This window comes from Heterodontus francisci, chromosome 11, assembly GCF_036365525.1.
Source record: "Heterodontus francisci isolate sHetFra1 chromosome 11, sHetFra1.hap1, whole genome shotgun sequence".
NCBI classification, from domain to species: Eukaryota; Metazoa; Chordata; class Chondrichthyes; order Heterodontiformes; family Heterodontidae; genus Heterodontus; species Heterodontus francisci.
Window position 1 is genome coordinate 10,777,409 of NC_090381.1, and position 516,984 is coordinate 11,294,392.

General features: G+C 45.1%; 1 protein-coding gene across 1 annotated transcript; it reads left to right on the forward strand.

Moving 5' to 3' along the window:
- The first annotated feature begins 56,396 nt into the window (after positions 1-56,396).
- ryk (receptor like tyrosine kinase) lies at positions 56,397-486,022 on the forward strand. Its single transcript, XM_068042876.1, has 15 exons — positions 56,397-56,662; positions 185,132-185,253; positions 205,411-205,510; positions 234,927-235,061; positions 250,564-250,632; positions 256,762-256,906; positions 257,148-257,248; positions 280,775-280,855; positions 303,833-303,958; positions 306,246-306,332; positions 355,619-355,688; positions 386,817-386,949; positions 436,183-436,292; positions 485,656-485,815; positions 485,921-486,022. The coding sequence occupies exons 1-15, from the start codon at positions 56,512-56,514 to the stop codon at positions 486,020-486,022; spliced, it is 1,692 nt and encodes a 563-aa protein (XP_067898977.1). The 5' UTR covers positions 56,397-56,511.
- Positions 486,023-516,984: the final 30,962 nt, after the last annotated feature.

Here is a 516,984-nt window from a genome sequence, read left to right on the forward strand (position 1 = left end):
TATTAATATTTTCAGACTGGAATATGCCACAGCTATTGACACTGTCAGACTGGACAACCCACAGATATTAACAATGTCAGAGTGGAAAACCGACATAAAGTAACATTGTCAGACTGGACAACCCACAGATATTAACAATGTCAGAGTGGAAAAACCGACATAAAGTAACATTGTCAGACTGGACAACCCACAGATATTAACAATGCCGGACTGGACAACCCACAGATATAACATTGTCAGAGTGGAAAACCGACATAAAGTAACAGTGTCAGACTGGACAACCCACAGATATTCATATATAATAAAAGCAAAATACTGCGGATGCTGGAAATCTGAAACAAAAACAAGAAATGCTGGAATCACTCAGCAGGTCTGGCAGCATCTGTGGAAAGAGAAGCAGAGTTAACGTTTCGGGTCAGTGACCCTTCTTCGGAACTCCTTTTAATGCGTCGGATGAGACGTAAGATGAGATGAAACTGCGGAGTAGAACAGCTTTGAGATCAGGTGAGACGGTGCTGCTGGAGAGAGAGGTCCAGTGTGTGCATGTGGCAGCGCATCGCACTGAGTGTGGATCTCAGGATGCGGCTGAGAGTAGCAGTCCGAGGAACGTTGTATTTCTCGGCGATACCTGTGATCCTGGGTGGTTTCAAAGCATGATGGGTGAAACTGCAGTTGGAATCCATGTGGAATAAGTTGGAGCCGGAGACAGTCACTGAGGAAGGAGATGTGGCTGTGAAAAGGAGTTTTGGTAGATACTTTATCAAACACCAGGAGGGAAATAGAAAGCAATGAAGGTGAACAAGGTAAAAGAGACAAACGAAAATCCCGTTGGAGAGAAGAGCAGAACTTCTTCAAGGTAGGCATTCCTGGAAGAGAAGTGGCAGTGAATTAAACACTAAAATAAAAGCAAAATACTGCGGTTGCTGGAAATCTGAAACAAAAACAAGAAATGCTGGAATCACTCAGCAGGTCTGGCAGCATCTGTGGAAAGAGAAGCAGAGTTAACGTTTCGGGTCAGTGACCCTTCTTCGGAACCACTGCCAGAGTGGACAACCCACAGATATTAACATTGTCAGACTGGACAACCCACAGATATTAACATTGTTAGACTGGACAACTCACAGATATTAACATTGTCAGACTGGACAACATGAAGATATTAAAAGTGTCAGACTGGACAACCCACAGATATTAACTGTGTCAGAGTGCAAAACCCACAGATATTAACATTGTCAGAGTAGACAACACTAAGATATTAGAAGTGTCAGACTGGACAGCCCACAGATATTAACATTCTCAGAGTGGAAAACCCATATTTCGTAACAGTGTCAGACTGGACAACCCACAGATATTAACTGTGTCAGAGTGCAAAACCCACAGATATTAACATTGTCAGAGTAGACAACACTAAGATATTAGAAGTGTCAGGCTGGACAACACACAGATATTAACATTGTCAGACTGGAATACCCGGAGATATTGACATTGTCAGAATGGAAAACCCACAGATATTAACATTGTCAGACTGGACAACCCACAGATATTAACACTGTCAGTCTGGACAACCCACAGATATTAACACTGTCAGACTGGACAACCCACAGATATTAACACTGTCAGTCTGGACAACCCACAGATATTAACACTGTCAGACTGGACAACCCACAGATATTAACATTGTCAGACTGGACAACCCACAGATATTAACATTGTCAGATTGGACAACCCACAGATATTAACACTGTCAGTCTGGACAACCCACAGATATTAACACTGTCAGACTGGACAACCCACAGATATTAACACTGTCAGTCTGGACAACCCACAGATATTAACACTGTCAGACTGGACAACCCACAGATATTAACACTGTCAGAGTGGACAACACTAAGATATTAGAAGTGTCAGTCTGGACAACCCACAGATATTAACATTGTCAGACTGGACAACCCACAGATATTAACACTGTCAGAGTGGACAACACTAAGATATTAGAAGTGTCAGACTGGACAACCCACAGATATTAACATTGTCAGACTGGACAACCCACAGATATTAACACTGTCAGAGTGGACAACACTAAGATATTAGAAGTGTCAGACTGGACAACCCACAGATATTAACATTGTCAGACTGGACAACCCACAGATATTAACACTGTCAGACTGGACAACCCACAGATATTAACATTGTCAGACTGGACAACCCACAGATATTAACACTGTCAGTCTGGACAACCCACAGATATTAACACTGTCAGACTGGACAACCCACAGATATTAACACTGTCAGTCTGGACAACCCACAGATATTAACACTGTCAGACTGGACAACCCACAGATATTAACACTGTCAGAGTGGACAACACTAAGATATTAGAAGTGTCAGACTGGACAACCCACAGATATTAACATTGTCAGACTGTGCAACCCACAGATATTAATATTGTCACACTGGACAACCCACAGATATTGACATTTTGAGGCTGGAAAACCCATATGTATTAAGATTATCAGGGTGGACAACACACAGTTATTAACACTGTCAGTCTGGACAACCCACAGATATTAACATTGTCAGAGTAGACAACACTTAATCAATCCCTTGGTCCTCCTTTGCTGAATTCTAAACTGCTCCCAATCCTCAGGTCTGTTGTTTTTTCTGGCGAATTTATATGCCTCTTCCTCGGATCTAATGCTATCTCTAATTTCCCTTGTAAGCCATGCTTTGGCTACCTTTCCCGTTTTAATTTTGCGCCAGACAGGAATAAACAATTGTTGCAGTGTATCCATGCGCTCTTTAAATATTTGCAATTGCCTATCCACCATTATCCCTTTAAGTAACGCTTCCAAATCCATCATGGCCAACTCTCGCCTCAGACCTTCGTAGTTTCCTTTACGAAGATTCAGGACCCTAGTCTCAGAATCAATTACGTCACATTCCATCTTAATGAAGAATTCTATCATATTTTGGTCACTCATCCCCAAGGGGTCTCATACAACTAGATTGTCAATTATTCCTCTTTCATTACACAATACCCAGTCAAGGATGGCCTGTTCTCTAATTGGTTCCTCAACGTATTGGTCCAGAAAACCATCCTGTATACTCTCCAAGAATTCCTCCTCTATGGTATTGTGACTAATTTGATTTGCCTAATCTATATGCAGATTAAAGTCACCCATAATTACAGATGTTCCTTTATCGCATGCATTGTGGGCGGCACAGTGGCGCAGTGGTTCGCATTGCAGCCTCACAGCTCCAGGGACCCGGGTTCGATTCCGGGTACTGCCTGTGTGGAGTTTGCAAGTTCTCCCTGTATCTGCGTGGGTTTTCTCCGGGTGCTCCGGTTTCCTCCCACAAGCCAAAAGACTTGCAGGTTGATAGGTAAATTGGCCATTATAAATTGTCACTAGTATAGGTGGGTGGTAGGGGAATATAGGGACAGGTGGGGATGTTTGGTAGGAATATGGGATTAGTGCAGGATTAGTATAAATGGGTGGTTGATGTTCGGCACAGACTCGGTGGGCCGAAGGGCCTGTTTCAGTGCTGTATCTCTAATCTAATCTAAATCTAATCATCTCTAATTTCCTGTTTAATGCTATTCCCAACATCACCACTACAGTTTGGGGGTCTATATACAACCCCCACTAACGTTTTTTGCCCCTTAGTATTTCTCAGCTCCACCCATACAGATTCCACATCGTCAGAGCTAATATCTTTCCTCACCATTGTGTTAATTTCCTCTTTAACCAGAAATACAACTCCACCGCCTTTTGCTTTTTGTCTGTCCTTCCAAAATACTGAATATCCCTGGATGTTCATTTCCCATCCCTGGTCACCCTGCAGCCATGTCTCCGTAATCCCGACTATATCATACCCGTTTACATCTATTTACGCGATTAATTCATCCACTTTATGGTGAATGCTCCGCTGGTTAAGGCACAAAGCCTTAAAGCTTGTCTTTTTAACATTATTTGTCCCCTTCCCACTATTTTTCACTGTCATGATTCAAAAATGAGTAACCATCACTTGGACAAAGTACGTGACTTCATGCATTCAGGAGCCAGCTGGGCAAGTTAGATTATGACATAATGCAAAACATTCAATGGCAACAGAATGGGAATTCTACCAAAGTCAGGATAGCAGGAACATGTCACAATCTAGATGTATGACTGCACTAAATGGTGATTTGGAGGGGGTGGGGGTGCACACAAAAAGCAAGGGGGCAGGAAAAGGGAACCCATTTCTTTTACTCTGACTGCATAATACAGAATTGTCAATCTGAGGTACACAATTCAAAACCTTGATATTGAAGGGCAAGCAATTTTCCATTGAAGAGTTTTGGATTTTTTACTGCTGATAAAATTCTTTTTTCAAAACCCTCAGATCTATAGAGATAAGGAGGTGGAAGTCCTGCCCAAGACCAATTAAGGGCAGGGGAGCGAAAAATCCCAGTCTGGATCCCCAGGCAGGCTCGCCACCGACTTTTCGACTGATGGACGGGGCCTTCCGCCCAAATGGAAAATTCCGGCCATAGAATGGCACATTATAGGATGAGACGATTTAGCTGACTATCCTCATGTCCAGCTCTTTGAAACTGCTATCCAATTAGCCTCACTCTTTCCCACACCTCTACAATGTTTTCCTTTTCAACTTTTGATCCAATTCCCTTTTGAGCATTACTATTGGTTCAGCTTCCACCACCCCTTCAGGCAGTGCATTGGAGATCAATAGTTCGTTGCTTAAAAGAAAAATTCTTATCGCCTGTGGTTCTTTTGCCAATTATCTTAAATCTAACAATCATAAGTTTGGTAAACTCTTCTTCCTTGAATACAGTTCACTCCTCTAATACCTGAACACGTCAACTGAATGTTATCAGCTCAGCAGTGGTGAAAATTCCCGTGTGCCCTGACTGAGTTCTGAACAGTGACCCCAATTAACCATTTGGGAAGCACACAAACTGACAAATAATTCTCCCAACATCCAGAGCACAGAAAGGTAAAGAAGTAAAGGAATGGAAAATGTGAAAGAGAAACCAAAGTCTTATCACTGATGGTGTTTACATTGTATTTGAACTCATGTTGTTGGAGAATTGTTTGTCACATCTTGCATCTTTCAGTCAGAAGCAGACTTTATTTACCCAAGATCTGGTCAACAGATTTCCCATTAAAGCTTCCTTCTTTTTGTTCAATTTAAGAACTTGGATCATCATTAAGCCCATTTTAAAGCCCTCTTTTCTTGAAAATAACCTTCCCCCTCAGACATTTACACATCTATAGTACAATTTGTTGCAGGTAGCTCCAACCTACACATATAGCCCCACAGTGAAAGCCTCCGTCACTGTGTTAAACTTTAACACAGGTGCCTGATCATCATTCACTGTGCATTTCAAACTTTGTACAATTTACACTCAACATTGCGTTGGCCTGGGAACAAGATCAGTTCGATATTTTGTGAAAAATTAAGCAAAAACATTGCTACATGTTTGTGGATTTGTGCTCTGAGGTTATGCTTTATTCTGCTATACCCTAAACCACTAGATGGAGTGCTTCACCATGCTGGGTAGCCTCCTTTATTGTGGGGGGGGGGTGGGGGTGGGGAGGTGTCAGGGGGTGGGATGCTGGGGATGGAATTAAGGGGGCTGGCAATTACTGGCCTTGCTGTAAAGGTACAACCTACTTGTTTGTCACAGCAAGATGAGTCATAGAACCATGCAGAACCCAAATCATTCAATTCATGAGGCTGCAGGAAGGTTGTGCAACAGAAAATACTTCCTACAGGAAATGAAGGAGGAAACGATGGGTCCAAAACAGTCACAAATTTTTCTTCTTTAAGAAGTAACTTACACAAATGCTTCAGAGTATAAAAGAAAGCCACAGACGATGAGATTTTAACATTTTTCCACATTGAACACTAGAATACTTGTGTATTGCATGTGAATTCTGGTAAAAGCGTCAATAGATGCAAAGGCCAACGGTAGTGAGCACAATCTTCTGTTAGGCTTCAAATCATTTCTGTCCAACTGAGTCTACAGCCAGGAGTGTAACAATGTTTGTTCCAAGGTAACAGAAAGGAAAGGACTGCACGTTATTTCACTAAAGGGCATTGAAAGAAGTAGAGGTTGGATGGTATTGTACCGGTAGAGCTTCCAGCAGTAAAGCATTGCCCTTCTTATGGAGAACTGGGAGGGAGACCCAGCCCATGACCAGTGAACTTTGATACTTCCAGTCTTCAGTGATTCATATCCAGAGTGGGAGCTTCATGAAATAAAAATAACCTGGCTGAAGAATCCTGTCATTGCCATTAAACAAAGATGTCACTTATTTACTCTCATCTGTCCAGCAACAGATCCACTACATTGCCTGTATGTTCTGTATGTTGACAGAAATATGCCTATGTAATTTAAATCATTGTCTCCAAATTTTCTACGAGTTTTTCCAAGGTCCCAGCCTTAATTGCCTGGATTTTACATGTTTCAAACTGTCTGCTGGTGTGACCTGGAGGTATTTGGTCTCCTTCCACCTACAAAGTAATTTTAAAAAATCAATGCAATGCAGCAAATGATACAGCAACAACAACTTGCATTTCTATAGCATCTCTTACATAGTAAAAACATTTCAATGTGCTTCACAGGAGTGTAAACAGGCAAATATTGACAACAAGCCACATGACGAGATAGTGGGACACATCACCAAAAGCTTGGTCAAAAAGATAGATTTTGAGGAGTGTCTTACAGGAGGAGAGGCGGAAAGGCGGAGAGGTTTTGGGAGGGAATTCCAGGGCTTCGGGACTAGGCAGCTGAAGGCATAGATGCAAACAATGAACATCAGGGATGCACAAGAGGCCAGAACTGGAGGAGCACCACATATCTGTGGGTTTCAGAGCTGGAGGAGGATACTGAGATAGGAATGCAATCCATCAGAATAGGATCCTTCCAGTCTTATTAGGAAGTCATTGGTCATTTCATGTATTAGTGAAATGATCTCCTTTAACAGTTAAAGCCAAAACATTGCAGAAACATGACTGGTTTATGGATTTCTTGTGTTCTTGTGATTGCATTTCTTTGGTGCACTAACTCCTCGAGGTTAACACCCAGTAACTGTCAACATTATCCTTTTAAAAGTAAAAAACAACAGCTCCCTCTTGACTCAGAACAAGAATATCCCAGGCTCAATGCCGTTCAGTTGGAGCAGTAATAGCAGTATTACAATTAACTTCAGGAGTGGGGGAGGGGGACAAAGAGCAGCTCGGGCTCCTAATGATTGCAATACAGCAATTCTCTCTGAAAAGTATACATTTTCATAAGACAAGTCCAGGTGGACCTGCTGCAGTGCCCCTGCACTCCCACCTGGTTGAATAGCCTGCCAATTCCCTATTCAGGCTGACATCTGGATGTGGTACCAGTGGGTACTTGACCTGTGGTACATCCAGGAAGGCAGAATTTAATTTCAATATTAAACTGTACATTGAATTCCAATCATCCTCAGAACTCTACTATTTTCCTTGATTTATTTTTCATTGAACAGTGATTTCAATTGAACCGGTCTGCAGGGGGGGTTACTGCAGGTGATAATGTGGAAAGGGAATGATCATTGGAGTCAGCCAGCCATTAACCTGGGATGTTTCGACTTTTCATGTTAGTTCAACTCTCACAGTAATGCCCACCGATTCCTCTGGCTTGCTCTGCAATGTCAGTAATCGACAGAAAGACAGAAAATTCAAAATTTGTGATTTACTTCAAATCCATCCTCACTCTTTTGTGTTTCCTTCAACAAAAAGGAAGAACTGGTGCTGAAAGCTCTATGCAGTTTACTAAATCAGATATTATTGTGTTATGTGCATTGCAGTGTTGCTCACCATCTGCAAATTCAAAAAAACCAGCTTTAGCCAAATCACATGCATAATTCAAGAGCAGTTCAGGTTAGCTTAAACATTGTAATTAAGAATGTTTCAGTCAAGATTCAATTTGTTGCAGCAGAAAGTCCTGCATTTTAGACAATTGTAATTTTCTCATAGTGCTTTTGGGATAACCATATGCAAGTGGTGCTAGTATGAAATGGGACTGTGTATATTCGTGTAACCATGTCATTATTTGTATATTTTCATATACTCAATTTGAAAGAAAGGAATTATAGTTTCATACGAGAATTTGTTGCCTTGTACCAGTTGGTGGGCAGAGTTAAATGTTATATTTTGTATATAAAAGGGGAAAACTCAAGGTAAAAGCTTGAGCATTCAAAGTTATGCATCCTCTGAATGCAAGAAACAGCAGCTGTAGTTATATATACCCCCTTTGACGATGTTTGACAATCTGCAACATGTTCTTGACAAGAAAAAAAAACTTTGAGCAAAAAAATAAAATGATTCAAGCACTGCTTTTAAAAGTGACTGCTTTTATCTGCACTACTGAAGGATACTACCATCAACAAGATGCATTTTCATCTTACTGGGTGTTTAATATATAATGTGAATAATTTTAAAGTCTGTCACCAAATTTAACTAAAGCTCTGGTTGGAAAGAAAGAGCAAAGTGTTTCCACAATTTGGTCTATTGAACAGAATAACTCTAGGTTAATATACAAATTTTGTGGTTCTTGCAATTGTTGATCTCTAAATACCATTGATGAACTTTTTTTTAAGCTTTGATAATTTCCCTCACCAATTTGCCCAATCATTGCCTAAAATGTGAATACCAATAGGAACAATGAATTATACATTGACATTTGTCAGCTCATCTAAATTTCTGACAGTTCCATTTTGAAAGTGGGCGGCGCAGTGGTTAGCACCGCAGCCTCACAGCTCCAGCAACCCGGGTTCGATTCTGGGTGGAGTTTGCGGGTTCTCCCTGTGTCTGCGTGGGTTTTCTCCGGGTGCTCCGGTTTCCTCCCACAAGCCGGGACACTTGCAGGTTGGTGGGTGGATTGGCCATTGTGGATTGCCCCTGGTGTAGGTGGTTGGTGGGGAGGTGTGGGGACGGGTGGGGATGTGGTGGGAATGTGGGGTTAGTGTCGGATTAGTATAAATGGGTGGTTGATGGTTGGCGCAGACTCGGTGGGCCGAGGGGCCTGTTTCAGTGCTGTATCTCTAAACTAAACCTCTTCCTTCAGTCAATAAACGCTTTAATTCACCTGATTAACCATTAATCACCTGCCAATCATCATTGTACATATTTCTTCCTGTACTCCCGAGTAAACAGTCTTGTATTTCATAGTGGACTTGCAATCAGCCTGTTTCTGTTTAAACTATTTCATCACACAGACTCATCTGAAATGCAGCATCATACAATTTTTCTTCCAGTGAACCACTGAGCTCCCAGCTGTTATTTATTCCACAGCACATGAATGTCAAGTTTGAACTGTCCTATCCCACCCTCCTTTACCAAAATGTAAATTCCCAGTGCCTTTGCAATTCTAGTGGCAATGGCCTTCACAGACAATTTTTCCTCTATTTTTCCTCTGCACAGTGGCACAGTGGTTAGCACCGCAGCCTCACAGCTCCAGCGACCCGGGTTCAATTCTGGGTCCTGCCTGTGTGGAGTTTGCAAGTTCTCCCTGTGTCTGTGTGGGTTTCCTCCAGGTGCTCCGGTTTCCTCCCACAGCCAAAAACTTGCAGGTTGATAGGTTAATTGGCCATGATAAATTGCCCCTAGTATAGGTAGGTGGTAGGGAAATATAGGGACAGGTGGGGATGTGGTAGGAATATGGGATTGGTGTAGGATTAGTATGGGTGGGTGGTTGATGGTCGGCGCAGACTCGGTGGGCCGAAGGGCCTGTTTCAGTGCTGTATCTCTAAACTAAACTAAACATGTTTGTGTAACTGGGTGCATGGCTAAAATTATATGCATTTTGTGTAAGAACAGTCTATGGAATTGGGTCCGTCCCCACAACATGAACTTGTCTATTCTCGCCACAGGCCTGTTGTGTGTGTTACTGGTAATTTCTGTTTCCTGAACTTTTCCACAGTCCACTTTGTCCAGAACCCTCCAGGCAGAATACACAGAGGGCAATATCATCTTAAAGACAACACATAGGATTTTTATCATCACTGGACTTTCAGAAAATGACAGTAGCTTCAGTTCTTCAGTAATCCCAATAAAATTTGAATAAAACTTTAAGAGCAACTTTTTCTTATTCAACTGAGTGCACAGAGATCAGGTCTGTTGTTGAACAAATCCAGAAGAGTAGTAAGTACTAATTATAAAGCAAAAAAAAAGTAGTAGCAATTAGATGAACATAAAAGTACAAATTTGAATCTTGAGAGTGTTTTTGGACATACTGCAACATTGTCAAATCAGAATCCTAAGTAAATAAATATTCAGTATGAAATTCTTTATCTGCCCACACACCAGTTTACAATTTCTGCTTCAATCCAGTCACGAGAGGCCAGCAAGATCTTTGGAAAGAAACTCAGTAACTCAGTCCAGCAGGTTACCACAGTGAGGCATTGTGGAATCAAGTGCAGAGAGTTCAGTCCTGCTGCCCCAGGCCATAGCACGCAACTGGAAGCTAGTCAGTCATGTCTGAACTCTCCACTACATTATCATTGAACTCACATTTCCCAACAATATTGTTTTTAGAAAATCTAATTACTCTTGAAAGCAAGCAAGTTTGGCTGGAAGCAAAGTTGAATTGTAAAACATTTGCTGAACTGACAGAAAATAAAAGAGGGACAGAAAGAGAAAACAAATCACTGTTTTTACTCCACAGTCAGGTCTCCTCCAAATGCTGGCTGTGAGATTGTTCAGCTTGGTCCTAAAGAGAATGATATTGTAGAGTGTGCAGAGGGATCAGGGACTGAACACATCAAAGAACATCAGATTCACAGAGCTCAAATGGCAGCATGCATTCCCATATTAAATTCTGTCTCCTTCATGCCAACAAGTATTCAGCTGAAAAATAAATTGTCTTTGGGCATCTGGCTTCAACTTTGATATAACGCAGAAACCTCTGAATTTTGCTGACTGGTTCTCAACTCTGTCAGAACCTTTAATGGCCTATAACACAGGCAGGGTGAGGGACATCTCTAACCGGCTTGAAAGGATATTGGAGAGGGAGGGGGAGGATCCAGTTGTTGTGGTCTACACTGGGACAAACAACATAGGCAAGACTAGGTAAGAGGACCTGTTTGGGGATTATCAGGAACTAGGAACAAAATTAAGTAACAGGTCCTCAAGGGTTATAATCTCTAGATTATTACCCGAACCACGTGCAAATTGGCATAGGGATAAGAAAGTTAGGGAAGTAAATACGTGACTAAAGGGGTGGTGTGGGAAAGAGGGGGTCCATTTCATGGGGCACTGGCATCAGTATTGGGACAGGAGGGAACTGTACCGTTGGGACGGGCTCCACCTGAACTGATCTGGGACCAGTGTCCTAGTGGAAATGATAAATAGGGTGGTCACAAGGAGTTTAAACTTGTAAATGGGGGGGGGGGAGGGGGGTGAGGGGGAGGCCTCAGGGGAAGTCAATACAGTTTCAAAAACAAGTAACAGGACAGAGAATGAAGAAACTGTCACGAAGCCTACTTCAGAAACTGCAGGTAATGGCAAAACTGCAAGAAGTATACTGGTTAAACCAGAAGAGAGGAATAATAAACAGGTGAATAAAGCATCAGTGCTGAGGGGCAGGTTAGGGGGTATAGCCCAAATAAGAGTTCTATATACAAATGCACGGAGTGTAAGGAATAAACTAGATGAGCTGCAGGCGCAAATTCAAATGGAAGATTATGATGTGGTGGCCATTGCTGAGACGTGGCTGCAGGATGGTCGGGACTGGGAACTAAATATACCTGGTTATAAAGTTTACAGGAGGGACAGGGAAAATGGCAGAGGGGGTGGAGTAGCCTTACTGATTAGAAATAATATCACCTCATTGGTGACGGAGGATATAATGAGGGGAAAGCATCCAGTGGAGACCTTATGGGTGGAATTGAGGAACAGAAAATGATCTAAAACTGTAATAGATGTTGTGTGTAGACCCCCTGGAAGCAGTTCTGAGGTATTAGATTGTATAAATGCACAAATTAGGCAAGTGTGTAACAAAGGCAGAGTAGTATTAATGGGGGATTTTAACTTACACATAGATTGGGAGAGGCAGACTAGCACCTGTCAGAAAGGTAGTGAATTTCTGGAATGTGTCCAGGATAGTTTCCTACAGCAATATGTCCTAGATGTAACAAGGGGACAGGCAATATTAGATTTAGTTATGAGTAATGAGCCAAATTTAATTAGTAGTCTAACTGTGCGTGAACATTTATCAAATAGTGATCACAACATGATCGAATTCACGGTAGCGTTTGAAAGTGAAAAGCACGAATCAGTTACTAGAATTTTAGACTTTGGTAAGACTGACTTTACCAGGATGAGACAGAGACTGTCCATGGTAAACTGGGTAGATCTGTTAATGGGTCAAACAACTGAAGAACAGTGGAGAAAATTTAAAGAAACATTTAACGAATTACAGAGCGAGTATATACCCGAGAGGAAAAAGCTCCACTTCACAGAAAAAAACAGCCATGGACAACTAAAGAGATTAGGGATAACATAAAACAAAAAGAAAGGGCTTACAAAAATGCACAACGCAGCACAGATCCGGCCGAATGGGATCAATACAAAGACCAGCAAAGGGTCACAAAGCAGCTTATAAGAGCTACTAAAAGAGATTATGAAAGGAAACTTGCGAGGGACATCAAAATCAATAAGAAGAAATTTTATAGTTACATAAAGGGAAAGCAGGTGGTCAAGAGCAATGTAGGCCTACTAAAAGCTGAAACTGGAGATATTGTCATTAATAATGGGGAAATGGCAGATATGTTGAACAATTACTTTGCCTCAGTATTTACAGTTGAAAAGCAGGATAACTTGCCGGAAGTCCCGAAAAAATTAATAGGCGATAGGGGACAGGGGCTTAATACAATTAACGTAAGTAAAACATCAAGTAACAAGGAAATTAATGGAAATAAAGAGTGAGAAATCCCCAGGACCTGACGGTTTCCGTCCGAGGGTGTTAAAGGAAGTAGGGGAGCACATTGTAGATGCCCTAACTATAGTCTTTCAGAGTTCCCTAGATTCAGGAGTGTTCCTCTGGATTGGAAAGTTGCACGTGTCACTCCACTTTTTAAGAAGGGTGAAAGAGGGAACCAAGGAAATTACAAAGAACAAAGAACAGTACAGCACAGGAACAGTCCATTCGGCCCTCCAAGCCTGCGCCGATCTTGATGCCTGTCTAAACTAAAACCTGCTGCACTTCCGGGGCCCATGTCCCTCTATTCCCTTCCTATTCACGTATTTGTCAAGATGCCTCTTAAACGTCTCTATGGCACCTGCTTCCACCACCACCCCCTGCAGCAAGTTCCAGGTACTCACCACCCTCTGTGTAAAGAACTTGCCTCGCACATCCCCTCTAAACTTTGCCCTTCGCACCTTAAACCTATGTCCCCTAGTAACTGACTCTTCCACCCTGGGAAAAAGCTTCTGACTATCCACTCTGTCCATGCCACTCATAACTTTGTAAACCTCTATCATGTCGCCCCTCCACCTCCATCATTCCAGTGAAAACAATCCGAGTTTTTCCAACCTCTCCTCATAGCTAATGCCCTCCAGACCAGGCAACATCCTGGTAAACCTCCTCTGTACCCTCTCCAAAGCCTCCACATCCTTCTGGTAGTGCGGCGACCAGAATTGCACGCAATATTCCAAGTGTAGCCTAATTAAAGTTCTGTACAGCTGCAGCATGATTTTTATGCCTATTTTTATACTCTATGCCCCGACCGATGAAGGCAAGCATGCCGTATGCCTTCTTGACTACCTTATCCACCTGCGTTGCCACTTTCAGTGATCTGTGGACCTGTACACAGCTCAGCTCCCTGCTCAGGATCTGCTCAGTTCCCAGTGGAGGAAAATGGGCCAATCGCTAAGACTCTACATTAATCGGCTGGACCCGCAGGACGGCAAGGAAGCGGCTTTCTTCGACAAACAGCGGAATGTGAGCCAGGATCCCGACACTGGCCGGAGCGCCCTAAACCTCTGGATGGCGACCATGAGCGCAGCGTCAGCCTGAAGGATGCCGACATTGAGTAGGCCGTCCTCGCACCAACACCCCCTCCCCCCCACACCCCCTTCCCCCCTGCAGCCCCTTCCCCACACCCCTTCCCCACTCGCACCCCCTGCCCCCCCACCCCCTCCCCCCTTCTCTCTCTCTCCAAGAAATCGCACAGTTTCCTTGTTAGGGCCCCTGCTCAGGGATAGGAACTGACAAACCCCACTGCCTTGTGGGCATCTCGGGAAAGACCAAGGCTAAGGGAGTAAACCCTAACAGAAAATTCGGAGTGGAACCCCGAAGGTGGTCATGTGTCACCTTTGGCATGTTTCTGGCAGTTCCTGCAGCCATACCGGTGCCAAACGTCGTGCTCTGCACTCCTTTGGACCCCACCAGGAAGGCCGAGAGGGGGGTTTTGATGATTGGGCAACTCTCAACCTCCATACATTCGCCCAGGCATGCACCATGGAGAGGTCACTCCATAGTCGCCTCACAGTGACCAAAACAACACGGAAGGCAGCAGTTACGGGTTATAAGTCCAGCTCAATTGGCACAGATATTGGGCGCCACGGGTTGCCTTTGTTGGTGGGAGAGGTCTTCGCATCTCACTAGACAGCTACTGCCCGCCTCAAACCGGGCAGCCCCCGGTCAATAAGGTTCTGTCCTGCCACAGTCCACCTGCTTCAATGGGTGCTCGGAGCTCAGGGTCATTGCCTGACAAGTGGACTGTAACACCGCACCAAACAGCACGACAAAAAACGGAAAGAAGGTACCAGCGCTTCGCTTTGCAAGCTGGAACGTCAGAACTATGTGTCCTGGCCTATCGGAAGATCTTACACAAATTGATGACTCTCGGCAGACCGCCATCATTAACAACGAGCTCAGTAGACTCAATGTGGACATTGCAGCACTTCAGGAGGCACGCCTCCCTGCGAGCGGATCTCTAAGAGCGCAAGACTACACCTTCTACTGGCAGGGTAGGGATCCTGAAGAACCAAGACAGCATGGAGTGGACTTCGCCATCAGAAACTCCTTGCTTAGCATGACAGAGCCACCCTCAAATGGCTCGGAACGCATACTGCCCATCCGACTGCTCACCGCTTCTGGTCCCGTACACCGACTCAGCATCTATGCTCTAACACTCTGCTCCCCACATGAAGCTAAAGACCAGTTCTACGAGGATTTCCATAATAGTAGCATCCCCAACACCGAACGCCTGTTCCTGCTGGGGTACTTTAATGACATGGTTGGGTTCGACCATGACTCATGGCCCTCCTGCCTTGGGCGCTATGGCATTGGAAGGATGAATGAGAACGGGCAGAGACTGCTTGAGTTGTGTACCTATCATAACCTCTGCATCACCAACTCGTTCTTTCACACTAAACCCTGTCACCAGGTTTCATGGAGACACCCAAGATCACGTCGTTGGCATCAGCTGGACCTCATCGTCACAAGGCGAGCCTCCTATAACAGTGTTCAAATCACACGCAGCTTCCACAGTGCAGACTATGACACCGACCACTCCCTGGTGTGCAGCAACGTTTGACCGAAACCAAAGAAGATGCATCACTCCAAGCAGAAGGGCCGTCCGCGCATCAACGTTAACAGAATTTCTTATCCACAGCTCACCGAGTCATAGAGTCGTACAGCATAGAAACAGGCTCTTCAGCCCACTGCGTCCATGCCGACCATGATGCCTATCTACACTAATCCCACCTGCCTGCATTAATTCCATATCCCTCTATGCCTTGCTCATTCAGGTTCCTGTCCAGATGCTTCTTAAATGTCGCTACTGTTCCTGCCTCCACCACCTCCTCAGGCAGCTCATTCCAGATACCCACTATTCTTTGTGTGAAATATTTACCCCTTTGATCCCCTTTAAACCTCCTCCCTCTCACCTCAAATCAATGCCCTCTAGTTTTAGTCACCCCTACCATGGGAAACAGACTCTGGCTATCTACCCTATCTATGCCTCTCATAATTTTATATACCTCTATCATGTCCCCTCGCAGCCTCCTTCGCTCCAGGGAAAACAGACCCGGCCTGTCAGGGGCACAGATAGACGCTTCTGTGGACGTGAAAAAGACTCCAGGATGGTATGTTGCCTCCCTGGTGCCAGGGTTAAGGATGTCTCTAAACGGACAGGGGGCATTCTGAAGGGGGAGGGTGAACAGCCAGACGTTGTGGTACAGATCGGTACCAATGACATAGGCTGGAAGAGTGACGAGGTCCTGCAGGGGGAGTTTAGGGAGTTAGGTAGAAAGTTAAAAGTTAGGACCTCTAGGGTTGTAATCTCTGGATTACTCCCTGTGCCACGTGCCAGTGAGGCTAGAAATAGGAAGATAGTGCAGCTAAACACGTGGCTGAACAGCTCGTGTAGAAGGGAGGGTTTCAGATATCTGGACCATTGGGATCTCTTCAGGGACAGATGGGACCTGTACAAGAAGGACGGGTTGCATCTAAACTGGAGGGGCACAAATATCCTGGCTGCAAGGTTTGCGAGCGTCACTCTGGAGGGTTTAAACTAGTGTGGCGGGGGGTGGGAACCAGAGCAGTAGGACAGAAAGTGAAATAAATGAGGGGGAACTAGTAAATAAGGCCAGTAAGACTAAGAGGAAGAGCAGGCAGGGAGATGTTGTGGAGCACAGTGGGTCTGAAGTGCATTTGTTTCAATGCAAGAAGTATAACAGGTAAGGCAGATGAACTTAGAGTTTGGATTAGTACTTGGAACTATGATGTTGTTGCTATTACAGAGACTTGGTTGAGGGAAGGACAGGATTGGCAGCAAAATGTTCCGGGATTTAGAAGCTTCAGGCGGGATAGAGGGGGATGTAAAAAGGGGTGGGGGAGGTGCATTACTGGTTAAGGAGAATATCACAGCTGTACTGCGGGAGGACACCTCGGAGGGGGTCATGCAGCGAGGCAATATGGGTGGAGCTCAGGAATAGGAAGGGTGCAGTCACGATGTTGGGGGTTTACTACAGGCCTCCCAACAGCCAGCGGGAGATAGAGGAGCAGATATGTAGACAGATTTTGGAAAGATGTAAAGGTAACAGGGTTGTGGTGGTGGGTGATTTTAACTTCCCCTATATTGACTGGGACTCACTTAGTGCTAGGGGCTTGGATGGGCAGAATTTGTGAGGAACATCCAGGAGGGCTTCTTGAAACAGTATGTAGATAGTCCAACTAGGGATGGGGCCATTCTGGACCTGGTATTGGGGAATGAGCCCGGCCAGGTGGTCGAAGTTTCAGTGGGGGAGCATTTCGGGAGCAGTGACCATAATTCCATAAGATTTAAGGTACTTGTGGATAAGGATAAGAGTAGTCCTTGGGTGAAAGTGCCAAATTGGGGGAAGGCTAATTCTAACAATATTAGGCAGGAACTGAAGAATTTAGATTGGGGGCGGCTGTTTGAGGGTAAATCAACATCTGACATGTGGGAGTCTTTCAAACGTCAGCTGATTAGAATCCAGGACCAGCATGTTCCTGTGAGGAAGAAAGACAAGTTTGGCAAGTTTCATGAAGCTTGGATAACGCAGGATATTGTGAGCCTATTCAAAAAGAAAAAGGAAGCATTTGTAAGTGCTGGAAAGCTAGGAACAGATGAACCACCTGAGGAATATAAAGACAGTAGGAAGGAACTTAAGCAAGGAATTAGGAGGGCTAAAAGGGGTCATGAAAAGTCATTGGCAAATAGGAATAAGGAAAATCCCAAGGCTTTTTATACGTATATAAAGAGCAAGAGGGTAACCAGGGAAAGGGTTGGCCCACTCAGGGACAGAGATGGGAATCTATGTGTGGAGCCAGAGGAAATGGGCGAGGTGCTAAATGAGTACTTTGCATCAGTATTCACCAAAGAGAAGGACTTGGTGGATGATGAGCCTAGGGAAGGGAGTGTAGATAGTCTCAGTCATCTCACTATCAAAAAGGAGGAGGTGTTGGGTGTCTTGCAAAGCATTAAGGGTCCCCGGAAGTGCAGAAGGTTTTAGTTTAGGCAGACATCAAGATCGGCGCAGGCTTGGAGGGACGAATGGCCTGTTCCTGTGCTGTACTGTTCTTTGTCTTGAGGTAGAGTGTGGAATAATTGCTTTTATTGTTGCGTTCCCTCTCATGAGGTCAGTAGCATTAATGCCAACAAGGCTAAAATAGTGGATCATGAAAATGCATCAGGGTACTCTACTCACAAAGTGAATGACAGAATTTCCAAAGGCATTAAAGTTTTACAGCTGATTAAACGAGACTTGTTTTTGCAGTATTTATGATCTCTACAATCTCCAGAGGATCAAAATGTGGTTTCAGACTCATGTGCTGTCATTCTCTGGTAACTGTGCTGGAATATTGGTTAAACAAGGCGGCACTTGAGACTGATACTCAACAAAATGAAAAATTCTATCTATTGTGATTGTTTGTCAACATGTGTGTGATTTGAGATAACTACTCTCCCTTTTTCCATTCCACATTTCTTGAAATGCTCAACAGTTGCTGAAAAGTTACTCGAGTGTTTTGGGGGTAAATTAAGATGTCTAACATCTTGGCACAGACAAATGCAATAACATTAGTTGTAACTCGAGGTGACCGGCAATGGGCAATAAATGTGGCATTGCCAGCATTGCCCACATCCCAAGAACAAATCTTTAAAAATAGGGATTGATTTGTAGAAATTGTCAGTGGTTTGGGAGGGTGGGGGTCGTGATTTCCGGGGACATTCGGTGATATTTGTAAACTGGATGATATTGGCTCATAAATATGAGCAAACTGCTTAACATATGCAGTAGAGTATAATAAAATGAAGAACATTCCTTTCAGGAACTATGATGGAAGATGCCTAAATACTTCATGTATTACGCAGTGCAAGGTTACTCAATGTTTGTTTAAGACTGGGTCTCCCAGTGCAGCAGACTCTCACGTGCTGAAGGAGTGACTGTGCTTTCATTGCACCAGGTGGCGCCAGCACTTCATTGGGATGAATGAATTGTATGCAATCTGCCATATATAAACACTGAATGACAGGTTATTGGGCTTCATTAATTGAAAGGAGAGAAGATTGTTCAACATAAAGTACACTAAAGTAAGTGCACAGCATAAAACGGGCAAGGGGGGAAAGCACCAACCTGAAGATGCGGATTCACATTATCACAGTAATTGCACAGCATGAAGAATCTAGCTGTTGAGTCAGTGGTAGATGAATCACTTATCTGGATAGTTGCAAATGTCCTGCTCCTGCAGTCTTCTACTCAGGAAGTCTGTTGCCTGTAGTTATTGCCTACCCACTCAAAATCGTACACTGTTGTTGCCTTTCAGTCAGATTCCCCTCCTGGAGTCCCTGTCAAACAGGAACATACGAACATATGAACCAGGACCAGTAGGCCATTCAGGCCCCTTGAGCCTGATCACCATTTGATAAGATCATGGCTGATCTGATTGTGGTCTCAATTCCAATTTCCTGTCTGCCTCCCATTATGTTTGACTCCCTTGTCTATCAAAAATCAATCTAACTCAGCCTTGAATAAATTCAATGACCCAGCCTACTGCTTTCTGAGGATGCAAATTCCACAGGCTAACGATCTACTGAGAGAAGATTTCTCTTCATCTCTGTCTTAAATAGGAGACCCCTTATTTTTAAACTGTGTCCCCTAGTTCTAGTCTTGCCCATAAGTGGAAGCATTCTCTCAGCATCCGCCCTGTCAAGTCCCCTCAGGATCTTATATGTTTCAGTAAGATCACCTGCCATTGTTCTAAATTCAGATTTGTACAGGCCCAACATGTTGAACCGTTCCTCATAAGATAACCCCTTCATCCCAGGAATCAGTCAAGTGAAACTTCTCGAACTGTTTCTCATGCAATTTCATCCTTTCTTAAGTAAGGAGACCATAACTGTACACAGTACTCTTGATGTGGTCTCACTAAGGCCCTGTACAGCTGTAGAAAAACTTCCTTACTTTTATATTCTATTCCCCTTGTAATAAATGACAACATTCCATTTGCCTTCCTGATCACTTGCTGTACCTGCATACTAACTTTTCCTGATTCAAGTGTACCAGGACACCCAGGTCCCTCTGTACCACTGAGTTCTGCAATCTCTCTCCATTTAAATAATACTCTGCTTTTCTATTCTTCCTGTTAAAGTGGACAAGTTCACATTTTCCCACATTATACTCCTCTGCCAAATTTTTGCCCACTCACTAAACCTCTCTATATGTCTTTGTTGGCTCTTTGGGGGAATTTTATGCTACTCCCACTGTGGGTTTAGAGGTGGGGAGAGCATAACATTGGGTGAGATGGTGAGGATCCCCTTCCGCCATCCCACCTCTGCAAAAATCCAGTCCGGGACGGGAAGGCCTGTGAACAGCCTTCCCGCCTCACTCCCACTTGAGGCCCTTAACTGGGTAATTAACCCCTAATTAAGGGCCTCTTCTCGTCGCAGCCTCAATTACCCATGCAGCAGCGGCCCTGTCGCCGCATGGGAAGCACGGCACAAAAAACCATGCAGGCTGCTTCCTGGCTGCGGGCTGGTGTGGAGATCCCTCATTCAAAAGCACTTAACACTGCCGAGGATCACCACCACCCCCCCCCCGCCCCCCGCTCTTGCTGCCGACCCGGCATCAGTTTCCCTCAAAGTCGAGACCCCTGCTGCCACCTTAAACCTCCACCCTCTATGTCCTCTTTACAACTTACTTTTCCTACCTATCTTTGTGTTACCTGAAAATTTAGCTACCATATAAGTGGTCCCTTCATCCAAGTCATTGATGTAGATTGTAAATAATTGAGGCCCCAGAACTGATTCCGATGATAGTCCACTAGTCACATGCTGCCAACCTGAAAATGACCCATTTATTCCTACTCTCGTTTACCTGTTAGTTAACCAATCCTCTATCCATGCTAATATGTTACCCCATACACCATGAACTCTTATTTTGTGTAGTAACCTTTGATGTGGCACCTTATTGAATGCCCTTTAGAAAACCAAGTGCACCACATCCCCTTTATCCTTGTTGCTTATTACTTCCATAGCTACATTGATGCCTATTCTTTTCACAACAATCGGACACTAATCACTTGCCACTTTTCAGGCAGGAGTTGGTGAGTAGGATCATTTAAAGTTTTATTTCTCCAAGTCGCATTGATACTGTTGATTTCAATCCCCATTGGTTTAAAGTTTCTTTTCGTTCGTGCTCTCAGGAGGGCATAGAAGATCCCCTAGCAGTATTTGATGGAAGAGCGGGGGAGCTTCTTGTGTCCTGAACAAGATTTATCCCTCAACTTACACCTTAGAAATCAGATGAACTGGCAATTATTTCGTTGTTCTTAGTGGAACCTTGCTGGGTATAAATTGATTGCTGCATTTTGTAACATTTAATGACGTTACTTCAAAAAGTACTTGATTGGTTGAAAAGTGCTTTGGGACATCCTGAGGTGAAAAATGTTGGAGTGTTTCCATCCAAGCCTCCATCTCAGGAGGGTTATCCAGTGAGCTACAGAAACTTGCAATTATCCAGCACTTTTTAATGTAGAGAAACACCCCAAGATGCTTGAGAGGTGTAAGGGAGGGTGAGGAAAAGGAGATATACAGACTACAAAGGCCCTGCATTTGCTGAGTTACCCACTGTCTACTGAACTAGCAATATAAGTCCGAGAATTGGTTTCACCATCTCTGGGATATGGAGAGGAAAGTGGGCCAGGAAACCTACTCATGTTGCAGCCCAGCTGGGCATTCTGGTTGATACTGAAAACTGGTTCCTGTGGAACTGTATTGCACTAAAGAAAGGAAAAGCAATGTTTCTAATATATTAATAAAAGCAAAATACTGCGGATGCTGGAAATCTGAAATAAAAACAAGAAATTTTGGAAATACTCAGCAGGTCTGGCAGCATCTGTGGAGAGAGAAGCAGAGTTAATGTTTCAGATCAGTGACCCTTCTTCAGAACTTAGTTATTTCTAGTTTGTCATGCAGACCCCGACCTGCCAAGAATGATGCATATTAATTTTGTCATATGAAGACTGATTTTAAACTGTTGCTGGAGTGAAAAAAGGACTTGTTAAAAAAAATCGCCAGACACTTGGCTGGAAAAACATTTGCACACTAACAGACAGTGCTTGGAGAGACAAAGGACTATTCCCTGGTCCACTTAACCCAAAATGGGCTGTGATCACAAGACATTGAAGGTGAGGACACTCATGTTCCAAGATAACTGCTAAGATGGCAGAATCCAAAGAACAAAGAACAGTACAGCACAGGAACAGGCCATTCGGCCCTCCAAGCCTGCGCCGATCTTGATGCCTGCCTAAACTAACACCATCTGCACTTCCGGGGCCCATATCCCTCTATTCCCTTCCTATTCATGTGTTTGTCAAGATGTCTCTTAAACGTCGCTATCGTATCTGCTTCCACCACCACCCCTGGCAGCAAGTTCCAGTCACTCACCACCCTCTGTGTAAAGAACTTGCCTCGCACATCCCCTCTAAACTTTGCCCCTCTCACCTTAAACCTATGTCCCCTAGTAACTGACTCTTCCACCCTGGGAAAAAGCTTCTGACTATCCACTCTGTCCATGCCGCTCATAACTTTGTAAACCTCTATCATGTCGCCCCTCCACCTCCGTCGTTCCAGTGAAAACAATCCGAGTTTTTCCAACCTCTCCTAATAGCTAATGCCCTCCACACCAGGCAGCATCCTGGTAAACCTCCTCTGTACCCTCTCCAAAGCCTCCACGTCCTTCTGGTAGTGTGGCGACCAGAATTGCACGCAATATTCAAAGTGTGGCCTAACTAAGGTTCTGTACAGCTGCAACATGACTTGCCAATTTTTATACTCTATGCCCCGACCGATGAAGGCAAGCATGCCGTATGCCTTCTTGACTACCTTATCCACCTGCGTTGCCACTTTCAGTGACCTGTGGACCTGTACGCCCAGATCTCTCTGCCTGTCAATACTGCTAAGGGTTCTGCCATTTACTGTATACTTCCCACCTGCATTAGACCTTCCAAAATGCATTACCTTACATTTGTCTGGATTAAACTCCATCTGCCATTTCTCCGCCCAAGTCTCCAACTGATCTATATCCTGCTGTATCCTCTGACAATCCTCATCATTATCCACAACTCCACCAACCTTTGTGTCGTCCGCAAACTTACTAATCAGACCAGCTACATTTTCCTCCAAATCATTTATATATACTACAAACAGCAAAGGTCCCAGCACTGATCCCTGCGGAACACCACTAGTCACATCCCTCCATTCAGAAAAGCACCCTTCCACTGATACCCTCTGTCTTCTATGACCGAGACAGTTCTGTATCCATCTTGTCAGCTCACCTCTGATCCCGTGTGACTTCACCTTTTGTACCAGTCTGCCATGCGGGACCTTGTCAAAGGCTTTACTAAAGTCCATATAGATAACATCCACTGCCCTTCCTTCATCAATCATCTTCGTCACTTCCTCAAAAAGGAGAAGCGCTGCATCACACACCATGGGAGGAATAGCAGCTGAATTGTTGCGCTAATTTACTGTGCTGCTTAGCTTTGGAATATGTAACAGGATTGTTGAAACTTCTGATCAGAGTACTTCAACATCATGAAGAGGAAGACATGAAAGTAATTACCTTGGAAACATAAAATGGTAACAGTTGATGATGCTTCTCTTTGTGTTCCATTTAAGCCGTGGCTCTGAGGGAGCCAGTACCAAAACTCCATGTGACTACTAGCATTCCTTGTCACTTATTATGTTGGCCTCAGTGTAGCACTTTGTCTGAAAAGTATTGCATTGTCCTCTCTGCTGACCAATAAACTGAAATTAGATTGATATTCCACAAGTTTATTTTTCATTCCTGAGCTTCAATAAAAATTCTTTGTGATCCCATGGGATCCTTAGTTAAGTCTGAGTTTCAATTTTTAATTGATTCCTACTGTTCTAACATCAATTAAGCTTAAATAAAAACAGAAAATGCTGGAAATGCTCAGCACATCTGGCAGCATCTGTGGAGACAGAAGCAGAGTTAGCGTTTCAGGTCTGTGATGTTTCAGTTATGATAAAAGGAGAGCTTTTTGAGTCAGCACGTAGAGAGTGCTACAAGAGAAGAGGCGGTACTGGACTTAATCCAAGGGAATGAAGCCGAACATGTGATAGAAGTGTCAGTGGGGGAGCATTTCGGGGAAAGTGACCATAACTCTGTAAGATTTAAGGTAGTTATGGAAAAGGACAAAGATGGACAGGAAATAAAAGTATTGAATTGGGGGAAGGCAGATTTCAATATGATAAAACAGGGTCTGGCCAAAGTGGACTGGGAGCAGCTACTTGGAGGAAAGTCTACATCAGACCAGTGGGAATCATTTAGAAAGGAAATAGTGAGGGTTCAGGTCCAACATGTTCCTGTAAAGGTGAAGAATAGGACCAACAAGTCCAGGGAATCCTGGATGTCAAGGGATATAGAGGATTGGATAAGGATAAAAAAGAAGGCTTATGGCAGACTCAGAGTACTGAAAACAGCGGAGGCACTAGAGGAGTATACAAAGTGTAGGGGGGGGACGAGGTACTTAAAAAAGTAATTCGGAGAGGGAAGAGGGGGAATGAAAAAACACCGGCGGACAAGATAAAGGAAAATCCCAAGGCGTTTTATAAGTATATTACAGGCAAGTGGATACCAGGGAAAGAGTGGGGCCCATTAGGAACCAAAGTAGCAATTTGTGTGTGGAGCCAGAGGACATAGGCGAGGTTTCAAATGATTACGTTTCATCTGTGTTCACTATGGAGAAGGACAATGTAGGTGTAGAGATCAGGGAGGGGGATTGTTATTATACTTGAGCAAATTAGCATTGAAAAAGAGGAAATATTAGCTGTTTTAGCTGGCTTAAAAGTGAGATGTATCCCAGGCTGTTATGTGAAGCAAGGGAGGAGATAGCAGCGGCTCTGACACAAATTTTCAAATCCTCTCTGGCCACAGGAGAACCCTTAGGAGTATTGACAGGCAGAGAGATCTGGGCGTACAGGTCCACAGGTCACTGAAAGTGGCAACGCAGGTGGATAAGGTGGTCAAGAAGGCATATGGCATGCTTGCCTTCATCGGTCGGGGCATAGAGTATAATAATTGGCAAGACATGCTGCAGCTGTACAGAAGTTTAGTTAGGCCACACTTAGAATATTACGCGCAATTCTGGTCGCCACACTACCAGAAGGACGTGGAGGCTTTGGAGAGGGTACAGAAGAGGTTTACCAGGATGTTGCCTGGTCTGGAGGGCATTAGCTATGAGGAGAGGTTGGATAAACTCGGATTGTTTTCACTGGAACGATGGAGGTGGAGGGGTGACATGATAAAGGTTTACAAAATTATGAGCGGCATGGACAGAGTGGATAGTCAGAAGCTTTTTCCCAGGGTGGAAGAGGCAGTTACTAGGGGACATAGGTTTAAGGTGAGAGGGGCAAAGTTTAGAGGGGATGTGCAAGGCAAGTTTTTTACACAGAGGGTGGTGAGTGCCTGGAACTTGCTGCCAGGGGAGGTGGTGGAAGCCGATACGATAGCGACGTTTAAGAGACATCTTGACAAATACGTGAATAGGAAGGGAATAGAGGGATATGGGCCCCAGAAGTGTATTGGTAGGAGTGACCACTGCACAGTCCTTATGGAGACGAATTCCTGCCTTCACATTGAGGATACCCTTCATCGTGTTGTGTGGCACTACCACCATGCTAAATGGGATAGATTTTGAACAGATCTAGCAATGCAAAACTAGGCATCCATGAGGTGCTGTGTGCCATCAGCAGCAGCAGAATTGTACTCAACCACTATCTGTAACCTCATGGCCCGGCATATCCCTCATTCTACCATTACCATCAGGCCAGGAGACCAACCCTGGTTCATGAAGAGTGCAGGAGGGCATGCCAGGAGCAGCACAAGGCAAACCTCAAAATGAGGTGTCAACCTGGTGAAGCTGCAACCCAGGACTATCTGCGTGCCAAACTGCGTAAGCAGCATGCGATAGACAGAGCCAAGCGATTCCATAACCAATGATCAGATCTAAGCTCTGCAGTCCAGCCACATCCAGCCGTGAATGGTGGTGGACAATTAAACAACTAACTGGAGGAGGTGGCTCCACAAATATCCCCATCCTCAATGATGGGGGAGCCCAACACATCAGTGCGAAAGATAAGGCTGAAGCATTTGCAACAATCTTCAGCCAGAAGTGCTGAGTTGATGATCCATCTCAGCCTCCTCCTGAAGTCCCCAGCATCACAGATGCCAGACTTCAGCCAATTCGATTCACTCCACGTGATTTCAAGAAAGGCACTGGATACTGTAAAAGCGATGGGCCCTGACAATATTCCAGCAATAGTACTAAAGACCTGTGCTCCAGAACTTGCCATGCCCCTAGCCAAGCTGTTCCAGTACAGCTACAACACTGGCATCTAATCAGCAATGTGGAAAATTATACAGGTATGTCCTGTACACAAAAAGCAGGACAAGTCCAACCAATTACTGCCCCATCAACCAACTCTCAATCATCAGTAAACAGTGCCATCAAGTGACACTTGCTTCGCAATAACCTGCTTAGTGACACTCAGTTTGGGTTCTGCCATGGCCACTCAGCTCCTGACCTCATTACAGTCTTGGTTCAAACATGGACAAAAGAGCTGAACTCAAGAGGTGAGGTGAGAGTGACTGCCCTTGACATCAAGGCAGCATTTGACTGAGTATGGCATCAAGGAGCCCTAGCAAAGCTGGAATCAATGGGAATCAGGGGAAAACTCTCCGCTGGTTAAAGTCATACCTCGCACAAAGGAAGATGGTTGTGGTTGTTGGAGGTCAATCATCTGAGCTCCAGGACATCACTGCAGGAGTTCCTCAGGGTAGTGTCCTTGGCCCAATCATCTTCAGCTGCTTCATCAATGTCGAGCTTCTTCAGTTTTGTTGGAGCTGCACCCATCCAGGCAAGTGGGGAGCCTTCCATCACACTCCTGACTTGTGCCGTGTAGATGGTGGACAGGCTTTGGTGAGTCAGGAGGTGAGTTACTCGCTGCAGGATTCCTAGCCTCTGACCTGCTCTTGTAGCCATGGTATTTATATGGTTACTCCAGTTCAATTTCTGGTCAATCATAAGGTCAGAAGTGGGGATGTTCGCTGATGATTGCACAATGTTCAGCACCATTCGTGACTCCTCAGATACTAAAGCAGTCTGTGTAGAAATGCAGCAAGACCTGGACAATATCCAGGCTTGGGCTGATAAGTGGCAAGTAACATTGGCGCCACACAAGTGCCACACAATGACTATCTCCAACAAGAGAGAATCTAACTATCTCCCCTCGACATTCAATGGCATTACCATCTCTGAATCCCCACTATCAACATCCTAGGGGCTACCATTGACCAGGAATTGAACTGGAGTAGCCATATAAATACCATGGCTACAAGAGCAGGTCAGAGCTAGGAAACCTGCGGCGAGGAACTCCCCAAAGCCTGTCCACCATCTACAAGGCACAAGTCAGGAGTGTGATAGAAGACTCTCCATTGCCTGGATGGGTGCAGCTCCAACAACACTCAAGATGCTCGACACCGTCCAGGACAAAGCAGCCCCCTTGATTGGCACCCCATCCACAAACATTCACTCCCTCCACCACCGACACACAGTGGCAGCAGTGTGTACCATCTACAAGATGCACTGCAGCAAAGCACCAAGGCTCCTTAGACAACACCTTCCAAACCCGCAACCTCTACCAACTAGAAGGACAAGGGAAGCAAATACATGGGAACACCACCACCTGCAAGTTCCCCTCCAAGTCACACACCATCCTGACTTGGAACTATATCGACGTTCCTTCACTGTCGCTGGGTCAGAATCCTGGAACTCCCTTCCTAACAGCACTGTGGGTATACCTACCCCAAATGGACTGCAGCAGTTCAAGAAGGCAGCTCACCACCACCTTCTCAAAGGCAATTAGGGATGGGCAATAAATGGTGGCCTGGACAGTGACACCCACATCCCATGGATGAATTAAAAAAATGAATAAAAAGCTTCCTCCATCGTGTTGTGTGGCACGACCACTGTGCTAAATGGGATAGATTCAGAACAGAACTAGCAGCCCAAAACTGGGTATCCATGGGACGCAGTCGGCCATCATCAGCAGCAGAATTGTATTCAGCCACAATCTGTAGCCTCGCAGCCCGGCATAGCCCTCACTCTCCATTACCAGGGATTCAATGATCAGTGCAGGAGGGCCAGGAACAGCACCATGCATACCTATACATGAGGTGCCAACCTGGTGAAACAACAACGCATGCAAACAGCAGAAGCAGCATAATATAGACAGAACAAAGCAATCCCACAACCATCGGATCAGATCAAAGCTCTGCAATCCTGCACATCCAGTCGTGATATCAATAAACGGCTGAAGGCACTGGATGCAGCCAAGGCTATGTGCTGACAATGTTCCGGCTGTAGTACTGAAACCTTGTGCTCCAGAAATAACTGTGCTGCGAGACAATTTGTTCCAATACATCTATAACACTGGCATCTACCTGACAATGTGGAATATTGTCCAGGTATGTCCTGTCCACAAAAAAACAAAACAAATCCAACCCGGCCAATTACCGCCCATCAGTCTACTCTCAATCCTGAGCAAACAGATGGAAGGTGTCATTGACAGTGCTATTAAGCAATAACCTGTTCACTGGCGCTCAGTTTGAGTTCTGCCAGGGCCACTCAGCTCCTGATCTCATTACAGGCTTGGTCTAAATATGGACAAAAGAGCTAAGCTCAAGAGGTGAAGTGAGAGTGACTACCTTTGATATCAAGGCAGTATTTGACTGAATGTGGCATCAAGGAGCCTTAGTAAAATAAAAGTCAGTCATTTATAGCATAGATGGAAGCCATTTGGCCCATCAAGTTCATGTTGGCTCTCCAAGGAGCAATCCAGTCATTCCCACTCCCCTGCTTGATTGCCGTAACCCGGCAAGTTTATTTCCCTCAAGTGCCCATCCTATTTCCTTTTGAAAACAATGACTGTCTCCTTTTCCACCACCCTCGTGGGCAGTGAGTTCCAGATCATTACCACTCACTGCCTAAAAAGTTCTTCCCCATATTCCCCCTGCATCAATTAGCCAAAACCTTCAATCTGTGTCCCCTAGTCCTTGTACCATCAGTTAATGGGAATAGTTTTAACATCCAACTTATCTAAGCCTCTCATAATCTTGTATATCTCTAACAAATCTTCCCTCAATCTCCTTTGCTCCTGGGAGAACAACCCCAGCTTTTCCAACTGAAGCTTGGAGCTAAAATCCCCCAAACCTGGAACCATTCTGGTAAATCTTCTCTGCACCCTCTCAAGCACCCTCACATCCTTCCGAAAGTGTGGTGACCACAACTGGACACAATACTCCAGTTGGGGCCGAACCAGAGCTTTATAAAGGTTCAGCATAATTTTCCTTCTTTTCTACTCAATACCTCTATTTATGAAGCCTAAGATCCCATATGCTTTACTGACCACTCTCTCAATATGTCCTGCCACCTTCAAAGATCTATACACATGCAACCCAGTTCCCTGTTCCTGCACACTCTTTAGAACTGTGCCATTAAGTCTAGATTGCCTCACCATATCCCTTCTGTCAAAATGCACACTTGTCAATATTAAATTTCATCTGCTGCTTCTCTGCCCATGCTACTAACCTATCTATGTCCTGTTGCAGACGTTTCATATCATCCTCACTGTTTGCCACTCCTCTAAATTTGGTATCATCGGCAAATGATGAAATTCTACTGTGTATTCCAAGTCATGTATGCATAGCAAAAATAGAGTGATTCTAGAACTCTCCGCTGGTTGAAGTTATACCTAGCACAAAGGAAGATGCTTGTGGTTGTTGGAGGTCAATCATCTCAGCCCCAGGTCATTACTGAAGGAGTTCCTCAGGGTGGTGTCCTAGGCCCAACCATCTTCATATGCTTCATCAATGACCTTTCCTCCATTATAAAGTCAGAAGTGGGGATGTTCGCTGATGATTGCACAATGTTCAGAACCATTGGAGACTCCTCAGATACTGAAGCAGTCCGTGCCCACATGCAACATTCAGGCTTGGACTGATAAGTGGCAAATAACATTCGTGCCACACAGGTGTCAGGCAATGACCATCTCCAACAAGAGAGAATCTAACCATCTCTGCATGATGTTCAATGGCATTACCATCACTAAATCCCCTACCATCACCATAAGAACATAAGAAATAGGAGCAGAAATAGGCCATTCGGCCCGTCGGGCCTGCTCTGCCATTCAAACAGATCACACAGATCATCCACCTCTAAGCCATTTTTCCCCACTGTTCCCATATCCCATGACATCATTAGTATCCAGATATCTATCGATTTCTGTCTTGAACATGCTCAGTGATTGAACTTCCAGAGTCCTCTGGTGCAGAGAATTCCAAAGATTCACCACCCTCTGAGTAAAGAAATTCCTCCTCATCTCAGTCACTGGGACCAGTGACCATAACTCTATTAGCTTCAAGATAGTTATGGAAAAGGATAGGACTGCTCCTCAGGTTGAAGTCCTAAATTGGGGGAAGGCTAATTTCGATGGCATCAGACAGGAACTCTCAAAAGTTGAATGGAAGAGGCTGTTTACAGGTAAAGGGGTGTGTGACAAGTGGGAGGCTTTTAAAAGTGAGATAGGAAGAGTTCAGGGCCGGCATGTTCCTGTTAGATTGAAGGGTAAGGCTGGAAAGTTTAGGGAACCTTGGTTGACGAGGGATATTGAGACTCTGGTGTGAGAACAGAATTTTCGAGAACAAAATAATATGGGGACATTTAAGATGAAATAATTAATCAATCATGCATTACTAACAAACTAACCTCGGAGCTGCACAGACAGCTTATCAGTAGAAATAGACTAACAAGCTAAAAATTAACAGGACAGCTGCAGCCTGCCGAAGAGTAGCCTATTGTACAACAATCAGCCCAACGTTCCAACGAGATAGGTAATAAGAAACTGCTTGAGGAGAGGGTGACAAGGCAGTACCCCAATCAGACCCTGACACCAAGAAACGGCAAAGTTTGTAAACCAATTGGGAACATAAAGGGGGTGTCACTGATGTGTATGAAGAACTATAAGAAAAGGCTTGTTTTCCCTGCTCAGGCAGGAGAGGGCAGGAGAGAGAAGGAGAGGAGAGAAGAGCCCAGGTGTTGTTGTAGTTTGCTTTGCTGATGATGTAACCAAGAAGTACTGCAATAAAGTTTCTTAAAGCTACAGTCGGACTTCGTCTCTCTTTGTGTAACTAATGGGATCCAACAACTTGGCGTAGTCGGCAGGATCGCTGGAGGATTAAGACCAAAGCCACAGACATCGGACCTATATCTGCGCCCCCAGAGGTAAGGACTCCTCTTTATGTTAAAAGTCCTTGGTCGTTGTCTAAATTTCGGTTCCCTGCCACACGATCCCGAACTTGGCGGTATTTGACGGAAATACCCTTTCTTGTGCGGCTCGAGACCCCCTTTCTAGACATCTAACTTGGCGGTATTTGATGAAATACCTATTTGGCGAAAAGCTCGAGACCTACTTCCCTACCTGAATGGATAAGATGACAGACAAAGGCAACCGACAGTTACCAACTACCGTCAAAGGTGGGCGGGCCCCACCTGACGTTCCCCAAGATGAAATACTTCGGCAGTTGAAAGAATTTGTAGAGCAACAGTTTAATCTGGGTAAAACATACACCGAAACTGGGCAAAAATATGGCACTTCCACGGGACAGTGGTCCCTGGAAGATATAAAGAGAGTCTGGGGAAAAACAACCCGTTTAAAGGATAAAGAACGGACCCAATGGTCCCTAGCTGTAATGGGCCAGATTCGGCAGTGCAATGAGATTATGCGACAAGCCCAATGTGATCGCGACCTAACAAATGCAAAGGATCAACTGAAGGCGGTCTGCGAACAACTGGAAATTGAAAAACTTAAATTGGAACAGTTAGAAATTGAAAAACAATCTGAAAAGGAAAGGCTACAGATTGAAATTAAAGAGCTTAAAAAACAACTACAAGACCAGCAGACAACCCAACCGAAGGAACTGGAACAGCTCTGCGAACCCCGCCGACCACCTCCAACTAACTTGTATCCGAGTGTGAAGGCGTTACAATCGGAACAACGGAAGATGCAACTGCGTGAAGCAGGTCTAGCCGAGTCTTCCAGCGAAGAAAGTGACAATGATGATGGGTTACTGTTTCCGCGACTAGCTCCCCTTAAACAGAAACGCGTTACGGTCAAGACGGAAAAGAAGACTGAACGGTAGCGAGGTCACCAAGGCCGAGCACAACACGTACTGGACACACGTCCCGGCTTCCCCTGAGAAAATCGACAAGTGGTCCACGAGATTGTCCTACCCGAAGAAAGGGGATCTAAAAACGTGGGAGCAACTGGAACGATTGAAGGGAACTTACGATCTCCACCCATGGGACGGGGTACAGATTCTGATCGTAATGGTGCCCGGGCGAGTGAGCCGAAAGCTAAGGAGAGAGGTCCAAATTGCTTTGAGTGCAGATGGACAGCTACTTGATGCCGGATGGACTGCGATTAACAAGTGGTTGCGAGAGTTTTGTCCTGTAAAAACGGACTGGGGCAAAGTCGCAGCCTGTCAGCAGAAGAACTCCGAGGACGTGCGGGAGTACGAAGAGAGGTTTCGGTCCACCTGGGTGGAATACTCAGGGATAGTAGACCCTACTCCAGAGGATCTGGACGACACCAGTTTTGGACCCTTAAAATCCGCTTTTGTTGATGGACTAAAGCCAGAACTGTCTAAAATACTGAAGGCCACTCTAACGGAGTGGGACGCAGTAAGAGTAAAATACTCAGAGTTAATTGACAGATGCGCTCAGCTGGACAGGGATATAGGAGTCAAGCTTCGAGCCGTGCAGACGGATCCAGTACCGAAAGAGCCTGACAAAGAGCAAGTTACGCAACTCGGCCCCTGTTACTACTGCGGGAAGGAAGGCCATTGGGCTAAGGCGTGTAGAGCGAGAGGACGAGGCAGAAGATGCCAAGGACGCAACCCGGCACCCAAACCAGCTCCCTTCACTGATGTCAATGACCTCTTTGAGAAGTTCAAACGGTTGACGCCCCAGCAACAGAAGGAGATGTCCTCCTAACTCGATGCGACAAAAAACTAGAGGAGCCCTCCCTCGCCCTTTCGGCGCCTCTCCTAGCGCCAGTAGAAAATAGAAAAGATGGATTGTATGTAACTGCGAGGGTGGGCGATCAAGACATTGACTTCTTACTGGATACCGGAGCCGAATTAAAGTGTCTACCTCAAAAATACGGAAACTCCCAACCGATGGATGGTAAGACTAAAAGCGCTTACGCAGCTGGGGACAATGGGTTGGTAATTAAGAGGACCCAGCCCGTACGCATCGGTCTTGGTCCGCACGAATTGATAACACCGGTCTGGGTAGGTCCGGTGGACCAAGCACTTCTCGGTATGGACGTTCTCACTCAGCTGAACTCCTTGTTGCATTTCGAAGGCGGCCAGGTAACTTGGTCTATCAGAAGTTTGAAGAAAGAGCAGCTGAGGGAGCACCCAATATGGGCCCAGGATAAGGACAATTGTAGGCTAATTCAGATGGAACCGGCAACGTTTACGGGATCTGTTCCGCCCTGTACTAAGCAATACCCCATCAGTCAAATAAAAGCAAAATACTGCGGATGCTGGAAATCTGAAATAAAAACAAGAAATGCTGGAACCACTCAGCAGGTCTGGCAGCATCTGTGAAAAGAGAAGCAGAGTTAACGTTTTGGGTCAGTGACCCTTCTTCGGAACTGACAAATATTAAAAATGTCACAGGTTATAAGTTGCGGATAATAATGAGGATTGTCAGAGGATACAGCAGGATATAGATCGGTTGGAGACTTGGGCGGAGAAATGGCAGATGGAGTTTAATCCGGACAAATCTAAGGTAATGCATTTTGGAAGGTCTAATGCAGGTGGGAGGTATACAGTAAATGGCAGAACCCTTAGGAGTATTGACAGGCAGAGAGATCTGGGCGTACAGGCCCACTGGTCACTGAAAGTGGCAACGCAGGTGGATAAGGTAGTCAAGAAGACATATGGCATGCTTGCTTTCATCGGTCGGGGCATAGAGTATAAAAATTGGCAAGTCATGTTGCAGCTGTACAGAACTTTAGTTAGGCCACACTTAGAATATTGCGTGCAATTCTGGTTGCCACACTACCAGAAGGACGTGGAAGCTTTGGAGAGGGTACAGAGGAGGTTTACCAGGATGTTGCCTGGTCTGGAGGGCATTAGCTATGAGGAGAGGTTGGATAAACTCGGATTGTTTTCACTGGAACGACAGAGGTGGAGGGGCGACATGATAGAGGTTTACAAAGTTATGAGCGGCATGGACAGAGTGGATAGTCAGAAGCTTTTTCCCAGGGTGGAAGAGGCAGTTACTAGGGGACATAGGTTAAAGGTGCGAGGGGCAAAGTTTAGAGGGGATGTGCGAGGCAAGTTTTTTACACAGAGGGTGGTGAGTGCCTGGAACTTGCTGCCAGGGGAGGTGGTGGAAGCAGGTACGATAGCGACGTTTAAGAGACATCTTGACAAATACATGAATAGGAAGGGAATAGAGGGATATGGGCCCCGGAAGTGCAGAAGGTGTTAGTTTAGACAGGCATCAAGATCGGCGCAGGCTTGGAGGGCTGAATGGCCTGTTCCTGTGCTGTACTGTTCTTTGTTCTTTCTTCTCGGAGCTGCACAGAAGCTTATCAGAAATGACTTTATAGCTTCACGGCTGCACAGGCAGCTTATCAGTCGAAATAGACTAACAAGCTGAAAACTAACAGGACAGCTGCAGCCTGCCGAAGAGTAGCCTATTGTACAACAATCATCCCAACGTTCCAACGAGATAGGGGAATAAGAAACTGCTTGAGGAGAGGGTGACAAGGCAGTGCCCCAATCAGGCTCTGACACCAAGAAACGGCAAACTTTGTAAACCATTTGGGAACATAAAGGGGGTGTCACTGATGTGTATGAAGAACTATAAGAAAAGGCTTGTTTTCCCTGCTCAGGCAGGAGAGGGCAGGAGAGAGAAGGAGAGGAGAGAAAAGCCCAGGTGTTGTTGTAGTTTGCTTTGCTGATGATGTAACCAAGAAGTACTGCAATAAAGTTTCTTAAAGCTACAGTCGGACTTCGTCTCTCTTTGTGTAACTAATGGGATCCAACACTGGTCAGGACAAAGAAGGAGGCATATGTCAGGTATCGGCAGCCGGGATCAAGCAAGCCCCTCGAGGAGTGTAGGGCATGCAGGAGTACACTTAAGAAGGAAATTAGGAGGATGAAAAGGGGCCATGAGATTTCCCTGGCAGATAAGATAAAGGAGAATCCTAAAATATTCTATAAGTATATTAACAGTAAAATGGTAGCTAGGGAGAGAGTAGGTCCTCTTAAGGATCAATGTGGTAATCTATGCGTGGAGCCACGGGAAATGGGCGAGGTCTTAAATGAATATTTCTCTTCTGTATTTACCGTGGAGAAGGTCATGGAAGCTAGTGTGTTCAAGGGAGGGTACAGCGATATCCTGGAGCATATCAACATTACAAAGGAGGAGGTGTTGGAGGTTTTGAAGCACATTAAGGTGGATAAATCCCCAGGGCCTGACGAGATGCATCCTAGGATGCCAAGGGAAGCAAGGGAGGAGATTGCTGGGGCCCTGGCAGAGATTTTTGCATCATCGTTAGCCACGGGTGAGGTACCAGAAGCCTGGAGGATAGCTAATGTTGTGCCTTCATTTAAGAAGGGCAGCAGGGATAAGCCAGGGAACTACAGTACAGAATAGGTGTTAACGGACTGAATATTGAACAGCAGCAAGTGCGAACATGAAAAAAAACAGTGGGGAAGCAAACCGAACAAACTAAGATGAAATGAAATAAATGCAACAGGATATAAAGAAAGTGGGCAAGGGAGTGGCAAATGGAATTTAACGCAGACAAGTGTGAAGTGATGAATTTTGGGAAGTTAAATAGGATGTTTAACAGTAAAAAGGATTATTACTTGAATGGTAAAAAGTTGCAGCATGCTGCTATGCAGAGGGACCTGGGTGTCCTTGTGCATGAATCGCAGAAGGCTGGTCTGCAGGTACAGCAAGTAATTAGGAAGGCAAATGGAATTTTGTCCTTCATTGCTAAAGGGATTGAGTTTAAAAGCAGAGAGGTTATGTTGCAGCTGTATAAGGTACTGGTGAGGCCGCACCTGGAGTACTGTGTGCAGTTTTGGTTTCCTTACTTGAGAAAGGATATACTGGCACTGGAAAGGGTGCAGAGGAGGTTCACTAGGTTGATTCCGGAGTTGAGGGGGTTGGTTTATGAGGAGAGACTGAGTAGATTGGGATTATATTCATTGGAATTCAGAAGAATGAGGGGGGATCTTATAGAAACATATAAAATTATGAAGGGAATAGATAAGATACAAGTAGAGAGGATGTTTCCACTGGCAGGTGAAGCTAGGACAAGAGGGCATAGCCTCAAGATTAGAGGGAGTAGATTTAGGACTGAATTGAGCAGGAACTTCTTCACCCAGAGGGTTGTTAATCTATGGAATTCCTTGCCCAGTGAAGTAGTTGTCGCTACTTCAGTAAACGTTTTTAAAGCTAAGGTAGATATCTTTTCGAACAATAAAGGAACTAAGGGATACGGTGAGAGTGCGGGTAAGTGGATCTGAGTCCACGAAAAGATCAGCCATGATCTTATTGAATGTCGGAGCAGGCTCGAGGGGCCGGACGGCCTGCACCTGCTCCTAGTTCTTCTTATGTTAAACCAGTGCAGGACATATACAGTGAATAGCAGGGCCCTGGGGAGTGTTGTTGAGCAGAGAGACCTTGGGGAGCAAGTACATAGTTCCCTGAAAGTGGCAACACAGGTAGACAGGGTGGTGAAGAAGGCGTATGGCATGCTTGCCTTCATCAGCCAAGGCATTGAGTACAAGAGTTGGGACGTCATGTTACAGTTGTACATAACGTTGGTTAGGCCGCATTTGGAGTACTGTGTGCAGTTCTGGTCGCCGCACTACAGGAAAGATGTGATTAAGCTAAGAGGGTGCAGAAAAGATTCACAAGGATGTTGCCTGGTTTGGAGGGCTTGAGTTATAAAGAGAGATTGGATAGGCTGGGTCTGTTTTCCCTGGAACGAAGGAGGCTAAGAGGGGACATGATAGAGGGAGATAAAATTATGAGAGGCATAGATAGGGTAGATAGCCAGAGTCTGTTTCCCTTGGTAGGGGTGACTAAAACTAGAGGGCATAGATTTAAGGTGAGAGGTTTAAAGGGGATCAAACGGGTAAATTTTTCACACAAAGAATAGTGGGTATCTGGAATGAGCTGTCAGAGGAGGTGGTGGAGGCAGGAACAGTAGCGCCATTTAAGAGGCATCTGGACAGGTCCTTGAATGAGCAAGGCATAGAGGGATATGGAATTAATGCAGGCAGGTGGGATTAGTGTAGATAGGCATTATGATCGGCATGGACGCAGTGGGCCGAAGGGCCTGTTTCTATGCTGTACGACTCTATGACTCTAAATGGCCTACCCCTTATTCTGAGATTGTGTCCCCTGATTCTACACTCACTAACCAGAGGAAACATCCTATTCACATCCATCCTGTCATTCTCTGTAGGAATTTTGTAAGTTTCAATGAGATCACCTTTCATTCTTCAAAACGCGAGAGAATACAGGCCCAGTTTCTGCAATCTCTCCTCATCAGACAATCCTGCCATCGCAGGGATTAGTCTGGTGAACCTCCGTTGCACTCCCTCAATGGCAAGTACATCCTTCCTTAGATAAGGAGCCCAAAACTGCGGTCTCACCAAGGCTCTATACAATTGCAGCAACACATCTTTACTCCTGGACTCAAATCCCCTCGCAATGAAAGCCAACATACCCTTTGCCTTTCCAATTGCTTGCTGCACCTGCATACTAGTTTTTAATGACTCATGAACAAGGACACCCAGGTCCCCTTGGACAGCAACACTTTCCAAACTCTCACCATTTAAGAAATACCCTGTCTTTTTGTTTTGTCTAACAAAGTGGATAATTTCACATTTATTTATATTCCATTTGCCATGTTCTTGCCCGTTCACTGTCCAAATCCGCTTGAAGCCTCCTTGCATCCTCCTCACAACTTACATTTCTACATAGTTTTGTGGCATCAACAGATTTGGAAATATTACATTTGGTCCCCACATCATTTATATAGATTGTGAACAGCTGTGGCTCAAGCACTGATCCTTGCGATACCTCACTAGTCACAGCCAGCCAACTTGAGAGTGACCCATTTATTCCTACTTTCTGCTTTCTACCTGTTAGCTAATTCTCAACCCATTGCAGTATATCACCCTAACCCCATGTGCTCTAATTTTGTTCACTAATCTCCTGTGTGGGATCTTATCAAAAGCTTTCTGAAAATCCAATTACACCACATCCACTTGTTCTTCTTTATCTATGCTACAAGTAATATCCTCAGAAATCTCCAACAGTTCTGTCAAACATGATTTCCCTTTCAAAAATCCATGTTGACTCTGCCCAATCATATCATTATTTTCCAAATGTCCAGTTATCACATCCTTTATAATCGATTCTAACATTTTCCCTATTACTGATGTCAAACTAACAGGTCTGTAGTTCTCCGTTTTCTCTCTCACTCCCTTCTTAAATAGTGGGATTACATTTGCTACTTTCCAATCGGCCAGAACCCTTTCAGAACCTATAGAATTTTGAAAGATAATCACCAATGCATCCACTATCTCTGTAGCCACCTCCTTCAATACTCTGGGATGGAGCTCATCTCATCCAGGGGATTTATCAACTTTCAATCCAATTAATTTTTCAAGTACTACCTCTGTATAGCTGCTAATTTCTTTCAGTTTCTCTGTTTTACCAGTCCCTTGGTTCGCTAGTATTTCTGGGGGATTCTAGGTACCTTCCTCCGTGAAGACAGACACAAAGAAATTGTTTCGTCTCTCTGCCATTTCCCCATTCTCCACCACAAATTATCCTCTTTCTACCTGTAATCGACCCACAATTGTCCTTGCTAATCTTTTCATTTTCACATACCTAAAGAAGTTTTTACTGTCCGCCTTTATGTTTCTCCCTAGCTTGCATTCACATTCTCTTTTCCCTTTTTCAGTTTCGTGGTCCTCCATTTGTGGATTCTAAATTGCTTCCAATCCTCAGGCTTCCTACTTTTTCTGGCAACCTTTCAGCCACTTCCTTTGATCTAATGCAATCTTAACTTCTTTTGTTAACCAGCAACCATCAAACTGAGACTTAACTGGACCAGCCATATAATTGCCGTGGCTACAATAGCAGGTCAGAGGCTGGGAATTCTGCAGCGTGTAACTCACTTCCTGACTCCCTAAAACCTGTTCACCATCTACAAGGCACAGGTCAGGAGTGTGATGGAATACTCTTCACTTGCCTGGATGAGTGCAGCTCCAACCACATAAGAAGCTCAACACCATCCAAGACAAAGCAGCCCACTTGACTGCAACTCCATCAACCACCAGCACACAGTGGCAGCAGTGTGTACCATCTGCAAGATGCACTGCAGCAACTCATCAAGCCTCCTTCGACAGCACCTTCCAAACCCATGAACTCTTTCACCTAGAAGGACAAGGGCAGCAGACACATGGGAACACCTCCAACTGCAAGTTCTCCTCCAAGCCACACACCATCCTGATTTGAAGCTCTATCACATTTCCTTCACTGTTGCTGGGTCAAAATCCTGGAACTCCCTTCCTAACATCACCATGGTTCAAGAAGGCAGCTCACCATCACCTTCTCAAGGGCAATTAGAGATGGGCAACAAGCGCTGGCCTTTCCAACAATGCTTACATCCCATGAAAGAATGAAAAATTCTTGGGGATATCGGCTGAGTTTACTCTCTCTCTCCTCATAAATGAATCCCCTCATCCTCGTAATCAGCCTAGTGAACCTTAGCTGCAATCCCTCCATACTAAGTGTATCCTTCCTTTAGGTAAAATGATCAAAACTATGAACAGTACTCTAGGTGTGGCCTCCGTAAGACCCTATATACATTTATCGTAAGATTTCTTCACTCTTTTACAAAGGAATTTATATATATTATTTGCTTTCTGTACCTACATGTTAACTTGCTGATTTGTGAATACGAACACCCAGGTTCCTCTGAATACCAACATTTTCCTTCCACAATGCAAAACCTTTACTTTTGCCAATAACTCCTTGTATAGAAACTGATCAAATGCCTTCTAGAAGCCCATAAAGATAGCATCCATAAACACTTCCTTATTTACATCATTAGTGATTACCTCAAAAAATTCAACTCGATCAGTCAGACATGACCTATCCTTCACAAATGCATGCTGACTCTCTGATCAGTTCACACTTGCCCAAATCCACGGTCACTCTGTTTCTGATGATACTGGCAGGGAAGCTACTGGAATCAACTTTCAACTGACAGGTTTGTAATTTCCTGGTTTCTCCCTGCCTCTTTAAACAATAAATAATGGAATGACATTTCCTATTACACAATCCAACCATACAATTCCAGAATCTAGAGAACTTTGGAAATTATATTCAACATGCCTGCAATTTCCTCACTTATTTCTTTTAATTACCTGGAATGGAAACTATCAGGTCCTGGAGATTTGTCTAACTGAAGTTCTATTATTTTCTCTATTATCATTTTACTACTTGTATTAAATCCAGTAAGTTCCTCCCCTGAATTTATTTTTTAGCTTTCCCAGTATTTCTGAAATTTTAATCATCTACTATGCAAACTGATAAAGCACTCCATTAACAGGTCTGCAGTTTCCTCATAACTCCATTTTACTCTCACCTTCATCTGTCTTTAATCGGCCCACATTCTCTCCTCACCATACTCACTCTCAGTATATTTATAAAACTTTGAGTGTTCGCTTTGCCAGCTGTTGCAAGTTTTTTGTTTCACATTCCTTTTTCCACAGCTTGAAAGAAAGCACTTGCAGGTTTCAGAACCTCAGCATGTCACTCGTCACCTGTGGAGTTCAGCTCTTTCGTCCGTGTTTGAACCAGGCTGCAATGAGGTCAGGAGCTGAGTGTCCTGGTGGAACCCAAACTGAGCATCACTGAGCAGGTTATTGCCAAGCAAATGCCGCATGATAGCACTGTTGATGACACCTTCCATCACTTTTTCTGATGATTGAGAGGAGACTGATGGGGCGGTAATTGGCCGGGTTGGACTTGTCCTGTTTTTTGTGTTGGCACGGACTTGTATCTTTTTTCTCCTCGGATTAAAACAGTGTGTGCCTTTAAGACTCTGTTAAAAACAGTACACCTTTAAGTGAGAGAAAGTTCTGGAATTTCTAAGGCATGTGCCAGCAGCTGCACTTGTTACCCTAGGTGACAGCAGGGGAAAGAGGTCAAATGTTTCCATTTGACTGTGTAAAAATGGCAAAAAAAACAGTCTGAATGAGTTAGTTTTTGAGAGACTCTCCAATGAGGTGTGCTACTGAAGAGAAGAAAGCTGTCTACTTTCTCTCAGGAAAAATTCGACAGGGAGCTATGGGCAGAGTTAATTGCCTAAAGAAGAAAAGCCTCCTTTTTTTCAAGAAACTGTTTGTATTGCTGAAGGAACTGTTGATGCCTACTGCAGCCAAAGAATTGAATGCCTATTAAGAATCGACTACTGCATCAAATCCCCGTGAAGACTTTGAGTGGTCTTTGACTATTTCCACATTAGAATACCTCATCCATCGGGCACACAACCCAAAAAGACTTACTTATTTAATTATTCTTAAGAATCAGTTAATTTTTAAAAAACACAACTTTTAAAACCAGTTAAATACTGTTATTTCTTAGTGTATGTGTGTGAATGGGGGAATTTGATTAAAATCAGAAGTTATAAGCTCTTTAGACATAGGTTTATCTTAATAGTGTTTAAGATTTAGTCTTTAATAAAGAGTTAATTTGTTGTCTAAAGATACCTGGTTTGGTTTGTTTTATTCCGGGGGTTACTAGAGTGTTTTGTTTGATTTGACCAGGAAACTGCAAATGAGACTAAGTCAGCAATGTAAGCAGGGCTGGTCAGGCTTTAAATATGGTGCCAGCACCTGCTCCGGAGTCAGCTGATGCCATATTTGGCACCTCGAATGCCACCCCCATCACTTAATTGGCTGACCATCATGCCTCCATTTTGAAAAGTGACCACCCGTCCCGCGATTGCAGTGGGCCAGCCGCACGTGACTAGTGGGGACGGCTCACACTTCCGGGTCTGCTGTTGGGACCCATGATGGGCTCGTTAAATTCAACCTGTCTTCTGGTTCATCACGTTCACCAGTATCACCATCTTTCTTCTCTACCACCTGTGCTACACCTACTGGCTGACTATTCACACTGCCATAATACGTCTTCAGCAAATTCACATGACACACCCTTTGACTCTTTCAGCTGTCTGGGGTACTAACTACATAGTTCATGTCACTGAGTTTCCTTTTAACATAGGTAGGTTCACTAAACTTAGCTTTCAATGGTTCCCCAGGCAAAAGCAGCAAAACTAGCACCTCATCCCCAAGTTGAAAACGACATGCTATGCTTTTCTATCTGCCTATGCTTTCATAACCCACTGAGAAGCCTTGAGATGTTCTCTGGCCACTGCACAAGCATTTGAGAGCCTTTCTCGGAGCTTTGACACATAATCCAGCATGGTAGTTTTTTCCTCCTGTGCAAAAAATCTCTCCTGAATGAGTTTAAGGGGCCCCTAACCCCATAAACATAGATCAATTTGCAGGGACTGAAATGAATCGACACATTTGGCAGATCCCTGGTTGCGAATAACAAAAATGATATCCCTTTATCCCAATCCTGGAGATACTCAAAACAATAAGACCTAATCATCATCTTTAGGGTTTGCTGTAACCCTCTAAAGCACCTTGGGACTGTGAGTGATAAACAGATGATTTGAACTGCTTCATTCCTAAATTACACATGACCTCCTGAAATATTCAGGCATGAAATTTGACTCCTGGTTAGACAGAATTTCTTTTGGAAACCCATACCTAGTGAAAAACTGGGCCAACTTCTCAATGACAACTTTTTCTGTGATCTTCTTCAATGATGCTGCCTCTGGAAATCGAGTGGACAAATCCATGATGATGAGGAGATACCCATGACCCGAATTAGTCTTAGGCAGGGGTCCAACGCAATCCACAAGAGCCCTGCTGAATGATTTATTGAATGAAGGTAGTGGTATTAATGGGGCTGGTTTAATCAAAGGCTGTGGCTTCCCAACTATCTGACATGTGTAACATGACTTCCAGAAGTCAATGACATCTTTATGCAGCTTCAGCTGGTAAAAATTCATCATTACCCTAGTTTGAGTCTTCAAATAACCAAATGACCTGCAACTGGAATATCATGGGCAATTCTCAAAATTTCACTCCTGTAGCAAGGACGGACAACAATATGATGGACGACAGTCCAATCCTCATTAGCGGTCTCTGGGGAGCTCTCCATTTCCTCATTAAAATGTTATTCTTAACATAATATCACGCAGGCACCTTCCCAGCTTGTGCCTCAGAACATGCCACCTGAAACAAGCTCCTCAATTCAGGGTCTGCCTGTTGTGCTTCAACCAAGGAAGATGTGTGAAACATTTCTCCATTGTTAGCTTTGGAGCCTTTAACACCAACATCTCCATCCAAATCCGACAGAAAGGTTTCAGCCAACCAAATATCTGAATACGACAGGCCTCCCAACAGCCAGCGGGAGGTAGAGGAGCAGATATGTAGACAGATTTTGGAAAGATGTAAAGGTAACAGGGTTGTGGTGGTGGGTGATTTTAACTTCCCCTATATTGACTGGGACTCGCTTAGTGCTAGGGGCTTGGATGGGGTAGAATTTGTAAGGAGCATCCAGGAGGGATTCTTGAAACAATATATAAATAGTCCAACTATCTGGGTGGCGCAGTGGCTAGCACCACAGCCTCACAGCTCCAGGGACCCGGGTTCAATTCTGGGTACTGCGGAGTTTGCAAGTTCTCCCTGTGACCGCGTGGGTTTTCGCCGGGTGCTCCAGTTTCCTCCCACCGCCAAAGACTTGCAGGTGATAAGTAAATTGGCCATTGTAAATTACCCCTAGCGTAGGTAGGTGGTAGGGAATATGGGATTACTGTAGGGTTAGTATAAATGGGTGGTTCTTGGTCAGCACAGACTCGGTGGGCCGAAGGGCCTGTTTCAGTGCTGTATCTGTAAATAAATAAAAATAAATAAACTGGGGAAGGGGCCGTACTGGACCTGGTATTGGGGAATGAGCCCAGCCAGGTGGTCGAAGTTTCAGTAGGGGAGCATTTCGGGAGCAGTGACCATAATTCCATAAGTTTTAAGGTACTTGTGGATAAGGATAAGAGTAGTCCTCGGGTGAAGGTACTAAATTGGGGGAAGGCTAATTCTAACAATATTAGGCAGGAACTGAAGAATTTAGATTGGGGGCGGCTGTTTGAGGGTAAATCAACATCTGACATGTGGGAGTCTTTCAAACGTCAGTTGATTAGAATCCAGGACTGGCATGTTCCTGTGAGGAAAAAGGATAAGTTTGGCAAATTTCGGGAACCTTGGATAACGAGGGATATTGTGAGCCTAGTTAAAAAGAAAAAGGAAACATGCGTAAGGGCTAGAAGGCTGGGAACAGACGAAGCCCTTGAGGAATATAAAGAAAGTAGGAAGGAACTTAAGCAAGGAGTCAGGAGGGCTAAAAGGGGTTATGAAAAGTCATTGGCAAACAGGATTAAAGAGAATCCCAAGGCTTTTTATATGAATATAAAGAGCAAGAGGGTAGCCAGGGAAAGGGTTACGATAGCGAGGTTTAAGAGGCATCTTGACAAATACATGAATAGGATGGGAATAGAGGGATATGGACCCTGGAAGTGCAGAAAGTTTTAGTTTAAACAGGCATCATGATCGGTGCAGGCTTGGAGGGCCGAATGGCCTGTTCCTGTGCTGTACTGTTCTTTGTAGCCCTCCACTACAACTAAATCCATCTCATCTTGATTAACACAATGAGCCTGGAACCTACTCACAACACAATCTGGGAATATTCCAGGAAACTCTTCCAGCAAAATCTCAGTTTAAGCAGCCTCAGCTGCTTCTCTGAAGCTTATCCCCAGCCAAGTCATTTCCTAAAAAAAAATCCACCCTTCAATGGGCAAACTGGGAACGACACCGACTGTGACAGGACCAGTGACTAAGTCACATTACAATTCAACCCGATAGAAGGGAACGGGTAAATAATTTCCATCAATACCCTGAATTAGCACCTTTGCATTCAGCGAATTACCAAGGGAAATTTATGTCACTTGCCAACATCAGGGACTGTGCTGCCCCTGTATCTCTAAGGATAACAATTGGCTTGCCTGCCTTAAGGAAATACTTAAGGAAGTGGCCCTAGAAATAGTGGATGTATTGGTGGTCATCTTCCAAGGTTCTATAGACTCTGGAACAGTTCCTACAGATTGGAGGGTAGCTAATGTAACCCCACTATTTAAAAGGGAGGTAGAGAGAAAACATGGAATTATAGACCAGTCAGCCTGACGTCGGTAGTGGGGAAAATGCGATAGTCCAACATCAAAGATTTCAGAGCAGAGCACTTGGAGAACAGTGGTAGAATCGGACAAAATCTGCACGGATTTACGAAAGGGAAATTATGCTTGACAAATCTACTAGAATTCTTCGAGGATGTAACTAGTAGAATTGATGAGGGGGAGCCAATGGATGTGGTTTATTTGGACTTTCAGAAGGCTTTCGACAAAGTCCCACATAAGAGATTGGTGTGTAAAATTCAAGTGCATGGGATTGGGGATAGTATATTGCGATGGATAGAAAATTGGTAGGCAGACAAGAAACAAAGAGTAGGGATAAATGGGTCTTTTTCCGAATGGCAGGCAGTGACTAGTGGGGTACTGCAGGGATTGGTTCTAGGACCCCAGCTATTCACAATATATATTCATGATTTAGATAAGCGAACTAAATGTAATATCTCCACATTTGCAGATGACACAAAATTGGGTGGGAGGGTGAGTTGTGAGGAGGATGCAGAGAGGCTTCAGGGTGATTTGGACAAGTTGAGTGAGTGGGCAGATGCATGGCAGATATAGTATAATGTGGATAAATGTGAGGTTATCCACTTTGGTAGCAAAAACATGACGGGGGATTATTATCTGAACGGCTATAAACTGAAAGGGGGGAATATGCAGCGAGATCTGGGTGTTCTCGTATACCAGTCGCTGAAGGTAAGCATGCAGGTGCAACAGGCGGTAAAAAAGGCAAATGGTATGTTGGCCTTCGTAGTGAGAGGATTCGAGTACAGGAACAGGGATGTCTTGCTGCAATTCTACAGGGCCTTGGTGAGGCCACATCTGGAATACTGTGTGCAGTTTTGGTCTCCTTATCTGAGGAAGGATGTTCTTGCTATAGAGGGAGTGCAGCGAAGGTTTACTAGACTGTTCCTGGGATGGCGGGACTGACATATGAGGAGAGATTGAGTCGGTTAGGATTATATGACTGGAGTTCAGAAGAGTGAGGGGGGATCTCATAGAAACCTATAAAATTCTAACAGGACTTGACAGGGTAGATGCAAGAAGGATGTTCCCGATGGTGGGGGAGTCCCGAACCAGGGGTCATAGTCTAAGGATACGGGGTAAACCATTCAGGACTGAGATGAGGAGAAATCTCATCACCCAGAGAGTGGTGAGCCTGTGGAATTCACTACCACAGAAAGCAGTTGAGGCCAAAACATTGTACGTTTTCAAAAAGGAGTGAGATATAGCTCTTGGGTTTAAAGGGATCAAAGGATATGGGGGGAAAGCGGGAACAGGTTACTGAGTTGGATGATCAGCCATGATCGTAATGAATGGTGGAGCAGGCCCGAAGGGCCGAATGGCCTACTCCTGCTCCTATTTTCTATGTTTCTATATGTTTCTATGTTTCTTATCAGTTCCCTTTCAACACAATCACCACAGTTAAGATCTCTTGACAGCAGTTCACGTTTCTACAACTTTCTCAGTTCAAAAACAATGGTGTTTTTCTCCAGAGCCTTCTGAGTTCTCCTTTCACGACAGGCTTGCCAGTATGGATCCAATACTATCTTTTATCCCAGCCCTTTAGTGACCACCCTGTGCCCGGTATAGATGGGTCTGGTTAACCAGTTACTCTTAGTAACAGCAATAGCCCCTGGATCTAGCCTTTACTTCCCCAACCTGCCTGCAATGCACTCTCTCGTCATCTGAGCTCCAGTAGCTTCCTCTCTCCTATCAGACTCCACCCAGCTTCTTTTCTCCCTAGCAACCAAAGGTTCATTTTGGGCTGCTAGCACAGTCTGTTCTGAAAAATAAATAAAAATTACAAACTAAGGTTCAGACCACCTGCCAGAACATTCGGCAAGTCATCTGTTCAGACAGCAGCTCGCAAATATTCCTCATGGGTCCCGCAAACCACAGATTCCATCACAAAGGCTTGAGCACAAAAATCGAGGCTGACCCTGCAGTGCAGTATTGAGGGAGTACTGCACTGTTGGAGGTGCGTTCTTTCGGATGAGACATTAAACTGAGGCCCTATCTGCCTGTTTGGGTCGACATAAAAGATCCAAAGGCACTATTTTGAAGAAGAGTGGAGGGGTTATCCCTCATGAGCTGGCCAATATATATATCCCTCAAGCCACATTATAAAAAAAGATTACCTGTCATTATCACAATGCACTTTGTGGGAGCTTGCTGTGCACAAATTAGTTGCAGCATTTCCTGCATTACAACAGTGACAGCACTTCAAAAGTACTTCATTGGCTGTAAAGCACTTAGAAATATCTGGTGGTTGTGAAAAACTCGATACAAATGTAAGTCTTTTTAAAAATTTATTTACGTAGCTGATTCTGGGTGTTAGAATTACATGTAGACAACTTAACCATCGCCAAAACTCCTTCATCTAACCGAGTTCTTTTCACTGACAATCCCGTATTTCAAAATTTCCCTGAAATTCACGAGATAGCGAATTGAGTAAACCCCAATCCATCATGTCTCTGCAGTGAGGCCATTTCGGGGAGCCTATTTCAACACATTTTAAGAGCTGAGTAAAGCTCCCTCTTTCGAGGGCTCTCTTTCTCCTCCACTGTCCAGAGGGAGAGAGAATAATATAGAGACAAGGAGAGAAGAGAGAAGGAGGGACAGCAATAGAGAAAGAGCACCCAGGAGAAAAATAGAGAGACTGGGATGGAGTCTGACAGTTGTGACTAGGTGGGCAGCAATCTTGTGTCTGAGTCAGATGATTGTGAGTTCTGACACCGACTCCTGAAACTTGAACACAAAACCAAGGCTGACACTCCATTGTTAATATGGAAGGAGTGTTGCACTGTTGGAGGTGCGGTCTTTTGGATGAGATGCAAACGGAGGCCAGTGTCCAGGCAAATATTTATCCCTCAACCAAAATCTGTAGTAATGAGTGAGGTGTGTCCTAGCCTCTGTGTAACTGCAATCGTGAGTGGGTGTGTCCGGGGATATGTGTAACTGTAGTCGTGAGTGAGATGAGTCCGGGGCTCTGTGTAACTGTAGTAGTGAGTATGATGTATCTGTGGCTCTGTGGAACTGCAGTAGTGAGTGAGGTGTGTCCAGGGCTCTGTGTAACTGTAGTAGTGAGTGAGGAGTGTCCAAGACTCCATGTAACTGTAGTAGTGAGTGAGGTGTGTCCAGGGCTCCGTGTAACTGTAGTAGTGAGTGAGGAGTGTCCAAGACTCCGTGTAACTGTAGTAGTGAGTGAGGAGTGTCCAAGACTCCGTGTAACTGTAGTAGTGAGTGAGGTGTGTCCAGGGCTCTGTGTAACAGCAGTCATGAGTGAGGTGTGTCCAGGGCTCCGTGTAACTGTAGTAGTGAGTGAGGTGTGGCTGGGGCAATCGGTACCTGTAGTAGTGAGTGAGGTGTGTCCAGGGCTCCGTGTAACTGTAGTAGTGAGTGAGGTGTGTCTGGGGCTCTGTGTAACTGCAGTAGTGAGTGAGGAGTGTCCAAGACTCCGTGTAACTGTAGTAGTGAGTGAGGTGTGTCCAGGGCTCTGTGTAACAGCAGTCACGAGTGAGGTGTGTCCAGGGCTCCGTGTAACTGTAGTAGTGAGTGAGGTGTGGCTGGGGCAATCGGTACCTGTAGTAGTGAGTGAGGTGTGTCCGGGGCTCTGTGTAACTGTCGTAGTGAAGGAGGTCTGTCTGGGGCTCTGTGTAACTGTAGAAGTGAGTGAGATGTGTCTGGGGCTCTGTGTAACTGTAATAGTGAGTGAGGAGTATCCGGGGCTCTGTGTAACTGTAGTAGTGAGGTGTTTCCGGAGCTCTGTGTAACTGTAGTAGTGAGTGAGGTGTGTCCAGGGCTCCGTGTAACTGTAGAAGTGAGTGAGATGTGTCTGGGGCTCTGTGTAACTGTAATAGTGAGTGAGGAGTATCCGGGGCTCTGTGTAACTGTAGTAGTGAGGTGTTTCCGGAGCTCTGTGTAACTGTAGTAGTGAGTGAGGGGTGTCCGGTGCTCTGTGTGACTGTAGTAGTGAGGTGTGCCCGGGGCTCTGTGTAACTGTAGTAGTGAGTGAGTTGTGTCCGGGGCTCCGTATAACTGTAGTAGTGAGTGATGTGTGTCTGGGGCACTGTGTAACTGTAGTAGTGAGCGAGGAGTATCCGGGGCTCTGTGTAACTGTAGTGGTGAGGTGTGTCTGGGGCTCTGTGTAACTGTAATGGTGAGTGAGGGGTATCCAGGGCTCTGTGTAACTGTAGTGGTGAGTGAGGGGTATCCGGGGCTCTGTGTCACAGTGGTAGTGAGTGGGTCTGTCTGGGGCTCTGTGTAACTGTAGGAGTGAGTGGGTGTGTCTGGGGCTCTGTGTCACTGTAGTGGTGAGTGAGGGGTATCCGGGGCTCTGTGTCACAGTGGTAGTGAGTGGGTCTGTCTGGGGCTCTGTGTAACTGTAGTAGTGAGTGGGTGTGTCTGGGGCTCTGTGTCACTGTAGTAATGTGTGTGCCTGGGGTTATATGTAACTGTAGTAGTGATTGGGTGTGTCTGGGATTATACGTAACTGTAGTAGTGATTGGGTGTGTTTGGGGTTGTGTGTCACAGTAGTAGTGAGTGGGTCTGTCTGGGGCTCTGTGTAACTGTAGTAGTGAGTGGGTCTGTCTGGGGCTCTGTGTAACTGTAGTAGTGAGTGGGTGTGTCTGGGACTCTGTGTAACTGTAGTCGTGTGTGTGTGTCTGGGGTTAGATGTAACTGTAGTAGAGATTGAGTGTGTCTGGGGTTCTGTGTCACAGTAGTAGTGAGTGGGTCTGTCTGGGGCTCTGTGTAACTGTAGTTTCAGCTCGATGCTGTTCCTCGAGCTTGCTTTGATGTTCACTGGAATACAGCAGGACAGATATGTGGGCATGAGAGTAGCGGGGCGTTGTTGAAATGGCAAGCAACTGGAAGCTTGGTTCATGCTTTCTCCTTATCTTAGGAATGACGTTGTCATGAAGAGCCACACCTGCCAAGAATGGGGCATATTCATTTCATCATATGACCACTAATTTTTAAACTGTTGCTGGTGTGAAGTAATGACTTGTTTTACAAGAGAGCACCAGAAACTTGGCTGGAAGAATATTTGCATGCTCAGAGACAGTGCTTGGAGAGACAAAGATCTACTCCCTGGTCCAAACAACTCAAATGGATTTTGATCACCAGACTTTGAAGGTATAAGGAAGCTCGCATTCCAGGGTCTGCTGAAATGATAGACTCCACAAATGCAGAAGTGGTTAAAACAGCTGGTCATATGACTAACCGGCTGGTCCAGGCATTTTGAATTAGACACAGGATAGTTTGAATACAGATGGCAGTTTGCAACTGAACTGGCAGAAGATAGTCTCTCTCCTGGCTGGTTCTCGCTTTCTCACAGGCCTCCAGACCCACTGAAGACACGTAAACCTCAAAAGAGAAAAGACTCCTACATCGAAACAAGTTGAAGCGTGCACAGGGCCCCAATGAACAGCAAGAATTATCGGCAAACAGAGACTCCACATTGAACTTAAAGGACCTTGATAACTACCAGAAATTGCCTCAAACTTTTCCCCTTTATTCCTTCTACTTTTTCTGTTTCTGTCTGTGTGTGTGTTTATTGCGTATGCATGCTAGCGTGGTCGTGTCGTGTATTCGTAGTCGTTAACCGAATTAGAGTTTAAGATTAATAAACTTCCACCTTTCTTGCTTCAATCTAAGAAAATCTGTCTGAATTGATTTCTTTGCCTTGCAATTGGAGCAGTGAACAAGGATTCACTGAGGGGGAGCTAAAAATACAGTGTTTTTGAAAAATTAAACCCTGTTACGGTTAAAGCAGGCAAAGGCTGAGAGGGAACCCCTAGACCCCTATCTCGCCTGGTCAAAATAATATACTTGCCATAGAGGCAGTGCAACGAATGTTCACCAGACTGATTCCTGGGATGGCGGAATTGTCCTGTGAAGAGATATTGAGGAGACTGGGCCTATATTCTCTAGAGTTTAGAAAAATGAGAGGTGATCTCATTGAGGCATACAAAATTCTTAAAGGGCTTGACAGGATCGATGCAGGAAAAATGTTTCCCTGTGGGGGAGGGCCTAGAACCAGGGCCACAGTGTCAGAATAGGAGGTAGACCATTTGGGACTGAGATGAGGAGGAATTTCTTCACTCAGTGGTGATGAATCTTTGGAATTTTTTTTATTCTTTCATGGGATGTGGGCATCGTTGGCCAGGCCAGCATTTATTGCCCATCCCTAATTGCCCTTGAGAAGATGGTGGTGAGCTGTCTTCTTGAATTGCTGCAGTCCATGTAGTGTAGGTACACCCACAGTGCTGTTAGGAAGGGAGTTCCAGGATTTTGATCCAGTGACAGTAAGGAATTGTGAAATCGTTGCAAGTCAGGATGGTGTGTGGTTTGGAGGGTAACTTGCAGGTGGTGGTGTTCCCATGCATCTGCTGCCCTTGTCCTGTTAGATGGTAGAGGTCGCAGGTTTGTAAGATGTTGTCGGAGGAGCCTTGGTGAGTTGCTGCAGTGCATCTTGTAGATGGTACACACTGCTGCCACTGTGCGTCGGTGGTGAAGGGAGTGAATGTTTGTGGATGGGGACCAATCAAGCGGGCAGCTTTGTCCTGGATGGTGTCGAGCTTCTTGAGTGTTGCTGAAGCTGCACCCAGGCAAGTGGAGAGTATTCCATCACACTCCTGACTTGTGCCTTGTAGATGGTGGACAGGCTTTGGGGAGTCAGGAGGTGAGTTACTCGCTGCAGAATTCCCAGCCTCTGACCTGCTCTTGTAGCCACAGTACTTATATAGTTGGTCCAGTTCAGTTTCTGGACAATGGTGACACCCATGATGTTGATAGTGAGGGATTCAGTGATCGTAATGCCACTGAACATCAAGGGGAGATGGTTAGATTCTCTCTTGTTGGAGATGGTCATTGCCTGGCACTTGTGTGGCACAAATGGTACTTGTGACTTATCAACCCAAGCCTGGATGTTCTCCAGGTCTTGCTGTATCTGGACACAGGCTGCTTCAGTATCTGAGGAGTTGCGAATGGTACTGAACATTATGCGTCATCAGCGAACATCCCACTTCTGACCTTCTGATGGAGGGAATGTCATTGATGAAGCAGCTGAAGATGGTTGGGCCAAGGATACTACCCCGAGAAACTCCTGCAGTGATATCCTGGGATTGAGATGATTAATCTCCAACAACAACAACTATCTTCCTTTGCGCTAGGTATGACTCCAGCCAGCGGAGAGTTTTCTCCCTGATTCCCATTGACTCCAGTTTTGCTCGGGCTCCTTGATGCCATACTCAGTCAAATGCTGCTTGATGTCAAGGGCAGTCACTCTCACCTCACCTCTTGTGTTTAGCTCTTTTGTCCATGTTTGGCCCAAGGCTGTAATGAGGTCAGGAGCTGGCAGAACCCAAACTGAGCGTCAGTGAGCAGGTTATTGTAAGTGCCGCTTGATAGCACTGTCGACGACCCCTTCCATCACTTTGCTGATGATATGGAGTAGACTGATGGGGCAGTAATTGGCTGGATTGGATTTGTCCTGCATTTTGTGTACAGGACATAGCTGGGCAATTTTCCACATTGTTGGGTCGATGCCGCTGTTGTCGCTGTACTGGGACAGCTTGGCTAGGGGCGCGGCTAGTTCTGGAACACAAGTCTTCAGTACTACTACCGGAATATTGTAAGGGCCCATGCCTTCAGTTGTTTCTTGATATCAAGCGGAGTGAATCGAATTGGCTGAAGACTGGCATCTATGATGCTGGGAACCTCAGGAGCAACCCAAGATGGATCATCCACTCGGCATTTCTAGCTGAAGGTGGTTGCAAATATTTCAGCCTTGTCTTTTGCACTGATGTGCTGGGCTCCCCCATCATTGAGGATGGGAATATTTGTGTAGAGTTCTCCTCCTGTTAGTTGTTTAATTGCCTACCACTATTCGTGACTGGATGTAGCAGGACTACAGAATTTAGATCTGATCTGTTGGCTGTGTTCTGTCTATCACATGCTGCTTCCATTGTTTGGCATGCGTGTTCGAAAGAGAACAGAGGAGGCTCAGGGGTGACTTAATTGAGGTGCACAAAATTATGAGGGCCGAGATAGAGCAGACAGGAAGGACCTCTGATTCCCCTAGCAGAGAGATCAATTACCGGGCGACACAGAAGAATTAGAGGAGACATGAGGAGAAACCTTTTCACCCAGAGGGTAGTCAGTGTCTGGAATTCACTGCCCGGATCGGTGGCGGAGGCAGAAACCATCAACTCATTTAAAATGTACCTGGACCTGCACCTGAAGTGCTGCAATCTGCAAGGCTACAGACCAGATGCTGGAAGGTGGGATTAAGTTAGGCAGCTAGATTTTTCAGCCGGCGCAGACATGATGGGCTGAATGGCCTCTTTCTGTGCAGTAACTTTTCTATGGTTCTACGGTTCCTATGGTACTCGTTTAGTACTTCGGCCATGCCTGCTGCACCCACTAATAGATCAACATTTTGGTCCTAATCGTCCTCACTGCTCTTCCAACAATCCTGTTCCTGCTTATATGCCTACAAAACACCTTTGGATTCCCTTTTGTTAGGCCCCAATCTGTTCTTGTGCTGTCTTTTTGTCCCTTCTTCACTTCCTCATTGTACTTTCTATATTTACCCTGACTCCCACTTGCATTATCAAGCTGATATCTGTCATACACACTCTTTTTCTGCTTCATCCTACTCTCTAACTCTTTCATTAACCAGGGAGCTCTGGATTTGGTTGCCCTACCTTTCCCCCTTGTAGGAATGTACCTAGACTGTTCCTGAACCATCTCTCCTTTCAAGGCAGCCCATTGCTCTACCACATTTCTGCCTGGCAGTCTTTAGCCTTGGTATTATTCCAATGCACTCCATCCAAGGCCAACACATCCTTCCTGAGGTGAGGTGCTCAGAACTGAATCCAGTACTCCACATGGGGTCTAACCAGAGCTATATAGAATTGCTAGTTTGGTTGGTTGCTGCAGCCACTTTGTGGTTTTGCAGCTTTTTTCCCCCTTCTCAACTCACACATTTGCAGAGAAAACAAAAAAAACTGCAAGACCTCAAATTATATGCCTTTTCCTGATAAAATCACAAGGAGACAAAAGGTTGCTCCAGTGTCATCAAACAATAAACCTAACAAAAGAGTTCCCTTTCAAAGGGCCACAACTAATAGAAAACTGAAATAAAAAGTAGGAAAGTTATAAAAAAAACTTACATCCAGTGTCCATAATGTTCTCCAGCCCCTACAGTGGCCACTGGTTGCAGAATGCCTCAATGTACTTGTGGACTCTGTGTGCTCCTTTTCCAGGGCCATCTGGGTGCAGACATAGTAACAGAGGAAATAGGAGCAGGAAAGGCTATTCAGGCCCATGAGCCTGCTCTACCATTCAACTAGACCATGAGTGATCTTCAACCTCAATGACATTTTCCCACACTATCCTCATATCACTTAATATGCTGAAGAGAGGCAGGTCGCCAGAGCAACCACCTCTATGGGCTGTGTCCATCCTGGACCTTTGGATGGGCACCTTGGCCGGGTCTAGAATCAGTCCATGAGGAGATCCTCCGTAAACATCAGGAATGTGGGATTAAAGCAGAGCCTGATGCTTGAGGAGCAGTCCCTCCAAATGATGAAACAGGAGCTGCAATCTTTCACACTTGGTGAAAGACGGACTCAACCAGGCTGTAGAAGTTACAGCTGGCCTGGAAGTTTGTGAAATGACTTAAACACCTGTTTGCAACACCTCAGATCCCCAATAGTGCAGGGGTGGACTCCCGTGTGGAAGGTGTCCTCTGCAGAACCCGAGCTCCTCTTCACCATACGGTGAGATGATGGGCCAAGGTGAGTCTGGATGGAAAATGACAGTGAAGAAGCGGGCAGTATCTAGAAAACAGCTTTGTGTGGTGTGGAATGGATTGTAGGTATTTCCAAGTGACCGCTAATGTTGTGATGTGGAAATTCCTGCAGTGGGATCCGGGGCCTCGTGCTAGAGAGAAATTCTTTCAGTCGATTGTGGGTAAGCTGAGATGGGATCAGTCCTGAGGCTCCTTTATACATCTGGTGTAATTAGAGCTGAGTGTGATTTGTTAGCACCTGAGTGGATTTGGTCATAGGCAGTGACAGGACATCCTGTGACCCTACAGGCAGACAGCAACTCCCTCTGAGTTCTGATGAAGGGTCACTGACCTGCTGAGTATTTCCAACAATTTTTGTTTTTATTCCCTCCCCCATCCCTCTCCTCCCCCCTCCTTCACCCCCCCCTCGCCCCCTCTCCTCCCCTCCCTCCTCCCCATCCTTCCCTTTCCTCCCCTCCCTCCTCTCACCCCACTTCCCTTCCTTCCCCCTCCTCCCCCCCTCTTCCCTTCCTTCCCCCTCCTCCCTCCTCCTACCCTCCCTTCCCCCTCACCTCCTTCCCTCCCTCTACCCTCCTCCTTCCCTTTCCTACCCCCTCCCCCCCCACTCCCTCACCACCCCCCGCTCCCTCACACCACCCCCCCGCTCCCCCATCCCTCCCCCCCGCCGCCACCCCATCCTCCCCGCCACCCCGTCCCCGCCACCCCATCCCCTCATCCACCCCTCTCCCTCTCCCACCCCCACCCCTCTCCCTCTCCCACCCCCACCCCTCTCCCACCCCCACCCCTCTCCCTCCCCTCTCCCTCCCCTCTCCCTCCCCTCTCCCTCCCCTCTCCCTCTCCCACCCCGCTCCCTCATCTCCCCGCCCCGCACCCTCATCTCCCCGCCCCGCACCCTCATCTCCCCGCCACCCCTCTCCCTCTCCCTCATCCCCCGCTCCCCGGTGGGTGTCTGCGCATGCGCGCTGCCCGGACCCCGCTGTCGGGAGTGGGGAGGGAGAGCGCATGCGCGCTGAATGCCGGCCGCCATGAGCGAACGGAGAAGCGGTTGGAGTTTGCTCGCCGCGGGTTAGAGCCTGAAACAGGCACTCCCGCCGGGTAATGGCGGGCCCCGCTAGTGGACGGGGGGTCGCGCTGCTCATCTGGCGGGCCCTTGTGCTGGTGTGGAGTTGCTGTTCCGGCGGTGGTATGTGTCGGGCCAGTTCCGGGGTCAACGTCTACCTGAGCGTGGAGGAGACGCGGCGGCAGATCGGTGAGTACCGGGGGCGGGGGACCGGGAGGATCAGGCAGCGACTACTCAACACGGGGAAGAAATGGGTGCTGCTTCCCGGCCGGAGTGTTTAATACCCCGAGTTAGATTCCTCACCCAACCCGAGGCCGCGGAGCCCGGATAAAGTAGGCGGTGTATCAGGGAGAGGCCTGGGATCAGTCCGGGCCACTAGGATGGTACCATGTTCCAGCTCAATATGGCTGCAGTGATTATGCAGAGGGAGGCAGGGGGCAGGGAGAGGGTGAAACCTGAACAGCTACTTTCCTTACACAAAGGGCTAGTTTCTGTATATATACAGACTATCTCGCACAGCTGCACTTCAACAAAGATAACTTGCCACACCAACTTTACAATGTATCCAGCAACTTACCATTTGGATCTAAGTTACTTGGATGAAACTAAATGATTTACACCTTACGGTGCATCATAGTTTACACACGTAGGTTATTGCTTAAATGCTCTGCATCTATGTGGAAAATTTAAGTGAAACGTAATTTGTATAACACTAAAAAACACTGTCTTAGAAAAGCATCAGTGCCAACAGAATTTATAAAAATACCCTTAGGTAAATACAATCAGGTCCCTCAGTCTAGTGATGCAGGTCATACTCACAAATTGGTTGGTCAGTGTTTAGCAAAAAGGATGTGTATGGCCGAACATTTGGATAACCTTACTCTGAGGTAATGGAATGCTGTCAAATTTTTCCAATCATAACTCAATTTTGTGTGGTGAACAGTGGGATAAAATTCCATGGTATGAAGCTGGGAAATTAATATACCTAATAAAGCATATTCTACAGGCTGCCTAATACTGGAATGGAAGTGCAGGAAGAAATTTATAAGCAAAGCTATGAAATGGGTAGAAGACATAGAACTACCTCCAAATAAACTGACACAAAATGTACTGAAAAGGGAATGGAGCTCCCACAGTGTGTATCGGACTCCTTTTTTACGCAGTATGTATGAGGCTCAATGAGGGAGGATTCACTGCTAGATCGAATAATGGGAATGAACTAGAACAGATAAGAGAAGTGAGCATCGAGGACAATTAGGTTGTAACGATCGCAACATAAAGCTTAGGATAATAGATTAAAAGAAAGCTAATTTTGAGGTGATGAGGCTGGAACTACGGAAGATAAACTGGAAAAAGAATTGACAGAGAACTACAGTGAGTATTAAAAAGGTGATCAGTAGAAATATATTCTGCTAAAAATAAACTAACCGGTAATGAAAGATCCTCAGTGAATAAAGTGACGTGTAAAATTGAACCAAATAAAAAGGCATAATCTAAATCTGTAAACAAGAAAGTCGAGGACGACAAAAGGGAATAAAAAGAGCTTAGGATAGAAGTCTGTAAATAAGGAGGCAAAAAAACCTACAAAATCAAATTACCAAAGAATATGAAAAGAAATGGTAAAGTATTCTACAGACAAAATAAATAATAGGATAATTGGGATAGGGAAAGGTCCAAAAGGTCGGGGCGGCATAGTGGCGCAGTGGTTAGCTTCGCAGCCTCACAGCTCCAGGGACCCGGGTTCAATTCTGGGTACTGCCTGTGCGGAGTTTGCCAGTTCTCCCTGTGACTGCGTGGGTTTCCGCCAGGTGCTCCGGTTTCCTCCCACAGCCAAAGACTTGCAGGTTGATAGGTAAATTGGCCATTATAAATTGCCCTTAGTGTAGGTAGGTGGTCGGGGAATATAGGGACAGGTGGGGATGTGGTAGGAATATGGGATTAGTGTAGGATCAGTATAAATGGTTGGTTGATGGTCGGCACAGACTCGGTGGGACGAAGGGCCTGTTTCAGTGCTGTATCTCTAAATAAAAATAAAATAAATGCCCAAGATAAAGACAGCAAGATGGGAAAAACATTAAATCATTACTTTGTCTCTGTTCTCCCATCTGGGGAGACCAATAGGATCTCCAATGCGATAAGAAGAAATCAGACATCAAAACATTTAAGATAGAAAGTGGGGAGATAATTGATAAACTAGTCAGAGAGAGCATAAAACCCATGGTTCAGATGGATTGCATCTTCAAATACTAAAAGAAGCTATAGACCAGTTAATTTAATGTCAGCGATAGGAAAGATAATACAATCTTTACTTAAAGGTGTCAGTAAAATATCTAGATACCGAAAATAATGAATGAAGAGTGTTGGTTGGCATCCTTCCATCTATGCAAGATGATGGATACCCAGCAATCAATCCATTTAGGTGGGGTGTCTTCTCTTGGTGCACCTTTGCTGATAGCTGTCCTTGTGGCAGGTTCTGCCACAAGTGCCATACGCGAAGCTGCGAGTTGTTTTTGACATTGGCTCCTGTTGCCAAGCTGCTGCAGCAACTGGTTATTGTGGTAGTGCACACCAGTCCACAGGATGTGTCGCCATTTCCCTCTTTTGCCAACTTGTGACTCCCAGGTGTGATGGGTGACATTTAGGGCCTTCATTGTCATGCTTGCAAGCATCCTTGAATCAGAGCTTTGGGTGCCCCACTGGTCATCTAACCTCGGCTACCTCACCATACAGAAGGTCCGTGGGTATGCGACTGTACTCTGTCCTGTGGACATGTCCGATCCACCGAAGCCATCTTTGATTAGTGACAACCCTTGGGAGCTCTGCCTTTGATAACACTTCCATAGTTGTAATTTTGTCTTGCCAGGATATACCCATAACACACCACAGACAGCAGAGATGGAAATTATTGAGCACCTTTTTCTGGTAGCTGAAAGTTGCCCATATTTCACTGTCGTAGAGCAAGGTGCTGAGAACACAGGCCTGATGAACTATCAGCTTGCTCCCGAGGGTCAGCTTGGTGTTATGCTCAAGTTGGCCAAAGGTGGTAGCTGCTTTCCCTATGCGTGTATCGAGAATCAAGAGACGGATTGTCTGTCACCGTGAGCCCGAGGTAGCAGAATTTACTAATCACTTCCACTGGGGTGTTATTTAGTGTGATCGGTACTGAGATGCAACACCTTGTCCCATGACCATGGTTTTCTTGATGTTTATAGTCAAGGGGAACAAGTTACAGGGTGAGAGAACCAGTCTGAGTCTTTGTAGCTGAGTTTCCGTGTGAGTGACTAGTGCAGCATCATCAGCGTAGAGGAGTTCTCTGAGCAGGACATGATGTGTTTTTGTCTTCACTTTCAGCCTTGATAGATTGTAGAGCTTGCCTAGTGTGCAAGTAGACTCCTTCCATATCTGCAGGGAAGGCAAAGGTCAGGAGCAGGGAGAAGATGATGCCAAACAGAGTGGGGGCTAGGACACAACCCTGTTTCACTCCATTTTGCATGCCAAAAATAATAGAGTGGGCAGCATGGATTTCAAAAGAGGACATCATACTTGACCAACTATATTGAATTCATTGAAGAAGTACAGAAAGGAAAGAAAGACTTGCATTTATACAGAGCCTTTCATGATCTCGAGACGTCCTGGGATGGTTTACAGCCAATGAGGTACTTTTGGAGTGTAGTCATTATTGTAATATGGGAGGTGTGGCAGCCAGCTTGCACACAGCAAGATCCCACAAACAGCAATGTGATGATTAGGTAATCAGTTTTTATCAGTCATTGCAGCACAGAAGGAGGCCATTTGGCCATTGAGTCCATGCTGGCTCTCCAGTCAGTCCCACTCTTCCTCTCTACCCCTGTAGCCCTGTAAGTTTATTTCCATCAGTGTCCATCCAATTTCCTTTTGAAATCATTGATTATCTACGAGGGTGGTGAAAGCAGAGATATCCAGTTCCAGGTCATTACCACTTGCTGCACGAAAAAGTTCTTTCTCACATTCCCCCCTGCATCTGTTGCCCAAAACCTTAAATCTGTGTCCCCTACTCCTTGTACCATCAGCTAACGGGAACTGCTTTTCTTTGTCTATCTTATCTAAATCTCACATAATCTTGTACACCGCAATCAGATCTCCCTTTTTTATCCAAGCTAACACTGATCCTCCTGTTCCATGAGCCTCAATTTTGTTAAATCAGCCTTTTATATGGTACTGTCAGATACTTTCCTAAAATTTATGTAGACAACATCCACTGCATTCCCTTCATCAATGTTTTCTTTCTTCATCAAAAAATGCAATTAAATTCTTCAAACACGATCTGCCTTCTGCAAATCTGAGCTGGCTCGCCCTAATTTACTCAAACTTCTCCCAAATTCCTGTTAATTTATTTTCCTGATTATTGTTTCTAAAAATGTCCCCCCCATTGATGTTAAACTGACCGGCCTGTCGTCACTAGGAATGTCCTTACACCCTTTCTTGAATATGGGTGTCACATTTGCCACTTTCCAATCCTCTGGCACCACCTCTGTATCTGGGGAAGATTATGGCAAGCCCTTCCGCTACTCCATTCCCACTTGCTTTCGCAACTCAGGATGCAGGCCATTTGGACCAGGCCACTTTTCCACTCTAAGCCTTGCCAACCTTTCCAGTACACCCTGCCTATCAATTTTCACCCCATCCATTACTTCTACCATCTTTACTTCTACCAATATTTTTGTTAGCTTCCTCTTCAGACTGATACAAAGTACTCATGGAGTATTCTAGCCTTGCCCTGTGCTTCCCTTAAGTATATATCATCTTCTTTATACCTAATAGGTCCTGCCCTGCTACTTACTACTTGCTTACTATTTACATGCCAGTAGAAGATTTTTGGGTTCCCTTTTATGTTAACTGTCATTCTATTCTCATTCTTACTTTGTTAGTCTTATTTTCATCGTCGCTTACCCCTTCAACTTATTGTATTTGACCCGTTTCTCACTTGAAGAATTTACCTGATGTGAATTTTTTTGATTGATCATAATCTCTATCTCCCTTGTCATTCAAGAATCTCTGGCTTTGGTTCCCTTACCTTTCACCCTCGTTGGAATGTACCCAGCCTGTCCCTGAGACATCTCCTCCTTTAATGATAATCTAGTCCGTTACAGTTTTTCCTGTCAAACTTTGGTTCTATTTTCCCCTGGCTGAATCCTCTCATCCCATTGAAGTTAGCCCTCTTCAGGAGTTCTACGTCAGATTGTTCCTTGCTCTTCTCCATTACTAATCTAAACCTCACTCGTCACCTAAATGTTCTCCCATAGCCACTTGGTCCACTTGATCCATTTCATTGCCCAGCACAAGATCCAACAATGCCTTCTTCCAAGTTGGACCGAGGACAAGGGAGTTCTCCTGAACACATTTCAGAAATTCCTCCCCCTCTCCCTTTACTCTAACATTATCCCAATCAACGTTTGTGATGTTGATTGAGGGATAAATATTGGCCAGGATACTGTTGGTAACTTCCCAGATTCTCTATGAAATAGTGCCACACAATCTTTTTACATCCACCTATGAAGGCAAACAGGACCTCAGTTTAAAATCATTTGCAAGGAAGCACCTTGTCTGTACTGCAGTGGATTGCCAGCCTATATTTTAATGCTTAAGTCTTGGGAGTGGAAGTTGAACCCATAGCCTTCTGACTCAGAGGCAAGAGTACTGCAGCCTGAGCCACAGTTGAATGTAAGTAACAGAACAGATACGGGTAATGTAATATACTTCTACTCTAGTAGTCTTATGACAAAAGTCAGAACACGTGGGGACGCTAGCATAGTGGTAATGTTACTGGACTAGTAACCCAGAGGCCAGGACGAATGCTTCGTTAACAGGAGTTCAAGTCCCACCACGCCAGCTGTGGTAATTTAAAATCAATCAATTAATAAATCCGGACTAAAATGCTAGCCTCATTAATAATCATGAAACTACTGGATTGTTATAAAAACCCATCTGGTTCACTCATATTTCTGCCATCCTTATCTGTTCTGGCCGACATGTGATTCCACGGAGGGGGCAGAGACAAAATCAAGGTGAAATGGCAGAAAGCCAAATTTTATTTCGACAAAACTGCCAAACCATTGCCAGAATTGAGCATTGGAGGGCCAGTCAGGGTACAAACCTTCAATGCACTCAACAAGAGTCAACCCAAGTGGCAACTTGGGACCTGCACAGAGCAGTTGTCGCCTCGATCAGATGCGGTGGCAGTGAAGGACCAGAGATACCGTCACAACTGCAGGCACACACGCACAACTGGAGAAGCTGTTCCTTCACGGCAGGCGGAGAATCAGGAAGATAAGACGTCACCAACTGCACAGACCACAGAACAACCATCAGCCCCATAGGTCCACAGCACCCCAACAACGGAAATGGAACAACCACAGTTATCATGGCAACCAGTGACAAGGGAATGCCACTCGCCAGAGAAGGAAAATCAACCAGATGAGCAATAAACGACAACGTGCACCATTAAGAGACCAGCACGATTTAATGACTGTGTGCAACACGTGCAAAGACTGACAAGAATGACAAACTACTAATGCATGAGAACAGTTGTGTGCATAGAGGGTAACTTGGGAACCTCACAGTGTCCATGATAATACATCCAATTTGTTTTGTATGAAAAGGGGGATGTTTGGTACAGCATTGCATTTCTATCCCAATGTGCCTCCTGGCTTGCTGTTGTCATGTGACTTCTACCATGTGGCACTCTGGGGGAAGCCATTACAGGCAGTTTTATTAAAGATAAGAGTCCACTCCAGACTGGTGTCCTGTGAGCTTGTAACATTTCCAGTTGTTATGCTGTCTATGGTCCATGTTTAAAATTATGAATAGGATGTGCCTGTATTGGGCATGACAGGATATTAGCAGTAGCCGTAATCTTTTACTTCAACCTGTCAAACCTTTCATTTATGTATGCATATATACTTTAAATGTTCCAAAGAAAAGGCCTGTTATAAATACACACAATGTAAAATCAGTAGCTTCCTGACGACCATTTAGCTTTAAGCCACATAGAGGTCAGGTGGGGAGGCGGTGGTGTAGTGGTAACATTGCTGGACTAGTAATCCAGACCCCAGGCTAATGCTCTGGGGGCATGGGTTCAAATCCCACCATGGCAGATGGTGAAATTTGAATTCAGTTAATAAACCTGGAATCAAAAGCTAGTCTAATGGACCATGAAACCATTGTCGATTGTTGTAAAAACCCATCTGGTTCATTAATGTCCTTTAGGGAAAGAAATTTGCTGCCCTCAGCTGGTGACTACACATGTGACATCAGACCCACAGCAATGTGGTTGTCTCTTAAATGCCCTCTGAAATGGCCTAGCAAGCTACTTAGTTCAAGGGTAATTAGGAATGGGCAGTAAATGCTGGCCTAGTCAGTGACGCCCACATCCAACAAATGAATAATTTAAAAAAAAAAAGACCAGTTGATCCCATGTTGAATTCTTGGTCTTTGCTGAGATATCTGACCTCAGCAGGGCAATAGGTAAGCAGTAATAGTAGATCTCAGTGCTTCTAGGCTAGGGATGAATAGAAGGAGCCATGCTCCTTATTGCTGCGCAGTGACCCTGCTAGGAATTGCAACTAATTGGACGTGAGATAGGAACAGAGTATGATGCTGCCAGTAGCTGAATAGCACGCTTACTCTCACTGCCTTGGCTCATAGTGCCGTAGCATGGTACAGAACAGAAGGAGGTCATTTCTAGTAAAATTCCTTTACAGCCTCTTGAAGGGCTTGACATCCTTCCTGAAGTGTCGTGCAAAGAATTAACCTGCACCTAAAGTGCTGTAACCTGCAAGGCTACGGACCAGGTGCTGGAAGGTGGCATCAGATTGGGCAGCTAGTTTTTTTCAGCTGGTGCAGACATGATGGACTGAATGGCCTCCTCCTGTGCCATAACTTTTCTATGGTTCTAAGCACAATATTCCAGCTGAGGCCTAACCAATGCTTTATAAAGGTTTAACATAACTTGCTGGCTTTTGTACGATAGTCCTCGTTAAGAAAGCTTTTTTCACAGCCTTCTCAACTTATCCTGCCGCCTTCGTAGATTTGCGTTCATACTCTCTGAGGTTTCTTATTCTGCACCCCTTTTCAAATTGTATCATTTATTTTACATTGCCTCTCCTCAGTGTATTTAAAAAAAATTAAGAATATTTAGGTGTGCATGTGTTCTGGGAGAGTAAAAAAAGTAAGATCTGTATATTAAAGCAAAATACTGCAGATGCTGGAAATCTGAAACAAAAGCAAAAGTGTTAGAAAAACTCAGCGGGTCTGGCAGCATCTGTGGAGAGAGAAGCCAAGTTAAGGTTTCAGGCTGTGACCTTTCATCAGAACTCACAGACCTGAAATGTTAACTTTGCTTCTCTCTCCACCGATGCTGCCAGACCTGCTGAGCTTATGCAGCACTTTGTTTTTCTTTAAGATCTGTATATGTTCTTCTGAGTTCTTTTCCTAACCTGCTGTGAGTGCATGTTGAAGAATACTTGGAGAATATCAAGTGCTTTCCTTTCTATGTCTATCACACACTCTTGTATTTGCAGTTTCGTTCTTGAGAGGCCTATTTGTAGGTTTGTTCTGATGCACAAATTAAGAACAAAGAACAGTACAGCACAGCAACAGGCCATTCGGCCCTCCAAGCCTGCGCCGATCTTGATGCCTGTCTAAACTAAAACCTTCTGCACTTCCGGGGACCGTATCCCTCTATTCCCATCCTATTCATGTTTTGTCAAGATGCCTCCTAAACGTCACTATCGTACCTGCTTCCACCACCTTCCCCGGGAGCAAGCTCCAGGCACTCACCACCCTCTGTGTAAAGAACTTGCCACGCACATCCCCTCTAAACTTTGCCCCTCTCACCTTAAACCTATGTGCCCTAGTAACTGACTCTTCCACCCTGGGAAAAAGCTTCTGACTATCCACTCTGTCCATGCCGCTCATAACTTTGTAAACCTCTATCATTTCGCCCCTCCATATCCGTCGTTCCAGTGAAAACAATCCGAGTTTATCCAACCTCTCCTCATAGCTAATTCCCTCCAGACCAGGCAACATCCTGTAAACCTCTTCCGTACCCTCTCCTAAGCCTCCACGTCCTTCTGGTAGTGTGGCGACCAGAATTGCACGTAATATTCTAAGTGTGGCCTAACTAAAGTCATGCTGCAGCATGACTTGCCAATTTTTATCCTCTGTGCCCCGACCGATGAAGGCAAGCATGCCATATGTGTTCTTGACTACCTTATCCACCTGCGTTGCCACTTTCAGTGACCTGTGGACCTGTACGGCCAGATCTCTCTGCCTGTCAGTACTCCTAAGGGTTCTGCCATGTACTGTATACTTCCCACCTGCTTTAGACCTTCCGTAATGCATTACCTCAGATTTGTCTGGATTAAACTCCATCTGCCATTTCTCCACCCAAGTCTCCAACCGATCTATATCCTGCTGTATCCTCTGACAATCCTCATCACTATCCGCAACTCCACCAACCTTTGTGTCGTCCTCAAACTTACTAATCAGACCAGCTACATTTTCCTCCAAATCATTTATATATACTACAAACAGCAAAGGTCCCAGCACTGATCCCTGCGGAACACCACTAGTCACATCCCTCCATTCAGAAAAGCACCCTTCCACTGCTACCCTCTGTCTTCTATGACCGAGCCAGTTCTGTATCCATCTTGCCAGCTCACCTCTGATCCCGTGTGACTTCACCTTTTGTACCAGTCTGCCATGCGGGACCTTGTCAAAGGCTTTACTAAAGTCCATATAGACACCATCCACCGCCCTTCCTTCATCAATCATCTTCGTCACTTCCTCAAAAAACTCAATCAAATTAGTGAGACACGACCTTCCCTTCACAAAACCATGCTGCCTCTCGCTAATAAGTTAGTTTGTTTCCAAATGGGAGTAAATCCTGTCCTGAAGAATCCTCTCTAATAATTTCCCTACCACTGACGTAAGGCTCACCGGCCTATAATTTCCTGAATTATCCTTGCTACTCTTCTTAAACAAAGGAACAACATTGACTATTCTCCAGTCCTCTGGGACCTCACCTGTAGCCAATGAGGATACAAAGATTTCAGCCAAATAGTTATGTTTGTGAGGACTTATTGGTGTCATCTGTTCGCATTCTATCTGCAGTGAGAAAAACTTCATCAATTTTTTTCCTAATTTTTTTTTTGCATATCCTCTGCTCCTCTTCCCTATAGCATAATTGCGACTGGACCTTACCCAGGGTTAATGAATTGCACATGATGAATTGCAAATATCTTTGATATTGCAACATTTTAACTGAGATAAGCCAAGCCGTGGAGAGTAATTATTTTTTAAATCAAGTGGGACTTCAATTTTAATATGTGGCATACAATATTAATATGATTTGTGGTCGTGATAGTATGCATGAGGAAGAGATAGTACAAAGTCCTTAGCTATATAATAGGTAGTAGATCTTAGGAAATATGAGCAGGAACAGGCCAGTTTGCCCATCGAATCCACCATTCAAACAGATCATCTACCTCTACGCCTTTTTCCCCCACTTTCCCTATATCCCTTGATGTCATTAGTATCCAGAAATTTGTCCATTTCTGTCTTGAACACACTCAATGATCAAGCTTCCACAGCCCTCTGGGGTAGAGAATTGCCAAGATTCACCACCCTCTGAGGAAAGAAATTCCTCCTCCTCTCAGTCTTAAATGGCCTGCACCTTATTCTGAGGCTGTGTACCCTGGTTCTAGACTCACCAGCCAGAGGAAACATCCTATCCACATCTACACTATCATGTCCTGTAAGAATTTTGAAAGTTTCAACTCCAGAAACTCTCGAGAATACAGGCCCAGTTTCTGCAATCTCTCCTCATAAGACAATCCTGCCATCGCAGGGATTAGTCTGGTGAACCGCCGTTGCACTCCCTCAATGGCAAGTATATCCTTCCTTAGATAAGGAGACCAAAACTGCACACAATGACCTATGGCTGTTCACCTTCCCACAGAAGAATGTCCTGAAGCTGCTGTGTGACATCCTTGACCCTGGTACCAGGGAGGCAACATACCATCCTGGAGTAATGTCTGCGGCCGCAGACATACCTGTCTGTTTCTCTAATTAACGAATCTCGATCTTTGTTTTCATAGAGGCATTAAGGCACAGAAAGAGGCCATTTGGCTCATCAAGTCCATGCTGACACTGTAGAGCAGTCCAGTTAATCCCATTGCCCCGCTCTATCCTCATTGCCCTGCAAGTTTATTTGTCTGAAGTGCCCATCCAATTTCCATTTGAAATCATCCATCATCTCTGCTGCTTATTCAGTTGCAGTATATGAATCAGAAGATGCTTTCATGTGTACCAAATGAACAGATGTAACTTTGTGCCTGGATTCTCTTGTCATTTTGCTCCCCATTCTTTGAAGGCTTTGACTGTGTTGGGACCTGTTTCACAACTGTTTGTTGCCCTCTGCTGTCTTGCACAAGTGGGCATTATTCATCTGAGAGACCTAGCAGTGACATTTGAGGGGAGTGAATGTAAATTTCTCCCTCCGTCTTTTCCCTGCGCGCCCCCCCTCCCCCATCTCCGTTTCTCCCTCGCTCCCTGCTCCATGTTCCCTTCTGCGCTCAGCAGTCATTCCCGCAACCGGATACTTAACTTTCCTGTTTTAATTTGGGGTGAGTGGAGGTGGGAACCTGCCCACTGTGCAGGATACAGGACATTTACTGAATCGCGCAAAAGCAGCAGGGGTGGCCGATCTCAGGGCAGCTGTGCCACATGCCACCAGTCAATGCCAACCCCGCCTGGTAGCCACTGTCAGTCACAGAGTGTGACCAATCACAGAGAGGAGTTCCTCACCCCTCAAGCAGGTCCCACTTAACCCCTCCGCCTGATGTATGCAGAGTGCCAGTCAGAGCCGAGCCAGGGGCTGATTGGCGGGCCGAATTCTGGCGTGCGGGCCATATGTTGGCAACCCTGATCTGATTCCATCAATTTATCCTTTCTTTGTCATCTTTTTATCTAGCTTCCCCTTAACTGCATCGATGCTATTCACCTCGACTACTCCTTGTGGAAATGAGTTCCACATTGTACATGGAATAAACTTGGAATGTGCAGTACAGAAACAGCCATCCAGTTCATGCTGCTGTTTATGCTCCACTCAAGCCTCCTCTTATCCTTCCTCATCTGACGATCAGCATAACCCTCTAGTCCCTCCTCCCTCAATGCTTATCTAGCTTCTCCTTAAATGCACCTGTATTATTCGCCTAAATTATTTTCTGTGGTAGCAAATTCCACATTCTCAGCACTATCTGAGTAAAGAGGTGCCTTCTAAATTATCTATTTCATTTCTTGGTGACTATCTTATATTGATAGCCTCTAGTTTTACTCTTCCCAGAAGTGGAAGCACTCTCTGTCTACTTATCAAAACCTTTCATAATTTTAAAGACACTTCTACTTTCAAGGGAAAGTAGACCCAGCCTGCTCATGTTAACCTCTCAGTTCTGATATTATCTTTGTAAATCATGTTTGCATCTGTTCTAGTGCCTCTCTCTCCCTTCAATAATATGGTGACCAGAACTGCACACCGTTACTCCAAATGTGATCTCACCATGATTTGATACAGGTTTAGCATAACTTCTCTATTTTCAATTCTATCCCTCTGGAAATAAACCCTCGTGTTTTGTTTGATTTCATTATGGCCTTATTGACCTGTGTCGCAACTGTTAGTGATTTGTGAATTTGTACTCCCAGAACCCTTTACTGCTGTACCCCATTTAAATTCTTATGTTCAAAGTTGTAAGTGTCCTTTTTTTCTATTACCCAAATGTAGCTAACTATTCTGGGTCAAGAAATTTCTCTAGAATTCCTTATTGAATTTATTAGTGGATACCTTATATGGTAGCAAGTTCCACATTCTCAACGTTTCTGGGTGAAGAAGCTTTTTCTGGATTCCCTTTGTAATTTCTTGGTGACGGTCTTATATTTATGGCCCCTAGTTCTGGTCTAGTCCACAAGTGGAAACAACATCTCTATGCCTGCCCTATCAAATCCTTTCATAATCCCTCGATTTTAAGAGCCCCAGCCTGTTCTATGTTTCTTGACGGGTATAACCTCTAAGTTCTGGTATCATTCTAGTAAGTCAGTTTAGCTCTGATCCTTGTGGAAAACTATGTCCCACATTTTGCCAGTCTGAGTAACGACTTTTAACTCCCTACTCGTTATCTGTTTTGTAGCCAGTTTGTTTTCCACTCTGCTACTTGTCCTTAGTCATGAGTCTACTGTGTAGTATCTTATTGAAAGCTTTTTGGGATTCCAAATGTATTGCGTCTACTGCATTGCCTTTACTCTTTTACATCTTCAAAGAATTCAACAACATTTAGCCCGTATAAAATTTTGGGGTTTTGTGATTTTGTTCTTAAACGTTGACTTGTCTGTGTATCTGTCAGTAACTTAATATGCTTGCATTTTAATTAGAATGTTTACATTTTCCAACTCAACAAAAACAAGTGATAATTAGAGACTTTATTGTCAAAATGTAAATTTTTTTTGAAAATGAGCTTAAATTAAGGTGAGGAAAGAATCTCTCTTGCTCTGTTTCCCTCCCTCTTCTCCTCTAACCACTCAACGTAAGTTAACTTGAATAACGCTATTGCAGCTTTTCTTCTAATAATTTTGAAAAGAACCAAACAGATCTTGTTAGGTAGGTTTCTGTCATTTAACTAACTACATGCTATTGATGCATCCTGGTAAATTGTGCACATAGTTTTTGTCCAAAATGTTATTTGGACCATTTGAAACTTCTTATTGGAAAAACAAGTGTGTGAATCTATTTCAAAAGCATTTGGAGTAATTTGGTTCATCAGCAAAATATGACTGAAATGTGTAGAAAGGATATTTCCATTACAAACACAATGTAAAAAGTGTTTGGACAAGAAGTGTTCAACATGAAGATTTTAACTATGTAGACTTTTGTATTGTTACTTGTTTTTATTGTCGCATTACTGGTTGTAGAACCTGGTGTGCACATTGGCAGCCTTGTTTACTTACATATCGGTAATTTCAAATGTAATTTTTTGGCTGTGATGTGCTTTGTGATGTCCCGAGGACATGAAAGTCACTATCAAAATGCAAGTTCATTTGATAAATTTGCTTCATTTTTAAAACATAGAAATACTATAAATTTGTGGTATAGAAGGAGGCCATTCGGCATTGTGTCTATGCTGACCAAAAGAGTTATCCAGCCTAACCCCACTTTACAGCTCCTGCTCCATAGCCCTGTAGGTTATAGCACTTACAAGTGCATATCCAAGTTTAAAAAAAAATGTTATGAGGGTTTCTGACTCTACCATCCTTGCAGGTAGTGAGATCCAGACCCTTGCCACCTTCTGGGTGAAAACACTTCTCCTGAACTCCCCTCTAATCCTTCCATCAATTACTTTAAATATGTGCCCCACTGGTTATGTACCTCTCTGCTAGGGGAAATAGATCCTTCAGATCTATTTTATCTAAACCACTTATAATTTCTAGACCTCAACTAAATCTCCCCTCAGCCTCTTCTATTCAAACTCATAAGGTCTGCTCTGATCTATTGGTTACTGAGGTCTTGTGATACATCTAATGGTCATATAGCAATTCCAGCAACTTAATAATTAACAGACCAGGGTTTTTTGTTTGCTATGCCAGATACATTATTGAATATTTACTTAGTAATTTTGATTTAGAGATACAGCACTGAAACAAGCCCTTCGGCCCACCGAGTCTGTGCCGACCATTAATCACCCATTTATTCTAATCCTACACTAATCCCATATTCCTACCAGATCCTCACCTGTCCCTACATTCCCCTACCACCTACCTATACTAGGGGCAATTTATAATGGCCAATTTACCTATCAACCTGCAAGTCTTTTGGCTGTGGGAGGAAACCGGAGCACCCGGAGGAAACCCATGCAGACATAGGGAGAACTTGCAAACTCCACACAGGCAGTACCCAGAATTGAACCCGGGTCGCTGGAGCTGTGAGGCTGCGGTGCTAACCACTGCGCCACTGTGCCGCCCTACATAGTAAGAATAGTGAAGACACTGTAGAAAGTTGAGACTTGCCTATCAAAGATGTAAGACTGAAAAAAATCTAGTGTAAAAAAGGGTAGAAATGCCTGGCTGTGTTTTAAAAAAGGTAAGATTAGCTACAGTTAAATAACTTCAGTCGAGGCCGAATGTGCACATAATTGTTAGGTTCAAGTCCAAAAATATTCCAAACATTCCCACATTATTACTTGTAGAAGTGTAGTTTGACTTGCTCAAACACTGTAGCCCAAGTTGCATAACATTGAACATATTCTCCTATTCACTGTTAGCAATGGCATAGGAGATCCCTACATTCAAACTCTGTTTGCGTTCACTCTCTGTACATGTCACTCTTACTACAGTTGCTTTTTCCTATTGAGCTTAATTCTACCACACCTGTGTCTTGCCTCAACTATACCTTTCATACTTCCCCTTTTGAGTTGTGTTATTCCTATCTCCAAAGCATGTGATGATGATCCCCTGCTGTTGGAATGCTAGGTGTCTCTCGGCTCCTTTTATAACACAAGGCCCTGCCATCGCCTGGAGTCCCCACTAGACTTGACTTTTGGTCTTAAAAATATGATGGGAGTTTGTCACTCAGTTAAGAGTTAAAAATTAACTGCAGATGTAAATGAGGCTACGAATGTGAACACAATCAAGAAATTTGACCTGAAATACCATGAACATTCCCACAATAGTGTATAACAAAACACAATTTAACTAATTCAATGGCCTGATGTATCTTACCTTACATAAGATAAAACAATAAAATAAAAGCAAAATACTGCGGATGCTGGAAATCTGAAACAAAAACAAGAAATGCTGGAATCACTCAGCAGGTCTGGCAGCATCTGTGGAAAGAGAAGCAGAGTTAAGATAAAACAACATGCTTTCCAACTAACTGAATAATGTTAATATCTAGAATATAAAAATGTGGGTAAAGTCAGGTACATCCCATAACACTTCATTGGAACAATCTTTGAATTATTTTGTGCTTCTCTTGAGCATAAGCAAATTTATTTTAATCTAGGAAAAATATATGACCCATCTTTATTCTACTATGTCTGGCTCACAAGATTGACTCTCATCCCTGACACCCATATTCTCGAGAGCAGGAACAGCTCCAAACTAGGTATCAATGTAGGAAAGTTTACATTTTTAAAATAATGATTCTTACATTCAAGAAAATTGACACTTTTCTACTTCCGTGTATCCCTTAAAGCAGCAGCAACTTCAATTATAAAGCACCCTTATCTGAAAGACATCCAATAGAACATCATTGACATGAGGAAAAATAGTAAAAATAAATCTTTCAAATGCTGTGTTTCAGCTTCCTCTCTCCAAGGTCAACCTCTCTCTGCTAATTATTAATTGACCTGACAATCAAACAAATTGTGGGTTCACTGGAACCTGACTTGTATGTTAATGCACCATTCATTTCAAAAAATGCAGAGCAATTACACCACCTTGCTTTAAAGGAATGCCTGTATTTTATAAGCTAGCATTCAATGCAATTTCTGATTTACTGTGGGTAATGCCGTGGGAGATACACCAGTATAATATAAAAATGCTCTATCAATTGTGCACTTCCATTATACTTACTGGATTGCACCTCAGCTGTATATTTGCTTGGTGGCAAATGTGTTGCAGTTAAATGGCTGATATGCAAATTTGTTTAAATTTAATCCTAATTCTTTCTAGCATGTGTGAATTTACAGACTGATTCTTATATTAGGAATGAATGGTTTAGATGGGTGCTCAGTAACTCCCTGTAGGTTCTCTACAAGTATAAGAAAATTTCTGACTGGTGGAATCCACTTGTGCATTTGAGGAGAGGTAGAAATTGGGCAGGAGTTCAGATCCAGGAACTGCCCCTATAGGAATTGAACACAAAAATTGGCTGACTGTTCAGTACTAAGATAATGCTGCAATGTTAGAGGTGCTATATTTTATATGAAATGTTAAACCAAGGCCCTATAAGACCTCGTGGGTGGATGTTAAATATTCCATGTTCCTATTTGAAGAAAAACCATTGTTTTCTTGAGGTCTTGGCCAATATTTATACCCCAACAACATCACTAAATTAAACAGATCATTCAAGATGGAGGACAGCAAGGATTTGGGAGGGAATTTCAGAGCATGGTATTTGGGTGACTGAAAGTGTTGTGCCTAATTTAACTTGGGATGGGAAGTTTGACCCCTTTTCCAATTATGTCAAACTCCCAGGCACCAGACACAGGAATCCAAAAATATGACAAGGAGAAGTTTAGTACAACAGTTTTATTTAGACACCAAATAAGTACAAGTCTCACTTCTGGTACAAGATACTACCTGTCAACGCAGAGGTGATCAGTGTCTCGTCACGGTCGATCACTGAGCCTCCAGACTCGGTGCTGCCATCGAGAGTTGGTCTTAGGTTCCCGCCAAGGATATATTCAAGCGTTAACCCTTATATATTCTTTAAAGCTCATCGCTCAACCCATAACTCACATGATCGTGTCTTGCATGGTCTTTAAGATAAAGCTCCAAACATTAGTTCATCTTTGATTAGCAAGCGGTAGTGGTTTAGCTGCCTAAGCAAATGTCCAGACTTGTTTGCGACACCCATTGTTGTTCCCCTTAATCTGCTCCCCTTTATCTGCACCGTTCAACAGTCATTTATTTGTTTCCCTTTGTCTGCACTGTTCAACAGTCATGTACCCTTAACCACAAGTTTTGACATGTCTGTGAGCTTACTTCAGCAAGTTCTGCACCTATCTTAGCTGCTTTAGAGCATGCTGGGTATAGAACAATACTTGACCAATTTTTCAAGGCCTACAAAAGCATGGCCGCCGATGGCAATTGTCAAGTGCCTCTTGTCAGAGGGAGCGGAAAATTCATTTTGCACCAAAGATCGGTTGCTATCTGGGTCTCCATCTCCTTAATGTCATTGAACTGTATCTGTCTGCATTTCCTTGATGCTGAATTACAAAAAATACAAAATGCTGGATAATGCACAAAATGACAAAAATCAAAATTGTCCGAAGATATAACTTTTATGTGAAAAGAGTTCATGATCTCACCTCCCTACAGAAACTTCTGAATTCATCACTACAATAATTTCACTTCCTCTTTGCCACATTGTAACTGATATTATATTGGTTATAGCTGCAACTGAAGTTGTGACTAGATATTTTCCACATCCCATTGTAACTACTGTTCTTATCATATTTGAGGCTATCAGGGTTCAGTTTTGACAAAGACTAAATAATCTTCAGAAAGTGATCTGAAATAAGAATTACAAACTGAAATGGAATGTGAATTAATTTTAAAATAATTCTTTTGAGTTCAAGTAGTGACCTTGGTTTACAGACCTTTATTCAGTGCTGTTTTTCAATTTTACATTATTTTTGTCAGCATTTGGTTGAAGTCATTTGTCAGATTTTCTGAGTTTTTAGGTGGGTATGTGTATCAAAGTTAGTTTGAGATATTGGTGAAAGAGTTTCTTCTGTCATGGTGCCAGAGCTGTATGTCTGATAATACCACAATTCAATTTTCAACATTGAGATTTTGCAACCATAGTATTTCTATACAAGGTCTGCGATTCACAATACAAATGATATTCATATAGTTCAAACATTTATATGTAGATAATCGCATCATGAGCAATAAATTGAACTGAGATTTTTTAAATTAAATGTCAACATTTTATGTAAATATCATCACCAAACTAAAAGCAATCATCAGCTTCAACATCCGAGTGTTCTCATTTCAGCTTTTTGTACTGATGTCTTGGTGCAAATTGCCTTGAGAGGTTAATGAGCACAACACTTATGACCATGTGGTGTGATGTGGGTGGTTTCCACTGTTCAACTCCCCACCTGACCTTTGGAAGTGGATTTGTATTAGAGCTTAGCCCTTTTGGTGTTTTATTTTTCAAATAAATACACAGCTATAGGTTTTCTTGTAGGGTTTAAAATCAAAGCCAATTATTTATTGGTTAATACACCTTATCCTGAAATTGTTGTAATTGCATCCACTCAATGTATTAGATCACGCACACATGCAAAAGACACAGAGAAGGGAAAAAGGAAGGTGGCTTTTAGTGGGGGAAAGGTGACAGTTAACCTGTTGAAATCTCTTGGAAATAAGTTCTAGATGGATGCAAGCCTGAGATGATTGTAGATTTCTCTCTTGATTGAAGGTTCTGTTGACGATGGTGGGTTACTTCTAGCTCTCACTGCTGTACAATGTAGATGTTGGATTTTTCAGCAGGCACATGCTTCCTGGCTTGGCTGGAACTCAAGCTGTTAGATATTTCTTCTCTCCTGGGTGAGTCTGTCTGTCTGTCTGTCTCTCTGCCTTTTTTTTTAAAGGTGTTGTTTCTCGCCTCCTGTTGGATGATGCTCTGGTTTCTACCCCATGGTGATCGCACAATGAATCAGGATGTGGCTACTTCACATCTTGTTTGTTTCAGAAGAAGACATGCAATTCTGGAATGTTTTAGGATAGGTGTAGGATGAGTTCCGTTGACACCTCTTAGCTTTGAAGATTTGTCCTTTGTCTTTGTCAGACAGTTTGAATACACAAAAGGCCAATCTCTGTCTTTCTGGCCTGTTTGGACCATTATTCACTTTTTAAAATGAAGGTTTTTAAAGACAAAGTCCGATTTTCATAACACTTCAGAGTTAGTTTGTGATTGCTAAACCATTGCACTTCTGGTATGTGTGAAAACACCAATGAGGAATTCAATGCATCACTGAAGCTCAGCAGATTAATGGTATAAATTCTCACTAATTCATTTGTCTTACACTGTCATCACTAGCACCTCATTGTCATCAGATGTACTGTTTGAATAATAAAACAAATGAGAATAATATGCACATGAATCAGAACTTTTTAAAGTAGCCCTCGTAGGTAGAACCAGTTCTGCTTAGAGAATTTGAGGAGTTAGGGTCCAAACTAAAACGCAGAACGTCAAAGATAATCTCCAGATTGTTACCAGAGCCACGCGCAAATTGGCACAGGGTCAAGCAGATTGGAGAACTAAATGCATGGCTCAGACTGGTGTGGGAAGAAGGATTTTTGATTCTTAGGGCACTGGCATCAGTCCTCAGGGAAGAAGCAGCTCTTCCGTTGGGATGGGCTTCACTTGAACCGGGCTGGAGCCAGTGTCCTGGCCAATCGCATAACTGGGACAGTGGACAGGGCTTTAAACTAATGGCGGGCGGGGGGGGTAGGTGGCGCAGGGTTGGGGAAAAGGAAATTTAGAAATCCAGAGAGGTCAGGGCATCAGAGCAGGACAGTGACGTTGTTCGAACATAGAACATCGAACAGTACAGCACAGAACAGGCCCTTCGGCCCACAATGTTGTGCCGAACCTTTAACCTGCTCTAAGATCAAACTACCTACCTACCTACCCTTCATTCTACTATCATCCATGTACCTATCCAAGAGTCGTTTAAATGTCCCTAATGTATCTGCTTCTACCACCGCCCGGCAGCGAATTCCACGCACCCACCACTCTCCCAACAGAATGGGACAAGAAGGGACAGAGAGCTTAACAAAAATTGTACATAGACAAATAAGGTAATTGCAGGGAATAAAGGTAAAAAAAAAAATTGAAGTTCTGAATGCACAAAGCATCTGTAATAAGATAGATAAACCAGTGGCACGAATAGAGGTACATTATCTAGTTCTAATTGCCATTATCGAAACCTGGTTACAAGGACATCAAGGTTGGGAAATAAATATGCCAGGGTACACAATATTTCGGACAGACAGACAATGGCAAAGTAGGAGGGGTAGCCTTGATAGTAAAGGATGGCATAAGGACATTGATAAGAAGGGATCTGGTCTCAGAAGATCATGAAGTAGAATCAGTTTGGGTGGAAATCAGGAATAGCAGGAGTCAGAAAACACTGGTGGGAGTAGTTTACAGGCCCCCTAACAGTACTTATATTATTGGACAGAACATTAAACGGAAAATTATTGGAGCATGTGAAAAAGGTAATGTATTAACTGTAGAGGACTTTAATCTGCATATAGACTGGGACAGTCAAATTGGAAACAGTGGTCTAGAAAATGAATTTGTACAATGCTTTTGTGACAGTTTCTTGGAGCAATACATTGTAGAAACGACTAGGGATAAAGCTATCTTAGATCTCATTGTGTAATCAAGCAGGGTTAATAAGCAATGTCTTAGTAAAAGATTCACTGGGAAATAGTGATTGAATTTCATGTGAAGTTTGAAAGTGACCCATTTAAATCACAATTAAGAATCTTAAACTTAAAGCCAGTTATGAAGGTATGAGAGGAGAACTGGCTAAGGTTAATTGGGTAAATAGACTGAAAGGTATGGCGGTAAATGAACTGTGGGATATATTTAAAGAAACAATTCAAAAGGTTCAACAAAAGTACATTCTGTTCAAAAACAAAAACTCGTCCAGGAAGACCCATCCGTGGCTCACTCAGGAAGTTAAGGAGAGTATTAGACTAAAAGAAGAGGCTTACAATGTTGCAAAAAATAATAGCAAGTCTTTGAGGATTGAGAGTGTTTTAGAAACCAGCAAAGGGCCACCAAAAAGTTGATAAAAATGGAAAAAATAGGATGAGAGTAAACTCTCCAGCAATATAAAAACAGATTGTAAGAGTGTTTATAAGTACATAAAAAGGAAGAGAGTAGCTAAAGTAGACATTGGTCCCTTAGAGGCAGAGATAGGAGAAATTCATAGTAGAAGACACAAGTTCCATACCAGAATTAGGCAGTAACCTAGGGGCTAAAAAGAGTGAGGAAATTAAGGATATTGATATTATTTGAGAAAAAGTATTGAAGTTGAGGGACTAAAATCTGACAAGTCCCCGGGACCAGATGGCCTACATCCTAGGGTTCTAAAAGAGATAGCTGCAGAGATATTGGATGCACTGATTATGATTTTCCAGAATTCCTTAGATTCAGGAATGGTCCCGTCAGATTGTAAGTTGGCAAATGTTACGCCGCTTTTCAAGAAAGGAGGTAGAGAGAAAACAGGGAACTACAGGCCAGTTAGCCTAACATCAGTCGTAAGGAAGATGCTGGAAACTATTATTAAAGAAGTCTCAACATTGCACTTGGAAAAGCAGAGTATGATTAGAACAAGTCGTCATGGTTTTACGACGGGGAGATTCTGTTTGACAAATTTATTAGTTTCTTGAGGATGTAACGAGTAAGGTAGATAAAGGGGAACCGTAGATGTAGTATACCTGGATTTTCAAAAGGCATTTGATAAGGTGCCACATAAATGATTAATAGGCAAGATAAGGGCTCATGGTTATTAGCGTAGATAGAGGATTAGTTCAAAGACAGGAAGCAGAGAGTAAACATGAATAGGGCATTTTCAAGTTGGCAGGCAGTGAATAGTGGGGTGCCGCAAACTAGATCATGGCTAAACAGACCCAGACCCGACGACGTGTCGGGTTCGGTTTGGGTCGGTTCGCACTTCTGGGTCTGGCATTTGGGCTCGGGTCGGGCCGGGTCAGACAGCTCTGAGTGGCTCCAATTTAATGTACCTATTGGACTTGAGAGGTGGTTTAGTTAGTTTTGTAAGCTTTTGCAGATAAGCAACAAAGTGAAAAACGGAAGGTAGGTTAACTGATGGCCGGGTCGGGCGCAGGAAGAAATGAAAGGACTCTGGCCTGGTCGGGCTCGGGTTGGATGTGGTTCTGTTGGGCTCAGGTCAGGTTTTGTTTGCAGATCCGAGCCTGCCTTTACCGCGAGGATCTGGGGCCTCAGCTATTTACACTCTATATTAGTGACCTGGATGAAGAGACAGAGAGTAATGTATCTAAGTTTGATGATATAAAGCTCGGTGGAAAGATAAGCTGCGGAGAAGATGTAGAAAGGCTGCAAAGAGATATAGACAGGTTAAGTGAGTGGGCATCAAGAAGGCAAATGGAGTATAATGTAGGGAAATGTGAAGTTGTTTGCTTTGGTCGTAAAAATAGAAAAGCAGAATATTTTTTAAAAGGTGTGAAACTGGTAAGTGTTGATGTTCAGAGAGACTTGAGGGTACTCGTACAAGGAACACACACGGTTAACATGCAGGTGCAGGAGGCTATTAGGAAGGCACAAGGCATGTTGGCCTTTATTGCAAGAGGATGGGAGTACAGGAATAAGTCTTACCAAAATTTTACAGGGCTTTGGTGAGAGCGCACCTGGAATACTGTGTGCAGTTTTGGTCTCCACATTTAAGAAAGGATATGCTTGCAATGGAGTGCAGCGAAGATTCACTAAATTGGTCCCTAGGATGAGAGGCTGAGTAAATTGGGCCTATATTCTCTGGAGTTTAGAAGAATGAGAGGCGATCTAATTGAGACACGCAAGATTCTGTAAGGGCTTGATAGGGTAGAAGCTGAGAGATTGTTCCCACTGGTCAGGGAATCTAGAACACGGGGACACAGTCTCAGAGTAAGGGGTTAATCATTCAGGACTGAGATGAGAAGAAATTACTTCACTCAAAGGGTTGTGAATCTTTGGAATTCTCTACCCCAGATATGGGGATCCGGTAAGAAAGTAGATTTGAAGCCCAAGATCAGCCATGATTGTATTGAACAAAGAACAAAGAGCAGTACAGCACAGGAACAGGCCATTCGGCCCTCCAAGCCTGCGCTGATCTTGATGCCTGCCTAAACTAACACCTTCTGCACTTCCGGGGCCCATATCCCTCTATTCCCTTCCTATTCATATATTTGTCAAAAGATGTCTCTTAAACGTCGCTATCGTATCTGCTTCCACCACCTCCCCTGGCAACAAGTTCCAGGCACTCACCACCCTCTGTGTAAAATAACTTGCCTCGCACATCCCTTCTAAACTTTGCCCCTCACACCTTAAACCTATGTCCCCTAGTAACTGACTCTTCCACCCTGGGAAAAAGCTTCTGACTATCCACTCTGTCCATGCCGCTCATAACTTTGTAAACTTCTATCATGTCGCCCCTCCACCTCCGTCGTTCCAGTGAAAACAATCCGAGTTTTTCCAACCTCTCCTCATAGCTAATGCCCTCCAGACCAGGCAACATCCTGGTAAACCTCCTCTGTACCCTCTCCAAAGCCTCCACGTCCTTCTGGTAGTGTGGCGACCAGTATTGCACGCAATATTCAAAGTGTGGCCTAACTAAGGTTCTGTACAGCTGCCACATGACTTGCCAATTTTTATGCTCTTATGCCCCGACCGATGAAGGCAAGCATGCCGTATGCCTTCTTGACTACCTTATCCACCTGCGTTGCCACATTCAGTGACCTGTGGACCTGTATGCCCAGATCTCTCTGCCTGTCATACTCCTCAGGGTTCTGCCATTTACTGTATACCTCCCACCTGCATTAGACCTTCCAAAATGCATTACCTCAGATTTGTCTGGATTAAACTCCATCTGCCATTTCTCCGCCCAAGTCTCCAACCGATCTATATCCTGTTGTATCCTCTGACAATCCTCATCATTATCCGCAGCTCGACCAACCTTTGTGTCGTCTGCAAACTTACTAATCAGTCCAGCTACATTTTCCTCCAAATCATTTATATATACTACAAACAGCAAAGGTCCCAGCACTGATCCCTGCGGAACACCACTAGTCACATCCCTCCATTCAGAAAAACACTGCTACCCTCTGTCTTCTATGACCGAGCCAGTTCTGTATCCATCTTGCCAGCTCACCTCTGATCACCTTTTGTACCAGTCTGCCATGCGGGACCTTGTCAAAGGCTTTACTAAAGTCCATTTGGATAACATTCATTGCCCTTCCTTCATCAATCATATACAGGGCCTTGGTGAGACCACATCTGGAGTATTGTGTGCAGTTTTGGTCTCCTTATCTGAGGAAGAATGGCGGGGCAGGCTCGATGGTCTACTTCTCCTAGTTCTTGTCTCCTCGTGTCCTCGTCACTTCGTGGAGATTGCCTTTAACATAGGGGTGTCCAATTTGTGTATCTTACTGTGTCATGTTAGTGTATACCATGGAGCCTTGGGTTGGGCTACATTAAAAATTTAAATCCATACTTCCATTCATTTGAATGTCATTTAAGCTACAGATACTTAGCATCCTGATTCAAGATTTATCCACCCATGAGCAAAGTGCTAAGAGCAATTTCCAAACTCCCAGGCCCATAAAATTCAAATAAAACAAACAAGCTCAATAAATTTAGGGCACACTGTGGCGCACTGGTTAGCGCCGCAGCCTCACAGCTCCAGCTGATGTAGTATAACATGCATAAATGTTAGGTTATCCATTTTGGTTGTTAAAACAGAAAGGCAGATTATTATCTGAGTGGTGATAGATTGGGAAAGAGGGAGGTGCAATGAGACCTGGGTGTCCTTGTAAACCAGTCGCTGAAAGCAAGCATTCAGGGAAAGCAGCAAGCAGTTAGGAAGGCAAGTGGTATGTTGGCCTTCATTGCAAGAGGATTTGAGTACAGGAGCAAGGATGTCTTACTGCAGTTATACAGGGCCTTGGTGAGGAAGAATGTTCTTGCCATGGAGGGAGTGCAAAGAAGATTTGCTAGGCCGATTCTTGGGATGGCAGGATTGACGTATGCGGAGAGATTGGGTCGACTGGCCTATATTCAATAGAGTTTCGAAGAATGAGGGGGGATCTCATAGAAAACTATAAAATTCTAACAGGACTAGACAGGCTAGATGCAGGGAGGATGTTTTTGATGGCTGGGGAGTCCAGAACCAGGGGTCAAAGTCTCATGATACGGGGTATGCCATTTAGAACCGAGATGAGAAATTTCTTCACTCAGAGGGTGGTGAACCTGTGGAATTCTCTACCACAGAAGGCAGTTGAGGTCAAATCATTAAATATATTGAAGAAGGAGCCACATATATTTCTTAATGCCAAAGGGATCAAGGGATCCTGAATTAGTGATCAGCCGTGATCTTTTTTGAATGGTGGAGCAGGCCTGAAGAGCTGAATGGCCTACTCCTGCTCCTATTTTCTATGTTTCTATGTTGCCAAAAAAAAATCAAATTTGTAATTTTTGAATCCATGTTGGATGCTCCTCTCTATGTATTGCATCTCTAATGATTCCCTCAAGCATCTTTCCTATTCCTGAGGTCAAACAAATGGGCATACCCATTGTTTGATTTTTATTAGTTAGCCGTACCCAATTTACTTAGAATCATAGAATGGTTACAGCACAGAGGGAAGCCCGTCGTGACTGTGTCAGCTTTCTGCAAGAGCAACTCCCCTAGTTCCACTTTTCTGCTTTGTCCCCAAAGCCCTGCAAATTTTTCTGTTCAGATAGTTAGCCAATTCTCTTTTGAATGCCTTGATTGAATATGCCTTCACAATGTTCAGACTGTGCATTCCAGATACTAACCACTCGCTGCGTAAAAAAAAAGTTTTTCCTCATGTCGTCGTTGCTTCTTTTGCCAATCACCTTCAATCAGTGATGTGCACTCTCCAGCAAGTCACTGAATCGCAGAAATTGCAGAAAGAGCAGAAAGCATAGCTGAGTTTGATCTGAAAACATTTACTTTGCAGGCTTTAAAATGCTAAAAAAAACTCGATAATTACAAACCCAGTTTCCAGTGGATGAATAATGGTTGCTGTTTCATTGCTTCAAACGTGCAGGCAGTTTATTAACCGCTCCAGATGCAAGTCGCTACTTCTTAAAAAAGATTATCTGCAGCTGTAATTTTTCATAATTTTATTGTGATTCTACATATATTTTTAAAGTTATTCTGTATCCCTTTGGCATGCCAAACTTTTTATAGTGTATAGGAGTTCAGCTCATAAATAGTACAGTTTTTGGAAAAGTATTATACAGCCAAATATTTGATTCGTTTCAGATATGGGGCAAAGTGCAAACTGTCCCCTAGTGGTGACTGATGAAAGTTTAACTGACTCTGGAGATTGTGGGAAGAACAGTCATACTTTAAAAAAAATGCGTGGCCATATAGAATGACATTGTTTTGCAGTCTCTTTTAAACTCAAAGCAATGAAATTTAATTTTTGCAAATAATTTTACGAAGAGCTTGCATTTATATAGCACTTGTGGCCTAGAGGATAATGTCTGAGCATTTTACAGAAAGATGGACATGGAGTTATGGAGAAAAAGGCAGTGAGACAAAGCAGAAATAAGAGAAGCAGATGCACAAAGTGGGAAGTTCCCGAAAAAGGTGAAAGGAGGAGAATAGGCAAGTGCAAATTAACAAGTGCAAAAGCCACCGATACAGCCACATATAGCCAGCGAAGGCGCATTATGGGGCGATCTCAGCTTGGGATGGGATGTTACAATTCCTGTTGATTGTTAGAAGCGGACATTGGGCCCATCAAAGCTGCCTGCCAACTCTGTGTAAGGAAAGCAAAAGAAGTTTGTTTTTGAAGAGTAACTGTATGAATGAAACCTGTGTTTCAGTGTGTTTATACAGCATTGCTTCCCACCATGTTAGATGATGGCACAGGTTCTCCCTGGCATAGCAAGGTCCTACATACTTCATGCTAATATGTGCACAATGTGAGCTAGCCATATTTAGGTTACAGTTTTGACATCATAGCACCTGCCCATTTGTAAAGATACATGAAAATAACCCAATGCCTCTTCTGAAAATAGTCTGAAAGATTGTCTATCCTCTGAACTACTTCTCTGAAAGATTGACTAGCAAGTACTATTTTCTAAAACTACTCCATTGTATCTTTTATTGTTTTTATTAAAATTGCTGTTAAGTTCCTTGGGACGTTTTATCCTGTTAAATGTGCTTTTTCATATAAACGTAAGTAGTTTTGTCAGTCATAGATAAGGCATTCACTGTTCACTTTCTTCTATTGCTGTCCACCCAAATTCTCCTTCCTCTTCTCTGCTTCTGTGTCTGTCCCAGGGAAAACAAACACTCTTGCAATCCACTGCACTTTAAAATGTTGGCTGCGATATTTCTGCAGCTCCTGATCTCAACCGCACCCTCATTTCCACCTTCAATGCCCTAGTCCCCTTAAAGGCATCATTTGTACTCGGGCTGTTCCCCTGGTAAGGCCCGCATCTCCACTTCCTGAAAAACTCCAAGGATACAGATATGGCTAACAACCTGGTTTAGGCTAAAAGCAAAATACTGCGGATGCTGGAAATCTGAAACAAAAACAAAAAATGCTGGATTCACTCAGCAGGTCTGGCAGCATCTGTGGAAAGAGAAGCAGAGTTAACGTTTCGGGTCAGTGACCCTTCTTCGGAACTGACAAATATTAGAAAAGTCACAGATTATAAACAAGTGAGGTGGGGGTTGGGCAAGAGATAACAAAGGAGAAGGTGCAGATTGGACCAGGCCACATAGCTGACCAAAAGGTCACGGAGCAAAGGCAAACAATATGTTAATGGTGTGTTGAAAGACAAAGCATTAGTACAGATTAGGTGTGAATATACTGAATATTGAACATCAGCAAGTGCAAACCTGAAGAAAAACAACCTGAAAAAAACAGTGGGTAAGCAAACTGAACAAACTAAGATGAAATGAAATAAATGCAAAAAAAGATTGTAAAAAATGTAAAAAGGAATGCAAAAAAAAAGGAAGAAAAAATAACTAAAAATGAAAGTAAAGTGGGGGGCTGTCATGCTCTGAAATTATTGAACTCAATGTTCAGTCCGGCAGGCTGTAGTGTGCCTAATCGGTAGATGAGATGCTGTTCCTCGAGCTTGCGTTGATGTTCACTGGAACAGTGCTCTTCTGCGCTTTGTCCCTCTCTGCTGAACAACAGTGCCAGCCATGGTGCCACTGCTCTGGCTGCTGCTGTTGTTTTCGCCTGTTAGGCCATCCCCCCCAACAGTATCCAAAACGGTATACTTATTAGAGAGGGTGAGAGCCACAAGGGATTCCTGCACTTACTCCCTGCCCCTTCTAGCAGTCACCCATCTATCTGCCTGCACCTTGGGTGTAACCACATCTCTAAAACTCCTGTCTATGACACTTTCTGCCACCTGCATGCTCCTAAGTGCATCCAGTTGCTGCTCCAACCGATCCATGCGGTCTGTGAGGAGCTGCAACTGGGTACACTTCCTGCAGATGTAGTCGTCCGGAACGCTGGAAGTGTCATGGACTTCCCACATCTCACAGGTGAAGCACTTTACCCATAAGCTCTGGCATTCCCTCATTAAACCTCTCCATCCCTCTCTTTCCTCTTTTAAGATGCTTAAACCTACCTCTTTGACCTATCTCCTTATGACTCGGTGTCAAATTATGTTTGATAAAGCTCTTGTGAAATACCTTGGGATAGTTTACATTAAAGGTGCTGCATATATAGTCTATAGTATAGTTTAATTTTTATCTTTAATTTTAATCGTTTAATTTTGTGATCATTATTCAGTTAATTCACCTGGCTTTGTCTGACACTCAATGCGATGTCCAGGTTCCCTTTTCCCACTGATAGTGTGAGTGTCTCCTCTGACCTGCAGAGACTCACCTGTTCAGCTCCAGGTCCTTCCAGCCTCCAGCTTCTATTGTAATTGTTTACTGATCTTCTACCACCCAATCACGCTATTTTTCCTCCTCACCAAGTTGTGACCTTTGCACCAGAGCTGCCAGCTCTCCTGGCACTCTGTTTCCATGGCAGAGGACAAAGCCGTGGATAATTTTAGTGGTTACCAAAAAAATCTAATAAATCGGGAAAAATGCATTTTGATACAGTGTGTTAAACTTGTTCAATATAGTTTGGATTTTTTTATTTCCTTTTTATTGTGGCATTGAACAAAGCAGTGAGTTTTATTGCATGTCTTGCCTCTTTTTTTCCCTTTCTCCTTTGCTGAGAAGATTACTTCATTTTGGTGTACAGTTCATAGGTATTGTCAGCCATGTGATAGCATGTGTTTCTTGCACTTAACAACATTGGAGTAGCCCTTTCAAACTGTTCTACGATTCAGTGAGATCATGGCTGATTGGTACCTTAACTCCATCTACCTGAATTGGCTCCGTATTAGTTAGATCTTTGCTAGACAAGGGAATAAACTATCTCAGATTATAAATTATTAATTGAGCCAGCATCGTCGTCTTTTTATGGGAGAGTGTTCCATACTTCTGACAACCTTTGAAGAAGTGTTTCCTTCTCTCCGGCATAGCGTAGCTCTGATTTTAAGGTTATGTCCCCTTGTCCGAGACTCTCCCATCAGTGGAGTTCCACCCTGTCAATTCCTTTTCAAAATCCTAAAAACCTTATTCAATTTACCCCTTAACACATAGCTAACTGGGGCTAATGAGGTGCATCAAATAATCTAATTTCCTCTGAATACGTGCACGGGCATGAATTTTAACATATCTGTGTTGCCCTGGTGTTGAACGGTACTTCAATTTGAGGAGAAACCAGAATTCCCAGTGTGTGACATGACTGCACACATTAAATTTGTTTGCCAATGCATGCCTGCATGCCAAAAATGTTGAACTTGTGTCAGCAAGTGAATGTAGGTTAGTTTTTGTGCACATCAGAATGGTACTGGATAGGGTATCAGATCTGGCTGTTAAATTGAAAATGCAGCAATGCTACTCCATCACTGCACACCACCACTTAACACAGTATGGTGGATGGAAGAAAACATAGTATCTCTGTTGGCTGGACTCCATAGTTTCTGTAAGGTCAGATGGCTCACAGCAAGGTGTTAATTAATTAATTTATTTCGAGATACAGCACTGAAACGGGCCCTTCGGCCCACCGAGTCTTTGCCGACATTAGTATAATGTCGTTTATACTAATCCGACATTAATCCCATATTCCCTACCACATCCCCTCAGTTCCCCTACCTACACTAGGGGCAATTTACAATGGCCAATTTACCTATCAACCTGCAAGTCTTTGGCTGTGGGAGGAAACCGGAGCACTCAGCGGAAACCCACGTGGTCACGGAGAACTCGCAAACTCCGCACAGGCAGTGCCCACCAAGAACTACAGCAAACTCGAATAACAGTAACAAGAGATTGTCTCGTAGGGAATATGGGATTAATGAAGGATTAGTATAAATGGGTGGTTGATGGTCAGCACAGACTTGGTGGGCCGAAGGACCTGTTTCAGTGCTGTATCTCTCTATGACTCAATCGAACCCAGGTCACTGGAGCTGTGAGGCTGCGGTGCTAACCACTGCACCACTGTGCTGCCCATGTATGTAGTTATAATATAATGTATGTAGTTGATGCTCGAGGCTAATAATTTGCACTTCCATTAATGCTGTTTTAAGTCCTTTATAGTGTTGGGTGTTGGAATTGCTCCAAATTAGCTCCGTGGTGCAACCCCATAGCAATTAAATTGTCATATTCAAAACAGCCAAGGAATAGAAAAAAATGAAGGTGGTTCTCCAGATGAGCATTTTTTTTTAAATGCATATATTTATACTGTATATATTCGATCAGATGCTGAAGGTGACAACTGTGATTTCTGGCGTGTTTGTCCATAGATCTCTGAAGGCAGAAGGGCAGGTTAATAGGGTGGTGAAAAAGGCATATGGGACACTTGCCTTTATCAATCGAGGCATAGATTACAAAAGCAGGGAGGTCATGTTGGAGTTGTACAGAACTTTGGTAAGGCCACAGCTGGAGTACTGTGTGCAATTCTGGTCGCCACATTATAGGAAAATGTGATTGCACTGGAGGGGGTGCAGAGGAGATTCACCAGTATGGTGCCTGGGATGGAACATTTAAGCTATGAAGAGAGGTTGGATAGGCTTGGGTTGTTTTTGCTGGAGCAGAGAAGACTGAGGGGTGACCTGATCGAGGTGTACAAGATTATGAGGGGCATGGACAGGGTGGATGGGGAGCAGCTGTTCCCCTTAGTTTAATAAAAGCAAAATACTGCGGATGCTGGAAATCTGAAATAAAAACAAGAAATGCTGGAACCACTCAGCAGGTCTGGCAGCATCTGTGGAAAGAGAAGCAGAGTTAACGTTTCGGGTCAGTGACCCTTCTTCGGAACCCTTCATTAGTTTAAGGGTCAGTTACGAGGGGACACAAGTTTAACATGAGAGGCAGGAGGTTTAAGGGGGATTTGAGGAAGAACTTATTTACCCAGAGGGTGGTGACGGTCCGGAATGCACTGCCTGGGAGGGTGGCAGAGGCGGGTTGCCTGACATCCTTTAAAAAGTACCTGAATGAGCACTTGGCACATCATAACATTCAAGGCTATGGGCCAAGTGCTGGCAAATGGGATTAGGTAGACAGGTCAGGTGTCTTTAATGCATCGGTGCAGACACGATGGGCCGAAGAGTTTCTTCTGCACTATTCTTCTGTGCTTCTAATCTGAATGGATCTCGCTGAGAGAATTCCTGAGGCCAAGAAAAGTGAAGATGCAAAACCTGAATCAGTAATTAATGCAGGCTTACAAAGGGAGGAATGGGTCATTTCTCAGAGTAACTTGGTAACATAGTATTCAGTGCATGATCAGTGACTAGGTAATCATATCTGGCTTAGCATGCGAATGAAAAGAGTGTTTACCTCATTCTTTCTGTGCTGATTGAACCGGTTTTCGACAGCATCTGAACTTTTGTCTTGTCTGTATAAAACCTGAAATGCTGCAGTGTCTCGGAGGTGAGGTAATAAAGACAAATAGAACTTCTCTCAAGAATCGCATTTTTCTTTAAAAAAAACACTGTAGAAAGAAGGTATAAAGAACTTGTTTTGCAGTGAAAATCTTTCCCCTTGCACCAAAATTTGGATTTTATTTTCTGATCTGGAAGTTGAACTCCACAGTAGCTTAAACACAGGAGGAACTGTAGATTCATCATTGTTTGTACTAATTTATTACTACCTCAGTGCTCCTCTATCACTGTTCATAAAACCTAAATGGTATTGGCCTTTTTATTTTAAAAGCTTTATTTACCTACATTCACACTTTCAAAGAATTATGTAATTGAAATACACATCTTTCTGCTCCACACCCTTCAGCCATTTTCCCATGAGCGTATATTTTTAGTTTTTTATTTTCAAAATGCATGACATTCCTAGAAACTACAGGCCAGTCAGTTTAATATCAGTGGTGGGTATGGTTTTGGAAGCAATATTCAGGGAAATAATTAACAGGCACTTGGAGAGATTTGAGTTAATTAAGAAGAACCAGCACAGATTTGTAAAAGTTAGAAAGACACAGGTTAATCAAGGATAGTCAGCATGGATTTGTTAAGGGAAGATCTTGTTTGACCAACTTGATGGAAGTTTTTTAAAGAAATAACAGGGAAGATAGATGAGGGTAGTGCAGTTGATGTGGTCTACGTGGATCTTAGCAGGGCTTTTAACAAAGTCCCACATAGCAGACTGGTTTAAAAAAAATTGCTTTACTGGTTAAGGAGAATATCACAGCTGTACTGCGGGAGGAGACCTCAGAGGGATCGTGCAGCGAGGCAATATGGGTGAAGCTCAGGAATAGGAAGGGTGCAGTCACGATGTTGGGGGTTTACTACAGGCCTCCCAACAGCCAGTGGGAGGTAGAGGAGCAGATATGTAGACAGATTTTGGAAAGATGTAAAGGTAACAGGGTTGTAGTGGTGGGTGATTTTAACTTCCCCTATATTGACTGGGACTCACTTAGTGCTAGGGGCTTGGAAGGGGCAGAATTTGTGAGGAGCATCCAGGAGGGCTTCTTGATACAGTATTTAGATAGTCCAACTAGGGGTGGGGCCATTCTGGACCTGGGAATGAGCCCGGCCAGGTGGTCGAAGTTTCAGTGGGGGAGCATTTCGGGAGCAGTGACCATAATTCCATAAGTTTTAAGGTACTTGTGGATAAGGATAAGAGTAGTCCTCGGGTGAAGGTGCTAAATTGGGGGAAGGCTAATGATAACAATATTAGGCAGGAACTGAAGAATTTAGATTGGGGGCGGCTGTTTGAGGGTAAATCAACATCTGACATGTGGGTGTCTTTCAAACATCAGTTGTTTAGAATCCAGGACCAGCATGTTCCTGTGAGGAAGAAAGACAAGTTTGGCAAGTTTCGGGAAGCTTGGATAACGAGGGATATTGTGAGCCTAGTCAAAAAGAAAAAAGAAGCATTTGTAAGGGCTGGAAGGCTGGGAACAGACGAAGCACTTGAGGAATATAAAGACAGTAGGAAGGAACTTAAGCAAGGAGTCGGGAGGGCTAAAAGGGGTCATGAAAAGTCATTGGTAAACGGGATTAAGGAAAATCCCAAGGCTTTTTATACGTATATAAAGAGCAAGAGGGGAACCAGGGAAAAGGTTGGCCCACTCAAGGACAGAGATGGGGATCTATGTGTGGAGCCAGAGGAAATGGGCAAGGTGCTAAATGAGTACTTTGCATCAGTATTCACCAAGGAAAAGGACTTGGTGGATGATGAGCCTAGGAAAGGGAGTGCAGATAGTCTCAGTCATCTCATTATCAAAAAGGAGGAGGTGTTGGGTGTCTTGCAAAGCATTAAGGTAGGTAAGTCCCCAGGGCCTGATGCGATCTACCCTAGAATACTGAGGGAGGCAAGGGAGGAAATTGCTGGGGCCTTGACAGAAATCTTTGCATCCTCATTGGCTACAGGTGAGGTCCCAGAGGACTGGAGAATAGCCAATGTTGTTCCTTTGTTTAAGAAGGGTGGCAAGAATAATCCAGGAAATTATAGGCCGGTGAGCCTTACGTCAGTGGTAGGGAAACTATTAGGATTATTCGGAACAGGATTTACTCCCATTTGGAAACAAACGAAATTAGCGAGAGACAGCATGGTTTTGTGAAGAGGAGGTTGTGTCTTACTAATTTGATTGAGTTTTTTGAGGAAGGGACGAAGATGATTGATGAAGGAAGGGCAGTGGATGTTATCTATATGGACTTCAGTAAAGCCTTTGACAAGGTCCCGCATGGCAGACTGGTACAAAAGGTGAAGTCACATGGGATCAGATGTGAGCTGGCAAGATGGATATGGAACTGGCTCGGTCATAGAAGACAGAGGGGATCAGTGGATGGGTGTTTTTCTGAATGGAGGGATTAGATTAGATTAGAGATACAGCACTGAAACAGGCCCTTCGGCCCACCGGGTCTGTGCTGAACATCAACCACCCATTTATACTAATCCTACACTAATCCCATATTCCTACCAAACATCCCCACCTGTCCCTATATTTCCCTACCACCTACCTATACTACTGACAGTTTATAATGGCCAATTTACCTATCAACCTGTAGGTCTTTTGGCTTGTGGGAGGAAACCGGAGCACCCGGAGAAAACCCACGCAGACACAGGGAGAACTTGCAAACTCCACACAGGCAGTACCCGGAATCGAACCCGGGTCGCTGGAGCTGTGAGGCTGCAGTGCTAACCACTGCGCCACTGTGCCGATGTGACTAGTGGTGTTCCGCAGGGATCAGTGTTGGAACCTTTGCTGTTTGTAGTATATATAAATGATTTGGAGGAAAATGTAGCTGGTCTGATTAGTAAGTTTGCGGATGACACAAAGGTTGGTGGAGTTGCGGATAGTGTTGAGGATTGTCAGAGTTCTTTTGGGCCTCCTTATCTCGAGAGACAATGGATACGCGCCTGGGGGTGGTCAGTGGTTTGTGAAGCAGCGCCTGGAGTGGCTATAAAGGCCAATTCTGGAGTGACAGGCTCTTCCACAGGTGCTGCAGAGAAATTTGTTTGTCGTGGCTGTTGCACAGTTGGCTCTCCCCTTGCACCTCTGTCTTTTTTCCTGCCAACTACTAAGTCTCTTCGACTCGCCCACAATTTAGCCCTGTCTTTATGGCTGCCCGCCAGCTCTGGCGAATGCTGGCAACTGACTCCCACGACTTGTGATCAATGTCACACGATTTCATGTCGCGTTTGCAGACGTCTTTATAGCGGAGACATGGACGGCCGGTGGGTCTGATACCAGTGGCGAGCTCGCTGTACAATGTGTCTTTGGGGATCCTGCCATCTTCCATGCGGCTCACATGGCCAAGCCATCTCAAGCGCCGCTGACTCAGTAGTGTGTATAAGCTGGGGGTGTTGGCCGCTTCAAGGACTTGTATACAGCAGAATATAGAGCGGTTGGAGACTTGGGCGGAGAAATGGCAGATGGAGTTTAATCCGGACAAATGTGAGGTAATGCATTTTGGCAGGTCTAATGCAGGTGGGAGGTATACAGTAAATGGCAGAACCCTTAGGAGTATTGACAGGCAGAGAGATCTGGGCGTACAGGTCCACAGGTCACTGAAAGTGGCAACGCAGGTGGATAAGGTAGTCAAGAAGGCATACGGCATGCTTGCCTTCATCGGTCGGGGCGTAGAGTATAAAAATTGGCAAGTAATGTTGCAGCTGTACAGAATATTAGTATCCTCACTTAGAATATTGCGTGCAATTCTGGTCCCCACACTATCAGAAGAACGTGGAGGCTTTGGAGAGGGTACAGAGGAGGTTTACCAGGATGTTGCCTGGTCTGGAGGGCATTAGCTATGAGGAGAGGTTGGAAAAACTCGGATTGTTTTCACTGGAAATACGGAGGTGGAGGGGCGACATGATAGAGGTTTACAAAGTTATGAGCGGCATGGACAGAGTGGATAGTCAGAAGCTTTTTCCCAGGGTGGAAGAGTCAGTTACTAGGGGACATAGGTTTAAGGTGCGAGGGGCAAAGTTTGGAGGGGATGTGTGAGGCAGGTTTTTTACACAGAGGGTGGTGAGTGCCTGGAACTTGCTGCCAGGGGAGGTGGTGGAAGCAGGTGCGATAGCGACGTTTAAGAGACATCTTTTGCCAAATATATGAATAGGAAGGGAATAGAGGGATATGGGCCCCGGAAGTGCAGAAGGTGTTAGTTTAGGCAGGCATCAAGATCGGCGCAGGCTTGGAGGGCCGAATGGCCTTTTCCTTTGCTGTATTGCTCTTTGTTCTTTGTTCTTTTGTTCACCCAGAGGGTGGTGATGATCTGGAACTCACTACCTGAAAGGGTAGGTGAGGCAGAGACCCTCAACTCATTCAAAAGGAGTCTGGATATGCACCTCAAGTGCTGTAATCGACAGGGCTAGTGACCAAATGCTGGAAGGTGGGATTAGAATAGGTGGATCGTTTTTTGGCTGGCACAGACACGATGGGCCAAGTGGCCTCTTTCTGTGCTTTAAACTTTCACTGATTCTTTAGTGTTCGACTAATCAAATTGAATTTTTTTTTTGATGAACTAACAGGAAAGGTTGCTGTGGGGAATGTGGTGGACGTCATCTACATGGCTTTTAAGAAAGAATTTGACAAAGTACCTGCATAAATGGCTGGTTAACAAAATTGAGGTTCATTGAATAGGAGGGTAAGTGTGAGCCTGGATTAAAAAACAGGCTTAAGGACAGAAAACAGTGAGTTGTGATAAATGGTTTTTTTTCAGCCTGGAGGATGGTACATAGTGAGGTTCTCCAGGGATCAGTGGTAAGACTACTGCTTTTTTGGATGTATAAAAATGACTTGGATATTGGAATAAAGTAAAATTTCAAAATTTGCTGAAGGTATCAAACTTGGGAGATGTAGCAAGCAGTGAGGATGGTACCATTGGACTGCAACAGGACATAGATAGGCTAGCAAAATGGACAGGCAGGTGGTAGATGGAATTTAATACAGAGCAGTATGAGGTGATGCATTTTGAAAGAAGAGATTGGGAGAGACAATATAGACTTAATAGTACAGTTCTAAAGTGTGTGCAGGGACCTGAGGGTCCATGCACGTAGATGTTTGAAGGTGGCGGGACATATTTATTTTTTTATTTTTATTTAGAGATACAGCACTGAAACAGGCCCTTCGGCCCACCGAGTCTGTGCCGACCATCAACCTCCCATTTATACTAATCCTACACTAATCCAATATTCCTACCACATCCCCACCTGTCCCGAAATTCCCCTACCACCTACCTATACTAGGGGCAATTTATAATGGCCAATTTACCTATCAACCTGCAAGTCTTTTGGTGTTGGGAGGAAACCGGAGTACCCGGCGAAAACTCATGCAGACACAGGGAGAACTTGCAAACTCCACACAGGCAGTACCCTGAATTGAACCCGGGTCACTGGAGCTGTGAGGCTGCCGTGCTAACCACTGCGCCACTGTGGAAGAGTAATTATTAAAGTGTATGGGATCTTGGGCTTCATGAACAGAGGCATTGAGTACAAAAGCAGGGAAGTTGTGCTGAACCTTGAAAGCACCTTTTAAGACACAACTAGAGTATTGTGTCCAGTTCTGGTCACCACACTTCAGAAAGGATGTGAGGGTTCTTGAGAGGGTGCAGAGGAGATTTACCAGAATGGTTCCAGGGATGAGGGATTTTAACTACAAGTTTAGGTTAGAGAAGCTGTGGGTTGTTCTTAGAGCAAAGGAGATTGCGGGAAGATCTGATAGAGACGTACAAAATTATGACAGGTTTAGATATGGTAGGCAAAGAAAAGCTGTTCCCAGTATGTCCTGCTGTTCCCATTATCCGATGGTACAAGGACCAGGGGGACACAGATTTGATGTTTTGGGTAAGAGATACAGGGAGAATGTGAGGAAGGACTTTTTTATGCAGAGTGGTAATGACTTGGAACTCACTGCCAATGAGGGTGGTGGAAGCTGAGATGATCAATGATTTCAAGAGGAAATTGGATGGGCACTTAAGGGAAATAAACTTGCAGGACTTTGGAGGTAAAACAGGAGAATGGGAATGACTAGATTGCTCTACAGAGAGTCAGCAGGGACTAGATGGGCCAAATGGCCACCTCCTGTGCAGTTATGACTCTATGACCTCATACTAGACATCAAATTGAATCTGCTACCTTTTTCCACTTGAAATCTTTTATAGTTTTTCCCATTCTTTGCCAAACCCTCTACTGTTGTCATCAGCAAATCTTGATATTGTGGTCCCTGCACGCAACTCCAAATCACCTATGAATACAGAGAACAAAAACTGATCTCACACGAATTCCTGAGGTATGACACTTCAATTCCTTTTCCAATCTGAGCAATATCCATTAACCCTAACTGCTCGCTTGCTGTCTGCCCAACAAACTTTGTATCTATTCTACTCCATTCCTCTTATGTAATTGATCTGATTTTTTTTTTAACCAGCCTGTTGTGAGGCTTCTTATAGAAACATAGAAAATAGGATCATGAGTCGGCCCTTCGAGCCTGCTCCGCCATTCATTATGATAATGGCTGATCATCCAAATCAGTAACCTGTTCCTGCTTTCCCCCATATCCTTTGATCCCTTTCGTCTCAAGAGCTATATCTAACTCCTTCTTGAAAACATACAATGTTTTGGCCTCAACTGCTTTCTGTGGTAGCGAATTCCACAGGTTCGCCACTCTTTGGGTGAAGAAATTTCTCCTCATCTCAGTCCTGAATGGTTTACCCCGTATCCTTGGACTATGACCCCTGGTTCTGGACTCCCCCACCATCGGGACCATCCTTCCTGCATCTACCCTGTCAAATCCTGTTAGAATTTTATAGGTTTCTATGAGATCCCCCCTCACTCTTCTGAACTCCAGCGAATATAATCCTAACTGACTCAATCTCTCCTCATACGTCAGTCCCGCCATCCCAGGAATCAGTCTGGTAAACCTTAGCTGCACTGCCTCTATAGCAAGAACGTCCTTCCTCAGATAAGGAGACCAAAACTGCGCACAATATTCCAGGTGTGGCCTCATCAAGGCCCTGTATAATTGCAGCAAGACATCCCTCCTGCTGTACTCGAATCCTCTCGCTATGAAGGCCAACATACCATTTGCTTTTTTTACCGCCTGTTGCACCTGCATGCTTACCTTCAGCGACTGGTGTACGAAAACACCCAGGTCTCGTTGCATATTCCCCTCTCTCAGTTTATAGCCGTTCAGATAATCTACCTTTCTGTTTTTGCTACCAAAGTGGATAACCTCGCATTTATCCATATTCATCTGCCATGCATTTGCCCACTCACTCAACTTGTCCAAATCACCCTGAAGCGTCTCTGCATCCTCCTCACAACTCACCCTCCCACCCAATTTTGTGTCATCTGCAAATTTGGAGATATTACTTTTAGTTCCCTCATCTAAATCATTAATAGATATTGTGAATAGCTGGGGTCCGAGCACCGAACCCTGCGGTACCCCACTAGTCACTGCCTGCCATTAGAAAAAAGACCCGTTTATTCCTACTCTTTGTTTCCTGTCTGCCAACCAATTTTCTATCCATCACAATGCACTACCCCAATCCCATGCGCTTTACTTTTACAAGCCAATCTCATGTGGGATTTTGTCAAAAGTCTTCTGAAAGTCCAAATAAACCACATCCACTGGCTGTCCCTCATCAACTCTACTAGTTACATCCTCGAAGAATTCTAGTAGCATGATTTTGTCAAGCATGATTTCCCTTTCGTAAATCCATTGATTCTACCATTGTTGTCCAAGTGCTCTGCTATAAAATCTTTGATAATGGACTCTAGAATTTTCCCCACTACTGATGTCAGGCTGACTGGTCTATAATCCCCTGTTTTCTCTCTACCTCCCTTTTTAAATAAGTGGGGTTACATTTGCTACCCTCCAATTTGTAGGAACTGTTCCAGAGTCTGTAGAATCTTCGAAGATGACCACCAATGTATCCACTATTTCTAGGGCCACTTCCTTAAGTACTCTGGGATGTAGATTATCAGGCCCTGGAGATTTATTGGCCTTCAATCCCATCAATTTCCCCAACACCATTTCTCTACTAATACTGATTTCCTTCAGTTCCTCCCTCTCACTAAACCCTGTGTTCCCCAACATTTCTGGTATGATATTTGTGTCCTCCTTTGTGAAGACAGAACCAAAGTATGCATTTAGTTGGTCAGCCATTTCTTTGTTCCCCATAATAAATTCCCCTGTTTCTGACTGTAAGGGACCTACATTTGTCTTCACCAATCTTTTTTTCTTCACATACCTATAGAAACTTTTACAGTCAGTTTTTATGTTCCCCGCAAGCTTACTCTCGTATTTTCCCCTTAATCAATCCCTTGGTCCTCCTTTGCTGAATTCTAAACTGTTCCTAATCCTCAGGTCTATTGTTTTTTTTCTGGCAAATTTATATGCCTCTTCCTTGGATCTAATGCTATCTCTAATTTCCCTTGTAAGCCATGGTTTGGCTACCTTTCCCGTTTTACTTTTGCGCTAGACAGGAATAAACAACTGTTGCAGTTCATCTATGTGCTCTTTGAATGTTTGCCATTGCCTATCCACCGTCATCCCTTTAAGTAACATTTCCCAGTCCGTCATAGCCAACTCGCACCTCATACCTTTGTAGTTTCCTTTACTAAGATTCAGGACCCTAGTCTCAGAATCAACTATGTCACTCTTCATCTTGATGAAGAATTCTATCATATTATGTTCGCTGATCCCCAAGGGGTCTCGCACAACTAGATTGTCAATTATTTCCCTCTCATTGCACAATACCCAGTCTAGGATAGCCTGTTCTCTAGTTGGTTCCTCAACGTATTGGTCCAGAAAACCATCCCATGTTCATTCCATGAATTCCTCTTCTACGGTATTGTGACTAATTTGATTTGCCCAATGTACATGCAGACTAAAGTCACCCATAATTATAGATGTTCCTTTATCGCATGCGTCTCTAATTTCCTGTTTAATGCTATTGCCAACATCACCACTACAGTTTGGGGGTCTATATACAACCCCCACTAACTTTTTATGCCCCTTTAGTGTTTCTCAGCTCTATCCATACAGATTCCACATTGTCAGAGCTAATATCCTTCCTCACTGTTGTGCTGAGTTGTTGAGTGCCTTCTGAAAAACCATGTACACAACTTGTTTTTAACAAATGTGTGTTGGCTGTCTTTGATTAACCAATACAGTTCAGCTTTGAAACCATGCTGCCCCCAGAACCCAAAGACTTTGTTTTTCAGGAACCTGCTCGGCAGGCCGAAGGTCATCAGAGACCTGTTATCACTCAATCTTGTGTGTCTGTACGCCATTTGCCCTCTCGAAGAAGTTGGACATGGACGGCTCGGGGGGTGTCATAACAATTTAGCATGGGGAGACGAGGGTTAGTGGTAATGTCACTGAGCTAGTAATCTAGCAGCAAAATGATAATGCCCGGGGGTTTTGTGGGGGGTGGCGGATGGTGGAATTTAAATTCAATTAAATAATAAATTCAATTAAGTATTGCTGAAAATAGAGACATTTTGTCGAAGCTTTTCATCTTGCACTCATCAGGATAAGTCGCAAGAATACCAATGTAAGGGAAACAACAGATCTATATGAGAAGAGAGTGTTTATTGAGTAGCAAGTGGACTCTGATTGGTAGAGACGTTGCCATGGGGAATGCACCAGTTTATGGTGGCTGACAGTTAATTGCCAAGCTTTGTATGAAATTTAAACCAGGCAGCTTGACTCTGGTGAAAGCATTGCCCTGAGCAATGAACCAGCGAATGGCTATCACTTATTTTGTTTGGCTGCAACAGGCACAATGTATGTCCATTTTCTTTCTGTTTGCAAAGAACAAGGCTCTGTATTAATATATGTTGCTTCCAGTACGCACAAATGCGCCACACTGCAAGCCCAACTGACAATCTTAATTGGTTGTTAGCGTAATTCTTAGCACACTGAGGATTATTTAGTAAGTATTGTACAATTGCGGAATCACAGATAATGTTGGACACTGTATTTTGAGTTTTGCAAGCATGGGTTGGTTGGGTAAGGCCTGTACCTTGCCTGTTGCGAACAGCGGAAGGTTTGATAGGATCCGCCAGTCTTTGGGACAGACGGCGTTGCTGGTGACATCCACTTCCCATGAAAGAATAAAAAAAATTCCAATGCTACTTTGATCTTGAATATGTCCACAAATGACAATCGGCAGACTACTCTGTAATTACTGGTTCATCCTTCCCTTTTTCTTGATGGAAATATTATATTTGCTGCTTTCTGGTCCATGGTGCCCTATTCCAGAAAGCCATTTGATGAAGGATAGCACTGAAGCCAATCTTTCAGTCTGACATATATTTATAGAGTGAAACATTACAAGCATACACCTCCTAACTCAACCACAGCACAACTTCAGTGAAATGCTAGAATCTGTTCTAAACGAGGTGATAAATGGATACTTGGATAATAATCTGATTGGGCATAGTCAACATGGATTTATGAATGGGAAATCATGTTTGACGAACCTGTTGGAGTTTTTTGAGGATGTTACCAACAGAATTGATAAAGGTGAGTCGGTGGACGTAGTATACTTGGATTTTCAGAAGGCTTTTGATGAAGTACCCCACAGGAGGTTGGTAAAGAAAATTAACGCACATGGGGTAGGAGGTAATATACTGGCATGGATTAAGGATTGGTTAACAGGCAGAAAGCAGAGAGTGGGAATAAACGAGTCATTCTCGCATTGGCAGGCTGTGACTACTGGCGTACTGCTTGGGCCCCACCTGTTCACAATATGTATCAATGATTTGGATGTGGGGACCAAATGTAATATTTCCAAATTCATGGATGCCACAAAACTTGGTGGGAATGTAGGTTGTGAGGAGGATGCAAAGTGGCTTCAAGGGGATTTGGACAGACTTAGTGAGTGGGCATGAACATAGCAGATGGAACATCATGTGGAAAAATATGAGGTTATCCACTTTGGTAGGAGGAATAGATGTGCAGAGTATTTCTGAAATGGTAAGATATTAGAAAGTGGAGATGGACAAAGGTACCTGGGTGTCCTTGTCAACAAGTCATTGAAAGCCAGCATGCAGGTGCAGCAAGCAATTAAGAAGGCTAATGGTATAGAACATAGAACATTGCAGCGCAGTCCAGGCCCTTCGGCCCTCGATGTTGCGCCGACCTGTGAAACCATCTGACCTAAACTATTCCATTTTCATCCATATGTCTATCCAATGACCACTTAAATGCCCTTAAAGTTGGCGAGTCTACTACTGTTGCAGGCAGGGCGTTCCACGCCCCTACTACTCTCTGAGTAAAGAAACTACCTCTGACATCTGTCCTATATCTATCACCCCTCAACTTAAAGCTATGTCCCCTCGTGTTTGCGATCACCATCCGAGGAAAAAGACTCTCACTATCCACCCTATCTAACCCTCTGATTATCTTATATGTCTCTATTAAGTCACCTCTCCTCCTTCTCTCTAACGAAAACAACCTCAAGTCCCTCAGCCTTTCCTCGTAAGACCTTCCCACCATACCAGGCAACATCCTAATAAATCTCCTCTGCACCCTTTCCAAAGCTTCCACATCCTTCCTATAATGCAGTGACCAGAACTGCATGCAGTACCTACCCTACTGCACGACCTACCCTTCACAAAACCGTGCTGACTATCGCTAATGAACTTATTCTTTTCAAGATGATTATAAATCCTATTTCTTATAACCTTTTCCAACATTTTACCCACAACCGAAGTAAGGCTCACAGGTCTATAATTACCAGGGCTGTCTCTACTCCCCTTCTTGAACAAGGGGACAACATTTGCTATCCTCTAGTCTTCCGGCACTATTCCTCTCGACAATGACGACATACAGATCAAGGACAAAGGCTCTGCAATCTCCTCCCTGGCTTCCCAGAGAATCCTAGGATAAATCCCATCTGGCCCAGGGGACTTATCTATTTTCACACTTTCCAAAATTGCTAACACCTCCTCCTTGTGAACCTCAATCCCATCTAGCCTAGTAGTCTGTATCTCAGTATTCTCCTCGACAACATTTTCTTTCTCTACTGTAAATACTGGCGAAAAATATTCATTTAACGCTTCCCCTATCTCCTCTGATTCCACACACAACTTCCCACTACTATCCTTGATTGGCCCTAATCTAACTCTAGTCATTCTTTTATTCCTGATATACCTATAGAAAGCCTTAGGGTTTTCCTTGATCCTATCCGCCAATGACTTTTCATGTCCTCTCCTTGCTCTTCTGAGCTTTCCCTTTGGATCCTTCCTGGCTAGCTTGTAACTCTCAAGCGCCCTAACTGAGCCTTCACGTCTCATCCTAACATAAGCCTCCTTCTTCCTCTTGACAAGCGCTTCAACTTCTTTAGTAAACCACGGCTCCCTCGCTCGACAACTTCCTCCCTGCCTGACAGGTACATACTTATCAAGGACACGCAGTAGCTGCTCCTTGAATAAGCTCCTCATTTCGATTGTGCCCATCCCCTGCATTTCCTTCCCCATCCTACGCATCCTAAATCTTGCCTAATCGCATCATAATTTCCTATCCCCCAGCTATAATTCTTGCCCTGCGGTATATACCTGTCCCTGCCCATCGCTAAGGTAAACCTAATCGAATTGTGATCACTATCACCAAAGTGCTCACCTACATCTAAATCTAACACCTGGCCGGGTTCATTACCCAGTACCAAATCCAATGTGGCATCGCCCCTGGTTGGCCTGTCTACATACTGTGTCAGAAAACCCTCCTGCACACACTGGACAAAAACTGACCCATCTAAAGTACTCGAACTATAGTATTTCCAGTCAATATTTGGAAAGTTAAAGTCCCCCATAACAACTACCCTATTACTCTCGCTCCTGTCGAGAATCATCTTCGCTATCCTTTCCTCTACTTCTCTGGAACTATTCGGAGGTCTATAGAAAACTCCCAACAGGGTGACCTCTCCTCTCCTGTTTCTAACCTCGGCCCATACTACCTCAGTAGACGAGTCCTCAAACGTCCTTTCTGCCGCTGTAATACTCTCCTTGATTAACAATGCCACAGCCCCCCCCTCTTTTACCATCTTCTCTGTTCTTACTGAAACATCTAAATCCCGGAACCTGCAACATCCATTCCTGTCCCTGCTCTACCCATGTCTCCGAAATGGCCACAACATCGAGATCCCAGGTACCAACCCATGCTGCAAGCTCACCCACCTTATTCCGGATGCTCCTGGCGTTGAAGTAGACACACTTTAAACCAAGTTCTTGCTTGCCAGTGCCCTCTTGCGTCCTTGTAACCTTATCCCTGACCTCACTACTCTCAACATCCTGTACACTGGAACTACAATTTAGGTTCCCATCCCCCTGCTGAATTAGTTTAAATCCCCCCGAAGAGCACTAGCAAATCTCCCCCCCAGGATATTGGTACCCCTCTGGTTCAGGTGAAGACCATCCTGTTTGTCGAGGTCCCACCTACCCCAGAAAGAGCCCCAATTATCCAGGAAACCAAAACCCTCCCTCCTACACCATCCCTGCAGCCATGTATGTTAGCCTTTATCGTAAGTGGATTTGAGTACAGGAGTAGTGAAGTTTAGTTTAGTTTAGAGATACAGCACTGAAACAGGTCCTTCGGCCCACCGAGTCTGTGCCGACCATCAACCACCCATTTATACTAATCCTACACTAATCCCATATTCCTACCACATCCCCACCTTCCCTATATTTCCCTACCACCTACCTATACTAGGGGCAATTTATAATGGCCAATTTACCTACCAACCAGCAAGTCTTTTGGCTTGTGGGAGGAAACCAGAGCACCCGGAGAAAACCCACAACACGGGGAGAACTTGCAAACTCCACACAGGAAGTACCCTGAATTGAACCCGGGTCGCTGGAGCTGTGAGGCTGCGGTGCTAACCACTGTGCCGCCCTGTGAAGTCTTGCTTTAATTGGATAGAACCTTGGTTAGACCACACCTGGAGTACTGTGTGCAATTTTGGTCCCCTTACCTTATGAAGGATATTATTGCCATAGAGAGAGTGCAATGAAGGTTCACCAGACTTGTTCCCGGGTTGGCAGAGCGGGACTGTCCTGTGAAGAGAGATTGGGGAAACTGGGCCTGTATTCTCTAGAGTTTGAAAGAAAGAGAGGTGATCTCATTGAAACCTACAAAATGCTTAAGGGGATAGACAGGGTAGATGCAGCTAAGATGTTTGCTCTGTTTGGGGAGTCTCGAACCAGAGGGCACAATTTCAAAATAAGGGGGAAGCCACTTAGGACAGAAATGAGGAGAAATTTCTTTTCTCAGAGGTTTGTGAATCTTTGGAATTTTCTACCCCCAGAGGGCTGTGGAAGCTCAGTCATCGTTTAAAGTAGAGATTGACAGATTTCTAAATACAAATGACATTGGGGGATACGGGGATAATGTGGGAAAAAAGCATTGAAATGGAAGATCAGCCGTGATCATATTGAATGGTGGGGCAGGCTCGGTGGACTGAATGGCCTACTCCTGCTCCTATGTTCCTATATTTGCTCAAGAGAAACCCCAGTTCGTGCCCTTCACCTGCATATAACTAAACACAATTGCTATACAATTAACACTTGGCACAATTTAAAAGTTGAAGGAGGATTGTAAAATTGTGGTTACCGTCTCTGCTACTTCCTCACTGACCACCTTCAACAGCTTATGCCATCAGGACTTGCGCAACTTGATTCTGCTAATTATTTCAGCACCAAATATTTTTTTCTAATCATTGCTAACAATTGATCCTTTTAATTTGAAGTTGGTTCTTGTGCACAAAAACACAAATTATACAGTTTAAGTAAAATATATATTTTTTTGTGCTTGCAAAATATCAACTTGTTTGATTTAAAGAAGACAGTATTTTAAGTTTTGATTTGGTTACATTGGAGAATTTGCTGTGCTGTTTGAAGTTGTGGTTCCTGAAGGAAAACCTCAAAGCCTGAAGACATTAACTGAAGCTTTGGAAAGTCAAAAGGATCAGGGTTTTGTCTTTTGAAAAGCTATTTTGTAAATGTACCTTTATTGCGCCATCATAAATCCAGAGAAAGCCGTTGATGGGTTGGGTTCACTCTGAAAGCGGTTAAATTGCAATCCTGATTCCATTTGATCTTTTGATTAGAGACTCAGGTTGGCACACACATTGAAGTTGTAGGAAATATATTTATAAAATACTTCTAGAAACATGCTGGCTACAGATGTTGGACTACAGTATCTATTAACTTATGTAAATGTGGGTGATGGCATGAAAACATCATCGATTGTAGGGATAAGAGCAAGCTGATTTAATAGTATTCGGCATTCAAGCAATAGAAGGACAGGTGCCTGAGGTTTTAAGAGGAAAAAAACATTGGAATTTCAGTCATAGAATCATAGAAAGTTTCAGGCACAGAAAGAGGCCACTTGGCCCTTCGTGTCTGTGCTGGCTGAAAAAGGATCCACCTATTCTAATCCCCCCTTCCAGCATTTGGTCTGTAGCCCTGCACCTTACGGCACTTGAAGTGCATATCCAGATTCCTTTTGAATGGGTTGAGGGTCTCTGCCTCAACTACTCTTTCAGGCAGTGAGTTCCAGACCATCATCACCCTCTGCGTGAAGACGATTTTCCTCATCTCCCTTCTAATTTTTCTACCAATCACTTTAAATCTCTGCCCCCTCGTCACTGACCTCTCTGCTAAGGTGACTAGACCCTGCACCTCCACTCTATCCACGCCCCTCAGAATTTTGTACATTTCAATCAGAGCTCCCCTCGGCCTTCTCTGTTCCAAGGAGAACAACCCCAGCCTATCCAATCTTTCCTCACAGCTGCATTTTTCCAGTCCTGGCAACATCCTTGTAAATCTCGACTGTACCCTCCAAGTGCAATTACATCCTTTCTGGGATGAGGTGACCAGAACTGCGCACAGTACACAAGTTGCGGCCTAACCAATGAGTTATATAGTTCCAGCATAACCTCCCTGCTCTTGTATTCTGTACCTCAGCTAATAAAGGAAAGGATTCCATATGCCTTCTTAACCACCTTATCGACCTGCCCTGCTACCTTCAGGGATCTGTGGACATTCGCTCCAAGGTCCCTTACTTCCTCTACACTTCTCAGTATTTTTCCATTAATCGTGTATTCCTTTGCCTTGTTTGACCTCCCCAAATGCATCACCTCATACTTCTCTGAGTTGAATTCCATTTGCTACTTTTCTGCCCATCTGACCAGACCATCAATATCTTCGTGCAGCCTACAGCTATCCTCCTCGCTATCTACCACACGGCCAGTGTTTGTGCCGTCCGCAAACTTCTTGATCATGCCCCTACATTTACGTCCAAATTGTTAATATACACCACAAAAAGCAGGCTACCCAGTTCTGAGCCCTACGTAACGCGACTGGAAACAGCCCTCCAGTCACTAAAACAGCCGTCAACAATTACCCTTTGTTTCTTGCCACTGAACCAATTTTGTATCCATCTTGTTGCATTTCCTTGGATCCTATGGGATTTTATTTTTTTTAACTGTCTACCATGTGGGACCTTGTTAAAAGCCTTGTTATAATCCATGTACTACCCTCATCTATCTTCCTTGTTACTACTTCAAAAAAATTGATCAAGTTGGTCAAACAAGATCTTCCCTTAACAAATCCATGCTGACTATCCTTATTAACCTGTGCCTTTCTAAGTGACAGTTTATCCTGTCTCTGAGTAGATTCCAATAATTTGCCCACTACTGAGGTTAGACTGACTGGCCTGTAATTATTTGGTCTATCCTTCGCTCCCTTTTAAACAGAGGCACAATGTTAGCAGTTCTCCAATCCTCCGGCGCAACACCTGTATCCAGTGAGGACTGAAAAATGATGGTCAGACCCTTTGCTATTTCCTCTCTTGCTTCTTTTAATACATTTCATCGGGCCCTGGTGATTTATCAACTTTCAAGGATGCAATACATGAATAAATCCTCTCATGTTTATCACATCCAATACTTCATAGTCTTCCTCCTTAACTAGAATATCTGCATCGTCCCTCTCTTTTGTGAAGACAGACACAAAATTGTCATTAAAAAAAAACTATACCAATATCTTCCGCTCCAACACACAAGCTACCTTTTTGGTCTTTTATGGGCCCTATTCTCTCCTTAGTTATCCTCTTACTTTTAATATATTGATAAAACATCTTTGGGTTCACCTTGATTTTGCTTGCCAATATTTTTTCATGCCCTCTCTTTGCTTTCCTAATTTACTTGTTGATTTCACCCCTCCACTTTCTCTTCTCTCGGCTTTCTGTAGTATTGAGTTCTTGGTGTTGGATATAAGCTTTCCTTTTCTTACCCTGGAGGCTGCTTGACATCCATGGGGCTCGAGATTTGGCCGCCTCACTCTTTTTGGGAACATGTTTACCCTGAACCCCTTGAATCTTCCCTTTGAAAGCCTCACACTGTTCTGACACTGATTTACCTTCAAGTAGCTGTTTTCAGTCCACTTTCGTGAAATCACTCCTCAGTTTAATAAAATTGGCCTTGCCCCAATTGAGAACTCTAGACCTGTTCTATCTCTGTTCTTTTCCATAATCATGTTAAAACTGACTGAATTATGATCACTACCACCAAAATGCTCTCCCACTGCCACTCCTTCCACCTGCCCATCTTCATTTCCTAAAATTAAGTCTAAAACTACACCCTCTCTTTTTGGACTTGCTACATACTGGGCAAAAAAGGAAATGAGGGTTAAAATTCTCCTGAATGTTCTCCTGAATGCACATCAAGAATTCTGCTCCCTCAATTCCTTTCACACTAAAACTCTCCCAGTTAATATTGGGGTAATTAAAATCCCCTACTATTACTGCCCTATTGTTCTTGCACTTCTCAGAGATTTGCTCTTCTATCTCCCTCTGACTGTTCGGGGGTCTATAGTACGCTCCCAGCATTGTGATTGCCCCTTTTTTATTCCTTAGCTCAATCCATATAGCCTCATTTGATGAACCTTCCAACATATCATCCCTCCTCACAGCTGTAATAGTTTCCTTGACCAAAATTCCCACCTCCTCCTTATTCCCCTCCCTATCTGGAATCCCTGTACCCAGGAACGTTGAGCTGCCATTTCTGTCCCTCCTGAAGCCATGTTTCTGCAATAGCTATGATGTCATACTGCCACATGTCTGTCTGTGCCCTCAGCTCATCTTTATTTTCATATACTCCATTGCATTGAAATAGATGCACTTGAGCACTGCCAAACATTTTTGTATTTTCTAATCCTCATTTCCTCTGTCTTCCAGACTCATCCATTAATTTTCCGCCTTCCATCTTAATTTCTCATTTTGTCCCCATCTCCCTGCCAAACTAGTTTAAACCCTCCCCAACAGCACTAGCAAAACGCCCCGCAAGGAACTCAGTCCCGGCTCTGTTCAGGTGCAACCCGTCCGGCCTGTGCAGGTCCCATCTCTCCCAGAGCCGGTCGCAATGTCCCAGGAATCTGAAGCCCTCTCTCTTGCATCATCTTTCCAGCCACGCATTCATCTATCTTAACCTACTATTCCTATACTCACTTGCACGTGACACTGGGAGTAATCCAAAGATTACTACCTTTGAGGTTCTGCTTGCTAATTTCTTTCCTAGCTCCCTCAATTCTGACTTCAAGACCACATCCCTCTTTCTACCTTTGTCGTTGATTCTCATGTGGACCACGACTGCTGGCTGTCCACTTTCTGCCTTCAGGATGCTCTGCAGCCGCTCAGTGATATCCTTGACCCTGGCACCAGGGAGGCAACACACCATCGTGGATTCACGTCTGCGGCCACAGAAACGCCTGTTTGTTCCCCTGACTATTGAATCACCTATCCCTGTGGCTCTTCCAGTCTTCCCTGTACTCCACTGTGCAGCTGAGCCACCTGTGCTGTCATGGACCTGGCTCTGGCAGCATGTTAAGCATCACTTTCCTCAGTATTCAGAACTGAATACCTGTTGGAGAGTAAGATACAGTCAGGGGTCTCCTGCATTAACTGTCTGATTCTTTTTGATTGCCTGGTCACCCATTCCCTCTCTTCCTGCCTGCTCTTCAGTTATGGGGTGACCACATCTATAAACATGCTATCCACGTAACTCTCATCCTCATGAATGCACTGCAGTGTCGCCAGCTGCTGCTCCAGTTCCGAAACCCGGAGCTCAAGCTGCTTCAATTGACGACCCTTCCTGCACAAATGGTTCTCCAGGATACGGGAAGCATCCTGGAGCTCCAATATAGTACAGGAGGTGTACTGTCGAGGTTGAAGCAACCCTGCCATTTCTTTATTTATTGGCTGACCCTTTGCTACTGCTAAAAAAAAACTTAGAAATACTACAACAGCTTAGAATTATTAATAAAACCTTATGAATATTGATAAATCCTACTAAAAATCAATACAGTTCACTAGTTAAAATAAACCTTACTCAAAAAAAAAACAGCTGCTCACTTGTTCCTTGTAAGTAATAATAAATACACACACACCCTAACAGTAGTGTCATGAACCAGCTATTCCTTTACAGCAGTTACCAACCAATCACCTTTCAGCTTTCCTGTGATGACTGTTCACTTTTTTTTTCCAAGTACCTGGCCTCCTCTCTGCTCCTCTCCCAGAAGGTAAGTACTCCAGGCCGCAATCCTCGGGCTATATTTATCTGCTCCCCGCTCTGTTTTCTCCCCGCAAGTCCACTCCTCTCCCGGCAGGGAAGAAGCTAGAAATTCAGTTTTCTCATGCTGTGAAAATGTATATGCATTGTCAGTGTGTGCATGTTATTATTGATAACCAATAGATTAGAATTGCTGTTCAGTTATACATTTGGGGATGTGAGTTGATGAAATCAAATGGCAGGTTAACATCACACCACAACAGTTATGTGGCCATTAGAATGACACTGTTGTATCACTTGACGTTCTGGCACATGACATCAAAAATACTGGGGCTATTAAATTTCTGATTCAGTTGCATTAGAGGACAAACAAAGGCCACCAGCACTTTTATCCACGCATTGCTGAGGAACAACAGAATGAACTGAATGCAATATCAGTTCAGAATAAAACGCTGGAATATTTTTTCAGGATTAGAGTCATCGAGTCGTACAGCATAGAAACAGGCCCTTCGGCCCACCGTGTCCATGCCGACCATAATGCCTATCTATACTAATCCCACCTGCCTGCATTAATTCCATATCCCTCTATGCCTTGCTCATTCAAGTACCTGTCCAGATGCCTCTTAAATGTCGCTACTGTTCCTGCCTCCGCCACCTCCTCAGGCAGCTCATTACAGGTACCCACTATTTTTTGTGTGAAAAATTTACCCCTTTGATCCCCTTTAAACCTCCTCCCTCTCACCTTAAATCTATGCCCTCTAGTTTTAGTCACCCCTACCATGGGAAACAGACCCTGGCTATCTACCTTATCTATGCCTCTCATAATTTTATATACCTCTATCATGTCCCCTCTCAGCCTCCTTCGCTCCAGGGAAAACAGACCGAGTCTATCCAATCTCTCTTTATAACTCAAGCCCTCCAAACTAGGCAACATCCTTGTGAATCTTTTCTGCACCCTCTCTAGCTTAATCACATCTTTCCTGTAGTGCGACGACCAGCACTGCACACAGTACTCCAAATGCGGCCTAACCAACATTATGTACAACTGTAACATGACGTCCCAACTCTTGTACTCAATGCCTCGGCCGATGAAGGCAAGCATGCCATACGCCTCCTTCACCACCCTGTCTACCTGTGTTGCCACTTTCAGGGAACTATGTACTTGCACCCCAAGGTATGTCTGCTCAACAACACTCCCCAGGGCCCTGCCGTTCACTGTATATGTCCTGCCCTGGTTTAACTTCCCAAAATGCATCACTTCACATTTGTCTGCGTGAAATTCCATTTGCCACTCCCTTGCCCACTTTCCCAGTTGATCTATATCCTGTTGTAACCTTAGACAACCTTCTTCACTGTCCACTATGCCACCAGTTTTGGTGTCATCTGCAAACTTACTATTCATGCCCCTTGCATTCACATCCAAGTCATTAATATATATGACAAACAACAGAGGGCCCAGCAACGATCCCTGCAGCACACCACTGGTCACCGGCCTTCAATCTGAAAAACATCCCTCCACTACCACCCTCTGCCTCCTTTCACCAAGCCAATTTTGTGTCTAATTTTCTAGCTCACCCTGGATCCCATGTGTTCGAACCTTCTGGACCAGCTTACCGTGCGGGACCTTGTCAAAGGCCTTGCTAAAGTCCATGTAGACAACGTCCATCGCCCTGCCCTCGTCAATCCTCTTGGTCACCTCCTCAAAAAAAAGCAATCAAATTCGTGAGACATGATTTCTCACGCACAAAGCCATGCTGACTATCCCTAATCAGACCTTGCCTTTCCAGATGCCTATAAATCCTGTCGCTCAGAATCCCTTCCAATAACTTTCCCACCACTGATGTAAGGCTCACCTGCCTGTAGTTCCCTTTCTTATCCCTGCTGCCCTTCTTAAATAAAGGCACGACATTAGCTATCCTCCAATCTTCCAGTACCTCACCCGTGGCTAACGATGATACAAAAATCTCTGCCAAAGCCCCAACAATCTCCTCCCTTGCTTCCCATAGCATCCTAGGATACACCTGGTCAGGCCCTGGGGATTTATCCACCTTAATGCGCTTCAAAACATCCAACCCCTCCTCCTTTGTAATGTTGATATGCTCCAGGATATTGGTGTTCCCTCCCTTGAACTCACGAGCTTCCATGACCTGCTCCACGGTAAGTAAGGACGAGAAATATTCATTTAAGACCTCGCCCATTTCCCGTGGCTCCACACATGATGTTGTACTACGTTCCCTTACTAGGTTTTTCATTCAAGCTTTTCAGCTCTGTATTGGAGTGCAGTATTGTCTCATCCTAAAATAATGGGTGAATGGACAGAGAGAGAGAGAGAGGGCGAGGGTGATGGCCAGAGAGGGCGAAGGGGGTTGGAGAGAGAGAGGGGGGAAGGGGTCGGAGGGAGAGAGGTGGGGGAAGGGGTCGGAGGGAGAGAGGTGGGGGAAGGGGTCGGAGGGAGAGAGGTGGAGGAAGGGGTCGGAGGGAGAGAGGTGGGGGAAGGGGTCGGAGGGAGAGAGGTGGGAGAAGGAGTCGGAGGGAGAGAGGTGGGGGAAGGGGTCGGAGGGAGAGAGGTGGGGGAAGGGGTCGGAGGGAGAGAGGTGGGGGAAGGGGTCGGAGGGAGAGAGGTGGGGGAAGGGGTCGGAGGGAGAGAGGTGGGGGAAGGGGTCGGAGGGAGAGAGGTGGGGGAAGGGGTCGGAGGGAGAGAGGTGGGGGGCGGAAGGGGTCGGAGGGAGGGAGGGGGGCGGAAGGGGTCGGAGGGAGGGAGGGGGGCGAAAGGGGTCGGAGGGAGGGAGGGGGGGCGGAAGGGGTCGGAGGGAGGGAGGGGGGGGCGGAAGGGGTCGGAGGGAGGGAGGGGGCGGAAGGGGTCGGAGGGAGGGAGGGGGGGCGGAAGGTGTCGGAGGGAGGGAGGGGGCGGAAGGGGTCGGAGGGAGGGAGGGGGGCGGAAGGTGTCGGAGGGAGGGAAGGGGTCGGAGGGAGGGAGGGGGCGGAAGGGGTCGGAGGGAGGGAGGGGGCGGAAGGGGTCGGAGGGAGGGAAGGGGGCGGAAGGGGTCGGAGGGAGGGAAGGGGGCGGAAGGGGTCAGAGGGAGGGTGGGGGGCGGAAGGGGTCGGAGGGAGAGGAAGGGGGAAGGGGTCGGAGGGAGAGGGGGGGAAGGGGTCGGAGGGAGAGGGGGGGAAGGGGTCGGAGGGAGGGAGGGGGGGAGGGAAGGGGTCGGAGGGAGGGAGGGGGGGAGGGAAGGGGTCGGAGGGAGGGAGGGGGGGAGGGAAGGGGTCGGAGGGAGGGAGGGGGGAGAAGGGGTCGGAGGGAGGGAGGGGGTGGGGAAGGGGTCGGAGGGAGGGAGGGGGTGGGGAAGGGGTCGGAGGGAGGGAGGGGTGGGGAAGGGGTCGGAGGGAGGGAGGGGTGGGGAAGGGGTCGGCGGGAGGGAGGGGTGGGAGGGAGGGGGGGAAAGCGGTGGGAGGGTGGTACAGGGGAGGGAGGGGGGGAAAGGGTGGGAGGGATGGAGGAGAGAGGGGGCAAGGGGTGGGAGGCAGGAGAGGGGGGGCTGGAAGGGGTTGGAGGGAGTGAGGGGGTTGGAAGGAGGGAGGGGGTGGGAGAGAGATTGGGTGGGAGGGATAGAGGGAGTGGGAGGGATAGAGGGAGTGGGAGGGATAGAGGGAGTGGGAGGGATAGAGGGATGGAGAGGGTGGGGGCGGGGGTTGGTGAGGGTGGGGGAGGGGGTAGGAGAGGGTGGGGGAGGGTGGACTGGAGGACAGGAGAGAGAGAGGGGCGGAGAAGTGCTGAAGAAGGGGGGTCAGGAGAGAGGGGGGGTCAGGAGAGGGTGGTTGGGCAGGGAGGAGAGGGGGACCGGGCTGCAGGGGGAGGGGGGGGGGCTGGTGGGTGCGGCGGCTGGAGAGAGAGGGGGCAGAGGACGGAAGAGAGGGGGAGCAGGGGTGCTGGAGAGAGGGAGGGCGAGAGAGCGGGGGCGGGAGAGAGGGAGGGTGAGACAGAGGGGGTGGGGGGCCTGGAGAGAGAGGGAGGGCGAGAGAGATTTAGATTAGATTAGAGATACAGCACTGAAACAGGCCCTTCGGCCCACCGAGTCTGTGCTGAACATCAACCACCTATTTATACTAATCCTACACTAATCCCATATTCCTACCAAACATCCCCACCTGTCCCTATATTTCCCTACCACCTACCTATACTAGTGACAATTTATAATGGCCAATTTACCTATCAACCTGCAAGTCTCTTGGCTTGTGGGAGGAAACCGGAGCACCCGGAGAAAACCCACGCAGACACAGGGAGAACTTGCAAACTCCACACAGGCAGTACCCGAATCGAACCCGGGTCCCTGGAGCTGTGAGGCTGCGGTGCTAACCACTGCGCCACTGTGCCGCCCTAGATGGGGCGGGGGGCCTGGAGAGAGAGGGAGGGCGAGAGAGAGGGGCGGGGGAAGGAGGGAGAGGGTGCGGAGGGCTGGAGAGAGGGAGGGCGAGACGGAGGGGGTGGTAGGGGGGCAGGAGAGAGAATAGGGCGAGAGGGTGGGGGTGGGGGGCAGGGAGATGCGAAGGAGGAGAGGGGAGGGGAATGGGCAGGGGGATGCGAGGGGAGGAGGGAGGGGTGGGGCAGAGGGGGGCAGAGAAATGGGGAGGGGCTGACAGTGTCTTGATGGGAGCGGTCAGTGTTTGGGTATGCTAATCCTCTTTCCTGCTCACAGCAGGGTTGAATAAGAGTGCGGACTGGGTCAATACTCTCTGGAATTTAGACGAGTGGATGGTGATTGCATTGAAACCTCCAAGATTCTGAGCAGGGTTGACAGAGAGATTGTTTCCCTGGCTGGGGAATCTGGATCACCGGGCACAGTTGCAGGATAAGGGGTCGATCATTTAGGGTTGAGATGAGAAATTTCTTCTCTCAGGATTGTGAGCCTTTGGAATCCTCGACCCCAGAGGGTTGTGGACGCTCCATCGTTGAGTATATTCAAGACCGAGATAGTCTGATGTTTGGTCTCGGGGACTCAAGGGAAATGTGGAGCAGGCAGAGGATCAGCCATGATATTGAATGGTGGAGCCAGCTCGAGGGGCCTTATGGTCTACTCCTGCTCCTACATTTTACATTAAGTTTTTTTTTCCCCAAAAGTATACTTTATTCATAACAATTTGTAAAAAATACATTTGCAAAACCATTCAAAACTGTTCAAATTTTTTTGTAAGTAACAATAGTGATCAGATGCCTTCTATATGCAACATTGAGTTGCCTCAACTCTTGCCATTCCATTTTATACACTATGTACATTTGCAAAAACATTTTGGTGCCTACAGCCCGAGGGTTTTACACTGGTTCCAGGCCCTCAGTTCACTATGGCGGGAGGGCCTTACACAGTGGCCTTTCCCCACTGAGCCTTTGCGGCGGCTGCCCCAGCTTTAGTGCGTCCCTCAGCACGTAGTCCTGGACCTTGGAATATGCCAGTCTGCAACACTCGGTTTGTTTGCTGCATCGAACTTTTTGTTGAGTCCATCGGCAAAGATGCGGGCTTTAGTGGGGTGACAATCTCATGCAGCAGAGGTGCACAGGTGAAAACCTCCACATACGTGGACGATGTCGCCATCTTCTCGGATCCGCTGTCCGTTCGCAGGCTGATGAGCATCTGCAACCAGTTCGAACTGGCCTCGGGAGCCAGAGTAAATCGTGGCAAGAATGAGGCCATGATCTTTGGGAACTAGGTCGCCCGATCCTTTGTCCCTTCGCCGTCAGGTCAGACTACCTGAAGGTTCTGGGGATATTGTTCGGAGGGGCCGGGACGTGCGCCAAAAACTGGAAGGAGCGTGTCGCCAGAAACGTCTTTTTTATTCATTCATGGGACGTGGGCGTCACTGTCCAGGCCAGCGTTTATTGCCCATCCCTAATTGCCCTTGAGAAGGTGGTGGTGAGCTGCCTTCTTGAACCGCTGCAGTCCATGTGGGGTAGGTACACCCACAGTGCTGTTAGGAAGGGAGTTCCAGGATTTTGACCCAGCAACAGTGAAGGAACGGCGATATAGTTCCAAGTCAGGATGGTGTGTGACTTGGAGGGGAACTTGCAGGTGGTGGTGTTCCCATGTATTTGCTGCCCTTGTCCTTCGACTTGGAAGGTGCTGTCTAAGGAGCCTTGGTGCATTGCTGCAGTGCATCTTGTAGATGGTACACACTGCTGCCACTGTGGTGGTGGAGGGAATGAATGTTTGTAGATGGGGTGCCAATCAAGTGGGCTGCTTTGTCCTGGTTGGTGTCGAGCTTCTTGAGTGTTGTTGGAGCCGCACCCATCTAGGAGAGTATTCCATCACATTCCTGACTTGTGCCTTGTAGATGGTGGACAGGCTTTGGGGAGTCAGGAGGTGAGTTACTCGCCTCAGGATTCCTAGCCTCTGACCTGCTCTTGTAGCCAGGATATTTATATGGCTACTCCAGTTCAGTTTCTGGTCAATGGTAGCCCCGAGGATGTTGATAGTGTAAATCTGAGTTCTTTTTGCCTTCAGTCTGGTTCAGTAAATATACCGAGTCGGATGTGTAGGTAAAATCAATTACTTTATTTGCGCATTTAGCCGGCTGACTTACTCTAATGCAACGACACTGACTCCAGCCAGAGTCTGTCTGGTCCACTAGAGTAAGTGAAGTTTTTTGATACAGGTACTACTGTTTATACATTAAGATTCATGCTACACCCCCTTGTTTAACCAATCAAGGCGATACAATTCGACTTCACCCACGTGGTGACGTGCAGTACATCTGTTACTGAGGTTACAATACACTCCATTCTCAATACATTCTTGTTACTAATAAAATATTGTTTTGTACCAGCAAGATAAAACAAAGCGGATAAGCAAGCTAATTAACAAGAGCATAGGAATCATCAATAATCATTCTGGTCTCACTCCCTACATGGATCATGAGTCTGTCTCTACCTTGTGACAAGTAATTGCGGCGCATCCTGCTATCTCTATTAGGTGTACATTCCTGAGTGTTTCGTGCAGTCTGCAGCTACAGGTAGTGGCAGCTCACGAAGATAAGAGGGTCCTAGCACTCCTCATCACTCACACAGGGATGGACATCATTTGATTCACAGGAGTCCATTTGTTCCAAACCACAGGGAGTCACACAATCAGGCCATAAAGAACAGATGTCCTTGCAATTACCAGTGTCGGCTAGTCTTTACAGTCTCACACGCTCTGCCTTTACTTTTAACTATCTCATTGTGGTTTCTGCCACTTAAGATCAAAGCTCAGCAAAGCTGCTATTCCTAACTTGGCTATATTTCCCATTAAGCATAGTGCCATGCCTTTCTGCTCACTTCCACAATAGTGGGGATTCAACGATGGTAATGCCGTTGAATGTCAAGGGGAGATGGTTAGATTCTCTCTTGTTGGAGATGGTCATTGTCTGGTACTTGTGTGGTGCAGATGTTACTTGCCACTTATCAGCCCAAGCCTGGATATTGTCCAGGTCTTGCTGCATTTCTACACGGACTGCTTCAGTATCTGAGGGGTCACGAATGGTGCTGAATATTGTGCAATTATCAGCGAACATCCCCACTTCTGACCTTATGATTGAAGGAAGGTCATTGATGAAGCAGCTGAAGATGTTTGGGCCTAGGACACTACCCTGAGGAACTCCTGCAGTGATGTCCTGGAGCTCAGATGATTGACCTCCAACAACCACAACCATCTTCCTTTACGCTAGGTATGACTCCAGCCAGCGGAGGGTTTTTCCCCTGATTCCCATTGACCTCAGTTTTGCTAGGGCTCCTTGATGCCATACTCGGTCAAATGCTGCCTTGATGTCAAGGGCAGTCACTCTCACCTCACCTCTTGAGTTCAGCTCTTTTGTCCATGTTTGAACCAAGGCTGTAATGAGGTCAGGAGCTGAGCGTCACAGGTTATTGCTAAGCAAGTGCCGCTTGATGGCACTGTTGATGACACCTTCCATCACTTTACTGATGATTGAGAGTAGACTGATGGGGCGGTAATTGGCCGGGTTGGACTTGTCCTGCTTTTTGTGTACAGGACATACCTGGGCAATTTTCCACATTGTAGGGTAGATGCCAGTGTTATAATTGTACTGGAACAGTTTGGCTAGGGGCACGGCAAGCTCTGGAGCACAGGTCGTCAGTACAATTGCTGGAATATTGTCAGGGCTCATAGCTTTTGCAGTATCCAGTGCCTTCAGTCGTTTCTTGATATCACGCGGAGTGAATCGAATTGGCTGAAGTCTGGCATCTGTGATGCTGGGAACTTCAGGAGGAGGCCGAGATGGATCATCAGCTTGGCACTTCTGGCTGAAGATTGTTGCAAATGCTTCAGCACGTGGACACGTGGGAGCAGTGTTCTCCATTGTGGGTAAGAACCTGGTCATCAGGTGCGAGGCGCTCATGTTATTACTGTACATAGTGCAGGTCTGGCCCATACCCACCCTGTGCCGTGGCAGCCACCCGAGCCATCTTCCGCTTTATCTGGAGGTTGTAAATGGACCGTGTCTGCAGGCACACGATATTCAAACCTCTGGATAAAGGGGAAAAAAACACACCCAATGTCACCCTCATCCTGATGGCCACTTTTGTGTGCAGCTGCATCAAGCTGTGCTTAGAATCCCAGAAAGGAAACAAGAAGTCTCACTACGTGCTGAGGTTCTATCTGTCCCTGACGTTGCGAAGGTTGGGTCTAGCTACATTGCCGTGGAACGCTTCATCCAGTTGGACCATGCCGTACCACCTATCCTTCATGGAAAAGTTTCTGCAGAAGAACACCTTTGACCATCAGGCAGTGGTCTGCGTGGAATGTCCTCAAGGTCCTGTGGGAATAGGAGATGGTGGATCCTGTTGGATGGTTCCCCAAGCAGACTGTCAGTCATATGGCTGGTGGTGAGAAAGGCCCTCCCCATCACATCATTCCCACTTGTCCGGAGTCTCTCCGCCTCCACACGCTGCCCTCGAGGTGGCTGTGGTGGGGAAGAGACCGTCGTCCACCTCTTTCTGGCATGTGCCTTTGCAAATCAGGTGTGGAAAGAGATGCAGTGGTTTTTGTTGAGGTTCATCCCAAGCAGAGTAACACAGGACTCTGCTTTACCGGCTATTTCCAGGGACGTACACCGAGAGAAACATCTGCTGCTGGAAGACTATCTCCCTGGTGGAAGGCACTCTTTGGTTTGTCCAAAACTTGCTAGTCTGCCAGTGCAAAGAGCAGTTCTTAAGTTAATGTGTCGATTGCCACCTCTGTGCATTGGAAGTCTTACTTTGTGTGAGAATGAGAACCTTGCCTTAAGTACACAGTCTGAATCATTTCGTGCTAGAGGGGAAATAGGGCCAGTTGACTCTGGTAGAAACAGGCAGGAAATTACATGGCTAGAGAAGGAAAGAGGGGTTTATATAGCAAAAACAGGGAGCTAACTGGAAGGGTTGGCAAAGAGCCTGCTGGGCTGGAGCAGTACCTTTTAGATTTCGGGTGGTCGGTTGGATGTTGGAGAGTTATTATTGGGATAACGTTTGGTTGGATAGTTTAAAAATTATCCGAAAGAAATGCACCACCAATTTTGTGCTTTGAATATTTAGATTTCCCCTTCACATTTTCCTTGAATAGAAGTGAATGAATGATGGGTATATCTATCATTTACGTTTCAAAGCCTATGTAAATACTTGTTTCTGCACGTCAGGGTTGTTGTTGAGTCGTCAGCTTCTTGATGTATGTCTCGCGTTGCTCTGGATTTGTTACTTGTGAGTTTATTCAAATATGAAAAGTTAAATGTAAAACTAGTGTCGGGTGGTTGGGAATTGCTTTTATTGCGCAACAATAAAAAAATCAAATTATGCATTGATGGTTGATTAAAAGGAAAAGTAGCTGATTTTAACAATTTTAATGCATTTTGGTGCTGGTCTGGGCCATCTGGACATGATTCACATTAAATAGTGAATTGCATAATGGAATACTCCTCACTGCTCGAAGCTCGTGACATCCAGGACAAAGCATTCTACTTGATTGATTGTCATCCTATCCACCACCTTAAGCATTCACTTTCTTTGCCACTGATGCACTGGAACAATTTACGAAGTCTTCTTCAACACCAGCTTGCAATTCAGTGACCTCTGTTCCCTAGAAGGGCAAGGGTAGCAGGTACATGGGTACACCACCACCTGCAAGTTTCCCTCCAAGCCGCACACCATCCTGACGTGGAACTATATCGCCGTTTCTTCACTTTGTTGGGTCAAAATCCTGGAAGTCCCTACCTAACAGAGCTGTGGGAATACCTTTACCACACTGACTGCAGCAATTGACAAAGGCAGCTCACCACTATCTTTTTACAGGCAATAAATACTGGCTGTCCCAAATGGCAATCGTATCCCATGAATGAATTTAAAAAAAACTGAGCCAATTGGACATGAGCGATAATAGATTTGATTAATTCCAAATTTTCAGGCTTAAACCTTAAAGCACACGAGATTGATTATTTGAAGTTTATTTTATAACTTGACTGGATCAGGCATAATCATGAGTAATAAAATTTTGAATACAGTATGTCAGTTGCGCTGTCAGGTAAAAAATGCAATGAGGCCCAAAACAAGTGTCAATCCTCATGGCATAGTTCGGTTGTAGTCGGATTAGTATTTGGAATGGGCATGCACAAAGTCACTGGTTAGCAATCAGCAATGAACTCTGGCTGTAGTCTCTTTTTATTGTATCATTATTGTAGGAGGAACAAAACATTTTCAAAGAGTATGGGAATGTAAGAGATGGTGTGCAATCTGCTCTCTGGCATCGGTCCTTAGCATGGTCAACTCAACATTAACAAACTGCTGAGGAATTGGGGTAAATATGAAACTGTACATGGAGTATTCCTGAGTTAACTAAGTCCACTGGAAGTGAGTAATTGTCCAGCATTTTATATTTAAGAATGGCAATGCATTTGAATTCACCCACTTTTTGTAACAAGTAATTTGATGTCTTTGACTCGTGTGTGAGCTTGAGAAGGCCAGGTTAGGCTTCCATTGTTTTGTTATTATGTAATGAAAGGGAAATGTTTAAAATGTGATTTATCTTAAAGCAAGGTAGTTTTAATTTGTATGTAGTATGTTTCTTAAATTTCTTTTAACTAGACCCGGGAGTAACTCTGAGAGTGGAATTCAAGACCACAGCTTCTTTTATGCTAGTGTTAATGGAACTTTTTTTTATTAAGATATATAAAATATAAGCTTCACACAGCTTCAGTAGGCCTAGTCTTAGCTATTGAACATTATTGACCTGAGCCACTGATAAATTGTGTCTGTGTTTTTGTTACAGGATGCATAAAATTGTGCTGGAAATACTTAGCAGGGTCATGCAACATCCGTGGGCAAACAGAGTTAATGTTTCACGTCAATAACCTTTCATCAGTTGAGTTCTGACAAGAAGTCATTGATCTGAAATATTAACTCTATTCCTGTCTCCACATATGCTGCCTGACATGCTGAGTATTGCCAGCATTTTTTGTTTTTATTTCAGATTTCCAACATCCTGGGTATTTTGCTTCTGCATTTAAAAAGAAAATGCTGCCTATGGATATCATTGGTTGTCACCTTTTTTTATTCCTTCATGGGATGTGGGTGTCGCTGGCTAGGCCAGCATTTGTTGCCCATCCTAATTGCCCTTGAGAATGTTGTGGTGAGTTGCCTTCTTGAACCGCTGCAGTCCTAGTGGTGTAGGTACACCCACAGTGCTGTTAGGAAGGGAGTTCCAGGATTTTGACCCAGTGACAGTGAAGGAACGGCAGTATATTTCCAAGTCAGCATGATGTGCAACTTGGAGGGGAACTTGAAGGTGGTGGTGTTCCCATGCATCTGTAGCCCATGTTCTTTTCGAAAGAAGAGGTCATGGATTTGGAAGGTGCTGTTGAAGAAACGTGGCATTTACTCTTGCTTGAGGCTGCTGGTACTCCAGGAGTTGGAATGTTACCTCGAGCAAGAATTCCTGATCGACAGTTGTGAAAGTGCAAATACTAGAGTTTGATCCCCAGATCAGTAGCAGCATCCAGGTAGGTGCTCAGAGTGAATGGTGCCTCAGTATCAGGGAGAATGAGGAGGAGTGCTAGTGTGAAAGGGGGAGTGGTGAGGAAAGGAAGAGTGACAATGAACTGGGAAAGGAGGAATAGGTGTGGTGGTTAAAACAATTTGACAGTCAATAGTATTTCAAAATAATTTATCAGAAATGAATCCACAATAGCCTGCAATCTTTCAGCAATTAGTAAGTGAAAATACTATCCCAGGACCTTCCACAGTTTTCAGGTAGCCCGGATCAGCTGTAGCCGTGCCTGGTCAGTCTGAAAATGTTTACAACATCAGTTTCACCATAATCTGGTATAAATGGTAGTGATCAGTCTGATTTCCTTGACTCTGTGTTTCCAATCTGGAATTAATTAGAAAGCTTTCTTTGGCAACCAGAGGCAAGGGAATTTCACATCAGATCCACTTTTCTTTTTCGTTTGATATGCAGCCTAGTTTGACTTTATGCACCAAGGAATGCTGCGCACTTCTATACAGGCTGATGTTGCAAAGATTTTGGGTCAGCATTATTTCCCTGATTAACTGTTCTGTAAACTATTTGTGTTTTGCCAAACACCCTAAATGAACTATTTTTCTTTTTGTCTCCAAGACGTGAACTGTAATTTGTCCTTGTCCAATGTCGCCTCTTTCTCAGCAGGGTTTATTCCATAACATTGAGGAGCGGGGCTGCTTTCATCTTCCCTTCCCAACTGAAGGCATTGTAGTGCCCAGTTAAAGGATCACCTATCTCAGCATAGAATGGGGATAGACACTGGAACCATGCTGTAAATTGGACAGGGTGCTTTATATTAGTGTAATCCGAACACGAGTTATGAGTGTGCCTTGAATTGTAGGAACATCTTTGCTGAATTGCTGTAAACAAGCTTGTATTTTCACTATTTCAGTGGTTTCTAGAAATGTGCACGCTTCTACTAATTTTCTTTTCTTCCTGAAACTATTGAGCCCTTATAGTGTCAGTCATTTACGGCACAGAAGGAGATCATTCGGCTCATAGCTTCCATGCCGACTGTCCATGGAGCTATGCAGTCAGTCCTAATATCCTGCTCAATCCCCTTTGCCTCGCAAGTCTATTTCATTCAAGTGACCGTCCAGTTTCCTTTTGAAGTCATTGATTATCTCTGCTTCCAGGTCATTATCACCCGCTGTGTAAAAAAAAAAAGTTATTTCTCATCTTCCTCCTGCATCTCTTGCCCAAAACTTTCAATCTGTGTCCCCGAGTCCTTGTACCAATTGTTAATGGGAACAGTTTTTCCTTGTCTAACTTATCTAAGCCTGTTGTAATCTTGTACATTGTTCTTGCTTGAGTTGGAGCCACATTGGTAGGGTAGCTAGAGAGAAAGTACTTCCGCTTGTTGGGGAGTCTAGGACTGGGGGACACGACCTAAAAATTAGTGCCAGGCCTTTCAGGAATGAGGTTTTATTTTATTTAGAGATACAGCACTGAAACAGGTCCTTCATCCCACCGAGTCTGTGCCGACCAATTTGTACGAACCCTACAGTAATCCCATATTCCCTACCACCTACCTACACTAGGGGCAATTTACAATTGCCAATTTACCTATCACCTGCAAGTCTTTGGCGGTGGGAGGAAACCGGAGCACCCGGCGAAAACCCGCGCAGTCACAGGGAGAACTTGTAAACGTGTCTATGCTCTCCTATAATACCTTCAACAACCTGGTGTATGTATAATACTGGCAATGTAAGTATTACAATCAGTTATTATACAAAGCAATATTTTAAGTAGGGCGGGGCAAGTTGTGGCTGCAGAGTTGCATAAAAGAGTGAGTAAAATATGGAGAACCATAAGTGGTGGCATGTCATTTACTCCATATTTGTCTCTCTTTTGCACCATGCAAGGATCCTGTTGTTGTAGATGTATTGTCATAATGCTGCAAAACTCCAGGAAAATTTGAACCTCTGCTCTTCATATCAGAAATTCTGTTCAAAAAAAGTCATTGGTTAATATTAGAATTGTCAAGTTGAGTCTCATATAATTGATGATTAACTCATGACTTAATGCAAATACGTGATGGATGAATTACTGGCTATTTCACCAAAAGGGGAGGCGGTGGCGTAGTGGTATTGTCGCTGGACTCGAGACCCAGGGTATTGCACTGGGGACATGGGACACAGCAGAAGGTGGAATTTGAATTCAATGAATAAAAAATCTGGAATTAAAAAGCTAGTCTAATGATGGCCATGAAACCATTGTCGATTGTTGTAAAAACCCATCTGGTTCACTAATGTCCTTTAGGGAAGGAAATCTGCTGTCCTTACCTGGTCTGACCTGCATGTGACTCCAGACCCACAGCAATGTGGTTGACTTTTGCATGCCCTCTGAAATGGCCTAGCAAGCCACTCAGTTGTATCTAATTGCTCCGAAGTCAATAAAAAGGAATGAAACCGGACGGACCACCCGGCATCGACCTAGGCACCGGAAATGACAACGGCAAACCCAGCCCTGTTGACCTTGCAAAGTCCTCCTTACTAACATCTGGGGGCTTGTGCCAAAGTTGGGAGAGCTGTCCCACAAACTAGTCAAGCAACAGCCTGACATATTCATACTCACGGAATCATACCTTACAGACAATGGCCCAGACACTGTCATCACTATCTCTGTTCCACCGGCAGGACAGACCCAGCAGAGGTGGCATACAGTAGGGAGGGGGTTGCCTCAACATCGACTCCGGACCCCATGAAGTCTCATGGCATCAGGTCAAACATGGGCAAGGAAACCTCCTGCTGATTACCACCTACCGCCCTCTCACAGCTGATAAGTCAGTACTCCTCCATGTTCAACACCACTTGGAGGAAGCACTGAGGGTGGCAAGGGCGCAGAGTGTACTCTGGGTGGGGGACTTCAATGTCCATCACCAAGAGTGGCTCGGATTCTGAAGGACATAGCTGCTAGACTGGGTATGCGGCAGGTGGTGAGGGAACCAACAAGAGGGAAAAATATACTTGACCTCGTCCTCTCCAATCTGCCTGCCGCAGATGCATCTGTCCAGGACAGTATTGGTGGGAGTAAAGAACGCACAGTCCTTGTGGAGACCAAATCCCGCCTTCACATTGAGGATACCCTCCATCGTATTGTGTGGCACTATCACTGTGCCAAATGGGATAGATTTCGAACAGATCTGGCAATGCAAAACTAGGCATCCATGAGGCGCTGTAGGAAATCAGCAGCAGCAGAATTTTACTGAACCACTATCTGTAACCTCATGGCTTGGCATATCCCCCACTCTACCATTACCATCAAGCCAGAAGCCCAACCCTGGTTCAATGAAGAGTGCAGGAGGGCATGCCAGGCGCAGCACTAGGCATACCTTAAAATAAGGTGTCAACCTGTTGAAGCTACAACAGAGGACTACTTGCGTGCCAAACTGCGTAAGCAGCATCCAATAGACAGAACCAAGCGATGCCATAACCAACGGATCAAATCTAAGTTCTGCAGCCCTGCCACATTGAGCCGTGAATGGTGGTGGACAATTAAACAACTAACTGGAGGAGGTGGCACAAATATTCCCATCCTCAATGATGAGGGAGCCCACCACATCAGTGTAAAAGATAAGGCAGAAGCATTTGCAACAATCTTCAGCCAGAAGTGCCGAGTTGATGATCCATCTCAGCCTCCTCTTGAAGTCCCTAGCATCACAGATGCCAAACTTCAGCCAATTCGATTCACCCCGCGTGATATCAAGAAACGACTGATGGCACTGGATACTGCAAAGGCTCTGGGCCCTGACAATATTCTGGCAATAGTACTGAAGACCTGTGCTGCAGAACTTGCTGCGCCCCTATCCAAGCTGTTCCAGTACAGCTACAACACTGGCATCTAACCGGCAATGTGGGAAATTGACCAGATATGTCCTGTACATAAAAAGCAAGACAAATCTAACCCGGCCAATTACCGCCCCATCAGCCTACTCTCAATCATCAGTAAAGTGATGGAAGGTGTCATCAACAGTGCCATCAAGCAACACTTGCTTAACAATAACCTGCTCAGTGGTGCTCAGTTTGGGTTCTGCCAGGGCCACTCAGCTCCTGACCTCCTCATAGCCTTGGTTCAAACATGGACAAAAGAGCTGAACTCAAGAGGTGAGGTGAGAGTGACTGCCCTTGACATCAAGTCAGCATTTGACAAAGTATGGCATTAAGGAGCCCTAGCAAAACTGGAGTCAATGGGAATTGGGGGAAAACTCTCCACTGGTTAGAGTCATACCTTACACAAAGGAAGATGGTTGTGGTTGTTGGAGGTCAATCATCTGAGTTCCAGGACATCACTGCAGGAGTTCCTCAGGGTAGTGTCCTAGGCCCAACCATCTTCAGCTGCTTCCTTTAGTCATAAGTTCAAAAGTGGGGATGTTCGCTGATGATTGCACAATGTTCAGCACCATTCGCGACCCCTCAGATAATGAAGCAGTCCATGTAGAAATGCAACAAGACCTGGACAATATCCAGGCTTGGGCTGATAAGTAACATTCGTGCCACACAAGTGCGAGGCAATGACTATCTCCGACAAGAGAGAATCTAACCATCGCCCCTTGACATTCAATGGCATTGCCATCGCTGAATCCCCCACAAACAACATCCTAGGGGTTACCATTGACCAGAAACTGAACTGGTGTAGCCATATAAATACCATGGCTACAAGAGCAGGTCAGATGCTGGGAATCCTGAAGTGAGTAACTCATCTCCTGACTCCCCAAAGCTTGTCCACCATCTACAAGGCACAAGTCAGGAGTGTGATGGAATAATCTCCACTTGCCTGGATGGGTGCAGCTCCAACAAGACTCAAGCTCGACACCACCCAGGACAAAGCAGCCTGCTTGATTGCCACCCCCATCCTCAAACATTCACTCCCTCCACCACTGACGCACAGTGGCAGCAGTGTGTACGATCTACAAGATGCACTGCAGCAACGCACCAAGGCTTCTTATACAGCACCTTCCAAACCCGCGACCTTTACCAACTAGAAGGACAAGGGCAGCAAATACATGGGAACACCACCACCTGCAAGTTCCCTCCAAGTCTCACAGCATCCTGCCTTGGAACTATATCACCGTTCCTTCACTGGGTCAAAATCTTGGTACTCCCTAACAGCACTGTGGGTATACCTACCCCACACGGACTCCAGCAGTTCAAGAAGGCAGCTCACCACCACCTTCTCAAGGGCAATTAGGGATAGGCAATAGATGCTGGCCTAGCCAGTGATGCCCACATCCCATGAATGAATATAAAGAAATTATCAGGTAATTTGGTGTGTGACCACGAACATGGCTGCCACAATTTTGTAAGTGACCTGTTATGGATTGTTATTTAGAATGTATGTATGCTGCTTTTCCAATTGAAAAGGCATTTAATTTCTTTAATGTATTGATATGTATAATGCATCCTTTAATTTTCTTAAGTTTTATGATATAATTGGAGTATAGCTGACTTCAAAATTGCTGAAGTTAAGGCCACGTGGTGTGATGTGGGTGATTCCCACTGTTCAACTACTCACCTGACAGCAGCAAGTGTCTTTTGTTATTAAGGTTTAACTCCTTGCTGTGTTGCGGCCGACCGCTCCTATCAAAGCCCTCAATCAAAATATACGATTCTGATTGTGGTGGGACCAACGCACTGTTAATTCAATCCCGTCGTTCCACGGATCAGCTAACATATCGTTTAAAAACTTTCCAAGTTAAAGAAAGACCTACAAAATTGTACCATCTATTAACCCCCGAGTGAGGCGAACCAAACCAGGTGACTTTAAATCAACAAATTAACTCTTTAATTAAAAGATCTAAATTCTTAAACACTATGAAGATATAAACAACATTTAAAATAGAAAAGAAAATAGAGTCCTTGCAAATTTACAGTCCGAGGTTGCTTGAAGTCCTCACAGTCATCCGATGCGGGAGAAAAGATTCTTCCACAGTCCGTAGTCTAACTTTAGTAGGTGATGCTTCCTCCTTCGGCGATGAATTTCTACAATTAACAACTTGCAAACACTTCCGATAAAATCAATCTGACTTTAGAGTTTCTGAGGGATAAAAGATTGTCACAGTCTAACTTCCCTTTCTTCAATTTAAATTACCAGATGGCTTGATGTTTTAGAATTTTGAGAAATAATAATTAAACAGACCAAAATTCTCTTCCTTCATTTTAATTGGTAGAGAACTCTTTTCCAGGTGTGCTCATCACAGCTGTGTCCTGTGTCTTCTGTCTGTTCAAACTGTCTCACTAAAAGCTAGTTTAAACTGAATTGAAACAAATGTATTGCATCAGGCTCACTCCGAGTGGCTGTTTCCATGCTATCGAGAATGAACCCTTTGAATCGCAGTCTCCAAATGGCTGTTTCTAAGGCAACGAAAATGCACCTTTTTATAACTCCTGAGATTTGCCGGCTCTTAAAGCAATACTGATCCTTTGCAAGCCTTAAAGGCAAACTGCATATTCCGAAAAAGAACTACAGGACCATGACAGCTGTTTTATTTTTCAAATAAACAGACAGTGACAGGTTTTGCTGTAGGTTTATAAAAGCAGAAACTCAATTGTTTGTTGATCAATATACCTTATCCGGAAAATATTGCAACCGCATCCACTCACGCATTTGCGCTCTCTCTTACTTTCCCTCACTCCCTCACACACACACACAAAAGAGGCACATAGAGAGGGTAAAAAAGGAAGTGATTGTTTAGTGAGGGTCGGGGGAGGTCATGATAAGCCTGTTGAATTCTCTTGGAATTGGTTCTCAATGGGTGCAGGCCTGAGATGATTGTAGATTTCTCTCTTTATCTAAAGTTCAGTTCAAGACAGTGGATCACTTCCAATTCACTGCTGTATAATGTAGATGTCGGATTCTACACCAGGGCACGTGCCTTCTGACTTGCTGGACAAAAGCAAACAGCTGGATGTTGCTTCTCTCTCTTTTTAGCTTGTTCTCTTTCGGCTGTTTTTTCAAGCAAAGCTGTATTACTACTTAGCTCCTGGTAGGAGACGTTCTGATCTCTTACCTATGGTGATTGCACAATGGCCCAGAACGTGGCGACTTCACACCTTGTTTGTTTCAGAAGGACGCATTCAATTCTGGAATGTTGTTGAATGGGATGCATGTTGACACCTCTTAACTTTGAAGATTTGTCCTTTGTCTTCGTCAGACAATGTGAATGCACAAAGACAGTCCCTTTTCTTCGGTGGCCATTTCGAACCATTGTTCACTTTTTAAAACAAAGGTTCATTTTTTTCAAAGATGAAGTCAGTTTTTATAACTCTTTGAAGTTTAGTCCATGATTGTTGTATCATCACACTTCTGATGTGCGTGACATTGAGCTTCTCATTTTTTGCTAGTGCACAAAATGCCCTTCTATAGAGTACAGTAATGTATTTGAATATAGACCTGTGTATTTTTAATTTATGGTGATTTCCAGATTTGTCACTAAGCTTTATAAATAGAGCCTTTGTGTATAAAAGCAGGGAGGTTATGCTAAACCATTATAAAGCTCTGGATATTCCCCAACTAGAGTACTGCGTCCAGTTCTGGTCACCACACTTCAGGAAGGATGTGATGGCCCTTGAGAGGGTGCAGAGGAGATTTACCAGAATAGTCCCAGGATGGAAGATTTTCGTTACAAGGTTAGGTTGGAAAAGCTGGGTCTGTTCTCCTTGGACCAAAGGAGATTGAGGGGTGATTTAATAGAATTGTACAAGATTATGACAGGCTTAGACAAGTTAGACAAGGAAAAACTGTTCCCATTAGCAAATGATACAAGGACTAGCGGACACAGGTTGAAAGATTTGGGCAAGAGATGCAGGGGAATCTGAGGAAGCACTTTTTTACATTTTAGTGACCTGGAAGTTGCTGCCCACAAGGGTGGTGGAAACGAAGACGATGAGTGACTGCAGGAGGAAGTTTGATAGCCACCTGAGAGAAATAGACTTTCAGGACCAAGGGGATCAAGCTGGGGAGTGGAACTGATTGCATAGCTCCATGGAGAGCCAGCATGCACTCAATGGGCCGAATGGCGGCCTCCTGTGTCGTAAATGATTGTGACTCTAAGCGTTGTTGTCATGACTGCATTTCCCTTCTAATTTTAGTTGGAAGTTCAAAGTGACGTGAATGAATCTTGGCAAATTGCTACATATGTTTGAAGATTCACAGATACAGTTTTGTTCTGCCAATTAAATGGTGTGAATTCTTAAGCTCCATGCCTAAATAATTGCATATTCATAGTTTGTAGCACTTGTCCATTGGCATATAAAGCACTGTAAATATGCAATCTCAAATTAAAGCATTTAAAAACCTGTTGTTCAGCTTGTGGTCAGGTAATATGCCCATATTTAAGTTTATTCTGTGAACTATGGTATTAAGCCTTTGAAGAGTCACTGACTGACTGTCTAGCCTTACATAGGGGGGAGGGTTGTTCTAAAGGCTAACAGCCTGAGACTGGTACCTGAGCATCTTCCTTGATATCTATGAAACCGTCTGTAGCAGAAAACTTTTTGTAACAATGGTGAGCTTTGCTTAATTGCGAGAGGTGTCGCAGTCTTTTGACCAACTGTGAAAGATACCTTTTGATATTTATTTCTCTTGCACACATCCTTTGATTCCCCGTACACCCAGCATAAGCCCCTTGAGTAGATCTGTGTGGTCAGACACTTAAATAAATGAGGTCAGGATGGAAATACTCAAGATCTGATTTAATGTGTGCTCGCTCACAGATGTTACAATAGTTATTGACATTTTTGAGGCAGATTTAAAATATTGGCAACTCGAGCATTATTTTACAGTAATCTAGAAAAATCTGCTTTGTTTGCTCATATTTTCCTCCAGTTTTAATTAATAAACCTCATCTATTGTCAACCAGAGCAATCAGTGTATCATTTCTGGTGGGTAATGAAATCAGAGGGGATGTAGCCAGGGTAAAATGGAACCAAAGACTGAGAGGAAAGGCAATGACAACAATGGGTGACCATTAAAGGAGAAGATTTTTCCGTATAGGCTAGGTACATTCCAGCAAGAGGGAAAAGTTAGGGAACTCAAGCCAGGGCTGCTTGGATGATGAGGAAGGTAAAGAATATGATGAAACAAAAAAAGGAGGGTGTATGATGCATGTCAGGTGAATTCTTCAAGCAAGAACCAGCCATATACAATAAATTGAGAGAGGAACTGAAAAAGATTAGACTGGCAAAGAGAGAATATAAGAATAGAATGGCATTTAACAAAAAGGAACTCAAAAAATCTCTTCTCCTGGCATGTAAATAGTAAGCAGGTAAGTGCAAGGTTGGGTGGGGCCTATTAGGGACAAAGAGGGTGGTATATACTTAGAAGCACAGAATAAGCCTAAAATACTTAATCTGCACTTTGTATCAGTGTTTACTGAAAAATATCAGTAGAAGTGGAGATGGTATAGTAATGGATGGGGTGAAAATTGATCAGGATGCACTGGAATGGCTGGCGATGCTTTGAGTGGATAGATCACCTGGTCCAGATGGCTCACATCCCAGATTGCTGAGGGAGGTTGGGGTGGAGATAGCAGAAGGGCTTCCGATCTTCCCTTGATACAGGCTGGCTGCCAGAGGATTAGAAAGTGGCAAATGTGGCACCCTTAGTCAGAAAGGGTGTAAGGACGTTCCTAGTAACTACAGTCTAACATTGATGGTGGGTAAGATTTTAGAAACAATAATTGGAAAAAAATCAGGCACTTGGAGAGGTTCGAGTTAATTAAGGAAAGCCAGCACGCATTTGTTAAAGGCTGATCATGCTTACTAATCTAATTACATTTTTTGATGAATGAACAGGGAAGGTTGATGAGGGGAATGCAGTGGATGTTGGCTATATGAATTTTTAAAAAAACATTGACAGAGGCCCAGACTATGCCCTGGGGACATGGGTTCAAATCCCACCATGGCTGTGGATGGAATTTAAATTCAATTCATTTTAATTAATAAAAACTTGGCTGCCCAAGCATCAGTGATGGTGCCATGAAACTATAATCGATTGTCAAAAAACCCATCTGGTTCACTAATGTCCTTCAGGGAAGGAAATCTGTCCTTACCTGGTTTGACCTACATGTGACTCCAGACCCACAGCAATGTAGTTAACTCTTAACTGCCCTCTGAAATGGCCTAGCAAGCCACTCAGTTGTCCAGGGCAATAAATGCTGGCCTTACCAGTGATGACTGCATCCCATGAAAAGAATTAAAAAAAACTAACAGGACCACTGCTTTTATGATGTACATAAATGATTGGATATTGAAATACAGAGTAAAATTTAAACATTTGCTGATGATACCAAACTTGGAGGAGTAGCAAACAGTGAAGATGATGTCAATCAACTGCAACAGGACATAGATAGGCTAGCAGAATGGTAGCCATTCTGTGGCACATAGAATTTAATAGAAAAGTGTGAGATGATGCATTTTGGCAGTAGGGATTGGGAGAGGCAATATAGACTTAATGGCACAGTTCTTATGTGTCTGCAGGGACAGAGGAACCTGGGGGGTGCATGTGCATAGATCTTTGAAGGTGGCAGGACATGTTGAGGAAGCAGTTAGCAAAGCATATCTTGGGCTTCATAGATAGAGGTATTCAGTACAAAAGCAGGGAAGTTATGCTAAATCTTTATAAAGCCCTGGTTATGTCACAACTGAAGTATTGCATCCAGTTCTGAGGAAGGATGTGAGGGTCCAGAGGAGGTTTACAAGAATGGTTCCAGAGATTAGGGATTTTAGTTACAAGGTTAGGTTAGAGAAGCTTATAGCAAAGAAGATTGTGGGGAGGTTTGACTGGATTGCTCTACAGACAGCCAGCACAGACCTGATAGGCCGAATGAGTTCTTTCTGTGCTGTTAAGACTCTTTGACACTTATCTGTTCTGATGATGTAACCTTCCATATCAGTGCTTCTGATATGTCTTCCTTTTTTGATGTATATAATTTGATTGGATATTGGAATAAAGAGTAAAGTTTCAACATTTGCTGATGATACCAAACAGCAAGGATAATGCTAATTGACTCTAGCAGGACATAGACTAGCAGAATGGACAGATAAATGCCTGATGGAATTTCATAGAGATGTGTGAGATGATGCATTTTGGCAGAAGGGACCACGAGCGTTAGTATAGACTTAATGGCACATTAAGTGTGTGCAGGGCCAGAGGGACCTGGGGGGTTCATGTGCGTAGATCTTTGAAGGTGTCAGGACATCTTGAGAGAGTAGTTAGAAAAGCATATGGCATCTTGGGCTTCATAAATAGAGGTATTGAGTACCTAAGCAGGGAAGCTGTGTTGAACATTTATAAAGTTTCTGTTAGGTCACAACTAGAGTATTGTGTCCATTTCTGGTCACCACACTTCAGAAAGGATGTGAGGGCCCTTGATAGGGTGCAGAGGAGATTTACCAGAAAGGTTCCAGAGATGAGGGATTTTAGCTACAGGGCTAGGTTGGAGCGAAGGAGATTGAGGAGAGGTTTGATAGAGGTGTCGAAGATTCGGTTTAGATAAGGTAGACAAGGGAAAACTGTTCCCATTAGCTGCTGATACAAGGATAGTGGACACAGATTTAAGATTTTGGATAAGATATATAGGGGGACTTATGAGGAAAAACTTTTCTCTCTCTTTTTCTCTTTCTCTCTTTTTCTCTCTCTCTTTTTCTCTCTTTCTTTCTCTCTTTCTCTCTTCTCTTTCTCTCTTTCTCTCTTTCTCTCTTTCTCTCTTTCTCTCTTTCTCTCTCTTTCTCTCTCTTTCTCTCTTTCTCTCTTTCTCTCTTTCTCTCTTTCTCTCTTTCTCTCTTTCTCTCTTTCTCTCTTTTTCTCTTTCTCTCTTTTTCTCTTTCTCTCTTTTTCTCTTTCTCTCTTTTTCTCTTTCTCTCTTTTTCTCTTTCTCTCTTTTTCTCTTTCTCTCTTTTTCTCTTTCTCTCTTTCTCTCTTTTTCTCTTTCGCTTTCTCTCTCCCCCCCCCCCCCCCCCCCCCCTCCTCTGGGCTCTTTATGCTTCACTCTGCTCCTGTTGTTTCCTGCTGTTGGTGAACGCTCACATGCGCTCTCTATCTCTCTCTCTATCTCTCTCTCCCTCTCCTGGGTTCTTTATTCCACACTCTGCTCATGCTGTTTCTCGCTCTGGGTGTTGGAAGAATCAAGTCTGGAGGTAACAGAAGGCATGAATGAGGGTTTCGGCAGCAGATGAGCTGAGACAGGGCCAAGTTGGGAGGGGGCAATAGGCAGTAAAGGCCTGCTCAGGTCGGCAAACAGAACATGACTCGAACCTGACCGAACCACAGCGGACCCAAGCCCCATCCGGCCCGATTCCCCTCAGATTTTGCTCGACTCCAACTCCGACCTGACTCGACCATCCCTTTAGTTATCGTCCTGACACTGAACCTGCAGGAAGCTGCAGTGCATGCATGATGATGTCATAGTGACATCACTGGCTCACTGCGCAGACTCAGTTTCGTCCTGGAGTTTGAGCTCAGGTAAGTTTTTTCATTTCAGTACTTGCCAGCAGAGCACTTACCGTGTGAGTCCGGCCCGGCCTGAACCAACCTAACACGACCCGAGCCCGGAAGAGGGACCTGACCCGAACCCAGCACATGTCTGGGTTGGGTAGCAGGCCTTTAATAGGCAGTCTTAGTGATGGCACGAGTATGAGGTCGGAAGCCCATCTCGGAGTTAAATGTGACACCAAGATTGCAAACAGACTGGCTTAATCTCAGAATGTTGCCAGGGACCGCATGAAGTTGGTAGCTAGAGAATGGAATTTGAAGAGGAGACCGAAGACAATGGCTTCAGTCTTCCCAATGTTTAGTTGGAGGAAATTTCTGCTTATCCAGTACTGGATGTTTGATAAGCAGTCTGATAATTTAGTAAAAGTAGAGGAGTCGAGAGAGGTGGTGGTGGGGTAGAGCTGTCAGCTTACGTGCAAAAACTAACGCTGTGCTTTCAGTTGATGTGGCCAAGGGGTAGCATGTAGATGAGAAGTAGGAGGGGGCCAAGGATTGATTACCATGGCAGTTCGGTCAGGGAAGTTGTGGCCACATGAGGCTTTGGGTAAGGGACAAGATGTCGCCGATATTTAGCCAAAGCTAGGATATCAGTCTAATCCACAATAAAGGTGTGAATAGCAACTCACTTGATTGTGAGTTAGTGGGTATCCTGGAGGGAAATGTGGAGAAGGCTGGTGATTGTTCTGGTGGTAGAGTACAGGGAATTGGTGCGCAGAATGCATGACGAGAAAGGAGGTTGTTGGGTGTAGCTCTTGAAGGGGTTGGGTGGAAAGGTTAGTGAGTGTGAAGGGTTGGAGTTGCTGCTGTTAAAGGAGGCAGTGATTGGTCATATGTCAAGTCCAATCGAAGAATGTTGAGAGGGTCATGGATTGCAGCTGGGTAGCTGCCGGCTTGTGTGGGGGATGGGAGAGGGAAATTCAAGGTTGAGGTGGTTGCAACAAAGAAGCAATGCTGAGGTAAAATAAATAGTAAAATACTTCAAGGAGAGATAAATAGCACAGTCAGGTGAGGAGGAGATTGGGGCTTGAGAAAGGCTGATGAGGAAGCAAGACATAATAGGCTTTGGCAGCCAATATGCATGCGGATGGGTGCAGGGGGGATTTTGGGTTACACATTGGGTCAAACTTACTGCGATCATAAACTGAGGGCAGGAGGGAGACTGCATGAAATGGGGCACATTTATGTCTGAGGGTTTGGAGGCTGTGGTGGAATAAAGACATTTTGTAAGACTGGGTTTCTTAGTTGTACAAGGTGGAATTTGGTTTACTGATTGATTTCAGGAGTTGATGGGAGTGGATAGGGGTGCCAGTGTTGGCAAGGTCTTCCAAGGTATAACGGCACGATGTGGGGGTAAATCGCAAGATTTATGGTTTGGTTCTGGGTACTGTCTGTGCCAAGTTTGCAAGTTCTCCCTGTGTCCGTGTGGTTTTCTGCCGGGTGCTCCGGTTTCTTCCCACAGCCAAAGACTTGCAGGTTGATAGGTAAATTGCCCATTGTAAATTGCCCCTAGTGCAGGTAGGTGGTGGGGATGTGATAGGGAATAGGACTGGCGGGCAGTCATAAAGGTGGGGCTAAAGTGTGGCGAGTCGAAGAGACTGAGCAGTTGGCAGGAAAAAAGACAAAAGCGCAAGGGGAGAGCCAACTGTGTAACAGCCCCGACAAACAAATTTTTCTGCAGCACCTGTGGAAGAGCCTGTCGCTCTAGAATTGGCCTTTATAGCCACTCCAGGCGCTGCTCCACACACCACTGACCACCTCCAGGCGCTTACCCATTGTCTCTCGAGATAAGGAGGCCAAAGAGAAGCTCCGGTTTCCTCCCACAGCCAAAGACTTGCAGGTTGATAGGTAAATTGGCCATTGTAAATTGCCCCTAGTGTAGGTAGGTGGTGGGGATGTGATAGGGAATATGGGATTAATGTAGGATTAGTATAAAATGTTGTCACTGAGACTGCCCTCAATGCAGCTCAGTCTCTGCCAGTCATGGATGAGCTGGACAAACAGCCAACAAAATCGGAACTCAGTGATGCCATTGATTCTCTAGCCAGTGGAAAAGCCCCTGGGAAGGACGGCATTACCCCTGAAATCATCAAGAGTGCCAAGCCTGCTATACTTTCAGCACTGTACGAACTGCTTTGCCTGTGCTGAGATGAGGGAGCAGTACCACAGGACATGCGCAATGCCAATATCATCACCCTCTATAAGAACAAGGGTGACCGCGGTGACTGCAACAACTACCGTGGAATCTCCCTGCTCAGCATAGTGGAGAAAGTCTTTGCTCGAGTCGCTTTAAACAGGCTCCAGAAGCTGGCTGAGCGTGTCTACCCTGAGGCACAGTGTGGCTTTCGGGCAGAGAGATCCACCATTGACATGCTGTTCTCCCTTGGACAGCTACAGGAGAAATGCCATGAACAACGGATGCCCCTCTACGTTGCTTTCATTGATCTCACCAAAGCCTTCGACCTTGTCAGCAGACGCCCACCAAAACTACTAAGTATCCTCACCTCATTCCATGACAATATGAAAGGCACAATTCAGCATAGCGGCGCCTCATCAGACCCCTTTCCTATCCTGAGTGGCGTGAAACAGGACTGTGTTCTCGCACCTGCACTGTTTGGGATCTTCTTCTCTCTGCTGTTCTCTCATGTGTTCAAGTCTTCAGAAGAAGGAATTTTCCTCCACACAAGATCAGATGGCAGGTTGTTCAACCTTGCCCGTCTAAGAGCGAAGACCAAAGTATGGACAGTCCTCATCAGGGAACTCCTCTTTGCTGATGATGCTGCTTTAATGTCCCACACAGAAGAGTGTCTGCAGAGACTCATCGACAGGATTGCGGCTGCCTGCACCGAATTTGGCCTAACCATCAGCCTCAAGAAAACGAACATCATGGGACAGGACATCACAAATGCTCCATCCGTCAATATCGGCGACCACACTCTGGAAGTAGTTCAAGAGTTCACCTACTTAGGCTCAACTATCACCAGTAACCTGTCTCTCGATGCAGAATTAAACAAGCGCATGGGAAAGGCTTCCTCTGCTATGTCCAGACTGGCCAAGAGAGTGTGAGAAAATGGCGCACTGACCCAGAACACAAAAGTCCGCATGTATCAAGCCTGTGTCCTCAGTACCTTGCTCTACGGCAGCGAGGCCTGGACAGCGTACGTCAGCCAAGAGCGACGTCTCAATTCATTCCATCTTTGCTGCCTCCGGAGAATCCTTGGCATCAGGTGGCAGGACCGTATCTCCAACACTGAAGTCCTCGAGGCGGCCAACATCCCCAGCATTTACACCCTACTAAGCCAGCGGCGCCTGAGATGGCTTGGCCATGTGAGCCGCATGGAAGATGGCAGGATCCCCAAGGACACATTGTACAGCGAGCTCGTCACTGGTATCAGACCCACCGGCCGTCCTTGTCTCCGCTTTAAAGACGTCTGCAAACGTGACATGAAGTCCTGTGACATTGATCGCAAGTCGTGGGAGTCAGTCACCAGCGATCGCCAGAGCTGGCGGTCAGCCATAAAGGCAGGGCTAAATTGTGGCGAGTCGAAGAGACTTAGCAGTTGGCAGGAAAAAAAGACAGAAGCGCAAGGAGACAGCCAACTGCATAACAGCACCGACAACCAATTTTATCTGCAGCACCTGTGGAAGAGTCGGTCACTCTAGAATTGGCCTTTATAGCCACTCCAGGCGCTGTTTCACAAACCACTGACCACCTCCAGGCGCTTACCCACTGTCTTTCGAGACAAGGAGGCCAAAGAAGAAGTATAAATGGGTGGTTGTTGGTCGACACAGACTGGGTGGGCCGAAGGGCCTGTTTCAGTGCTGTATCTCTAAAATAAAAAAAATAAAAATGTTATCTGCAGCCCCCTGCTTCTCACTTCACCACCCATCACTACCTACTTAATGGGAAAGAAAAAGATGATCAAGGAGCATTATGAAATAAACAGAAAAGAACCAAACAGAGCAAAGATTAGAAGAAACCCAGTAAGATGGCAACATGGACACAGCAGTCAGTTAGGAGAAAAAACATATCCTTTGATTTAACATGCAATGCCATGAACGATCCTCTAGGCTATAAAGATCAATGTAGGTACAAATTTAAATGCATTCTTAACTTGCCTTATTGATTTAATTGAGAGCTTCCAGTACCGCCCATATCTCTCTGTGATCTTTTGATTAATTTCTTTTTCAGATTAGGCTGCAGTTGGTGCCTTTGTTTTCTTTCTTGGCCAACATTAACACAGTTAAGGAAACAAACTGAAACTATAAGCAAGGCAGCTTGGTTTTGGAAGTTTTTTTGTTTTGCCAAATCATAGACATATGAATGAAGGTATTGTGGATGGGAGTTTAATGTTTTTTTTCCCTTGGTGCTGAGGTTGACAGCATTCGTTCTTCTCTTGAAACATTCAGTACTATCCTTGTCCTGGCTTTCAGAGAAGTGAATGTTAAGCTCCATTTGTAGTATGGGATTTCTTCCATTGGTTATGCATGACGATGACCAATGAGATTGCATGAATTGGTAACAAAAGTGATGCTTCAAAGGATTGTTTTTCACATGCATCTTGCTTGAGACATGATACTGTAATTAGAGTTCAGCATTATAATTTGCTGCCACTGTTAACTTGGAACTACCCTATGATATTGAGAGATAAAGGAAGAGTACATTTTTATAGCACCCTACACAACATCTGGATGTCCCATTTGAACCTGTGACTTTCTAACTCAGAGATTTGAGTGCTACTACTAATTTTAGCTACTTGGTAGCTCTATGCACTGGGAGGTGCCAAAAATGCTCATACATATCTTTTCAGCACTCGATAATAGATGTTATTGATCGAGCCCCTGGAGTGTCAGAGAGATGCAACCCTCCAGATTAGTGAGATATGTTACAGCGAGGAGATTCTATATCAGAATGTTGTCTTAATGTTTTTAATTGACTATTTTTATTTGTTGATGGGATATGGGTGTCTCTGGAAATGTCAGCATTATTGCCATCTCTCATTACCTTTGAGAAGGTGATGATTAGCCCTATCCCTGAACCATTGCAATTCACACTTTGTAGGTATTCCGGCTGTTAAATCGGGAGTTACAGGATCTTGGCCCAGTGATGAAGGAACGGCGATATATTTCCAAGTGAGAATGGTGTGTGGTTTGGAGGGGAACTTGCAGGTGGTGGTGTTCCCAAGCATCTTCTGCTGTTGTCGTCCCAGATGGTAGAGGTCACAGGTTTGGAAGGTGTTGTCGAAGGAGCCTTGGCGAATTGCTGCAGTGCATCTTGTAGATCGTACACACTGCTGCCACTGTGCGGCAGTGGTGGAGGGAATGAATGTTGAAGGTGGTGGATGGGGGTGCCAATCAAGCAGGCTGCTTAGACCTGGATGGTGTTCAGCTTCTTGTGTTGTTGAAGCTGTCCTCATCCAGGCAAGTGGAGAGTATTCCATCACACTCCTGACTTGTGCCTTGTAGATGGTGGACAGACTTTGTGGAGTTAGATGAGTTACTTGCCGCAGAATTCACAGCCTCTGACCTGCTCTTGTAGCCACAGTATTTATGTGGTGTCCAGTTAAGTTAGTAATGACCCTCAGGATGATGATGGAGGGGGATGTGATCATGGTAATGCTGGTAAGTGTCAAGGAGAGCTGGTTACAATCTCTCATATATGAGATGGTCATTACCTGGCACTTGTGTGGCACGAATGTTACTTGCCACTTATCAGCCCAAGCCTGGATGTTGTCCAGGTCTTGCTGCATCTGGACACAGGCTGTTTCAGTATCTGAGGAGTTGCAAATGGTGCTGAACATTGTGCAGTCATCAGCGAACATTCCTACCTCTGCCCTTATGATGGAGGGATGGTAATTGATGAAGCAACTGAAGATGGTTGGGCCTAGGATACTCCCCTGAGGAACTTCTGCAGCAGTGTCCTGGACGTAGATGATTGGCCTCCAACAACCACAACCATTTTTCTTTGTGCTAGGTATGACTCCAACCAGTGGAGAGTATTAGCTGATTCCCAGAAGCTTGAATTTTACTCAGGCTCTTTGATGACACACTTAGCCAAGTGCTGCCTTGGTGTAAAGGGCAATCACTTCTCACCTCTAGCATTTAGTTCTTTTGTCCATGTTTTGACTGAGGCTGTAATGAGGTCTGAAGCTGAGCGGTCCTGTTGGAACCCAAACTGAGCATCAGTGAGCAGGTTGTTGGTGTGTAAATGCTGCTTGATGGCACTTGTCGACAATCCCTTCCATCACTTTATTGATCATTGAGAGTAGAATGATGGGCTGATTAGATTTGTCCTGCTTTTTATGGACTGGACATATATGGACAGTTTTCCACTTAGTTGGGTAGATGTCAGTGTTGTAGCTGTACTATAACAACTTTGATGTAACAGCTATGAAATGTGATTAGATCTCCTAGCTCTGGAGTAAACTTGAAGCACATTCTCTTTATTTTGGAAACTCTTGTTTTTGAACTAGCAGTTTCATCTGTCACAAAAGAACATGAGAAAATTTCAATGTTGGACTTGGTAGACTAGAACAGTGTTGAGGAAGCAGACATAGTGGAGCACACAACCGAACTGATGATTGAAATGTGACCTGTTCAAATCTCTATAGATCACAACCTGGGAGCTGCAGCCCCACTTATGGAAGCAATGGAAAGCAATTACACAGGGCTAAATGGAGCTGTTTCCTGGTTCTGTATAATATTCAGAACCAGAAACTTTGAAATTATTGTTCTTGGCTTCCTGAACAGACAAAGGAAGAATTATGTGAGTTGATACGACACAGATGTACAATTTTATTTGAGGGAAGGTCCAGTTTGGTTGCAGACTTTATCTGACAAGCAATTGCAAACAACTGCTGTACAATTTATAAGAAAAATGTGACTTTGTCCCCAGATATGATGTTAAAGGAGAATATATATTCATCAATTATTATCCATCATACAGTTATATTAAAAACCTACACATTTATCAGCGATTCTCAGTTGCCTTGTCATGCTTTAGAAATGTTGATCAGAAACAGCTAGAGGTATGCTTTTTATGTTGAATGGGAAATATTCAAGATGTCACTGAAGCTGAATTTCATGATCACATAGAATCACAGCATCATTACAGTGCAGGAAGAGGCCATTTGGCCCATCATGTCCACACTGGCTCTCCGAAAGAGCAGTTCCCTCAGTTCCATTTCCCTGCCTTCTCCCCATAACCCTGTACAATCTTCCTTTTCTCAGAACTGTCTAATTCCCTTTGAATGCTTCAATTGAACCTGCTTCCACTACGTTCTCAGGCAGAGCATTCCAGACCTTAACCACTCGCTGCATGAAAAAGTTTTTCCTCATGTCACTTTTGCTTCTCTTACCAAATAGTTTAAATCTGTGCCCTCTCATTCTTGATCCTTTCACGAGTGGGAACAGTTTCTCTCTATCTACTCTGTCCAGACCCCTCATGATTCTGAAAACCTCCATCTAATCACTTCTCAGCCTTCTCTTCTCCAAGGAAAACAGTCCTAACTTCTCCAATCTATCTTCATAACTGAAATTCCTCATCCCTGGAACCATTCTCGTGAATCTTTTCTGTACTCTCGCCAATGCCCTCACGTCTTTCTTAAAGTGCGGCACCCAGAATTGGACGCAGTGCTCCAGCTGAGGCCGAACTAGTGTCTTGTACAAGTTCAACATAGCTTCCTTGTTCTTGCACTCTATGCCACTATTAATAAAGCCCAGGAAACTGTATGCTTTATTAACCGCTTTCTCAGCCTGTCCTGCCATCTTCAATGACTTATGCACATATACACCTTATTAGAAATTAGAACTGTGTCATGCTCCTCTTGCTCAATGTGGGAGCTCAGGGACACGGCTGATGTCCCTGACTCCTTCACGTGCAGGAAGTGTGTCCAACTGCAGCTCTTGTTAGACCGCATGACGGCTCTCGAGCTGCAGATGGACTCACTTTGGAGCATGCGCGATGCTGAGGAGGTCGTGGATAGCACGTTTAGTGAATTGGTCACACCGAAGATTAGGATTGCTGAGGGAGAAAGGGTGACCAAAAGGCAGAGAAAGAGCAGGAAGGCAGCGCAGGAGTCCCCTGCGGTCATCTCCCTCCAAAATAAGTATACTGTTTTGGATACTGTTGAGGGAGATGGCTCACCAGGGGAAGGCAGCAGTAGCCAGGTTCCTGGCACCGTGGCTGGCTCTTCTGTTCAGAAGGGCGGGAAAAAGAGTGGAAGGGCTGTAGTCGTAGGGGATTCGATTGTAAGGGGAGTAGATAGGCGGTTCTGTGGTTGAAAACGAGGCTTCCGAATGGTATGTTGCCTCCCAGGTGCACGGGTCAGGGATGTCTCAGATCGGCTGCAGAACATTCTAAAGGGGGAGGGTGAACAGCCAGTTGTCGTTGTGCACATAGGCACCAATGATATAGGTAAAAAACGGGATGAGGTCCTACAAGCAGAGTTTAGGGAATTAGGAGCCAAGTTAAAAAGTAGGACCTCAGAGGTAGTAATCTCAGGATTGCTACCAGTGCCACGTGATAGTCAGAGTAAAAATGAAAGAAGAGTCAGGATGAATGCGTGGCTTGAGAGATGGTGCAGGAAGGAGGGGTTCAGATTTTTGGGACATTGGGACCGGTTCTGGGGGAGGTGGGACTATTACAAATTGGACGGTCTACACCTGGGCCGGACTGGAACCAATGTCCTTGGGGGTGCTTTTGCTAACGCTGTTGGGGAGGGTTTAAAGTAATGTGGCAGGGGGATGGGAACCAATTGAGGAGGTCAGTTGACATTAAGGAGGTAGTAACAAAAGCCTGTAAGGAACTAGATAATGAAATCAGTGTGATTAAGGGGAAGAGCAGGCAGGGAGCAGATGATGAATGTAAAGGGACTGGTGGTCTGAGGTGCATTTGTTTTAATGCAAGAAGTGTAGTAGGTAAGGCAGATGAACTTGGGGCTTGGATTAGTACCTGGGAGTATGATGTTATTGCTATTACTGAGACTTGGTTGAGGGAAGGGCATGATTGGCAACTAAATATCCCAGGATATCGATGCTTCAGGCGGGATAGAGAGGGAGGTAAAAGGGGTGGAGGAGTTGCATTACTGGTCAAAGAGGATATCACAGCTGTGCTGAAGGAGGGCACTATGGAGGACTCGAGCAGTGAGGCAATATGGACAGAACTCAGAAATAGGAAGGGTGCGGTAACAATGTTGGGGCTGTACTACAGGCCTCCCAACAGCGAGCATGAGATAGAGGTACAAATATGTAAACAGATTATGGAAAGATGTAGGAGCAACAGGGTGGTGGTGAAAGGAGATTTTAATTTTCACAACATTGACTGGGATTCACTTAGTGTTAGAGGTCTAGATGGAGCAGAATTTGTAAGGAGCATCCAGGAGGGTTTTCTAGAGCAGTATGTAAATAGTCCAACTCGGGAAGGGGCCATACTGGACCTGGTGTTGGGGAATGTGCCCGGCCAGGTGTTTGAAGTTTCAGTAGGGGACTACTTTGGGAATAGTGATCACAATTCCGTAAGCTTTAAAATACTCATGGACAAAGACGAGAGTGGTCCTAAAGGAAGAGTGCTAAATTGGGGGAAGGCCAACTAAACCAAAATTCGGCAGGAGCTGGGGAATGTAGATTGGGAGCAGCTGTTTGAAGGTAAATCCACATGTGATATGTGGGAGGCTTTTAAAGAGAGGTTGATTAGCGTGCAGTAGAGACATGTTCCTGTGAAAATGAGGGATAGAAATGGCAAGATTAGGGAACCATGGCTGACAGGTGAAATTGTGAGATGAGCTCAGAGGAAAAAGGAAGCATACATAAGGTCTAGGCGGCTGATGAAAGACGAAGCTTTGAAAGAATATCGGGAATGTAGGACCAATCTGAAACGAGGAATTAAGAGGGCTAAAAGGGGTCATGAAATATCTTTAGCAAACAGGGTTAAGGAAAATCCCAAAGCCTTTTATTCATATATAAGGAGAAAGAGGGTAACTAGAGAAAGGATTGGCCCACTAAAGGACAAAGGAGGAATGTTATGCTTGGAGTCAGAGAAAATGGGTGAGATTCTAAACGAGTACTTTGCATCGGTATTCACCGAGGAGAGGGACATGACGGATGTTGAGGTTAGGAACAGATGTTTGATTACTCTAGGTCAAGTCGGCATAAGGAGGGAGGAAGTGTTGGGTATTCTAAAGGGCATTAAGGTGGACAAGTCCCCAGGTCCGGATGGGATCTATCCCAGGTTACTGAGGGAAGCGAGAGAGGAAATAGCTGGGGCCTTAACAGATATCTTTGCAGCATCCTTAAACACGGGTGAGGTCCCGGAGGACTGGAGAATTGCTAATGTTGTCCCCTTGTTTAAGAAGGGTAGCAGGGATAATCCAGGTAATTATAGACCGGTGAGCCTGACATCAGTGGTAGGGAAGTTGCTGGAGAAGATATTGAGGGATAGGATCTATTCCCATTTGGAAGAAAATGGGCTTATCAGTGATAGGCAACATGGTTTTGTGCAGGGAAGGTCATGTCTTACCAACTTAATAGAATTCTTTGAGGAAGTGACAAAGTTGATTGATGAGGGAAGGGCTGTCGATGTCGTATACATGGACTTCAGTAAGGCGTTTGATAAGGTTCCCCATGGCAGGCTGATGGAGAAAGTGAAGGCGCATGGGGTCCAAGGTGTACTAGCTAGATGGATAAAGAACTGGCTGGGCAACAGGAGACAGAGAGTCGCAGTAGAAGGGAGTTTCTCAAAATGGAGACGTGTGACCAGTGGTGTTCCACAGGGATCCGTGCTGGAACCACTGTTGTTTGTGATATACATTAATGATTTGGAGGAAAGTATAGGTGGACTGATTAGCAAGTTTGCAGACGACACTAAGATTGGTGGAGTAGCAGATAGTGAAGGGGACTGTCAGAGAATACAGCAGAATATAGATAGACTGGAGAGTTGGGCAGAGAAATGGCAGGTGGAGTTCAATCAGGGAAAATGCGAGGTGATGCATTTTGGAAGATCCAATTCAAGAGTGAACGATGCAGTAAATGGAAAAGTCCTAGGGAAAATTGATGTACAGAGAGATTTGGGTGTTCAGGTCCACTGTTCCCTGAAGGTGGCAATGCAGGTCAATAGAGTGGTCAAGAAGGCATACGGCATGCTTTCCTTCATCGGACGGGGTATTGAGTACAAGAGTTGGCAGGTCATGTTACAGTTGTATAGGACTTTGGTTCGGCCACATTTGGAATACTGCGTGCAGTTCTGGTCGCCACATTACCAAAAGGTTGTGGATGCTTTGGAGAGGGTGCAGAGGAGGTTCACCAGGATGTTGCCTGGTATGGAGGGCGCCAGCTATGAAGAGAGGTTGAGTAGATTAGGATTATTTTTATTAGAAAGACGGAGGTTGAGGGGGGACCTGATTGAGGTGTACAAAATCATGAGAGGTGTAGACAGGGTGGATAGCAAGAGGCTTTTTCCCAGAGTGGGGGATTCAATTACGAGAGGACACGAGTTCAAAGTGAAAGGGGAAAAGTTTAGGGGGGATATGCGTGGAAAATTCTTTACGCAGAGAGTGGTGGGTGCCTGGAACGCGTTGCCAGCGGAGGTGGTAGATGCGGGCACGATGGCGTCTTTTAAGATGTATCGAGACAGATACATGAATGGGCAGTAAGAAAAGAGATACAGACCCTTAGAAAATAGGCGACATGTTTAGATAGAGGATCTGGATCGGCGCAGGCTTGGAGGGCCGAAGGGCCTGTTCCTGTGCTGTAATTTTCTTTGTTCTTTGTTCAGAACATTAGAATTAGAAATTAGATTAGAAATTAGAACATTGCAGTGCAGCACAGGCCCTTCGGCCCTCGATGTTGCGCCGACCTGTGAAACCATCTGACCTACACTATTCCATTTTCATCCATATGTCTATCCAATGACCACTGAAATGCCCTTAAAGTTGGCGAGTCTACTACTGTTGCAGGCAGGGCGTTCCACGCCCCTACTACTCTGAGTAAAGAAACTACCTCTAACATCTGTCCTATATCTATCACCCCTCAACTCAAAGCTATGTCCCCTCGTGTTTGCCATCACCATCCGAGGAAAAAGACTCTCACTATCCACCCTATCTAACCCTCTGATTATCTTGTATGTCTCTATTAAGTCACCTCTCCTCCTCCTCCTCTCCAACGAAAACAACCTCAAGTCCCTCAGCCTTTCCTCGTAAGACCTTCCCTCCATACCAGGCAACATCCTAGTAAATCTCCTCTGCACCCTTTCCAAAGCTTCCACATCCTTCCTATAATGCGGTGACCAGAACTGCACGCAATACTCCAGGTGCGGTCTCACCAGAGTTTTGTGCAGCTGCAGCATGACCTCGTGGCTCCGAAACTCGATCCCCCTACTAATAAAAGCTAACACACCATATGCCTTCTTAACAGCCCTATTAACCTGGGTAGCAACTTTCAGGGATTTATGTACCTGGACACCAAGATCTCTCTGTTCATCTACACTACCAAGAATCTTCCCATTAGCCCAGTCCTCTGCATTCCTGTTACTCCTTCCAAAGTGAATCACCTCACACTTTTCTGCATTAAAGTTCATTTGCCATCTCTCAGCCCAGCTCTGCAGCCTATCTCTGTCCCTCTGTACCCTACAACATCCTTCGGCACTATCCACAACTCCACCGACCTTAGTGTCATCCGCAAATTTACTAACCCACCCTTCTACACCTTCTTCCAGGTCATTTATAAAAATGACAAACAGCAGTGGCCCCAAAACAGATCCTTGCGGTACACCACTAGTAACTAAACTCCAGGATGAACATTTGCCATCAACCACCACCCTCTGTCTTCTTTCAGCTAGCCAATTTCTGATCCAAAGCTCTAAATCACCTTCAACCCCATACTTGCGTATTTTCTGCAATAGCCTACCGTGGGGAACCTTATCAAACGGCTTACTGAAATCCATGTACACCACATCCACTGCTTTACCCTCATCCACCTGTTTGGTCACCTTCTCGAAAAACCCAATAAGGTTTGTGAGGCACGACCTACCCTTCACAAAACCGTGCTGACTATCGCTAATGAACTTATTCTTTTCAAGATGATTATAAATCCTGTCTCTTATAACCTTTTCCAACATTTTACCCACAACTGAAGTAAGGCTCACAGGTCTATAATTACCAGGGCTGTCTCTACTCCCATTCTTGAACAAGGGGACAACATTTGCTATCCTCCAGTCTTCCGTCACTATTCCTGTCGACAATGACGACATAAAGATCAAGGACAAAGGCTCTGCAATCTCCTCCTTAGCTTCCCAGAGAATCCTAGGATAAATCCCATCTGGCCCAGGGGACTTATCTATTTTCACACTTTCCAAAATTACTAACACCTCCTCCTTGTGAACCTCAATCCCATCTAGCCTAGTAGTCTGAATCTCAGTATTCTCCTCGACAACATTTTCTTTCTCTACTGTAAATACTGACGAAAAATATTCATTTAACGCTTACCCTATCTCCTCTGATTCCGCACACAACTTCCCACTACTATCCTTGATTGGCCCTAATATAATTTTATTCCTGATATACCTATCGAAAGCCTTAGGGTTTTCCCTGATCCTATCCGCCAATGACTTCTCGTGTCCTCTCCTTGCTCTTCTTAGCTCTCCCTTTAGATCCTTCCTGGCTAGCTTGTAACTCTCAAGTGCCCTAACTGAGCCTTCACGTCTCATCCCAACATAAGCCGCCTTCTTCCTCTTGACAAGCGCTTTAACTTCTTTAGTAAACCACGGCTCCCTCGCTCGACAACTTCCTCCCTGCCTCACAGGTACATACTTAGCAAGGACACGCAGTAGCTGCTCCTTGAATAAGCTCCACATTTCGATTGTTCCCATCCCCTGCAGTTTCCTTCCCCATCCTACGCATCCTAAATCTTGCCTAATCGCATCATAATTTCCTTTCCCCCAGCTATAATTCTTGCCCTGCGATATATACCTGTCCCTGCCCATCGCTAAGGTAAACCTAACCGAATTGTGATCACTATCACCAAAGTGCTCACCTACATCTAAATCTAACACCTGGCCGGGTTCATTACCCAGTACCAAATCCAATGTGGCATCGCCCCTGGTTGGCCTGTCTACATACTGTGTCAGAAAACCCTCCTGCACACACTGGACAAAAACTGACCCATCTAAAGTACTCGAACTATAGTATTTCCAGTCAATATTTGGAAAGTTAAAGTCCCCCATAACAACAACCCTGTTACACTCGCTCCTGTCGAGAATCATCTTTGCTATCCTTTCCTCTACATCTCTGGAACTATTCGGAGGTCTATAGAAGACTCCCAACAGGGTGACCTCTCCTCTCCTGTTTCTAACCTCGGCCCATACTACCTCAGTAGACGAGTCCTCAAACGTCCTTTCTGTCGCTGTAATACTCTCCTTGATTAACGATGTCACACCCCCCCCTCTTTTACCATCCTCTCTGTTCTTACTGAAACATCTAAATCCCAGAACCTGCAACATCCATTCCTGCCCCTGCTCTACCCATGTCTCCGAAATGGCCACTACATCGAGATCCCATGTACCAACCCATGCTGCAAGCTCACCCACCTTATTCCGGATCCTCCTGGCGTTGAAGGAGACACACTTTAAACCAAGTTCTTGCTTGCCAGTGCCCTCTTGCGTCCTTGTAACCTTATCCCTGACCTCACTACTCTCAACATCCTGTACACTGGCACTACATTTTAGGTTCCCATCCCCCTGCTGAATTAGTTTAAACCCCCCCTCCCCCGAAGAGCACTGGAAAATCTCCCCCCCAGGATATTGGTACCCTTCTGGTTCAGGTGAAGACCATCCTGTTTGTAGAGGTCCCACCTACCCCAGAAAGAGCCCCAATTATCCAGGAAACCAAAACCCTCCCTCCTGCACCATCCCTGCAGCCACGTGTTCAACTCCTCTCTCTCCCTATTCCTTGCTTCGCTATCACGTGGCACGGGCAACAACCCAGAGATAACAACTCTGTTTGTTCTCGCTCTAAGCTTCCGCCCTAGCTCCCTGAATTTCTGTCTTAAATCCCCATCTCTCTTCCTACCTATGTCTTTGGTGCCTATGTGGACCACGACTTGGGGCTGCTCCCCCTCAAGGATCCCAAAAATACGGTCAGAGACATCACGAACCCTGGCACCTGGGAGGCAACACACCAACCGTGAGTCTCTCTCGTTCCCACAGAACCTCCTATCTGTTCCCCTAACTATGGAGTCCCCAATGACTAATGCTCTGCTCCTCTTCCCCCTTTCCTTCTGAGCAACAGGGACAGACTCTGTGCCAGATACCTGTACCCCATTGCTTACCCCTGGTAAGTCGTCCCCCGCAACAGTATCCAAAACGGTATACCTGTTGTTGAGGGAAACGGCCACAGGGGATCCCTGCACTGCCTGCTGGTTCCCTCTCCTTCCCCTGACGGTAACCCATCTACCTACTTCTTTTACCTGAGGTGTGACTACCTCCTCATAACTCCTCTCAATAACCCCCTCCGCCTCCCGAATGATCCGAAGTTCATCCAGCTCCAGTTCCCTAACGCGGTTCTCGAGGAGCTGGAGTTGGGTGCTCTTCCCGCAGATGCAGTCAGCAGGGACACTCTTGGCGACCCTTACCTCCCACATTCTGCAGGAGGAACATACAACTGCCTTAACCTCCATTCCCACTATTCTAAATTCCCAACAAAGCTACTGAAAAACCAAAAAAAAAAGTCAAAACTTGTTAGGTTAGCAATCCAATGGACAGAACTTTTTAAATAAAAAGCTTACCTTATCAACACAACAGAGTCCTTTTTGTTTTTGGTTAGAGGAGGAGTGTGGGTGGGAGACACTACATGTGTAGTGTCTCGAGTACAGCCACCACCCAAATATATAGTTTTTACTTACCCAGCAGTCCCCTGGTCCTCCGAAAACAAAAGGGAATTAACTTTTAACTTACACTGAAATTGACTTCCCAGCTGCAAGTTCGCTCCCGCACCTCCGCTACTGTCAAAGCTGCTGCCACCAAAACTAAAAAGACACCTAGGTTCCTTCTGCTCCTGCACCCACTTTAGGGACAGAATGATGCACAAAATGTCTACCTCTAAGTTGCAGTTCTGAACCAACAACTGAGACAAGAGAAATTTTACCAAAACGTGAGGTGACAACTTTGAAGTAGAGGTCCTGATTGACTTGTGCAAGCCTTTCTTTGTGGGAATAATAAACACTGAAGCACTGTTCACTTCAATTATTCCATTTTTTTTCAAAAGGTGAAGTCACATGGGATCAGAGGTGATCTGGCAAGATGGATACAGAACTGGCTCAGTCATAGAAGACAGAGGGTAGCAGTGGAATGGTGATTTTCTGAATGGAGGGATGTGACGAGTGGTGTTCCGCAGGGATCAGTGCTGGGACCTTTGCTCTTTGCAGTATATATAAATGATTTGGAGGAAAATGTAGCTGGTCTGATTAGTAAGTTTGCGGACTACACAAAGGTTGGTGGAGTTGCGGATAGTGTTGAGGATTGTCAGAGGATACAGCAGGATATAGATCAGTTGGAGACTTGGGCAGAGAAATGGCAGATGGAGTTTAATCCAGACAAATGTGAGGTAATGCATTTTGGAAGGTCTAATGCAGGTGGGAAGTATACAGTAAATGGCAGAACCCTTAGGAGTATTGACAGGTAGAGAGATCTGGGCGTACAGGTCCACAGGTCACTGAAAGTGGCAACGCAGGTGGATAAGGTAGTCAAGAAGGCATACGGCATGCTTGCCTTCATCGGTCGGGGCATAGAGTATAAAAATTGGCAAGTCATGCTGCAGCTGTATAGAACTTTAGTTAGGCCACACTTAGAATATTGCGTGTAATTCTGGTCGCCACACTCCCAGAAGGATGTGAAGGCTTTGGAGGGAGTACAGAGGAGGTTTACCAGGATGTTGCCTGGTCTGGAGGGAATTCGCTATGAGGAGAGGTTGGATAAACTCGGATTGTTTTCACTGGAACGACGGAGGTGGAGGGGCGACATGATAGAGGTTTACAAAATTATGAGCGACATGGACAGAGTGGATAGTCACAAGCTTTTCCCAGGGTGGAAGAGTCAGTCAATAGGGGACCTAGGTTTAAGGTGAGAGGGGCAAAGTTTAGAGGGGATGTGCGAGGCAAATTCTTTCCACAGAGGGTGGTGAATGCCTGGAACTTGCTGCCAGGGGAGGTGGTGGAAGCAGGTACAATAGCGACGTTTAAGAGGCATCTTAACAAATACATGATTAGGATGGGAATAGAGGGATACGGTCACCGGAAGTGCAGAAAGTTTTAATTTAGGCAGGCATCAAGATCGGCGCAGGCTTGGAGGGCCGAATGGCCTGTTCCTGTGCTGTCCTCTTCTTTGTTCTTGTTCTTTTGTACGAAAGTTATTTTGTTAGATGTGCAGGTGGATTGTATATTGTCAGTTCTGCTTTAGGCACTGTGCGGAAATCCTGAAATTCGGATTGATCAATTTAACACTTAAAAGATTTCTGATGTCTTTAGCACGCATGCTTTTAGCATAAAGTTTGTGTCTGACTGTTCTAGCAAAAGGATATTTATTAGATGAACCTTTTGCCGCTCAAAGCTTCAAACATTTGAGTAATGGGTTTGAATGTGTATTATACTACTATGATCCCCGAGGAGATCACAAACCAAAAGAATCTCATCCAACTGACCCCAATTTAGAAAAAAAACAAGCTAACAAGATTTCATGTTTATAAATTTTACTTTAACACTCAAACCAAAACCATAGACAATGCCTGATGTTTAAAGCCTTTCAGAAAGGGATGAAGATATTTTGTTAAAGGAGATGTTAATGTCGCTGAAACTTTAACTTCCTGCCCAAATACTGCTGGGAAATTTTTCAACTCATCGTCTTTAAAGTCCATGGCTCTTTTATGCTGTGGTGAGGTTTAAGGTGAGCAGACGCTACTGACTACTCCTTGTGACCCTGTCAGTGTATTAAGGGTCAAGTTGAGAATAAAAGAGGTCGAGAATAAGATGACCGAAGTTGGTTCCTTTATCTGCCATTTCAGTAACTTGTAGGTTTGGATTATCTTGGTGTCCAGGTGGTTGGGAAGAACGGCGGCTGAAGCCGGGGATATTCCTCACTGGGTGGAAATGCTTCTCTCTGCCCATCTCCTCTGACATCAGGACTTACTGCAGGATTCTGTGCAGAGACTCCGTGTTTCTGATGCTGGCCAAATTTGCAAGTTCATTGGGCATGTTATGTCCTACGTGAAAGTCTAGATCTGTCATTGGACTTGGAGACTTTGTATTTGACCTTCAAAATTATTGTATTAATTTGATTGGGGCGGCGCAGTGGTTAGCACCGCAGCCTCACAGCTCCAGCGACCTGGGTTCAATTCTGGGTACTGCCTGTGCGGAGTTTGCAAGTTCTCCCTGTGACTACGTGGGTTTTCGCCGGGTAATCCGGTTTCCTCCCACAGCCGAAGACTTGCAGGTTGATAGGTAAATTGGTCATTATAAGTTGCCCCTAGTATAGGTAGGGGAATTGAGGGAAGGTGGGGATGTGGTAGGAATATGGGATTAATGTAGTATTAGTATAAATGGGAGGCTGATGGTCGGCACAGACTCGGTGGGCCGTAGGGTCTGTTTCAGTGCTGTATCTCTAAATAAATAAATAAAATAAATAATAAAATGCTAGAAAAACTCAGGACAGGCAATATCTGTGGAGAGAGAAACAGAGAGTTGACGTTCTAGCATAATATATCATCAGAACCTGAAGAACTCACGACCCTTCCACTGCCTCTGATTTGCCATGTGGCTTGTCTGACATCCAGTATTGCAGGGGTTGTCAACATGTTGATCATGAGCTACTGGTAGCTCCCTGTTGGTTTATGAGTAGCTCACATTAAGCCAACAATTTGTGATGGTAAAAGCAGAATAAAAAAAATCACTTTTTTTGACGCTGAAATTGGTGCCTTTTTTGAATTCAAACATTCTTCCAGGTTAACAATTTAAGCCAATGATTTTCTCTAGTTGCTTCGAGGCTCTGCGATTGGTTAATGAGAAGACCGTGACCAGTCAGAGGTTGGCTTGGATTAGAGTGGGCTCAAACTGCAATCATTCCCGGTCCCTGAATAACTGTGCTGAAACTGATCAGTTTCACAAATCCTGTTAGTTTCAGTGCAGGAACATGTCTCGGTGGAAATAACATCATAAATCATTGTATTTGACCAATAAATTATAACAAATCAATAGGCAGATGTGAAGGTGTGATGTTACTTTTCACTATTAGGAGCGAATTCACCGTTTAGGTAAATCAGCAACTTTATAACATCGTCTGCATGTTTGAAAAGGAAAGGATGAAAACTCCCCATAACCCTGGTGCAGTGGAAAGGTGAAATTCGGAGATTGGAATATTACGAGAGCGCAATGTAAATCATTTACTAATATTTCCGGCATAAAACGCACCCCAGATCCCGTTCACAGATCACCTCTGTCCTTATGAGGCTGTGGGTGGCTCTGAAAAGAGTCTTTGTTTTGGTCTTTGGAGAAATGAACGCCGCATCCACAGGGAGAGCGGAAACTACATGGTTGCGTCTTGTGCTTGTCCTGCTCAGTGCCGCATTCTCTAGGAAAACCACAAAGTTCCTCCCAGGCAGTGAAACTCATCTTTTGAGGATCTTCATAACAGATTGAAACAGAAAACACAAAGACAGTGCAAAAGTTCCAGAGAGTTATTTAGCATTAAAACCAATAAATAAATCAATTCTATGGAGAGATGTTTCAATAGTTCAGAGCCGACATTAAGTTAGAAACTAGAAATGAGAGTACAGAACACAAACAGGGAAGTTAGTGTGGAAATGTTATAAATCTCACTGATTTTAGACCTTAGCTAGAGCGTTGTGTCTAACTCTCAGCTCCACACTTTAGCAGGGATGTCAAAGCCTTGGAAATGGTGCAGAGATTTACTAGAATGCTACCAGGATGCAGGAATTCAGTTAATGTGGAAAGAATAGGGGTCTGGGGTCTGTGAAACTGGGATCGTTCTTCTCAGAGCAGAGATGTTAATGAGACAGTTAATAGTTGTGTTCAACTTTGTGAAAGATTTTTATAGAGTAAGTAAAGAGAAACTGTTTCCAGTGGCAGTAGGGTCTGAGAACATTGCATTGATAAAAGGATGAGCGGGGGAAATGCGACATTTTTAATGCAATGAGTTATGGTCAGAAATGCACTGCTTGAAGCATGCAGTGTCAAGTATCATATTGAAATAAAGTTAGGATCAGTTTTCCTTCATATTAAATGTATTATATTGTAATTATAATAGTTACAAATTTAGTTTGCATTTGTCTATCCATATTTTTTCAGTATATGTTGTGGGTTATGATATTTTTGATTTATCAGAAGTAGCTCCCACTGAAGAAAAGACCCCTGCTGTATTGGATGAGTAAAAATTTCCTCTAATTAAATATTGGGAAGACGGCACCCATTGTCTTTAGTCCCAGCCACAAATTCTGTTGCCAAGCTGCTGATGCCATCCCTCTCTGCCCAAAAATGTGGCAAATGGATTCCGGATAGGCAAGTGTGAGGTCATCCACTTTGGACCTAAAAAGGAGAGTACTTTCTAAATGGTGAAAAACTAGAAACCGTGGAGGACCAAAGAAACTTGGGGTCCAGGCACATAGATCATTAAAATGTCATGGACAGGGACAGGAAATAATTTAAAAGGTTAATGGGATGCTGGCCTTGACATCAAAGTCCTGCTTCTGCTATACAAAGCCCTGGCTACACCACACCGCAGCACAGAGTGTAGCGTAGATTTACCAGAATGGTACCTTGACTCCAAGGGTTAAATTACGACGAGCGATTACACAAACTGGGGTTTTATTCCTTGGAACTTGGAAGGTTAAAGGGTGATTTGATCGAAGTTTTCAAGATATTAAGAAAAACTGATTGAGTAACTAGGACAAAACAATTTCCACTGACTAGGTGACGTAGCCGAAGAATTCGAGCCAGGCCTTTTAGGAATGAATTTAGGAAGCACCTCTACATGCAAAGAGTGGATGAAATTTGGAACCCTCTTCCACAAATGGCAGTTGAGACTGTGTCAATTGTTAATTTTAAATCTGAGATTGATAAGGTTTTTGTTAACCAAAGGTATCAAGGGATATGGGACAAAGGCGGGCATACAAAGTTAGGTCAAAGATCAACCATTGAATGACAGAACACAGCATGAGGGGTTAAATGGCCTCATTCTGTTCCTATGTGCCTCTATGATCACTTCAGTCTGAACTAGACTGCTTGCAAACTTGGTGTCTGACCTGTTGTGCCTGAGCTGAGTTGCTGACCACGTATCCTCTCCATCACCAAGACTACCTACTTCTACCTATAATAATGTCCATCCACATCCCTGCATCAGCTCACCTGCTGCTCATACCCTCATCCATGCATTTGTTTCCTCCAGACTCGACTACCTCAGTACTCCCCTGGCGGGCCTCCCATGTCGCACCCTTCATAACTTGAGCTCATCAAGCCTGCTGCCTGGATCCTTACTCGCATCAAGTACCGTTCACTCATCTCCCCAGTTCTTGGTGGCCTTGATTGGCTCCCAGTCTGGCAGTGCCTCAATTTTAAAATTCTTATCCCTGTGTTGAAATCCTTGGCCTCAGCATTCCTATCTCTGTGACCTTCTTCAACCTTACAAGCCTCCGAAATTTCTGCGTTCCACCAATTTTGGTCTCTTGTGCGTCCCTGATTTTAATCGCTCTATCATTGATGGGCATATCTTCTGTTGCCTAGGCCCTGGGCTCTGGAAGTTCTTCCATAAACCTCTCTACCCTCCTTAAAACCTACTTCTTGGCCAAAGCTTTTGGTTGCCTATCCTAATGTCGTCTTTGACAGCGTGTTAATTTTGTCATTCCATTTCTGTGAAGTACATTGCGATGTTCTGCATGAATGAAAGTTGTTGTTGATTCTTGGGAGAGTTATTTTCTGTTGGCTCCTGTATCTATGTTTTCGGAGTGTTTGGAGGTCAGGTCTATAATACCCTCTAAATCCTGAATTAATTCTTGGAGATAAATTGTAATTTATGGTTGGATGTTGGGAAAGCAAACTAGTTAAATTTTAAGAGTTCTCTGAAAGTGTTAAATATCTGAGTTTAGGTCAAGAGTGCTATAGGCTAATAAATTTACACTTGTAAACTTTATTCAATCATTGATTAAAAGAAAACAGATTTTGTGGATTAGCTTTGAAATATTAAAATGTAATAAGAATTGGCTGTACTTTTCTGCTGGGGTGTTGATTTGCGCCATTGGTCTGTTTTTAAAGTTACTATTCTTGAACCTTTGTGTTGTCTTCTGAAAGAGGTTTCTAGATTAGCCTGAGCATGCTCTGTTGTGAATTGCAGCAAAAAATTACATTTTTGGAAAATCTTCTTAAGAGTTCAGTACTGCTATATAGCACTGAGCCAGCACTTTTCAAAGAAATTGCTTTGCCTCACTTTGCAGCATCATTTGTGCTGAAGTCAGAATTAGAGACTGTAGGGATTGCATTGGACCACATTGTGCTATTTCTTAGGTGCTATGCAGCTACATAAGGTTTGGAAATTCAGGTCCAAGATGCACACGCAAGGTTTTTGTAGGGAAGTGCACAGGATGGCATCTTGGCAAAGGGGTTTGCGTGTACGTGCCTGGCAACATGTTGAGCAGTGAGATGATAACGCAAATCTCTGTGCAATTTTGATTTGATGCAAAAGCTGCCATTTTTGAACTTAACACTCCAGCCAATGCCCTGTCTTATCTTCGCACAGCTGAATATGTGTTAAATGAAACCAAGGACCCGCAAGCCCACCAGCACCTATTGCACCATCTAGTAGTGGTAGGCAAAAGAAAAGCTTTGTAGTTCCCCAAGAGTATTGTTTTTTGAGAGAATGATATGTTATGAAGTTTTCTTTATCAATCATGTAAAATTTAATATTTTGCACTAGTTTCCTGTGTTGACCATTCTTGGCTTTCAGTCACTTGGTGATGAATATGAAGACATGAATTGATGTGGAACAATTGGTAACAGGACTGCTTTATGTACATAGGGATGGGGAGGAATTGGGAATGTAATTGTTAATTTGTCCATTGAGGGCGACTAACTGAACCTTTTGAGTTATTATGGCATCCTAAACAGCAATGCGAGTGGTTGGACAAGCGTTGAGTGCCCCATCTTCATTTTCCTCCTCTTCTCCATTAGAATCATCATCATCAGATGAGTGATGAGCAGCTTGTTCCTCCTCCACTTCCCATCCTTGCTGTAGTGTTATGTTGTGCAGAGCTCAAACCATCACGATTATGCTAGAGACCCTCACTGGCAAGTACTGAAGGGCACTTCCAGATTTTGCACCTGAAGACCATTCTGAGTGTAACGATGACTTGCTTGATGATGCATCTGGTTATCAATTGGCTGTGGTTGTTGCACTTTTGGAGTTTATTTGTGGGGCTCCTCAGATGTGTCGTCAGCCAGGTTTGAAGGAGCGATCCTTGTTGCCGTTAAGGTTACTGAAGGTGTGAACAGGCCGGAGGTGTAGGGATGCAGTATGTCATTTAACCCTCTTGCACCATTCAGTGAGATCTGTGACCTAATTCCATATACCCACCTTTGCCCATACTCTATGTACCTGGACCCCCAAGCTGGAGTACTGGATGCAGTTCTGGTCACCACACTATAGGAAAGAAATGATTGCACCAGTGAGGGTACATAGGTGATTCATGAGGATGTTGCCTGAACTGAAGAATTTTAGTTATGAGGAAAGATTGGATAGGCTAGAGTTGTTTTCTTTGGAACAGAGGAGGCTGAAGGAAGATCTAATTGAAGTGCGTTAAATTAAGAAGGGTCTAAATATAGTGGATAGAAACATAGAAAAAATAGGAGCAGAAATAGGCCATTCGGCCCTTCGAGCCTGCACTGCCATTCAATACGATCAAGACTGATCATCCAAATTCAGTACCCTGTTCCTACTTTCTCCCCATATCCCTTTAGCCCTAAGAAATATATCTAATGATTTGACCTCAGCTGCTTTCTGTGGTAGAGAATTCCATAAGTTCACCACTCTCTGGGTGAAGAAATCCCTCCTCATCTCAGTCCTAAATGGCTTACCCCTTATCCTTAGACTGTGACCCCTGGTCCTGGACTCCCCCGCCATCGGGAACATCCTTCCTGCATCTAGTCTGTCCAGTCCTGTTAGAATTTTGTAGGTTTCTATGAGGTCCCCCCTCATTCTGCTAAACTCTAGCGAATAGAAGCCTAATTGACCCAATCTCTGTCCATACGTCAGTCCTGCTATCCTAGGAATCAGTCTGGTCAACCTTCACTGCACTCCCTCCATAGCAAAAACATGCTCCCTCAGATAAGGAGACTAAAACTGCACACAATACTCCGGATGTGGTCTCACCAAGGCTTTGTATAATTGCAGCAAGTCATCCTTGCTTCTGTACTCGAATCCTCTCGCAATGAAGGCCAACATACTATTTGCCGCCTTAATTGCCTGCTGCCCCTGCATGCTTACTTTCAGCGACTGGTGCACAAGGACACCCAGGTCTCGCAGCACCTTCCCCTTTCCCAATCTATTGCTGTTCAGATAATCTGCCTTTCTGTCTTTGTCACTAAAGTGGATAACCTCACATTTATCCACATTACACTGCATCTGCAATGTATTTGCTCACTCAATCACACTCCCACTCTCAGGAGGTATGATCAGTAAGTTCGCAGATGACACAAAAATTGGTGGTGGTGTTAATAGGGAGAAGGAAATCCTTAGATTACAGGACGATATAGATGGGCTGGTAAGATGGGCGGAGCAGTGGCAAATGGAATTTAATCCTGAGAAGTGTGAGGTGATGCATTTTGGGAGGACTAACAAGGCAAGGGAATATACAATGGATGGTCGGACCCTAGAAAGTACAGAGGGTCAGAGGGACCTTGGTGTACTTGTCCATAGATCACTGAAGGCAGCAGCACAGGTCGATAAGTTGGTTAGGAAGGCATATGGGATACTTGCCTTTATTAGCCGAGGCACAGAATATAAGAGCAGGGAGGTTATGATGGAGCTGTATAAAACGCTAGTTAGGCCACAGCTGGAGTACTGTGTACAGTTCTGGTCACCACACTCTAGGAAGGATGTGATTGCAGTGTCGAGGGTGCAGAACAGATTCACTAGGATGTTGCCTGGGGTGGAGCATTTCAGCTATGAAGAAAGACTGGAAAGTCTAGGGTTTTCCTTAGAGCAGAGAATGTTGAGGGGTTTTGGTCTCCTTATCTGAGGAAGGATGATGTTCCCATAGAGGGAGTGCAGCGAAGGTTTACCAGACTGATTCCTGGGATGGCGGGACTGATGTATGAGGAGAGATTGAGTCGGTAAGGATTATATTCGCTGGAGTTCAGAAGAGTGAGGGGGGAGTCTCATAGAAGCCTATAAAATTCTAACAGGACTTGACAGGGTAGATGCAGGGAGAATGTTCCCGATGCTGGGGGAGTCCAGAACCAGAGGTCGTAGTTTAAGGATACGGGGTAAACCTTTCAGGGCTGAGATGAGAAATTTCTTCACCCAGAGAGTGGTGAGCCTGTGGAATTCGCTACCACAAAAAGCAGTTGAGGCCAAAACATTGTATGTTTTCAAGAAGGAGTTAGATATAGCTGTTGGGTCTAAAGGGATCAAAGGGTATGGGGAGAAAGCGGGAACAGGTTACTGAGTTGGATGATCAGCCATTATCATAATGAATGGCGGAGCAGGCTCGAAGGGCTAAATGGCCTACTCATGCACCTATTTTCCATGTTTCTATGACATGATTGAGGTGTACAAGATTATGAGGGACATTGATAGGTTAGATAGGAAAAAACTTTTTCCCTTAGTGGAGGGGTCAAGAACCAGGGGGCATAGATTTAGGGTAAGGTGTAGGAGGTTCAGAGGGGATTTGAGGAAAAATGTTTTCACCCAGCGGATGGTTGGAATCTGGAACGCACTGCCTGAAGAGGTGATGGAGGCAGGAACCCTCACAACATTTAAATATTTAGATGATCACTTGAAACGCCATGGATTACAAGGCTATGGGCCAAGTGCAGGAATATGGGATTAGAATAGTTGGGTGCTTGATGGTCAGCACAGACGCGATGGGCCAAAGGGCCTGTTTCTGTGCTCTATGACTCTATCACTCACTCAACCTGTCCAAATCACACTGGAGCTTCTCCGCATCCTCCTCACAGCTCACACTCTTTCCCCCCCCCCCCCCCCCCCGTGCAGAGCTGGCATGAACTCGATGGGCTGAATGGCCTCCTTCTGTGCCATAAATAAATGATTGACTCTCTTGCTGTCTAAATTAGCCAAACTAGTTGAGTGCATCAAAATAGTGCAAGCACACGAATGAACACTGCTGGCTCAGTGTCGATCTCCAGGCCCGCGGCCCGCGGTAAGCAAATGTCCTGAATTACAGAAAGGAGGCAAACAACAGTGTAAGCAATGAGAGACACGTGGAGATAAGTTTTGTATCATTTCAACAGTTATATTGGTGTCATTCGCCAGGAATCTGTAAAAATGAGGGCAAAAACAATCCAAGAGATCTGCCGAACAAAACAACTGCACAAAAATGTTTTGTAATTTGAGACTAATCATTTCTGAATTGTGAACCATTTCAGCCTTCATCCCCGAGTGAACAACAACAAAGCAACATTTCCTTGCGATGAGAAACACTGATGATTTGAATTATTACAGCATACTTAACAGGAGAATTGAAGACAGAACAGGTCCCAGCAGGAATTAAATGCAGAGTAATTTAAACCTGTAATTACCCTGGCAATATTATGGGCCAAAATAGGATGATCTGAGAACTATGGACAGTTTTGGCAGAGGAGATTGAGACCCAACAACACTTGATGTAATGTAATAATGGATGGGGAAGCTCGTTGTGTGCCCAATTCATTCAAATTGGCACTATTTGATCTTAGTGTGAAAATAAATGTCATACCAGAGGTAAAACCTTATATCTTTATCTGAGGCTGCTTTTCCTGAACTCCATATAAGCCTTGTCGCATACTGTGGCAGGAATTTTAACAAACCCCCTCCGTCACCACGACTGGCAGGAAAGGGTTGGAGATTAAATGGGCAAAAATCTGAAGTCTGAACTGAATCCACCGCAAACACACTTACTTCCCATGTCACCACAGTGGGTTTGGGTGCATGCAAATAATCACCGCTGGAGAAACCGGTAAATGATTATATTTAAATTTAGGGTGCTTTAACATGATTTTTGCTGTGATTTGAACTTAATGCCCCCTGCACAAGTTTCCCGGGAAGCATTGAAATGAAAGCAAGATTAAGTGGCACTACATAAGATTAGTTTATGGTCAGGAGTCCTGAGATCAGTAAAGACTCCCTCAGAAATTACTTGATGAGCTTACTTGTGTTGAGACTTATTTGTATAGTTGGAGGTGTCTACATACTAAACATCGGGATGGGTGGAATCATGAGTGCTTTAGAACGGGTCTCGGACAAGAAAGACGATCAGTAGCAACAAAGGCATGCTGTGGAGGGAGCTGCAGGGAAGCAGCGGCAGCGTTGAGTTTGCAGGAGGTACTAGCAGGATGTACAAACAGAGGCTCAGCTTCCTTGGCCTTCTAGAAGGCCAAGGAAACTGAGCCTCTGTTTGTACATCCTAGGCGACCTGCTGCTCATACATTACCAGTGGCTGTGAAAGTTACCACCACTCAATTTATTTGCCTCTGGTTCCTTCCAGGGTACTAACAGACATAGAGAGTGTCCCACTTGGGTGTGATTGCAAGTGAGGCAGGTAGGGGGATCCTGAGTTCAGGAGTGGAGGAGCCTCAGCCTTTGACCTTATCCAACAGGTACGAGATACTTGCTCCCTGTGTGGATGAGGAAAAGGGCTGCGGGGAGGATGAGCCAACTGACCATGGCACCATGGTGCATGGTGCAAGAGGGGGGAGCAAAAAGACAAGTGGTAGTTATAGGGGATTCTATAATTAGGGGGATAGATAGTATCCTTTGTAAGCCGGATCGGGAGTCCCGCATGGTGTGTTGCCTGCCCGGTGCCAGGGTGCAGGACATCTCTGACCGGCTTGAAAGGATATTGGAGCGGGAGGGGGAGGATCCAGTTGTTGTGGTCCACGTTGGGACTAACAACATAGGCAAAGCTAGGATGGAGGACCTGTTTGGGGATTATAAAGCAGTAGGAACGAAATTAAGGAACAGGTCCTCGAGGGTCATAATCTCCAGATTACTGCCCGCGCCATGTGCAAATTGGCTTAAGGATAAGAATATTAGGGAAGTAAACATGTGGCTAAGGGAGTGGTGTGGGAAAGAGGGGTTCCATTTCATGGGGCATTGGCATCAGTTTTGGAACCGGGGGGATCTGTACCGATGGGACGGTCTTCACCTAAACCGATCTGGAACCAGTGTTCTAGCGAAACGGATAAATAGGGTGGTCTCTGGGACTTTAAAGTAGTGACTCGGGGGGAAGGGAAAGGGAAAACGACAGGGAGTATGATGGTAAATAAAAAGGTAAGCAGCAGGTTAACGTGTGCAGGAGGGTTTAAGTTCAAGGCAGACTATGAAAGAAGCAGAAAGGAAGGATAACTCAGGAGTTATTATTAGAGATGTTGGAAATCATGAGGTTAAGAAAGCTAGCATAAAGGCACTTTACCTGAATGCTCGTAGCATTCGTAACAAGATTGATGAGTTAACGGCACAAATCATCGCGAATAAATATGATTTGGTAGCCATTACGGAGACATGGTTACAGGTTGGTCACGACTGGGTGTTAAATATCCAGGGGTACCAGACTATTCGGAAGGACAAACAGGAAGGTAAGGGAGGTGGTGTAGCTCGGATATTCAAGGACGACATCAGGGCGGTGCTGAGAGATGATGTAGGTTCTATGGAGAATGAGGTTGAATCCATTTGGGTGGAAATTAGAACCTCTTAAGAAGAAAAAGTCATTGATAGGCGTAGTCTATAGGCCACCAAATAATATCACATTGGGGCGGGCAATAAACAAAGAAATAACTAATGCCTGTAAAAATGGTACGGCAATTATCATGGGGGATTTTAATCTACATGTAGATTGGTCGAACCAGCTCAGTCAGGGTAGCCTTGAGGAGGAGCTCGTTGATTGTATCCGTGATAGTTTTCTTGAACAGTATGTAATGGAACCGACGAGGGAGCAAGCTATCCTAGATCTAGTCCTGTATAATGAGACAGGAATAATTAATGACCTCATAGTTAGGGATCCTCTTGGAAGGAGCGATCACAGTATGGTTGAATTTAGAATACAGATGGAGAGTGTGAAGATAAAATCCAATACCAGGGTCCTGCGCTTGAACAAGGGGGACTACAATAGAATGAGGGAGGACTTGGCTAAAGTAGACTGGAAACAAAGATTTTATGGTGGGACAGTTGACGAGCAGTGGAGGACTTTCAAAGCAATTTTTCAAAGTGCTCAGCAAAAGTATATTCCAGTGAAAAGGAAGAACTGGAAGTAAAGGGGTAATCTGCCATGGGTGTCTAAGGAAATAAGGGACGCTATCAAACTGAAAGCGAAGGCATACAAAGTGGCCAAAAACAGCATGAAACTAGAAGATTGGGAAAACTTTAAAGGTCAACAGAAAGCCACAAAAAGAGCTATAAAGAAAAGTAAGATAGAACATGAGAAAAAACTAGCACAGAATATAAAGACAGATAGCAAAAGTTTCTATAAATATATAAAACGAAAAAGAGTGGCGAAAGTAAACGTTGGTCCTTTAGAGGATGAGAAGGGGGATTTAGTTATGGGATGTGATGAAATGGCCGAGGCATTGAACAGGTATTTTGTATCGGTCTTCACAGTGGAGGACATTAATAACATGCCAGTAATTGACAGAGACGAACGTAGGTGAGGACCTGGAAACAATCATTATTACGGAAGAGGTAGTGTTGGGCAAGCTAATGGAGCTAAGGATTGATAAGTCTCCTGGCCCTGATGGAATGCATCCCAGGGTACTAAAAGAGATGGCGGGAGAAATAGCAGGTGTACTGGCGGTAATTTTCCAAAATTCACTGGACTCTGGGGTAGTCCCAGCTGATTGGAAAACAGCAGATGTGACACCACTGTTTAAAAAGGGAGGTAGACGAAAGATGGGGAATTATAGACCGGTTAGCTTAACCTCTGTAGTGGGGAAGATGCTTGAGTCTATTATCAAGGAAGAAATAGCAGGGCATCTCGATAGAAATTGTCTCGTTGGGCAGACGCAGCATGGGTTCATGAAGGGCAGGTCATGCTTGACAAATCTTTTGGAATTCTATGATGACATTATGAGCAAGGTGGACAATGGGGACCCAGTGGATGTGGTGTACCTAGATTTCCAAAAGGCCTTCGACAAGGTGCCACACAAGAGGCTGCTGCATAAGATTAAAAAAAAAGAACAAAAAAAATTACAGCACAGGAACAGGCCCTTCGGCCCTCCAAGCCTACGCCGATCCAGATCCTCTATCTAAACCTGTCGCCTATTTTCTAAGGGTCTGTATCTCTTTACTTCCTGCCCATTCATGTATCTGTCTAGATACATCTTAAAAGACGCTATCGTGCCCGCGTCTACCACCTCCGCTGGCAACGCGTTCCAGGCACCCACCACCCTCTGCGTAAAGAACTTTCCACGCATATCCCCCCTCATTCTTCTGAATTCCAATGAATGTAATCCCAATCTACTCAGTCTCCATAAGGATGCATGGCATTAGGGGTAAAGTATTAGCATGGATAGAGGATTGGTTGACTAACAGGAAGCAGAGAGTGGGGATAAATGAGTGCTATTCTGGTTGGCAATCAGTCACTAGTGGTGTGCCTCAGGGATCGGTGTTGGGACTGCAATTATTTACAATTTATATAGCTGATTTGGAGTTGGGGACCACGTGTAGGGTGTCAAAGTTTGCAGATGACACTAAGATGAGTGGCAGAGCAAAGTGTGCAGATGACTGTGAAACTTTGCAGAGGAACATAGATACATTGAGTGAGTGGACAAAGGTCTGGCAGGTGGAATACAATGTTAATAAATGTGAAGTCATTCATTTCGGTAGGAGTAACAGTAAAAAGGATTATTACTTGAATGGTAAAAAGTTGCAGCATGCTGCTATGCAGAGGGACCTGGGTGTCCTTGTGCATGAATCGCAGAAGGTTGGTCTGCAGGTACAGCAAGTAATTGGGAAGGCAAATGGAATTTTGTCCTTCATTGCTAAAGCGATTGCGTTTAAAAGCAGAGAGGTTATGTTGCAGCTGTATAAGGTACTGGTGAGGCTGCACCTGGAGTACTGTGTGCAGTTTTGGTCTCCTTACTTGAGGAAGGATGTACTGGCACTGGAGAGGGTGCAGAGGAGGTTCACTAGGTTGATTCCGGAGTTGAGGGGGTTGGCTTATGAGGAGAGACTGAGTAGATTGGGATTATATTCATTGGAATTCAGAAGAATGAGGGGGGATCTTATAGAAACATATAAAATTATGAAGGGAATAGATAAGATACAAGTAGAGAGGATGTTTCCACTGGCAGGTGAAGCTAGGACAAGAGGGCATAGCCTCAAGATTAGAGGGAGCAGATTTAGGACTGAATTAAGAAGGAACTTCTTCACCCAGAGGGTTGTTAATCTATGGAATTCCTTGCCCAGTGAAGTAGCTGACACTTCTTCAGTAAACATTTTTAAAGCTAAGGTAGATATCTTTTTGAACAATAAAGGAATTATGGGATACGGTGAGAGCGCGGGTAAGTGGATCTGAGTCCACGAAAAGATCAGCCATGATCTTATTGAATGGCGGAGCTGGCTCGACGGGCCGGATGGCCGACTCCTGCTCCTAGTTCTTATGATCACTTAAATGCACAGGCGTTAAGATAGATAGGAGTTACATAAACTTCCCCCATGACAACAATAGCAGAATGAGAGGACACTCAGATTCATGTCTAGGCTGGATTCCCATTCCCAGTGCAATTGGAGCATCTCCAGCACAACCACAGTACTCATCAGCTGCAAGGGATTTCATTCCAGCAATGGCATGCAAGTACTACAAAAGATTCATGCAGGTGCGTACCAGATTCCCTGACAGCTGGCATAATAATACATAAAAATGTGACAGACTTGTTAAAGCTGTTAGTGGGTAAAACGATAGATGATCAGTGGGAGCTGTTCAAAAGAGACTATAACGTGATACAGAAACAGTTCATACCCTGAAAGGGGCTCTACTTCCCAAAAAAACAGCTGTGGACGACTAATGAGCAAGAGACAACATAAAACAAAGAAAAAGCATACCAAAATGCATAAAATAACAGATTTCCGAGTAAATGGGTGGCAAAGCAACTAGTAAGAGCTACAAAAAGGGAGTATGAAAAGAAACTCACAAGGGACATCAAAATCAACACAAAAAAGAATTAAAGTTATATTAAAGAGGGAGGTCAGGAGCAATGTGGGATCCTTGAAAACTGCTAATGGCGATATTATCAATGCTTGTAAGGAAACGGCAGACACACTGAAGAATTACTTTACGTCACTATTTACAGTACAGGAAGAAGTCAGCATACTAGAAATCTCAACAAAACGAATACTGAATCAGGGACAGGGACTCACCACAATTAATATAAGCAAAATAACAGCAATTAAGTAGATAATGGCACTAAAGAGTGACAAATCCCCAGGATCAGATTGATTCCATCCAAGGGTTTTAAAGGAAGTAGGTGAGAATTTGGTGGACAAATTATTAGAATCAATTTTGAAAGACAGGATAAACTGTCACATAGGCACAGATTAATCAGGGATAGTCAGCATGGATTTGTTAAGGGAAGGTCGTGCCTTAGTAACTTGATTGAATTTTTTTGAGGAAGTAACAAAGAGGATTGATGAGGGTAGTGCAGTGGATGTGGTCTACATGGATTTTAGTAAAGCATTTGACAAGGTCCTGCATGGCAGACTGGTCAGAAAAGTAAAAACCCATGGGATACAGGGGAATGTGGCAAGTTGGATCCAAAATTGGTTTAGTGACAGGAAACAAAGGGTATTAGTCGATGCAAAAACAAGAAATGCTGGAATCACTCAGCAGGTCTGGCAGCATCTGTGGAAAGAGAAGCAGAGTTAACATTTCGGGTCAGTGACCCTTCTTCGGAACTCATTAGTATTAGTCGATGGATGTTTTTGCAATTGGAAAGTGGTTTCCAGCGGCGTTCGACAGGGCTCAGTGTTGGATCCCATGCTGTTTGTGGTATATATTAATGATTTGGACTTAAAGTTGGGAGGCATGATTGGGAACTTTCCTGATGACACAAAAATTAGCTGTGTAGTGGATAGTGAAGACGGTATCTCTAGACTCCAGAATGATATCAATGGTTGAGTGGGCGGAAAAGTGGCAAATGGAATTCAATCCAGAGAAGTGTGAGGAGGGGAGGGCAAACAAAGGAAGGGAGTACACAGTAAACGGGAGGATATTGAGATGGGTATAGGAAGTGAGAGACCTTGGAATGCATGTCCAGAGGTCCTTGAAGGTGGCAGGACAGGTAGATAGAGTGATGAAGAAGGCATATGGAATGCTTTCCTTTATTGGCTGAGGTATAGAATAGAAAAGCAGGGATGTAATGCTGGAACTATATAAAACGCTGGTTAGGCCACAGCTGGAGCATTGCGTACAGTTCTGGTCATCGCATTACGAGAAGGACATAATTGCTCTGGACAGAGTACAGAGGAGATTTACAAGAATGCTGCCAGGGCTTGAAAGTTGCAGCTTTGAGGAAAGATTGGATAGGCTAGAGTTGTTTTCCTTAGAACAGAGAAGGCTGAGGGGTGACTTATTTGAGGTGTACAAAATTATGAGGGGCCTAGATAGAGTAGACAGAAATGACCTGTTTCCTCTAGCAGAGAGGACAAATACCAGGGGGTACAAATTTAAGGTGTTTGGTAGAAGGATTAGAGGGGACATGAGGAAAAGCTTTTCACCCAGAGAATGGTGGGTGTCTGGAATTCGCTGTCCGGATCAGTGGTGGAGGCAGAAACCCTCAACTCCTTTAAAAGGTACCTGCACCTAAAGGGCAGTAATCTGCAAAGGCTACGGACCAGGTGCCTGAAGGTGGGATTTGAATGGACGGCTAGTTTGTTCAGCTGGCGCAGGCACAACGGACTGAATGGCCCAGGATGGGGGGATTCAGCAATTGAATTGCTATTGACTGTCATGGGGAAATGGTTAGGTTCTCTCTTGTTTGAGATAGTCATTGCCTGGCGCTTGTGTGGCGCGAATGTTGCTTGCCACTTACCAGCCCATGCCTGGATATTGTTCAGGTTGTGCTGTATTTCTACATGGACTGCTTCAGTATCTGAGGAGTCGCGAATGGTGCTGAACATTGTGCAATCATCAGCGAACATCCCCACTTCTGACCTTATCATTGAAAGACGCTTATTGACGCAGATGATCGGGCCTAGGACACTATCCTGCAGTGATGTCCTGGAGCTGAGATGATTGACCTACAACAATCACAACCATCTTTCTTTGCGCTAGGTATGATTCCAACCAGCCGAGAGTTTTCACCCGATTCCCATTGACTCCGCTTTTGCTAGGGCTCCTTGATGCCATACTCGGTCAAATGCTGCCTTGATGTCAAAGGCAGTGACTCTCACCTCACCTCTTGAGTTCAGCTCCTTTGTCCATGTTTGAACCAAGGCTGCAATGAGGTCAGGAGCTGGTTGTCCTGGCAGAACCCAAACTGAGCGTCACTGAGCAGGTTATTGCTAAGCAAGTGCCCCTTGATGGCACTGTCGACGACACCTTCCATCATTTGACAGATGATCGAGGGTAAACTGATGGGGCGGTAATTGGTGGATTGGATTTGTCCTGCTTTTTGAGCATAGGACATACCTGGGCAATTTTCCACTTTGCTGAGTAGATGCCAGTGTTGTAGCTGTACTGGAACAGCTTGGCTAGGGGCGTGGCATGTTCTGGAGCACAGGTCTTCAGTACTACGGCCGGAATATTGTCAGGGCTCATAGCTTTTGCAGTATCCAGTGCCTTCAGTTGTTAATATCATGCGGAGTGAGTCGGATTGGCTGCAGACTGGCATCTGTGATGCTAGGGACTTCTGGAGGAGGCTGAGGCTAGCGACACGCACATCCCATGAACAAATAAAAGAAAAAGCTGTGGCCTAACTAGAGCTTTATTAATGTTCTGCATAACGTCCTGCTTTGGTACTTATACCTGTACTTGTGAAGCCCAAGATCCCATATGCTTTGCAAACTACTCTCAATATGGCCTGCCACTTTCAAATATCTGTGCACATGAACCCCCAGGAGTGTTCCTTAGACTGTGCCACTTAGACTATATTGCATCTCCCTATCCCTTTTGCTAAAAAGCTTCACCTCACACTTCTCTGTATGAAATTCCATCTGCCCTTTGCCCATTTTGCTAGCCTATCTATGCTCTGTTGCAGTTGATTGGTATCATGCCCACTGTTTGCCACACCTCCAGGTTTGGTATCATTGGCAAATTTGGAAATTTTATTCTGTATTCTAATATCTAAATCATTTATATACTTAAATAAAAGTGGTCTGAGCACTGACTCCTGGGGAACTCAACTGTCTACCATCCTCCAGTCTGATAAGCTTACTTTTATCTCTTAAGCCAATTTCTTTTTTATCCAAGCTAACACTGATCCTCCTCTTCCACGAGCCTCAATTTTGTTTACTGTCTTTTATGTGGTACTTTGTGAAATCTATATAGACAACACCACTGCATTCCCTTCATCAACCTTCTCTGTTAGTTGATCAGAAATTCAGTTAGATTAGTGAAGCACAATCTGTCTTTGACAAATCTATGCTGGTTCTCCTTAAATAACTGAAACCTCTCCAAGTCCCTGTTGATTTTTTTCCCCCTGATTATTGTTTCTAAAACTTTACCCGCCGCTGATAATTAACTGGCCTGTAGTTGCTTGGAATGTCCTTACAAAAAATAGCTTTATTAATTTATCTTGACACCTTAAAAGATTTGTTGGCATAATACCCCAGGTCTGTCCGTTCCTGCATCCCTTTAAAATTGTACCAAAATGCAATACTTCACATAGATAGTCATCGTCATAGGAAGATACAGCACTGAAACGGGCCCTTCAGCCCACCAGGTCTGTGCCGACCATCAACCACCCATTTATACTAATCCTACATTAATCCCATATTCCCGACCACATCCCCTCCAACATGAATCCCATATTCCCTACCGACACTAGGGGCAATTTTACAAGAGCCAATTTACTTATCAACCTGCAAGTCTTCACTCTGCATTAAATTTCATCTACCATGCACCTGCCCCTTTCACCCATCTGTGTTCTCTTGAGAGGTCTGCTATTATCCTTCATACTGTTGACTCCAATTCCAAGTTTTGTGCCATCTGCAAACTTATAGTAATTGTATGTTCCTGTGAGGAAGAAAGACAAGTTTGGCAAGTTTCGGGAAGCTTGGATAACACGGGATATTGTGAGCCTAGTCAAAAAGAAAAAGGAAGCATTTGTAAGGGCTGGAAAGCTAGGAACAGATGAAGCACTTGAGGAATATAAAGACAGTAGGAAGGAACTTAAGCAAGGAGTCGGGAGGGCTAAAAGGGGTCATGAAAAGTCATTGGCAAACAGGATTAAGGAAAATCCCAAGGCTTTTTAGACATATACAAAGAGCAAGAGAGTAACCAGGGAAAGGGTTGGCCCACTCAAGGACAGAGATGGGAATCTATGTGTGGAGCCAGAGGAAATGGGTGATGTGCTAAATGAGTACTTTGCATCAGTATTCACCAAAGAGAAGGACTTGGTGGATGATGAGCCGAAGGAAGGGAGTGCAGATAGTCTCAGTCATCTCTATCAAAAAGGAGGAGGTGTTGGGTGTCTTGCAAAGCATTAAGGTAGATAAGTCCCCAGGGCCTGATGGGATCTACCCTAGAATACTGAGGGAGGCTAGGGAAGAAATTGCTGGGGCCTTGACAGAAATCTTTGCATCCTCATTGGCTACAGGTGAGGTCCCAGAGGACTGGAGACAGCCAATGTTGTTCCTTTGTTTAAGAAGGGTAGCAAGGATAATCCAGGAAATTATAGGCCGGTGAGCCTTACGTCAGTGGTAGGGAAACTATTAGAGAGGATTATTCGTGACAGGATTTACTCCCATTTGGAAACAAACAAACTTATTAGCGAGAGGCAGCATGGTTTTGTGAAGGGGAGGTCGTGTCTTACTAATTTGATTGAGTTTTTTGAGGAAGTGACGAAGATGATTGATGAAGGAAGGGCAGTGGATGTTATCTATATGGACTTCAGTAAAGCCTTTGACAAGGTCCCTCATGGCAGACTGGTACAAAAGGTGAAGTCACATGGGATCAGAGGTGAGCTGGCAAGATGGATACGGAACTGGCTCGGTCATAGAAGACAGAGGGTATCAGTGGATGGGTGTTTTTCTGAATGGAGGGATGTGACTAGTGGTGTTCCGCAGGGATCAGTGCTGGGACCTTTGCTGTTTGTAGTTTATATAAATGATTTGGAGGAAAATGTAGCTGGTCTGATTAGAAAGTTTGCGGATGACACAAAGGTTGGTGGAGTTGCGGATAATGATGAGGATTGTCAGAGGATACAGCAGGATATAGATCAGTTGGAGACTTGGGCGGAGTAATGGCAGATAGAGTTTAATCCGGACAAATGTGAGGTAATGCATTTTGGAAGGTCTAATGCAGGTGGGAGGTATACAGTAAATGGCAGAACCCTTAGGAGTATTGACAGGCAGAGAGATCTGGGCGTACAGGTCCAAGGTCACTGAAAGTGGCAACGCAGGTGGATAAGGTAGTCAAGAAGGCATACGGCATGCTTGCCTTCATCGGTCGGGGCATAGAGTATAAAAATTGGCAAGTCATGTTGCAGCTGTACAGAACGTTAGTTCGGCCACACTTAGAATATTGCGTGCAATTCTGGTCGCCACACTACCAGAACGACGAGGAGGCTTTGGAGAGGGTACAGAGGAGGTTTACCAGGATGTTGCCTGGTCTGGAGGGCATTAGCTATGAGGAGAGGTTGGAAAAACTCGGATTGTTTTCACTGGAACGACGGAGGTGGAGGGGCGACATGATAGAGGTTTACAAAGTTATGAGCGGCATGGACAGAGTGGATAGTCAGAAGCTTTTTCCCAGGGTGGAAGAGTCAGTTACTAGGGGACCTAGGTTTAAGGTGCGAGGGGCAAAGTTTAGAGGGGATGTGTGAGGCAAATTTTTTACACAGAGGGTGGTGAGTGCCTGGAACTTGCTGCCAGGGGAGGTGGTGGAAGCAGATACGATAGCGACGTTTAAGAGACATCTTTTGCCAAATATATGAATAGGAAGGGAATAGAGGGATATGGGCCCGGAAGTGCAGAAGGTGTTAGTTTAGGCAGGCATCAAGATCGGCGCAGGCTTGGAGGGCCGAATGGCCTTTTCCTGTGCTGTACTGCTCTTTGTTCTTTGTATCCCCTGTATCCAAGTCCAGGACATTGATGTATATCAAAAAAGAGAAGTGAACAAAGAACAGTACAGCACAGGAGCAGGCCATTCGGCCCCCCAAGCCTGCGCCGATCTTGATGCCTGCCTGAACTAACACCTTCTGCACTTCCGGGGCCCATATCCCTCTATTCCCTCTCTATTTTTTTTAAGAGATACAGCACCGAAACAGGCCCTTTGGCCCACCGAGTCTGTGTCCACCATCAATCACCCATTTATACTAATCTTACACTAATTCCATATTCCTATCACATCCCCACCTGTCCCTATATTTCCCTACCACCTACCTATACTAGGGGCAATTTATAATGGCCAATTTACCTATCAAGCTGCAAGTCTTTGGCATGTGGGAGGAAACCGGAGCACCCGGCGGAAACCCACGCAGACACAGGGAGAACTTGCAAACTCCACACAGGCAGTACCAGAATTGAACCCGGGTCGCTGGAGCTGTGAGGCTGCAGTGCTAACCATTGCGCCACCCCTATTCATATATTTGTCAAGATGTCTCTTAAACGTCGCTATCGTATCTGCTTCCACCACTTCCCCCGGCAGCAAGTTCCAGGCACTCACCACCCTCTGTGTAAAAAAACTTGCCTCGCACATCCCCTCTAAACTTTGCCCCTCGCACCGTAAACCTATGTCCCCTAGTAATTGACTCTTCCACAATGGGAAAAAGCTTCTGACTATCCACTCTGTCCATGCCGCTCATAACTTTGTAAACCTTTGTGGTCCTAATAGTGACCCCTTGGGGATACTATTGTATACTTTCTGTACAGTCTGAGTAACAACTGTACATAATTATTATTGACTTTTTGTCTCCTAGGCAATTTTGTATCAGTGCCTCTTTATTCCGATGGGCTTGAATTTTGCGAACAAGTCGTTGATGTGGCGCTTTATCAGATGCCTTTTAAATGTCCATATACACAAGGTCAACTGCACTACCTGCATCAAAGAACTGAATTGCGTTCCTCAGCCGCAATTTGCAGTAAACGAATATGTGTTGGCTGTCATCTATTAACCTATATTATTCCAAGTGAAAACTAATTTTGTGTCTCATAGTTTCCTCACGACTGATATTAGACTGACTGGTCTGTAGTTACTGGGTTTAACCCTTTTTTTTGAACAGGGGTGTAACATTCACCATTGTCCAGTTTTCTAACAACACTGCCAGATGAGCACGTGTAGATTATTCAGCCTTTTGCGTTATTCAGTTAGAACACGCCTGATCTGTTACTTTAACTGCTTTGATACACTATGATTCCATATCCTTCAATACCTTTACCAAACTTATCTCACCGTTGAAATTTTCCATTAAACTAGCATCAGCAGTCCAGAGTTCCACTACCCTGATATTTACAGTTCTCCTATGCATATCCAAGGCGGGCGGGCATGTTGTGCTCAGAGCCTCCACTATTTTCACTCTTCAGCAATCTAGGATACATCTTATCCAGACCAGGTGAATTCGTTGTGAGCTGCCAACCTTTCAAGATCACAAGAAATAGGAGCAGGAGTAGACTATATGGCCCATTGAGCTTGCTCCGCCATTCAGTATGATCATGGCTGATCTTGGGATTCGGCTCCACTTTCCCGCCCCCTTGCCATATCCTTTGATTCCCTGAGAGACCAAAAATCTGTCTACCCCAAACTTAAATGTATTCAACGATGGAGCATCTACCCCTCTGAGGTAGAGAATTCCAAAGATTCACAACCATTTGAGTGAAATAATTTTTCCTCAAATGGGTCCAAAATGATTGGCCCCTTATCCTGAGACTGTGCCTCCGTGTTTTAGATTCTCCAACCAGCAGAAACATCTCTGTGTCTACCCTGTTGAGCCCCTTTGGAATCTTGTATGTTTCAATGAGATCGCCTCTCATTCTTCTAAACTCCAATTTACTCAACCTCTCATCATAGAACAGCCCCCTCATCCCAGGGACCAATTCAGCTAACTCCTCTTCATCTACTTTTATCCTATCCAATTTCTCTGCCCCCTCTTCCTTTACTTTGATATTGGCAGCATTCTCCTTTGTGAAGACACGTGCAAAGTACTCATTCAGTACATCAGCCATGTGTCTTCTGTCTCCACCAGACGATTTTCATTTATTGTTAACAATCGGCCTCACCATTCCTTTGACTATCTCTTTATATTTTATAAAAGGCTTAAGTGTTTCCTTTTATGTCACCTGCTAATCTTTTCTAATACACTCTTTGCTGCTGTAATTTTCTTCTTCAGTTTTCCTCTGGAATTTAAACGCTACTTGATGCTCTAATGGCATTGTTTGTGCTGAAGTCAGAATTAGAGACTGTAGGGATTGCATTGGACCACATTGTGCCATTTTCTTAGGTGCTACGCAGCTACATAAGGTTCGAAAATTCAGGTCCAAGCTGCACACGCAGGGAAGTGCACAGGATAGCAACTTGGCAAAGGAGTTCGTGCACACGCGCCTAACAACCACCGAAAACATGTTGAGCAGTGAGATGATAACACAAATCTCTGTGCAACTCTGATTTGACACAAAAGCCGCCGTTTTTGAACTTTACACTCCAGCAATGCCCTGTCTTAACTTTGCACAGCTGAATATGCGTTAAATGAAACCAAGGACCCGCAGGCCCACCAACACCTATTGCACCATATAGTAGTGGTAGGCAAAGGAAAAGCTTTGTAGTTCTCCAAGAGTATTGTTTTTTGAGAGGATGATATGTTATGAAGTTTTCTTTATCAATCATGTAAAATGTAACATTTTGCACTAGTTTCCTATGTTGCCCATTCTTGGCTTCTGGTCCAGTAACACCTCAGTTTTAAAACTTGCATGTTTGCGTTAAAATTTCTCCATGGCCTCACCCCGCTCTATCTTTATAACCTCTTGCAGCCAAATTCTGCATGCTGATGGTATACTGTTTTCTACAAGCTGCATTGTTTTGTTGCATCACACAAAGCGGGCAAGGGTTCTGTGCCATTATATTCCGAAAGCCATTGCAGTTGAAAGGAAGCATCCGACACTGCACTGTTGGAAAATGAGCATGCAAAAGACCAAGCTACAATTTAATCTCTTTTTAAGAAGTTGACAGCTCAGAAAATTGTCAGTTGGTTACAATGGAACTTGCAGATGCTGTTACAAGCGCCAGTGTACCATTGAAAAAAACTTGATCGTCCAAAGCTGCCACTATTCATTCAACATAATGTGCAAAATGGTGGTTGCTTGCCAAGTGCAAATAAAGTCCGAGAGGACTACCTATGGAAGATTTTTGCTACACGTTGCGAGGAGATGAACTCTGTGGAATGCCAAATCCCCCACCTTGCAAGGCTGGCATGGCGCTGTCTGACAATTCCACCAAACTCTGTGGATGCAGGGAGAGCTGTGTTCACAGTATAGACAGGGAATGAAGAAAGAAACAGTGGCAGGTTGTTCCATGCTCCCATTCAACCACTGACTTCAGCGAGTAAAGAATGTGACCTGTTTATAGTCAGCTTTTTACAATAGTTTTGAGTATACAATAAATGCCATTTGAAACCAGAAACCTCCTTTGTTGTTGTTTTGTTTTAAATAGATCATATTCATAGTTTGTTGCGAAGCCGTGAAATCTATGATTTAGGTATGTGAAATTGAGAAATTCCCAAATCTTAAAATGCCGTCACCATGAAATTTGTAATATTTGACCGTGAATTTGGTAGGGCCCTACTCACTACAGTCTGACCCCCTCATTGATATAAATTGTAAGTAGCTGAGGAAAGGAAAAATTCCCAACTGGGAAAGAACTGATTTCAGTGATTTAAGAGGGACTTGGTGTAGGTAGACTGGAAAAGGCAGATTTAAAACAGAGATGAGGAGAAATTACTTCCCTCAAAGGGTCGTGAATCTGTGGAATTCACTACCCCAGAGTGCGGTGGATGCTGGGACATTGAGTAAATTTAAGGAGGAGATAGACAGATTTTTAATTAGTAAAGGGTTATGGAGAATGGGCAGGAAAGTGGAGTTGAGGCCGAGATGAGATCAGCCATGATCGTATTGAATGGCGGAGTAGGCTCGAGGGGCTGAATTGCCTACTCCTGCTCCTAGTTCTTATGCTCTTAAAAGTTCGTGTACGCACTCAACATATTCCTTTAAAGGGAAAAGGTTGAGCATCCAAAGCTAATGTACTCTGGATGACAAAATAAATGTTAAAATAAAACATTAAAAGGAGGTATATGCTAAATGTCAATAGTAAGATTCAGTTAATAACCAAGAAGAATATGGAAAGTACAGGAGGGAATTGAAAAAGTTCAAATGGGAGGCAAAGAGAGGTTACACAAAATATTAGCAGGCAACATTAAATTGAACTCTTAAAACATTTTATAAACGTAAGTTGTAAGCGGTTTGCTAGGGAAAAGGTTAAGCCTATTAAGGACCAAAGGGAAATCTTGTAGAGACAGAGGAGATGGCTAAATCATAAAAGAGTACTTTGCATCAGTCTTCACAAAGAAAGCAGATGTTGTAAAGATTACACTGAAAGAGAGGGAAGTTAAAGGCAGGATATTGTCACGCTCACGCAAGGAGCAATTATGAACAATAAAAATGAACTGAGGATTTGAACTCCAAAATGGACACTTTTTCTGCAAGACAAAATGGAGTAAGAGGTCAGGTGACCTCCTGTACTGTGAATACACGTGGTAACTGCTGGAACTCTGAACCACACATCATGTCTGGTCAAGTGTTGAAGAAAGCAATAATAGCCCATTCAGTGTTAACGGCTACCATTTTCAAGCTGTTGGACTACCCATGACTTTGCAGACAGAGTCTCCTGATTCAAACTCAGGATAATAGGTGTGAAAAAGCAACACTATATCAAGATAGCATAGAGGTGAGTAGCAACATCCAAATTCATTGTCTAACAATGGTCACACCGTCAAACCATTTATGAAAACACAATGAGACAGAAACCAAGACTCTGATGAAGTTTTAATCAGACACATCGTTGAGTCAGAAAGCCAGGAGGCTGAGAGAGGTCTATTACTGTAAAGCAGAAAATCCTGCCCGAATACCATTTTAAAACTACCTTGAGGCAGAGACTTTGGCAACTGAGAGATTGTAACAGGACTTTTCGCCATTGGACTGTCACTGAGATTTAACCAAAGACGTCTGCAGCAAAGCATTTGTCCGCCTGAAACTTTCTAAGTTTGACTTCAGTGAACTAGGAAAAGAAAAGCCAGGCCTGTGCCATTTAAATTTTCCTCCTGGGGAAACAAACAAGGTTTCGCAACTAACTCTTTTTAAAACCATCAGACCTAAATGCATGCTATCTTTTAATCTCTATCTTTTCTTGTGTGTGTCCATGTTTGAGTGGGTGAAGTTGTAAATTTTTGGATTTTGGTTAATAAACACAAGTTTTCTCGTAGGTTTAAAGAAAGATCAGTCATTTGTCTGTTTATTGACCATTAAAATGCTCAAAGGCTAAACACGATTCAAATCAAAACACTGTGTGGTCAGTTGAGAGGTGAATAAACACCTCTATCATTTCTCACCTGTCCAAACTATAGTAATCGATTGCATTTATTGTATATGCAAAAATTATTGTAAAAAGCTGACTATAAACAGGTCACATTCTTTATTCACTGAAGGCAGTGGTTGAATGTGAACATGGAGCAACCTGCCACTGTCTCTCTCTTCATTCCCTGTCTGCTCTGTGAACATCTGTCAGCGCTTAGACACAGCTCTCGCCGCGTCCATAGAGTTTGTCAGAATTGGCAGGCGGTGCCGTGCTAGCCTTGCATGGTGGGAGATTCTGCATTCCACAGAGTTCCAAAACTGCAGCACAGGCAAAGTACAATCTGATTCTTCTGCAATGCTTTTATGAGCAGGAATCTCCAGCCTATAGTTCTTGGCAAAGCCAGGAATCACATCAACCAAGTTTAAATCCACCGTGACCAGGTGCATTTGTGCAGGGTCAAAGATACACACAGCTTTTAGGAATGTCGCAGAAGGTTGTTGAAACCTCTGAGCCGCTTTTTCTTCACAGCTTGACTCTTTCCCCAAAGCAGTAATATTGTTTGAATTTTTTTGCCATGTAATAAAATACCTGTTGAGCACAGGCATTTAATTCACTGTCATCAGAGTATTGTTCATTCAACTGTGCTTCAGCCCAGAAGAGTGCATCCATTATTTTATTGTACGCTTTGTGGATTGTGACGTGTTGAGATTCAAACCAAGTGATTGAATCCATCAGTTGTGTAGCGTGCTTGACAACCTGTTCATTAAGCTGAACATGATTTAAAAGGGTTATAATGTCTGTTAAACCCTGTGTTTTCTATGTCAGTGTGAGCTGTTCTGAGACGAAGTATGAGCAGTATTTTAGGTGAGCGGCATGATACTGTATTGCCTGAAACCAAGAATTTCAACGTGTAACTACTGGCTTTCGAGGAAGGGCGGCAATGTTTCATTCCCCAATTTCAGCCTTTCAGCCGCATTTGCAATGTGTTGCCAGTATTGAAGCTCGTGGCTAGGACAATGTTTGAAGATCTTTTTAATGTAGCCTACCAGTTTACCAAACTCGCTTTTCCACAGCTCACTGACGAGACACATGTGCATAACATGTAATATGGACAGCATTAGGCATTGCACATTGGAGCACAAATTTGAAAGATTTTGTCATGTAAGCTGTATTGTCAGTAATAAAAGGAAACACTTTGCATTTTACACTATTTTAAAATGATTTTTATTATCGTTTGGGAAACTGTGGTGTAACTAACAGCTTTTAAGTGGACGCAGTCTGCGAGCACTGTTAGCTTTCCTGACTCTACATCTTCGGACTTACCAAACGTAAAATCAAACATACGTGCAGCACATAGTTGTCTTGCTCATCGGTGGGTGCATCACAAATAATTGCAAAAGACTCATGTATTAATCTAAGACTTCATCACCTCACAATGTGTAGTAGAAACCTTTGGTAGGTAGTCCTGTTGTAGTTTATTTGCACTTGGCAAGCAACCACCATTTTGCATATTGCGTTGAATGAATACCTGCAGCTTTGGGTGATCAAGTTTTTCTCATGGTGTGTTGGTGCTTGCAAGTTCCATTGTAACCAGCTGATGATTTTTTGAGTTCTCTGTCAACTTCCTAAAAAGAGATGAAATCGCTCCTTGTTTTCTTGCCTGTTCGTTTTCCAGCATTGTGGTATCAGTTGCTCCCTACCTGCTGTGGTGGCTTTCGGACTCTAAGTGGCGCTGAACCCTCGCCTGCCATGTGTGATCCAACAAAACATTGCAGTTTGTACAAAACAGTATTCCACCACCGTCATGCAGAATTCTTTCACTCGATGTGCTGCAGTAATGGTTGTGGCCATTTTTGATTTGCTCAATCTGGCATTCTCACTAGTCTGCAATACTTGAGACTGCTTCTCTCAAAACTACACCAAAAGCTTCGTCTACCAATCAGCGAGATGAACCTTATGTCAATTACTAAAATGCACGATGTTTGTAACATACCCAGCAATCAGCGAGGTGAGCCTTGTGTCAATGAATGAAATGTGTGAAGTTTGCAAAATGGCCAATTTCACAGACGACCTGAGATTTCAGTGTCTGTGACATTTTTTACAGCCATGAATTTGGGAGGATCCTATTCATTGAATACAGTTGGAGTGCCAAAGGACTGGAGGGTCACCACTGTTCATGAAAAGAGAGGAATAAAAATGGAAGCAACCAGCCAGTCAAATTAACATTGGTAGTGCATACATTATTGGAAATCCATTATCAGGAACAAAAAAATAAACTTTTGTTTGGAAAGGCATGGGTTAATGTAGGAGAGGCACTATGGATTTGTCGTTGAAAAGATGAATGCGTGGCTGGAGGGAGGGCTTTCGATTCCTGGGACACTGAGACCGGTTCTATGGCAGATGGGGCCTGTACAGCATGGATGGGTTGCACCTGAACAAAGCTGGGACCAATGTCTTTGCGAGGCGATTTGCTAGTTCTACTGGGGCGAGCTTAAACTGACTTGGCAAGGGTGTGGGAACCAGGAAGTAAAATCAGAGAGGAATACCAAGGTGCACAGAGAATTGGGAGAGACAGATAGCACTAGAGTAGGAAATAGTAAGACATTAGGTGGGGCCAGCCTTAGAAGGAATCTAATAAATTTGGTTTAATGTGCACGTATATGAAAGAGCGGAGTGTGGTAACTAAGGTAGCTGAGCTTCAGGTGGAGATAGCCAAATGGAAATATGATCTTTTGGTAATCATGGATACCTGGCTCAAAAAAAGGACAGGACTGGGAACTAAATATTACTGAATACAAGGTGTCCAGGCAAGATAGGCAAGCAAAGAAAGTAGGAGGGGTAGCTGTATTGAATATGGGAAACATTACAGCGCTGGAGAGAGAGGATGTCCGAGAGTGGTCAAAGACAGAATCTGTTTGATTAGAGCTTAGAAACAATACAAATAACCTTGCATTGCTCGGTGTAGTCTATAGGCCACCAACTAGTGGAAAGGATATAGAGCAACAAATTTGCAAGGAAATTACAGAGAGGTGCAAGAATTATGGAGTAGATATAATGGGGGACTTTAATTATCCTAATATAGACTGGGATAGTAATGTGTAAAGAGCAGAGAGGGGCAAGAGTTTCTAGAGTGTGTTCAGGAGAATTTTCTACATCGGTATGTTTCCAGTCTAACGAGTAAGAAGGCATTGTTGAATCTGGTTTTGGGGAAAGAGGTAGTCAAGTGAATCAAGTGTCAGTAGGGGAACATTTAGGGGGCATAGCCCTCTATAAGGTTTAGGTTAGCTATGGGAGAGTACAATAATCACTCCATAGTGAAGATAATTAACTGGGGGAGGGCCAACTTCAATGGAGTGAGAACAGATCTGGCCCAAGTTAATTGAAATCAAAGCTTGACTGGCAAAACTGTAACTGAACAATAGGTTTCCTGTAAAGAGGAGATAGTTTGTGCACAGTCAAGGTACATTTCCGCAATGGGGAAAGGTAGGGCAAACAGATCCAGAGCTCCCTGGATGATGAAAGAGATAGAGTAAGATGAAGCAGTTTTGACAGGTGTCAGGCGGAGAATACAATTGAGAACCAGGCTGAATTTAGAAGATTCAGAGGTTTGGTGACATAAATAGTAAAAAGGTGGTAAAAGGAGAAATGGGGTCGATTAGGGACCAATAAAGGGATTTATGCATGGAGGCAGAGTGCATGGTTGAGGTCATAACTTTGTATCTGTCTTTCTGAAGGAAGAAGATGCTGCCCAAGTCATAGTGAAAGAGGACATAGTTGGGATAATGAATGGGCTAAAAATTGATGAGGAGGAGGTATGTACCTAAAGTTGATAAGTCACCAGGACCAAATGAGATACATCTGAGGATGCTGAGGGAAGTAAGGGTAGAAATCGTGGAGGTAATGGCCATAATCTTCAAATCGTTAGATACAGGGGTAGTGACGGGACTGGAGAATTGTAAATGTAAATGTTAAACCTTTGTTCAAAAAGGATGTAAGGACAAGCCCAGCAACTGCAGGCCAATCAGTTTAACCTTGGTGGTGGGAAAGCTTTTAGAAGTGATAATTTGTGACAAAATTAATGGTCACATGGACAAATGTGTATTAATTAAGGAAAGTCAGCCCAGATTTAAGGGCAAATTGTTTAACTAACTTGAGTTTTGTGAGGAGGTTGATGAAGGTAACGTGGTTGATATGGTGTACATAGACTTTCAAAAGAACATGATTCGGTAAAGTGCCACATAACAGGCTTGTCAGCAAAGCTGGAGCCCATGGAATAAAAGGGACAGTGGCAGCATGCATGCAAAATTGGCTGACAGGAAACAGAGTCGTTGTGAATGGTTGTTTATCGCACTGGAGAAGATATTTAGGGGTGTTTGCCACGGGTCAGTGTGAGGACCACTGATTTTCTTGATATATATTAATGACCTAGATTTGGGTGTGCAGGGGGTGATTTCAAAATTTGCAGATGACGCCAAACCTGAAAGTATTATGAACTGTGAGGAGCATAGTGATAAAGTTCAAGAGGACATTGACAGGCTGATGGAATGGGCAGACATGTGGCAGATGAAATTTAATGCAGAAAAGTGTGAAGTCATTCATTTTGATGAGAAGAACGAGGGGAGGCAATATCAATTAAATGATACAATTCTAAAGGGGGTGCAGGAGCAGAGGGGTATATGTGCACAAATCATTGAAGGTTGCAGGGCAGGTTGAGAGAGCAGTTAATAAAGCATTAAAAGGGATCCTAGGCTTTACAAATACATGGAGTACAAGAACAAGGAAGTTATGATAAACCTGTATAAAACACTGGTTTGGCCTCAACTGGAGTACTGTGTCCAGTTCTGAGCGCCACACTTTTGGACGAATGTTAAGGCATGAGAGAGTGCAGAAAAGATTCACGAGAACAGTTCCAGGGGTGAGGAACTTAAGTTATGTGGATGGGTTGGAGAAGTTGGGTCTGTTCTCCTTAGATAAGAGGAGATTTGATGGAGGTGTTCAAAATCAAGAGGGGTCTGGACAAAGTAGATGGGGAGAAACTGCGGTCATTGGCAGAAGGATCCAGAATCAGAGAACATTGATTTAAGGTGTTTGGCAAAAGAAGCAATGGTGACATGAGGAAAAACATTTTTACACAGCAAGTGGTTAGGATCTGCAATGCATGGCCTGAGTGTGTTGTGGAGGGAGAGCTAATCGAGGCCTTCAAAAGAGAACTGGCTAATTATCAAGAAAGCAAATGCACATGCGATACAGGGTAACTTGATAAGGTGGATTCAAAATTGGCTTAGCTGTAGGAGACAGAGAGTGATGACTGGAAGCCAGTGTCCAGTGGCGTACCACAGGGATCTGTGCTGGGTCCCCTATTGTTTGTCATTTATATAAACAAGATAGATGACTATGTGGGGGTAGGATCAGTAAGTTCGCGGATGACACAAAGATTGGCCGAGTGGTTAACAGTGAGATTGAGTGTCTTGGGTTACAGGAAGATATAGACGGGATGGTCAAATGGGCAGAAAAGTGGCAGATGGAATTTAGCCCTGAAAAGTGTGAGGTGATACACTTTGGAAGGAGTAATGTGACACGGAAGTATTCAATGAATGACCTGACACTGGGACGTTCCAAGGAACAAAGGGAACTTGGCGTGTTTGTCCATAGATCTCTGAAGGCAGAAGGGCAGGTTAATAGGGTGGTGAAAAAGGCATATGGGACACTTGCCTTTATCAATCGAGGCATAGATTACAAAAGCAGGGAGGTCATGTTGGAGTTGTATAGAACTTTGGTAAGGCCACAGCTGGAGTACTGTGTGCAATTCTGGTCGCCACATTATAGGAAGGATGTGATTGCACTGGAGGGGGTGCAGAGGAGATTCACCAGGATGTTGCCTGGGATGGAACATTTAAGCTATGAAGAGAGGTTGGATAGACTTGGGTGTTTTTGCTGGAGCAGAGAAGACTGAGGGGTGACCTGATCGAGGTGTACAAGATTATGAGGGGCATGGACAGGGTGGATAGGGAGCAGCTGTTCCCCTTAGTTGAAGGATCAGTTACGAGGGGACACAAGTTGAAGGTGAGGGGCAGGAGGTTTAAGGGGGATTTGAGGAAGAACGTTTTTACCCAGAGGGTGGTGACGGTCTGGAATGCCCTGCCTGGGAGGGTGGTAGAGGCGGGTTGCCTCACATCCTTTAAAAAGTACCTGGATGAGCACTTGGCACATCACAACATTCAAGGCTATGGGCCAAGTGCTGGCAAATGGGATTAGGTAGACTGGTCAGGTGTTTTAATGCATCGGTGCAGACTCGATGGGCCGAAGGACCTCTTCTGCACTGTATTATTCTGTGATTCTGAACAGAAAAATTTTGCAGGGCTATCGGGAAAAAGCAGAAGAGTGGAACTAGGGGAGTTGCTCTTGCAGAAAGCTGAGACAGACACAACGGGCCAAATGGCCTCCTGTGCTGTAACCATTTTATTATTCTATGAAATTCTGTCTGAGCAACTTAATGAAATTCTTTGAGCTAATGGAGAAGGTTGATCAAGGTAGTGGAGTAGATGTGTATATGGGCTTTTAGAAGACAATCAACAAAGTGCCACACAGGAAGCTTATTAAGAAAATGAAAGCCCATGGAATTCAGGGAAAAGTGGCAGTATTGATATAACATTGGCTCAGTGACAGGAAGGAAAGGGTGGTGGTGGATGGATGTTTTTCAGATCGGGAGCTGTTTTGCAGTGGTATTCCCCAAAGATCAGTTTTGGGTCCATTACTCTTTGCAATTTTTATAAATGAGACTCTGGTTTAGGGAGCAGTGTAATAATGCTTGCAGATTGTATGAAACTTGACAAAGTAGTATATAGTGATCAAGAAGTTATAGGTTTCAGGATGAAATGGACAGATGGTGAAGTGGGTGGAAGCAGGGCATATAGAGTTCAGTGCAGAGAAGCGTGAACTGATGCACTTTGATGGACTTGGATGGAAAGACAGTGCACTATAAATGGCATGATTTTGAGAAGTGTAGATGGGCAAAGAGCCCTTGGTAGCCAGATACATAAAAGGTAGCAGGGTAAGTCAATAAGGTGGTTAAAAATGCGTATAGGTTACTTAGGTTTATGAATGGAATATAACAGCAAAGAGATAATGCTAGAATTTTATAAATCACTGGTTAGCCTTCGTGCTGATGGCTGTTGTCAGGTATCGTAGCAGGCCGAGGCTACTAGCACTGGGTTACTTACACAATCCACAGACTGTATTTCTGACATTAACCATGGCATGTAACGGTTAAATCAAGTCCACATGAACGTACCTACAATCCTGGTATCTGTGTAATTCTTCTTAGTGGGATGTTATGTGGGTACAGAAGAGGTTTACCAGGATGCTGCCTGGTCTGGAGGGTATTAGCTATGAGGAGAGGTTGGATAAACTCGGATTGTTTTCACTGGAACGACGGAGGTGGAGGGGCCACATGATAGAGGTTTACAAAGTTATGAGTGGCATGGACAGAGTGGATAGTCAGAAGCTTTTTCCACGGATGGAAGAGTCAGTTACTAGGGTACGTAGGTTTAAGGTGCGAGGGACAAAGTTTAGAGGGGACGTGCGAGGTAAGTTCTTTACACAGAGGGTGGTGAGTGCCTGGAACTTGCTGCCGGGGTAGGTGGTGGAAGCAGGTACGATAGCGACGTTTAAGAGGCATCTTGACAAATACATGAATAGGAAGGGAATAGAGGGATACGGTCCCCGGAAGTGCAGAAGGTTTTAGTTTAGACAGGCATCAAGATCGGCGCAGGCTTGGAGGGCCGAATGGCCTGTTCCTGTGCTGTACTGTTCTTTGTTCTTTGTTATTTTTTTGCAAGGTGATAGAAGATAAAGTGCAATAGTCACTTCTGTATCGTGACATTTGCAGTTTGTTCTGGTATGTTTTGTTACATGTAAGCTGTTGATGTTTGTGACTGAGAGATTTTAAAAATAGTTGATAATTTGGACACCATGCACATGGATTTATTTTTTCTCTCAACAGGTCTTGATGCTGAGTTATATTATGTGCGGAATGATGTTGTCAGTCACTATGCGCTCACTTTTGAATTACTTGTACCGGGTGAGACCAACAGCCTTCACTTCACTTGGCATGCTAAATCCAAGGTAAGTTTGAAAGTTAGTTCAGGACAAATTCCAATGGGAATGAATTACTACACGGAATGACAGGAAGCAAATTTCTGTTCATATTCATCACATCAATTCAGAACAGTACATTTTACGGCGCCTGTCACAGGCTTCCCCACTTGGAGAAGAGGAAAATTAGTGAAGGCCATGCTTCTGCATCCCTAACTAATTGCTGGGCTGTATTTCTTCATGAAGAAATATCACATGTAAGACTATCTCTGATCACTCCCTTGTATTGCTATCCACCGACATCCACTTCCTCCTCCCAGCCATACCTGCTTCTGTATTTGTCCGCATAAAAATCTCTCTCCCAATCCACTGATATTTGCACTTTTGCAATCCCAACTGTCTATCTTTTGACCCTCCATTCACCATGACATTTCTGCAGCTACCGTTATGCTTATTGTCACCCTCACCTCTATCTTTGATGCATTAGTCCCCATTAAAACCATGAATTTCTCTCTCACCCTGGAAATTCCCTCTGGTAGGCCCTCATCTCCGCTCCCTCAGGGATACAAACTTGAATATATATGGCAGACAACAGGTTGAGCCATCGCCCCCAGATCGGGCTGGACCTCATAAAGCACTGTCAAGCTCTGCTGTCCTCTCCTGGAATGCAAAGATATAACCCTCCTTTTCTCTGCGACAGGCCATCTTCTTAAACCCTTCTCAGGAGAGAGAGAGAGAGGGGGAGGGGGGATGGGAGAGAGAGAGAGAGGGCGGGCGGAAGAGGGGGGGGAATGGGAGAGAGGGGGGGGGATGGGAGAGCGGGGTGACGGGAGAGAGAGGGGGATGGGGGATGGGAGAGAGAGAGAGGTGGATGGGGGAGGAGAGGGAGGGGGATGGGAGGGGGAGGGGAGGTAGGGGGAGGGGGATGGGAGGGAGGGGGAGGGGGATGGGAGAGAGGGGGAGGGGGATGGGAGAGAGGGGGAGGGGGATGGGAGAGAGGGGGAGGGGGATGGGAGAGAGGGGGAGGGGGATGGGGGGGAGGGGGATGGGAGGGAGGGGGAGGGGAGAGAGGGGGAGGGGGATGGGAGGGAGGGGGGAGGGGGAGGGGAGAGAGGGGGAGGGGGAGGGGAGAGAGGAGAGAGGGGGGAGGGGGAGGGGGGAGAGAGAGAGAGGGGGGGGAAACGGGAGAGAGAGGGGGGGGAAACGGGAGAGAGAGGGGGGGGGAACGGGAGAGAGAGGGGGGGGGAACGGGAGAGAGAGGGGGGGGAACGGGAGAGAGAGGGGGGGGGGGGAACGGGAGAGAGAGAGAGGGGGGGGGAACGGGAGAGAGAGAGAGGGGGGGGGAACGGGAGAGAGAGAGAGGGGGGAGGGGGAGGGGGGAGAGAGAGAGAGGGGGGGGAAACGGGAGAGAGAGGGGGGGAACGGGAGAGAGAGGGGGGGGGAACGGGAGAGAGAGGGGGGGGAACGGGAGAGAGAGGGGGGGGGGGGAACGGGAGAGAGAGAGAGGGGGGGGGAACGGGAGAGAGAGAGAGGGGGGGGGAACGGGAGAGAGAGAGAGGGGGGGGGGAACGGGAGAGAGAGAGGGGGGGGGGAACGGGAGAGAGAGAGGGGGGGGGGAACGGGAGAGAGAGAGGGGGGGGGGAACGGGAGAGAGAGAGGGGGGGGGGAACGGGAGAGAGAGAGGGGGGGGGGAACGGGAGAGAGAGAGGGGGGGGGGAACGGGAGAGAGAGAGGGGGGGGGGGAACGGGAGAGAGAGAGGGGGGGGGGAACGGGAGAGAGAGAGGGGGGGGGGAACGGGAGAGAGAGAGGGGGGGGGGAACGGGAGAGAGAGAGGGGGGGGGGAACGGGAGAGAGAGAGGGGGGGGGAACGGGAGAGAGAGAGGGGGGGGAACGGGAGAGAGGGGGGGGGGAACGGGAGAGAGAGAGGGGGGGGAAACGGGAGAGAGAGAGGGGGGGGAAACGGGAGAGAGAGAGGGGGGGGAAACGGGAGAGAGAGAGGGGGGGGAAACGGGAGAGAGAGAGGGGGGGGAAACGGGAGAGAGAGAGGGGGGGGAACGGGAGAGAGAGAGGGGGGGGAACGGGAGAGAGAGAGGGGGGGGAAACGGGAGAGAGAGGGGGGGGGGAAACGGGAGAGAGAGGGGGGGGGGAAACGGGAGAGAGAGGGGGGGGGAAACGGGAGAGAGGGGGGGGAAACGGGAGAGAGGGGGGGGAAACGGGAGAGGGGGGGGGAAACGGGAGAGGGGGGGGGAACGGGAGAGAGAGGGGGTTGGGGAGGGGGGAAGGGAGAGAGAGAGGGGGTTGGGGAGGGGCGATGGGGGACGGGAGAGAGAGAGAGGGAGGGGGGACTGGAGGGGGGGGGGGCGGGGACGGGAGACAGGAAAGAGAGGGGGGGACGGGAGAGAGAGAGGGGGAGGGGGACAGGTGAGAGAGAGAGAGGGGAAGGGTGGGAGGGGACGGGAGAGAGTGGGGGAGGGGGACGGGAGAGAGAGAGAGGGGGAGGGGGACGGGAGAGAGAGAGAGGGGGAGGGGGACGGGAGAGAGAGAGAGGGGGAGGGGGACGGGAGAGAGAGAGAGGGGGGAGGGGGACGGGAGAGAGAGAGAGGGGGGAGGGGGACGGGAGAGAGAGAGAGGGGGGACGGGGACGGGAGAGAGAGAGAGGGGGGACGGGGACGGGAGAGAGAGGGGGGAGGGGGACGGGAGAGAGAGAGGGGGGAGGGGGAACGGGAGAGAGAGAGGGGGAGGGGGACGGGAGAGAGAGAGGGGGAGGGGGACGGGAGAGAGAGAGGGGGAGGGGGACGGGAGAGAGAGAGGGGGAGGGGGACGGGAGAGAGAGAGGGGGAGGGGGACGGGAGAGAGAGAGGGGGAGGGGGACGGGAGAGAGAGAGGGGGAGGGGGACGGGAGAGAGAGAGGGGGAGGGGGACGGGAGAGAGAGAGGGGGAGGGGGACGGGAGAGAGGGGGAGGGGGACGGGAGAGAGGGGGAGGGGGACGGGAGAGAGGGGGAGGGGGACGGGAGAGAGGGGGAGGGGGACGGGAGAGAGGGGGAGGGGGACGGGAGAGAGGGGGAGGGGGACGGGAGAGAGGGGGAGGGGGACGGGAGAGAGGGGGAGGGGGACGGGAGAGAGGGGGAGGGGGACGGGAGAGAGGGGGAGGGGGACGGGGGAGAGAGGGGGAGGGGGACGGGGGAGAGAGGGGGAGGGGGACGGGGGAGAGGGGGAGAGGGGGACGGGAGAGGGGGAGAGGGGGACGGGAGAGGGGGAGAGGGGGACGGGAGAGGGGGAGAGGGGGGAGGGGGACGGGAGAGGGGGGAGGGGGACGGGAGAGGGGGGAGGGGGACGGGAGAGGGGGGAGGGGGACGGGAGAGAGAGAGAGGGGGAGGGGGACGGGAGAGAGAGAGAGGGGGAGGGGGACGGGAGAGAGGGGGAGGGGGACGGGAGAGAGGGGGAGGGGGACGGGGGGGAGGGGGAGGGGGACGGGGGGGAGGGGGACGGGAGAGAGGGAGAGGGGGACGGGGGAGAGGGGGGAGGGGGACGGGAGAGAGGGAGAGGGGGAGGGGGACGGGAGAGAGAGAGAGGGGGTAGGGGGACGGGAGAGAGAGAGAGGGGGTAGGGGGACGGGAGAGAGAGAGAGGGGGAGGGGGACGGGAGAGAGAGAGAGAGAGGGGGAGGGGGACGGGAGAGAGGGGGAGGGGGACGGGGGAGAAGGGGGAGGGGGACGGGGGAGAAGGGGGAGGGGGACGGGGGAGAGGGGGGAGGGGGACGGGAGAGAGGGAGAGGGGGGAGGGGGACGGGAGAGAGAGAGAGAGAGGGGGGAGGGGGACGGGAGAGAGAGAGAGGGGGGAGGGGGACGGGAGAGAGAGAGAGGGGGGAGGGGGACGGGAGAGAGAGAGGGGGGGAGGGGGACGGGAGAGAGAGAGAGGGGGGAGGGGGACGGGAGAGAGAGAGAGGGGGGAGGGGGACGGGAGAGAGAGAGAGGGGGGAGGGGGACGGGAGAGAGAGAGAGGGGGGAGGGGGACGGGAAAGAGAGAGGGGGGAGGGGGACGGGAGAGAGAGGGGGGAGGGGGACGGGAGAGAGAGAGGGAGGGGGACGGGAGAGAGAGAGGGAGGGGGACGGGAGAGAGAGAGGGAGGGGGACGGGAGAGAGGGGGAGGGGGACGGGAGAGAGGGGGAGGGGGACGGGAGAGAGGGGGAGGGGGACGGGAGAGAGGGGGGAGGGGGAGGGGGACGGGAGAGAGAGAGAGGGGGGGAGGGGGACGGGAGAGAGAGAGAGAGGGGGGAGGGGGAAGGAAAGAGAGAGAGATGGGGGAAGGAAAGAGAGAGAGATGGGGGAAGGAAAGAGAGAGAGATGGGGGAAGGAAAGAGAGAGAGAGATGGGGGAAGGAAAGAGAGAGAGAGATGGGGGAAGGAAAGAGAGAGAGAGATGGGGGAAGGAAAGAGAGAGAGAGATGGGGGAAGGAAAGAGAGAGAGAGATGGGGGAACGACAGAGAGAGAGAGGGGGGAACGACAGAGAGAGAGAGGGGGGAACGACAGAGAGAGAGAGGGGGGAACGACAGAGAGAGAGAGGGGGGAACGACAGAGAGAGAGATGGGGGGAACGACAGAGAGAGAGAGGGGGAGGGGGACGGGAGAGAGAGAGAGGGGGGAGGGGGACGGGAGAGAGAGAGAGGGGGAGGGGGACGGGAGAGAGAGAGTGGGGGAGGGGGACGGGAGAGAGAGAGTGGGGGAGGGGGACGGGAGAGAGAGAGAGGGGGAGGGGGACGGGAGAGAGAGAGAGGGGGAGGGGGACGGGAGAGAGAGAGAGGGGGGAGGGGGACGGGAGAGAGAGAGAGGGGGGAGGGGGACGGGAGAGAGAGGGGGGAGGGGGACGGGAGAGAGAGAGGGGGGAGGGGGAACGGGAGAGAGAGAGGGGGAGGGGAACGGGAGAGAGAGAGGGGGAGGGGAACGGGAGAGAGAGAGGGGGAGGGGGACGGGAGAGAGGGGGAGGGGGACGGGAGAGAGGGGGAGGGGGACGGGAGAGAGGGGGAGGGGGACGGGAGAGAGGGGGAGGGGGACGGGAGAGAGGGGGAGGGGGACGGGAGAGAGGGGGAGGGGGACGGGAGAGAGGGGGAGGGGGACGGGAGAGAGGGGGAGGGGGACGGGGGAGAGAGGGGGAGGGGGACGGGGGAGAGGGGGAGAGGGGGGAGGGGGACGGGAGAGGGGGGAGGGGGACGGGAGAGGGGGGAGCGGGACGGGAGAGAGAGAGAGGGGGGAGGGGGACGGGAGAGAGGGGGGAGGGGGACGGGAGAGAGGGGGAGGGGGACGGGAGAGAGGGGGAGGGGGACGGGAGAGAGGGGGAGGGGAACGGGAGAGAGGGGGAGGGGGACGGGAGAGAGGGGGAGGGGGACGGGAGAGAGGGGGAGGGGGACGGGAGGGAGGGGGAGGGGGGCGGGAGAGAGGGGGAGGGGGACGGAGGGGGAGGGGGACGGGGGAGAGAGGGGGAGGGGGACGGGGGAGGGGGACGGGAGAGGGGGGAGGGGGACGGGAGAGGGGGGAGGGGGACGTGAGAGAGAGAGAGGGGGGAGGGGGACGGGAGAGAGAGAGAGGGGGGAGGGGGACGGGAGAGAGGGGGAGGGGGACGGGAGAGAGGGGGAGGGGGACGGGAGAGAGGGGGAGGGGGACGGGAGAGAGGGGGACGGGAGAGAGGGAGAGGGGGGAGGGGGACGGGAGAGGGGGGAGGGGGACGGGAGAGAGAGAGAGGGGGAGGGGGACGGGAGAGAGGGGGAGGGGGACGGGAGAGAGGGGGAGGGGGACGGGAGAGAGGGGGAGGGGGACGGGAGAGAGGGGGAGGGGGACGGGAGAGAGGGGGAGGGGGACGGGGGAGAGAGGGGGAGGGGGACGGGGGAGAGAGGGGGAGGGGGACGGGGGAGAGAGGGGGAGGGGGACGGGGAGAGAGGGGGAGGGGGACGGGGGAGAGGGGGGGAGGGGGACGGGGGAGAGGGGGGGAGGGGGACGGGGGAGAGGGGGAGAGGGGGGAGGGGGACGGGAGAGGGGGGAGGGGGACGGGAGAGGGGGGAGGGGGACGTGAGAGAGAGAGAGGGGGGGAGGGGGACGGGGGGGAGGGGGACGGGGGGGAGGGGGACGGGAGAGAGGGGGAGGGGGACGGGAGAGAGGGGGAGGGGGACGGGAGAGAGGGGGAGGGGGACGGGGGAGAGGGGGGAGGGGGACGGGAGAGAGGGAGAGGGGGGAGGGGGACGGGAGAGAGGGAGAGGGGGGAGGGGGACGGGAGAGAGGGGGGAGGGGGACGGGAGAGAGGGAGAGGGGGGAGGGGGACGGGAGAGAGGGAGAGGGGGGAGGGGGACGGGAGAGAGGGGGGAGGGGGACGGGAGAGAGGGAGAGGGGGGAGGGGGACGGGAGAGAGGGAGAGGGGGGAGGGGGACGGGAGAGAGGGGGGAGGGGGACGGGAGAGAGGGAGAGGGGGGAGGGGGACGGGAGAGAGGGAGAGGGGGGAGGGGGACGGGAGAGGGGGGAGGGGGACGGGAGAGAGAGAGAGGGGGACGGGAGAGAGAGAGAGGGGGTAGGGGGACGGGAGAGAGAGAGAGGGGGAGGGGGACGGGAGAGAGGGGGAGGGGGACGGGAGAGAGGGGGAGGGGGACGGGAGAGAGGGGGAGGGGGACGGGAGAGAGGGGGAGGGGGACGGGAGAGAGGGGGAGGGGGACGGGGGACGGGAGAGAGAGGAGGGGGAGGGGGAACGGGAGAGAGAGGAGGGGGAGGGGGAACGGGAGAGAGAGAGGGGGAGGGGGGACGGGAGAGAGAGAGGGGGGAGGGGGGACGGGAGAGAGAGGGGGGGAGGGGGGACGGGAGAGAGAGAGGGGGGGAGGGGGAACGGGAGAGAGAGAGGGGGGGAGGGGGAACGGGGGAGAGAGAGGGGGGGAGGGGGAACGGGGGAGAGAGAGGGGGGGAGGGGGAACGGGGGAGAGAGAGGGGGGGAGGGGGAACGGGAGAGAGAGAGGGGGGGAGGGGGAACGGGAGAGAGAGAGGGGGGGAGGGGGAACGGGAGAGAGAGAGGGGGGGAGGGGGAACGGGAGAGAGAGAGGGGGGGAGGGGGAACGGGAGAGAGAGAGGGGGGGAGGGGGAACGGGAGAGAGAGAGGGGGGGAGGGGGAACGGGAGAGAGAGAGGGGGGGAGGGGGAACGGGAGAGAGAGAGGGGGGGAGGGGGAACGGGAGAGAGAGAGGGGGGAGGGGGAACGGGAGAGAGAGAGGGGGGAGGGGGACGGGTGAGAGAGAGAGAGGGGGAGGGGGAACGGGAGAGAGAGAGAGGGGGGGAGGGGGAACGGGAGAGAGAGAGAGGGGGAGGGGGACCGGGAGGGGGGGGCGAGGTAGAGGGGACGGGAGGGAGGGGGGGGCGAGGTAGAGGGGGGGGGGATGGGAGAGATGGGGGGGACGGGAGAGAGAGAGAGGGGGGGGACGGCGGAGTGAGGAGGGGGGGGGACGGGGGAGTGAGAGAGGAGGGGGGAACGGGGGAGTGAGAGAGGGGGCGGGGACGGAGAGATGGAGAGGGGGGTAAAGGGAGAGAGAGAGAGTGGGGACGGGAGAGAGAGAGGGGTGGGGGGACGGAGAGAGAGAGGGGGAGGTGGGGAAACGGGAGAGAGAGAGAGGGGGAGGGGTGACAGGAGAGAGAGGGAGGGTGGACAGGAGAGAGAGGGAGGGTGGACAGGAGAGAGAGAGGAGGAGGGTTGACGGCGAGGTGGAGGTGGGGCAACGGGTGAGAGAGAGAGAGGGGGGTGACGGGAGAGGTGGACGGGAGAGGGGACGGGACTGGGAGAGGGAGGGTGGGGGGGGGTTGCTGGGCGAGAGAGGGCTGGTGCAGGGTGAGGTTTGGCAGACCGAGTGAGAGAAGGGGCTGCAGAGCATGGTTTGGGGACAGTACGAGAGGGAGGAAGTAGTTCAGACACTTGATAGGCTTAAAATTGATGAAGAGATTCCCTGTGTTTAAACTAGTTAAGTCACCAGGACCCGGTGAGGTGCATCCAAGGACGTGAGAAGTGAGAGGGGAATTTGCGGAGCAACTGGCCATAATTTTCCGATCTTCCGTAGACTAGGGTGGTGCCAGATAACCGGAGAATTGCAAATGTAACACCCTTGTTCAAAAAAGGGTGTAAAGATAAGCCAAGCAACTGCAGACTTGTCAGTTTAACCTTGGTGGTGGGGAAGTTTCTGGAAATGATAACTTGGGACAAAATTAAGTCACTTGGACAAATCCAGTTTGATTAAAGAAAGCCAGCACATATTTGTTAAGGGAAAATCATGTTTAACTGACTTGCTTGAGTTTTTTTATGAAGTAACGGGGAGGGTCGATGGTAATGCTGTTGATGTGGTGCGCATGAACTTTCAAAAGGCATTTGATGAAGTGCCACATAACAGGCTTGTCAGCCAAGTTAGAGCCCAGGGAATAAAAGGGATAGTCGCAACATGGCTGAGTGACAGGAAACAATAGTGGACAATGGCTGTTTTTTGGACTGGAGGAAGGTTGATAGTGGAGTTCCCAAGGGTCAGCGTTAGGACCAGTGCTCTTCATGATATCTATGTTAATGACCTAAACCTTGGCGTACAGGGTACAATTTCAAAATTTGCGGACAATACAAAACGTAGAAGTATTGCGAGCTGTGAGGAGGACAGTGATAAAGTTCAACTGGACATAAACAGGCTGCTGCAATGGCTGGACAAGTGGCAGATGAAATTTAATGCAGACAGGTGATTCATTTTGGTCGAAAGAATGTGGAGAGACAATATAGAATAAAGGGCACAATTCTAAAGGGGGTGCAGGCTCAGAGGGACTTGGGTGTATCTGAGCATAAATCATTGAAGGTGGCAGGACAAGTTGAGAGTGTGGTTAATAAAGCATACAGCATCCTAGGCTTTATCAATAGGTATATAGAATACAAAAGCAAGGAAGTTATGTTCAACTTGTATAAAACTGGTTTGGCCTCAGCTGGAAGATTGTGTCCAGCTCTGGACAGCACACATTAGGAAGGATGTGAAGGTGTTAGAGGGTGCAGAAAAGATTCATGAGAATGGTTCCAGGGACTAGGAACTTCAGTTACGTAAATAGATTGGAGATGTGAAGGCTGTTCTCCTTGGAGAAGAGAAGGTTGAGAGGAGATTTGATAGAGGTATTCAAAATCATGAAGGGTTTATAGAGTCATAGAGTTGTACAGCATAGAAACAGGCCCTTCGGCCCACTGCCGACCATAATGCCTATCTATTCTAATCCCACCTGCCTGCATTAATTCCATATCCCTCTCTGCCTTGTTCATTCAAGTACCTGTCCAGATGCCTCTTAAATGTTGCCACTGTTCCTGCCTCCACCGCCTCCTCTGGAAGCTCATTCCAGATACCCACTATTCTTTGTGTGAAAAATTTGCTCCTTTGATCCCCTTTAAACCTCCTCCCTCTCACCTTAAATCTATGCCCTCTAGTTTTAGTCATCCCTACCATGGCAAACAGAATCTGACTAACTACCCTATCCATGCCCCTCAAAATTTTATTTCCCTCTATCATGTCCCCTCTCAGCCTCCTTTGCTCCAGGGAAAACAGACCCAGCCTATCCAATCTCTCTTTATAACTCAAGCCCTCCAAACCAGGCAACATCCTTGTGAATCTTTTCTGCACCCTCTCTAGCTTAATCACATCTTTCCTTTACTGCGGCAACCAGAACTGCACACACTACTCCAAATGCGGCCTAACCAACGTTGTGTACAACTGTAACATGACGTCCCAACTCTGTACTCAGTGCCTCAGCCGATGAAGGCAAGCATGCCATACGCCTTCTTCACCACCCTGTCTCCCTGTGTTGCCACTTTCAGGGAACTATGTACTTGCATCCCAAGGTCTCTCTGCTCAAGAACACTCCCCAGGGCCCTGCCATTCACTGTATATGTCCTGCCCTGGTTTAACTTCCCAAAATGCATCACTTCGCACTTGTCTGCGTGAAATTCCATTTGCCAATCCCTTGCCCACTTTCATTGTTGATCTATATCCTGTTGTAACCTTAGATAACCTTCTTCACTGTCCACTATACCACCAATTTTGGTGTCATCTGCAAACTTACTAATCATGCCCCCTACATTCACATCCAAGTCATTAATATATATGACAAAGAATAGACAGAATTGATAGAATAGACAGGGCAAAGCTGTTTCCATTGGTGGAAGAATACATATGAACATAGCAATTAGGAACAGGAGTGGGCCATTAGTCCCTCGAGCCTGCTCCCTCATTTGACAAGATCATGGCTGATCTGATTGTGGTCTGAACTCTACTTTCCTGTCTACCCTCTATACCCTTTGACTCGCTTGTCAATCAAGAATCTATCTAACTCCGCCTTAAAAATATTCAATGACCCTGCCTTCACTGCTCTCTGAGGAAGAGAATTCCACAGCCGAATGACCCTCTGAGAGAAAAAAAATTCCCCTCATCTCCGTCTTAAATGAGAGACCCCTTATTTTTAAACTGTGTCCCGTGGTTCTAGTTTCTCTCATAAGGGGAAACATCCTCTCAGCAATCACCCTGTCAGGTCCCCTCACAATCTTATATGTTTCAATAAGATCACCTCTCATTCTTCTAAACTCCAATGAATACAGGCCCAGCCTTTCTAACTTTTCCCCATAAGATAACCCCTTCATCCTTGGAATCGGTCGAGTGAACCTTCTCTGAACTGCTTTCAATGCAATTATATCCTTTCTTAAGCAAGGAGACCAAAGCAGTACTAAGGTGTGGTCTCACCAACTCCCTGTACAACTGTAGCAAAACTTCCTTACTTTTTTATTCCGTTCCCCTTGCAATAAATGATAACATTCCATTTACCTTCCTAATTACTTGCTGTACCTGCTTACTAACCTTTTGTGAATCATGTACCAGGACACCCAGATCTCTCTCGCTCGCAGAGTTCTGCAATCTCTCTCCATTTAAATATACTGTTTTTCTATTCTTCCTGCCAAAGTGGACAAGTTCGCATTTTCCCACATATGCTTCATCTGCTGATTTTTTTGCCAACTCACTTAACCTATCTGTATCCCTTTGCAGACTCCTTATGTCCTCCTCAGTGCTTACTCTCCTATCTATCTTTGTGTCGTCAACAAATTTAGCAACCATACATTCTGTTCCTTGATCCAAGTCATTTATATAGATTGTAAACAGTTGAGGGCCCCAGTACGATACCTATGGTACTCCACTAGTTCCAGCTTGTCAGCCTGAAAATGACACATTTATCCCTATTCTCTGCTCCCTATTAGTGTGGATAGAGGATTGGTTCGCTAATATGTTGCTCCCAACACCGTGGGCTCTTATTTTGTGTAGTAACCTTTGATTTGGCACCTTACCGCATGTCTTTTGGAAATCCAAGTACACCACATCTACAGGTTCCCCTTTATCCACGTTGCTTGTTACTTTCTCAAAGAACTCTAATAAATTAGTCAAACATGATTTCCTTCTCACTAAACCAGAGGATGCAGATTTAAGGTAATTGGCAAAAGAAGCAAGGGGGGACATGAGGAAAAACCTTTTCATGCAGTGAGTGGCTAGGATTTGGAATGCACTGCTTGAGAGTGTGGTGAAAGCGGGTTCAATCGAAGCATTCAAGAGGGAATTGGATCGTTATCTGAAAGGGAAGAATGTGCACGTCTGCAGGGAGAAGGTGGGGAGTGGCACTAGGTGAATTGCTCCTTCAGAGAGCCAGCCCAGACACGATGGGCCAAATGGCCGCCTCCTGTGCTGTAACCATTCTATGATTCTGTTCTATGATAGAGGAGCTTGTTTTTAAACAGGATTGTACAGAATCTACTTGTCAAATAGTTTTGACATGTCCAAACAGAATGTCCATTTAAGGTTCGGGTTACCAGTATGAAATTTCCTAGGCAACCTAAACCTGATGGTGCAACTATGCTAATGGTACCAGTGGGCTACTAAAGCTGTGGTTCTCTAAGTATGGGTGGTCCACGAGGATCCTCCAGGTGGTCTGCGGGCTGGTCCAAAATGCAAGTCACTGCTGAGAAAGACGAGAACCCTCAGCTCAGCCACTCGCATGATGCCACACAACCAGATTGATTCTCATGAACGTGGCACAAGATGACCTAAGCATGAGCAATAACAGTGTAGTTTTATAAGCTAGATTTATGTCATTGATGATTTTCTTTGATTAATATAAATGCAAGATAAATATTCATTTCTCAGAAGATTATTGTGATGATTTTGTAACACATATTAAAATGTTTCAAATAAACATGTTCTCCTGTAGTATTAATGTTTTTAATGAGATCATAATAGGAGCAGGAGTAGGCTAGTCGGTCCCTCGAGCCTGCTCTGCCGTTCAGTAAGATCATGGCGTTAACTCCACTTTCCAGCCTGCCCCCATAACCCTTCACTCCCTTGTAGATCAAAAATTCCTCTAGCTCAACCTTGAATATATTCAATGACCCAGTCTCTGCTACTCTCTGAGGTAGAAAATTCCAAAGGTTAACACCCCTCAGAGAAGAAATTCCTCCTCATCTCCATCTTAAATGAAAGACCCCATTATTCTGAAACTCTGCCCCCAGTTCTAAATTCCCTCATGAGGGGAAACATCCTCTCAGCATCGACCCTGTCAAGCCCACTCAGAATCCTATGTTTCAATAAGATCACCTCTCATTCTTCTAAATTTAAGTGTGAATAGGCCCAACCTTTTCTCATAAGGCAATCCCTTGATCCCAGGAATCAGCCTGGTGATCCTTCTCTGAACTGCCTCCGATGCAAGTATATCCCTCCTTAAATAAGAGACCAAGACTGTACACAGTACTCTAGGTACAGTCTCACAACACCCTGTACAGTTGTAGCAAGACTTACCTACTTTTATACTCCATCCCCCTGTCAATAAACATTCTATTTGCCTTCCTAATTGCTTGCTGTACCTGTATGCTAACTTTTTGTGACTCATGTACAAGGACACCCACATCCCTCTGTACCGCAGCATTCTATAATGACTCTATATTTGAATAATATTTTATTTTTCTATTCTTGCTGCCAAAGTGGATAACCTCTCATTTTCCCACATTATACTTCATCTGCTGATTTTTTTTGCCGACTCACTTAGATTAGATTAGAGATACAGCACTGAAACAGGCCCTTCGGCCCACCAAGTCTGTGCCGAACATCAACCACCCATTTATACTAATCCTACACTAATCCCATATTCCTACCAAACATCCCCACCTGTCCCTATATTTCCCTACCACCTACCTATACTAGTGACAATTTATAATGGCCAATTTACCTATCAACCTGCAAGTCTTTTGGCTTGTGGGAGGAAACCGGAGCACCCGGAGAAAACCCACGCAGACACAGGGAGAACTTGCAAACTCCACACAGGCAGTACCCGGAATTGCCACTGTGCCGCCCTATCCTATCTATATCCCTTTGCAGACTCTGTATCCTCCTCACAACTTGCTTTCCCACCTATCCATCGTTAGCAAATTTGGGTACACTGCTCTCTGTTTCTTCATCCAAGTCATTAATATCAATTGTGAATATTTGAGGCCCCAGCACTGATCCCTGTGGCGCCCCATTAGTTACAGTTTGCCAACTTAAAAATGACCCATTTATCCTGACTGTTTCCTGTTACTTAGTCAATCCTCCATCCATGCTAATATATTGCCCCAAGCACCTTGAGCTCTTAACTTGTGCTGTAACCTTTTATGTGGCACCTTATTGAATGCCTTTTGGAAATCCAATCTACAGTGGAATTCTCAAAGAACTCTAATAAATTTGGCAAACGCAATTTCCCTTTCTTAAAAATATGTTGACTCTTTGATTGTATTATGCTTTTCTAAATGACCTGCTCCAACTTTCTTAATAGTAGATTCCAGCATTTTCCCAATGACAGACGCTAGGCTAACTAGCTTTTGGTTTCCTGCTTTCTGTTTCCTGCCTTTATGAATAGTTTTCCTATCTGTGGGGACCTTTCCATAATCTAGGGGATTTTGGAAGATTACAAGCAATGCATCCACTCTCTCTGCAGCCAATCCTTTTATGACCCTAGAATGCAGGCCATCAGGTCCAAGGGACAGGTCAGCCTTTAGACCCATTAGTCTTCTTGGTACTTTTTCTCTTAAGTTCCTCCGTCCCTTTTGCCCCTCTGATTTTTTACTATTATTGGGATGTTTTTAGTGTCTTATATCATGTTCAAAGTCTCTGCACTTTCCTGTTTCCCGTTATTAATTCCTCAGTCTCATCTACTAAGGGACCAACTTTAGCTACTCGCTTCCTTTTTATGTACTTGTAGAAACTCTTACTGTCTGTTTTTATATAACCTTTTTTCCCAGTCTACCTTAGCGACTCTGTCTTCATACCTTTGTATCTGACATTTTTGTAAGTTTAAGACACTATTTCAGACCTAAGTTTCTTACCTTCAAACTGAATGTGTAATTCAATCATGTTATAATCACTCTTCCTTGACTGTGAAATCATTAATTCTTCCTGTCTCATTTCACATTACCCAGTCTAAAATAGTCTTTTTCCCTGGTTGTTTCCACAATATTTTGCTCCAAGAAACTGTTCGGAATATTCTTTATAAACTTGTCCTCAAGGCTACCTTTGCCAATTTGATTTGTCTAATCTATAATCTTTCGATTATAATCACCCACAATCATTGCTGTACCTTTCTTATAGCCCCCATTATTTCTTGATTTATCTTCTGTCCTATAGTGTGGCTACTGTTCGGGGCCCCATAATTGCTCCCACCAGTGACTTCTTTCCCTTGCTATTTCTTCTCTCGATCCAAACTGATTCTATATCTTGATCTAATTATCATTACCCCTTGCTACCCTGCACTTTTGCCTTGCCCTTTCTCTTAAACTTTCTAAACCTCCCCCCACAATTTAGTTTAAAGCCCTCTCGACAGCCTTAGTTATTCGAGTTACCAGGAACTAGTTCCAGCACAGTTCAAGTCCCAACGGTACAGCTCTCTCTTTCCCCAGAACAATTGAAATGCTTTTTTCCGACACCAATCTTTGAGTCACGCATTCAACTCTCTCTATTTACCCGATGCCAATTTGCTTGTGACTCAGGTAGTAATCTGAACAAAGAACAGCACAGGAACAGGCCATTCGGCCCACCAAGCCTGTGCCGATCTTGATGCCTGCCTAAACTAAAACCTTCTGCACTTCCGGGCACCGTATCCCTCTATTCCCATCCTATTCATGTATTTGTCAAGATGCCTCTTAAACGTCATTATCGTACCTGCTTCCACCATCTCCCCCGGCAGCAAGTTCCAGGCACTCACCACCCTCTGTGTAAAGAACTTGCCTCGCACATCCCCTCTAAACTTTGCCCCTCTCACCTTAAACCTAGGTCCCCTAGTAACTGACTCTTCCACCCTTGGAAAAAGCTTCTGACTATCCACTCTGTCCATGACGCTCATAACTTTGTAAACCTCTATCATGTCACCCCTCCACCTCCGTCGTTCCAGTGAAAACAATCCGAGTTTATTCAACCTCTCCTCATAGCTAATGCCCTCCAGACCAGGCAACATCCTGGTAAACCTCTTCTGTACCCTCTCCAAAGCCTCCACGTCCTTCTGGTAAGATTATTACTTCGGTGGTTCTGCTTTTTAACTTAGCCCCTAGCTGGTCATACTTTCTCAGCAGAACCTTTCTCTTAGTCCGATCTAAGTTGTCGATACCCACGTGAACCACGATAACTGGATCCTTCCCCTCCAAATCCCAAGTTCCTCTCCAGCCCTTAGGAGATGTCCTTAACCCTGGCACAGGGGAGGCAACACAGCCTTTGGGACTCATGCTGTCAGCTGCAGAGAACAGTATCTATCCCTTAACTATACTGTCTCCTACTACTACATTACTTTTTACTCCTCCCCCTGCACCACAGTCATTTTGCTCATCCTCCCTGCAATCCCTGCTCTTGTCCATATAGGCTGCAACAGCATCGAACCTGTTAGACAATTGCAAGGGCTAAGGCTTCTCCAATACTATCCTTTGGATCCCCATACCTGCCTCACTCATAGTCACACCCTCCTGTCCCTAACCACAAACTAAATCTGAATAGATTCAACAGTGATGGAGTAACTGAAAAATGGAATAGAGTTTTTACAGAAAGCTTTAGGAAGGATGTCAGGGTCCTTGAGAGGGTGCAGAGGAGATCAACCAGAAAGGTTCATTTTAGCTTCAAGGTTAACATAAGAACTGGGAACAGAAGTAGACCATACGGTCCATCGAGCCTGGTCTGCCATTCGGTATGACCTTTGGCTTCAAGTCCTGTCTGCTCCCCATCTCCCATGATACCCTGAGAGACCAAATATCTGCCTATCTCAGCCTCAAATATATTCAATGGTGAAGCATTCACAACCCTCTCGGTTGGCGAATTATAAAGATTCACAATCCTTTTAATGAAGAAATCTTTCCTCATCTCCGTCCCAAATGATCTGCCCCTTATCCTGCGGCTGTGTCCACATGTTCCAGATTCCACAGCCAGGAGAAACAGCCCCTCAGTGTCTACCCTGTCAAGCCCCCTAAGAATCTTTTATGTTTCAATTAGATCACCTCTCATTCTTCTAAACGCCATAAGAGAATAGGCCCAGTTTACTCAGTGTCTCAGCATAGGACAACTCAGGGACCAATTTAGTGAACCTTTGCTGTATCACCTTCAATGTAAGTATATTCTTTCTCAGATAGGGAGACCAAATCTGTGCACAGAATCGTTACAGTGCAGAAGGAGGCCATTTGGCATATCGTGTCCGCACTGGCTCTCTGAAAGAGCAATTCCCTCAGTCGTTGCCATCTCCCCATAACCCTGCACATTCTTCCTTTTCATGTAACTGTCTAGTTCCCTTTTGAATGCTTCAATTGAACCTGCCTCCACCACACTCTCAGGCAGAGCATTCCAGACCTTAACCACTCGCTACGTGAAAAAGTTTTTCCTCATGTCACTTCTGCTTCCCTTACTAAATACTTTAAATCTGTGCCCTCTCGTTCTCGATCCTTTTACGAGTGGGAACAGTTTTTCTCTTATCTACTCTGTCCAGATCCCTCATGATTCTGAATACCTCTATTCAAATCATCTCTCCGCCTTCTCTAAGGAAAACAGTCCTAGCTTCTCCAATCTATCTTCATAACTGAAATTCCTCATCCCTGGAATCTTTTCTGTACTCTCTCCAATGCCCTCACATCTTTCCTCAAGTGTGGCAGCCAGAACTGGGCGCAGTACTCCAGCTGAGGCTGAGCTAGTGTCTTATACAAGTTCAACATAACTTCCTTGCTCACTAGGTGAATTGCTCCTTCAGAGAGCCGGCACGGACACAATGGGCCAAATGGCCTCCTTCTGTGCTGTAACCATTCTAAGATTCTTGTACTCTATGCCCCTATTAATAAAGCCCAGTACTCCAGGTTTTGTCTTAATGAAACCCTGTAGAATTGTAACAAGACCTCTTTATTCCTGCACTCCAGTCCCTTTGCAATGAAGGCCAACATGCTATTTGCCTTCCTAATTACTTGCTGTACCTGCGTGCTAACTTTCTATATTCCTCGTACAAGTACACCCAAGTCTCTCTGAACATCAACATTTATAAGTTTCACATCTTTTAAAAAATATTCTGCTTTTCTATTCTTAATACCAAAGTGAATAGCCTCACACTTCCATACATTTTACTGCATTTGCCACCTTGTTGCCCATCTTACTTAACCTGTTATCTCTTTGCAGCCTCTTTGTGTCCTCCTTACAGCTTGCATTCCCACCTAACTTTGTATCGTCAGCAAACTTAGATACATTAATTTGTCTGTTCCTCAAAGTCATAAATATAGATTGTAAATAGCTGAGGCCCCAACACCGATCCTTGCAGCACTCCACTAGTTAAAGCCCAGTAACTTGAAAAACACCTCGCTTAGCCCTACTCTTTGCTTTTTGTTCGACAATCCTCTATCCATGCTAATATATTAGCCCCAACTCCATAAGCCCTTATCTTGCAAATTAACCTTTTGTGTGGCACCACATCGAATGTCTTTTGGAAATCCAAATCCACTCCATGTACTGGTTCCCATTTATCTACTAGTTACATCCTCAACAAACTCTAATAAATTTGTCAAACATAATTTCCCTTTCGTAAAATGATTTTTACTTTGTCTGATCATCCTATGATTTTCTAAGTGCATTGTTAAGACTTCCTTAATAATAGATTCCAACACTTTCCCGATGAATGATGCCAGGCTAAATGGCCTCTAGTTCCCTTTTCTCTCTCCTTCCTTTCTTCAATCGTGGTGTTACAATTGCTAACAGTGGGGAGGCGATGGCGTATTGGTCACTGGACTAGTAACCCAGAGACCCAGGTATTGCTCTGGGGACATGGGTTCGAATCCCACCACAGCAGAAGGTGGAATTTAAATTCAATTAATAAATCTGGAATTTAAAGCGAGTCTATTGATGGCCATGAAACCATTGTCGATTGTTGTAAAAATCCATCTGGTTCACTAATGTCCTTTGGGGAAGGAAATCTGCTGTCTTTACCTGGTCTGGCCTATATGTGACTCCAGATCCACAGCAATGTGGTTGACTCTTACATGCCCTCGAAATGGCCTAGCAAGCCACTCAGTTCAAGGGCAATTAGGGATGGGCAATAAATGCTGGCCTGGCCTGTGACGCCCACATCCCATGAAAAAATTAAAAAAAAAACTTCCAATCCATTCGGGCTGTTGTAGAATCTAGTGAATTTTGGAAATTCATAACCAGTGCATCCACTGTCTCTGCAGCTATTTCTTTTAGATCCCTAGGATGTAGGCCATTGGATCCTGGGGATTTGTCGGAGTTTAGTCCCTTAAGTTTCTTCCATACGTTTCCCTGATATCAGTTACCTTAATTTTGTCACTCTTATTAGCCCCTCGGTTACCCTCTATTTCTGGTATGTAACTTGTGTTTTTTACTGTGAAGACAGACACAAAATATTTGTTCAATGTCTCTGCCATTTCCTCTTTTCCGTGATAATTTCTCCTGTCTCTGCCTCTAAAGGGGCTGACATTTACTTTAGCTACTCTCTTCCTTTTTGTGTACTTGTAAAAAGCTCTTACAATCTGTTTTTGTATTCCTGGCTTAATCTACACTCATTTCCCTTTTTAATTAACTTCGTGGTAGTCCTTTGCTGGTTTCTAAAATCCTCCCAATCCTCATGCTATACTATTATTATACTACAGAATACTATTATTCTTTGCAACATTGTAAGCCTCTTTAAATCTAATACTATCCTTAACTTCCTTGTTAAGTCAGAGATGCATCTTTCTCGGTGAGTTTTTTCAAATAGAATTTACTTTTGTTGAACATTTTGAATTGTTTCTTTAAATGTTTTCCCACGACCTTACCTTTTAGTCTGAGGGTGCTGACAGCGGAGACGATGAATAATTTCAAAAGGAAATTGGATGGACACACGAGGGAAATAAACTTACAGGGCTATGGAAATGGAGTGGTGGAATGGGACTGACTGAATTGCTGTATAGAGAGCCAGCATGGACACGATGGGCCAAATGGCGCGACTACCCTGACTCTGACAGGGTGGAAGGAAGCATAATTATAGTAGTGGGAGTCAGCAGGCTTATAGTAGCTCGGAGCTGATACTATATTCTTCGAGTGATGCAACAGGGAATTTAGGTCACTGACCTGAAACATTAACTGCTTCTCTCCACAGATGCTGCCAGACCTGCTCAGTATTTCCAGCATTTTCGTTTTTATTTCAGATTTCCAGCATCTGCAGTATTTTGCTTTTATTATAGATAGAGAGAAACTGTTCCCACTCATGAAAGGATCAAGAATGAGAGGGCGCAGATTTAAACAATTTGGTAAGAGAAGCAAAAGTGACATGAAAAAAATTTTCATGCAGTGAGTGGTTAAGGTCTGGAACGCCTGCCTGAGGGTGTGGTGGAGGCAGGTTCAATTAAAGCATTCAAAAGGGAATTAGACAGTTATATGAAAAGGAAGAATATGCAGGGTTATGGGGAGAAAGCAAGGGATTGGAACTGAGGGAATTGCTCTTTCGCTGAGTCAGTGTGGACACGATGGGCCAAATGGCCTCCTTCTGAACTGTAACAATTCTGTGATTCTCTGATTATTCACCTATTTACATCACTAAAAACAATCAGCAAAATAATATTTTTTCATGACTTCTTCTGTTTAACATTTCCATGACAGGTTGAATATACGTTGGGCTTTCAGGTGGACAACCCAGCAGCCATGGACATGCCTCAAGCTAATATCTCTGTACGAGGGGAGGTTCCACGAACAGTATCAGGTGAGAAAGGATAAGAATCAACAATTGACAGATGTTGATCCTTTTGAAGGAGCAGGTAATATCCTGGATTTTCTGATGTAACTGTTTAGACCAAGTGGCAGATTTTTTAAAAAGTTCATGTAGGATTGTGCTGTTTATGCCCAGTATTTCTAGGTTAGCTCACTTGCATAACCTCCTCTGCAGATTAGAATTGGAAGCAGAAAATGGTGTTTAAGTAACTTTAAAGGGAGGGGAAAAAAAATAAAGTGGAGAGTAAGAGGACAAATATGTTAGATGCCTTCGAAAGGCTGAGAAGGATTCCAAACACACCTGTCAACGCGAGCATAAAACAACGGATTGTCATACAAATTTGGTTCGCTAAAGTTCTTCAGGGAAGGAAATCTGTCATCCTTATCCGGTCTGGTCTACATGTGACTCCAGACCCACTGCAATATGGTTGACTCTTAACTACCCTTGGAAATGGCATGGCAAGCCATTCAGTTATATCAAAAAACAATGAAAAGGTCAAATAGGAATAAAACTGGATAGATCACCTGGCCTCAACTTAGGCACCAAGTACAACAAAGGCGCACCCTATCCAGTCAACCTTGCAGGATACTCCTCATTAACATCTGTGCCAAAATTAGGAGAGCTGTCCCACAGACAAGTCAAGCATTCGCTTGACATAGTCATACTCACAATCATACCTATCAGCCAATGTTCTAGACTGCTCCGTCATCATCCCCGAGTATGTCCTGACCCACCAACAGGACAGACTCACCAGAGGTGGCGGCACAGTGGTATACAGTTGAGAAGGAGTGGCTGTGGGAATCCTCAACATTGACTCCGGACCCCATGATATCTGATGGCTTTAGGTCAAACACGAGCGAGGAAACTCCTGTTGGTTACAATAATAAAAACAGAAAGTGCTTGAAATACTCAGCAGGTCTGGCAGTATGTGTGGAGAAGGAAACAGTTCATGTTCAAGTCAGTGGCCTTTCATCAGAACTGGACAATTGGTAATATCACGCGTCGCTACCCCAACCTCAACTCATCTCCTGCTGAAACCCTCATTCACACTTTATTATCTCTAGACTTGGTTATTCTAACACGCTAATGGCTGGCCTTCCACTGGTTTCCCTTCGGAAACCTGAGGTCATCCAAAATTCTGCTGCCTATGTCCTAAATGCTGGCCGCTTGAGCATTCCTGATTTTAATTGCTCTACCCTTGGCAGCGTGCATTCAGCTACTCTTGTAGCTGCACTGGAACAGCTTGGCTAGAGGCACACTAGTTCTGGAGCACAAGTCTTCAACATTGCAGCTGAGATGTGCTGGGGCACCTGGCCTCTATCGTGTACAACACACACAGTCATTTCTTGATATCATGTGAAGTGAAGGGAATTGGCTGAAGACTGGACTAGATGATCTATCTCTGACTCCTCCTGAAGTCTCCACCATCACAGATCAAGTCCAGAGATAACAAAGTGTGAATGAGGGTATCAGTTGACATGAGTTGAGGTCGGGGTAGCAACAGGTGATATTCCCAATTGTCCAGTTCTGGTCACTACACTTTAGCAAGGATGCAAAGGAGATATATCAGAATGGTTCCAGGGATGAAGGATTTTAGTTACAAGGTTAGATTGTAGAAGCTGGGATTATTCTCCTTGGAGCAAAGGAGATTGTGGGGAGATTTGATAGAGGTGTACAAGATTATGACGAGGTTAGATAAATTAGACCAGGGTTGTCCAACATGTTGCCCGTGGGCCAGGATCCGGCCCACAGATGTAATTCAGAAATGAGAAATTTCCCATTGTTGTCGTCTTTTCGACTGGCTTTTAAAAAAAATCGCATTATCAGTTTTACACCTGACACATCCCTCATGAGAGCATGAACAGCGGTTTCCCAACTTCGGACAGATTCGAGGTTTTCTGGCGGGGTCTGACTTTTTTTAAAAGGCTGCTGGAAAACCCCAAATCTGTCCAGAAACCACTCTCATGCAGCACCTCTCAGCTGTGAAACTGACTTTTTCTTTTCTTTTTCAAAAGACTGACCACAAGGCTGCTGTGTTGAGTGACCCACTTCCTGCAACTGTAAGAAGGAGGGAGAGAGAGACTGAGAGAGAAGGAAAATGATAGAGAGGGGGAACTGATGGAGTGAAAGAGGGGGAGACAGAGAGAAAGGGGGTGGCCACAGAAAGGGGGGAACACAGGGTGACAGAGAGAGGAGGGCGAGAGAGTGACCAAGATCACTCCTGACAAACGGACATCTATCCAGAATACTCCGCATCGCGACAAGAAGTGCGTGGGCAGACATTGACGACTTGTGCAAGCAAAAATTGCCAGGTTTATCACTAAATCAGTGTTCAACATAGTGTTGAGAAAGTAAGTCAATAAATTAATCTTCTCATTTAAAACGTCTTCACAAAAATGCACATTTGTTGTTTTGATAGTAAGATAAATTTCTAATGCCTTTATCATTCGGAAATTGTCCCACCAGCCCCCTATATAAGACATAAATTGTAATATGCCCTCCCCCCCCCGCCCCCTCCAATGCGAAAACCCTGAAGTAGACAAAGAAAAGTTGTTCCAGTAAGCTGATGGTACAAGGACCAGGGGACACAAATTTAAGGACCTTTTTCCACAGCGAGTGGTAATGACCGAGAACTTGCTATCTACGAGGGTGCTGGAAGCAGAGATGATGAATGATTTCAAAGGAAATTTGATGGGTACTTCAGTGCAAGGAGTACAGCAAATATAGCAGATGAGCAGAGGGCACAGATAGACACATGGCAGTATGATGATATAGCTATTACAGAAACATGGCTTAAGGAGGGATTGGCATGGCAGCTCAACGTTCCTGTTGACAGGGTTTTCAGACGTGATAGGGAGAGGTATAAGAAATTTTGGTCAAGGAAACTATTCAAGCTGTGAGGAGGGATGATATTTTGGACGGCTCATCAAATGAGGCCATATGGATTGAGCTAAGGAACAAAAAAGGGGCAATCACACTTTTGGGATTGTACTACAGACCCCCAAACAGTCAGAGGGAGATAGAAGAGCAGATATGTAGGCAAATCTCTGACAGGTGTAAGAACAATAGGGCATATTAACTGGGATAGTTTTAGTGTGAAAGGAATTGAGGGAGCAGAATTCTTGAGCTGCATTCAGAAGAACTTTTTTGCCCAGTATGTAGCAAGTCCAACAAGAGAGGGTGCAGTTTTAGACTTAGTTTTAGGAAATGAAGATGGGCAAGTGGAAGGAGTGGCAGTGGGAGAGCATTTTGGTGGTAGTGATCGTAATTCAGTCAGTTTTAACATAATTATGGAAAAGGACAAGGATAGAACAGGAGTTACAGTTCTCAATTGGGGCAGGGCCAATTTTACTAAGCTGAGAAGTGAGTTAGCGAAAGTGGACTGGACACAGGTACTTAAAGGTAAATCAGTGTCAGAGCAGTGGGAAGCATTCAAAGGGGAGATGCAAGGGGTTCAGGGTAAACATGTTCCCACAAAGAAAAGGGGTGGGAGGGCCAAATCTAGAGCCCCATGGATGTTGAGCCTATAGGGGTAAGATAAGGCAGAAAAGGAAAGCTTACATCTGACACCGAGAACTCAATACTACAGAAAGCTGAGAGGAATATAGAAAGTGGAGGGGTGAAATCAAAAATGAAATTACGAAAGCAAAGAGAGGGTATGAAAGAATATTGGCCAGCAAAATCAAGGTGAACCCAATGATGTTTTATCAATACATTGAGTAAGAGGCTAACTAAGGAGAGAGTAGGGCCCATAAAAGACTGAAATAGTAGCATATGTGTAGGGTCGGTAGATATTGGTCTTGTTCTGAATGAATACTTTGTGTCTGTCTTCACAAAAGAGGGGGACGATGCAGATATTGTAGTTAAGGAAGAGGGGCGTGAAGTATTAGATGTGATAAAAATCGTCAGAGAGGAAGTATTAATGCGATTGGCATCCTTGAAAGTTGATAAATCACCAAGGCCGGATGAAATGTACCCCAGGCTGTTAAAAGAAGCAAAAAGGAAATAGTGGAAAGTCTGACCATCATTTTCCAGTCCTCACTGATACAGCTGTGGTGCCGGAGGATTGGAGGACTGCTAACATTGTACCTCTGTTTAACAAGGGAGTGAGGGATAGACTGCATAATTACAGGCCAGTCAGTCAGCCAAGAGAGTGTGGGAAAATGGCGCACTGACACGGAACACAAAAGTCCGAGTGTATCAAGCCTGTGTCCTCAGTACCTTGCTCTATGGCAGCGAGGCCTGGACAACGTATGTCAGCCAAGAGCGACGTCTCAATTCATTCCATCTTCGCTGCCTTTGGAGAATACTTGGCATCAGGTGGCAGGACCGTATCTCCAACACAGAAGTCCTCGAGGCGGCCAACATCCCCAGCTTATACACACTACTGAGCCAGCGGCGCTTGAGATGGCTTGGCCATGTGAGCCGCATGATCCCCAAAGACACATTGTACAGCGAGCTCGCCACTGGTATCAGACCCATCGGCCACTGTCTCCGCTTTAAAGACGTCTGCAAACGTGACATGAAATCCTGTGACATTGATCACAAGTCGTGGGAGTCAGTTGCCAGCGTTCGCCAGAGCTAGCGGACAGCCATAAAGGCGGGGCTAAAGTGTGGTGAGTCGAAGAGACTTAGCAGTTGGCAGGAAAAAAGACAAAAGCGCAAGGGGAGAGCCAACTGTGTAACAGCCCTGACAATCAAATTTTTCTGCAGCACCTGTGGAAGAGCCTGTCGCTCTAGAATTGGCCTTTATAGCCACTCCAGGCGCTGCTCCACACACCACTGACCACCTCCAGGCGCTTACCCATTGTCTCTCGAGATAAGGAGGCCAAAGAGAAGTCTAACCTCAGTAGTGGGCAAATTATTGGAATCAATTCTGGAAGGCAGGATAAACTGTCACTTACGAAGGCACAGATTAATCAAGAATAGTCAGCATGGATTTGTTAAGGGAAGATCTTGTCTCACCAACTTGATGGAATTTTTTGAAGAAGTAACAAGGAAGATAGATGAGAGTAGTGCAGTTGATGTGGTCGACCTGGATTTTTAGCAAGGCTTTTGACATGGCATACTGGTTTAAAAACAAAATCCCATGGGATCCAGGGAAATGCAGCAAGGTGGATAAAAAATTATTCCTGTGGCAGGAAACAAAGGGTAATTGTTGACAGTGTTTTTGCAACTGGAGGGCTGTTTCCAGTGGTCTGCAGGGCTCAGTACTGGGTCCCCTGCTTTTTGTGGTATATATTAACGATTTGGACGTAAATGTGGGGGCATGATCAAGAAGTTTGCAGATGACACAAAGACTGGCCATATGGTACATAGCGAGGATGATAGCTGTAGGCTGAAGGAAGATATTGATGGTCTGGTCAGATGGGCAAATGGAATTCAACCCAGAGAAGTGTGAGGTGATGTATTTGAGGAGGTCAGACAAGGAAAAGGAATACACGATTAATGGGAAAATACTGAGAAGTGTGGAGGAAGTGATGGACCGTGGAGTGAACGTCCACAGATCCCTGAAGGTAGCAGGACAGATCGAGAAGGTGGTTCAGAAGGCATATGGAATCCTTTCCTTTATTAGCTGAGGTATAGAATACAAGAGCAGGGAGGATATGCTGGAACTGTATAACTCATTGGTTCGGCTACAACTTGAGTACTGTGTGCAGTTCTGGTCAACTCATCACAGAAAGGATGTAATTTCACTGGAAAGGGTACAGAGGAGATTTACAAGGATGTTGCCAGGACTGGAAAAATGCAGCTATGAGGAAAGATTGGATAGGCTGGGCTTGTTCTCCTTGGAACAGGGAAGACTGAGGGGAGATCTGATTGAATTATACAAAATTTTGAGGGGCGTGGATAGAGTGGAGGTGAATGGCCTACTGACCTTAGCAGAGAGGTCAGTGACGAGGGGGCAGAGATTTAAAATCATTGGTAGAAAAATTAGAGGGGCAATAAGGAAAAACATTTTCACACAAAGGGCGGCGGGTGTCTGGAACCCACTGCCTGAAAGGGTAGTTGAGGCAGAAACCCTTAACTCATTCAAAAGGAATCTTGATATGCACCTCAAGTACCGTAATCTGCAGGGCGATGGACCAAATGCTGGAAGGTGGGATTAGAAAGTGTGGATCGTTTTTCGGCCGGCACAGACACGATGGGCCAAGTGGCCTCTTTCTGTGCCGTAAACTTTCTATGATTGACGACAACAAACTTGCAGGGCTGCGGGGATGGAGTAGGGGAATAGGACTGAGTGGATTGCTCGACAAAGTCGGCATGGTTCGATGGGCCGAATGGCAGCCTCCGGTGCCGTAATGATTAGGACAATCTTTTGTTCCCATGTCTTACTAGCTGCTTCTTTGGCTTTAGCATCCACTTTTTTGATTCCACCTCTGTGAAGCGCTTTGGAACATCAACAAGCAGTGTGTGTTTGTGGCTATGTGGAAGTTGCAGGGATGTGTGGGAATTTCATTATGCAAAATGTGAAAAAGAGCAAAAGAAAAATGTCAGTAGGTGGTCTTAGTGATGGCACAAATATGTGTATAAATATGACACCAAGTTTGCAAACAAACTGCTTCAGCCTCAGACGGAGAGGGATGGAGTCAGTGGCTATGGAGTGGAGTTTCTGGCAGGGACTGAAGACCTTTGGTCTTCCCAATATTTAACTGGAGGAAATTTCTGCTCATCCTCCACTTGATCCACTTGCAGGAGTTCCTCAGGGTAGTACCAAGGCCTATCCGTCTTCAGCTGCTTCATTAATAACCTTCCCTCCTTCATAAGGTCAGAAGTGGGGATGTTCGCTGATGATGCTGTGTTCAGTACCATTCACAACTCCTTGTAGCAGTCCCTACCTGCGTTCAGCAAGACCTGGACAACAGTCAAGCTGGACTGTTGAAAGGAAAATGAAATCTGTGCCACAGCAGTGGCAGGCAATGACCCTCTCCAACAAGACAGAGTCCAACCACTTCCCCTTACCATTCAATGGCATGACCATTACCCCACCATCAACACCCTAAGGGGGTCACCATTGGCCAGAAACCTTAATGGATCTGCTACAAAAATACTGTGGCGATAACAGCAGACCAGAGATTGGGGATTCTTTGACATGTGACTCACCTCCTAATTCCCCGAAGTCTTTGCACCACCTACAAAGCATAACTCAGGAGTGTGATGGAATATTCTCTACTTGTCTGGATGAGTGCCACTCCAAAAACACTCAAGAAGCTTGACACCATTGAGGGCATAGTTTCCACTTGTTCACCACCCCGTCAACCACGTTAAAGAATTCCCTCCCTGTTTCTATGCTGTACGACTCGATGACTAAGTGTATTAAGAGTAAAAGGGTAGCTAGGGCGAGAGTAGGTCCTCTTAAGGATCAGTGTGGCATTCTATGTGTGGAGCCACGGGAAATGGGCGAGGTCTTAAATGAATATTTCTCATCCGTATTTTCCGTGGAGAAGGAAGCTAGTGAGTTCAAGGGAGGGAACAGCGATATCCTGGAGCATATCAACATTCCAAAGGAGGAGGTGTTGGAGGTTTTGAAGCACATTAAGGTGGATAAATCCCCAGGGCCTGACGAGATGTATCCTAGGATGCCAAGGGAAGCAAGGGAGGAGATTGCTGGGGCCCTGGCAGAGATCTTTGTATCATCGTTCGCCACAGGTGAGGTACCGGAAAACTGAAGGATAGCTAATGTTGTGCCTTTATTTAAGAAGGGCAGCAGGGATAAGCAAGGGAACTACAGGTCGGTGAGCCTTAGATCAGTGGTGGGAAAGTTATTGGAAGGGATTCTGAGAGACAGGATTTATATGCATCTGGAAAGGTAAGGTCTGATTAGGGATAGTCAGCATGGCTTTGTGCGTGGGAAATCATGTCTCACGAATTTAACTGAGTTTTTTGAGGAGGTGTCCAAGAGGATTGATGAGGGCAAGGGCGATGAACGTTGTCTACGTGGACTTTAGCAAGGCCTTTGACAAAGTCCCACATGGTATGCTGGTCCAGAACACATGGGGTCCAGGGTGAGCTAGCAAATTGGATACAAAATTGGCTTGGTGATAGGAGGCAGAGGGTGGTAGTGGAGGGTTGTTTTTCAGATTGGAGGCCGGTGACCAGTGGTGTGCCGTAGGGATCGGTGCTGGGCCCTCTGTTGTTTGTCATATATATTAATGACTTGGATGTGAATGTAGGGGGCATGATTAATAAGTTTGCAGATGACACCAAAATTCAATGAATGGCCTGACACTGGGAAGTTCCGAGGAACAAAGGGACCTTGGCGTGTTTGTCCATAGATCTCTGAAGGCAGAAGGGCAGGTTAATAGGGTGGTGAAAAAGGCATATGGGACACTTGCCTTTATCAGTCGAGGCATAGATTACAAAAGCAGGGAGGTCATGTTGGAGTTGTACAGAACTTTGGTAAGGCCACAGCTGGAGTACTGTGTGCAATTCTGGTCGCCACATTATAGGAAGGATGTGATTGCATTGGAGGGGGTGCAGAGGCGATTCACCAGGATGTTGCCTGGGATGAAACATTTAAGCTATGAAGAGAGGTTGGATAGGCTTGGGTTGTTTTCACTGGAGCAGAGAAGACTGAGGGGTGACCTGATCGAGGTGTACAAGATTATGTGTGACATGGACAGGGTGGATAGGGAGCAGCTGTTCCCCTTAGTTTGAAGGATTAGTTACGAGGGGTCACAAGTTTAAGGTGAGGGGCAGGAGGTTTAAGGGGGACTTGAGGAAGAACTTTTTTACCCAGAGGGTGGTGACGGTCTGGAATCCCCTGCCTGTGGTAGTTGCAGTTTGCCTCACATCCTTTAAAAAGTACCTGGATGAGCACTTGGCACGTCATAACATTCAAGGATATGGGCCAAGTGCTGGCAAATGGGATTAGGTAGACAGGTCAGGTGTTTTAACGCATCGGTGCAGACTCGATGGGCTGAAGGGCCTCTTCCGCACCGTAGTATTCTGTGATTCTGGTGGTATAGTGGACAGTGAAGAAGGTTGCCTAAGGTTACAACAGGATATAGATCAACTGGGAAAGTGGGCAAGGGATTGGCAAATGGAATTTAACGCAGACAAGTGTGAAGTGATGCATTTTGGGAAGTTAAACCAGGACAGGACATATACAGTGAATGGCAGGGCCCTGGGGAGTGTTGTTGAACAGAGAGACCTTGGGGTGCAAGTACATAGTTCCCTGAAAGTGGCAACACAGGTAGACAGGGTGGTGAAGAAGGTGTATGGCATGCTTGCCTTCATTGGCCGAGGCATTGAGTACAAGAGTTGGGACGTCAAGTTACAGTTGTATATAACGTTGGCTAGGCTGCATTTGGAGTACTGTGTGCAGTTCTGCTCGCCGCACTACAGGAAAGATGTGATTAAGCTAGAGAGGATGCAGAAAAGATTCACAAGGATGTTGCCTGGTTTGGAGGGCTTGAGTTATAAAGAGAGATTGGATAGGCTGGGTCTGTTTTCCCTGGAGCGAAGGAGGCTGAGACGGGACATGATAGAGGTATATAAAATTATGAGAGGCATAGATAGAGTAGATAGCCAGAGTCTGTTTGCCATGGTAGGGATGGCTCAAACTAGAGGGCTTAGATTTAAGGTGAGAGGGAGGAGGTTTAAAGGGGATCCAGGGAGAAGACTCTGAGGGCGGAGTTCCAGACCAGGAAGTATAAAAAACTTACCTCGGGGATTCGCGGCCTTCATCCAGGGAGAAGACTCAGAGGGCGGTGTTCCAGACCTGTAAGTAGAAAATTTACCTTGGGGATTTGCGGCCTTCATCCAGGCAGAAGACTCGGAGGGCGGAGTTCCAGACCTGTAAGTATAAAAAACTTACCTCGGGGATTCGCGGCCTTCATCCAGGGAGAAGACTCGGAGGGCGGAGTTCCAGACCTGTAAGTATAAAAAACTTACCTCGGGGATTCGCGGCCTTCATCCAGGGAGAAGACTCGGAGGGCGGTGTTCCAGACCTGTAAGTATAAAAAACTTACCTCGGGGATTCGCGGCCTTCATCCAGGGAGAAGACTCGGAGGGCGGAGTTCCAGACCTGTAAGTATAAAAAACTTACCTCGGGGATTCGCGGCCTTCATCCAGGGAGAAGACTCGGAGGGCGGTGTTCCAGACCTGTAAGTAGAAAACTTACCTCGGGGATTCGCGGCCTTCATCCAGGGAGAAGACTCGGAGGGCGGAGTTCCAGACCTGTAAGTTTAAAAAAAACCTACCACCGGTAAAAAAAAAAGCTGAAGAATAAAGCTAAAAAAAATGAAAGTGACGTCACAGGAAAGATGTGACCTGATTGGCTGGGAGGGAATTTGTACTGAATTTGAAAATAAAACAGAATCACAGAATAATACAGTGCAGAAGAGGCCCTTCGGCCCATCGAGTCTGCACCGATGAATTAAAACACTTGACCAGTCTACCTAATCCCATTTGCCAGCATTGATAAACATTGATAAAAATTGATTAAAACCCTAATTAACTAACTAATAAGTAGAGTAACTAAACCAGAGGGAGGAGATTACTGCATTTAGTTAGCATTTAATATTTATAGTAGAAATCTAGCACTAGGGACTATATAGTTAATTGTAACATAATTTAGTAAGGATTTAATAAGTATTTTAAATTAATTTATTAATTAGTGCGAGAAATGACAGTTAGAGGGGCGAAGTGCTTCACCTGTGAGATGTGGGAAGTCTGTGACGCTTCCAGCGTTCCGGACGACTACATCTGCAGGAAGTGTACCCAGTTGCAGCTCCTCACAGACCGTATGGATCGGTTGCAGCAGCAACTGGATGCACTTAAGAGCATGCAGGTGGCGGAAAGCATCATAGACAGGAGTTTTAGAGACGTGGTTACACCCAAGGTGCAGGCAGATAGATGGGTGACCGCTAGAAGGGGCAGGCAGTCAGTCAGTGCAGGAATCCCCTGTGGCTGTCCCCCTCTCTAACAAGTATACTGTTTTGGATACTGTTGGGGGGGATGGCCTATTAGGGGGAAACAACAGCAGCAGCCAGAGCAGTGGCACCACGGCTGGCACTTTTGTTCAGCAGAGAGGGACAAAGTGCAGAAGAGCAATAGTTATAGGGGACTCTATAGTCAGGGGCACAGATAGGCGCTTCTGTGGATGTGAAGGAGACTCCAGGATGGTATGTTGCCTCCCTGGTGCCAGGGTCAAGGATGTCTCTGAACGGACAGGGGGCATTCTGAAGGGGGAGGGTGAACAGCCAGAGGTTGTGGTACACATTGGTACAAACGACATAGGCAGGAAGAGTGATGAGGTCCTGCAGGGGGAGTTTAGGGAGTTAGGTCGAAAGTTAAAAGACAGGACCTCGAGGGTTGTAATCTCTGGATTACTCCCTGTGCCACGTGCCAGTGAGGCTAGAAATAGGAAGATAGTGCAGCTAAACACGTGGCTGAACAGCTGGTGTAGGAGGGAGGATTTCAGATATCTGGATCATTGGGATCTCTTCAGGGACAGGTGGGACCTGCACAAGAAGGACGGGTTGCATCTAAACTGGAAGGGCACTAATATCCTGGCTGCAAGGTTTGCTAGAGTCACTCGGGAGGGTTTAAACTAGTGTGGCAGGGGGGTGGGAACCAGAGCAGTCGGACAGCAGGTGAAATAAATGAGGGGGAACGAGTAAATAAGGCCAGTAAGACTAAGAGGAAGAGCAGGCAGGGAGATGTTGCTGAGCACAGCGGGACTGGTGGTCTGAAGTGCATTTGTTTCAATGCGAGAAGTATAACAGGTAAGGCAGATGAACTTAGAGCTTGGATTAGTACTTGGAACTATGATGTTGCTATTACAGAGACTTGGTTGAGGGAAGGACAGGGATTTAGAAGCTTCAGGCGGGATAAAGGGGGATGTAAAAGGGGTGGGGGAGTTGCATTACTGGTTAAGGAGAATATCACAGCTGTACTGCGAGAGGACACCTCGGAGGGGTCATGCAGCGAGGCAATATGGGTGGAGCTCAGGAATAGGAAGGGTGCAGTCACGATGTTGAGGGTTTACTACAGGCCTCCCAACAGCCAGCGGGAGGTAGAGGAGCAGATTTGTAGACAGATTTTGGAAAGATGTAAAGTTAACAGGGTTGTAGTGGTGGGTGATTTTAACTTCTCCTATATTGACTGGGACTCACTTAGTGCTTGGGGCTTGGATGGGGCAGAATTTGTAAGGAGCATCCAGGAGGGCTTCTTGAAACAATATGTAGATAGTTCAACTAGGGATGGGGCCGTACTGGACCTGGTATTGGGGAATGAGCCCAGCTAGGTGGGCAAAGTTTCAGTAGGGGAGCATTTCGGGAACAGTGACCATAATTCCGTAAATTTTAAGGTACTTGTGGATAAGGATAAGAGTAGTCCTCGGCTGAAGGTGCTAAATTGGGGGTAGGCTAATTATAACAATATTAGGCAGGAACTGAAGAATTTAGATTGGGGGCGGCTGTTTGAGGGTAAATCAACATCTGACATGTGGGAGTCTTTCAAACGTCAGTTGATTAGTATCCAGGACCGGCATGTTCCTGTGAGGAAGAAGGATAAGTTTGGCAAGTTTTGGGAACCTTGGATAACGCCGGCTATTGTGAGCCTTGTCAAAAAGAAAAAGGAAGCATTCGTAAGGGCTCGAAGGCTGGGAACAGACGAAGCCCTTGAGGAATATTAGGACAGTTGGAAGGAACTTCAGCAAGGAGTCAGGAGGGCTAAAAGAGGTCATGAAAAGTAATTGGCAAACAGAATTAAGGAAAATCCCAAGGCTTTTTATACATATATAAAGAGCAAGAGGGTAACCAGGGAAAGGGTTGGCCCACTCAAGGACAGAGGAGGGAATCTATGTGTGGAGCCAGAGGAAATGGACGAGGTACTAAATGAGTACTTTGCATCAGTATTCACCAAAGGGAAGGACTTGGTGGATGATGAGTCTAGGAAAGGGAGTGTAGATAGTCTGGGTCATGTCGTTATCAAAAAGGAGGAGGTGTTGGGCGTCTTGCAAAGCATTAAGGTAGATATGTCCCCAGGGCCTGAAGGGATCTACCCCAGAATATTAAGGGATGCAAGGGAAGAAATTGCTGGGGCCTTGGCAGTAATCTTTGTATCCTCATTGGCTACAGGTGAGGTCCCAGAGGACTGGAGATCAGTCAATGTTGTTCCTTTGTTTAAGAAGGGTAGCAAGGATAATCCAGGAAATTATAGGCCGGTGAGCCTTACGTCAGTGGTAGGGAAATTATTAGAGAGGATTCTTCGGGACAGGATTTACTCCCATTTGGAAACAAACGAACTGATTAGCAAGAGGCAGCATGGTTTTGTGAAGAGGAGGTCGTGTCTCACTAACCCGATTGAGTTTTTTGAGGAAGTGACGAAGATTATTGATGAAGGAAGGGCAGTGGGTGTTGTCTATATGAACTTCAGTAAAGCCTTTGACAAGGCCCCTCATGACAGACTGGTACAAAAGATGAAGTCACACGGGGTCAGAGGTGAGCTGGCAAGATGGATACAGAACTGGCTCGGTCATAGAAGACAGAGGGTAGCATTGGAAGGGTGCTTTTCTGAATGGAGGGCTCTGACTAGTGGTGTTCCGCAGGGATCAAGTGCTGGGACCTTTGCTGTTTGTAGTATATATAAATGATTTGGAGGAAAATGTAGCTGGTCTGATTTGTAAGTTTGCGGATGACACAAAGGTTGGTGGAGTCGTAGTGATGAGGATTTTCAGAGGATACAGCGGGATATTGGAGACTTGGGCGGAGAAATGGCAGATGGAGTTTAATCCGGACAAATGTGAGGGAATGCATTTTGGAAGATCTAATGCAGGTGGGAAGTGTACAGTAAATGGCAGAACCCTTAGGAGTATTGACAGGCAGAGAGATCTGGGCGTACAAGTCCACAGGTCTCTGAAAGTGGCAACGCAGGATGGATAAGTTAGTCAAGAAGGCATACGGCTTGCTTGCCTTCATCAGTCGGGGCATAGAGTATAAAAATTGGCAAGTCATGCTGCAGCTGTACAGAACTTTAGTTAGGCCACACTTAGAATATTGCGTGCAATTCTGGACGCCACACTACCAGAAGGACGTGGAGGCTTTGGAGAGAGTGCAGAAGAGGTTTACCAGGATGTTGCCTGGTCTGGAGGGCATTAGCTATAAGGAGAGGTTGGATAAACTCGGATTGTTTTCACTGGAACGACGGAGGTGGAGGGGCGACATGATAGAGGTTTACAAAGTTATGAGCGGCATGGACAGAATGGATAGTCAGAAGCTTTTTCCCGGGTGGAAGAGTCAGTTACTAGGGGACATAGGTTTAAGGTGCGAGCGGCAATGTTTAGAGGGGATGTGCAAGGCAAGTTCTTTACACAGAGGGTGCTGAGTGCCTGGAACCTGCTGCCGGGGGAGGTGGTGGAAGCAGGTACGATATCAACGTTTAAGAGGCATCTTGACAAATACATGAATAGGATGGGAATAGAGGGATACGGTCCCCGGACGTGCTTTAGTTTAGGCAGGCATCAAGATCGGCGCAGGGTTGGTAGGCTGAATGGCCTGTTCCTGTGCTGTACTGTTCTTTGTTCTTGGGATCAAAGGGGTAAATTTTTCACACAAAAAATAGTGGGTATCTGGAATGAGCTGCCTGAGGAGGTGGTGGAGGCAGCAACAGTCGCGACATTTAAGAGGCATCTGGACAGGTACTTGAATGAGCAAGGCAAAGAGGGATGTGGAATTGATGCAGGCTGGTGGGATTAGTATAGATAGTTATTATGGCTGGCATGGACGCAGTGGGCCGAAGGGCCTGTTTCTCTGCTGTATGAGTCTATGACTCGATGACTGTAAATCCAATCCAGCCAATTACCATCCCATCAGTCTACTCTCAATCATCAGCAAAGTGATGGAAGGTGGTGTTGTTAATGCTGTCAAGCTGCACTTACTCACCAATAACCTGTTCACCGATGCTCAGTTCAGGTTCTGACACGACCGCTGGACTCCAGAACTCATTACAGCCTTGGCCGAAACATGGACAAAAGAGCTGAATTCTATAAATGAAATGAGAATGACTGCCATTGACATCAAGGCACCACTTGATAGAGTGTGACTTCAAGGGGCCCTAGTAGAATTGAATTCAGTGGGAATCGATTGTGTGTGGGGTGGGGAGGGGTGGGCGAGCTCTCTATTAGTTGAGTCAGTCATAACCTAGCGCAAAGATTGTTGGAGGCCAATCATCTCAGCCGCAGAACATCATTGAAGAACTGTGTCAGGGCAGCATTCTCGGCCCAACTATGTTCGCAGCTTCATCAATGAATTTCCGCATGGAGTAAGAAGCACATGGAAATTTCACATGGGTACCAACAACATAGATAGGACTAGGAAAGAGTTTCTCCACGGGGAGTATGAGCAGCTAGGGCTAAATTAAAAAGCAGAACTTCAAAGGTAATAAACTTCAGATAACTACCTGAGCCACGAGCAAATTAGAACATAGAACAGTACAGCACAGTACAGGCCCTTCGGCCCACAATTTGATGACCCTTTAACCTACCCTAAGATCAAACTACCTACATACCCTTCTTTCTACTATCATCCATGTCCCTATCCAAGAGTCGCTTAAATGTCCCTAATGTATCTGCTTCTACTACCACCGCTGGCAGTGCATTCCACGCACCCACCACTCTCTGTGTAAATAACCTACCTCTGACATCTCCCCTAAATCTTCCTCCAATCACCTTAAAATTATTCCCCCTGCTGAAAGCCCTTTCCGCCCTTGGAAAAAGTCTCTGGCTATCCACTCTATCTATGCCTCTCATCATCTTGTACACCTCTATCAAGTCACCTCTCATCCTTCTTCGCTCCAATGAGAAAAGCCCTAGCTCCCTCAACCTTTCTTCATAAGACATGCCCTCCAGTCCAGGCAGCATCCTGGTAAATCTCCTCTGCACCCCCTCTAAAGCTTCCACATCCTTCCTATAATGAGGCGACCAGAACTGAACGCAATATTCCAAGTGTGGTCTAACCAGCGCTTTATAGAGCTGCAGCATAACCTCGCGGCTCTTAAACACAATTAGCAGAGGGTAAATAAGATTAGAGGGTTAAATCTGTGGCTCAAAGATAGGTGTGGGCGAAATGGGTTTTAATTCATGGGGCACTGGCATGCGGGGAAAGTGGGAGTGAATTCTTTAAGTGGAAACTGGTATTCAGTTCTGAGCACCGATGGGAGAGAGGGTTCCTCTGGAGTGTGTAGCGAGAGTCATGACCAGAGCACCATGGGTGGCTCAGCTGTGCCGAGTAGGGAGGAGAAAAGACGAGAGCAATAGTGGTAGTGGTTTCTATAGTTGAGGGAACAGATAGGCATCTCTGTTGTTGCAGGCGTGATTTCAGGTTGGTATGTTGCCTTCCTGGTGCCAGGGTCATGGATATCACCGAGCAGCTACAGGGTATTCTGGAGGGCGAAGATGTGCAGCCAGAGGTCGTCGTCCACACTGGTACCAACAATATAGAAAGAAACTTGGCTTTAAGAGGGGCAAGAATGGCAGCTCAACATCCCTGGATATAGAGTTTTCAGGCGGAATAGGGGAGGATAAAAAAAGAGGGGGGATGTAGCGCACGCCCTCCCTCGCGCGCCGCGCTCCCTCCCTCGCGCCCGCGCCCTCCCTCGCGCCCGCGCCCTCTCTCGCGCCCGCGCCCTCCCTCGCGCCCGCGCCCTCCCTCGCGCCCGCGCCCTCCCTCGCGCCCGCGCCCTCCCTCGCGCCCGCGCTCCCTCCCTCGTGCGCCGCGCTCCCTCCCTCGTGCGCCGCGCTCCCTCCGTCGTGCGCCGCGCTCCCTCCCTCGTGCGCCGCGCTCCCTCCCTCGTGCGCCCCGCTCCCTCCCTCGTGCGCCCCGCTCCCTCCCTCGTGCGCCCCGCTCCCTCCCTCGTGCGCCCCGCTCCCTCCCTCCCTCCCTCTCCCCTCTCCCCCTCCCCGCGCCCTCTCGGGCTCTCTCTCTCTCGCTTTGTCGCGCGCATGCGTGCTCGTTGTCGTTTTTATGGCCAAGCTGTTACCCCTCACTTCCTGTTAGGGGATGCCCTGGTTTCCTCCCCATGGTGATCGCATGCTGGCCTAGGACGTGGCTACTTCACATCTCCTTTGTTTCACAAGAAGACTTTCAATTCTGCAATGTTTTAGGATTGATGTAGGATGGATTCAATTGACACCTCTTAGCTTTGAAAATTTGTCCTTTGTCAGCCAGTTTGAGTGCACAAAAGGTCAATTCCTTTTTTTCTTCGGTGGCTGTTTTGGACCATTATTCACTTTTAAATTAACGGTTCATTTTTAAAGATGAAGTTAATTTTTCATAACTCTTCAGAGTTAGTCCATGAAAGTGTATCACACTTCCCGTATGTGTGACAATGTGATAATTTAAAGAGAGAGGGAAAGGTGAGTGTTCAAGGTAGCAATAAGGGAATTGATAATCAGAGTATGGCAGGAAGGTACACAGTGTACACACCTAAGACTGTGTCAGCAGATAAGGCTGGAGATTGTGAAAATAATAAAAAGAGGGAATTAAAGGCGCTCTGTCTGAATGTATACAGCACTCGTAACAAGGTAGATGAATTGACAGCACAAATAGAAGTGGACAGATGTGATCTAATTGCCATTACAGAGATGTGGCTGCAGGGTGGCCAAGGCTGTGAACTGAATGTTCAAGGGTATTCAACATTTAGGAAGGATAAACAAAAAGGAAAAGGCGGTGGGGTAGTGCTGTTAATAAAGGCTGAAGTCAGTAAATTAGTGAGAGAGGATCTTGAATTTAAGAATCAAGATGTAGAATCAGTTTGGGTAGAGCTAAGAAACAGCAAGGAGCAGCAAACATTGGTAGAAGTTGTTTATAGGTCACTAAACAGTAGTGGTAATGTAGGGCACAATATAAATCAGGAAATTAGAGGTGCATGTAACAAGGGTCATACAGTAATCATGGGGGACATCAGTTTACATTTAGACTGGGTAAACTTAATTAGCGCTAATGCTGTGGAGGACCAATTCCTGGAATGCATATAGGATGGTTTTCTAGAACAGTATGTTGAGGAACCGACTAGAGAACAGGTTATTTTAGATCTGGTATTGTGCAATGAGAAAGGGCTAATTAATAATCTTGTTGTAAAGGAGCCTCCAAGGAAGAGTGACCATAATATGGTCTTACTTTAGATTTGAAAGTGATGTAGTTCAATCAGAAACTAGGGTCTTGAATCTAAACAGAGGAAACTGCGAAGGTATGAAGGGCAAATTGGCTGTGGTAGATGGGGAAATGACATTAAAAGGTTTGACAATGGACAGGTAATGGCACACAAAACCAGCAGGAAACGTGATCCAACCATGGCTAACGAGAAGTTAAAGATTGTATTAGATCAAGGGAAGAGGCTTATAAAGTTGCCAAAAAAGTAGTAAGCCTGAGGATTGGGAGCATTTTAGAATTCAGAAATGGAGGACCAAGGAACTGATGAAGAGAAAGTAGAATATGAAAGCAAACTAATGAGAAACATAAAAACGGATTGCAAAAGCTTCTATATGTATGCAAAAAGGAAAACATCAGCAAAGACAAATGTGGGCCCATTACAGGCAGAGACAAGGGAATTATAATTATTATTATTTGCTATCCCTCGCAGCGGAGGTGATTGTCTTCCGTGAGTCTGGAGATGGTTGTTGAGGCTGATTCAGGATCTCCAGACTTTATTGCACAGAGGGCATTTGTTGTCATGTGGGGTGTCTGGACGTGTATTATTAGCTCGGGTCATGGCTTCTTCTTTCCGCTGCTCTAACTTTTTTCTTCATTTTGTCATCGTTGTGTCTCAAAATGCTGGGATCCTTCCCACAGATTGTGCTTCCTTCTGCTTTGGTCCAGGGCGATGGTCTCCCAGGAGTTGATGCCAGTGTTGCGTTTCTTCTTGTTGGCTTTCAGCACGTCCTTGAAGTGCCTCTTCTGTTCTCCTCTGGTGCATCTGCCCTGACTGAGCTGGGAGAAGACGACCTGCTTTGGGAGTCTTGTATCTGACATAAAACTAAATGAGCAACCCAGCAAAGCTGATGGCAGATAATTGTAGCCTCAATGTTTGTGGTGCCTGCTTTGTGAGAGGACACTGGTGTTGGTGTGCCTGGCCTCTCACTTGATATGTAGGATCTTCCGCAGGCAGCATTGATGAAATGACTCCAGTGCTTTGCGGTGTCTCCTATACGTTGTCCATGTTTCAGCCCTTTAGTACAAGGTAGGGATCACGACCGTGTGGTAGACCATGAGCTTGATTCAGTTTTGATGTCACGATCTTCAAACACTCGCTTCCTCAGGTGGCCAAAGGCTGCACCAGCAGATTTCAGGCAATGCTGGTTTTCTTCGTCAGTGTCAGCCTTCTGTGAAAGATAACTTCTAAGATACTGGAAGTGTTCCACATTTTCCTAATCATTGGGGCTGGGGCGTGTGTATTTGGAGCTTGCTGATGGAGGACTTTGGTCTTCTGAATCTTGAATGAAAGTCCCATCTTCTTATATGTCTCAGTAAATAAATTGATGATTCTCTGAAGATCTGTTTCCAACACAGCACTTACTGCAGCGTCATCAGCATATTGGAGCTCAAAGACTGAAGTCGGGGTTATTTTAGTTTTTTATTGGCGTCCCCTGAGATTAAATAGTTTACCATCCATTCGATAACTAAGCTGCACTCCAGCAGGGAGCTTGTCTGCTAGGGAGATCAGAAAAAGAGTTGTGGCATTGACACAACCTTGTTTAACTCCTGTCTTAACCTCAAAAGGGTCTATAATGGATCTGTTGCTAAGTATTACCGCTTGCATATCATCATGAAGCAGGCGAAGGATGGTGACGAATTTTAGATGACATCCCTATTTCAACAGAATCTTCCAGAGTGTCTCACAATTTAGAGAGTCGAAGGCCTTTATCAAGTCAAAAACTGCTATGTAGAGAGGTTGATGTTGTTCGTGACATTTTCCTTGTAGTTGACGAGCTGTGAAAATCATGTCAGCAGTGCCTGTTGATGGTCTAAACCCACCTTGAGATTTGGGAGTAGCTCTTCAAGTGCAATGAGTCATTTCAGAGGGGTTCTTGTAATGATCTTCCCTGCAATGGAGAGCAGGGAGATGCCTCTGTAATTTCCACAGTTGGATTTGTCCTCTTCCTTGAAGATTGTCACAATCATAGTATCCTTGAGATCATTCGGGATATCCTCTTAATGATAAGGTGGGTGAGCTTGCAGCATGGGTTGGTACCTGGGATCTCGATGTAGTGGCCATTTCAGAGACATGGGTAGAGCAGGGGCAGGAATGGATGTTGCAGGTTCCAGGATTTAGATGTTTCAGTAAGAACAGAGAAGATGGTAAAAGAGGGGGGGGTGTGGCATTGTTAATCAAGGAGAGTATTACAGCGACAGAAAGGACGTTTGAGGACTCGTCTACTGAGGTAGTATGGGCCGAGGTTAGAAACAGGAGAGGTGAGGTCACCCTGTTGGGAGTCTTTTATGGACCTCCAAATAGTTCCAGAGATGTAGAGGAAAGGATAGCGAAGATGATTCTCGACAGGGGCGAGAGTAACAGGGTAGTTGTTATGGGGGACTTTAACTTTCCAAATATCGACTGGAAATACTATAGTTCGAGTACTTTACATGGGTCTGTTTTTGTCCAGTGTGTGCAGGAGGGATTTCTGACACAGTATGTAGACAGGCCAACCAGGGGCGATGCCACATTGGATTTGGTACTGGGTAATGAACCCGGCCAGGTGTTAGATTTAGATGTAGGTGAGCACTTTGGTGATAGTGATCACAATTCGGTTAGGTTTACCTTAGCGATGGGCAGGGACAGGTATATACCGCAGGGCAAAAATTATAGCTGGGGGAAAGGAAATTATGTTGCGATTAGGCAAGATTTAGGATGCGTAGGATGGGGAAGGAAACTGCAGGGGATGGAAACAATCGAAATGTGGAGCTTATTCAAGGAGCAGCTACTGCGTGTCCTTGATAAGTATGTACCTGTGAGGCAGGGAGGAAGTTGTCGAGCGAGGGAGCCGTGGTTTACTAAAGAAGTTGAAGCGCTTGTCAAGAGGAAGAAGAAGGCTTATGTTAGGATGAGACGTGAAGGCTCAGTTAGGGCGCTTGAGAGTTACAAGCTAGCCAGGAAGGATCTAAAGGGAGAGCTAAGAAGAGCAAGGAGAGGACACGAGAAGTCATTGGCGGATAGGATCAGGGAAAACCCGAAGGCTTTCTATAGGTATATCAGGAATAAAAGAATGACCAGAGTTAGATTAGGGCCAATCAAGGATAGTAGTGGGAAGTTGTGTGTGGAATCAGAGGAGATAGGGGAAGTGTTAAATGAATATTTTGAGTCAGTATTTACAGTAGAGAAAGAAAATGTTGTCGAGGAGAATACTGAGATTCAGGCTACTAGGCTAGATGGGATTGAGGTTCACAAGGAGGAGGTGTTATCAATTTTGGAAAGTGTGAAAATAGATAAGTCCCCTGGGCCAGATGGGATTTATCCTAGGATTCTCTGGGAAGCTAAAGGAGGAGATTGCAGAGCCTTTGTCCTTGATCTTTATGTCGTCATTGTTGACAGGAATAGTGCCGGAAGACTGGAGGATAGCAAATGTTGTCCCCTTGTTCAAGAAGGGGAGTAGAGACAGCCCTGGTAATTATAGACCTGTGAGCCTTACTTCGGTTGTGGGTAAAATGTTGGAAAAGGTTATAAGAGACAGGATTTATAATCATCTTGAAAAGAATAAGTTCATTAGTGATAGTCAGCACGGTTTTGTGAAGGGTAGGTCGTGCCTCACAAACCTTTGAGTTTTTTGACAAGGTGACCAAACAGGTGGATGAGGGTAAAGCAGTGGATGTGGTGTATATGGATTTCAGTAAGGCGTTTGATAAGGCTCCCCATGGTAGGCTATTGCAGAAAATACGCAAGTATGGGGTTGAAGGTGATTTAGAGCTTTGGATCAGAAATTGGCTAGCTGAAAGAAGACAGAGGGTGGTGGTTGATGGCAAATGTTCATCCTGGAGTTTAGTTACTAGTGGTGTACCGCAAGGATCTGTTTTGGGGCCACTGCTGTTTGTCATTTTTATAAATGACCTGGAAGAGGGTGTAGAAGGGTGGGTTAGTAAATTTGCGGATGACACTAAGGTCGATGGAGTTGTGGATAGTACCGAAGGATGTTGTAGGGTACAGAGGGACATAGATAGGCTGCAGAGCTGGGCTGAGAGATGGCAAATGGAGTTTAATGCGGAAGAGTGTGAGGTGATTCACTTTGGAAGGAGTAACAGGAATGCAGAGTACTGGGCTACTGGGAAGATTCTTGGTAGTGTAGATGAACAGAGAGATCTTGGTGTCCAGGTGCATAAATCCCTGAAGGTTGCTACCCAGGTTAATAGGGCTGTTAAGAAGGCATATGGTGTGTTAGCTTTTATTAGTAGGGGGATCGCGTTTCGGAGCCATGAGGTCATGCTGCAGCTGTACAAAACTCTGGTGAGACCGCACCTGGAGTATTGCGTGCAGTTCTGGTCACCGCATTATAGGAAGGATGTGGAAGCTATGGAAAGGGTGCAGAGGAGATTTACTAGGATGTTGCCTAGTATGGAGGGAAGGTCTTACGAGGAAAGGCTCTGAGGGACTTGTGGTTATTTTCATTGGAGAGAAGGAGGAGGAGAGGTGACTTAATAGAGACATATAAGATAATCAGAGGGTTAGATAGGGTGGATAGTGAGAGTCTTTTTCCTCGGATGGTGATGGCAAACACGAGGGGACATAGCTTCAAGTTGAGGGGTGATAGATATAGGACAGATGTCAGAGGTAGTTTCTTTACTCAGAGAGTAGTAAGGGCGTGGAACGCCCTGCCTGCAACAGTAGTAGACTCGCCAACTTTAAGGGCATTTAAGTGGTCATTGGATAGACATATGGATGAAAATGGAATAGTGTCGGTCAGATGGTTTCACAGGTCGGCGCAACATCGAGGGCCGAAGGGCCTGTACTGCGCTGTAATGTTCTAATGATGCAGTCCGTGGCCATATGCAGCAAGACCTGGACAGCATTCAGTCTTAGGCTGATAAGAATGTACCATTCGTGCCAGACAAGTGCCAGGCAATGACTGTCTCCAACAAGAGAGAATCCAACCATCTTGACATTCAAAGACCAAAGAAGAACAAAGAACAGTACAGCACTGGAACCGATCTTGATGCCTGTCTAAACTAAAACCTTCTGCACTTCCAGGGTCCGTATCCCTCTTTTCCCATCCTATTCATGTATTTGTCAAGATGCCTCTTAAACGTCGCTATCGTACCTGCTTCCACCACCTCCCCCGGCAGCAAGTTCCAGGTATTCACCACCCTCTGTGTAAAAAAACTTGCCTCGCACATCCCCTCTAAACTTTAAAATAAAAGCAAAATACTGCGGATGCTGGAAATCTGAAATAAAAACAAGAAATGCTGGAACCACTCAGCAGGTATGGCAGCATCTGTGGAAAGAGAAGCAAAGTTAACGTTTCGGGTCAGTGACCCTTCTCGCACCTTAAACCTGTGTCCCCCAGTAACTGACGCTTCCAACTGGGAAATAGCTTCTGACTATCCACTCTGTCCATGCCACTCATAACTTTGTAAACTTCTATCATGTCGCCCCTCCACCTCTGTTGATCCAGTGAAAACAATCCGGGTTCATCCAACCTCTCCTCATAGCTAATGCCCTCCAGACCAGGCAACATCCTGGTAAACCTCTTCTGTACCCTCTCCAGAGCTTCCACATCCTTCTGGTAGTGTGGCGTCCAGAATTGTACGCAATATTCCAAGTGTGGCCTAACTAAGGTTCTGTACAGCTGCAGCATGACTTGCCAATTTTTATACTCTATGCCCCGACTGATGAAGGTAAGCATGCCGTATGCTTTCTTGACTACCTTATCCACCTGCATTGCCACTTTCAGTGACCTGTGTACGCCCAGATCTCTCTGCCTGTCAATGCTCCCAAGGATTCTGCCATTTACTGTAGACTTCCCACCTGTATTAGACCTTCCAAAATGCATTACCTCAATTTGTCCGGATTAAACTCCACCTGCCATTTCTCTGCCCAAGTCACCAACCGATCTTAACCCTGCTATCCCCTCTGACAATCCTTGTCACTATCCGCAACTCCACTAACCTCTGTGTCGTCCGCAAACTTACAAATCAGACCAGCTACATTTTCCTCCAAATCATTTATATATACTACAAACAGCAAAAGTCCCAGCACTGATCCCTGCGGAACACCACTAGTCACATCCCTCCATTCAGAAAAGCACCCTTCCACTGCTACCCTCTGTCTTCTGTGACAGAGCCAGTTCTGTATCCATCTTGCCAGCTCTCCTCTGATCCTGTGTGACTTCATCTTTTGTACCAGTCTGCCATGAGGGACCTTGTCAAAGACTTTACTGAAGTCCATGTAGACAACATTCACTGCCCTTCCTTCATCAATCATCTTCGTCACTTCCTCAAATAACTCGATCAAGTTCGTGAGAAACGTCCTCCCCTTCACAAAACCATGCTGCCTCTCGCTACTGCCTGTGTGGAGTTTGCAAGTTCTCCCTGTGTCTGCGTGGGTTTTCTCCGGGTGCTCTGGTTTCCTCCCACAAGCCAAAAGACTTCTTGGTTGATAGGTAAATTGGCCATTATAAATTATCACTAGTATAGGTAGGTGGTAGGGAAATATAGGGACAGGTGGGAATGTTTGGTAGGAATATGGGATTAGTGTAGGATTAGTATAAATGGGTGGTTGATGGTCGGCACAGACTCGGTGGGCCGAAGGGCCTGTTTCAGTGCTGTATCTCTAATCTAATCTAATCTGATAAGTCCATTTGTTTCCAAATGGAAGTAAATCCTGTCCCGAAGAATCCTCTCCAATAATTTCCCTACTCTTCAACAGCATTATCATAGCTGAATTCCACACCATCAACATCCTGGGAATTGCCATTGACCAGAAACGTTACTGGACAAGGCAGATAAATACTGTATCTACAAGTGCAGGATAGAGGCTGGGAATTCTGTCGCGAGCATTTCACCTCCTGACTCCTCAAAGCCTGTTCACCATCTTCAAGGCACTATTTTGGGGTGTGATGGAATATTTTCCATTTGCCTGGCTGAATTTAGCTCCAACTACAGTCTGGAAGCTCAACACCAGCCAAGACAAAGCAGTCTGTTTGATTGGTACCTCTTCCACCACCTTCAACATTTACTCCCTTCACCACTGGGGCACAGTGACAACTGCAGCAACTCACCAAGGCTTCTTTGTCAGCACCTGCCAAACCTGTGACCTCTACAACCTAGAAGCACAAGGACAGCGGTCGCATGGGAACACCATCACCTGCAAGTTCCACTCAAAGTCACACACCATCCTTACTTGGAACTCTTTCACCATTTTTTCATTCTTTCTGGGTCAAAATCCTGTGGCTGTATCTGCACCATGTGGACTGCAGTGATTCAAGGGCTATAAGAGATGGGAAATAAATGCTGGCTTTGCCAGCGATGCCCGCATCTCAAGAATGAATAAAAGAAAGTGCTTTGGCAAAGGTTGAAACGATATGAAGTGATGGACAGAAATGAAAAGAAAGGCTGCGTTTGCTGACAACACAACCACAAGGTGGCGCTGTAGTGGCACATGCGCAAATGCAGCCTGTGCCACTAAAACGTCTGTCTCTGATGTCAGGCAATTGCCAGGATTAAAGATGGCGCTGCTCAAATAATCACACGATGGCAACCTAAACACATGGCAGCACACAATGGCAGGAGGGGAGTGAGTGAACGGGGAGGGGAGGGAGCAGGGAGGGGGGTGAGCGGGCGGGCGGAGGTCGGGAGCAGGCGGCGGTGGGAAGGAGGAGAACGTACCTGCCACCATCAAGGTCTTTGGCCGCTCTCTGTCCGCTCCCTGCTCCCTTTGCCCACGTTACACGATGACGTCATCTACACATGTGCCAACCAGTCCTGGCAATGCGGAATGCAGCGCATGCGCAGAGGGTAGGGAACCAGTTTGCGCTTGTGCGCATATTGGTGCAGTCGGATGATGTCAGCTGCCGGCTGCGTTGCCAATAATCACTTTGGAAAAGAAAAGAGCTGGGGGTGCAGGCAAATTACCGAGCTGCTGCAACATCAGATTTCTGGTTTGGTGTTGCAACAGTTGTTGCAGAGTAGGTGACCTGTGTCACTCTACTCACTCGTCCCTTTAAGTTGGCATTGGAGCATGCTTGCAAGAAGGTGCAATCAAATTGTATGTCATAACTGAGGTTACTGTTCTGCATATGACAACTCTTTCTCATGGTAGTTACAGGTGCCCTGGCCGCAGATGGCACAGCTCTGGATCTGGCTTTCTGTTCTGCATCCTGAAAAAATCCCAATGTTCATTGTCAAGTAGGTTTAATAATGCCCATAAGTAAGCTTGGTGGCATCTTGGGAGGTATGGTCAGTCAGGTTATGCTACTTATTGTTCACCCTGGCATATATTTCAAGCCGTGGTATTGAAGGACTGCTATCATGTGAATAGGTGCTTCACCATTAGTCAGTCATTCACGCATGTTGGTGATACCTTTGGGTCTGCGGTCCAAACTTTCTTTGGAAAAAAGGGGTTTTCTGAAGCACCAAAGAAAGGTTTGGGCAACCTTGTCTGTAAATGCAGCCATGTGTCCTGATAAGTGAGCACAGACCACTCAGGTAGCCTGGGCTGCCTAGTGTCTCTCTCCAGGTCCTCTCCTCTTCTGCATAATGTGTCAGTTCAAGGATTTTCTGTTTATGACAGTAATGATGTTGAGGTAAAAAGAAAAGCAGTTGGAAGAAAGGCTCATGAGAACCAATGAGCAACAGCAGAAAAATGACTGGGATTGCAGACCATGGACAGATTTGAAAAATAAGTTTAAAAGCAGATCATTGTCAATGCAGGTCAGCATATACACAGGTGGTGGGTGAGTCGGACTTGGTGTGAGTTAGAATATGGGGCAGCAGAGTTTTGGATGAGCTCAATTTACAGAGAGTAGAAGATGGAAGATCAACCAGGAGGGCATTGTAATTGTCAGGTCCGGAGCCAACAAAGGCATGGAAGGGGGTTTCAGCAGCAGAAGAGCTGAGGCAGGAGTAAGGTACAGAGGTGATCTTGGTGGAGAGTATATATGATCAGAAGCTAAGCTCGGGATCAAGTAGAATGCCGAGGTTGTGAACAGTCTGTTTCAAATTCAGGCAGTGAGCATGGAGGGTGAAAGTCGGTGGTTAGAGAACAGAGTTTACAGTGGGACGGAAGACAATAGCTTTGGTCTTACAAATATTTAATTGGAGGAGCACAGTTCTGTCGAACCACAGTTTCTCCTTGCACAATGGTTCTAGTGTTAGGACTTCCACTTTCTTGAATTGCAGCACCTCTATCATAGTGGTACAAATCACAAGCTTACCCACCCCAGTTCTGCTCAGTCTCAGGACTGTCCAACTACTGAAGCCTATTTTTCTGCTCAGTGCAGTTAAATTCCAAGCCTGTACCCAGGACCTCTGTATTCCAGATACTAACTCCAACTGGTACATCTCACACTTCGAAATGGAAAAGGATTAAAAGAAAAACTAAACATATAGACAAATGCATATGTAAAAAATATGAGACCATTTCTTCAGAATCAAAAATTTGACCTGTTAAAAGTCTTGATCATTGAAGAGGGAAGTCTGTGCCCTGGTATCTTTTGCTTGCATCCTTGTATGAGGACTACGTGCTGATATTTGTCCATTTTTCACAATATTAGGTGAAGTAAGCATGCAGTGTAATAGTAAGCTACAGGCTAATGAGGAATATTCATACTGTTCTGATGAAAGGTCATTGACCTGAAACGTTAAGTCTGTTTCTCTCTCCACAGATGCTGCCAGCCCAGCTGAGTATTTCCAGCATTTTCTGTCTTTAGCTTCCAACTTGTAGTTTTGCAGCAAATGTTGAATCTTGAGCGGCATGCTGACCCATATACTCAGTTATTCATTCCACGCTCCGCTACCCAGGTGTCACTTCCCTTCATAGTGCTTTGTGCAAGAATAAGGAAGTTGTGTAGCTAAATATGTAATAAAAAAGCCAATGTGATATTTTCTCAACTAAATTCAAATATGGACTTATGTTTTGTTATTTTTTCTATTCTTTTACTCCTGAATTTTCAGCTGAGGTAACTTAGATCACTGTCCGAGGCAACTCCTATCAGCTTGTGCCTTTGAGATTGTCTTCACTAGCTTTGCTATTTATGACGTGTAAGCCTGTCGGTGACATGCTGGGACAAAAAATAGAAAACCCTGGGCTGTTGATTAATTTTAAGCTACTGGAATTATTTTCTTGCCTCAGTAAGATTTATCTCCAATCCTTGTTAAGCAATTGTGAATCTAAATGCTAGCCTCTACCTCAATAAATAACATTTTGCATACAGCTCTTCTCGTCTCCTTAGGAGCAGTGGGAGCTATGTAATAAATGTTAACCTGTCTTTCAATGAAGATGCTAGTTAGCTTGTTTCCAGGACATTTCACTTCACTTTATAGATTTTATCTGCTACCAAAGTCCATTATAAATTCATAACTGGCAGCTGTCATATTTATAACTGAACTAATAAAGTTTGTATTGTTACATCCAGGTGAGAAAGAGGTCTAGGGTTCCGTTTCAGCCTTCACCTGGTCTGACTGGAACAGGGTTTAAATTTTAAATATACTGTGTTTTTAGCTCCCCCTTGGTGAATCCTTGTTCACTGCTTTCCAATTGTAAGGCAAAGAAAGCAGCACGAACAGGCTTTCTTAGGTTTAAAGAAGAAAAGTTGAAATTTATTCAGCTTAAACTCGAATTTGGTTAATGCATACACGATACACACATGCAAATAGAGACAGAAAAGAGCAGAAGACAAATAAAGTGGAAAAGTTTGAGGCGATATCTGGAGTATTTGTTACGGTTCTTCGAGCTCATTGTAGGGTCCTTGATTGTAGGTAGATCTTGCTTTTCGTTGGGACCCAGTATTATTATTAAACTTTGTTCGCTGTAGGATACTTTTCTCTCTTGAGGTTCTTGTGGATTCAGAGGCTTGTGAGAAAGAGATGGGAGCAGAAAGACAGACAGGAGGTCTTCTTCAGTCCAGGAGCGTTCTGCTTTCTGCAGGCTCTCAGTTCAAACTGTACAATTCAGAAATAAAAAAACCCAGACTGCCAAGCAGGTTAGTCATGTGACTAACTGGTTTGACCACATCTGTTTGTGGATTGTATTGGAGCAGGGGATAGCTCCTTTGTTCGAAGCACTGTCTGTTCATGTGCAAAAATGTCTTTCCAGCCAGGGGCCTGGCAACCCTTTGTCACAGGCCTTCTCCTCTTCCCAGCAACAATTTGAAATTTAATATCCATGTGGCAAAATGAATGTGCCTCATTCTTGGCAGGTGGGGGTCTGCCAAACAGGCTTTTCACAATAAGCTTAACAAGTTTTTTTTCTTTTACAGTATTTAGAGTAGACCTCTTATGCACAGGAAAACTTGATTCAGAGGTGACCATGGAAGTGCAGCTTAACGTGACCATTAACTCTTCAAAGAACATCACAGTCCTGAATTTCAAAAGGAGGAAAATGTGCTTCAAAAGTAAGGAGTGCTACATGCAAGTGTTTTTTGATGTTTTTATTCCCAATTCAGAGCAATGAGATGGTATAATCTAGTATGGTGAAGCTAAACATTTTTCATATTGGTTTCATTTTGACACTGAAGCAAGGTGAACCTAGCCTAATTTATGGAGAATCTGATGTTTTTTTGTCTAGATTTGTCACTAAATTTCCTTTTATCATAGTTTCCCTTGCTGGTTTCCAATTCCATGTCCTTGAATGACCTCCAGTCCTTTGCCAAATTGTTATTGAGTCATAGAATCGTATAGCATAGAAACAGGCCCTTCGGCCCACTGCGTCCATGCCGACCATAATGCCTATGTATACTAATCCCACCTGCCTGCATTAATTCCATATACCTCTATGCCTTGCTCATTCAAGTACCTGTCCAGATGCCTCTTAAATGTCGCTACTGTTCCTGCCTCCACCACCCCCTCAGGCAGCTTATTCCAGATACCCACTATTCTTTGTGTGAAAGATTTACCTCTTTGATCCCCTTTAAACCTCCTCCCTCTCACCTTAAATCTATGCCCTCTAGTTTTAGTCACCCCTACCATGGGAAACAGACCCTGGCTATCTACCCTATCTATGCCTCTCATAATTTTATATACCTCTATCATGTCCCCTCTCAGCCTCCTTCGCTCCAGGGAAAACAGACCCAGCCTATCCAATCTCTCTTTATAACTCCAGCCCTCCAAACCAGGCAACATCCAGGTGAATCTTTTCTGCACCCTCTCGAGCTTAATCACATCTTTCCTATAGTGTGGCGACCAGCACTGCACACAGTACTCCAAATGCGGCCTAACCAACATTATGTACAATTGTAACATGACGTCCCAACTCTTGTACTCAATGCCTCGGCTGATGAAAGCAAGCATGTCATATGCCTTCTTCACCACCCTGTCTATCTGTGTTGCCACTTTCAGGGAACTATGTACTTGCACCCCAAGGTGCCTCTGCTCAACAACACTCCCCAGGGCCCTGCCATTCACTGTATATGTCCTGCCCTGGATTAACTTCCCAAAATGCATCACTTTGCACTTGTCTGCGTTAAATTCCATTTGCCAATCCCTTGCCCACTTTCCCAGTTGATCTATATCCTGTTGTAACCTTAGACAACCTTCTTCACTGTCCACTATACCACCAATTTTGGTGTCATCTGCAAACTTACTAATCATGCCCCCTACATTCACATCCAAGTCATTAATGTATATGACAAACAACAGAGGGCCCAGTAACGATCCCTGCGGCACACCACTGGTCACTGGGCTCCAATCTGAAAAACAACCCTCCACTACCACCCTCTGCCTCCTATCACCAAGCCAATTTTGTATCCAATTAGCTAGCTCGCCTTGTATTCCAGGTGTCTGAACTTTCTGGACCAGCCTACCATGCGGGACCTTGTCAAAGGCCTTGCTAAAGTCCATGTAGACAACGTTCATCGCCCTGCCCTCGTCAGTCCTCTTGGTCACCTCCTCAAACAGCTCAATCAAATTCGTGAGACATGATTTCCCACGTACAAAGCCATGCGGACTATCCCTAATCAGACCTTGCCTTTCTAGACGCATGTAAATCCTGTCTCTCAGAATCCCTTCCAATAACTTTCCCACCATTGATGTTAGGCTCACCGGCCTGTAGTTCCCTTGCTTATCCCTGCTGCCCTTCTTAAATAAAGGCACAACATTAGCTATCCTCCAGTCTTCCGGGACATCACCCGTGGCTAACAATGATACAAAAATCTCTGCCAGGGCCCCAACAATCTCCTCCCTTGCTTCCCTTAGCATCCTAGGATACGCCTGGTCAGGCCCTGGGGATTTATCCACCTTAATGCGCTTCAAAACCTCCAACACCACCTCCTTTGTAACGTTGATATGCTCCAGGATATCTGTGTTCCCTCCCTTGAACTCACTAGCTTCCATGACCACCTCCACGGTAAATACAGACGAGAAGTATTCATTTAAGACCTCGCCCATTTCCCATGGCTCCATACATAGATTACCACACTGATCCTTAAGGGGACCTACTCTCTCCCTAGCTATCCTTCTACTCTTAATATACTTATAGAATCTTTTAGGATTCTCCTTTGTCTTATCTGCCAGGGAAATCTCAACACCCCTTTTCGCCCTCCTAATTTCCTTCTTTAGTGTACACCTACATCCCCCATACTCCTCGAGGGACTCGCTTGATCCCAGCTGCCTATACCTGACATATGCCTGCTTCTTTGTCCTGACCAGACCCACAATATCCCTCATCAACCAAGGTTCCCTAAACTTGCCAGCCTTGCCCTTCCATCTAACAGGAACATGTCAGCCCTGAACTCTTCCTATCTCACTTTTAAAAGCCTCCCACTTGCCAGACGTCTCTTTACCTGTAAACAGCCTCTCCCATTCAACTTTTGAGAGTTCCTGTCTGATGCCATCGAAATTAGCCTTCCTCCAATTTAGGACTTCAACCTGAGGACCAGGCCTATCCTTTTCCATAACTATCTTGAAGCTAATAGAGTTATGGTCACTGGTCCCAAAGTTCTCCCCCACTGACACATCAACCACCTGCCCATCCTCATTTCCTAAGAGGAGGTCGAGTGTAGCCCCTTCTCTAGTAGGGCCATCCACATACTGCTTGAAAAAACTATCCTGGACACACTTAACAAATTCTTCCCCATCTGATCCCTTAGCACTAAGGCAGTCCCAGTCAATATTAGGGAAATTAAAATCACCTACTATTACGACCCTATAATTCCTACACCTATCTGTGATTTCCCTACATATATGCTCCTCCAATTCCTTCTGGCTATTGGGGGGCGTGATGCTTTATGTAATGCTGGTATTTGATCACGGGGTCTTCATATCAGAGTTCGACCTTGCCCTTAATGCTGCAATATGTAAATGATTTCAGTAAAGCTGCTTGATAACTTTAAGGTACCTTGGCTGGTTTTCTCTAACCCAGACCAATTGTCGCTGCTCTACTTAAACATATTATCCTTAATCACTCATTAAGAAAATAGTGATGCTTCTCAGACTCTACAACTGGGATTATTTTCCTTAGAACCGAGTGATGGTTGAGTGTCGATTTCATAGAGGTATTCAGAATCATGAATGGTTTTGGTCGAGTAAATAAGCAGAAACTGTTTCCAATGGCAAAAGGGTCAAAAACTAGTGGATGCTGCATTAAGGCATTTGGCAAAAGAATCAGAGGCAACAAGAGGAAAATATTATGCAGTGAGCTGTTATGATCTGAATGCACTGCCTGAAAGGGTGGTACAAGCAGATTCAGTAGTAACTTCAAAGAGAATTGGTTAAATACTTGAAAGGGAAAATTTTGCTGGCTCTGGGGAAAGAGCGAAAGAGTGGGACTGTTTGGATTGCCCTTTTGAAGAGCTGACTTAGGCACGTTGGGTTGACCACCTCCTTCTTTGCTCTATTATTCTATGATTCTATGCCTTGTTGCTTGTCTGCATATTTTGGAGTCTGTATATTATTTCTGCAGTATATACAACTTATACAATGCAGCCATGCTTTAATGCTGTTTTGGAATTCATTTTTCCTTTCCCACCATTAAACGTATGGGAGTGATAGAAGCTGTGTGAAATTTAGTCAAATGGTGCAATTTATGATGAGAAAAATTAATCCAATGAAAACAATGATGTCACTGTGCAGAGACCATAAATAGTCATTTGGTAGTACAGAACTTGAGAATTGCTGAAAATAGAGAAATGTTGTTGAAACTTTTTGCCTTACACTCATCAGGACAATTCACAAGAATACTAATGTAAGGGAAAAGGACAACTTTTTACTCTATGAGAAGAGAGTGCTGATTGGTAGAGGCGTTGCTATGGTGAATGTACCAGTTTATGGTGACTTGACAGTTAACTGCCAAGCTTTGTTTGAAACTTAAACCAGGCAGCTTTACTCTGGTCAAGGCATTACCCTGAGGAATGAACCAGCAAATGTCTGTCACTTATTTTGTTTAGCTGAAACACGTGAAATGTGTGTACACGTTCTTTCTGTCTGCAAAGAGGGCCCTGTGTAATGAATTACAGTACACACACATGCGCCACTCTGCGAGCCCTACTGACAATCTTAAATTAGTTGTCAGTGTAATTCTTATCACACTGAGGATTATTTAGCAAATGTTGTCCAATCGCAGAATCACACCTATTGTTGGACACTGTGTTTTGTGTTATGCAAACACGGGCTGGTTGGGTACGGCCTGGACCTTGCCTGTTGCGAACAGCGGAAGGAACAAGTTTGATACAATCTGCCAGCCTGTGGGACGTATGGCCTTCTCTTCTTGGCATTTCTTTGTGGACGATGATTTTGGGAAGGTTGTAGTCATCGGTTGCAGGCCTGCTGGTGGCTAGTCAGGCCTATCCATGATGGGCAGATTCTCCCACAGCAGGTACAAGTGAAGGTGTAGTTGCTGCTGGGGGCAGTTGGATTTATCCTTCTCCTCCTTTCCTCTTTCAAGCTGGTTCTATGCTCAGTTTCAAAGGTGTCTGTAGTCCTCCTGATGTAGGATCTCCAGGCATCACGATTTATGGCCTGCGCTTCCCACTGATGATGGTCATTGTGGCACACAGAGAGGGACTTCTTCGGGGCGTCCTTGAACCGTTTGCATGGGGCCCCTCTGTTCCTTTTATCCGTGGTCAGCTCTCCATGCAACATGATCTTGGGCAGGCGACTGTTGTCCATCCAGGCAACATCACCCGCCCAACACAGTTGGCTTTGCAGGAGGGTGTCCTCGATGCTGGTGATGTTGGCTGTTTCTAGGACTTCAGGCTTGCGATACGGTCCTGCCAGCGGATCTTGAGGATGCTATGGAGGCAGCGCTGATGGAAGCACTCTAGAAGGCGTACTTGATGGCGGTTTAGGACCCATGACTCAGTGCCATCGAGAAGGATGTTGAGGACTATGGCTTTGTACACTTTGAGTTTGGTCTGTGCTCTGAGGCTGTGGTTGTTCCACACACGTTTGTAGAATCTGCTGAATGTACTCTTTGCTTTTAGAGTCATAGAGGTATACAGCACAGAAACAGGCCCTTCGGCCCATCGTGTCTGTGCCGGCCATCAAGCACCTAACTATTCTAATCCCATTTTCCAGCACTTGGCCCGTAGCCTTGTATGCTATGGTGTTTCAAGTGCTCATCTAAATACTTCTTAAATGTCGTGAGGGTTCCTGCCTCTACCACCTCTTCAGGCAGTGAGTTCCAGATTCCAACCACCCTCTGGGTGAAAATTGTTTTCCTCAAATCCCCTCTAAACTTCCTGAACCTCATCTTAAATCTATGCCCCCTGGTTATTGACCCTTCCACGAAGGGAAAACGTTTCTTCCTATCTAAGCTATCAATGCCCGTCATAATTTTGTATACCTCAATCATATCTCTCCTCAGCCTTCTGTAAGGAAAACAACCCTAGCCTTTTCAGTTTCTTTTCATAGCTGAAATTCTCCAGCCCAGGCAACATCCTGGTGAATCCCCTCTGCACCCTCTCCAGTGCAATCACATCCTTCCTATAGTGTGGTGACCAGAACTGTACACCAGCTGTGGCCTAATTAGCATTTTATACAGCTCCATCAAAACCTCCCTGCTCTTGTATTCTGTGCCTTGGCTAATAAAGGCAAGTATGCCGTATGCTTTCCGAACCACCTTATCTACCTGTGCTGCTGCCTTCAGTGATCTATGGACAAGTACACCAAGGTCCCTCTGACCCTCTGTACTTCCTCGGGTCCTACCATCCATTGTATATTCCCTTGCCTTGTTAGTCCTCCCAAAATGCATCACTTCACACTTCTCAGGATTAAATTCCATTTGCCACTGCTGTGCCCATCTTACCAGCCCATCTATATCATCCTGTAATCTGAGGCTTTCCTCGTGACTAATTATGACGCCACCAATTTTCATGTCATCTGCAAACTTACTGATCATACCTCCTATATTCACGTCTAAATCATTAATGTATGCTACAAACAGCAAGGATCCCAGCACCGAACCCTGCAGTACACCATTGGTCACAGGCTTCCACTTGCAATAACAACCCTCGACCATCACCCTGTTCCCTGCCACTAAGCCATTTTGGATCCAAATTGCCAAATTGTTTTGGATTCCATGGGCTCTTACCTTCTTAACCAATCTCCCATGCGGGACCTTATCAAAAGCCTTACTGAAGTCCATATAGACGACATCAACTGCTTTACCCTTATCTACACATTTCATCACCGCCTCAAAAAATTCAATCAAGTTCGACACGATCTTCCCCTAACAAAGCTATGCTGACTATCCCTGATTAATCCCTGTCTCTCCAAGTGGAAATTAATCCTGTCCCTCAGAATTTTTTCCAATAGTTTCCCAACCACTGATGTTAGACTCACCGGCCTGTAATTACATGATTTATCCCTGTTACCCTTATTAAATAATGGTACCACATTCGCTGTCCTCCAATCCTCTGGTACTTCTCCTGTGGCCAGGGAGGATTTGAAAATTTGTGACAGAGCCCCTGCTATCTCCTCCCTTGCCTCACATAACAGCCTGGAATGCATCTCATCTGGGCCTGGGGATTTATCCACTTTTAAGCCTGCTAAAACCACCAATACTTCCTCCCTTTCAATGCTGATATGTTCAAGTATATCACAATCCCCCTCCCTGGATTCAGGGAGAAGACTCGGAGGGCAGAGTTCTGGGCCGGTAAGTATAAAAAACTTACCTCTGGTTAAAAAAAAACGGAAAAAAAACCTGAAAAAGTGATGTCACAGGAAAGCTGTGACCTGATTGGTTGGTAGGGATTTTGTACTGAATTTGAAAATAAAACTTTGATAAAAATTGATTAAAACCCGAATTAGCTAATTAATTCATAAGTAGAGTAACTAAATCAGAGGGAGGAGATTACTGTATTTAGTTAGCATTTAATATTTATGGTAGAAATCAAGCACTCGGGACTATATAGTTAATTGTAACATAATTTAGGAAGGATTTAATAAGTATTTATTTTAAATTAATTTATTAATTAGTGCTAGAAATGACAGTTAGAGAGGTGAAGTGCTTCACCTGTGAGATGTGGGAAGTCTGTGACGCTTCCAGCGTTCCGGACGACTACATCTGCAGGAAGTGTACCCAGTTGCAGCTCCTCACAGACCGCATGGATCGGTTGCAGCAGCAACTGGGTGCACTTAAGAGCATGCAGATGGCAGAAAGCGTCATAGACAGGAGTTTTAGAAAAGTGGTTATACCCAAGGTGCAGGCAGATAGATGGGCGACTGCGAGAAGGAGCAGTCAGTCAGTGCAGGAATCCCCTGTGGCTGTCCCCCTCTCTAACAAGTATACTGTTTTGGATACTGTTGGGGGGGATGGCCGATCAGGGGAAAACAGCAGCAGCAGCAGCCAGAGCAATGGCACCACGGCTGGCACTGTTGTTCAGCAGGGAGGGACAAAGCGCAGAAGAGCAATAGTTATAGAGGACTCGATAGTCAGGGGGGCAGATAGGCGCTTCTGTGGACGTGAAAGAGACTCCAGGATGGTATGTTGCCTCCTTGGTGCCAGGGTCAAGAATGTCTCTGAGTGGACGGGGGACATTTTGAAGGGGGAGGATGAACAGCCAGAGGTTGTGGTACACATCGGTACCAACGAGATAGGCAGGAAGAGTGACAAGGTCCTACAGGGGGAGATTAGGGAGTGAGGTCGAAAGTTAAAAGACAGGGCCTCTAGGGTTGTAATCTCTGGATTACTCCCTGTGCCATGTGCCAGTGAGGCTAGAAATAGGAAGATAGTGCAGCTAAACACGTGGCTGAATAGCTGGTGTAGAAGGGAGGGTTTCAGATATCTGGACCATTGGGATCTCTTCAGGGAGAGGAAGGACGGGTTGCATCTAAACTGGAGGGGCACTAATATCCTGGCTGCGAGCTTTGCTAGCATCACTCGGGAGGGTTTAAACTAGTGTGGCAGAGGGGTGGGAACCAGAGCAGTCGGACAGCAGGTGAAATAAATGAGGAGGACAAAGTAAATAAGGCCAGTAAGAGGAAGAGCAGGCAGGGAGATGTTGCTGAGCGCAGCGGGACTGGTGGTCTGAAGTACATTTGTTTCAATGCGAGAAGAATAACAGGTAAGGCAGATGAACTTAGAGCTTGGATTAGTACTTGGAACTATGATGTTGCTATTACAGAGACTTGGTTGAGGGAAGGACAGGATTGGCAGCTAAATGTTCCGAGATTTAGAAGCTTCAGGTGGTATAGAGGGGGATGTAAAAGGGGTTGGGGAGTTGCATTACTGGTTAAGGAGAATATCCGGATGGGATCTATCCCAGGTTACTGAGGGAAGCGAGAGAGGAAATAGCTGGGGCCTTAACAGATATCTTTGCAGCATCCTTAAACACGGGTGAGGTCCCGGAGGACTGGAGAATTGCTAATATTGTCCCCTTGTTTAAGAAGGGTAGCAGGGATAATCCAGGTAATTATAGACCGGTGAGCCTGACGTCAGTGGTAGGGAAGTTGCTGGAGAAGATACTGAGGGATAGGATCTATTCCCATTTGGAAGAAAATGGGCTTATCAGTGATAGGCAACATGGTTTTGTGCAGGGAAGGTCATGTCTTACCAACTTAATAGAATTCTTTGAGGAAGTGACAAAGTTGATTGATGAGGGAAGGGCTGTCGATGTCATATACATGGACTTCAGTAAGGCGCTTGATAAGGTTCCCCATGGCAGGCTGATGGAGAAAATGAAGGCGCATGGGGTCCAAGGTGTACTAGCTAGATGGATAAAGAACTGGCTGGGCAACAGGAGACAGAGAGTAGCAGTAGAGGGGAGTTTCTCAAAATGGAGACGGGTGACCAGTGGTGTTCCACAGGGATCCGTGCTGGGACCACTGTTGTTTGTGATATACATTAATGATTTGGAGGAAAGTATAGGTGGACTGATTAGCAAGTTTGCAGACGACACTAAGATTGGTGGAGTAGCAGATAGTGAAGGGGACTGTCAGAGAATACAGCAGAATATAGATAGACTGGAGAGTTGGGCAGAGAAATGGCAGATGTTGCCTGGTATGGAGGGCGCTAGCTATGACGAGAGGTTGAGTAGATTAGGATTATTTTCAATAGAAAGACGGAGGTTGAGGGGGGACCTGATTGAGGTGTACAAAATCATGAGAGGTATAGACAGGGTGGATAGCAAGAGGCTTTTTCCCAGAGTGGGGGATTCAATTACTAGAGGACACGAGTTCAAAGTGAAAGGGGAAAAGTTTAGGGGGGATATGCGTGGAAAGTTCTTTACGCAGAGGGTGGTGGGTGCCTGGAACGCGTTGCCAGCGGAGGTGGTAGATGCGGGCACGATGGCGTCTTTTAAGATGTATCTAGACAGATACATGAATGGGCAGGAAGAAAAGAGATGCAAACCCTTAGAAAATAGGCGACATGTTCAGATAGAGGATCTGGATCGGCGCAGGCTTGGAGTGCCGAAGGGCCTGTTCCTGTGCTGCAATTTTCTTTGTTCTTTGTATCACAGTTGCACTGCGGGAGGACACCTCGGAGGGATCATGCAGTGAGGCAATATGGGTGGAGCTCAGGAATAGGAAGGGTGCAGTCACGATGTTGGGGGTTTACTACAGGCCTCCCAACAGCCAGCGGGAGGTAGAGGAGCAGATATGTAGACAGATTTTGGAAAGATGTAAACGTAACAGGGTTGTAGTGGTGGGTGATTTTAACTTCTCCTATATTGACTGGGACTCACTTAGTGCTAGGGGCTTGGATGGGGCAGAATTTGTAAGGAGCATCCAGGAGGGCTTCTTGAAACAGTATGTAGATAGTCCAACTAGGGATGGGGCCATTCTGGACCTGGTATTGGGGAATGAGCCCGGCCAGGTGGTCGAAGTTTCAGTGGGGGAGCAGTGACCATAATTCCATAAGTTTTAAGGTACTTGTGGATAAGGATAAGAGTAGTCCTCGGGTGAAGGTGCTAAATTGGGGGAAGGCGAATTCTAACAATATTAGGCAGGAACTGAAGAATTTAGATTGGGGGTAGATGTTTGAGGGTAAATCAACATCTGACATGTGGGAGTCTTTCAAACGTCAGCTGATTAGAATCCAGGACCAGCATGTTCCTGTGAGGAAGAAGGATAAGTTTGGCAAGTTTGGGAATCTTGGATAACGCGGGATATTGTGAGCCTAGTCAAAAAGAAAAAGGAAGCATTCTTAAGGGCTGGAAGGCTAGGAACAGACGAAGACCTTGAGGAATATAAAGACAGTTGGAAGGAACTTAAGCAAGGAGTCAGGAGGGCTAAAAGGGGTCATGAAAAGTCATTGGCAAACATGATTAAGGAAAATCCCAAGGCTTTTTATACATATATAAAGAGCAAGAGGGTAACCAGGGAAAGGGTTGGCCCACTCAAGGACAGAGGAGGGAATCTATGTGTGGAGCCAGAGGAAATGGGCGAGGTACTAAATGAGTACTTTGCATCAGTCTTTACCAAAGAGAAGGACTTGGTGGATGATGAGCCTAGGGAAGGGAGTGTAGATAGTCTGGGTCATGTCGTTATCAAAAAGGAGGAGGTGTTGGGCGTCTTGCAAAGCATTAAGGTAGATAAGTCCCCAGGGCCTGATGGGATCTACCCCAGAATACTGAGGGAGGCAAGGGAAGAAATTGCTGGGGCCTTGACAGAAATCTTTGTATCCTCATTGGCTACAGGTGAAGTCCCAGAGGACTGGAGAATAGCCAATGTTGTTCCTTTGTTTAAGAAGGGTAGCAAGGATAATCCAGGAAATTATAGGCCGGTGAGCCTTACGTCAGTGGCAGGGAAATTATTCGAGAGGATTCTTCGGGACAGGATTTACTCCCATTTGGAAACAAACGAACTTATTAGGTCGTGTCTCACGAATTTGATTGAGTTTTTTGAGGAAGTGACGAAGATGATTGATGAAGGAAGGACAGTGGATGTTGTCTATATGGACTTCAGTAAAGCCTTTGACAGGGTCCCTCATGGCAGACTGGTACAAAAGGTGAAGTCACATGGGATCAGAGGTGAGCTGACAAAATGGATACAGAACTGGCTCAGTCATAGAAGACAGAGGGTAGCAGTGGCAGGGTGCTTTTCTGAATGGAGGGCTGTGACTATGAGTGTGTTCCTCAGGGATCAGTGCTGGGACCTTTGCTGTTTGTAGTATATATAAATGATTTGGAGGAAAATGTAGCTGGTCTGATTAGTAAGTTTGCGGACGACACAAAGGTTGGTGGAGTTGCGGATAGTGATGAGGATTGTAAGAGGATACAACAGGATATAGATCGGTTGGAGACTTGGGCGGAGAAATGGCAGATGGAGTTTAATCCAGACAAATGTGAAGTAATGCATTTTGGAAGATCTAATACAGGTGGTAAGTATACAGTAAATGGCAGAACCCTTAGGAGTATTGACAAGCAGAGAGATCTGGGCGTACAGGTCCACAGATCACTGAAAGTGGCAACGCAGGTGAATAAGGTAGTCAAGAAGGCATATGGCATGCTTCCCTTCATCGGTCAGGGCATAGAGTATAAAAATTGGCAAGTCATGCTGCAGCTGTACAGAACTTTAAGTATGCCACACTTAGAATATTGCGTGCAATTCTGGTCGCCACACTACCAGAAGGACATGCAGGCTTTGGAGAGGGTTCTTGTTCTTTGGCCTCCTTGTCTCAAGAGACGATGGGTAAGCGCCTGGAGGTGGTCAGTGGTTTGTGCAGCAGCGCCTGGAGTGTCTATAAAGGCCAATTCTAAAGTGACAGACTCTTCCACAGGTGCTGCGGATAAAATTGGTTGTCGGGGCTGTTTCACAGTTGGTTCTCTCCTTGCGCTTCTGTCTTTTTTCCTGCCAACTGCTAAGTCTCATCGACTCTTTAGCCCTGCCTTTATGGCTGTCCGCCAGCTCTGGTGATCGCTGGTGACTGACTCCCACGACTTGTGATCAATGTCACAGGACTTCATGTCGCGTTTGCAGACGTCTTTGAACTGGAGCCATGGACGGCCGGTGGGTCTGGTACCAGTGACGAGTTTGCAGTACAATGTGTCCTTGGGGATCCTGCCATCTTCCATGCGGCTCACATGGCCAAGCCATCTCAGGCGCCGCTGGTTTACTAGTGTGTATATGCTGGGGATGTTGGCCGCCTCGAGGACTTTTGTGTTGGAGATACGGTCCTGCCACCTGATGCCAAGGATTCTCCGGAGGCAGCGAAGATGAGAGGAATTGTGACGTCGCTCTTGGCTGACGTACATTGTCCAGGCCTCGCTGCCGTAGAGCAAGGTACTGCGGACACAGGCTTTTTACACTTGGACTTTTGTGTTCTTTGCCAGTGTGCAATTTCCCACATTCTCTTGGCCAGCCTGGACATAGCAGAGGAAGCCTTTCCCAAGCGCTTGTTTAATTCTGCGTCGAGAGACAGGTTACTGGTGATAGTTGAGCCTAGGTAGGTAAACTCTTGAATCACTTCGAGAGTGTGGTCGCCGATATTGATAGATGGGGCATTTCTGACGTCCTGTCCCATGCTGTTCGTTTTCTTGAGGCTGATAGTTAGGCCAAATTCATTGCAGGCAGCCACAAACCTGTTGATGAGTCTCTGCAGACACTCTTCAGTGTGAGATGTTAATGCAGCATCGTCAGCAAAGAGGAGTTCTCTGATGAGGACTTTCCGTACTTTGGTCTTCGCTCTTAGACGGGCAAGGTTGAACAACCTGCCACCTGATCTTGTGTGGAGGAAAATTCCTTCTTCTGAGGACTTAAATGCATGTGAGAGCAGCAGGGAGAAGAAGATCCCAAACAGTGTAGGAGCGAGGACACAGCCCTGTTTCACGCCGCTCAGGATTGGAAAGCGGTCTGATGAGGTGACGCTAGGCTGAATTGTGCCTTTCATATTGTCATGGAATGAGGTGATGATACTTAGTAGCTTTGGTGGGCATCCAATCTTTTCTGGTAGTCTGAAGCGAGCACTTCTGCTGACGAGGTCAAAGGCTTTGGTGAGATCAATGGAAGCAACATAGAGGGGCATCTGTTTTTCACGGCATTTCTCCTGTCGCTGGCGAAGAGAGAACAGCATGTCAATGGTGGATCTCTCTGCTCGAAAGCCGCACTGTGGCTCAGGATAGACCCGCTCAGCCAGCTTCTGGAGCCTGTTTAAAGCGACACGATTGAAGACTTTCCCCACTATGCTGAGCAGGGAGATTCCATGGTAGTTATTGCAGTCACCGCGGTCACCCTTGTTCTTAGAGAGGGTGATGATATTGGCATTGCGCATGTCCTGTGGTACTGCTCCCTCATCCCAGCACAGGCAAAGCAGTTCGTGCAGAGCTGAAAGTGTAGCAGGCTTGGCACTCTTGATGATTTCAGGGGTAATGCTGTCCTTCCCAGGGGCTTTTCCGCTGGCTAGAGAATCAGTGACATCACTGAGTTCCGATTTTGTTGGCTGTACGTCCAGCTTATCCATGACTGGTAGATGCTGGGCTGCATTGAGGGCTGTCTCAGTGACAACATTTTCCCTGGAGTACAATTCCAGGTAGTTTTCCACCCAGCGATCCATTTGCTTGCGTTGGTCAGTGATTGTGTCCCCTGATTTAGATTTGAGGGACGCAATCTTCTTGACGGTTGGCCCAAAAGCTCTCTTAATGCCATCATACATCCCTCTGATATTTCCTGTGTCAGAGGCCAGCTGAATATGACTGCATAGGTGTTGCCAGTAGTTATTTGCGCAGCGCCTGGCTGTTCTTTGTGCAGCGCTTCTGGCTGCTTTAAGTGCTACGGATGTTAACTCGCTGGGGGCTTTCTTCTAGTTCAGCAGTGCAATGCGCTTAGCGGCTATGACAGGTTCCAGCTCTTCAATGTGAGATTGAAACCAGTCTGCATTCCGCTTCACACAATTTGCATAGGTGGTCATTGCTGAGTCATAGATGCCCATTGCTGAGTCACAGATGGCGTCTCTAATGTGGGCCCACTTGGTCTCTGCATCCCCTGTGAGAGTGTTTTGGAGGGCTTTTTCAAATGAATTTAGAAACTTGCGTGACAGCTGTGGATGAGAGATTCTGCTAGTGTTGATGTGCGGGCGGCCCTTCTGCTTGGAGTGATGCAGCTTCTTTGTTTTGAGGCTAACCTTGCTGCACACCAGGGAGTGGTCGGTGTTGCAGTCCGCACTGTGGAAGCTGCGTGTGATTTGAACATTGTTTAAAAAGGCTCGCCTTGTGACGATGAGGTCCAGCTGGTGCCAACGACGTGATCTTGGGTGCCTCCAAGAAACCTGGTGACAGGGTTTAGTGTGAAAGAATGAGTTGGTGATGCAGAGGTTATGATAGGTACACAACTCAAGCAGTCTCTGTCCATTCTCATTCATCCTTCCAATGCCATAGCGCCTAAGGCAGGAGGGCCATGAGTCATCGTCGGTCCCAACCCTGGCATTAAAGTTCCCCAGCAGGAATAGGTGTTCGGTGTTGGGGATGCTACGAATGATATTATGGAGTTCCTCATAGAACTGGTCTATAGCTTCAGGTGGGGAGCAGAGTGTTGGAGCATAGATGTTGAGTAGGTGTACTGGACCAGAGGTGGTGAGCAGTCGGATGGACAGTATGCGTTCCGAGCCATTTGAGAGAGGCTCTATCATGCTGAGCAAGGAGCTTCTGATGGCGAAGCCCACTCCATGCTGTCTTGGTTCTTCAGGATCCCTACCCTGCCAGAAGAAGGTGTAGTTTTGCTCTGTTAGAGATTCGCTCGCAGGGAGGCGTTTCTCCTGAAGTGCTGCAATGTCTACATCGAGTCTGCTGAGCTCGTTGTTAATGATGGCGGTCTTCCGAGAATCGTTTATTTGTGTAAGGTCTTCCGAAAGGCCAGGACACATAGTTCTGATGTTCCAGCTTGCAAAACGAAGGGCTGGTATCTTCTTTCCTTTTTTCGTGCTGCTATCCAACCGATCTATATCCTGCTGTATCCTCTGATAATCCTCATCACTATCCGCAACTCCACCAACCTTTGTGTCGTCTGCAAGCTTACTAATCAGACCAGCTACATTTTCCTCCAAATCATTTATATATAATACAAGCAGCAAAGGTCCCAGCACTGATTCCTGCGGAACATCACTAGTTACAGCCCTCCATTCCACTGCTACCCTCTGTCTTTTATGACTGTCTTCTATGATTAGGTTGAAATTGTGTTAGTAAAACACCAGCACAGACATGGATGGGCTGAATGGCTGTTAAAGTTCTGTTGTTTTACCTTCTCACTTTTCTTTTCAAAAGCATTGTTTCCAAATTGGAGAAGAAGTTTATTTCCAGATGGGATTTGATTAAGTGTGGTATTTCAGCAGTGAGCATTTCAACCAGTTCAGTAACTTTAATAGCACATTTACTTGGACGCTTTTTGTATGGCAGGACAGCTGCAAATTGCAAGCAACAAAATATTCTGTGTCTCTCACTCTGGAGGTAAGATAGAGGCATATTAACATAAATAACTGCTCATATTTTAAAAAGTCAAAAATTACAGGTTTTGTTTGAATCTCTCTAGAACCTGAACGGGAAGATAAATCTCCCATTTACCCAGGCAAAAACAGCAGCAAAGATGGAAGAACTGCATGTAAGTAATGACTTCAGGAACTTCTAGAAAATATTAGGATAAAAACAGACAAATATACAGTTTCCTGCAATTCAAATAAATTGGAAATTACAAATTTTCGTCAGATATTCTACCCATTGTGCAAACCTGTTAAATGCTATTTGAAGGAAATGCTTAATGTTTATTTCAGAGGAATAGTCCTGCTGTAAATGTATTTTATTCTATGGACAAAATTGCTCTAGTTAACGAAAAATAGTCTGAACATTGAATGAATTATAAACATTGCAAGCTACATTAATTACTTAAATTAGTGTCCTATGGAGGGTTTGCCATCTCATTCGCAGTCAAAATCATTTTTTAGAAGGTTTGTTATTTTTTGGCAAATTACATCCATGTTTGAACGCAAAACAGAAATTCAGTTGCTATTTAGGTTGCATATATTTAATCTATACTATCTCATCAGTAGACTTAAAAGCAAAATGGAAAGGAACAGCTTCCAAATTAAAAGACTTTTGTTATCTACTGTATTGTAAGCTTATTTTAAGTTCTAATGCGACCACTGCTATTTTACTCTGGTGAAGGCATGTTTTGAAGGACTCCCTCCTTAAATGATGCACAGACTTTACCACCTTTCCAACTGAAGGCATTTTTAAAAACAGGCAGAGTTTAGGGAGCTGGAAATTGAAAAGCAGGACCTCAAAGGTAGTAATTTCTGGATTACTCCCAGATTACAGGCGAGTGCTGGGGGCCACAGCTGTTCACAATCTATATAAATGAATTGGATGTGGGGACCAAATGTAATCTTTCCACATGTGCTGATGACAAAACTAGGCGGGAATGTAAGTTGTAAAGAGGATGCAAGGAGGCTTCAAGGGGATTTGGACAGGCTAAGTGAATGGGAAAGAACATGGCAGATGGAATATAATGTGAATAAGTGAAGTTATCTACTTTGGTAGAAAAAACAGGAAGGCAGAGTATTTGTTAAATGGTGAGAAGTTGGGAAATGCTAGTGTCCAAAGGGATTTGGGTGTTCTTGTTCATGAGTGACTCAAAGCTAACATGCAGGTGCAGCAAGCAATGAGGAAGGCAAATGATATGTTGGCCTTCATTGCAAGGAGATATGAGTCCAGGAGTAAAGATGTCTTGCTGCAGTTGTCTAGAGCCTTGGTGAGACTGCACCTGGAGTATTGTGTACAGCTTTGGTCTCCTTATCTAAGGAAGGATATCCTTGCCATAGAGGGAGTGGAACGGACGGTCACTAGACTAATCTGTGGGATGGCGGAATTGTCTTATGAGGAGAGATTACAGAAAATGGGCCTGTATTCTCTAGCGTTTTGAAGAATGAGAGGTGATTTCATTGAAACTTACAAAATTCTTACAGGGTGTGACAGGGTGGATGTGAATAGGATGTTTCCTTTGGCTGGTGAGTCTAGAACCAGAGTAAGGGGTAGACCATTTCTTTAAGTCCAAATGCTGGACCCACAAGAGAGACCCGACCCGAACCTGATGCACGTTGTCGGGTCTGGTCGGGTAGCCACGTTTTATTACAAACAAGCACCTCCAAACCCAGCTACCCCAGTTTCAGTCTATTCCTACATATAGGAACGCTATTGAATTCCTAGCTCATGCCCACTGCTTGAAAACAATTATTACTCCACAATTGACAACGTCTCCTCTGATTCTTCTACCAATTACCTTAAATCTACCCTCTGGTTATTGAGCCATGGGAAAAAGTTTTTCTCTATTCTATTTAAACCCTTTATGATTTTAAACACCTCTATCAAATCTCCTCTAGTCCATATAACTGTAGTCCCTCATTTCTGTAGCTATTCTAGTAAATCTCTTCTGTACCCTATCCAAAGCCTTCATGCTGTACCTAAGGCGCAGAATTGGGCACAGTATTGCAGCTGGGGCTGAAATAGTGTTTTATATTAGTTTTACCATGACTTCCTGGCTTTTGTAATCTGTTCAAGTTCCCACATACATTCTTACCTGCTTTGTTATCCTGTCCTGCCACTTTTAACGATTTGTTGTATTAAATATTGCTTGCAATTCTGGTCGCCACATTACCAGAAGGACATGGAGGCTTTAGAGAGGGTACAGAAGAGGTTTACCAGGATGTTGCCTGGTCTGGAGGGCATTAGCTATGAGGAGAGGTTGGATAAACTTGGATTGTTTTCACTGGAACGACGGAGGTGGAGGGGCGACATGATAGAAGTTTACAAAGTTATGAGCGGCATGGACAGAGTGGATAGTCAGAAGCTTTTTCCCAGGGTGGAAGAGTCAGTTACTAGGGAACATGGGTTTAAGGTGCGAGGGGCAAAGTTTAGAGGGGATGTGCGAGGCAAGTTCTTTACACAGAGGGTGGTGAGTGCCTGGAACTTGTTGCCGGGGGAGGTGGTGGAAGCAGGTATGATAGTGACGTTTAAGAGGCATCTTGACAAATACATGAATAGGATGGGAAATAGAGGGATACGGTCCCCGGAAGTGCAGAAGGTTTTAGTTTAGGCAGGCATCAAGATCGGCGCAGGCTTGGAGGGCCGAATGGCCTGTTCCTGTGCTGTACTGTTCTTTTTTGTGCGCAAATGCCCCAGGTGTCTCTTCGGTATCCCCTTTAAAATTGTCCCATTTAGCTTGTATTGTTATTCCTTATTCTTTCTACAAGAACAACTTGCATTTATATAGCACCTTTAATGTAATAAAATGTCACAAGGTGCTTCAATGGAGCATTGTGGAACAAAATTTGACACACAGCCCCAAAAGGAGATATTTGTCCAGATGACCAAACACTTGGTCAAGGTGGAAGGTTTTAAGGAATGACTTTCAGAAGGAAAGCGAGTAGGAGAGATAAAGGGAGGGAATTTCAGAGCTCATGGTCTATGCAGCTGAAGGCATGACCGCCAATGTACAGGATAGGTACGTTCTAACAAGGAAAGGTAGGTGAACTAAAGCCAAGGCTGCTTAGATGACAGAGGAGATAGAGAATATGATGATGCTGGTCAGATGGTCTCAATTGCTGTCGCAAAAAAGTTCATGAGCTCATTGTGCTTATTATTGGAAGTGAAGGTGGAGAAGGCAGTGGAAGGTAGTTTCAGAAGACAGTTAGTGGATGGTTGTGGTTGCTCCATCAGTGAGTGTGTTTAAGGCTGATGGGGACAGGTTTTTGATGTTATAGAGAATCAAGGGAAAAGGTGAGCAGGCGGGAAAGTGGGGTTAAGGCAGAAGATCAGTCATGATGCATTGAACTTCCATACGAATGTACGAATTAGGAGCAGGAGTAGGCCACTCAACCCCTCGAGCCTGCTCCGCCATTCACTAAGTTCATGGCTGAACTGATTACTCCACATGTCCACCTACCCCTGATAACCTTCCTCCCCCTTGCTGATCAAGAATCTGTCTACCTCTGTCTTAAAAAGTATTCAAAGACTCTGCTTCCACTGCCCTTTGAGGAAGAGAATTCCAAAGACTCACGACCCTCTTGGAGAAAAAACTTCTCCTCATCTCTGTCTTAAATGGGCGACCCCTTATTTTTACAGTGACCCCTAGTTCGAGATTCTCCCACAAGGGCAAACATCCTTTCCACATCCACCCTGTCAAGACCCCTCAGGATCTTATCTGTTTCAATTAAGTTGCCTCTTACTCTTCTAAATTCCAGTGGATACAAGCCTGGCCTGTCCAATCTTTCCGAGTAAGATAGCTGACCAATTCCAGCTATTAGTCTAATAAACCTTCTCTGTACTGCCTCCAACGCATTTACATCCTTCCTTAAAGACCAGTACTGTACACAATACTCTAGATGTCGTCTCACCAATGCCCTGTATAGCTGAAGCATAACCTCCCTACTTTTGTATTCAATTCCCCTCGCGATAAACGATAACATTCTATTAGCTTTCCTAATTACATGCTGTACCTGCATGCTAACCTTTTGCGATTTATGCACTAGGACACTCAGATCCCTCTGCATCTCAGAGCTCTGCAATCTCTCACCATTTAGATAATATGCTTCATTTTTATTCTTCCGGCCAAAGTGGATAATTTCCCACTTTCCCACATTATACTCCATTTGCCAGGTCTTTGCCCACTCACTTCACCTATCTATATCCCTTTGTAGCCTCCTCATGTCCTCTTTGCAAGTTACTTTCCTACCTATCTTTGTGTCATCAGCAAATTTAGCAACCATACCTTTGGTCCCTTCATCTAAGTCATTTATATAAATTGTAAAAAGTTGAGGCCCCAGCACAGATCCCTGCGGCACACCACTCATTACATCTTGCCAACCAGAAAATGACCCATTTATGCCTACTCTCTGTTTCCTGTTAGCTAACCAATCTTTTATCCATGCCAATATGTTACCCCCTACACCATGAGCTTTTATTTTCTGCAATAACCTGTGATGTGGCACCTTATCAAATGCCTTCTGGAAATCTAAGTACAGTACATCCACTGGTTCCCCTTTATCCACAGCACACACTGCTAGATCGAATAATGGGAAATGAACTAGAACAGATAAGAGAAGTCAACATCGAGGACAATTAGGTAGTAACGATCGCAACATAAAGCTTAGGATAATAGATTAAAAGAAAGCTAATTTTGAGGTGATGAGGCTGGAACTACGGAAGATAAACTGGAAAAAGAATTGACAGAGAACTACAGTGAGTATTAAAAAGGTGATCAGTAGAGTTCTGGAGAAATATATTCTGCTAAAAATAAACTAATCGGTCATGAAAGATCCTCAATGAATAAAGTGACGTGTAAAATTTAACCAAATAAAAAGGCATAATCTAAATCTAAACAAGAAAGGCGAGGACGACAAAAGGGAATAAAAAGAGCTTAGGATAGAAGTCTGTAAATAATTAAGAAGGCAAAAAAAACTACAAAATCAAATTACCAAAGAATTTGAAAAGAAATGGTAAAGTATTTAGTTTAGTTTAGTTTAGAGATACAGCACTGAAACAGGCCCTTCCGCCCACCGAGTCTGTGCCGACCATCAACCACCTATTTATACTAATCCTACACTAATCCCATATTCCTACCACATCCCCACCTGTCCCTATATTTCCCTACCACGTACCTATACTAGGGACAATTGCTAATGGCCAATTTACCTATCAACCTGCAAGCCTTTGGCATGTGGGAGGAAACTGGAGCACCCGGAGGAAACCCACGAAAACACAGGGAGAACTTGCAAACTCCACACAGGCAGTACCCAGAATTGAACCCGGATCACTGGAGCTGTGAGGCTGCGGTGCTAACCACTGCGCCACTGTGCCGCCCTATTCTACAGACAAAATAAATAATAGGATAATTGGGATAGGAAAAGGTCCAATGTGATAGGAATATAGGATTAGTGTAGGATTAGTATAAATGGGTGGTTGATGGTCGGCACAGACTCGGTGGGCCGAAGGGCCTGTTTCAGTGCTGTATCTCTAAATAAAAATAAAATAAATGCCCAAGATAAAGACAGCAAGATGGGAAAAACATTAAATCATTACATGTAACTCCCTCAAAGAACTCCAATTAATCGGTTAAAAATGATTTCCCTTTCACAAAACCATGTTGACGCTGCCTCATTACCTTGATTTTTTTCTAAGTGTCCTGCTATAACATCTTTAATAATAGCTTCTAACATTTTCCCTAAGACAGATGTTAAGCTAACTGGCCTGTAGTTTCCATCTTTCTGTCTCCCTCCCTTTTTAAATCAAGGAGTTACATTCGCTGGTGGAGCAGGCTTGAGGGACCGTATTGTCTACTCCTGCTCCTATTTCTTATGTTCTTATGCCTTTAATAAATGCAGTGTATACATTTGAACCCATAGTACAAGTCCTTATGAATCACTATTTGTCACTTCCTTCCAATTCAAGTATGTACCCACTATCCCTATACCACATAACCAAGATACCATATATCACAAGGTCAATAGTTGGCTATGATTCCATGATTTTTAATTTTGACCAACCTTATCGAATGCCTTCTGGAAGTCCATATATGCTACAATATTTCCATGTTTACCACTTCAGTTATTTCCTTAAAAAATAAATCAACTGGGTTTGTTAGACCAGTCCTACCATTACAAATGCATGTTTGTGTTCTGTTGATATAAATGGCAGCAGACGGTTTTAATTTCCATCTGTGTGCTCGGTTTCCTCACAGTTGATGCTGTACACACAGCACCCACTACCTCCACCCGTGTGTTCTACATCAGCGTTGGAGTTTGCTGTGCCGTCATATTCTTGGTGGCAATAATACTGGCTGTTCTGCACCTGCACAGCATGAAAAGAGTGGAACTTGATGATAGGTGAGTGTTTTCAGTTTCTGTGCCATTATGGCTTACATATGCTTCTAATATTTGTTTGGAAGTGATGAATTGTTCTTCCTAAAACCCATTTTTGTAAGAGGGAAGGTTAGTGGATTTATTTGAACAAATCACTTGATTATCATTTGACATTTTAATCTTACCCATTCAAGATATGAATGAGTTAATAATTGCAAGTGACAATAAAATATGTACTGAGTTGCTTATGTCTTTGTTTTGTCAGTATGAGCGAGAGTGGAAGCTCTCAGGGCCTGTCACAACCCTCCACACAGACCACACAGTATTTGAGAGCGGACACACCCAACAATGCAACGTCTGTCACTAGTAAGACTTTCTTTATTTGGATAACTAGAGACTGTATTCATCATTTCCTTTATAATTGTGGGCCAGGCTGATTGTACAGGGTTAAATATCAATCCTGTTTTGAAGTAAAAGCTTGTTACTGTGTGTTTCTATGAATAAAACAAACACATGCTCTTTGATGTAGTTATATAGTACAAGGTAAACCTTCCCTAAGCAAGCTTGACCTGGATTACCCGGGTGTTATGCTCTGCTTTTCCATCTCTGATCTTGACTGTATTGCATAATTTTGCTGATTTGCCTGTTCAAGCTGAGAGCAAAATTTGAAGTCTTTTTTACTGCTCGTTTCAAAGTAGTCAGACTATCCTTCAATATTTTTTGGAAGTATAATTCTTCCTGGTTAGCGATTTAATGTTCTGTAAATGTTTAGCTTTTGAAATGAAAAGAAAATGTTGTCTCTGGGTAAGGCTGAGTGTTGGTGCTAAAGTCTGCCAGCAAGCTTTATTAAAGTAATAAAAACAAGAAATGCTGGAAACACTTAGGTCTGGCAGCATCTGTGGAGAGAGAAGCTGAGTTAACGTTTCAGGTCAGTGACCCTTTCTCAGAACATTATTAAAGTACTGTACACAGTCAGGGAAATCAAGTTAGGTTGCATATCAATAATATGCAGCTGCAGTCTGCTTAGCCTGCTCACATTCAAGATGATGGCCTGTCCCTGATTATATCTCATAGTTGCCTACAAAATTATTAAATTATTACTGATTCTGAATTATTATAAATTAACAAAAAGAAGCTGCAAAACATTGTTAAACTGCTTTCCTCTTCATCTATTATAAATTGGAAAAAGTTCAGCTGAGGTGGTTCCCTGAGACCAGGAGCCAGTGGTAGCTCCCTCGGCCAGCAGTATGAAACTGGTGTCCTGTGCCACACAGTGAAGAGATGTAGGCCTTGATTTTATCCCATGCACCCCTCCCCCCACCTGCACCCGCACCCTCTGACAGTTAAAACGTCAGAATCACGCAACCCCACACTAACCTAGCGCATTAAATGGGAGGATGAATTTTCCACTGACTCATCGACATAGTTAAACTGGAGTATTTGATACAGTTAGTGTTCTGAATTAACTGCCGCTTGATTGGGGTGGTTAAAAATAAGCTTTGGTACTTGCAAGTTTTTCCTCATTCATTGTGGGCTACAGTTTAGTAATAGTACTTGGTACGAAAGTGTGATTTGAAGACTGTTGTTGAGAGAGTAGTTCATGATGGGTGATGCAATAGCTGCTTTCAGCTGGACCGAGAAAGAAGACGACAATAAAGATCAACAGCAACCAAGGACATGCTGCAGGTGGCCAGCAGAGAAGAAAGCAATAGATGGTGTGAGTTCGCAGGAGGCCCTACCCTCTTGTAAGAGGGTCTACAGACAGAGGCTCAACTTCCTTGATTTCTCAGAGGAGCAGTTCTTCCAAGGCTGAAATTGTCATGTCAGGTCGTGCGAGACATCTTGGAGGAAGACCCGAGGAATGTAAAAACTGGATTAGGCCATTTAGTTTCTTGAGCTTGTCCTGCCATTCAGTGAGATCATGGTTGATCTGTGACCTAACTTCATATACCAACCGTTGCCCTATATTTCCCCTTTCATACCTTTGGCTTTCAAAAATCTATCAATCTCAATTTTCAAATTAAAAATTGATCTAGAATCAATTTCAGAAGAGAGTTTCAAACCTGTATCGCCCTTTATGTGAAGGCCTGTGCCCTTTTGGACCTGCTGCCATGCCATGCCAGTGGCTGTGAAAGTCACCTCACCTCTGCCCTCAATTTCTTTGCCTCTGATTTCTTCCAGGTTGAAACAGAAGACATAGCAAGGGTGTTCCAGTCACAAATGCATCAGACAGGTAACTGATGGATTATTTGGCAGGACAAGGAGATATGTAAACTTCCCCTGGGATGACAGCAGGCAGAATAAGAAAACACTGGGAGTTGCATCTCTGGCTGGTTTCCCTCAGGGGATGGGTGCCATTGACTGCACACACATGGCATCCCCTCACTGTTACATTTCAGATAGCCGAGTGGTGAAGGATAGAACGAGAGCCTAGTCTTTACACACTTGTAGGTTTTTATTTACAGAGAGATACATTACAAACACGTATTTCCAAACCCAACCAATGTAATTTCAGTCTGTCAGTCTGTTACTATATTTATAGGAGCGCACATGAATCTCCAGTTAATGCCCACCACCTAAATACAATTAAACATCCAATTAATATACAGTGTGCACTTAGCAGCCAAGAGCATTTGTAAACTGCATGAAATTTCATTCCATTGATGTGCAGCTCATGTGCAACTGCAAAGAAATTTTATGCAGGTATGCATGTGAACTGCCATGATGATTTCACACTACAGCAGTCCAACATCCCCAACATGTTTTGACCTGGAATGAAGCTGAAGGATGGCTACTTGGGGACAAAGGATATTCCATTCAAATCTGGCTGATTACACCTTTGAGTAACCATATCAACTAACCAACAATAGGAGAGCTACAACTCCAGCCATATGACAATGAGTTATGTCATCGAGCAAGTCACTTGTTTATTGAAGATGTGCTTCAGGCGCCTGACAGGTCTGGGAGTGCCCTTCAGCGTTAACCAGCAAGAGCTGCGATGATAATCATGGTGTTCTGTATATTGCAAAACCTAACACAGCTATGAGGACTGGAGGTTCAGGAGGGAAATGGTGCTTAGGACTCCTTAGGTGAGGAGGAAAATGGGCATCCAGCATGAGGCCAGTGGATTATATTGCTGGTCAAGATGCCAGGAATGTCCTGATAGTTCAAAGGTTCCACTGTGTCAGTAACATTCCTCCTTACACAAGCAATCCTGTAACCATTCATCCACTAGTCCCACAATCACCAATTGGTGACTGTCAATATTAACTCTGGGCGGCGCAGTGGTTAGCACCGCAGCCTCACAGCTCCAGCGACCCGGGTTCGGTTCTGGGTACTGCCTGTGCGGAGTTTTCAAGTTCTCCCTGTGACCGCGTGGGTTTCCGCCGGGTGCTCCGGTTTCCTCCTACAGCCCAAGACTTGCAGGTTGATAGATAAATTGGCCATTATAAATTGCCCCGAGTGTAGGTTGGTGGTAGGAGAATTGAGGGAAGGTAGGGAATATGGGATTAATGTAAGATTAGTATAAATGGGTGCTTGATGATCGGCGCAGACTCGGTGGGCCGAAGGGCCTGTTTCAGTGCTGTATCTCTGTATGACTCTATGGACAGACTAGATGGAGGGAAGATGTTCCCGATGGGGCAGTCCAGGACTAGGGGCCACAATCTAAGGCTAAGGGGTAAGCCATTTAGGACTGAGATCAGGAGGGATTTCTTCACCCAGAGAATGATGAACCTGTGGAATTCTCTACCACAGAAAGCAGTTGAGGCCAAATGATTAAATATGTTCCAGAAAGAGTTCGATATAGTTCTTGGGGCTAATGGAATCAAGGTATACGGGGAGAAAGCGAGAACAGGGTACCGAGTTTGGATGATCAGCCATGATCACATTGAATGGCGGTGCAGGCTGGAAGGGCCGAATGGCCTTCTGCTCTTATTTTCTATGTTTCTGTGAAAAATTTATCTTACTGTTAATCAAAACAACAACAAATGTGCATTTTTGTGAATAAGCTTTAAATGAGAAGACTAATTTGTTGATTTAATTTCTCGTCATTACTTTGGACACAGATTTAGTGAGATACCTGGCATTTTGCTTGTGTAAGTAGTCAGTGTCTGCCCGTACACTTGTAGCGATGCGGAGTATTCCTAATAGATGTCCATGTGTCGGGAGTGATCTTAATCACTCATTCCCTCCTCTCTTTCTCTCTCTCACACTCTGTCCCTCCTCTCGCTCTCTGTCCCCTCTTTCCTCTCTGTCACGTCCCCCCTGGCCCCCTCTCTGACAGTTGCAGAGAGTAGGAACGCTCAGCAGAGCAGCTTTGTGGTTGATCAGTTTTTTAAAAATCGGGATGCCAGTTTCACAGCTGACAGGTGCTGGAAGCAGGAAAAGCAGTTTCCGAATTACAGACAGCTTCGGGGTTTTCCAGCAGGCTTTTTAAAGAAAAACGTCGGAACCTGCCGGAAAACCCCTAAGCTGTCTGAAGTTCGGAAGCCGCTCTTCCCGCTCCCAGCACCTGTCAGCTGTGAAACTGAAATAGCTTTTTTAAAAAAAGGTGGTCTGGAAGAAGAAGCCAATGGGAAATTTTTCAACTCTGAAATTACCAGTTATGGACCTCAATTTATTTTTACCATGGAAGCTGCTGTTCGTGTACGAACACGTTGCCTACCCCTGGCGAGGATGAAGAACGGCCGGGTACAGTTTATATCCACGGGCTGGATGGAAATCTTTGGTGGGTCGGATTCTGGCCTGCGGGCCGTATGTTGGGCAACCCTGGTTTAAAGCATTAGAATGAAAATCTCAAAGTCACACTCCTGCTCACTGATTCTGCCACCTCCACCCAGGCTTCCTTCATGGTGGAAGTAGTTTTTTTCTTCCTGTTGCTCGGAAAGAGACCTCCCTCCTAGCCTTGCTCCACCCAGCAGAACATCTAGTGAAGTGCCTATGAATCTGGGGGGAGTCTCCACCTACCTTGCAGCCACATAGCGCCACTTGTACAAATTAAAAAACCTCCAAACCTCTTCCTTTGTTTCAGTGCTATACAAAGTCTTTGAAGAGTTGCTGGAAAGTCACATCATGCCAGGGCAGCTCATGCCCACTCACACCGTGGAACCACAAAATCAAGAATTGGTTATGACAATGTGAGTTGGTGGCTAAAATCGGCCATGCTTGCCCATCCCACCATGTTGCAAGTTGCCACGCTCGAGTGCCCTCCCCTCCACCCTACTCCTCTCAATGTTCCTTCCCGTGTCCAGGTTATTTTCAGAGCCGTGGTTTCACAAGTGTAGTCAATGATATGGTGAGTTCCCGACTTTCAGCGTTGGGTGGGGGTGGATGGGTTAACACTGTGTGGGATTGTGGCCCTTCTCAGGAAGGGCGAGACAATCGGCGACAGACTTGTGCAGTCGAACTGGTTTTAAAGTGGAACTGCTGGGAAGCTGTGAGCAAATTGCATGCCCATTCATTTGGTGAGAAATGATGAATGGCACAGAGGTCCTGGAGAAAGGGCAAGTAAAGTTTCTTGGATTGAGACAATTTACAAATGAGGTGTAAAGTATGGGATATCAATTGGTGTATGCACAATAAGAGAAGATGCTGGCAACCTTCTAGTACGTAGTTACACAGAAATTTGCAGCACTGAAACAGGTCACTCGACTCAAGCTATGCTGCACATGAGTCTTCTGCCACTCTATTTACTTCACCTCACTCATCAGCAGATCCTTCTGTTCCCCTCTCCGTCATGTACTGAGCTAGCTTCCCCTTGAATGCATCTATGTATTTGCGCACTGACACGGAACACAAAAGTCCGAGTGTATCAAGCCTGTGTCCTCAGTACCTTGCTCTATGGCAGCGAGGCCTGGACAACGTATGTCAGCCAAGAGTGACATCTCAATTCATTCCATCTTGGCTGCCTTCGGGGAATACTTGGCATCAGGTGGCAGGACTATATCTCCAACACAGAAGTCCTCGAGGTGGCCAACATCCCCAGCTTATACACACTACTGAGTCAGCGGCGCTTGAGATGGCTTGGCCATGTGAGCCGCATAGAAGATGGCAGGATCCCCAAGGACACATTGTACAGCGAGCTCGCCACTGGTATCAGACCCACCGGCCGTCCATGGCTCCGCTTTAAAGACGTCTGCAAACGCGACATGAAGTCCTGTGACACTGATCACAAGTCGTGGGAGTCAGTTGCCAGCATTCGCCAGAGCTGACGGGCAGCCATAAAGGCGGGGCTAAAGTGTGGCGAGTCGAAGAGACTTAGCAGTTGGCAGGAAAAAAGACAAAAGCGAAAGGGGAGAGCCAACTGTGTAACAGCCCCGACAAACACATTTCTCTGCAGCACCTGTGGAAGAGCCTGTCACTCTAGAATTGGCCTTTATAGCCACTCCAGGCGCTGCTCCACACACCACTGACCACCTCCAGGCGCTTACCCATTGTCTCTCGAGATAAGGAGGCCAAAGAAGAAATTTGCCGTAACTATTCCTTGTGATAGTGAGTTCCAAATTCTCACCATTCTGAGTGAAGAAGTTTCTCTTGAATTCCTCATGTGTTCTGTGACCTGTTATGTGTTTTTAGCAATTTCTGTGTTGCTTTAAACTTCATTTTTATTTTTTGGATGGTTGCTTGTGAATCTAAACACTCATCAGCTTTGAAAATATTATGTTCCAAATGTCACTAGACCGTTGAGGAAAATCTACTGACAATTATGTTTTGTTGTTTACTAGTGTGTGAGTATTGTTTTCAGGGCTGACCTTGTCAGTTTGGCTTCTCACAACACTAACATTCCAAATAGAAACAGATAACAAAGTACAAAAAATATGCTGTATTTTTTAATTTGGGAAGTGGAGGAATTATGGGCACATCAGATATAAAGATCTTGCTCTTCTTAGAAAAACAAGTATATTCACCTATGAAAGTGTTTTTTAAAAATTATCACTGAGTCTAAAAGGGCATCCAGTACAAAATGTTTGCATGGCCAGTATTTAATGGCAGATGGTAATAGGAAACATTACTGATTGTTGAACATTTTCTCAGTTGATCGCACATTTATAAGCCTCTGCTGCCTTGTTAAACTCTGTTTTGGTGCCGCATGCTAGTCAAATATAAACATGCTTGAATATAACACAAGTGCAAAGTGAGAACTCAACTTTTCAATCCACTGAAACAAGTTCTTTCACAGAGCAATAGTCTTGTCTGTTGTGGATATTTGAATACCTATTTCATCACCTTGGGGATTCTTTGGGAAGATGCTATGACCTCATTGAGACCGTTAGTGTGAAAAATATGAGATATGAATCCCCAGACCAGTTTAAAGAATTACATGACAAGATTTCACATTTTAAGACGTTTGTTATTTCACGTGCATCAGAGTGATGATACACCATTCACGGAGTAACTCTGAAGAGTTATGAGAAAACAGACTTTGTCTTTAAAAAAAAGTGAACAATGGCCCAAAATGGCCACCGAAGAAAAGGGGGTTAACCTTGTGTATATTCAAACTGTCTGACAAAGGACAAATCTTCAAAGCCAAAAGGTGTTAATGAAACCCATCCTACATCTATCCTAATAACATTCCAGAATTGAGTGTCATCTTCTAAAACAAAGGAGGTGTGAAGTAGCCACATCCTGAGCTATTATGCGATCACCATAGGGAAGAACCCAGGATGTCTCCGAACAGGAGCTAAGAAGTGACAGTTTTACCTTTAAAAAAAGATAGAGAGAGAGAGAGAGAGACAGACTGACCCAGAATGTGAAGCTACTTGTAACAGCTGGCATTCCAGCAAGCCAGGAAGCGCATTTTCTGCTGAAAAAATCCAACGTCTACATTATACAGCAGAGAGCTGGAAGTAACCCACCCTCTTCAATAGAACCTTCAATTGAGAGAGAAATCTACAATCATCTCAGACCTGTAACCCTCTATAACGTGAGTCTCGAGAATTCAACAGGTTTATCATAACCCTTCTCCTTCCGCTAAAAACCACCGACCTCTTTCACTTCTCTATTTCTTGTGTCTGTGCTTGAGAGAATGTGGTTGTGGCAATTTAAGGATATCGTATTGATCAATAAACAATTGACTTTCTGCTTTTTACAACCAACAAGAATACCTTTCGCAGTCTGTTTATTTGAAAAATAAAACACCAAGGGAATAAATTCTAAATACAAATACACTTGCTGCGGTCAGATGGGGAGTTGAAGAGTGGGAACCACCCACGTCACACTATGTGGCCGTAACAATTATAACAAACTAAACTAAAAGAAATTCCGTTAACTATATAGGACTTTGTAAGTAGCTGATACCCCAAATTACAAAGAAAGGTATTTTCTTTACTTAATAAAACGCTTGCAATCCTCACACCACATTTATACGTTACACAGTCCTCTTTGTGAAATCTTTGTGGTTAAAAGTCCCAAACTCCCCTCATTTGCAGTGGGTTGGATCTGCCTTAACTTTTCAAAACCCAGTGTCCTCTTTGCTCACTTCTCCGAGCACTTTTGACCTGGACGTCTGTGAATAAGGCAATTCCTGGTGATTCTGCTGGTCGTCGTCTTCTCCGCAAGCTTAAACATTCAAAACAAGTTCAAGTTTTTGCAGCCTTTTCCTGTCTTAGGCTTCTGAGAGCAGCTGTCTCTCTCCGTGTCTCTCTCCCCCCCTCTCTCTCTCTCTCTCTCTCCCTCCCTCTCTCTCCCTCTCTCTCCCTCTCCCTCCCTCTCTCTCTCTCTCTTTCTCGGCTGCAACCATTGGTTGTCCTCCTTAGAGCCTGCTCTCAGGCTGCAGGCGCTGGGTTCCCTTCTTACCTCCTGCCTTGAGGCCGCAACCACTGGTTTCCTCTCTTATGGCCTGTCTGCCTTCAGAAAATCTGTTAAAATTTATCTGGACTCAGAAGGCAATAGCTTATTGTCCTGTTCCAATATGCAAAGTCCAGAAGTTTTTTATTTGTTCATGGGATGTGTGTGTTGTTGACAAGGCCAACATTTATTGCCCAGTTCCTAATTGCCCTTAAGGTGGTGGTGTGTCTGGTTTCACAGAGCCACTTGGGCCTTCCGTTGTTCCCAGGTGTTAACAGCTGCCTGGTCTGGGAGGGAGAAACCCATTGTTCTTCAGATGTTACCCTGGAAGTCTCTTTTTTTGTCAAATAAAATCTTTGATCTGTCTTGTTTTTTAGCAGAGTTTCTTTTTCTTTTGGGCCTCCTTATCTCGAGAGACAATGGATACGCGCCTGGAGGTGGTCAGTGGTTTGTGAAGCAGCACCTGGAGTGGCTATAAAGGCCAATTCTGGAGTGACAGGCTCTTCCACAGGTGCTGCAGAGAAATTTGTTTGTCGGGGCTGTTGCACAGTTGGCTCTCCCCTTGCGCCTCTGTCTTTTTTCCTGCCAACTACTACGTCTCTTCGACTCGCCACACTTTAGCCCCGCCTTTATGGCTGCCCGCCAGCTCTGGCGAACGCTGGCAACTGACTCCCACGACTTGTGATCAGTGTCACAGGACTTCATGTCGCGTTTGCAGACGTCTTTAAAGCGGAGACATGGACGGCCGTTGGGTCTGATACCAGTGGCGAGCTCGCTGTACAAAGTGTCTTTGGGGATCCTGCCATCTTCCATGCGGCTCACATGGCCAAGCCATCTCAAGCGCCGCTGACTCAGTAGTGTGTATAAGCTGGGGGTGTTGGCCGCTTCAAGGACTTCTGTGTTGGAGATATAGTCCTGCCACCTGATGCCAAGTATTCTCCGAAGGCAGCGAAGATGGAATGAATTGAGACGTCGCTCTTGGCTGGCATACGTTGTCCAGGCCTCGCTGCCATAGAGCAAGGTACTGAGGACACAGGCCTGATACACTCGGACTTTTGTGTTCCGTGTCAGTGCGCCATTTTCCCACACTCTCTTGGCCAGTCTGGACATAGCAGTGGAAGCCTTACCCATGCGCTTGTTGATTTCTGCATCTAGGGACAGGTTACTGGTGATAGTTGAGCCTAGGTAGGTGAACTCTTGAACCACTTCCAGAGCGTGGTCGCCAATATTGATGGATGGAGCATTTCTGACGTCCTGCCCCATGATGTTCGTTTTCTTGAGGCTGATGGTTAGGCCAAATTCATTGCAGGCAGCCGCAAACCTGTCGATGAGACTCTGCAGGCACTCTTCAGTGTGAGATGTTAAAGCAGCATCGTCAGCAAAGAGGAGTTCCCTGATGAGGACTTTCCGTACTTTGCAGAGTGGATGTGAGGTTACCTGACCTTTGGGACTCCATCTTAAACTTTTAAAAGTCACAATTGTTAAACCGCAATTATGTTAGAAAGTCCAGCATTCAAAACAAAGAATTTTCCATGACCCATGTACAGAGTAAATTAGTATTTACCTATGCTTAAATCTCTTTTCATCACCCCTGATATGTCTTTCTAGTATTTGATTAGTACTTATTTGCCAGATTTTGGAATATGAAAGTGTGAACCTTGATACCACATATTCATGAATGCAGGGATTTTCATTACTCCTGCAGAAATGTAGATGCATAGTCAAGACAGAGGAAGATTAGCGAGTGCCAATTTAATTTGTTCCTCGTGAAATCAAACAGCCAAGCGCACTGGACACAGCAAAGGCTATGGGTCCCTACAACATTCCAGCTGTTGTGCTTGAAGACTTGTGCTTCAGAACTAGCTGCGCCTCTAGCCAAGCTGTTCCAGTACAGCTGCAACACTGGTATCTACGCAGCAAAGTGGAAAATTGCCCAGGTATGTCTTATTCACAAAACGCAGGAAAAATACAATCTGGCAGTTACCACCTCATAAGTCTGCTGTCAATCAGCAGCAAGATAGAAGGTGTCTTTGTCAGTGCTATCAAGCAGCACATACTTAGCAATAACCTACTCATCATTGCTCAGTTTGGGTTCCACCAGGGCCACCTAGATCCAGGCCTATTTACAGCTTGACTTCAAACATGGACAAAAGAGCTGAATTCCATTGGTGAGATGAAAGTGACTGCCTTTGACATCAAGGCAGCATTTGACTGGGAGTATGGAACCAAGGAGTCCTAGTAAAACTGAAGTCATTGGGTTTTGGGGGAAAAGTCTACACTAGCTGGAGTCATGCCTAGCACAAAGGAAGATAGTTGTAGTTTTTGGAGGCCAAGCATCTTCCAGAACAATGCTGCAGATGTTCCTCGGCAGGATCCTAGGACAAACCTCTTCAGGTGCTTCATCAGTGACCTTCCCTCAGTTATAAGGCTATTTGATAGCATTCAGCTCCATTTGCAATCTTTCAGGTAACGAAGCAGCCTATGCCCGTATGCAACAAGACTTGGCAATATTCAGGCTTGGGTTGATGTGTGGCAATACCATTGCTGAATCACCCGCCATCAACATCCCAGAGTCAACATTGGCCAGAAACTTAGCTGGACCAGCCATATCAATACAGTAGCTGAAGAGCATGTCAGAGGTTGGGTCTTCTGCAGCGACTGACTCATCTCCTGATTCCCAAAACTTCTCTACCACCTACAAGGCACAAGTCAGGAGTATGGTGGAATGCTCTCCACTTGCCCAGTTGAGTGCAGCAGCAACATTCAAAAAGCTTAGCACCATCCAGGGTAAAGTAATCCAGTTGATCGGCATCCCACCCACTAACTTAAATATTCATTGGAGTATAAGAACAAGGAAATCTTGCTTCAGTTGTACTGGGTTTAAGGAAGGATATACTTGTACCACCACCACCTTCTCGAGGGCAATTAGAAATGGGCAATAAATACTGACCTTGCTAGCGATGCTCGTGTCTAGGATGAATAAATAGAAAAAAATACACACGGTGGGGCGTGGGTCAGAAAAACTACATTGCAACGAGGAGATGGTGGAGGTGATGGGAAAAGGGATGAAGGTCAGAGGCAAGTTTCCTTTACAGAGAGAGGTCTTTTCCGGGTCTTTCACTTTGATCTCTAGGCAGATCGGAAACTGAATTTCAAAATACCTGCTATTTGTCCAACTTGCTGTTTTTTTAAAAAGGGCCCAAAAAAAAATAAAGCTTCCTGAGCCGATCGCACGGCCAGATACAGTGTCTCCCCTGTCAGTCAAAGTATTGCTCTGAGGAGGTCAAAAACCCCTGGCTGGCTTCCTTGAAACTGCTTGCTTTTCCTTTTCTTGTATACAAAGGCAACATCCAAATATTTTAGCTATTTGCAGGTGTCCATATCCAGTGAAAATTATTTTTTCCGTTTTTTTAAAAAACACAGAATTCTAAGATTTTAGTGCGACAATAAAACCTCTTGTAACAAGTGTATATTATTTGCTAAATCAAAAGTACAAAGTGTTTGCTCTAGGGCTTCCCCATCTTTCACCTCCGATGCACAACCAAAGACTTTGAGCCTTTCCTTTTTCAATTTGTATTGTAATTCATGTTTTTGCATTTTCTTTTTGTAACTTCTCCCTTTCTCTTTCAAATTCAAGTTTTTTTTTTATTTGTAGAGTCATAGAGTTATTTACGGCACAGAAGGAGGTCAGTTGCCCCGTTGAATCCATGCCGGCTCTCCACGGAGCTGTGTTGTCAGTTCTACTCCCCGGCTCGTCCCTGTTGCCATGCAAGTCTATTTCTCTCAGGTGCCCATCCAACTTCCTCTTCAAGTCATTGATTGTTTCCGCTTCCACACCCTTGTGGGCAACGAGTTTCAGGTCATTACACCCACTGTGTAAAAAGTGCTTCCTCATATTCCCCCTACATTTTTTGCCAAAATCTTGAAATCTGTGTCCCCTAGTCCTGGTACCATGTATTAATGGGGGCAGTGTTTCCTTGTCTAACTTATCTAAGCCTGTCATAAACCTGTACACCTCTATTAAATCTCCCCTCAATCTCCTATGTTCTAAGGAAACAAACCCAGCTTTTCCAACCTAAACTTGTAACTAAAATCCCTCATTCCTGGAACCATTCTGGTAAATCTCTGCTGCCCCTTCTCAAGGACCCTCACATCCTTCCTGAAATGTGGTGGCCAGAACTGGACGCGATACTCCAATTGGGGCCTAACCAGAGCTTTATAAAGGTTCAACATGACTTCCCTGCTTTTGTACTTAATGTTTCTATTTATGAAGCCCAGGATCCCATCTGCTTTACTAACCACACTCTCAATATGTCCTGCCACGTTCAAAGATCGATGCACATGCACTCCCAGGCCCCTCAGTTTTTCTGATTTTCAAATTTCATCATTTCTATTTTGAGTTGAACATGGCTCGATCTACTTGACAACTAACAGAAATGTCCTTTCCTTTCTCAAGCTTTAATTGAATAGCCAATTCTTGGATGATCTCGGCTTCCTTAGTTCCTAAGCTTACTTTGACACCCACATGCTCTGCTACAACAGTCAAATCAACTTTAGTAAACTGGTCCATAGCACTGAGAGACAAATCCTCTCTTTGCAAAGGCCTGAGCATCAAGGGTACTTGTGTTGATTTCCCACTGAAGACAGCAAGAGTAAATGTGAAATCCTGTTTGTTTATATTCTGGAAATTTTCATTGAGCAATCCTTGATGATCCCCCAATTTTGTTACAATTCCCATAGTGTTACGACCAGGTGAGAAAGAGGTCTATGGTTCCCCCTCAGCCTGGTCTTACTGTAACAGGGTTTAATTTTAAATGCACTGAGTTTTTAGCTTCCCCTTGGTGAATCCTTTTTCACCAGTTCTAATTATAAGGCAAAGAAACCAGCACAAACAGGTTTTCTTAGGTTTAAAGAAGAAAGGTTGAAATTTTATTAAACTTAAACTCTAATTCGGTTAACGCCTACAGATAAACGCGCGCCCACGTTAGCATGCATACGCGATACACACATGCAGATAGATCCAGAAAAGAGCAGAAGAAAAATAAAGTGGAAAAGTTTGAGGCAATCGCTTAAGAGGGTTTTTGTTACGGTTCTTCAAGCTCACTGTAGAGTCCTTGATTGTAGGTAGATCTTGCTTTTCGTTGTGGCCCAGTATTCTGCTTAAACCTTGTTCACTGTAGGATACTTTTCTCTCTTGGGGTTCATGTGTATTCAGCGGATTTGGAGTTCTGTGAGATAGAGATGGAAGCAGACAGGAGAGGCTGTGGCAAGCCAGCCAGGAGAGGTCTTTTCAGTCCAGGAGCAAACAGACACACTCAGTTCAAACTATTTGTACGATTCAGAAAAACCCAGGTTGCAAGGCAGGTTAGTCATGTGACTAGCTGATCTGACCACGTCTGTTTATGGATTCTCTGGTCTTACCCGACCCTGGAATGTCTCTTCTTACACACAATACCTACTGCTCAAAGTCCATTGTGGGTTAAATTGGAGCTGGAAATAGCCCCTTTGTCCTTCCAAGCACTGGCCATTGGTACGCAAAAAAAAATGTTTTTCCAGCCAAGGGCCTGGTGATTTTTTAACAAGTCCTTTCTTCACTTCAACAGTTTTCAAATCAATGCTCAAAATTAATATGTCTGATTCTTGGCAGGTGGGGGATCTAGCATGACAATGAAATGAGACTTCTTAGGGTCCAGAGTCAATATGGAGAACTCCCCGGGCAACTGCCTCCCGACTGTATACCACTGTGCCGCCACCACTGGTGGGTCTGTCCTGCTGGTGGGACAGGACATAACCAGGGATGGTGATGAAGGAGTCTGAGACATTGGCTGTAAGGCATGATTCAGGTTGTTGCTTGACTAATCTTTGGGACAGCCATCCCAATTTTGGCTCAAGACCCCAGATGTAAGTAAGGAGGTCTTTGTAGGGTTGACTGGGCAGGGTATGCCTTTGTCGTTTCTGGTGTCCAGGTTGATGCCGGGTGGTCTATCCATTTTTTAAAATTCTTGTTCAAATTTTCTGTGATGGTTTAGTACAACTGAGTGGCTTGCTAGGCCATTTCAGTGGGCTGTTGGACTGGAGTCACATACAGGCCAGACCAGGTAAGGAGGCAGATTTCCTTTCCGGAACATGATGGGTTTTTCATGACAATCCAGTAGTTTCACGGCCACTATTACTGAGACTAGCTTTTAATTGCATATTTATTAATTAATTGCATTTAAATTCATGCACGCCAAACAGCAGAAGCAGATGGACAGATCAATGCAATCCCACAACCAATGGATCAGATCTGAGTTTTACAGTCCTGCCACATCCAGTCCTGAATAGTGGTGGACAAAAACAACGAAAATGAGGAGGAGCCTGCACAAATATCCCCATCCTTAATGATGGAGGAGACAAGCACATCAGTGCAACAGACAAGGCTGAAGCATTTGCAACAATCTTCAGCCAGAAGTGCCGAGTTGATGATCCATCTCTGCCTCCTTTGAAGTCCCCAGCATCACAGATGCCAGTCTTCGGACAATTCGATTCACTCCACGTTATATCAAGAAATGGCTGAAGGTACTGGATACTAAAGGCATGCTCGGGTATAAAATTGAAAGCCGGGCCCGACCCAACCACATCCAACCCAAACCCGCCCCGGGCCCGAGTCCTTTAATTTTTTTTCTCACCCGACCCGACTATCGTAATAAAGTTAATGATCTCAAACAGGTTATTTTGTTTTACCTTGTCCAAATATGATCCTGTTCATCCATTCCAGCAGAAGGCTATTCCTGCAGATGGAGTTGTGGGGAATCTGAGCCTGATCCCGTCACCAGGAACCAGTGCCCTGCAGCCCCCCCACCCCTCCCCCAACCCCAATTTTCTCACATGAGCACTTCGTGGCTGAGTTCATTGGATAGTGATCAGGGGTACAAACCTAATGATTTCTTTACCCCCTCCCTTTTTTAGTCAACACAGTTTTCGGAGGGTTGTGGGGCTGTAGAGATTTGGAGTGGGGGGGTATGTGGGTTGTGCAAGGCTATGAAGATTTGAACATGATCAACACAGAGGCCAATGATCTTTTTACTGCTATTCCTAAGCTCAGTGAATTCATTACAGAGAGATGGGATTGGACGCTAAATTTCAGTGAAAGGAAAGATTGATTGATTGGAAAATTGGCAGATCAGATCGCAGGCTTTCCCGGTGCTGTTTCATTGTTAATGTACAGTACTGCAGATTCCCGGTGTTTCGTCTACAGTACTGAAGATCTGCAATACTGTTTGATTGAAAACTTCTGGTTGATCAGTATACACATAATGGCCAGCACCTCGAATAGCCTACAAAGCAAAAAACACACAGATATGTTAATGTTGACAAAGTATGTTGAACAATTTCTAGCATTGACATTTAATATAATTTTACATAAAGGTTAGTATCACTTTAAAAAAAATCTATTCTTACCCTAGATTATTTGATGTCATGGGTGAATCTCAACCCTCCATAGCTTTCAGAGTGTCCATCTACCTCTGAGATCTTTGTAAGTTTTTGTAGCACTGCCAGATAAACAATCAGCAAGCCCTGCTTGTTAATTGTTAAAAGATTCCAACTCTAGGAGTCGAACTAAGTTTTTGTAGCTAACTTTCAAATACACAGTGTTTCTCTTTTCTGTCAGAAATATCAGCCTGTCTCTTCTGAGACTTTCAAACAACGCCTTGACTCCCTCATGATTTTTAAGCAGTCTTCTCATGTGATTATCCATTTTCTGTCTACAAAGAAAGACTCGCTCTTCTCTAGCACCTTTTACAACCTCAGGTCTTTGTGAATTGTAGTCACTATTGTAAATTAGGAAACACAGCAGCCATTGCCCACAGCAAGCTCCCAGAAACAGCACTGCGATAATAACCAGATAAAACAGAAACAAATCGCATCAAACCGTACATTAAAAAGAAAACAAATAGCCTACTCCAACGAAGCACTCAATAGGCAGTTAGGTGAACATTTGATTTAGTAGTCTCAGTTACAGACATAGCCAAAAAAAGAAAAGAACAAAAGGTCTTATAAATTGTCATGTAAAAAAAAGAATAGAGTCAACAGTGGAAGGCTTAAGGGTAGTCCTCCGCTGGTCGATTGTCCTTCCAGCTATGCTGAAGTTTCTCTCACGGCTGCTAATGTTTGCTGAAATGCAAAGTATACTTCTAGCCAGCCTGGCCAATTTAGGGTATGCAACACTGTGTTCCTTCCACCAGCCCAACAGATCACGCTCATTTGCCATCGCCAACACAGCAGGCCTCTGTGCTGTGCACTGCTGCACTTCATCATTTGTGTCCACTTCTTCATGAACATTCTCCCATTCAGCAAATCCGGTCAGTGCTTTTTTGGCAGCTGGAGGTTCATTGTCAACCACTTCCGTTTCCTTCACAGGGTCTTCTGTTTTCAAGTTATTGATGCATCTGCACACTTCAAAACAAACTTCTTCCCTATCATAGCTAGACAACATTCACAGCTGATCACATTTAGGCCAGAGAAATGTTGCTGTCTTGTGCACATCATTTACCTCAATGTTGTTGAGAAGCCACTCTCTATGCTGTTGCCTGACAACTGCTTGCATTGCAGTATCTGAAGAAAGTGGCATACAGAGTCGTTTAAGTTTCTCAAACTACAGAATTACCAGGTTCAATGTAGGATACTGGTCTCCCTCGAGTTCCCTCTGAGCTTCAGAAAATCAACCAAAAACTGCAAGTCATTGGGAGCGATGTTTTCCAGCCTGCAGCTCATGATAAATATCCTGAATTGAATTCAGTGTCAGTTACACAGTACTGTACCTCGTTTCTCCCATTGGATTTAAAGTTTTAGACAACTGTACAGCAAGACCAGACTGTGTAACGTATGTGACCAAGGCTTTGGCATGATGTACAGATGCTACAACATCAGGAGCTTCGGAAGCAATTCCTTTGGATGAAGTGAATGTTGAAGGACCAGAACTTTAGTTAGGCCACACTTGGAATATTGTGTGCAATTCTTGTCGCCACACTACCAGAAGGACGTGGAGGCTTTGGAGAGGGTACAGAAGAGGTTTACCAGGATGTTGCTATGAGGAGAGGTTGGATAAACTTGGATTGTTTTCACTGGAACGACAGAGGTGGAGGGGCGACATGATAGAGGTTTACAAAGTTATGAGTGGCATGGACAGAGTGGATAGTCAGAAGCTTTTTCCCAGGGTGGAAGAGTCAGTTACTGGGGGACATAGGTTTCAGGCGTGAGGGGCAAAGTTTAGAGGGGATGTGTGAGGCAAGTTCTTTACACAGAGGGTGGTGAGTTCCTGGAACTTGCTGCCAGGGGAGGTGGTGGAAGCAGGTACGATAGCGACGTTTAAGAGGCATCTTGACAAATACATGAATAGGATGGGAATAGAGGGATACGGACCCCGGAAGTGCAGAAGATTTTCGTTTAGACAGGCATCAAGATCGGCGCAGGCTTGGAGGGCCGAATGGCCTGTTCCTGTGCTGTACTGTTCTTTGCTCACCGTGTTATATACGTGGTCCTGACAATCCGGACATCGATATGGTCTAAGAGCAAGCACTATGTTAGCACCTTGATCTGTCACCCAGACTAATTTATTTAAATTTTATGGGTCAAATCCAAAAGTATTCACTAGCAGCTTTAAAATCTCACGCCTGATGTTTTCAGCAAATTTGGCATCCTCCAGTGGAAGCATAGCTGTTGTTAAAACTTGAGTATTAAGTTTAAAATCTACTGTGATCTAATGACAAGTTATCGACATATAATGGATTTTACGGTAGTTGTCCGTCAACATGTCAGTTGTCATTCCCACGTTCACATCCTTCAGTATGTCAGTAATCTGAGAAATTCGTGGTTTTCTTTTTTCTTCGGCCACATCATGATACCTTCTTGAAACTGTACTAGGATTTGCTAACGCACCTGATGCTGATACTCAACTGTAAGTAGCACCCACGTTGATAAGCTCTTATCATAGAGTCAGACAGCACAGAAACAGGCCCTTCGGCCCATCGTGTCCGTGCCAGCCATCCATCAAGCAGCTATCTATTGTAATCCCATTTTCCAGCACTTGGCCCATAGCCTTGTATGCTAAACCATTTCAGGTGCTCATCTAAATACTTTGTAAATTTTGTGATGGGTCCTGCCTCTACCACCCGTTCAGGGAGTGTATTCCACATTCCAACCACCCTCTGGTTGAAACAATTTTTCCTCAGATCCCCTCTAAACCTCCTGCCTCTTACTTTAAATCTATGCCCCGGTTATTGACCCCTCCGCTAAGGGAAAATGTTTTGCCCTATCTACCCTATCTATGCCCCTCATAATTTTGTGCCAGCTCAACAAACCCTTCAGAGACGGTTTGGAAAGGTCGAATATCCTTGCAACAGAGACTCATGCATTTGTCTGTAATTTCTGATTTCCTGTGAGCGGGTACATTTTTTTCGCTCGTCTGTACAAACAAAGTTATGTACAACTGACTTGGCCCTGCTGCAGGTCAAGTTTAGTTTAGTTTAGAGATACAGCACTGAAACAGGCCCTTCGGCCCACCGAGTCTGTGCCGACCATCAACCACGCATTTATACTAATCCTACACTAATTCCATATTCCTACCATATCCCCACCTGTCCCTATATTTCCCTACCACCTACCTATACTAGGGGCAATTTGTAATGGTCAATTTACCTATCAACCTGCAAGTCTTTGGCATGTGGGAGGAAACCGGAGCACCCGGAGGAAACGCACACAGACACAGGGAGAACTTGCAAACTCCACATAGGCAGTACCCAGAATTGAACCCGGGTCGCTGGAGCTGTGAGGCTGCGGTGCTAACCACTGCGCCACTGTGACACCCTTTTTCAGTGTCCCGCTGCAAAGATGAATTTCCCGTCTTTTTGCTGTCATATTGTACAAATCCGCTTGAACTTTTACTGTTGCGGAAAACAACAGCATTGAAATGTTTCCAAACGAAAGATTTACCTTTTCCACTGCTAAACATTCTCCAGTAGACAGCATTTGTTTTACATCCATAGTGTAGTGTAGAATCACCTTTGGATGCATGGAAGCGACAGCATGAGAGCGATGACGTCATAGAGACGCTCACTGCAGCGTGCGGAGTCTGCACTGCACGTTTCCCGCCTTAACCTTACTGTTGAATTGAAGATTACTTCCTGGAGGCAGCACTGTCCACCTCGACCCAACCTGAGTCCGAATGCTGGACTCGGAAGAGAGACCCGACCTGACCCGAACCCGACACATGTTGTTGGGTGTAGTCGGGTTCGGGTCGGGTAGCCAGGCTTTCTGGGATACTGCAAAGGCTACGGGCCCTGACAACATTCCGGCAATGGTACTGAAGACCTGTGCCCCAGAATTAGTTGCCCCCTAGCCAAGCTATTCCAGTACAGCTATAACACTGCCATCTACTCTACAATGTGGAAAATTGCCCAGGTATGTCCTGTCCATAAAAAGGACAAATAGAGCCCAGCCAATTACCAGCCCATCAGTTTATTCTCGATCATCAGCAAAGTGATGGACGGTGTCGTCGATAGTGCTATCAACCAGCACTTACTCAGCAATAATCTGCTCAGTAATGCTCAGTTCCAGGGCCACTGGGCTCCAGATCTCATTACCCTTGGTCCAAACAAGGACAAAAGAGCGGAATTCTCGAGCTGAGGTGAGATGAGAGTGACTGCCCTTGACATCAAGGCAGCATTTGACCGAGTGTGGCATCAAGAAGCCTGAGCAAAGTTGAAGTCAGTGGGAATCAGAGGGAAAACTCTCCACTGGTTGGAGTCATACCTAGTACAAAGGAAGATGGTTGTGGTTGTTGGAAGCAAGACATCTCAGCCCCAGGACATAGCTGCAGGAGTTCCTCAGGGTAGTGTTCTATGTCCAACAATCTTCAGCTACTTCATCAATGACCTTTCCTCCATGTTAATGTCAGAAGTGGGGATGTTTGCTGATTTCACTATGTTCATTACCATTCGCAACAGCTCAGATACTGAAGCAGTCTGTGTTCAGACGCACCAAGACCTGGAAAACATCAAGGCTTGAGCTGATAAGTGGTAAATTAGATTAACACCACAAAAGTGCCAGGCAATGACCATCTCAAACAAGAGAGATACCAACCATCTACCCATGACATTCAATGGCATTATCATCGCTAAATCCCCCACAATCAATCCTGTGGGTTACCACTGACCAGAAACTTAACTGCACCAGCCATATAAATACTTTGGCTGCCAGAGCAGGTCAGAGGCTGGGAATTCTGTGGCGAGTAACTCCTCATCTGATTCTGTGAACCCTGTCCACCATCTACAAGCATAAGTCAGGAGTGTGATGGAATACTCTCATGATAAGTGCAGCCTCAACAACACTCGAGAAGCTCTACACCATCCAGGATAAAGCAGCCCACTTGATCAGCACCCCATCCACCACCTTCAACATTCACTCCCTCCAGCACTGGCATACAGTGTGTACCATCGACAAGATGCACTGCAACAACCCACCAAGCTTCCTTCAACAACACCTTCCAAACCTGTGACCTTTACAACCTGGAAGGTTGGAAGCAGACGCATTGGAATACCACCACCTGCAAGTTCCCCTCCAATCCACACACTATCCTGACTTGGATCCACATCGCTGTTCCTTCACTGTCACTGGATCAAAAACCTGGAATTCCCTTCCGAACAGCACTGTGGGTGTACCAGATGGACAGCAGCGGTTCAAGAAGGTGGCTCACCACCACCACCACCTCAAGGACGTTAGAGATGGGCAACTGTTATGATCCCCGTGGAGATCTCCAACAAACCAAAAGAATCAAATCCCTTGACTGACCTCAATTCAGGAATCAAAAACCAAACCATGATTTCATTTTTATAAATTTTACTTTAACGCTCCAACCAAAACCAATCTAAAATATGAACTGATTGTTAAATCACAATGGATGTATGTACATCTTAAAGGTTCCATGTTAACTATCGGATGCTACAAGGATGTATCTCGTAAGTCCTTTGCCAGTCCTATCGGCAGGTTGATGCTGAACCGTCACAAAGTCCTTGAGGTGTTTGAACTTTTCAAGTAGATCTCCAGATTCCCCTTTCCCAAGGTGCAAATGCTGGTTTTCATTCGATGGCAGTTTCTCTACAATCCGAGCCCTACCGATATTATCTCCACCGCCGCAGGGGCGGCACAGTGGCGCAGTGGTTAGCACCGCAGCTTCACAGCTCCAGGGACCCGGGTTCAGTTCTGGGTACTGCCTGTGCGGAGTTTGCAAGTTCTCCCTGTGACCGCGTGGGTTTCCGCTGGGTGCTCCGGTTTCCTCCCACTGCCAAAGACTTGCAGGTTGATAGGTAAATTGGCCATTATAAATTGCCCCTAGTGTAGGTAGGTGGTAGGAGAATGGTGGGGATGTGGTAGGGAATATGGGATTAATGTAGGATTAGTATAAATGGGTGGTGGTTGGTCGGCACAGACTCGGTGGGTCGAAGGGCCTGTTTCAGTGCTGTATCTCTAAATAAATAAATAAATAAAACTGCACACCCTTCTGGAACTTCCATAGTTTTGCTCATAACAGTCCTGGTGGTGCAGCTTCACTGGTCCCACCTCACTTAACACTTTAAGGCACAGAAATAATGGTAGCAACTTGTATTTTCCAAGGATCAACTCCCAGCAAACAGGTTCAGTTCAGCAGTCTGGGAAACGTTTTAAAACAACACCCAGCTTTGCAGCTTTTTGCCGTCTGTTAAACAGCCACTCTCCAAAGTCGTCTTCTGAAACTGAAACCTAAACTCCAATCGCATGCTTCTGGTAAAGAAAACTACTTGTTTGTTTAGCTTATTCTGTCCTCTTAGAACATTAAGGCCTTTTAGATTCAGTTTCAAATCAGGGTTTGTCTCAAAAAAAACTCTTGGAATGCAAAGTTAAAGCACACAACAATCAGTTGCACAGAATGGAGTCTGTGCAGGAGGACTCCATTGCAGTAACAAATGCTGGCCTTGTAAAAATAAAAAAAGGTGGTTCCATTGTGGTGTAGCACATTATTTTGATACAACTTTTTAGGTCGTTTCTGAGTCAACCATGTTGGTGTGGGACTGTAGTCACATATAGGCCAGCATGGGTATGGCCTGTAGGTTTCCTACTCTAAAGAACATTAGTGTTGAACCAGTTCGACTTTTAAACGTATGTTGAATTCTCATAGTGTATAGCTTGATCTAATGATTACTTGAAACCCATTGCAAGATACTTGTAAAAGGGCAGGGTTTACTTGCCAATAACCATATATCAGTGGTTGTCTGCACTGGTTTTCAAAGCTGGACATATTGAATGTTTTGAAAAAAATATTTTTCAGTATAATTCTTACCTTGGAAGCTTTTAGTTAAGTACATTAGTTCATTTCCTGTGGCATTGCAAGATCAAGTGTAATCTCCAGGTGAAGAGGGTCTGGATAATTGGACCAGGGCTATAATAAGACAGTTCAATGGAGTACAAGCTGAGGAATGATAGTGCTACAATGGGGGAATGGTGAAATTATAGCTTCACAAGTTTACATAGTTTTGATTTTAGATGTGAATATACTAGAATTTATTTAATAGAGAAGGAAACACAAGTAACAAAAATGTGACAGCTGAAGGTAAGGTTTCTTCAGTTACTATATGCAGACATACAGTTTTTCATAAATATTACATATGCACTTCATGGAGAAAACTTAGTATAATCAGTGTGAATCTGAATGCTGCTTATCTGCATCACCTAGTATGTTCCATGTCTAATTTTATCTATACTAAGTGAATTTCCATGCAGTATTAATATTGTCTAATATATTAATTCCCTAAAATTGTTATTCAAATTATTCATTTAGCAAACTATTTAAACAGAAACCCATTTGTACATAATTTTCAACTCTGATTTTGTAGATCAAGGTAAAACCATTCTGCCCTTCCTCTTTGAGCTTTGCCCAGGAAAGTTCCTTTGCATTGCTTTCTGTATATGAAATAGTGATCCCCAAAACAGCTGACAATATTTTTTATTGTATTAACTTTGTGAGTTGAATAAATGCACTATGTTAAAATGGGTAAATAAATATGGCTGTAACACAACTTCCTGTCCTCACAGGAAGTGATCTGAAAGAACTTCCTGGGTGCAACCCTGAAGAAGAAAGGCAAAATAGTGTCACCCAAGCTTCCAAAAAGTCAGGTGAGCTTCGTGGAATTGCTGACACCAGCAACTTTTCTTAGGAAGGTCTATAAAACAACAAAATAAAATGCAAAATGTGAATTCACTCATGTACATGGAAAATGGATATGAACATTGGTTTTAGGCTTATTAGCTTACAAAAGTAAATGTGCAGCAAATATTAGAAGTTTATATAAATTATTTACAGACCAATTTCTAACAAGTAGTTTATAAACAGCCATGAAAGAAATCATTTCTGCATGAGAAGTCTGTCTTACCAGAATGCATTTGCTGGTTTGTTGGACTGTTAGATTCCCAGTGTCATGGTCTCACATGGAATTAGATAGACTATATGGCACAGACCATTTGGCCCACCAGTCCATGCTGCTGTTTATATTCCATTCGAGCTACCTCCTGTCCTTCCTCAAATAACTCTTATCAGCATAACCTTTTATTCCATCCTTTATGTGCTTACCTCGTTTCCGCTTAAATACATCTATACTATTTGCCTCAACTAGTCGCTTGGTTCTATCTTTAACTATCTAATTGTGGCAGGAGAGTCACCTGCAGTGGCTTCTCATACCATTCCTGCGTATTTACCTCTGGTTTGCCCCCAAGGATCTATCCTTGGCCACCTCCTGTTTCTCATTTACATGCTCCCCCTCGGTGACATCGTCTGAAACCGCAATGCCAGTTTCCACATGTCTGCTGCTGATACCCAGCATAGCTCACCACCAAAAAAAAAAAATCCCATGGGATCTAGGGAAATGTAGCATGGTGGATACAAAATTGGCTCAGTGGCAGGAAACAAAGGGTAATTGTTAACGGGTGTTTTAGCGACTGGAGGGCTGTTTCCAGTGGCATTCCGCAGGGCTCGGTACGGGGTCCCCTGCTTTTACTGGTGCATATTAACAATTTGGACGTAAATGTAGGGGGCATAATCAAGAAGTTTGCAGACGACACAAACATTGGCTGTGTGGTAGATAGCGAGGAGGATAGCTGTAGACTGCAGGCTGATGGTCTGGCCAGATGAGGCAGAAAAGTGGCAAATGGAATTCAACTTGGAGAAGTGTGAGGTGATGCATTTGGGGAGGTCAAACAAGGCAAAGGAATACACGATTAATGGGAAAATACTGAGAAGTGTAGAGAAAGTGATGGACCTTGAATGTCCACAGATCCCTGAAGGTAGCAGGACAGGTCGAGAAGGTGGTTAAGAAGGCATATGGAATGCTTTCTTTTATTAGCTGGGATATAGAATATAAGAGCAGGGAGGTTATGCTGGAACTGTATAACCCATTGGTTAGGCCACAACTTGAGTACTGTGTGCAGTTCCGGCCACCTCATCACAGAAAGGATGTAATTGCACTAGAGAGGGTACAGAGGAGATTTACAAGGATGTTGTCGGGACTGGAAAAATGCAGCTATGAGGAAAGATTGGATAGGCTGGGGTTGTTCTCCTTGGAACAGGGAAGACTGAGGGGAGATCTGATTGAAATGTACAAAATTTTGAGGGGTGTGGATAGAGTGGAGGTGAAGGGCCTATTTACCTTAGCAGAGAGGTCAGTGACTAGAGGGCATAGATTTAAAGTGATTGGTAGAAAGATTAGAGGGGAGATAGGAAAAACCTTTTCACCCAGAGGGTGGTGGGGTTCTGGAACCCACTGCCTGAAAGGGTAGTTGAGGCAGAAACCCTAAACTTGTTCAAAAGGAGTCTTGATGTACACCCCAAGTTCCGTAATCTGCAGGGCTACGGACCAAATGCTGGAAGGTGGGATTAGAATGGGTGGATCGTTTTTCAGCTGGCACAGACACGATGGGCCAAGTGGCCTCTTTCTGTGCCGTAAACTTTCTATGATTCTACTCCTCTCGACCCCTCTGCTAACTCTAAATTGTTTGCTTATCTGACATCCAGTACTGGATAAGCAGAAATGATCTCCAATAAAATGTTGGGAAGACTGAAGCCATTGTCTTCAGTCCCTAGCCATGGATCCCATCCCTCTTCCTGGCAACTGTCCGAGGCTGAACCAAACTGTTCACAACCTTGGTGTCATATTTGACCCCGAGATGAGCTACTGACCACATCACTAAGACTGCCTATTTCAACCTCTGTAACATCGCCTGACTCTGCCACTGCTTCAGCTCATCTGCTGGAACCCTCATCCATGCCTTTGTTGCCTTTGGGCTTGATTATTCCCAATGTGCTCCTGGCCATCCTCCCACATTCAATCCTCTGTAACCTTGAGGTCATCCAACACTCTGCTGCCCGTGTCCTTATACCAAATGCCATTACCTCTTTACTTGCTGACCTACACTGGCTCCCAGTTATCTGCGCTCCTCTAATTCTGGCCTCTTGAGTATCTCCAATTTTAATCGCTCCACCATTGTTGGTCATGCCTTCAGCTGTCTAGGCCCTAAGCTCTGGAATTTTCTCCCTTAAATTGTCAGCCTCGCTGTCCCATTTTTCTCCTTTTAAGACACTTCTTAAAACCTACCTCTCTGACCAAGCTTTTGGTCATCTGACCTAATACCTCCTTATGTGGCTCGGTATCATACTTTGATTTATAATGCCCCTGTGAAGCACGTTGAGACTTTATTATGTTAAAGGTGCTATATAAATATAAATTGGTGTGATCGTAAGTACCTTCCACATTCTCACCGCTCTCTGGGGACAGAAATGTCTTTTGAATTCCCTATTTGATTTCTTTGTGACTATCATATATGGATGGCCACTAAAATAAAAGCAAAATACTGTGGATGCTGGAAATCTGAAATAAAAACAGAATGCTGGAAATACTCAGCAGGTCTGGCAGCATCTGTGGAGAGAGAAGCAGACATTTTATCAGAACTGGCAAAGGTTAGAAATGTAATAGGTTTTAAGCAAGTGAAGTGGGGGTGTGGGGTGGGGGAAGGGAACAAAAGCGAATATGTGTGATAGGAGAGTGGGCAGGAGAGATTAACTGACAAGGAGTTCATGGGGCAAAGGTAAAGAGAGTGTGCTAATGGTGTGGAGAAAGACTAAGCATTAGTGCAGAGAGAGTGTAAATGATAGAATAATGAACAGCCCTAGACAAAAGCACAAACATGAAAAACCCAGTTTAAGGCAGGCACATGGTAAAAAAAAATATAAAACAGAATAATAATTTAAAAAATGGGCCAGTCATGCTTTGAAATTATTGTACTTGATGTTCAGTCCGGAAGGCTGTGGAGTACTTAATAGAAAAATGAGGTGCTGTTCATTGAGGTTATGTTGATGTTCACTGGAACACTGCAGCAGGCCGAGGGCAGAAATGTGGGCGCGGGAACAGGGTGGTGAATTGAAATGGCAAGCGACCGGAAACCCAGGGTCATGATTGCAGACTGAGTGGAGGTATTCCGCAAAGTGATCACCCAATCTGTGTTTAGTCTGCCCAATGTAGAGATGATAGCATTGTAAGCAGTGAATACATTATACTAAATTGCAAGAAGTATAAGTAAATCGCTGCTTCACCTGAAAGGAGTTTTGGGACCTTGGATCATGAGGAGAGAGGAGGTAAAAGGGCAGGTATTGCACCACCTGCAATTGCATAGGAAGGGGGCGAGATGTCGAGGGTAATGGAGGAGTGGACCAGGGTGTCACGTAAGGAACGATCCCTTCGGAATGCTGATGGGGAGGGGAGGGGAAGATGCGTTAGGTGACATCACGCTGGAGGTGGCGGAAATGGCAGAGGATGATCCTTTGGATGTGTGGGGTAGAAAGTGAGGACGAGGTAACCCTGCTGCTGTTCTAAGAGGGAGGGGATTGGGTGAGGGCAGAAGTGCGGGAAATGGGTCGGACACGGTTGAGGGCCCTGTCAACCACAGTGGGGAGAATCCTCAGTTGAGGAAAAAGGAAGACATATCAGAAGCTCTGTTGTGGAAGGTAGCATCATCAGAACAGATGTGTCAGAGATGGAGAAACTGGAATGGAGTCCTTACAGAAGGCAGGATGTGAGGAAGTGTATTTGAAGTAGCTGTGGGAGTTGGTAAGTTTATAATGAATATTAGTGGACAGTCTATCCCCAGAGATGGGAAACAAAGAAGTCGAGGAAAGGAAGGGAAATGTCAGAGATGGGCTATGTAAAGGTGAGAGAAGGGTGGAAATTGGAAGCAGAGTTGATCAGGTTTTCCAGTTTGGGGCGAGAGCAGAGAACAGCACCAATACAGTCATCAGTATACCAGAAAAAGAGTTGGGGGACGGGGCCTGAGTAGGACTGGAGCAGGGAATGTCTGACATACCCCACAAAAAGACGGGCATAACTAGGATCCATGCGAATACCCATAGCAACACCTTTTATTTGAAGGAAGTGAGTGGAGCTGAAGGAGAAGTTGTTCAATGTGAGAACAAATTCAGCCAGGCGGAGGAGGGTGGGGTGGATGGGGACTGGTTGGGCCTCTGTTCAAGGAAGAAGTGGAGAGCCCTCAGACTGTTCTGTTGAGGGTGAAGAGAGATTGGGCGTCCATAGTGAAGAGGAGGCAGTTAGGGCCAGGAAACTGGAAATTGTCAAAAAGACATAGGGAGTCAGAAAAGTCACAGATGTAGGTGGGAAGAAACTGCACCAGGGGAGAAAAGATAGAGTCAAGATAGGAAGAAATAAGTTCAGTTTTGTTTTTATCATTTTGTTTACCATGTGCCTGCCTTGAACTTGGTATTTCATGTTTGTGCTTTTGGACAGAGCTATTCATTATTCCTTCATTAACACCCTCTCTGCACTAATGCTTTGTCTTTATTCACACCATTAACACACTCTCTTTGTCTTTGCCCCATGACTTCCTTGTCAGTTAATCTCTCCTGTCCTCTGTCCTATCACACACCTTCCCTTTTGTTCTCTTTTTTTCCCCCCAACCCCTGCTTCACTTGCTTAAAACCTGTAACATTTCTAACCTTAGCCAGTTCTGATCAAAGGTCACTGACCTGAAACGTTAACTTTGCTACTGTCTCCACAGATGCTGCTGAGCATTTCCAGCACTTTGCATTTATTTATATGGACGGGCTCTAGTTTTGCTCTTCTGCACAAGTGGAAACATTTCTGTCTACTCTAGCAAAACCTTTCATAATTTTAAAGGCCTGTATTAGGTCTCAGCCTTCTCTTTTCAAAAGGAAAAATGTCTTGGCCTGTTCATTCATTCCTAATAGGTATAAACCTCGCAGTTCTGATATCCTTGTAAATTTCTTTTGCACACTGCACTGCCTCTGTATGCTTCTTATAATCTGGCGACCAGAACTGCACACAGTATTGTCCGCAGTGCTGCCCAGTGTGTTCTATCCAAGGTTTGATACAAGTTTAGCATGACTTATTTTCCAAGAAATATGTGATCACCTTAATTTTTTAACCAAAATGTAATAGCTCACACTTGCCCATGTTGAAATGAATTTGCCAATTAAATGCCCATTCTGAAAGTTTAATAATGTCTTATTGTAATTTTTTACAATCCTCCTTCAGTGTTGATTATCCCTTCCAATTTTGTGTCATGTGCACATTTAAAACCTTTGTTTAACACTGATGTGTAAATTGTTAATATAAATTAGTTACAACAGGGGTTCCAATACTGATCCTTGTGGGCCTTCACTTCCTGCCTTCTGCTACTCTGAATAGCTACCCTTTATCCGAACTGTCTGCTTGCTGTCTTTCAGCCAGCTGGCTATCTATTCTGCCACTGACTCCGCATGCTCTGTCTCTAGTCAGCGGCCTATTATGTGGTACCTTTTGTCTTTTGGAAGTCCAGATAGTTCACATCTACTACAATACCTTCTGTTACCTCTTCAAAGAATTCAATGAGGTGGTCAAGCAAGATTTTCCCTTCAGAAATCCAAGCTGACTATTCAGCATATTTTGGTTTCTAGATGTTTTTCTATTTTGCCCTTTAGTAAAGATTACACTATTTTTCCTACTACCATATTGCAACATTTTTTATTGGTCAAGGTTTAGCAAATTAATGTTGATTTCAACACTTGAAATTATGATTCATGTACATTGACCATGAATTTATTTACAATGCAAATTTTTGTTTTCTTCTCTTCCCTTTCCCTTCACTGTATGCTATATACTAAACAAAGCTCCTTAGCTGAAACCATGTAGCATGTGCAAAAGTAGCCCAGAGTCAGTTTTGGACTCCCCAAGTTTATTTTCTGACTTCCTGATGCTCACTGGAGGCTTGTGAATGCAAACCCTCCTTCTCAGCTCCATGGCATAGTATATTGCTGTTACGATATGCAACTGCTGCAATAGTGAAGTAAATTGGTCAATTAGCAAGGCTGAATTTTGGGCTTTAGAACCAGAAAATAATAGGCATAATTCATTTCATAGTCTAACAAAAATGCAACAATTCTACTGTGATTTACAGAAGTTAGTCTAAACTGGGACAGTGAAACCAGACTGTAACAACATGATTTAGTTGATTTCTTGGAATCAATTTTTCATGAATATAACTATCTTAAATTTTATTTTTAATGTACGCTTGATTTGACCCCTTAACTGGAAAATAATTGCAATGGTGGTTTTGAGAAAGAGCTACACTGCAGTGCAACAGTTTATATTCTGTGTTCCACATTGTTACGACTGCTTCAGACAAAGCCCCCAACCAAAATATATGATTCTGATTGCAGTGGGAGCAACGCACTGTCAATTCAGTCCCGTTGCTCCACAGGTCGCATCCTATTTCTTTAAGCTTTGCAAATCAAAGAAAGCAGCAGCCGAATTGAAACAATCTAGTAATCCCCTGAATGAGGCAAACCAAACCAGGTATCTTTAGATATCAGCAAATTAACTATTTATTAAAAAAACTAAAATCTTAAAACTACTAAGGTCCTTATAGCTTCTTATTTACAAATCGAACTCCCGCATTCACTACATATACTCAAACTAACAATAGTTTGGTTTTTTAATTAGCTGCCCGAAAAATAAAAAAAACAGTCTTTGCAGATTACGCTTCCTGACGAATGGTCTTCTAATGCAACACAGTCAAAGTTCACTTTTTTATTTATTTCTTTAAGAAATTAATTTGCTTCGAAGCTTTTTAGAATTTTGAGAGAGAAACTACACAGGGTTTAAATCGTCTTAGAGAGCTCTCCTTCCTTCACGTGCTTGAACAGTCTGTCAACTGAACAAACCCATTTTTTGCCAGCCAGTTTCAAAGTCAAAACAGATACATTGAAGCTTTGTTCTCTCTCTCTGTATGGTTGTTGCCTGGTAACCAGAATGCACTTTGGCTCATTGACTCCAGAGCTTGCTGCCTTGGAGAAGTACTGATCTTTTGTCTTAATGTACAGTCTTAATGGCGCACTGCAATATTTCCCGAGGAGAGGAAAAAAAAGGACCGTGACAACATTCAGTTCAACTTAAACTAGTGCATTTTCGGTCGTTCATTCAGAGAGACTTGGATTCCATAAGCCTGAGGATTGGGAGGATTTAGAATTCAGCAATGGATGATGAAGAAATTTTTAGAGAGAAAATGGAATATGGAAGTTAACTAGCAAGAGACATATAAACAGATTGTAAAAATTTCTATAGGTGTGTAAATTGGAAGAGATTAGCAAAAGTAAATGTGAGTCCCTTGCAGGCAGAAAGAAGAAATTATAAGAGGGAATAAGGAAAGGGCAGAGGTATTGAGCAAATATTTTCTATCTGTCTTCACAGTGGAAGACAAAAATAATCCAGAAATAGTGGGAAACCAAGGGTCTAGTGGAAATGAGGAATTAAGGGATATTATTGGTAAAGAAATAGTACTGGAGAAATTAATGGACTTTACTCAATTCCCTGGACCTGATGGCCTGCATCCTAGAATTTTAAAAGAGGTAACTATGGAGATAATGAATGCATTAGTTTGGATCTTTGTGAATTTCCTAGATTCGAGAATGGTCCCCATGGTCTGGGAGGTCACAAATGCAATTCCACTAATCAAGAAAACAGGGAACTGTAGGCCAATTAACTTGACATCAATAGTAGGGAAAATGCTAGAGTCTGTTATTAGGGTCGTGGTAACAGGACAGTTAGAGAATCATAATATGCCTGGGCAGAGTTAACACGGATTTATGAAAGGGAAATTTTGTTTGACAAATTTGTTAATTTTCTGAGGTTGTAACTAGGCAAGATGGATAAGGAGGACCCAGTGACTGTAGTGTATTTGGTTTTTCCAAAGGCATTTAATAAAGTGCCACACAAGAAGTTATTTTAGAAAATTAGGATGGATGGAATTTGAGATAATAGCATGGATTGATGATTGGTTAATGGACAGAAAACAGTTGGAACAAACAGACCATTTTCGTGTTGGCAAGCTGTAACTAGCAAGGATCAGTGCTTGGATCTCAGCTATTTCCAATCTATATTAGTGACTTAGATGAAGGACCGAGTGTAATATATCTGGGTTTCCTGATGATACAAAGCTGGGTAGGAAAGTAAGTTGTGAGGAGAAGGCAAAGAGGTTGCAAAAAGATATACACAGGTTGTGTGAGTAGGGAAGAGCATGGCAGTTGGAATGTAATGTGGGGAAGTTATCCACTTTGGAAGGAAAATAGAAAAACAGAATATTTTTTTAAATGGTGCGAGACCATGTTGATATTCAGAGGGACATGAATCACAGAAAGTTAACATGCAGGTACAGCAAGCAAATAGGAAGGCAAATGGTATGTTTGCTTTTATTACAAAGGGATTGGAGTGTAAGAGTAAAGAAGCCTTACTACAATTGTGCAGGGTATTATTCAGGCTACACCTGGACTGCTGTGTACAGTTCTAGTCTCCTTAACTGAGGAAGGACATACTTTCCCTAGAAGGAGTACTACAAAGGTCCACTAGAATGATGCCTGAACTGAGGGGATTGCCCTATGAGGAGAGATTGAGTAGACTGGGACTATATTCCCTGGAATGTAGAAGAATGAGAGGTGATCTCATTGAAACATAAAATTCTTAAGGAGCGTTACAAGGTAGATGCTGGGAGAATGTTTCCCCTGGCTGGAGAGTCTAGAACTAGGGAGAGCACAGTCTCAGAATAAGGAGTTGACCACTTAGGACTGAGGTGAGGAGAAATTTCTTCATTCAGAGGGTTGTGGATCTTAGGAATTCTCTACTGCAGAGAGCTGTGGATGCTCAGTCACTGAGTATATTGAAGACAGGATTGATAGATTTTTGGATACTAAGGGAATTAAAGGATATGTGGATAGTGCACGAAGGTGGAATTGAGATGCAAGATCAGCCTGATCGTATTAATGGAGCAGGCGTGGAGGGTTAAATGGCCTACTCCTGCCATTTCTTATGTTCTTAAATACCCCACTTAATATTGCAAGACATTTATTCTTCTGAATGTCTCCCATCCAGTAGGCTTAAAATCAGGATTGCATAGGCAACAGTGGCTTCTGATATGAGAACAGAAAGTGCTGGAAATATTCAGGTCTGGTAACATCTGTGTAAAGAGGAACAGAGTTAACGTTTCAGTTCTGTAACCCTTCATTGGAACTGGCAAAAGTTAGAAATGTAACAGTTTTTGAGCAAGTGAAAGGAGAGAAGGGGGGAAAAGAACACGAAGGAAGGTTTGTGATAGGATGGAGGGGGAGAGATTAAATGACAGAGAATCCATGAAACAGAATACAAATGGAGTGCTAAATAGTTGTAGTGAAAGACAAAGCATGAGTCCAGAGAGTGTGCTAATGGCAGAATAATGAACAGCTCTGTCTGAAAGTGTCAAGAAAACCCTATATGCCAAATGAGAAATATTAATTAATCGGTTGGAAAGTTACATTAGACTTTTAATGGAGAAAATCGTACAGTTAACTTTAAAAAAAATAAACTGACAGCCCAGATGGCCACTGCAATTTGCATCTGAAGCACTTTTGTACATTCTAAGGCCCCAACTGGAGCCATAAGTCTAACAAAAAGCCCAGCCAGAACAATGCTTTGGCTAACTGAGTAGATTATACAGATCACCCTGGTTAGCGGGACATTCAAAGCCATCATGTGGCATTCATAAGTGGAGACGTCCCTTCAGGAGATAAATACTGACAATAACGCCTGAGCGTGGTTTTGGGTTTTAGACTTTGGATTTCATTAAAAACAAAGGGGATTGAGAGAACCATGTGACCATCTGCCCATCTCTGAAAAAACTGGGAGTTTTGTTACGCACACTGAAGACGAGCAGTAACTGAGTGTGCAGCAGCAGAGAAGGCTGTGTACCTCCCTTTCTTTCTCCCCCTCTCTCCAGAAAACATTAAGTTTGAAACCTGTCTGCGACTGTGGACCCTCCAAACTTACAGGCTGCTACAGCCAGAGACCAGGGGGAGAGAACCACCTGCCAGTCTGCCTTCAAGAAAACCCTGAACAAAGCGGATCAACCACAAAGTGCACTTTGACCAACCAAGGACTTCAAGAGTACAGCTCCAGCCGGATAACCTCCGAATCATCCAATATTTAACTTTTATTTATTCTGGACTTGAAGCCAACCAAAAAAAACTACTTTCCACTTTGTTATCTATTTGTGTGTGTGTGTGTGATATCACAGGAATGTGTGCGTGAATGTGTAGCATATTTTTAAAATTTGTTTTAGATTGGGTTTAGCTTGTCCCGCATAATAAACTTACCTCTTTCTTCTGTAAACTCAGGAAAACCTGTCCGATTTGGTTCTTTCACCATCACAGTAAAGGTAAAAGGTAAAACACTCAGAGGTGGTAAGCACAACCACTCCTTTTTTTAAAAAGAAGGAATAAACCCTGTTGCGGTCAAATAAGAGGAAGGGCAAGAGGGGCGACTGTGACCCCTCCTCGCTTCGCCGTAACAGAAATTTGGGGGCTATAGTCCGGGATCGTAACCCAGCGACCAACGAGAAATAAGAACTGGGAAACCAAATTGATCCCTACCAAAATTTAAAAAAAACTTCAATACAGGTTTTCTTGTAATTTTTGCTGCGAGAGTACTAACATGTCCACATTCGAGGCCAATACCTTCCTCAACCAGAGCGAAGTAACTTGGGGAAGGTTAATTTCCCTATCTATTGAAGAAGAATGTAGCTGGGCAGTTAAGATTACTCTGCATTCGAAAGCTAGGAAATCTGAAATCCTAAGACTTGTGGCCAACCTTTTTTCATTTGAACCTGAAGATTCAGGAACAGATAATCACACCATTACTTTTACTGTGATGGTGAAAGAACCAAATGGACAGATTTTCTTGAGACAGGTTTTCTTGAGTTTGCAGGGTTAGAGTCAGAAAGAGAGAGGGTAATGTTAGCAAAAATATAATTGGAACAGAAAGGATTTGAATTCCAGAGAGAGAAAGAGCAGAGAGAATGTCAAATAAGGGAAAAATAGAGCTTCCCAGAAGGAGGAGGAGGAAAGAGAGTTAAGGCGGCTAGAGCTAACTAGGGGACAACCCAATACCCCCAGTGAAAGCACGGCTAGCGAGGTAGCTACCCCTAGCTCAGGGCCATGTGCTGAGCTCTTAAAGTTCTCCCAGTTGATTCCAAAGTTCAATGAGGGGATGTGGCAGCATTGTTTGTCACTTTTGAAAAACCTGCAAGACAGCTGAAATGGCTGGCCGAGAGCTGGACGCTGTTGTTACAAAGCAAGCGAACAGGATAAGCCTATCAGGTTTATTCACTGTTGCTAGTTGAATGTTCATCAGATTATGAGATGACTAAAAATGCTATCCTGGGGGCATATGAGCTTGTATCAGAAGCGTACCGCCAGAATTCTGAACCCTCCGGAAACAGCCTGATCAATCTTTCCACGGGTTTGAAAGAGTTAAGCAGCTTGCTTTTGACCAGTGGATAAGGGCACTTAATGCACAACCCACATATGAAAACCTCAGAGAGGTGATCCTTCTCAAGGAATTTACAAACTCACTTCCCCATTCTATTAAAGCCTGCGTAGAGGAACAAAAGGTTCAAAGAGTCAGGCAAGCTGTGATACTGGCTGATGAATTTACCCTTGTACACAAGTCCTTACCCCAAGGGAAACCCTTCTCTTGTCACCACCACAAACCCGAACAGGATAAAAGGTGGGAGGCTGACAGAAACCCAAACAGCCCTGGGTATGAACGTGACCTTAGAGCTGACTGCTGGAAATTATGGGGAAAGCCTGTAGGATTAATTGGGCCAACAGACCAGTGCGGGAGAAGGGGCCCTGATGGAAAGCACAGCAGTGCAGGCTGTGGCTTTAACTGTGGCAGTAAGACCCAATAAACCTACCGCTGAAGCTTACCAGGATTTTGTTTCCAAGGAAAAATTACCCCATGCCCCTCAAGTGAGGCAAGCAAGCCCATACTCGGAAACAGCAGCCCCCAATCCCTTCTGTTGGGAAAAGGCATGAACTTTCCCCCAGAGAGTGCAGTGAATGCTAGGGTATTAGTGAATGGTATCGAAGGGTGGTGTATGCCCATGCCTTTATATGGGGTGCAGCTGGAGTGTGAGTTTCAGGATCGGCAACCATAGGGATTGTCCCTAGTTTGCCTGTGGACGGGGTCGACCTGCTCCTGGGTAATGATCTAGCGGGGGCGAAGGCAGTAGCTTCCCCAGTGGTTTTAGAGACACAGAAAGTGGTCAGGGCGACAGAACAGTTGCAGGAAAAAGGTCTGTTTAGTTTAGTTTAGAGATGCAGCACTGAAACAGGCCCTTCGGCCCACCAAGTCTGTGCCGACCATCAACCACCCATTTATGCTAATCCGACACTAACTCCATATCCCTACTACATCCCCACCTGTCCCTATATTTCCCTACCACCTACCTATACTAGGGGCAATTGCTAATGGCCAATTTACCTATCAACCTGCAAGTCTTTGGCATATGGGAGGAAACCCACGCAGACACAGGGAGAACTTGCAAACTCCACACAGGCAGGACCCAGAATTGAACCCAGTTCGCTGGAGCTGTGAGGCTGCAGTGCTAACCACTGCGCCACTGTGCCGTCCTGGCATTTTCCCTGATTGTGTGATGACCTGGTCCATGGCCAAACAAGCTCCATCAGAGGGGGCTGAACTGGCACTGCAGACAGATGACCCTACTGTCTGGTCAAAGAGTCATAGAGTCGTACAGCATAGAAACAGGCTTTTTGGCCCACAGCATCCATGCCGACCATAATGCCTATTTATACTAATCCCAACTGCCTGCATTAATTCCATATCCCTCTATGCCTTGCTCATTCCTCTTAAGATGCCTCCAGATGCCTCTTAAATGTCGCTATTGTTCCTGCCTCCACCACCTCCTCAGGCAGCTCATTCCAGATACCCACTATTCTTTGTGTGAAAAATTTACCCCTTTGATCCCCTTTAAACCTCCTCCCTCTCACCTTAAATCTATGCCCTCTAGTTTTAGTCATCCCTACCATGGGAAACAGACTCTGGCTATCTACCCTATCTATGCCTCTCATAATTTTATATACCTCTATCATGTTCCCTCTCAGCCTCCTTCGCTCCAGGGTAAACAGACCCAGACTATCCAATCTCTCTTTATAACTCAATCCCTCCAAATCAGGCAACATCCTTGTGAATCTTTTCTGCACCCTCTCTAGCTTAATCAAATCTTTCCTGTAGTGCGGTGATCAGAGCTGCACACAGTACTCCAAATGCGGCCTAACCAACGTTATGTACAACTGTAACATGATGTCCCAACTCTTGTACTCAGTGCCTCGGCCGATGAAGGCAAGCATGCCATATGCCTTCTTCACCACCCTGTCTACCTGTGTTGCCACTTTCAGGGAGCTGTGTACTTGCACGCCAAGGTCTCTCTGCTCAAGAACACTCCCCAGGGCCCTGCCATTCATTGTATATGTCCTGCCCTGGTTTAACTTCCCAAAATGCATCACTTCACTTGTCTGCATTAAATTCCATTTGCCAATCCCTTGCCCACTTTCCCAGTTGATCTATATCCTGTTGTAACCTTAGACAACCTTCACTGTCCACTATACCACCAATTTTGGTGTCATCTGCAAACTTAGTAATCATGCCCTTTACATTCACATCCAAGTCATTAATATATATGAAAAACAACAGAGGGCCCAGCACTGATCCCTGCGGCACACCACTGGTCACTGTCCTCCAATCTGAAAAACAACTCTCCACTACCACCCTCTGCCTCCTATCACCAAGCCAATTTTGTATCCAATTTGCTAGCTCACCCTGGATCCCATGTGTTCGAACCTTCTGGACCAGCCTACCATGCGAGACCTTGTCAAAGGCCTTGCCAAAGTCCATGTAGACAACGTCCATCGCCCTGCCCTCGTCAATCCTCTTGGTCACCTTCTCGAAAAACTCAGTGAAATTCGTGAGACATGATTTCCCACGTACAAAGCCATGCTGACTATCCCTAATCAGACCATGCCTTTCTAGATGCATGTAAATCCTGTCGCTCAGAATCCATTCCAATAACTTTCCCACCACTGATGTAAGGCTCACCGGCCTGCAGTTCCTTGGCTTATCCCTGCTGCCCTTCTTAAATAAAGGCCCAACATTAGCTATCCTCCAATATAAAAGCAAAATACTGCGGATGCTGCAGTTCCGAAGAAGGGTCACTGACCCGAAACGTTAACTCTGCTTCTCTTTCGAGTTCCGAAGAAGGGTCACTGACCCGAAACGTTAACTCTGCTTCTCTTTCCACAGATGCTGCCAGACCTGCTGAGTGATTCCAGCATTTCTTGTTTTTGTTAGCTATCCTCCAGTCTTCCGGTACCTCACCCGTGGCTAACGATGATACAAAAATCTCTGCCAGGGCCCCAGCAATCTCCTCCCTTGCTTCCCATAGCATCCTAGGATACACCAGTTCAGGCCCTGGGGATTTATCCACCTTAATGCGCTTCAAAACCTCCAACACCTCCTTTGTAATGTTGATATGCTCCAGGATATCACTGTTCCCTCCCTGAACTCACTAGCTTCCATGACCTTCTCCACGGTAAATACAGACGAGACATATTCATTTAAAACCTCGCCCATTTCCCGTGGCTCCACACACAGATTGCCAAACTGATCCTTAAGGGGACCTACTCTCTCCCTAGCTACCCTTTTACTTGTAGAATCTTTTAGGATTCTCCTTTATCTTATCTGCCAGGAAAATCTCTTGGCCCCATTTCGCCCTCCTAATTTCCTCAAGTGTAGGCCTACGTCCCCTATGCTCCTCGAGGGACTCGCTCGATCCCAGCCGCCTATACCTGACATATGCCTCCTTCTTTGTCCTGACCAGACCCTCAATATCCCTCGTAAACCAAGGTTCCCTAAACTTGCCAGCCTTGCCCTTCCATCTAACAGGAACATGCTGGCCCTGAACTCTTCCTATCTCACTTTTAAAAGCCTCCCACTTCCCAGATGTCCCTTTACCTGTAAACAGCCTCTCCCATTCAACTTTTGAGAGTTCCTGTCTGATGCCATTGAAATTTGCCTTCCCCCAATTTAGGACTTCAACTTGAGGACCAGTTCTATCCTTTTCCATAACTATCTTGAAGCTAATAGAGTTATGGTCACTGGTCCCAAAGTTCTCCCCCACTGACACATCAACCACCTGCCCATCCTCATTTCCTAAGAGGAGGTCGAGTGTAGCCCCTTCTCTAGTAGGGCCATCCACATACTGCTTGAAAAAACTATCCTGGATACACTTAACAAATTCTTCCCCATCTGATCCCTTAGCACTAAGGCAGTCCCAGTCAATATTAAGGAAGTTAAAATCACCTACTATTTCAACCCTATAATCCCTACACCTATCTGTGATGTCCCTACATATATGCTCCTCCACTTCCCTCTGACTATTGGGGGGAATATAGTATAATCCCATCAAAGTGATCACCCCTTTCTTATTTCTAAGTTCTACCCATATGGCCTCGCTGGACATTCCCCCCGGAATATCTTCTCGAAGTACTGCCGTGATGTCCTCCCTAATGAATAGTGCAACTCCCCCTCCTCTCTTACTTCTTCCTCTGTCATGCCTGATGGATCGGTACCCCGGAACATTCAGCTGCCAGTCCTGCCCATCCCTCAAACACGTTTCCATAATAGCTATAATATCACAATCCCAAGTACCAATCCATGCTCTGAGTCATCTGCCTTACCTGTAAGGCTTCTTGCATTAAAGTAAATGCAGTTTAGCCTACCAGACCTTCCACGCTCCCTGTCCTGCCCCTGTATGGCCTGCCTACTGGACTTGCTTGCTTTAACCTCCACAGTTGCCTCAACTATCTGATCGGAGCGTCTACTACTTTGGCTCCCACCCCGCTGCAAGACTAGTTTAAACCCTCTTGAGTAGTACTAGCAAACCTTCCCAGAAGGATATTGGTCCCCCTCCAGATTAGATGCAACCTGTCCTTCTTGTACAGGTCACCTCTGCACCAGAAGAGATCCCAATGATCCAAGTAGCTGAAGCCCTCCTGGTGTTCTCCCCACAGGTCCGCTCCACTCCCGGAACCTGAAATCTTTTTTGGGAAGTTCGAGGACCCAAAGGATGGGTTGAACAGAACTTTGCTTGAGGCTCAGCAAGCCGACCCAGCATTAAAAAAGTTAGCACAGACTGTCCAAACTGAAACTGAAGCAGAGAGAGTCCCTGAGTGCTACTATTTGACGAAGGGGGTGCTGATGAGGAAGTGAAACCCTCCTCACAGACCTGCAGACGAAGAGTGGACAATGGTTCAGCCGATAGTGGTGCAGCTGAGGTGCCGTAAGGAAATACTGAGAATGGCCCATGAACTTCCAATGGCTGGAGATGTCGGTGTAGGGAAAACTCAAGCCTGCAGAAGACAGCATTTTGACTGGCCAAAATTCCACAAAGATGTGGTGGAGTTCTGTGCCAGATTGTGGAAAAGCCCCAACTTGCAATAAAACCTGCAGCCCTAATTCCCATACCAGCTTTTGGAAAACCCTTCAGAGTGCTACTGGATTGTGTGAGACCCCTGTCGAAAACAAAAGGAGACAGACAAGCCCAGGTCTGTCAGACAGTTAGGGAGGAAGGGGACGAAAAGGACAGTGAAGACAGTTTAGAGAAGGGCCAGGCCAATCCCCAACTCGAGCGCCCTACTAGCTGGTTAGCCAATCCTGAAATGTTGGGAAAATTTGACCCCCACTCTCCTACGTAAATGCAGGCCAAAGAGGAACTCTACCAACGCTTCTGACAGCACTTACAGAAACCTGCAGGGACAAGGAAAATTCCCAAAAAGGCAAACCAACAGTGAGGGTGATGCCTCACCTAGTTGAATTGTCACAGAGAGTGCAGTGAAAGCTGGACAGACACCTGCGGGCAGCAATGTCTCAGAGGAAATGGGATAGATTAGCAAAGAGAGCATCCCCACAGTAAAGGGAAAAGGAAAAGAACAGTGCCTTAAAGTAAACAGCACTTGTGTCACTAACTAAACTAAAAGTGAGGTCTGTATGGATCTATTCACAGAAGAACCCAATGATCAGGTCCCAAACCCAACCTAATCTAATCCAACAATTTCAATTCAGAATTCATCAAGAACATGGTCCCTGAGGAAATCTCAAGACACCTTACAGGGGCTAAAAACCAATTTATTTACCCACTGCCACTGTCAGAAGAAAAAGTATCAAGGTGCTGGAGCCTGAATGATTAAAGCCACAGGATGCAAAAACCGCAGTTAAGGGGTTAAAGCTTGTACATGTAGGAGAACTTGCCTTAAACAATGATGGAAATTTGCAGACCCCATGCTCCACCAGCAACCAGATGTTTATTGAGGGCACATCCCAGGGTATTACAAATTGATCCTAAAGAAACTTTAACTCCATTTGACAACACGTGACCATCCCAGTCAAAAATTATTAAATCAGCATAGCTATCGCAGACAAAGCCAGCTGCAGCCAATCTAAGCTTAGTAAGTGAATTTGAGGAGTGAGTGGTAAGAATGAATGTTTTTTTTTCTTTTCCACAACTAATGAAATTCCGTGTGGTACGGAGGTGTCAAGAAAACCCTATGTGTCAAATGAATATTAATTCATTGGTTAGAAACTTACATTAGACTTTTAATGGAGCAAATCGTACAGTCCAACTCTCCTACAGGCAGCCAAGATGGCCAGTGCAATTTGCATCTGAAACATTCCAAGGCCCCAACCGGAGCCAGACGTCGAACAAGAAGCCCAGCCAGAACAGTGCTTTGGCTAACTGGGTAGATTATCCAGATCACCCTCGTTAGCGGGATATTCAAAGCAATCACGAGGCATTCATAAGTGGGGACATCCCTCCAGGGGATAAATGCTGACAATAACGCCTTAGAGTGGTTTTGGGTTTTAGATTTTGGACCTCATTAAAAACAAAGGGAATTGAGAGAACCATGTTCTGTGTCTGCCATGTCTGCCCATCTCTGAAAAAACTGGGAGTTTTGTTATACACACAGAAGACGAGCAGTAACTGAGTGTGCAGCAACAGAAAAGGCTGTGTACCTCCCTTTCTTTTTCCCTCTCTCCAGAAAACATCAAGTTTGAAACCTGTCTGCGACTGTGGACCCTCCAAACCTACAGACTGCTACAGCCAGAGAACATAGGGAGGGAGCCACCTGCCAGCCTGCCTTCAAGAAAACCCTGAACAAAGCGGACCAGCTGCAAAGTGCACTTTGGCCAACCAAGGACTTCGAGAGTACAACTCCAGCCGGACAACCCCTAAATCATCCAACCTCAGCTGTGTATTTAACTTTTATTTATTCTGGACATTAATCCAACCAAAAACCTACTTTCCACTTTGTAATCTAGTTGTGTGTGTGATCCTCATATGAACGTGTGCGTGAATGTGTAGCATTTTAAAAATTATTTTATATAGGGTTTAGCTTGTTGAGCATAATAAACTTACCTCTTTCTTGTGTAAACGCAAGAAAACCTGTCCTATTGTTTCTTTCAAGATCACAGTAAAGGTGAAAGGTAAAACACTCACAGAGGTGGTAAGCACAACCGTTTTGTTTTTTAAAAAGAATAAACCTTGTTGCGGTCAAATAAGAGGAAGGGCAAGAGAGGCGACTGTGACCCCTCCTCACTTGGCCGTAGCACAAAGCAAAATATGAAAAACGAGTTTAAGACTGGCACATGGTTTAAAAAATAAATAAAGATTAAAAATGAATGAGGCTCATGATCTGAAATCATTGAACTCAATATTGAGTCCAGCAAGCTGTAGAGTGCCTAATCGGAAAATGAGGTGCTGTTCCTTGAGCTTGCGTTGTGCTTCAGTGAAACAGGAGGCTGAGGACAGAAATGTGGACATGAGAGCAGGGTGGTGAATTGAAATGGTAATAAGCTGTAAGTTCACGGGAATGCTAGCGGACCGAGCGGTGGTGTTCCGCAAAGCGGTCAACTGATCTGCGTTTGTCTCCGCAATGTAGAGAAACCACATTGTGAGCAGCGAATACTGTATACTAAATTGTGCCCTGGTCCTGGAGTTTTTTTTTTCTCTAGGAATATGCAGTGTACCTTTAAGGCTTGCAAAGGATCAGTACTGCTTTCAGAACCAGCAGGCCTCTGGAGTTAGACAAAATGCATTTTCGGTTGCCGTTGGATACAACCATTTGGAGACTGCGATTCAAAGGGTGCATTCTCGTTACCATAGATGCAGCCACTTGGAGTGAGCATCAAGCGATATATTTGTTTCAATTCAGTTTTAAACTGGCTTTTTAGTTGAAGACAGTTTGTTCTAACAGAGAACACAGACCGAGAGCTGTGGGGTTAGCACCTGAAAAAAGAGTTCTCAGCCATTTAAACTGAAGGAAAAGAATTTTAGTCTGTTTAATTATTATCTCAAAATTCTTTAAAACAAAATCAAGCCAAAATGGAGGTCTGATAATTTGAACTAAAGGAAGAGAAATTAGACTGTGACCATCTTTGATCCCTCAAAAACTCTAAAGTCAGATTGATTCTATTGAAAGTGTCATCAAGTTAATTGTTGAAATCCATCGCTGAAGAAGGAAAGCATCACTTACTGCTGGAGTTAGACTATGGACTGTTCTACTGTGGAAGAACCTTTTTTCCCCATCGGACAGCTGTGAGGACTTCAAGCAGCATTGGACTGTAAATTTGCAAGGACTCTTAATTTTTTCTATTTTAAATGTTTGTATCTTCATAGTGTTTAAAAATTTAGTTTTTCTGATTAAACAGTTAATTTGTTGATTTAAAGGCACCTGGTTTGGTTAGCCTCATTCGAGGGTTAATAGATGATACAATTTGGCTGCGTCCTTCTTTAATTTGGAAAGTTTAAAATGATAGGTGATCTGTGGAGGGACGGGATTGAATTATCAGTGCGTTTCTCCCACCACAATCAGCATGGTATATTTTGATTGGGGGCTTTGACCGGAATGGTCGGTCGTAACAATTGAAAGAAGTACAAGTAAATTGCTGCTTCACCTGGAAGGAGTGTTTGGGGCCTTGGATGGTGAAGAGAGAGAAGGTCAAAGGGCAGGTATTACACCACGCTGGAGCTGGCGGAAATGACGGAGGATTATCCTTTGAATGTGGAGATTGGTGGGGTGGAAAGTGAGGACAAGGGGAACCCTGTTTCGGTGTGGGAGGGACGGGAAAGGATGAGGTCACAATTGTGGAAAATGGGTTGCACATCCAGCGTGATGCCACCACCAAACACATCTTCCCCTCCCCTCCCCTGTCAGCATTCCGAAGGGACCGTTGCCTCAGCGACACCCTGGTCCACTTCTCCATTAACCCCGATGCTTCGTCCCCTTCCAAGACACCTTCCCATGGAATCACAGGAGGTGTAATACCTGCCCTTTCACCTCCTCTCTCCTCACTATCCAAGGCCCCAAACACTCCTTTCAGGTGAAGCAGCGATTTACTTGTACTTCTTTCAATGTAGTATATTATATTCGCTGCTCACAATGCGGTCTCCTCTACATTGGGGAGACCAAACGCAGGTTAGGTGACTGCTTTGTGGAACCCCTCTGGTCGGTACGCAAGCATGATCCCAAGCTTCCGGTTGCTTACAATTTCAATTTACCACCCTGCTCTCATGCCTACATTTCTGTCCTCGGACTGCTGCAGTGTTCCAGTGAACATCAAGGCAACCTCAAGGAACAGCACCTCATCTTCCGATTCGGCACGCTACGGCCTTCTGGACTCAGCATTGAGTTCAATAGTTTCAGACCATTATTTTTTATTTATTTATTTATTTTTTTGGATTATTTATTTTAACCATGTGCTAGTTGTAAACTTGTTTTTCATGTTTTTGCTTTTGCAAAGAACTGTTCATTATTCTGCCATTAGCACTCTCTCTGGACTGCTGCTTTGTCTTTCACTATAAACACTTAGCACCTCATTTGCATTCTGTTCCATGACATCTGTCATTTAATCTCCCCCCCCCCCCCCCCCCCACCCCCTGTCCTGTCGACTGCCCCCCTCCCCCTTCCACTTGCTCAAAGACTGTTACATTTCTGACTTTTGTCAGTTCTGATGAAGGGTTACAGACCTGAAATGTTAACTGTTTCTCTCTGCACAACTGCTGCCAGACCTGCTGAGTATTACCAGCACTTTTTGTTCTCATTTCAGAGTTCCAGCATCCGCAGTATTTTGGTCTTATTTTAGTGGCTTCTGATACTTTGCTGCAGTAAATCTCGGCGTGACTGCCATTGAGCTAAATGACAGTGAAGGCCATCAGAGACTGATCTGATCCCTCTTCCCTCTCTAACACTTACTATAATTAGATTTGTTTATCTGTCCATGCCATATTCACAGCCAAACATCAATCAGGAACAAGATACTTCGCTATTTTTCTAGTCTTTTTTAATCTAGTTGCAATATTTTATTTGCTGGTAAAGGAAGACTATTGGTTGGAGTACAGGTATTTACACCACAGTGTTACATGATTCTAGAAAGCTCATGCCGCGCTGACTAAAACCAGCTTGACACAGCCAAACCATTGATTGGACTTTCTGGTCTATAAGGCTGAATGCCACATTGTACTGCGTTTTGCCAGTGAGCAGTTGGTGCTGGTGGTGAAGGAGGAGGGGTGTGGGTGCGGGAAGAACAGGTTTGTGTTGCAAGACCAATTGGTATTGCAATCCTGAGATTGTTGTTCTGACTGATTTGAACTGCAGAGTTAATGACAGTGCTAACTGATAAAGAGGCTGATCTGCCTTAGCTGGAATGATTTTATTGCAATAAATGAGCAATATTTCATGATAAGGAGGCCACCTCATTTGGTTATGAGAGTGAAATTCGATACTGGAATTTTCCTACTTTTATTTATTTTATTTATTTATAAATACTTATAAAGAAATGTACACTCTTGGTGTATCTCATGCATTTATAAATCCAAAATTGGATCTGCTTTCAATGCATTCATGTTCAGATCTAGTGTAATGCACTGTTGCCATCTGTAATAATAAAATCGAGATATAAGGCCAGAGGGCAATCACTGACTTTAGCTTTAGCATTTTCATTGAGAATGGAGGCATGAGTTACTAATATCCTATAAATCTTCATTTCCAGTATTTCTGCCATTCCCTTGCTTCTCCCCCTCAGGGTAATTAAGAAATGCACTTGAACGTAGGCCTGTCCCAATATATACAGGAGTACTCGCTAAAAACAATACAAATGGAGCAGCACCTTATGTGCCCTCTGATTACTGGAAATCGGATTATAAAGTGTTGAGTTTGACGTGTAACAAAAAATGGTCACTTTTATCACTTTGAATTTTTTTAAAATTTAAATGTTATTGATGTTTTCTTTAATTCATATGCTTTAAATGGTTTTTAATCTGTTAATTTTTCATTTGAAAATGGACAGACTTACCTACTTCCACAATTAACTGAATGCTAATAATTTTGAATCTTCTGTATATTGTTGGCTACCACTATTATCCTGAAAATGGGAATTATACCCTACTTTTCTGTCAAGCTCCTGTTTTTTTTGCATGTTCCTGCTTTCCTCCTACCTATTTACCTGTTGCCCTCTCTTTTCTTCATCTATCTCTGTTGCTATAACTTCTCATTTCATTAATGCTACAGTTAAACATCCTTATGGAATTTGAATGCATCTACCATGTAAGTTAATGTAGGATATTGGTAATATGCTTTATGTTTTGTTTTCTCTGCAGGTTACCCAATACTGCGGATAGAAAAGAATGACCTCAAAAGTGTTACACTGGCAGAGGCAAAGGCCAGAGTGAAGGACATCGCAATCTTCAGAGAGAGGGTCACTCTCAAAGATGTTCTTCAGGAAGGTAATGAACTCGGGTTCATTTGTAGTTTGCAGCAAAAACTCCTTCCCCCACCCTTCTCAGTCTTGGCATGTTATGTACCTCTTCCATCCCAGAGGACTGGGTCTTTTCGTAACTGGGCTGTTTTCCTACATGGTGTGTACAGAAACTATAACTGCGTGAATTCCTCAGACTGTCGACATGGAGACTCTCAAGCGTGGTCACAAATTTCCATAAGGCTAGACAAATAGCTAGGCAAACAAAAAGCAACAGATGCTTTATTTTATGTATATAAGGTTGGTGCTTAATTGATTAACGAGCCATAAATGTCAGATGTAAATATCCAGGGCTACTGTTCTTTCATTCTATGCAGAGCAAGTGAAAAAAAATCAAGCAGTGAATCTACAGCAATTGTTTCATTGTGCCCATTCTTGACAATTAATAATATTGTTGATGTATCAGGTAGCTGCCAATAGATGGCAGAGTAGAGGAACAGATAATGGCTTGGTCGAGTCTACAGTTCGGGAAAACAAAGAAATCTATTTTTTACATTATTATAAAGGTTAGTTTGGCACACACAAGTTGTGGTTCTCATGTCATACCTGTTTTGATGCAAAACAACATTTAACCTCCAGCTTGAAACTGACAATCACATGCCAAACAATTCCTCTTTACTAAATAGTTAGACTTTGTGGTCTTAAAGGGGTTGTGCCTCCGCCTTGGCAGAATCATATATTGTGCATCAGCTGATATTACATCTGTACTAAACCCTATGTTAACCTAATTAATGATCTGCTTCATGGGACATCTGTTGTTATAAATTCAAACTGCAAAGGATGAAGTTAACCATAAAGTGAAGAAAATCATTTTAGTTTTGAAATGCTTGAAATTAGAGCTATTGAACATCCAATTATGCTTCACTTTGGTCTTGGAACCTAAGACGATACAAAAATCCTTAAACAAATTGAAGGTGGCAAAGTGGCCTTCAGGTTTCTATATGCAGTGATACATTCTTCCTTCGAAGTATCTCTTTCAGCATTTTTACCCCTTTTCTCGAAGCATTGACCTTTGCTGGGGTATTCCACATGTGTCTCTGCTACGTCACCTAAGTGACCATTCTGCACAGTCCTTGGGAATGTGGGCAGTTCACCTGTGGGAGTGCAGCTCAGCTGAGTTTGATCTTCCCTCATCTGACACCCACATTTACAGCTAGGATCGTTGGATAATAATCAAGCCACCAATACTGACTCGTTTTCCATCCTTAACCTAGGAGTATTGAGGTAAATTGTAGTGTCCAACTGTCACCCTAGCTGCATTCAACCAGCTCAGCAGAGATTGAAAATTAAAATGTCACAAGGTGCTTCAATGGAGCATTATGGAACAAAATTTGACACATAGCCCCGAAAGGAGACGACCAAACACTTGGTCAAAGTGGAAGGTTTTAAGGAATGACTTTAAGAAGGAAAGCGAGTAGGAGAGATAAAGGGAGGGAATTTCAGAGCGCTTGGTCTATGCAGCTGAAGGCATGACCGACAATGTACAGGATAGGTACATTCTAACAAGGAAAGACAGGTGAACTAAAGTCAAGGCTCCTTAGATGACAGAGGAGATAGAGAATATGATACTGTTGGTCAGATGGTCTCGATCATTGTAGCAAAAAGTCCATGAGCTCATTGTGCTTATTATTGGAAGTGAAGGTGGAGAAGGCAGTGGAGGGTAGTTTCAGAAGACAGTTAGTGGATGGTTGTGGATGCTCCATCAACGAATGTATTTTATGCTGATGGAGACAGATTTTTGATGTTTTAGAGAATCAATGGATATGGTGAGCAGGCGGAAAAGTGGGGTTAAGGCAGAAGATCAGTCATGATGCATTGAACTTCCATACGAATGTACGAATTAGGAGCAGGAGTAGGCCACTCAACCCCTCGAGCCTGCTCCGCCATTCACTAAGTTCATGGCTACAGTCACCATGATCACAGCGTGCAGAATACAGAACCTTTGTGTAGTGTTGTAACAAACCAAGTTTGCTTGTGATGCAGCACAGGGTTAAATATACACGAGCAGAAAATCAAAATATCTACACCAATTTGACTGATTTAAGTGACTAAATGTGACTTAACTGAAAGTGAAATGTCTTACAGTGCATTTTAACATGAGATTATTGCAGTCTCAAATGATATCATGGTTACAGGTGCCAAAAGACAAATTCTGTAAAACAGTATTTTGCACCAATTTAGAAAGTTAAAACTGAAGGTAGGACTAACTATTTCTTTGGTAAGTAAGTGTTTTTCGTAATTTTTTTTCGTTTCAGGTACTTTTGGTCGTATCTTTCATGGGGTTTTAGTTGATGAAAAAGACCCAAGTAAAGAGAAATATGTTTTCGTTAAAACAGTAAAAGGTAAGCTGATCACACAGAATTACATGGGCAGTATAACAAAGAAACAGGCCAGTTGGCCCAATCTTACCTGAAGGGTATAATCTCACAGTTCTAGTATTGTCCTTGTAAAATCTTTTTTGCACCCTCTCCAGTGCTTCTGTATCCTCCTTACAATATGACAACCAAAACAATACATTGTGTGGTCTATGCACATAAAGTATAACTTCTCTGTTTTTCAATTCTATTCCTCTAGGAATTAATCCCAGTGCTTTGCTTGCTTTTTTATGGTCATATTATCCTGCATGACTACTTCAGTGATTTTATGTATATTTTTTTTTAGAGATACAGCACTGAAACAGGCCCTTCGGCCCACCGAGTCTGTGCCGACCATCAACCACCCACTTATACTAATCCTACCCTAATTCCATATTCCTACCACATCCCCACCTGTTCCTATATTTCCCTACCACTTACCTATACTAGGGGCAATTTATAATGGCCAATTAACCTATCACCCTGCAAGTCTTTGGCATGTGGGAGGAAACCGGAGCACCCGGAGGAAACGCACGCAGACACAGGGAGAACTTGCAAACTCCACACAGGCAGTACCCAGATTTGAACCCGGGTCGCTGGAGCTGTGAGGCTGCGGTGCTAACCACTACGCCACTGTGACCCCCTCCAGATGTGCCTCCAGATCCCATTGTGCTGGTTTAGACACTTTATTTCCAAACAATATGTGGCCTCCTTATTCTTCTTAGCAAAATGTTCCACCACATACTTACCTATATTGAAAATAATTGATCAATTACATGTTCATTCTGCAAGTTTATTAGTGCCTTCTTATATTTTGTCATTTTATTTCTCAGTATTAACTATACCCCCAATTTGGTGTCATCTCTAAATTTTGAAATTATACTTAAATAAAAATAAAAACAAGGAATGCTGGAAATACTCCGCAGGTCTGGCAGCATCTGTGGAGAGAGAAGCAGAGTTAACATTTCAGGTCAGTGACCTTTCATCAAATGCTGCCAGACCTGCTGAGTATTTCCAGCATTTCTTGTTTATATTTCAGATTTCCAGCATCTGCAGTATTTTGCTTTTATTTATTTGAAATTATACATACGATTCCCAAATCCAAATTGTTTGTGTAAATGATACAGTGGCCGCAACACTGATTCTTTTGGAATGCCACTTTCCACCAGCTAGTCTGAATAACTCCCTTTAACCCCTACTCTCTGTCTTCTATTATGTAGTCAGCCTGCTATCCGTTCTGTTTGTGTCTCCTGACTTCATGAGTTGAGGAGTAGTACTTTATCAAAGACCTTCTACTACTTTACTCTAATCTACTTCCTGTTACTTCTTCAAATAATTCAATAAGGTTGGTCAAGCTCAACCTTCCGTTTTGGAATCTGTGCTGAATACTTATTATATTTTCAGTTTACATGTTTGTCCACTAAAGCTTTGAGTAAAGATTACATTATCGTTTTTACCACCAATGTTAAGCTAACTTCTATAGTTGCCCGAACTTGTTCAAACACTGTTTTTGAATTTAGGAATCACAATATCTGATCACCAGTTCTCTGGCACTATTCCATCCCTTCCCTAACTTTTAGTATGTGTGGTTGCAGTCCATTGGGGCCAAGGATTTTGTCCTTTCTAAGTTTGATTAGTTTATCAAAGAGCAACATCAAGCCCTGCTGTCATTTGCCAAAACTGTTCACTATTCCAGGATCATCTTGGGATAAGATAATCCTTGGTTTATTTTCTCTACTGCAAACCATTGTCTTAAACCCCTCTCTCCTGTTTCCTCCATCTTCACCTCCAACAAGTACAAGGAGCTCATGGACTTATAGATTCATACAGCTGGATTTTACCAACCCCTCCCGGTGGCAGGGGGTGTTGGGGGAGCGGAAAATTCCTCCCGGAGAGGGCCGCCATGCACCCCGATGCCAGGAGGGCCCAGCCCGATATTACCGGCAGTGGCGAGGCCTCGTGCCGACTATCCCACCACTGGGCAACAGAACCCCAATTTGAATATTTAAATAAATGAAAATGCTACAATTAAGCTCACATTGCTGGATGCTGTCCTGCTACGATCCTCGGCCCAGCGGCCAGCATGCCAGCGCCTTCTGATCCCTATCCGGGAAACAAGGCGCAAAACTGGTGGGGACGGGGGAAGGTAAGTTTATCTCTGAGGGAGGGGGAGAACGGGGTCAAATTAACGTCGTGGGTGTGGGAGATGGTGGGAAGGGTTGTAGTATGAACGTTTGTGCAGTTTGGTTGTGGGAGGGGGAGGTCAGATTGTAAAGGTAAGTGTTTTGGGTGGGGGAAGGGCACATTAATTTGTTATTGAGTGGGGTAGGAGAGGGCCAAAAGAGATGTCTTCATTTACTTTAATTCAATTTGCCTTTAAATATTTAAATTAGCCGGTAGGGCTGACAGCCCTTTAAAAATGGCGTCAGTGCCTGCGCACACGCAGCTGATATTGAGAGAAGCAGAGTTAACGTTTCAGGTCAGTGACTCTTCATCAGTTCTGACCGCATATCTCAATCTTAGTGCCAAAGAAATCATTGGCTGAACATGCAAAGACTAGGGCACACAGATTTCAAGTTTTGGGCAAGAAATGCAGGGGGGATGTGAGGAAGAAATTTTTTATGCAGTGACTGATAATGACCTGGAAAACATTACCGATGAGGGTGGTAGAAGTGGAGACGATCAATGATTTCAAAAGAAAATTAGTTGGCCATTTGAGGAAAGAAATTTTAAGGACTACATGAATCAAGCAGGGGAGTGGAACTGACTGGATTGCTCTAAAGACATCTATCATGGACTCGATGGGCCGAATAGCCGCGTTCCGACCACATATCTGCTCCATCAATAATACTGCCTATTTCCACGTGCGTAATATTGCCTGACTCCGCCCCTGTCTCAGCTCATCTGCTGTTGAAACCCTCATCTGTGCTTTTGTTACTGCCAGACTTGATTGTTCCAATGCATCTCTGTCTGACTCTGAATAGCAGAGGGTCTGACCATCATTTTCCAGTCCTCATTGGATACAGGTATCTTCTTCTTTGGCCTCCTTTTCTCGAGAGACAATGGGTAAGCGCCTGGAGGTGGTCAGTGGTTTGTGGAGCAGCGCCTGGAGTGGCTATAAAGGCCAATATTAGAGTGGCAGACACTTCCACAGGTGCTGCAGAAGAAATTGTTTGTCGGGGCAAGTTTCGGGAAGCTTGGATAACGCACGATATTGTGAGCCTAGTCAAAAAGAAAAAGGAAGCATTTGCAAGGGCTGGAAGGCTAGGAATAGACAAAGCACTTGAGGAATATAAAGACAGTAGGAAGGAACTGAAGCAAGGAGTTAGGAGGGCTAAAAGGGGTCATGAAAAGTCATTGGCAAACAGGATTAAGGAAAATCCCAAGGCTTTTTAAACGTATATAAAGAGCAAGAGGGTAACCAGGGAAAGGGTTGGTCCACTCAAGGACAGAGATGGGAATCTATGTGTGGAGCCAGAGGAGATGGGCGAGGTGCTAAATGAGTACTTTGCATCAGTATTCACCAAAGAGAAGGACTTGGTGGATGATGTGCCGAGGGAAGGGAGTGCAGATAGTCTCAGTCATCTCATTATAAAAAAGGAGGAGGTGTTGGGTGTCTTGCAAAGCATTAAGGTAGATAAGTCCCCAGGGCCTGATGGGATCTACCCTAGAATACTGAGGGGGGCAAGGGAAGAAATTGCTGGGGCCTTGACAGAAATCTTTGCATCCTCATTGGCTACAGGTGAGGTCCCAGAGGACTGGAGAATGGCCAATGTTGTTCCTTTGTTTAAGAAGGGTGGTAAGGATAATCCAGAAAATTATAGGCCGGTGAGCCTTACGTCAGTGGTAGGGAAACTATTAGAGAGGATTATTCGGAACAGGATTTACTCCCATTTGGAAACAAATGAACCTATTAGCGAGAGACAGCATGGTTTTGTGAAGGGGAGGTCGTGTCTTACTAATTTGATTGAGTTTTTTGAGGAAGTGACGAAGATGATTGAAGAAGGAAGGGCAGTGGATGTTATCTATATGAACTTTAGTATAGCCTTTGACAAGGTCCCTCATGGCAGACTGGTACAAAAGGTGAAGTCACATGGGATCAGAGGTGAGCTGGCAAGATGGATACAGAACTGGCTCGGTCATAGAAGACAGAGGGTAGCATTGGGTGGGTGTTTTTCTGAATAGAGGGATGTGACTAGTGGTGTTCGCAGGGATCAGTGCTGGGACCTTTGCTGTTTGTAGTACATATCAATGATTTGGAGGAAAATGTAGCTGGTCTGATTAGTAAGTTTGCGGACGACACAGAGGTTGGTGGAGTTGCGGATAATGATGAGGATTGTCAGAGGATATAGATCGATTGGAGACTTGGGCGGAGAAATGGCAGATGGAGTTTAATCCGGAAAAATGTGAGGTAATGCATTTTGGAAGGTCCAATGCAGGTGGGAAGTATACAGTAAATGGCAGAACCTTTATGAGTATTGACAGGCAGAAAGATCTGGGCGTACAGGTCCACAGGTCACAGAAAGTGGCAACGCAGGTGGATAAGGTAGTCAAGAAGGCATATGGCATGCTTGCCTTCATTGGTCGGGGCATAGAGTATAAAAATTGGCAAGGCATGTTGCAGCTGCACAGAACCTTAGTTAGGCCACACTTAGAATATTGCGTGCAATTCTGGTCGCCACACTACCAGAAGGACGTGGAGGCTTTGGAGAGGGTACAGAGGAGGTTTACCAGGATGTTGCCTGGTCTGGAGGGCATTAGCTATGAGGAGAGGTTGGAAAAACTTGGATTGTTTTCACTGGAACGACGGAGCTGGAAGGGCGACATGATAGAGATTTACAAAGTTATGAGCGGCATGGACAGAGTGGATAGTCAGAAGCTTTTTCCCATTGTGGAAGAGTCAGTTACTAGGGGACATAGGTTTAAGGTGCGAGGGGCAAAGTTTAGAGGGGATGTGCGAGGCAAGTTTTTTACACAGAGGGTGGTGAGTGCCTGGAACTTGCTGCCAGGGGAGGTGGTGGAAGCAGATACGATAGCGACGTTTAAGACACATCTTGACAAATATATGACTAGGAAGGGAATAGAGGGATATGGGCCCCAGAAGTGCAGAAGGTGTTAGCTTAGGCAGGCATCAAGATCGGTGCAGGCTTGTGGGGCCGAATGGCCTGTTCCTGTGCTGTACTGTTCTTTGTCCTTTGGGGCTGTTACACAGTTGGCTCTCCCCTTGCGCTTCTGTCTTTTTTCTTGCCAACTGCTAAGTCTCTTCGACTCGCCACACTTTAGCCCCGCCTTTATGGCTTCCTGCCAGCTCTGGCGGACGCTGGCAACTGACTCCCACGACTTGTGATCAATGTCATAGGACTTCATGTCTCGTTTTCAGACGTCTTTAAAGCGGAGACATGGACGGCCGGTGGGTCTGATATCAGTGACGAGCTCGCTGTACAATGTGTCTTTGGGGATCCTGCCATTTTCCATGCGGCTCACATGGCTAAGCCATCTCAAGGGCTGCTGACTCAGTAGTGTGTATAAGCTGGGGATATTGGCCGTCTCAAGGACTTCTGTGTTGGAGATGCGGTCCTGCCACCTGATGCCAAGTATTCTCCGGAGGCAGCGAAGATGGAATGAATTGAGACGTCGCTCTTGGCTGACATACGTTGTCCAGGCCTCGCTGCCATAGTGCAAGGTATTGAGGACACAGGCTTGATACACTCGGACTTTTGTGTTCTGTGTCAGTGCGCCATTTTCCCACACTCTCTTGGCCAGTCTGGACATAGCAATGGAAGCCTTTCACATGCGCTTGTTGATTTCTGCATCTAGAGACAGGTTACTGGTGATAGTTGAGCCGAGGTAGGTGAACTGTTGAACCACTTCCAGAGCGTGGTTGCCGATATTGACGGATGGAGCATTTGTGACGTCCTGTCCCATGATGTTCGTTTTCTTGAGGCTGATGGTTAGGCCAAATTCGTTGTAGGCAGCCGCAAACCTGTCGATGAGACTCTGCAGACACTCTTCAGTGTGAGATGTTAAAGCAGCATCGTCAGCAAAGAGGAGTTCCCTGATGAGGACTTTCCGTACTTTGGACTTCGCTCTTAGACGGGCAAGGTTGAACAACCTGCCCCCTGATCTTGCGTGGAGGAAAATTCCTTCTTCAGAGGACTTGAACGCACACCATACAGGTATGGTGCCGGAGGATTGGAGAACTGCTAACGTTGTACCTTTGTTTAAAAAGAATGTGAAGGATAGACTGGATAATTACACACCAGTCAGTCTAACCTCAGTAGTGGGCAAATTATTGGAATCTATTCTGAGAGACAAGATAAACTGTCACTTAGAAAGGCATAGGTTAATCAAGGAGAGTCAGCATGGATATGTTAAGTGAAGATCTTGTTTGATCACCTTGATCGAATTTTTTGAAGAAGTAACAAGGAAGATAAATGAGGATAGTGCAGTTGATGTGGTCGACATGAACTTCGGCAAGGCTTTTAACAAGGTCCCAAATGGCAGACTGGTTAACAAAATAAAATGCCATGGGATCCAGGGAATTGCACAAAATTGGCTCAGTGGCAGGAAACAAAGGGTAATTGTTAACGGGTGTTTCAGCGACTGGAGGGCTGTTTCTGGTGGCCTTCTGCAGGGCTTGGTACTGGGTCCCCTGCTTTTTGTGGTATATGTTAACGATTTGGACATAAATGTAGGGGGCATGATCAGGAAATTTGCAGACGACACCAAGATTAGTCCTGTGGTAGATAACAAGGAGGATAGCTGTAGACTGCAGGCAGATATTGATGGTCTGGTCAGATGGACAGAAAAGTGGCAAATGGAATTCAACTTGGAGGAGTGTGAGGTGATGCATTTGGGGAGATCAAACATGGCAAAGGAATACGCGATTAATGGGAAAATACTGAGACGTGTAGAGCAAGTGAGGGACCTTGGATTGAATGTCCACAGATCCCTGAGGTTAGCAGGACAGGCCGATAAGGTGGTTAAGAAGGCATATGGAATCCTTTCCTTTATTAGCCAAGGTATAGAATATAAGAGCAAGGAGGTTATGCTGGAACTGTATCACTCATTGGTTAGGCCACAACTTGAGTACTGTGTGCAGTTCTGGTCACCTCATTACAGAAAGGATGCAATTGCATGAGGGAGGGTACAGAGGAGATTTACGAGGATGTTGCCAGGACTGGAAAAATGCAGCTATGAGGAAAGATTGGATAGGCTGGGGTTATTCTCCTTGGAACAGAGAAGGCTGAGGGGAGATCTGATTGAAATGTACAAAATTTTGAAGGACCTGGATAGAGTGGAGGTGAAGGGTTTATTCACCTTAGCAGAGAGGTCAGTGACGAGGGGCCAAAGATTTAAAGTGATTGGTAGAAAAATTAGAGGGGAGGTGAGGAAAAACCTTTTCACCCAGAGGGTGATGGGGATCTGGAACCCACTGCCTGAAAGGGTAGTTGAGGTAGAAACCCACAACTCATTCAGAAGGAGTCTGGATATGCACCTCAAGTGCCGTAATCTGCAGGGCTATGGACCAAATGCTGGAAGGTGGGATTAGAATAGGTGGATCGTTTTTCGGCCGGCACAAACACGATGGGCTAAATGGCACCTTTCTGTGCCTTTAACTTTCTATGATTCTATTCCACCCTTCGTAAACTGGAGTTCATTTAAAACTCTGCTTCCCGTATCCTAACTCATACCAAGTCCCGTTCACCCATTACCCCTGTGCTCACCAAGCTACATTGACTCCCAGTTAAATAACGTCTTGTTATTTAAAATTCCCATCCTTTATTTTCAAATCCCTTTATGATCTCACGCTTTCCTATCTCTGTAATTTCCTCCAGCCCCACAACTCTCCGAGGTGTCTGTGCTCCTCTAATTCTGGCCTCTTGCACATCCCTGATTTTAATCACTCCACCCTTGGTGGCCGCGCCTTCAGCTGCCTCAGCCCTAAGTTCGGACACTCCCTCCCTAAAGCTCTCAGTGCCTCCACCACTCCTTTCCTCTTTTACGATGCACCTTAAGATCTACCTGTGACCAAGCTTTTGGCCATCTGCCCTAATATCTCCTTCTGTGGTTCAGTGGTAAATTTTGAGCTCTAACACTCCTGTGAAGTGCCTGGGGCATTTTATTATGTTAAAGGTGCTATATAAATAGAAGTTGTTGTTGATGCCATAAAACTGTTCCTGTACCTCTTTTTTGAAAAAAAAAAGTGCATTCAGAAGTTAAGAACTCTATTTTTTGTTTAAATTCTACTTTTATTCAACACTGATAGCTCACACATATGTTGTACTACACTGTTGTAAAATATGGGTTTGTTCTTTCACTTTCCCATTTGACTGGTTCTCATTCTCAGTTTTGGCAGTGATCATTCTTGTACCTTTTCTTGGACAGGAATGGAGCAGCATGTTGAAATCTTGGGGCAAAAACCCCTGCCATCTTCTCAACCTAATATAGTAAAGGACTGATGGGCAGTGAAACACAAAATGGTTTTAACTAGTTGGCAATCTCTCAGAATGTCCGTAGCTGGTTTATAGGCCATCTGTTCTAATCAGCTTTTCATACCACCAACAGCTGCAAAAAACGTGACAGGTTATTTGCTTAATGTCTTAATTTGAAAATTGCCCCTGGAATGAAAAGACAATGGGCAAAGGAAATATAATGTCATTTTGTTCAAGAAGATAATGTAAGAAAAGTAAGGAAATCAGTATTTTTAATATTCAGAGTTTTAGTCCTTTAATTTCTTACAAATTTCAGGTCTGCAGTACATATTGTCCTGCGTTCAATGTCTCCAGTATCTCTTGTAAGCTGGTCCCATGCCCATTATATTTACTGATGAATATCTAGTGATGTGATAAATTGACTGGGGTTGGATGGGTATGGCATAAAAGTGAAATTGCTTGTTATGTGAATCGTATATCTAATTTTGTCTGTGTGGTTCTGTTCTCCAAACCTCCAAAAGGTCTAGTTAGCCCAGTTAGATGAGGACAAATACAAATCTGCTCGCTGCCTTGTTTTACAAACAATAAATGAAAAATCAGCAAATGATTTGCAGAAATGACATTTAAAAATGTTCCTCATAACCTATAAAGTAACAAAAATCTTATTGAGCTAAATATAAAATTTCTGACCAGAAATTCCTCTGAACTTTACATTAAGGAGGACACTGGTATTGCCAGACCATGTTTTCCTTTATAGAAAATAGAAACTGCTGGAAACTCTCAGCAGATCCAGCAGCATCTGTGAAGAGAGAAACAGAGTAAATGTTTCAGGTTGGTGACCCTTTGTCAGAAGTAAGAGTGCTTTGAAATGTAACAGTTTTTAAGCTATGCAAGGAAAGGGGGCAGGGGAAAGGAAAGAACCAAAGGGGAAGGCCTGTGACAGGGTGGAAGGCAGGAGAAATTAAATAGAGTCATAGAGTTATACAGCACAGAAACGCGCCCTTCGGCCCATCGTGTCCGTGCTGGCCATCAAGCACCTATCTATTCTAATCCCATTTTCCAGCACTTGGCCTGTAGCCTTGTATGCTATGATATTTCAAGTGCTCATCCAAATACTTATTAAATGTTGTGAGGGTTCCTGCCTCTACCACCCCTTCAGGCAGTGTGTTCCAGAATCCAACCACCCTCTGGGTGAAAAAGTTTTTCCTCAAATCCCCTCTAAACCTCCTGCCCCTTATCTTAAATCTATGCCCCCTGATTATTGACACCTCCGCTAAGGGAAAAAGTTTCTTCCTATCTACCCTATCTATGCCCCTCATAGTTTTGTATACCTCAGTCAGGTCCCCCTCAACCTTCTCTGCTCTAAGGAAAACAACCCTGGCCTATCCAGTCTCTCTTCATAGCTGAAATTCTCCAGCCCAGGGCAACATCCTGGTGAATCTCCTCTGCACCCTCATAGAGTCATAGAGAGATACAGCACTGAAACAGGCCCTTCGGCCCACCGAGTCTGTGCCGACCAACAAGCACCCATCTATACTAATCCTACGTTAATCCCATATTCCCTATCACATCTCCACCATTCTCCTACCACCTACCTACACTAGAGTCAATTTACAAGGGCCAATTTACCAATCAACCTGCAAATCTTTGGCTGTGGGAGGAAACCGGTGGAAACGCACGCAGTCACAGGGAGAACTTGCAAACTCCGCACAGGCAGTAGCCAGAACCGAACCTGGGTCGCTGTGAGGCTGCAGTGCTAACCACTGCGCCACTGTGCCGCCCTCTCCAGTGCAATCACATCCTTCCTATAGTGTGGCGACCAGATGTGTACACAGTGCTCCAGCTGTGGCCAAACTAGCGTTTTATATAGCTCCATCATAACCTCCCTGCTCTTATATTCTATGCCTCGGCTAATAAAGGCAAGTATCCTGTATGCTAACCACCTTATCTACCTGTGCTGCTGCCTTCAGTGCTCTGTGGACAAGTACACCAAGGTCGCTCTGACCCTCCGTACTTCCTGGGGTCCTACCATCCATTGTGTATTTACTTGCCTTGTTAGCCCTCCCAAAATGCATCACCTCACACTTCTCAGGATTAAATTCTCTTTGTCACTGCTCTGCCCATCTTACCAGCCCATCTATAATCGTCCTGTAATCTAAGGCTTTCCTCCTCACTATGTACGACACCACCAATTTTCGTGTTATCTGCAAACTTACTGATCATACTTCCTATATTCACGTCTAAATCATTAATGTACACTACAAACAGCAAGGGTTCCAGCACCGATCCCTGTGGTACACCACTGGTCACAAGCTTCCAATCGCAAAAACAACCTTCGACCATCACCCTTTGCCTCCTGCCACTAGGCCAATTTTGGATCGATTTTGCCAAATTTCCCTGGATCCTATGGGCTCTTACGTTATCCAATCTCCCATGCAGGACCTTCTTAAAAGCCTTACTGACGTCCATGTAGACTACAGCTAGTCACCTTCTCGAAAAATTCAATCAAGTTTGTTAGACATAATTTCCCCCTGACAAAGCCATGCTGACTATTCTTGATTAATCCCTGCCTCTCCAAGTGGAGATTAATCCTGTCCCTCAGAATTTTTTCCAATAGTTTCCCTATCACTGATGTTAGACTCACTGGCCTGTAATTACCTGGTTTATCCCTGCTACCCTTCTTGAATAAAGGTTCACCACATTCGCTGTCCTCCAGTCCTCGGGTACCTCTCCTGTGGCCAGAGAGGATTTAAAAATTTGTGTCAGAGCCCATGCTATCTCCTCCCTTGCCTCACATAACAGCCTGGGATACATCTCATCTGGGCTTGGGGATATATGGACATTTAAGCCCACTAAAACGGCTAATACCTCCTCCCTTTCAATGCTAATTTGTTCGAGTATATCACTAACCCTCTCCCTGATCTCTACACCTACATCGTTCTTCTTCATAGTGAACACCGTTGAAAAGTAATCATTTGAAACCTTACATATGTCCTCCAGCTCCACACACAGATTGACACTTTGGTCCCTAATGGGCCCTACTCTTTCCCTGGTTATCCTCTTGCCCTTAATATACTTATAAAACGCCTTGGGATTTTCCTTTATCTTGCCTGCCAGTTTTTTTCATGTCCCCTCGTCGCTCTCCTAATTACTTTTTTAAGTACCCCCCCTACACTTCCTATATTCCTCTATTGCCTTCGTTGTTTTCAGTGCTCTGAATCTGCCATAAGCCTCCTTTTTCTTCCTGATCCAATCCTCTATATCCCTTGACATCCAGGGTTCCCTGCACTTGTTGGACCTACCCTTCAACTTTATGGGAACATGATGGCCCTGAACTCTCACTATTTCCTTTTTGAATGACTCCCACTGGTCTGATGTAGACTTGCTTACAAGTAGTTGCCCCCAGTCCACTTTGGCCAGATCCTGTTTTGTCATAGTGAAATTGGCCTTCCCCCAATTCAGCACCTTTATTTCTGGTCCATCTTTGTCCTATTCCATAACTACCTTAAATCTTAGAGTTATGGTCACTATCCCCGAAATTCTCCCCCACTGACACTTCTATCACTTGTCCGGCCTCATTCCTTAGGATTAGGTCCAGTACTGCCCCTTCTCTTGTAGGAATATCTACTTGCTGGCTCAAGAAGCTCTCCTGTATGCACTTTAAGAATTCCGCCCCCTTTAAGCCTTTTGCACTAAGGAAGAGAGTAGCTAAAGTAAACATTGGTCCCTTGGAAGCAGAGAGATGAGAAATTATCATGGGGAATTGAGGAAATCGCAGAGGCATTGAACAAATATTTATGTCCATCTTCATGGGAAAAGGCGTAAGTTTCATACCAGAAATAGACGGTAACCTAGGGACTAAAAAGAGTGAGGAAATTAAGGAAATTCGTATCAGCAGAGAAAAAAATATTGGAGAAACTTAAGGGACTAAAATCTGACAAATCCCTGGGACCTGAGAGGTTGAGATTCAATGGGATCAAGTTTCCAATTTTATGTCTAAAACTTTTCAGGAAGTTATGGGTAATTTGGGTATAACAGTTAAATGCTTCAGCATACTGCCAACAGACACAAGGGACTTTAGAAAGGCACCATCAGACCCTCAAAACAATGATCAGGTAATGTGGTTATGATTTTCCCCATGATTGGGATAAAGGACTAGAATTTATTTTGTTTACCGCTCGGGATTCACCTAATGAGTCTACCGGTTTTAGTCCTTCTGAATTAGTTTATGGACATGAGGTAAGAGGTCCTCTAAAGCTAATTAAAGAAAGGTTTTTAGAACAAAGAGACGAATCCTCTGCTTTAGATTATGTATCCATGTTCTGGGAGTGGCTCACGAGAGCCTGCAAAGTGGCTCAGGAACACCTTAAAGCTTCCCAAACAACCATGAAGAAATGGGCAGACAAGCATGCTAAGACCTGAACATTTCAATCAGGGGATAAGGTGTTAATATTACTGGTTTTACAGGGAAGACCACAAAGCATGGTTCAGTGGTCCATATAAAGTGGTCAAGAGAATTGATGAAGAAAATTATTTGATTGACACCCCAGATCGCAGGAAAAAGGATTGGCTGTGTCATATCAATATGTTGAAACAATATCATCGCTGGGAGGAGGATAAGCAAGCACAGGTAGTAGGGACAGTGACAGATGAAAGGAATAGTGAGGATGAGGCAGAAGGAGGCCTAGACAATTCTCAAATTGAACTTCCTACTATCTGATTAGCACGGAATTGTTAGGGAGATTGAACACTATGCTTTCAATAATGAGAAGACCTAACAAGGCTACTCTCAGCATTTGAAGGAGTCTATAGGGATAAACTAGGATGTGCAACCTTAGCCACACATGACATGGATGTAGGGGAATTCTTTCCTGTAAAACAGCAAACTTATTGCTTAAGTCCAGAGAAACAGGCCCAGGTAAAAGCAGAAATGCAATACATGTTTGAAAACCACCTAATTGAACCCAGTCAGAGCAGCTGGATTTCCCCAGTGGTGTTTGTGCCTAATGGTTCCAACTAGATTCTGCATAGTGGACAGAAAGGTCATTGCAGTAACAAAGACAGACTCCTACCCATATCCTTGCTTGGAAGACTGCATTGACAGAGTGGGCAGTCCCACATTTCTTATGAAAATAGATTTGTTAAAGGGATACTGGCAGATTCCTGTAACATCCCGAGCTAAAGAAATAATGGCCTTTGTCATACCAGGTGGTCTTTTCCAATGGGGCGGCACAGTGGCGCAGTGGTTAGCACCGCAGCCTCACAGCTCCAGGGACCCGGGTTCGATTCTGGGTACTGCCTGTGCGGAGTTTGCAAGTTCTCCCTGTGTCTGCGTGGGTTTTCTTGGGTGCTTCGGTTTCCTCCCACATCCAAAAGACTCGCAGGTGATAGGTAAATTGGCCGTTGTAAATTGCCCCTAGTATAGGTAGATGATAGGGAATATGGGATTACTGTAGGGTTAGGATAAATGGGTGGTTGTTGGTCGGCACAGACTCGGTGGGCCGAAGGGCCTGTTTCAGTGCTGTATCTCTAAATAAATAATGCTGAGTGATGCCATTCAAACTAAAAAAATGCCCCAGCAATTTTCCAGAGACTAATGAACCAAATGGTAACCAGTGTTCCTAACTGTGTGGTTTACCTTGATGATGTGCTAGTATGCAGTGATACTTGGAATGACCACTTGAAACAACTGGAAGCTGTTTAGAAAATTACAATCAGCTGATTTAGTGATGAACCTTGCCAAAAGTGAATTTGAAAAGCGAGGGTAACCTACCTCAGGCATATAGGAGGGAAAGGACAAATGTTGCCAAGAACAGCAAAAGTACAAGCATTGGTGGAGTTCTCTGCTCCGAAGATTAAGTGAGAAATTGAGGTTTTTGGGGATGTGTGGTTTCTATCACAAGTTTGTACCAAATTTTAGTACTGTAGCTGCTCCACTGACAGATTTACTACAAAAAAGAAAACCAGGTAGTGTGGCCAAGCATCTTTTGAGAGGCTGAAAGCCATTTTGATCAATGAACCAGTGTTGGCTGCTCCCAAATTTCACTAAGCCCTTCAAGGTAGCCATTGATGCCAGTGACCTGGGGTTGGTGCTGTCCTGTTACATGACAATGAATAGAAAGGCCAGTAGGATACTTTTCAAAAAGCTAAATTGACAACAAAAAAGATATTCAACAGTGGGAAAAGAAACCCTAGGCTTATTACTAGCTCTTAAGCATTTTGAGGTCTGTGTCCACCACGACTACAGAAAGACACTGGTATATACTGATCATCATCCCCTAGCCTTTCTGGAAATATTCAAAAATCAGAATGCCAGACTATTTCTCTGGAGTTTACTATTGCAACCTTATCACTTAAAGATTATTCACTTTGCGGGAAAAATATACCGTAACTGCTGACGCTTGTCTAGGATATAACTTTGCTTTGAGTTATCTGAGTGCAAAGATGGTACAACGCAGAACTGTATTAGCTACAGGTAAAGAGTGAATGAGTGTGTAAATATGTTTTAATATTTTTCCATTTTTTTCCACACTGTGTAATGAAACACGTTTAAAAATGGCATTTCTTTCCTCCAAGGTGGAAGTGTTAAGAGTGCTTCCATTTTCTTCTGTTAAATTTTAGAGGATGTGTGTTTTAAAACTGAAAAGGTGTCGATGAATGTTTTTGCTTCAAAAAAGGATTACTGAGAAGTTGTTTGAAAACAACAGTTACTGCAAGTCACCTGACTTCACATAACTCCCCAGTAGGGGCTTTTTGACCTCTGAGAGAAGTGACCGGTGAAGATGTATAGGAGTCAGGAGGTTTGACTCTTGAGATATTGTTTTGGATTTGTTTTGGGCAGGCAGTTGGGGTATGGACAGTGTTTTGAAGAGGAGTTAAAAAATCAACCTACCAAGGACAAAACCCCAACTCAGCCTTTCCCATCTCTTTGAGAAGTCTGCCAGTTTATCCATCTCTTTGAGAAGCTCTTAGAGGCAAGTGTAAGATCTGGAGAAATTGATGTTGCATTCCTCCATGAAAGGCCTGCTTGAAACCCCTGTTGCCGCATTTTTCCTGAGATGCTGGAAAAACCTGTCGGATAAATCCTTGATGCCGCCTGAATGATTTGCTCCAGAAAAGGAGCCCAGTGACCTGTCACCGTATACCTGGATGCCAGACAAATAAAAAGGACATCTGACATCTCTCCATATCTTTTCGTTTTTTCTTCAAGAATTAATAAGTATTTGGCCAAAGTATTTTTTTTTTCTGTTTTTCTTTGTAACAGAGCTCTAAATAGAAAACCTCTTTATTTTTCGGTTAACCACTGTGTGTGTGTGTGGAGGGGGCGTTGGTGGTGGTAAGGTAAAAAGAGACTTCCATAATTCAAGCTGTGGGTTAATGCTTTGCTTTGCTACTGGTTAAGTCTTGTTTGATAATAAACTGAAAAGTTTGTTTTATTAAAGAAACCTGGTTGGTGTATTTTATTCTGGGCGGCACAGTGGCGCAGTGGTTAGTACCACAGCCTCACAGCTCCAGGGACCCGGGTTCAATTCTGGATACTGCCTGTGCGGAGTTTGCAAGTTCTCCCTGTGACTGCGTGGGTTTTCGCCGCGTGCTTCGGTTTCCTCCCACATCCAAAGACTTGCAGGTGATAGGTAAATTGGCCATTGTAAATTGCCCCTAGTGTAGGTAGGTGGTAGGGAATATGGGATTACTGTAGGGTTAGTATAAATGGGTGGTTCATTGGGCCGAAGGGCCTGTTTCAGTGCTGTATCTCTAAATAGATAAAAAATAAAATAAATAAAAAATTAGTGTATATTATTGACTGTATCTGTAATGGGATAAATCTTTAAATATATGTTGTGACCTGTGGAGAAGTGGAACTAGAAAATACAGTGCACTCCTCCTGGCTCAGTCGTAACATTATTAAGGAAGTTTTAACAATGCACTTAGAAAAGCATAGTATGATTATAACAAGTCAACATAGTTTTACTAAAAGGGAAATTCTGTTTCACAAGTTTATTAGACTTTTTTGAGGATGCAACTAGTAAGAGTAGATAAAGGGGAGCCGGTCGATGCAGTATACCTGTACTTCCAAAAGGCATTTGATCAGGTGCCACACAAAAGATAATAGGCAAGATAAGGGCTCATGGATTTGGGGATAATATATTAGCATTAGATAGAGGATTGGTTCATGGACAGGAAGCAAGGAGTGCACATAAACAGGGCATTTTCAAGTTGGCAGGCAGTGGATAATGGAGTGCCGCGAGGATCAGTGCTGGGGCTTCAGCTATTTATAATTTATATCAGTGACTTAGATGAAGGGACAGAGTGTAATGCACCTATGTTTGCTGATGATACAAAGCTAGGTGAAAAGGTAAGCTGAGAGGAGGACAGAGAAAGGCTGCAAAGAGATATAGACAGGTTAAGTGAGTGGGCATCAAGATGGCAGGTGGAGTATAATGTGGAGAAGTGTGAAGTTATTCACTTTGGTCATAAGAATAAAAAGCAGAATATTTTTTATATGGTGTGAAACGTGTAAGTGATGATGCTCAGAGGGACTTGGGTGTGCTTGTACAAGGAACGCAGAAAATTAGTATGCAGGTACAGCAAGCAATTAGGAAGTCAAATGGCATGTTGGCCTTTATTTCAAGGGAATTGGAGTACAGGAATAAAGAAGTCTTGCTACAATTGTACAGAGTTTTGGTGAGACCACATCTGGAATACAGTGTGCAGTTTTGGTCTCCACACTTAAGAAAGGATGTACTGGCATTGGAGGTGTTATAGCGAAGATTGACTAAATTAGTCCCTGGGATGAGGGGGTTGTCCTATGATGAGAGGCTGAGTAAACTGGGCCTATGTTCTTGAGTTTAGAAGAATGAGGGACGATCTCATTTAAACATATGAGGTTCTGAAGGGGCTGGATCGGGTAGACGCTGAGAGATTGTTTCCGCTGGTTGGGGAATCTAAATCACGGGGGCATCGTGTCTGGATAAGACACCAATCATTTAGGACTGAGATGAGGAAAAATTACTTCACTCGAAGGGTTGGAGCACTAGAGTAGGTAATAGTAAGTTATTAGGTGGTATTAGGTAATAGGTAATAGTAAGGTATTAGGTGGAGAAAGTAATAAGGTCTAAATCAGGGTTAATGTGCATGTATGTGAAAGCATGGAGTGTTACTAATAAGATTGGTGAGTTACAGGCACAGATTGACATGTGGGAATATGATGTTGTGGCTATAACAGAGACCTGGCCTAAAGAAGAGCAGGACTGGGTGTTAAATATTCCTGGATACAAGGTGTTCAAGAAAGATTGGAAAGGGAATAAATGGGGAGGGATGGCGGTACTGATTAAGGAGAGCATTGCAGTGCTGAAGAAAAAGGATGTCCCAGAGGGATTGCGGACGGAATCAATTTGGCTAGGGAACAAAAAAGGTGCAGTTACACTGCTCAGTGTTGTCTACAGGCCACCAGCTAGTGGGAAGAATGTAGAACAACAAATTTGCAAGGATATTACAGGGAAGTGCAACAATTATAGGGTAGTTATAAATGGGGACTTTAATGATCCAAACATAGGCTGGGATAGTAGTAATGTAAAGGGCAGTGAAGGGCAAAAGTTTCTAGAGTGTGTTCAGGAAAATTTTCTACAGTATGTTTCTAGTCCAGTGAGAATGGAGGCACTGCTGCGAATGAGGTGGACCAAGTGGATCGCGTGTTAGGAGAACATTTAGGGGACAATGATCATTGTATCAAAAGGTTTAGTTTGACGATGGAAAAGGACAAAGAACGATCCAAAGTATGATTAATTAACTGGGGGAAGGCCAACTTCAATGGGATAAGAACAGATCTGGGATGAGTAAATAAATTGGAGTCCAAGGTTGGCAGGAAAAATGGTACCTGATCATGGGCTACCTTCAAAGAAGAGATAGTTTGTGCGCAGTCAAGGTATGTTCCTTTTGAAGGGGAAAGGTGGGGTAAACAAATCCAGAGCTCTCTGGATGACAAAAGAGATAGAAATTAAGAAAAAGTGCTCTTATAACAGATGCCAGATAGAAAATACTCTTGAGAACCAGGCTGAATATAGAAGGTTCAGAGGGGAAGTGAAAAAGCAAATAAGAGAAGCAAAGAAAGCGCATGAAAAGAGGCTGGCAGTCAGCATAAAAGGAAATCCCAAAGTTTTCTACAGACATATAAACAGTAAAAGAATGGTAAAAGAAGTGGGGCAGGAGCTGGGGAATGTAGATTGGGAGCAGCTGTTTGAAGGTAAATCCACATTTGATATGTGGGAGGCTTTTAAAGAGAGGTTGATTAGCGTGCAGGAGAGACATGTTCCTGTGAAAATGAGGGGTAGAAATGGCAAGATTAGGGAACCATGGATGACAGGTGAAATTGTGAGACTAGCTAAGAGGACAAAGGAAGCATACATAAGGTCCAGGCGGCTGAAGAAAGACAAAGCTTTGAAAGAATATAGGGATTGTAGGTGCAATCTGAAACGAGGATTTAAGAGGGCTAAAAGGGGTCATGAAATATCTTTAGCAAACAGGGTTAAGGAAAATCCCAAAGCCTTTTATTCATATATAAGCAGCAAGAGGGTAACTGGAGAAAGGATTGGCCCACTCAAGGACAAAGGAGGAAAGTTATGCGTGGAGTCAGAGAAAATGGGTGAGATTCTAAATGAGTACTTTGCATCGGTATTCACCGAGGAGAGGGACATGACGGATGTTGAGGTTAGGGACAGATGTTTGATTACTCTAGGTCAAGTCGGCATAAGGAGGGAGGAAGTGTTGGGTATTCTAAAAGGCAATAAGGTGGACAAGTCCCCAGGTCCGGATGGGATCTATCCAAGGTTACTGTGGGAAGCGAGAGAGGAAATAGTTGGGGCCTGAACAGATATCTTTGCAACTTCCTTAAACACGGGTGAGGTCCCGGAGGACTGGAGAATTGCTAATGTTGTCCCCTTGTTTAAGAAGGGTAGCAGGGATAATCCAGGTAATTATAGACCGGTGAGCCTGACGTCAGTGGTAGGGAAGCTTCTGGAGAAGATACTGAGGGATAGGATCTATTCCCATCTGGAAGAAAATGGGCTTATCAGTGATAGGCAACATGGTTTTGTGCAGGGAAGGTCATGTCTTACCAACTTAATAGAATTCTTTGAGGAAGTGACAAAGTTGGTTGATGAGGGAAGGGCTGTAGATGTCGTATACATGGACTTCAGTAAGGCGTTTGATAAGGTTCCCCATGGCAGGCTGATGGAGAAAGTGAAGGCGCATGGGGTCCAAGGTGTACTAGCTAGATGGATAAAGAACTGGCTGGGCAACAGGAGACAGAGAATAGCAGTGGAAGGGAGTTTCTCAAAATGGAGACGTGTGACCAGTGGTGTTCCACAGGGATCCGTGCTGGGACCACTGTTGTTTGTGATGTACATAAATGATTTGGAGGAAAGTATAGGTGGACTGATTAGCAAGTTTGCAGACGACACTAAGATTGGTGGAGTAGCAGATAGTGAAGGGGACTGCCAGAGAATACAGCAGAATATAGATAGATTGGAGAGTTGGGCAGAGAAATGGCAGATGGAGTTCAATCCGGGCAAATGCGAGGTGATGCATTTTGGAAGATCCAATTTAAGAGTGAACTATACAATAAATGGAAAAGTCCTGGGGAAAATTGATGTACAGAGAGATTTGGGTGTTCAGGTCCATTGTTCCCTGAAGGTGGCAACGCAGGTCAATAGAGTGGTCAAGAATGCATACGGCATGCTTTCCTTCATTGGACGGGGTATTGAGTACAAGAGTTGGCAGGTCATGTTACAGTTGTATAAGACTTTGGTTCGGCCACATTTGGAATACTGCGTGCAGTTCTGGTCGCCACATTACCAAAAGGATGTAGATGCTTTGGAGAGGGTGCAGAGGAGGTTCACCAGGATGTTGCCTGGTATGGAGGGCGCTAGCTATGAAGAGAGGTTGAGTAGATTAGGATTATTTTCATTAGAAAGACGGAGGTTGAGGGGGGACCTGATTGAGGTGTACAAAATCATGAGAGGTATAGACAGGGTGGATAGCAAGAGGCTTTTTCCCAGAGTGGGGGATTCAATTACTAGGGGTCACGAGTTCAAAGTGAAAGGGGAAAAGTTTAGGGGGGATATGCGTGGAAAGTTCTTAACGCAGAGGGTGGTGGGTGCCTGGAACGCGTTGCCAGCGGAGGTGGTAGACGCGGGCACGATAGCCTCTTTTAAGATGTATCTAGACAGACACATGAATGGGCAGGAAGCAAAGAGATGCAGACCCTTAGAAAATAGGCGACAGGTTTAGATAGAGGATCTAGATCGGCGCAGGCTTGGAGGGCCGAAGGGCCTGTTCCTGTGCTGTAATTTTCTTTGTTCTTTGAAAGGGGAGGCAATTCAGACCCTAGAAGGGTTTAAAATTGAGAAGGAGGAGGTATTGGATAGGCTGTTCGTACTTCAAATGAATAAGGCATCAGGTCTGGATGAGATGCATCCAAGGATACTGAGGGATGAGAGAGTGGAATTGCGGAGGCACGGGCCATAATATTTTAGACTTCCTTGGACTCGGGGATGGTGCCAGAGGACTGGAGAATTGCAAATGTTACATCGTTGTTGAAAAAAGCAAGTAAAGCGGTGGTTAGCACTGCAGCCTCACAGCTCCAGGGACCCGGGTTCGATTCTGGGTACTGCCTGTGCGGAGTTTGCAAGTTCTCCCTGTGTCTGCGTGGGTTTCCTCCGGGTGCTCCGGTTTCCTCCCACATGCCAAAGACTTGCAGGTTGGTAGGTTAATTGGCCATTATAAATTGCCCCTAGTACAGGTAGGTGGTAGGGAAATATATAGGGACCGGTGGGGATGTTATTGGAATATGGGATTCGTGTAGGATTAGTATAAATGGGTGGTTGATGGTCGGCACAGACTCGGTGGGCCGAAGGGCCTGTTTCAGTGCTGTATCTCGAAACGAAACTAAAGATAAGTACAGCAACTATAGGCCAGTTAGTTTAACTTCGGTGATGGGGAAAATTCTAGAAACAATAATTTGGGACAAAATTAATAGTCGCATTGGAGAAATGTGGGTTAATTCAAGAAAGCCAGCATGGATTTCTTAAAGGAAAATAATGTTTGATGAACTTGCAGGAGCTTTTTGAAGAGAAAACAGAGGGTTGATGAGGGCAGTGCAGTTGATGAAGTATCCATGGACTTCCAAAAGGTGTTTGATACTGTGTCGCACAACAGACATACGAGCAAAGTTAGAACGCATGGAATAAACGGGACTGTAGTTACATGGATACAGAATTGGCTAGTGACAGGAAACAGAATGGTGGTTAATGGATGTTTTTGGGCTAGAGGTAGGTTAGTAGTGGAGTTCGCAGGGGTCAGTGTTGGAACCCTTGCTTTTCCTAATTTATATTAATGACCAGGGTGCGCAATTTCAAAGTTTGCAGATAATATGAAACTTGGAAGCATTGTGAACTGTGAAGAGGATAGTGTAGAACTTCAAAAGGACACAGACAAGTTGGTGGAATGGGCAGACAGGTGGCAAATGAAGTTCAATGTAGAGAAATGTGAAGTGATATGTTTTGGTCGGAAGAACATGGAGAGACAATATAAAATAAAGGGTACAATTCTTCACTGAGTGCAGGGGCAGAGAGACCTGGGTGTATATGTGCATAAGTCATTGAAGGTAGCAGGACAGGTTGAAAGAGCAGTTAATAAAGTATCCTGGGCTTTATGAATAGGGGCATAGCGTACAAGTGCAAGGAGGTTATGTTGAACCTGTAGAAGACACTAGTTCGGTCTCGGCTGCAGTATTGTGTATAGTTCTGGGCGCCGCACTTTAGGAAGGGTGTGAAGGCATTAGAGAGGGTGCAGAAAAGATTCATGAGTATGATTCCATTGACGAGGAACTTCTGTTATGAAAACCGATTGGAGAAGTTGGGACTGTTTTCCTTGGAGAAGAGAAGGCTTTGAGGAGGTTTGATGGAAGTATTTAAAATCATGAGCAATCTGGTCAGAGTAGATAGAAACAGTTCCCGCTTGTGAAAGAGGGCACAGATTTTAAAGTAATTGGTAAAAGAAGCAAAAACGACATGAGGGAAAAGCTTCTTCATGCACCATTTGGTTCAGGTCTGGAATGCTCTGCCTGAGGATGTGGTGGAGGCAGGTTCAATTGAAGCATTCAAAAAGGAATTAGACAGTAAGATAAAAAGGAAGAGTGTGCAGAGTTATGGAGAGTAGGCGGAGGAGTGGCACTAGGTGAAATGCTCATTAGGAGAGCCAGTGGAGGCACGATGGACTGAATGGCCTCCTCCTGTGCTGTAACAATTCTGTGATTCAGAGGATTGTGGTTCTCCTTCGTTGAATGGATTTAAGGCTGGAATAGACAGATTTTTGGTCTTTCAGGGCATCAAGGGCTTTGGGGAGCAGGTGGGAAAGTGGAATTGCAGCCTCAGCTCAGCCGTGATCGTATTTAATGGCAGAGCAGACTTGATGGGCCATAAAGTCTACTGCTCCTATTTCTCACATTATTGTGTTCTTGTATATGGTATCTTGTGCATAGAGAAATGAAAGTGACTAGCAGTGCAGTTAGTAGAATATGATTTGAAGATAAATTCACTGAGCTTGATCACTTGTGTGAGGTAAACTTCTTCCTGCACTGCATTCAGGTCCTTGGACCTGGACTGCTGGCATTGACAATGACAGCTACCATTGCCTTTTTGAGGACGTCTCCTCCTGTCCATCTTCTGCATTGAGACCTCCATGGTTGTATTGGAGAACCTTGGAGCACACACTCTGGCTTGTTGTGTCATTGCACTTTTGTTTCCACTCAGAGACTCTTCAGTAACCAGTTCAAGCACCTGCTGCAGCCAAACTGCATCTCACTTTTGAGGTGCAGGCTGGTTTTAACTAATGCAGTCTAGCATTCAGTGATGCTAGCCTCACATGAACCTGGTCACCCTGCTCAGGTGTGCAGCCAGTGAGCAGTGCGTTTAGGGCTGGGCTGTACGAGACTGTGATTTAAATTAGGCAAGCGCGAAGTTTGTGTGCTGCCTTTATCACTACAAACAGGCATGAGTTAATTGTGCATCATAGTCCATGTGTCTGTTTTCAGTCTAATCTAGTTTTCCCCTGGCAAATCTTAACTACCCATAAATATTAATAAAACAAAATGGAGCTAGTCAATTTGCTCAAGACACATATTGAAAAGCCAATCTTCCATTTTCTTCAAGAACAGAACTTCTTGTAACTTGTATTAAGTTTTATTTCTGCTCTCACAAAATTAATAAACATATATGATTTAGATAAAAGTTTCTAACATAAGCAATACTAATTTTAAATTAATATGGCTAAGCTCATTCCCAAATATGGCTGCTAGATAAAACTGTTCTGGCAGTTCTCAAGATGCAGTTGGAACATCTGCAGAATTTCCCAGCATCGCCATATATTACTTGACATGCACCACATTTATATTGTAACATGCAATGAGTTTCTTTTTCCAGATCACTTCAATATAAACTAGAGAATTAATTTTAATGTTTCTTCTCAGGGTAGAGCAATTAAGTAATTACATCAACTGCTGCTTAACTTCAGAGATGAGGCTAGTTGACAGACATGTAATTAAAGTACCTGCTTTATTTAATTTTCAAAAATAGTTATCTACAGAAAATGTATTGAGCTTCTCAGTGCAAAATTTTTTATTGTGATTAGGCTGTCATGATATTGTGGTTTGATTTCCCAAATGATTTGAAAACCAACTGGAGGGTGTAACGGATTAGATTTTTCCTTTTGTTGCCTGAGCTCTATTTCTTGTAATTGTTTTCCTTAACAATAAGCCAGCAGTCTGAAAGGAGTCTGGCTACCAGTGTAACTTGGAATGTTATTACTCAAGTGTAGGGTCATTAAGTACAACTTGTGAAGTATGCACACCGCTGTGTCAAGATGGTTCTTGAGATCTTTGGCGGGCAAAGTAATACTCTATTCCATTTACTAGCTGGGGGCATAGCTCAGGTGAGCCTGTCAAAAGGTATTCTTGGGTTGATGACTGAACTTGATGGGTGAAACCCTCTCAATTCACTGAGGGGCGAGGTGTGTGATCTTTTTCTTTCTCCCTCTCCCTCACCTCCGTCCACTGTCTACAACATTTCCTGTATTGCATCTTTGAGCATTTAGGTTGCAGTGACCTTGATGAACATCATTCTTGGTCCCGTAATACTCTTCAGGAACTCCATAGGGAAGATATAGTTTTCAAGTATACTAACTTAGAAGTGAGACTTCTACATTGCCATTTGTAAGCAAGAAAAGATATTGTTGAAAATAATGTTCCAAAGCAAAGTATGTATGCAACTTTAAAAAAAAACTATGCAATTGTTTCTTCTTTTAAAAATAAATATGGCTTAAGAGTATAGAGTTATAGTATGACTCTGATTAGGTATACTATTGTCCTTATCTGCCAAAGGATAAAAGAAGATGGAATAATATCAATTCTGCAGTGTCGGAATTGAATTCACTGAACTTTTCTTTCCAAACCCACCTATGCTAGAACGTAGGGACACTTAAGTAATATCAGAATTATTTGGTGATTTTCACCAGTTGTGGGAAAAACAGGAAGGAAGAAAGGAAACATTTGCTTTCCATATGATTATTCACTTTATGCTTATCGTAGTAGTCTATCGTCTGACACAGAAAATTGGTTTGCCAGGTGGTGACTCTGCTATTTTTCTCACCATCTATAAATCTCAGTCACTGAGGGTGATTGTGGCATTGCTACAGTCACACCAGCTGCAGTAGATCAGACGTAAAACCTACCTGGACTGTGGCTCAGCTACTTTCTGGTTAAAATCAGTTAGCCATTTAATAAGACCTCTCCCTGACAGAAAAATTTATTTCTGCCTTTTAATAGAATTATTACAGTGCAGAAGGAGGCTATTCGGCCCGTCGCGTCCGTGCTGGCTCTCTGCGAGAGCAACTCAGCTAGTTCCACTCCCCCGCCTTTTACCTGTAGCCCTGCAAATTATTTCCTCCGCAGATAATTATCCGGTTCCCTTCTGAAAGCCACAATTGAATCTGCCTCCACCACGCTCAAGCAGTGCATTCCGATCCTAAGCACTCGCTGCATAAAAAAAGTTTTTCCTCAAGTTTGCGGATGACACAAAGGTTGGTGGAGTTGCGGATAATGATGAGGATTGTCAGAGGATACAGCAGGATATAGATCGGTTGGAGACTTGGGCGGAGAGATGGCAGATGGAGTTTAATCCAGACAAATGTGAGGTAATGCATTTTGGAAGATCTAATGCAGGTGGGAGGTATACAGTAAATGGCAGAACCCTTAGGAGTATTGACAGGCAGAGAGATCTGGCCGTACAGGTCCATAGGTCACTGAAAGTGGCAACGCAGGTGGATGAGGTAGTCAAGAAGGCATATGGCATGCTTGCCTTCATCGGTCGGGGCATAGAGTATAAAAATTGGCAAGTCATGTTTGCAGCTGTGCAGAACCTTAGTTAGGCCACACTTAGAATATTGCGTGCAATTCTGGTCGCCACACTACCAGAAGGACGTGGAGGCTTGGAGAGGGTACAGAGGAGGTTTACCAGGATGTTGCCTGGTCTGGAGGGTATTAGCTATGAGGAGAGGTTGGAAAAACTGGGATAGTTTTCACTGGAACGACGGAGGTGGAGGGGCGACATGATAGAGGTTTACAAAGTTATGAGTGGCATGGACAGAGTGGATAGTCAGAAGCTTTTTCCCAGGGTGGAAGAGTCAGTTACTAGGGGACATAGGTTAAAGGTGCGAGGGGCAAAGTTTAGAGGGGATGTGCGATGCAAGTTTTTTACACAGAGGGCGGTGAGTGCCTGGAGCTTGCTGCCAGGGGAGATGGTGGAAGCAGATACGATAGCGACATTTAAGAGACATCTTGACAAATACATGAATAGGAAGGGAATAGAGGGATATGGGCCCCTGAAGTGCAGAAGGTGTTAGCTTAGGCAGGCATCAAGATCGGCGCAGGCTTGGAGGGTCGAATGGCCTGTTCCTGTGCTGTACTGTTCTTTGTTCTTTGTTCTCTCACCATTTAGATAATATGCTTTTGTATTTTTCCTGCGAAAGTGGACAATTTCATACTTTCCCACATTATACTCCATTTGCCAGGGTTTTGCCCACTCACTTAACCTACCTATATTCCTTTGTAGCCTCCATATGTCCTCTTCACAAGTTACTTTCCTACCTATCTTTGTGTCGTCAGCAAATTTTGCAACCATACCTTCAGTCCCTTCATTTAAGCCATTTATATAAATTGTAAAAAGTTGAGGCCCCAGCACAGATCTCTGTGGCACATGACTCATTACATCTTGCCAACCAGAAAATGACCCATATATGGCTACTCTCTGTTTCCTGTTCGCTAGCCAATCTCCTATCCATGCCAATATGTTACCCCCTACACCATGAGCTTTTATTTTCTGCAGTAACCTTTGATGTGGCACCTTATCAAATGCCTTCTGGGAATCTAAGTACTATACATCCACCGGTTCCCCTTTATCTACAGCCCATGTAACTCCCTCAAAGAACTCCAATAAATTGGTTAAGCATGATTTCCCTTTCATAAAACCATGTTGAATCGGCCTGATTACCTTGAATTTTTCAAAATGCCCTGCTATAACGTCTTTAATAATAGCTTCTAACATTTTCCCTAAGACATGTTAAGCTAACCTGCCTGTCTCCCTCCCTTTTTGAATAAAGGAGTTAAATTCGCTATTTTTCAATCTAACGGAACCTTCTTCGAATCTAGGGAAGTTTGGAAAATTAAAACTAACGCATCAACTGTCTCACCAGCCACTTCCTTTAACACCCTAGGATGAAGTCCATCAGGACCCGGGACTTTTCAGCCCGCAGCTCCAACAATTTGTTCAGTACTGCTTCCCTGGTGATTGTAATGAGCTCCTCCCTCCCTTCCATTTCCTGATGTACAGCTAATACTGGGATGTTACTTGTATCCTCAATAGTGAAGACTGATGCAAAATATCTGTTCAATTCATCTACCATCTCGTTATTATCCATTATTAATTCCCCAGACTCACTTTTTATAGGACTAACGCTCACTTTGTTAACTCTTTTTAAAATATCGCTAGAAATTCTTACTGTCTGTCTTTATATTTCTAGCTAGCTTTCTCTTGTACTCGAATTTTACCTTCCTTATCTATCTTTTAGTCATTCTTTGCAGTTTTTTATATTCTGTCCTGCCTCCCATCTTTGCACAACTATAGGCTTTTTCTTTAAGTTTGATACTATCTTTAACTGTTTTAGTTAACCACGGATGGCGGGTCCCACCCTTGGAATTTTTCTTTCTCATTGAAATGTATCTATTCTGTATATTCTGAAATATCCCCTTAAATGTCTGCCACTGCATCTCTATTGACCTATCCTTGAACCTGATTTGCTAATTCACTTTAGCTAGCTCTGCTTTCATGTCCTCATAATCGCCCTCATTTAAATTTAAAATACTAGTCTTGGACCCACTCTTCTCTCCCTCAAACTGCAGGTAAAATTTAATCCTATTAGGATGGCTGTTGCCGAGGGGTGCCTTAACTATGAGGTAATTAATTGATCCTATCCCATTGCACAATACCAGGTCTATTATAGCCTGCTCTCTGGTTGCCCCAGAACGTACTGTTCCAAGAAATTGTCCCCAAAACACTCTTTGTACTCCTTATCTAGTCTACCTCTGCCCATCTGATTTTTCCAGTCTATATGTAGATTAAAATCACCCATAATTATAGCTGTACCTTTCTGACCAGCTTCCATTATTTCTTCCTTTATATCCTGTTCTACAGTGTGGTTAATGTTAGTTGGCCTGTACACCACTCCCACAAGTGGCTTCTTGCCTTTATGATTTCTCATCTCTACCCAAACTGCTTCTACATCCTGGTCTCCTGAACTTAGGTCATCCCTCTCGATTGCGTTAATACCATCAATAATTAATAGAGCTACGCCTCCACCTTTTCCTAGCTTCCTGTCCTTCCTAAATGCCATGTACCCTTCAATATTCAGAAATCTCCCAGAAAACTGCTTGCAAATCGGTATTCCATTTTGGAGGCTGATGAGGCTAGTTCCTCCAGTGAGTACGGACAGAGCCGAGCTTCTGGCACCACAAGCAGCCTGTCTGCACAGGAAGGGGGAAAGAGAGGAAGAGCAATAGTAATTCTATAGTCAGGGGAACAGGTAGGCGCTACTGTGGCCATCAACGTGACTCCAGGATGGTGTGTTGCCTCCCTGGTGCCAGGATGTCACTGAACGGCTGCAGCGCATCCTGAAGGGGGAGGGTGATAAGGCAGAGGTCATGGTACATGTTGGTACCAATGACATAGGTAGAAAGAGGGATGAGGTCTTGCATCAAGAATTCAGGGAGCTAGGCAGTAGTCTAAAAAGCAGGACCTCTTGGGTTGCAATCTCTGGATTACTCCCAGTGCCACGTGCTAGCAAGTATAGAAATATGAGAATAGCACAGATGAATGCGTGACTTAAGAGTTGGTGCAGGAGGGAGGGTTTTAGATTCCTGGACCACTGGGACTGTTTCTGGGGAAGGCGGTACCTGTACAAGCGGGATGGTTTACATCTGAACCTGAGGGGGACTAACATCCTTGCTGGCGGGTTTGTTAGTGCTGTTGGGAGGAATTTAAACTAATTTGGCAGGGGCAGGGGACGCAGACTCGTCGCAATATAAGGACACAGATAAGCACAGGAAAGCAAACAAGTCAGAGGGAATACAGCGGAAGTAAGTTTCAAGGGAGTAAGACCAGGATGGAAGGCCTTTACTTTAATACCAGGAGTATTGCAGGTAAAACGGATGAGTTAAGGGCAATGATTGACACGTGGAATTGTGATATAGTAGCCATCACGGAGACATGGTTGAGGGAGGGGCAGGATTGGCAGCTCAATATCCCGGGATATAGAATCTTCAGGTGGGACAGAGGAGGGGGCATTGCAATATTAGTTAAGGAGTCAGTTACTGCAGTAAGGAGAGATGATATCTTGGAGGGGGCATCAAATGAAGCTTTATGGGTAGAGTTTAGGAATAAAAAAGGGACAGCCACATTGCTAGGTGTTTATTATAGACCCCCAGATGGTCAGCGGGAAATTGAGGAGCAAATATGTGCGCAATTTGCAGAGGTGTGTAAAAATAATAGGGTAATTATATTAGGTGATTTCAACTTTTCCAACATTAATTGGGATAGTCATCGTGTTAAGGGCTTAGGTGGAGTGGAGTTCTTAAAATGTATACAGGAGAACTTTTTAGCTCAATGTAGAGGATCCAACAATGGAGGGTACAGTGCTGGACCTAATTCTGGGGAATGAAGCTGGACAGGTGGTTGATGTGTTGGTGGAGGAGCATTTTGGTGATAGCGACCATAACATGGTACAATTTAAGCTTGTTATGGAGAAAGAAATAGACAAGTTGCAAAAAAAGGTTTTGGATTGGGGGAGATTGAATTTTAGTAAAATAAGGCAGGATCTGGCCAAGGTAGACTGGAAAGAGTTACTTGTTGGGAAATCTACAGAAGAGCAGTGGGGGGCATTCAAAAAGGAAATGGGGAGGGAACAGGCCCAACCTGTTCCCTCTAGGGTAATAGGTAGGAGCAACAAGCTCAGAGAACCATGGATGACCAGAAACATTCAGGGTATGATGAGAAGGAAAAGAGAGGTTTTTAGCAAATACAAGGAGAGCAAATCAATGGAAGCATTAGTGGAAAACAGAAAGTGTAGGATGGAGCTTAAGAAAGCAAAGAGGGGATATGAGAAAGCTCTGGCTGGTAAAAGTAGGGAAAATCCCAAGATATTCTATAAGTATATCAATGGGAAGAGGATAACCAGGGAAAGAGTAGGACCCGTTGGGGATCAAGGGGGAAATTTGTGGGTGGAGCCAGAGGACATTGGTAGGGTGTTGAACGAATACTTCACATCTGTCTTCACCCAAGAGAATGAGGATGTAGATATGGAACTTAGAGAGAGAGACTGTGAGGTTCTTGAGCAAATTGTCATAGGGAGTGACAAGGTATTGGACGTTTTGGAAGGCTTGCTGAGTGTCACGTCAGTGGCAGGGAAACTATTGGAGAAAATTCTGAAGGAGAGAATCTGTCACCACTTTGTTAGGCAAAATTTGATTAGGAATAGTCAGCATAGCTTTGTCAGAGGGAGGTCATGCCTAACAAATTTGATTGAATTTTTTGAGCATGTGACCAGGTGTGTAGATGAGGGTAGTGTAGTTGATATAGTTTACATGGATTTCAGCAAAGCCTTTGACAAGGTCCCACATGGGAGACTTATCAAGAAAGCAAATGCACAGGGGATACAAGGTAACTTGATGAGGTGGATTCAAAATCGGCTTAGCTGTAGGAGACAGAGAGTGATGACAGATGGCTGTTTTAGTGACTGGAAGCCAGTGTCCAGTGGTGTACCACAGGGATCTGTGCTGGGTCCCCTATTGTTTGTCATTTATATAAACGACATAGATGACTATGTGGGGGGTCGGATCAGTAAGTCTGTGGATGACAGAAAGATTGGCCGAGTGGTTAACAGTGAGGTGGAGTGCCTTAGGTTACAGGAAGATATAGACGGGATGGTCAAATGGGGTGAAAAGTGTGAGGTGATGCACTTTGAAAGGAATAATGTGACACAGAAGTATTCAATGAATGGCCTGACACTGGGAAGTTCCGAGGAACAAAGGGACCTTTGCGTGTTTGTCTATAGATCTCTGAAGGCAAAAGGGCAGGTTAATAGGGTGGTGAAAAAGGCATATGGGACACTTGCCTTTATCAGTTGAGGCATAGATTACAAAAGCAGGGATGTCATGTTGGAGTTGTACAGAACTTTGGTAAGGCCACAGCTGGAGTACTGTGTGCAATTCTGGTCGCCACATTATAGGAAGGATGTGATTGCATTGGAGGGGGTGCAGAGGCGATTCACCAGGATGTTGCCTGGGATGGAACATTTAAGCTATGAAGAGATTTTGGATAGGCTTGGGTTGTTTTCACTGGAGCAGAGAAGATTGAGGGGTGACCTGATCGAGGTGTAAAGATTACGAGGGGCATGGAAAGGGTGGATAGGGAGCAGCTGTTCCCCTTAGTTGAAGGGTCAGTTAAGAGGGGTCACAAGTTTAAGGTGATGGGCGGGAGATTTAAGGGGGACCTGAGTAAGAACTTTTTTACCCAGAAGGTGGTGACGGTCTGGAATGCCCTGCCTGGGAGGGTGGTAGATGCAGTTTGCCTCACATCCTTTAGAAAGTACCTGGATGAGCACTTGGCTCGTCATAACATTCAAGGCTATGGGCCAAGTGCTGGCAAATGGGATTAGGTAGACAGGTCAGGTGTTCTAATGCATCGGTGCAGACTCGATGGGCCGAAGGGCCTCTTCTGCACTGTGTTATTCTGTGATTCTGTGAATTAGAGATCCAAGGGATTAGGGAGAATGAGAAATCGAAGGAAATTAGTATTAGTAAGAAGTATTGGAGAAATTAATGGGGCAGAAGGTTGATAAATCCCCAGGACAAGATATCCTGCACCCCTGAGCTTTGAAAGAGGTAGCTACGGAGATAATGGATGCATTGGCGATCATCTTCCAAAATTCTGTAGATTTTGGAGCGGTTCCTGCAGATTGGAAGGTTGGAAATGTCACCCCAATATTTAAGAAGGGAGGGAGTGAGAAAATCGGGAATTGTAGACCTGTTGGCCTTACACCAGTCATTGGAAAATGCTCAAATCTATTCTAAAGGATGTGATAAATGGACACTTGAATAAATAGTAATCTGACTGGGCATAGTCAACAGGGATTTATAAATGGGAAATCATGTTTGACAAACCTTTTCGAGTTTTGTGAGGATGTTACTAGCAGAAATGATAAAGGGGAGTCGGTGGACGTGGTATACTTGGATTTTCGGAAGGCTTTTGATAAAGTCCCCCACAGGAGGTTGGTGAGCCATATTAAAGCACATGGGATAGGAGGTAATACACTGGCATGGATCAAGGATTGGTTAACAGGCAGAAAACAGGGAGTAGGAATAAACGGGACATTCTCCCATTAGCAGGCTGTGGCTCCTGTGGTACTGCAGGGATCAGTGCATGGGCCCCAGCTGTTCACAATATATGTCAATGATTTGGATGAGGACCCAATGTAGTATTTCCAAGCTCGCGGATGACACAAAACTAGGTGAGAATGTGAGTTGTGAGGAAGATTTAAAGCGCCTTAAAGGGGATTTGGACAGGCTAAGTGAGTGTGGCAGATGGAATATAATGTGGAAAAATGTGAGGTTATGCATTTGGTAGGGGGAATAGATGTGCAGAGTATTTCTTAAATGGTAAGACATTAGAAAGTGTAGATGTACAAAGGGACCTGAGTGTCCTTGTCAATAAGTCACTGAAAGCTAACATGCAGGTGCAGCAAGCAATTAAGAAGGCTGGTGGTATAAGAACAAAGAACAGTACAGCACAGGAACAGGCCATTCGGCCTTCCAAGCCTGCACTGATCTTGATGCCTGTCTAAACTAAAACCTTCTGCACTTCCGGGGTCCATATCCCACTATTCCCATCTTATTCGTGTATTTGCCAAGATGCCTGTTCAACTTCGCTATCGTACCTGCCTCCACCAACTCCCCCGGCAGCAAGTTCCGGGCACAGTGGCGCAGTGGTTAGCACCGCAGCCTCACAGCTCCAATGACCCGTGTTCGATTCTGGGTACTGCCTGTGCGGAGTTTGCAAGTTCTCCCTGTGTCTGCATGGGTTTCCTCCGGGTGCTCCGGTTTCCTCCCACATGCCAAAGACTTGCAGGTTGATAGGTTAATTGGCCATTATAAATTGCCCCTAGTATAGGTAGGTGGTAGGGAAATATATAGGGACAGGTGGGGATGTGATAGGAATATGGGATTAGTGTAAGATTAGTATAAATGGGTGGTTGATGGTCGGCACAGACTCGGTGGGCCGAAGGGCCTGTTTCAGTGCTGTATCTCTAAACTAAACTAAACACTCACCACCCTCTGTGTAAAGAACTTGCCTCGCACATCCCCTCAAAACATTGCCCCTCGCGCCTTAAACCTATATCCCCTAGAAACTGACTCTTCCACCCTGGGAAAAAGCTTCTGACTAACCACCCATGCCACTCATAACTTTGTAAACCTCTATCATGTGGCCCCTCACCTCCGTCATTCCAGTGAAAATAATCCGAGTTTATCCAACCTCTCCTCATAGCTAATGCCCTCCAGACAAGGCAACATCCTGGTAAACCTCTTCTGTACCCTCTCCAAAGCCTCCACGTCCTTCTGGTAGTGTGGCGACCAGAATTGTACGCAGTATTCCAAGTGTGGCCTAACTAAGGTTCTGTACAGCTGCAGCATGACTTGCCAATTTTTATACTCTATGCCCCGACCGATGAAGGCAAGCATGCCGTATGCCTTCTTGACTACCTTATCCACCTGCGTTGCTACTTTCAGTGATCTGTGGACCTGTACGCCCAGATCTCTTTGCCTGTCAATACTTCTAAGGATTCTGCCATTTACTGTTTACTTCCCACCTGTATTAGACCTTCCAAAATGCATTACCTCATATTTGTCCGGATTAAATTCCATCTGCCATTTCTCTGCCCAAGTCTCCAACCGATCTATATCCTGCTGTATCCTCTTACAATCCTCATCATTATCCGCAACTCCACCAACCTTTGTGTCGTCCGCAAACTTACTAATCAGACCAGCTACATTTTCCTCCAAATCATTTATATATACTACAAAGAGCAAAGCTCCCAGCACTGATCCCTGCGGAACACCACTAGTCACATCCCTCCATTCAGAAAAGCATCCTTCCACTGTTAACCTCTGTCTTCTATGACCGAACCAGTTCTGTATCCATCTTGCCAGCTCACCTCTGATCCCGTGTGACTTCACCTTTTGTACCAGTCTGTCATGAGGGACCTTGTCAAAGGCTTTACTGAAGTCCATATAGACAACATCCACTGCCCTTCCTTCATCAATCATCTTCGTCACTTCCTCAAAAAACTCAATCACTGTGGCGCAATGGTTAGCACCGCAGCCTCACAGCTCCAGCGACCCGGGTTCAATTCTGGGTACTGCCTGTGTGGAGTTTGCAAGTTCTCCCTGTGTCTGCGTGGGTTTCCTCCGGGTTCCTCCCACATGCCAAAGACTTGCAGGTGGTAGGGAAATATAGGGGACAGGTGGGGATGTGGTAGGAATATGGAATTGGTGTAGGATTAGTGTAAATGGGTGGTTGGTGGTCGGCACAGACCCGGTGGGCCGAAGGGCCTGTTTCAGTGCTGTATCTCTAAAACTAAAAAAAAACCAAATTAGTGAGACACGACTTCCCCTTCACAAAACCATGCTGCCTCTCGCTAATAAGTTTGTTTGTTTCCAAATGGAAGTAAATCCTGTCCCGAAGAATCCTCTCTAATAATTTCCCTACCACTGACGTAAGGCTCACCGGCCTATAATTTCATGGATTATCCTTGCTACCCTTTATTTATTTATTTTATTTATTTATAGAGATACAGCACTGAAACAGGCCCTTCGGCCCACCGAGTCTTTGCCGACCAACAACCACCCATTTATACTAACGCTACAGTAATCCCATATTCCCTATCACCTACCTATACTAGGGGCAATTTATACGACAAACAGCCAAGGTCCCAGCTCTGATCCCTGCGGAACACCACTAGTCACAGCCCTCCATTGTTATGTGCATGTTGGCCTTTATCGCAAGAGGATTTGAGTACAGGAGTAATGAGAACTGCACCTGGAGTACTGTGTGCAGTTTTGGTCCCCTTACCTTCGGATGGATATTATTGCCATAGAGGAAGTGCAACGGAAGTTCACCAGACTAGTTCCCGGGATGGTGGGACTGTTCTATGAAGAGAGATTGGGGAAATTGGACCTGTATTCTCTGGAGTTTCGAAGAATGAGCAGTAATCTCATTGAAACCTACAAAATACTCAAAGGGATAGACAGTGTAGATGCCGCTAAGATGTTTCCCCTGGTTGGGGAGTCTAGAAACAGGGGGCACAATTTCAAAATAAGGGGGATGCCACCTAGGACCAACATGAGGAGGAATGTCTTTACTCAGTGGGTTGTGAATCTTTGGAATTCTCTACCCCAGAGGGCTGTGGAAGCTCAGTCACTGTGTGTTTAAAACAGCGATTGACACATTTCTAAATACGAATGTCATAAGGGGATATGGGGATAGTGTGGGAAAAAGGCATGAGGTGGATGATCAGCCATGATCGTATTGAATGGCGGGGCAGGCTCGATGGCCTGAATGGCCTACTCCTGCTGCTATGTTCATCAATCTATCCATTTAACTGAAGTATCTCATCCCTGGAACCATTCTCACAAATCCTTTCTGCATTTCCTCCAATGCCTTCACATCCTTCCTGGAGTAAGCGGCCTAGAATTAGAAGCAATACTGCAACTGAGGCCGAATCAATGTTTTATAAAGGTTCACCATAACTTCCTTGCTTTTGTGCCTCTATTTATAAAGTCCAGGATCCCATATGCTTTATTAACTGCTTTCTCAGCCTTCCCTGCCACCCTCAACAACTTGTGCACATATGTCCCCAGGTCGCTCTGCTCCTGAACCCCCTTTAGAATTGCCTTCTTTAATTTATATAGCCTTTCCTCGTTCTTCCTACCAAAATGTATCACTTCATACTTCTCTGCGTTAAATTTCATCTGCCACTTGTCTGCCCATTACACCAGCCTGTCTATATCCTCTTGAAGTTTTTGACTAGCTTCACAGTTCACAATACTTCCAAGTTTTCTGTCATCTTCAGATTTTGAAATTGTGCCCTGCACACCCAAGTCTACATCATTAATATAGGGGAAGAAAAGCAGTGGTCACAACACTGACCCATGGTGAACCCCGCTATACACCTTCCTCCAGTCCGATAAACAACAGTTCACCACTACTTTCTGTTTCCGTCACTCAGCCAACTTTGTATCCATGCTGCCACTCTTCCTTTCATTCCATGGTCTTCAACTTTGCTGACAAGGAAGTTTATCAAATGTCTTTTGGAAGTCAATGTTCACCACAGCGACTGCATTCCTCATCAAAAAAAATCAATCAAATTAGTGAAATACGATTTGCCCTTAACAAATCCATGCTGGCTTTCCTTAATTAATCCACATTTGTCCAAGTGACTGTTAATTTTGGCCCGGATTATTGTTTCTAAAAGCTTTCCCACCACCCAAGTTAAACTGACAGGGCTGTACTTGCTGGATTTATCCTCCTCTCTTTGCAATGTAATTTCTCCGACCCACTCCCCACCCTGGGTCTTTTGTCTGTTTATTCATTGTCACGCAAATGTGTCAGGTGGAATGATGATTTTTTAATCCACCAGCTGGAAGCCTGAATATTGAACTGGTGGAGAGGAACCACACAAACTTTGCAAACTTCAAACTCTGCCTGCTGACCTTGAGCACCGAGGCATATTGCCTGCTGCTGACTGAAGTGTTCAGTCGTTTAATTGATCTGTGTTTGATTCTGTTCGTCTGTTCACTAATTGATGCTCCTTGTGCCTAATGACTTAAGCCTGTTGGGGGAGCGATTGAGCAGTTTAGAGAACTTTGCGAAAGAAGACTGCGATCTCCCTTGCGAAGGAAAGCAGCCATTTTGCTGTCTCGCGGAGAACCACTGAAAGAGCATCCACCTCTTCAAACCAGAAGCCACAGAAACGCTGAATCTGCCTGAAGACAGCCGAGTCACTAACCTCCACAGATTGTATACCCCTTTTATTTCTCTGGACTCTAATTCAACCAATCTATCCCACTCCACTCTGTAACCTATTTGTGTATGTGTGAAAGTAGGAATGTATTATGTTTTACTTAGATCGGTTTAAGTACAATAAAGTTAACCTCTTTCTTTGTTAAACTCGAGAAAACCTGTCCAGTTAGCTCGTTTTGTGATCACGCACATAAATAGTTAAACACTCACTCAATTGGCAGGTACATCCACTTAAAAAAAAAAGTCGGTTGTGGTCAAACAAGGAGTGGGAAAAGAGGGGAGCCCTTCAACTCCTCCTCATCTGATCGTAACAGAAATTTGGGGGTACTACGTCTGAGATCAAGCTCAAAGAAAAATGAGAAATTTAAAGTGGGAAACCAAATTGATCCCCAGCAATAATTAAAAAACCTCAACACATGTTTTCTTCTGGCTTTCAGTGCTAGAGTACTAAAATGTCCACATTCGAGGCCAGTACCTTCCTAGAATAGAGTGAAGTAACTTGGCACAGTTTAAAAGCCCTGTCTGTTGAAGAGTTAAGGAGTATAGCTGGGCATTTAGAGATAAATATCCGTCCAAAAGCTAGGAAACGCGAATTCCTAAAACCTGTGGCCAACTATTTTGAAACTGAAGAACCGGGGACAGGCATAGAATCAGAAATGAACAGAATAGCATTAGCCAGGTTCCCTTCCAAGCCATCCTGACTTGGGAACTATATTGCCGTTCCTTAACTGTCGCTGGGTCAAAATCCTGGAACTCCCTTCCTAACAGCACTGAGGGTGTACCTACACCCCAAGGACTGCAGCGGTTCAAGAAGGCAGTTCATCACCACCTTCTTAGAATATTGTGTGCAATTCTGGTCGCCACACTATCAGAAGGACGTGGAGGCTTTGGAGAGGGTACAGAGGAGGTTTACCAGGATGTTGCCTGGTCTGGAGGGCATTGGCTATGAGGAGAGGCTGGATAAACTCGGATTGTTTTCACTGGAACGTCGGAGGTGGAGGGGCGAAATGATAGAGGTTTACAAAGTTATGAGTGGCATGGACAGAGTGGATAGACAGAAGCTTTTTCCCAGGGTGGAAGAGTCAGTTACTAGGGGACATAGGTTTAAGGTGCGAGGGGCAAAGTTTAGAGGGGATGTACGAGACAAGTTTTTTACACAGAGGGTGGTGAGTGCCTGGAACTTGCTGCCAGGGGAGCTGGTGGAAGCAGGTACCATAGAGATGTTTAAGAGACATCTTGACAAATTCATGAAAAGGAAGGGAATAGAGGGATACAGTCCCCGAAAGTGCAGAAGGTTTTAGTTTAGGCAGGCATCAAGATCGGCGCAGGTTTGGAGGGCCGAATGGCCTGTTCCTGTGCTGTACTGTTCTTTGTTCTCAAGTGCAATTAGGGATGGGCAATAAATGCTGGCCTGGCCAGTGACACCCACATCCCATGAACTAACGAATAAAAAAAAATAAAGATACAGCTGGAACTGCGGAGACTAGAGCTAGAATTTCAAGAAAAAGAAAAGGAAGTGGAGAGAGAATTCCAGAAAAGGGAGAAGGAAAGAGCTTTCCAAAATGAGAAGCAGGGAAAAGCGTTAAGGCAGCTCGAACTGAATAGGGGAAGACCCAATGTACCCAATGAAGACATTGCTAGTAAACTAGCACATGGTGCCATCCTGCTCCAAGATGATGAGTCAGGCATTGAGAGACCAGTTGGGTATTTCTCCAAAAAATTAAAAGAGAAACTCCACTGTGGAGAAGGTAACTCTGGGACTGTTACTGGCTCTCAAGCACTTTGAAGTATATGTCCGAAATGGATATAAAGAGATTGCAATTTATAGTGACCACAATCCTTTGACATTTGTGGAGAAATTCATAACCCAGAATGCAAGGCTATTTCTATGTAGCCTGCTTTTGTAATCTTACCACCTAAATATTCCCCACAGTACAGTGAAAAACAATGTGATAGCTGATGCTTTACCCAGAGTCTAACTCAGCAGAGAATCATCCTGTATGAAAATGAGCCCAGACCACAATTATTGTAGTGTGAGATTGATAAATGAGTGTTTTGAGGATGAGTGTGTGTTTTTTAATAATTATTTACAACCTTATAATGAAATGCTCCTGCCATCACATTTCATTTCGCGTGGTGTGGAGGTATCACAAAAATGGGCTAGGTCGAACTGGTGGAGATGGGCCACTCAGAAGATGAACCACTCAAACCTTGCAGCTTCGAACTCTTTCTGCTTAATGTGAACAGCGAGGCAGATTGCCTGCTGCAGACTGTAGTGTACAGTTTTTTTTATTTGTTTGTGGGATGTGGGCGTTGCTGGCTAGACCAGCATTTATTGTCCATCCCTAATTGTCTTTGAGAAGGTGGGGGTGAGCTGCCTTCTTGACTGCTGCTGTCCTTGGGGTGTAGGTATACCCACAGTGGTGTTAGGAAGGGAGTTCCAGCATTTTGACCCAGCCACAGTTAAGGAACGGTGATATAGTTCCAAGTCAGGATGGTGTGTGGCTTGGAGGGTGGTGGTGTTCCCATGCATCTGCTGCCCTTGTCTTTCGAGTAGGTAGAGGTCGTGGGTTTGGTAGGTGCTGTCAAAGGAGCCTTGGTGAGTTGCTGCAGTGCATCTGGTATATGGTACAATGGTACGCTCTGCTGCCACTGTGCGTCAGGGTGGAGGGAGTGAATCTTGAAGGTGGTGGATGGGGTGCCAATCAAGCGGGTTGCTTCGTCCAGGATGGTGTCAAGCTTCTTGAGTGTTGTAGGAGTTTCACCCATCCAGGCAAGTGGAGAGTATTACATCACACTCCTGTCTTGGGCCTTGTAGATGGTGGACAGACATTGGGGAGACAGGAGGTGAGTTGCCCGCCACAGAATTCCCAGCCTCTGATCTGCTTTTGTAGCTATAGCATTTATGTGGCTGGTCCAGTTCAGTTTCTGGTCAATGGTAACCCCCAGGATGTTGATGGTGTGGGATTCAGCAATTAGAATGCCATTGAACGTCAAGGGGAGATGGTTGCGTTATCTCTTGTTTGAGATGATCATTGCCCGGCATTTGTGTGGCGCGAATGTTACTTGCCACTTATCAGTCCAAGCCTGTATATTGTCCAGGTCTTTCTGCATTTCTACACGGACTGCTTCAGTAACTAAGGCGTCTCGTTTTGTGCTGAACCTGCCCACTTCTGCCCTTATGATGGAGGGAAGGTCATTGATGAAGGAGCTGAAGATGGTTAGGCTTAGAACACTATCATAGAGTCATAGAGTCGTACAGCATAGAAACAGGCCCTTTGGCCTACCGCGTCCATGCCGACCATAATGCCTATCTATACTAATCCCACCTGCCTGCATTAATTCCATATCCCTCTATGCCTTGTTCATTCAAGTACCTGTCCAGATGCCTCTTAAATGTTGCTACTGTTCCTGCCTCCACCGCCTCCTCTGGAAGCTCATTCCAGATACCCACTATTCTTTGTGTGAAAAGTTTACCCCTTTGATCCCCTTTAAACCTCCTCCCTCTCACCTTAAATCTATTCCCTCGAGTTTTAGTCACCCGTACCATGGGAAACAGACTCTGGCTATCTACCCTATCTATGCCTCTCATAATTTTATATACCTCTATCATGTTCCCTCTCAGCCTCCTTCGCTCCAGGAAAAACAGACCCAGCCTATCCAATCTCTCTTTCTTACTGAAGCCCTCCAAACCAGGCAACATCCTTGTGAATCTTTTCTGCACCCTCTCTAGCTTAATCACATCTTTCCTGTATTGCGGCGACCAGAACTGCACACAGTACTCCAAATGCGGCCTAAACAACGTTATGTACAACTGTAACATGACGTCCCAACTCTTGTACTCAATGCCTCGGCTGATGAAGGCAAGCATGCCATACGCCTTCTTCACCACCCTGTCTACCTGTGTTGCCAATTTCAGGGAACTATGTACTTGCTCCCCAAGGTGTCTGTGCTCAACAACACTCCCCAGGGCCCTGCCATTCACTGTATATGTCCTGCCCTGGTTTAACTTCCTAAACTGCATCACTTCGCACTTGTCTGCGTTAAATTCCATTTGCCAATCCCTTGCCCACATTCCCAGTTGATCTATATCCTGTTGTAACCTTAGACAACATTCTTCACTGTCCACTATACCACCAATTTTGGTGTCTTCTGCAAACTTACTATTTATCTCCCTACGTTCACATCCAAGTCTTTAATATTTTTGACAAACAACAGGGGGCCCAGCACCGATCCCTGCGGCACACCACTGGTCACCGGCCTCCAATCTGAAAAACAACCCTCCACTACCACCCTCTGCCTCCTATCACCAAGCCAATTTTGTATCCAATTTGCCAGCTCACCCTGGATCCCATGTGTTCAAACCTTCTGGACCAGCCGACCATGCGAGACCTTGTCAAAGGCCTTGCTGAAGTCCATGTAGACAACGTCCATTGCCCTACCCTCGTCAATCCTCTTGGTCACCTCCTCAAAAAAATCAATCAAATTCGTGAGACATGATTTCCCACGCACAAAGCCATGCTGACTGTCCCTAATCAGACCATGCCTTTCCAGCTGCATATAAATCCTGTCTCTCAGAATCCCTTCCAATAACTTTCCCACCACTGATGTAAGGCTCACTGGCCTGTAGTTCTCTGTCTTATCCCTGCTGCCCTTCTTAAATAAAGGCAAAACATTAGCTATCCTCCAGTCTTCCAGTACCTCACCCATGGCTAACGATGATACAAAAATCTCTGCCAAGGCCCCAGCAATCTCCTCTCTTGCTTCCCATAGCATCCTAGGATGTACCTGGTCAGGCCCTGGGGATTTGTCCACTTAATGCACTTCAAAACCTCCAACACCTTCTCCGTTGTAATGTTGATATGCTCCAGGATATCGCTGTTCCTTCCTTTGAACTCACGAGCTTCCATGACCTTCTCCATGGTAAATACAGACGAGAAGTATTCATTTAAAAAGTCGCTCATTTACCATGGCTCCTCACATAGGTTACCACACGGATCTTTAAAGGGACCTACTCTCTCCCAAGCTACCCTTTTACTCTTAATATACTTATAGAATCTTTTAGGATTCTCCTTTATCTCATCTGCCAGGGAAATCTCATAGCCCCTTTTCTCCCTCCTAATTTCCTTCTTAAGTGTAGTCCTACATCACCTATACTCCTCGAGGGACCTGCTTGCTCCCAGCTGCCTGTACCTGACATATGCCTCCTTCTTTGTCCTGACCAGACCCTCAATATCCCTCGTCAACCAAAGTTCTTTAAACTTGCCTGATTGTCCTTCCATCTAACAGGAACATGCTGGCCCTGAACTCTTCCTATCTCACTTTTAAAAGTCTCCCACTTGACAGACGTCCCTTTCGACATTTGAGAGTTCCTGTCTGATGCCATGGAAATTAGCCTTCCCCCAGTTGAGGACTTCAACCTGAGGACCAGTCAAAGCAACAAAGAACAGTACAGCACAGGAACAGGCCATTCTGCCCTCCAAGCCTGCGCCGATCTTGATGCCTGTCTAAAATATCTTGAAGCTAATAGAGTTATGGTCACTGGCCCCAAAGTGCTCCCCCACTGACACATCAACCACCTGCCCAGCCTCATTTCCCAAGAGGAGGTCGAGTGTAGCCCCTTCTTTAGTAGGGCCATCCACATACTGCATCAGAGAACTATCCAGGACACACTTAACAAATTCTTCCCCATCTGATCCCTTAGCACTAAGGCAGTCCCAGTCAATATTAGGGAAGTTAAAATCACCTACTATTACAACCCTATAATTCCTACACTTATCTGTGATTTCCCTACATATATGCTGCTCCAATTCCCTCTGACTATTGGGGGGACTATAGTATAATCCCATCGAAGTGATCACCCCTTTCTTATTTCTAAGTTCTACCCATATGGCCTCGCTGGACATTTCCCCCAGGATATCCTCTCCAAGTACTGCCGTGATGTCCTCCCTAATCAATAGTACAACTCCCCCTCCTCTCTTACCTCCACTTCTGTCACACCGGAAGCATCGGTACCCCGGAACATTGAGCTGCAAGTCCTGCCAATCCCTCAACCACGTTTCCATAATAGCAATAATATCACAATCCCATATACCGATCCATGCCCTGAGTTCATCTGCCTTACCTGTAAGGCTTCTTGCATTAAAGTAAATGCAGTTTAGCCTACCAGACCTTCCACGCTCCCTGTACTGCCCCTGCCCAGCCTGCCTACTAGACTTGCTTTAACCTCGACATTTGTCTCAACTATCTCATCGGAGAGACTACTACTCTGCGTCCCACCCCCCTGCCAGACTAGTTTAAACCCTCCCAAGTAGTACTAGCACACCTCCCCACAAGGATATTGGTCCCCTTCCAGTTCAGATGCAACCCGTCCCTCTTGTACAGGTCATCTCTGCACCAGAAGAGATCCCAATGATCCAAGTAGCTGAAGCCCTCCTGCCTACACCAGCTCTTCAGCCTTATCCTCCTATTCCTACCCTCACTAGCACGTGGCACAGGGAGTAATCCTGAGATTACAACCTTAGAGGTCCTGCTTTTTAACCTTCCCTGTATTCACTGTGCAGGACCTCATCTCTCTTCCTGCCTATGTTGTTAGTCCCAATATGGACTACGACCTCTGGCTGCTCACCCTCCCCTTTCAGAATGTCCTACAGCCACTCAGAGACATCCTTGACCCTAGCACCAGGGAGGCAACATACCATCCTGGAGTCTCGTTTGCGGCCACAGAAACGCCTATCTGCACCCCTTACGATGGAATCCCCTATCACTATCGCTCTTCCACCCTTTTCCTCCCCTGCTGTGCAGCAGAGCCCTCCGTGGTGCCACGGACCTGGCTGTTGCTGCTTTAGTCATTACCTGCGGTGTGACCACCTCACTAAACGTGCTATCCACGATGTCCTCAGCATCGCAGATGCTCCACAGTGAATCCACCCGCAGCTCCAGCTCCGTAATACGGGTAGTCAGTAGCTGCAGATGGATACACTTCCTGCACACATGGTCGTCTGTGACACTGGAAGCATCCCTGATTTCCCACATAGCGCAGGAAGAGCATATCACGGGGCTGAGCTCTCCTTCCATGACTTACCTTTAAATTAATTTAGTTACTCCCTTTAAAAAATACTAATTACACTCGTGGCCTTGTTACCCACTCCAATCTAAAGTCCTTAATAAGCTACACTGAATTTAAAAAGAAAATATCGTAGTACTCACCTTATCACCAGAGGTTTTTTTTTCAACAAAAAAAAACTTCCCCTTATTTTTTTTCTAATGAGATATTTACCCAGCTATTTAGAGCTATTCCCTAACAGCAGTGACTCACCAACCAATCACCTTGCAGCTCTCCTGAGATGTCACTGCTGGCTTTTCTTTTTCAAAACCTGTCCTGAGGAACTCCTGCAGTGATGTCCTGGGACTGAAATGATTGACCTCCAACAACCGCAACTATTTTCCTTTGTGCTAGGTATGACTCCAACCAGCGGAAAGCTTTCCCCCTGATTTCCATTGACTCCAGTTCTGCTAGGGTTCCTTGATGCCATAGTCTGTCAAATGCTGCCTTGACATCCAGGGCAGTCACTTTCACCTCACCTCTGGAGTTCAACTCTCTTGACAATGTTTGCACCAAGGCTGTAATGAGGTCAGGAGCTGGGTGGTCCTGGCAGAACCCAAACTGAGCGTCAGTGAGCAGGTTATTGCTGAGCAAGAGCGTTTGATAGCACTGTCGATGACCCCTTCCATCACTTTGCTGATGATTGACAATAGACTGATAGGGCAGTAATTGTCCGGGTTGGATTTGTCCTGCTTTTTGTGCACAGGACATAACTGGGTAATTTTCCACATTGCTGGGTAGGTGCCAGTGTTGTAGCTGTACTGGAACTGGTTTACCTGATCTGTGTTTGATTATGGTAGTCTGTCCACCAATCGATGCTCACTGTCCTTAATGACTTATGCCTGCCTGGGGATCTGTTGAGCAGTTTAGAGAACTTACCGGAAAGAACAGACAGAGATCTCCCTCTTGAAGGAAAGCAGCCACTTTGCTGTCTCTTGGAGAATCACCGAATTAGCGTCCACATCTTCAAAACGGAAGCCTCAGGACTACCAAATTCAGCCTGAAGCCAGCTAAGTCACCAACCTCCAAAGACTATATACTCCTTTTTTCCCTCTGGACTCTGATTTGACCAAACTATGCTTCCCCACTTTGTAACCTAATTTTGTGTGTGTGTGTGAGAGAGAGAGAAATTAGGTGTGTATTTTATTATTTTTTACTTGGATTAGTTTAAGTACAATTAAGTTAACCTCTTTCTTTGTTAAACTCAATAAAACCTGTTTGGCTCTTTTTATGATCATGGTGCGTAAACAGTTAAACACTCACTGAATTGGCAAGGATATCCACTTCAAAAAGAAATAAATCTGTTGTGATCAAACAAGGAGAGGGAAAAGAGGGGAGCCCTTTGATCCTTCCTCACCTGATCATAACATCATCCTTGGCATACAAGCGTCTCCAGCAAGGCCATCGGCAATTCCCCTTGAGATGGTGGTGAACTGCCTTCCTAAACTGCTGCAATCTGTGCGGTAAAGGTGCTACCACATTGCTGTTAGGTAGCGGGTTCCAGGGTTTTGACCCAGCAACGATGAAGAAATGGTGATATATTTCCAAGCCACGATGATGTGGGACTTAGAGGGGAATATGAGGGTCCCATGCAGTTGCTACTCTTGATCTTCTAGGTGAAGGTCATGGGTTTGGGAAAATCATCCTGTAGAAAGCACACACTGCAGCCATGGTACACTGGTGAACATAACAAGAAATTGGAGCAGGAATAGACCACATGGCCTCTACAGCCTGCTCCACCATTCAGTACGAACATGGCAGATCTTCTGCTTCAACTCCACTTTGCCACCCGTTCCCCATATTTCTTGATTCACAGAGAGGTGAAAACTATGTCTATCTCAGCCTTGAATGTATTCAACAATGGAGTATCCACAAACCTCTTGGGTACAGAATTCCAAATATTCACAATCCTTTGAATGAAGACATTTCTCTTCATTCCAGTCCCAAATAATTGAACCTGTGTTCTAGATTCCTCAGCCAGGGGAAACACCTTCTCAGTGTCTATACTGTCAAGCCCTTCACAACCTTGTATGTTTCAGTGGGATCACCTCTCATTCTTCTGAACTCCAGTGAATATAAGCCAGTTTACTCAGTCTCTCATCATAGGACAACCCTCTGATCCTTGCAACCAATCTACTGAACCTTTGCTGTTCCGTCTCCAATGCAAGTATATACGTCCTTAGATGTGGAGATCAAAACTGCACACGGTACTCCAGGTGTGGTTATGTAATTTTAGAAAAAAAATGCTATTGTAATTGAATATGTTGTGCTTCAGTGTACTGTAGTATCGGGTTGAATAGTTTTGTTGCTTAATTCCTCCACTTGTCAGTTTCCAACTTCATCCTTGTTCAGCAGAGAAGCAGTGATACCATGAAATTCTCCTTGAAGACAGTGGAAGGTCAATGTGAATAGCAACAGTAACAAGCCAGCCCACTCATTGTGTTTACTTTGCCTTTTTATAGCCCATAACCGCTCTTCATCTTCCCAGACTCAGTTTCTGTCTCTTTCTCCATTTTCATCAATACCTGTACTTTTTCAGTTGCCTCTAAATAATTTTGGCCAAAACCCAATTGGCCGGAGCTTGGAAACAATTTGCTTGTCAATTATTTTTATTTAAGAATGACACCTAGCAGAAAAAAATACCTTCCTCATTGGGTAAACGTGATTTTGTTTGAACCATCCTTGATGACCCCTGTGTCAGAATCACAGTGACCACCAGCCCTGTTTGTTTAGTTCTATACCATGGAATGGAAAATGGTTTTTGAAATGCTCCGTGTATTCTGTCATGAAGAGGCAGTTTTACTATTTATTGACATCACCTCTTCTCAGGACCTGTTCAGGATTTTGCTTCGCTGTTTGAGAGGTGACTCCTATGTGCAGCTTGTCATCCCACACACAGGGTTGAACCTTAATTTTATGTCAACTGGCTCTAGTTCTTTTGATCCCTGTTACTGATCTTTGTGATACTTGCAGAAAGTTCCTGTCAAATCTTGGAGCTGTCCTTGAGAAAGGTATTGATGTTTTGTCATGATTCATTGGAAGAGGCAGCATCCAATCTGATATAAAACTTGTTTTGACTTAAACACAGAAAAGATATAATGCCCAAGTGGTAGCCATTCTGAATGCTGACAACTCCAAGGGTCAGGGGTTGGAGGGGGGGGGGGGGCGAAGATGGAAGATAGAATGTTGAGTCTGCTGTATGCCCTAGTGAGGCCAAAGCATTGTGGAATTCCCATTTCCAAGAATGTAAAATGGGGTTTCATCTTGGCCAGCAAGCTCTGTCCAATATTCCTAGGCAGTAGCTCTGGAGAATTCCTTTTGCAGGATTCACGGTTTTGAGAACATTGATGCAAACAAACTGATGGCACATCATCCATATTGGGGAAACCATGTTTATCGGATGTCTAAGTATTGAAACATTGTTCACATATATGGGCGGCGGAGTGGTTAGCACCGCAGCCTCACAGCTCCAGCGATCCGGGTTCGGGTCTGGGTACTGCCTGTGCGGAGCTTGCAAGTTCTCCCTCTGACCTCGTGGGTTTCCTCCAGGTGCTCCGGTTTCCTCCCACATGCCAAAGACTTGCGTGTTGATCGGTAAATTGGCCATTACAAAAAAATTGCCCCTAGTGTAGGTAGGTGGTAGGAGAATTGAGGGAAGGTGGGGATGTGAGAAGGAAAATGGGATTAATATAGGACTGGTATAAATGGGTGGTTGATGGTCAGCGCGGACCCGGTGGGCCGAAGGGCCTGTTTCGGTGCTGTATCTCTCTATGACTCTATATGTCTGATTCAATCCACAAAACAGTGACACACTTTTTAACAGAATTCTGCAGGTTGTCCTCTATTGAGCAGGTGTCATTTGATGGCTTTAATATTGTGTTTTCAGGTATTGCTTGGGGGGAGGGGGATATCTGTATTTCAATGTGCTTGGCCTATTCTTTGAAGGTACATGTGTGTTATTAGATGCAATTGAGAGATCTTCAAAAATCAAATTTCTGAAGCACCGTTTTCTATAAAATGTGTTTTTTGAAATGTGTTTCAAATATTTTTTTTTCCAAATATTACCCTTACCATTGTTCCTGTAGGAAAAGATCAACTGGCAACATCGTTAGCTTATTATCTGGCCAACTGGCCTCACCAGTATAATTCTGGTTCACTCAGAGGTGTTAGTTGCCAAACCTGGACTGGACAAATTGAAGTGGAACGGTGCAGAATCTTGTTTGACAAAGGTGTTTTGTTATGTTCAGAGACATCATTGGATATACTGGTTATATTGGGGAGCTACACTTGGCGTTAGGAATAGATTTTAAAAAAAATTTCCTTTGATCTAGTGACCATGGGAGGAACAGAATCTGGTTCTGCTATTTTAGAGCCCTAATATGAGAGTTTGTGACCATCTTTGGCCTTAAACCTGAAACAGTTCCAATTTAATATATTAAAAGCAAAATACTGCAGATGCTGGAAATCTGAAATTAGAACAAGAAATGCGGGAAATACTCAGCAGGTCTGGCAGCAGCTGTGGAGAGAGAAGCAGAGTTAACATTTTAGATCAGTGACCCTTCATCAGTTCTGAAACGTTAACTCTGCTTCTCTCTCCACAGATACTGCCAGACCTGCTGAGTGTTTCCAGCATTTCCAATTTAATATATTTTTGATTGTTGAACATACTTTATCTTGGAAACTGGAAAACTGAGTTATTGATGCCTACTTTTTGTAGTGCACTAGGAATGATGCGGACAATGCTTACTTAGCATGAATTCTGCCATTTCCTGATGCCTTGGGCTTCACAGTGTGCCTCAAATTAACTGCTTGCTGCATACTTGCTTGTTGACTCTTCCCCAGTGCAGCAACATGCAGTGCCATTAGCAACACACACAAAAGTATGGCTTTAACAGCGGTGGATTTTACCTTTTGTTTAATGGAAAGGTGGTAACAATTTTGTTGCTAAGTCCAAGAGCTGCAATTGATTTCAGTTTTGTTTGTTTCCCTTTGTAGATCATGCCTCAGAGGTACAAGTGACTATGATGTTGACAGAGAGCTGCAAGCTACGTGGACTCCATCACAGGTAAACTCAAAGGCACTGAAAGAGGTGAATGATTATCAGAAGATGTATTTTATAGGTTTCTGATGGAATTTCAGAAGATATGAGAGAGAGCCCAAAGGGTTTTATTGATCAAATCTGATATGTTTAAATTCACAACTACTTAGTGAAATATATTTCTTTGCATAAGCTAGGAAGGTATTAAATATTTATGTTATTTCTACAAGCTGCACTTTTTTCATTTATAAGTAAATAGACTGTAGTCATTGTGGGGCATCTGTGAGGCTGAAGCTTCATAGAGAGCACCTTTCTAGAGATGGTCACCTTGCAGCTTAAAAATGTGTATTCAGAGAGGAAATGGGAGACCACTGGAAGTATAAGGAGGACCAGGCAGGCAGGGCAGCGATCCCATGACTGCATCTTCGTCTTCCAACCGATAGTCAGTTCTGAACACTGGTGATCGTTCCTCTGGGGAGTGCAGCCAGAGTCAAGTGCATGGCACCATCGGTGGCTCAGCTTCATGGGGAAGCAGGAAGAGCGAAAAAGCAATAGGGGTGAGGGATTCGCTAGTGAGGGGCACAGACAGGCGTTTCTGCGGCTGCAGACGTGACTCCAGGATGGTATGTAGCCTTCTGGGTGCAAGGGTCAAGAATGCCACTGAGTGGCTGCAGGACATTTGGGGGCACGGGGGTGGTGGATGGTGTAAGAGGTCATGCTTCGTATCGGCACCAATGACATCGGCAAAAAAAGAGATGAAGTCTTGAAGGCAGAGTTTAGGGAGCTAGGAAAGAGATTGAAAAGCAGGACCTCAAAGGTCGTAACTTCCAGAGTACTCCCAGTGCCACGTGCTAGTGAGTACAGAAGTAGGAAGATAAAGCTGATGAATACGTGGCTGGAGAGAATGTGCAGGAGGGAGGGCTTTATATTCTTACGGTATTGAGACCGCTTCTGGGGAGGTGGGACCAGTACAAGGCGGACGGATTGCACTTCAACAGGACTGTGACCAATACCCTCGCAGGGGTTTTGCTAGGGAGGGTTAAACTAGCTTGGCAGGGGGATGGGATCCTGGGAGTAGATTCAGAAGGGAGAGAAGAAAATTTGGAAATGGAAAGCAGAAAATTAGTAAGCATGTTGGGAAGGCAAATGATACAAAGGCTAGAAAGTAGACAACAAGGGAGTTTGGCAGTGCTGAATGGTGTGTACGTCATTGCAAGAATAAGGGAATAAGGCAGATGAGGTGAGAGCACAATTTGATGCATGGCAGTATAATATGGCTATTACTGAAACAGGGCTGAAAGGAGGGTAGGAATAGAATGGAAGCTCAACATTCCTGGTTATAGGGTTTTCAGACAAGATGGGGGATTAAAAAAAAAGGTGTGTCACAGTGTTGATTAAAGAAACAATTATAGCTGGGAGGAGGGATGATATGGTAGAAGGATCATCAAATGAGGCCACATGGGTTGAACTGAAGGACCACAAAAGGAGGAATCACATTGCAGGGAGTGTACGATAGATCCCCAACCAGTCAGAGAGAGATAGAAGAGCCAATATGTAAGCAAATATCTGAGAAGTGCAAAAACACTAAGGGAGTAATCATGGGGGATTTCAACTACATTATTATTCACTGGGATAGAATTAGTGTGAAAGGGAGCTGAATTCTTCAAATGCTTTCAGGAGAAACTTTTTAGCCAGTAGATAGCAAGCCCAGCGAGAGAGGGGCGGTACCAGACTTAATTTTAGGGAATGAAGCTGGACAGGTTGGAGGAGTATCAGTTAGGGAGCAGTTTGGTGGAAGTGATCATAATTCAGTTAGATTTAGGGTAGTTATGGAAAAGGAAAGCTAATTTTACAAAGCTGAAGTAGACTGGGAACTGCTATTTAAAGGTGAATCAGTGTCAGATCAGTGGGAGACATTGACGGGCCGAATAGCCTACTCCTGCTCCTATCTTTCTATTCCACGAAGAGATAGTGAGTGTTCAGAGCAAGTTTGTTTCCTTAAAGAAAAAGGGTGGGACCAACAAATCCAGAGCCCCCTGGATATCAAGGGGCTTAAAGGAGAGGATAAAGAAAAAAAGTAAGCTTATGATAGACACTGAGGGCTCAATACTGCAGAAAACCTAGAGGAGTATAAAAAGTTTAGTGAAATTAAAAAAGAAATTAGGAAAGCAAAAAGAGGGCATGAAAAAATATTGGCAAGTAAAATCAAGGAAAACCCGAAGAATTTTTATCACTACATAAAGAGCAAGAGGATAACTAAAGAAAGAGTAAGTCCTGTGAGGGAGCTTAAGAGTAACCTGTGTGTGGAGGTGGAGGACTTTAGTATGGTTCTTAATGAATACTTTGCATCTGTTTTCACAAAAAAGGGAAGGCATAAAAAAACCAAATAAAAAGTCATTCTCAGGATGGTAGGCTGTTACTAGTGGGGTGCCGCAAGCTGGGGCCACAGCTGTTCACAAGCTCGATAAATGATTTGGATGTGGGGACCAAATTTAATATTTCCAAATTTGCTGATGGCACAAAACTAGGTGGGAATGTGAGTTGTGAGGAGGCTGTGAGGAAGCTTCAAGCAGATTTGGACAGGCTACGTGAAATAGGCAGGAACATGGCAGATGGAAGATAATGTGAATAAGTGTGAAGTTACCCACTTGGGGAAAAAAAACCAGAAAGACTGTATTTTTAAATGGTGAGAGTTTGGGAAGTGTTCTGTCCAAAGGGGCCTGGGTGTCATTGTTCATGAGTCATGAAAAGCTAGCATGTTAGCAAACAATTAGAAGGCAAATCGTATGTTGGCCTTCATCGCAAGGGGTTTTAGGTACAGGAGTAAAAATGGCTTGCTACAATACAACCTTGGTGAGACCACACCTGGAGTGTTGTGTCCAGTTTTGGTCTCCCTTTCTAAGGAAGGATATACTTACCATAGAGGGAGTGCAACAGAGGTTCACCAGACTAATCCTTGGGATGGTGGGATTGTCTTATCAGGATAGATTGAGGAAACTGGACCTGTATTTTTTTTTTATTCGCTCATGGTATGTGGGTGTCGCTGGCTAGGCCGGCATTTATTGCCCTTGAGAAGATGGTGGTGAGCTGCCTTCTTGAACCGCTGCAGTCCATGTGGGGTAGGTACACCCACAGTGCTGTTAGGGAGGGAGTTCCAGGATTTTGACCCAGCAGCAGTGAAGGAACGACGATATAGTTACAAATCAGGATGCTGTCTGCTTGGAGGGGAACTTGCCAGATGGTGTTGTTCTCATGCATCTGTTGCCCTTGTCCTTCTAGGTGGTAGAGGTTGCAGATTTGGAAGGTGCTGTTGTTGCTGTAGTGCGTCTTGTAGATGGTACACACTGCTGCCACTGTGCGTCAATGGTGGAGGGAGTGAATGTTTGAAGATGGGGTGCCAATCAAGCAGGCTGCTTTGTCCTGGATGCTGTCGAGCTTCTTGACTGTTGTTAACTTGTGCCTTGTAGATGGTGGATAGACTTTGGGGAGTCAGGAGGTGAGTTACTCGCTGCAGGTTTCCTAGCCTCTGACCTGCTCTTGTAGCCATGGTATTTATATGGCTACTCCAGTTCAGTTTCTAGTCCATGGTAACCCCCAGAATGTTGATAGTGGGGGATTTTGTGATCATGATGCCATTGAACGTCAAGGGAAGATGGTTAGATTCTCTCTTGTTGAAGATGGTCATTGCCTGGCACTTGTGTGGCACGAATGTTACTTGCCACTTATCAGCCCAAGCCTGGATATTGTCCAGGTCTTGCTTCAGTATCTGAGGTGTCTCGAATGGTGCTGAACTTTGTGCAATCATCATTGAATGTCCCCACTTCTGACCTTATGATTGAAGGAAGGTCATTGATGAAGCAGCTGAAGATGGTTGGGCCTGAGGGACCCCTGCAGTGATGTTCTGGGACTGAGATAATTGACCTCCAACAACCACAACCGTCTTCCTTTGTTCTGTTTTTCCCCTGATTCCCATTGACTCCAGTTTTGCTAGGGCTCCTTGATGCCATACTCTGTCAAATACTGCCTTGATGTCAAGGGTAGTCACTCTCACCTCACCTCTTGAGTTCAGCTCTTTTGTCCGCGTTTGAACCAAGGCTGTTATGAGGTCATGAGCTGAGTGTTCCTGGCGGAACCCAAACTGAGCGTCAGTGAGCAGGTTATTGTTAAGCAAGTGCAGCTTGATAGAACTGTCAACAACACCTTCCATCACTTTACTGATCATCGAGAGTAGACTGATGGGCGGTAATTGGCCAGGTTGGATTTGTCATGCTTTTTGTGTACCGGACATACTTGGTGACAAACCTCCAGGACCAGATCGTTTCCATCCCAGGGTTTAAAAGAATTGGGTGAGAAAATTGCAGATGCCCTAAGTACAATCTTCCAATGTTCTCTCAATTCAGGAACTATTTGTTTAGATTGTAAAATTGTATTCGTCACTCCACTATTCAAGAAGGGTGACTGAGGGAAATCAGGGTATCATAAACCAGTTAGCTTAACATGTTGTTGGGAAATTACTAGAGTCTATAATTAAGATTGGGGTGATTGACCACACGTGGTGCACTGTGAACAGTTCTAGGCACCACACCTTAGAGGAATATTTTGACTTTGGAGGGAGCGCAGCATAGTTCCCTTGGGCTCCCAGGGTTAAGTTACAAATTTCATAGTTCTATTGAAAATAGACCCAGTTTTTCAAGTCTTCTTTTGTTTTGGTTTTCCTTGTGTCAGGCAGCATCCTGGTGAATCTGCATTGTACCCCCTCTGAAACCTCAATAGCCTTCTTAATTGTAGCAGAGAGAGAAATACATTGGTTTTTGAGAGGTCTGCATCTGCTATAAGGATGCAGCTTTGAGCAAATGTCTGAAACATCAGAATGAGCAAGGCAAGGTGGTATAGCTTTAAGAAATCTTTAATTAGAATTAGAATTTTTAGAATTAGAATATTACAGCGCAGTACAGGCCCTTCGGCCCTCGATGTTGCGCCGATCATCTGACCTACACTATTCCATTTACATCCATATGTCTATCCAATGACCACTTAAATGCCCTTAAAGTTGGCGAGTCTACTACTGTTGCAGGCAGGGCGTTCCACGCCCCTACTACTCTCTGCGTAAAGAAACTACCTCTGACATCTGTCCTATATCTTTCACCCCTCAACTTAAAGCTATGTCCCCTCGTGTTTGCCATCCTCATCCGAGGAAAAAGACTCTCACTATCCACCCTATCTAACCCTCTGATTATCTTGTATGTCTCTATTAAGTCACCTCTCCTCCTCCTTCTCTCTAACGAAAACAACCCCAAGTCCCTCAGCCTTTCCTCGTAAGACCTTCCTTCCATACCAGGCAACATCCTAGTAAATCTCCTCTGCACCCTTTCCAAAGCTTCGACATCCTTCCTATAATGCGGTGACCAGAACTGCACGCAATACTCCAGGTGCGGCCTCACCAGAGTTTTGTACAGCTGCATCATGACCCCGTGGCTCTGAAACTCGATCCCCCTACCAATAAAGGCTAACACACCATATGCCTTCTTAACAGCCCTATTAACCTGGGTAGCAACTTTCAGGGATTTATGTACCTGGATACCAAGATCTCTCTGCTCATCTACACTACCAAGAATCTTCCCATTAGCCCAGTACTCTGCATTGCTGTTACTCCTTCCAAAGTGAATCACCTCACACTTCTCCGCATTAAACTCCATTTGCCATCTCTCAGCCCAGCTCTGCAGCCTATCTATGTCCCTCTGTACCCTACAACACCCTTCGACACTATCCACAACTCCACCGACCTTCGTGTCATCCGCAAATTTACTAACCCACCCTTCTACACCCTCATCCAGGTCGTTTATAAAAATGACAAACAGCAGTGGCCCCAAAACAGAACCTTGCGGTACACCACTAGTAACTAAACTCCAGGATGAACATTTGCCATCAACCACCACCCTCTGTCTTCTTTCAGCTAGCCAATTTCTGATCCAAAGCTCTAAATCACCTTCAACCCCATACTTCCGTATTTTCTGCAATAGCCTACCGTGGGGAACCTTATCAAACGCCTTACTGAAATCCATATACACCACATCCACGGCTTTACCCTCATCCACCTGTTTGGTCACCTTCTCGAAAAACTCAATAAGGTTTGTGAGGCACGACCTACCTTTCACAAAACCGTGCTGACTATCGCAAATGAACTTATTCTTTTCAAGATGATTATAAATCCTGTCTCTTATAACCTTTTCCAACATTTTACCCACAACCGAAGTAAGGCTCACAGGTCTATAATTACCAGGGCTGTCTCTACTCCCCTTCTTGAACAAGGGGACAACATTTGCTATCCTCCAGTCCTCCGGCACTACTCCTGTCGACAATGACGACTTAAAGATCAACAACAACGGCTCTGCAATCTCCTCCCTGGCTTCCCAGAGAATCCTAGGATAAATCCCATCTGGCCCAGGGGACTTATCTATTTTCACTCTTTCCAAAATTGCTAACACCTCCTCCTTGTGAATCTCAATCCCATCTAGCCTAGTAGGCTGTATCTCAGTAATCTCCTCGGCAACATTTTCTTTCTCTACTGTAAATACTGACGAAAAATATTCATTTAACGCTTCCCCTATCTCCTCTGATTCCGCACACAACTTCCCACTACTATCCTTGATTGGCCCTGTTCTAACTCTCATCATTCGTTTATTCCTGATATACCTATAGAAAGCCAATGACTTCTCGTGTCCTCTCCTTGCTCTTCTTAGCCCTCCCTTTAGATCCTTCCTGGCTAGCTTGTAACTCTCAAGCGCCCTAACTGAGCCTTCACGTCTCATCCTAACATAAGCCGCCCTCTTCCTCTTGACAAGCGCTTCAACTTCTTGAGGAAACCACGGCTCCCTCGCTCGACAACTTCCTCCCTGCCTGACGGGTACATACTTATCAAGGACAGGCAGTAGCTGCTCCTTGAATAAGCTCCACATTTCGATTGTTCCCATCCCCTGCAGTTTCCTTCCCCATCCTACACATCCTAAATCTTGCCTAATCGCGTCATAATTTCCTTTCCCCCAGCTATAATTCTTGCCCTGCGGTATATACCTGTCCCTGCCCATCGCTAAGGTAAACCTAACCGAATTGTGATCACTATCGCCAAAGTGCTCACCTACATCTAAATCGAACACCTGGCCGGGTTCATTACCCAGTACCAAATCCAATGTGGCATCGCCCCTGGTTGGCCAGTCCACATACTGTGTCAGAAAACCCTCCTGCACACACTGGACAAAAACAGACCCATCTAAAGTACTCGAACTATAGTATTTCCAGTCAATATTTGGAAAGTTAAAGTCCCCCATAACCACTACCCTGTTACTCTCGCTCCTGTCGAGAATCATCTTCGCTATCCTTTCCTCTACACCTCTGGAACTATTCGGAGGTCTATAGAAAACTCCCAACAGGGTGACCTCTCCTCTCCTGTTTCTAACCTCGGCCCATACTACCTCAGTAGACGAGTCCTCAAACGTCCTTTCTGCCGCTGTAATACTTTCCTTGATTAACAATGCCACACCCCCCCCTCTTTTACCCTCTTCTCTGTTCTTTCTGAAACATCTAAATCCCGGAACCTGCAACATCCATTCCTGCCCCTGCTCTACCCATGTCTCCGAAATGGCCACAACATCAGGATCCCAGGTACCAACCCATGCTGCAAGCTCACCCACCTTATTCCGGATGCTCCTGGCGTTGAAGTAGACACACTTTAAACCAAGTTCTTGCTTGCCAGTGCCCTCTTGCGTCCCTGTAACCTTATCCCCTACCTCACTACTCTCAACAGCCTGTACACTGGAACTACAATTTAGGTTCCCATTCCCCTGCTGATTTAGTTTAAACCCCCCCCCGAAGAGCACTAACAAATCTCCCCCCCAGGATATTGGTACCCCTCTGGTTCAGGTGAAGACCATCCTGTTTGTAGAGGTCCCACCTACCCCAGAAAGAGCCCCAATTATCCAGGAAACCAAAACCCTCCCTCCTACACCATCCCTGCAGCCACGTGTTCAACTCCTCTCTCTCCCTATTCCTCTCTTCGCTAGCACGTGGCACAGGCAACAACCCAGAGATAACAACTCTGGTTGTTCTCGCTCTAAGCTTCCACCCTAGCTCCCTGAATTTCTGCCTTAAATCCCCATCTCTCTTCCTACCTATGTCGTTGGTGCCTATGTGGACCACGACTTGGGGGTGCTCCCCCTCCCCCTTAAGGATCCCAAAAACACGATCGGAGACATCACGTACCCTGGCACCTGGGAGGCAACACACCAACCGTGAGTCTCTCTCGTTCCCACAGAACCTCCTATCTGTTCCAAAAAACAACAAAGAAGAAAGATAATTACAGCACAGGAACAGGCCCTTCGGCCCTCCAAGCCTGCGCCGATCCAGATCCTCTCTCTAAACATGTCGCCTATTTTCTAAGGTTCTGTATCTCTTTTCTTCCTGCCCATTCATGTATCTGTCTAGATACATCTTAAAAGACTCCATCGTGCCTGCATCTACCACCTCCGCTGGCAATGCGTTCCAGGTGCCCACCACCCTCTGCGTAAAGAACTTTCCACGCATATCCCCCCTAAACTTTTCCCCTTTCACTATGGAGTCCCCAATGACTAATGCTCTGCTCCTCTTCCCTTTTCCCTTCTGAGCAACAGGGACAGACTCTGTGCCAGAGACCTGCACCCCATTGCTTACCCCTGGTAAGTCGTCCCCCCCAACAGTATCCAAAACGGTATACCTGTTGTTGAGGGAAACGGCCACAGGGGATCCCTGCACTGCCTGCTGGTTCCCTTTCCTTCCCCTGACGGTAACCCATCTACCTACTTCTTTTACCTGAGGTGTGACTGCCTCCCTATAACTCCTGTCAATAATCCCCTCCGCCTCCCGAATGATCCGAAGTTCATCCAGCTCCAGCTCCAGTTCCCTAACGCGGTCTGCGAGGAGCTGGAGTTGGGTGCACTTCCCGCAGATGCAGTCAGCAGGGACACTCTTGGCGACCCCTACCTCCCACATTCTGCAGGAGGAACATACAACTGCCTTTACCTCCATTCCCACTATTCTAGATTCCCAATAAATCTACTGAAAAACCAAACGAAAAAAAAAGTCAAAACTTGTTCGCTTAGCAATCCGACGGACTGAACTTTTTAAATAAAAAGCTTACCTTATCCCCTACCCAGCAGTCCCCGGTCCTCCGAAACAAAAAAGGGATTAACTTGTAACTTACTGAAATATTACATTAGACTCCAGCTCCAACACCAGATGATGTCGTGAATATAGTTTCGACTCAATGGTAATTAATGGTAATGGTCAGGACAGAGTAGGAATCTTTATGCTGGAAAGTAATCGATTACAGCTTTGTTGATCGCTGCACTTAAAGCCGTGGTTGAATAAACCTCTTATTTTGAGGGTTAAGCCTGCAAGTCTAATTGACCACTGAGGCCTGCTTCAGCTTGCTATACTAGTGTAGAGCCCAATACTGCACACAGTATTCTGAGGCTCGCTCCTCCTTATCTCTAATTTCCTCGAGTCATACAACGCTCTGAGAAATCTGCACTACACAAAATCTTGCGCATCCTCAGTTTTAATTGCTCGCCATTGGCAGCTGTACGTTCAGCTGCCGAGAACCTAAGCTCTGGAATTCCCTCCTTAAACTATTCCACTTCTTTAACTCTCTTGCTTCCCTTAAGATGCTTTTTGACCAAGCTTTTGGTCACCTCTCCTAATATCACTTTACACAGATCGAAGCCAAATTTTGTTTGATAAGGCTCCTGTGAAACGCCTTTGGATGTTGTACTCAGTTAAAGGTGTTATAATGGAAGATTTAAAGGAGAGTGGAAACCTAAGAAATAGGAGCAAGAGTAGACCATATGGCCCCTTGAGTCTGCTTTGCCATTCAGTATGATCATGGCAGATCTTCTGCCTCAACTCTACTTTACCGCCCACTCCCCATATCCCAGGGTCACTGACCTGAAACGTTAACTCTGCTTCTTTCTCCACAAATGCTGCCAGACCTGCTGAGTATTTCCAGCATTTCTTGTTTTTATTTACCCCATATCCCATGATTCCTTGTGAGACCAAAAATCTGTCTATCCCAGCCTTAAATATATTCAACGATGGAGCATCCACTGCCCTCTGGGGTTGAGAATTCCAAAGATTCACAAATATTTGAGTGAAGAAATTTCTCCTCATCTCGGTTCTAAATGATTGTCCCCTTATCCTGAGACTGTGTCCCTGTGTTCTAGCTTCCCGAGCCATAGGAAACAACCTCTCAGAGTCTGCCCTGTCAAGCCCCCTCAGAATCTTGTAAATTTCAATGAGATCACCTCTCATTCTTCTAAACTCCAGAGAGTATAGACACAATTTACTCAGACTCTCATCATTGGACAACCCAGGGACCAATCTAGTGGACCTTTGCTACACCGCCTCCAATGCAAGTGTATCCTTCCTTAAATAAGGAGACAAAACTGCATACAGCATTCGAGGTGTGGTCTCACCAAAGCCCTGTACAATTGTAGCAAGACTTCCTTATTCTTGTACTCCAATCCCCTTGCAATAAAGGCCAACATGCTATTTGCCTTCCCAATTGCCTGCTGTACCTACATGCTAACTTTGTGTTCCTTGTACAAGTTCCCAAGTTCCTCTGAACATCAACATTTATAAACATAGAAACATAGAAAATAGGTGCAGGAGTAGGCCATTCAGCCCTTTAAGCCTGCACCGCCATTCAATACGATCATGACTGATCTTCCAAACTCAGTACCTTGTTCCCGCCTTCTCCCTGTATCGTTTGATTCCTTTAGCTCTAAGAACTATATCTAACTCTTTCTTGAATATATTTGATAATTTGGCCTCCACTGCTTTCTGTGGTAGAGAATTCCACAGGTTCACCACTCTCCAGGTGAAGAAATCCCTCCTCCTCTCAGTCCTAAATGGCTTACCCCTTATCCTTAGATTGTGACCCCTGGTCCGGGACTCCCCCGCCATCGGGAACATCCTTCCTGCATCTAGTCTGTCCAGTCCTATTAGAATTTTGTAAGTTTCTATGAGATCCCCTCTCATTCTTCTAAGCTCTAGCGAATACAAGGCTAATCAACCCAATCTCTTTTCATAAGTCAGTTCTGCCATCGCAGGAATCAGTCGCTGCACTCCCTCTATAGCAAGAACATCCTTCCTCAGATAAGGAGACCAAAACTGCACATAATACTCCAGATGTGGTCTCACCAAGGCCTTGTATAATTGCAGCAAGACATCCTTGCTCCTGTACTCGAATCCTCTTGCTATGAAGGCCAACATACCATTTGCCTTCTTAACTGCCTGCTGCACCTGCATGCTTACTTTCAGATTTTTCATGCATTTTAGAAAAATATTCTGCTTTTCTGTTCTTACTACCAAAGTGAATAACCTCATACTTTCCCACATTATACTCTATCTGCCACCTTGTTGCCCATTCACTGAACCTGCCTCTATCTCTTTGAAGCCGCCTTGTGTCCTCCTCACAGCTTACATATCCACCTCGCTTTGTATCATCTGCAAACTTAGATATTCTCGGTCTCTTCATCTATGTCAGGGGTTGGCAACCTTAACAATGAGCCATTTTAAAAATTTAGTCAAAAATACAACATCTTAGAGCCGCAATGTTGTTACTCAAATGCCAATAATAATGAAAAACAAGACAGACACATTTATGGACTTCTATGCAGCATCTTTATACTGATGCTTAAATGTACGTGTTAATATCAATGAAAGAGTGCTTTTATCAACAAAATTTTAAAGGATTTTACGATAATGTTAATTGAATGACACTTTCTCACAAGTACGGTGTTAATAAAAGTCTAAAAAGCCGAAACTAGCCATTTAATTACCATCAAAGTCCGTGAGCATCTAGGGTGATTGGCTAGCGAGCGATATGTAAGCCATTAGCTCAGTGGCACATGATGTCATTTTGCTTGGCAAAACGATGTAAGTGTAACTTATGACTTTTGATCCAAGCATGTTTTCAATGGAATTTCATATTTTTGTGAGTAAACATTTCACAAGTTCTGGCTGTTATCTATAAAAATATTCAATTGTCAAAGTGATTTTTAGATATCTGATATTCTTTTTAAATTTGAAACACATTCAGATCACTATCTTCTAAAAGTTGATAGAGGAAAAATGGGGTTTGATCAATCAAGATTGGGAGGCGCTGTTGAATCCATAATGTTCCACATGCTTGCCGACCTCTGGTCTAAGTCATTAATATAGATGGTAATTAGCTGAGGCCACAGCACCGATCCTTGCAGCATTCCATCAATTACAGCCTGCCAACTTGAAAATGCCCTGTTTATCCCTACTGTCTGCTTCCTGTCCATTAACTAGTCCTCTATCTATGCCCATATTACCCCCAAATCTTGCATATTAGCCTGTTATGTGGCACCATATCAAATGCCTTTTGGAAATCCAAGTATACTACATCTACCGGCTGCCCTTTATCCTACTAGTTAAAGCCTCAACAAGCACTATTAAATTTGTCAAACACTGTTGCCCTTTCGTAAAACCATGTTGACGTTGTCTGATTATGTTACAATTTTCGAAGTGCATCATTGAGACTTCCTCAATAATAGATTACAACATTTTGCTGACAACTGAAGTCAGGTTAACTTGCCTGTAGTTTCCTGTTTTCTCTCTCTCCTTTCTTCAATAGTGGTGTTACATTTGCTAATTTACAATCTATTGGGGCTGTTCTAGAATCGAGGGAATTTTGGAAAATCATAACCAGCGGATCCACTATCTCTGCAGCTGCCTCTTTTAAAACTCTAGGATGTAGGCCATCAGGTCCTAGAGGGGTTTAGGGAGAGAATTCCAGAAACTAGAGCCTAGGCAACTGAAGGCATGGCCACCAATGGCAGAGCAATTAAAATCAGAGATGACCAAGAGGCCAGAATTAGAGTGCAGAGATCACAGAGGGTTTTAGTTCAGTTTAGTTTAGAGATACAGCACTGAAACAGGCCCTTCGGCCCACCGAGTCTGTGCCGACCATCAACCACCCATTTATACTAATCCTACACTAATCCCATATTCCTACCACATCCCCACCTGTCCCTATATTTCCCTACCACGTACCTATACTAGGGGCAATTGCTAATGGCCAATTTACCTATCAACCTGCAAGTCTTTTGGCTTGTGGGAGGAAACCGGAGCACCCGGAGGAAACGCACGCAGACACAGGGAGAACTTGCAAACTCCACACAGGCACTACCCAGAATTGAACCCGGGTCGCTGGAGCTGTGAGACTGCGGTGCTAACCACTGCGCCACTGTGCCGCCCAGTGGTTGTAAGCTGGAGAGACAGATAGGGAGGGACAATACCATAGAGCTAAAGTAGATAGTAACATAGGAGCAGGAGTAGGCTATTCAGCCCATCGAGCCTGCTCCACCATTCAGTTAGATCATGGCTGATCATGTACCTCAATGCCACTTTCCCGCACTATCGCCATATTACTTGATGTCATTAGAATCCAGAAATCTATCGATTTCTATCTTAAACATGCACATTGATTGAGTTTCCACAGCCCTCTTGGGTAGAGAATTCCAAAGAGTCACCACCCTCTGAGTGAAGAAATTCCTCCTCATCTCAGTCTGAAACGGCCTACCCCTTATTCTGAGACTGTGTCCCCTGGTTCTGGCCTCCCCAGCCAGGTAAACATCCTATTCACATCGACCCTGTCACGCCCTGTAAGAATTGTGTAAGTTTCAATAAGATCAGCACTCATTCTTCAAAACTCTAGAAAATACAGGCCCAGTTTCTGCAATCTCTCCTCATAAGAGGAGAGGGTAAAAGAGGAGGGGGCATTGCATTATTAGTTAGGCAGTCAGTTACTGCAGTAAGGAGAGATGATACCTTGGAAGGGGCATTAAATGAAGCTTTATGGGTAGAGTTTAGGAATAAAAAAGGGACAGCCACATTGCTAGGTGTTTATTATAGACCCCCAGATAGTCAGCGGGAAATTGAGGAGCAAATATATGTGCAATTCGCAGAGTTGTGCAAAAATAATAGGGTAATTATATTGGGTGATTTCAACTTTCCCAACATTAATTGGAATAGTCATCGTGTTAAGGGCTCAGATGGAGTGGAGTTCTTAAAATATATACAGGAGAACTTTTTAGCTCAATATGTAGAGGATCCAACAAGGAAGGGTGCAGTGCTGGACCTAATTCTGGGGAATGAAGCCGGACAGGTGGTTGATGTGTCGGTGGGGGAGCATTTTAGTGATAGCGACTACAACATGGTACAATTTAAGCTTGTTATGGAGAAAGAAATAGACAAGTTGCAAAAAAAGGTTTTGGACTGGGGGAGAGCGAATTTAGTAAAATAAGGCAGGATCTGGCCAAGGTAGACTAGAAAGAGTTACTTGTCGGAAAATCTACAGAAGAGCAGTGGGGGGCATTCAAAAAGGAAATGGGGAGGGAACAGGTCCAATATTTTCCCTCTAGGGTAACAGGTAGGAGCAACAAGCCCAGAGAACCATGGATGACCAGAAACATTCAGGGTACGATGAGAAGGAAAAGAGAGACTTTTAGCAAATACAAGGAGAGCAAATCAACGAAAGCATTCGTGGATAACAGAAAGTGTAGGATGGAGCTTAAGAAAGCAATTAGGAGAGCAAAGAGGGGATATGAGAAAACGCTGGCTGGTAAAAGTAGGGAAAATCCCAAGATATTCTACAAGTATATCAATGGGAAAGAGTAGGACCCATTAGGGACCAAGGGGGAAATCTGTGGGTGGAGCCAGAGGACATTGGTAGGGTGTTGAATGAATACTTCACATCTGCCTTCACCCAAGAGAATGAGGATGTAGATATGGAACTCAGAGAGAGAGACTGTGAGGTTCTTGAGCAAATTGTTATAGGGAGTGACAAGGTTTTGGAGGTTTTGGCAGGCTTAAAAGTGGACAAATCTCCAGGTCTGGACGATTTGTGTCCCAGGATGCTGTGGGAGGCGAGGGTGGAGATTGCAAGGGCTCTGACCCTTATTTTTAATTCCTCTCTGGCCACGGGGGAGGTGCCAGAGGACTGGAGAACAGTTAATGTGGTCCCACTATTTAAGAAAGGTTGTAGAGATAAGCCAGGGAACTACAGACCAGTGAGTCTCACGTCAGTGGTAGGGAAACTATTGGAGAAAATTCTGAAGGAGAGAATCTATCTGCACTTGGAGAGGCAAAATTTGATTAGGAATAGTCAGCATGGCCCTTGTCAGAGGGAGGTCATGCCTAACAAATTTGATTGCATTTTTTGAGCATATGACCAAGTGTGTAGATGAGGATAGTGCAGTTGATTTCAGCAAAGCCTTTGACAAGGTCCCACATGGGAGACTTATCAAGAAAGCAAATGCACATGGGATACAGGGTAACTTGAAAAGGTGGATTCAAAATTGGCTTAGCTGTAGGAGACAGAGAGTGATGACAGACGGCTGTTTTAGTGACTGGAAGCCAGTGTCCAGTGGCGTACCACAGGGATCTGTGCTGGGTCCCCTATTGTTTGTCATTTATATAAACAAGATAGATGACTATGTGGGGGTAGGATCAGTAAGTTCGCGGATGACACAAAGATTGGCCGAGTGGTTAACAGTGAGGTTGAGTGTCTTAGGTTACAGGAAGATATAGACGGGATGGTCAAATGGGCAGAAAAGTGGCAGATGGAATTTAATCCTGAAAAGTGTGAGGCGATATACTTTGGAAGGAGTAATGTGACACGGAAGTATTCAATGACTGGCTGGGAAGTTCCGAGGAACAAAAGGGACCTTGGCGTGTTTGTCCATAGATCTCTGAAGGCAGAAGGGCAGGTTAATAGGGTGGTGAAAAAGGCATATGAGACACTTGCCTTTATCAATCGAGGCATAGATTACAAAAGCAGGGAGGTTATGTTGGAAATACAAACAAGAAATGCTGGAACCACTCAGCAGGTCTGGCAGCAACTGTGGAAAGAGAAGCAGAGTTAACGTTTCGGGTTAGTGACCCTTCTTCGGAACTGACAAATATTAAAAATGTCACAGGTTATAAGCAAGTGAGGTGGGGGTGGGGCACGAGATAACAAAGGAGAAGGTGTAGATTGGACAAGGCCACATGTTGGAGTTGTACAGAACTTTGGTAAGGCCACAGCTGGAGTACTGTGTGCAATTCTGGTCGCCACATTATAGGAAGGATGTGATTGCACTGCAAGGGGTGCAGAGGCGATTCACCAGGATGTTGCCTGGGATGGAACATTTAAGCTATGAAGAGAGGTTGGATAGGCTTGGGTTGTTTTCACTGGAGCAGAGAAGACTGAGGGGTGACCTGATTGAGGTGTACAAGATTATGAGGGGTATGGACAGGGTGGATAAGCAGCAGCTGTTCCCCTTAGTTGAAGGGTCAGTTGCGAGGGGACACAAGTTTAAGGTGAGGGGCAGGAGGTTTAAGGGGGATTTGAGGAAGAACTTTTTTACCCAGAGGGTGGTGACGGTCTGGAATGCACTGCCTGGGAGGGTGGTAGAGGCGGGTTGCCTCACATCCTTTAAAAAGTACCTGGATGAGCACTTGGCACATCATAACATTCAAGGCTATGGGAAAGTGCTGGCAAATGGGATTAGGTAGACAGGTCAGGTGTCTTTAATGCATCGGTGCAGACTCGATGGGCCGAAAACCTCTTCTGCACTGTATTATTCTGTGATTCTGTGATAAGACAATCCCGCCATCCCAGGGATTAGTCTGATAAACCTTTGTTGCACTCCCTCTATGGCAAGAACATCCTTCCTAAGGTAAGGAGACCAAAACTGTACACAATACTCCAGATGTGATCTCACCAAGGCTCGATACAATTGCAGCACGACATCTTTATTCCTGTACTCAAATCCTCTTGCAGTGAAGGCCAACATCTCATTTGCCACCTTAATTGCTTGCTGCATCTGCATGCTAGCTTTTAGTTACTCATGAACAAGAACAACCAAACCCCTTTAGACATTACACTTCCCAACATCTCACCCTTTAAGAAATACTCTGTCTTCCTGTTTTTTTTTCTCCCCAAGTGGCTAACTTCACATTTATTCACATTATATTCCATCTGCCATGTTCTTTCCCATTCACTTAGCCTGTCCAAATCCCCTTGAAGCTTCCTCGCATCCTCCTCACAACTTACATTCCCACTTAGTTTTGTGTAATCATCACATTTGGAAATATTACATTTGGTCCCCACATCCAAATCATTTATATAGATTGTGAACAGCTGTGGCCCCAGCACTGATCCTTGCGGTACCCCACTAGTAACAGCCTGTCATCCTGAGAATGACCCATTTATTCCTACTCTCTGCTTTCTGTCTGTTAGCCAATTCTCAATCCATACCAGTACATTACCCTAACCCCATGTGCTCTAATTTTGTTTACTAATCTCCTGTGTGGGATCTTATCAAAAGCCTTCTGAAAATCCAAATACACCACATCCATTGGTTCTCCTTTATCTAGGCTATAAGTAACAACCTCAAAAACTCCAAATGGGTTTGTTAACATGATTTTCCTTTCATAAATCCATGTTGACTCTGCCCAATCATATATCATATATTATTTTCTAAGTGTCTAGTTATCACATCCTTCATTATGGATTGTAATATTTTCCCTACTACTGACACCAAATTAACAGGTTTTCTCTCTCCCTCCTTTCTTAAATAGTAGGGTTTCATTTGCTACTTTCCAGTCTACAGGAACCCTTCCAGAGTCTATGGAATTTTGAAAGATAACCACCAGTGCAATCACTATCTCTCGAGCCACCTCCTTCAACACTCTGAGATGTAGCTCATCTGGTCCAGGGGGTTTATCAATCTTCAGCCCAGTTAGTTTTTTGAGTATTACCTCTTTATTAATGCTAATTTCTTTTAGTTCCTCATTTTCACAATTCCCTTGGTTCCCTAGTATTTTTGGGAGATTTTCTGTAACTTCCTCTGTCAAGACAGGCACAAAGTAATTGCTTAATGTGTAGAGAGAAACAGAGTTAACGCTTCAGGTCTGTGACCTTTCATCAGAACTGATGAAAGGTCACAGACTTGAAACGATAACTCTTGTTTCTCTCTCCACAGATGCTGCCAGACCTGCTGAGTATTTCCAGCACTTTTTGTTTTTATTTCAGATTTCCAGCATCTGCAGTATTTTGCTTTTAACAAAGTAATTGTTTACTTTCTCTGCCATTTCCCTATTCTGCATTATAATTTCTCCTGTCTCTGCCTATAATGGACCCACATTTGTCTTTGCTAATCTTTTCCTTCTTCCTAAAGAAGCTTTTACAATCCACCTTTATGTTTCTTGCTAGCTTCCATTCATAGTCTCTTTTCCTTTTCTTTATCAGTTTCTTGGTCCTCCTTTGCTGGATTCTAAATTGTTCCCAATCCTCAGGCTTACACTTTTTCTGGCAACCTTCTAAGCCACTTCCTTTGATGTAATTCAATCTTTAACGTCTTTTGTTCGCCAAGGTTGATTCATCTTTCCTGTTGGGTTTTTGTGTCTTAGAGGAATGTATATTTGTTGTAGACCGTGTAATACTATTTAAATACTAGCCATTGCCTGTCCACTGTCAAATCATTTAGTGTATTTTCCCAAACTACATAGCCGACTTGCACCTCATACCTTCATACTTTTCTTTGTTCAGATTCTAAGACCCTAGTTTCGGAATGAACTATATCACTTTCAAACTTAATATAAAATTCTATCGTATTGTGGTCACTATTTCCTAATGGTTCCTTTACAGCAAGGTTATCAATTAGCCCTTTCTCATTCCAGAATACTAAATCTAAAATAGCCCGATCTCCAGTTGGTTCCACAATGTACTGTTGCAGAAACCCATCTCGTGCACAGTTCAGGAAATCATCCTCCACAGGAAAACTTTAAATAGTCAAATCTAGAGGTACCAAGACCTAGATGAGTGTTTCAGGAGCAGATGAACTGAGGCAGGGGCAGAGTTAAATGGTGTCATGGAGACTGAAGTAGGCGGTCTTGGTAATGGAGTGCATGTGTGGTCGGAAGCTCACCTCGATACGATACCTCGATACGTCAGATACGATACCAAAGTTGTGTACGGTCTGGTTCAGCTTCAGACAGTTGCCAGAGAGAGGGATGGAGCCTGTGACAAGGGAACAGAATCTGTGCTGGGACTGAAGATAATGGTGTCTGTCTTCACAATATTTAGTTGGAGGAAATTTCTACTTATCCAGTACTGAATGTTGAGAACAGCGTGACGAATCAGAGAAAGTGGGGTGGCCGTCGAGAGATGTTTTGGTGTGGTAGAACTGGGTGTCATCAGTGTACATTTACAACACAACCTTGTATTTTTGGGTGATGTCATTGAACGACAGCATAGAGTTGAGAAATAGGGAGCCAAGGCTAGATCATTGGGGGCCTCCAGAGGTAACAGTGCAGCAGCAGGAAGAGAAGCCATTGGAGGTGATTTATTGGCTGGGACAGGATAGATAAGAATAGATAAAAGCAAAATACTGCGGATGCTGGAAATCTGAAATAAAAACAAGAAATGCTGGAACCGCTCAGCAGGTCTGGCAGCATCTGTGAAAAGAGAAGCAGAGTTAACGTTTCGGGTCAGTGACCCTTCATCGGAACTGACAAATATTAGAAAAGTCACAGGTTATAAGCAAGTGAGGTGGGGGTGGGGCAAGAGATAACAAAGGAGGTCTAGATTGGACCAGGCCACATAGCTGACCAAAAGGTCACGGAGCAAAGGCGAACATATTGTTTGCTATGTGGTCAGCTATTGTCAGCTATGTGGTCTGGTCCAATCTAGACCTCCTTTGTTATCTCTTGTCCCACCCCCACCTCACTTACTTATCACCTGTGACTTTTCTAATATTTGTCAGTTCCGATGAAGGGTCACTGACCCGAAACGTTAACTCTGCTTCTCTTTTCACAGATGCTGCCAGACCTGCTGAGTGGTTCCAGCATTTCTTGTAGATAAGAATAGAACTAGGCAAGAGACATCCTACCAGCTGGATAATGGAGGGGAGCCATTGGAGGAAGATGGCGTGATTAACCGTGTCAAAGGCTGCAGACAAGTCAAGAAGGAAAAGGAGGGTTAGTTTTCCATGATCACATTCATATGGCTATTTTTGATTTTTGATCAGAATCGTTTCAGTACTGTGGCAGGGGTGGAAATATGATTGGAGGGATTCAAACATGCAGGTCAGGGAAAGATGGGCACAGATTTGCGATGTGTCAACACGTTCAAGGACTTTGGAAAGGAGAGGTAAGTTGGAGATAGGGCAGTACCTAACAAGGACAGGGAGGTCCATTGATATTCTGTGATCAAAGTTGGGTTTTTGGGAGGGGTAATGATGACAGATTTGAAGGGAAGGGGAAGAACCATCAACAGTATCAGCTAACATGGCGCCATGAAGGGAAGTTGGATAGTCAGCAGTTTGATGGGAATAGGGTTGAGGGAGGAGGAGGTTGGTCTTTTGGAGAGGGCATGAGGGAAAACTTGTTTTTTGTTCTTTCATGGCATGTGAGCATCGCCGGCAAGGCCAGCATCTATTGCCCATCTGTCATTGCCCAAGAGAAGGTGGTACTGAGCTGCCTTCTTGAAATGCTGCAGTTCATGTGGTGTGGGTACACCCACAGTGCTGTTAGGAAGGGAGTTCCAGGATTTTGACCCAGCGAGGAACGACGATATTGTTCCAAGTCAGGATGGTGTACGGCTTGGAGGGGAACTCACAGGTGATGGTGTTTGCATGTTTAGAGGGGATTTGAGGGGAAAAAAATTTCACCTAGAGGGTGGTTGAAATTTGGAACACTGCCTGAAGGGGTGGTAGAGGCAGGAACCCTCACAACATTTAAGAAGTATTTAGATGAGCACTTGAAACGCCATAGCATACAAGGCTACGGGCCAAGTGCTGGAAAATGTGATTAGAATAGATAGGTGCTTGATGGCCGGCATGGACATGATGGGCCAAAGGGCCTGTTTCTGTGCTGTCCAACTCTATGACTCTATGGTGTTCCCATGCAGCCCTTGTCCTTCTAGGTGGTAGAGGTTGCGGGTTTGGAAGGTGCTGTTGAAAGGGCGAGTTGCTGCAATGCCTCTTGCAGATGGTACACACTGCTGCCACTGTGCGTTGGTCGTGAAGGGACTGAATGTTTAATGTGAATGATGGGGTGCCAGTCATGCAGCTGCTTTGTTCTGGATTGTGTTGAGCTTTTTGAGTATTGTTGGACTGCACTCATCCCACTCCTGACTTGTGCCTTGTATATGTTGGCCCGACTTTGGGGAGTCAGGAAGTGTAATGCTCACCACAGAATTTCCAGCCTCTGACTTACTCTTGTACATTCAAACTGAGGTCTCATTTGAAAGGACAGTTATCTAGCTTATTGTGCCAATGGCCCATGGCCTTTACTGTAGCTATCAGGGTAAAAGGTTTCCTCAATTTTCAATCCTTAAGCAACGTAGTTTTTTGGTGTCATTCAATATTCTGCATTAAAAATTTATTTGCGGACATTACTTGCATAAATTGTTTGAAAAAATGTATTCAAAAGTCCGAGTATTTCATAGGAAAACATTTAGCCCTCATAACTACCTTACAGCTGCTGTATAATTATGTTCATTTCTACAGTTAAGAATTTAAGCAACTGAACACAAATATAAATGTATTTCCCACTTGGACAAGAATAGGAGGATCAGGCAAATGAATGTGTGGCTGAAGAGCTGCTGTAGGCGGGAGGGCTTCAGCTACTTGGATCATTGGGATCTCTTCTGGTGCAGAGATGACCTGTACAAAAAGGACGGGTTGCATCTAAACTGGAAGGGGACCAATATCCTTGCAGGGAGGTTTGCGCGCACTACTCGGGAGGGTTTAAACTAGTCTTGTAGGGGGGTGGGAGCCAAAGTAGTAGATGCTCCGATGAGATAGTTGAGGCAACTGTAGAGGTTAAAGCAAGCAAGTCCAGTAGGCAGGCCATACAGGGGCAGGACAGGGAGTGTGGAAGGTCTGGTAGGCTAAACTGCATTTACTTTAATGCAAGAAGCCTTACAGGTAAGGCAGATGAACTCAGAGCATGGATCGATACATGGGATTGTGATATTATTGCTATTACGGAAACGTGGTTGAGGGATTGGCAGGACTGGCAGCTCAATGTTCCAGGGACCCGATCTTTCCGGCGTGACAGAGGTGGAGGTAAGAGAGGAGGGGGAGTTGTACTATTGATTAGGGAGGACATCACGGCAGTACTTAGAGAGGATATCCTGGGGGAAATGTCCAGCGAGGCCATATGGGTAGAACTTAGAAATAAGAAAGGAGTGATCACTTCGATGGGATTATACTATATTCCCCCCAATAGTCAGAGGGAATTGGAGCAGCATATATGTAGGGAAATCACAGATAAGTGTAGGAATTATAGGGTTGTAATAGTAGGTGATTTTAACTTCCCTAATATTGACTGGGACTGCCTTAGTGCTAAGGGATCAGATAGGGAAGAATTTGTTAAGTGTGTCCAGGATAGTTTTCTGAAGCAGTATGTGGATAGCCCTACTAGAGAAGGGGCTACACTCGACCTCCCCTGAGGAAATGAGGATGGGCAGGTGGTTGGTGTGGCAGTGGGGGAGCACTTTGGGACCAGTGACCATAACTCTATTAGCTTTTAAAAGTGAAATAGGAAGAGTTCAGGACTGGAATGTTCCTGTTAGGTGGAAGGGCACGGCTGGCAGGTTTAGGGAACCTTGGTTGACGACGGATATTGAGGGTCTGGTCAGGACAAAATGGAGGCATATGTCAGGTATAGGCAGCTGGGATCGAGCAAGTCCCTCGAGTAATATAGGGGATGTAGGAAATTAGGAGGGCAAAAAGGGACCATGAGATTTCTCTGGCAGATGAGATAAAGAAGAATCCTAAAAGATTCTATCAGTATATTAAGAGTAAAAGGGTAGCTAGGGAGAGAGTAGGTCCCCTTAAGGATCAGTGTGGCAATCTATGTGTGGAGCCACAGGAAATGAGCGAGGTCTTAAATGAATATTTCTCATCTGTATTTACCGTGGAGAAGGTCATGGAAGCTAGTGAGTTCAAGGGAGGAAATAGCGATATCCTGGAGCATATCAACATTACAAAGGAGGAGATGTTGGAGGTTTTGAAGTGCATTAAGGTGGATAAATCCCCAGGGCCTGACCAGGTGTATCCTAGGATGCTCTGGGAAGCAAGGGAGGAGATTGCTAGGGCCCTGGCAGAGATTTTTGTATCATCGTTAGCCACGGGTTAGGTACAGGAAGACTGGAGGGAAGCTAATGTTGGGGATTTATTTAAGAAGGTCAGCAGGGATAAGCCAGGGAACTACAGGCCGGTGAGCCTTGCATCAGTGGTGGGAAAGTTTTTGGAAGGGATTCTGAGAGACAGGATTTATATGCAGCTGGAAAGGCATGGTCTGATTAGGGACAGTCAGCATGGCTTTGTGCGTGGGAAATCATGTCTCACGAATTTGATTAGTTTTTCGAGGAGGTGACCAAGAGGATTGACGAGGGCAGGGCGATGGACATTGTCTACGTGGACTTTAGCAAGGCCTTTGACAAGGTCCCGCATGGTAGGCTGGTCCAGAAGGTTTGAACACATGGGATCCAGGGTGAGCTAGCAAGTTGGATACAAAATTGGCTTGGTGATAGGAGGCAGAGGGTGGTAGTGGAGGGTTGTAGTAATCTCTTGATTACTCCCAGTACTATGTGCAAGTGAGTATAGAAATAGGAGGATCATGCAGATGAATGTGTGGCTGGAAAGATGGTGCATGAGGGAGGGCTTTAGATTTCCTGGGACACTGGGACCAGTTCTGGAAAAGGTGGGCCTGTACAGGCAGCCAGATTGCACCTGAACAGAGCTGAGAAAAGTTTCCTTTGGTGCCAATTTGCTAGTGCTATTGGGGAGGGTTTAAACTAACTTGGCAGGGGTGTGGGAACCAGGAGGAACAATCAGAGAGGAATACCAAGGTGCACAGAATACTGGGAGAGATAATTTGCATGTATGTGAAAGCATGTAATGTTGCGAATAAGATTGGTGAGTTACATGCAGATTGATGTGTGGAAATTTGATGTTGTGGCTATAACAGAGACCTGGCTCAAAGAAGAGCAGGACTGGGTGTTAAATGTTCCTTGATACAAGATGTTCAAGAAAAATAGGAAAGGGAACAAAGGGGGAGGGGTGGCAGTACTGATTAAGGAGAACATTGCAGTGCTGAAGAAAAAGGATGTCCCAGAGGGGTTGAGGACAGAATCAATTTGGCTAGAGCTAAGGATCAAAAAAGGTGCAGTTACACTGCTCAGTGTTGTCTATAGGCCACCAGCTAGTGGGAAGGATGTCGAGCAACAAATTTGCAAATAAATTATGGAGAGGTTTAAAAATTATTGTATAGTTATCATTGGGGATTTTAATTATCCAAACATAAGCTGGGATAGCAGTAATGTAAAGGGCAGTGAGGGGAAAAAGTTCCTAGAGTGTGTTCAGGAAAATTTTCTAAAGTAGTATGTTTCTAGTCCAATGAGAAAGGAGGCACTGCTGGACCTGAGTCTTGGGAATGAGGTGGGCCAAGTGGATTAAGTGTTAGTAGGAGAACATTCAGGGGACAGTGATAATTTTATCATAAGGTTTAGGTTGACTATGGAAAAGAACAAAGAACGATCCAGAGTAAGGTTAATTAACTGGGGGAAAGCCAACTTCAGTGGGGTAAGAATGGATCAGGGACAAATAAATTGGAGTCAAATGTTGGTAGGAAAAACAGTTGTTGAACAATGGGCTACCTTCAAAGAGGAGATAGTTCGTGCACAGTCAAGGTATGTTCCCTCGAAGGGGAAAGGTAGTGTAAACAAATACAGAGCTCCCTGGATGACAAAAGGGGTGGAGATTAAGATAAAGAAGAAAAAGTGTGCTCCCGACAGATGCCCAATAGAAAATACTACTGAAGACCAGGCTGAATATCGAAGGTTCAAAGGGGACGTGAACAGCAAAAAGAGTGTGAAAAGAGACTGGCAGTTAATATAAAAGGGATTCCTAAGTTTTCTATAGACCTATAAATAGTAAAAAGGTGGGAAAAGGAGAAGTGGGGCCGATTAGGGATCATAAAGGGGATTTACGCATAGAACTATTAAGTGAATGCTTTGCATCTATCTTTACTAAGGAAGAAGATACAACCCAGACAATGGTGAAAGGGGAGGTAATTCAGACACGAGAAGGGTTTAAAATTGATGAGGTATTGGATAGGCTGACTGTACTTCAAATGGATAAGGCACTAGGATCGGATGGAATGCATCCAAGGATACGGAGGGATGAGAGTGGAATTGCGGAGGCCATAATTTTTTAGTCTTCCTTAGACTTGGGGGTGGTGTCAGAGGACTGGAGAATTGCAAACATTACCATCCTTGTTGAAAAAGGCATGTAAAGATAAACCCAGCAACTACAGGCCAGTCAGTTTAACTTCGGTGGCAGGGAAAAATCTAGAAAGAATAATTTGGGACAAAATCACATGGACAAATGCGAGTAAATGAAAGAAAGCCAGCATGGATTAGTGTAGGGTTAGTATAAATGGGGGGTTGATGGTCGGCATAGTCTTGGTGGGCTAAAGGACCTGTTTCAGTGCTGTATCTCTAAATAAAATTAAATAAATATTAATGACCTAGTCCTTGATGTATATGGCACAATTATTAAAGTTTGCAGTTGATACGAAACTTGGAAGCACTGTGAACTGTGAGGAGGATAGTATAGAAATTCAGAAGGACATAGACAACTTGTGGAATGGGCGGACAGATGGCAGATGACGTTCAATGCGGAGAAATGTGAAGTGATACATTGTGGTAGAAAGAACATGGAGAGACAATATAAAATAAAAGGTACAATTCTAAAGTGAGTGCAGGAGCAGAGAGACCTGTGGGTATATGTGCAAAAGTCATTGAAAGTGGCAGGACCAGTTGAGAGAGCAGTTAATAAAGCATGCGGTATCCTGGGCTTTCTTAATCGGGGCATAGAGTACAAGAGCAAGGAAGTTATGTTGAACTTGTATAAGACACTACTTCAGCTTCAGCTGGAGTATTGCATCCAGTTCTGGACGTTGTACTTTAGGAAAGATGTGAAGGCATTAGAAAGGGTGTAGAAAGGATTCCAGGGATGAGGAACTTCATATATGAAGATGGATTGGAGAAGTTGAGGCTGTTTTCCTTTGAGAAGAGAAGGCTGAGGGGAGATTTGATAGAGGTACTCAAAATCATGAGGGGTCTGGACAGAGTAGATGGAGAGAAACTGTTCCCACTCGTGAAATGACCGAGAACGAGAGGGTACAGATTTAAAGTATTTGGCAAGAGAAGCAAAACGGCATGAGGAAAGGCTTCTTTACGCAGTGAGTGGTTAAGGTCTGGAATGCGCTGCCTGAGAGTATGGTGGAGGCCAGTTCAGCTGAAGCATTCAAAAGGAAATTAGACAGTTATATGAAAAGGAAGAATTTACAGGGTTATGGAGAGAAGATGGGGGAGCGGTACTAAGTGAAATGCTCATTAGGAGAGCTGGTGCAGACATGATGGGCCGAACGGCGGCCTCCTGTGCTGTAACAGTTCTGTGATTGTTACTTTGTAAGTAGCTAATATTCTAAATTACAGAGTAAGGTATTTTCTTCACTTCTTAAAACCTTGCGTCACATTTATATGTTAACACCATCTTCCTTGAAGTGAAATGTTTGCATTTAAAAGTCCCAACCTCCTCTCAGTTGCAATAGGTTGGATCTCCCAGACCTTTCTCAAGGGAAATGTCCCCTTTGCTCACTTCTTCTGAGCACTTTCCACCTGGACTTCCGTGAATAAGGTTGATCTCTGGTGGTCCTGTTGGTCTTTTCGTTCGCCACAAAACTCAACATTCAAACCAGGTTCAAGTCCTGGCAAATAAAAACAGAAAGTGCTGGAGATATTCAGCATGTCTGGCAGCATCTGTGGAGAGAGAAACAGTTAACATTTCAGGTCTGTGACCTTTCATCAGAACCCTTCACAGCCTTTCGTTGTATCAGCTTTCTGAGAGCAGGTGTTCCCTCTCCCTCCCTTGAGGCTGTCACCGCTGGTTGTTGTCTTCCTTACAGCCTGCAAATTTCCCAAAGTCTTTAGAAATTATACAGAATCAATAGGTCAGTAGCCATTTGTTTTTTCCAATATGCAGAGCCCACCAGACTGGCTACAGCAGAGCCACCCAGGCTTTGTTTCCAGGTGTTATCAATTGCTATTTGTATTTAGATCTCAGAGTCACTGACTCCTTGTTTACGATCTGAAAGTCTGGGAGGGTGAAAGCCATTGTTCTTTGGGTGTTACAACCAGGGATAGGCACCAACATGTTGCAGCACGGACATTTGACAAGATTATTGGCTCAGCCATGGGCAGGGGGCAATTAATCTGTATTCTCTCTTCCCCCCTCTGTGTCCACCTCTCTCTCCCCCCGTTCCTCTCTTCTCTGCCCCCCCCCTTGCTCTTTTCTTTCCCCCCTCCCATTCCTCTCTTTTCCTCTGTGTCCCCCGTGCCCCCTTTCCTCTCTCCCTCCCCCGCCCCTCCATGTCCCCCCCCTCACCCTCTTCCTTCTCCCACCATGCACCAGGAATGGCAAAATAATGCCGCTCACTGCACTCCGCACTCTGAGAGAAACCAGGGTCTTTGGAGGGCTGAGAACCTGGACTGTCTGCCTAAACGAAAGCTTTCTCCAGCTCAAAGAAGTCTTCCCTTTCCAGCTCTGTCATTGCTTTCCTGTGCAATATCTTATCTGTTCTTCTTACAATACCACTCTGCATAGCTGATTCTGCAGGTCAGATGGGCAGGGAGCACTTGATTCACAATACCTGTCTTCCCAGTGAGTCCCGCCTCCCCCGCACTCCCCTTTCACAAAGATCCACGCACGGGCAAACCATTTGCACTTTTGATTGGTGGATTGGCTGGCTGAATTTTTTTTTTTATTCATTCATGGGATGTGGTCGTCGCTGGCTTGGCCAGCATTTATTGCCCATCCCAAATTGCTCTTGAGAAGGTGGTGGTGAGCTGCCTTCTTGAACCGCTGCAGTCCATTTGGGGTAGGCAAACCCACAGTGCTGTTAGGAAGGGAGTTCCAGGAACGGCGATATAGTTCCAAGTCAGGATGGTGTGTGACTTGGAGGGGAACTTGCAGGTGGTGGTGTTCCCATGTATTTGCTTCCCTTGTCCTTCTAGTTGGTAGAGGTCGCGGGTTTGGAAGGTGCTGTCTAAGGAGCCTTGGTGCACTGCTGCAGTGCATCTTGTAGATGGTACATACTGCTGCCACTGTGTGTCGGTGGTGGAGGGAGTGAATGTTTGGGAATGGGGTGCCAATCAAGCGGCTGCTTTGTCCTGGATGGTGTCGAGCTTCTTGAGTGTTGTTGGAGCTGCACCCATCCAGGCAAGTAGAGAGTATTCCATCACACTCCTGACTTGTGCCTTGTAGATGGTGGACAGGCTTTGGGGAGTCAGGAGGTGAGTTACTCGCCTCAGGATTCCTAGCCTCTGACCTGCTCTTGTAGCCATGGTATTTATATGGCTACTCCAGTTCAGTTTCTGGTCAATGGTAGCCCCTAGGATGTTGATAGTGGGCGATTCAGCAATGGTAATGCCGGTGAATGTCAAAGGGAGATAGTTAGATTCTCTTTTGTTGGAGATGGTCATTGCCTGGCACTTGTGTGGCGCGATTGTTACTTGCCACTTATCAGCCCAAGCCTGGATATTGTCCAGGTCTTGTTGCATTTCTACACGGACTGCTTCAGTATCTGAGGAGGCACGAATGGTGCTGAACATTGTGCAATCATCAGCGAACATCCTCACTTCTGACCTGATGATTGAAGGAAGGTCATTGATGAAGCAGCTGAAGATGGTTAGGCTGAGGACACTACCCTGAGGAACTCCTGCAGTGATGTCCTGAATACAAAACTTCGGCAAGCCATAGCACCTAGCCCAATGCCCCAATAATTCCAATCCTTTGTAATTACTTTTGCTCCTGGTAATTTTAAATGTCTTGTTCAAAGCCTTTAAACTTGTGTTTTAAAATAATCTAGTGGCTAGGTTATTTTAAAACACAAGTTCAAAGGCTTGGAGCAAGACATTTAAAATTACCACTGACCTAAAATTTTTAGCACTGGCATGTTGCCGATCCCTAGTTACAACCTTTTCTGCTTTGATGTGGGTTCTTTGTTGTCCTGGGAACCAAGATCCCTGTCTTGTCTTTTCGCAGAGTTGATGAGGTCACATGACTTCTCTGACTCCATTTTACCCCACATGAAAAATCACAGTTTTTGAAACATAATCATGCGACAAAGTCTAGCGTTCATAACAGTACTATGTAATTCTATATAATATGGTTCCCTTTTTGAGTTGAGTTGGTTCCAAGCTGAAACGGGCGACTATAATCTCTGTGGAAATACTCAGTATTCCTGAGTCAGTATTCCAGGACATTATTAATGATTGACCATCTAGCCTGGTTCAGTAACGGGAGGTATGCTTGTGTGCTGCAGTTCTTCCGCACTCCTGCTCCTGGCAGCTGTGAGAGGGGCGGCGCAGTGGTTAGCACCGCAGCCTCACAGCTCCAGCGACCCGGGTTCAATTCCAGGTACTGCCTGTGTGGAGTTTGCAAGTTCTCCCTGTGTCTGCGTGGGTTTCCTCCGGGTGCTCCGGTTTCCTCCCACATGCCAAAGACTTGCAGGTTGATAGGTAAATTGGCCATTATAAATTGCCCCTAGTATAGGTAGATGGTCGGGATAATATAGGGACAGGTGGGGATGTGGTCGAAATATGGAATTAGTATAGGATTAGTATAAACGGGTGGTTGATGGTCGGCACAGACTCGGTGGGCCGAAGGGCCTGTTTCAGTGCTGTATCTCTAAACTAAACATATACTTTGTGCTAGTAAACTCTGCAATTTTAGTTGGTTAAACTCCCAACAATACCCATTCATTTACTCGAAGATCCACAAGTCTTGGGTTTTTCTAATCAGCATCAGACTCTCTAAATAGTATTTATACCTATAGAGAGAGAATGTGCTCTCCATATTGAGCAAACAGGAACTCTTACCTGTTTGGATTTCTCAGTAACTTAGTTTGTAGACTCTTATTCATAATGATGGGTATCCAACTTAATGACTAAAGAAAGATCATATGATTTTACCCAATTTCAAGCAAAATTTTGAAATGCACTGTTCGGTTTGTTTGCACTAAATTGACCACTTTCAGGTATATATTCCAAGTAGAACCTGTTAAAGTTTCTTTGAAAGCAATTCTTTTCTGTAGGGCCTTCCATATATTCTAGAATTGCTGAGGGGAGAGGAATGGAAGTTCATGAATGCAGCAGCTAATTTATTTGAAAAGAAGGACTTGCATTTATATAGTGCCTTTCATGACATCAGGATGGTCCAAAGAAGTACTTCTAAAGTGTATACGCTCTTGTAACATAGGAAACCCGTCAGCCAATTTGTGCACAGCAAGCTTCCACCAACAGCAAAGTGCTCATGCCAGATAATCTTTTTAGTGATGTTGGTTGAGGGATAAATATTGGTCAGGATAGCTGCTCTGCTTTTCTTTGAAATAGTCCATGAGATCTCATCCAAAAAACAGTACTGACCTGAAATGTCTACCCAGGTTCTCGTGCTCAAGTCTCTGGAGCGGACTCGCAGCCTTCTAAGTCAACAAAAGTGCTGCCAACTGAGCCACAGCTGCCATTGTGGGATGGTGGTGGGTTACAAAACATACAATAAAATCTTGTGTATCCATACTCAATCAGTTTGCTGCTGCCATTTGTTTTCCTCTGTTTGCCTGCATTATTATTTTGATGAACTAATGTAATTCATGTACTTTGGAACATGAGAAATCTGAGTTCAGTTTGAGCTAGAGGAGCTACACAATATCCCATGAACACCAAGACCAATGTTTAATTGCATTCCTCCACTGACATTCTGACTTGACTTCTTCATACACTGAATTATAAATTTGAGCCTTTTATCTGATTTAGGACTATTTGTCACAGATCATGGAGCAACATGTCTGATGTTATGGGATCATAACTTGTTCACCTGTTATATGAGCTGATGTCTACAGTATGTTGGTTTGGGAAGAAAGGATAAAAGAAATGTGGTTTCTTAGTGACTGATATTCTCCTATTTTTCTGATCAGAAACCTGCTGCCCATCAATCATGTTTGCATTGAGGATGGGGAGAGGCCTATGGTACTGCTACCCTATATGAATTGGGGGAATCTGAAACTCTTCCTTCGACAGTGCAAGCTTGCTGAAGCCAACAATCCACAGGTAACTGCTGAGCACTAGTACTATTTTATATATTTCATGGGTCCAACATTTAACTATGATAACTAAGAAAACATCTGGTATCTGTTATGAGTGTAAATACATGCTGTCTTCATAGAAGTGATACAACACAGAAGGAAGTCATTCAGCCCATTGTGCCCGTGTAGCTCTTTGAAAGAGCTATCTAGTTGGTTCCTCTCCCCTGCTCTTTCCCCATAGCCCTGCAGATGTTTCCTATTCAGGTATTAGTCCAAACGTACCTTTTGAAAGTTAATATTGAATCTGCTTTCAGCAGTGTATTCCAGATAATCATAATTTGCTGCATAAAAAACCTTCTCATCTCTCTTTTTTGTCAGTTGTCTTAAAGCTGTGCCCTCTTGATCCTTCTGCCATTGGAAACAGATTATCTCTATTTACTCTAACAAAACTGTTGATAATTTTCAATACCTCTGTTAAATCTCTCCTTAACCTTCTCTGCTCTAAGGAGAAAAACTCCAGCTTCTCCAATCTCTCCACATGACTCAAGTCTCTTATCCCTGGCACCATTCTAATGAATGCACCCTCTACCAAGGCCTTTGTATTCTTTCTAAAGTGAGAACAAAGAACAGTACAGCACAGGAACAGGCCATTCGGCCCTCCAAGCCTGCGCCGATCTTGATGCCTGCCTAAACTAAAACCTTCTGCACTTCCGGGGCCCATATCCCTCTATTCCCTTCCTATTCATATATTTGTCAAGATGTCTCTTAAACGTCGCTATCGTATCTGCTTCCACCATCTCCCCTGGCAGCAAGTTCCAGGCACTCACCACCCTCTGTGTAAAGAACTTGCCTCGTACATCCCCTCTAAACTTTGCCCCTCGCACCCTTAAACCTATGTCCCCTAGTAACTGACTCTTTCCCCCTGGGAAAAAGCTTCTGACTATCCACTCTGTCCATGCCACTCATAACTTTGTAAACCATAACTCATAACTCATGTTGCCCCTCCACCTCCGTCGTTCCAGTGAAAACAATCCAAGTTTTTCCAACCTCTCCTCATAGCTAATACCCTCCAGACCAGGCAACATCCTGGTAAACCTCTTCTGTACCCTCTCCAAAGCCTCCACGTCCTTCTGGTAGTGTGGCGACCAGAATTGCACGCAATATTCTAAGTGTGGCCTAACTAAGGTTCTGTACAGCTGCAACATGACTTGCCAATTTTTATACTCTATGCCCCAACCGATGAAGGCAAGCATGCCGTATGCCTTCTTGACTACCCTATCCACCTGCGTTGCCACTTTCAGTGACCTGTGGACCTGTACGCCCAGATCTCTCTGCCTGTCAATACTCCTAAAGGTTCTGCCATTTACTGTATACCTCCCACCTGCATTAGATCTTCCAAAATGCATTACCTCACATTTGTCCGGATTAAACTCCATCTGCCATTTCTCCACCCAAGTCTCCAACCGATCTATATCCTGCTGTATCCTCTGACAATCCTCATCACTTTCCGCAACTCCACCAACCTTTGTGTCGTCCGCAAACTTACTAATCAGACCAGCTACATTTTCCTCCAAGTCATTTATATATACTACAAACAGCAAAGGTCCCAGCACTGATCCCTGCGGAACACCACTAGTCACATCCCTCCATTCAGAAAAACTCCCTTCCACTGCTACCCTCTGTCTTCTATGACCGAGCCAGTTCTGTATCCATCTTGACAGCTCACCTCTGATCCCGTGTGACTTCACCTTTTGCACCAGTCTGCCATGAGGGACCTAGTCAAAGGCTTTACTGAAGTCCATGTAGATAACATCCACTGCCCTTCCTTCATCAATCATCTATGTCACTTCCTCAAAAAACTCAATCATATTTGTAAGACACGACCTCCCCTTCACAAAGCCATGCTGTCTCTCGCTAATAAGTTTGTTTGTTTCCAAATAGGAGTAAATCCTGTCCCGAATAATCCTCTCTAATAGTTTCCCTACCACTGACGTAAGGCTCACCGGCCTATAATTTCCTGGATTATCCTTGCTACCCTTCTTAAACAAAGGAACAACATTGGCTATTCTCCAGTCCTCTGGGACTGGAACCTGTAGCCAATGAGGATACAAAGATTTCTGTCAAGGCCCCAGCAATTTCTTCCCTTGCCTTCCTCAGTATTCTAGGGTAGATCCCATCAGGCCCTGGGGACTTATCTACCTTAATGCTTTGCAAGACACCCAACACCTCCTCCTTTTTGATAATGAGATGACTGACACTATCTGCACTCCCTTCCCTAGGCTCATCATCCACCAAGTCCTTCTCTTTGGTGAATACTGATGCTGAATACTGAATTGAACACACTACTCCAGCTGAGGCCAAACCACTGATGTGTAAAGATGTAATAAGAACAAGAAATGTTGGAAATACTCAGCAGGTCTAGCGGCATCTGTGGGGAAAGAGACAGAGTTAATGTTTCAGGTCAGTGACCCTTCATCAGTTCTGAAAAAGGGTCACTGACCTGAAACATTAACTCTGCTTCTCTTTCCACAGATGCTGCCAGAGCTGCTGAGTATTTCCAGCATTTCTTGTTTTTATATCATGTATGCCTTTTTTTTTAGCAGCCTTCTCAGCATGTCCTGCCACCTTCAAAGATTTTTATATGTGAACCCTCAGATTTTGTTTTCGAACCAACTTTAAAATTGTACCATTTAGTTTGTATTCTTTGTTTCTCTTGCCATATTCAATTCAGTTTTTTTGGCCATTATGGTGCCCTTTTTACACTCCAAACATGACACGTCATAAAATCATAGAAGATGTGGTGCAAATGAAGGCCCTTAGACCCATCAAGTCAACAGTGGCTCTTTTGAAGAGCAATCCAGTTAGACCCACTTCCCTGCTCTTCCACCATCTCCCGATAATTTTTTTCTCCTTCAAGTATTTATCCAGTTCCTTTTTGAAGGCTGCTAGTGAATCTGTTTCCACCGCCCTATCAGGCAGTGCATTCAAAATCATAACCATTTGCTGCATAAAAAGTTTTTCTTTATGTAGCCTCTGTTTTTTTTGTGTATCGCCTTAAATATGCACCCCCTAGTTCAATCCTTCAGCCGCTGGAAGCAGTTTCTCTTTATTTTCTGGCTGCGTTTGCTGACAACACTACCACTAGGTGGCGCTGCAGTGACACGTGTGCAAATGCAGCATGTGTCACTAAAACGTCACAGTCTGTTACTTCCGGCAGCTGCTAGGACTAAAGATGGCGCTGCTCAAATAATCACACAAAGGCAACCTAACTTAAACACATGGCAGCACACAGTGGCGGGAGGGAGAGATTGAGCGAGCTGAGTGGGCCGGGGTCGAGGGGGAGAGCAGCGGGGGTGGGGGGTGGGTAGTGGAGCGGTGTGGCCGGAGAGAGTAGCGAGGGTTGAAGGGGGGAGCAGGGCAGCCGGAGAGAGCAGCGAGGGTGGGGAAGCGGAGCGGCCGGCGAGAGCAACGAGGGTGGGGGAGCGGAGCAGCCAGAGAGCAGCAGCGAGGGGGGGAGCGGAGGGGGAAGAGCTGAGCTTGATGCATCGTGAATTTCCGTTGGCGTTGCATTGCTGTACGCGTAAAGCGCATGTGCAGAGGCCGACCAGGCGCGTTGCCCAAAGATGCACACGTCACATGATGACGTCATCGGCGCATGCATTAAACAGTCCTGGCAAGTCAGAATGCAGCGCATGCGCAGAGAGCAGGAGCCCATGTGCGCACCTTGGTGCATCCTGATGACATCAGTGGCCGGCTGCGTTGTCAGGAATCACTTTGGTATTTGCTCTGTCTAAACCCTTCATGATTTTAAACACCTCTATCAGATCATCCTTGCTTTCTCTGCTGTAAAGAGAACATACACAGCTTCCCTAATCCATCCGTGAAACTCATAGAAACGTAGGTTACAGTACAGAAGGAGGCCATTCAGCCCATCATGTCTAGGCAGGCTCTAAGCAAGAGCAACACATCAAGTCCTACTGCCCTGCCCTTCCCATAGTCCTGGAAATTGTTTCTCATCAGGTGCTTATCAAATTCCCTTTTGAAAGCCACGATTGATTCTGCCTTCACCACACTCTCAGACACTGCATTCCAGATCCGAACCACTCACTGTATTTAAAAAAAAAAGGTTTTCCTCATCTTGCCATTGGTTCTTTTCCCATTCACCTGATATCAGTATCCTCTGGTTCTCAACCCTTGAGAACAGTTTCTCTCTACCCTGTCTAGACCCCTCATGGTTTTGAACGCCTCTATTAAATCTCCTCTCAACTTTCCCTTCTCTAAGGAAAATAGCCTGAGTTTCTCCAATCTATCTACGTAACTAATCTATCCCTGGAACCATTCTCAAATCTTTTCTGCACCCTGGGTTGCAAATGAGGAAATTAGAGCTGCATATAGCATGGGCAATACTGTAATAATGGGCAACTTCAATTTACAGATAAGAACATACAAATTCGAAACAGATTAGGCCACTCAGCCCCTCGAGCTTGCTCCGCCATTCAACAAGATCATGCCTGATCTGATTGTAACCTCCACATTCCCGTCTACCCCCGATAACCTTTCACCTCTTGCTTATCAAGAACCTATCTACCCCTGCCTTAAAAATATTCAAAGACTCTGCTTGCACCGCCTTTTGAGGAAGAGAATTCCAAAGACTAACGACCCTCTGTCTTAAATGGGCAACCCCTTATTTTTAAACAGTGACTCCTAGTTCTAGATTCTCCCACAAAGGGAAACATCCTTTCAACATGCACCCTGTCAAGACCGCTTCAGATCCTATGGCCAGACTTTTACGCCACCCCAGCCAGCCACATGGTGGTGGGGGATGGCGTAAAATTCAGCGGAAGGCTCCGAGAGGCCGTCCCGACCTGCTCATGGGGTGGGGAGGTGGGTTGGGTGGTGGTTTAGTTTAGTTTAGAGATACAGCACTGAAACAGGCCCTTCGGCCCACTGAGTCTGTGCCGACCATCAACCACCCACCTATACTAATCCTACACTAATTCCATATTTCGACCACATCCCCACCTGTCCCTATATTTCCCTACCACCTACCTATACTAGGGGCAATTACTAATGGCCAATTTACCTATCAACCTGCAAGTCTTTGGCGTGTGGGAGGAAACCGGAGCACCCGGAGGAAACCCACGCAGACACAGGAAGAACTTGCAAACTCCACACAGGCAGTACCCAGAATTGAACCCGGGTCGCTGGAGCTGTGAGGCTGCGGTGCTAACCACTGCGCCGCCCTGGTGGTGGTGAGAAACAGGCTGCCCGCCCCAGGCCATTCAAGGCCCTCAAGTGGCCACTTAAGGGCCTTCGCCCGCCTCCACAGGGATTTTACGCATGGCAAGTGGGCGTCCGGGAGACGTGAAAGGCCAGCCAGTGAAACTTGGCGGTCTCTCAGCGCACCAGGGAGGGGCCCGGACAAACAGGCACAGGGTGCTTGATTGAGGGCCGCCCACGCTTCCCCAACCACCCCTAGGACCCGAGATGCCCCCCTTCCGCGTCCCCCCCCAAACGACAATCCTTGCCTTGCCGGGTCGCGACCGATTACACCAGCGGGGCAACGCTAACATACCTGCACTTCAGGCTTCGTGTCCTCGACTGGGCTGCAGTCCCAGCAGTGGCCACTGGGACTAAGAGCTGCCGGCTCGGTGATTGGCTGGCAGCTCAGTGAAGCAGGACTTCCTCCCTCAAGCAGGTGGAAGTCCCGCCGCGGAACAATTAAAGCCCGGGGACCCATAAAATGAGGGACGGATCCCCGGGCCGGGCGGAAGCGGGTTTGCCACCAACTTTTACGTCAGTGGCCAGCTACCGTCCGCCCAACATAAAATTCAGCACAGTGGCGCAGTGGTTAGCCCTGCGGCCTCACAGCTCCAGCGACCCGGGTTCGGTTCTGGGTACTGCCTGTGCGCAGTTTGCAAGTTCTCCCTGTGACCACGTGGGTTTCTGCCGGGTGCTCTGGTTTCCTCCCACAGCCAAAGACTTGCAGGTTGATAGGTAAATTGGCCATTGTAAATTGCCCCTAGTGTAGGTAGGTGGTAGGAGAATTGAGGGAAGGTGGGATTGTGGTAGGGAATATGGGATTAATGTAGGATTAGTGTAACTGGATGGTTGATAGTCGACACAGACACGGTGGGCCAAAGGGCCTGTTTCAGTGGTGTATCTCTCTATGACTCTATGTTTCAATGAAGTCGCCTCTTACTCTTCAAACTCCAGCGGATACAAACCTAGCCTGTCCAACCTTTCCTATCCAGGCTTTTCTCAGAAGACAACCTGCCCATTCCAGGTATTAGTCTAGTAAACCTTCTTTGAACTGCTTCCAATGCATTTACATCCTCCTTAAATAAGGAGACCAGTACCATACACAGTACTCCAGATGTGGTCTTAGCAATGCCCTGTATAGCTGAAGTATAACCTCCGTACCTTTGTATTCAATTCCCCTTGCAATAAATGATAACATAGAAAATAGGAGCAGGAGTAGGCTATTCGGCCCTTCGAGCCTGCTCCGCCATTCATTACGATCATGGCTGATCATCCAACTCAGTAACCTGTTCCCGCTTTCCCCCTATTTCCTTTGATCCCTTTCACCCCAAGAGATATATCGAACTCCTTCTTGAAAACATACAATGTTTAGATCTCAACTGCTTTCTGTGGTAGCGAATTCCATAGGCTCACCACTCTCTGGGTGAAGAAATTTCTACTCATCTCAGTCCTGAAAGGTTTATTCCGTATCCTTAGACTATGACCCCTGATTCTGGACTCCCCCACCTTCGGGAACATCCTTTCTGCATCTACCCTGTCAAGTCCTGTTAGAATTTTATAGGTTTCTATGAGATCCCCCCTTACTCTTCTGAACTCCAGCAAATATAATCCTAACCGACTCAATCTCTCCTCATACGTCAGTCCCGCCATCCCCCCAGGAATCAGTCTGGTAAACCTTCGCTGCACTCCCTCTATAGCAAGAACATCCTTCCTCAGATAAGGAGACCAAAACTGCACACAGTATTCCAGGTGTCGCCTCACCAACGCCCTAAATAATTGCAGCAACACATCCCTGCTTCTGTATTCTAATTGTCTAGCTATCAAGGCCAACATACCATTTGCTCTTTTTACCGCCTGTTGCACCTGCATACTCATCTTCAGCGACTGGTGTACGAGAACACCCAGGTCTCGTTACATATTCCCCTCTCTCAGTTTATAGCCATTCAGATAATTTGCCTTCCTGTTTTTGCTACCAAAGCGGATAACCTCACATTTATCCACATTATACTGCATTTGCCCACTCACTCAACTTGTCCGAATCACCCTGAAGCCTCTCTGCATCCTCCTCACAACTCACCCTCCCATGCAGTTTTGTGTCGTCTGCAAATCTGGAGATATTACATTTAGTTCCCTCATCTAATGAGCTATGAGTAATCTGGGTATAACACAGTTAACATTTTCAGCCTACCACCCACAGACACAAGGGGCTTCAGAACGGTACCATCAGATCCTCAAACCGATGGATGTATTTTAGTTTAGTTTAGAGATACAGCACTGAAACAGGCCCTTCGGCCCACCGAGTCTGTGCCGACCATCAACCACCCATTTATACTAATCCTACACGAATGCCATATTCCTACCACATCTCCACCTGTCCCTATATTTCCCTACCACCTACCTATACTAGGGGCAATTTATAATGGCCAATTTACCTACCAACCTGCAAGTCTTTTGGCTTGTGGGAGGAAACCGGAGCACCCGGAGAAAATCCACGCAGACTCGGGGAGAACTTGCAAACTCCACACAGGCAGTACCCAGAATTGAACCCGGGTCGCTGGAGCTGTGAGGCTGCGGTGCTAACCACTGCGCCACTGTGCCGATTTCCAGAAGGCATTTTTTAAGGTGCCACATCAAAGTTTATTGCAGAAAATAAAAGCTCATGCTGTAGGGGGTAATATATTGGCATGGATAGAAGATTGGCTAGCTAACAGGAAACTCTTCTTCTTTGGCCTTCTTGTCTCGAGAGACAATGGGTAAGCGCCTAGAGCTGGTCAGTGGTTTGTGAAGCAGCGCCTGGAGTGGCTATAAAGGCCAATTCTAGAGTGACAAACTTTACGACAGGTGCTGCAGATAAAATTGGTTGTCGAGGCTGTTACACAGTTGGCTCTCCTCTTGCGCTTCTGTCCTTTTTTCCTGCCAACTGCTAAGTCTCTTCAACTCGCCACTCGTTAGCCTCACCTTTATGGCTGCCCGCCAGCTCTGGCGATCACTGGCAACTGACTCCCATGACTTGTAATCAATGTCACAGGACTTCATGTCGCATTTGCAGACTTCTTTAACAGGAAACAGAGTAGGCATAAATGGGTCATTTTCTGGTTGGCAAGATGTAAGGAGTGGTGTGCCACAGGGATCTGTGCTGGGGCCTCAACTTTTTACAATTTATATAAATGACTTAGATGAAGGGACTGAAGATCTGGTTGCTGAATTTGCTGATGACTCAAAGGTAGGAAAGTAACTTGTGAAGAGGACATGAAGAGGCGACAAAGAGATATAGATAGGTTAAGTGAGTGGGCAAAGACCTGGCAAACAGAGTATAATGTGGGAAAGTGTAAAATTGTCCACTTTGGCAGGAAGAATAAAAAAGAAGCATATTATCTAAATGGTGAGAGATTGCAGAGCTCTGAGATGCAGAGGAATCTGGGTGTTCTAGTGCATGAATCGCAAAAGGTTAGCATGCAGGTAGAGCACGTAATTAGGAAAGCTAATAGAATGTTATCGTTTATCGTGAGGGGAATTGAATACAAAAGTAGGGAGGTTATGCTTCAGCTATACAGGACATTGATGAGACCACATCTAGAGTATTGTGTACAGTACTGGTCTCCTTATTTAAGGAAGGATGTAAATGCGTCGGAGGCAGTACAGAGAAGGTTTACTAGACTAATACCTAGAATGGGACGGCTGTTTTACGAAGAAAGATTGGACAGGCTAGGCTTGTATCCGCTGGAATTTAGAAGAGAAAAATGCATCTTGATTGAAACATATAAGATCCTGAGGGATCTTGACAGAGTGGATGCGGAAAGAATGTTTCCCCTTGTGGGAGAATATAGAACTAGGAGTCACTGTTTAAAAATACGGGATCGTCCATTTAAGACAGAGATGAGGAGAATTTGTTTTCTTTTGGAGGGTCATGAGTCTTTGGAATTCTCTTCCTCAAAAGGCGGTGGAAGCAGAGCCTTTGAATATTTTTAATGGAAGAGGTAGATAGATTCTTGACAAGCAAGGGGGTGAAAGGTTATTGGAGGTAGGTGGAAATGTGGAGTAATCAGTTCAGCCATGAATTTATTGAATGGTGGAGCAGGCTCGAAGTGGCCTACTCTTCCTAATTCATATGTTCATTTATTCATGTTCATGTCATGAATATTCCCATGATTGGGACAAAGGGCTAGAATTTCTTTTGTTTGCCACTGGGGATTCACCGAATGAGTCGACCGGTTTTAGTCCTTTTGAATTACTTTATGGACATGAGGTGAGAGATCCACTAAAACTAATCAAAGAAAAGTTTTTGGAATAGAGGGACAAATCTTGCATGTTAGATTATGTATCCGTGTTCTGGGAGTGGCGCACAAGAGCCCGCAGAGTGGCTCAGGAACGAACATTTCAATCAGGGAATGAGATTTTAGTATTACTGCCTTTACAGGGTGAACCACTGAAAGCACGGTTCAGTGGACCTTATAGAGTAGTCAAAAGAATTGGTAAAGTCAATTATTTAATTGCCACCCAGATCAGTGGAAAAAGAATCAGCTGTGTCACATCAGTATGTTGAAACAGTATCACTGCTGGGTGGAGGATAAGCAGGAACAAGTATGTCTGGTAGTAGGAACAGTGAAACATAAAAGGGATAGTGCGGATGAGGCAGAAGGAGGCCTAGAAAATTCTCAAATAGAGCCTCCTACTATCCGGTTAGCTAAACTGAATTGTTAGGGAGATTAGAATAGAATCATAGACGGTTTATTTATTATTTTTTTTATTTTTATTTAGAGATACAGCACTGAAACAGGCCCTTCGGCCCACCGAGTCTTTGCCTACCAACAACCACCCATTTATACTAAACCTACAGTAATCCCATATTCCCTATCACTTACCTACACGAGGGGCAATTTACAATGGCCAATTTACCTATTACCTGCAAGTCTTTGGCTGTGGGAGGAAACCGGAGCACCCGGCGAAAACCCACGCAGACACAGGGAGAACTTGCAAACTCCGCACAGGCAGTACCCTGAATCGAACCCGGGTCCCTGGAGCTGTGAGGCTGCGGTGCTAACCACTGCGCCACTGTGCCATTTAAGGCACAGAAAGAGGCCACTTGGCCCATCGTGTCCATGCTGGCCGAGAAACGTTCCACCTATTTTTGAGGAAGTGACAAAGATGATTGATGAAGGAAGGGCAGTGGATGTTATCTACATGGACTTCAGTAAAGCCTTTGACAAGGTCCCTCATGGCAGACTAGTACAAAAGGTGAAGTCACACGGGATCAGAGGTGAGCTGGCAAGATGGATACAGAACTGGCTCTGTCATAGAAGACAGAGGGTAGCAGTGGAAGGGTGCTTTTCTGAATAGAGGGATGTGACTAATGGTGTTCCGCAGGGATCAGTGCTGGGACCTTTGCTGCTTGTAGTATATATAAATGATTTGGAGGAAAATGTAGCTGGTCTGATTAGTAAGTTTGCGGACGACACAGAGGTTGGTGGTGTTGCGGTAGTGATGAGGATTGTCAGAGGATACAGTAGGATATAGATCGGTTGGAGACTTGGGCGGAGAAATGGCAGATGGAGTTTAATCCGGACAAATGTGAGGTAATGCATTTTGGAAGGTCTAATGCAGGTGGGAAGTAAACAGTAAATGGCAGAACCCTTAGGAGTATTGACAGGCAGAGAGATCTGGGCGTACAGGTCCACAGGTCACTGAAAGTGGCAACGCAGGTGGATAAGGTAGTCAAGAAGGCATACGGCATGCTTGCCTTCATCGGTCGGGGCATAGAGTATAAAAATAGGCAAGTCATGCTGCAGCTGTACAGAACCTTAGTTAGGCCACACTTAGAATATTGCGTGCAATTCTGGTCGCCACACTACCAGAAGGACGTGGAGGCTTTGGAGAGGGTACAGAGGAGGTTTACCAGGATGTTGCCTGGTCTGGAGGGCATTAGCTATGAGGAGAGGTTGGATAAACTCGGATTGTTTTCACTGGAACGACGGAGGTGGAGGGGCGACATGATCGAGGTTTACAAAGTTGTGAGCGGCATGGACAGAATGGATAGTCAAAAGCCTTTTCCCAGGGTGGAAGAGTCAGTTACTAGGGGACATAGGTTTAAGGCGAGGAGCAAAGTTTAGAGGGGATGTGCGAGGCAAGTTCTTTACACAGAGGGTGGTGAGTGCCTGGAACCTGCTGCCGGGGGAGGTGGTGGAAGCAGATACGATAGCGACGTTTAAGAGACATCTTAACAAATACATGAGTAGGATGGGAATAGAAGGATATGGGCGCCGGAAGTGCAGAAGGTGTTAGTTTAGGCAGGCATCAAGATCGGCGCAGGCTTGGAGGGCCGAATGGCCTGATCCTGTGCTGTACTGTTCTTTGTTCTTTGTTTGTATTCTAATCACACGTTCCAGAACTTGGTCCATAGCCCTGCAAGTTACGGCACTTGAGGTGCATGTCCAGACTCCTTTTGAATGAGTTGAGGGTCTCTGCCTGAATTACCCTTTCAGGCAGTGAGTACCAGACCCCCACCACCCTCTTTGTTTTTCCTCATCCCCCCCTGTAATTTTTCTACCAATCACTTTAAATCTCTGCCCCCTCGTCTCTGACCTCTCTGCTAAGGTGAATAGACCCTTCACCTCCACTCTATCCAGGCCCCTCAAAATTTTGCACATTTCAATCATATCTCCCCTCGGCCTTCTCTGTTCCAAGGAGAACAATCCCAGCCTATCCAATCTTTCCTCTTAGCTGCATTTTTCCAGTCTTGGCAACATCCTGGTAAATCTCCTCTGTACCCTCTAGTACAGTTATATGCTTTCTGTAATGAGGTGACCAGAACTGCACACAGTACTCAAGTTGTGGCCTAACCAATGAGTTATACTGTTCCAGCGTAACTTCCCTGCTCTTATATTCTGTACCTTGGCTAATAAAGGAAAGGATTCCATATGCCTTCTTAACCATCTTACCAACCTGTCCTGCTAACTTCAGGAATCTGTGAACATTCGCTCCAAGCTCCCTCACTTCCTCTACACGTCTCAGTATTTTCCCATTAATCATGTATTCCTTTGCCTTCTTTGACCTCGCCAAATGCATCACCTCACACTTCTCCAGGTTGAATTCCATTTGCCACTTTTCTGTCCATCTGACCAGACCATCAATATCTTCCTGCAACCTACAGCAATCCTCCTCGCTATCTACCACACGGCCAATCTTTGTGTCGTCTGCAAACTTCTTGATCATACGCCCTACGTTTACAACCAAATCATTAATATATACCACAAAAAGCAGGGTACTCAGTACTGAGCCCTGTGGAACACCACTCTAAACAGCCCTCCAGTCACTAAAACACCCGTCAACAATTACCCTTTGTTCCTGCCACTGAGCCAATTTTGTAATGACCTTGCTGCATTTCCCTGGATCCCATGGGATTTTATTTTTTTCACCAGTCTGCCATGTGGGACCTTGTCAAAAGCCTTGCCAAAGCTCATGTAGACCACATCAACTGCACTATCCTCATTTATCTTCCTTGTTACTTCTTCAAAAACTCGATCAAGTTGATCAAACAAGATCTCCCCTTTTGAGTGCTTCAATTGAACCTGCCTCCACCACGTTCTCGGGCAGCGCATTCCAGCCCTTAACCACTCACCGCGTGAAAAAGTTTTGCCTCATGTCACTTTTGCTTCTCTTACCAAATAGTTTAAATCTGTGCCCTCTCGTTCTCAATCCTTTCACGAGTGGGAACAGTTTCTCTCCATCTGCTCTGTCCAGATTGAATACCTCTATCAGATCACCTCTCAGTCTTCTCTTCTCCAAGGAAAACAGTCCTCACTTCTCCAATCTGTCTTCATAACTGAAATTCCTCATCCCTGAAACCAGGGAGAGCGGGGAGAGAGAGAGGGAGGACACAAAGAAAGAGAGTTGTGGATGGAGAGGGGAGACACAGAGAGGAGTGGACAGAGAGTGGGGGGCAGGAGGGGCGAGAGAGAGGAGGGGAGGAGAGAGAGGGGGGTAACAGAGAGAGAGAGAGAGAGGAGGAAGACAGAGAACGAGAAGGGGGGACAGAGAGAGAGAGGGGGGAGACAGAAAGCTAGACGGAGGCGGGGACAGAGAGAGAGAGTGAGGGGGGGGGGGACAGAGAGAGCTCGAGAGCGGACAGCGAGGGAGGCGGGGACAGAGATAGAGGGGGAGAGAGAGGTTGGAGGGCAGAGAGAGAGAGAGAGGTTGGGGGGGCAGAGAGAGAGAGGTTGGGGGGGCAGAGAGAGAGAGAGGTTGGGGGGCAGAGAGAGAGAGAGGTTGGGGGGCAGAGAGAGAGAGAGGTTGGGGGGCAGAGAGAGAGAGAGGTTGGGGGGTGCAGAGAGAGAGAGAGGTTGGGGGGCGCAGAGAGAGAGAGAGGTTGGGGGGCAGAGAGAGAGAGAGGTTGAGGGGCAGAGAGAGAGAGAGAGGTTGAGGGGCAGAGAGAGAGAGAGAGAGAGAGGTTGAGGGGCAGAGAGAGCGAGAGAGAGGTTGGGGGACAGAGAGAGAGAGAGGTTGGGGGGCAGAGAGAGAGAGAGAGGTTGGGAGTAGAGAGACAGAAAACAAAGGTCGACGGATGTCTTTGTGAATGGAAAGCAGTTTCCAGTGGCATCCCACAGGGCTCAGTGTTGGGTCCCTTGCTGTTTGTGGTATATATTAATGATTTGGACTTAAATGTGGGAGGCATGATTGGGAAATTTGCTGATGACACAAAAATTGGCCGTGTAGTTAATACTGAGGAGGAAAGCCGTGGACTCCAGAATGATATCAATGTTTTGGTTCAGTGGGCGGATAAGTGGCAAATGGAATTCAATCCAGAGAAGTGTGAGGTATTTCATTTGGGGAGGGCGAATAAAGCGAGGGAATACACTATAAATAGGAGGATATTGAAATGGGTAGAAGATGTGAGAGACCTTGGAGTGCATGTCCATAGGTCCCTGAAGGTGGCAGGACAGATGGATAGAGTGGTGAAGATGGCACATAGATTGCTTTCCTTTGTTGGCCGAGGTATAGAGTACAAAAGCAGGGATGTGATGCTGGAACTGTATAAAACGCTGGTTAGACCACAGCTGGAGTATTGCGAACAGCTCTGGTCACCACATTACAGAAAGGGCATAATTGTTCTGGAGGGAGTACAGAGGAGATTTTACAAGAATGTTGCCAGGACTTGAAGGTCGCAGCTATGAAGAAAGATTTGATCGGCTAGGGTTGTTTTCCCTGAAACTGAGGAGGCTGAGGGGTGACTTGATTGAGTTGTACAAAATTATGAGGGTCCTAGATAGAGTGGGCAGGATGGATCAGTTTCCCCTGGCAGGGAGGTCAGTTGCCAGGGGACACAGATTTAAAGTGATTGGTAGAAGGATTAGAGGGGACATGAGGGGAAACTTTTTCACCCAGAGAGTGTTAGGTGTCTGGAATTCACTGCCAGGAATGGTGTTGGAGGCAGAGACCCTCAATTCTTTTAAAAGGTACCTGGACCTGTACCTGAAGTGCTGTAACCTGTAGGGCTATGGAGTTTGGGCGAATAGTTTGTTCGGCTGACGCAGACACGATGGGCTGAATGGCCTCCTGTCCTGTAATTTTTTTGATGGTTCTATGGTTCTATCATACTAAATCAGTGTCCAATATAATGATGAGAAAGTAAGTCAATAAATTAATCTTATTTAAAACTTCTTCACAAAAATGCACGGTAAATACGGACGAGAAGTATTCATTTAAGACCTCACCCATTTCCCGTGGCTCCACACATAGATTGCCATATTGATCCTTAAGGGGACCTACTCTCTCCCTAGCTACCCTTTTACTCTTAATATACTTATAGAATCTTTTAGGATTCTCCTTTATCTTACCTGCCAGGGAAATCTCATGGCCCCTTTTTGCCCTCCTAATTTCCTTCTTAAATGTACTCCTACATGCCCTACACTCCTCGAGGGACTCGATCCCAGCTGCCTATACCTGACATATGCCTCCTTCTTTGTCCTGACCAGACCCTTAATATCCCTCGTCAACCAAGGTTCCTTAAATTTATCAGCATTGCCCTTCCATCGAACAGGAACATGCCGATCCTGAACTCTTCCTATCTCACTTTTAAAAGCCTCCCACTTGCCAGACGTCTCTTTACCTGTAAACAGCCTCTCCCATTCAACTTTTGAGAGCTCCTGTCTGATGCCATCGAAATTAGCCTTCCCCCAATTTAGGACTTTTTCTAGAACTATCTTGAAGCTAATAGAGTTATGGTCACTGGTCCCAAAGTGCTCCCCCACTGATACATCAACCACCTGCCCAGCCTCATTTCCCAAGAGGAGGTCGAGTGTAGCCCCTTCTCTAGTAGGGCCATCCACATACTGCTTCAGAAAACTATCCTGGACACACTTAACAAAATCTTCCCCATCTGATCCCTTCGCATTAAGGCAGTCTCAGTCAATATTAGGGAAGTTAAAATCACCTACTATTACGTCCCTATAATTCCTATTGGGGGGACTTTAGTATAATCCCATCAAAGTGATCACCCCTTTCTTATTTCTAAGTTCTACCCATATGGCCTCGCTGGTCGTTCCCCCCGGGATATCCTCTCTAAGTACTGCCGTGATGTCCTTCCTAATCAAGAGTGCAACTCCCCCTCCTCTCTTATCTCCACCTCTGTCACGCTGGAAGCATTGGTACCCCGGAACATTGAGCTGCCAGTCCTGCCCATCCCTCAACCACGTTTCCGTAATAGCTATAATATCACAATCCCATGTACCGATCCATGTTCTGAGTTCATCTGCCTTACCTGTAAGGCTTCTTGCATTAAAGCAAATGCAGTTTAGCCTACCAGACCTTCCACGCTCCCTGTCCTGCCCCTGCCCGGCCTGCCTACTGGAATTGCTTGCTTTAACCTCTACATTTGTCTCAACTATCTCATCTGAGAGACTACTACTTTGGGTCCCATCCCCCTGCCAGACTAGTTTAAACCCTCTCGAGTAGTACTAGCAAACCTCCCCAAAAGGATATTGGTCCCCTTCCAGTTCAGATGCAACCCGTCCCTCTTGTACAGGTCATCACTGCACCAGAAGAGATCTCAATGATCCAAGTAGCTGAAGCCCTCCCACCTCCGCCAGCTCTTCAGCCACGCATTCATGTGCCTTATCCTCCTATTCCTACCCTCACTAGCACGTGGCACAGGGAGTAAACCTGAGATTACAACCCGAGAGGTCCTGCTTTTTAACCTTCTGCCTAACTCCCTATATTCACTTTGCAGGACCTCATCTCTCTTCCTGCCTATGTCGTTAGTACCAATATGGACCATGACCTCTCGCTGCTCACCCTCCCCTTTCAGAATGTCCTGCAGCCGCTCCGAGACATCCTTGACCCTAGCACCAGGGAGGCAACATGCCATCCTGGAGTCTCGTTTGCGGCCACAGAAACGCCTATCAGCACCCCTTACGATAATTTCCCCTATCACTATATCTTCCACCCCTTTTCCTCCCCTGCTGTGCAGCAGAGCCCTCCGTGGTGCCACGAACTTGGCTGTTGCTGCTTTCCCCTGAGAGGTCAACCCCCCCCAACAAGTATCCAAAGCGGTATGTCAGTTTGAGAGGGGGATGGCCACAGGGGACTCCTGCACTACCTGCCTGCGCCTACTCCTCTGCCTGGTGGTCATTCATCCCTTTTCTGCCTGTGCAGCCATTACCTGCGGAGTGACCACCTCACTAAACGTGCTATCCACGACATCCTCAGCATCACGGATGCTCCACAGTGAATCCACCCGCAGCTCCAGCTCTGTAATGCGGATAGCCAGTAGCTGCAGATGGATACACTTCCTGCACATGGTCGTCAGGGACACTGGAAGCATCCCTGATTTCCCACATTGCGCAGGAAGAGCATATCACTGGGTTGAGCTCTCCCATCATGACTTAACCTTCGATTAATTAGTTACTCCCTTAATTAAAAAATACTCCAAATGCTCCAACACTCTGTTCCGCACCTGAAGCTAAAGACCAGTTCTATGAACAACTCCATAACATCATTAGCAGCATCCCCAACACCGAACACCTATTCCTGCTGGGGGACTTTAATGCCAGGGTTGGGGCCGACCATGACTCATGGCCCTCCTGCCTTGGGCGCTATGGCGTTGGAAGGATGAATGAGAACGGGCAGAGACTGCTTGAGTTGTGTACCTATCATAACCTCTGCATCACCAACTCGTTCTTTCACACTAAACCCTGTCACCAGGTTTCATGGAGGCACCCAAGATCACGTCGTTGGCACCAGCTAGACCTCATTGTCACAAGGCGAGCCGCCTTAAACAGTGTTCAAATCACACGCAGCTTCCACAGTGCGGACTGCGACACCGACCACTCCCTGGTGTGCAGCAAGGTTAGACTCAGACCAAAGAAGTTGCATCATTCCAAGCAGAAGGGCCACCCGCGCATCAACACGAGCAGAATTTCTCACCCACAGCTGTTACAAAAATTTCTAAATTCACTTGTAACAGCCCTTCAAAACACTCCCACAGGGGATGCTGAGACCAAGTGGGCCCACATCAGAGACGCCATCTATGAGTCAGCTTTGACCACCTACGGCAAAAGTGCGAAGAGAAATGCAGACTGGTTTCAATCTCATAATGAAGAGCTGGAACCTGTCATAGCCGCTAAGCGCATTGCACTTTTGAACTACAAGAAAGCCCCCAGCGATTTAACATCCGCAGCACTTAAAGCAGCCAGAAGTACTGCACAAAGAACAGCTAGGCGTTGCGCAAACGACTACTGGCAACACCTATGCAGTCATATTCAGCTGGCCTCAGACACCGGAAACATCAGAGGAATGTATGATGGCATGAAGAGAGCTCTTGGGCCAACCATCAAGAAGATCACCCCCCTCAAATCTAAATCGGGGGACATAATCACTGACCAACGCAAACAGATGGACCGCTGGGTTGAGCACTACCTAGAACTGTACTCCAGGGAGAATGCTGTCACTGAGACTGCCCTCAATGCAGCCCAGCCTCTACCAGTCATGGATGAGCTGGACATACAGCCAACCAAATCGGAACTCAGTGATGCCATTGATTCCCTAGCCAGCGGAAAAGCCCCTGGGAAGGACAGCATTACCCCTGAAATAATCAAGAGTGCCAAGCCTGCTATACTCTCAGCACTACATGAACTGCTATGCCTGTGCTGGGACGAGGGAGCAGTACCCCAGGACATGCGCGATGCCAACATCATCACCCTCTATAAAAACAAAGGTGACCGCGGTGACTGCAACAACTACCGTGGAATCTCCCTGCTCAGCATAGTGGGGAAAGTCTTTGCTCGAGTCGCTCTGAACAGGCTCCAGAAGCTGGCCGAGCGCGTCTACCCTGAGGCACAGTGTGGCTTTCGTGCAGAGAGATCGACTATTGACATGCTGTTCTCCCTTCGTCAGATACAGGAGAAATGCCGTGAACAGCAGATGCCCCTCTACATTGCTTTCATTGATCTCACCAAAGCCTTTGACCTCGTCAGCAGACGTGGTCTCTTCAGACTACTAGAAAAGATCGGATGTCCACCAAAGCTACTAAGTATCATCACCTCATTCCATGACAATATGAAAGGCACAATTCAACATGGTGGCTCCTCATCAGAGCCCTTTCCTATCCTGAGTGGTGTGAAACAGGGCTGTGTTCTCGCACCCACACTTTTTGGGATTTTCTTCTCCCTGCTGCTTTCACATGCGTTCAAATCCTCTGAAGAAGGAATTTTCCTCCACACAAGATCAGGGGGCAGGTTGTTCAACCTTGCCCGTCTAAGAACGAAGTCCAAAGTACGGAAAGTCCTCATCAGAGAACTCCTCTTTGCTGACGATGCTGCTTTAACATCTCACACTGAAGAATGCCTGCAGAGTCTCATCGACAGGTTTGCGTCTGCCTGCAATGAATTTGGCCTAACCATCAGCCTCAAGAAAACGAACATCATGGGGCAGGATGTCAGAAATGCTCCATCCATCAATATTGGCGACCACGCTCTGGAAGTGGTTCAAGAGTTCACCTACCTAGGCTCAACTATCACCAGTAACCTGTCTCTAGATGCAGAAATCAACAAGCGCATGGGTAAGGCTTCCACTGCTATGTTCAGACTGGCCAAGAGAGTGTGGGAAAATGGCGCACTGACACGGAACACAAAAGTCCGAGTGTATCAGGCCTGTGTCCTCAGTACCTTGCTCTACGGCAGCGAGGCCTGGACAACGTATGCCAGCCAAGAGCGACGTCTCAATTCATTCCATCTTCGCTGCCTTCGGAGAATACTTGGCATCAGGTGGCAGGACTATATCTCCAACACAGAAGTCCTTGAAGCGGCCAACATCCCCAGCTTATACACCCTACTGAGTCAGCGGCGCTTGAGATGGCTTGGCCATGTGAGCCGCATGGAAGATGGCAGGATCCCCAAAGACACATTGTACAGCGAGCTCGCCACTGGTATCAGACCCACCGGCCGTCCATGTCTCCGTTATAAAGACGTCTGCAAACGCGACATGAAATCGTGTGACATTGATCACAAGTCGTGGGAGTCAGTTGCCAGCATTCGCCAGAGCTGGCGGGCAGCCATAAAGACAGGGCTAAATTGTGGCGAGTCGAAGAGACTTAGTAGTTGGCAGGAAAAAAGACAGAGGCGCAAGGGGAGAGCCAACTGTGCAACAGCCCCAACAAACAAATTTCTCTGCAGCACCTGTGGAAGAGCCTGTTACTCCAGAATTGGCCTTTATAGCCACTCCAGGCGCTGCTTCACAAACCACTGACCACCTCCAGGCGCGTATCCATTGTCTCTCGAGATAAGGAGGCCCAAAGAAGTAATTAAAAAATACTAATTACACTAGGGGCCTTGTTCTCCCCACTCCAATCTAAAGTCCTTAATAAGCTACACTGAATTTAAAAAAAACACTTTAGTAGTACTCACCTTATCATCTTGTTGGAGATGATCATTGCATGGCACTTGTGTGGCGCAAATGTGACCACATCACGAAACATGCAATCCACATGGCTCTCAGCCTCACTGATGCACCACAGTGACGCATGCTGCTCAATCTCCAAAACCCAGAGCTCAAGCTGCTCCAGCTGATAACTCTTCTTGCCCATGTGGTCGTCCACGTCTGGAGTTCCCACATGGAACAGATGTGCACTCTACAGGACTGAAGTAACTGTAAACCCTCATTCCCTGGAACCACATTAGTAAATGTCTTCTGCACCCTTTACAAAATCATAACGTCTCCTAAAATACATTGTCCACAAGATATAGGAGCAGGTGTAGACCATATGGTCCATCAAGCCTGCTCTGTCATTTAATACAATCAATGCTGATTTTAGGCTTCAACTACAATTTCCTGCCCACTCGCCATATCCCTTTATTCCCTGAGAAACCAAATGTCTGTCTATCCCAGCCTTAAACGTATTCAATGCCGGAGCATCCACAACCCTCTGGGTACAGAATTCCGAAGATTCACAACCCTTTGAGTGAAATAATTTCTCTTCATCTCAGTCCTAAATGATCGGTCCCTTATCCTGAGACTGTGCCCCCGTGTTTTAGATTCCTCGACCAGTAGAAACAATCTCTCAGTGTCTACCCTGTCCAGTCCCTTCAGAATCGTGTGTGTTCTCATTCTTCTAAACTCCAGAGAATATAGGCACAATTTACTCAGCCTCTCAACATAGGACAACCCTCTCATCCCAGGGACCAATTTAGTGAACCTTCACTGTACTGCCTCCAATACTCCTTTCTTAATGTGGAGACCAAAACGGCACACAGTTCTCCAGAATTGGATCCAATACTCCAACTGATGCTGAACTAGTGTTTGATGTAGGTTTAGCATAAGTTTCTAACTTTTGTACACTCTGCTTCTATTTGTAAATCCCTTTTGCTTTGTTAACTTGCCCTGCTGCCTTCAAAGATGTATGCAGAAATGCCCCAGCTGTCTCTGTTCTTGCACCCTCTTTAAAATTCTACTGGATTGCTCTCAGAGACAGCATGGACTCGATGGGCCGCATGGCGACATTCTGTGCTTTTATGATTTAATAGCATTTTGCATCTATTGTTATTCTTCCAATCTGCCATGTATCCACCCATTCCACCAGTCATCTTAAGTCTATTACTGTCTTACTTTTGTTATTGAATCTGTCTTAACTCTGTGCCATTTTCCATCATGGCCTTAAAAGCTTTCTTTTCCACCTCCTTTGAGTTGCTTGGTAGTCTTAATGAATGAGCATGAACCCACCTCATTGGCCAAACTTTTAGTTACCTGTATTATTTGACTAATGTTCGGCTGATCGCGCTTCAGTGAAGTTCTCTATTTTTATAAGAAACATATTCAGAGATTGCAGGTGCCATACCATTGTTTGTTTAATTGTGGAAAGTTGGTGCTCTGAGGCCCTAGAGAATGTACCTTGCTATTCCAGAGCCAGTGCTTCAAATCAAAACAAGAAATTTATCCTGTTGTAAATAGAAAAAGTTCATCAAGCAAAACAGGCAAGGATTGTCCCTGTGAGCTGGACAATGAAGGGAAATGGTGTGGTCAGCTGTGTCAAAGACTTCAAAGGACAAAGAGAGGAAGAGCATCATGGTTACAATTGTACAAGACGTTAAATTTAATTTGGGGCTTTTCATTCTTTAACAAAGAAACGAGATCCTACCTCTGTTTAAAAAAAGCGGTGTCTCATGTCAGACAGAGATGAGGAGAAATCTTTTCTCTCAGAGGGTCGTCTTTGAAACTCTTTTCCTCAAAAGGCAGTGGAAACAGAGTCTTTGAATATGTTTAAGGCAGAGGTAAATTTTTTTTTTCTTTGACCTCCTTATCTCGAGAGACAATGGGTAAGCGCCTGGAGGTGGTCAGTGGTGTGTGGAGCAGTGCCTGGAGTGGCTATAAAGGCCAATTCTAGAGTGACAGGCTCTTCCACAGGTGCTGCAGAAAAATTTGTTTGTCGGGGCTGTTACACAGTTGGCTCTCCCCTTGCGCTTTTGTCTTTTTTCCTGCCAACTGCTAAGTCTCTTCGACTCGCCACATTTTAACCCCGCCTTTATGGCTGCCCGCCAGCTCTGGCGAACGCTGGCAACTGACTCCCACGACTTGTGATCAATGTCACAGGACTTCATGTCGCATTTGCAGACGTCTTTAAAGCGGAGACAAGGACGGCCGGTGGGTCTGATACCAGTGGCGAGCTCGCTGTACAATGTATCTTTGGGGATCCTGCCATCTTCCATGCGGCTCACATGGCCAAGCCATCTCGAGCGCCGCTGACTCAGTAGTGTGTATAAGCTGGGGATGTTGGCCGCCTCGAGGCCACCCGATGCCAAGTATTCTCCAGAGGCAGCGAAGATGGAATGAATTGAGACGTCGCTCTTGGCTGACATACGTTGTCCAGGCCTCGCTGCCATAGAGCAAGGTACTGAGGACACAGACTTGATACACTCGGACTTTTGTGGTCCGTGTCAGTGCGCCATTTTCCCACACTCTCTTGGCCAGTCTGGACATAGCAGTGGAAGCCTTTCCCATGCGCTTGTTGATTTCTGCATCTAGAGACAGGTTACTGGTGATAGTTGAGCCTAGGTAGGTGAACTGTTGAACCACCTCCAGAGCGTGGTCGCCAATATTGATGGATGGAGCATTTCTGATGTCCTGCCCCATGATCTTCGTTTTCTTGAGGCTGATGGTTTGGCCAAATTCATTGCAGGCAGCCGCAAACCTGTCGATGAGACTCTGCAGGCACTCTTCAGTGTGAGATGTTAAAGCAGCATCGTCAGCAAAGAGGAGTTCCCTGATGAGGACTTTCCGTACTTTGGACTTCGCTCTTAGATGGGCAAGGTTGAACAACCTGCCCCCTGATCTTGTGTGGAGGAAAATTCCTTCTTCAGAAGACTTGAACGCATGTGAAAGCAGCAGGGAGAAGAAAATCCCAAAAAGTGTGGGGACAAGAACACAGCCCTGTTTCACGCCACTCAGGATAGGAAAGGGGTTTGATGAGGTACCGCCATGTTGAATTGTGCCTTTCATATTGTCATGGAATGAGGTGATGATACTTAGTAGCTTTGGTGGACATCCGATCTTTTCTAGTATTCTGAAGAGACCACGTCTGCTGACGAGGTCAAAGGCTTTGGTGAGATCAATGAAAGCAACGTAGAGGGGCATCTGTTGTTTGCGGCATTTCTCCTGTCGCTGACGAAGGGAAACAGCATGTCAATGGTCGATCTCTCTGCCCGAAAGCCACATTGTGCCTCAGGGTAGACGCGCTTGGCCAGCTTCTGGAGCCTGTTTAAAGCGACTCGAGCGAAGACTTTCCCCACTATGCTGAGCAGGGAGATTCCACGGTAGTTGTTGCAGTCACCGTGGTCACCTTTGTTCTTACAGAGGGTGATGATATTGGCATCGCGCATATCCTGTGGTACTGCTCCCTCGTCCTAGCACAGGCAAAGCAGTTCATAGAGTGCTGACAGTATGACAGGCTTAGCACTCTTGATTATTTCAGGGGTAATGCTGTCCTTTCCAAGTGCTTTTCCACTGGCTAGAAAATCAGTGGCATCACTGAGTTCCGATTTTGTTGGCTGTATGTCCAGCTCATCCATGACTGGTAGAGACTGGGCTGCATTGAGGGCAGTCTCAGTGACAACATTCTCCCTGGAGTACAGTTCTAGGTAGTGCTCAACCCAGCGGTCCATTTGTTTGCGTTGGTCAGTGATTATGTCCCCTGATTTAGATTTGAGGGGGGCGATCTTCTTGATGGTTGGCCCAAAAGCTCTCTTAATGCCGTCATACATTCCTCTGATGTTTCCCGTGTCTGAGGCCAGCTGAATATGACTGCATAGGTGTTGCCAGTAGTCATTTGCGCAGCGCCTGGCTGTTCTTTGTGCAGTGCTTCTGGCTGCTTTAAGTGCTACGGATGTTAACTTGCTGGGGGCTTTCTTGTAGTTCAACAATGCAATGCGCTTAGCGGCTACGACAGGTTCCAGCTCTTCATTATGAGATTGAAACCAGTCTGCATTTCTCTTCGCACGTTTGCCGTAGGTGGTCAAAGCTGACTCATAGATGGCGTCTGTGATGTGGGCCCACTTGGTCTCAGTATCCCCTGTGGGAGTGTTTTGAAGGGCTGTTACAAGTGAATTTAGAAATTTTTGTAACAGCTGTGGGTGAGAAATTCTGCTCGTGTTGATGCGCGGGTGGCCCTTCTGCTTGGAATGATGCAACTTCTTTGGTCTGAGTCTAACCTTGCTGCACACCAGAGAGTGGTCGGTGTCGCAGTCCGCACTGTGGAAGCTGCGTGTGATTTGAACACTGTTTAAAAAGGCTCACCTTGTGACGATGAGATCCAGCTGGTGCCAACGACGTGATCTTGGGTGCCTCCAAGAAATCTGGTGACAGGGTTTAGTGTGAAAGAATGAGTTGGTGATGCAGAGATTATGATAGGTACACAACTCAAGCAGTCTCTGCCCATTCTCATTCATCCTTCCAACGCCATAGCGCCCAAGGCAGAAGGGCCATGAGTCATGGTCGGCCCCAACCCTGGCATTAAAGTCCCCCAGCAGGAACAGGTGTTCGGTGTTGGGGATGCTGCTAATGATGTGGAGTTCCTCGTAGAACTGGTCTTTAGCTTCAGGTGGGGAGCAGAGTGTTGGAGCATAGATGCTGAGTAGGTGTACTGGATCAGAGGTGGTGAGCAGTCGGATGGACAGTATGCGTTCCGAACCATTTGAGGGAGGCTCCATCATGCTGAGCAAGGAGTTTCTGATGGCGAAGCCCACTCCATGCTGTCTTGGTTCTTCAGGATCCCTGCCCTGCCAGAAGAAGGTGTAGTCTTGCTCTGCTAGAGATCCACTCGCGGGGAGGCGTGTCTCCTGAAGTGCTGCAATGTCTACATTGAGTCTACTGAGCTCGTTGTTAATGATGGCGGTCTTCCGAGAATCGTTTATTTGTGTAAGGTCTTCCGAAAGGCCAGGACACACAGTTCTGACATTCCAGCTTGGAAAGCGAAGGGCTGGTACCTTGTTTCCTTTTTTCATGTTGTTTGGTGTGGTATTGCAGTCCACTTTTCAGGCAATGACTCTGAGCTCCAAGCACCCATTGAAGCAGGTGGACTGTGGTGGGACAGAACCTTATTGACCGGGGGCTGCCCGGTTTGAGGCGGGTAGTAGCTGTCCAGTGAGGTGCGATGAGCTCTCCCACCGACAAAGGCAACCCGTGGCACCCAATCTCTACGCCAATTTAGCTGGACTTATAACCCGATTCTTGATAAGCAAAGGGGTGAAAGGTTATGGGTTTAGCCCAAAAAGCCTTGCATTGTTACATCAAAACCTGATGCTCTTAAGCCCGAGGGTAGGTTCGTTGCATTTGAATTCCTGCCATAACATTATTGAAACAGCTGTTCCTACTTTGCTTTGAAGTATTTCACTGTTTTGTTTTCAGCAGTGGTTCACTTCACCTTGAAGGTGTGGAGGAGGTGAAGGCAGACTCCGGCCTGTCCTCATCCTTGTCACTGATCATATAGTATTATGGAAATGATGAAGTTGTCTGGCCCTGTTACAGGTAGTCACAGAAGATGCCACTTAATAACTTGAAATGCATTGTTCGGTAGGGGTGGCAGAAATTATGGAAAGTGGCTGACTTTGGTTGTTTGTCGTCTTTTGCAAATTGTGTTTGAACTGTCAGTTTTAAGGGCTCAAGATTCATGTGGTCATATGGTTGTAAGATGAGTTACTAAGACTTATTCCCCTTGTGCATAGACTGATAGAAATTTAGATATAGATAAGGCCATTCAGTCCATTGTACTTGGACTCATGTTAGTGGTTAAAAGATTTTCTTCAATGCAACTGACAAGCCAAGAGAATGGCTAAGTGTAGTTTCAGGAAGAGCGTATAAAGCCTTACACTAGATGGCACTATTAGAATTCTTGTATGTAACCAGTGAATTGGTCACTCTTCTAAAAAGCAAGACTTGCGTTTATATAATGCTTTTCACAGCCACCAGACATCTCAAACCGCTTTATAGCCACTAAAGTACTTTTGAAATATAGCCACTGTTGTAATGTAGGAAGTGCTACAGCTAATTTGTGCACAGCAAACATCCATGAACAGCATCGTGGTAATGACCAGGTAATTTGTTTTTGTGAAGTTGATTGAGGGATCAATACTGGCCCAGACACTGGGGATAACTTCTCAGCTCCTCTTTGAAATAGCGCTATGGAATCTTTTACAGGCAGATGGGACCTTGGTTTAACATCTCATCCGAAAGAGGCAGCTCCAATACTGCAGTATTCCCTCAATACTGCACTGCACTGGACGGTCAGCCTTGATTTTTGTGCTCAAACCCTGGTGCTGGATTTGAATCTGGAACCTGGTAACTGAGGCCAGAATGCTACCAACTGAGCTACAACTGACACACATTGCATCTGTTGTAGTATTGCTGTTAATTTCTACCAATTTTAAGGAGACCTGTAGATAAGTCAACAAAGTTGTGTGAATGGAAAGATTGAAGAAGAGCACTTTTAAGAAACATGAGTATTAACATAAACACAGCTAGGAGTTCTTAGTTGGACTCAACTGGAAACAGAACTGACTGACCAAATGATTTCTCCCTCAAAAGCAGATTGCGATTCAAATCCGTAGCATTAGCGCAATTGTGGTGTGTTCTTGTGCTCTTTGTTGCTTCTTACACTGGGTTGTATGAAAGGTAGATTGCATGAGGGAATTGTATGGAAAATATCACCTTCCATATCATCTATACATTCTGTACCAAATCTGTGTTCCAGACTGCTGGATTGGCCATTAACCTAACATGAGGACTGCATTGCCAGGTTAACTAACACCATCCGTCCAGAACTATATCATGTCTTTCCATCAACTATCAGAGACGTTCCACCTCATTCAGCAGAACAATTAAAGTGTGTTTATATCACACACTTCTTGCACAGCTTACTAATGCTCTGCAAATTCTAGTGAGAACGATTCACCTCCTTTGTGCCTCCTGAACTAAACCTCCTAAACCCTAAAACACCCAGAAATAGCAATCTGCCATTACATTGGTACAATGGAGGAAAATCTGGCAAGAAACTTTTGTCATTTATATTGAAATCAAAATGAGCCAACTCAAACTCATGCACAGAACTTACCACACCATTCATAATGCTGCAAAGCTTTCACCCTTTCTTGTCTGATGAAGGGTAGAGGAAATGCTACCAGGCTGCTACAAATCCACTGGTGCTTCTGACTCTAATCCATTCATTATGTTCAGTGACATAAAGAACATGACCAGTATTTAGATTCTGTCAGATCTCCTCTTGTCTATTGCCACACCTTCTGGACAACCAAGGATCTGGGTGTGAATACACCTTTTGCTGCTTGCCCTGAAGTTTCGGGCCCAGTGTTACGTCACTCAATTTGTATGGATGCCCTTGACTAATTTTTAAAAAAGAGCCCAGTGCTGTTGGAACTATGATTGTATGGGTACATTTGCTGCATTATAATCTTAACATGTGATCTCATTTGCACTGAACGACAAAATTGGTACAAAATGTTCTGAGATTCTTCTGGCTGGATAAACATCTGCAAATTATAACACGGTAAGAAGTGGTTATCCTTCAGTGGCCTAGCATTAATTCATGTACCTACTTTACCTTTTTTTCTTTCTCCCTTCCATGCAAGCAAAAATAGAGCTTCAGTACAAATAAATCATATGTTCTTAAAGAGGCAGTGCTGCTTGTAATCTATAATAAAACTGTTGTTTAAGGTAACAACTAGGTGAAAAATCAAAATGTAAAGTTATTTTGTTGCATTCAATTAATTTTTAATTTTTCTTCTGTGTACGTGGATTTGCTTTTGAGTACCGACTGAGAAGATGCACTTTCAGTCACTGATGCTAGGAAGTTACAGTAGAAAATCACTCATGCAATGGTTGCTAGATGGCATTGGACGAATCATAACCTACTTCATTTACTCTTGTGAGGTCAATTAAAACCCGCAGAGTTGTTCCTGTTTCATCATTTTGAGGAACTGTTACATTCTTTCATGGTGAATTTGCTGATCTAGACAATATACAGAATTTCAAACAGTTTTAAGCAGGTCTCTTCAAATACTGGAGTTATTGGGAATAATTTTGAGTTTGGCAGTAAACTGGTGGTTAAGAATTAGCTGCCTGTAATACACTCCACCTGAATTTCCTCTCCATTGGAGTTACTAGCTGTGTGATCAGGTTGCCTTCCACTACTTGCGCACATGCGGCTTCACTTCAGCAGCACCTCATTGACAAACACTGATTTCTCCAGTATAAGAATTAGAAAAATAAGATTTGGGGACATTTTTGCCCTTTTAATAAACACTTATGCTGAAGATGGAAAGGCGGTGCAATAATTGGCTCTGATCTGCTTTCAGGCCTATAGATTGCCTGAAGCCTATAGATCCTTAATGCATATGCAGTAAGGCACAGGCTTGTCGTTAATGGAGCTTTCCAGTGCAGGACAGAGGAAGACTGCAGCAAAAATTATAATAGTTTCCCCTCCTTTCTTGTAAGACGCTGTGGGTCATTCTGGATGCCAATTAATGCCCTGTTACTAAATCTGATTGTTAAAATGGTTACCACAATGATTACACTCTTCTCTCTCCCCTCCCAGTTCAGAGGGAACCTTCTCTTCATCTCCTCCTCACCCCAGTTTGTGAACCTCCACAAAGCACCTGCTGCGATCATATTGATTCACTCCCCTCTCCCATCTCAGATCATACTGATTCACTCCCCCCCCACCCCCGTCTCAGATCATACTGATTCACTCCCCCCCCACCCTCGTCTCAGATCACACTGATTCACTCCCCACCCCCGTCTCAGATCACACTGATTCACTCCCCACCCCCATCTGAGATCACACTGATTCACTTCCTCCCGTGTCAAGTCATACTGATTCACTACCCCCACCCCTCCCCCGCTGCCGTCTCATAACTTTTCACACCGCTCCTTCCCTCAGATCCCACTGGTACTTTCTATTCACCACCTACCCACCCAGTCCACAACATGCTTAATGGTGGTAGACAAGCCAAAACTGTGGGACACTTTGTCATCTGAATGCTGAGTCAGACAGGCTTTTAGTGTTTCCATGCGCTGTTAATGATTGACCATCCTGGCTCATTGGGATTTTGAGAGTGTCCTTGGGGACTGGGATTCTTTCTCAGTCAGCCTCAGGTAATGCTAAAGTTGATATTCGAACTGACAGATGGAGTGTTAGCTGAGAGCAGCACAGTGCTTGTTGTCAGTGTTCTGTGCTGGTAATCTCGCTAGTTTTATGTGGTTAAAGATTTGGAGCCCTCTTTGTCTTTGTTCTTAATAACGCCTGCCTATGGTTTTGGAGCATGGTCAGTGTTTTTAGAAAGTTGGGTATGCATTCTGTGTGAGGTGAATTGAACTCCTGCGATTTTGCAGCACTTGAGAGTAAAAGGGTAGCTAGGGAGAGAGTAGGTCCCCTTAAGGATCAGTGTGGTAATCTATGTGTGGAGCCACGGGAAATGGGCGAGGTCTTAAATGAATATTTCTCGTCTGTATTTACAGTGGAGAAGGTCATGGGAGGGAACAGTGATATCCTGGAGCATATCAACACTACAAAGGAGGAGGTGTTGGAGGTTTTGAAGTGTATTAAGGTGGATAAATCCCCAGGGCCTGACCAGGTGTATCCTAGGATGTTATGGGAAGCAAGGGAGGAGATTGCTGGGGCCCTGACAGAGATTTATGTATCATCATTAGCCACGGGTGAGTTACCAGAAGACTGGAGGATAGCTAATGTTGTGCCTTTATTTAAGAAGGGGAGCAGGGATAAGCCAGGGAACTACAGGCCGGTGAGCCTGACATCAGTGGTGGGAAAGTTATTGGAAGGGAGATTTATATGCATTTGGAAAGGCAAGGTCTGATTAGGGATAGTCAGCATAGCTTTGTGCATGGGAAATCATGTCTCACGAATTTGATTGAGTTTTTTGAGTAAGTGACCAAGAGGATTGACGCGGGCAGGGCAATGGACATTGTCTACATGGACTTTAGCAAAGCCTTTGACAAGGTCCCGCATGGTAGGCTGGTCCAGAAGGTTCGAACACATGGGATCCAGGGTGAGTTAGCCATTTGGATACAAAATTGGCTTGGTGATAGGAGGCAGAGGGTGGTAGTGGAGGGTTGTTTTTCAGATTGGAGGCCAGTGACCAGTGGTGTGCCGCAGGGATCGGTGTTCGGCCCTCTGTTGTTTGTCATATATTTTAATGACTTGGATGTGAATGTAAGGGGCATGATTAATAAGTTTGCAGATGACACCAAAATTGGTGGTATAGTGGACAGTGAAGAAGGTTGTCTAAGGTTACAACAGGATACAGATCAACTGGGAAAGTGGGCAAGGGATTGGCAAATGGAATTTAACACAGACAAGTGCAAAGTGATGCATTTTGGGAAGTTAAACCAGGGCAGGACATATACAGTGAATGGCAGGGCCCTGGGGAGTGTTGTTGAACAGAGAGACCTTGAGGCGCAAGTACATAGTTCCTTGAAAGTGGCAACACAGGTAGACAGGGTGGTGAAGAAGGCCTATGGCATGCTTGCCTTCATCGGCCGAGGCATTGAGTACAAGAGTTGGGACGTCATGTTACAGTTGTACATAATGTTGGTTAGGCTGCACTTGGAGTACTGTGTGCAGTTCTGGTCGCCACACGACAGAAAAGATGTGATTAAGCTAGAGAGGGTGCAGAAAAGATTCACAAGGATGTTGCCTGGTTTGGAGGGCTTGAGTTATAAAGAGAGATTGGATCGGCTGGGTCTGTTTTCCCTGGAACGAAGGTGGCTGAGAGGGAACATGATAGAGGGAAATAAAATTATGAGAGGCATAGATAGGGTAGATAGCCAGAGTCTGTTTCCCATGATAGGGGTGCATAAAACTAGAGAGAATAGATTTAATGTGAGAGGGAGGAGGTTTAAAGGGGATCAAAGGGGTACATTTTTCACACAAAGAATAGCGGGTATCTGGAATGAGTTGCCTGAGGAGGTGGTGGAGGCAGGAACAATAGCGACATTTAAGAGGCATCTGGACAGGTACTTGAATGAGCAAGGCATAGAGGGATATGGAATTAATGCAGGCAGGTGGGATTAGTATAGATAGGCATTATAGTCACGGTGGGCCGAAGGGCCTGTTTCTATGCTGTATGACTCTCTGACTTTGATTGGAGATTCCGTAGCTGGTTGAGATTCAGCGCATACTTAATAACTGGCTGGCTAAAAATAATGTTTCCCTCAGTTACTAAATGTCACTGACTTCATGAAGCCAGTGTAGATTATATTGAACGAGCTGCAATCAGCCATGTGTGTACTTGATTTTGTGGTCAGGTTGGCAGGCTGGGACATAGTGCTTCACAAATGTTTCTTGCTGTTGTTTCCACCAGACCTAAAGGGAAGGCTGATGCAATTAATTTTAATGGAAAAGGCGCTCTTTAATGACATAATTGGACATTATTTTGAAAAGTTTCTAAGAGAAGGCTCTTCTAGCTCTAGAATGTTTAGTGCAATGAACCTCAGAATGCATCCTTCCCTGAGGTGTAGTTCTTGGCATGAACCAGGCTGATTCTTTATATGAGAGTTGGGCAGTATCCCACCTGGACAGAATTGGGGCAAGTTGTTAATATAGAGGTGAAAATTGAAATGAATTTTAATGAAATAAGAATGGAAAGGGATTAAGACTATAGAGAATCAGCTGAAAATGGCACAAAGAAGAACAGAAGTTTAAGTAAAGCAAACAGTCCAAGAAAAAAATGTGAAGAATTGCTTGCTCCCCCTCCCCCCACCGGCCGCTGTCTCCCACCGCACTGCATGCGGCCAAGAGGTGACGGGGCACAATGGGGAACGAGCAACCAAGAGTGGGGAAGCGGTGACGCTAGGAGCGAGCAGCCAGGGTTGGGAGGGGTGGGTGGGGAAGTGGGGAGCGAGTGGCTGAGGGGAGGCAGCAGTGAGGTGAGGATCGAGCATTGAGCAGACAGGCGCAGGAGGGAGCAGTGAAGAGAAGTGCAATGGCAGGAGGGAGGGGGTGGGGTGGAGTGGAGGCTGCGATTGCAGTCATTGAGGGGATTTGGGTTCAGTTCAGATTTTGTGACAAATTGAGCAGCGCCATCTAGATTACTGGCAGCTGCCTGGGACGTCACAGACAGTGATATTTCAGTGGATGAGGCTGCATTTGTGCCTGTGCCAGTACTGCGCCACCTACTGGTTGTGTTGTCAGTAAACACAACCTAAAGAGAATATTGAGACCTGAAGTTTCTGCTTTGGTTGCAGTTGGATGCACATTGCGCCCAAAATTGCACTGGTATTGAGAAGTTTTTTTTCCTCCCTCAGATGTCTTTGTATATTGTCTAAATGTCTGCCATGAACCAACGTAATCGGGCAACATTTTACAATGTAATTATTTGAAGTTTTTAAAAATATTCCTTGATAGCTTTAAGAGTAGTAACAGTGCAGTTTTATTAATATGGCTGAAAATGAGTATCACAAAATGTAAGCATTTTAAGCAACTGAAATTGACTTTAAAAAAAAAACCAACCTTTGCTAGTTCTATTTTATATTGTTGTACAGGAGTCAGTTTCCTCTTCAATTAAAAAGAAAAATTATATTCAAGAGCATCTAAAAAGGGCCTGTTAGTTCCTTGCTTGTTTTTTTTAAAACACTTAATTTGAAGAACCTCCTTGAAGGCCCACAAACAGGAACAATTTGCAGAAACTCACCACGATGGTGACTTCGATCCAGAGGTGTGGCCAGTTTTATGGGCGGGCCAGCTGTTATCACACTGTTTTTAAAAAATAGCACAAAAGATCTTGGAAATTTGATATGCGCCTTAAGTAATATGCTCTTGAAATTCCGCGATCGTTTGTACTGGTTTGGCTGACTTTGGGTGAAATGCGCTGAAAAAAAAGGTGCAACCTGGTGGAAGCTTCAAAAAGAACCTTCGTAATGATTATTGCCGAAGATGTAAAGTCCAACCCTAAAATTAATTCTCAGTATTCTAATATTCCCAATGGAACAACCAGTTTTTTTAGCTCAAATTTAGTCAAAGTACTGATCTACTATTTGTGTAAATGAATCAGACACTTTAAACCCTTGTATGTGAGGTAAAAAGGCCTCAGGAGGATCATTGCTAACGGTGTATGCTATACATACAGAATACTGGCATTTGTCCTAATGTTGGCACCAAACTGTTTACCAAGAACTTACAGTTACAGCTTTCCTGGAAACTCTGTACATCTGTTCTTATCTGGGGAATAGCACAAAGCAAACTGGTTCAGTCAACATGACAGTGCAGTCAGGAGACCTGTCAACCAGTGCAGCTTCTGTTGTTTATTGGAATCTCCTCTTTGAGTTGATATAGTCTTATTCCTACTAGATTGATTCAGGTAATTTTTTGGTCAGTGACTGCAGATACCATTACAATAGATGCAACATCATCTGTGTATTAAAGGTAGTCATATCTATTGTGTCATGCACATTGAGGGTTGCTGACAATGATTTGGCACTTGACATTCAGGTGAGCTATGCCAAGGATTTAAAAAGCAGCTGGATTCTGTGCTGAGTCCTCCTTTCTGTAGAAGTATAGCAATAACGCTTAATTTAGCAATTTATTGCTCTGAAACTACAGACACAGATCCCATGCTAGCTGAATATATTCACCTTGTTTAGTAAATTGGAGGATGAAGCAAGACTTGGAATTCCTCTGAAATTAATAATGAAATTAATGAATAAAACCAACGTATATATAAAGCTCAAATACATGGAAGTGAACACTTCAGATAATCCATATCTCAGTTGTAACAGGCATTGAGATTGCAAGACAATAAGCAATATCCTCTCTTTGGCCTCCTTGTCTCGTGATACAATGGGTAAGCGCCTGGAGGTGGTCAGTGGTTTGTGAAGCAGCGCCTGGAGTGGCTATAAAGGCCAATACTAGAGTGACAGACTCTTCCACAGGTGCTGCAGATAAAACTGGTTGTCGGGGCTGTTACACAGTTGGCTCTCCCCTTGCGCTTCTGTCTATTTTCCTGCCAACTGCTAAGTCTCTTCGACTCGCCACACTTTAGCCCCGCCTTTATGGCTCAAATACATGGAAGTAAACACCTCAGATAATCCATATCTCAGTTGTAACAGGCATTGAGATTGCATGACAACAAGCAACATAAACTGAAATAAATAAATGCCCTCTATTTGCACAATACTTTTGAGCATTGGTGCATGAGGAGTTTATTGGCACAGTCTTGGAACCACTGGCAGAGTGTACTATTTGACGAGGCAAAATAATTTGTCCTGTTTAAATGCATACTTTGGTTCTGTCTTCACAAAGGAGGACACAAATAACATACCAGAAATATTGGGGAACACAGGGTTTAGTGAGAAGGAGGAACTGAAGAAAATCAGTATTAGTAGAGAAATGGTGTTGGGGAAATTGATGGGATTGAAGGCCGATAAATCCCTAGGGCCTGATAATCTACATCCCAGAGTACTTAAGGAAGTGGCCCTAGAAATAATGGATGCATTGGTGGTCATCTGTCAAGATTCTATAGACTCTGGAACAGTTCCTACAGATTGGAGGGTAGCTAATGTAACCCCACTATTTAAAAAGGGAGGTAGAGAGAAAACAGGGAATTATAGACCAGTCAGCCTGACATCAGTAGTGGGGAAAATTCTAGAGTCCATTATCAAAGTGTTTTTTTTATTCATTCATGGGATGTGGGCATCACTGGCTATGCCAGCATTTATTGCCCATCCCTAATTGCCCTTGAGAAGGTGGTGGTGAGTTTATAGCAGACTACTTGGAGAACAGTGGTAGAATCGAACAGTCAGCATGGATTTACGAAAGGGAAATCCTGCTTGACAAATCTACTAGAATTCTTCGAGGATGTAACTAGTAGAGTTGATGAAGGGGAGCCAGTGGATGTGGTTTATTTGAACTTTCAGAAGGCTTTCGACAAAGTCCCACATAAGAGGTTAGCGTGTAAAATTAAAGCCCGTGGGATTGGGAGTAGTTTAGTTTAGAGATACAGCACTGAAACAGGCCCTTCGGCCCACCGAGTCTGTGCCGACCATCAACCACCCATTTATACTAATCCTACACTAATCCCATATTCCTATCACATCCCCACCTGTCCCTATATATTTCCCTACCACCTACCTATACTAGGGGCAATTTATAATGGCCAATTAACCTATCAACCTGCAAGTGTATTGCGATGGATAGAAAATTGGTTGGCAGACAGGAAACAAAGAGTAGGAATAAACGGTTCTTTTTCCGAATGGCAGGCAGTGACTAGTGGGGTACTGCAGGGATCGGTGCTAGGACCCCAGCTAGTCACAATATATATTAATGATTTAGATGAGGGAACTAAATGTAATATCTCCAAATTTGCAGATGACACAAAACTGGGTGGAAGGGTGAGTTGTGAGGAGGATGCAGAGAGGCTTCAGGGTGATTTGGACAAGTTGAGTGAGTGGGCAAAAACATGGCAGATACAGTATAATGTGGATAAATGTGAAAATAACTTTGGTAGCAAAAACAGGAAGGCAGATTATTATCTGAATGGCGATAAACTGAGAGGGGGGACTATGCGACAAGACCTGGGTGTTCTCGTACACCAGTCGCTGAAGGTAAGCATGCAGGTGCAACAGGCAGTAAAAAAGGTAAATGGTAGGTTGGTCTTCATAGTGAGAGGATTCAAGTACAGGAGCAGGGATGTCTTGCTGCAGTTATACAGGGCCTTGGTGAGGCCACACCTGGAATATAGTGTGCAGCTTTGGTCTCCTTATCTGAGGAAGGATGCACTTGCTATAGAGTGTGTGCAGCGAAGGTTTACCAGACTGTTCCTGAGATGGCGGGACTGACGTATGAGGAGAGATTGAGTCGCTTAGGATTATATTCGGTGGAGTTCAGAAGAGTGATGGGGGATCTCATAGAAACCTGTAAAATTCTAACAGGACTTGACAGGGTAGATGAAGGAAGGATGTTCCCGATGATGGGCGAGTCCAGAACCAGGGGTCATAGTCTAAGGATCGGGGGTAAACCTTACAGGACTGAGATGAGGAGAAATTTCTTCACCCAGAGAGTGGTGAGCCTGTGGAATTCGCTACCACAGAAAGCAGTTGAGGCCAAAACATTTTATGTTTTCAAGAAGGAGTTAGATATAGCTCTTGAGTTTAAAGAGATCAAAGGATATGGGGGGAAAGCAGGTACAGGTTACTGAGTTGGATAATCAGCCATGATCATAATGATTGGCGGAGCAGGCTCGAAGGGCTGAATGGCCTACTCCTCCTATTTTCTATGTTTCTATGTTTCCTACTGTATAAAAAAAACTTGTTCAGTAAAAGTCAGAAAGTGTATTTTTCTGTGAAAATAATCAACATGTTAAAGTTTTTTAACAATTTAAGGAGATATTCTGGTCGGATTCGGTTCTGGGTACTGCCTGTGCAGAGTTTGCAAGTTGTCCCTGTGACTGCATGGGTTTCCTCCGGGTGCTCTGGTTTCCACCCACAGCCAAAGACTTGCGGATTGATAGGTAAATTGGCCATTGTAAAAATTGCCCCTCGTGTAGGTAGGTGGTAGGAGAATTGAGGGAAGGTGGGGATGTGAGAAGGAAAATGGGATTAATGTAGGATTAGTATAAATGGGTGGTTGATGGTCGGCGTGGACTTGGTGGGCCGAAGGGCCTGTTTCGGTGCTGTAGCTCTCTATGACTCTAATTGAAAAGAATGAACATGTAGGTTATATTGAAGGTGAAGGCTATTTTTAAACTATTTGAAATACCTTAAGCAGTGGAGTCTGGAGTAGGGGATTGTTCTACTGTACTACCTGAATATATTCAAATTCCTCAGTCAATGAGGAAGCAAGACTTGCAGTTTTGGGGACAGCAGTGGCAGTGCCTCTGGGTCTACAGCACAACAGGGAGATAGTGCAGAGGTTGAGGAGAGGGCAAGCTCCGTGCCATGCTCACTGATTGGCAGTGACAGTAGGCTGCCTGGCAGACCAGCCAATGCACCCAATATCTCAGTATGCATGCCCATCAGCCTTATCCTATATGCCGCCCCATCAAGGTCTTCATCTGAGTCCTCTGCAACAGTGCTTGTCTGCCACCTCGCTCTCTGGTGAGCTGGCAAGCAAACCATCCGTTACCCCTGGACTGGTTGCAGTGCTTGGTGACTCACCAATCCCAACTCTAAAGTAAGCCTGCAAGTTAAGCAGAGTACCAGTGTCTGAACTGGTAGTTGCGAGTGTCAGATCAAGTGATGGGGCCTGTTGCTGTTCTCTTTCCTCCTCCTCAGGCTCCTGTGGCTGGACAGCTGGCAATCTTGGGTGTCTGAAAGCCAATTGAAATACCATTACAGCAAATTTTTTTTTGCAGTTTCCCTTTAAACAACAATCTGTCTAAGAAAAGCAGGCTACTGGTACCAGGTGATTGGCAAACAACGCTGTCAGGGCTTCCTGCTGTGTGCAGAGCTCGCTGGCAGCATTATAGAGCAGAGAGCAGCACTGGGATCACACCAACTAGTGGCACAATCATTCAGAAGAGGGTACATGAATTTTGCATTTGTCTGCCTCAAGCTGAACAGGCACAGGCACATTGCGATTGTGGCCCCTGTTCTCAAAAATCAGGGGGAACAAATTTCTCTCTCAATCTTTAGATAAGCAGATGGAGAGAAATTGGCAAGAAAGAGTGTAAGTGCAGTGTGTGTATGGAAGAAGCACTTAACATGTCCTTCAATTCTAGTTGGTGAATCATGAAACCTAGTAGTGCTGGGACTTGCCCTGTGAGTATGCACTATAATGGCTGATGATGCTGAACTTTTGCTTGCAGCACTGAGAAAATTTGAAGATCAGCATAAAGATCGTAGCACGAAGTTACTTAATTAAATGAGTGCAGTCTGTGAAAGGCTGTCATAATTGTGTTGCCGTACGATCTAAATAAGTTCCTCATTACTCAATCAAAATGATTATTTGAATACAGTTTGTTAATGTTATATTGTTTCAGGCTGTCTGGACTAAATCAATGTGAAAGTGAACTTGAAGTCTTGATAATTTTTATGTACAAGACAATCAAAAGCTTTGGATTAGGGCCCATAGATAAAATGGCAGGATGTTTATTTTAATTCAAGTAATCCTTAATACTTCAATCCCATTTCTGTTTGCAGCAATTTGCACTTCAGTGGCAATGCCAGTGTTGTGGAATCCAGTCCACTTATATTGCAAGGCAAAACTGGTAGCAAGGATTATGATTGTATATTCCTTAAAAAGTTGTTGTTGCGACTTATTTCTGATATGGGGAAGGTCAGTACAGGCCAGCTGATACCTCAGGACACCAGTAGCTAAAGAAATCTAAGCCAATGCTGCTGCTCACCAGCCATTCAGCATCTCAATTAGATCATAGCTGATCGAACTCAACTCCATTTATTTGCTTTTAATCCATAACCCTTGAAATCCGTAGCGAACAAAAATCTGTCAATCCCAGTCTTGAAAGCTCTAATTGACCCTCAGCATCCACAGTCTTTGCGGGGTATAATTCCATATTTTTACTATCCTTTGTGTGGAAAAAATGCTGCCTGATTTAACCTGTAAATGGCCCTGTTCTAGTTTTAAGATGATGTCCCTTGCAGATTGAGGGGAGATTTGATAGAGGTGTAAAAGATTATGACAGGTTTAGATAAGGTAGGCAAAGAAAAGTTGTTCCCATTAGTTGATAGTACAAGGACTCGGGGACACAGATTTATGGACTTGCACTGTGTGGGGTAATGACCTGGAACTTGCTGCAAGGGTGGTGGAAGTGGAGATGATCAGTGATTTCAAAAGGAAATTTGATGGGCACTTGAGGGAAATAAATTTGTGGGCTAAGGGCATAGAGCAGGGGAATGGGACTAACTGGATTGCTCCACAGAAAGTCGGCCTGGCTCGAGGGGTCGAATGGCCTCCTTCTATGCCGTAGTGATTTGTTCAGGACTTCTCCACCAGAGCAAATAGTTCCTCCATTATCTATGCTATCAAATATTTTTGCCATTTGTTGCCCATCCCTAATTGCCCTTGAGAAAGTTGTGGTGAGCTGCCTTCTTGAACCACTGTAGTCCATCGGTGCAGGTATACCCACAGAGCTGTTAGGAAGGGAAGTCCAGGATTCTGATCCAGCGGTAGATTTGTGTATCATTGGTAAATATGCTGATTTTAAAATGGCAACTAAGACCAAAACAGTATCTGGATTGGGGCTGAATTAACAGACCTGCTAAATTCATAAAGGCGGTTAGCACCAGCTCGCTGATATAGGGAAATAAACCCTGCTTAACTTAACAAGAAAGTACAGTTGATTGCATGCCATTCTTGATCTTATTAAAAGAGAGACAGTCGTTCATGTTGAAAAACTTGATTTTGAGAACATATCAGCACTATCCATACAGCTCAATTTGAAAAATCCTAAAACTCTTAGCAATGGGAACAAATTTTCTCTGTAGAAGAAATGCACATTTTTATATTGTATAACGCAACAGTATATAACAGATGGGGGCTAGCCACAAAAAAGTATCAACATATCTGACATCAAACACATAAGTACAATCATAACTCCTAAGCCCTTTAATTTCTGTTGTACTTTTCAGCAAGAAAAGCCTTTAATTAAATCATATCTGTTATAAGTACAAATTGCAATTATTTATCATTGGAAATGTAAATTCAATGTCAGTTTAACTCAGTTGGCAGCACTCTTGCATCTGAATCAGAAGGTTGTGGTATCAAGGCCCATTTCAGACACTGGAGCACATGATCAAGACTGAGGGAGTGCTGCACTGTTGGAGATGTCGTCTTTCGGATGAGATCTTGGGGCAGTTTTCAGCTGCTGGCTGCTCACCTGAAAACAGGAGACTGGCAATTGGAAAAAGCTGGGTGTGGGGGTTACCTCAGCCACCCTATTAATGCCTAAAGCCTGCCTGATGCAATTCGCAGACAATTCTATAAATGGTGATCAGCCTGAAACAGACAGGCACTGATTAAAGATGTAAATACTTGTAGGTTGTAGGACCCGGATTGCAATTTTCGCCGACAGTGGGCAGAGTGTGCACCATGTACCCTCCACCTAGTTGCACTAAGCACTGAGTGGCATAAGTGGGATGCTTCCGGAGATTTTAAATGCTTTTTTAATAGGGCCAGGAGGAGTAAGGATAGCTTCTTCCCTCCCAGATCCAACCTGTCAGCTGGCCCTGCATGGGAGCCAGCTAATTTACTATCTTCCCACACCCATTTATCACCCACAGTATACCAATGACAATGAATTGAGGCCCAAACTGATGTTTGTGCCTTCTGGCACCGAGACTGAACACTCGGTGCAGACATGCCACCAATTCATGCCTGTTTAGATTACCTCTGATTCATTAAGCACTTTGAGATGTTTCAAAGCTATGTAAAGCACTATACAAGTGCAAGATTAGCTTTCCTTGCACATTTAAACATCATCTGTACACTCGGTGTAAATCTTGGCTGGGTTAGTTTCAGCTAAAACATATAGGAAATGGTTTATATATATGGTGCCATTTTCTCCCAGTTCCAGGTCTTATTGAGTCCAAGGGCTCAATGCTATTTCATTTTTCCCCAGCTGACAATGTTGCATTCTTTCATAAAATAAAATGCGAATAAATAAAATCAAATTGACATCGCTGGCTTAGCAACAAGTATAATAGCTGTTTTTAATTTGCTTGGAGCAAATATAGACCAACCTCATACTCTGTAGGAGGCAATTCCTAGCACAGCCATAATGCAATCCCATCAGTCCTGTTCTCCGGCTCTATCGCCGTAGTCCTGTAAGTTTATTTTCCCTTAAATGCCCATTCAATTTCTGCTTGAAATTATCCATTGTCTCTGCTTCCATCACCCTTGCAGGCAGCGACTTCCAGGTCTTTACCACTCACTGCATGAACATTTTTTTCCTCACATTCCCCCTGCATCCCTTGCCCAAAGCCTTAAATCTGTGTCCCCTAGTTCATCAGCTAATGGGAACAGCCTTTCTTTGTCTACCCTATCCAAACCTGTCAGAATCTTGTATTAAACCTCCCTTCAATCGCCTTTGTTCCAAGGAAAACTGCAGCTTCGCCAACGTAACGTTGTAGCCAAAAATCCCTCATCCTTGGAACCATTTTGGTAAATACCCTCTGTACCCTCTCAAGGACCTTCGCATCCTTCCTAAAGTGTGGTGACCAGAAATGGACATAATACTCTAGTAGAGGGAGAGACCAGGACCGGCGAACAGTTTAAAAGAGCAGCGGCTGAGAGAGAGAGAGTGCAGTACCAGCGAACAGATTAAAAGATGTAGCCAGTCCCGGCCACCAGAGCAGACCGACTGCATTCTGAGAGAAAAAAAATCCAAGTGTGATGTCACAGGAAAACAGGTAGTTGATAAATTCAACCAATCTTCAATACAGTTAATTTTTCCAGTACTACCTCTTTATTAACATTAATTTCTTTCAGTTACTCATTTTCTCAAGTTCCTTGGTTCCTAATATTTCTGGGAGATTTTCTGTATCTTCCTCCGTGAAGACAGACGCAAGTAATTATTTACTTCTCTGCCATTTCCGTATTCTCCACTATAAATTCTCCTGTCTCTGCCTATAATGGACCCACATAAACTGATGTTGTGTAGTTGCTAGGATTGTGCTTACACCCTTTGAATAAGGGTGTCATATTTGTCATTCTCCAAACCTCCAGCACCTCCCCCATGTCTAGGAAAGATTGGAAGATTATCGGAAACCCTTCCGCTATCTTTCCTGCCCGCTGCCCCCCCCCCCCCCCCCCCACCTTTCGCAAACTGGGATGCAAACTATCCACACCAGACGACTTATTCACTCTCAGCATCGCCAGCCTTTCCAGTACATCCTGATCAATTTTCATCTCGTTCATTACCTCTGCCATCTCCACTTCTGATATTTTGTCAGCATCCTTTTCCTTTAGTAAACACTAATACAAAGTACTGATTAAGTATTCATTGCTTGCCTGCGCCACTAAACATATAGCACCCTCTTTGTCGCTAATGGGCCCCACCCCACCTTTTATTATTTACATGCCGGTAGAAGATTTTTGGGTTCCTTTCATGTTAACTGCCATTCTATCCCATATTCTCTCTTTGCCAGTCTTATTTTCCTCTTCACTTCCCCTTTCAACTTATTGTATTTGGCCTCACTTGAAGAATCCATCTGACCTGCATCATACACCTAGTTTTTTTGTTCATAATCTCTATTCCCTCATCATCCAAGGATCCCTGGCTTTGGGTCCCTTACCTTTCACCCTTGTTGGAATGTACCCAGCCTGTACCTGAGACATCTCTTCCTTGAAGATCACCCATTTCTTTGCTACAGTTTTACTGTCAAACTTTGGTTCCATTTTTCCCTGGATAGATCCACTCTCATCCCATTGAAGTTAACCCTTTTCCAATTAAGGAGTTCTACTTCAGATTTTTCCTTGCTCTTCTTCATTGCTAATCTCTTATGAAACTGACTGCTGTACCAGTGAACACTGTTCAACAAACAGACCTCGTCATCGCACTGATACTGACCATCGCCGTGGCCTCCTGGCCACGATGCTGAAATACAAATCACCACAAAGCAAACAAATCATCCAATATTCCATCCAAATCAACTGTTCACCCTTGTGCAGTCCCTTCATACCAGTCTTCTGCGTCCCTTTGCCTGTCTCAGTGCTACCCCAGTGGCTGCAGCATGGCTGGTGGAAGGCTGTTGACTTTCAGTGGGGGAGACTGTAGATGGCCTTACAGTGCAACCTTTCACAGTTCTGACCCTTGAAGGCCCGGTTTTGGACTGCAGCATCTTGGCATGAGCATGTCTGGCCTGGCTGGCTGGCTGGTTTGAACAGCAAGGGCAATAGCAGAGTGGTGGGGGAAGGAGGAACAAATGCTGTCCTCCTGAGAGAAGACAGCAAGTCTGTGCTGCACAGAGCTACTGCCACTTTCCCAGAGCAGTGCCTCAAGCAATCCTAATACTGAAGCAGTCAGGATATGAGGATAATGTGGGAAAAAGGCATTGAAGTGAATGATCAGCCATGATCATATTGAATGGTGGGGCAGGCTCGCTGGGCTAAATGGCCTACTTCTGCTCCTATGTTCCTAGTCCCTGTCCATATGAAGCAAGACCTGGGCAACATTCAGGCTTGGGCAAGTGGCAATGAAAGAATCTAACCATCTCCCCTTGGCATTCAACGGCATTATCATCGCTGAATGCCCCACTATCAACATCCTGGGGGTTACCGTTCACTAGAAACTGAACTGAACCAGCAATCTAAATACAGTGGCTATGAGAGCAGGTCAGAGGCTGGGAATTCTGCAGTGAGTAACTCATCTCCTGACTTTCCCAAAGTCTGTGCACCAGCCACAAGGCAAAAGTCAGGAGCGTGATGGAATACTGTCCATTGCCTGGATGGGTGCAGTTCCAACAACAGTCGTCTGTGATGTTCGGCACAGACTCGGTGGGCCGAAGGGCCTGTTTCAGTGCTGTATCTCTAATCTAATCTAATCATAATCTAATCTAACACTCAGGAAGCTCAACACCATCCAAGGCAAATAAGCCCACTTGATTGGCACCCCATCCACCAGCTTCAACATTCATCCCTCCACCACCGACGCACAGTGGCAGCAGTGTGTACCATCTACAAAATGCACTGCAGCAACTCAACGCCTCTTTCGACATGTAGGTGCGAACACCCTTAACTCTTGTCCGGACAAGATTTAACCAATTAAGGCAACAAGATACTCATGGTAAGTCCAGAAAGTTTATTAGAAGTAAAATTATACTCAACAAACTTAAAAAAATAACTTCACCGCTCTCACAGGTGTGCTTCCTAGTCGAGTTTTGGTTGCAGATTGATACAAAGGTCCTCTCTCCCTTTCTGGTCTTGATTCCTCACCACGTGGAGAAGATTGTCTTACGGTTAGTGGTTCTGCCTCTGAAATCTTCTATTGTTTCTGTGCACCGATACCTTAAGAGACCCCTGTTTTTAACCCCTTTCTGATCATCACACCCCTTAACAGGCAGAGGCAAGCTGTTACTCGTCTAATTAGATTGACTTTTAATTGAGACTTTGAATTGAGATGATACCTGGGCAACATGAACAAAGGAGTACTCATGCTGTCTGAGGTCCCAAATACTTGGACTGAAATACTGTTTATGCTGCACAGAATGTCATTCATTCTCAGAAATACAATCTGATTAATGTTGCCTGTGAAGGCTTCTCAACCTTGAATGAACAAAGGATTACTTGGAGTTCATAATGCCTCGCTTAATACAGATGGCAAGCTCTTCTGACCACAGAAGCTTGCAAAAGACAATGTTTAAACTCGTACATTAGCTGATTAGTCATTGATTGCATAACTCAATCAGGGTTCTAGGATTAATTGTAACAGATTGATTTCTTAATATAGTGATATAAAATAAAACTAACTTTTATAACCAATGCATTAACATCAGATTAAAAATATAGTGAAGCTAAATCTAACCACCCAAACTACCTCGATACAGCACTTTCCAAACCCACCACCTCTTCCACCTAGAAAGAGAAGGGCAGCAGATACAAGTTCCCTGCCAAGCCCGACACCATCCTGACTTAGAACTATATCAATGTACATTCACTGACACTGGGTCAAAATCCTGGAATTCCCTCACCAACAGCACTGTGCGTGTACTTGTACCAGCTGGACTGCAGCTGTTCAAGACGGTGGCTCACCGCCACCTTCTCAAGGGTAATTAGGGATGGGCAACAAATGTTGGCCTTGCCAGCGAAGCCCACATCCCATGAAAATCTGCTGGAGCACAGATTGCTGGATCTTTGAGGCCCTGCAAGGCCCGTTGAGCACTGATATTTGCAGCTGTAATGGCAGCAGTCTGAGCATGCTTGGCACCAAGCTGAGGTTGTATGACTTCATTCTGAGCTTCTACTGTAGCACTTGAATGTTGCATAGCCTCTGCTTGTATTGCAGTTGAAACTGAGACATCGGCCGTCAGGTACTGCATCGTTGTTGGATCTGCAGTTGTTCTTATGGAATTGGCCATCACTTCCATACTTGGAAGAATGGGCTCTGAGCTCTGTGCAAAGTCCTGTGGAAGGTTGGTGCTGGACTCCTCCATGCTTCCTGGCAGTGACTGTAGGCTTTCTGACAGGCCTGCCGTTGCACCAAACATTTCTAATTGCATGCCCATCAGCCTTTTTTCTGTACTCTGCCCATTGAAGTCTTCATCTGGGTCCTCTGCAGCAGAAATTCTGTGTGCCTTTGCCCTCTGAGGAGCTGGCACTTGTGCTACCCTTTCCTTCGGCCCTGGTTGCAGACCACTCATGTCCAGTCTCACCATGTGCAGATCTGGCCTCCAACCTAATTTCTAAAGAATACACAGTGTCAGTATCCTAGCTGGTGGCTGCGAGTGTCAGAGCAGGTGGTGGTGTTTCAGTGTGTTCTTCCTCTACCACATCTTGCTCCTGCGCCACTGCCCGGCCAGGTTCTAGTTCTTGGGCATCTGAAAAGAGAAAGGCACAAGGGCAGGGTTGCTGTGGGGGAAAGCAAGAGGTGCATTTTTTTCAACCATCTGCAACTTGCAGTTCAGAAGAGATAGTGGACTGAGGGGAAGTAGAATGTGAGAAGGAGGATTAGGTGTAAGTGTATCATCATCTTCAATGGTTTCAGTCCCACTGCTGGCCATGGCCTCAGACATGGCTGCTCCACCGTCTCTTCCATTGGGGTACAGATGTGCAGTGTGCTTATTCCCAGCTAGTTAGGTGTTATCTCTGGTCATGCAGCATCTTGTCCTGTGAGAGCGAGTGTGGTGCAGTGTGTTTGGGTGATGTGCCAGTTATGGTTGAATAGCTGGCAGTGTGTATAAGCTGTTAGCTGAGGGTGCGAGGCTTGTGACAGTGCTGTGTGTGAGGGTAATGTGAAGCTATGAATGTGAGGTGTGAGTTGTGACTGATAGAGATTGTTGGTAAGAGAGTGAAGGGGGTGTGGTGAATGGAGCAGTGTTTGAGGCTAATGGGCAATTGGTGAGTTGTACCATTTGAGGATGAATACACAGACCTTGACGACTCATGTGAGGTCATTAAACTTGAGCACTGCATCCAGGTCCTCGGGACTACACTGTTGGCATTAATGGGGTCCTCCCCCTTCCCGTCCACCACCTGTACTGATGTCTCCAGTGCTGTGTCAGAGACCTTGGCCCCCACTCTTTGCCATATTCTGCCAAGCCTGTTTCCTTCTCAGGTTAGAATGACTTCCAGCACCAGCTCCAGCAAAAATGCACTCCCCTTTAAATGGTGCAGGCTGGCATTAAGAAGCACAGACTAGCTTGAACTTGTCTAGCCTCTCATGATTTTGTGCCCCCTTTTCAGCATGCAGCTCCTCAGTAGCACCCTCAGCTCAAGCTGCAATCATTTAAATGAGCAGACAGCACGAAGTTTGCAATGATCCTTTTCAGTCCTTAACGAATTTTGAACCCATTGTGTTTTTAGGGAGGTGTAGGTCACTGTGTGCTCTTCATTTCAGTAATGTCATTCTGGGTCAAGTGGAGTCAGAGTCATACAGCACAGAAACAGGGCCTTTGGTCCATCATTTTTTCTTTTTTTACATTTTTTACAATTTTTTTTTGTATATTTATTTCATTTCATAGTTTGTTCAGTTTGCTTACCCACTGTTTTTTTTTCATGTTTGTACTTGCTGCTGTTCAATCTTCAGTCCGTTAACACCCTATCTGTACTAATGCTTTGTCTTTCAACACACCATTAACATATTGTTTGCCTTTGCCCCATGACCTTTTGGTCAGCTATGTGGCCTTGTCCAATCTACACCTTCTCCTTTGTTATCTCTTGCCCCACCCCTGCCTCACTTGCTTATAACCTTTGACATTTCTAATATTTGTCAGTTCCGAAGAAGGGTCACTGACCCGAAACGTTAACTCTGCTTCTCTTTCCACAGATGCTGCCAGACCTGCTGAGTGTTTCCAGCATTTCTTGTCTTTATTTCAGATTTCCAGCATTCGCAGTATTTTGCTTTTATCCTTTGGTCCATCATGTCTGTGCCAGCCATCAAGCACCTATCTATTCTAATCCTATTTTCCAGCACTTGGCCCGTAGCCTTGTATGCTCTGGCGTTTCAAGTGCTCATCTAAATACTTCTTAAATGTTGTGAGGGTTCCTGCCTGTACCACCTCTTCAGGCAGTGCATTCCAGATTCCAACCATCCTCTGGGTGAAAAAAGTTTTCCTCAAAGCCCCGCTAAACCTCCTGCCCCTTAGCTTAAATCTATGCCCCCTGGTTACTGACCACTCCACTAAGGGGAAAAGTTTCTTCCTATCTATCCTATCAATGCCCCTCAATTTTGTATACCTCAATCATATCTCCCCTCAGCCTTCTCTGCTCTAAGGAAAACAACCTTAACCTATCCAGCCTCTGTTCATAGCTGAAATGCTCCAGCCCAGGCAACATCCTGGTGAATCTCCTCTGCACCCTCTCCAGTGCAATTCCTATAGTGTGGTGCCCAGAACTGTACACGGTACTCCAGCTGTGGCCTAACTAGTGTTTTATACAGCTCCATCATAACCTCCCTGCTCTTATATTCTGTGCCTCGGCTAATAAAGGCAAGTATCCCGTTTGCCTTCTTAACTCCTTATCCAGCTGTGCTGCTGCCTTCAGTGAGCTGTGGACAAGTACACCAAGGTCCCTCCGTACTTCCTAGGGTCCTACCATCCATTGTATATTCCCTTGCCTTGTTAGTCCTCCCAAAATGCATCACCTCACACATGTCAGGATTAAATTCCATTTGCCACTGCTCCGCCCATTTTACCAGCCCATCTATATCGTCCTGTAATCTAAGGCTTTCCTCCTCACTATTTACAACCCCAATTTTTGTGTCATCTACAAACTTGCTGATCATGCCTCCTATATTCACGTCTAAATCATTAATGTACACTACAAACAGCAAAGGTCGCAGCACCGATGGTCTCCTTATCTGAGGAAGGATGTTCTTGCTATAGAGGGAGTGCAGCGAAGGTTTACCAGACTGATTCCTGGGATGGCTGGACTGATCTATGAGGAGAGATTGAGTCGGTTAGGATTATATTCGCTGAAGTTCAGAAGAGTGAGGGGGGGAATCTCTGAAACCTATAAAATTTTAACAGGACTTGACAGGGTAGATGCAGGAAGGATGTTCCCGATGGTGGGGGAGTCCAGAACCAGAGGTCGAAAGTCTTAAGGATACGGGGTAAACCTTTCAGGACTGAGATGCAGAGAAATTTCTTCACCCAGAGAGTGGTGAACCTGTGGAATGCGCTACTACAGAAAGCAGTTGAGGTCAAAACGTTGCATGTTTTTAAGAAGGAGTTAGATATAGCTCTAGGGGCGAAAGGGATCAAAGGATATGGGGAGAAAGTAGGAAAAGCAGGAACCGGTTACTGAGTTGGATGATCAGCCATGATCATAATGAATGATGGAGCAGGCTCGAAGTGCCGAATGGACTACTATTTTCTATGTTTCTATGATCCCTGTGGTACACCACTGGTCACCACTGCTTCCACTTGCCTAACACCTTCATAAATGAATATAACTTAATTAATGGGACCAATAGTTTTATTAGGGGCTTTTCACTTCCTGTTCGAAAGTCAGAATAGTCTTGCCACTTAATGATAGTCGGGTGTGCTGTGAATGGAATCTACAAGGGTTCCAGTTTATCAACATTTGAGTATCATTATACAATGGACCTTGGCTGAGCTTTTTTTTCTTGGGTGTCTTTGAAGGATGGTTGTGGATTGAGGCTGAGGTTTTGGTGAGGAGACTGTGTTCCACATGATTGCTTAGAACGGAAATTTCAGGAACTGGAAAAGTATTCAAGGGAAGTATTATGGTCAGTATTGCACAAGCACATTGTCTTATACCTGAAATCTGGATCCAACGAAGTAATTCTGTTTCAATTTGCACTAACTGAGTTCATTGAAAACAGTGAAGTTCATAATAATGATTATCATGCATTTTTCACAGGCAATATCCCAGCAGGACCTTGTACATATGGCCATTCAGATTGCCTGTGGGATGAGTTACCTGGCCAGGAGAGAAGTTATTCATAAAGACCTGGCTACAAGAAATTGTGTGTAAGTACAAGAGATACCTGCCTAAAATTTGCTGCACAAATAACTCAGTGTGTATTCAGGAATCTTGTTCACTTGTGAATAGGACAGTATTTGGCATGGCAAAGCCTGCCAAAATTAGAGCTTTTTAATGAGAATGTCTAGAAAGCAGCAACAAGTTATGGAGAATTCTCATCAATGGAAATGAGTGCAAAGGATTTGAATACAGCAAATCCTTGCCCATTGTAACCACTGGGTTCACTGCTTTAGTATATTTATTTAACTCCTAGAATTGCAAAGTATCAGTATGGGTGGCGCAGTGGTTAGCACCGCAGCCTCACAGCTCCAGCGACCGGGGTTCAGTTCTGGGTACTGCCTGTGTGGAGTTTGCAAGTTCTCCCTGTGACCGTATGGGTTTCCGCCAGGTGCTCCGGTTTCCTCCCACAGCCAAAGACTTGCAGGTTCATAGGTAAATTGTCCATTGTAAATTGCCCCTAGTGTAGGTAGGTGGTAGGAGAATGTTAGGGAATATGGGATTAATGTAGGAATAGTATAAATGGGTGGTTGTTGGTCGGCACAGACTCGGTGGGCCGAAGGGCCTTTTTCAGTGCTGTATCTCTCTATGACTCTATGAATGTTGTTGTGGACTTTATTCCTCAGTGCTGATGAAACAGAGAAAATGCTCTAACTTCATGGAGGACCTGGTAAAGCTAAAAGTTATTCTCCTAGCAACGTGATTTGGAGAACAGTTGCAATAAAATTAAAATGTTTTTGTAATTAGCATTTTCTTAATTATCCATTCTGCTAAAAACATTTAGTCCAAAGCTCGTGTATTAACGAATTGCAACTACAAATTAACTACATTTGTTTGAGACCCACTAATTCGACAAGAGATTTGAAGCACAATTCAATTGAGTTTTTTTTTTAAAGTTTACATTTTGGCCGAGAGTTTCTGCTCGATTGCGCTGGTTTCTTTTAGCATGCTTCTGCTGAAATCAGTGTAAACATTGCTTAAGATAGTGTAATTTTAAGCACAAATTACATTCAGCACACTTCAATTTCTGCAATTTTTTGTACTAGTTTAAAAACCACGAGCTAAAAGCTGGCCCCACCCATAAAACTGGTCACACTCCCAGGGTGAATTAAACATTATTGGGAGTTTCCACCAATTGTGCTCGTTTGCAGGCCTTTGAGGAGGCCCCAAAAATTAAGCTGGGACTTTTGGGTGCAAGAACACTATAAAGAATATTTTAGAAACTTTAGAATTTTTTAAAAATTTAGTAATACCCTGACTACTTACCTAATATAACCAAAAACTGACTGGTTCTGTATGTATTTTCGTTAGAACATTACAGCGCAGTACAGGCCCTTCGGCCCTCGATGTTGCGCCGACCTGTGAAACCATCTGACCTACACTATTCCATTTTCATCCATATGTCTATCCAATGACCACTTAAATGCCCTTAAAGTTGGCGAGTCTACTACTGTTGCAGGCAGGGCGTTCCACGCCCCTACTACTCTCTGAGTAAAGAAACTACCTCTGACATCTGTCCTATATCTATCACTCCTCAACTTAAAGCTATGTCCCCTCGTGTTTGCCATCACCATCCGAGGAAAAAGGCTCTCACTATCCACCCTGTCCAGCCCTCTGATTATCTTATATGTCTCTATTAAGTCACCTCTTCTCCTCCTTCTCTTTAACGAAAACAACCTCAAGTCCCTCAGCCTTTCCTCGTAAGACCTTCCCTCCATACCAGGCAACATCCTAGTAAATCTCCTCTGCACCTTTTCCAAAGCTTCCACATCCTTCCTATAATGCGGTGACCAGAACTGCAAGCAATACTCCAGGTGCGGCCGCACCAGAGTTCTGTACAGCTGCAGCATGACCGCGTGGCTCCTAAACGCGATCCCCCTACTAATAAAAGCTAACACACCATATGCCTTCTTAAAAGCTCTATTAACCTGGGTGGCAACTTTCAGGGATTTATGTACCTGGACACCAAGATCTCTCTGCTCATCTACACTACCAAGAATCTTCCCATTAGCCCAGTATTCTGCAATCCTGTTACTCCTTCCGAAGTGAATCACCTCACACTTTTCCGCATTAAACTCCATTTGCCATCTCTCAGCCCAGCTCTGCAGCCTATCTATGTCCCTCTGTAACCTACAACATCCTTCGGCACTATCCACAACTCCACCGACCTTCGTGTCATCCGCAAATTTACTAACCCACCCTTCTACACCCTCATTCAGGTCATTTATAAAAATGACAAACAGCAGTGGCCCCAAAACAGATCCTTGCGGTACACCACTAGAAACTATACTCCAGGATGAACATTTACCATCAACCACCACCCTCTGTCTTTCAGCTAGCCAATTTCTGATCCAAAGCTCTAAATCACCTTCAACCCCATACTTCCGTATTTTCTGCAATAGCCTACCGTGGGGAACTTTATCAAACGCCTTACTGAAATCCATATAGACCACATCCACGGCTTTACCCTCATCCACCTGTTTGGTCACCTTCTCGAAAAACTCAATAAGGTTTGTGAGGCACGACCTACCCTTCACAAAACCGTGCTGACTATCGCTAATGAACTTATTCTTTTCAAGATGATTATAAATCCAGTCTCTTATAACCTTTTCCAACATTTTACCCACAACCGAAGTAAGGCTCACAGGTCTATAATTACCAGGGCTGTCTCTACTCCCCTTCTTGAACAAGGGGACAACATTTGCTATCCTCCAGTCTTCCGGCACTATTCCTGTCGACAATGACGACATAAAAATCAAGGACAAAGGCTCTGCAATCTCCTCCCTGGCTTCCCAGAGAATCCTAGGATAAATCCCATCTGGCCCAGGGGACTTATCTATTTTCACACTTTCCAAAATTGCTAACACCTCCTCCTTGTGAACCATCTAGCCTAGTAGTCTGTATCTCAGTATTCTCCTCGACAACATTTTCTTTCTCCACTGTAAATACTGACGAAAAATATTGATTTAGCACTTCCCCTATCTCCTCCGATTCCACACACAACTTCCCACTACTATCCTTGATTGGCCCTAATCTAACTCTAGTCATTCTTTTATTCCTGATATACCTATAGAAAGCCTTAGGGTTTTCTTTGATCCTATCCGCCAATGACTTCTCGTGTCCTCTCCTTGCTCTTCTTATCTCTCCCTTTAGATCCTTCCTGGCTCGCTTGTAACTCTCAAGCGCCCGAACTGAGCCTTCACGTCTCATCCTAACATAAGCCTTCTTCTTCCTCTTGACAAGCTCTTCAACTTCTTTAGTAAACCATGGCTCCCTCGCTCGACAACTTCCTCCCTGCCTGACGGGTACATACTTATCAAGGACACGCAGTAGCTGCTCCTTGAATAAGCTCCACATTTCGATTGTGCCCATCCCCTGCAGTTTCCTTCCCCATCCTACGCATCCTAAATCTTGCCTAATCGCATCATAATTTCCTTTCCCCCAGCTATAATTCTTGCTCTGCTGTATATGCCTGTCCCTGCCCATCGCTAAGGTAAACCTAACCGAATTGTGATCACTATCACCAAAGTGCTCACCAACTTCTAAATCTAACACCTGGCCGGGTTAATTACCCAGTACCAAATCCAATGTGGCATCGCCCCTGGTTGGCCTGTCTACATACTGTGTCAGAAATCCCTCCTGCACACACTGGACAAAAACAGACCCATCTAAAGTACTCGAACTATAGTATTTCCAGTCAATATTTGGAAAGTTAAAGTCCCCCATAACCACTACCCTGTTACTCTCGCTCCTGTCATGAATCATCTTTGCTATCCTTTCCTCTACATCTCTGGAACTATTTGGAGGTCTATAGAAAACTCCCAACAGGGTGACCTCTCCTCTCCTGTTTCTAACTTCGGCCCAGACTTCCTCAGTAGACGAGTCCTCAAACGTCCTTTCTGCCGCTGTAATACTTTCCTTGATTAACAATGCCACACCCCCCCCTCTTTTACCCTCTTCTCTGTTCTTCGTGAAACATCTAAATCCCGGAACCCGCAACATCCATTCCTGTCCCTGCTCTACCCATGTCTCTGAAATGGCCACAACATCGAGATCCCAGGTACCAACCCATGCTGCAAGCTCACCCACCTTATTCCGGATGCTCCTGGTGTTGAAGTAGACACATTTTAAACCAAGCTCTTGTTTGCCAGTGCCCTCTTGTGTCCTTATAACCTTATCTCTGCCCTCACTACTCTCAACATCCTGCACACTGGCACTACAATTTAGGTTCCCATCCCCCTGCTGAATTAGTTTAAACCCCCCCGAAGAGCACTCGCAAATCTGCCCCCCAGGATATTGGTACCCCTCTGGTTCAGGTGAAGACCATCCTGTTTGTAGAGGTCCCACCTACCCCAGAAAGAGCCCCAATTATCCAGGAAACCAAAACCCTCCCTCCTACACCATCCCTGCCACGTGTTCAACTCCTCTCTCTCCCTATTCCTCACTTCGCTAGCACGTGGCACGGGCAACAACCCAGAGATAACAACTCTGTTTGTTCTCGCTCTAAGCTTCCACCCTAGCTCCCTGAATTTCTGCCTTAAATCCCCATCTGTCTTCCTACCTATGTCGTTGGTGCCTATGTGTACCACAACTTGGGGCTTCTCCCCCTCCCCCTTAAGGATCCCAAAAACACGATCCGAGACATCACGTACCCTGGCACCTGGGAGGCAACACACCAACCGTGAGTCTCTCTCGTTCCCACAAAACCTCCTATCTGTTCCCCTAACTATGGAGTCCCCAATGACTAATGCTCTGCTCCTCTTACCCCTTCCCTTCTGAGCAACAGGGACAGACTCTGCGCCAGAGACCTGTATCCCATTGCCTACCCCTGGTAAGTCGTCTCCCCCAACAGTATCCAAAACGGTATACCTGTTGTTGAGGGAAACGGCCACAGGGGATCCCTGCACTGCCTGCTGGTTCCCTCTCCTTCCCCTGACGGTAACCCATCTACCTTCTTCTTTTACCTGAGGTGTAACTGCCTCCCGATAACTCCTCTCAATAATCCCCTCCGCCACCCGAATGATCCAAAGTTCCTCCAGCTCCAGCTCCAGTTCCCTAACGCGGTCCTCGAGGAGCTAGAGCTGGGTGCACTTCCCGCAGATGCAGTCAGCAGGGACACCCTTGGCGACCCTTACCTCCCACATTCTGCAGGAGGAACATTCAACTGCCTTAACCTCCATTCCCACTATTCTAAATTCCCAAGTTTTTAACCAATCACACGATAAAACAAGAAGAGAAATAGAAAAAGCCTTACCTTACCTACACACAACCGAGTCCTTTTTTTTGGTAAGAGGAGGAGGGCGGGTGGGAGACAGTACAAGAGTAGTGTCTCGGGTTCAGAAACAGCCCAAATATATAGGTTTCTACTTACCCAGCAGTCCCTGCTCCACCGAAACTCCCGATGAAATTGACTTCCCAGCTGTTCACTGTTCGCTCGCAATGCCTGTGCTCCTGGAAAAGCTGCACAACGAAAAGGTAAGAGAATTTACACAGCCCAAATATATAGGTTTCTACTTACCCAGCAGTCCCTGCTCTACCGAAACTCCCGATGAAATTGACTTCCCAGCTGTTCACTCCTCGCTCGCAATGCCTGTGCTCCTGGAAAAGCTGCACAACGAAAAGGTAAGAGAATTTACACAGCCCAAATATATAGGTTTCTACTTACCCAGCAGTCCCTGCTCCACCGAAACTCCCTATGAAATTGACTTCCCAGCTGTTCACTCCTCACTCGCAATGCCTGTGCTCCTGGAAAAGCTGCACAACGAAAAGGTAAGAGAATTTACACAGCCCAAATATATAGGTTTCTACTTATCCAGCAGTCCCTGCTCCACCGAATCTCCCGATGAAATTGACTTCCCAGCTGTTCACTCCTCGCTCGCAATGCCTGTGCTCCTGGAAAAGCTGCACAACGAAATCTGTCGGTTCAGGATGCTTTGTTTTGCACTAACAGCAGTTCTTGGAAAGAATATAGTTTGAGTACTTTAGATGGGTCAGTTTTTGTCCAGTGTGTACAGGAGGGTTTTCTGACACAGTATGTAGACAGGCCAACCAGGGGCGATGCCACATTGGATTTGGTACTGGGTAATGAACCCGGCCAGGTGTTAGATTTAGATGTAGGTGAGCACTTTGGTGATAGTGATCACAATTCGGTTAGGTTTACCTTAGCGATGGGCAGGGACAGGTATATTCCGCAGGGCAAGAATTATAGCTGGGGGAAAGGAAATTATGATGCGATTAGGCAAGATTTAGGATGTGTAGGATGGGGAAGGAAACTGCAGGGGATGGGAACAATCGAAATGTGGAGCTTATTCAAGGAGCAGCTACTGCCTGTCCTTGATAAGTATGTACTTGTGAAGCAGGGAGGAAGTTGTCGAGCGAGGGAGCCGTGGTTTACTAAAGAAGTTGAAGCGCTTGTCAAGAGGAAGAAGAAGGCTTATGTTAGGATGAGACGTGAAGGCTCAGTTCGGGCGCTTGAGAGTTACAAGCTAGCCAGGAAGGATCCAAAGGGAAAGCTCAGAAGAGCAAGGAGAGGACATGAAAAGTCATTGGCGGATAGGATCAAGGAAAACCCTAAGGCTTTCTATAGGTATATCAGGAATAAAAGAATGACTAGAGTTAGATTAGGGCCAATCAAGGATAGTAGTGGGAAGTTGTATGTGGAATCAGAGGAGATAGGGGAAGTGTTAAATGAATATTTTGCGTCAGTATTTACAGTAGAGAAAGAAAATGTTGTCGAGGAGAATACTGAGATTCAGGCGACTAGGCTAGATGGGATTGAGGTTCACAAGGAGGAGGTGTTAGCAATTTTGGAAAGTGTGAAAATAGATAAGTCCCCTGGGCCAGATGGGATTTATCCTAGGATTCTCTGGGAAGCTAGGGAGGAGATTGCAGAGCCTTTGTCCTTGATTTTTATGTCGTCATTGTCGACAGGAATAGTGCCAGAAGACTGGAGGATAGCAAATGTTGTCTCCTTGGTTCAAGAAGGGGAGTAGAGACAGCCCTGGTAATTATAGACCTGTGAGCCTTACTTCGGTTGTGGGTAAAATGTTGGAAAAGGTTATAAGAGACTGGATTTATAATCATCTTGAAAAGAATAAGTTCATTAGCGATAGTCAGCACGGTTTTGTGAAGGGTAGGTCGTGCCTCACAAACCTTATTGAGTTTTTCGAGAAGGTGACCAAACAGGTGGATGAGGGTAAAGCAGTGGATGTGGTGTATATGGATTTCAGTAAGGCGTTTGATAAGGTTCCCCACGGTAGACTATTGCAGAAAATACGGAAGTATGGGGTTGAAGGTGATTTAGAGTTTTGGATCAGAAATTGGCTAGCTGAAAGAAGACAGAGGGTGGTGGTTGATGGCAAATGTTCATCCTGGAGTTTAGTTTCTAGTGGTGTGCCACAAGGATCTGTTTTGGGACCACTGCTGTTTGTCATTTTTATAAATGACCTGGAAGAGGGTGTAGAAGGATGGGTTAGTAAATTTGCGGATGACACTAAGGTCGGTGGAGTTGTGGATAGTGCCGAAGGATGTTGGAGGGTACAGAGGGACATAGATAGGCTGCAGAGCTGGGCTGAGAGATGGCAAATGTGGAAAAGTGCTAGGTGATTCACTTTGGAGGGAGTAACAGGAATGCAGAGTACTGGGCTAATGGGAAGATTCTTGGTAGTGTAGATGAACAGAGAGATCTTGGTGTCCAGGTGTATAAATCCCTGAAGGTTGCTACCCAGGTTAATAGGGCTGTTAAGAAGGCATATGGTGTGTTAGCTTTTATTAGTAGGGGGATCGAGTTTCGGAGCCACGAGGTTATGCTGCAGCTGTACAAAACTCTGGTGAGACCGCACCTGGAGTATTGCGTGCAGTTCTGGTCACCGCATTATAGGAAGGATGTGGAAGCTTTGGAAAGGGTGCAGAGGAGATTTACTAGGATGTTGCCTGGTATGGAGGGAAGGTCTTACGAGGAAAGGCTAAGGGACTTGAGGTTGTTTTCGTTGGAGAGAAGGAGGAGGAGAGGTGACTTAATAGAGACATATAAGATAATCAGAGGGTTAGATAGGGTGGATAGTGAGAGTCTTTTTCCTCGGATGGTGATGGCAAACACGAGGGGACATAGCTTTAAGTTGAGGGGTGATAGATATAGGACAGATGTCAGAGGTAGTTTCTTTACACAGAGAGTAGTAGGGGCGTGGAACGCCCTGCCTGCAACAGTAGTAGATTCACCAACTTTAAGGGCATTTAAGTGGTCATTGGATAGACATATGGATGAAAATGGAATAGTGTAGGTCAGATGGTTTCACAGGTCGGCGCAACATCGAGGGCCGAAGGGCCTGTACTGCGCTGTAATGTTCTAATTCTAATTCTAATACTACTCTGGTTGGCAGTCAGTGCGGCTGCATATTTTTAAAAGCTCAGTTCAGCATAATTTAACACACATGAATACTTAGGCAAGTTACATTTGCATGACACAAGTACCAGGCAATGACCATCTCCAGTAAGAGATAATCCAGTCATCCTGCGTGAGGGGCCACGTGATAATTTTTGTCTGACATAGGGGGCCAATGAGCAAATTTTATGAAGATAGAAGGTATTAGAATTTTTTTTTTTTACTATTAATCAAAACAACAAAAACATGCATTTTTGTGAACAAGATTTAAATGAGACTAATTTATTAACTTACTTTCTTCTCACTATGTTGAGCACTAATTTAATGAGATACCTGGCATTGCTTTTGCTTTCAGAAGTAGACAATGTCTGCCCACATGCTTGAGATAGCGATGTAAAGTATTTCAGATAGTTGTTCATCTGTCAGGAGTGATCTTGCTGGCTCTCTCTTGCACGCTGACTCTCTGTATCGCACGCTGGTTCCCCCCCCCACCCCAAAACACTCCAGGGACCCGTTATCTCAGCGGGAGGTAGAGGAGCAGATATGTAGACAGATTTTGGAAAGATGTAAAGGTAACAGGGTTGTAGTGGTGGGTGACTTTAACTTCCCCTATATTGACTGGGACTCACTCAGTGCTTGGGGCTTGGATGGGGCAGAATTTTTAAGGAGCATCCAGGAGGGCTTCTTGAAACAATATGTAGATAGTCCAACTAGGGATGGGGCCATACTGGACCTGGTACTGGGGAATGAGCCCGGCCAGGTGGTCGAAGTTTCAGTAGGGGAGCATTTCGGGAACAGTGAGCATAATTCCATACGTTTTAAGGTACTTGTGGATAAGGATAAGCGTAGTCCTCGGGTGAAGGTGCTAAATTGGGGGAAGGCTGATTGTAATAATATTAGGCAGGAACTGAAGAATTTCGATTGGGGGTGGCTGTTTGAGGGTAAATCAACATCTGACATGTAGGAGTCTTTCAAATGTCAGTTGATTAGAATCCAGGACGAGCATGTTCCTGTGAGTAAGGAGGATAAGTTTGGCAAGTTTCGGGAACCTTGGATAACGCAGGATATTGTGAGCCTCGTCAAAAAGAAAAAGGAAGCATTCGTAAGGGCTGGAAGGCTAGGAACAGACGAAGACCTTGAGGAATATAAAGACAGTAAGAAGGAACTTAAGCAAGGAGTCAGGAGGGCTAAAAGGGGTTATGAAAAGTCATTGGCAAACAGGATTCAGGAAAATCCCAAGGCTTTTTATACGTATATAAAGAGCAAGAGGGTAACTAGAGAAAGGGTTGGCCCACTCAAGGACAGAGAAGGGAATCTATGTGTGGAGCCAGAGGAAATGGGCGTGGTACTAAATGAGTACTTTGCATCAGTATTCACCAAAGAGAAGGACTTGGTGGATGATGAGCCTAGGGAAGGGAGTGTAGATAGTCTCAGCCATCTCATTATCAAAAAGTAGGTGGTGTTGGGTGTCTTGCAAAGCATTAAGGTAGATAAGTCCCCAGGGCCTGATGAGATCTACCCCAGAATACTGAGGGAGGCAAGGGAAGAAATTGCTGGGGCCTTGACAGAAATCTTTGCATCCTCACTGGCAACAGGTGAGGTCCCAGAGGACTGGAGAATAGTCAATGTTGTTCCTTTGTTTAAGAAGGGTTGCAAGGATAATCCAGGAAATTATAGGCCGGTGAGTCTTATGTCAGTGGTAGGGAAATTATTGGACAGGATTCTTCGGGACAGGATTTACTCCCATTTGGAAACGAATGAACTTATTAGCGAGAGGCAGCATGGTTTTGTGAAGGGGAGGTCGTGTCTCACTAATTTGATTGAGTTTTTTGAGGAAGTGACGAAGATGATTGATGAAGGAAGAGCAGTGGATGTTATCTATATGGACTTCAGTAAAGCCTTTGACAAGGTCCCTCATGGCAGACTGGTACAAAAGGGATCAGAGGTGAGTTGGCAAGATGGATACAGAATTGGCTCGGTCATAGAAGACAGAGGGTAGCAGTGGAAGGGTGCTTTTCTGAATAGAGGGATGTGACTAGTGGTTTTCCGCAGTGATCAGTGCTGGGACCTTTGCTGTTTGTAATATATATAAATGATTTGGAGGAAAATGTAGCTGGTCTGATTAGTAAGTTTGCAGACGACACAAAGGTTGGAGGAGTTGCGGATAGTAATGAGGATTGTCAGAGGATACAGCAGGATATAGATCGGTTGGAGACTTGGGCGGAGAAATGGCAGATGGAGTTTAATCCGGACAAATGTGAGGTAATGCATTTTGGAAGGTTTATTGCAGGTGGGAGGTATACAATAAATGGCAGAAGCCTTAGGAGTATTGACAGGCAGAGAGATCTGGGCGTACAGGTCCACTGGTCACTGAAAATGGCATCGCATGTGGATAAGGTAGTCAAGAAGACATACGGCATGCTTGCCTTCATCGGTCGGGGCATAGAGTATAAAAATTGGCAAGTCATGCTGCAGCTGTACAGAACTTTAGTTAGGCCACACTTAGAATATTATGTGCAATTCTGGTCGCCACACTACCAGAAGGACTTTGGAGAGGGTACAGAAGAGGTTTACCAGGATGTTGCCTGGTCTGGATGGCATTAGCTATGAGGAGAGGTTGGATAAACTCGGATTGCTTTCACTGGGACGACGGAGATGGAGGGGCGACATGATCGAGGTTTACAAAGTTATGAGCGGCATGGACAGAGTGGATAGTCAGAAGCTTTTTCCCAGGTGGAAGAGTCAGTTACTAGGGGACATAGGTTTAAGGTGTGAGGGGCAAAGTTTAGAGGGGATGTGCGAGGCACGTTCTTTACACAGAGGGTGGTGAGTGCCTGGAACTTGCTGCCGAGGGAGGTGGTGGAAGCAGGTACGATAGCGACGTTTAAGAGGCATCTTGACAAATACATAAATAGGATGGGAATAGAGGGATATGGTCCCCGGAAGTGCAAAAGGTTTTTGTATAGGCAGGCATCAAGATCGGCGCAGGCTACGAGGGCCGAATGGCCTGTTCCTGTGCTGTACTGTTCTTTGTTCATCCTACTCCCATGGCCTGGTTCTGGGGCATGCTGCCTCCTCGATGACAGCGACTGAGAAGAGCTCAGGACCCAATGCCCAGGCTGGATCCATACACAGTTAGAGCTAGTGCTGGGCCTGTGGCCCGAGCTGAAGGGAATAGAGTTCGGGCAGAAAGCATCGGCAGACAAGCAGCTCAATCCGGGCAACACCATTTTACTAAAGGAGCTGGAACATCCGCCATCTTTGTAAAGGAGGGCCTGCGCAATGTGGCTTCTCCACCATGTCAGTAAAGGAGCAGCAGCCGTTGTCATTTACAAAGTTTTGGCTGGCCAAAAGATGTCAGTGGCAGATTTTGTGTGGAAATTCCGCATCCTTGGTGGGTTGGCTGGTAACCTTTGGCTGGCCGGTAGGCCATATATTCAATAACCCTGCTTTAGAGCTAATTTCACCAGACTTACTTGTATAATGAATATCAGCAAACAGTTGGTGATATAATTCAGCTGGGAGTGGCATATGTTTGAAGCATGTCAAGCTGTGCTTCCACAATGCCATCAACAGTCAGCTCACCTTGGCCTGGATTTTGCAGGGCGGGTGGGTGTGGTGGGAGTTTGATAGCAAGCTATTAGCGTTCACCGTCTTTGCCCCCAGAAACTTACCGCAATTTCGGGATGTGGCTCTCCGAGATTAGTCTGGAAATACAGAGATTACAGTCTGTCACTCAGTGCTATGCCCCAGGCTACACTGCGGATATCCCCACTCCCCACCACTCCCCAGAGCTAATAGTCAGTGAGAACTTCAACTTTTCCACTCTCACATCACTGTTACAAACTCCATAAAAAGTTGCACCTTGTTCAATCCGGTATATTTGGATTTTTAACGGCGATGTGATTAAGAAAATTTGATGAACAACAGAACTGGCCCTGAAAAATTGTGTCATATACGTGAAGTGCTGTTAAATGATTCAGTAGTAGATTTTTTAGGACAAACATAACTCCTCTATTCAAGAAGGGGGAGGCGGAAAATAGGTAACAATAGACCAGTTAGCTTGATGTCTGTCGTGGAAAAGGTGTTAGAATCAATCATTAAGGAGGTTATAGCTTGGCACTTGGAAAAACTCAAGGTAATCTGGAATAGACAGCATGGTTTTGTGAAAGGGAAATTATTTTTAAGCAATTTGTTGGAGTTCTTTGAAGGAGTAACATGCACTGTGGATAAAGGGGAACCTGTTGATGTCCTGTTCTTGGATTTCCAGAAGGCATTTGACAAGGTGCCACATGCAAGGTTATTGCACAAAGTAGGAGCTCATGGTGTAGGGGGTAACATGTTAGCATGGATAGAGGATTGGCTGGCTGGTAGGAAATAGAGTATGGCAATAGAGTCCTTTTCTGAGTAGCAGGATGTGACGAGTGAAGTCCTGCAGTGGTCTGTGCTGGGGCCTCAACCTTTTACACTTTATATCAATGACTTAGGTGAGGGGAGCACTGGCATGGTAGTTAACTTTGCAGATGACGCAAAGATAAATAGGAAAGTATGTTCTAAAGGGGACATGAGGTTGTAAACTGATGTAGATATGTTGAGTAAGTGGGCAAAATCTGGTAGATGGAGTATAATGTGGGACAATGTGAATTTGTTCACTTTGGCAGGAAGAATAAAAAAGCAGTATTATTTAAATGGAAAATGACTGCAGAATTCCAGGGTGCAAATGGATCTAGGTGTTCTAGTGCATGAGTCACAAAAGGTTAGTATGCAGATACAGCAAGTAATAAAGAAGGCGAATGGAATGCTATTCTTTATTACGAAAGGAATTGAAAATAAAAGTAAGATGTTATGCTTCAGTTATACAGGGCATTGGTGAGACCACATCTCGAATACTGTGTGCAGTTTTGGTCTCCTTATTTAAGGAAGGATGTAAATGCGTTGGAGGCGGTTCAGAGGAGGTTTACTAGATTGATACCTGGAATGAGCGGGTTGTCTTATGAGGAAAGGTTGGACAGACTGGGCTTGTTTTCACTGGAGTTTAGAAGAGTGAGGGGAAACTTGATTGAAGTATGTAAGATCCTGAACGGTCTTGACAAGGTGGATGTGGAAAGGATGTTTCCTCTTGTGGGTGAGTCCAGAACTAGGGGGCACTGTTTGTAAAATTAGGGTTCACCCTTCTAGGACAGATGAGGAGAAATTTTTTCTGAGGGTTTTGTGATTTTGAAACACTCTGCCTCAGAAGGTGGTGGAGGCGGGGTCATTGAATATTTTTAAGGCGGAGGTAGATAGATTCTTGTTAGGCAAGGGACTCAAAGGTTATCAGGAGTAGATGGGAGTGTGGAATTCGAAACAAACAGATCGGCCATGATATTGAATCGCAGAGCAGGCTTGAGGGGCCGAATGGCTTACTTCTGCTCCTAATTTGTATGTTCGTATGTATTTAAGTTTAAAATACTAGTCTTAGACCCACTCCTCTCTTTCAAACTGGGTGTAAAATTCAATCACATTGTGGTTGCTGCTATCTGGAGGTGCCTTTACTCTGATATCATTAATCCTGGCACATTACACAATACCAAGTCTAATATAACCTGCTCTCAGGTTGGCTCCAGAACATGCTGCTCTAAGAAACTATCTTGAAAACATTCTATGAGCTCCTCATCCAGGCTACTTTTGCCAATCTGATTGTTCCAGTTAAATATGTAGATTAAAATCACCCATGATTATTGCTGTCCCTTCATCACAAGCACTCAACATTTCTTCTAGTATACTTCATCCTACATGTGGATACTGTTAGGGGACCTGTAGACCACTCCCACAGTGACTGTTGCCCATACTATTGCTCATCTCCACCCACACCGGTTTTACATCCTGATCTCCAGAACCAAGGTCGCTTCTAACTATTGCACCGATGCCATTAAAGCCTGGCTACCTGACCCGAACCCGATGGCACGTGTCAGGTTCGGGTTGGGTCTCTACCGAGTCCAGCATTTGGACTCGGGTTGGGTTGGATGTGGATAGCGCTGCCTTGCTCCAGGAAGTAATCTTCAATTGAACATTCAGGTCAAGGCGGGAAACATGCAGTCCCGGACTCTGCACTCTGCAGTGAGCACCTCTATGACGTCATCGCACTCACGCTGTAGCTTCCATGCATCCAAAAGTGATTCTACACTACAGTGCACTATGGATGTTCGTGTGAGAATGTTGGGTGGGGACAGGAGAGGGGGTGGGGGCGAGTGGGATGCACCGTTGGTTCCTGGTGACGAGATCAAGCTCAGCTTCCCAACTCCATCTGCGTGATACTGCAGGAATAGCCAGCTGCCAGAACGGATGAACAGGATCACAACGTTTGGATAAGGTAGAGCACAATAGCCTCTTTGATATCATTAACTTTATTACGGTAGTCAGGTCGAGTGCGGAAATAAATTAAAGGACTCAGACCCGGGTTGGGTTCAGGTTGGATGTGGTCAGCCTGGGCCCAGGTCGGGTTTCAATTTTATACCTGAGCAGACGTTTAAATGCCATCCTTGATTAACAGTGCTGCCCCTCCACCCTTACCTAGCTTCCTATTCTTCTTGAATGCCATATGCCCCTCAATATTCAGAACCCAATCCTTGTCATTCTGCAGCCACGTCTTTGTAAATAGTGCACATAGAAGTAAATAAATATGATCTGATTGTTATCAGTTCGTCTACTTTATAAGTGCCACGTGCATTTAGATACAGAGCCTTTAGTTTGTCTTTGTTTTCTTTGTATTTGTTTTATTTCGAGTTACAGCACTGAAACAGGCCCTTCAGCCCACCGAGTCTGTGCCGACCAAGAACCACCCATTTATACTAACCCTACAGTAATCCTATATTCCCTACCACCTACCTACACTAGGGGCAATTTACAATGGCCAATTTACCTATCAACCTGCAAGTCTTTGGCTGTGGGAGGAAACCGGAGCACCTGGCAGAAAACCCACGCAGTCACAGGGAGAACTTGCAAACTCCGCACAGGCAGTACCCAGAATCGAACCCGGTTCCCTGGAGCTGTGAGGCTGCGGTGATAACCACTGCGCCACTGTGCCGCCCTAACATCTAGTTTTCTTTGTTATGTTATTAGGTCTTTTCTCTGTCCCTTTCTGCCATTCTCTGGCCTTCATTTCCCAAATTACTATTCTGCTCTCTTACACCTACCCAGGCTTGATCCCTCATCCCCCGCGTTTAGTTTAAAGCCCTCTCTACCTCCGTAGTTATACTGTTTGCTCTGTTTACACTGGTCCCAGCATGGTTCAGGTGCAGACCGTCCAACGGTACAGCCCCCACTTTCCCTAGTACTGGTGCCAGTGCCCCACGAACCGAAACACACTTCTCCAACACCAGTCTTTGAGCCATGTATTCATTTCACTAATCTTATGTGCCCTATGCCAATTGACACATGGCTCAGGTAATATGAGATTACCCTCGAGGTTCTGTTCTTCAATTTGGTGCCTAGCTCCTCATAGCATCTAAGCAGAACGACTTTCCTAGTCCTTCCTAGGTTGTTGGTACCTACATGGACCACGAAAACTGGATCCTCCCCCTCCCACTCCAAGTCCTGTCCGGCCCTGAGCAGAGCACAGAATTGTTACAGCGCAGAAGGAGGCTATTCAGCCCATCATGTCCACACTGGCTCTCTGAAAGAGCAACTCGCTCAATTCCAGCCACCTGCCTGTTCCCCGCAATCCTGCACATTCTTCCTTTTCATATAACGGTCTAATTCCCTTTTGAATGCTTCAATTGCAGCAGCGTCCACCACTCAGGCTGCACATTCCAGACTTTAACCACTCACTGCATGAAAATCTTTTTCCTCATGTCACTTTTGCTTCTCTTAGCAGATACTTTAATTCTGTGCCCTCTCGTTCTCAATCCTTTCACAAGTGGGAACAGTTTCTCTCTATCTACTCTGTCCAGACCCCTCATGATTTTGAATATCTCTATCAAATCACCTCTCAGCCTTCTCTTCAAGGAAAACAGTCCTAACTTCTCCAATCTATCTTCATAACTGAAGTTTCTCATCCCTGGAACCATTCTCGTGAATCTCTTCTGAACTCTCTCCAATGCCCTCACATCTTTCCTCAAGTGCGGCGCCCAGAACTGGACGCAATACTCCAGCTGAGGCCGAACTAGTGTCTCATACAAGTTCAACATAACCTCCTTGCTCTTGTACTCTATGCCCCCATTAATAAAGCCCAGGATACTGTATGTTTTAGGAACTGCTCTCTCAACCTGTCCTGCCACCTTCAATGGCTTATGCACATCTACACCTAGGTCCCTCTGCTCTTGCACCCCCTTTAGAATTGCACCCTTTATTCTATATTGTCTCCATGTTCTTCCTACTAAAATGAATCACTTCAAATTTCTCTGCACTGAACTTCATCAGCCACCTGTCTGCCCACCCCACCAACTTGTCTATGACCTTCTGAAGTTCTATATTATCCTCCTCACAGTTCACAATGCTTAAAAGTTTCGTATCATCTGCAAACTTTGAAATTGTGCCCTGTACACCAAGGTCTAGGTCATCAATATACATCAGGAAAAGAAAGGGTCCCAACACTGATCCCTGGGGAGCTCCAGTATAAGCTTTCCTCCAGATCGAAAATCATCCATTAACCGTGACTCTTTGTTTCCTGTCATTCAGCCAATTTTGTATCCATGTTACAATCGTCCCTTTTATTCCATGAGCTACAAGTTTGCTCACAAGTCTGTTGTGTGGCACTGTATCAAATGCCTTTTGAAAGTCCATGTCCACCACATTAACAGCATTGCTCTCGTCAACCCTCTGTTACCTCCTCAAAAAACTCCAGCAAGTTAGTTCAACTTGATTTTCCCTTAAGAAATCCATGCTGGTTTTCCTTAATAAACTCGCATTTGTCCATGTGACTTGATTTTGTCCCGAATTACTTTGAGAAGTTTTTCCACCACCAAAGTTAAACTCACTGTCCTGTAGTTGCTGGTCTTACCTTTACACCCTTTTTTGAACAAGGGTTTTGAACGTTTGCAATTCTCCAGTCCTCTGGCACCACCCCCAAGTCTAAGGAAGGCTGAAATTATGGCCAGTGCCTCTGCAATTTCCACCCTCCCTTCCCTCAGTATCCTTGGATGCATCTCATCCGGCCCTGGTATTTTATCCATGTTAAGTACAGACAGCCTATATAATACTTCCGCTTTATCAATTTTAAACCCCTCTAGTGTCTGAATTACCTCCTCTTTCAACATTGCCTGGGTTGTATCTTCTTCCTTGGTAAAAACAGATGCAAAGTATTCATTTAATATCTGAGATATGTCCTCTGCCTCCATGTGTAAATCCCTTATCTGGTCTCTAATTGGCCCCACACCTCCTTCTTTCATTCTTTTTACTATTTATATGCCTATAGAAAACTTTGGGATTTCCTTTAATGCTATCTGCCAGTCTCTTTCCATGCTCTCTTTGCTTCTCTTATTTGCTTTTTCACTTTGCCTCTGGACCTTCTACATTCAGCCTGGTTCTCAATAGTATTTTCTACTGGCATCTGTCATAAGCACACTTTTTCTTCTTTATCTTAATCTCCTCTTTTTCATCCAGGGAGCTCTGGATTTGTTTGTCCTACTTTTCCCCTTAAATCAACAGATTTAAAGTATCTGCTAAGAGAAGCAAAAGTGACATGAGGAAAAAGATTTTCATGCAGCGAGTGGTTAAAGTCTGGAATGTTCCCAAACTGTCTCTTCTTTGAAGGTAGCCAATTGTTCATCTACCAGTTTTCCTGCCAGCTTTTGACTCCAAGTTAATTGTTCTTACCCTGGATTTCTCTTTGTCCTTTTCCATAGTCAGCCTAAATCTTATATTCCAATGATCACTATCCGCTAAATGCTCTCCTGATACTTGATCCACCTCATTCCCAAGAACCAGGTCTAGTAGTTGTACAAGCAACATACTTTGTAGAAAATTTTCCTGAACACACTGTAGGAGCTCTTGCCGTTTACACTACTATTATCCCAGTCTATATTTGGATAATTAAAGTGCCCCATTATAGCTACCCTGTAATTTTTGCAGCTTTCTGTAATTTCCTTGCACATTTGTTCCTCTACTAGCTGGTGGCCTATCGACAACACCGAGCAATGTAACCGTACCTTTTTTGTTCCTTAGCTCCAGCCAAATTGATTCTGTCCTCGATCCCTCTGGGATATCCTTTTTCTCCAGCACTGCAATGCTCTCCTTAATCAATACTGCACACCTCCCCATTTTTTCCCTTTCCTATCTTTCCAGAACACATTGCATCCAGGAATATTGAACACCCAGTCCTGCCCTTCTTTGAGCCAGATCTCAGTTATAGCCACATCATATTAATCTTCGCGTGTACCTCACCAGTCTTATTAACCACACTCAGTGCATTCACATATATGCACATTAACCCTGATTCAGAACTTGATTACGTTCTCCCTTACTCTGACCCCACCCAATAACGTACTACTCTCTACTCTTGTAGTATTTCCCCCCAGTATTCTGTGCACCTTGGTATTCCTCTCTAATACGTGCTCCTGGTTCTCACACCCAAGACAAGTTACCAGTTTTACTTCCCTCCAATCTGAGCTGCCTCTCAGGTCCCATCCCCTGACAATTTAGTTTAAACCCTCCCCAACAGCACTAGCAACTCTCCCTGCAAGGAAATTTCTCCCAGTCCTGCTAAGATGCAACCCATCCGTCTTGTACAGGTTGCACTTGCCCCGGAACCGCTCCCAATGTCTCAGAAATCTGATGCTCTCCCTCCTGCACCAATTTTCCAGCCATGTGTTCAATCACTCGATTCTCCTATTCCTATGCTCATTTGCACGTGGGACTGGGTGTAATCCTGAGATTACTGCTTTTGAGGTCCTGCTTTTTTAATCTCCTTCCCAGCTCCCTAAAATCTGCTTTCAGGACCTCATCCCCCTTCTTACTAATGTCATTGGTACCAATGTGGACCACGATCTCTGGCTGTTCACCCTCCCCCAGAATGATGTCCTGCAGCCTCTCCGTGACATCCTTGACCCTGCAACCAGGGAGGCAACACCATCCTGGAGTCATGTTTACTGCCACAGAAACACCTCTCTGTTCCTCTAACTAATGAATCCTCCATCACTACTGCTCTGCCACTCCTCTTCCTCCCCTCCTATGCAGCTGAGCCACCTGTGGTGTCACAAGCTTGGCTCTGACTGTACTACTCTGAGGAACCATCACCTTCACCGGTATCCAAAACAGAAAACCAATTAGCAAGTGAGATCATATCAAGGGATTCCTGCACTACCTGCCTGGTACTCTTAGAGAATAGGTGACCGCCAGGCAGTCTATCTGCCTGCATACTGCTAACCTGCGGTGTGACCACCTCCCTAAACATGCTAACCACGTAGCCCTCCGCCTCGCAGATATACAACAGTGATTCCAGCCGCTGCTCGAGTTCCGAAACCCAGAGCTCAAGCTTCTGAAGCCAGTGACACTTCCTGCAGATGTGTTTGTCCAGGACACGTTACGTCCGTGACTTCCAACATGCCGCAGGCTGTATATTCCACTCGACAGAGCTGCGCTGCCATACCTTAACTTTACAGACTATTTATTATAAGTAGAATAGCTTACCAGGTACTCACCAAACAGCTCCTTCCACTGCACCGAAGCAGGAACCAATTACTGGAGGGTTGAAGTAGAAAAAAGTAGTAGAAAAATGGAGCACCTCCTCCCCCTTTCACCGAACTCACCACTCACCAAACTCAAATCTCCACACTCAGCTTGCAACCTGCACACTGTTTGTCCAGAACCCTGGCACCGGGTAGGCAACACAGCCTTCTGGACTCGAGCTCTTGGCTGTACAGAACAGTGTTGATCCCTCTCACTATACTATTCCCGACTAACACTACATTCCTTTTTGCTCCCCCCCATTTGAATGGTTTCCTGTACCACAGTGCCATGGCCAGTCTGCTCATCCACCTTGCAGATCTCATTTCCGTCCACACAGGTTGAGAGCACCTCAAACCTGTTTTACAATTGCAAAGACTGAGGCTCCTCCACTGATGTCTGCTCGATGCCTTTACCTGCCTCACTCAAGGTCACATCCTCCTGTCCCTCACTGCAGACCAAAACAGATGACCCAGTTTTAAGAGGTCTAACCATCTTCCGGAACAAAGTGTCCAGGCGTTTCTCCCCTACCTTACGTTGCACAGTGTTTGAAGTTCAGCTTCCAGATCAAAAGTCCTGATCCAGAATTCCTCTAGCTGCTCACACTTTCTGCAAATGTTTGTCCTGGATCACCTTGCCATTAGGAGCTCCCACATACCACAGCTGCACCAAAACACCTGTCCCACCATTGTTACTTATGCTATTAGTTAATTTACTTGAATTACTTTCATAATTATCTCACTCTCTCCCAATCTACTAAGCTTAACTAGTATTATTAAATAAAACCTTACAATTTGTAAAATTACCCAAGTTTTGAGAGATAAACGATTAAAAAACTCTCCAACCGATCACCTATCTTGGAGTCAAAGGAAGACTCACCAGCTGCTGCAGGCTAAAAACAAGATAGGAAAAGGAGCCCTACTTTTCCCCTCTGCACCGAATTTCTACATGCACCATATTTCCAGCTTTACTCTGGCAATATCTCACTTGGGTAAATACATCCTCTCAGTGCATTCAGTTAAGAACTGGCCTGCTTTATATACAGACTCTGATGACTCACTAGCTCAGCTTTTCTGCTACAATAATTTGCACTTATTGAACCTAACTTTCTTCTTCTTCTTTGGCCTCCTTATCTCGAGAGACAATGGCTACTTTCAACTGATTGACAGATAACTGCCACTGCTGGCTGCTTCTTGTTTGACAAGGCTATTTACCTAACCAGGAGATATTAAAGCCTGACTCTTAATCTAAAATTTAAGCTTGACACAAACTTACCAGAACTTACCACATGCATCAAATTTCCAGCTTCACTCTGGCAATGTCTTACTCAGGCAAATGCCTCCTCTCACTGCGTCCACTCACTGTCTTGTTTGACCGCAAAAGGGTTTATTTCTTTCAAACAGTGGATGTATTTATCAATTCAATGAGTTTTGTAACCCTTTATGTGCTACGATTATAAAAGAACCAACTGGACAGGTTTTGAGTTTAGCCATTAGCTTATTGTACTTAAAATCAAAACCCGATCTAAGTAAAAATAACAAACTGCATTCCAACTTTCTCTGTCTCACACAAATGGATTACAGAGTGATGAAGAATAGATTGGTTGAATTAGAGACCAAATCAAATAAAATAATATACAGTCTGGGGAGTCTGGTAATTCAGTTGTCTTCTGGCTGAATTTGTGGTCCTGAAGTTGCTGACTGGTAGAGGTGGCCACCTGGTTCAGAGTTTTCTTGAAGACAGTGACGTAGTTGGCTTTCTCCCAGAGTTTCTGTCTGCAGGAATGGTAGACTTGGATGTTTTGCAATCTGCAGACAGGGTTCGAAACTTAAGAGTATTACCTTGAGAGAGAGAGAGACAGCCACTGTCTCACACATTTTATTGCAACATTTAAACCAGGCTGATTAGCACTCAAAGCTTGTCCCCTGTGTCCAAAAGAAACTCCCATATAGATGGACAGACTTTAATGAGATCCAAGTCGAAGAATTTCAATCTCTCTCAGGTCTTATTGTTTCAATGTTTATCCCCTGGGGTTTCGTTTCCACTAATGTTAATGTTCCCAGATGGCTTTGAATGTCATGCTAACAAAGACGATACCAGGTAGCATTCAAACTGCTCAAGTCATTGTTCTGGATGAGGGCTGTTCAGAATTGCATCTCCAACTCGATACCTTGGAATGTGAGGTATTTCAGTGCAAATTGCGGTGGCCATCTTAGCTGCTGTCAGTTTAAAAGCTGAATTTAGGATTCCAGCTTTCCTTTTAAAAGTTTAATTTAGGTTTCCAACCGATGAATTAAAAATCATCATTCAGCATAGAACGTTTCATGACAGCAGCGCGTGACTCACCTCCTGTCTCCCCAGTGCCTGTCCCCATCTACAGAGCACAAGTCAGGAGTGTGATGGAATAGTCTCCACTTGCCTGGATGAGTGTAGCTCCAATAATGCTCAAGAAGCTCGATGCCATCCAGGACAAAACAGCCTGCTTGATCAGCACCCCAGTCACCTCCTTCAGCATTCACTCACTTCACCACCGGCACACAGTGGCAGCAATGTGTACCATATACCTCATCCCAGGGACCAATTTAGTAAACCTTCGCTGTACTGCCTCCAGTGCAACTATATCCTTTCTTAAATGTGGGGGCCAAAACTGCATACAGGTTTAGCATAACTTCCTAATTTTTGTACTCTCTGCCTCTATTTATAAAGCCTAGGATCCCTTTTGCTTTCTTAATGGGCGGCACAGTGGCGCAGTGGTTAGCACCGCAGCCTCACAGCTCCAGCGACCCGGGTTCAATTCTGGGTACTGCCTGTGTGGAGTTTGCAAGTTCTCCCTGTGTCTGCGTGGGTTTCCTCCGGGTGCTCCGGTTTCCTCCCACATGCCAAAGACTTGCTGGTTGATAGGTTAATTGGCCATTATAAATTGCCCCTAGTATAGGTAGGTGGTAGGGAAATATAGGGACAGGTGGGGATGTGGTAGGAATATGGGTTTAATGTAGGATTAGTATAAATGGGTGGTTGATGGTCGGCACAGACTCGGTGGGCCGAAGGGCCTGTTTCAGTGCTGTATCTCTAAACTAAACTAAGCTAAATTAACTTGTCCTGCCATCTTCAAAGATTTGTGCAGAAATATCCTCAGGTCTCGCTGTTCTTGTACCCTCTTAAAAATTCTACTGGATTTCTGTACGGGAGCCAGCATTGATTCAATGGGCCGATTGGCCTCCTGTGTTGTAATGACTCTACATTGCAACAACTCACCACACATCCTTCAACAGCACCAACCAAACCTGTGACCTCCACCATCTCGAAGGGCAGCAGATGCATGAGAACACCAGCATCCTGACTTGGAACTCTATCGCCGTTCCTTCACTGTTGCAGGGCCAAAATCCTTCCTAACAGCACTGTGAGCGTACCTGAACCATATGGACTGCAACAGTTCAAGAAAGCGGCTCACCACCACCTTCTCAAGCGCAATTAGCGATGGGCAATAAATGCTGTCCTTGTCAACAGCACGCACCTTCCAAGAATTTTTTTTTAAAAAGAATGAATAAGATGAGCCCACTGTCTCCAATATGCAACATCAATCAACCTGCTTCAGCTCTTCCTTCAAACGTTGTTTTCTGCTATAACTCAGGGGTTCTCAACTGTGGTCCACAGACCTCTAGAAAGATTCAAGGAGTCCAGCAAAAGGTGATGCATTGTCAGAAGGACATAGATTATTGCCAATTAAACATTTTTTTAAACTGAAGGTGCTAAATTGGGGGAAGGCTAATTATAACAATATTAGGCAGGAACTGAAGAATTTAGATTGGGGGCGGCTGTTTGAGGGTAAATCAATATCTGACATGTGGGAGTCTTTCAAACGTCGGCTGATTAGAATCCAGGACCAGCATGTTCCTGTGAGGAAGAAAAACAAGTTTGGCAAGTTTCGGGAAGCTTGGATAACATGGGATATTGTGAGCCCAGTCAAAAAGAAAAAGGAAGCATTTGTAGGGGCTGGAAGGCTAGGAACAGATGAAGCACTTGAGGAATATAAAGACAGTAAGAAGGAACTTAAGCAAGCAGTTAGGAGGGCTAAAAGGGGTCATGAAAAGTCATTGGCAAACAGGATTAAGGAAAATCCCAAGGCTTTTTATACATATATAAAGAGCAAGAGGGTAACCAGGGAAAGGGTTGGCCCACTCAGGGACAGAGATGGGAATCTAAGCGTGGAGCCAGAGGAAATGGGCGAGGTGCTAAATGAGTACTTTGCATCAGTATTCACCAAGGAGAAGGACTTGGTGGATGATGAGCCCAGGAAAGGGAGTGCAGATCGTCTCAGTCATCTCATTATCAAAAAGGAGGAGGTATTGGGTGTCTTGCACAGCATTAAGGTAGATAAGTCCCCAGGGCCTGATGGGATCTACCCTAGAATACTGAGGGAGGCAAGGGAAGAAATTGCTGGGGCCATGACAGAAGTCTTTGCATCCTCATTGGCAACAGGTGAGGTCCCAGAGGACTGGAGAATAGCCAATGTTGTTCCTTTGTTTAAGAAGGTGGCACAGTGGCGCAGTGGTTAGCACCGCCGCTTCACAGCTCCAGCGACCCGGGTTCAATTCTGGGCGCTGCCTGTGTGGAGTTTGCAAGTTCTCCCTGTGTCTGCGTGGGTTTCCTCCGGGTGCTCCGGTTTCCTCCCACAAGCCAAAAGACTTGCAGGTTGGTAGGTAAATTGGCCATTATAAATTGCCCCTAGTATAGGTAGGTGGTAGGGAAATATAGGGACAGGTGGGGATGTGGTAGGAATATGGGATTAGTGTAGGATTAGTATAAATGGGTGGTTGATGATCGGCACAGACTCGGTGGGCCGAAGGGCCTGTTTCAGTGCTGTATCTCTAAAAACTAAAACTAAAAAAAAACTAAAAACTAAGGGTGGTAAGGATAATCCAGGAAATTATAGGCCGGTGAACCTTACGTCAGTGGTAGGGAAACTATTAGAGAGGATTCTTCGGGACAGGATTTACTCCCATTTGGAAACAAACAAACGTATTAGCGAGAGACAGCATGGTTTTGTGAAGGATGGTCGTGTCTTACTAATTTGATTGAGTTTTTTGAGGAAGTGACGAAGATGATTGATGAAGGAAGGGCGGTGGATGGTGTCTATATGGACTTCAGTAAAGCCTTTGACAAGGTCCTGCATGGCAGTCTGGTACAAAAGGTGAAATCACACGGGATCAGAGGTGAGTTGGCAAGAGGGATACAGAACTGACTCAGTCACAGAAGACAGAGGGTAACAGTGGGTGGGTGTTTTTCTGAATGGAGGGATGTGACTAGTGGTGTTCCACAGGGATCAGTGCTGGGACCTTCGCTGTTTGTAGTATATATAAATGATTTGGAAGAAAATGTAGCTGGTCTGATTAGTAAGTTTGCCGATGACACAAAAGGTTGGTGGAGTTGTGGATAATGATGAGGATTGTCAGAGGATGCAGCAGGGTATAGATCGGTTGGAGACTTGGGCGGAGAAATGGCAGATGGAGTTTAATCCGGACAAATGTGAGGTAATGCATTTTGGAAGGTCTAATACAGGTGGGAGGTATCCAGTAAATGGCAGAACCCTTAGGAGTATTGACAGGCAGAGAGATCTGGGCGTACAGGTCCACAGATCACTGAAAGTGGCAATGCAGGTGGATAAGGTGGTCAAGAAGGCATACGGCATGCTTGCCTTCATCGGTCGGGGCATAGAGTATAAAAATTGGCAAGTCATGTTGCAGCTGTACAAAACCTTAGTTAGGCCACACTTAGAATATTGCGTGCAATTCTGGTCGCCACACCACCAGAAGGACGTGGAGGCTTTGGAGAGGGTACAGAGGAGGTTTACCAGGATGTTGCCTGGTCTGGAGGGCATTAGCTATGAGGAGAGGTTGGAAAAACTCGGATTGTTTTCACTGGAACGACGGAGGTGGAGGGGCGAAATGATAGAGGTTTACAAAGTTATGAGCGGCATGGACAGAGTGGATAGTCAGAAGCTTTTTCCCAGGGTGGAAGAGTCAGTTACTAGGGGACATAGGTTTAAGGTGCGAGGGGCAAAGTTTAGAGGGGATGTGCAAGGCAAGTTTTTTGCACAGAGGGTGGTGAGTGCCTGGAACTTGCTGCCAGGGGAGGTGGTGGAAGCAGGTACGATAGCGACGTTTAAGAGACATCTTGACAAAAAATGAATAGGAAGGGAAGAGAGGGTTATGGGCCCCGGAAGTGCAGAAGGTGTTAGTTTAGGCAGGCATCAAGATCGGCGCAGGCTTGGAGGGCCGAATGGCTTGTTCCTGTGTTGTACTGTTCTTTGAATGAGTGAGTTCCAAGTGTGAGCCTCTTTGAACTGAAATAATCCTCATTAATCCTACCTTCTAGTTGCCCTGATTGGCCAATTTCTGGCCCATTGATGAACTCCCGGGGAAGTGAATTGGCCTGCGCCCCAGTCATTCAGAGTGATGGAGGCAGGACTTTGTTAAAGTGATCCAGGGAATCGGAATGCCTGTCACTGAGTCACCAAATTCTCACTGAGAAAGCAGCATTTAATTAGAGATCTCCGGGAACAAGGGAAGTTGCTCAAAACAATGGAGGAAAATCTTTGAGAAATTCAAGCGAATTTATATTCTATCGAGTAGGTTTTAAAGTTGCAGAAACAGATGGAGTAAAAAGACGAGTTGGCATTTCCCAAGGGTGGGATTATATTGCAGGGCAGTTCAGTGAGACTTGACACAGTCAGAAAATAATCAGTGGTGAATGGTGAACGATCAGTCATGTCTGGTGAATAATTTGCAATTGATTTAAACCAATTTTTTTGTCTATTGTGGGGCAATTCTGCTATTGTCACTGAACTAACCTCCCACACTGTCTGCAAAATCCCAAGAATGCCTACAGCCTCAAGAACAGCAACTTGTATTTACATAACATCTTTTAACATAGTAAAACATCCAAAGGCACTTCACATGATTGTTATCAAAGCATTGCTCCTTATGTGTTTCAGTGTCAAACTATGAGCAGAGGTAACCAAAAGATTATTTGAAGAGGTAGGTTTAAGGAGTGTTTTAAAGGAGAAGAGACAAAGAGGCTTAGGGAAGGATTCCAGAGCTTTGTGAATAGCTGGCTCAAGGCACAGATGCCAGTGGTGGAGTGATGAAAATCCAGGATGGACAAGAGTTCAGCATTGGAGGAGTGCAGTAACTTCCGGTCATTGTAGAGGCTGGAGGAGGTTATCGATGCAGAGATAGGTGAGGCCACAAAATGATTTGAAAATAAGCACGAGCAACAAGTTTCAAGTTAAGTAAAATAAAAATAATAAATATATATGTTGAATTGTATAAGTAATCTTTTTACAAAAAAAAGGGAAGGGGGCCTCAGAAGTAAAAGGATTGCAAACCCCTGCCATATAACACAACAGTTAATATGTCACATGCAAGCCAATTGTTCCTAATTCTTTTTCCATTGTTTGTTTTCTCTATTATTGTAACAGTCAGAAGATTGTATTGAGTTCCGAGAGCCAAAACATCCTGTGCATGATTGGGTAGAATTGGCAAGGAGTAATGCTCCTGAAATTACAGCAATGTGCTTTTCATTTACTTCATGCAGTTCTGGGTGGTCCAGTTTAACATCCTCACTTCCCTGTTTTTGTTAACTGATGCTGCTTTTTGGGCACGTAGTGCTTATGAAGTGACGTCAATGATCTTCACTGCTTCCAATGTGCTCGAGTTTTCTCTTTGGTACAGCAGTTTAAAGGTGCTTGTCACAAAAGGTGGGGAAGTGGGACTAGCTGTTCTGTAACCATTCTATGATTTTGTCAGGTGAACTAATGGAATTTTACATATTGATAAAGATAGTTTGTCACAAACAACATGAAAGGACCCAAATTTATACTGAAGAACTATGGCTGAGTGATTGTGCGGTCGCCTTTTGAGTCAAGAGTTAGGCACACTTAAGTAAGTACTGAGGCATGTTGCATTGACAAACATGCCCTTTTATGGATCAGATGTTTAACTAAGTCACTGTCTGTCCATCTGTTTTGGTGACCGTAAATGATCCCATAGCACTTTTGAAGAAAAGCAGCAAGTTGTCCTGATCACTATTCATCCCTTAAGCAATAGCACCAAAACAGATTCATTTCATTGCTCTTTGTGGAACCTTGCTGTGCATAACTGGACTGTCATATTTGCCTAGAAAACAACATTCACTCCCCTTCAAAAGTAATTAATTGTCTGTGAAATACTTTGGGACATTCTGATAACATGAAAGGTGCAAAATAAATATCATTTCCAAATGCCAAATTAGACGCGTAGAAATTTAAGAGGCTTCTATTGGGGAGTTAGGATCAGCTTAAGTTGTTATTAGGTACAGAGTAACTTAGATACGTATGAACTGATCAGAAAGAACCAACCTTGATTTGTAATAAAAACAGAAAGTGCTGGAAATACTCAGCAGGTCTGGCAGCATTTGTGGAGAAATAAACAGAGTTAACGTTTCAGGTCAGTGACCTTTCATCAGAACTCCTTCTGCTTCTCTCTCCATAGATGCTGCCAGACCTGCTGAGTATTTCCAGCACTCTTTTTATTTCAGATTTCCAGCATCCACTGTATTTTACTTTTATTTCTAGATTTGTAATGGTTAAGCCATGTGTTAAGGAACCTAGGTTGAATTTTTGGAGAAGGTAACTGAAGTGGCATTTAAGTGAGTGTCTATCAATGTTATTTATATGGACTTCCAGAAGGCATTCGATAAGGCTCCATGCAAAACAGTGTTAACAAAAATGAGAGCACATAGAATTGGAGGCAACTCACAGCACTAAAGAAGGTGAAGAAAGAAAGAAATCTGGACATTCTAATACATACAACTCTAAAGGTATGTGAAGGATGCCATGAAGCAATAGCCAGAGCAAATAAGGTGTTGGGTACATTCATAAGACAGTTGAATATAAGACGAGGCATACTATTTTGTCTGTGTACAAGACCTTGGTGGGGTCTCATTTAGAATACTGTATCCAATTTTGGTTTCCTGGCATGGTGTGTGATATTGAGGTTTTTGAAAAGGGTGCAGAGAAGGAGCACTAAGTTAATTCACAATATAAAGTAGCTTAGTTATCAAAACGAGCTGAAGAGTTGGCACTGTCCACTTTAGAGAAGTGTAGACTTAGGGGTGATCTGATTGATGTTTATATAATGAAGATTATGTTTCAGTTCACAGTTTGTTCCAATTAAACAGTTGAGCAAAGACCAGAGGTCACAATTTTAAATTGTGCAAGGCCAGACCTAGGCTAGATGTCAGGAGGTGTTTCGTTTCCTGAGAATAGTGGATCGGTAGAAGAGGCTGTGTCTTGTGCAGTGGACTCTGACTCACTGAATTCCTTCGAGCGAGAGCTGTTCTGTTTCTCGCTTGGGCAGACATCACATTTTGCGAAGGGTAGGGAATTCAGGACCTGATTGATCTTCTGGACTGGTTTCAATCACATAGATGGGTCAGAGAGGAATCTCCCAGTTGTTTTCGCCCCAAGTTGACCTGGATTTTTAATTTGTGTTTTTGCATCTCCCAAGAGATCATGTGGTTTTGGGTGTGTTGGGGAGTGTATATATTGTGACAATTGTGTGGGACAGGCTGGTTGGACCAGAGGATCTTATCCTATCCATTATTGTCTGTATGGGAATTGGTTAGGAGGCAGGAGACAGAGTAGAGATAATGGTTTTGTATGCTCATTGGCAGAATGTGACTAGTTTTGGCCCCCAGGGATATGTACTGGACCACAATTTTTTCCTATTTTTATAGATGACTTAAACGAAGGAATAGAAACATAGATCCAAGTTTGCTGCCGACACAAAGTTAGGTAGCATAGTAAATAGTGTGGCTTGGAGTAGGAGGTTGCAGAGGGTCAGTAATGGATTAAGTGAGTGGGCAAAACTGGCAGACGGAGTTTAATGTGGAGGAAGTGTGAGGCCACCCACTTTGCATGTAAGATAGATCAGAGTACTTTATAAATGGTGAGAAGCTAGGAACTGTGGAAGAGCAGTGAGATTTAGGGGACCATCTACATCACTGAAAACTAGTGGACAGGTACAAAAATAATTTGAAAGGATAATGGTAGAATATTGGCCTTTATTTCAAGTGAGCTTGAATAAAAAGGGTGGAAATTATGCTACCGTTGTATGAAGCTCTGGTTAGACCCAATCAGGAATACTGTTCTAGGCATTGCACCTTTGGAAAGATACATTGGTCTTGGGGGAGAAAGGTGGAGAATTGCAGTGCAGATTCACCAGAATGATAGCCAACGCCCGGATGATTTCCATGTCCCAACCCCATAGAAACATAGAAAATAGGAGCAGGAGTAGGCCATTCAACCCTGCTGTGCCATTCAATACGATCATGACTAATCATCCAAACTCAGTACCCTGTTCCCGCTTTCTCCCTGTATCCCTTGATTCCTTTAGCCCTAAGAACTATATCTAACTCTTAATTGAATATATTTAATGATTTGGCCTCAACTGCTTTCTGTAATAGAGAATTCCACAGGTTCTCCACTCTCCAGGAGAAGAAATCCCTCCTCATCTCAGTCCTAAATGGCTCAGCTCTTATTCTTAGATTGTGACCCCTCATCCTGGACTCTCCCGCCATCGGGAATATCCTTCCTGCATCTAGTCTACCCAGTCCTGTTACTGTTTTGCAGGTTTCTGTGAGACCCCTCGCATTTTTCTAAACTCTAGCAAATACAAGCCTAATCGACTCAATCTCTCTTCATATGTCAGTTCTGTCATCCCAGGAATCAGTCTGGTGAACCTGCTCTGCACTCCCTCCATAGCAAGAACATCCTTCCTCAGATAAGGAGACCAAAACTGCACACAATACTCCAGATGTGGTCTCACCAAGGCCTTGACATCCTTGCTCCTGTATTTGAATCCTCTCGCTATGAAGGCCAACATACCATTTGCCTTCTTATCTGCCTGCTGCACCTGCATGTTTACTTTCAGCAACTGGTGCACAAGGACACCCAGGTCTCGCTGCACCTCCCCCTTTCCCAATCTATCGCCGTTCAGATAATCTGCCTTTCTGTTTTTGCCACCAAAGTGGATAACCTCACATTTATCTACATTATACTGCATCTACCATGTATTTGCCCACTCACTCAACCTGTTCAAATCACACTGGAGCTTCTCTGCATCCTCCTCACAGCTCCCACTCCCACCCAGCTTTGTGTCATCTGCAAACTAGGATATATTACATTTAATTCCCTCATCTATATCATTAATATATATTGTGAATAGCAGGGGTCTTAGCACTGATCCTTGCGGTACCCCACTAGTCACTGCCTGCCACTCGGAAAAAGATCTGTTTATTCCTACTCTTTGTTTCCTGTCTGCCAACCAGTTCTCTATCCATGTTAGTACCTTATCCCCAATTCCATGGGCTTTAATTTTGCATGCTAATCTCTTATGTGGGACCTTATCGAAAGCCTTCTGAAAGTCCAAATACACCACATCCACTGGTTCTCCCTTATCTATTCTACTAGTTACATCCTCAAAAAATTCTAGAAGATTTGTCAAGCAAGATTTCCCTTCTGTAAATCTGTGTTGACTTTGTCCGATCATGTTGTGCTTCAGCTGTGTCGCTCTCGCAATGGGATCTTCAAATGGTAATGGTAATTGGGCAGGAGGCAACCTCGGCACCCAGTTAGTGGCACCAAGTGCCTGCAGGTGGCAGGAGCTGCCTGCCTGGCACCAGAGGCAAAGGCAAGCAGCAACCATGATCTGGCCTGCGCTGCCTTGTCGAGGAGAACAAGAGGGCCAGCAGAATGACCAGGGAGGCAGCAGTTCTACAACAAAAAAATGCCCTGGCTGGGTTCAGCGCAAAATCCCCATGACCCGAAAAAATTTCTGCCTCAACCAACAAAGTTATTCCCCTGCCTGCTGCAAGCCTGACAGCTGTGCACGAGGGAACCCAAATATCTTCCACCAGCTTGTAAGCAGTGAACAGATAATAGGAGGTGGACTGGGGCCTATTAGAAACAAAGAGGGTAATATATACTTAGAGGCACAGGGCAAAGCTAAAATACTTAAGAGTTGTTACAGTCAAGTGTTGAGGGGTTGAAGGGCTTCCCTCTTTTCCCTCTCCTTGTTTGACCACAACAGGTTTAATTCTTTATTGAAGTGGATGTACTGGCCAATTCAGTAAATTTTTGATTATTTCTTGTTATGATCCTAGAAAGTAAGTAATTGGACAGGTTTTCTTGAGTTAACGAAGAAAGAGGTTAACTTTATTGTACCTAAACTGAACGAACAAAGTAATAAACAATGCACCAACTTTCACTCTCTCTCTCTCTCTCTCACACACACACACACATGCACACACACTAGAGGTTTACACACACACAAATAGGTTACATAGTGGGAAAAGATAGATTGGTTGAGTTCGAGTCCATAAAAATAAAAAAAAAATACGATCTGTGAAGTTTAGTGATTCGGCTGGCTTCTAGCAGAATTAGGTGGTCCTGAGGCTTTTAGTTTGAAGAGACAGATCACTGATTCGTCAAGTCTTTTGGAGATAGTGATGTGGATAATTTCATCCAATGGGGTTTCTGATTGTAGCTGGAGTATGCAAAGGTGGTCAGTCAACAGGCAGGATTTGAAAGTTTTCAAATTGGAATAGAGAGAGAGGGACCGCCACTTAGGGTCTGCTCACATAAATATAAGAAATGCTGGAAATACTCAGCAGGTGTGGCAGCATCAGTGGAGAGAGAAGCAGAGTTAACGTTTCAGGTCAGTGACCCTTCTTTGGAACAGTTCCAAAGAAGGGTCACTGACCTGAAACGTTAACTCTGCTTCTCTCTCCACAGATGCTGCCAGACCTGCTGAGTATTTCCAGCATTTCTTGTTTTTATTTCAGATTTCCAGCATCTGCAATATTTTGCTTTTATTTTAGGGTTTGCTCATGTTCAGAGTCCAGTTGCTTCTCCTCAGCTGCAGAGAAAAACACCAGCTTAAAACCACAGATAGGGAGGGGCTTGTCACATGACAGTCACTCAGTGATTCAAACATAGCAGTGAGTAGTATTTCTCTCTTGCTAAAAATGAAAAGAACAAGTAGTTCCTTTAACCTTCCTGGGTCTTGGTTCTTGTGGGGAAATGCAGCCATTTTGTCTCCCTCCTCACAGTCCTTTGCAATAGTGCTGAAGTTTGGATCAAACTTGCGGTAAAACCCACACATTCCCAAAACTCGCATTATTTCCCGTTTGGTCGCAGGGGAGGGAAAATCTATCAGCGTCTGTACCTTTGCTTCTCTGGGCAACATTCTCCTTTGACCCACAGTATGCCCTGGGTAGGCTACTTGAGCATTAGCAAACTCGCTCTTTGCAAGGTTTACCACAAGGTCAGCCAACTGTAACCTTCAGAAGAGGGCTTCTAACCGGTCTAAGTGGTTCCCCCAGGTGTCACTGTACACAAACAGATCATCCAGGTACACTACACAGTTGGGCAGGCTAGCCCTTACCTGGTTCATGAGCCTTTGGAAGGTGGCTGGGGCATTTCTTAATCCAAAGGGCATCACCCGGCACTGGAATAAGACAAGCAAAAACAAAAAGTGCTGGAAATACTCAGCAGGTCTGGCAGCATCTGGGGAGAGAGAAGCAATAACTTTTCAGGTCTATGACCTTTCGTCAGAACTGTCAAAGGTTAGAAAAGAATTAGGTTTTATGCAAGTAAAGGGGGCGGGGGAGTGGGGGAGAGATGCTTTTGGACTGAACGTGCTTTTGTAAAGCATGACCCCGTGCTTCCAATTGCTTGGCATTTCAACACTCCCCCCTGCTTTCATGCCAACATTTCTGTCTTTGGCCTGCTCCAGTGTTCCAGTGATCATCAACACAAGCTAGAGGAGCAGCACCTGATCTTCTGATTAGGCACTCTACAGCCTTGCGGACTGAACATTGAGTTATATAACTTCAGAGCAGACTGGCCTTTTTAAAATATTTTATTTTTTAACCATGTACCTGCTTTTCATGGAGTTAGAGTTGTTCATTATTCCACCATTAACAGTCTCTCTGGACTAATGCTTTGTCTTTCACCACAAGCATTAACACACGCTTTGCCTTTATCCCAGGACAGCTTTGTTATTTAATCTCTCCTGCCCTATTAAACACCTTCCCCGTTGTTCTCTCCCCCACCCCCTCCCCTTCACTTACTTAAAACCTAATTATTTTCTAACCTTTGCCAGTTCTGATGAAAGGTCACAGACCTGAAACTTTAACTTTGCTTCTCTCTCCACAGATGCTGCCAGACCTGCTGAGTATTTCCAGCACTTTTTGGTTCTGTTTCAGATTTCCAGCATCTGCAATATTTTGCTTTTATTATACTGGAATAAGCCATCTGGGGTGACAAAAGCTGAGATCTCTTCAGCTCAGGTGGTTAAGGGAACCTTCCGGTACTCTTTTAACAAGTCTATTTTGGTTATGTAGGTGGTGTTTCCTACTCTATCTTCCAGGCGGGGATTTGGGTAGGAAACAGCTGTGGTTACTGCATTCATCTTTCTGTAATCAATGCAGAGCCTTGTTGAGCCATCGAGTTTGGGTCCAGCACTACTGGGGTACTCCAATTGCTCTGATTGGGCTCAGTCAGCTTGTGCTCCAGCATATACTGAATTTCCTCCCGAACTTGGGTTAGTTTCCTGGGACCGAGGCGATAGGGATTTTATTTCATGGGAGGGGTCTCTCCTACATCTACATCATGTAGGGTTAGGGTTGTGCACCCTGGTTTGTCCCTGAAGATGCCTTTAAACGCAGTGAGCAGCCTTGTTAGGTCACTTAGCTGTTCTGCATTTAAACAGGAGAGTACATTTTCCAATTTCCCTAGCATTTCAGTATTAACTAACCGGACGGTAGGGAGTTTGCTTTAGGAATCCTCCAGGCCTTCCAATTTAACGACCTAGAATAAATAGAATCATAGAGTCATTTACGGCACAGAAGTAGGCAGTTCTGCTTATCGAGTCTATGCAGGCTCTCCATGGACCTATCCAGTCAGCCCCACCTCCCCCATACGATCCCCGTAGCCCTGCAAGTTTATTTCCTTCCAGTGGCCATTCAAGTTGATAAATCCCCTAGATAGGACTGAAAGTTGTTAAATCACCTGGACCCGATGGTCTACATCCCAGAGTGTTGAATGAGAGATTGTGGATGCGTTGGTGGTCGTCTTCCAAAATTCTATAGATTATGGAATAGTTCCTGCCGGTTGGAAGGTAGCAAATGTAACCCCACTATTTAAGAAAGGAGGGAGACACAAAACTGGGAACTACAGACCTGTTAGTCTGACATCAGTAGGGAAATGTTAGAATCTATTATAAAGGATATGATAAAGGATACTGATAAAATAATGGTAGGATTGGGCAGAGTCAGCATGGATTTATGAAAGGGAAATCTTGTTGGATAAACCTGTTGGAGTTCTTTGAGGATATAACTAGCAGAATAGAGACGGGGGAACCAGTGGATGTGGTGTATTTGGATTTTCAGAAGGCTTTGATAACGTCCCACACAGGTTAGTAAGTAAAATTAGAGCACATGGGCTTGGGGGTAATATACTGGCATGAATTGAGAATTGGTTAATGGACAGAAAACAGAGAATAGGAATAAACAGGTCATTTTCCGGGTGGCAGGCTGTGACTAATGGGGTACCACAAGGATCAGTGCTTGGGCCCCAGCTATTCACAATCAAAATCAATGATTTGGATGTGGCGACCAAATATAATATTTCCAAGTTTGCTGATGACACAAAGCTAGGTGAGTTGTGAGGAGGATGCAAAGAGGCTTCACTGGGATTTAGACAGGCTAAGTGAGTGGGCAAGAACATGGCAGATGGAATATAATGTGAAAAAATGTGAAGTTATTCACTTTGGTGGGAAATGACAATATTGAAATTGTTGGTCCCTTTAATTAAACGTACTCATTTCAGTGTTAATAGAGAACAGGTGATGCTCATTTATAGTTTTGCATTTAAGGGCTGGTTTTTTGTCCCATTGGGGAGTTGCCTCTGGACAGAGAGTTAGTCCAGAGGGAAGAGTGGGAACTGATGTTTGGACTGAACTATGAATTGACAATAAAACAATTGTGGATCAGAGACTGTCATCGGCTTCCTCATTTTGGTGACCAGATATCTGCCTGTTTAACATGAAAACAGAAATGCAGAGTATTTCTTAAACGGTCAGATATCAGGAAGGGACCTTTGTGTCCTTGTTCACAAGTCATTGAAAGATAACATGCAGGTGCAGCAAGCATTTAGGAAGGTAAATGGTATGTTGGCTTTTATTGCAGGAGGTTTTGAGTACAGGAGTAATGAGGTCTTCGATTGTATAGAGCCTTGATGAGATCACACCTGGAGTATTGTTTACAGTTTTGTTTTCCTTACCTAAGGAAGGATATACTTGCCATAGAGGGAGTGCAACAAAGGTTCACCAGACTGAACCCTGGGATGGCAGAATTGTCCTATGAGGAGAGATTGAGGAGACGGGGCCTATATTCTCTTACAGTTTAGAAGAATGAGAGATGATCTCATTGAATACAAAATTCTTACAGGCTTGAATAAAGAGCAGTACAGCACAGGAACAGGCCATTCGGCCCTCCAAGCCTGCGCCGATCTTGATGCCTGTCTAAACTAAAACCTTCTGCACTTCCGGGGACCGTATCTCTCTATTCCCATCCTATTCATGTATTTGTCACGATGCCTCTTAAACGTCACTATCGTACCTGCTTCCACCACCTTCCCCGGCAGCAAATGCCTCCCAGGCACTCACCACCCTCTGTGTAAAGAACTTGCCTCGCACATCCCCTCTAAACTTTGCCCCTCTCACCTTAAACCTATGTCCCCTAGTAACTGACTCTTTCACCCTTGGAAAAAGCTTCTGACTATCCACTCTGTCCATGCCGCTCATAACTTTGTAAACCTCTATCATGTCGCCCCTCCACCTCCGTCGTTCCAGTGAAAACAATCCGAGTTTATCCAACCTCTCCTCATAGCTAATGCCATCCAGACCAGGCAACATCCTGGTAAACCTCTTCTGTACCCTCTCCAAAGCCTCCACGTCCTTCTGGTAATGTGGCGACCAGAATTGCACGCAATATTTTAAGTGTGGCCTAACTAAGGTTCTGTACAGCTGCAGCATGACTTGCCAATTTTTATACTCTATGCCCCGACTGATGAAGGCAAGTATGCCGTATGCCTTCTTGACTACCTTATCCACCTGCGTTGCCACCTTCAGTGACCTGTGGACCTGTATGCCCAGGTCTCTCTGCCTGTCAATACTCCTAAGGGTTCTGCCATTTACTGTATACTTCCCACTGTATTAGATCTTCCAAAATGCATTATCTTACATTTGTTCAGATTAAACTCCATCTGCCATTTCTCCTCCCAAGTCTCCAACCAATCTATATCCTGCTGTATCCTCTTACAATCCTCATCACTATCCGCAACTCCACCAACCTTTGTGTCGTCCGCAAGCTTACTAATCAGACCAGCTACATTTTCCTCCAAATCATTTGTATATAATGCAAACAGCAAAGGTCCCAGCAGTGATCCCTGTGGAACACCACTAGTCACAGCCCTCCATTCAAAGAAGCACCCTTCCACTGCTGCCTTTTGTCTTCTATGACTGAGTCAGTTCTATCTTCCATCTTGCCAGCTCACATCTGATCCCATGTGACTTCACCTTTTGTACCAGTCTGCCATGAGGGACCTTGTCAAAAGCTTTACTGAAGTCCATATAGATAACATCCACTGCCCTTCCTTCATCAATCATCTTTGTCACTTCCTCAAAAAACTCAATCAAATTAGTGAGACACGACCTTCCCTTCACAAAACCATGCTGCCTCTCACATAAGTTCATTTGTTTCCAAATGGGAGTAAATCCTGTCCTGAAGAATCCTCTCTAATAATTTCCCTACCACTGACGTAAGGCTCACCGGCCTATAATTTCCTGGATTATCCTTGCCACCCTTCTTAAACAAAGGAACAACATTGGCTATTCTCCAGTCCTCTGGGACCTCACCTGTCGCCAATGACGACACAAAGATTTCTGTCAAGGCCCCAGCAATTTCTTCCCTTGCCTCCCTCAGTATTCTGGGGTTGATCCCATCAGGCCCTGGGGACTTATGTACCTTAATGCTTTGCAAGACGCCCAACACCACCTCCTTTTTGATAACGTCATGACCCAGACTATCTACACTCCCTTCTCTCGACTCGTCATCCACCAAGTCCTTCTCTTTGGTGAATACTGATGCAAAGTACTCATTTAGTACCTCGCCCATTTCTTCTGGCTCCACGCTTAGATTCCCATCTCTGTCCTTGAGTGGGCCAACCCTTTCCCTGGTTACCCTCTTGCTCTTTATATACGTATAAAAACAGGATTCTCCTTAATCCTGTTTGCTAATGACTTTTCATGACCCCTTTTAGCCTTCCTACTTTCTTTATATTCCTCAAGGGCTTTGTCTGGTCCCAGCCTTCTAGCCCTTATGAATGCTTCCTTTTTCTTTTTGACGAGGCTCACAATATCCCTCGTTATCCAAGGTTGCCGAAACTTGCCAAACTTATCCTTCTTCCTCACAGGAACATGCCAGTCCTGGATTCTAATCAACTGACGTTTGAAAGACTCCCACATGTCAGATGTTGATTTACCCTCAAACAGCCGCCCAAATCTAAATTCTTCAGTTCCTGTCTAATATTGTTATAATTAGCCTGACATGATAGATGCAGGAAGGATGTTTCCCCTGGTTGTGGGAGGTCTGGAACCAGGGGACACAGTCTCAGAATAAGAGGTAAGCCATTTAGGACTGAGATGAGGAATTTCTTTACTCAGAGAGTGGTGAATCTTTGGAATTCTCTACCCCAGAGGTGCGGAGGCTCAGTAATTGAGTATATTCAAGAAAGAGATCAATAGATATTTCAGAATATACAGAATAGATACATTGCAACGAGAAAGAAAAATTCCAAAGGTGGGAACCGCCATCCGTGGTTAACTAAAACAGTTAAAGATAGTATTAAACTTAAAGAAAAAGCCTATAATTGCGCAAAGGTGGGAGGCAGGTCAGAAGATTGGACAGAATATATTAAATAGCAAAAAGTGACTAAAAGATTGATTAGCAAGGTAAAAGTAGAGTACGAGAGAAAGCGTGTTAGAAATATAAAGACAGATAGTAAGTGTTTCTATAGATATTTAAAAACGAAAAGAATTAACAAAGTGAGCGTTGGTCCTGTAGAAAGTGAGTCTGGGGAATTAATAATGGCTAATAAGGAGATGGCAGATGAATTGAACAGATATTTTGCATCGGTCTTCACTATTGAGGATACAAGTAACATCCCAGTATTAGCTGTAAGTCAGGAAATGGAAGGGAGGGAGGAACTCAAGAAAATTATAATCACCAGGGAAGTGGTACTGAACAAATTGTTGGAGCTGCGGGCTGACAAGTCCCTGGGTCCTGATGGACTTCATACTAGGGTGTTAAAAGAAGTGGCTAGTGAGAGAGTTGATGCGTTCGTTTTAATTTTCCAAAATTCCCTAGATTCGGGGAAGGTTCCGTTAGATTGGAAAATAGCGAATGTAACTCCCTTATTCAAAAAGGGAAGGAGACAGAAAGCAGAAATCCACAGGCCGTCTGTCTTAGGGAAAATGTTAGAAGCTATTATTAAAGAAGTTCGAGCAGGGCATTTAGAAAAATTCAAGGTAATCAGGCAGAGTCAACATGGTTTTGTGAAAGGGAAATCATGTTTAACAAATTTATTGGAGTTCTTTGAGGGAGTTACATATGCTGTTGGTAAAGGGGAACCAGTGGATGTATTGTACTTAAATTTCCAGAAGGCATTTGATACGGTGCCACATCAAAGGTTGTTGCAGAAAATAAAAACTCATGGTGTTGGGGGTAACATATTGGCATGGATAGAAGATTGGTTAGCTAACAGGAAACAGAGTAGGCATAAATGGGTCATTTTCTGGTTGGCAGGATATAACGAGTGGTGTGCCACAGGGATCTGTGCTGGGGTCTCAACTTTTTACAATTTATGTAAATGACTTAGATGAAGGGACCAAAGGTGTGGTTGATAAATTTGCTGATGACACAAAGATAGGTAGGAAAGTAACTTGTGAAGAGGACATAAGGGGACTTCAGAGGGATATAGATAAGTTAAGCGAGTGGGAAAAGACCTGGCAAATGGAGTATAATGTGGGAAAGTGGGAAATTGTCCACTTTGACAGGAAGAATAAAAAAGAAGCATATTATCTAAATGGTGAGAGATTACAGAGCTCTGTGATGCACAGGGATCTGGGTGTCCTAGTGCATGAATCGTAAAAGGTTAGTATACAGCATGTAATTAGTTTAGTTTAGTTTAGAGATACAGACTGTTATCGTTTATCATGAGGGGAATTGAATACAAAAGGAGAGAGGTTATGCTTCAGCTATGCAGGGCAATGCTGAGACTACATCTGGAGTACTGTGTACAGTACTGGTCTCCTTATTTAAGGAAGGATGTAAATGTGTTGGAGGCAGTACAGAGAAGGTTTACTACACTATTACCTGGAATGGGTGGGCTGTCTTACGAGGAAAGATTGGACAGGCTAGGCTTGTATCCGTTGGAATTTAGAAGAGTAAGAGGCGACTTGATTGGAACATATAAGATCCTGAGGGGTCTTGACAGGGTGGATGTGGAAAGGATGTTTCCCTTTTATTTATTTATTTAGAGATACAGCTCTAAAACAGGCCCTTCGGCCCACCAAGTCTGTGCCGACCATCAACCACCCATTTATACTAATCCTATATTAATCCCATATTCCTACCACATACCCACCTTCCCTCAATTCCCTTACCTATACTAGGGGCAATTTACAATGGCCAATTTACCTATCAACCTGCAAGTCTGGCTGTGGGAGGAAACCAGAGCACCCGACTCCCTGTTCTCCCTGTGACCGCATGGGTTTCCTCCGGGTGCTCTGGTTTCCTCCCACATGCCAAAGACTTGCAGGTTGATAGGCAAATTGGCCATTGTAAATTGCTTCTAGTATAGCTAAGGGAATTGAGGGAAGGTGGGTATGTGGTAGGAATATGGGATTAATATAGGATTAGTATAAATGGGTGGTTGATGGTCAGCACGGACTCAGTGGGCCTAAGGGCCTGTTTCGGTGCTGTATCTCTCTATGACAGTATGAATTTGAAAAACAGTCCCAGGAAGAATTTTTTAAAGGGGGCACTGAGAGGTCTTGAGGAAAACGAGACTTTCAGGGAAACCACCTGACTTGCAGCTCAATAAACAACAGAAAACTTTGGACACCTGAAGAAATTGTTTCCGCAGAAGTGACAGGTCAAGATTGATGGAGGTCAAAAGGTTGACCTCCTTTTGTCAGTTTCGCGTTTGAGTTGGGGTTGAACTATATAAAAAGGGAGAGATCTTCCTAGGAGAGAAGGCAACTTCCAAGGAGAGAAGAGAATTCCCACGGGAGAGAAGACCAGAACCCAGCTCAGCTTTCCAGCACCTCTTTAAAAGACCCTGAGAAGTCCACTGTGTCAACTCATCTTGTCTCCTGTCTTTGAAGAAAAGCCTGTTAAGTTAATTCTCAACACCGCCTGAAAAGATCTAAAAGATCCCAGTGATCTGTCTACATGTACTCGGAGGCCAGACTGTGTACCAGTTTTGGAACACAACATATCTCATCTGCTGTTTCTTCAAGAATGCGCAAGTATTCAACCCAAGTGTTTTTTTGTCTGTAATAGAGGTCTTAAAAACAAATAAAAGCAAAATATTGCAAATGCTGGAAATCTGAAATACAAACCAGAAATGCTGGAAATACTCAGCAGGTCTGACAGCATCTGTTGAGAGAGAAGAAGAGTTAACGTTTCAAGTCAGTGACCCTTCATCAGAACTGACAAATATTATAAATGTAAAAGGTTTTCTGCAAGTAAAGTGGGGGGTGGGGCAAGAGATAACAAAAGCGAAGGTGTTGATAGGACTAGGTCGCAGAGAATAACTGACCAGAGGGTAATGGAACAAAGGTAAACAGTATGTTAATGACGTGGTGAAAGAGTTAGCATTAGCTTTACTTGCTTAAAACCTTTTACATTTCTAATATTTGTCAGTTCTGATGAAGGGTCACTGACCTGAAATGTTAACTCTGCTTCTCTCTCCACAGATGCTGCCAGACCTGCTGAGTATTTCCAGCATTTCTTGTTTTTATTCTTAAAAACAAAAATCCCTTTATTTTTCCAGTTAACCGGGGTGTGTGCGTGCGAGTGAGAGAGTGTGAGGGGCTAAGGTAAAAAGGAAACTTTAATATTTCAATCTGTGTGTTTATGCTTTACTTCATTACTGGTTAAGACTTGTTTTATAATAAACTAATTTATTTGTTTATTAAAAAAACCTGGTTAGTGTGTTTTATTCTGGGATAAAAATAGTAAATGATTGACTGTATCGCTAAGTTGGAAAAATTTAAATATATGTTGTGACCCGTGGAGAAGTGGAATTAGAATAAACGGTGCACTTTCCCCACCTCGGTCTTGACAATTCTAAGTCACAAATAGCATCCCATGTGATTGTTACAACAGTAAACTTTCCCTCCTCATCCTTTTTAGCCTGTCGGCAGCCCCTGATATGGTTGACTACACCATCCTCCTCCAATGCCTCTCTACTGTCGTCTAGCTGGGTGGGACTGTTTTCACCTGGATCTGTTCTTATCTATCTAATCATAGCCAGAGAATCACTTGCAGTGGCTTCTCTTCCTGCTCCTGCACCATTACCTCTGGTGTCCCCCAGGAATCTATCTTTGGCCCCTGCCTTCTTCTACATGCTGCTCCTCAGCAACATCAACCAAAAGCACAGCATTAGTTTTTACATGTACACCGACGACACCCAGCTCTAGTTCACCAGCACCTCTTTCTCAGCTCCTCCACTGTTGCAAAATTATTGACTGCTTTTCCAACACCCAATACTGGATCCTGTGCTCGCTGACCTACATTGGGGGCTCCTGGTCAAGCAACGTCTTGATTTTACAACTCTCTTCCTTGTTTTCAAATCCCTCCTTGACCTCGCCCACAGCCCTCCCCTCCCCCACCCCCAATCTCTGTAATCTCCTCCAGCCCCACCGAGATATCTGCGCTCATCTAATTCTGGCCTCTTGATTATCCCCAATTTTAATCACTGCACCATTGATGGCCACACCTTCCGTTGCCTAGGCCCTAAGCTCTGGACTTCCTTCCCTACACCTCTCCATCTTGTTTTCCTCCTTCAAGACACTCCTTAAACTCTACCTCTTTAACCAAGCTTCTAATATCCTAATAATAACTTAATATGTTCTTATGTGCCACGGTGTCTTGTTTTATAATGTTCCTGTGAAGCGCTTTGGGACATTTCATTACATTATCAACAGAAGAGCAGTGGGGGGCATTCAAAAAGGAAATGGGGTGGGTACAGGCCCAACATGTTCCCTCAAGGGTAATAGGTAGGAGCAACAAGCCCAGAGAACCATGGATGACCAGAAACATTCAGGGTATGATGAGAAGGAAAAGAGAGGCTTTTAGCAAAAACAAGGAGAGCAAATCAATAGAAGCATTAGTGGAGTACAGAAAGTGTAGGATGGAGCTTAAGAAAGCAATTAGGAGAGCAAAGAGGGGATATGAGAAAGCTCTGGCTGGGAAAAGTAGGGAAAATCGCAAGATATTCTATAAGTATAATCAATGGGAAGAGGATGACCAGGGAAAGAGTAGGACTCATTAGGGACCAAGGGGGAAATTTGTGGGTGGAGCCAGAGGACATTGTTAGGGTGTTGAATGAATACTTCACATCTGTCTTCACCCAAGAGAATGAGGATGTAGATATGGAATTCAGGGAGAGAGACTGTGAGGTTCTTGAGCAAATTGTCATAGGGAGTGACAAGGTATTGGAGGTTTTGGAAGGCTTAAAAGTGGACAAATCTCCAGGTCTGGACGATTTGTGTCCCAGGATGCTGTGGGAGGCGAGGGTGCAGATTGCAGGGGCTCTGACCATAATTTTTAATTCCTCTCTGGGGCCACGGGGGAGGTGACAGAGGACTGGAGGACAGCTAATGTGGTCCCACTATTTAAGAAAGGTTGTAGAGATAAGCCAGGGAACGACAGACCAGTGAGTCTCACGCCAGTAGTAGGGAAACTATTGGAGAAAATTCTGAAGGAGAGAATCTATCTGCACTTGGAGAGGCAAAATTTGATTAGGAATAGTCAGCATGGCTTTGTCAGAGGGAGGTCATGCCTAACAAATTTGATTGAATTTTTTGAACATGTGACCAGGTGTGTAGATGAGGGTAGTGCAGTTGATGTAGTTTACATGGATTTCAGCAAAGCCTTTGACAAGGTCCCACATGGGAGACTTATCAAGAAAGCAAATGCACATGGGATACAAGGTAACTTGATAAGGTGAATTCAAAATTGGCTTAGCTGTAGGAGACAGAGAGTGATGACAGGGCTGTTTTAGTGACTGGAAGCCAGTGTCCAGTGGCCTACCACAGGGATCTGTGCTGGGTCCCCTATTGTTTGTCATTTATATAAACGACAAAGATGACTATGTGGGGGGTAGGATCAGTAAGTCCGCGGATGACAGAAAGATTGGCTGAGTGGTTAACAGGTGGAGTGTCTTAGGTTACAGGAAGATATAGACAGGATGGTCAAATGGGCAAAAAAGTGGCAGATGGAATTAACGCTGAAAAGTGTGAGGTGATACACTTTGGAAGGAGTAATGTGACACGGAAGTATTCAATGAATGGCCTGACACTGGGAAGTTGCAAGGAACAAAGTGACCTTGGCATGTTTGTCCATAGATCTCTGTAGGCAGAAGGGCAGGTTAATAGGGTGGTGAAAAAGGCATATGGGACACTTGCCTTTATCAATCAAGGCATAGATTACAAAAGCAGGCAGGTCACGTTGGAGTTGAACTTTGGTAAGGCCACAGCTGGAGTACTGTGTGCAATTCTGGTCGCCACATTATAGGAAGGATGTTCCGAAGAAGGGTCACTGACCCGAAACGTTAACTCTGCTTTTCTTTCCGCAGATGCTGCCAGACCTGCTGAGTGATTCCAGCATTTCTTGTTTTTATTTCAGATTTCCAGCATCCGCAGTATTTTGCTTTTATTTTAATATAGGAAGGATGTGATTGCATTGGAGGGGGTGCAGAGGTGATTCACCAGAATGTTGCCTGGGATGGAACATTTAAGCTATGAAGAGAGGTTGGATAGGCTTGGGTTGTTTTCACTGGAGCAGAGAAGACTGAGGGGTGACCTGATCGAGGTGTACAATATTATGAGGGGCATGGACAAGGTGGATAGAGAGCAGCTGTTCCCCTTAGTTGAAGGGTCAGTTACGAGGGGTCACAAGTTTAAGGTGAGGGGCAGGAGGATTAAGGGGGACGTGAGGAAGAACTTTTTTACCCAGAGGGTAGTGATGGTCTGGAATGCCCTGCCTGGGAGGGTGGTAGAGGCAGGTTGCCTGACATCCTTTAAAAAGTACCTGGATGAGCACTTGGCACGTCATAACATTCAATGCTGTGGGCCAGGTGCTGGCAAATGGGATTAGGTGGACAGGTCAGGTGTTTTAATGTATCGGTGCAGACTCGATGGGCCTCTTCTGCACTGTATTATTCTGTGATTCTGTGATTAAAGGTGCTATCTAAATATAAGTTCGTGTATGGGGAGGGGAAGGTGGTGGCGTAGTGGTATTGTCACTGGACTAGTAACCCAGAGACCCAGAGTATTGCTCTGGGGACATGGGTTCAAAACCCACCACAACAGAAGGTGGAATTTGAAGTCAATTAATAAATCTGGAATTGAAAAGCTAGTCTAATGATGGCCATCAAACCATTGTTAATTGTTGTAAAAACCCATCTGATTTACTGATGTACTTTAGGGAAGGAAATCTGCCGTCCTTACCTGGTCTGGCCTACATGTGACTCCAGACACACAGCAATGTGGTTGACTCTTACATGCCCTCTGAAATGGCCTAGCAAGCCACTCAGTTGTATCTAACTACTACGAAGTCAATAAAGAATGAAAGCGGACAGACCAGCCGGTTTTGACCGAGGCACCGGAAAAGACAACGGCAAACCCAGCCCTGTCCACCCTGCAAAGTTCTCCTTACTAACATCTGGGGGCTTGTGCCAAAGTTGGGAGAGCTGTCCCGCAGTCTAGTCAGGCAACAGCCTGACATAGTCATATTCACGGAATCATACCTTACAGACAATGTCCCAGACACCGACATCACCATCCCCGGGTATGTCCTGTCCCAACGGCAGGACGGACCCAGCAGAGGTCGCGGCTCGGTGGTATACAGTAGGGAGGGAGTTGCCCTGCGACTCCTGAACATCGACTCCAGATCTCATGAAGTCTCATGGTATCAGGTCAGACATGGGCAAGGAAACCTACTGCCCTCCCTCAGCTGTTAAACATCACTTGGAGAAAGCACTGAGGGTGGCAAGGGCGCAAAATGTACTCTGGTGGGGAATTTCAATGTCCATTACCGAAAGTGGCTCGGTAGCACCGCTACTGACCGAGCAGGCTGAGTCCTAAAGGACAAGGCTGCTAGACTGGGTACGCGGCAGGTGGTGAGGGAAAAACATACTTGACCTTGTCCTCACCAATATGCCTGCCGCAGATGCATCTGTCCATGACAGTATTGGCCGGAGTGATACCCGCACAGTCTTTGTGGAGACGAAGTCCCGTCTTCACATTGGGGATACCCTCCATCGTGTTGCATGGCACTATCACCGTGCTAAATGGGCATCTATGAGTCACGGTAGGCCATCAGCAGCAACAGCAGAATTGTACTCAACCACAATCTGTAACCTCATCCTCCAGTGTACCGTTACTGTCAAGCTGGGAGACCAACCCTGGTTCAATGAAGAGTGCAAGAGGGCATGCCAGTAGCAGCACCAGGCATACCTTAAAATGAGGTGTCAACCTGGTGAAGCTACAACCCAGGATTACTTGCATGCCAGACTGCGTAAGCAGCATGCAATAGACGGAGCTAAGCGATCCCATAACTAACGGGTCAGATCTGAGCTCTGCAGTCCTGCCACATCCAGCCGTGAATGGTGGTGAACAATTAAACAACTAACTGGAGGAGGTTGCTCCACAAATATCCCCATCCTCAATGATGGGGGAGCCCAGCACATCAGTGCAAAAGACAAGGCTGAAGCATTTGCAACAATCTTCAGCCAGAAATGCCGAGTTGATGATCCGTCTCAGCCTCCTCCTGAAGTCTCCAGCATCACAGATGCCAGACTTCAGCCAATTCGATTCATTCTGCATGTCATCAAGAAACGACTGAAGGCACTGGATATTGCAAAGGCTATGGGCCCTGACAGTATTCCAGCAATAGTACTGACGACCTGTGCCCCAGAACTTGCTGTGCCCCTAGCCAAGCTGTTCCAGAACAGCTACAACACTGGCATTTACCTGGCAATGTGGAAAATTTCCCAGGTATGTCCTGTACACAAAAAGCAGGACAAGTCCAGCCCGGCCAGTTACCGCCCCATCAGTCTATTCTCAATCATCAATAAAGTGATGGAAGGTGTCATCGACAGTGCTATCAAGTGGGACTTGCTTAGCAATAACATGCTCAGTGACGCTCAGTTTGGTTTCCGCCAGGGCCACTCTGCTCCTGACCTCATTACAGCCTTGGTTCAAAACGTGTACAAAATAGCTGAACTCGAGTTGACTGCCCTTGACATCAAGGCAGCATTTGTCCCAAGTATGGCATCAAGGAGCCCTAGCAAAACTGGAGTCAATTGCAATCAGAGAGAAAACTCTCTGCTGGTTGGAGTCATTCGTAGCACAAAGGAAGATGTTTGTTGGTGTTGGAGGTCAATCATCTGAGCTCCAGGACATCACTGCAGGACTTCCTCAGAGTAGTGTCCTCAGCCCAACCATCTTCAGCTGCTTTATCAATGACCTTCCTTCAATCATAAGGTCAGAAGTGGGGATGGTCGCTGATGATTGTACAATGTTCAGCACCATTCGTGGCTTCTCAGATACTGAAGCAGTCTGTGTAGAAATGCAGAAAGACCTGGATAATATCCAGGATTGGGATGATAACTGGCAAGTAACATTGGTGCCATACAAGTGCCAGGCTCCAACAAGAGAGAATCTAATCATCTCCCCTTGACATTCAATGGCATTACCATCTCTGAATCCCCCACTATCAACATCCTGGGGGTTACTATTGACCAGAAACTGAACTGGCACCGCCATATAAATACCATGGTTACAAGAACAGGTCAGAGGCTAGGAATCCTGCGGCGAGTAACTCTTCTCCTGACTCCCCAAAGCCTGTCCACCATTTAAAAGGCACAAGTCAGGAGTGTGATGAAATATTCTCCACTTGCCTGGATGGGTGCAGCTTCAACAACACTCAAGAAGCTCGACACCATCCAGAACAAAGCAGCCCGCTTGATTGGCACCCCATTCACAAATATTCACTCCCTCCAGCACCAACTCCAGCACAGTGGCAGCAGTGTGTACCATCTACAAGATGCACTGCAACAATGCACCAAGGCTCCTTCGACAGCACCTTCCAAACCCGCGTCCTCTACCACCTCGAAGGACAAGGGCAGCAAATGCATGGGAACACCAGCCCCTGCAAGTCCCCGTCCAAGTCACACACCATCATGACTTGGAACTATATTACCGTTCCTTCACTGTCACTGGGTCAAAAACCTGGAACTCACTTCCTAACAGCACTGTGGGTGTACCTACCTCACATGGACTGCAGCAGTTCAAGAAGGCAGCTCACCACCATCTTCTCAAAGGCAATTAGGGATGGACAATAAATGATGGCCTAGCCAGCAATGCCCACATTCGTTGAATGAATAAAAAAATGCAATGAAATGTGTTTTCTTCTTTCCACCCTTATGTTGAAGGGAGCCCACAAAAATCCATGTTTCAAATGAGGTTAACACTTTTTTTTGTAGTCTTGACAGTGACAAACTATAAAGTAGATATTTGGAAAAGTAGCTGGCATAAGCTATTGGTCTGCAGTAACCACAATGTTCTAATACTGTAGAAATGAAAATCTGTGTTTTGTACAGTTTGTTCAAAATATCTGCATTTCAGATGATGGTTTGTTTAAGTGCAATGAAGTGTGTGCCAGCATTAGAATGTTCACTTACCCCTGGACTTGACCCGTGCACATACACTCACTGAATAGATTTTCTGATTTATTTCCTTTGTGTTCGCTTTGAGAAACTGATGATGTACCATATTTTACTTATTCTGACTTAGTAATTTACATCTTTGTGTATTTATATGTTCCAGTTAATAATTCACTTCCCTATTACAATTCTGCATTCATCCTAGAATTGATGATGGCCTTCAAGTGAAGATTACAGACAATGCTCTCTCCAGGGATCTCTTCCCTATGGACTACCACTGCTTGGGGGACAATGAGAATAGACCTGTTCGGTGGATGGCACTTGAAAGTCTTGTCAACAATGAATTTTCCAGTGCAAGTGATGTGGTAAGCAACTCCGTTAGGATACATACTAAACCAGTATTCAAATGTAAACACACTTAAATTTCCCAGTAATAGTGGAGATAACTTCATGGTTAACATAATTTCCAGAGAGCACATTCCCTGGCTTGGAAGGTAAATTCACTGTCCAGTATGATATTCACCCATATAGAATGGAAGGTCCCATATTCCTATGCCGTGAAGTATTTCTGACCCTACAGTAAGCTAGTTTGGGAGAAAAATGTCCACAGGATTGTCACTGACCTCATCTGCTCCGGAGATCTTCCCTCTACAGCTTCCAACCTCATAGTCCCACCACCCCGGGCAGCCCGCTTCTACCTCCTTCCTAAAATCCACAGACAGGACTGTCCTGGAAGACCCATAGTGTCAGCCTGCTCCTGCCCCATTGAACTTATTTTTCCCTATCTTGACTCTATCTTTTCTCCACTGGTCCAGTCTCTTCCAACCTATATTCGTGACTCTTCTGACACCCTGCGCATTTTGACAATTTCCAGTTTCCTGGCCCAAACTGCCTGCTCTTCACTATGGACGTCCAATCTCTCTACATTGCCATCCCATGCCAGGACGGTTTGAGGGCTCTCCACTTCTTCCTTGAACAGAGGACCAACCAGTCCCCATCACCACCACCCTCCTCCGCCTGGCTGAATTTGGTCTCACATTAAACAACTCCTTCAACTCCACTCACTTCAACTCCACTCACTTCCTTCAAGTAAAAGGTGTTGCTATGGGTACCCACATGGCTCCTAGTTCTGCCTGTCTTTTTGTGGGATATGTCGAACATTCCTTGTTCCAGCCCTACTCAGGCCCCCTTCCCCAACTCTTTTTTCCAGTACATTGATGACTGTATCGGTGCTGTTTCCTGCTGCTGCCCCGAACTGGAAAACTTTATCAACTTTGCTTCCAATTTCCACCCTTCTCTCACCTTTACATGGTCCATCTCCAACATTTCTCTTCCCTCCTCAACTTCTCTGTCTCCATCTCTGGGGATCGGCTGTCCACTAATATTCATTATAAACCCATTCTCCCAGTTTCCCAGTCTCCGACACATCTGCTCTGATGATGCAACCTTCCACAACAGCGCTTCTGATCTGTCTTCCTTTTCCCTAAACCAAGGATTTCCCCTCCCCACTGTGGTTGACAGGGCCTCCAATTGTGTGCAGCCCATTTCCCGCACCTCTACCCTCACCTCTCCCTTCCCTCCCAAAACCGCAACAGGGTTCCCCTTGTACTCACTTTCCACCCCACCAGCCTCCACATCCAGAGGATCATCCTCCGCCTTTCCGCCACGCCCAGCACGATGCCACCACCCGTCACATCTTCCCTTCCCCGTCACATCTTCCCCTCCCCTCCCCTGTCAGCATTCCGAAGGGATCGTTCCCTCCACGACATCCTGATCCACTTCTCCATTACCCCGACACCTCGTCCCTTTCCCATGCAATCACTAAAGGTGTAATACCTGCCCTTTCACCTCCTCTCTCCTTACTGTCCAAGGCCTCAAACACTCCTTTCAGGTGAAGCATGTACTTCTTTCAATTTAGTATACTGCATTCGCTGCTCACAATGTGGTCTCCTCTACATTGGGGAGACCAAACGCAGATTGGGTGACCACTTTGCTGAACACATCCACTCAGTCCGATAGCATGATCCCGAGCTTCCAGCTGCTTGCCATTTCAACACTCTCCCCTGCTCTCATGCTCACACCTCTGTCTTTGGCCTGCTAGAGTGTTCCAGTGAACATCAACGCAAGCTCGAGGAGCAACACCTGATCTTTTGATTAGGCACTCTACAGCCTTGTGGACTGAACAGAGTTCAATAACTTCAGAGCATGACTGGTCTTTTTTTAATATTTTATTTTTTAACCATGTGCCTGCTTTTCATTTAGTCAGAGCTGCTCATTATTCCACTATTAACAGTCTCTCTGGACTAATGCTTTGTCTTTCATCACATTAACACACGCTTTGCCTTTGCCCCAGGACAGCTTTGTTATTTAATCTCTCCTGCCCTATCAAACACCTTCCCCTTTTGTTCTCTCCCCCACCCCCTCCCCTTCACTTGCTTAAAACCTAATTCTTTTCTAACCTTTGCCAGTTCTGATAAAAGGTCACAGACCTGAAACGTTAACTTTGCTTCTCTCTCCCCAGATGCTGCCAGACCTGCTGAGTATTTCCAGCACTTTTTGTTTTTGTTTTTGTTTGAGAGAAAAATATCTGTTCATGCTCCTGAATATTATGCAGTGAATTTCGGTTAAAATTGCAAATATGTAGAGTAAGGAAAAACCAAAGCTCAGCCTCAGCTATGATCCTCTTATGAATTTATGAAAATAACGGATAGGAAAGTAATAACTGAACCATCGAATCTGTCTTGCTGACATGGTGCAACTTAGCCCTGTGTCCCCATTGCTGCATACCTATCAACAGTCGTGTTCTGATGCAAGGTCAGAGACCTGAAACATTAACTCTGTTTCTCCGCAGATGCTGCCAGACCTACTATTTCCAGCACTTTCTGTTTTTATTTCAGATTTCAGGCATCTGATGTATTTTGCTTTTATTATACTGGTGAGAGTGGTGGTTCCGCTGGCGAGTGCAGGCAGTGGTTCAGCTGCACAGGGGAAGGAGGAAGAGTGGAAAGCAATAGGATAGGGGATTCAATAGTGAGGGGAACAGACAGGCGCATCTGCGGCTGCAGACATGACTCCAGGATGGTATATTGCCTCCCTGGTGCCGGGGTCAAGGATATCACTGAGCAGCTACAGGACATTCTGAGGGGGCAGGGTGAACAGCCAGAGGCCGTGGTCCTTATTGGCACCAATGGCATAGACAGAAAGTGGGATGAGGTCCTGATGGCAGAGTTTAGGGAGCTAGGAGAGAGATTGAAAAGCAAGATCTCAAAGATAATAATCTCTGAATTACTCCCGGTACCACATGCTAGTGAGTACAGAAATAGGAAAAGTAATAGGAATAGAAATAGTGGTTAGCACCGCAGCCTCACAGCTCCAGCGACCCGGGTTCAATTCTGGGTACTGCCTGTGTGGAGTTTGCAAGTTCTCCCTGTGTCTGCGTGGGTTTCCTCCGGGTGCTCCGGTTTCCTCCCACATGCCAAAGACTTGCAGGTTGATAGGTTAATTGGCCATTATAAATTGCCCCTAGTATAGGTAGGTGGTAGAGAAATATAGTGACAGGTGGGGATGTGGTAGGAATATGGAATTAGTGTAGGATTAGTATAAATGGGTGGTTGATGGTCGGCACAGACTCGGTGGGCCGAAGGGCCTGTTTCAGTGCTGTACCTCTAAACTAAAATAGAGCTGATCAACACATAGCTGGAGAGATGGTGCAAGTGGGAGGACTTCAGATTCCTGAGGCTTTGGAACCGCTTCTAGGGAGGTGGAACCAGTCCAAGCTGGAAAGGTTGTACTCAACAGCGCTGGCACCAATATCCTTGCAGGGGATTTTGCTAGAGCTGTTGGGGAGGGCTTAAACTAGCTTGCAGAAGGATGGGAACCTGAGAAAAGATTTAGAAGGGAGAGAAGAATAGTTGGAAATGGAAAACAGAAAATTAGTGAGTATGATCAGAAAGCAGAGGAAACAAAGGCTAGAATATAGACAACAAGGGAGTTTGGCAGTGCTAAATGGCATATACTTCATTGCAAGAAGTCAAGGGAATAAGGCAGATGAGCTGAGAGCACAGATTGACACTGATATTATAGCTGCTACTGAGACATGTCTGAAAAAAGGGCAGTGAGAGATTAAGTATTCAGGGGTTTAACATCTTTGAAAGTGGATAAATCCCCAGAACCCAGAGGAAATGTATCCTCGGCTGTTAAGCAAAGCAAGAGAAGAAACAGCGGAGGCTCTGACCATGACAATATGAAAGGCACAATTCAACATGGTGGCTCCTCATCAGAGCCCTTTCCTATCCTGAGTGGTGTGAAACAGGGCTGTGTTCTCGCACCCACACTTTTTGGGATTTTCTTCTCCCTGCTGCTTTCACATGCGTTCAAATCCTCTGAAGAAGGAATTTTCCTCCACACAAGACCAGGGGGCAGGTTGTTCAACCTTGCCCGTCTAAGAGCGAAGTCCAAAGTACGGAAAGTCCTCATCAGAGAACTCCTCTTTGCTGACGATGCTGCTTTAACATCTCACACTGAAGAATGCCTGCAGAGTCTCATCGACAGGTTTGCGTCTGCCTGCAATGAATTTGGCCTAACCATCAGCCTCAAGAAAACGAACATCATGGGGCAGGATGTCAGAAATGCTCCATCCATCAATATTGGCGACCACGCTCTGGAAGTGGTTCAAGAGTTCACCTACCTAGGCTCAACTATCACCAGTAACCTGTCTCTAGATGCAGAAATCAACAAGCGCATGGGTAAGGCTTCCACTGCTATGTCCAGACTGGCCAAGAGAGTGTGGGAAAATGGCGCACTGACACGGAACACAAAAGTCCGAGTGTATCAGGCCTGTGTCCTCAGTACCTTGCTCTACGGCAGCGAGGCCTGGACAACGTATGCCAGCCAAGAGCGACGTCTCAATTCATTCCATCTTCGCTGCCTTCGGAGAATACTTGGCATCAGGTGGCAGGACTATATCTCCAACACAGAAGTCCTTGAAGCGGCCAACACCCCCAGCTTATACACACTACTGAGTCAGCGGCGCTTGAGATGGCTTGGCCATGTGAGCCGCATGGAAGATGGCAGGATCCCCAAAGACACATTGTACAGCGAGCTCGCCACTGGTATCAGACCCACCGGCCGTCCATGTCTCCGTTATAAAGACGTCTGCAAACGTGACATGAAATCGTGTGACATTGATCACAAGTCGTGGGAGTCAGTTGCCAGCATTCGCCAGAGCTGGCGGGCAGCCATAAAGACAGGGCTAAATTGTGGCGAGTCGAAGAGACTTAGTAGTTGGCAGGAAAAAAGACAGAGGCGCAAGGGGAGAGCCAACTGTGCAACAGCCCCAACAAACAAATTTCTCTGCAGCACCTGTGGAAGAGCCTGTCACTCCAGAATTGGCCTTTATAGCCACTCCAGGCGCTGCTTCACAAACCACTGACCACCTCCAGGCGCGTATCCATTGTCTCTCGAGATAAGGAGGCCCAAAAGAAAAAAGACTGAGACATGTCTGAAAAAAGGGCAGTGAGAGATTAAGTATTCAGGGGTTTAACATCTTTGAAAGTGGATAAATCCCCAGAACCCAGAGGAAATGTATCCTCGGCTGTTAAGCAAAGCAAGAGAAGAAACAGCGGAGGTTCTGACCGTTATTTTCAAACCCTCTCTGGCTACATGCGTGGTGCCAGAGGACTGGAGGTTTAGAGGGGATTCGAGAGCAAATGTTTTCACCCAGAGGGAGCTGAGGGTCTGGAACGCACTGCCTGAAAGGCAGAACTCTAAAAACATTTTAAAAATATTTGAATGTGCACCTGAAGTGCTGTAACCTGCAAAACTACAGACCAAGAGCTGGAAAGTGGGATTAGGCTTGATGACGTCTTGTCGGCAGTGAGGACACGATGGGCCGATTGGCCTCCCTTGCGCTGTAAATTTCAATGATTCTGTGAGGCGAGGAAATTTTTAGAAACCTTGGGTCCATCGTCACATGCCCACCCAAACATGCTACACTTACTACATGTCATGTCTCAAATTACTGGCATACTGCTTCTTGGAATAATATTTGATGAGTAATGCTTTTCGCTGTAAGTTGTACAATTTTTAGGTTAGTAAGTTCCATCAGTACCCGTGCATGTGCATGGAAGGGTGGCATCTTTAAGCCTTGGATATTGTCAGCCTGCTCTTCAGTAAACAGGGTACCGCCCTAGGGAGGGAGTGTGTACTCCATATTTGGCAAATTATACCTGTTTCTCAATAGCTTGATTTATGAATTTTTAAGCATACTGATAGGTTTCCATGCCTATCAGACACCCAGGTGATCAAAGCAGAGGTATTCTTAGCTCCTGTTGCTGTGGAACCTGCCCTATTAACACTACAGAGCACATTACCTAGGATTAGCACCATACACAATACGTTTTGCATCCGAGAGGAAAAACAGTGCACAACATTTGTTGCTGGCCACTGGACTTTCTCAGGTGGCTTGTTAAGGTGTGCAATATAAAAAGCACTTGCACTCCAGCAGTCTCCCTAGGAATAGACAAATAGCACCTCTTGTGCCAGTCAGCAAACAAATAGCCCAGAAATTGCTGGAAAGGTAATGACGCCATTATTAGTTCATCAAACAGCTATTTGTGACAAAGCAAAGGTACACCATGTGTTCCAATCTGCTACAAAATGTGCCACTTCGTTAGTCTCACAAACAACAATAAATCTGGGACTACGCCATTTATTACATGCCAAGTAATTGCTGTATTTGTGCCATAAATATGAATTAATCGTGCTGCACCCATTTATGCTAATAATCCATGTCACAATGAACCTGTCAGGTGTAATTTTATGGTCCCCCCGTCCCCCCCCCCCAAACTCTGCCCAGTCTCCTCCTCCTTCAGGACATCGCACAAAAGGACTGGCAGGTAAGGTTAAAAGTCAAACAATGGAATGTCTATTCAGCGCAACAGTTTAAGAAAAAAATTAAGATAGTTTATCAATCGTAAAGTCATGTTAGTTTTATTTATTCAGTAGTAAATGTAAACATGTTGAAGTTAATAGTTAAAAATTTTCAGTCTTTCCAGAAGTTTCAAATGACCACATTATTTAACAGCATCAACAAATAAGAGTAACGATTTAAAAATAGCAAAGTTTTTGTTTTTTTGTTAGATTTTTTGAGGACTCATTTAAATGATAGAAATGGATTCAATTTTGGAAGGCTGAAGATTTCATAGATGCTGGACTTTGTTTTGTTGTTGACAGTTCGCTGAAAGGACACTGAGATGTTGTGTTTGAAAGCAACCTTTACTGGATGTCACATGCCTTACAATAAATAAACAACAGAAACCTTGGTGACCTGGGGAAGATGTTTACAGAGAAATGACATGTCAAGATTTATGAGGATCAGGAGGTTCTGATCTGCTGTTTGGGGTTTCACTTCTGAGATATTGTTCGGGTTCAGTTAGGGTGTGGACAGTATTTGAAAAGCAGTTTAACATCAACCTGCCAAGAAAGAAACCCCAGCTCACCTTTCCTGCACCTCTCTAACAGACCCTGAGAAGTCCAGTGTGGCAGCTCCTCTTTCCTCCTATCTTTTAAAAAACCCTGCAAAACCAGAGTGTGATAGCAGAAGCCCCTGATGCTGCATTTCTCCTGGAGAGCCTATCAGACTATGCTTCAGTTCTACAAAGCCCTGGTTAGACCAAACCTGGAGTACTGTGAGCAGTTCTGGGTACCACATCTTAGAAAGGATATATTGGCCTTGGAGGGTGCAGCAAAGATTTGCCAGAATGATACCTGGACTCCAAGGGTTAAATTATGAAGAGAGATTACACAAAGTAGGGTTGTATTCCATGGAATTTAGAAAGTTTAAGGGGTGATTTGATGGAGGTTTTCAAGATATTAGGGGGAACTAATAGGGTAGAAAGCGAAAAACCATTTCTGTTGGTTGAAGAGAGCTAAGGAACATGGCCTAAAAATTAGAGCCAGACCTTTCAGGAGTGCAATTAGCAAACACTTCAATATGCAAAGCGTGGTAGAAGTTTGGAACTCATTCTGCAAACAGCAATTGGAGCTGAGGCAGTTGTTAATTTTAAATTTGGGATCGATACATTTTTTGTTATCCAGATGTATTACAGGATACGGGGCAAAGACAAGTCTATGAAGTTAGGTCACAGATCAGCTATGATCTCATTGAATGGCGGAACTGGATCAAGGAAGTAAATGGTCTATTCCTGTTCCTATGTTCTATATAGAAATGCATAGAAGTTGAAACAGGGAAATGGGTTCCATAAGCATGACATGCAGTGTTTATAAACAAGGTGGGAAGAGACAATCTGAAGTAGTCTAGAGTTAAACTCTGAGGACCAAGAGGGTGTTGCCCCCAAATACACAAAGTGTGGGGTCAACTTCAAGCAGCTACCAACCAATGCTGAGATGGATAATCAGTAGTGGTGGAAGAGAGGGGAGAGTAATAGCTGGGGAGCTAGTGGAGGGTGTGTAGTGGATTGAGGGGAGTTGGGCAGGAGTGAATAGTTGACCAGGATGCAGCAGAGTTTGATCCTGATGTCCAGGTGTATAAGAGACCTCAGGTGTTTGCAGTGCGCAACAGCAAAGGAGCATGAAGGATTGAAAATGAAACCTAAAGACCAACAATGATCATGAAACAAGGAGAGAGTGAAGGGCCAATCGAAGGGATCAGGTCCAAGAAACAACTGTAGAGTAGTGAGCGGTGCATCAAAGTCTGGTGCAGCAGTAGCACCTGCAGAAGCTGGAACGCGCAGCCTGAGGAAAATCTATGGAAAAGTTCAGAACTAACTTGCAGAATGGGTGTGTAAATGGAAAACAAATTTCAATTTAAGTATATCGTAGAGTCATACAGCACTGAAATAGGCCCTTCAGCCCACCAAGTCTGTGCTGACCATCAACCAACCATTTATACTAAGCCTACATTAATCCCATATTCCTGACCACATCCCCACCTTCCCTCAATTCTCCTACCACCAACCTATACTAGGGGCAATTTACCTATCAACCTGCAAGTGTTTGACTGTGGGAGGAAACGGGAGCACGCGGCAGAAACCCACGTGGTCACAGGGAGAACTTGCAAACTCCGCACAGGCAGTACCCAGAACCGAACCCGGGTTGCTGGAGCTGTGAGGTGCTAACCACTATGCCGCCCAATATATGGGATCATACCAGAACTCTGGGAATACAACTATCAGGAAAGACTAAAATGGTTGAGACTCTTTTTCTCTAGTTATGAAAAGAGTGAGGGATGACTTGATAGAGATCCTTAAAATCGCAAAGGAGTTTGATAGGGTAGACTTATAGATGTTTCCACTTGTCAGGGAGTACAAAACTAGGGACCATCTAATAAATCCAGTAAGGAATTCAGGAGAAACTTCTTTACCCAAAAAGTGGTGAGAATGTGAAAAACATTTCAGCAGGGAGTATTTGAGCAAATAGCGTAGATGCATTCAAGGGGAAGCTAGATAAGCACATGAGGGAGAAAGGAATAGGATATACAGATAGGGGAAGGGGAGGTAACTTGGGAGAACGCTCTTCTGGTAATTTACTTCACTGATCTTTTTCCCTACATAGTATGGGCCACTGAACCTAGCTTTCAGGGATTTGCCCTATAATGACAACAGCACGAGGACTTGATCCTGTGGTATAAATATACAAACCTGAGCATGTTTGCCTGCCTTTTCAGCTTTTGCTGAGATACTTTTTTTATTCATTCATGTGATGTGAACGTCGCTGGCTAAGCCAGCATTTATTACCCATGCCTAATTGTCCCTGAGAAGGTGGTGGTGAGCTGCCTTCTTGAACCGCTGCAGTCCATGTGAGGTAGATACACCCACGGTGCTGTTAGGAAGCGAGTTCCAGGATTTTGACCCAGCGACAGTGAAGTAACGGCGATATAGTTCCAAGTCAGGATGGTGTGTGGCTTGGAGGGGAACTTGCAGATGGTGGTGTTCCCGTGCATCTGCTGCCCTTGTCCTTCCAGGTGGTAGAGGACTCGGGTTTGGAAGGTGCTGTCTAAGGAGCCTTGGTGCGTTGCTGCAATGCATCTTGTAGATTGCACACACTGCTGCCACTGTGCGCTGGTGGTGGAGGGAGTGAATGTTAGTGGATGGGGTTCCAGTCAAGCGGGCTGCTTTGTCTTCGATGTTGTCGAGCTTCTTGAGTGTTGTTGGAGCTGCACCCATCCGTCAAGTGGAGAGTAATCCGTCACACTCCTGACTTGTGCCTTGTAGATGGTGGACAGGCTTAGGGGAGTCAGGAGGTGAGTTATTCGCCACAGGATTCCTAGCCTCTGACCTGCTCTTGTAGCCACTGTATTTATATGGCTACTCCAGTTCAGTTTCTGGTCAATGGTAGCCCCTAGGATGTTGATAGTAGGGGATTCAGCAGTTCTAATGCCGTTGAATGTCAAAGGGAGATGTTTAGTTTCTCTTTTGTTGGAGATGGTCATTGCTTGGCTCTTGTGTGGCGCGAATGTTACTTGCCATTTATCAGCCCATGGCCGAATATTGTCCACGTCTTGCTGCATTTCTACACGGACTGCTTCAGTATCTGAGGAGTCACGAATGATGCTGAACATTGTGAAATCATCAGCGAACGTCACCACTACTGACCTTATGTTTGAAGGAAGGTCATTGATGAAGCAGCTGAAGATGGTTGGAGCTTTGGACACTACCCTGACGAACTCCTGCAGTGATGTCCTAGAGCTGAGATGATTTACCAACAACAACCACAGCAATCTTCCCGTGTGCTAGGTACAATTCCAACCAGCGGAGAGCTTTTCCCCCCTGATTCCCATTGACTCCAGTTTTGCTAGGGCTCCTTGATGCCATTCTCGGTCAAATGCTGCCTCACCTCTTGAGTTTAGCACTTTTGTCCATGTTTGAACCAACGCTGTATGAAGTCAGGAGCTGAGTGGCCCTGGCAGAACCCGAATTGAGCGTCTCTGAGCAGGTTATTGCGAAGCAAGTGCCGCTTGATAGCACTGTCGATGACACCTTCCATCAGTTTGCTGATGGTCGAGAGTAGACTGATGGGAAGGTAATTGGCCGGGTTGGATTTGTCCTGCTTTTTTTGTACAGGACATACCTGGGCAATTTTCCACATTGCAGGGTAGATGCCAGTGTTGTAGCTGTACTGGAACAGCTTGGCTAGGGACATGGCAAGTTTCGGAGCACAGGTCTTCAGTACTATTGCTGGAATATTGTCAGGGCCTGTAGTCTTTGCAGTATCCAGTGCCTTCAGTTGTTTCTTGATATCATGCAGAGTGAATCGAATTTGCTGAAGACTGGCATCTGTGATGCTGGAGACTTCAGGAGGAGGCTGAGACGGATCATCAACTCGGCACTTCTGGCTGAAGATTGTTGCAAATGCTTCAGCCTTATCTTTTGCACTGATGTGTTGGGCTCCCCCATCATTGAGGATGGGGATATTTGTGGAGCAACCTCCTCCAGTTAGTTGTTTAATTGTCCACCACCATTCACGGCTGGATGTGGCAGGACTGCAGAGCTTAGATCTGATTCGTTGGTTATGGGATTGCTTAGCTCTGTCTATCGCATGCTGCTTACGCAGTTTGGCGCGCAAGTAGTCCTGGGTTGTAACTTCACCGGGTTGACACTACATTTTGAGGTATGCCTGGTGCTGCTCCTGGCATGCCCTCCTGCACTCTTCATTGAACCAGGGTTGGTCTCCCAGCTTGATAGTAATGGTAGAGTGGGGAATGAGGTTACAGATTGTGGTTGAGTACAATTCTGCTGTTGCTACTGATAGCCTACAGCGCCTCATGGATGCCCAGTTTTATTCAAAATCTATCCCATTTAGCACTGTGGTAGTGCCACACAACACGATGGAAGGTATTCTCAATGTGAAGACAGGACTTCATCTCCACAAGGACTGTGCGGTGGTCACTCCAACCAGTACTGTCATGGACACATGCATCTGCGGCAGACAGATTGGTGAGAATGAGGTCACGTAAGTTTTTCCCTCTTGGTTCCCTCACCACCTGCCGCTGACCCAGTCTAGCAGCTATGTCCTTTAGGACTCAGTCAGCTCAGTCAGTAGTGGTGCTACTGAGCCACTCTTAGTGATGGACATTGAAGTGCCCTCACCCAGAGTACATTCTGTGCCCTTGCCACCCTCAATGTTTCCTCCAAGTGCTGTTCAACATGGAGGGGTACTGATTCATCAGCTGAGGGGGGGGGCGGGGGTTGGTGATGAGCAGCAGGAGGTTTCCTTGCCCATGTTTGGCCTGATGCAATGAGATGTCATGGGATCCAGAGTCAATGTTGTGGACTCCCAGGGCAACTCCCTCTGCTGGGTCTGTCCTGCCGGTGAGACAGGACATACCCAGGGATGGTGATGGTCGTGTCTTTGACATTGTAAGGTGTGATTCTGTGAGTATGACTATGTCAGGCTGTTGTTTGACTAGTCTGTGGACCAGCTCTCCCAACTTTGGCACAAGCCCCCAGATGTTAGTAAGGAGGACTTTACAGGGTCAACAGGGCTCTTTTAGGTGCTCTTTAGCCTCAATTAATGCTTTAAAAAGTCACAAATGGCTGATACATTAGAGGGGTACATGGATACCTTTCTCTTCAAGACAAAATCCTAGTAACTCTCGGGGATTTTATCTGTTCCTCCCGCATCCATGACAGTATTTCTAGAGGGGGTCACTCTTTCTGCTTAGGGCCACAGTCTGGTCTGCGTTGTCACTAGTTAAGGCATCCTTCCTTGGACTGGCCTTGTGAACCCCAACAAAACCCATTGGCTTCCTGTTCAACTCTTCCTACTCTCTGCACCTTCTTTCCTGACTTGTGGAGGGTCCCCTGTGTTTTCACTGCCACCCCATCACCTGTCACTATCCCACTTTCAGTCCTTCCCATGCCTCTGAGGATTATTAGGGAAGGCTTTTCCTTGATATGTTGATATATTGTTTGTGTGAGCTCATAATCATCTGCCATTGCAGCAGGGGTCCACACCCTTGTGACTCTTTGTTCCTCAATTTGGGTCTTTATATTAACGGGAATACTATTTTTCAGTTCCTCTAACAGGATCACCTCTCGTAAATTCTCGTACGAGGATTCTAACTTCAGAGATCTCATTTACTGATTGAAAACCACGTGCTTAACTCACTCAAATTCAATAAAGGTTTGAGCAGGTCTTTTTCTAGTATTTCTATATTTTTGCCGGTATGCCTCAGGCATTTAAAGTAGCAAAATAAAAGCAAAATACTGCAGATGCTGGAAATCTGAAATAAAAATAAGAAATGCTGGAAATACTCAGCAGGTCTGGCAGCATCTGTGGAGCGAGAAGAGGAGTTAATGTTGCAGGTCAGTGACCCTCAATCAGAACTGGCAAATGTTAGAAATGTAATAGTTTTTAATCAAATAAAGCAGGGGTGGGGCAAGAGATAACAAAAGTTGTTGATAGGAAAGAGGGTCACAGAGAATAACTGACCAGAAGGTCATGGAGCAAAGGCAAACGGTATCTTAATGGTGTGCTGAAAGACAAAGCGTTAGTGCAGAGAGGGTGTTAAAAAAAAAAAGTGGGTCGGCAGCACATGGTAAAAAAATGAATGATGATACAAACAAAAATAAAATAAACGAAGAAAAAGGAAAAAAATAACTAAAAATAAAAAGGGACCATCATGCTCTGAAATTATTGAATTCAGTGTTCAGTTTGGTAAGCTGTAGCGTGCCTAATCGGTAAATGAGAGGCTGTTCCTTGAGCTTGCGTTGATGTTCACAGGAACACTGCAGCAATCCCAGGACACAGATGTGAGCATGAGAGCATTGGGGGGTGGAGGGGGGGCGGGGGGGGGTTGAAATGCCCAGCAACCAGAAGCTCAGGGTCATGCTTTCAGACTGAGCAGAGGTGTTCTGCAAAGTGGTCACCCAGTCTGCGTTTGGTCTCCCCAATGTAGAGGAGTCCACACTGAGCAGCAAATACAGTATACCAAATTGAAAGAAGTACAAGTAAATCGCTGCTTCACCTGAAAGGAGTGTTTGGGGCCTTGGATAGTGAGGAGAGAGGAGGTAAAAGGGCAGGTATTACACCTCCTGTGATTGCATGGAAAGGTACAGTGGGAAGGGGATGAGGTGGTGGGGGTAATGGAAGAGTGGACCAGGGTGTCGTGGAGGGAACGATCTCTTCGGAATGCTGACAAGGGAGGGGCGGGGAAGATGCGACTGATAGTGGCATCACGCTGGAGGTGGCGGAAATGGCGGAGGATGATCCTTTGGATATGGAGGCTGGTGGCGTGGAAAGTGAGGACAAGGGGAACCCTGTCACGGTTCTGGGAGGGAGGGGAAGAGGTGAGGGTAGAGGTGCGGGAAATGGGCTGGACATGGTTGAGGACACTATCAACCACAGTGGTGGGGGGGGAGGGTGGAATCCTCGGTTGAGGAAAAAGGAAGACATATCAGAAGCGCTGTTGTGGAAGGTTACATCATCAGAGCAGATGCATTGGGGACGGAGAAACTGGGAGAATGGAATGGAGTCGTTACAGGAGGCAGGGTGTGAAGAAGTGTAGTTGAGGTAGCTGTAGGAGTCGGTGGGCTGATAATGAATATTAGTGGACAGCCTATCCCCAGAGATGGAAACAGAGAAGTCGAGGAAGGGAAGGGAAGTGTTGGAGATGGACTATGTAAATGTGAGAGAAGGGTGGAAATTGGAAGGTAGCAAAGTTGATGAAGTTTATCAGTTCGGGGCGGGTGCAGGAAACAGCACTGATACTGTCATCAGTGTACCAGAAAAAGTGTTGGGGGAGGGGACCTGAGTAGGACTGGAACAATTAATGTTCAACATATCACACAAAGTCAGGCATAACTAGGACCCATGCAGGTACCCATAGCAACACCTTTTATTTGAAGGAAGTGAGTGGAGTTGAAGGAGAAGTTGTTCAATGTGAGAACAAGTTCAGCCAGGCGGAGGAGGGTGGTGGTGGATGGGGACTGGATGAGCTTCTGTTCAAGGAAGAAGCGGAGAGCCCTCAAACCGTCCTGGTAGGGGATGGAGGTGTAGAGAAATTGGACGTCCATAGTGAAGAGGAGGCGGTTGGGGCTGGGAAACCGGAAATTGTCAAAATGACCTAGGGCGTCAGAAGAGTAATGGATGTAGATGGGAAGAGACTGGGCCAGGGGAAAAAAGATAGAGGCAAGTTAGGAAGAAATAGGTTCAGTGGGGCAGGGACAGGTGAAAACAATGTTAACTTTGCTGCAGGAACAGGCTGAAACAATGTTAACTTTGCTTCTCTCTCCACAGATGCTGCCAGACCTGCTGAGTATTTCCAGCATTTCTCGTTTTTATTTAAAATAGCAATTTTGATTTCCTCATGATCTAAAGGGCTGTCCTCTGGCAACATGGAGTAAGGTTCACTGGCTCTTCTGACTAATTCACCTTGTAAACCGCGGGTCCAAGACTCTTTTGGCCCCTTTAACCTTTGGGCAATTTTCTCAAAGGAGATAAAATACAATTCGACTTCACCCTCATTAAATTTTGGTACTAATCTTTAGCATCTCGTATTATCAGAACTTTGCTCCGAATTGGGGTTAGTAGTTGAATTGCTGACTGTACCTTCATGTTGCAAGTTCTGTCTTTCCTTAGCTAGTTCAAGCTCTGTTCCCTCGCTCTCCCTTTGCGTCTCTCTCTCCCTTTGCGTTTCTCTCTCTCCCTTTGCGTCTCTCTCTCTCCCTTTGCGTCTCTCTCTCCCTTTGCGTCTCTCTCTCCCTTTACGTCTCTCTCTCCCTTTGCGTCTCTCTCTCTCCCATCCTTTGCGTCTCTCTCTCCCTCTCTTTGCGTCTCTCTCTCTCTCCCTCCCTTTGCGTCTCTCTCTCTCTCCCTCCCTTTGTGTCTCTCTCTCTCCCTCCCTTTGTGTCTCTCTCTGTCCCTCCCTTTGCGTCTCTTTCTCTCCCTCCCTTTGCGTCTCTCTCTTCCTCCTTTTGCGTCTCTCTCTCTCCCTCCCTTTGCGTCTCTCTCTCTCCCTCTCTCTCCCCCTCTGCGTCTCTCTCCTTTTCCTCTTTTTCCCTCTGCATTTGCATCTCTCTTTTAAAACTCTAATTCCATTCTGCGCATAGTAAGGTGATTTTCCAGTTGAATTCTAGCTAGTATAACTTGGTCAGTCTCCAGTTCCGTGCCTATTTCTTCTGTTTCTGAATCGATATTAAAATGACTAGCCAATGTTTTAATAATCTAGCCCTTTCTTGCTTTCGACCTTAAAGTGACTCCCACCTGGGCAGCTACAGCTTTCAAGTCCTTATTGTTTAATGAATTTAATGTGTCCCAAGATAACTCTTCCTATTCTACAAATGTTTTGGCGTCAAATATGACCATGGCTTAAGTGTTTTAGCACTGTAAAAATAATCCGAGAAAACCTGCTGATTTTTTTTTTACAATTTATGATCAGTTTACCTCCCGCTTCCAAATCACTTGTTAAATCTAAAGTTCCAGATCTCAGCTCACAAGCCCCCAATCTGTTACAAACAGGTGGGAAATGATAGGAATGGTTTCCACTTTTCACTTGTCAACTGACCAAAAAACGGTGCGTTTTGTTAGAATTGTGTTTTAACCCTTGAGCATTTACTAGTCAATAAACAGGCAAATGACAGGTTTTCTCATAGGTTTTAAGAAAGGTAAATGTTTATTAAACAATACCCGAAAATATTCGCAACGTCACTCACTCTCTCATACGTATGCGCACACACAAAAAAAAATGGAATTTAAAGGATAACATGCATTTAGGTCTGATGGTGTTAACAAAGAGTTTGATCTGAAACCTTGTTTGTTTCCCTAGGAGGTAGATTTTAAAATGGTGCAGGCCTGTTTTTCCTTTTTCCTGGTCCACTGAAGTCAGACTTTGGAAAGTTTCAGGTGGATTGATACTTTGCTGCAGATGTCTTTGGTTAAATTTCAGACACAGTTAAATGGCAGAAATGTTGTTACAATTTCTCAGGTAGGGAGTTTCAAGGTCGCCTTTCGTCTCTGCCTCTATGTTGTTTAAAGATGGTTTTCTGGCAGGGTCCTTCCTATTGCTCGAGTGGGTCTCCTGGCTTTTTCACAGAAAATGTCTCCTATTAAAAACTCCTTATCAGATCTTGGCTTCTGTCAGGTGACCCCAAGTTTCTCTCCCCTTGTGTTTTCTTTAATGGTGTTTGCCATTGTTAGACAATGGGTTTGGATGTTGCTCATCTCTATGCCATCTTGACAAAGTAATGTTTTTTCACACCCATTATCCTGAATTTGAGTCTGGAGTCTCCATGGCTGCAGGTCATTGTTAGCCCAGCTTGTTAAAGAGAGGTGGCCATTTACATTTCTAATGCTTTCTTCAACACTTGACCAGATTTGTTCCAGGTTCAGGCGTTAGCATGTCTGTTCGCAGTACAGCAGAGGTCACCCGACCTCTTAACTCCATCTTATTTTGCAGCAAAAGATGTCCATTTTGAGTTCAATTTATTAGTTCATTTTATGATTCATAATTTTTCCTTGCGTGAACATGACAACAGTATCTAAGTTTCTGGCCAGTTGCCAACTTGTCTTTACTGTGCTATGCATTTCAGTTATATTACGGTCAGATCTGTCTTTTTCATTGTGCTATATTGTACCAGTGACAGATTTTGCATGAGGGCGGCACAGTGGTTAGCACCGCAGCCTCAGAGCTCCAGTGACCTGGGTTCAATTCTGGGTACTGCCTGTGTGGAGTTTGCAAGTTCTCCCTATGTCTGCGTGGGTTTCCTCCGGGTGCTCCGGTTTCCTCCCACTTGCCAAAGACTTGCAGGTTGATAGGTAAATTGGCCATTATAAATTGCCCCTAGTATAGGTAGGTGGTAGGGAAATATAGGGACAGGTGGGGATGTGGTAGGAATATGGAATTGGTGTAGGATTAGTATAAATGGGTGGTTGATGGTCGGCACAGACTCAGTGGGCCGAAGGGCCTGTTTTAGTGCTGTATCTCTAACTAACTAACTGCTATTTTCTTTATTGGTTCTAACTGTGATTCATACTCGATCATGCAGTTTAGCTCTGGGTGTGGACTCTGGAAATTGTTTCAGTGTCTCATCAATATACTCAGTAAATTTATTGAAAAAATGTCAAGGTTTTCACTATCTCAAATTCAATTTTGCCACTGGAAACAGATGTACAGGAGAAATATTTATTGTCTAAGTAAATTTTATCCAGTGTTCAAGAAGAGTTCCTGACCTGAAAATACATAGTGCTTGACAGATTTCATTCATCTACTTTTATTTACCAGAACCCTGTTGCTTTAGTCTTTTTCATAAGTTTTAATGTATGTTAAATTTGAAAGTAAAAATAACTATGGTTGCTGTGTTACTGTGAACGAATGCTTTCAGCATGCTTGCCAAGCATCTGCAAGTTATGCAGACTGTCAGATTTTGGACCCAGTGTCTGCTTCTCTGTTATCAAAAATCAGCATGTAACTGGCCCTACTCAAGCTTCCTAAGTCTTCCATCAGTCCCTCTGGTTCACTTTAAATTCACACGCACAATTTTGCCTCATGCTTCCTGTGAGAGGAAGAGTTCAGGATGGAAAAAGAATCAAAGTAAGCCCGAACAGGTACAGAGTGCCCAGTATACTGCTGTTCTACGGTGAGAATTTAGTCTTGAAGACTAAATGTTGTACACATGTGAGATTGGCCTTTGTTGACAGTGTATCATAAGCGTGCAGAACATGAAAAGGTGCTAAAATGAAGATTTGGAGAGATTTCAAATCATGGTAGGAACTGTATCTTCTCCTATGATATTGCTCATTTGAAGGTTTCCGTACAAGCAGCATACATATATCAGTTTATGGGTTAGTGGGTTCTTTATAGAAAAATAATTCACATATGAATTGATCATTGTGAATCAGAGGGTATGTGACAGAAAGAGCTTTTCTTTAGTTAGCACCTTTTCCTGTCCTCCGGGTATCCTAAAACACTTCACAACCAATCAATTACTTTTGAAATGAAGGCGCTTTTGGAAAATGCTACAGCCAATTTGTGCAAAAAAAGTTCAACAAACAGCAAATGAATGACCAAATATTCTATTTTCAGTGATGTTGGTTGAGGGATAAATATTGACCAGAACTCCCTTGCTCTTCAAACAGTGTCATGGATGTGTCAGCCTCGATTATGTGCTTAAGTCCATTGTGAGACAAACTCTAAATCCTCTCATTCAGATCAGTGTTTTATCAACTAAACAAAGCTGGCATGCTGGAGTGTAAACCCTGATGTGTGACGGGAAGTGTAATGCAATAGGAAGTGAGTGCATTTTATACACAAGACTTTTAATATAAAGATATTAAGAGCTTCGAGTAAATTATATCCTGTGCTGCTATTAATGGAGACAGGACTATGTGGGAATAGTTTAATGGTATTCATTGTTAGACTATATTCAAAATAAAGTCAATTTCGCTGTTATTTGCCTTGGACAAATGCTGGTCAGATGTTAAGATGACCTTGAAGACACGCAGACTAGAAAACTGAAAAATCTTGCATTTCTTCTTCCACTTGGCATGCAGCATCAAAGATGATGTTAAGGGCAATAAAGATACAGTAAGACCTGGTACTAAATTACAGAATTAAAACATGGTAAATTGTGCCAAATGAAGTATCGAACGACATCATTTTTGGGGAAGTAGGAAATGTGTCTTGTGAACAATGCTTGTGCCCTTTTCAGAAATTTATAAACCTGCCACAGCTGTAAAATGTGTGGCAGAATCAGAGTTGTGCTGTGAAAGAGGCGTTCAATTAATCCCAGGCCCCTGCCCTTTCCCCAGAGCCCTGCCAATTTCTCCCCTTCCCTTTTGAAAGTTACTATTGAATCTGCTTCCAACAACCTTTCAGGTAGTGCATTCCAGATCACAAGAACACACTGCATAAAAAACTCTCATTTCCTCCTGGAATTTTTGCCAGTTATCTTAAATCTGTGTCATTGGTTACTGACCCTCCTGCCAGTGGAAACTAGATGCCACTTCTCTACTCTGTTAAAAACCGTCATCATTTTGAACAACACTGTTGAATCTCCCCTTTACCTTCTCGACTATAAAGCGAGCAATCCCAGTCTCTCTGACCCCGAGCTTCCAGTTGCTGGCCATTTCAACACACCCTCCTGCTCACATTTCTGTTCTGGGATTGCTGCAGTGTTCCAGTGAACATCAACGCAAGCTCGAGGAACAACATCTCATTTACTGATTAGGCACACTACAGCCTGCTGGACTGAACATTGAGCTCAGTAATTTCAGAGCATGATGGGCCCCCCTTTTCATTTTTAGTGATTTTTTATTTTTTGCGTTTTATTTTAGTTTGTTTCTACTGTGCCTACCCACTTTTTTTCATGTTTGTGCTTTGGGCCAGGCTGTTCATTTTTCTGTCAATTAACACCCTCTCTGTACTAATGCTTTCTCTTGCACCACACCATTAACATACCATTTGCCTTTGCTCCAGGACCTTCTGGTCGGTTATTCTCTGTGACCTTGTCCGATCAACACCTCTTTTGTTATCTCTTGCCCCACCCCTGCTTTCCTTGCTTAAAACCTGTTACATTTCTAATATTTGCCAGTTCTGATGAAGGGTCACTGACCTGAAACATTAATTCTGCTTCTCTCTCTACAGATGCTGCCAGACCTGCTGAGTATTTCCAGCATTTTTTGTTTGTGTCCCAGTCTCTCTAGTCTCTCCAAATAATAGAAGTCCCTCTCCCTGGTACCATTTTGGTAAATCTCTTGTACATGCTCTCAAAGGCCATGACATCCTTCCTGAAGTTTGGTGCCCAGAATCGAACATAATACTCCAGCTGAGGCCTAACCATAAAAAAGCCTAATTCATAAAGATTTACAATTACTTCCTTGCCTTTGCACTCTATGGACTATAAATAAAACCAAGGATCCTGTATGCTTTTTAAAAAATCTTATCATCTTGCCTTGCCTCAAGATTTCTGTATGTGAAACCCCAGGTCTCACTGTTCCTGCACCCCTTTTAAAGGAAGACTTGGATTTATATGATTGAAACATATAAGATCCTGAGGGATCTTGACAGGTGGATATGGAAAGGATGTTTCCCCTTGTGGGAGAATCTAGAACTAGAGGTCAGTGTTTAAAAATAAGGAGTCGCCCATTTAAGACAGAGATGAGGAGAAATTTTTTCTCTCAGAGGGTCGTGAGTCTTCGGAACTCTTTCCCTCAAGAGTCTTATGCAGAGTCTTTGAATATTTTTAGGGCAGAGGTGGATAGATTCTTGATAAGCAAGGGGGTGGAAGGTTATCGGGTGCAGGTGGAAATGTGGAGTTATCGGTTCAGCCATGAGCTGGTGCAGCAGGCTCGAAGGGCCGAGTGGCCTACTCTTGTTCCTAATTCGTATGTTCGTATATATAGTGCCTTTCACGACTTTGGACATCTCAAAGCATTTTACACCAATGAAGTACTTTTTCCAGGTGTTGTCACTGTTGTAACTGTTGTAATGCACAGCAGGATCCCACAAACAGCAATGTGAATTGAGGGCCAGGACACCAGGGGTAAGTTCCCCTAGACATAAGGTCTAGGTGGCTGAAGAAAGACGAAGCTTTGAAAGAATATCAGGAATGTAGGACCAATCTGAAACTAGGAATTAAGAGGGCTAAAAGGGGTCATGAAATATCTTTAGCAAACAGGGTTAAGGAAAATCCCAAAGCCTTTTATTCATATATAAGGAGCAAGAGGGTAACTAGAGAAAGGATTGGCCCACTCAAGGACAAAGGAGGAAAGTTATGCGTGGAGTCAGAGAAAATGGGTGAGATTCTAAACGAGTACTTTGCATCGGTATTCACCGAGGAGAGGGACATGAAGGATGTTGAGGTTAGGAACAGATGTTTGATTACTCTAGGTCAAGTCGGCATAAGGAGGGAGGAAATGTTGGGTATTCTAAAAGGCATTAAGGTGGACAAGTCCCCAGGTCCGGATGGGATCTATCCCAGGTTACTGTGGGAAGCGAGAGAGGAAATAGCTGGGGCCTTAACAGATATCTTTGCAGCATCCTTAAACACGGGTGAGGTCCCGGAGGACTGGAGAATTGCTAATGTTGTCCCCTTGTTTAAGAAGGGTAGCAGGGATAATCCAGGTAATTATAGACCGGTGAGTCTGATGTCAGTGGTAGGGAAGTTGCTGGAGAAGTTACTGAGGGATAGGATCTATTCCCATTTGGAAGAAAATGGGCTTATCAGTGATAGGCAACATGGTTTTGTGCAGGGAAGGTCATGTCTTACCAACTTAATAGAATTCTTTGAGGAAGTGACAAAGTTGATTGATGAGGGAAGGGCTGTAGATGTCATATACATGGACTTCAGTAAGGCGTTTGATAAGGTTCCCCATGGTAGGCTGGTGGAGAAAGTGAAGGCGCATGGGGTCCAAACTGTACTAGCTAGATGGATAAAGAACTGGCTGGGCAACAGGAGACAGAGAGTAGCAGTGGAAGGGAGTTTCTCCAAATGGAGACGTGTGACCAGTGGTGTTCCACAGGGATCCGTGCTGGGACCACTGTTGTTTGTGATATACATAAATGATTTGGAGGAAATTAAAGGTGGTCTGATTAGCAAGTTTGCAGACGACACTAAGATTGGTGGAGTAGCAGATAGTGAAGGGAACTGTCAGCGAATACAGCAGAATATAGATAGACTGGAGAGTTGGGCAGAGAAATGGCAGATGGAGTTCAATCAGGGCAAATGCGAGGTGATGCATTTTGGAAGATCCAAAAGACAGCACCTCTGAGAGTGCAGCACTCCCTCCGTACTGCACTGGAGTTTCAGCCTTGGTTTTGTGCTCAAGTTCTGGCGTGGGACTTTTTTTTAATTATTCGTTTCATGGGATGTGGGCCTCACTGGCATTTGTCCCCATCCCTAATTGCCCTTGAGAAGGTGGTGGTGAGTCGCCTTCTTGAACCACTGCATTCCATCTGATGGAGGTACACCCATATTGCTGTTATGGTGGGGGTTTCTCTCGGTGCAGAAATCAACAAGCACATGGGAAAGGCTTCCACTGCTATGTCCAGACTGGCCGAGAGAGTGTGGGAAAATGGCGCACTGACACAGAACACAAACGTCCAAGTGTATCAAGCCTGTGTCGGCAGTACCTTGCTCTACGGCAGCGAGGCCTGGACAACGTACGTCAGCCAAGAGCGATGTCTCAATTCATTCCATCTTCGCTGCCTCCGGAGAATCCTTGGCATCAGGTGGCAGGACCGTATCTAAAACACTGAAGTCCTCGAGGCGGCCAACATCCCCAGCACATACACCCGACTAAGCCAGCGGCGCCTGAGATGGCTTGGCCATGTGAGCCGCATGGAAGATGGCAGGATCCCCAAGGACACATTGTACAGCGAGCTCGTCACTGGTATCAGACCCACCGGCCGTCCTTGTCTCCGCTTTAAAGACGTCCGCAAATGCGACATGAAGTCCTGTGACATTGATCACAAGTCGTGGGAGTCAATTGCCAGCGATCTCCAGAGCTGGCGGGCAACCATAAAGACGGGGCTAAAGTGTGGCGAGTCGAAGAGACTTAGCAGTTGGCAGGAAAAAAGAGAGAAGCGCAAGGAGAGAGCCAACTGCATAATAGCCCCGACAACCAATTATATCTGCTGCACCTGTGGAAGAGTCTGTCACTCTAGAATTGGCCTTGATAGCCACTCCAGGCGCTGCTCCACAAACCACTGACCACCTCCAGGCGCTTACCCATTGTTTCTCGAGACAAGGAGGCCAAAGAAGAAAGAAGAAAAGGTGGGGGTTTGTCAGTAACAGTAAAGGAATGGAGATATAGTTCCAAGTCAGGATGGTGTGTGGCTTGGAGGGGTACTTGCAGGTGGTGGTATTCCTATGCATCTGCTGCCCTTGTCCTTCCAGGTGATAGAGGGTGCAGGGTTGAAATGTCCTGTTGAAAGAGGTATTGTGAATTACTGCTGTGCATCTTGTAAATGGTACACTCTGCTGCCACTGTATGCCAGTGGTGGAGGGAGAGAGTCATTTCCAGTGTAATATCAGAGAGGAATACCAAGGGTGTATATGCTGGGGATGTTGGCCGTCTTGAGGACTTCTGTGGTGGAGATACGGTCCTGCCACCTGATGCCAAGGATTCTCTGGAGGCAGCGAAGATGGAATGAATTGAGACGTCGCATCTAATCCCATTTTCCAGCACTTGGCCCGTAGTCTTGTATGCTCTGGCGTTTCAAGTGCTCATCTAAATACTTCTTAAATGTTGTGAGGGTTCCTGCCTGTACCACCTCTTCAGGCAGTGCATTCCAGATTCCAACCATCCTCTGGGTGAAAAACGTTTATCTCAAAGCTCCTCTAAACCTCCTGCACCTTACCTTAAATCTATGCCCCCAGTTATTAACCCCTCTGCTAAGGGAAAAAGTCTCTTCCTATCTAACCTATCAATGCCCCTCATAATTTTGTATACCTCAATCATATCTCCCCTCAGCCTTCTCTGCTCTAAGGAAAACAACCCTAGCCTTTTCAGTCTCTCTTCATAGCTGAAATGCTCCAGCCCAAGCAACGTCCTGGTGAATCTCCTCAGCACCCTCTCCAGTGCAATCACATCCTTCCTATAGTGTGGTGACCAGAACTGTACACAGTACTCCAGCTGTGGCCTAACTACCATTTTGTACAGCTCCAATAACCACCCTGCTCTTATATTCTGTGCCTCGGCTAATAAAGGCAAGTATCCCATATGCCTTCCTGACCACCTCATCTACCTGTGCTGCTGCCTTCAGTGATCTATGGACAAGTACACCAAGGTCCCTCTGACCCTCTGTACTTTCTAGGGTCCTACCATCCATTGCATATTCCCTTGCCTTGTTAGTCCTCCCAAAATGCATCACCTCACACTTCTCAGGATTAAATTCCATTTGCCACTGCTCCGTCCATCTTACCAGCCCATCTATATCGTCTTGTAACCGAAGGCTTTTCTCCTCACTATTTACGACACCACCAATTTTCGTGTCATCTGCAAACTTACTGATCATGCCTCCTATATTCACGTCTAAATCATTAATGTACACTACGAGCAGCAAGGATCCCAGCAACGATTCCCGTGGTACACCACTGGTCACAGGCTTCGACTCGCAAAAACAACCAAAGAACAAAGAACTGTATGGCACAGGAACAGGCCATTTGGCCCTCCAAGCCTGCGCCGATCTTGATGCCTGCCGAAACAAAAACCTTCTGCACTTCCGGGGACCGTATCCCTCTATTCCCATCCTATTCATGTATTTGTCAAGATGCCTCTTAAACGTCGCTATCGTACCTGCTTCCACCACATCCCCCGGCAGCAAGTTCCAGGCACTCACCACCCTCTGTGTAAAGAACTTGCCTCGCACATCCCCTCTAAACTTTGACCCTCGCACCTTAAACCTATGTCCCCTAGTAACTGACTCTTCCACCCTGGGAAAAAGCTTCTGACTATCCACTCTGTCCATGCCGCTCATAACTTTGTAAACCTCTATCATGTCGCCCCTCCAGCTCCGTCGTTCCAGTGAAAACAATGCGAGTTTATCCAACCTCTCCTCATAGCTAATGCCCTCCAGACCAGGCAACATCCTGGTAAACCTCTTCTGTACTCTCTCCAAAGTCTCCACGTCCTTCTGGTAGTGTGGCGACCAGAATTGCACGCAATATTCTAAGTATGGCCTAACTAAGGTTCTGTACAGCTGCAGCATGACTTGCCAATTTTTCTACTCTATGCCCCGACCGATGAAGGCAAGCATGCTGTATGCCTTCTTGACTACCTTATCCACCTGCGTTGCCACTTTCAGTGACCTGTGGACCTGTATCCCCAGCTCTCTCTGCCTGTCAATACTCCGAAGGGTTCTGCCATGTACTGTATAATTCCCACCTGCATTAGACTGTCCAAAATGCAATACCTCACATTTGTCCGGATTAAACACCACCTGCCATTTCTCCGCCCAAGTCTCCAAACGATCTGCATCCTCTGACAATCCTCATCACTCTCCGTAACTCCACAAACCTTTGTGTTGTCTGCAAACTTACTAATCAGACCAGCTACATTTTCCTCCAAATCATTTATATATAGTGCAAACAGCAAAGGTCCCAGCACTGATCCCTGCGGAACACCACTAGTCACAGCCCTCCATTCAGAAAAGCACCCTTCCACTGATACCCTCTGTCTTCTGTGACTGAGCCAGTTCTGTATCCATCTTGCCAGCTCACCTCTGATCCCGTGTGACTTCACCTTTTGTACCAGTCTGCCATGAGGGACCTTGTCAAAAGCTTTACTGAAGTCCATATAGACAACATCCACTGCCCTTCCTTCATCAATCATCTTCATCACTTCCTCAAAAAACTCAATCAAATTAGTGAGACACGACCTTCCCTTCACAAAACCATGCTGCCTCTCGCTAATAAGTTCGTTTGTTTCCAAACGGGTGTAAATCCTGTACCAAAGAATCCTCTCTAATAATTTCCCTACCACTGACGTAAGGCTCACCGGCCTATAATTTCCTGGATTATCCTTGCTACCCTTCTTAAACACAGGAACAACATTGGCTATTCTCCAGTCTTCTGGGACCTCACCTATAGCCAATGAGGATGCAAAAATTTCTGTCAAGGCCCCAGCAATTTCTTCCCTTGCCTCCCTCAATATTCTGGGGGAGATCCCATCAGGCACTGGGGACTTATCGACCTTAATGCTTTGCAAGACGCCCAACACCACCTCCTTTTTGTTAATGACGTGACCCAGACTGTCCGCACTCCCTTCCTCAGGCTCATCATCCACCAAGTCCTTCTCTTTGGTGAATACTGATGCAAAGTACTCATTTAGTCCCTCGCCCATTTCCTCTGGCTCCACACATAGATTCCCTTCTCTGTCCTTGAGTGGGCCAACCCTTTCCCTGGTTACCCTCTTGCTCTTTATGTACGTATAAAAAGCCTTGGGATTTTCCTTAATCTTGTTTGCCAATGACTTTTCATGACCCTTTTTAGCCCTCCTGAACCCTTGACCATTACCCTCTAACTCCTGCCACTAACCCAATTTTGGATCCAATTTGCCAAATTGCCACGGATCCCATGGGCTCTTACCTTCTTGACCAATCTCCCATGCGGGACCTTATCAAAAGCCTTACTGAAGTCCATGCAGACTACATCAACTGCTTTACCCTCATCTACACATCTAGTCACTTTCTCGAAAAATTCAATCAAGTCAGTTAGACACCATCTCCCCCTGACAAAGCCATGCTAACTATCCCTGATTAATTCCTGCCTCTTCAAGTGGAGATTAATCCTGTCCCTCAGAATTTTTTCCAATAGTTTCCCAACCAATGTTAGGCTCACCAGCCTGTAATTACCTGGTTTATCCCTGCTACCCTTCTTAAATAATGGTACCACATTTGCTGTCCTCCAGTCCTCTAGCACCTCTCCTGTGGCCAGCGAGGATTTGAAAATTTGTGTCAGAGCCCCTGCTATCTCCTCCCTTGCCTCACATAACAGCCTGGGATACATCTCATCTGGGCCTGGGGATTTATCCACTTATAAGCCCGGTAAAACAGCTAATACTTTCTCCCTTTCAATGCTAATATGTTTAAGTATATCTCAGTCCCCCTCCCTGATCTCTGCACCTACAGTCTCCTTCTCCATATTGAACACAGATTCCTCCTGTTGATACCGCTGTCCTTCCTCCCTTCGATATCGCTGTCCTTCCTCCCTTCAATATCGCTGCCCTTCCTCCCTTCGATATAGCTGCCCTTCCTCCCTTCGACATCGCTGTCCTTCCTCCCTTCGATATCGCTGCCCTTCCTCCCTTCGATATCGCTGTCCTTCCTACCTTCGATATCGCTGTCCTTCCTCCCTTCGATATCGCTGCCCTTCCTCCCTTCGATATCGCTGCCATTCCTCCCTTCGATATCTCTGTCCTTCCTCCCTTCGATATAGCTGCCCTTCCTCCCTTCGATATCGCTGTCCTTCCTACCTTCGATATCGCTATCCTTCCTCCCTTCGATATCGCTGTCCTTCCTCCCTTCGATATCGCTGTCCTTCCTCCCTTCGATATCGCTGTCCTTCCTCTCTTCGATATCGCTGTCCTTCCTCCCTTCGATATCGCCGTCCTTCCTCCCTTCGATATCGCCGTCCTTCCTCCCTTCGATATCGCTGTCCTTCCTCCCTTCGATATCGCTGCCATTCCTCCTTTCGATATCTCTGTCCTTCCTCCCTTCGATATCGCTGTCCTTCCTCCCTTCGATATCGCTGCCATTCCTCCCTTCGATATCGCTGCCATTCCTCCCTTCGATATCGCTGTCCTTCCTCCCTTCGATATCGCTGCCATTCCTCCCTTCGATATCGCTGTCCTTCCTCCCTTCGATATCGCTGTCCTTCCTCCCTTCGATATCGCTGTCCTTCCTCCCTTCGATATCGCTGTCCTTCCTCCCTTCGATATCGCTGCCATTCCTCCCTTCGATATAGCTGCCATTCCTCCCTTCGATATCGCTGTCCTTCCTCCCTTCGATATCGCTGCCCTTCCTCCCTTCGATATCGCTGCCCTTCCTCCCTTCGATATCGCTGCCATTCCTCCCTTCGATATCGCTGCCCTTCCTCCCTTCGATATCGCTGCCATTCCTCCCTTCGATATCGCTGTCCTTCCTCTCTTCGATATCGCTGTCCTTCCTCCCTTCGATATCGCCGTCCTTCCTCCCTTCGATATCGCCGTCCTTCCTCCCTTCGATATCGCTGTCCTTCCTCCCTTCGATATCGCTGCCATTCCTCCTTTCGATATCTCTGTCCTTCCTCCCTTCGATATCGCTGTCCTTCCTCCCTTCGATATCGCTGCCATTCCTCCCTTCGATATCGCTGTCCTTCCTCCCTTCGATATCGCCGTCCTTCCTCCCTTCGATATCGCTGTCCTTCCTCCCTTCGATATCGCTGCCATTCCTCCTTTCGATATCTCTGTCCTTCCTCCCTTCGATATCGCTGTCCTTCCTCCCTTCGATATCGCTGCCATTCCTCCCTTCGATATCGCTGCCATTCCTCCCTTCGATATCGCTGCCATTCCTCCTTTCGATATCGCTGTCCTTCCTCCCTTCGATATCGCTGCCATTCCTCCTTTCGATATCGCTGCCATTCCTCCCTTCGATATCGCTGCCCTTCCTCCCTTCGATATCGCTGCCATTCCTCCCTTCGATATCGCTGCCATTCCTCCCTTCGATATAGCTGCCATTCCTCCCTTCGATATCGCTGCCATTCCTCCCTTCGATATCGCTGCCATTCCTCCCTTCGATATCGCTGCCCTTCCTCCCTTCGATATCGCTGCCATTCCTCCCTTCGATATCGCTGCCCTTCCTCCCTTCGATATCGCTGTCCTTCCTCCCTTCGATATCGCTGTCCTTCCTCCCTTCGATATCGCTGCCCTTCCTCCCTTCGATATCGCTGTCCTTCCTCCCTTCGATATCGCTGCCCTTCCTCCCTTCGATATCGCTGTCCTTCCTCCCTTCGATATAGCTGCCCTTCCTCCCTTCGATATCGCTGTCCTTCCTCCCTTCGATATCGCTGCCCTTCCTCCCTTCGATATCGCTGTCCTTCCTCCCTTCGATATCGCTGCCCTTCCTCCCTTCGATATCGCTGCCCTTCCTCCCTTCGATATAGCTGCCATTCCTCCCTTCGATATCGCTGTCCTTCCTCCCTTCGATATCGCTGTCCTTCCTCCCTTCGATATCGCTGCCCTTCCTCCCTTCGATATCGCTGCCCTTCCTCCCTTCGATATCGCTGTCCTTCCTCCCTTCGATATCGCTGTCCTTCCTCCCTTCGATATCGCTGCCATTCCTCCCTTCGATATCGCTGTCCTTCCTCCCTTCGATATAGCTGCCATTCCTCCCTTCGATATCGCTGCCCTTCCTCCCTTCGATATCGCTGTCCTTCCTCCCTTCGATATCGCTGCCATTCCTCCCTTCGATATCGCTGCCCTTCCTCCCTTCGATATCGCTGCCATTCCTCCCTTCGATATCGCTGCCCTTCCTCCCTTCGATATCGCTGCCATTCCTCCCTTCGATATCGCTGCCCTTCCTCCCTTCGATATAGCTGCCATTCCTCCCTTCGATATCTATGTCCTTCCTCCCTTCGATATCGCTGCCATTCCTCCCTTCGATATCGCTGTCCTTCCTCCCTTCGATATAGCTGCCATTCCTCCCTTCGATATCGCTGCCCTTCCTCCCTTCGATATCGCTGTCCTTCCTCCCTTCGATATCGCTGCCATTCCTCCCTTCGATATCGCTGCCATTCCTCCCTTCGATATCGCTGCCCTTCCTCCCTTCGATATCGCTGCCCTTCCTCCCTTCGATATAGCTGCCATTCCTCCCTTCGATATCGCTGCCATTCCTCCCTTCGATATCGCTGTCCTTCCTCCCTTCGATATCGCTGTCCTTCCTCCCTTCGATATCGCTGCCATTCCTCCCTTCGATATCGCTGCCCTTCCTCCCTTCGATATCGCTGCCATTCCTCCCTTCGATATCGCTGCCCTTCCTCCCTTCGATATCGCTGCCATTCCTCCCTTCGATATCGCTGCCATTCCTCCCTTCGATATCGCTGCCATTCCTCCCTTCGATATCGCTGTCCTTCCTCCCTTCGATATCGCTGCCCTTCCTCCCTTCGATATCGCTGCCATTCCTCCCTTCGATATCGCTGCCCTTCCTCCCTTCGATATAGCTGCCCTTCCTCCCTTCGATATCGCTGTCCTTCCTCCCTTCGATATCGCTGCCATTCCTCCCTTCGATATCGCTGTCCTTCCTCCCTTCGATATCGCTGTCCTTCCTCCCTTCGATATCGCTGCCATTCCTCCCTTCGATATCGCTGCCATTCCTCCCTTCGATATCGCTGTCCTTCCTCCCTTCGATATCGCTGCCATTCCTCCCTTCGATATCGCTGTCCTTCCTCCCTTCGATATCGCTGTCCTTCCTCCCTTCGATATCGCTGTCCTTCCTCCCTTCGATATCGCTGCCATTCCTCCCTTCGATATCGCTGCCATTCCTCCCTTCGATATCGCTGTCCTTCCTCCCTTCGATATCGCTGCCCTTCCTCCCTTCGATATCGCTGCCCTTCCTCCCTTCGATATCGCTGCCATTCCTCCCTTCGATATCGCTGTCCTTCCTCCCTTCGATATCGCTGCCATTCCTCCCTTCGATATCGCTGTCCTTCCTCCCTTCGATATCGCTGCCATTCCTCCCTTCGATATCGCTGCCATTCCTCCCTTCGATATCGCTGTCCTTCCTCCCTTGGATATCGCTGCCATTCCTCCCTTCGATATCGCTGCCCTTCCTCCCTTCGATATCGCTGCCATTCCTCCCTTCGATATCGCTGTCCTTCCTCCCTTCGATATCGCTGTCCTTCCTCCCTTCGATATAGCTGCCATTCCTCCCTTCGATATCGCTGTCCTTCCTCCCTTCGATATCGCTGTCCTTCCTCCCTTCGATATCGCTGTCCTTCCTCCCTTCGATATAGCTGCCCTTCCTCCCTTCGATATCGCTGTCCTTCCTCCCTTGGATATCGCTGCCATTCCTCCCTTCGATATCGCTGCCCTTCCTCCC

Excerpts from the sequence above, each read along its gene's own strand:
- ryk (XM_068042876.1), top strand. The coding sequence starts at position 56,512 with ATGGCGGGCCCCGCTAGTGGACGGGGGGTCGCGCTGCTCATCTGGCGG. Across the intron at positions 250,633-256,761 it reads CAAAGATGGAAGAACTGCAT|TTGATGCTGTACACACAGCA; the intron begins GTAAGTAATGAC and ends GTTTCCTCACAG. Across the intron at positions 436,293-485,655 it reads CTGGCTACAAGAAATTGTGT|AATTGATGATGGCCTTCAAG; the intron begins GTAAGTACAAGA and ends CATTCATCCTAG.